The 508,915-nt window shown below is 37.4% G+C and overlaps 2 protein-coding genes across 2 annotated transcripts; both read left to right on the forward strand.

The window, feature by feature from the left end:
• The first annotated feature begins 31,697 nt into the window (after positions 1-31,697).
• LOC150081032 (uncharacterized) lies at positions 31,698-151,844 on the forward strand. The gene is made up of 8 exons (XM_090380893.1): positions 31,698-32,010; positions 51,141-51,687; positions 83,629-83,772; positions 98,839-98,921; positions 112,008-112,102; positions 126,466-126,593; positions 141,392-141,426; positions 151,656-151,844. The coding sequence occupies exons 1-8, from the start codon at positions 31,753-31,755 to the stop codon at positions 151,842-151,844; spliced, it is 1,479 nt and encodes a 492-aa protein (XP_090237019.1). The 5' UTR covers positions 31,698-31,752.
• Positions 151,845-166,859: 15,015 nt separating this feature from the next.
• LOC150081033 (uncharacterized) lies at positions 166,860-445,147 on the forward strand. Its single transcript, XM_090380894.1, has 21 exons — positions 166,860-166,976; positions 180,187-180,283; positions 200,981-201,052; positions 227,866-227,994; positions 231,921-231,995; positions 246,545-246,621; positions 258,920-259,011; positions 282,173-282,306; positions 292,391-292,467; positions 300,082-300,145; positions 315,849-315,932; positions 319,139-319,215; positions 339,181-339,275; positions 344,740-344,867; positions 359,257-359,315; positions 376,377-376,698; positions 403,203-403,267; positions 404,616-404,682; positions 424,575-424,648; positions 444,911-444,994; positions 445,139-445,147. Exons 1-21 carry the CDS (start codon positions 166,860-166,862, stop codon positions 445,145-445,147), a joined length of 1,998 nt encoding a protein of 665 aa, XP_090237020.1.
• Positions 445,148-508,915: the final 63,768 nt, after the last annotated feature.

The raw sequence follows: 508,915 nt of genomic DNA on the forward strand, positions 1-508,915 counted from the left end.
GCCATATAAATTAGTGCAATAGCATCATTTTTAGCATCATAAGTTAGTGCAATAGTATCATTCAACCAAGTTGTGCAGTGGCATCATTACATAACATCTCATATTGCGAATTCCTTCACAATGAGTTGCCAATCTCATTATACCTTGAATAAGTAACACTCTGCCAGCAGAGAAGATTATTGTTACTTATCCTTAGTGGGCACTACCACCCAGTCGGCCATTTTAGAGCTATTTGGCTCATCAGTGAGTGCAGAGAAATGATGCTTTTTAGTCCTAAATTCTATATGTATTTTTAATAACTTAATTTTTTTAAGTCTATGACTGTTGTTTTGTACACAAATTTTTGCACTGTCTTTATCTATCTCATTTATTTACATCACACCGACAATGACCCCACCATAGAGACTGTCAAGCTCCAAATAAAGTTTTTGTCAGTGGGTCAACTGGAGCAATCTCAGGTTGAGTTGCAGGTCAGAGCTAATGTTTAAGGAGTTCTGAGAAAAATGCCATGTCGCTAAAATTGCAAAGTAGTTACTACACCTAAAGTAAAGGATAACTAAATTAGTTGCAATTTAGAGAATAGATGATTTGAACTTACAGCAGCAATTTTAAAAACCTGCGAGTTACATACTGTAATACTATTGCATAAGTACAATAAGTTCATTACGAAGAACAAAAAAGCAATGGTTGTAAAAGCATGCTATTGCAAATGCCTCTGCTGTATAAGCATTCAAAAAACACTTAAATTTTCTACAAGCCAACAGGTGGATTTCCTTTTAAAAAAGCTAGAGAATTTAGTTTCTAAGTACAGTAGTTTGAAGTACAGTTTACTTTGAAAAGTAACTGTTACAAAGTTGCAAAAGCAAAGTTGAAACTTTGCTAATAAGGAGTTCAGTAAACTTCAAAGGATAACATCATTTTTCCTGTATGTTGTTTTGAATATCTTCAAAAATAAAAATGGTACCAGATTTAAGTTTTAGCCTATTGAAAAGAATAAAATCATTGCAGGATGTGTACTTTTAATGATGAATTAAAATAAAGAGATTATGTTTAGCAACTATCACTACTTCATCATGTTAAACTAAACATTTATCAAGTTAAAAGGAAGCACAAAACCAAAAGTAAAACCATTAATTCCCTACCCCCTGCAGTGGCAACCAGGCTGTATGGTGCTTTGCACACTGAAGAAAAGTGTGAAACTTAACTATCACGTGCCAGACCTTCAACTTCCAGCACATTCCAAGCATTGCACACAAGTACAGTAGACTTGCAGAATAACGACACCTTCGGATATTCACGATGCCGTTATTTCAATTTTTCGGTTATCTAGAAAGTTTTATTTTTAATATATTTAATGCAGGAATAATGAGCCGAAATAAGAAATTAAGAGTGCAATTTTATTAACAACATATAAAAAACAAATATGTTGATGATCCAATGTTATATTCTGCCATTAATACACTCTTACTTATGCCCGTTCTATTTTTTATTATTATATCAATTTTGTCACTAAGCTTTATTGTTCTCAATTATTCTTCTTTTCTTCTCCGTATGAGGTCTATTAACTTCAGGAGTCATAGTGAGGAGTTTTTAATTTAAAATAAATGTAAAACAGCAGTATAAACCCCAGGGGCTCACATCTGGTGAGTACCTTGGCACACCCAGGGTTGATTTGATTGATTTGGTAGTTGTTGGCGCATCGGCTTCTGTGGCCATATTGCACCTCCCAAGGTTTTTGCAGTACTTTGATCCAAGCCCGAGGCGGGAATCGAACCCGCGACCTTTGGGTTGCCGGGCAGGTACTTTACCCACTCGGCTAGCCCGGTCGGCCACCCAGGGTCCTCAGCTGGATATCATCATTCTTCTCTTTCTTGGTGATTTCCTTCTACTTCTCTCTCTCTCTCTCTCTCTCTCACACACACACACACACACACACACACACACACACACACACACACACACACACACACACACACACACACAGGGTAACTCAGAAATTTTTTTTGGCTGGTGCAGCATAAGCCTCAGGCTTCCTTGCATATATATGGCTAATAATAATAATAATAATAATAATATCTTAATAATATTGATGACGGTCATCATCAGCCATTTTCAATCCACTGCAGGATGAAGGCCTCTCCAGCAACTTTCTGGTTCCTTCTGTTTTGTGCAATGGCCATCCATTTACTACCCACAAACTCATGAATTTCATGTATCTATCTCCGCCGTTGTCTTCCAGGTTTTCTTCTAGCTCCTCTTCGGTACCATTCTGTTATTTTCTTAGTCCATCTGTCATCATGTCTTTGAGTCTATGTGTCCTGCCCAAGACCATTTTAGTACTTTAGTTTTGATAAGAATGTCATTTACTTGAGTTTGCTGCCTAATCCATGTGTTTCTCTTCTTATCTAACAGTCTGGTTCCCAATATAATTCGTTCCATTCTTCGCTGTGTAGTTCTCAGCTTCTCTTCCATTCTTTTGGTGAATGCCCAAGTTTCACTTCCATAAGTCACGGTGGGGAGTATACACTGGTTCATTATTTTACATTTCAGACAAACTGGTATATTGCTCTTCAGTATGTGACTATATTTCCTGAATGCTATCCATCCAAAATTTATTCTTCTCTTGAGTTCTAGCTATTTATCATTATTACAGCTAATAACTTGTCCCAGATAAGTATATGACTTTCATCAACTGGTGAAATACCACCACTTTGCTTATTGGAGGCTTGAAGTGGTGAAACCCATGTTTAGTCTCTAGAGCAAAGTTTCCAGCACCCCCCCCCTCCCCCCATACTTCTCCTTCAACCCATGCACGGTACTAAGTACTATAGGTTTTGATACCTTTCGTGTTTGGGTTTTCATCACATCTGTTCAATTACTGCTCTTTCAATCATGTTCCTTTCTGTGGCATACTTGTTCATCATTACTTTTGTTTTAGCCATATTCCTCTTTAGTCCAAAATCCTTACTAACTGCATAACAGATTAAGGTTTTCCTCTAATACTTCGGGAATCATCTGCAAATCGTAAATGGTTTAGGTACTCTCCATTCACATTGACTCCTTTCTGCGACCAGTCTAATCTTCTGAAAGCTTCCTCAAGGGCAGCAGTAAACCACTTCGGAGATATTGTGTCTCCTTGACGAACTCCTTTCTCAATTTTATATTTCCTACTGTCTTTGTCTAGTCTAATAAAGGAGGTAGCGCTCTTATATATTTTCTTCAAAATCAGAATATAGGGTATGAATGCCTTGTCTTTCCAGTGCCCGAAACATTGCCTTATGCTATATGGAGTCAAATGCCTTTTCATAATCCACAAATGCCAGGCATAATGGTGTTTTATATTCATTTGCTTTCTCTATTAGCTGTGATATTACGTGAAGGTGATTTATAGTTGAGAATCCTGTCCTAAAGCCAGCTTGCTCTTTCGGTTGATTCTCATCAAGTATTCTTTCTAATCTCTTAGTAATGACCCTTGTGAACAACTTATAGATGTGGGATAACAAGCTAATGGGTCTATAATTTCCAATTTATCTCCTTTCTTATGCAACAAAACTATGATTGCATTATTCCACTCCTTAGGCGTCATACCTTTTCTAATGCATTTTGTGAAGAGTCTTGAAAGTTTTTGTGTCATGTCTCTTCCTGCCAATTTTAACATCTCCACAGAAACTTCATCTTCCCTGGGGCTTTCTGATTCTTCATTTTCTTCAACATGTTCTATCTCATCGGGAAGAATATCGGGTATGTAATAAATGGACACTGCTCATCGTGGACTAATGTTATTAGTGGAGTCCCTCAGGGTTTAGTGTTGGGTCCATTATTGTTTTCTGTATTTATAAATGATATTGATGATGGTATATCAAGCTTAATGTCCAAGTTTGCAGACGATACAAAGGTTGGCAGGGTTGTCAAGGACACTACTGACACTATGCTGCTGCAACAGGATCTGGAAAGGTTGAGCAGATGGGCTGAGAGGTGGCAAATGAAGTTTAACATTGACAAATGTAAAGTACTACATATGGGAAACAGCAATCCCAGAGCAACGTATCAACTCTGTGGTACTACACTGACAGTGGTAAAGAATGAAAAGGACCTGGGGTATTTTGTGCAGGCAGATATGAAGTTCTCTGAGCAGTGCAGACGGGCTGCAAGAGTAGCTCATGATGTCTTGTCAATGATATACAGGAATTTTGCTAGCAGGGATAAGGAGGTGATTATTCCCTTGTATAAGGCAATGGTCAGGCCACACCTTGAATACTGTATACATGTCTGGAGGCCTCATTTCAAGAAGGATGTAGAGCTGCTGGAATGAGTACAGAGAAGGGCAACAAGATTAGTGATAGGACAAAGGGGTACTCTTACGAAGAAAGGCTTAAGTTTTGCAAATTACAGTGTCTGGAGACTAGGCACCAGAGAGGTGATCTGATAGAGGTGTAAAAAGCCTTGAATGGTTTGAGCATGCTCAATGCTGATGGGATTCTTCCTCTTGCTCAGAAAAATCACCTGAGAAGGCATAAATTCAAATTGAGGAAAGACAGATGTAGGATAGATGTGTGGAAATTTGCCTTTAGCTAGCGGGTGGTTGGTTGGTGGAACAAACTTCCATTCCTTGTCGTGGAAGTTGATAGCATAAATAAATTTAAGGCTCAGCTGGACAGGTATTTCGAATGAATGGAGGGGTGAAGTAGAGTGGGTTTTTTTTTTTTTTTTTTTGGCTGATGCTGCATAAGCTTGCTTTCTTGCATCATATGCTTCTACTAATGCTAATGTTGTATGTGTTGCTACTTTGCAATCCATTTTCCCCACTGCTGGCATCATTCCCCTGCTCCTTGTATAATTCTCTATAGTAGTCTTCTGCTATTTGAATTATGCCTTCTCTGCTGTTTATAAGTACACCATCACTATTCTTCAGTTTCAGTATCATTTGTCTTTTTGTATTACTGCTCATGGCTGCTGATTTAAATCCTTTGTTTTCCCTTAATGCTTGTTCTACTTTTCTTGTGTTAAATCTTCTTGTCCTCTCTGAGTCTCTTTCTAATGGCTTTGCATAACTCAGTATTCTCAATTTTCTCCTTGTCAATGTTTATCTTGCTGTTCATTTGTCGCCTTCGGTTCATCATGACAAGTGTTTCTTGACTAATTTTTTCTTCTTTGGATTTCTTATTACCTATAGGTATCTTGGGCTTTATCACTTTCAGAAAGTTCTGATATTCTTTGTCGATATCTTGGTCCTGAGCAGTCTGCAGAAGCTAAAACTTGTTCTTAAGTTCCAGTACATACTGCTTTTTCTTCTCTTCTGTTATCTCAAAGACCTTTGTATTATTTACTCGAATCAGTTTTTTTTTTTCTTTCTTTCCTTACATCAATATCGAGTGTGCATCTTACCATTCTGTGATTACTTTCAACATTTACCTTGTTCAGGATGGTAACATCATTCACAATATATCTTCTGTTAGTGAGGATGAAGTTGATTTCATTAGTCGTTAATTCATTAGGGCTCTTCCATGTCCACCCTTTTCTTGAAAAAAGTGTTCATTACTGACAATCCTCGAGATTCTGCAATTTCACAAGTCTTTTGCTAATTCCAAAATTTCATATAGTTCCCCTTTCTGCACTGTTTTGTCTTTTTCCAACCTTAATGATAGTTTAGTGGGTTTTCTGCTCATCTAGAAGACTCAATTTTGGCATACATTTCTTTAACCTCTTCATCATCATGGCTCGATGTTGGTGCATAAATCATTATAACCTTTAGCTTGTACCTCTTAGAAATCCTGAGTATTAGTCTTGACACCCTTGGTGATGTACGTTTGAATTCCAAAATGTTGTTTTTTATATCTTTATGGACCAGAAAGCTAACTCCACCTTCTTCACTCCTTTCACTGTTTCCATCGGTGTACAGCAGATTTCCACTTGATAAAGTGATTCATTTCTTCTTCTTGTTTCAGGCAAACCGATGATATTCCAATTCACATTTTCTAATTCCTTTTCCAGTTCTAATATCCTGTCTTCACCGATGAATGATCTTACGTTGTAACAGGCCAAGTTCAGTTTCCATGCATCGCAGATTGGTCGTACCCAGAGATTCTTAGCACCCTCTGCTTCCATTCTGATACTCTTGCTGCTGTAAGAGGAGAGTGAGAGCCATTTGTTTCGGCATGCTGTCACGACATGGAGAGTTTGGTCTTTACCTCGTCACAGTGACCAGGCATCCTGAAGAGAACCACTCTACACGTTCATTGCCACCTAAGTGATGTATCAGGGCTTACCATCAAGGTGTGCATGAGTGGATTTTAGGGAGGCAGGCCAACTGGACGTCTCCTAAATCTTCTGTAATAGAAAGATATTGAATCCATCAGTGTTTTAGACTGAGTGTCTGATAACACACAGAATACCTGTTCCCCTCTAATCCCCTTATGGTATGGTATATAACGCTTAATAGCCAAGTTTGCAGATGATACGAAAGTCGGCAGGGTTGTTAATGAAAATAATGACAGCTGCTGCAATAGGATCTAGAAAAGTTGAGCAGATGGGCTGAGAGGTGGAAACTGAAGTTTTAACATTGACAATTGTAAAGTACTGCATATGGGAAGCAGTAACCCCAGAGTAACGTATCAACTGTGGTACTACACTGACAGTGGTAGAGAATGAAAAGGAACTGGGGGTAATTGTGCAGGCAGATATAAAGTTTTCTGAGCAGTGCAGATCGTCTGCAAGGGTAGCTCATGGTGTCTTGTCAATGATATACAAGAATATTTCTAGTAGAGATAAGGAGGTGATTATCCCCTTGTATAAGGCAATGATCAGGCCACACCTTGAGTGATGTATACAGGTCTGGAGGCCTCATTTTAAGAAGGATGTAGAACTGCTGGAACAAATACAGAGAAGGGCAACAAGATTAGTGTTGCCCTTCTCTGTATTTGTTCAGGGTTGCTCTTACAAAGAAATGCTTAAGTTTTGTAAATTAGTGTCTGGAGACTAGGCACCCATGACAAGATCTGATGAGGTGTATAAAGCGTTGAATGGTTTGAGCATGCTCAATGCTGATAGGATTCTTCCTCTTGCTCAGAATAATCACCTAAGAGAGCATAAATTCAAATTGAGGAAAGACGGTTGTAGGATAGATGTGCAGAAGTTTGCCTTTAGCCAGGAGGTGGTTGATTGCTGGAACAAACTTCCATCTGTTGTTGTAGAAGTTGATAGCTTAAATATATTCAAGACAGAACTAGACAAACATTTGGAGCGAGTGGATGGGTGAAATGAGAAGGTTTTTTTGGTTTTTTTTGGGCTGATGCAAAAATAGCTTGCTTTCTTGCATCATGTGCCTTTACTAATGCTAATGTCAATACAGAATTCAAAATGGTGAATTTAAGAAATAAAGTAATCACATGACTTGCTGTTTTCTTTTGTTGAAGCACTGCAAGACATCTGCGCTGTATGTAAACATCCGATCTCAGTGTGGCATTATCTTGACAGTCTACTGTACATATAGATAACTCAGCTAAGTAATTCCCATCAAAACTGATTGAATAGCACCAATTCCAACTGCCAATGGCAAATGTCAGGTAGGAGTGATTAGCTTGATATTGTATTTAGTGTGTCACATTACAGTTACACAAGTGAATTATAGTACCTGGCTTTTATATAATCACATGTGGGTGAATATTAATTTTAACAGCAAAATAAGGAAGGGGTACTTCCCCTTCCCCCTTGCTCTTGTACAAAAGTGAAGAACTGTGATTCACTTACATATCTGATAATGTTATGTAAGTGAATTAGTTCTTGACTTTTGCACAAGGACAAAAATTGTGGTGGTGGGGGTGGGGATAATCAACCTCCAGATAACTTGCTTTTAAAATGAATATTTTATGGGGGGGGGAGTATTTCCCTGATATGCTGTTGTATAAAAATCAGGAACTGTGCTTCACGTATGTAAGGAAAATACTAAATATAATATCAAGTAACTCTTCGATACCCAACATTTGTTCTGCCAATCATTTATTCTTTGCTAAGTAAAGAGTGGGTAATTAGTGGCAGTATATCATCAACCGGTGAAATACCACCACTTTGCTTATTGGAGGCTTGAAGTGGTGAAACCCGTGTTTAGTCTCTAGAGCAAAGTTTCCGGCATCCCCCCCCCCATACTTCTCCTTCAACCCATGCACGCTACTAAGTACTATAGGTTTTGATACCTTTCGTGTTTGGGGGTTTCATAAAAAAATAAAAAAAAATAAAAAAAAAATAAAAAAAACTACTGTGGAAAATGTTGATAGCCTGTTTATACATCAACGATTTAGAGTGTCCTTACTTTTGGAATGTTCACCTTTTATCAGGCTGAGAAATTTCCCTAAAATTTGAACTATCCAAGTAAGTTTTACAATTGACAAAGTTGTGCCAGTTGACACATGCTCTAGGATATAGGTGATCTTGTTGGTCAGTCAAGGATGGTTGTGCATTACATAGAATGTTCTTTTAAAATCACTGTAGAATTGAGCAACTTACTTATCTGGCATGGCAGAATTAAACCCCATAGGCTGCCATACAGATGTGCAAGTAAAGGTAATTATTAAGGAGGAGGAAGTGTGAAGGTTCTTTGCTGTTGATGAAAACAACTAAAGCCAGCCTTACAATAGCATTAGTAGTGACAAATGATTTTTTTTTTTTTTTGCTGATGCTGTATAAGTTTGCTTTCTTGCAAACTTATACAGCATCAGCAAAAAAAAAAAAAAACCACACTTCCCATTTCACCTATTCATTCCTCCCAATAGTATCTAGTTCTTCCTTGAATTTAAGTTATCAACTTTCACAACAGATGGAAGTTTGTTCCAGCAATCAACCACCCACTGGCTAAAGGCAAACTTCTGCACATCTATTCTGCAACTGTCCTTCCTTAATTTGAATTTGTGGTCCCTTGTGTGTATAGTCAGAGCAAGAGGAAGAATTCCATCTGCACTGAACTTGCTTTTTCAATCCATTCAGAGCCTTAAACATCTCAATCAGATCACCTCATGTTGAAAACCTTTAACAAAAGTACCTCCACACAAGCTACAGTTTATTTTCAAAAGCCTGTCCCTGAGCAGTTTGCACAGTATTTCGTACGTTAATGTGGGTGGTTTGACAATGGTGCTGGAACACTGTGAAAAACTTTCCATGTTGAGTGCTGACACAGTCTATTTGTTGGAGGGCATTTGATCTTGAATTCTAGTACAATTAGGTAATTTGTACAGAAAAACACTAGAAAAGCTTTGGATAAATAAAAAAATGCATTCATATAACTTTCACATTGTTTCTTGCTCTTTTTATTTTATTAATAGCAGTGGTAAATGATGCAAGAATGCAAACATCAGCCAAAATAACAACAACAAAAAAATTGCTATCCCACCTCATCTTTCCATCCCCTCTAATAATTTGTCTAATTCCTCCACAGATTTATTCACACTGCCTACCCACCTCCAGAACACCAGATTGAAGTTTGTTCCAACAATCAACTACCTGCTGGCTGAAAGAAAATTTTTACACACCTCATCCTACAACCATCCTTTTTTGGTTTATTATATCCCCTTTTGCCCAAGAAAGTGTAAGAGTAAAGATTCCATTGGCATTTAGGTTACTCAATTTGTTTAAAGCCTTAACTACTTCAATAAAGTCTCCTAACAGGTGCCTAATTTCTAAGCATTCACTTTTCAGAACTGAAGTCTTTTATGGCAAAGGTATCCTTTTTTGTCCTTGACTAATCTTGTTGCTCTTCTCCATACCCATCTCAACATATCCACATCCTTCTTAAAATGAGGCTTCCAACCTGTATGCAGCACTCAAGATGCAACATAACCATTGCTTTATACAATGGGATAATCACCTCCTTGTACCCTATGGCAAAATTCCTGTATTATCATTGACAGAATCCCATGAGCTGTCCTAGCAGACTGTTTGCACTGCTCAGAGAATTTCCTGGGGGGGGGGGTAGTCTATATAATTTCCTCTAGATCTCTTTTGTTCTCTACCACTATGAGTGTACAGCCCAGTTGGTATGTTATTCTGGGATTATTGCTGCCCCTTGTGCAGTACCTTGCATTTATCAATGTTAAACCTCAGTTGACACTTCTTAGCCCATCTGTCTAATTTTTAAACTTCTTTTTTACTGTAGTATGCTATGATTCCTGCCATTTACCACTCTGCCAGCTTTTGTATCATCTGCAAACTTGGATAATAAGCTTGATATGCCTTCATCTGTATTATTAATAAATAAATACTGAAAATAGTAAGATGCCCACACTAAATCCTCAGGGACTCCACTAATAACATTAGTCCAAGATCCATAGCAAGAACTTGCTCCCAATGCCACACTGCCTAAATTTGTAGCAGCCTTTTATGTGGAATAGTGTCAAAAGCTTTACCAAAGTCACTGTTGTCAAAATGGTATTTTGCATTCAGGCCCTTTGCTACTGTGTCACAGTAGTTAGAATTAGATTGGTTAGACAAGATCTCCCCTTGATAAAGCTGTGCTATGAGTTCTGTCAACATGATTCTGCAATACTTCTTTAACCACAGACTTTCCTGGAACAGAAGTCAAGCCTTTACAGGTCTGTAAATACTCACTTTGCCCTCCCTCCCCCTTGTGAATAGGAGAGACATTTGCACATCTCCAATCTATAGGGACTTACCCTAAATCCAAGGTTGCCCTCATAATTATGGCCAAACAGTTGCTTATAACTGGATAGATTCCAGCAGCTTCAGGTGTCTTATTTACTTTTAGTTTCAAAAGTTTTTCTTCCACTGTCTTTTCATTTTCATGTATTTTAATTTTTTTTTTTTTTTTTGATTATGGCTAGGGGTCTTAAAAGGTGTAAATGACCTGGACTTCTCTTGGCTTCTGAGGATGCCTGAGTGCTGCATACAGCATATGACTGACAGTTAGAGCTATCTTCAGGCTTCTATTAACTCCTATAATAAGGATGTATACAAGCATTGATTCATGGTACTCCAAGAAATTTCCAAGCTCCCTCTTTGGTGCAAAAACATTTAAAAAACGTACTATTGTAAAATATAATTCAACCCAGATTGCCATGATTCCAATAATTCTATTGTTTATTTTGTTCCTTTTCATAAATGCGTTATATTAGCATTAAAAACTGATTTAATTAATTATTAATAAATATTTTGTTTCAAGGTAAAGAAACTAGCTTGACAAAATATTTATTTTGTTTCAAAGCAGTGAATAAAACAAAATGTTGGATATTTATACCTAAAAAAAAAAATTAACGATTGTGAAAGGAGTGGCAGATATCTAACCTAGTGCTCTAATATATGCTTAAAGCTCTAATATAGCTCACTTATAGCAGTGGTGTTCCTCTTCTTATGTTGCTGTTATAAGGTGTTTCTCTTCTTATACTCCTTTAGCACAGGTCCCCTAAAGCAGCCTTATTTACTATATTATCTGGAGGATAAGAAGCACTGGACAAATGTTTTAGAAGTCACATTTTTGGGAAAAGCATTAGTAGAGGCACATGATATAGAGCACCAGAAAAAAAAAAAAAAAAAAAAAATAATAATAAAAAACCTTCCCATTTCACCCATCGATCCATTCACTCCAAACGTTTGTCTAGTTTTTCATTGAATTTAAGATGGTGACCTCCACTACTTCAGATGGAAGTTTGTTCCAACAATCAACCACCCGCTGACTAAAGGCAAATTTCCGCACATCTATTCTACAACTGTCTTTCCTCAATTTGAATTTATGACCCCCTAAGATGAGTGACCTGAGCAAGTGGGAAGAATCCCATCAGCATTAAGCTTGCTCAAACCATTCAAAGCCTTTTACACCTTAATCAGGTCATTTCGCAGGTGCCTAGTCTCCAGACACTGCAATTTGCAGAAATTAAGCCTTTCTTGATAAGAGCAATCCTTTGTTCCCTTCACCAATCTTGTTGCCCTTCTCTGTACTCGTTCCAGCAGCTCTACATCCTTTCTGAAATGAGGTCTCCAGAGCAATATGCAGTACTCAAGGTGTGGCCTGACATTGCCTTATACAGAGGAAAAATCACCAAATTCTTATATATCATTAACAATATCCCATGAGCTGCTCTGGCAGCCTGTCTGCACTGCTCAGAAAACTTTATATCAGACTGCACAATTACCCCAAGGTCTTTTTCCTTCTCCACTATCCCGAGTGTTGTACCGCACAGTTGGTATGTCACTCTGGGGTTACTGCTACCCATATTACAATACTTTGCATTTGTCAATATTAAACTTCAGTTGCCACCTCTCAGCCCACCTGTCCAACTTTTCTAGATCCTGTTGCAGTAGTGTACTGTCATTAATATATCATTGATATATTATTGACAATATATGGTCTGTATCACTGATAAATATAGAAAACAACAATGGCCCAACACTGAAACCTGGGGAACTACACTAATAACATTAGTCCAAGAAGAGTGGTGTCCATTGGTTACCACTCTGTAGTAGTAGTAGTAGTAGCAGCAGTGGCATTTGATGCAAGAAAGCAAGTGTATGAGCTTATGCAGCATCAGCCAAAGAAAAAAAAAAAAAATCACACTATTCCCTCCAAATGCCTGTCCAGTTCCTCCTTAAATTTATTCAACCTATCAACTTCCACAACGACAGATGGAAGTTTGTTCCAGCAATTAACCACACGCTTGCTAAAGGCAAATTTCCGCACATCTAATCTACATCTGTCTTTTCTTAATTTGAATTTATGCCCCCTTAGGTTCGTAATCTGCACAAGTGGAAGGATCCCATCAGAATTCAGCATGCTCAACCCATTCAAGGCCTTATATACCTCAATCAGATCACCACACAGGTGCCTAGTCTCCAGCCACTGCAATTTGCAGAACTTAAGCCTCTCTTGGTAAGAGGATCCCTTCATTCCCCTCACCAATCTCGTTGCCCTTCTCTGTACACGCTCAAGTAAATCTACATCCTTCCTAAAATGAGGCCTCCAGACCTGTACGCAGTACTCAAGGCGTGGCCTGACCATTCCCTTATACAGAGGGATAATCACTACTTTTCCCTGCTAGCAAAATTCCTATATATCATTGACAAAACCCCATGACCTGCCCTGGCAGCCAGTCTGCATTGCTCAGAAAACTTCATATCTGACTGCACAATTACTCCCAGGTCTTTTCCATTTTCTACCACCTTAAGTGTAGTACCACACAGTTGGTACATTTCTCTGGGGTTACTTCTACCCATATGCAGTACTTTGCATTTGTCAAGGTTAAACTTCAGTTGCCACTTCTTAGCCCATCTGCCCAAATTATCTAGATCCTGTTGCAGTAGCACAATGCCATTACTGTCATTAACAACCCTGCCAACCTTTGTATCATCTGCAAACTTCGACATTAAGCCTGATATACCTTCATCAAATCACTGATAAATATACAAAACAACAGTGGACCTAACACCGAACCCTGTGGGACTCCACTAATAACATTAGTCCAAGAAGAGCAGCACCTATTGATTACCACCCTCTGTCTTCTCCCACTTAACCATCCTTTTATCCATTGTAGCAACTTACCCTTAATACCATTCTGCTCCAATTTGTACAATAGTCTTCCATGTGCAACAGTGTCAAAAGCTTTCCTGAAATCCAAATATATCATATCAAAATTATTTTTTGCATTCAGTTCCTTTGTAACAACATCATAATATCCTATCAAATTTGTCAGACAAGACTTTCCCTTAACAAACCCATGCTGTGTCTGAATTATTGCTGCAGTCTTGTCTATATGATCCTGTAATGCATCTTTAACCAGTGACTCCATTATTTTACCCGGAACAGAAGTTAAACTAACTGGTCTGTAATTACTCTTGTCACCCTTCAATCCCCTTTGTCAATTGGGGATACATTTGTACATCTCCAGTCTGTGGGAACCTCTCCTGAGTCCAAGGATGCTCTCATAATTATGGCTAAGGGTTTGGTTAGTTGCTTTGCCGCCTCCTTTAATATAACTGGATAGATCCCATCCACCCCAGGTGCTTTTCTTATGTTTAACTTCAACAATTTCTCCTCCACTTTGCTTTCAGTTATTACAAAATCATTAAGTATCCTGCTACAATTTGATAACCTTCTGCCATTTCCAAACCTTAATAACTCCTCGTGTGTGAATGTAGATGCAAAATACTCATTCAGTTTGTTTGCTATCTGAGCAGGATCATCAACAGTCGAACCATCGATGTCAAGTGGACAATCAGATTCATCCCCTTCCTTTTAGAGTTTATATAAGTAAAGAAATCCTTGCTGTTTTTTTTTAGCATCCTTTGCCAAAGATTTCTCGTAATCTGCCTTCGCCTGCCTAACCTCCTTTGTCACCTGATTACAGACTAGCTTATATCTGCCATAGGCTTCTGAGTCGCTTGATAATTTATATGCATTCCATGCATTTTTCTTCTCTATTACGAGTCTCATTAGTTCATTAGATAACCATTTAGGCCTAAACCTTGAACAATATTTCTTAATAGGTATGAAATTTTTAGTAGCTTCCACGATTAATTCCTTGAATGCTTCCCACTTTGAATTTACTGTTGGTAACATCATCAGTTGGTCCCACTGTACAGAATTTAAAACTGTCGGAGACCACTGTACTCACCTTTACGGAAGCAAAAACCCTTTCCTTTACCCCTGATGGTAATTAAATCTTTAAGTAAATCCCACATCAGTACACTGTGATCACTGCCAGCTAGTGGTTCCTTTATCTGCTAATTTTTTAATACACGAATGATCACTGCTGATAACCAGATCAAGAGTATTACTTTCTCTGGTTGCCTCTCGAACATGCTGCTGCAGAAAACAATCATCCAATAAATCCACAAAAGTCTGACTAGTGTGTGAGTGACCAACCCACAAGTTCCAGTCAATATCTGGGAAGTTAAAATCCCCCATTATAAGACATTCCGATTTACTAGCCCACTCTATTTTTCTGTACAATTGTTCATTGTACTCATTCAAGTCATTAGGCCTATAACACACTCCTACTCTTATTTTTGCTTTCGCAGTGCTTATGTCACACCAAACTGATTCAACAGTGCACTGTTCATCTATATCAACTGGATGCACTTCTTTTGATTTTATAGATGAACAGTGCACTGTTGAGTCAGTTTGGTGTGACATAAGCACTGCGAAAGCAAAAATAAGAGTAGGAGTGTGTTATAGGCCTAATGACTCGAATTAATGCCATACTGCTTCAATTTGTACAGTGGTCTTCCATGTGCAACAGTAGCAAAAGCCCTCCTGAAATCCAAATACATGTACGGTAGAACGTCAGTTATCCGGAATAATTGATGTCAGACCTCTTCCAAATAGCCAAATTTTCCGAATAATTTTTCTGGCATATCTTACCGAAAAAAAAAAAAAAAAAAAAAAGAAAAAGGTAAATAAATTTAAGTAAATTTAATCGTAAGGTAAGATTAAATAAATTTAATTTAATCTTACGATTTAATTAAATAAAAAAAAAGTATAAACGAATCTCGGAAAACAGAAACATCCATCCAGTCATTTTTATACAAAACAAGGAAATTAGAAATGCTCTATGGTTTTTCGTCTTGCCGCGAGCACGGGCAATCCGTGCGTCCCAGTGGCATTTGCACACATAGCAATTGTAACTCGCTCTTTTCTCATCTTAAAATTTGGTGCAGGTTTTTCTCGGTAATGCATTCCATAATAAGCCCGTCTCATCAACGTTATAAACGTTTTCTTTCTCATAATTTGCTATAACTGAAGCAAACTTACTTTCTGCAGTTACCGTGTCTCAGTTTTTCAGCCAGCCTGTGCTTGCCTTAAAATCTTCATAGCTATTAATTTTAGATTTAGATTTAAATACAATGCTTTTTCACACAACGGTGGGCCAGACACCGGTTCACCCAAAGTTCGCTCTGAAGAAAACAAAAAAATAAAGTGAGTGCATTTTCAGGTTTCGACATCTTTTTCCTGCTAGATGCTCCTTCACCTCCTCCGACACAAATTTTGTTAGCATTGGAATTTTGCTCGATGTCGTAAATTATTGAAGTCTATAATTTTTCCAATTCTATTAATTAATAATTTCTGTTTTTTGTTGCAATGTTAAAACTACGCGTTTTCTTTTCGTTCACATTTTAATGTAAAAAATTGAGAAAAATAATAAATGGTACAATTTCGGACCGATATTATTTCTACCAAATCTGGAGCTAAACTGATCTGAAATTTACTCACTCATGATTTCCAAAAAAAACCAGTAGGCTCTGTGATATTTTTTTAAAACACATTTCTGAAGGTCACAACCATACAACAATAAAAACAATTTGCAGGTTTCGGTTTATTGGGTTTTTTGTTTGTACAATCTGTTATTATTATTATATTAACCATATGGTGCAAAGATAGGTAGGTGTGGATACAGGATTTGCTGGCACCCACTGGTATAGCACTATCTCCAGTGGGTGTGGGACTTCGCCCTCTTCAGGGCAGATATTATTATTATTATCATTAGCCATATGGTGCAAGGAAGCCTGAGGCTTATACTGCATCAGCCAAAAAAAAATTTTTTTTTTTTAACCCTGAGAGAGAGAGAGAGAGAGAACAAGGGTCAGAAGTAAAAGGGAATCACCAAGAAAAAGAAGAATGATGATATCCAGCTCAGGACCCTGGGTGTGCCATGCCCATACTCACCAGATGTGAGCCCCTGGGGCAGATAAAGATTGTAATGATCTATCTCCACTTGGCAAAAGACGTATCTAGTTGTGGCCCACCTCCTTATGGTGTAGACGGGCCCGGGCACGCTTTCCAGGGTTCGATTCCCGGCATGGGAAAGACTTTACCCCAGGGGCTCACATCTGGTGAGTTATGGGTTTGGCAAACCCAGGGTTCTGAGCTGGATATCATCATTCTTCTTTCTTGGTGATTCCCTTCTACTTCTGACTCTCTCTCAGGGTAACACGGTATTTTTTTTTTTTTTTTTTGGCTGATGCAGCATAAGCCTCAGGCTTCCTTGCACCTTATGGCTAATAATAATACACAAACATAACACTACACGTTTCTGGCCCCTCTACAAAGTTTTGTATCATCACAGAGTAACAGGACGGAGATGAACTTATGTTCCTGGAGATACTATACATGTCTACATACACTGAGCTAACAGATTCCTAAATGCAGTGAAACGTATTAGACTATCTAGTTTTACGTTATATCTTACACTACAGAGTTTGAGACATATGTCACGCTATACCGTAACGATCACAATGTTAAACTAATTAACGTTATTAATTAATTAATGTTGAATTAATTATACAATGTTAATTTGATAATAAAAAATTACTCTAACTCCAACCTATCTGATTCGAACTCTAGAGCTACGCATTTACCACAATTAAAAATTAGAATTCCCCTACCACTCACTCTACAATAACAATGGCTGCAAGTTTCGAACGATATAACGCGCATCGTATGGTAAAATGACACTGACACAGCTAAAAAAAAAAAAAAAATGCAATTTTTCAGAAAAGCGAAAACAAAGAAATCAGATAAGGTTTCATCTAAATTGTGGGCGTAATAACACAGTTTAATAAACCTTTCTAATATGCTAATAGATTTTCTAAATATAATCTTCAAATTTGTGTAACTATGACTACCATAAAGGCCATACCATGACTTTCGAGTTGTGTCGATTTTCTTATTTGTTTGTTTTTTTCAGTTGGGACACTTTTAATATAGGAAAGGTACAGAAAATTAACATTCTGAAATAGGTTAGACAAAAATGGTGTATTTTGTTAATTAATGAAATTATATTTTGAAATGAACAACTAACAAAAACAAACAATAAATGTAATTTTAATTTAAAAAAAATACAATACTTCTCTTATTAATCAAAATAAGGTTTAAATGCAAAAACATAAAACGGTTCAGAGCTTTTAGGGATTTGTTTTAAGCCCAGGTTATCCGATTTTTTTTTTTTTTTAATCTGAAACTTGTATCATCTTGGTGTATGTTGATTTAAATTCGATAGTTTTACCTTGTGACAACTGATGTCTTTGGTTAGTCACAATTTTTTGTTAAAGAGTCACTGAGTAGTAAGATATCTTGCTACTCTGTGGTTTTGGTTTTTATGAAGGTTGCACTTGGACTACACTTTTAAAAGTGTTGTTATACCAGTGCAACAAATACAGTCCTGTCCTGTGATATGTCACTTTTCTACTGTGACCAGTGGCAATACATGCTTAGTAAAAAAGTGACACAACTGCACTCTACTGGCTCAAAATTGGAGTTATAAATATGTCATTTTTTTAGAATGTGAAGTTGATGCTTGTGCATCCTCCTATTATATTAACTCAAATTAGACAATTTTTGAGTTGGGTCACTTTTCCAAGACTATAAAGCTACTTACAGAATATGATAACCAGGTCAATAAAATGGCAAATATTTCTCTTATTTTTTGCATATATTTGTAACACAAATTCACAAATGCTTAATAAGCAAAATATCCATCTAAAACAAATCATTTACTCATGTAATGCAAGTATTGTGTTATTGCTATGTCACACTTGTCGTTATTGATATTACGGTCTGAACTTTCACTTCCTTCAAAGAATACACTGTCTTCAGGGTTATCAAGGGCATTGCTAATTGCAATTTCTTGAAAAATGTGGCAGGTATCTTGTGTTTCAGTGCTCCATTCGTCATTCATTCACACACCGAGAAATGGTTGGTCTTTTCGTGTATCCTGTTAGTGTCAAATTGTGATTTGGTGCCTACATCCATCTGGTGTACTCCTCACACAGGAATACTTTAAATGATTTATTAATTGAAATGTCCAATAGCTGCAGTTGGCTAAGGCCTCCTGAAATTACTTACTCTGTGTTTAAACTGTCCATTTGTTGCCTGTTACATGTGATCTGAAATGGTCAAACAATAAAAATCTATATACCTCATTGTGCCAAATTCATCTGTTGTCTCTACCGTTCTCCCAACTCCACTAATCACTTGGAGCTCTTTGCAACTTGACTTTCTCCAGTCCAACTTTCCTAACAGTGAGGTAATTTTCCTTGGTGATTTTAATGTTCGCAACTCCAGCTGGCTTCTGGCAGAATTTCAGTTATCGGTTGATTCAACTACTCCTCATCTCAGTTGCCCAAACTATTCGCTGTATGATTCCTTTCGCCTCAAAAGTAGTACTTGTGCATATGTTCATTTCAATGTTCCCTGTCAGAGACTTGGTAATTTGGAATCTCCTCTTTTTGATCTTCTTGGCTTAAAATCTCTCTACCTCATTGTGTCAAATTCATCTGTTGTCTCTACTGTTCTCCCAACTCCACTAATCACTTGGAGCTCTTTAACTTCTTCTCTTTGCAACCTGACTTTCTCCAGTCCAGCTTTCCTAACAGTGAGGTAATTTTTCTTGGTGATTTTAATGTTCACAACTCAAGCTGGCTTCCATTTTCTAGTCACACCAACCCAGTTGGTCGAGATACTGAGGCTTTTGCAAATACTGATGACCTTACACAGATTGTTCATTTACCTACAAGAATACCGGACGATCCTAACCATTCAGCAACATGCTTGATCTTTCTCTCACAAACAACCCTTCTAAGTACACAGTCGAAGTGAGAGGTCCTTTAGGCACCTCAGATCACAACTTGGTGATTGTCTCTTCTCCAATGGAGCCTTTATCTCATGGCTATTCCCAACCTCGTATTGTTTGGCATTACAAGAATGCAAAATGAGGATGACCTGCGAGATTTCTTTTCTTTGGTCGGATTACTGTTTCAAAACTTCTGATGTCAACGTCTGCTCAGATCGTGTCAGTGAAATTATTCTTGCAGGAATGGAATCCTTTATCCCACACTCCACTTTAAAATCTTGTCCTTTATCTAAACCTTGATTTTCCGATAAATGTGCTAAGGCTGTTCAAGCAAAGAACGTTGCATATCATAATTGGCTGGTTTCTAATTCTTCTATTTCATTTTCTGCCTACACCAAAGCTTGGAACAATTGTAAAGCAGTTATTAATCAGTCCAAACTAGAGTTTGAATAGGCTAAGAGTAGAACTTGCTTCTTGCCCCAATGGTAGCCGAGCATTCTGGTCTCTTGCCAAACCTATTGGCCGCAACTTTTGCCCATCTCCCACCTCTGTCCAAACCAGATGGTTCAGTTGTCACTTCAGCCAAGGATAAAGCTGACCTGCTAGCATCCCATTTTTCTTCCAACTCCTGTGTTAATGATCTTGGTAAAACACCTCCCACCATTCCTGACATGCTCCATTCAATGTTTCCTGTGGTTTTCTGTCAAAAGGATATTGACGAATCTTGATGCTAAGAAAGCTTCATGACCTGATGGTATTTCTCCACTTGTTCTCAAAACCTGTGTTCCTGAACTTACTCCTGTTCTTTGCCACCTTTTTCAATTTCTTATTCCAAAGGTGTTTTTCCTTCTGCTTGGAAATTTGTTCATATCCAGCCAGTTCTTAAAAAGGGTGACAAATCCCTCCCATTCAATTATTGTCCCATTGCAATTACTTCTACTCTTTCTAAAGTAATGGAGAAATCAATTAACTGCCAACTCTTAAACTACCTAGAAACCTTCCGTCTGATCAATGATTGCCAGTATGGATTCCGTCAGTGTCGATCCACTGGTAATATTCTGGCTTATGTTACTCATTTATGGACTAATTCAATGGAAAAGTTTGGTGAAACACAAGCAGTTGCTCTTGACATCTCAAAGGTTTTCGATCATGTTTGGCATAAAGGTCTTCTAAACAAGCTTCCATCTTATGGTTTGTCAACTGTTTTTTGTAATTGGTTATCCAGTTTTCTCTCTGATTGCTCACTGCGTGTGATGGTAGGTAGCTTTCTGTCTTCTAACTTCTTCACTAATGCTGGTGTCCCCCAAGGTTCAGTACTTTCCCCCACTCTTTTCCTCTTGTATATTAAGTTGATTTCAATTCTTCTAAAACTCAGTCTTGTCTTATATCTCGCAAAAAAGGATTCTTCTGCTCCTATGCTTATCTTTGGTGACAGTTCACTTTCTAGGCAAGATGATACTGTATCTCTTTTGGGAATTACTCTGACTTCTAGTCTCTCTTGGCACAAGCACATTACAAATATTGCTTCCTCTGCATCTAAAAAACTTGGTTTTCTCTTTCGCTCTTGGCATTACTTTTCTTCCAAACAGCTGTTCTCTCTGTACAAATCGCAAATCCGCCCTGTCATGGAATATTGTTCTCACATCTATGGCCGTGGCCCCAAAATCTCTCTTAGGCTTCTAGATTCCATTCAAAAGCGGGCAATTATTTTAATTAATGACTCATCTCTAACAGAGTCTCTCCACTCGTTGTCTTCATGGACGTACTGTTTCTGCTGCATGCCTTTTCTACAGGTATTTCCACGGGCACTGTTCTTCTGAATTGGCTTGTATAATTCCTGCTCTCTCTTTCAAGACAGTCCGAACATGACGTGCCACCATGAACAGACATCCATTTACCGTCCAACTTCAAACTCATAGAACCAACTTTTTATCTTCCTTATTTATTCATTCAACTGCCGTTTTCTGGAACAACCTTCCTTGATACGTATTTCCTGAATATTACAGTCTACAGAAGCTTAAGTCTAATGTCAACAAATATCTTCTTTCGTCTTCTCAACCTCCAACCCAGGCAAGGTACTAAGAACTATAGGTTCTAATACCTTTCGTGTTTGGGATTTTCATGAAAAAAAAAAAAGTACTGGCTGAAAGCAAACTTCTTTTTTGCAGCTATGCTCAATTTAAATTTATGCCGCTGTGTTGTCTAAGCAAGAGGAAGGATACCATCAGAATTTAGCTTACTCAGCCCATTCAAAGCTTTAAACACCTCAATCATGTCTTTATGCAGGTGCCTAGTTTCCAGATGCTACAATTTGCAGAACTGAAGCCTTTCTTCATAAGAGTACTGTTTTGTTACCCTCAGTAATCTTGTTGCCCTTCTTTGCACCTATTTCAACAGATCCACATCTTAAATGAAGCTTTTGGACCTGTATTCAGTACTCAAGTTGCAACCTAATTGCTGCCTTTCACAATGGGATAATCACCTTCTTTTCCCTGCTGACAAAATTCCATTTTCTAGATCCTGTATAACATTAACAAAACTTCATGAAATGTCCTAGCAGCCTATGTACATGTTCGAAGAACTTCATGTCTGAACTGCACAGTTACTCTCGGGTCTTTTTCCTTTTTCACTTCTCTCAGTGTGGTACCACATGATATATTATTCTAGGATTATTTTTCTATTTAATGCAGTACCTTGCATTTGTCAATGCCAAACTTCAGTTGCCACTTCTCAGCTCATCTCCTAATTTTTCTAGATCTTGTAGTAGCATACCCTGAGTACTTCCATTAATAAACTTTGTATGTGAGAAATATGTACTTTAATTAAGTTTGTTCTCTAATATATCAACTGTAAATTTTTTGTAAAATTCTTTTAGCTGTATTATGCCTTATAAATCTGTAGAAAGGCAGAATTCTGAAAATTTTTATGCTTTTATTTTAGATTTTTCAATATTAAATGTTTTCCAGCAATTGTGCTGTAGTAGGAAATTCTAGGAAAGTTTTCTGAATTGATTTCTTTTAATTATTAATACATAGAAGCTACAGGGAGGGTTGACTCAAAGCACATGCTAAGAGTGCAATGAAATGGAAGAGATGTTAGGATGATTATGATTTTCTCAACACGATGATTGTGAAATTAGAATTTAAGTTTTACTTTAATAGTAAAATTCTTTATTATGAAAATATTTGTTATTTTTAATACTTGGTAGTATTAAAAATGAATACACATTTGGTACTTTCTATGAAATTGTATTTGATAATAAAACAAGTCCAATTTTGTTAAGAAAAAAACATGCTATCTATGATTGCCACCTTTTAAAAATCTCTGGGCAAAGATCACTTGGAGAAAGCAATCCTGAAATATTTTCATGTAAAATACACATTTTTTAGACACTCTGTAATTATAAATTAATTTATTAAATGATATTTATTAGTAAAAATTACTACAAGTACTTCTTTTGTGATACTTATTTAAATTTCTAGTTTCAAACTTTATCTGTGCCATAATTCAAAACATTGTAAATACTAGTATTAAATTGTTTTGTAAGATCAGGTAATTTACAGCAAAAGCTTCTAAACTTAACTGACTTACATGCTACAAGAGCTACAGAACAGGGCTAAATTTATTAATATATAGTCCCTAGACAAAACATCTGTATATAGACTCCTACGGCGCCTCCGTAGTCAGGTGGGAAGGAGCAGCAGTGCGTAGCACACGCTTCTTGATTAGACCGGGGTTCGAGCCTGTGAATACGGAGGATGCGGAAAGATCAGGGAATGACCACAGCATATCCCCGGAGCAATATGGCCTTAGTTGCTAATGCTCCTAAAAACCAAACAACAACAACAACAACAACAACAACATAGACTCCTACAGAAGGAATCAGATGAAAAATAAAAAATATTTACTTATTGATGCCCAAAATATTAATTCAAAGTTCTTCATGTAATTCGCAATTTGAGACTACTTTTTATTTTAAAACTCAAGGTAATGGCTATATCAAAAACTGGTTATAAACAAATTGCTTAAGTGCCCTTATTTCAAAAAATATTATTATTAATGCAGCTTAGTATTAGTAGTAGTGACAAATATGCAAGAAAGCAAGTGCATAAAGTATTAGCAAAAAAAAAAACCCACACTTCTCATATCACCTGTCCATCCTTTCTAATCATTGTCTATTTCTGCCTTGAATTTATTTAAACTAATCACTTCCACAACAAAAGACAGAAGTTGTTTCAACAATCAACCACCTGCTGGCTGAATGCAAACTTCCACACATCTATCCTTCCTCAATTTGAATTATGCTCCTTCATGTGTGCAGGCTGAGCAAGAGGAAGAATGCCATCAGCACTGCACTTACTCCATCCATTCAAGACCTTAAACACCTCAATCAAATCTCCTCACAGGGGTCTCCAGAAACTGCAGTCTGCAAAACTGAAGCCTTTCTTGGTAAGAGCACCCTTTTGTTCTCTTGACAATCTTGTTGCCCTTCTCTGGACCCATTCCAGCAGATCTATATCATTCCTAAAATGAGACTTCCAGACCTGTATGAAGTACTCAAGATAGAGCCTAACCATTACATTTTACAATGGAATAATCACCTCATCCCTGGTAGCAAAGTTCAGTTTGTTGCAATAGTATACCTTGATTACTGTCATTAACCATCCTGCTAACCTCTATCATCTGCAAACTAGACATAGGTCTGATGTAATATACCATCATCAATATCAATAATAAATAGAGAAAACAACAATGGGCTCAGCCCCGAACTCTGTGGAACTCCACTAATAACATTAGTCTGCAAAGAGTAATAACTACTCTTTGTCTACTAACCCTTTATCCACAGCAGTAACATCAATGTATATAGCAGTCTTGTATGTGCAACAGAATCAAAAAAACTGTTCTGAAATCCAAGTATATGATATTAAAATTATTTTTTCTATTTAATTCCTTTGTTACTGCAGCATAGTATGCAATCAAATTGGCCAGACAAGTTTATACCCCAACAAATCCATCTGTGATTGTAGTTTGATTGTGTTTTTATCTGGATGATCCTGCATTACTTCATTAACCTGAGTAAATGCTAATCGTGTTAACCTAATGACTCCTTTATTTTCCCCTGGAACAAAAATTTAAGTCAACATGTCAACTTTTGATTCTGCTCTTTGTGAATTGGGGATATATTCATACATCTGCAGTCCATCGGGATCTCCATTGAATCCAAAGATGTTCTTATAAATTGTCTTAGGGTTTGCTACCTCCCTTAAGATAACTGGATAGATCCCATCTAAACTCCTCTGACCGTTTGGTCGTCCCAGAGTATAAACAGAAAATTTATTTATTTATTATTTACTCCAAGTGCCTTTTTTATGTTTAGCTTCAACAATTTCTCTTCCACTTTCCTATCAGTTATTACAGTCATTTAGTTTCCTGTTAAAGTTTGATAAATTTCTGGCATCACCTTTCTTCAAGAATTTCTTATGTGTGAATATGAACTTAACCTGGTCAGAGGTTACCATGGGCACTGCAAAATTTTGAGCTCTAGACAATTGTCTAATTTGTCTAGGCATAATTTGGCCCTACTATAGAACATTATCATGCAGGCTAGGACAACAGTGTGATATAGGGGTGTACATTTTAAATATATAGCAATATAATTCTCCCTTAAGAATAGTTCTTTTTACATAAATTGCATTGCTATAGTACAATTCGAAAGGAATTCCTAGTGAAGTGCATGCACAATAAGAGATTGATGCATTTTGTAACAAACCTAGTTTGTTTCAAAAACATTCCAGACTGAGGCCATTGCCTTTGGTTTTCTATCAAAACATTAAAAAATTAGGTATTGCTCCAATTGGTAAATAGTTTTGTTAGTTACACTAGAAAGAAAAGCATATAATAATTTATCTCAAAATGGGAATGGAGATGAAAGAGAAAAAAATAATAATTTTTTCTCTTCCATCTCCATCGTGCTAACCTAGAGAAAGGACAAGGAAACTCAAACATAGCATGCTTAAACCTTCAGGAGAGATAACAGATCTAATTGTAATTGATAGAAGCAGCAGTAAAGCAAGATGGAAATGGGAGGAGGAGGGCATTCCCCTTCCCCATGCTAAAGAAAAATGTCTGTGCCAAGTAGAAACTCATGATTTGTCACCTGTTGGTGGCCAAAGTGTCACACTTTATATATATAAGGTGTGATCAAAAATGTTATTATTATTATTATTATTAGCCATATGGTGCAAGGAAGCCTGAAGCTTATGCTGCAATGGCCAAAAAAAAAATTTCCCTATTACCCTGAGAGAGAGAGAGAGAGAGAGAGAAGTAGAAAGGAATCACCAAGAAAGGGAAGAATGATGATATCCAGCTGAGGACCCTGGGTGTGCCAAGCCCATTCTCACCAGATGTGAGCCCTGGGGGTAGGGACTGATTTTGTATCTTGAAATTGTAGTGAGCTGTGATGACTTGTCACATGTCTGGTGACTTATCTAGACATTGTAACACAGAAATCACCTATTTATCTGCAGTAATTCTGAATAGATGGCATTTTATATGAGGGCAGTTGGAAAAGTTCGTGGTCTGAGTATTGAAAGGCTTGTGGTACAGTGTTAAAAACTTAATACAAAATTGTAACCCACCAAATTTCATGCAGTTCGAATAATGTCTTTTTTTAAATACTGGTCCCGAAGTCCACAAAGTTGGGTGAATGAGGAAAGATGGACAAAACAGTCACTGTACAGTCATCCAATTTTTGGAAAAAAAAACAAAAAGGGACTAATGCCAAAGGCAATTCACAAGGATATGGTTACAACATTGGGGAGGATGTCCCTTTTTATTTGATGGTTAAGAAGTGGGCAGCAGAATTTAAACAAGGGAGGGAAAGCCTGGAACATGACCCACACTGTGGAAGATCTGCAATGTCCATCACTTCAGAATTTGTTGACAGTGTGTATAATCTGGTAACAAGTGATCAACGAGTGACAGTTCGGTACCATGCCATCTTCTTGAAAAATCCATTCTTGGGCTCTTCTCAAGAATGGATTTTTCAAAGACTTTGCAGAGTTTAAAGAGGGCCTCTTGTTCATTGAGAACGAAGCTTGCTCCTGCTTTTTGACAGAGGACTAGAGGAGGCATTGATTGGAGCGTACTGGAAATGGTAAGAAGTGGTTTACCAAGATCATCAATACAACAGTTACAAGAAAAGTTAGGATGCTAGTAAGCTGGCTTTCTTTAGCTGAGGAGGTAATAGATCCATCAGGTTTTAACAGAGGTGGGAATATAGGTGGACAAAAGTTGTAGCAAACAGCTTTCAAAAGAGATCAGAATGCCTCACTACTATACGAACAAGAAGCAAGTTTTCTACTGTTAGCCTGTTCAAATTTTAATTTGGAGTGATTAATAACTGCTTTACAATTGTTACAAGCTTTAATGTAAGCAGAAAATGAAACTGGAGATTTGGATGGAAACCAGTTGCAACGTGCAACTTTCTTATCTGGAACAGCCTTAGCACATTTATTGGAAAACCAAGGTTTAGATAAAGGAGGAGATTTTAAGGTAGAGTGTGGAATAAAAGACTTCATCCCTGAAAGAATAATTTCCCTGATGCAACCTCAGCAATCACTGACATAAGAAGATTTAAAACAGTAATTCACCCAAGGAAAAGCAAAAAATGAATCTTGCAGACATACAATTTTGCATTCTTGTAATGCAAAACAACATAAGCTAAGAGTGGCCATGAAAGAAAGACTGTTGGAGGAGAGACCAACACCAAGTTGTGATCTGAGCTACCTAACTTCATCCATGCATTTGGAAGGGTTGTTTGTGAGAAAAAGATCAAGAGTGTTAGCTGTGTGGTTAGGATTGGGAGATAGAGTGAATGTTACTCATAATGAGCATGCACCATACTCATAGGCTGGTGACTGCCTATATATGCTCATGCAACAGTTTAAACAAATTTGTGGTGCCAGTCTTTAAGTAATGTATGGTGCAGAGTTGTTTGGAAGCAGTTAGTTGAACTATACATGTCAATAATTGTCTAGGTGAGGAAATATACCTAATTTTTTGGGAAATAAGCTGACTGACCTTTTGGAGGATGGATCTTTATTGATACAACGCACAAGTATTTTCATCATGATGGAACTCTACAGCATTTTTTCCACCAGGTGTCCAATTATTTTCCTAACAATATCCCAACTGTTGGACTGGTTGAAGAGGTCATTATCCTTGGACAGCTAGATCACCTGGCCTTAACATTTTAGGCTATTTGGTTTGGGGTTGCATGAAAGCATTAGTGTACATGCAAAAAGTTAATGACAGGAATGCACAAATTGGAGAAATTTGGAAAAAAGTTAATCACAAGGATGTACTGCATTGGAGAATTTTGGATGTTGCCTGCTGACTACATCTGAAATTATCACTCTGTTTTGTCTACATAGCCTTAAATTACACACTCTGAACAACCATCTTGCACAGTGTTATATATACTGACTCCATTAGTGCTATCCAAGTTATACAACAGAATACAAAGAATGATACAAAGTTAAACCAGAAGAAACAACAAGTTCTCTTTTGTTGTATCCCTGGTCATGCTGGAATTTCTGGAAATGAACAGGCTGACCTAGCTTCCAAAGCTGTTACTATACTACAGACCAATCCTTTATTACACCTGCATCTGACTACAAGTATATTATAAAGAAACAATGTTTTGAACAATGGCAACACATCTTACAGAATCAATCCAATAACAAACTGCTTGGTATAAAAAAAAGATCTCAAACCATTGACATCCAATATATATAAGAACAGACATGAAGAAGTTGTATTTGCCCAATTACGGATAGACCACATGCACCAGACATATCTTTATCTGCTTACAGCCACTGACCCATCACAGTGCACAAACTGCAACGCTCATCTTACAGTCTGGCATATACTCATTGATTGCCTTTTTACAACAGTGAGCAACAAACTCTCTTTGATTCATTTTCAGTAATGAACACTCTTGAGTATTGCTGATCTCCTTGCAGATACGCTATACATGGACAAAATCTTTATTTTCCTCAAACAGATACAACTCTATAATGCACCCTAAACTTTAACTGCAATCCATATTAATAAAAAACAGAGCATTGAACTTTATCATAGTTAGGCTCATTATGGTATTAGTTGCCCTTGCGCCGTAAAGCCCACAACAAACAAACAAACTGAAATGTACCAGTAAAAACAAACCAGTAATAGAGGGAACAATCTACACATTATTACCACTTTCAGGAATGTGTATCCAAGTAGAAGGCAGATATTTTGGACGCCTCCACAGCCAGGTGGGAAGGAGCAGCAGTGCGTAGCACATGCTTCTTGATTAGACCGGGGTTAGAGCCCGTCACCACCAAATATGGAGTATGCGGAAAGGTCAGGAATGACCACTGCATATTCATGGAGCAATATGGCCTTAGTTGCTAATGCTCCTAAAAACCAAATAACAAACAAACAAACAAAACAGCAGATATTTTGAGCAACTATTATAAAAGTTCTTTTGATATTCATTTCTTAAAATAATTGATTTTCCAAATTGTTTTAATTAAATTAAATTTTAAGATTTTTTTTGAAATAAGTTTTAAAACATCTTAGAACTTCTAATTCTAAAATAAATGTTTAACACGGTAATCTAGTTTTTGATTACAACCGCCTTAATACTTGCTCAAAATTGGACCCATGCTGATATGGTCATTTCTACAGATTTCTCAAGGAATCCACCCCGGAAGTTTGGCAGATTCCTCCTCAGACTGTGTGTGTACACAGACATGTACACAATGACATATCAGCATTAGTGTATTAAACAAGTTTGTTAATGCATATGGTACATTACATTTCAGTCTCATCAGCAGATAGTAATAATTCATGATTTATAACAAATTAAGTCAACCCATCAACATAAAAATTTGTTGCAAAGATTCCTAAAATATTCTAAGCAAGCATAGAAATTTTGAAATGTATCAAAGGCCCTGTTCCAAATTTATGGTAATATTCTGCACAGGAAACTGGAGAGGGATTGCTATTAAACTAGAATTGAACTTAGAGCCATTCCAGGAGCCAACAGAATATACGGAGAAATTTGGTAGCAACCCTAATTTTTCTTGTTGATTAATGCAAAAACATGGTTTCACTTGTGCTGATTTTTTTTAGGTGGAGGAACGAGAGCTGTGAAATCATAACTGGAACTAAAATTTTCCCAAGGACCAACAGAACATAGGTTAAAAATGGCTAGAATGAAAAGTCAAATCGGCTTTTCATTCTAGTGTAATACACAAAATATACTTCCATTTATGTAAATAGATTTCTGTAGTTGGAGGGAGTGAGGGAGGGGCAAAGGAGGCTATGATTAATCTTAAAAGATTTCCAGGGACCAAAGAAATATACACTGATGTGATGTTTTCTAATTAAGTAATATCTAAACATCAGATAACATACTTTCATTACAAGTTAGGTAATGTATGCAGTGCAGTGCAATTGAAGGCATATTCTATTTTTTTTATTAAAATTAACTGAATTTTTTTTTATTTTTCTCTGTTTAACTGAAATGAAAAGTAAATAGTTATCTTCTTATCAATTACTTACTAAGCGTATAAATTTACAGAATACTTAATAAAATTATAGTTTTACGATCTTGAAACTTAGCTGTTCAGTTTAATTACAAATGTATAATATTTATTGCTCTTTCCCATACAGGGATAGGTTGTCCCAAGGGTGAACTGCACCTGGGCACCAATGTTCAAGGGGGTGCCTGAAAACCAGAAACTTACATACACATATGAAGAAAATTTTAAAGGGGGAGCACCAAATTTTAATTGGCCCCATGCATCAAATTTTGATTGGCATCTGGGCAACACATACCCTAAGAATGCCCCTGTTCCCATAGATAAGTCTCTTTTATATATATAGTACATCTGTTCACAAGTGACGCCACGTTCACCAGCCTTATATAACAAACAATACACGCAAAGCGTACACAGCTGTATAAAGCTAACAATACTGCATTAAAACTACATTTAATGTACAAATTTATTTTTTCCACACAATTAGTATGGGAAAAAGAAATAATAATTGACGGATTTCTATTTGTCTGATTAAATTTGGACAAATAGAAAACCCGAATGGCTTGACAAATTTTTTATAGGAACCAAATATAAATTTCATGATAATCCGGCCCCTGGAAGCCTCTGTCTTACGTGCAGACAGAGAGGACTTGGTGAAGACAACAGGCGCTTATGCATAAGACTAATGCACCTAAAAATTCAAAAATCAAAAAAATTCTTTCCTTAGTTGACAGGCTATCCAAAAGATATAATTCCTGTTTTCCCATCTGATGCAGTGTTGCAGGGGTAAAATAAAGGTGGCCCACCATCAATATTCTGTTTTCCCAAGTGCAGAAGCTAATGAAATATTATAAGAATACAATGAACAGTTTGAATTCCGTTTTGAATTTTTGAGTGAATTAAATATATTAAGATTTCAAACGTGTTCCTCCAAGAGCCAAGCTAAAAAGCGGTAGGTGTTTACCATTCTCATTCATCTACTGAACTTTCATATGTATTAGAAATATCTATGGCCACCTCTAGATTTTTGACAGTACATCTGCCTAATGTTGAGGCTAGGCCACTGAGTAAGATTTGTTACTACCTTGTGGGCTAGACCATCCATAAGGAAGGCCCAGACATGGTAATGTTTTCTGGAAGAGAAGCAGCAACTCAGAATGCAAAATGGACGTGGCTAAGCTGCATACTGCATTCAAGTGCACTGGATCTGTGTTGGGAATTTCGGTTTGGATGACATGTTTGAATCAGGTTGCTGAAATTTATGATATGAGACAAGTGTAGAAAACAAGCTTTTTTTTTCTTATTGCCCAAGTATTTTTCTCTTTTCTGTAAGAACTAATCACTTACGAAGTCATATTTCCATATATTCTGCTTATTTATAATGAAATGCAAGATAATTACTTTTTTTTTTTTTTTTTTTTTGCCCCTTTCTTTTGTGAAGTGAAATAACTTTGCGGGCGACGATCGGCTTTGCTAAATCGCGCTTACTCCGGCTTCAGTATATGCAAGTGTAGGGCATGCGCAAGAAGTGTGTATACGGCTGTTAGCCGATTTATTCGGTTTGCGGAACGAGGGCATTTTATTTGGTTAGCGTATAAATGGGCAGACGTACTTATACGGTTGAATTTAAGAGGGAAGCAGTGAACTATGCTTTGAAGCATGGAAATGCGACAAGTGCTCGAAAATATGGAGTTAACGAATCGTGTATACGGCGATGGCGTTTAATGACACGTTGCGAAAAAATAACGTCTCTTGAAGAGGAGTTAGCCGAATTACGGGCGTTTAAACAATGGAAACGCTCACTCGAAACAAGAATATCAAAGGCCCCTTTAGAAGAAGGAAAAACAAACCTCACGGTAAGAATCAGCCATTTATTAACACTCCAACCGAAATTACATTAAAGGAGCAAAACATTTTGTACCGGTAACCAGGATGCTGTTTGAAACAAATGTTTATCCCGTAGGCGGAACGGACCATCTACTATGGTCCACTACAATGAAAATTTAGCCACACAGTTTCTCCTATCCTATATGCAGAGCATATATTTTGGAGTTATCCAGCTAGATGTAACAATTACTTTGGTTATGTACCCCCTTTTTTTCTTTCTTTTTTTTTTTTTACCGTTGTGCTAAAGAAAAATGGACTATAACTAATGGTGCCTACATTATGATATTCCCTGCATTTTGCATATGATTGTGTTATTGACGTTTTAATACACATTTACAATATATGCATCTAATACAATACATTTAAACAGAATTGCTTTGCCATTCGAGTGTTTGTGTTTATAAAATACTTCGATTGGTTTTATAAGATCGTTTCATTCACGTGTTTGGACAGCATATAAAGTTATACAAAATTAAATACAGTAACTCTAATATCTGTTTCATGAAAATAATCATTTTTGACTATTTGAATAACAGTACTTCGGAAAAATGATAATTTTGAAATATTTAAAATAATTTATAAAATAGATTACGGAGTACAGTGGAGCTACTCAGTGTCGAGTGGAGGGAAGATTGAAAGATTTGGTGGCCATTACAACTATAGAATCAGTAGTGGCAAGAAAGCAAGCTTATAGAGCCAAAGGGGGAAAAAAAATACCCACCTCACTCGTCCCACCCCCTTCAAGAATTTGTCTAGTTCTTCTTTTAATTTATTCAAACTACCCAACTCCGTATAACAGATGGAAGTTTTCCGGCAGTCAACCATCCATTGGCTGATTGATTAGAACTATAGATAGACTACTTTTACAGATGGGGTTTGGGGGGACTCAGCAATGGAAGGAGAAATTAAATTATATTTAAACTTTAAGTACATAAAATGAAGAGGTTTTTATTTATTAATTATAGAATTTTAATATTTTTTTCCCACACTGAAATTTTTCGAATTGGCCGCGGCCTCTTAGAAATTGCCTTGTGGGCTGAAAACTGAATAGCGCTAGTAGCCAGTGAATCGGAAGTTGTATTCTGAACATTATAATAATGTTCTGCAGGTATAAGAGATAAAACAACTGCGATACATAAAAATGGCAATTAAAAGTGAACAATAAAATGATCAAAACAATATTACTTTCGATTCAATTGCTGCATTCATAATACTTAGTGCTATACTTCATAATTAACCTTAACATATTACACCATAGCACCATGTTAAAAAAAATCAATAACTTAATTGTTACTGACGAAATAGTTACACATTCCATCCTTAGATCGACTGAGGTTGGAAGTGTGCAACTATTTCTGAAATGCTGAAAGGAAAAGCTGTTAGTAATAATTAAATTATTTTATTTATTTATTTTTTTAAAGTAGTGTAATTTGTGTTCTTACTAGTTTGTGCCAATGTAATGTCTTGGAATTATATCAGATCTACTTCATGTGTTTCTGCTGCTATACTGTCACATTGCAGCATTACACATGTTGATGACAATTTATTCCATATTATTTCCATGAGTTGCACATTGTCACAAAAAAGCTTCTTGGACCTGTTGGCAAATTTTTTATTCCTTCCCCCCACCCAGTCAAAGCTCTGCTGAAATTGCCCCATAAAATGATATATCACTGATTTCCATCCACTGTAACAAACTCAGTTTTTTGTGTATGTGTGTCTTGAATTAACCCCAGGGGCTCACATCTGGTGAGTAAGGGCTAGGCACACCAAGGGTCCTTAGATAGATATCATCATTCTTCTCTTTCTTTCTTGGTGATTCCCTTTTGTCTCTCTCTCTCTCTCTTAGGGTAACTCAGGAAATTTTTTTTGGCTGGTGCAGCATGAGCCTCAGGCTTTCTTGCACCATAAGCTAATAATAATAATGCAGTAAGTTACATTTGTTTTTATTTTGATTCTTGGTTGAGTCAATGGTAATCATTATGCATACAAACCAGAATTCATTATTTTATTTATTGTAAATTTTATAAAAATTTTAATCTTGTTTTTATTATGGTCCTATATAAAATTTCATATTATTTATTATTTTATATATCTGATATTTAACACTAGGGGCTCACATCTGATGAGTATGGGCTTGGAACACCTAGGGCCCTGAGCTGGATATCATAATTCTCTTTCTTGGTGATTCCCTTCTACTTTTCTCTCTCTCTCTCAGGGTAACCCGCGGGATTTTTTTTGGCTGGTGCAGCATAAGCCTCAGGCTTCCTTGCATCATGTAGCTAATAATAATAATATTACTAACTGAATATTGATTACTACGGACACTGAGGCAAGGACTTGTTTTATTGTTTTGCTTTGCCTTCAATCTCGATGGAGGACCATTGAGAAAGTCATTAAGATTGATGGTTTGTTTGTTTGTTGTTTGGTTTTTAGGAGCATTAGCAACTAAGGCCATATTGCTCCAGGGATATGCAGTGGTCATTCCCTGACCTTTCCGTATTTGGTGGTCACGGGCTCGAACCCTGGTCTAATCAAGAAGCGTGTGCTACGCACTGCTGCTCCTGCCCACTTGGCTACGGAGGCACCAGGATTGATGGTACACAGCATTACAATTTATATATGTATTTTTTACTATATTTAACCTAATGAATTAGGTTAAGTATAGTAAATCTTTACACAGTTGTATTCTCCTTGGTTTCATTGGTTATAGCATTGTAACAGACATCTATTATAGGTTTGCTACCCCAGTTTCTTGTATACAGCACTATACAACTTTCGCCGTTATTCCTTTTTGAACACCTTACCTTATACATGATGATAATATTAACATTATGGATGTTAAGTACAGGGGCCTTGGCAATGGCCCTAGTCTATGAAATATATGTACATAATTAACATATTGTCAAAATACATCTAATTTATATACTTTAATCTCACACACATGGGAAATGAATGTATGTAATTTAGGATGTGATCTCTTAGGTCATTCCAAATAACTAATGCTATATCAATGTAGGTCTTGTTGTTGTATTTAGCAGTCACAGCCTTGAGTGCATATCACTGCACTCTTTCTCCTGACAACTCTGCTACGTCAGGCCTATTTTCAATTAATAGGCCATCTCGAATTAGTTTTTCCTTAATTTCTGAAACAATTCTCTCTCCCATTTTTTCTGATGTGTTTATGAAATCGATGAACTTTTCTTCAGTTGTGTATTTATCATCTGAAAATTTTAGATACCGAATAATTTCTGTTAATTGGTCTCTCTGTGATACATCTAGAGTGCTGTCAAATATACTATAATATTTAGCTATTTGGATTTATTTTATTATTTCACCTCATACTTTTGATGCTAACAAATTAATAAATTCATACTGAATTTCTTGCAATGAATAGTTAGTGTGGTGTTTAATATGCGATTCCAGAGCATTTTTCACTCCAACATCAAATTGGCTGACAAATTTGATCAAGATTAAAAATATACCACAGTTTTTTTTTTTTCTTTGGTATCGATATTACTAGCTGTCCATGAAATGCCAAATTATTTTCAGCACAAAACAACATACATTTTAATATTATTTTCAATATATGATGCCATTTTGAAATTTCACTTATTGCTGCTTGTGCAATGCCATCAATTAGTCAACCTTTTTAAAGACCCTTTTCTAATAATTTACATTTTGTTAATGTGTTGTAACAAATTTTACAAAATTGAATGTTTGGATTAAATCCATCTGAGCTGCAAATCCATCTGAATCCATCTGAGCTGCAAAATGGAACATTATTTGTTCCAGATACAAATAAGAGGCATGGAAAACAATATATTGCAGCTTTGTTTCTGCAATAAAATAATTATTTCCTCTCTGTATTTTTCAATACCTTCATTTTCGTATTTCCATGAATTGTTGAAACATCGGCTGTTAGTGACAGGTAAAAAGCTAAACTGCAGCCATTATCAATCCACTGAGGATGGAAGCCTCAACAATTCATGTTGAGGGAAATGGACCATAATCTGCCATGCTGATCCAGTGCGTGTTGGCAGGTCGGCTGTATTTGGCAGTCAGGGGCTTGAACCCCGGTCTACTCAGAGCATGTGCTACTGCACTCCCACTCCTGACCATTCGGCTATGGAGGCCATTAGTAACAGGATATGTACTTAACACTGTATGCTCAGGACCGTGTTGTACTAGAAGAGATCTGTTTTTGTGGATGTTAAAATTTCAATGTGGTTGGATAATTAAAATTCAGACTTGCATGTTCCGCGTATTATTATTATTATTATTGCAGCCATCATCTTTTTCTGCACACTGTTGTTTATTATTCTCCACACTTTATAATTCTTTTAAAATGACTTCAACTGTTTGGGCTTTTTCTTGGACTTCCGTTTCACTGGCATCATCATCATTTGTTTCATCCTCACTCAAATTATGTTTGTTTTAAATTAATTGTTCTCTTGTTGTTTTATTTAAATTATAAATCACAATATTCATGATCACCTATTTATATAGCTAGCACAAAAACATTATACTCACATTATTTATAACTTCCAACTTATTTAGTCAGCATCATAGAACATACACAATGCATGAATTGCAAACTGCTATACATTCAAATGTGCCGATGAAGCGGTCGCCTCATTCGTCCCTTCAGTGTTGCATTCTGGATGGCAAATAGATCTAATCTATGCTGCTATGCAGTATGTACTCAGATTTAAGGATGCATGCAGGCTTGAATTGCCATCTGAAAACATGCCATTTAGCGAAAATTAATTTTCACTTAACCTCTGTTCTCATCCTGATGCAACATCATCTACGAGTGCCATTCGTCAGCAAGCCTCAGGTGTCAAAATTATTTGGCATGAAACTGACGTAGCCTATCAGTGGCACCCTTCTGATACCACCACCCTCGGCACCTGCCCCAATGCTAAGGTGTTCCTATGCTACAGTCATGCACACTCCTGTCATGCTGTTTCATCAATACCTGAACTGCCTTTTGCATTTTTTCAGTCTCATATAATGGGCACTCTTCCTCATACAGTTTCCATCCCATCATGGATTTGTTTTGCTTCTTTAGAAGCAAAACAAATTCATGCTGAAGAAGAATTTTTATAATGGATCGGACCTTAATCTTCTCCAGCGTACCATCTCTTGCTGTATTTATGGCTCCAGTTCCTAACCAGTGGACTTAGAAACACAAATAAATATACATTAACTTATGAGACTTAATAGTATACACATTGTTCTACCATTAATATCCGGACACCTTCCACTGACAGTTGGTCACATCCTTCCCAAGCACCATGTGTCAGATGTAACTATAAGCATTCTTGTGGGCCTTCTAGAAGACAGTAGTACAATTGTGAATGCACAATGCTGTATTTGCTGGAGTTAAGACTTCCAGTGTGGAATGATAATAGGATGCCACATCAGCAGTCGGTCTGTATGTGACATTTTAACAGCAACGAAGATCCCGAGGTTGATGATAACTGATGTTATCTGCAAATGGAAGTGGATGGTGCTGAAACAATCACAAAACAACCCAGAAAAACTTCCAAAATGATGGAATATGACAGGAGAGCCCTGCAAAGAATCATCTGCTTGAAATGCAGGTCAACATTGCTTTACTGAAGGTCCTGAGATTCTAGCGAAGACAGGCTAACAGAGTTAAAATAAATTTATTGAAATAAATAAATAATATATACATAAAATACTAAAATAGAGATAAAATAAAAGCATTAAAATACAATAAGATAAAAGTGTTAAAATACAATATGATAAAAGCATTAAAATATACAGTAGCACACAGTAGGCTGACCGGGCTAGCTAGGTGGATAAAATGCCTATCTGGCAACCCAAAGGTCGCGGGTTTGATTCCTGCCTCAGGCTTGGATCAGGGTACTGCAAAAACCTTGGGAGGTGCATTATGGCCACAGAAGCCTATGCGCCAACAACTACAAAAAAAAAAAAAAAAAAAAGCACACAATAGCTTTCGAAATGAAGTGCCTGTTCATCAGCTGATGAAGAGGCACTTTGTCTTGAAAGCTACTGTGTATTTTAATGCTTTTATCTTATTGTATTTTAATGCATGCTTTTATTTTATTTTATTTTATATTTTATCTCTGTTTTAATATTTTATGTACACTGGTGTTCAAAAAAAGTGCATCACCCCTTAAAATTGTAATTGTTGTCTGAATAACTTAAGTACAGTGGGGCTTTGACTTACAGTGACATCAAATCTAATATTCTCAGGAACCGATATACCTTCCATATGATCTCTTATTTTAAGGACCAATGATATTTGCAGGTACTGATGACTTTCCGATATAGCTGGAATGACACATGGGTGGAAATTTTCATAATCACGTTCATCACTTGTACGATTGTTCTCAACAAATTAGCATCTTTGTTATTGTTCAACAACGTTATTGTTCAATGCGTGGCATGTGGAACATCACTCGTACGATTGTTTTAGATCTATGACAATCTGAAACTTAAGGCTCCATCAACCAGTGGCAGTGCTGTATGCTTTGAAGACTTTAAAGCCAGCAGAGGCTGGTTTGAGTGGTTCAGTAAAAGGGCGAATATCAAAAGTGTTGAAAAGAACGGGGACATATCCAATGCTGATAAAAAAAGAAAAAAAGCAGCTGAAATTCAATTCCAAAGGTTTATTGATCAGGAGGGTTATCTTCCCCAGCAGGTTTTTAACACTGGTGAAACTGGCCTCTTCTGGAAGCAAATGCCCAGAACGTACATCACTAAGGATGAGGCTAGTTTACCTGGGCATAAGCTTATGAAACATAGGCTCACTCTCCTGTTGGGTGCCAATGCCTCTTGAGGTTTTAAGCTGAAGCCTTTGCTTGTGTGTATCACTCTAACACCCCCAGAGTATTTAAACAACAAAAAGTCAAAGGCATGCTGGGAGTGTTTTGGCACAGTTAACAAAAAAGCCTAGGTTACAGGATACTGTATGTCTTCAGTGGATGGGAGCGTGGAGTTTTTTTTCAGTGAAGAGAAAAATAAGCTTCCTATGTAGAGGAACTGCTTCTGCTGGATAATGCGAGGGGCCATGATCCCAAACTTGTTCAGTCTCTTGAGTCACAATTTGATTTTGTTCAATTCAAATTTTTGCCACCAACCAAACACCACTTTACTTGACTCTGGACAGTCTTGGCAAAGAAACTGTCCAAAGTCACACAAAAGACTGAAAAGACACCTGATGCTTGATATAGTACCACCACCATTACCTCACCATTGATTTCATCAGCTCCGCACTTCAAGTCTGCACTTGTTAACAGGAGAGACTGCTTCTACAGGGATGGGATACACTTAAATAGAAAGGGTGCAAGAATATTTGCTGATGCTATTGAGGCAGAGTTAGGTGGTTTGGAAAACTGCTAGCTTGGGGGGATACACGGACTAATAGATTAACAGTAGCCGCTGGCAGAGATAAAAGTGATTCTTGCACTACTTCTATTGAAATGCAATTGGACAGCAGCCTGGAAAGCAAGGCAATGGGAATTTCCAGGACTGCTGGAATTCATAGTGGGACAAGTAAATACATGGGCTGTGTTAGGGTAACTAAGAGTAAAAATAGGTGCATGTATACTTGCATTTACACCAATGCTAGGAGTATAGTTAATAAATTCGATGAGCTTGAAGTGCTAGTCAAGACATTAAAGGCAGATATTGTTGGGATATCAGAGACATGGTGTTGCACAAATATAAGAAGTGTAGAACAGGAATTTGGGGAGTACAATGTGTACAGAAAGGATAGATGGGACAGGAGGGGTTATGCTGTTAGTTAAGAAACACATAAAATCTAAGGAGGTGCATCCAATTGATATTGGTGGACAATGCAATGTTGAGTCTGTTTGCTGTGACATAAGCACTGGGAAAGGAAAAATGAGAGTAGGTGTGTGTTATAGGCCTAATGAATCTGATTAGTATAATGAGCAATTGTGCAGAGAAATAGAGTGGGCCAGTAAATTAGAGTGTTTTATAATGGAGGATTTTAATTTCCTGCATATTGACTGGAATTTGTGGGTTGGTCGCTCACACAATAGCAAGGCTTTTGTGGATTTATTGGATGATTGTTTTCTACAGCAGCATGTTCGGGAGGCACCTAGAGGGAGTAATTCTCTTGATCTGATTATCAGTAGTGATTCCTCATGCATCAAGAATCTGCAGATAAAGGAACCACTAGGTGGCAGTGATCAGTGTGCTGAAGTTTGATTTATCAAAGAGGTAACTACCATCAAGGGTAAAGGGAATGGTTTTTGCTTTCGTAAAGGTGACTGCGGTGGTCTGAGACAGTATTTAAATTCTATACGGTGGAACCAACTGATGATGTTACCAACTGCAAATTCAAAATGGGAAGCATTCAAAGAATTAATCTTGAAAGCCATTAGGCTTTTCATACCAACAAAGAAATGTTGTTCAAGATTTAGGTCTATCTAAGTGGATGTCAGATGAACTAATTAGACATGTTACAGAGAAGAAAAATGCATGGAATACATATAAATTAACATGTGAGACAGAAGCCTATGATAGATATAAGCTGGTCTGTAACCAAGTTACAAAGGAGGTTAGGCAGGCGAAGGCAGATTATGAGAAATCTTTGGCAAAGGTTGCAAAGAAAAACAGCAAAGAGTTCTTTACTTATGTAAACTCTAGAAGGAAGGGGATGAATCAGATTGGTCCACTTGGTATCAATGGTTCAACTGTTGATGATCCTGCTCAGGAAGCTAACAAACTAAATGAATATTTTGCATCGACATTCACACATGAGGAGTTATTCAGAGAGGGGAATGCCAGAGGTGTATTAAACTCTGGCAGTAAGCTAGATAATCTTGTAATAACTGAGACTAAAGTGGAGGAGTAATTGTTGAAGGTAAACATAAGAAAGGCACCTGTGGTGGATGGAATCTATCCAGTTATATTAAAGGAGGCAGCAAAGGAAGTAAGCAGACCCTTAGCCATAATTACAAGAGGTTCCTTGGACTCATGGGAGATAGTCATGGACTGGAGATGTGCAAATGTGACCCCAATCCACAAAGAAGAATCAAAGGGAGACACATGTAATTGCAATCCTGTTAGTTTAACTTCTGTTCCAGGGAAATTAATGGAGGCACTGGTTAAAGAAGCATTGCAGGATCATCTAGACACGACTTCAGTTATAGCTCGGAAAGAGCATGGGTTTGTTAAGAGGAAGTCTTGTCTGACTAATTTGATTGGATACTATGATGTAGTCACAAAGGAACTGGATGCAAAGAAAAACTTTGATATCATATATTTGGATGTTAGAAAAGCTTTTGATACTGTTGCACATGGAAGACTGTTGCACAAATTGGATCAGTGTGGCATTGGAGGCAAATTGCTGCTATGGATAAAGGGATGGTTGAGTGGGAGAAGACAGAATGTAATCAATGGACTCTGCTCTTTGTGGACTAATGTTATTAGTGGAGTCCCTTAGGGTTCAGTGTTGGGTCCATTGTTGTTTTCTGTATTTATAAATGATATTGGTGATGGTGCATTAGCATTAGTAGAGGCATATGATGCAAGAAAGCAAGCTTATGCAGCATCAGCCAAAAAAAAAAAAACAAAAAAAAAACCCACTTCCACTTCACCCCTCCATTTGTTCGAAATACCTGTCCAGCTGAGCCTTAAATTTATTTAGGCTATTAACTTCCACAACAAGGGATGAAGTCTGTTCCACCAACCAACTACCCGTTGGCTAAAGGCAAATTTCTGCACGTCTATCCTATATCCGTCTTTCCTCAATTTGAATTTATGCTCTCTTAGGTGATTATTCTGAGCAAGAGGAAGAATCCCATCAGCATTGAGCATGCTCAAACCATTCAAGGCTTTATACACCTCTATCAGATCACCTCGCTGGTGCCTAGTCTCCAGACACTGTAATTTGCAAAACTTAAGCCTTTCTTCGTAAGAGTATCCCTTTGTTCCATTCACTAATCTTGTTGCCCTTCTGTGTACTCGTTCCAGCAGCTCTACATCCTTCTTGAAATGAGGTTTCCAGACCTGTATACAGTACTGACGGTGTGGCCTGACCATTGCCTTATACAAGGGAATAACCACCTCCTTATCCCTGCTAGAAAATTTCTGTATATAATTGACAAGACACCATGAGCTACTCTTGCTGCCCATCTGCACTGCCCAGAGAACTTTATATTTGCCTGCACAATTACCCCCAAGTCCTTTTCATTCTCTCCCACTGTCAGTGTAGTACCACAAATTGATACGTTGCTCTGGGGTTGCTGTTTCCCATATGTAGAACTTTACATTTGCCACCTCTCAGCCCATCTGCTCAACCTTTCCAGATCCTGTTGCAGCAGCATAGTGTCAGTAGTGTCCTTGACAACCCTGGCAACCTGTGTATCATCTGCAAACTTGGACATTAAGCTTGATATACCATCATCAATATCATTTATAAATACAGAAAACAATAATGGACCCAACATATCAGGCTTAATGTCCAAGTTTGGCAGGGTTGTTTATGACACTAATGACAGTACACTACTGCAACAGGATCTAGAAAAGTTGAGTAGATGGCCTGAGAGGTGGTAAATGAAGTTAAACTTGACAAATATAAAGTACTACATATGGGAAGCAGTAATCCCAGAGTAATGTATCAACTCTGTGGTATCACAGTGACAGTGGTAGAGAATGTAAAGGACCTGGGGTAATTGTGTAGGCAGATATGAAGTTTTCTGAGCAGTGCAGACGGTCTGCAAGAGTAGCTCATGGTGTTTTGTCAATGATAAACAGGAATTTTTCTAGCAGGGATAAAGAGGTGATTATCCCCCTGTATAAGGCAATGGTCAGGTCACACCTTGAGTACTGTATACAGGTCTGGAAGCCTCATTTTAAGAAGGATGTAGAGTTGTTGGAACGAGTACAGAGAAGGGCAACAAGATTAGTGAATGGAACAAAAAGAGTTGCTCTTACAAAGAAAGGCCTAAGTTTTGCAAATTAGTGTCTGGAGACTAGGCACCTGCGAGGTGATCTGATTGAGGTATATAAAGCCTTGAATGGTTTGAGCATGCCCAACGCTGATGGGATTCTTTCTCTTGCTCAGAATAATCACCTGAGAGGGTATAAATTCAAATTGAGGAAAGACCGTTGTAGGATAGTTGTGCAGAAGTTTGCTTTTAGCCAGCGGGTGGTTGATTGCTGGAAAGGCGCCTCCGTAGCCAGGTGGGAAGGAGCAGCAGTGCGTAGCACACGCTTCTTGATTAGACCGGGGTTCGAGCCCGTCACCACCAAATACGGAGGATGCGGAAAGGTCAAGGGAATGACCACCGCATATCCTGGAGCAATATGGTCTTAGTTGCTAATGCTCCTAAAAACCAAATAACTAACTAACTAACATTGCTGGAACAAGCTTCCATCTGTCATTGTAGAAGTTGATAGCTTAAATAGATTCAAGGCAGAACTTGACAAACATTTGGAGCAAGTGGATGGGTGAAATAAAGGTGTTTATTTTTTTTTTTTTTGGCTGATGCTATATAAGCTTACTTTCTTGCATCATGTGCCTTTGCTAATACTAAGGTAAATGCTAATTTATTGTTTATTTTTTATTTTAAAATGTTTTAACTATTTATTAAATAATCTTTATAAAATGCTTCATTTTTAATGTGAAAATGAAGTATAAAATGTAACATCTATTTTATGTTTTGTTGAGGAACAAATTACAGGAATTCAGTGTATTATTGGTTTCAACTTACAATATTTTCAACATACAATGGGTTTTGTGGAATGATACCATTTGATGTTGGGGGCCTACTGTATATGGCAATATTTCTTGTAGAGTTCATCAGATAAGATTGACATGTGTAGGTGATGATGTAATATTGCATCAGCTTTTACTTTCAGCTATATAAGCATGCTCTGCAAGAGTTGTAGTCATTCCTTGCTTGTGTCAAGATGGCGAGTTATATGCAGCTGCGCCACGAAGAAAGAATGCTATTGTTACTTTATGCGAGGAAGGATGTTCTTCCCATCATATTGCTTATAGAATGTCTTGTATTCAGTCAACAGTGAGTAGATTTCTTTCCAAACTCATGAATACTGGTTCTGCTGATAGGGAAAAAGGAACTGGACACAAATGAGTCCCTACGCCAAAACAGGACCGTGTTTTGAAGCACTTATGCATTAAAAACCGTAATGTTTCTCGTCTGAGCTGAAAAAAGAATGGGAAGAACATACAGGAGTGGTAGCAAGTGCAGTAACAGTCAGAAGACACCTCTTCACAAATGGACTTGTAATCTGTTATCCTAAGAAGAAGCCCCTCCTCACACAAAAAATGAAAAAGGCCCAATTAATTTGGTGTAAGGAGCATGTCAAATGGATCCCCGATTAGTGAAAGTCAGTTATTTTGTCGGATGAGAAGAAATTCAATCTGCATGTCTCTGGTGGGAGACAAACGTTTCGCTATAGACGTGGTGAAGAATACCATTCAGACTCTATGGTGGCTACAGTGAAATTCCCTACCAGCCATATGATATGGGGTGCATTTCGTATCACGGAGTAGGTTACCTGCAGTTTATATAAAGGTTCCATAAATGCCAATGAATACCTGGCTATATTGGAAGGCAAATTGCTGCCAACCATTAGAGACCATTTCAACCTGCCAAGTAACTGCATCTTTCAGGATGACTTTGCTCCTTGTCATCGGGTGAAAAGTGTAAGTAGGCACTTCTGTAGTTACTTTAGCTTCATTTCTGCATTAGAGGTTTGACCGTATTGTGTTTACATTTATTACAGGTGAAAAAATGGTTGGAGGAACAGTCCATTACAACTGTTAGCTGGCCAGGAAACAGCCCAGACTTGAATACTATAGAGAACTGTTGGCATCTTGTAGAATCTGCAGTTGCCAGAAAGAAACCAAAGACCTTTTGTGAACTTCAGGGAGTCCTAATTCGTGTTTCAACCATGAACTATCAGGTGATTGTCTTCAGAAATTGATCTTGTCAATGCCTCGACGGTGTTCTGCTGTCAGGGCCAGAGGCAGTTCAACTAAATATTAGTTTGCATCTGGTGAATTTTCATTTTGTTTTCCATTTAAAATGATAAACTGAAGCAAATTGAGGGCTTCTGATAACATTTCAGCCATAATTAAAAACTGTTGTATAAAGGTTACAAATGCTCATTTTGGAATATTTGGGAGAGCACTTATCAAATATTACTTAGCTTTGCCTTAACTATTAATGAATATCTTTTGTTATATTTCTATTTGTGATGCTAGTCATTAATGTAACATACCATTGCGAAAAAGGGTTAGAAATGTGAAATTCCTAGGTGATGCACCTTCTTTGAACACCAGCATATATATTGTTTATTTATTCCAATAAATTTATTTTAACTCAGTTAGTCGTTCTTCGCTAGAAAATTGTATGATATGCAACCCGAAGATCAAGGCTCGTTTTCCAAGATCCTGAGGTTGCTGATTGGTGCTGAAATTGTTGTGAAATGATCTGGAAAACTGCCAGGGTGATGGATCATGGCAGGAGAGCCCTGCAAAGAATTTTTCATTTGGAATGCAGTCGACATTCATATGCAGGCTCTCAGTGAGATGATTGAGATGCTTCAACACCAATACACCAGTACAGGATGCTACATGATATGATTTATCCCAGTTATGCAGCTGTCCACAAACCACCAAGCATCCCAGCTAATGCTAGATGTAGTAGTAGTGGCATGTGATGCAAGAACGCAAGTGTATGAGCAGCATCAGCCAAAAAAAAAAAAAAAAAAAAAAATCACACCATTCCCTCCAAATGCCTGTCCAGTTCCTCCTTAAATTTATTCAACCTATCAACTTCCACAATGAAAGATGGAAGTTTGTTCCAGCAATTAACCATCCGCTGGCTAAAGGCAAATTCCTGCACATCTATTCTACATCTGTCTTTTCTTAATTTGAATTTATGCCCCCTTAGGTTCGTAATCTGAACAAGTGGAAGGATCCCATCAGAATTCAGCGTGCTCAACCCATTCAAGGCCTTATACACCTCGATCAGATCACCGTGCAGGTGCCTAGTCTCCAGCCACTGTAATTTACAGAACGTAAGCCTCTCTTGGTAAGAGGATCCCTTCATTCCCCTCACCAATCTTGTAACCCTTCTCTGTACACGCTCAAGCAAATCTACATCCTTCCTAAAATGAGTCCTCCAGACCTGTACGCAATACTCAAGGCACGGCCTGACCATTGCCTTATACAAAAGGACAATCACCTCCTTTTCCCTGCTAGCAAAATTCCTATATATCATTGACAAAACCCCATGACCTGCCCTGGCAGCCTGTCTGCATTGCTCAGAAAACTTCATATCTGACTGCACAATTATTCCCAGGTCTTTTTCATTTTCTACCACCTTAAGTGTAGTACCATAGAGTTGGTACGTTTCTCTGGGGTTACTTCTACCAATATGCAGTACTTTTTATTTGTCAAGATTAAAATTCATTTGCCACTTCTGAGCCCATCTGCCCAAATTATCTAGATCCTGTTGCAGTAGCACACTGCCATTACTACTGTCATTAACAACCCTGCCAACCTTTGTATCATCTGCAAACTTCGACACTAAGCCTGACGTACCTTCATCAGTATCATTGATAAATATACAAAACAACAGAGGACCCAACACCGAACCCTGTGGAACTCCACTAATAACATTAGTCCACGAAGAGCAGCACCCATTGATTACCACCCTCTGTCTTCTCCCACTCAACCATCCTTTTATCCATTGTAGCAACTTACCCTTAATACCATTTTGCTCCAATTTGTACAATAGTCTTCCATGTGCAACAGTGTCAAAAGCTTTCTTGAAATCCAAATATATGATATCAAAATTATTTTTTGCATCCAGTTCCTTTGTAATCACATCATAATATCTTATCAAATTTGTCAGACAAGACTTTCCATTAACAAACCCATGCTGTGTCTGAATTATTGCAGCAGTCTTGTCTAGATGATCCTGCAATGCGTCTTTAACCAGTGACTCCATTATTTTACCCGGAACAGAAGTTAAACTAACTGGTCTGTAATTACTTGTGTCACACTTTGATTCCCCTTTGTGAATCGGGGATACATTTGCACATCTCCAGTCTGCGGGGACCGCCCCTGAGTCCAAGGATGCTCTCATAATTATGGCTAAGGTTGCTTAGTTGTTTTGCCACCTCCTTTAATATAACTGGATAGATTCCATCCACCCCAGGTGCCTTTCTTATGTTTATCTTCAACAATTTCTCCTTCACTTTGCTCTCAGTTATTACAAAATCATTAAGCACCCTGCTGCAATTTGTTAACTTTCTGCCATTTTCAAACCTTTATAACTCTTCATGTGTGAATATAGATGCAGAATACTCATTCAATTTGTTTGCTATCTGAGCAGGATCATCAACAGTCGAACCATCGATATCAAGTGGACCAATCAGATTCATCCCCTTCCTTTTAGAGTTTATAAAGTAAAGAAATTCTTGCTGTTTTTCTTAGCATCTTTTGCCAAAGATTTCTCGTAATCTGCCTTCGCCTGCCTAACCTCCTTTTGGGACCTGATTACAGACTAGCTTATATCTGCCATAGCCGACCCGGACTAGCCAGGTGGGTAAAGTGCCTGCCTGGCAACCCAAAGGTCGCGGGTTCGATTCAGCCTCGGGCTTGGATCAAAGTACTGCAAAAACCTTGGGAGGTGCATTATGGCCACAGAAGCCTATGCGCCAACAACTACCAAAAAAAAATAAAATATCTGCCATAGGCTTCTGAGTCGCTTGATAATTTATATGCATCCCATGCATTTTTCTTCTCTGTCACGAGTCTCATTAGTTCATTTGATAACTATTTAGGCCTAAACCTTAAACAATATTTCTTAATAGGTATGAAACTTTTAGTAGCATCCACGATTAATTCCTTGAATGCTTCCCACTTAGAATTTACTGTTGATAACATCGTCAGTTGATCCCACTGTACAGAATTTTTAAAATCTGTCTGAGACCAGTTTTTAAATTGCCATGAGGCCATCCAGCTTCATATAAGGCCTGTCATTCTTGGATATAGATCCAAGAATGACAGGCCTTACATGAATGACAGGCCTTGGATCACACCAAAAGTACCACTGGTACTTTTGAGTGACAAGTCATGATACATGGTTTATCAGTCTGACAGTTGTGCCATCGCATGGTAGATGCTCAGAGAAAGCTACCTGCTAAACTTTAATACCAGTTAAGTTTGGTGGAGGCAGCACGATTGTCTAGGGCATTTTTTGTGGTTTTGCCTGGGAACATTAGTTGATTTTTACAAAACCATGAATGCTGTTATTTAGCTAGCCATCTTGAACAATAATGCATTAACTATGTTGTGGCACAGCATGTTATTGAATGCCCGTACCTGTATCAACAGGATGATACTGTTATGTCATACTGCTTGCCTTGTGATTGGCTGATTTGATGACACAAGTATTGAAAAGTTGGACTGGCCAGCTTTTAAGCCCTGACCTCAGGCCTACAGAAAACTACTTGGATGAATTGGATTATTGAATACATGTGAGGAGAGATTGTTCAAAAACAGAGCTGAACTGGTTGCTGCTTTGAAGGCTGAATGGCAGAAAGTAATAGTAATTGTGGCATGTGATGCAGAAAGCAAGCATATGAGCTTATGTAGCATCAGCCAAAAAAAAAAAAAAAAAAATTCACACAACCATTTCCTCTAAATGTTTGTACAGTTGCTCCTTAAATTTATTTAACCTATCAACTTCCACAACGGCAGATGGAAGTTTGTTCTAGCGATTAACTGTCCGCTGGCTAAAGGCAAATTTCTGCACATTTATTCTACAGTATTTGTGGAAACTGGTGGAGAGTGTTCCACAGAGACTAGAAGCTGCCTTAAAGACTAAAGTTCCTGCACATGTTATTAGTTTTCCTGTAAGTGAAGGTTATTTGTAGATATGCAGTATTAATGGTAGGGCAGTGTATACATAATATCAAATTCCTAATTCAAATATTTGTAAGTGAACTTATTGACTGCCCCTCATAATTATTATATATTAATATTGTTGTTTATACATCTGTATTTATGCAATTGTTTAAATATATCTATATCCTAGTTATTTCATTAATTTAATTACTGTATTTGATTATAAGTTATTTCAGGTAAGATGAAATGAATGTGTTTCAGATTACTGAAACACATTCATTGTCATGCCTTGAAAGTGTAAAATTGCCCCAACAAATTTTGGTATGTGTTTTGCCCCCTCTTAAATAAATCACAATGATGTACAGTCATGATGAATATTTCAGAAAATAAATTTGCCTGTTACTCTTTGACCTGTCCCATAGGTGACCAGAGTAAGGTGTAGGTATCACATGTTATTTGTATTGCTTGTTCAAGCAGTCACAAATGGATTATGTGACTGTTTGAACAAATGAAAATCTATGCTGTTTGCCATACCCATGTTATATGCAGGGAGCCAAAAGACCATGATGGTGATGATTGTTACTTTTGTAAATGTGAATGTAACTAGCTTCTCAACAAAGAATATGCACAAGATTGTTTATCCGAACCTGGATTTAGTGGAGACCAATACTTCATGATAACAGTAGGCCAAATCAAGTACCTTCCCTTCAGAGTATGAACTAGGTTCTTTAGAAGACAAAACAGAATGCGATGAAACCCCGGGGGCTCACATCTGGTGAGTATGGGCTTGGCAAACCCAGGGTCCTGAGCTGGATATCATCATTCTTCTCTTTCTTGGTGATTCCTTTCTACTTCTCTCTCAGGGTAACTCGGGGAATTTTTATTTTTTTTGGCTTGTGCAGCATAAGCCTCAGGCTTCCTTGTACCATATGGCTAATAATAATAATAAGGTGCAATTATTGGAGACCATAAAACTTCAGCCTAAGTACACATCACAGTTAGAGCTGTTTATCCAAGATGGATTGAGCAAACTCATTAGAAGTCTAGCTTTTCCAACTTCTTTCATTTTAGTAGTCCCTCTCAGAGCCTTACAAATCTCAATCAGGTCACCTTTGAGGTGCCTGGTTGCCCAGCTCTGTAGCCCACATAATCGGAGTCTTTCCTCATATGGTTGTCCTTCTGCTGACTTCACCATTCAAGTTGCCCATCTTTTGACCCTTTCAAGAAGCTCAATGGCTTTGTTTAGATGAGGTCTCCATACTTGAACATAGTATTCCAAATGTGGTATTACAATTGCCTTATACGGTGGGATTACCTCCCTATCTCTACAGGATAAAGTTTGATAAATCATCAATAGGATACCACGGGTTTCCTGGCTGCCTGTATACGCTGTTCAGAAAACTACATATCATTAATTTTTCACAGCACATTCCCTCCCTCCTCCAATCCGGGGTGTGTGCATGTGTGTACACTGTATATATGTGTGTGTGTGTATATATATATATATATATATATATATATATATATATATAGGCAAATTTATTAAATCAGCATATTGGGTAGGGGTGCCGACCTGTCAAGTGTAATTACAATGGAATAAATTGAGAATGCCTGCAAAAGTAAAAGCAGATTATTTGAAATTAAATAAAACTAAATTAACATAAAAATAATAAAAATGATATTTAATGTTGTAGGTCCTAAGATTTTAACTACGTCCTGGATCCATAATCCAGTTTATTAAATTAATATATTTTCATTCTTTTTTAGATGTTCAGTTTTGTCACTACATCCCATTATTTATATTATATATATATATATACTGTATATATAATCCAATTAATCCAAAAATTAAATAGAGAGATAAAAATGAATAAAAATATATATATTAAAAATAAATAAGAAAAAATAGTTACCCCCCCCCTCCCCATATTTTTCTGTTATTGTCATTTTATTTGGTTCAGTTCATTTTCACTCTACTGGTTTGCCATGCTACTGGCAATTATTCTATTTTAATTTAGCTTATATATATATAAATTTGGTTGCATATTTTCCAGTAGATCACATTCCAGATGGTTCTAAATAGGGATATTTTAACTGTAGCCAACTAGTATATGTACTATGTATTTTAACATTTTTTTTATATATGTGTGTATGTGGTTTTTTTTTTTTTTTTTTAAGATGCTAGATGATGCTGCTTCCAATAATCAAATTGTTGCAAGCCAGTTTCCTCTGGAGATGTTGATTGAAGTTGAGCATGCTAAAGAAATCACTAACAATATAGAAGATAATTCTACTGGCATTTTACCTGAGGCCCGTAATCCATTAGAAATGTATGGTGAGAATATTGGATTGTCTATTGTACCATATACAGATCCAGGTGTAAATTTGCCGACAGGAACAGTTCAAGGAGAATATAATTTGGAAATAGAAGATACAGAAAATGAGGAATATTCAGATGTTAGTCGTGATATTTTTGCAACTGAAATAAAAGTTGAACCAGAAAGTGATCAGTCTTCTAGTAGTGAACTGTTCACAGGTACACATGAAGTGCATACCAATATAACAGAACTGAGCCCCTTAATACATGCTTCTGAACCACCAACTGCAGCGAAAAAGAGTTTTATAACAAGTTCAGATGTTAGTAACTCATCGACTCCTAATATTAAGGAGGACAGAAGAAAGAGAACAAAACGATCTTATTTTGAATATCTTACTACAACTGCATGTAAGTTATTGTGCTGCTTCTTGATCCTTTTTTTTTTTTTTTTAATTTTTAATGTTAGACAATTTAAGTGGTATGAATTTTTTTATAGTTTTAAATATTTGTTTTGTTATTTGAGGATAAATGTGTATTAGAATTTTGTTATGATATACAGGCATACCTCGAATAACGAATAGGATGCGTTCCACGAAATTACTTCGTTAAGCGAAACTTCGTTTTCAGAGGTAAAAATACTATGGCCAGAATAGGGATACGTTCGTACGTAAAGAAAATGAAAAGCTTTTTTTTCGAACAAAGAAAAGTTTTATTAAATAAACATTCAACTTACATACAAAGTGAAATCACATTTTAAAATATGAGTCTAAAGTTGATTGCTTATGCTTTTTTTTCTCTTTCATTTAACAATTGCCTATACGGAGTTATTGCATTTAACACTGATCGCTTAACAATAAAACTTCTTCCTAAATCAGGATCATTTTCACTAAAAAAATTTAAACGTTTTCAATGTCATTTAAGCAGCTTTTTAAATCTTTGTTTGTTAACACTTTTTCGGCAGGAACTTCTTTAACTTCGTCTTCATTATCTTTGTCTTCGTTGCTAACAAGGTTTTCTAAATCTTCCACTGAAAAACCATCATCTTCTGCATTCAATAAATTTCTAACATCCTCTTCATCGACATTTTCGAAACCTATTGATTGAGCCATCTGGATAACTTCATTTCTAATTTCTTGGATGCTATTTTCTTCTTCTAGTACAACTTCTGACCATATTTTGCGCCAAACTCCATTTAAGCATTTCTTAGTGACTTCTTTCCAAGAACTATCAATGTTTCAATTGCCTTTTTAATGGTGTAGTTTTTCCAAAACGTTTTAACTCTCATTTCCTCTTTATCCTCTAGTTCAGTTAAATTGCTCAATGTTCGACGCAGATAATAAGCTTTAAATGATGCTATCACTCCCTGATCCAATGGTTGAATCAGAGAAGTTGTGTTTGCTGGAAGAAACACAACTTTGACAGGAATGCATGTGTCCAACGTGTTAAGATCAGTAGGATGTCCCGGAGCATTGGCTAACAACAAAAGAGCTTTTTCTTCAAAGTTGTTTTTTTGACAATACCGTTTTACTTCAGGACAAAAGTGGTTAACAAACCAATCAGTAAATAACTCCTTGGTAACCCACGCTTTTCTATTTGCTTTCCATTACAGGTAAATTCATTTTTATGTTACCTTTTAACGCCCTCGGATTTTCTGAATGGTAAACTAATAACAATTTTAATTCATAATCGCCAGAGGCATTTGATCGAAAGAGTAACATTAAACGGTCTTTAGCTGCTTTGAACCCAGCAGCTGGTTTTTCTTCAATAGAAATGAAACTTTTTGTTGGTAGCCGTTTCCAGAACAAACCGCTTTCGTCAACACTGAACACCAAATTTGGTGGAAAATTTTCACGTTCAATTATTTCCTTTAGTGTTTCTGAAAACTTATTTGCGGCTTCTCCTGTTAATTTTACACCATGAACCCTGGCCCGTTTTTTAAATTTCTCGAACCAACCACGAGAAGCCCAAAAGGTTTCCGTAATTTCGTCAGTTTGTTTAGATTTCAGGTGATTAAACTGGAATATTTTTTTTTATGTTAAATGAGGCTTGAAATTGCGGACTTCGTTATATCGAAGCTTCGTTATCAGAGGTAACGTTAACCGAGGTATGCCTGTATATTAAAATAGTGAAAATATTTAAACGTATTTGATAATGTATTTCAGAATATAAAAGTTTTTAAAATCTATATAGGCTGCAGTAAATACTTTGCAGTTCTATATACAATACTCTTTGCAGTTCTCTATACAGTACCCTGTGCAGTTCTGTATACAATACTCTTCTGTTTTACGAATTAACCAATTTATAAACTTTTGATGTTAAGAACAGGAATTCTGTATGAGGAATATTCAAATGTTAGTTGTGATATTTTTGTAACTGAAATAAAAGTTGAACCAGAAAGTGATCAGTCTTCTAGTAGTGAACTGTTCACAGGTACACATGAAGTGCGTACCAATATAACAGAACTGAGCCAATTTTGACACCTTAAATTGGATTTTCAAACACGGAGTGCAATCTTACGAACTCTTATTGGATTCATTTAACTCCACAAGATGTGATCTTTTCTTTCAGTAATTTTGTATTTAATGTATTTCGTACCTACTTATTCAAAGTGGTCATAAAATTCCAATATTTATTAAGTGAATAAATAAATAAATATAAGTGAAAAACACTTATTTCAATTTTTTACCTGTAACAAAAATAATTTAAGTTCATTCTTGAATTTTAAAATGAATATTGTATTTTAGTATTGAAATAAGACTTTTTACAGAAATAGGTCAGGACTTTGAGTGCCATGTTAGATATAATACAGTACAGGCAACCCCGTATAACACGGTACTTCTACAACATGGTTTTTCTCTAACATAATCGATAAATTGTGGCAATCCTCACACAACACGGTACTTATATAACAAGATTTGCTCTAACACGGTTAGAGAATTGCGGCAAACCTGGCATAACACAGTATTTTTGAGCTTTTGTGCAGGGAAAACCCTATTATGTTGGATGTAATTTTTCAACACTTCCATTTTTTTTTTTTTTTTTTTAAGTGAATACATCTTTAAATTCAGTCCTGTATAAGGGGTCTCTACGAAAACTCTAGCGACCAAAAAAATGGCAAGATTTGTCGTGCTTATATGTCGTAAACTATAAATGATAATCTAATGATTTAAATTTTTTTGGATAGAGGGTTTATGTCCGTATCTAAAATGGTGGGTAGTTGGGGGTGTGAAGCGGTGAGGGGGAGGGGTAGCGCTTGCGCGTGAACACTGAAAATGGCGACGCCGCGCGGCGTTTGGGCAGTGTAACTTTGGATTGTGAAGAGATAGGATGTTGAAATTGGTGTCGATTTGTAGAGAATAACAGGATCTACAATATTATTTAGCAATAATAACCGATAAAATAAAATTTGTAAAGTTATAAGCCAATAAGTGTGCTGAATTGAAGAAAATTTTCATAATGTCGAAAAAATTGCAAAGGAAATATGAACAGAAACGTGTTCAAAAGTTCAACGTTGAGTTCAACTTGAAGTACATTTCTACATCGTCCACTAATCTGGGCAACACTTGTATAGCTTTAAACCTTTGTAAGAAACATCAAGGCAGTGTCGAGTCAGTTTGGTGTGACATAAGCATAGGGAAATCAAAATTGAGAGTAGGAGTGTGCTATAGGCCTAATGACTCTGATGAGTATAATAAGATATTGTACAGGGAAATAGAGTGGGCCAGTAAATCAGAGAGTCTTATAATGGGGGATTTTAATTTCCCAGATATTGACTGGAATTTGTGGGTTGGTCACTCGCACACTAGCAAGGCTTTTGTGGATATATTGGATGATTGTTTTCTACATCAGCATGTTCGTGAGGCAAAAAGAGGGAGCAATACTCTTTATCTGATTATCAGTAGTGATTCTTCATGCATTAAGAATCTGCAGATAAATGAACCACTAGGTGGCAGTGATCACAGTGTGTTGAAGTGGGATTTACTCAAGGAGGTAACTACCATCAGAGGTAAAGGGAAGGGTTTTTGTTTTCGTAAAGGCGACTATGATGGTCTGAGACAGTATTTAAATTCTATACAGTGGGACCAACTGATGTTGTTACCAACAGCAAACTCAAAATGGGAAGCATTCAAGGAACTAATCTTGGAGGCTACCAGGCTTTACATACCAACTAAGAAATATTGTTCAAGGTTTAGGCCTAAATGGTTGTCAGATGAATTAATGAGACATGTGGCAGAGAAGAAAAATGCATGGGATACATACAAATTAATGGGTGACATGGAAGCCTATGATAGATATAAGTTGGTCTGTAACCAAGTCACAAAGGAGATTAGGCAGGCAAAGGCAGACTACGAAAAATCCTTGGCAAAGGATGCAAAGAAAAACAGAAAAGAGTTCTTTACATATTTGAACTCGAGAAGGAAAGGGATGAATCAGATTGGTCCACTGGATATTGATGGTTCAACAGTTGAGGATCCTGCTCAGGTGGCTAACAATCTAAACGAGTATTTAGCATCTACATTCACGCATGAGGAGTTATTCAGGAAGGAGAATGATGTAGGTAAAGTAAACATTGGCAGTGAGCTGGATGATTTTGTAATAACTGAGAAGAAAATGGAGGAGAGATTGTTGAGGATAAACATAAAAAAGGCACCTGGGGTGGATGGGATCTATCCAGTTATATTAAAGGAGGCAGCAAAGGAAGTATGCAAACCCTAGCCATAATTATGAGAGCTTCTTTGGACTCAGGGGAGGTACCCATAGACTGGAGATGTGCAAATGTAACCCCAATTCACAAAGGAGGATTAAAGGCTGACACAAGTAATTATAGACCTGTTAGTTTAACTTCTGTTCCAGGTAAATTAATGGAGGCACTGGTTAAAGAAGCACTGCAGGATCATCTAGACAAGAATTCAGTTATAGCTCAGACGCAGCATGGTTTTGTTAAGGCAGGTCTTGTCTGACCAATTTGATTGGATACTATGATGTAGTCACAAAAGAACTGGATGCAGGGAATAACTTTGATATTATATATTTGGATCTTAGAAAGGCTTTTGATACTGTTGCACATGGAAGACTGCTGCACAAATTGGAGCAGTGTGGCATTGGAGGCAAATTGCTGCTATGGATAAGGGGTTGGTTGAGTGGCAGAAGACAGAGAGTGGTAATCAATGGACACTGCTCAACGTGGACTAATGTTATTAGTGGAGTTCCTCAAGGTTCAGTGTTGGGTCCGTTGTTGTTTTCGGTGTTTATGAATGATATTGATGATGGGATATCAAGTTTAATGTCCAAGTTTGCAGATGATACAAAGGTTGGCAGGGTCGTTAAGGACACTACTGACGCTATGCTGCTGCAACAGGATCTGGAAAGGTTGAACAGATGGGCTGAGAGGTGGGAAATGAAGTTTAACATTGACAAATGTAAAGTACTACATATCGGAAACAGTAATCCCAGAGCAACGTATCAACTCTGCGGTACTACACTGACAGTGGTGGAGAATGAAAAGGACCTGGGGGTAATTGTGCAGGCAGATATGAAGTTCTCTGAGCAGTGCAGACGAGCTGCAAGAGTAGCTCATGGTGTCTTGTCAATGATATACAGGAATTTTTCTAGCAGGGATAAGGAGGTGATTATTCCCTTGTATAAGGCAATGGTTAGGCCACATCTTGAGTACTGTATACAGGTCTGGAGGCCTCATTTCAAGAAGGATGTAGAACTGCTGGAACAGGTACAGAGAAGGGCAACAAGATTAGTGAATGGAACAAAGGGTTGCTCTTACGAAGAAAGGCTTAAGTTTTGCAAATTACAGAGTCTGGAGACTAGGCACCGGCGAGGTGATCTGATAGAGGTGTATAAGGCTTTGAATGGTTTGAGCATGCTCAATGCCAATGGGATTCTTCATCTTGCTCAGAATAATCAGCTCAGAGGGCATAAATTCAAATTGAGGAAGGACGGATGTCGGATAGATGTGCGGAAATTTGCCTTTGGCCAGCGGGTGGTTGGTTGGTGGAACCGACTTCCATCACTTGTTGTTGAAGTTGATAGCCTAAACAAATTTAAAGCTCAACTGGACAGGTATTTCGAACGAACAGAGGGGTGAAATGGGAGTGGGGTTTTTTTTTTTGGCTGATGCTGAATAAGCTTGCTTTCTTGCATCATATGCCTCTACTAATGCTAATGCTAAATACTATGACATATGTATCTTACTTCTCCTATCATCGGCCTTTGATAAATAAAATTATACTTCACTTATAATCACCAAGACTCTATTCATTTACATTTTACCCTTCCTCTAATAACACAAAGATGAATTCACACCTTAAACAATTACCGTTGTGTCCCTATACACAACCCACCCCAATTTTTTTTGTGAATCCCCGCTGTTGACTCACTAGTCGTTATGCAAAAAAAATTATTGGGAAATCCTCAAATTTTATTTTGTTAGGAATTCCCCATGATAGGTTCTGTGCTATTTAAAAATTGTGAGTTCGAAGTGTGCAGTTTGTCATTTAAGGTTTTTGTAAGGTTATTTTGGTTTTTATTTGATTATTTATATATTTTTACAGGTATGTATCAATAAACTTTGTTTTAAAAACCGTATTGGAATAATTTCATTGTAAATGAAATTCCAGCCCTAAATTATGCCTAAGGAAATTAAAAAATACCCCTCAAAAGAAACTTTATTTCTCTGGAATCAAAGATGCAAATTTTGAATCATCTTAAAAAAGGGGAAAGGTATCATATGTTGCAAAAAGCTTAAATTTAAATGAAGCGATAATATGGAAGCCATAAAGAAAAATGAACAGAAAATTAGAGCAGCTGTTGCTGCAGGTTCTTTAATTTCTGAAAATATGACAGCTCGTCCCCCAAGCACCAGTAATTGAGAAAATGGAAAAAGGTACTCAGTATTTGGATTGATGATAGCAGTAAAAGACAGATTCCATTAGATGTCAATGTAATTGACGTCTAATGGGATCTGTTTTTTAGAACTAGATAGCGTAAGGTTTAACGGAAAACTAGATAGCCGAGTATAGTAGTGTCAATTAATCAGTAAAATTTACTAATCTTATTAAATTTCGTTATCAATTAAATTGTACTTTTTTAACTAAATACATATAACGACCTAGTTTTTACAAACGTAACATTATAAATGAATACATATAAGTTGACAGGAGATAAGAAAGTCATATCACGTAACTCGGAGATAATATTCAGTACTAAAAATACATATATATAGTGTTATAACTGCATTGGGATATAAGTTTAGGTTATATTTTGTACTGGAATTGAATAGAAATCGTGACTCAGACCAGATTGGTTTGGTTTGGTTTTTTTTTTTTTTTAGGAGCATTAGCAACTAAGGCCATATTGCTCCGGGGATATGCAGTGGTCATTCCCTGACCTTTCTGCATCCTCTGTATTTGGTGGTGAGGGGCTCGAACCCCGGTCTAATCAGGAAGCGTATGCTACGCACTGCTGCTCCTTCCCACCTGGCTACGGAGGCGCCATTTGCTCAGACCAGTGCAGCAAAGCAAAAGGCTCAAACTAATGGGAGTGCTGTGGCTCAGGGGAGAACTGAGGGGATCAATTGTCCTCTGAATCAGCCTTTTGAAATGCACTGCTTGTGTGATGCGGAAAGGTCGGGGAATGACCACCGCATATCCCGGAGCAATATGGCCTTAGTTGCTAATGCTCCAAAAAACCAAATAATAAACAACAAACAAACAGCTTGTTTGATGTTTGTGGAACAATCAGGAACGGGACGTGATATTGCCAAGGGGAATGTCTTTGCGTGCGTGCGATGTAAGATGTGTGAGGAAATCAGGTGCCAACTCAGCGTTGTTATGGGCCTATATGAGAGCTTGAAAGACAGGGTGGATGCCCTCGAAGGATTTAAATTAAGGGCCCATCAAGCTGTCAGCTGCTCACATCAATGCCAGAGCTTACACTTGAACATCATGCAACACAGCAGCAACCCCCAAGGCAGAATATGTTGGTCCAAAAGGAACTAGTTGTTGTTGGTGGCTGTATTGTCAGAGAAACGGAAACATATTGTGCAAAAGGATAGGGGGAACAGGACCAGGGTATGTCTGTCAGGGGCAAAGGTTGATGACATTGTAGAGCAGATATCATCTTTTAAGGGCACAAAGGGTGATATTGTTGTAAATGTTGCCACTAATGATATTAAGAGTAGGAGACCGGCAGAATTACTTAACAGGTACAGGTCAATGTTTAAAGAAAAGCCACGAGTTAGGGTTGAATTTAAGTGTCTGCAATTCTGCCCAGATACGATAAGAGGGAGTACAGTCAGTCCTTGTATAGCACAATAGTTGTGTTCCTAGAAACCCTCGTGCAATATAAACAACAGGCCCAATGGGAAAAATAGGGTTAGGTGTTGATCACCCAAGATTGAACACACATTTGTAACCAAAACATTACCAAACACAATAAATAATCGTAATAAAATACTTATGTATTTTATTAATACTTAGTCGTAATAAAATACATAAGTATTTGATTACGACTATTACGTAATAAAATATTTCTAATGCTTTTGCTTCTATAGTAAGCAAACTTGTTTTTTGTTTGATTTTCTATCCAAACAGATGACAGCCGTTCCATCTCTTCCAATTCTTTCTGTCTTAATCTAATGGATTTTAAATACACTTTGAGCTGTTCCTGCTATGAAAGTTGTTTTTATTTTCTCTGCATTCTTTGTAATTCTCGGCGTTGCTTCATTTAGGTCTGTAGCATGTGCAATAATACATGAACTTTCGTTTTGCTCAAAGCGTTTCACAATTTCTTATTTTTTCTCTATCAACAGAGGCAGACTGGCCATAAGCCTTACCAGGGAAACCCCGGTGCGCCGGAGGCCGGTGTGATTTTGGGCATAAACCATAGTATGAGGCCACTATAAATTTTCCCGGGTTAGAATTTTTGATCCAGTCCTCCTCTGTTTATCGATATTGCTTTTCTTTTTCTCTCTGAATCTGCAGTGTCTTCACCAGGACTTCCTTTTAAATATTTAAACAATTTTTAGGGAATAAAGCACAATTACAAAATGGGGAGGCACGCTTGATACACATAAACAAAGCTGCGCACGTGTAGCAACTGAATAAACAACACCGTAAAGGTAGAGATATTAACACCTCACATTTTACTAAAGCACATTTCTAGGGGTTACTACCATAAAACAATAAAAACAATTTCCAGTTGTGTTTCTGCTAGTGGAATCTGTTATAAACTGGTAGTAAACTCGATCTAATTGCATTTGCAATTATACTGATAGCTGGAATTGTGTTGGTTTTTACGTTATTATGGTGAAATGTGTTTCCCCTTCACTGATATAAAAAACATAAATACATTTTCAGAATATTCTCTTCATTCCTATCGTGTTGCATTCGGTTAGGGTGATTCTGCGTTTGACTGCCATTTGTTGTAAACACAAAGGCAAACGTGCATAAGCGAATTCGGTTCGTGTTATAAAAGATATCGTTCCCCTATTTATAAATCGTGTATGATCGAATTCGTGTAGTGTAAACACGTGTTATACGAGAACTGACTGTATATAATGAGAGCCTTGACGATCAATTCGGCCCTGGAGAGATTGTGCAAGGCTCAAGGGGTAGAATTTTTCTCAGCCTGGTCTGTGCTTGTTAACAGGAGAGACTACTTCTACAGGAATAGTATACACTTAAATAGAAAAAGTGCAAGAATATTTGCTGAAGCTATCGAGGCAAAGTTAGGTGGGTCGGTAAATTGCTAGCTTGGGGGATGGATACACAGACTAATATATTAACAGTAGCCGCTGGCAGAGGTAAAAGTGATCCTTGCACTGCATCTATTGAAATGCAGTTGAGCAGGCCTGGAAAGCAAGGCAATGGGGATTTCCAGGACTACTGGCAGTCGTAGCGGAACAAGTAAATACATGGGCTGTGTTAGAGTAACTAAGAGTAGAGACAGGTGCATGTATGCTTGCATGTACACCAATACTAGGAGTATAGTTAATAAAATTGATGAGCTTGAAGTGCTAGTCAAGACATCAAAGGCAGATATTGTTGGGATATCAAGTAATTCCGCCGGTCTCCTACTCTTAGGAGACCGGCGGAATTACTTGACAAGTACAGGTCACTGATGAAAAAAAGCCGTGAATTAGGGTTGAAATTGAAAGTGTCTGCAATTCTGCCCAGACACGATAGGAGGGAGTATATGATGAGAGCCCTGTCAATCAATTCGGCCCTGGAAAGATTGTGCAGGGCTCAAGGGGTAGAATTTTTTTTCAGCCTGGTCTGTACTTGTTAACAGGAGAGACTGCTTCTACAGGGATGGGATACACTTAAATAGAAAGGGTGCAAGAATGTTTGCTGATGCTATCGAGGCAATGTTAGGTGGGTCGGAAAACTGCTAGATTGGGGGGATACAAGGACTAATAGATTAACAGTAGCCACTGGCAGAGGTGAAAGTGATTCTTGCACTGCTTCTATTGGAATGAGCCGCAGCCTGGAAAATAAGATGCAGGATATTTCAGAGACTGCTGGGAATCATTGGGGTACAAGTAAACACATGGGTTGTGTTAGGGTAGCTAAGAAAAAGAACAGGTGCATGTATACTTGCGTGTACACCAATGCTAGGAGTTTAGTAAATAAATTTGATGAATTTGAGGTATTGCTCAAAACATCAAAGGCAGATATTGTGGGGATTTCAGAGACGTGGTGTCACACAGATATAAGAAATGCAGAACTGGAATTTGGGGAGTACAATGTCTACAGAAAGGATAGACAGGATAGGAAGGGAGGAGGGGTTATGCTATTAGTTAAAAAACACATAAAATCCAAGGAAGTGAAGCCAGTCGACATCGCTGGACAGTGCAGTGTCGAATCAGTTTGGTGTGACATAAGCATTGGGAGATCAAAATTGAGAGTAGGAGTGTGCTATAGGCCTAATGACTCTGATGAGTATAATAAGAAACTGTTCGGAGAAATAGTGGGCCAGTAAATCAGAGAGTCTTATAATGGGGGATTTTAATTTCCCAGATATTGACTGGAATTTGGGGCTGGTCACTCACACAGTAGCAAGGCTTTTGTGGATTTATTGGATGATTGTTTTCTACATCAGCATGTTCGGGAGGCAACTAGAGGGAGTAATACTCTTGATTTGATTATCAGTAGTGATTCTTCATGCATTAAGAATCTGCAGATAAATGAACCACTTGGTGGCAGTGATCACAGTGTGCTGAAGTGGGAGTTACTCAAAGAGGTAACTACCATTAGGGGTAAAGGGAAGGGGTATTGCTTTCGTAAAGGCGACTACAATGGACTGAGACAGTATTTAAATTCTATACAGTGGGATCAACTGATGATATTGCCAACAGCAAATTCAAAATGGGAAGCATTCAAAGAACTTATCGTGGAAGCTACTAGGCTTTACATACCAACTAAGAAATATTGTTCAAGATTTAGGCCTAAATGGTTGTCAGATGAACTAATGAGGCATATGGCAGAGAAGAAAAATGCATGGGATACATACAAATTAACACGTGACACGGACGCCTATGATAGATACAAGTTGATCTGTAACCAAGTTACAAAGGAGGTTAGGCAGGCGAAGGCAGATTACGAGAGATCCTTGGCAAGGGATGCGAAGAAAAACAGCAAAGAGTTCTTTACTTATGTAAACTCTGGAAGGAAGGGGATGAATCAGATTGGTCCACTTGAGATCGATGGGTCAACTGTTGATGACCCTGCTCGGGTAGCTAACAAACTAAATGAATATTTTGCATCGACATTCACACATGAGGAGTTATTCAGCGAGGGGAATGCCAGAGGTGTATTCAACTCTAGCAGTAAGCTAGAGAATCTTGTAATAACTGAGAGCAAAGTGGAGGAGAAATTGTTGAAGATAAACACAAGAAAGGCACCTGGGGTGGATGGGATCTATCCAGTTATATTAAAGGAGGCAGCAAAGGAGGTAAGCAAACCCTTAGCCATAATTATGAGAGCTTCCTTGGACTCAGGGGAGGTACCCATTGACTGGAGATGTGCAAATGTGACCCCAATTCACAAAGGGGGATCAAAGGCTGACACAAGTAATTATAGACCTGTGAGTTTAACTTCTGTTCCCGGAAAATTAATGGAGGCACTGGTGAAAGAAGCACTGCAGGATCATCTAGACAAGACTTCAGTTATAGCTAGGACACAGCATGGTTTTGTTAAGGGGAAGTCTTGCCTGACCAATTTGATTGGATACTATGATGCAGTCACAAAAGAACTGGATGCAGGGAATAACTTTGATATTATATACTTGGATCTTAGAAAGGCTTTTGATACTGTTGCACATGGAAGACTGCTGCACAAATTGGAGCAGTGTGGCATTGGAGGCAAGTTGCTGCTATGGATAAAGGGGTGGTTGAGGGGGAGAAGACAGAGAGTGGTAATCAATGGACACTGCTCATCGTGGACTAATGTTATTAGTGGAGTCCCTCAGGGTTCAGTATTGGGGCCTTTATTGTTTTCTGTATTTATAAATGATATTGATGATGGTATATCAGGCTTAATGTCCAAGTTTGCAGACGATACGAAGGTTGGCAGGGTTGTCAAGGACACTACTGACACTATGCTGCTGCAACAGGATTTGGAAAGGTTGAGCAGATGGGCTTCGAGGTGGCAAATGAAGTTTAACATTGACAAATGTAAAGTACTACATATGGGAAACAGCAACCCCAGAGCAACGTATCAACTCTGTGGTACTACACTGACAGTGGTAGAGAATGAAAGGGACCTGGGGGTGGTGGTGCAGGCAGATATGAAGTTCTCTGAGCAGTGCAGACGAGCTGCAAGAGTAGCTCATGGTGTATTGTCAATGATATATAGGAATTTTTCTAGCAGGGATAAGGAGGTGATTATTCCCTTGTATAAGGCAATGGTCAGGCCACACCTAGAGTACTGTATACAGGCCTGGAGGCCTCATTTCAGGAAGGATGTAGAGCTGCTGGAACGAGTACAGAGAAGGGCAACTAGATTGGTGAATGGACAAAGGGGTTCTCTTACGAAGAAAGGCTTAAGTTTTGCAAATTACAGTGTCTGGAAACTAGGCACCAGCGGGGTGATCTGATAGAGGTGTACAAAGCCTTGAATGGTTTGAGCATGCTCAATGCTGATGGGATTCTTCCTCTAGCTCAGAAAAATCACCTGAGAGGGCATAAATTCAAATTGAGGAAAGACAGATGTAGGATAGATGTGCGGAAGTTTGCCTTTAGCCAGCGGGTGGTTGGTGGGTGGAACAGACTTCCATCCCTTGTCGTGGAAGTTGATAGCCTAAATAAGTTTAAGGCTCAGCTGGACAGGTATTTCGAACGAACAGAGGGGTGAAGTGGAAGTGGTTATTTTTATTTATTTATGTTACTTTTTTTTTTTTTTTTTTTTTTTTTTTTTTTTTTGGCTGATGCTGCATAAGCTTGCTCTCTTGCATCAAATGCCTCTACTAATGCTAATGCTAATATCAGAGACATGGTGTTGCACAAATATAAGAAGTGTAGAACAGGAATTTGGGGAGTACAATGTGTACAGAAGGGATAGACGGGACAGGAAGGGGGAAGGGGTTATGCTGTTAGTTAAGAAACACGTAAAATCTAAGGAAGTGCATCCAGTTGATGTTGGTGGGCAATGCAATGTTGAGTCTGTTTGGTGTGACATAAGCACTGAAAAAGAAAAAATGAGATTAGGTGTGTGTTATAGGCCTAATGAATCTGATGAGTATAATGAGCAGTTATGCAGAGAAATAGGGGGCCAGTAAATCAGAGTGTCTTTGTAATGGGGGATTTTAATTTCCCAGAGATTGACTGGATTTTATGGTTGGTCACTCATACACTAGCAAGGCTTTTGTGGATTTATTGTATGAATGTTTTCTGCAGCAGCAGGTTCAGGAGGCAACTAGAGGGAGTAATACTCTTGATCTGGTTATCAGGAGTGATTATTTATGCATTAAGAATTTACAGATAAAGGAACCACTAGGTGGCAGTGATCACAATGTGCTGATGTGGGATTTACTCAAAGAGGTAACTACTATCAGGGGTAAAGGGAACGGTTTTTGCTATCGTAAAGGTGACTACGGTGGTCTGAGACAGTATTTAAATTCTATATGGTGATACCAATGATGATGATGTTACCAACAGCAAATTCAAAATGGAAAGCATTCAAAGAATTAATCTTGGAAACTACTAGGCTTTTCATACCAACTAAAAAATATTGTTCGAGATTTAGGCCTAAATGGATGTCAGATATACTAATTAGACATGTAGCAGAGAATAAAAATGCATGTGATACATATAAATTAACAGGTGACACAGAAGCCTATGATAGATATAAACTGGTCTGTAACCAAGTCACAAAGGAGGTTAGGCAGGCAAAGGATGTACAGAAAAACAGCAAAGAGTTCTTTACTTATGTAAACTCCAGAAGGAAGGGGATGAATCAGATTGGTCCACTTGATATCGATGATTCAGCTGTTGATGATCCTGCTCAGGTAGCTACTAAACTAAATGAATATTTTGCATCTACATTCATGCATGAGGAGTTATTCAGAGAGGGGAATGCCAGAGGTGTATTAAACTCTGGCAGTAAGCTAGATAATTTTGTAATAACTGAGACTAAAGCAGAGGAGTAATTGTTGAAGGTAAACATAAGAAAGGCACCTGTGGTGGATGGAATCTATCCAGTTATATTAAAGGAGGCAGCAAAGGAAGTAAGCAGACCCTTAGCCATAATTATGAGAGGTTTCCTGGACTCATGGGAGGTACCCATGGACTGGAGATGTGCAAATGTGACCCCAATTCACAAAGGAGGATCAAAGGCTGACTCAAGTAATTATAGACCTGTGAGTTTAACTTTTGTTCCAGGAAAATTAATGGAGGCACTGGTTAAAGAAGCACTGCATGATCATCTAGACAAGACTTCAGTTATAGCTCAGACACAGCATGGTATTGTTAAGGGGAAGTCTTGTCTGACCAATTTGATTGGATACTATGATGTAGTCACAAAGGAACTGGATGCAAAGAATAATTTTGATGTCATATATTTGGATATTAGAAAGGCTTTTGATACTGTTGCACATGGAAAACTACTGGCGCCTCCGTAGCCAGGTGGGAAGGAGCAGCAGTGCGTAGCACACGCTTCTTGATTAGACCGGGGTTCGAGCCCATCACCACCAAATACGGAGGATGCGGAAAGGTCACGCAATGACCACCGCATATCCCGGAGCAATATGGCCTTAGTTGCTAATGCTCCTAAAAATCAAATAACAAACAAAACAACAAACATGGAAAACTGCTGCACAAATTGGAGCAGTTTGGCATTGGAGGCAAATTGCTGGTATGGATAAAGGGATGGTTGAGTGGGAGAAGACAGAGAGTGGTAATCAATGGACACTGCTCTTTGTGGACTAATGTTATTAATGGAGTTCAGTGTTCAGTGTTGGGTTCAGTGTTGGGTCCATTGTTGTTTTCTGTATTCATCAATGGTATTGATGATGGTATATCAGGCTTAATGTCCAAGTTTGCAGATGATACGAAGGTCAGCAGGGTTGTTAATGACAGTATGCTGCTGCAACAGGATCTAGAAAAGTTGAGTAGATGGGCTGAGAGGTGGCAACTGAAGTTTAACATTTGACAAATGTAAAGTACTGTATATGGGAAGCAGTAACCCCAGAGTAACATATCAAATATGTGGTACTACACTGACAGTGGTAGAGAATGAAAGGGACCTGGGGGGTAATTGCACAGGCAAATATGAAGTTCTCTGAGCAGTGCAGATGGCCTGCAAGAGTAGCCCATGGTGTCTTGTCAATGATATACAAGAATATTTCTAGCAGTGATAAGGAGGTGAATATCCCCTTGTATAAGGCAATGGTCAGGCTACAACTTGAGTACTGTATACAGGTCTGGAGGCCTCATTTTAGAAAGGATGTAGAGCTGCTGGAGCGAGTGCAGAGAAGGGCAACAAGATTAGTGAATGGAACAAAGGGTTGCTCTTACGAAGAAAGGCTTAAGTTTTGCAAATTACAGTGTCTGGATACTAGTTACCTGCAAGGTGATCTGATTGAGGTGTAGAAGACTCGAATGGTTTGAGCCTACTCAATGCTAATGCGATTTTTCCTCTTGCTCAGAATAATCATCTGAGAGGGCATAAATTCAAGTTGAAGAAAGACAGTTGTAGAATAGATGTGCAGAAGTTTGCCTTTAGCCAGCGGGTGTTTGATTGCTGGAACAAACTTCCATCAGTCGTTGTAGAAGTTGATAGCTGAAACAGATTCAAGGCAGATCTTGAGAAACATTTGGAGTGAGTGGATGGGTGAAATGAGAAAGGTGTGTGCATGTTTTTTTTTTTTTTTTTGGCTAATGCTATATAAGCCTGCTTTCTTTCATCATGTGCTCACGCTAATGTTACAGTAATTAAACTAAAGAGATTAAAAATTTATAACCATTTAAAAGAAAATGGAGAAATTTTGGTTAAGGTGGAGTTTTTTGCCAGTAAAGGTTTGAGCGATTTAAAAATCACTTCTCATTACATAACATAAGAATTCAAGGTAAAAGTGCATCCACTGATAATGAAGTTGCCAAGAGGTTGCAGAGGAATTTCAAAAAGTTATTGAGGAGCACGGATATACACCACATCAAGTTTTTAGTGCCGATGAGACAGGTCTTTGGTGGAAAAGAAAATGCCCAAATCTTTATACCAAAAAAAGAGAAACTGCACCAGGTTTTAAGGCATCAAAACCAGGGGCTCATATCAAAACCAGATATGAGCCCCTGGTTTTGATGCCTTAAAACCTAGTGCAGTTTCTCTTTTTTTGATAAAAAGGAATTTTTTTGAAATTCCTTTGAAGAGAAGAATGATGATATCCTGCTCAGGGCCATGGGTCCTGAGCTGGATATCATCATTCTTCTCTTCTTGGTGACTCCCTTCTATTTTTAACTCTCTCTCTCTCTCTCTCTCTCTCTCTCTCTCTCTCTCTCTCTCTCTCTCTCTCTCTCAGGGTAACACGGGTATTTTTTTTTTTTGCTGGTGTAGCCTAAGTCTCAGGCTTCCTTACACCATATAGCTAATAGTAATAATAAAAGATTGTGTAATGTTACTTATGTGCAGTTATGCATCAGGAGATATCTGTTAATTTCATCATAATCAGCCATTTTCAATCCCCTGCAGGATGAAGGCCTCTCCTACAACTTTCCAGTTCCTTCTGATTTGTGCAGTGGCCATCTCACTGCCCATGAACTCTTGAATTTCATCTATCCATCTCTGTTGTTGTCTTCCAGATTTTCTTTTAGTTCCTCTTGAGTACCCTTCTGTTATTTTCGTAGTCCATCTGTGATTATGTCTTTGAGCTATATGTCCTGCCCAAGTCTATTTCAGTTCTTTAGTTTTGATAAAAATTGAACTATTTGTTATTTAATGATATCAAATTCTTATTTTTTTAGGTGCATTAACAAATTAGGAAATATTTCACCATTGTGTTTATGTCTCTATAAGGCGTGCATTCACAAGGTCACCTGCATGTTGTGTTGGCTTAAATACCTGGAATTGCTGTGGGGGGATGAATCTTACTCAGTCCACCTGAAATTGTATAACTACTGTCTCTATTGAAACACTTTATAAATTGTTCCAATCTTAAAGGCTAAAATCTAGACCTCTCCAAATGCATGACAAGAGGCAAAACCACTATTCATGGAGAACAAGAATTTTTTTTTTTTTTTTTTGCTGTTTTTTTAAATCGCAAATTTTTTTTATTATTTTTTTTTATCACTTTGATTTCCAAAAGATATTCATGGATCATCAGCCCAGTAAATTAGATCCATTTCATAAAATTTAATTAAGTGAATACTTACATGATAATCAGAAAAATTATCAGTGAATTTACATATGTACACCTGTTTCATCCAAAGAGTAGATTCTTGACATTCTACTGTATTTTATTTTAGTTTTGATAAGACTGTCCTTTACTTGAGTTTGCTGCCTAATCCATGTGTTTCTCTTGTTGTCCAACAGTTTGATTCCTAATATAATTGTTCCATTCTTCGCTGTGTAGTTTCAGCTTTCATTCTTTTAGTGAGTGCCCAAGTTTCACTTCCATAAGTCATAGTGGGGAGTATACATTGATTCATTATTTTACATTTCAGAATCCTCGTTCAGTGAAAGGTGTAAATAAAAATGCATTACTGGTAAATCGGAAAGCAAATAAAAAAGCTTGAGTACTTGCCGATTTATTTAAAGAATGATTTCTAAATTGTTTTGTGCCAGCTGTGGAAAACTATTTAAAGCGGAAAAATCTAGATTTCAAAGTTTTATTACTATTGGATAATGTACCAGGCCATCCAAAAAAATTTAAGTCATCCAAATGTTGAAGTAATGTTCCTACCACCTAATACAACATCTTAATTTCACCATTAGATCAAGGCATTATATCTACCTCTTAAAACCTATTACATCAGAAAATCGTTATAATGGATTTTGGAAAAAGTTGATTCTGAATCTATCGAAGTAATGGAAGCATGGAAACATTTTTTACAATTGTAGATTGTATTGGAATCATAGCTTTATCGCTCAAAGAAGTAAAACCATCATGCATGTTGGAAAAATGTATGGCCATTCTTGGTTCATTCAGGAAATTCGTTAAGCGCCAGTTATAGTAATCGTTAGTTATTAGAATCAGCCACTTTATAGAATCAAATTTCGAAGAACCAATTAAAATTGATAAAATAACCTCTATCTTTTTAGCATTAGCATTAGTAGAGGCATTTGATGCAAGAAAGCAAGCTTATGCAGCATCAGCCAAAAAAAAAAAAAAAAACCCACTTCCACTTCACCCCTCTGTTCGTTCAAAATACCTGTCCAGCTGAGCCTTAAACTTATTTAGGCTATCAACCTCCACCACAAGGAATGGAAGTCTGTTCCACCAACCAACCACCCGCTGGCTAAAGGCAAATTTCTGCACGTCTATCCTACATCTGTCTTTCCTCAATTTGAATTTATGCCCTCTCAGGTGATTTTTCTGAGCTAGAGGAAGAATCCCATCAGCATTGAGCATGCTTAAACCATTCAAGGCACCTCTATCAGATCACCTCGCTGGTGCCTAGTCTCCAGACACTGTAATTTGCAAAACTTAAACCTTTCTTCGTAAGAGCACCCCTTTGTTCCATTCACTAATCTTGTTGCCCTTCTCTGTACTCGTTCCAGCAGCTCTACATCCTTCTTGAAATGAGGCCTCCAGACCTGTATACAGTACTCTAGGTGTGGCCTGACCATTGCCTTATACAATGGAATAATCACCTCCTTATCCCTGCTGGAAAAATTCCTGTATATCATTGACAATACTCCATGAGCTACTCTTGCAGCCCGTCTGCACTGCTCAGAGAACTTCATATCTGCCTGCACTTATTGCATTTGCAATAATACCGATAGCTGGAATTCTGCGTTTTCGCATTATTGAGGTGAAATGTATTTCCTTTTCTCTTCACTGAAATCTGCTCTTCATTTCTATATCTAAACTTTGTCTCACTTGCGTGTGTTGTGTTAGTTCCAATTTGTGTGTGCCGTGTGCTTTATTATTGATTGATGCTTATCTTTTTTACTGTGTTTTAAATTTTACTACCCAAAAAAAAAATAGTCGGTGAACAGAGAGTGAATTTGACTGTAAAAGATAAGTTATGAATTATAGACACGTATACTATAAATTGAACTTAGGCAATATGTCTCAAAGGGAAGCAGCAGTAAAATTAGGAGTTCCTCAGTCATCTTTATCAAAATTATTAAAATCATGTCACACATCAAACACTAATGTGATTAATGAAACCAGAAAAAGGAAACGTGGAGGGAAATGCCAAACAATTAGTATTAGTAGAGGCATATGATGCAAGAAAGCAAGCTTATGCAGCATCAGCCAAAAAAAACACTTCCACTTCATCTCTCCGTTCATTCGAAATACCTGTCCAGCTGAGCCTTAAATTTTTTTAGGCTATCAACTTCTACAACAAGGGATGGAAGTCTGTTCCACCAACCAACTACCCGCTGGCTAAAGGCAAATTTCTGCACATCTATCCTACATCTGTCTTTCCTCAATTTGAATTTATGCCCTCTCAGGTGATTATTCTGAGCAAGAGGAAGAATCCCATCAGCATTAAGCATGTACAAACCATTCAAGGCTTTATACACCTCAATCAGATCACCACACCAGTGCCTAGTCTCCAGACACTGTAATTTGCAAAACTTTAGCCTTTCTTCATAAGAGCAACCCTTTGTTCCATTCACTAATCTTGTTTCCCTTCTCTGTACTCGTTCCAGCAGCTCTACATCCTTCTTGAAATGAGGCCTCCAGACCTGTATATAGTACTCAAGGTGTGGCCTGACCATTGCCTTATACAAGGGAATAATCACCTCCTTATCCCTGCTAGAAAAATTCCTGTATATCATTGACAAGACACCATGAGCTACTCTTGCAGCCCATCTGCACTGCTCAGAGAACTTCATATCTGCCTGTACAATAACCCCCAGGTCCTTTTCATTCTCTACCACTGTCAGTGTAGTACCACAGAGTTGATACGTTGCTCTGGGGTTGCTATTTCCCATATGTAGTACTTTACATTTGTCAATGTTAAACTTCATTTGCCATCTCTCAGCCCATCTGCTCAACCTTTCCAGATACTGTTGCACCAGCATAGCGGCAGTAGTGTCCTTAACAATCCTGCCAACATTTGTATTGTCTGCAAACTTGGACATTAAGCTTGATATACCATTATCAATATCATTTATAAATACAGAAAACAATAATGGACCCAACACTGAACCCTGAGGGACTGCACTAATAACATTAGTCAACGATGAGCAGTGTCCATTGATTACAACTCTGTCTTCTCCCCCTCAACCACCCCTTTATCCAAAGCAGCAATTTGCCTCCAATGTCACACTGCTCCAATCAGTGCAGCAGTCTTCCATGTGCAACAGTATCAAAAGCCTTTCTAAGATCCAAATATATGATATCAAAGTTATTCTATGCATCCAGTTCCTTTGTGACTACATCATAGTATCCAATCAAATTAGTCAAACAAGATTTCCCCTTAATAAACTCATTCTGTGTCCGAGCAATAACTGAAGTCTGGTCAAGATGATCCTGCAATTTAATCAGTGCCTCCATTAATTTCCCTGGAACAGAAGTTAAACTAAGAGGTCTGTAATTACATGTGTCTCCCTTTGATCCTCCTTTGTGGATTGGGGTCACATTTGCACATCTCCAGTCCATGGGTACACCCCCTGAGTCCAGGGAAGCTCTCATAATTATGGCTAAGGGTTTGCTTACTTCCTTTGCTGCCTCCTTTAATATAACTGGATAGATCCCATCCACCCCAGGTGCCTTTCTTGTGTTTATCTTCAACAATTTCTCCACCACTTTACTCTCAGTTATTACAAAATCATCTAGCTCACTGCCACAGTTGAATACACCTCTGGCATTCCCCTCGCTGAATAACTCCTCGTGTGAATGTCGATGCAAAATATTCATTTAGTTTGTTAGCTACCTGAGCAGGATCATCAACAGTTGAACCATCGATATCAAGTGGGCCAATCTGGTTCATCCCCTTCCTTCTACAGTTTACATAAGTAAAGAACTCTTTGCTGTTTTTCTGTACATCCTTTGCCAAAGATTTCTTGTAATCTGACTTTGCCTGCCTAACCTCCTTTGTGACTCGGTTACAGACCAGTTTATATCTATCATAGGCTTCTGTGTCACCTGTTAATTTATATGTATCCCATGCATTTTTATTCTCTGCTACATGTCTAATTAGTATATCTGACATCCATTTAGGCCTAAATCTCGAACAATATTTCTTAGTTGGTATGGCCTGACCTAGTAGCTTCCAAGATAAGTTCTTTGAATGCTTCCCATTTTGAATTTGCTGTTGGTAACAACATTAGTTGGTCCCACTGTATAGAATTTAAATACTGTCTCAGACCATCGTAGTCGGTCTATAGACGAAGCTCTGTTCATTTGGTTCAAACAGGTCAGCTCATATAATACACCAATCAATTGTATCATTCTTTTTCAAAAAGCTAATGATTTTTCTGAAAAACTACACGAAGAGTTTAAGACGTCAGATGAACGGCTGACAAAATGGAAGGAGAGGCATGATATTGTTTACAAAAAACATCATGGAGAAAAACAGGATTCTGATGGTTCTGCAGCTGATACTTGGTTGAAAACCTCATGGCAAACTGTGTTAGGCACTTATAACCCTGAAGACGTTTTTAATACAGATGAAACAGTGTTGTACTATACGGCTACCCCAGACCATTGCATTATTTTTAAAAATTTCTCTTTATCTACAGGAATGAAGATCAAGGACAGGATTACAGTTCTTTTAAATGCAACATGGCAGGAACAATCAAGATGAAGCTGTTAGTTATAGGCAAGAGTAAATTGCCTAGATGTTTGAAAAGAGTAAAACAGCTGCCTGTTGAATATGTTAATAATGCCAATGCTTGGATGACAGCTTATTTATTTAAAGATTATCTTCGTAAATGGGATTTGCAAATGGATAAGAAAAACAAAAAATTAGCATTTGTTTTGGACAACTGCCCAGCTCATCTAAAGTTGACTTTCAGAAACATTGAATTAGTTCTACCTTCGAATACCACATCGCTGATTCAACCTCTAGATCAGAGAATAATAAAACCATTAATACCTTTCTATAAGTCATGTATGAGGCAAAGAATCATCCAGTCTATATATTAACGTTTGGGAACATCATCCGATATTGCAAAGAAGATAACTGTTCTAGATGCACTTCATATGAAAATAAGTTCCTGGAATGAAGTTTCCAAAACCTGCATTAGCAACTGTTTCAAAAAATGTGGGTTAATTATTCATGAAGAGCAACTAAGTCACAATACTGATCACACTGAAAAGCCTGAAGACATGGGTGAACAAGAGATTAATGATTGGGTGGACATAGATGGTGATTTACAAGTTATTACAACTTTAACAGTTGAAGAAATTGCCCAATCTGTTACTGATAATTTTGCTGAGGAGGAAAATGAAGATGAACCTGAATGAATTCTGTTTGATTGTGCTTAGCACTGGTGAAGAGGAAGAAAATTAAACGAATGTACATTATATGATATATATGTATCACAGTTGGTAAACATTTGTTCAGTTATTACTATTTTTAATAAAAAAAAAATTGTGTATTTTTGTTAGCTTTTGAAATGTAATCCCCCTTTTTCTATTAGTATTAGTAAAGGCACATGATGCAAGAAAGCAAGCTTATATACCATCAGCCAAAAAAAAAAATCGAATTTCACCCATCCATTCGCTCCAAATGTTTGATTAGTTCTGCCTTGAATCTATTTAAGCTATCAACTTCTATGACAGATGGAAGTTTGTTCCAGCAATCAACCACATTCTGGCTGGCTAAAGGCAAACTTCTCCACATCTATCCTACAACTGTCTTTCCTCAATTTGATTTTTTATGCCCTCTCAGGTGATTATTCTGAGCAAGAGGAAGAATCCCATCAGCATTGAGCATGTACAAACCATTCAAGGCTTTATACACCTCAATCAGATCACCTCGCAGGTGCCTAGTCTCCAGATACTGTAATTTGCAAAACTTAAGCCTTTCTTCATAAGAGCAACCCTTTGTTCCATTCACTAATCTTGTTGCCATTCTCTGCATTCGCTCCAGCAGCTCTACATACTTCCTAAAATGAGGCCTCCAGACCAGTATACAATACTCAAGGTGTGGCCTAACCATTGCCTTATACAAGGGGATAATCACCTCCTTATCACTGCTAGAAAAATTCCTGTATATCATTGACTGGACACCATGAGCTACTCTTGCAGACTGTCTGCAGTGCTCAGAAAACTTCATATCTGCCTGCACAATTACTCTCAAGTTATTTTTTCATTCTCTACCACTGTTAGTGCAGTGCCACACAGTTGATATGTTGGTCTGGGGTTACTGCTTCCCATATGCAGTACTTTACATTTGTCAATGTTAAACTTCAGTTGCCACTACTCAGCCTATCTGGTCAACTTTTCTAGATCCTGTTACAGCAGCATACTGTCATTCACAACCCTGCCAAACTTCGTATTGTCTGCAAACTTGCACATTAAGCCTGATATACCATAATCAATATCATTAATGAATACAGAAAACAATAATGGACCCAACACTGAACCCTGAGGGGCTCCACTAATAACATTAGTCCACAAAGAGCAATCTCCATTGATTACCACTCTCTGCCTTTTCCCACTCAACCATCCCTTTATCCATAGCAGCAGTTTGCCTCCAATGCCACACTGCTCCAATTTGCGCAGCAGTCTTCCATGTGCAACAGTATCAAAAGCCTTTCTAAGATCCAAATATATGATATCAAAGATATGAAACTTTGCAAGAATATTTACTGATGTTATCGAGGCAATGTTAGGTGGGTCGTAAAATTGCTAGCTTGGGGAGATACAAGGACTAATAGATTAACAGTAGCCACTGGCAGAGGTGAAAGTGATTCTTGTACTGCTTCTATTGGAATGAGCAGCAGCCCGGAAAACAAGATGAAGGGTGTTTCAGAGAGTGCTGGAAGTCATTGCGGTACAAGTAAACACGTGGGTTGTGTTAGGGTAGCTAAGAATAGGAAAAGGTGCATGTATACTTGCATGTACACCAATGCTAGAAGTTTGGTAAATAAATTTGATGAATTTGAGGTATTGCTCAGAACATCAATGACAGATATTGTTGAGATATCAGAGACGTGGTGTCACACAGATATAATGAATGAAGAACTGGAATTTAGGGGAATACAATGTGTACAGGAAGGATAGACAGGATAGAAAGGGAGGAGGGGTTACGCTATTAGTTAAGAAACACATAAAATCCAAGGAAGTGAAGCCAGTCGACATCACTGGACAGTGCAGTGTCGAGTCAGTTTGGTGTGACATAAGCATTGGGAGATGAAAATTGAGAGTAGGAGTGTGTTATAGGCTTAATGACTCTGATGAGTATAAAAAGAAACTGCACAGGGAAATAGAGCAGGCCAGTAAATCAAAGATTCTTATAATGGGGGATTTTAATTTCCCAGATATTGACTAGAATTTGTGGGTTGGTCACGCACACACTAGCAAACCTTTTGTGGATTTATTGGATGATTGTTTTTTACATCAGCATGTTCGGGAGGTAACTAGAGGGAGTAATACTCTTGATCTGATTATCAGTAGTGATTCTTCATGCATTAAGAATCTGCAGATAAAGGAACCACTAGGTGGCAGTGATCACAGTGTGCTGAAGTGGGATTTACTCAAAGAGTTAACTACCATCAGGGGTAAAGGGAAGGGTTTTTGCTTTCGTAAAGGCAATACGGTGGTCCAAGACAGTATTTAAATTCTATATGGTGGAACCAACTGATGATGTTACCAACAGCAAATTCAAAATGGGAAGCATTCAAAGAATTTATCTTGGAAGCTATAGGCTTTTCATACCAACTAAGAAATATTGTTCAAGATTTAGGCCTAAATGGATATCAAATGAACTAATGAGACATGTAGCAGAAAAGAAAAATGCATGGAATACATATAAATTAAGGGGTGACACGGAAACCTAGCCTGTCCATAACCAAGTCACAAAGGAGGTTAGACAGGCAAAGGCAGATTACGAGAAATCTTTGGCAAAGGATGTAAAGAAAAATAGCAAAGAGTTCCTTACCTATGTAAACTCTAGAAGTAAGGGGATGAATCAGATTGGTCCACTTAATCAGAGGTTCAACTGTTGATGATCCTGTTCAGGTAGCTAACAAAATAAATGAGTATTTTGAAAGTACATTCACCCATGAGGAGTTATTCAGGGAGGGGAATGTCAGAGGTGAGTTAAACTCTGGCAGTGAGCTAGAGGATTTTGTAATAACTGAGAGGAAAGTGGAGGAGAAATTGTTGAAGATAAACATATAAAAGGCACGTGGGGTGGATAGGATCTATCCAGTTATATTAAAGAAGGCAGCAAAGGAAGTTAGCAAACCCTTAGCCATAATTATGAGAGCTTCTTTGGACTCAGGGGAGGTACCCATGAACTGGAGATGTGCAAATGTGACCCTAGTTCACTATGGAGAATCAAAGGGCGACACAAGTAATTATAGACCAGTTAGTTTAACTTCTGTTCCAGGAAAATTAATGGAGGCACTGATCAAAGAAGCACTGCAGGATCATCTAGACAAGACTTCAGTTATAGCTCGGACACAGCATGGTTTTTTTAAGGGAAAGTCTTGCCTGACCAATTTGATTGGATACTATGTGGTCACAAAGGAACTGGATGCAGGGAATAACTTTGATATCATATATTTGGATCTTAGGAAGGCTTTAGATACTGTTGCACATGGAAGACTGCTGCACAAGTTGGAGCAGTGTGGCATTGGAGGAAAATTGCTGCTATGGATAAAGGGATGGTTGAGTGGAAGAAGACAGAGTGGTAATCAATGGAAACTGCTCGTTGGGGACTAATGTTATTAGTGGAGTCCATCAAGGTTCAGTGTTGGGTCCATTGCTGTTTTCTGTGTTTATAAATGATATTGATGATGGTATATCAAGCTTAATGTCCAAGTTTGCAGACATTATGAAGGTTGGCAGGGTTTTTAAGGACACTTTAGACAGTATGCTGCTGCTGCTGCTGCAACAGGATCTAGAAAAGTTGAGCAGATGGGCTGAGAGGTGGCAAATGAAGTTTAACATTGACAAATGTAAAGTACTACATATGGTAAGCAGTGTCCCTAGAGTGACGTATCAACTCTGTGGTACTATACTGACAGTGGTAGAAAAAAAAAGGACCTGGGGGTAATTGTACAAGCAGGTATGAAGTTTTGTGAGCAGTGCAGACGGTCTGCAAGAGAAGCTCATAGTGTTTTGTCAATGATATACAGAAATTTTCTAGCAGGGATAAGGAGGTGATTAACCCCTTGTATAAAGCAATGGTCAGGCCACACCTTGAGTACTGTATACAGGTCTGGAGGCCTCATTTTAAGAAGGATGTTAGAGCTGATGGAATGAGTACAGAAAAGGGCAACAACATTAGTGAATGAAACAAAGGGTCGCTCTTACGAAGAAAGACTTAAATTTTGCAAATTACAGTGTCTGGAGACTAGGCATATGCGAGGTGATCTGATTAAGGTGTATAAAGTCTTGAATGGTTTGAGCATGCTCAATGCTGATGGGATCCTTCCTCTTGCTCAGAATAATCACTTTGAGAAGGCATATGTTCAAATTGAGGAAAGACAGTTGTAGAATAGATGTGTGGAAGTTTGCCTTTAGCCAGCAAGCAGTTGGTTGGTGGAACAGACTACCATCCTTTATTGTGGAAGTTGATAGGCTAAATAAATTTAAGGCTGAGCTGGACAGGTATTTGAGACGAACGGAGCGGTGAAATGGGAGCAGTTTTTCTTTTTTTTTTTTTTTTTTGGCTGATTCTGCATAAGCTTGCTTTCTTGCATCATATGCCTCTACTAATGCTAATGCTCTGCATCCAGGTCCTTTGTAACCACATCATAGTATCCAATCAAATTGGTCAGACAAGACTTCCGTTTAAGAAAACCATGCTGTGTCTAGTTTTTACTGAAGTCTTCTCCAGATGACCTTGCAGTGCTTCTTCAACCAGTGCCTCCATTAATTTCCCTAGAACAGAAGTTAAACTAATAGGTCTGTAATTACCTGTGTCTCCCTTTGATCCTCCTTTGTGAATTGGGTTCACATTTGCACATCTCCAGTCAATGGGTACATCCACTGAGTCCAAGGAAGCTCTCATAATTATGGCTAAGGATTTGCTTACTTTCTTTTCTGACTCCTTTAATATAACTGAATAGATCCCATCCGCCCCAGCTGTTTATCTTATGTTTATCTTCAATAATTTCTCTTCTACTTTGCTCTCAGTTATTACAAAATCATCTAGCTCAATCAGTTATTACAAAATGATTGACCTCACTGCCAAATTTTAATTCACCTCTGGCATTCCCCTCCTTCAATAACTCCTCATGTGTGAATGTACAATCAAAATACTCATTTAGTTTGTTAGCTACCTGAACAGGATCATCAACAGTTGAACCTTCGATATCCAGTGGACCCATCTGATTCATCCCCTTACTTCTAGAGTTTACATAGGTAAAGAACTCTTTGCTTTTTTTTTCTATATGTCCTTTGCCAAAGATTTCTTGTAATCTGCCTTTGCCTGCCTAACCTCCTTTGTGACTTGGTTACGGACCAGTTTATATCTATCGTAGGTTTCCGTGTCACCCCTTAATTTATATGTATCCCATGTATTTTCTTCTCTGCCACATATCTCATTAGTTCATCTGATATCCATTTAGGCCTAAATCTTGAACAATATTTCTTAGTTGGTATGAAAAGCCTATAGCTTCCAAGATAAATTCTTTGAATGTTTCCCATTTTGGATTTGCTGTTGGTAACATCAGCAGTTGATCCCACCGTATAGAATTTAAATACTGTGTCAGACCTCCGTAGTTGCCTTTATGAAAGCAAAATCCTTTCCCTTTACCCCTGATGGTAGTTACCTGTTTGTGTAAATCCCACTTCAGCACACTGTGATCACTGCCACCTAGTGGTTTCTTTATCTGCAGATTCTTAATGCATGAATCTCTTAATATGTCTACCTCTACTCTGCCAGATAGTGACTAGAGAGAGTCTGAGTAGTGTGTATGCGGGAGCGTTGTCGAGGCCATGTTATGTCAAGGATCTGGGTATATTCTTACTATGTGTATGCCACATCCCAAAATTTCATTACTTCATACAGCATGTCCCCCCCCCTCCCCACCTTTTCTTATTATTGAATACACCATGAATTGTTAAACTAATAGAGTAAGTTTTCCTGCAAAAAGGTCTAAACCTCCCAAACACTTCCTAGTTCATTTCACAAATATATGTGGTCTCAGTTCTAATCTGAACAATGTCCATTTCTACTTGCAGTCTGCCAAACCCCATGTACTTTTTCTTACAGAATCTCAGTTAGCGGTTGATTCAACTACTGCTGATCTTAGTTGCTCAAACTATTCGCTGTATCGCCTCGAAGGTGGTACTTGTGCATATTTCCCTTCCGATGTTCCCTGTCAGAGATTTGGTAATTTGGAATCTCCTCTTTTTGATCTTCTCTGGCTTAAAATCTCTCTACCTCATTGTGTCAAATGGGTTGTGTTAGTGTAGCTAAGAATAGAAACAGGTGCATGTATACTTGCGTGTACACCAATGCTAGGAGTTTGGTAAATAAATTTGGTGAATTTGAGGTATTGCTCAAAGCATCAAAGGTGGATATTGTTGGGATATCAGAGATGTGGTGTCACACAGATATAAGGAATGCAGAACTGGAATTTGGGGAGTAAAACGTCTACAGAAAGGATAGACAGGATAGGAAGGGGGGAGGGGTTATGCTATTCGTTAAGAAACACATAAAATCCAAGGAAGTGAAGCCAGTCGACATCGCTAGACAGTGCAGTGTCGAGTCAGTTTGGTGTGACATAAGCATTGGGAGATCAAAATTGAGAGTCGGAGTGTGCTATAGGCCTAATGACTCTGATGAGTATAATAAGAAACTGTACAGTGAAATAGATTGGGCCAGTACATCAGAGAGTCTTATAATGGGGGATTTTAATTTCCCAGATATTGACTGGAATTTGTGGGTTGGTCACTCCACGCTAGCAAGGCTTTTGCGGATTTATTGGATGATTGTTTTCTACATCAGCATGTTCGGGAGGCAACTAGATGGAGTAATACTCTCGATTTGATTATCAGTAGTGATTCTTCATGCATTTACAACCTGCAGATAAAGGAATCACTAGGTGGAAGTGATCACAGTGTGCTGAAGTGGGATTTACTCAAAGAGTTAACTATCATCAGGGGTAAAGGGAAGGATTATTGCTTTTATAAAGGTGACTACGTTGGTCTGACGGGCTAGCCGTGTGGGTAAAAGTACCTGGCCGGCAATCCAAGGGTCGCGGGTTCGATTACCGCCTCGGGCTTGGATCAAAGTACTGCAAAAACCTTGGGAGGTGCAATATGGCCACAGAAGCCGATGCAAGGGATGCAAAGAAAAACAGCAAAGAGTTCTTTACTTATGTAAACTCTAGAAGGAAGGAGATAAATCAGATTGGTCCACTTGATATCGATGAGTCAACTGTTGATTATCCTACTCAGGTAGCTACCAAACTAAATGAGTATTTTGCATCAACATTCACACATGAGGAGTTATTCAGCGAGGGGAATGCTAGAGGTGTATTCAACTCTGGCAGTAAGCTAGAGAATCTTTTAATAACTGAGAGTAAAGTGGAGGAGAAATTGTTGAAGATAAACACAAGAAAGGCACCTGGCGTGGATGGGTTCTATCTAGTTATCCTCTCAGCCCATCTGATCAAAGGTTGAGCAGATGGGCTGAGAGGTGGCAACTGAAGTTTAACATTGACAAATGTAAAGTACAGCATATGGGTAGCAGTAACCCCAGAGCAACGTATTAACTGAGTAGTACTACAATCAGGGTAGTGTAGAATGAAAAGCACCTGGGGTAATTGTGCAGTCAGATATGGAGTTTTCTGAGCAGTGCAAAAAGGTTGCAAAGGTAGCTCATGGCCTTGTCAATGATTTACTGGAATTTTGATAGCTGGGATAAGGAGGTGATTGTCCCATTGTATAAGGCAATGGTTAGGCCACACCTTGAGTAATGTATACAGGTCTGGAGAAAGGCACCTCTGTAGCCAGATGGGCAGGAGCGGCAGTGCGTAGCACACATTTCTTGATAAGACCGGAGTTCGAGCCCGTGACCATCAAATAAGGAAGATGCGGAAAGGTCAGGGAATGACCACCGCATATCCCCAGAGTAATATGACGTTAGTTGTAATGCTCCTAAAAAAAAAAACCAAATAACAAATAATAACAGGTCTGGAGGCCTGATTTTAGGGAAGATGTAGAGCTTCTGGAACGAGTACAGAGAAGGGCAACGAGATTGGTATGTGGAAGAAATGGTTGGTGTCGCCAAGAAAGGCTTAAATTCTCCAAATTACAGCTTCTCCAGGCTAAAGCACCTGTGAGGGGAATCTAATTGTGGTGTATAAGGCTTGAATGGATTGGGTAAGCTCAATGCTGATGGGATCTTCCCCTTGCTTAGATTACTCATCTAAGGGGGCATAAATTGAAATTGAGGAACGACAATTATAGAAAAGATATGCGTAAATTTGCCTTTAGCCAGCATGATGTTTATTGCTGGAATAAACTTGCATCTGTTGTTGTAGAAGTTGACAGCTTAAATAAATTCAAGACAGAACTAGACAAACGTTTGGAGCGAATGGATGGGTGAAATGGGAAGGGTTGTTGTTTTTTTTTTTTTTTTGGCTGATGCTGTATAAGTTTGCTTTCTTGCATCATATGCCTCTACTAATGCTAATGCTAAGTTTTTGGCTTTTTTATTTTATTTTCATATTAATCAGTTATTAATTGAGGGAGTCTAATTACACTAGCCAACTTGATTTTTACCTCCAAGAACTGAAATGCTGTTTTTAACTAATTTTTATGCATAGATTTCAAAAATCACTATTATGGTTTCACGTCACTTCATAGTTATTAAAAATAGAGGGAATTACGTTTTACCAAAATATGCAAATTTTGCATAATATATGACATACTGATTTATTTTAACAGATATAAGCTAATTCTCTTAATTTTAGAAATCGATTCTGGCCTTAGTTTTCTTGTGATTAATATAATCAGCCTTCTACCTATGGTTTTTAGGTTCAAATTCCGATGCAACAATTTACAATTTGAAGAGAGCATACTTAGCATTTTTGGTGAGGATTTTTGTAGGCTGTGCCAAGGTTTTCCAAGTATTAACTGATCGGGACATGTTCTTAGAGTTGAAAATCTATCCTTCAAACATATAATGGAACATATAATATTTTTTTACACTTTACAAACTTGAATTATACTTATTTAACCCTTTATTTTAACGTTAAACATTGGTGCATCTTTCAATGTAGACATGATAGAGACTTTTTATGATGATTTTTGAATCAGCACATTTATTTCCTGCAGAGTCACATATTTTTATTGCGGAGGTATGACAAAAAATATTGTATGTTGGCAAGCATCATATTCTGTCAGTATTGCTTTCATATTCTCCAACCTAATTAATTAGGTTTATAGCCATTTATGGAAAAGTTATAATTAAATTTATTATACCCTTAGAAATTTAATTGTCTAACATTTTTTTTTAAATGGATGAGAAAACAAAGATTGAATAATTTTACTTAGAATAGTTATTGCAATTATAACTGTATTAATTAGGTGGACTGTTGGATCGTCCTCCAGAAATACTTAATGGCCCAAGAGTGAGAAAAAAGATTCAAAGGTTGGAATTTGAGACTGAAAGTGACTTTTCATTGACACCATTGCCAGGAACTGGAATCAGTCTTGGACAAATAAATCATAGTAAGAAATATTTTAAAATAAAAAATTTCCATTAACTATATTAAAAGAAATTTTAAGCAAAATATATAACCATAATTAATTTTTCATTCACATTTACTTAGCCATTGAAAAACTACCAAAATTTAATATTAAATACTCTGTTTTGAAACTAAGCAGGTAATGTTCAAAGCAAATTAATCATCTATAGATAACAAGATTTGTTTAATATTTTGAAGGATTGTATGATTACCCTTTTTGTATCTTCTGAATATAATTAAAAAGCTATTGTGCACCTCTTGCTATTTGCAATAAAATTTTTGAAGCTACCATGACAAAGCAGCTTTTGGTGGCAGTGTTTAGTTCAACTTTGTTATTGAAGCTCTGATCTCTTAATCATTGTTTTATTTTTGGAGACAAAAAGTCCCAGGGTGAAAGGTCAAGTGAGTATGGTGTATGCTGCAAAAGGATTGAACTGTGGTTGGTCATTTTTTGCTGAATGACTGAGATTGTTTTGTTGCCATATTGTTTTGTAACAATATTCAGTCTTGTGCAGCTCAATGCTCTACATATTTATTGTGAATCGCCACTCATAATTTGCACAAATATTTATATACCATTCCTTATTGGCAGTGACCCCATACAGAATGAAATCCTAGTAATGCGACTTCCCCCTTAGACCTATCGTGACAAAACTTATGAGAATTTGGTTGTTTCCATGTGAAACTGCCATTTTTTTGGAGGGTCATAGAAAAACCGCCAGGTTTCATCCTCTGCAACAGTATGAGCAATGACCAGTCATCTTCTGCCATGATGATGAGTTTGCCTGAAATTGTCATGTAGTTAGCTTTCTGGTCTGCAGTATGCATTTTCAATACCATGTGTTGCATGGCTTTGTGTGTCAAGCAGTTATCATGCATGATGCCATGACAGCTTTCATATAAAATGTTTAGACTGTCTGTGACATATCCATCATTTGACATAGATCAAATGAATTAGTCATCCAGCTGCTGTGTCCCCCCCTTCTAGCTTCTAGTGTGAACATACTTCAGAAAGTAAAAGCATATTTGTCAGTTTGGTTTTATGTAATGTAATTGATTTCATATTCTGTCAGTATCCTTCCACCTAATATTGCTTTCATAAACAGCCAGTGTACTTATACGTAATATATTAGATAGTATGAATCCGAGCTGTAATGCTCGATACGTTCTACGTTGATATTAATATTTGTAAAATAATAGGGGGAGTTTACCTCAATGTAGTACGTAGAACACTTCCGTATGATACTCTCCAGAAATTAAAACGAAAAAATCGAAAAACTTACATTAGAGTAGTGTTTTTAATTTGTTTTTTACTCTAATGTAAGTTTTTCGATTTTTTTCGTTTTAATTTCTGGAGAGTATCATACGGAAGTGTTCTATGTACTATATTGAGGTAAACTCCTCTTATTATTTTACAAAAAAAAAAAAAAAAAAAAAAAAATACGTAATGTATATATTTCTCTATTTTACTGCCTTTTATTTTATTTTATTTTCTTTATTTAATAAACTTAAATAAGTCCCTCGATTTTATGTTATTTTTATATATACTTGGAACTTAAATGAAGTCCAAAACATTGTAACTATACACTAAATAACCACATATATATCATTGTTTTTATTGATTTGGACTGCCTTTTTTATGTGTCTGTTTTACGGTAAGTGTGGTTGATGGGATTTGTATCCCTTTTTTATAGCCCAGGTATAAGAAAGGTATAGTCTTGTGAAGTGGCATTGAACATTAAGATTGTAAAGCTAATATGATGAGTTGCTTTGTGTTGCACTATCAGTAAGTAACTCTTCCCTAAAAAGGAAGTATAAAGAATGTGGAAAACCCCCTACCTCTTTAGCTGAGGTAGGGGGTTTTTCCTCCTATCCAGCTGTGCAGCACCTGGCTAGGTGTTACTGGTAACACTTAGCCAGGTGTTACGTTGGATCCCATCAGGGGGCCCAATGGCCAATAAGCCAGATAAACAATGGGCACAACAGACTACACTATACACGATCCACACACTTTAAATCTCTGGCTTGACAGGGTATTGTCACTTGATACAGAGAACACCGCAGAGATGGGAGAAATCCCAGGAGCCACAAGACCCTCAACATACCAAATATCCAGCTGTGTTAAAATCGGTAAACGAGTTCCCGGTTTAAAAACATCAAGTGGGGGAAAACACCCTAGGACACTGAGAGGGGAAAGCAGTGAATGACACTTGTCAATCACCGATCTGGAGTTTTACTTAATTAATCTAATTATAATAATAGCAAGAAAATGGAACATTTTTTTCCAGTATTCGTTCGGACCACGATGGGAAGCTGTAGCTTGCGGACGGCAGTTGAGGATTGGAGGGATTATCCCGCTTTGTGCAAACACTTTGAATCAGAAAGTTAAATATTCTGGATTATTAAACTGACTTTTCAATCTGGAATTTCTTAACGATTTAGCACTAATGATCGATATCCTGCAGGAGCTTTCTTACTTTTCAGAAACTTTACAAAGTCGCAGAATCACTATAGTAAAAGCAGATAAATTAATTATTTTAACTATCAATGCTATTGTTAATTTAAAAAATTCTGAAGGAAATTATAAAGAAGCTAAAATTGAGAGCATGTTGAAGTTGAAAGAATTTGAAGGAATCGAAACTAAGAACACATTTTAAAAAATTACCTCGTGACAGGTTATTAAGAATAAGTTATTAATGCAACAGAGTAATTTTAAATTAAATAAAGAAAATAATGATGATGAGGAATTGAAAGAAATTTTAAACATATGCTACCTGGAATACGAAAGAACTTTCGTCTCCGTGGCTAGACGGTGAAAAACGAATAAGAAATTTAAGTTTTCTGATAAAATATGAAATAAAAATTTTATGATTTTAGAGATTTTGTAGAAGACAGTTTATTTTTAAAATCGAGTGAAATTCCCTCTTCAATTAAGAAAGCCAAAAATATCTTTGAAACCATTGTGATTAGTAGTGCTGACTGAAGCTGAGTGAGATTTCAGCATAAATGAATAATATTGTGACAATTGAATATGTTGCAGATTATGATGACCATATATCTAAATGGAAAACCATCGCTTCAATTTGATCCGGATCGTTATGTCAAATCATCGCTCAGCTATTGAGCAAAGCAGAAGATGGACAAACAGATATAAAGAAGTAAATTGCATAAGGCAATTTTCAGAATAAATTTTTCTTGAATATTTGTATAATAATTTTTTTCATGTAATCTGTGATTTTTGTGTACCTTTTCTAGAAGAGTGTTTTTTATGTTAATATTTGTTTTTATATTGTAGAATGTTTTGTGATAGTTTTTGTTATTTGTGATATGGGAAATATTTTGTGTTATTTTTTATACACAGTATTAAAATTTTATCATGAAAAAAAATGTATCTATTATATTTCCCCAGTTCTTAAAAAAAAGAGAGAGATCAATAAAAAAGTGGTAGATGGTTTTATGTGAATCCTTCGCGTTTCTTATAGGTATTTTGATTTGTATATTGATTACGAAATAAAAGAACTTTTGTATTGTAAATACTGTATTTTATTGATCATTTGCAAATTTTCATAATTTCTGGGAGACAAGATACAATGGATTTATGATAACTAAAGTAAGAGATGTATACTTGCGATTGCAGCGTATCTAAATGTCTAGAAAACAGCGTTGATTGAAATACCGATCTTATAGTTGAAGCGACATACGCAGCTGTTCAGGGAAACTAACAGTGGAATGTTACGAAAATGCGAGACGAAAAAATAAATTGTTGACAAATATTTGTATTGATTGTTGCAGTCATATGACAAATACTTGTATTGTTGCAATCATACTTACTTCAGAAAGTATGATTGTGACGTCATATTACTCAAATTCTAAAAACTTAGAACTCAAGAGACTATCACATCCATGTATTATCGTAAAGGGGGGCATGATGACCAGGCTGACTGGAGATATCATACTGGTCACGAAAAATGCATCACACGCTCTAATCACACTACTAGTGAGTGCTCTGTGCAGACTAGTAGTGTGAACATCGGAAGTGCCTCTGGCGGAAGCCTACAGCGGATGACATCACGGAAGTGACGTCATCCACTGTAGTCATCAAAAACTAGGCAAAAATGCGAGCCCATTGTTAAAATATTCACAGCTCACCACTGTGTGTGTGTGTATTATGAATTTTATTTATATATTTTATTAGTATATCTTCTTTTAAATATCACTATTTACCATTTACTACTGCAGCAACTAAACATACCCTTAGTAACCTTAGTAATCATAATAACCAATCAAATTTGTCAGACAAGACTTTCCCTTAACAAACCCATGCTGTGTCTGAATTATTGCAGCAGTCTTGTTTAGATGATCCTGCAATGCATCTTTAAGCAGTGACTCCATTATTTTACCCGGAACAGAAGTTAAACTAATTGGTCTGTAATTACTCGTATCCCCAATTCACAAAGGGGGATCGAAGGGTGACACGAGTCATTACAGACCAATTAGTTTAACTTCTGTTCCGGGTAAAATAATGGATTCACTGGTTAAAGATGCATTGCAGCAATAATTCAGACACAGCATGGGTGTGTTAAGGGAAAGTCTTGTCTGACAAATTTGATTGGTTATTATGATGTGGTTACAAAGGAACTGGATGCAAAAAATAATTTTGATATCATATATTTGGATTTCAGGCAAGCTTTTGACACTGTTGCGCATGGAAGACTATTGTACAAATTGGAGCAGAATGGTATTAAGGGTAAGTTGCTACAATGGATAAAAGGATGGTTAAGTGGGAGAAGACAGAGGGTGGTAATCAATGGATGCTGCTCTTCGTGGACTAATGTTATTAGTGGAGTTCCACAGGGTTCGGTGTTGGGTCCACTGTTGTTTTGTATATTTATCAATGATATTGATGAAGGTATATCAGGCTTAGTGTCGAAGTTTGCAAAGGTTGGCAGGGTTGTTAATGACAGTGGCAATGTGCTATTGCAACAGGATCTAGATAATTTGGGCAGATGGGCTAAGAAGTGGCAACTGAAGTTTAACCTTGACAAATGCAAAGTACTGCATATGGGTAGAATTAACCCGAGATAAAAGTACCAACTGTGTGGTACTACACTTAAGGTGGTAGAAAATGAAAAAGACCTTGGAGTAATTGTGCAGTCAGATATGAAGTTTTCTGAGCAATGCAGACAGGCTGCCAGGTCAGGTCATGGGGTTTTGTCAATGATATATAGGAATTTTGCTAGCAGGGAAAAGGAGGTGATTGATAAGGCAATGGTCAGGTCACGCCTCGAGTACTGCATACAGGTCTGGAGGTCTCATTTTAGGAAGGATGTCGATTTGCTTGAGCGTGTACAGAGAAGGGCAACAAGATTGGTGAGGGGAATGAAGGGATCCTCTTACCAAGAGAGGCTTAAGTTCTGCAAATTGCAGTGGCTGGAGACTAGACACCTGAATGGTGATCTGATTGAGGTGTATAAGGCCTTGAATGGGTTGAGCACACTGAATTCTGATGAAATCCTTCCACTTGTTCAGATTACTAACCTAAGGGGACATAAATTCAAATTAAGAAAAGACAGATGTAGAATAGATGTGCGGAAATTTGCCTTTAGCCAGCGGGTGGTTAATTGCTGGAACAAACTTCCATCTGTCGTTGTGGAAGTTGATAGTTGAATAAATTTAAGGAGGAACTGGACAGGCATTTGGAGGGAATGGTGTGTTTTTTTTTTTTTTTTTTTGGTTGATGCTGCATAAGCTCATACACTTGCTTTCTTGCATCACATGCCACTACTACTACCATTGTTTTCATGTAGATTTAACCGGTGAACCTGTAAGAAGTTTACAACATTTGTGGGTTGCACAATAAATATTTAAAGGTGACCTGCAAGCACTAGTTTGACATGCCTGCCGCAGAAGTTTGAAACAAAAATTTATTTTGAAAAATGGAAACTACTTTGCAGAATTTTATTAAAAACCCAAAATCGTGGCTGTCTGAATGAAAAACATGCATATATCATCAATTTTAGCTTTCATTTTTCTCAGTTAACTAAACAGTACTCTAGAAGAAATTCCACCTATGAATGAAATAATTACAATATAATAGTCTGTGAATATGTATTTATAAATCTGAAGCATAAGAAGTTTTTACCTGGTTGTAATTAAGAGTAATTAAGTATCATCTTCATTTCTTTCATTTGTTAATCTACTGTTTCAGTAGATTGTTTATGAAACAGAGTCTGACATTTTGTGAAAACTTGTATGCTTACAGTCTTATACATCAGATCTTCTTCAGTCTCCCATACAACTTTACTGCTTTTCAAATTGAAAGTGTGTGTACCACATTATGTATGATGGGAGAAAAAACAGTACTACAAATTATTCCGATTTCAAGATAGAAGAAATATAAACACAAATTAACTATTCCTTTAGAATCTAATTGCAGTGTAACGTTGAACTAGTTTGGCACATAAAATACTGGGAAAACAAAAATGAGATTAGGAGTGTGTTATAGGCCTAACGACTGTGATGTATGTAATGAACAGTTATATAGACAGGGTGGTCCAGTAAATAAGAAAGTCTTATAATGAGGATTTTTAATTTTCCAGATATCGACTGGAATTTGTGGTTGGTCACTCGCAATACTTTTGTAGATTTATTGGATGACTATTTTCTACAGCAGCATGTTAGAGGTAACGCGAGGAAAACAATACCCTTGATGTGGTTATTAGCAGCAATTCTTCATGCATTAAGAATCTGCAGGTAAAAGAACTGCTGGGTGGCAAGTGATCACAGTGTACTGATGTGAGGTTTACTTAGAGACATAACTACTTTCAAGGATAAAGGGAAGGGCTTTTGTTTTCATAAAGGTGATTGCAATGATCTCGCAGTTTTTAAATTATATTCAATAGGACCAACTGATGATGTTACCTACAGCAAATTCTGACTGGATAGCATTCAGAGAAATAATCATAAAAGCTACTAGACTTTTTATACCAACCAAGAGATACTGTTCTAGGCTTAGACTGTATGTCATATGAACTAATTGAGACTCATAGTAGAGAAGAAAAATACATGGGATATGTACATATTATCAAATGATGCAGAAACCTGCAGTAGATATACCCTAGTCTGAGACCAAATCACAAATGAGGTTAGGCAATGTAAGGCAGATTGAGAAATTTTTGGCAAAGAATGAAAAGAAAAGGATTGGTATCCAATCAGACTTCTTTACTTAAGTAAACACTGGAAGGGATGAAATGAATCACATTGGTCAGATAGAAACTGTATTCACACAAAAGGAATTTTTAGGGATGGGGATGCTAGAAATTTATCAAATTCTAATAAAGAGCTATTTTTTTATATATTTTTTTTGTGATCACCAAAAGGAAAGTAGAAGAGAAATTGTTGAAGCTACATACACAAGTTATTTAATTTATGCAGTGCATTACATTTCAGATGCATTCAGTTTTTTTTCTCTTAACTGAGAGGAAAATGGAAGAGAAATTGTTGAAGCTAAAATAAAGTGACTTTAGCAGATGCACCTTGATCTATCGAATTATATTAAGCGAGGTAGCAAAAGAAGTAAATAAACCTTTAGGCATAATTATGAGAGAATCCTTAGATTCAGGGTGGTCCTCTCTGTATTGGAGATCTAGGAATATATTTGTCCAAGTCGCAAAGGGGAAGTGAGTTGAGTAACAGACCTTTTTAGCTCCTGTTCTAGGGAAAATAATCACTGCTTAAAGAAGTAATCCAGTATCACTTGGACAACAATCAGTTATAGGCATTCACAGCATGGTGATCTTGTCTGACCAGTCCGATTGGATACCAATGATGCAGTAACAAAGGTGGTGGATGCAAAAAATAATTATGACAGATTTACCAGAAAAGCTTTTGATACTATTACACATAAAAGACTTGTACAAATTGGAGCAATGTGGCATTAGAGCAAGTTACTGCTATGGTTAAGTAGAAAGGGGGAAGAAAGAAAGAAAGAAAGTAAGAGAGAGAGAGAGTTAGAGAGTTGGTTGTTGGGTTTTATTGGCACATTAGCAACGAGAGAGAGAGAGAGAGAGAGAGAGAGAGAGAGAGAGAGAGAGAGAGAGAGAGAGAGAGAGTGAGAGTTGGTTGTTGGGTTTTATTGGCGCATTAGCAACTAGAGAGAGATCAAGTATTCTTGATCTCTCTCTCTCTCTTGGCAAGGTGACCACCTTGGTATGATAGAAACCTAGGCATACTACTGCTATGAGATCTAGAAACATTAGTCAGATGTGCTGAGAAGTGGAAATTGAAGTTTAATATTGAGAAATGCAAGGTACTGTATACGGCTGGTAGTAATCCCAGAATAATATACAAACTATGTGGTACCACACTAAGTGTAGTGGAAAACGAAAAAGATATAGGGATAATTGTGCAGTCAGATATGAACTTCTTTGATCTGTATATAGAGGCTGCTAAGACTAGGACAGTTCATGGGGTTTTGTCAATCATATACAGGAATTGGAATGATGCTAGTAGGGACAAGGAAGTGATTTATCTTGATATAAAAGGCAATGGTTAGGCCACACTTTGAATACTGCTTACAGGTCTGGAAGCCTGATTTTGTGAAGGATCTCTTGTAATGAGGCAGAGAAGAGCATCTAAACTAGTCAAGAATACAAAATAGTTCTCTTACCAAGAAAGGCTTCAGTTCTGCCAATTTCAGCATTTGGAGACTAGGCACCTGTGAGGAGCTCTGATTGAGATGTTTAAGGCTTTGAATAGATTGAGTAAGCAAAATGCAGACTGCTCTGGACTAAGATATCGATGAAGAATATTGCAACTTTCTGAAAGTGATAAAGCCCAAGAAACCTATAGGGAAAAAGAAATCCAAAGAAGAAAAAAATTAGTCAAGAAATACTTGTCATGATGAACCGAAGACGACAAATGAAAAGCAAGAAAAACACTGACAGGGAGAAAATTGAGTATATTGAGTTATGCAAAGCCATTAGAAAGAGACTCAGAGAGGACATAAGAAGATTTAACACAAGAAAAGTAGAACAAGCATTAAGGGAAAATGAAGGATTTAAATCAGCAGCATGAGCAGTAATACAGAAAGACAAATGATACTGAAACTGAAGAATAGCGATGGTGTACTTATACATAATTCAAATAGCAAAAGACTACTATAGAGAATTATACCAGGAGCAGGGGAATGATGCCAACAGTGGGGAAGATGGATTGCAAAGTAGCATCACATACGACATACCCGATATTCTTCCTGATGAGGTACAACATGCATTGAAGAAAATGAAGAATCAGAAAGCCCTGGGGGAAGATGAAGTTACTGTAGAGTTGTTAAAATTGGAAGGAAGAGACATAACACAAAAACTGGCAAGGCTCTTCACAAAGTGCATTAGAAAAGGTGTGACACCTAAGCAGTGGAATAATGCAATCATAGTTTTGCTGCATAAGAAAGGAGATAAATCAGAAATTGGAAATTATAGACCAATTAGCTTGTTATCCCACATCTACAAGTTATTCAAAAGGGCCATTACTAACAGATTAGAAAGAATACTTGATGAGAATCAACCGAAAGAGCAAGCTGGCTTTAGGACAGGATTCTCAACTATGAGAATCCTGTCCTAAAGCTGTGATCACCTTCACGTAATATCACAGCTAATGGAGAAAGCAAATGAATAGAAAACACCATTATGCCTGGCATTTGTGGATTATGAAAAGGCATTTGACTTCATACAGCATAAGGCAATGTTTCGGGTACTGCAAAGACAAGGCATAGATACCCCACATATTATGATTTTGAAGAAAATATATGAGAGTGCTACCTCCTTTATTAGACTAGACAAAGACAGTAAGAAATTTAAAATCGAGAAAGGAGTTCGACAAGGAGACACAATATTTCCGAAGCGGTTTACTGCTGCCCTTGAGGAAACTTTCAGAAGATTAGACTGGTCACAGAAAGGAGTCAATGTGAACGGAGAGTACCTAAACCATTTACGATTTGCAGATGGCCTTGTGGTCATAAACCACGATCCCAAAGAATTAGAGGAAAATCTTAATCAGTTGTGCACGGTAAGTAAAGATTTTGGACTAAAGATGAATATGGCTAAAACAAAAGTAATGATGAACAAGTATGCCACAGAAAGGGAAATAATGATTGAAGGAGCAGTAATTGAAAAGGTGGAGTCATATACTTATCTGGGACAAGTTATTAGCTGTAATAATAATAATAATAAATGGCTGGAAGTCAAGAGAAGAATAAATTTTGGATGGATAGCATTCAGGAAATATAGTCACATACTGAAGAGCAATATCCCAGTTTGTCTGAAACGTAAAATAATGAACCAATGTATACTCCCCACCATGACTTATGGAAGTGAAACTTGGGCACTCACCAAAAGAATGGAAGAGAAGCTGAGAACTACACAGCGAAGAATGGAACGAATTATATTGGGAATCAGACTGTTAGATAAGAAGAGAAACACATGGATTAGGCAGCAAACTCAAGTAAAGGACATTCTTATCAAAACTAAAGAACTAAAATGGTCTTGGGCAGGACACATAGCTCGAAGACATGATGACAGATGGACTAAGAAAATGACAGAATGGTATCCAAGAGTAGCTAGAAGAAAACCTGGAAGACAAAGGCAGAGATGGATAGATGAAATTCATGAGTTTGTGGGTAGTAAATAGATGGCCAGTGCTCAAAACAGAAGGAACTGGAAAGTTGCTGGAGAGGCCTTCATCCTGCAGTGGATTGAAAATGGCTGATGATGATGATGAAGCAAAATGCTGATGGCATCCTTCCTTTTGTTCAGATAACACACACAAGGGGGAATAAATTTAAATTGAAGAATGGTTGCGTGATATATTTATGGAAATTTGCTTTTAGCCAACGAGTAGTTGGTTGTTGGAACAGACTTCCCATCTGGTGCTGTGGAAGTGGGTAATTTGAATAAATTTCAAGGAAGAACTAGACAAATTATTAGAAGGTATTAACATGTGATTATAAGCTTGCTGCCTCCATTGCTGATACTAATATTGGTTTTGGGCTAAACAGGCTTGGTAGCATTGTCATAACCCATCTAAAAACTAACAGCTACAGATCTGTGGCCTTAATACTAAATTAATTATACTTTTCAAAGGTCAACAGGATAGTTACCTGAGTGAGGAGAGAAGCACATAATTTGTATTTTCTTATACACTTGGGTTTTTTATTTATTTTTTTTTTTTGCCAGTGCAGCAAAAACCTGTGGCTTTTGCACTATATGGAAAATACTATTACTTAATAAAGATTCAGGACAAAAGCCTCAGACTGCAGGAAAATTTACAGACATTTAAGTTAATGCAAAAGCATAATGTCTGTATGCAGTAAATTAATCAAAGTTGTACTCAGTTCACACTACTCTGAATGCCCATGCCAGTTAAAAATATACTGATGAATCGAAAAATTGATGGTATGGTAGATGCTGTAGTTTGTCCATCATTTACAGTTAGAGCCTCATTACTGGTAGCATTCAGTGTCTTTGCTGTTGAACTACAAGCCATCAATTTAACACTTGATAAGGTTATTGATTTTATCATCAATTACTAGCAAAAGCTTATTAGTCTTTAGGAAAGGTTATTGATCTTTCCATCTTGCCATAATTTACAATGATTTTCTCTGCATAATCTGCCATAAGGAAGAATTTCTCATCTTATCCTACCTTAAAATTCCTTCAGTCCCAGCCATTCTGGTGTTCCATGAAATGAAAGTGCTGACCTTGCCACTAAACACACTCATCTCAATTGCTCACAACATCCTCAGGTTCCTTTATGTTGACTATAAGCCTATCATTCAACAAGTATATTATCTGAACAAGTGGAAGCATCCCATCAGAATTCAGCATGCTCAAGGCCTTGAATGGGTTGAGCACGCTGAATTCTGATGGGATCCTTCCACTTGTTCAGATTACGAACCTAAGGGGCCATAAATTCAAATTAAGAAAAGACAGATGTAGAATAGATGTGCGGAAATTTGCCTTTAGCCAGCGGGTGGTTAATTGCTGGAACAAACTTCCATCTGTCGTTGTGGAAGTTGATAGGTTAAATAAATTTAAGGAGGAGGACAGGCGGAGGGAATGGTGTGATTTCCCCCCCCCCTTTTGGCTGATGCTGCATAAGCTCATACACTTGCTTTCTTGCATCACATGCCACTACTACTACTCACAAAGCCTGTTGCAAAAATTTGTCACATATCTGGAAAAGTAATACCAACTATAAATTTCACCAGATAAAGCTATGTCCCTCTAGCTTTGGCTGATGCTGCATAAGCTTGCTTTCTTGCATCAAATGCCTCTACTAATGCTAATGCTAAAACAGACAAGAGGAAGTGGTATTGGCAAGAGAAAATTGAGCACACCCATCTTACACATCTCTTCCTTTTATTGGGAAAAAACTCTTCCAGTGCTCATACTGTAATACTCTACTTACGGTCTGTTATTTACTTGTTGACTGTCCCTTATATTTAACCATCCACTCAAACATTTTTCAGTCATTCTCCAGGTTGAACGTTGCAGAGGATTTATCACATTTTCTAGGAAATGATGCAAATATAGAAAAACCTTTACTCTCTTGGAATCATATTGGCCTGTATAGAAGCATACAATTCAACACCTATAATGATATGCTACTTGCAAATAAACAGAGACAGTTTGGCCTCAGTAGCAAAACTGTCATTAAACTCAATACCGTCAACCCTGAGCTGGTTGGCAATATTTAATAACTGAGGGGATTTATGTACCATCCTTCAGAGCACTCTCTGGTCTCTTTCTCTTCATTTCTGCAATGAAAGTAGTCACTGAAAAATATTATCTTTACCAAATACTTACATTATGTTTTCATAACGTAAGTGTGTTCATGAGGTAATCTAGATGCTTTCATGAGGTGGGTACTGTTTAACACAGAACCAAATCAACGAATAGTGCTCAGTGTTCTAAGGTTTGAGTCTGGCTCAAAAGTCGCCAAGATAGAAAAGCCTCCAGTCAGGCATAAAATATCAGATTACCAATAAACTGTAGGAGAGTTTATTGGTAACCTGAGATTGATTTCTGTGAATATGGAAGTGTGGATCTTCTTAATCTTTTAGAAATTGAAACAAATTATGAAATATTAAAGAAATAATTAATAGAACTGTCACAAATGGTTTTTGAAATGAAACTGATAATCAAATTTTATTAAGTATTTAGTATCTTTTTTATTTTCTGTATTTATTAATGATGTCGATGAGAGTATATCAGGCTTTAATGTCTAAAAAGTACGTCATTTTTACATACTTTCCTTGTTTGCATCCGTTAAATTATAACTTGACCTATTTTCTGTTATGTTTCTACAACAGCTGAATCATATGCACCCTCTGCTAACCTCAGGTCTAGGCATCAGAGCTGCTATTCCAAGACTTCCAAAAAAAAAAAATTTCCCTAATAACTATTATTTCTTGCAAAAAAAAAAAAAAATCTACCACTCTTGTGCTCCTCCCCGGTGATCAGCCTGACTTCTAATCTTGCTTGGCATAAGCACATCACAAAAGTTATTTCCTTTGCATCAAATAAATTGGATTTTCTTTTTCACTTTTGCCATTACTTTTCTTCTAAACAACTACCGACCCTGTGCATATCTGAAATCCACTCTACCATGGAATACAATTTCCACATCTGGAGTGAATACCCAAATCTCTTAAGCTCTCTAACTATTCAAAAGAGGACAGTCAAGTTAATTAATGATTTGTCTCTTACGAAGTTTCTCTGTTCTCTGTTGTGTAGATCTTCGATTTCTGCTACATGCCATTACCATAGATAGTTCCATGGTACTTTCCAAATTAGCAACTTAACTCCACTGCTCTCTTCCAAACGAGTCTGAACACATGCCCCAAATAGTCAACATACATTCAGTGCCCAACTCACAGATATAACTTTTTTCCTCATTTATCTCTTGTACTTCTGTTCTCTGGAACAACCTTCTTTCAATTTTCTTCTATTATATTTTCCAAAATATAATATATTATATTGATATAATAAACAGAAATGTCTAATGTCAATTAACAGAAATGTCTGATGTTCAAGTCTAATGTCAATATCTTCTGTCTTCTTAGCCTTCAATGCATGCACAGTCGGTGCCTCCGTAGCCAGGTGGGAAGGAGCAGCAGTGCGTAGTACACGCTTCTTGATTAGACCGGGGTTCGAGCCCATCACCACCAAATACGGAGGATGTGGAAAGGTCAGGGAATGATCACCGCATATTCACGGAGCAATATGGCCTTAGTTGCTAATGCTCCTAAAAACCAAATAACAAAAACAAAACAAAACTTGCACAGTTTTAAGTACTATAGGTTCTAATACCTTTCATTCTTGGGGTTACATAAAAAAAATATAATAATAATAATAATTAAAAAAATTGATTCATTTTTTAAAATCTGTTGATGTTGTTTTCAATTAAAAAGTTGCTTCTAGTTTCCCCAATTATCAACTCATATAAAGCATTAGAATACCCTTACTTTTGGCAACCTTTTATATTTGGGATCAGCATTAAAAATAGTAACTTAATTGATTCCTAAAGGTAGCATATAGCATAATATGCTATTATGAACACATATTATGTGTTCTTAACACCATCTGAGCAGTCTTTTCTTGATTATATATATATATATAAAAAAAAGATTCCTTGGATGGTGTTGAAAACACATATGCTACTTGTGCTTCCTCTTTAAGAATACATTGAAATTTTTATATTAATTTCTTCCCATGTTACTTTGTAGATACTATAGAAAAAGCAGTAATTACAAGTTGCACTGTAACATGTCATACACTGTCTCCAAAACTCTAGCTGTCTAGCCAGAGTTTTGGCACTAGTTACTATCTCTAATATAAAATAATTAAATGCTAAGTATCAAACACATACATTAAGCAGTAATCTCAAAAAAACCAGTACCAATTTTTGCATTTGAATATATCAGCATGTAATTAATAATATTTGTAAGTGTTCCCAGATGTTATTTTGAAATTGCTCTTCTTTCTAATAGTTGCCAAAAACATTACAAGGATGTCTTCAAAAGATCTTGGTCCACTCTTTAGGTTAATTTCACGCTATCAGGGTAAATGCATGGTAAGTGAATGGTTTTCTGTTTTGCAATTTGTGCATACAGTTAAAAATAAAAAGTTTTCATGTGTGTGTAAATTTTTAAAAAGCTCAGAAAACAAGGCTATGTAACTAAATAACATTTAATATAAATGGTTCTTAATGGCTGGGCAAGTGTTTAGGGTTAGAGTTAACCTAAATTGCTTAAATAGTCATAGTGATTGTGTGTAGTGATGGGCATAATTGATTGTTTTAATAATTTAAACAATTGATTATCTACAAGTTAGTCAATTATGAAATCTATAATAACAGTCCACAATAATTGACTATATGCAAATTACTTGATTATGAAATTTATAATAAATATAGCAGTTTATTTTTAGTTTTGATAACATTGGATTGCCTCTCTGTACTATTTTTTTTTCCCCCCCATCTTCAGTTTCCTTGTTTTCAGTGTACCTAATTTTGCATATAATTGATTATAAAAATAACCAGCTATTTTGGTTATGATGCGCAGTTATGTCACTAGTTATGTACTATTACTGAAGTTCTATATACAGGATTGTTAAAATTAAAGTATCCCAATGTAGAGGGCTCTGGAGCAAGTTTTAAGGCTCGTACTGAAGAGAAATTTGGACAACAGGTACAATAAAGAATGCGCTTACCATTTATTGAAAAAAAAAAAAAAAAGTTACAAATTTGTCACTGTATGGCACGTAACTATCTTAGTTATGATTATGCAAATAATGTAAGTTATTTGCATAATCAATAAAGAATGTGCTTGCCATTTATTGAAAAAAAAAAAGTTACAAAATTTGTCACTGTATGGCATATAACTATCTTAGTTACGATTATGCAAATAACTTACGTCATTTGCATAATCGTAAGTTATTTCCACAGCGCCACTACCCAGCTCTACTGTACTGTATAAAAGCAAAGCAGTCTCTTCAAAATCATACAGTAGATGTTTGCCTGCATTACAGCAGCAATGCCAACAATGTTGCAGGAAAAGGTGCTATTAGTGAAGCTGTACCATCAGAACAGCAACAGTGCAGCTGCAGCCATCAGAGAATTCCGGCATCAGAAGTGCATAAGGTGTGGACCTATGACTGTTTGTGCTGTCCGCAAAATGATTGCAAAATTTGAAGCAACAGGACATCTTGGTGTTCAACCAGGTAGAGGTCAAAAACGAGTAGACTCCTCTTCTGTTGAAGATGTGCCTATGGCTGTTGTGGATTTATCGAGTCAATCTCCATGTGGTAGCGCAAGTGTGCCAGCTGTTTCTCGTGAAGTGGACATACCATAGATATTGGTGAGTGGAACAAGAAAGTCTTCAGTTCCACTGTAAGGCTAGTAATGCATCTGGTGTTGCGGTACTATCCTTACAAGATACGCATGCTATAGCAGCTAAAGCATGGTGATGCAGATACAATATTCGTTTCACATACCACTTCAGTTTCTGGCGCAAATGAAAGTGGATATCACTTGGACATGGAACATTCTTTGCAGTGATGAAGCCTGCTTCTGCTTAAAGGGACAAGTGAATATGCACAGCTGTTGCATTTGGGCAACAGAAAACCCTCGAGTTATCCAAGAGGTCTCGTTGCATTCTCCAAAAGTGACAGTATGGTGTGGATTTATGGCCACATTCATGATTGGGCCATATTTTTTTGAACAGGTAATATCGACTGCACCCCGTACCTGTTCCATCACTGGACAGCGATATTATGAAATGTTGGCAAATTTCACAATACCAGAGCTGCAACAATGTGGGTGCCTTCAGGATACCATATTCATGCAAGATAGTGTGCCACCCCACATCCACCGTTGTGTCCAAAGATTGCTAAGTCAACAACACTTTACAGATGAACAGGTCATCAGCCGTTGTTTCCAGACATCTTGGCCACCCCAATCACAGAAGCTCACCCGATGCGACTTTTGGTTGTGGGTTTTTTGAAGAACCAGTTGTATCGGGAAGGATGTCAAACTCTGGCAGATCTGAAGCACAGCATTATATGTCATGTGCTGGCTATTCCAGATGACATGTTATGTTCTGCTGTAGAAAATGCTGTTCTTTGAATGAACTGTTGTTGACCAAAAGGGGGACACATCAAACAATTGTAGCTCTGTTCAAGTAATTTGTATTGCCATAGTGCCATATAGTGAAAAATTTTGTAACTAATTTTTTTTTTCCAATAAATGATGAGGGCATTCTTAATTGTACCTGTTATCCAAATTTCTCTTCAATACCAGCCTTAGAACTTGCTCCAGAGCCCTCTACATAGGGATACTTTAGTTTTAACAACCCTGTACATATGCTATCAGAAATATTTTGGCCAAAAAAAAAACTGTGCACTAAGGCTCTGGATTTCAGTAAAGGTATATCATTCTTACCAGAGTATAATGGTCTGTAAGGGTGCAGTAAAATGTTTATTTTTCTTCAAGAGCCAGCCTTATTTTGTTTATGCATTCCCCACCCTTCATGTCTAAACATATCTTTATATATATAGTTATTATATTCAGTATATATTGATATTATTTTTTATTTTTTGAAATATCAGCCAGCATTTAAAATTTATGAGAGTGTTGCATTTGTGAGAGAAATTGCAATTAAAGTTCAACATTGTCATATGCAGGGTACTGCGTATGGGTAACAGTAATCCCAGAGTGATGTAGCAGCTGTGCAGTACTACACTGTGGGTAGTGGTCAGTGAAAAGGATCTGGGTGTAATTTTGCAGTCTGATATGAAGTTCTCTGAATAGTGTAGACAAGCTGCCAAGACAGTTCATTAAGTTTATCAATGATATACAGAAATTTTGTTAGCAGGTTTAAGTTCTTCATCCCATTATATAGGCGCCTCCATAGCCGGGTGGGCAGGAGCAGCAGTGCGTAGCACACGCTTCTTGATTAGACTGCGGTTCGAGCCCGTGACCACCAAATATGGAGGATGCGGAAAGACCAGGGAATGACCACCGCATATCTCAGGAGCAATATGGCCTTAGTTGCTAATGCCCCCAAAAAAAAAAAAAAAAAACCCCATTGTATGAGGTAGTGACCAGGGCACATTTTGAGTACTGCATACAGGTCTGGAGGCCTCATTTTAGGTTGTAGAGCTGCTAGAATGGGCACAAAGAAGGGCAATGATATTGGTGAGTGGAACAAGAAAGTCTTCAGTTATGCAAATTGCAGTATCTGGTGATTAGACATCTGTGAGTTGATCTGATTGAAGTGTTTAAGGATTTGAAACACTTGAGCAAACTCAGTGCTGATAGGATTCTTCCTCTTGTTCAGACTAGGCACATGAGGGGGCATAAATTCAATTAGCCGACCGGGCTAGCCGGGTGGGTAGGATGCCTGCCTGGCAACCCAAAGGTCGCGGGTTCGAATCCTGCCTTGGGCTTGGATCAAAGTACTGCAAAAACCTTGGGAGGTGCATTATGGCCACAAAAGCCGATGTGCCGACAACTACCCAAAAAAAAAAAAATAATAAAATAAAAAAAAAAAATAAATTCAATTTTGTCAAATTTTGATTGAGAAAGTGGTGAATGGTATTTATGGAAAAGGAGTATTATTGTTATTGGAGGAAACAAACTGTTCTAAAGAAGAAGATTCCTATTATATTCTAAGTAATCATTGAAATTTTGAAATGGATAAGACCCCTTGTTCGAAATAGTTTATTATTTAGTTATTTATTTATTTATTTATTTTTTGTTTTTATCATTGTTTTGTTCGGATTTTTTTTTTTTTTTTTTTTTTTTGGCTGGTGCAGCATAAGCCATAGGCTTTCTTGCACCATGCGGCCGTTACTAATACTAATACTAATAGTAATATTTGTGTAGGGGAAATTGAGGAGGGAATGCTATGAAATCAGAATTGAATTTAGAACCATTTCAGGAGCCAATAGAATATATGTTGAAAATTTCAGAGTCAATTAATGTGAAATCATACCCTTCATTTTAGAATAATATGTGAAATATACTTTCATTTATGTCAATAGATTTCTGTTGTGGCAGAGGGGAGGCACCCACTATGATGGATCTTAAAAGTGTTCTAGGGACTAGCGAAACATATGCTGAAAATGTGATATTAATTGAACTTTTTCTTATTAAGTAAAGTCTAAACGTTGAATAATATACTTTTAAGTTGGGTAATGTATGCAGTGTGTTACATTTTGGGTGCATTCTGTTTTTTTTTATTATTATTTTTTTATTTATTATTATTATTATTATTATTTTTTATTTAAATGAAAATTGAGATTTTTTATCTTGGTGATTGATGTGAAAAGTAAATATAATTATCTTCTTATCAATTAATTACTAAGATTGTAACTTTATAGAACACTTAATAAAACAATATTTTATATATATATATACAGTTAAACTTCCCTATAACGAATTCGATAAATCCAGCGAAAAAATTCGTTATAGAGAAATTTCGTTATACAGAGAATATATTTTTTATTAGAAATTGTTATCTAATTAGAAATGAAAATGAATCTACATTTATTTTGAATGTATTTTATTTCAAAACATACTTATTTAAATCACGTTTACACAATTTTCACCTGTAAGTATCACAAATTAAAAAAAAATCTAATTTTCGTTTGCGCAGTACAATTAAAAAATTGTCTGATTCTCAAAGAAAACCTCACATTTGTTCAGAGCATTAAAAACATTATCAGCAACATTTTCACAAAACTGTAGACCCATATGAAGAACCGTTTTAAAAGTGTTAATCATTTCTTCGCGAGTTGGCTTTTCTACGGGTTGTTCTGATGCGTCTTTGGTGTCATCGTTAATTTCTTCATGATCATGGTCATGTCTAACACTGTTCAGCAGTATTCCATCTTCATTTGTATGTTCTGCTGTGATTTACATAAACATAACTATCCAGTGTTATTTAATTTTCGATGTTTCCGGACGATTCTAATAATGTCCAAAAGTTTTTCAGTTGTGAAAGGGGCAGTTCATCTTGTTCGTCCAGTCATTGTCTGTATTCAATACAAATCCTGCTTTCGAAAAATAATTTTGAATAGTGTATTCGGTGACATCGTTTGTCCAAACTTTTGCCAGTTCAGAGATACAATCTCTAAGGTAACTTCCAAGTTTCTATTTTCTGATAACGCATTGACAATCTTCATTATTATTCTCTTTCGATAACAAAATTTAAAATTGTTAATAATGCCTTGGTCCATTGTTTGGTGGTAAAAACAACAACTTCGCAGTTTTAAGTTTGGAAGAAATACTGGCAGGATGTGCCGGACAGTTGTCAGTTACCAAAACAATTTTCCTTTTTAATTTTTTTGTTATATGCTTGTCTAGTTTTAATATCCATTCTTCAAAAATATCACTTGTCATCCATGCTTTTTTATTAGGTGTAGTCACCTTCCAAAGATTTTGTGCCTCTAAAACATCTTGGGTTTTTTGATATTCCGATGACTAGAAGTCTTAATTTTTCATTTTCTGTCATATTTGCTCCAACTAGCTCAGTGATTCTTTCTTTGCTTTGTTTTTCGCCAAAACATTTATCATCCTTAAAAGCAAGTGTTCTATTCGGTAAACATTTAAAGAATAAACCCATTTCGTCAGCATTATAAACATCCTTACACTTATATTCTTCCAAAATCTTCTTTAAGGTATTGTTCCTCCAACTGTTGCAATCTTCTTCGCTTACATTAACACTTTCTCCATAATTCTGTGGTGCTTCTTAAATTTATCTAGCTACCCAGTGCTTGCATTAAATTCTGTATTTGCACAGTCCCTTGGAATGAAATTCTAAGGGACTGTGCAAATTTCAGAGCTTGTTGCTTAATTATTAGGCCCGATATTGGTATATTCTTTTCACGTATCATTTGCGCCCATTTTAGAACAGCTTTATCAACATCTTCGTATATACACAACTTAAATCGTTTCTTGTCTGCTCCTCCTTCAATTGCATTTAAAATTGATTCTCGATTTTTTAAAATCGTAGATAAACTGCTTGCAGGTATGCCACATTTCTCCGCAACATCTTTTTTCTTAAAACCCTGGTCAATATCATAACAATCTTTGCTTTATCATTAATACTTTAAACACTTTCTCTTTGACATTGTTTCCGCAATTGTAAAGATTACTCAAATGCAGCTCTTGATGATACACACACCGCCAACTTCGCTGCGCTGGCCATATAGTGAATTGTTAGTACAGCCTACTCAATGACGTTCGCTTGCCAGTTCAACAGTATCATGTGACCTTTCCTATCAATCATTTTGAAGAAATATGCGACTGTGAATTCCTTTTATTCTGCTTTCATTCATATATACACACGAAAGAAAATTTATGGTTAACGTATGCTGTATGTTACTTTTCAGAAAAAAATAAAAAATACAAGAGCATATAGCCTATGTGATTGATGACGAACGAAATAAATAAAAAAAAAAAAAAATTCATGAGAACCATCTATTGGTAGTCCAGTTAGATGAGAACGGACATATTATTATTATTAGCTACATGGTGCAAGGAAGCCTGAGGTTTATGCTGCACCAGCAAAAAAAAAAAAAAAAATTCCCCGAGTTACCCTAAGAAAGAGAGAGAGAACAAGAGACAGAAATAGAAGGGAATCACCAAGAAAGAGAAGAATGATGATGATATCCAGCTCAGGATCCTGGGTGTGCCAAGCCCATACTCACCAGATGTGAGCCCCTGGGGATAAATATCATATAATGATTGACAGGAAGGTCACGTGGTACAGTTGAGGTGAGAAGTGAATGTCACTCAGTAGGCGTTACTAAAAACCGACTATGGTAGCATTCTATGTATTGCCGCCGTAGCATGCTAAAGTTTACCGCAGCGAATTTTGTTTTCCCCTGAGCCAACATCAACTTACAAATTTACCCTATTTATTGTAAAGTTTACGACCACTTTTAAGAAAACACATTTGTTTTAATTAATGTAACAAAAATGAAATAAAGACCCTCCTACAGGCGTCAATGGCCACAAGTGTTCACCAAAAGGATGATTATTTAATTCCAGATGCTAATGTGCAATTTCGGAAGGAAGGAGGCAGTATATTTGAGCGGCTCTTTAGCAGTAAATGCTTGAAAATCTTCAAAAATGCTTTTACTAATTTTTTTTAAAAATTCATTATAGGGAGAACACTGATTGATTGATAACCATTTAGGTTATTTGATTGATTGATAACCATGATAATCATCAACACTGATTGATAGACTAAAATTGATTGTTTTCTGCAGCAGCATGTTCGAGAGGCAACCAGAGAGGGTAATACTCTTGATCTGGTTATCAGCAGTGATCATTCGTGTATTAAGAATTTGCAGATAAAGAAACCACTAGGTGGCAGTGATCACAGTGTACTGATGTGGGATTTACTTAAAGATATAATTACCATCAGGGGTAAAGGAAAGGGTTTTTGCTTCCGTAATGGTGAGTACAGTGGTCTCAGACAGTTTTTTTAAATTCTGTACAGTGGGATCAACTGACATTGTTACCAACAGTAAATTCTAAGTGGGAAGCATTCAAGGTAGGCCCTCCGTAGCCAGGTGGGAAGGAGCAGCAGTGCGTAGCACACGCTCCTTGATTAGACCGGGGTTAGAGCCCATCACCACCAAATACAGAGGATGCGGAAAGGTTATGGAATGACCACCGCATATTCCCGGAGCAATACGGCATTAGTTGCTAATGCTCCTAAAAACCAAAAAAAAAAAACAACAAACAGCATTCAAGGAATTAATCGTGGATGCTACTAAAAGTTTCATAACTATCAAGAAATATTGTTTAAGGTTTAGGCCTAAATGGTTATCAAATGAACTAACGAGACTCATGACAGAGAAGAAAAATACATGGGATGCATATAAATTATCAAGCGACTCAGAAACCTATGGCAGATATAAGCTAGTCTCTAATCAGGTCACAAAGGAGGTTAGGCAGGCGAAGGCAGATTACGAGAAATCTTTGGCAAAAGATGCTAAGAAAAACAGCAAGGATTTCTTTACTTATATAAACTCTAAAAGGACGGGGATGAATCTGATCGGTCCACTTGATATCGATGGTTCACCTGTTGATGATCCTGCTCAGATAGCAAACAAACTGAATGAGTATTTTGCATCTACATTCACACATGAGGAGTTATTAAGGTTTGAAAATGGCAGAAGGTTATCAAATTGTAGCAGGGTGCTTAATGATTTTGTAATAACTGAGATCAAAGCGGAGGAGAAATTGTTGAAGTTAAACATAAGAAAGGCAACTTGGGTGCATGGGATCTATCCAGTTATATTAAAGGAGCCGGCAAAGCAACTAAGCAAACCCTTAACCATAATTATGAGAGCATCCTTGGACTCAGGGGAGGTCCCCATGGACTGGAGATGTGCAAACGTATCCCCAATTCACAAAGGGGGGATCGAAGGGTGATACGAGTAATTACAGACCAGTTAGTTTAACCTCTGTTCCCGGTAAAATAATGGAGTCACTGGTTAAAGATGCATTGCAGGATCATCCAGACAAGACTGCATCAGACACAGGATGGGTTTGTTAAGGGAAAGTCTTGTCTGACAAATTTGATAGAATATTATGAATGTGGTTACAAAGGAACTGGAAGAAAAATATAATTTTGATATCATATATTTGGATTTCAGGAAAGCTTTTGACACTGTTGCGCATGGACGAATATTGTACAAATTGGAGCAGACTGGTATTAAAGGTAAGTAGCTACAATGGATAAAAGGATGGTTGAGTGGGAGAAGACAGAGACTGGTAATTAATGGGTGCTGCTCTTTGTGGACTATTGTTAATTAGTGGAGTCCCACAGGCTTTGGTGTTGGGTCCCCTTGTTTTGTATATTTATCAATGATATTGATGAAGGTATATCAGGCTTAGTGTCGAAGTTTGCAGATGATGCAAAGGTTGGCAGGGTTGTTAATGACAGTAATGGCAGTGTGCTACTGCAACAGGATCTAGATAATTTGGGCCAATGTGCTAAGAAGTGGCAACTGAAGTTTAAGCTTGACAAATGCAAAGTACTGCATGTGTGTAGAAGTAATCCCAGAGAAACATACCAACTGTGTGGCACTACACTTAAGGTGGTAGAAAATGAAAAAGACCTGGGAGTAATTGTGCAGTCAGATATGACGTTTTCTGAGCAATGCAGACAGGCTGCCAGGGCAGGTCATGGGGTGTTGTCAATGCTAGACAGGAATTTTGCTAGCAGGGAAAAGGCGGTGATTGTCCCTCTGTATAAGGCAATGGCCAGGCCACACCTTGAGTTCTGCATACAGGTTTGGAGGCCTCATTTTAGAAAGGATGTAGATTTGAATGACCTTGTACAGAGAAGGGCAACAAGATTGGTGAGGGGAATGAAGGGATCCTCTTACCAAGAGAGGCTTAAGTTCTGCAAATTGCAGTGGCTGGAGACTAGGCACCTGCGCAGTGATCTGACTGAGGTGTATAAGGCCTTGAATGGATTGAGCATGCTGAATTCTGATGGGATCCTTCCACTTGTTCAGATTACGAACCTAAGGGGGCATAAATTCAAATTAAGAAAAGACAGATGTAGAACAGATGTGCAGAAATTTTCCTTTAGCCAGCGGGTGGTTATTTGCTGGAACAATCTTCCATCTGTCTTTGTGGAAGTTTATAGGTTAAATAAATTAAGGAGGAACTGGACAGGCATTTGGAGGGAATGGTGTGTTTTTTTTTTTTTTTTTTTCCTGATGCTGCATAAGTTCATACACTTGCTTTCTTGCATCACATGCCACTACTACTACTTTTAGTAGTAGTAGTGGCATGTGATGAGTACTACTGCATGCTCCCACTCAACTATCCCTTTATCCATAGCAGCAATTACCCTACTGTTAGCTACTATACTATGAATCAGTATATTCAGTATCTTGCAAAACGAATATATATACATTGTAAATACATAATAATAATAATAAAATAACATTCGGTATAGGAAATATGCAAAACAAAAAGAAATTGGTGTTTGAAAATTATTTAATGAAACATAATTCATAAATCTGGAACATATGGTACTTTTCGCATTTATTAATTTATTTTTATTTCTCAAGTCCAGTTATTCTATTCCCGTCTCACCAGTGTAATTGATATTCCTTGCAGAATTATTCAGAAAGTGAGAGGTTTTTAATAATTTAAAATTTTTGACTGTTGGATTTTTCAGGTTCATCTATATTAGCATTAGCGTTAGTAGAGGCATTTGATGCAAGAAAGCAAGCTTATGCAGCATCAGCCAAAAAAAAAAAAATTAAAAAAAAAAAAAATAATAAATAAAAAATAACCACTTCCACTTCACCCCTCTGTTCGTTCGAAATACCTGTCCAGCTGAGCCTTAAACTTATTTAGGCTATCAACTTCCACGACAAGGGATGGAAGTCTGTTCCATCAACCAACCACCCGCTGGCTAAAGGCAAATATTGACTATTGATGATTATGCTCAAGTAGTTGACAAACTGAATGAGTATTTTACATCTACATTCACACATGAGGAGTTATTCAATGAGGGGAATGCTAGAGTTTATCAAACAGGGAGCTAAATGATTTTGTAATAACTGAGAGCAAAGTGGAGGACAAATTGTTGAAGTTAACCATAAGGAAGGCACCTGGGATGGACGGATTCTATCCTATTATATTAAAGGAGGCAGCAAAGGAAATAAGCAAACCCTTAGCCATAAATATGAGAGCTTCCTTGGACTCATGGGAGGTCCCCATGGACTGGAGGTTTGCAAATGTGTCACCAATTCACAAAGGGGGTTCAATAGGTGACACATGTAACTATTGACCTGTTAGTTTAACTTGTGTTCCAGGGAAAATAATGGAATCATTAATAGTTAAAACACAGTATGGGTTTGTTAAAGGGAGGTCGTGTCTGACCAATTTCATTGGATACTATGATGTGGTCACAAAGGAACTGAATGTCAAAAATAATTTTGATATTGTATACTTCGATTACAGGAAAGCTTTTGATACTGTTGCACATGGAAGACTGCTGTACAAATTGGAGAGGTATGGCATTAAGGGTAAGTTGCTACGATGGATAAAGGAATGGATAAAGGGATGGTTGAGTGGGAGACGACAGAGAGTGGTAATCAATGGACACTGCTCTTTGTGGACGAATGTTATTAGTGGAGTTCCCCAGGGTTCAGTGCTGGGCCCATTATTGTTTTGTGTATTCATCAATAATATTGGTGAAGGTATATCTGGATTAATGTCCAAGTTTGCAGATAATATAAAGGTTGGCAGGGTTGTTAACGACAGTAAAGACAGTATGATACTCCAACTGGATCTAGATAAGTTGAGCAAATGGGCTGAGAAGTAGCAACTGAAGTTAACATTGACAAATGTAAAGTACTACATATGGGTAGCAATAAACCAAGAGCAACAACGTACCAATTGTGTGGTACTACACTCAGGGAATTGGAAAGTGATAAAGATCTTGGTGTGATTGTGCAGTCAAATATAAAGTTTGCTGACAGTGCAGACTGGCTGCCATGGCAGGTTATGGAGTCTTGTCAATGATATATAGGAATTTTGCTAGAGGGGACAGGGAGGTGATTATCCTGTTGTACAAGGCAATGGTCATTGTTGTTGTTATTTGGTTTTTAGGAGCATTAGCAACTAAGGCCATATTGCTCCGGGATATGCGGTGGTCATTCCCTGACCTTTCCGCATCTTCCGTATTTGGTGGTGACTGGCTCGAACCCCGGTCTAATCAAGGTGTGTGTGCTATGCACTGCTACTCCTTCCCACCTGGCTACGGAGGCACCAAGGCAATGGTCAGGCCACACCCAGAGTACTGTGTACAGGTCTGGAAGCTTCATTTTAGGAAGGATGTAAAGTTGCTAGAACAAGTACAAAGAAGGGCAACAAGATTGGTGAGGGGAACGAAGGGGTGCTCGTACCAAGAAAGGCTTAAGTTCTGAAAATTGCAGTGCCTGGAGAAAATAAGCACCTGCGATGTGATCTGATTGAAGTGTATAAAGCTTTGAATGGGTTGAGTAAGCTGAATGCTGATGGGATTCTTCCTCTTGCTCAGATTAAGAACCCGAGGGGGCATAGATTGAAATTGAGGAAAGACAGTTGTAGAATGGATTTGTGGAAGTTTGCCTTTAGCCAGCAGGTAGTTGATTGGTGGAACAGACTTCCATCTTTTATTGTGGATAGCCTAAATAAATCTGAGGGGACATAGATTCAAATTGAGGAAAGGCAGTTGTAGAATGGATGTTTGGAAGCTTGCCTTTAGCCAGTGGGTGGTTGATTGGTGGAACAGACTTACATCTTTTGATCCGGAAGTTGATAGCTTAAATAAATTTAAGGTTGAGCTGGATAGGCATTTGGAATGAATGGAGGAGTGAAATGGGAGAAGGTTTTTTTTTTTTTTTTTTTGGCTGATGCTTTCTTGCATTGTATGCCTCTGCTAATGCTAATTAAATTTCTGACTTTGATCTCTCAAGAATAAACAAAGCTTTATTTATACAGTTGTTTTAACTTAATATTTGATGAGACTCACTTGTACATAATGATAATAACACTATGCATAGATTATGACAGTTTTATTACAAGGCAATCGTCAGGCCACACCTAGAGTACTGTGTACAAGTCTGTATTAAGTTGCTGCAATTTTTTTTATGGTTTGTAACAGCTTTTTTTACAAACCATGCTTGTTAAACTTTAATCAGCATGTTTTGGTGTATCATAAAGGTTTGCATTGTGTTAGAATTTTATTTTTTGTAGGTTGGCAGTTGTTAAGATAAGATCATGGGCTTAAGATTACCCCACCTTTTTTTTTTATTCTTGATATGTGATAATAGTTTGGAGTTCATTTGCAGTGGACTGCATGACTATATTTTTTTAGAACTCAGATGTCAATCTGAGTTCTAACAAAATATCGTGATAGTACAATTGCTGCAACTGTCATCAGTAAAGTGTTTCTTGTTTTTATAGAAGTTTTTTCAGTGATTCTTTAACAAATTTTATATAAATATAATTGTATTTAGAAAGATAAGCTGTAAACGGGGGGAAAAAAAAAAACATAAACTTCACAAATATTATGTACTTCTATTTGTAATGCTGAATATTTTAAATAATTAGCTTAAAACTTTGTAGGAAAAAGATGTAAAATGTTTTCTGAGAGAATTTAGTGGGTTTTCTTTCAACAAGGATTCTGAGGAGTATAGGAAAAGAAAGGTATATCTTAGCAGGTAAGTATTTAATAGCAAACTTAAAGTATTGCAGCTTTTGTGTATTCAGAAATACAATAAATTCCTTCTGAAGTTGTCACTTTTAATTTTACTTAATTTATTATTATTTATTTTTTTTTTTAAAGCAGTGGCTCTCACAAGAAACATTTTAAACTTCTTTCATTATGTGAGTGCCGTTCAATAGTGATCATATTTTTTTTTCCCAACATACCTTTATTAATCATCCATATTTTGTTAGTCCATTTCAAAGTAGTCCCCATTTGATGAATTGCACTTACTCCAATGTTTCTGCCATTTTTCAAAATCACAGTGGAAGTTTTTTTTTTTTTTTTTTTTTTTTTTTTGACATGCATTTACCCCTGGCTTGTAGCCATGAAGGGTATTGTGTACGGCTGTGTGCCTTTTGTATGCAATAAAGAGTTCTTCATTTGAAATTCATTTCCGATGTTGTGACAGCTTCTTTTGAAGACTGGAAACGTTTTCCTCGCAGATCCTTTAACTTTCAAAATAAAATTTAAAAAAAATCACAGTGTGCAAGGGCAGTACTGTAGGGCAGATGAGGAACACATTTGACACTAATGCTAGCTAAAAAATCAATGATAATATCAGCAATGTGAGGTCCCACAACATTGTGATTCAGCATCCACCTATTTGCATGCAGTTGTGGTCATTTGCAATGAATATGAACCCACAAGTTTGCACTACAGTTCTGTAGTATGGTCCCATAACAGTCATATGATTTGGCAAAACATACTGGTAAACCATTCCTTGAATGTCAAAAAAAAAATGACCATAATCTTTCCAGCAGAAGCCACAACTTTTGTTTATTTCAGTGTTGGTGGTGATGTTGACTACCAAACAAAGCTTTGTTGCTTACTTTCTGGTCCGAAATGATAAAGCCTCATCTGCTGTTATCACCTTGTGCAGAACCTCACCATCTTTGGTAATCATCTGTTGTAGTGCCTGACAAACATCCATGTGAACTTGCTGTTGCTGGGGTGTGAGTAGTCTTGGAACCCAGTGTGCACAAACACATGTATGCAAATGGTCATTGAGAATATTGTGCATGCTTCCTATTGATATTCTCAACATCTCTGCCAGTTGCTTTACAGACTATCTTCTCTCATGGTTACAGAAGCAGTGCTTATGGTTTCTGTGGTGACAGCAGTGTTTGGAGCTCCAGGACCATCAATTTTTTTGATTGAATCACATCTCCATCTTTAAACATTCTAAACCACCTGCGAGCTGTTCTGTATGGAAGCATAGATTTACTGTGATGTTTACTTCAGTTGAAAACAAAATCAGAGAGCAGTACACTGTTTTTCATATCACATCCATTGTTACTTAGGCAAAACTGAACAGGCATAAATTTTACCAACTGCCAAGATCTCATGTGTGCATGAGTCATCTGCCCAGTTGCTATGTGATGCAGCTTGGTTTGGTCTTAAATTCCTCAGCTCAGCTAGAAATTGCAAGAAGTATGGTTGTTCTTGAAAAATAATGATCATTTGTTATTGAAGAGTCCTTGTATGTCACTAATTGTGATTTAAGTTACTATTAGAAATAATATATATAAACATTGAAAGAACCCTTTGGGGTCAGGGATAGGATACATATTGAATTCTACAAAACACCAACACTACTGAATATAAAATATACATTTCATTTAATATAGTATATAAGCAGCACACTATAAAATCAATGTGCTGTGGAATCCTAGTTATCAGAAATATTTGGGACAGAGGGTATTTCCGAAATTTTTATTTATTTATTTATTCTTGGATAATTGATTTTTGGTGCACTCAATCTACATACAAAAGGGAAGCTGGAAAACAAATTAATGAGAGAAAAAAATTATGTACTGTATTGGCTTTATACCATATAAAAATTATTGCTTGAGATGTCAATTTTTTTTTTTTTTTTTTTTTAAATTCAATTGTCAATTATGATTAAACCTATTAGCAATCTGAAGTGTCAAATGTTTCACTGGCTATTGGCTTTTGTTGTGTATATTTATTATAATACACCCCTCTTTGTTTTCAGTATCTCTCTCTGGTAGGGATTAGTGTTGAAACAGTTACCTCACCTGTCAAAAAATTCTCAACTTGGATCATTACAGAAACAGTCTACAGTTACCATACTTTGTTTTCAAACAATACAGAGAAAATACCTGTTTATGGAAAGTTACATAAAAAAAAAAAGAGCAACACTTATTGAAAAAACTAACAAGTTTTTTTTTTTTTTTATGTAAACCCCAAACACAAGAGGTATTAGAACCTATAGTACTTAGTACTGTGCTTGGGTTGGAGATTGAGAAGACGAAAGAAGATATTTGTTGACATTGGACTTGAATTTCTGTAGACATAATTTTCTGGAAATATGTATGAAGGAAGGTTATTCCAGAAAATGGCAATTAAATGAATAAACGAGGAAGATGAAAAGTTGGTTCTGCGAGTTTGAAGTTGGACCATAAATGGATGTTGGCTGGTGGCGGCACGTGTTCGGACTGTTTTGAAAGAGCGAGCGGGAATTATAGAGGCCAATTCAGAAGAACAGTGCCCATGGAAGTATCTGTAGAAGAGACATGCAGCAGAAACAGTATATCTATGAGACAGCGAGCGGAGAGACTCTGTTAGAGATGAATCATTAATTAACCTAACTGCCCTCTTCTGAATGGAATCAAGAAGCCTGAGAGAGGTTTGGGGGGCACCACACCAGATGTGGGAACAATATTCCATAGCAGGGCGGATTTGCGATTTATACAGAGTGAGCAGCTGTTTGGAAGAAAAGTAACACCGAGAGCGAAAGACAAAACCAAGTTTTTTATGTAAATCCCAAATGCAGAGGAAGCAATATTTGTAATGTGCTTGTGCCAAGAGAGATTAGAAGTCAGGGTAATCCCCAAAAGAGAGATATCATTTTGCCTAGAAATCGGAGTGTCACTAAAGATAAGCATAGGAGCAGAAGAATCCTTTTTGCGAGATATAAGACAAGACTGAGTTTTAGAAGGGTGGAAATCAACTAAGTTGTCTTTGCTCCACTGGAGAATTACCTGATGATCGGCATTTAAGGAATTGGTAGCAGATTTTCGAGAAGTTGAAGCTGATTGAGCAGGGCAAGGTTTCTGAAAATGGAAAGTAGAATGCAATGTGCTATCAACGGCAAAACTATGTATAGGATTTCCAGTCAATGGAAGAAGGTCATTAATATACAAGAGGAAAAGAGTGGGGGAAAGAACTGAACCCTGTTGGGGAAACCAGATCACAGATTAGTGTAGAAGTTAGAAGACAGAGAGCCATCTACCATTACCCTCAGTGAGCGATCAGAGAGAAAATTGGATAACCAATTACCATAAGATGGAAGCTTGTTTAGAAGACCTTTATGCCAAACACGATCAAAAGCCTTTGAGATGTCAAGAGCAACTACTTGTGTTTCACCGAACCTTTCCATTGAATTAGTCCATAAATGGGTAACATAAGCCAGAATATCACCAGTGGATCGACACTGACGGAATCCATACTGGCGATTGTTGATCAGACGGAAGGTTTCTAGGTAGTTTAAGAGTTGGAGGTTAATTGATTTCTCCATTACTTTAGAAAGAGTAGAAGTAATTGCAATCGGACGATAATCGGATGGGAGGGATTTGTCACCCTTTTTAAGAACTGACTGGATATGAGCAGTTTCCAAGCAGAAGGAAAAACACCTTTGGAATAAGAAAGTGAAAAAAGGCGACAAAGAATAGGAGTAAGTTCAGGAGCACAGGTTTTGAGAACAAGTGGAGAAATACCATCGGTACCTGGAGCTTTCTTAGCATCAAGATTCGTCAAAATTCTTCTGAACATCCTTTTGACGGAAGACTACAGGAGGCATTGAATGGGGCATGTTGGGAATGGTGGGAGGTGTTTTACCAAGATCATTAATACATGAGTTGGAAGAAAAATGGGATGCTAGCAGATCAGCTTTATCCTTGGCTGAAGTGATAACAGAACCATCTGGATTGGACAGAGGTGGGAGCAGAGATGGGCAAAAGTTGCATCCAGTAGCTTTGGCAAGCGACCAGAATGCTCGGCTACAATTAGGGCAAGAAGCAAGTTTTCTACTCTTAGCCTGTTCAAACGCTAGTTTGCACTGATTAATAACTGCTTTCCAATTGTTGTGAGCTTTGGTGTAGGCAGAAAATGAAACTGAAGAATTAGAAACAAGCCAATTACGATATGCAACATTCTTTCTTGAACAGCCGTAGCACATTTATTAGAAAACCAAGGTTTAGATAAAGGATGAGATTTTAAAGTGGAGTGTGGGATAAAGAATTTCATTCCTTCAAGAATAATTTCACTGACATGATCTGAACAGACATTGACGGAAGTTTTGAAACAGTAATCCGAACAAGGAAGAGAAGAAAAGAAATCTCGCAGGTCATCCCATTTTGCATTCTTGTAATGCCAAACAACACGAGGTTGGGAATAGCCATGAGATAAAGGCTCCATTGGAGAAGAGATAATTACCAAGTTGTGATCTGAAGTGCCAAGTTTGATGTGTTTGTTGAAAAAATAAATCCTAGCACAAGTAGATTATCCAATGCACTACTGTATAGTATCAGCCACCTTGATGTAATGTATAAAAACTTTGCATTAAACAAGAAAAGCTACAATGGTTATTACATATTATATAGCTTTTTTGAATTTAATAAGTTTTTTTTTTTGTTTTTTTAAAGTGAAATTTTAATGCATCCTAAGACTGGTTTATATTGTACATTATCATTATTATTATGTCACATAGTGAAAGGAAGCCTGAGGCTTATGCTGCACCAGCCAAAAAAAAAAATTTCTGAACTACCCAGAGAGAGAGAGAGAGAGAGAGAGAGAGAGAGAGAGAGAGAGAGAGAGAGAGAGAGAGAGAAATAAAAGGAAATCACCAAAGAAGAGAAGAATGATGATACAGCTCAGGACCCTAACGGAATGATATTTATTCTTCTTTGTTTCCCTCATATTGTGTTATATAAGTGAACTCATAATTTTTATTATGTTCATGTTTTAGTTTCATTTTTTACAGTTTAATATTAAATGTTGAATTCTGGGGAAACAGTGAAAGTGACAAAAACTTTGGGGAAAAAAAAAAAAAAAAAGGAAAAGTTTTGATAACTGTAATTCTAATATATATACAGATAACATATTTTATCATTATTATACATATACACAATTTAAATTATTAAAAACAAATTTTTTTTATTTTTTTATGAAAACCCCAAACACAAGAGGTATTAAAACCTATAATACTTTGTGCCGTGCTTAGGTTGGAGGTTGAGAAGACGAAAGAAGATATTTGTTGACATTAGACTTCTGTAGATTGTAATTTTGAGGAAATATGTATGAAGGAAGGTTGTTCCAGAAAACAACCTTCGAATGAATAACCGAGAAAGATGAAAAGTTGGTTCTGTGAGTTTGAAGTTGGACAGCAAATGGATGATGCCTGGTGGCTGAACGTGTTCGGACTGTTTTGAAAGAGAGAGAGTGGGAATTATAGAAGCCAATTCAGAAGAAGAATGCCCATGAAAGTATCTATAGAAAAGGCATGCAACAAAAACAGTAAGTCTATGAGACAGAGAATGGAGAGACTCTGTTAGAGATGATTCATTAATTAACCTAACTGCCCTCTTCTGAATGGAATCTAGAAGCCAGAGAGAGGTTTTGGAAGAACCACCCCAGATGTGGGGACAATATTCCATGATAGGGCAGATTTGCAATTTGTACAGAGTGAACAGCTGTTTGGAAGAAAAGTAACAATGATAGTGAAAGAGAAAATAAAGTTTTTTAGATGCAGAGGAAGCAACATTTTGTAATGTGCTTGTGCCAAGAGAGATTAGAAGTTAGGGTAATCCCCAAAAGAGATATATCATCTTGCCTAGAAATTGAAGTGTCACCAAAGATAAGTATAGGAGCAGAAGAATCCTTTTTGCAAGATAGAACAGGACCGAGTTTTACAAGGATTGAAATCAACTAAGTTGTCTTTGACCCCTGGAGAATTACCTGGAATCGGTTCATCCAGTCACAATACTATTAATAGGGACAGGGGGATCCGTTTACACCCCCTGTTTGTGGCAGTTATCCTCAGAAGGGATGACCGTTTCTGTTTGACACGCTCCCGAGCCGCTTCCGTTTCCGATACGCACATGGAGAATGTAGATCATGTGTCTGATGACCACGTGCATGAGTGCCATGGACCTGCTACTTAAGGATGTGTCTTAGCACTAGCAGTATGCTGTTGAAGAAGGAGACGGCAGTCTCCGAAAGTTCCCAGTTTCATTGTTTTATCGCTTTTAACCCAGTTTATTTTAGATAATTTTATTGCTTTTAACTATATTTTAACCATATTGTAACTATAATTTAATCATTGTATTTTATTTTCATCACATTTCACTGTATGTTATTTTATTTATTTTATAGCAAATTTTCAGTTTAATTTCTTGGCTGGTGTTTATTATTAATTATTATAGAATTACCTGGAGATCGGCATTTAAGGAATTGGTAGCGGATATTTGAGGGATTGAAGCTGATTGAGTAGGGCAAGGTTTCTCAAACTGGAAAGTGGAATGCAATGTGCCATCATCAACAAAACTGTGGATAGGATTTCTGGTCAATGGAAGGTCATTAATATACAAGAGGAAAAGAGTGGGGGAAGAACTGAACCTTGGGGAACACCAGCATTAGTGGAGAAGTTAGAAGACAGAGAGCCATCTACCATCACACTCAGTGAGCCGTTAGAGGGAAAACTGGATAGCCAATTGCAAAAAACAGTTGACAAACCGTAAGGTGGAAGCTTATGGTTTGTCAACTGTTTATTGTATCTTCTTCTTTATGCCAAACACGATCAAAAGCATTTGAGATGTCAAGAGCAACTACTTGTGTTTCACCGAACCTTTCCATTGAATTAGTCCCAAAATGGGTTACATAAGCCAGAATATCACCAGTGGATCGACACTGACGGAATCCATACTGGCGATCGTTGATCAGACGGAAGGTTTCAAGTAGTTTAAGAGTTGGCGGTTAATTGATTTCTCCATTACTTTAGAAATAGTAGAAATAATTGCAATGGGATGATCATTGGATGGGAGGGATTTGTCATCCTTTTTAGGAACCGGCTGGATATGAGCAAATTTCCAAGCAGAAGGAAAAACACCTTTGGAAGAACAAAGTGAAAAAAAGGCGGCAAAGAACAGGAGTATGTTCAGGAACAGAGGTTTTGAGAACAAGTGGAGAAATAACATCAGGACTTGGAGCTTTCTTAGCATCAAGATTCATCAAAATCCTTCGGAAAAACTTTTGACGGAAGACCACAGGAGGCATTGAATGGAGCGCGCTGGAAATGGTGGGAGGTATTTTACCACAATGATTAATACATTTGTTAGAAGAAAAATGGGATGCTAGCAGGGCAACTTTATCCTTGGCTGAAGTGACAATAGAACCATCTGGTTTTGACAGAGGTGAGAGCAGAGATGGGCAAAAGTTGTGGCCAATAGCTTTGGTAAGAGTCGAGAATGCTTGGCTACCATCAGGGCAAGAAGCAAGTTTTTTATACTTAGCCTTTTCAAAATATAGTTTGGAGTGATTAATAAATATTTTACAATTGTTGCGAGCTTTGGTGTAGGCAGAAAATGAAACTGAAGAATTGAAAACAAGCCAATTATGATATGCAACATTCTTCTCTTGAACAGCCTTAACACATTTATTGGAAAACCAAGGTTTAGATAAAGGACGAGATTTTAAAGTGGAGTGTGGAATAAAGGATTCCATTCCTACAAGAATAATTTCACTGACACGAACTGAGCATATGCCGACATCAGAAATTTTGAAACAGTAAGCCGACCAAGGAAAAGAAGAAAAGAAATCTCGCAGGTTATCCCATTTTGTATTCTTGTAAAGCCAAACATCAGGAGGTTGAGAATAACCATGAGATAAAGGCTCCGTTGGAGAAGAGACAATCACCAAGTTGTGATCTGAGATTTCTAAAGGACCACTCACTCCAACCATGTAATTAGAAGGGTTGTTTGTGAGAAAAGATCAATAGTATTGGCTGTATGATTAGGATTGTCTGGTATTCTTGTAGGTAAATGAACAATCTGTGCAAGATAATAAAAGAGGCCTACGTGCTCCGGATTCATAATGCGAAAAAATTTATTTGTTGCACAGAGCATAAACTACAATACATAAAATTAGCTTTCGGGTGGGTGGCAGCCTTCATCGGATTAAAATACTTGAATGGCAGTTAATCCGATGAAGGCTGCCACCCAGCCGAAAGCTAATTTTATGTATTGTTGTTTATGCTCTGTGCAACAAATAAATTTTTTCGCAATCTGTGCAAGGTCATTAGTAATTGCAAAAGCCTCAGCATCTCGACCAGCTGGGTCGGTGTGACTAGAGATCTGAAGCTAGCCTGAGTTGTGAAAATTAAAATCACTAAGGAAAATTACCTCACTGTTAGGAAAGTTGAGAGGAAGTCAAAGAGCTCCAAGTGATTAGTGGAGTTGGGAGAATGGTAGCGATAACAGATGAATTTGACAGAATGAGGTAGAGAGATTTTAAGCCACAGAAGATTGAAAACAGGAGATGCCAAATTACCAAGTCTCTGACAGGGAATAGTGGAACGGACCTATGCACAAGTACCATCTTTGAGATGAAAGGAAGCATACAGCGAATAATTTAGGCAACTGAGATGGGCAGTGGTTGAATCAACTGATAACTGAAATTCTGTCAGAAAAAGTATATGGTGTTTGGCAGACTGTAAGTGGAAATGAACATCATTGAGATTAGAACTGAGACCACATATATTTGTGAAATGAACTAGGAAGTGTTTGGGAGGTTTAGATCTGTTTGCAAATAAGCTTGCTCTATTACCATATTTCTTCGATTCTAAGACTCCATCGATTGTAAGATGCACCTTAATTTCAGTACCACCAACAGAAAAAAAAAAGCTTTGATTCTAAGAAAAAAAATGAATCTAACAGATATTTTTATTATATTGTAATTCAATTTATTAACAACAATAGTATTATCTTTATGTATGTTATTTATCACTTCCTTTTGAATCTTCTGAGCCGTCAATATCTGGATCAATATCGGAGTCTGATTCTTCTGAGCCATAGTTATCTTCATTATCCCATAATATATAGTCTTCTGAGCCATTGAGAGCGTTGGTGATGCAACATTTTTTAAATGAGTGCTGCGCTATTCTTTCTGAGATTAGCAGCTTTGAAGCTGTTGATACCCATTCTGCCAATTTTGATGCCGGTGCTTTCTTAATTTTTATGGATGGTGTCAGTGGAAGGTTGTCAGTCAATAGCCAGGATTCATATTCCTTTCTCAAGTAATCCTTAAATGGTTTGTTGACGGAAACGTCAAGTGGCTGCAGTTGGCTAGTCATGCCACCAGGAATCACATCCAACTCACCACGTTTTGCACGATTTTATTTTTGATCTGTTCGGACAAATGTCCACGAAATGTGCATTAAGTACTAGCATGCTAGGTGGGTAACGAAGACTTCCAGGATGTCTATTCCACACAACATTTAACCAGTCTTCCATAAGCTCTGCCGACATCCATTCATTTTTCTGTGCACACAATAACATCTTTAGGGAAAATTTCATTCTTCAGTACGGTTTTTCGATTTAAAGTTAAATCTGGTGGCAAATTTTGACCACCAGTGGTGATGCATAGCATCACAGTGATACGTTGCTTTTCGTAGTCTGTGCTTATAATCTTCATTTCATTTGCACCTTTAGCGTTGACGGTGTAATTTCGAGGCATATCAAAGAAGAAGACCGGGATTTCATCAGCATTTCCAATTTGACTAAACTCATTGTTTCTTATTTTCTTAATTTCATCACCTGTCGTTGAAAGTTAATCAGCTTGTGTTGAAAGTCTGCAGGAATTTTTTGACAGATAGATGTTTGGTGCCTTTATGATAATCTGCTATGACACATGAGTCTGTCGCACCAGCTGCAACTGCCTTTAAAAATTATTTTCTTTATTCCGAGGAACTTGGCAATTTCTTCGGCTTTCAGTTGCATAGCTTGTCGAGTGATGGGTAATCCTTTTTCACGTGTCTCCATTACAAAACGTATCACAGCTTCATCGACTTGTGGAAATCTTCCTTTCTTAGCCCCTGTAAAGTGCTTGGTTGTTGCTTTTCACGAAAATGTGGAATTGCGATCATTTCTCCAACAACAAGCATTTACTTCACTAATGTCAAAATGTCGACCCGCAGCTCTATTTCCATGTTCTTTTGCATACACAGTAACTTTTTTTAATGCGGAGTTGTAATGCAATCTTTTTGAAAACATTTTAATGTGCAATAAGGGATCAAAATGAACGAAATACAGTAACTCCACTTCTTATATACTTTGAAGATACAAACAAAAGTTCCTAGTTTTCGCTCAGTGAGCTCCACTATAATGAAATAATGGTGGCTTCACATTTTGAAAGTGCCTGAAATCACCCATGCAAATTTATTCTCCAATGGAATTGGAGAATGTGATAATGGTGGCAGACCCTGCCTCCAAACTTGGAGGCAGGGTTTCCGTGTAAAAACAAAACGTGTGGTGCCGTGTGCAAAACGCGGGAAAATTAAACAAAAACTGCAATTATAAGACATAGGGAAAAAAAGTGCATGTTAGAATCATAGAAATATGGTAGTTTTACAATTCAAGGTGTATTCAATAGAAAGTAAAAGTGTGGGGAAGGACATGCTGTACGAAGTAATGATATTTTTGGACAAGGCATACACATGGTAAGAATATACCCAGATCCTTGACATAACATGGCCTCAACAATGTCTCCCCCCCCCGCATATACTACTCGGAGAGGCGCCTCCGTAGCCAAGTGGGAAGGAACATCAGTGCGCAGCACACGCTTCTTGATTAGACCAGGGTTCGAGCCCGTTACCACCAAATACGGAGGATGCGGAAAGGTCAGGGAATGACCACCTCATATCCCGGAGCAATATGGCCTTAGTTGCTAATGCTCCTAAAAACCAAATAACAAAGAAACAAACAAACTACTCGGACTCCCTTCAGTCACTATCTGGCCGAGTAAGTGTAGCAAGATTATACACTAGCTGATCCGGAAGCCACCTAGAGAGTTATCGATAGGTTCAGTCCAGTGTACTAACTAGCGGCCGGCCTGTGAACTATTAGAGCTCTACCCTTGAAATGGAAGGAAGTTTGGTTCTTGCCGTGGTATTCATCATTACCTCAAAAGACATCAGTCATACTGCATGATGGAAGAGATGGGGAAGGGTTGACCGGTACATATCCATGTACCTTTTGCTTCTTTTCATGTATTATTAAAACGATTTCTCACTTACGGTCTCTTTTCTTTAAGGTGCTTCTGTGTACAACACCGCTTCAGGAAAGCATTTCCGACCCCACATTGCTATATGATTTCGAGTTGTCAGGATGTACCCTACCCCTCTTAGAAGTTCTGAAACGTTTAACTGAAACACCCTGTATACTGCTTCTCTCTCTCTCTCTCTCTCTCTCTCTCTCTCTCTCTCTCTCTCTCTCTCTCTCTCTCTCTCTCTCTCTCTCTCTATATATATATATATAAAACCGATAATTCAAACTAAAATAAAACACAAGCCAGTAGTATGGTGAAAAATAACGTAAAAATAACATAAAATAAATCAACAGGGAGGGGGAAGTAAAGGTAGCAAGACATAAACAATAGCCGAAAATCCCCAAATAATTTAGCGCTTTAAATCAAATTAATAATAATAATAAAACCAATTTAAAATAATGATAATTTAGCAGTCCCCCCCCCCCCCCGTAAGGTAGCAGTTCCGAAAGACATGAAATATCACCAAAAAGGGGCTAAAGAGAACTACTAAAAGAAAACAAAATAAGAAAATAATAGACTGACCATTATGCCCCATATCGACAGAGGACCACGAGGCCAATAGTTTTGTTTTTCTTTTTGTATTATTTTGTTTTCTTTTAGTAGTTCTCTTTAGCCCCTTTTTGGTGATATTTCACGTCTTTCGGAACTGGTACCTTACAAGGCGGGGGGTACTGCTAAATTATCGTATAATTGGCATTATTTTAAATTTAAATTGGTTTTATTATTATTAATTGGATTTAAAGCGCTAAATTATTTGGGGACTTTCGACTACTGTTTATGTCTTGCTACCTTTACTTCCCCCTCCCTGTTTTATTTTATGTTATTTTTACGTTATTTTTCGCACTACAGTTTTTTGCCATACTACTGGCTTATGTTTTGTTTTATTTTATTTTAAATTATCGGTTATATTTGGACATCATGTGGAGGATGTGCATTTTGCTGCCTGTAATGATAGCTTAATATTTATTTATTTTCTTATTTTATGTTATTACATCTTTACTTTATGCCATTATTTAAATATATATATATATATATATAGTCAGACCTCTATATAATGAAATCGATCGTTCACTTGAAAAACTTTGTTATACAGAAATTTCATTGTAAAGAATATGACCTTTTCAACAATGAAAAATACTTTTAATTCAACTCAGAAATATGGGAAATAAATCAAAAATAAGTGGGAATGAATAAATTTTCTAACATTTTAAAACAATTAATTTGTTAATACACACATTAAGAAATGACTACTTACATGATGCACACAATATATTAGTACACTTTTAAGCATTATGTCATAAAATATTTGGTTATTTTTAGTTGTATACTGGATTTTACTGTACATTGTTCATAAAAATGTTTGCATTTGTTTAAGTACTCAAATATATTTTTTGGCACATTTTCTTCATATTGAAGGCCTTGACGCAACGGTTCAAATGCTGCCATCATTTCATGTTTGGAAGGTTTAATATTGCACTCATTGCCTTCGTTGCCCTAATTTTCATGAAACTCATTGTCAATATTGTCACTAGGTCTTTTTAAGTTTTAGTTGTAGTCCAACTCTGATGACTTTACTCCTTTGGAACATCGGGGTTGTTTACTTTTTCCTATTACCAAAAGCTTCAGTTTTCCATTACCAGCCATATTTGCACCAATCAAGACTGTAATTCTTTCCTTACTATTTTTACCACCTACACATTTGTCCTGTTCGGCAAACATTTAAGAAATAGACCTGTTTCATCAACGTTGAATGTCTTTGGGCTTGTAGTCCTCTATAATTTTTTTTCAAAACTGTTTCTTTCCAATGGGTACAGTCTTCTTCAATTACAACCCCACTTTCACCAGAAATAACTTTTTCGAGTAAGCCATGGTGCTTTTTAAATTTGTACAGCCAATCAGAACTGGCTTGGAAAGTTTTATGTCCCAGAAAAGATGTGTACTCTGTAGCCTTTTCTTTTATTAATGGCCCTGATGTTGGCATGTTTTGGTCTCAAATCAACTTTACCCACTTAAAAACTGCTTCATCCACATCTTCATACAGGCATAACTTTGAACGCTTCCGACTGGGTCCCCTTTCCTCAGTTTTTCAGAATGGTTGACATACTACTGGCAGGGATACTGAATTTTAAAGCGATTTCTTTTTTTTTTTTAATGCCCCGATCTACACTATTAAGCACTTCCACTTTTTCCACTACACTCAAGAATTTCCTCCTAGACATTGTAAGGTTACTTGTACAGCAGCAAACAAAACTGATTTACGGACCCCTTGTACCTACCATACAGAGACAGGTGAAATTTAGTGAAAGTATGGATGGCTCATTTCTGCGAAACAACAGATGAATTTCTGGGATAAAGGAAAATCATTCTCCCCTAATTCTCTAATAGGGTGTTGCAATAGAAAACAGGTTGACTAGAGCCAATGTCCATGTCAGGAATATGCCTTAATCCTTGCCAATGGCTGTGGACACACAGATAGCAGTTTCCCAGTGCGACTTCTCGGTACAGTAAATGTTTTACAGGCAACAGTAAATTTTAGAATGACCTTAAGAATTAAACCCTTTAGCTATTAAAAGCTCAAGTGATTAATTCTTAATCCTTTTAGCTCTTAATTCGTGCTTTCTACAGCATCAGCTTTATTGCCTGAAGGCCAGAGGTGCGAACAATGTGTACCCAGGTCTCTCGAAATTAGTTTGTTATATGGAAATTTTCTTCGATATAAAAAAGTTCGCTGTATAGGAAAATTCACTATATGGAAGTTCGTTAAAGAGAAGTCCAACTGTGTGTGTATATATATATATATATGTATATATAACTTTTTATTTTTTTGTATACTCACACTTTATATATGTATTTTTTATATAATGTTATATAATTTAACTAATATAACATTATATTTTTTATATAATTTTATATATAATGTTATATAATTATATAATATATATTTTATTTCATTATATTAAAAATATTTTTCAGACTACAACATGACATTATTGCTAAAGTGTGTTTGGTGCTTGGTTTAAAAGTATCATCTGTAAAAGCGGAAGGAGTTGAGAAAATTTTAGAATTTTTGTTACATCCTCAACATTTTGAGCCTAATAATGGTAAGCAGTTTGAAATTATAATGAATTAGAAAGGCATTCGATGTTATTTGCAAAACAAAAGTTTCGAATCACATACTGCATGTATGTTTTATTGTTTAATTTGAAACAAAAATTCATATTAGTTTAGAGACATTACCTTAAAAAAATTTAATTCAGTGAAGGTGACTGGTTATTGTAATAGCCCTCCCCACCCAATAAGTTAATCCTTGAAAATTGTATGTTATGCAGTAGTGATCCACACTCCCTGGACAGTTGTATTAGTAGTTTCAAAATGATGCAAGGAAGCAAGCTTGTACAGCATTGAAAGTAAAATTAATAACTGTTTGTCCAATCCTTTTAAAAAAATTAAACGTACAAGGTGAAAGTTTATTTTATAGTCAGTTACTTCTGGTTGAAGGCCAGAGAGTGATTGATTGTTAAATTGTATTGATACCTTGGGAAACTTTATCCCATGGCTATCAAAGCTATGGAAAATTAGAAATATTTGCTGTTTTCATTCACTGTCATACAAATGAATGGTTCGTTAATAACAACCGTGAATTGCCAAATCATATGATTATGAATTTCATCAGACATTTCACTGAGTCTGATCATAAACTCAGAATGTCTTGTGAAGAATAAATCAGATTTTTTTTCATTGGTTGATCAGAATCACGATTGGCAGCTCCTGGAAATCAAAATTCACATGAGATAACCTTTTTGCAAAATGTAAGTGATTCACTGCTTTCTGAAATAGTTATGGTTACCTTAGAATGTAGAAATAGTTATCTTAAAATGATATACTACTTATCGTTTTCGACTTCCTCGTGCCTGTTTCTTAATCATGAGCTTTTTCATGTGGCTGATTCCTGAGAGATAACTGAAGGACATATTCTTTCACACCCTGCACATAAGAATGAAAGTTAATCATATAAAGAAATACAAAAGTTTTTTTTATTTTTGTTCCTAAATATGATATTCTTTTGGGCTATGGCCAGAATTTCTCATGATTTGCTTGCATGTCTTGTTTGTGGAGTTCTTTTTTTCAATGTTGCAACCTGTGATTGAAAGGGATACACTACATAAAGGAATAAAAGCTAAAGCATTATATGTAGTTGTTACCCTGCTTGTTAATATTCAGCAAAAAGTAGTATGTGTTGATTTTACACTCTCAAGTGAGCATAATGTGCCACTTTTCTGTGAAATACTTTCCAGTTGACAATGTAACGATGCTTGTGGTCTTAACTAGAAGCTCACAATTGAGAAATTAAAACAGCATATGGCAGATTTTTAAGAACATGTTTTGGTCCTTGAGGTTGTCGCAGACATTCAATCAGATATGCCAGACAAGCTGTGCTTGCTACCTGGAAGTCTAAAATGCTGATGGAACTGATATTCAGGTGACACTCAAATAAAGTGGACCCAGTTTTACCGAAGTCCAGATGGTCTGTGACAGTCAGATTCTCTGCTTGCACTTTCACGATGGGGACTGTTAGTAATGCTGGGTATAACCCCTTGCGCAAACCCAGGTGTGAACCAACATAAGCAAGGGGTGAGGTGTGGCACCCATACCACACGGAGGAATGCCACCCCTTTGTGTTACCAGGAAGTACTGGGTGGTAGATGACTCTCATCAACTGGTGCAATACCACCACTATGCTTATTGGAGGCTTGAAGTGATGGAACCCATGTTTAGTCTCCAGAGCTAAGTTCCGGTCAACCCTTCCCATCTCTTCCATCATGCAATATGACTGATGTCTTTTGAGGTAATGATGAACAACATGGTGAGATCCAAACTTCCTTACATTTCGAGGATACAGCTCTAAAATGGTGTTTGCAGGCTGGCTGCTGGTTAGTACACCGGACCGAATCTATTGGTAATTCTCTAGGAGGCTTCCGGATCAGCTAGTATATAATCTTGCCACCTCTTCTCTGCCAGATAGTGACTGGAAGGAGTCCGAGTATTGTGTATGCAGGGGGAATTGTCAAGGCCATGTTATGTCAAGGATCTGGGTATATCCTTACCATGTGTACGCCATATCCAAAAATTTCATTACATCATGATGAAATTTAGGCACCCCACCCCACTTTTTCTTACTATTAAATACACCATGAATTGTCAAACTAATAGAGCAAGCTTATCTGCAAAAAGATCTAAACCTCCCAAACACTTCCTAGTTCATTTCACAAATATATGTGGCCTCAGTTCTAATCTCAATGATATCCATTTCTACTTACAGTCTGCCAAATCCCATGTACTTTTTCTGACAGAATCTCAGTTATCAGTTGATTCTAGCACTGCCCATCTCAGTTGCCCAAATTATTCGCTGTATGATTCCTTTTGCCTCAAAGGTGGTACTTGTGCATATGTCCATTTCAATATTCCCTGTCAGAGACTTGGTAATTTGGAATCTCCTCTTTTCGATCTTCTCTGGCTTAAAATCTCTCTACCTCGTTGTGTCAAATTCATCTGTTATTGCTACCATTCTCCCAACTCCACTAATCACTTGGAGCTCTTTGACTTCCTCTCTTTGCAACTTGACTTTTTCCAGTCCAACTTTCCTAACAGTGATTTTAGTGTTCACAAATCCAGCTGGCTTCCGTTTTCTAGTCACATGGAGCAAGCTAGCCAAGATGCTGTACCTTTTGCAATTACTAATGCCCTCCCATAGATTGTTCATTTACCTACCAGAATACTGGACAGTCCTAACCATACAGCATGCTTGATCTTTTTCTCACAAACAGCCCTTCTAAGTACACAGTCGAAGTTGAGTGGTAATTTAGGCACCTCAGATCACAATTTAGTGATTGCCTCTTCTCCAGTGGAGTCTTTACTCATGGCTATTCCCAACTTTGTTTGTTTGGCATTACAAGAATGCAAAATTGGATGACTTGCAAGATTTCTTTTCTTATTTTACTTGGTCAGATTACTGTTCCAAACCTTCCGATCTTAACGTTTGCTCAGATTGTGTCAGTGAAATTATTCTTGTTGGAATGGAATCCTTTATTCCACACTCCACTTTAAAAAATTGTCCTTTATCTAAACTTTGGTTTTCCCATAAATGTGCTAAGGCTGTTCAAGAGAAGAATGTTGCATATCGTAATTGGCTTGTTTTCAATTGTTCAGTTTCATTTTCTGGCTACATCAAAGCTTGCAGCAATTGTAATGCAGTTATTAAAAATTAGAAAACTTTCTTTTTGCCATAATGGTAGCAGAGCATTCTGGTCTCTTGCCAAAGCTAATGGCCGCAACTTTTGCCTATCTCTGCTCCCACCTCTGTCAAAACTAGATGGTACTATTGTCACTTCAGCCAAGGATAAAGCTGACCTGCTAGCATCCCATTTTTCTTCCAACTCATGAATTAATGATTTCAATAAAACACCTCCGACCATTTCCAGCACACTCCATTCAATGCCTCCTGTGATCTTCCGTCGAAAGGATGTCCGAATGATTTTGACGAATCTTGATACTTAGAAAACTACAGGTTGTGATGGTATTTCTCCATTTGTTCTCAAAACCTGTGCTCCTGTACTTAACTCCTATTCTGTATTACCATTTTTCACTTTCTTATTCCAAAGGTGTTTTTCCTTCTGCTTGGAAATTTGCTGAAAATATCCAGGTAGTTACTAAAAAGGGTGACAAATCCCTCCCATCCAATTTCATCTGCTCTTTTTAAAGTAATGGAGAAATCAATTGACTGCCAACTCTTAAACTACCTAGAAACCTGTGTGATCTACGATGGATTCCATCGTAGTATGGATTCCATCAGTTTCGATCCATTGGTGATATTCTGGCTTATGTTACCCATTTATGAACAAACTCAATGGAAAACTTCAGTGAAACACAAGCAGTTGCTCTTGAGATGTCAAAGGCTTTCAATTGAATTTGGCATAAAGGTCTTCTAAACAAACTTCCATCTTCATCATTATCAGCCATTTTCAATCCACTGCAGGATGAAGGCCTCTCCAGCAACTTTCCAGTTCCTTCTGTTTTGAGCACTGGCCATCCATTTACTACCAACAAACTCATGAATTTCATCTATCCATCTCTGCCTTTGTCTTCCAGGTTTTCTTCTAGCTCCTCGTGGGTACCATTCTGTTATTTTCTTAGTCCAGCTGTCATCATGTCTTCCAAGCTATATGTCCTGCCCAAGACCATTTTAGTTCTTTAGTTTTGATAAGAATGTCCTTTACTTGAGTTTGCTGCCTAATCCATGTGTTTCTCTTCTTATCTAACAGTCTGATTTCCAATATAATTCGTTCCATTCTTCGCTGTGTAGTTCCAGCTTCTCTTCCATTCTTTTGGTGAGTTCCCAAGTTTCACTGCCATAAGTCATGGTGGGGAGTATACATTGGTTCATTATTTTACATTTCAGACAAACTGGGATATTGCTCTTCAGTATGTGACTATATTTCCTGAATGCTATCCATCCAAATTTATTCTTCTCTTGACTTCCAGCCATTTATCATTATTAGAGCTAATAATGTGTCCCAGATAAGTATATGACTCCACCTTTTCAATCACTGCTCCTTCAATCATGTTCCTTTCTGTGGCATACTTGTTCATCATTACTTTTGTTTTAGCCATATTCATCTTTAGTCCAAAATCTTTACTTACTGTGTACAACTGATTAAGATTTTCCTCTAATTCTTTGGGATCGTGGCTTATGACCACAATGCCATCTGCAAATCGTAAATGGTTTAGGTACTCTCTGTTCACATTGACTCCTTTCTGTGACCAGTCTAATCTTCTGAAAGTTTCCTCAAGGGCAGCAGTAAACAGCTTCGGAAATATTGTGTCTCCTTGTCGAACTCTTTTCTCGATTTTAAATTTCTTACTGTCTTTGTCTAGTCTAATAAAGGAGGTAGCACTCTCATATTTTCTTCAAAATCATAATATGTGGGGTATCTATGCCTTGTCTTTGCAGTGCCCGAAACATTGCCTTATGCTGTATGGAGTCAAATGCCTTTTCATAATCCACAAATGCCAACCATAATGGTGTTTTATATTCATTTGCTTTCTCCATTAGCTGTGATATTACGTGAAGGTGATCCATAGTTGAGAATCCTAAAGCCAGCTTGCTCTTTCGGTTGATTCTCATCAAGTATTCTTTCTAATCTGTTAGTAATGACCCTTGTGAACAACTTGTAGATGTGGGATAACAAGCTAATTGGTCTATAATTTCCAATTTCTAATTTATCTCCTTTCTTATGCAGCAAAACTATGATTGCATTATTCCACTGCTTAGGCGTCACACCTTTTCTAATGCACTTTGTGAAGAGCCTTACCAGTTTTTGTGTTATGTCTCTTCCTCCCAATTTTAACAACTCTACAGTAACTTCATCTTCCCCCGGGGCTTTCTGATTCTTCATATTCTTCAATGCATGTTGTACCTTATCAGGAAGAATATCGGGTATGTTGTATGTGTTGCTACTTTGCAATCCATCTTCCCTCTGCTGGCATCATTCCCCTGCTCCTGGTATAATTCTCTATAGTAGTCTTCTGCTATTTGAATTATGCCTTCTTCTGCTGTTTATAAGTACACCATCACTATTCTTCAGTTTCAGTATCATTTGTCTTTTTGTATTACTGCTCATGGCTGCTGATTTAATTTCCTTTGTTTTCCCTTAATGCTTGTTCTACTTTTCTTGTGTTAAATCTTCTTATGTCCTCTCTGAGTCTCTTTCTAATGGCTTTGCATAACTCAGTATACTCAATTTTCTCCCTGTCAGTGTTTTTCTTGCTTTTCATTTGTCGATTCATCATGACAAGTGTTTCTTGACTAATTTTTTCTTCTTTGGATTTCTTTTTCCCTATAGGTTTTTTGGGCTTTATCACTTCCAGAAAGTTGTAGTATTCCTCGTCTGTATCTTGGTCCTAAGCAGTCTGCAGAAGCTCAAACTTGTTCTTAAGTTCCAGTACATACTGCTTTTTCTCCTCTTCTGTTATATCAGTGACCTTTGTATTATTTACTCGAGTCAGTTTTTTTCCTTTACTTTCCTACATCTATATCAAGTGTACATCTTACCATTCTGTGATCACTTCCAACATTTACCTTATTCAGGACGGTAACAGCATTCACAATATATCTTCTGTTGGTGAGGATGAAGTCTATTTCATTAGTTGTTAATCCATTTGGACTCTCCATGTCCATTTTTTGTTCACCCTTTTTTTGAAAAAAGTGTTCATTACTGACAGTCCTTGAGATTCTGCAAATTCCACAAGTCTTTCACCTCTTTCATTTCTTTTACCAATTCCAAAATTTCCTATTGTTCCCCTTTCTGTGCTGTTTTGTCTTTTTCCAACCTTAGCATTGAAATCCCCCATAATAATAGCTGTTGTTGTTATTTGGTTTTTAGTAGCATTAGCAACTAAGGCCATATTGCTCCAGGATATGCGGTGGTCATTCCCTGAATGACGTTTCCACATCCTCCGTATTTGGTGGTGACGGGCTCGAACCCCGGTCTAATCAAGAAGCGTGTGCTACGCACTGCTGCTCCTTCCCACCTGGCTACGGAGGCGCCTTATAATAATAGCGTAGTGGGTTTTCTGCTCATTTAGAAGACTCTCAATTTCGGTGTACATTTCTTCAACCTCTTCATCATCATGGCTCGATGTTGGTGCATAAATCATTATAACCTTTAGCTTGTATCACTTAGAAATAATGAGTATTAGTGTTGACACCCTTGGTGATGTACTTTTGAATTCCAAAATGCTGTTTTTAAAATCTTTATGGACCAGAAACCCAACTCCACCTTCACTCCTTTCACTGTTTCCATTGGTGTACAGCAGATTTCCACTTGATTAACTTATAAGCGATTCATTTTTTCTTCTTGTTTCCGCCAAACCGATGATATTCCAATTCACATTTTCTAATTCCTTTTCCAGCTCTGATATCCTGTCTTCACCGGTGAGTGATCTTACGTTATAACAGGCCAAGTTCAGTTTCCATGCATGTCAGCTTGGTCGTACCCAGAGATTCTTAGCATCCTCTGCTTCCACTCTGATCCTCTCGCTTCCGTAAGGGGGGGGGGAGTGAAAGCTGCTGCTGCTGCTGGGGACTGAGGGCCATTTGTTTTGCCATGCTGTCATATGCTGGAGGGTTTGGTCTTTTCCTCTTCACACTGACCAGGCATCTTGAAGAGAACCACTCTACACGTTTGTTGCCACCTAATTGACGTAACAGGGCTTACCATCGAGAATGTGTGCATGAGTGGATTTTAGGGAGGCATTCCAACCGGACGTCTCCTAAATCTTCTGTATTAGGCATATTGGATCCATCAGTGTTTTAGGCTGAGTGTCTGATAACACACAGGATACCTGTTCCCCTCTAAGCCCCAACTTCCATAAGATGGAAGTTCCAATCGGAACTTCCATCTTGTGGTTTGCCAACTGTTTTTTGTAATTGGTTATCCAGTTTTCTCTCTGACCGCTCACTGAGGGTGATGGTAGATAGCTCACTGTCTTCTAACTTCTCCACTAATGCTGGTTTCCTCCAAGGTTCAGTTCTTTTCCCCACTATTTTCCTCTTGTATATTAATGACTTTCTTCTATTGACTGGAAATCTAATCCATAGATTTGCTGATGATAGCACATTGCATTCCATTTTCCTGTTTGAGAAACCTTGCCCTGTTCAATCAGCTTCAATTTCTCAAATATCCACTACCAATTCCTAAATGCCGATCTCCAGGTAATTCTCCAGGTAATCCTCCAGTGGGGCAAAGATAACTTAGTTGATTTCAATCCTTCTAATGCCCAGTACTGTGTTGTATCTCGCAAAGAGGATTGTTCTGCTTGTATACTTATCTTTGGTGACTCCGATTTCTAGGCAAGGTGATATATTTCTTTTGGGGATTATCCTGATTTCTAATCTTTCTTGGCACAAGCACATTACAAATATTGCTTCCTCTGCATCTAAAAAAACTTGATTCTCTCTTTCGCTCTCGGCACTACTTTTCTTCGAAACAGCTGTTCACTCTGTAGAAATCGCAAATCCACCGTACCATGGAATATTGTTCCCAAATCTGGGGTGGTGCCCCTAGAACCTCTCTCAGGCTTTTAGATTCCATTCAGAAGAGGGCAGTTAGGTTAATTTATGACTCATTTCTAACAGAGTCTCTCCATTCTCTGTCTCATAGACATAGTGTTTCTTATGCATGCCTTTTCTACAGATACTTCCATGGGCACTGTTCTTCTGAATTGGCTTCTATAATTCCCACTGTATCTTTAAAAGCAGTCTTAAACAATGCAGCCACATCCATTTACTGTTCAACTTCAAACTCATAGAACCAACTTATCATCTTCCTCGTTTATTCATTCAACTGCCGTTTTTTGGGATACCCTTCCTTCATATGTATTTCCTGAAAATTACAGTCTACAGAAGTCTGATGTCAACAAATATGTTGGAAGCTTGGAATTTTCACCAGATTCAGCTGCCACAACAGAAAAATGTGTGAAAAGATATTTTCCTTATGATGACATCATTTCAGAAACAGAGACCTAAGTTACAGCATAAGGTTCAGAATCTTTTATTATTATTTATTATTATTTTTTTTTTCTTGTCTAAAAAAATCTTAAGAACGATAACATGCATCACTTCAGAGAAGTTATTTGTGAATAAATGTATAGTTTTAGTTGCTTAACTTGTTTCATTTTAGGGTATGTTTAAATCTTCTCAGTATTTGTATATTATTTCAAGCAGTGAAAAATGTAGTCATACTGCCAATGGAAAATGTTTAAAAAAGAAACAGTAAATGTTTAATTGATTTATAATTTGTTTAAATTCAGATGGATATTTAAACATCTGATTACTTCAGATGGGAATTTGTTTAAATTCCTAGAAATTACTTCAGTAAGGTAGTAAAATAAAGAACTACAACAAAAACACTATGTAAGCAATAAGATAATATGGGGGGGGGGAGAGTTTCTGAATGCTTTGAGCTTAATTATAAAAGAAGCTGGTAAGAAAGATATATGCCTATATTTTTTACGTAATTTCTCATCTTATGCACTTCTTCTGCTTTCATATCTGCAAAGCCTTAACACTTTCATTGCTGAGTGTATTTATCAATGATATTGATGAAGATATATCAGGCTTAATATCTAAGTTTACAGATGATAAAAAGGTTGGCATGGTGGTTAATAACAGTCATTAGGGTGAGCTACTGTAACAAGATCTATTAACAAGAAAATTGGGTTGATGTTCTGAGAAATGGCAGTTGAAGTTTAAACATTGACAAATGCATGGTACTGCCTATGGGTAACAGTAACATGAGAGTAACTTACCAACTGTGTGGTACTACACTGAGGGCGGTGGAGAACGAAAAGGAACTGAGGATAATTGTACAGTCAGACATGAAATTCTCTGAGCAGTGCTAGGATAGCTCATGGGTTTTGCCAATAATATATACAGAAACTTTGCTAGCAGGGATAAAGAGGTGATTATCTTTTTGTGTAAGGCATGGTTAAACTGCATCTTGAATACTGTATACAGGTCTGGAGGTCTCACTTTAGGCTGTAGATCTGATGCAATGGTTGCAGAAAAGGACAACCCAGACTGGTGAAAGGAACAGAAGGGTGCTCTTACCTAGGGACTTCAGTTCTGCAAATTGCAGCATCTCAAGACAAGGCACCTGTTAGGTAGATCTGATTGAATAGCATCAACATTAGTAGAAGCATTTGATGCAAGAAAGCAAGCTTATATAGCATCAGCCAAAAAAAAAAAAAAAAACACCCTTCCTGTTTCATTCATTCACTCCTTAAGTTTGTCTAGTTCAGCTTCGAATTTATTTAAGCTGTCAACTTCCACAATGACAGATGGAAGTTAGTTCCAGCAATCAACCACCTGCTGACTAAAGGCAAATTTCTGCACATCTATTCTACAATTGTCTTTCCTCAATTTGAATTTATGCCCCCTCTGGTACAGAATCTGAGCAAGAGGAAGAATCCAATCAGCATCGAGCTGGCTCAACCCATTCAAGGCCTTACACACGTCAATCAGATCACCTTTCAGGTGCCTAGTCTTCAGACATGCAATTTGTAGAACTTAAACTTTTCTTGGTAACAGCAACCCTTTGTTCCACTCACTAATCTCTTTGTACTTTCTCTGTACTCATTCTAGCAGCTCTACATCTTTCCTAAAATAAGGCCTCCAGATCTGTATGCAATACTCAAGGTGTGGCCTGACTATTGCATTATACAAGGGGATAATCACCTCCTTATCCCTGCTAGCAAAATTCCTGTATATCACTGACAAGACCCCATTACTCTTGCAGCCTATCTGCGCTGCTCAGAAAACTTCATATGTGACTGCACAATTTCCCCCAGGTGTTTTTCATTTTCCACTACCCTAGTGTAACACCACACAGTTGGCATGTTACTCTGGGGTTACTGCTACCCATATGAATACCCGTATGACAAATGCAGTACTCTGCATTTGTCAATGTTAAACTTCAGTTGCCACTTCTCAGCCCATCTGCTCAACTCTTCTATATTCTGTTGCAGTAGCATACCATCCTTACTGTCATTAACAACCTTACCAACCTTCGTATCATCTGCAAACTTGCACATTATGTTTGCAGACATTGCTGAATACAAAAAGAAAAATGGTCTCTATCACGGACACCCTGGGGAACTCCACTAATAACTTTAGTCCATGAAGAGCAGTGTCCATTAATTACCACTTTCTGTCTTCTCCCACTTAACCATCCTGTTATTCATTGTAGTAACTTTCCCTTAATTGCCATACTGTTCCATGTGCAGCATTATCAAAAGATTTCCTAAAATCCAAGTATATGATATAAAAAAATTTTTTCAGACCAGTTCCTTTGTGATCACATCATAGTATCTGATCAAATTGGTCAGACAACACTTTCCCTTAACAAACCCATGCTGTTGCTGAACTATACCTGCAGTCTTATCTAGATGATCCTGCACAGCTTCTTTAACCAGCCAGTGACTCCATTATTTTCCCCAGAACAGAAGTTAAACTAACAGGTCTGTAATTACTTATGTCACCTTTTGATCCCCCTTTGTGAATTGGAGATACACTTGCACTTATCCAGTCTGTGGGGATCTCCCCCCGAGTCCAAGTATGCCTCCATAATCATGTCTAAGGGCATGCTTACTTCCTCTGCTGCCTCCTTTAATATAACTGGATAGTCCCATCAAACCCAGGTGCCTTTCTTATGTTTAACTTCAACAATTTCTGCTCCACTTTGCTCCCAGTTGTTACAAAATCAGTTAACTCTCTGTTAGAGTTTGATATGCTTCTGGCCTCCACTTCTCTACAGAATTCCTCATGTGCGAATGTAGATGCAAAATACTCATTCAGTTTGTCAGCTACCGGAGCAGAATCATCAACAACCGAACCATCAATTTCAAGTGGACCAATCCGATTGGTCCACTTGACCTTCTATATTGGACCTTCTATAGTTTACATAAGTAAAGAAGTTTTTACTGTTTTTCTTTGCATCCTTTGCTAAAGATTTCTCTTATTCTGTCTTTGCTTGCCTAACCTGCTCTGTGACTTGATTACCGACTATATTATATCTACTATAAGCATTTGTGTCTCTCGATAATTTATATGCCCATGGATTTTTCTGCTCTGCCACAAGTCTCATTAGTTCTGAAATCCATTTAGGCTTAAACCTTGAATGGTGTTTCATGCTTTGAGAAATAGACCAATCTATTTCTCTGCACATTTGTTCACTGTACAATAGATTGAGTAAGCTGAACGTTAATGACATTCTTCCACTTGCTGAGACTACATACATGAGTGGTCATAATTTAAGTTGAGGAAGGATGATTTCAGGATAGGTGTGCAGAAGTTCACCTTCAGCCAGCAGGTGGTTGATTGTTGAAACAAGCTTCCCTCTGTTGTTGTGGAAGTGGATGGGTTGAATTAATTCAAGGAAGAATTAGGCAAATTCTTGGAGGGTACAGCTTGGTGACCTGCGTAAGTGTTTTTTTTTTTTTTTTTTTTTGGCTGATGCTATTTAAGCTTGCATTCTTGCATCACTTGCCATTACTACTACTATTATGTAGCGTACCTATGGAAAACATACTGGCATTGTATGGCCAATTGTGATGCACAATTGCACACTTGAGGCCACCATTTCTTAATGTGAGCTGATTCAAAGCAAGAAATTGAGAGCTTCCATTTGACTGTGCCATCAGATTATTTTCAGAATCAGGTTTTAAAAAAAAGGTATACAGAAAATAAAAGTATTTTTCCTTAGATTTGTTAGCCAGCATATACAGTGGTCTTAATGAACTTGCACAAGACTTTCTTCGGTATCTTCTTGGTCCATTCAAACCCTGATCTTACAATTATTATAAGAAAATTTTGGCCAACATTTGTCAGATTAGTGATATGGTTGGAATGGAAAAAAAAAGTCTCCAGATGAAATAAAAGCATCATTATTTTCTAACATCCCCTTCATGGAAATCAAAATAATACCTGTGTAAAACTAGTTTAAAAAGTATTTACTGTGGTATACAAATTTACGAGTATTCTGAGGGTTCTTTCTGTCTAAATGAAACATTACTATGTTATTAGAACTTTATGATAATTCTTTGTAGCCCAACTTTTTGCATCATGGACTAGATTGCCAATATGCCATAAATTGTCAAATCATCATCATCATCTTGCCACTGAAGAATTGAGGAAATTCTTCTATTACATATTTAATCAATATGTTTATGGAAAATCTTTAGTGCACATGGCTTCAAACTGTAGATAAATTCAAGTACCTATAAGTTAGCACCATGTCCACAGCAGTTACATCAAACAGGGATCTCATTGAAATTGTTTGTTTCAAATAAATATAATTATATTATGTCATATGTGTTTATAAATAAATATAATATTACAAATGCAAACTTCGTATTTCATTATCCACCAATGATTCTCTGTAGCTATGTTATTAACATATTGAACTATATATAAGTTGGTGCTAAAGCATCATGTCTATAGGTTGGACCAATTGAAGTTGTATTATTAAAAGCATCATTATGTTATATCTCATTTTGAAATCCTCAATAGACACTATTCTTGTTACCTATGCTCATGAGTACTGCCACCTGGCTAATTCAAGGCTAGTTGGCTATTCCTCAGTAAGTGAGTAGATGTCTGGTGGTATAAAAGCTGACAACCTAGTTGTGAAATTATTTCACAATGAGGGATGCCAAAAGGTATGTAGTCAAAACATAAAAAAAAAATCTTTAGAGCACAAGGTTTTATAGCCAAGTTTTTTTATGTTTTAACTACATACTTTTGGCATCTTTCATATTGTAAAATGAATTCACAACTGGGTTGTTAGCTTTTATACCACAAGGTACCTACCCATTCACTTAGGAAGGGCCAGCTCACCCTGAAACATGGCCTGCTCACTGAGAATAAGTGGCCGACCGGGCTAGCCGGGTGGGTAAAGTGCCTGCCTGGCAACCCAAAGGTCGCGGGTTCGATTCCCGCCTCGGGCTTGGATCAAAGTACTGCAAAAAAAAACCTTGAGAGGTGCATTATGGCCACAGAAGCCTATGCGCCAACAACTACAAAAAAAAAAAAAAAAAAAAAAAAAGAAACTGAGAATAAGTAACAGTAGTATTCTCGATTGGGGAGGCATTACTTATTTCAGGTATGAAAGATAGGCAACTGGTTGTGAAGAATTTCACAATATGGGATATAACGTCATGATGCCTTTGATAATACAATTTCAGTTGGTTCAACTACTCTGTAGTTTACATTTGTAATGTTATATTTATTTTAAACAGATAACTTAAATGAGTCCCTGTTTAATATGGCTCAGCTTGTTTGCAAATGTTAGGTGCCAAGTACTGCCCTCATTATCAGTGTGTCCAAACAACTCAGCAAAATTGTAAAACTTCTCTCAGGACCCCCCCCCCCCCCCCCAATGCAAACCACTGATTTAGATCATGCAAGTTTTTTTTTTTTTTTTTTAAATAATTTCTACAATTATATGTATGATATTTTAGTTTTACATTGCTGGAACCAGCAGTGTAAATACTGTATGCAGAGTATTGTTTGCTAAGGGAAAAAAAATATTCTTAATACCTGCCCTGTAGACCTTTCAATAATTATCATTGTGTTCTCCACTCAATCAGTAACATGAACTTTGTGTGTCTTATTACCCACAAACTGTTAGTGGATAACAAACAAACTACAAATGCCCTTCTATTTTTGTTATCTTTTCATTTTGATATGAAATAATTTTTCATTTAAATTATGTTAGTATGAATCAGAGCTGTAATACTCAATATGTTCTACGTTGATAATAATATTAGTAAAATAATAAGAGGAGTTTACCTCAATATAGTACGTAGAACACTTCCGTATGATACCCTCCAGAAATGAAAACGAAAAAAAAAAAAAAAAAAAATCGACACCTTACCGGTACATTAGAGTAAATATAAATAATTAAATAATCAATTTAACACAATTCAAATCAATTTAAAACAATTAAAAATCAAATTAACGCAATTAAAAGAATCTAACGAAAAAATCGTTTTGAATATTTTCTTTAGATTCTTTTAATTGCGTTAACTTGATTTTTAATTGTTTTAAATTGATTTCAATTGTGTTAAATTGATCATTTAATTATTTATATTTACTCTAATGTACCGTTAAGTTGTCGGTTTTTTTTTTTTTTTTTTTTCGTTTTTATTTCTGGAGGGTATCATACGGAAGTGTTCTACGTACTATATCGAGGTAAACTCCTCTTATTATTTTACTAATTTAAATTATGTGGAACATTGATTAAGACTGTTCATTATATAAAATGATTTCTTTTATTTTTAGATGATAAAGTTTTGCCTGAAGAGGATAGTAATCAGGTGAGATAAAATAAAGAAAAGGGTATTTTAGTCATAAATAATATAGTAATAGTATATGATGTTCATTCAAATTGTAAAGTACAATTTTCATTACAAGACTTTTTAAAATAATACGTGTGGGATCACTATATATTGTTGATGTCATTTCTTTAACATGCTTTTTATAACATGGACATAGCAGAACCAGTGTTGCCATTTTAGCGGTTTTCCCGCTAGATTTAGCGGAATTGCTTCAGGTTTAGCGGATAAAAATATGAAATAGCGGATAGCGGATTTTTTAGCGGGAAGAGTATAAATGTTCAGCATTTTATGTATTTTGGCAATGTAACATTTATATTAAGAAATATTCATTTAAGAAATATTTAATTAATTGTTCAATTAATTATTTAATTAACAATAAAAATAATTCATAATTGAAATAGTAGGGATATCATATTTCATAGTTTTTTTTTTTATAAAGCGAAGAATCGGTTTTATATTATTCTGGATTTTCCTGAGGAGAACCCCAACAATTTTACGTAGTTACGCTCGCGGTCAAACGACCTGATCATTGGGTCATAGCTTTAAATTGTTGAATCAAATCTAAAAATGTGGAAAAAATTCTAATGACGCCTTTTTTTGAAACAGCGAAGGAATGGCATTGGATAATTTTTCTTCGTCCTATTTGTTTGGCTTCCAAGAAATGCGATCCGAATTACCGACATCTCTTTCAACGTTTCTAATAACCACAGAGCAATAAGTAATAATTATTTCTAATAACCACAGTGTAATAATATCTTAGTATAGTCAGTCCTCGTATAGCACGATAGTTGTATTCCTAGCAACCCTCGTGCAATGCAAAATCGTGCGTTTAGTAAATCCACCAGCCAACAAAATCAATTTAAATATTTATACAGTGCCATAAACGATGGTGCAGATCCGAAAAAGATAGTTCATTCGTGTCAAACAAGGTGGTTATCCATTGAAGTTGCTATAACAAGAATTTTAGAACAGTATATTGAATTAAAAGCCTATTTTGAAATAACTCGTTTGACTGACAAATGTTATACTGCAGAACTTCTTTATTCAATGTTCAAAGATGAAAGTAATTTAGCATATCTTTTATTTTAAAATCTATCTTATCTGAAGTACAAAGAGTAAACAAATCTTTTGAATCAAATACTGCCGATCCTACATCATTACTACATGATTTAAACATGCTATTGTCGATGATTGCCAATAAAATGTTTTTACCAAATACACATATTGAAAGGATAGAAGAAGACATTAATAATTATTTAGACCCTAAGCCATATTTAGGTTACCAATTTGAAAGAAAAATAAATGAGTTAATAATGAATAAACTTATCAGATGAAACGGCAATAAGAGAGAGAGGTCGTAATTTCTTGATTGATTTGTATCTACAATTAAACCAACGCCTTCTGGACAACATAAAAGAATTAGAAAAAATATCATTAATCTCAGTTAACAATATATTAAAGCAACAAAAAGAACCACTGATAAATTTATTACAAAACTTAAAATTGTCTGAAGTAGAAATTGAAAAAATTGAGTAAAAGTATATAAACATTACTCTCGTTAAATGGGAAAACATCAACAATACAATGAAGTTTTGGTCAGAAGTTTCAAATTTTTCGAGATGCAAGCGGTAAAAATCCATTTAAAGAAATTAGCGATTTGCATTGGGTATTTTAATTTTGCCATTATCCAATGCAGATGTGGAAAGAATATTCAGCAACTTAAATCTAGTAAAAAACAAAACACGCAACAGAATGAGTGTTGGCACGGTTAATGCAATCTTATCAGTACGATACGGGCTCGAAAGAGTTGAAAAGTGTTGTAAAAATTATGTTTTACAAGAAGTGCTTCGCAAAATAGGTACACAAGAAGCATATGATGAGGAGGTATTGAATTTCGAAATTAATTTAGATTTTTAGATATTGATTTTATATTAAAAACAGAAAAATAAATAACTATTTATATATACTATTTGTTTGTTTGTTTTTATTCACTACAAAGTACGAACAAATGAAAATTCAAAAAATTTGGCGGGTCAAGTGCTAAAAATAGCGGATTTTGAGTATGCGGCTAGCGGGAAATATTATTAAGAGTTGGCAACACTGAGCAGAACAGTGGCAGCACTTCAAGTAGAACATATTTCACGTAATGAAAATACCATTTTCCTCTTTGTAGAAACCGCAAGTTTTCTTCAAACTTTCACATTTATGTAGAACAGTCTCATCATTATTCATCAGAATATGTAAAAAGTAAAAATACCTTGAAAGCCAGATAGGTGGGTATGAAAGTGTAAGTTAGATGAGATTCATGTAAGAATGAGAACCCTTCCCCCAAGACCATGGCAGATGTTTTGAGATGACTGTTGACTATGTTGAGATAAGGGTGATGGAGGATAGTTGAAGAAGTGAACAAATTTAAAATATCAGTCATCATATCTGTGCATACAAATTTTTCGTGATTCAATATGAAGCAAGTTTCAAGCAGAGTGGTACTCAAGAATACAAAGATTTGTATTTAAGTAGGATGCTGCAGTAAATGGTGTTTTTATTGCCATAGTTGCAGCTGTGAGTGAGATAGGTTCCATTATTTATCCTACATAGATTTTACAAGTGGAATGATGCTGATTCAGTGCCACTGAATTCCACATTGTTATATCTACAGAGAAAAATGATGGTCTCAGAATGAATTACTACCAGCATTGCAGCAGGATTACCCAGATCTCATGAATTAACATATTCACTTTCATTATGACAAGGCCCCTTCCCATTATGTTGCTGAGAAACTAGAATTTTTCTTTGAAAATAGCATTGAGTTTATTCAGCATTCTTTACAAAAACTGGAACCGGAATTTGGGGAGTACAATGTGTACAGAAAGGACAGACAGGATAGGAAGGGAGGAGGTGTTATGCTGTTAATTAAGAAAAACATAAAATCAAAAGAAGTGCATCCAGTTGTTATAGATGAACAGTGCACTGTTGAGTCAGTTTAGTATGACATAAGCATTGCAAAAACAAAAATAAGAGTATATGATGAGTACATGTGTGTTATAGGCCTAATGACTCAAATGAGTACAATGAACAATTGTACAGAGAAATAGAGTGGGCTGGTAAATTATAATGGGGGATTTTAACTTCCCAGATATAGACCGGAACTTATGGGTTGGTCACTCGCACACTAGTAAGACTTTTGTGGATTTATTGAATGATTGTTTTCTGCAGCAGCATGTTCAAGAGGCAACTAGAGAGGATAATACTCTTGATCTGAGGTACCTCCGTAGCCAGGTGGGAAGGAGCAGCAGTGCGTAGCACACGCTACTTGATTAGACCGGGGTTCAAGCCTGTCACCACCAAATACGGAGGATGCGGAAAGGTCAGGGAATGACCACCGCATTTACACGGAGCAATATGGCCTTAGTTGCTAATGCTCCTAAAAAAACCAGATAACAAACAACAGACAAACAACTCTTGATCTGGTTATCAGCAATGATCATTCGTGTATTAAGAATTTGCAGATAAAGGAACCATTAGGTGGCAGTGATCACAATGTACTGATCTGCGATTTACTTAAAGATATAATTACCATCAGGGGTAAAGGAAGGGGTTTTTGCTTCCGTAAAGGTGACTACAGTGGTCTCGGACAGTTTTTAAATTCTATACAGTGGGACCAACTGATGATGTTACCAACAGCAAATTCTAAGTGGGAAGCATTCAAAGAATTAATAGTGGAAGCTACTAAACGTTTCATACCTATTAAGAAATAGTGTTCAAGGATTAGGCCTAAATGGTTGTCAAATGAACTAAAGAGACTTGTGGCAGAGAAGAAAAGTGCATGAGATGCATATAAATTATCAGGTGACACAGAAGCTTATGATATATATATAAGCTAATCTGTAATCAAGTCACAAAGGAGGTTAGGCAGACAAAGATTATGAGAAATCTTTGGCAAAGGATGCTAAGAAAACCAGCAAGGATTTCTTTACTTATATAAACTCTAAAAGAAATGGGATGAATCTGATTGGTCCACTTCATATCGATGGTTCGACTGTTGATGATCCTACTCAGATAGCAAACAAACTGAATGAGTACTTTTGCATCTACATTCACACATGAGGAGTTATTAAGGTTTGAAAATGCCACAAGGTTATGAAATTGTAGCAGGGTGCTTAATGATTTGTAATAACTGAAAACAAAGTGGATGAGAAATTGTTGAAGTTAAACATAAGAAACATAAATATAAGAAAACATAAACATAAGAAACACCTGGGGTGGATGGAATCTATCCAATTATATTAAAGGAGGCAGCAAAGGAAGTAAGCAAACCCTTAGCCATAATTATGAGAGCATCCTTGGACTCAGGGGACGTCCTCATGGACTGGAGATATGCAAATGTGTCCCCAATTCACAAAGGGGAATTAAAAGGTGACACAAGTATTTACAGACCAGTTAGTTTAACTTTTGTTCCGGGTAAAATAATGGAGTCACTGATTAAAGATGCATTGCAGGATCATCTAGTCAAGACTGCAGCAATAATTCAGACACAGCATGGGTTTGTTAAGGGAAAGTCTTGTCTGACAAATTTGATTGGTTAATATGATGTGGTTACAAAGGAACTGGATGCAAAAAATAATTTTGATATCATATACTTGGATTTCAGGAAAGCTTTTGACACTGTTGCTCATGGAAGACTACTGTACTAATTGGAGCAGAATGGCATTAAGGGTAAGTTGCTACAATGGATAAAAGGATGGTTGAGTGGGAGAGAAGACAGAGAGTGGTAATCAATGGGTGCTGCTCTTCGTGGACCAATGTTATTAGTGGAGTCCCACAGGGTTCGGTGTTGGGTCCACCATTGTTTTGTATATTTATCAGTGATATTGATGAAGGTATATCAGGCTTAGTATTGAAGTTTGCAGATGACACAAAGATTGGCAGGGTTGTTAATGACAGTGTGTTTCTGCAACAGGATCTAGAAAATTTGGGCAGATGGGCTGAGAAGTGGCAACTGAACTTTGCATTTTAAGATAAAAATGCAAAGTACTGCATATGGGTAGAAGTAACCCCAGAGAAACGTACCAACTGTGTGGTACTACACTTAAGGTGGTAGAAAATGAAAAAGAACTGGGAGTAATTGTTCAGTCAGATGTGAAGTTTTTTGAGCAATGCAGACAGGCTGCCAGGGTAGGTCATGGGATGTTGTCAATGATAGACAGGAATTTTGCTAGCAGGGAAAAGGAGGTGATTGTCCCTCTGTATAAGGCAATGGTCAGGCCATACCTTCAGTACTGCGTGTAGGTCTGGAGGCCTCATTTTTGGAAGGATGTAGATTTGCTTGAGCGTATACAAAGAATGGCAACAAGATTCTTGAGGGGAATGAAATGATCCTCTTACCAAGAGAGGCTTAAGTTCTGCAAATTGCAGCAGCTGGGGTCTAGGCACTTGCGAGGTGATCTGATTGAGGTGTATAATGCCTTGAATGGGTTGAGCATGCTGAATTCTGATGGGATTCTTCCCCTTGTTCAGATTATGAACCTATGGGGACATAAATTGAAATTGAGGAAAGACAGATGTAGAATGGATGTGCGGAAATTTGCCTTTAGCCAATGGGTGGTTAATTGCTGGAACAAACTTCCATCTGTTGTGGAAGTTGATAGGTTAAATAAATTTAAGGAGGAACTGGACAAATATTTAGAGGGGATTGTTTTGTAATTTTTTATTTTTATTATTATTATTTTTGGTTGATGCTGCATAAGCTCATACACTTGCTTTCTTGCATCACATGCCACTACTACTACACAAAGTAACTTTGGATTGTTTCTGACAGTGAAAAACCATTTTTGTAGTAGGGTATTTTTGATTTCAGTAGGATGCATTGTCAGTTATCAGTGAACTAAACACACCCCAGAGGAATGCTCTGCTGTAACCTTCACAGCACAGCAAGTGGGAGGAGTGGTTCTCTGTGGGGACTATTTTGAAAAATAGTGTTTCATTCTGATGGCTTATGTCATTTCAGTTCAGTAAAATAGGAGAAACTTATAGCTTGAATATACCTCATGCTTGTAACATAAAAAGAATTTGTAAATATATATTACACAAATAATTCCAACAAATGAGGTGTTTCATTTTGTGAGAATTAATTGCAGCTGAGGTGAGACATAACGATCCTATAATTCTAATGTATTATTATTATATTACATTCTTTTATAAAATTAAAAATTATGATTTTTGTTAAGATTATATAATATTTTTATATTAGCTAGAATTTGAATTATCTGTAAAGCAAAATGGAATTCATACATCATGCAAAATTTATATATATTATTATTCCAGTACTATATAAGACTGGTTGAACTTATGTGATAGACAAATGCTCACCATTTTTTTTTTCTTTTGGAACTTGTGGAGTCATTGTGAAGTTCTGAACTGATTAACAGTTACTTTTTTGCGGTAACTGTCACCTTAGTTTTTAAGGTGACACAGGAGACATACTGCATGCTGAGTTTTCTGTTGTGTCAAGTAATTGTCTCAGTTTACTTGTAAATAGTTAACTCTCTTAGTTACAGTTAGTTGGCTTTGCATTAACAACAGCTACCTGATACTTTGTGGTGCTACCATTTGCCTGTAATTCAGCTCAAACATGCTTTGGCATGGACCTCACAAGGTGGTGCAGAGTGTCCTGTGATAGTGCTACTTATATGTTGCACAATGTGTCCAGTAATGCCCAAACATTGTCAGGTGGATAGTAGGCATTCCCATTGAATAATGGTGAACAGAGGATCCAGGATGTGCCATGAAATGTCCCTAAACCATAGCAACATTGCTTACAGCTGCCTGCTAAACACCAACAGTATATTCGGGTTCCATGGCCTCACGTTGTTTTCTCCAAATGCAGATATGCCCATTGGCATGGTAGAGTTGGAAACAGAATTCATCAGACCAGGCAAATGATTTCTGCATTTCGGTGGCTCAGTGTTGGTGCTGACATGCCACTATGTAAGGCACACTTGTTATGTCTCACATGATGGCTGTTGACTGCTATAGCCTATATGAGGTAATGTCCAATGCATAATCCATGTAGGTATTGGTCTTAGTATTCCTACATTGTACCAGGTGATTAGCTGGGCCACTTCTACGTTATATGTGATGTGATGCACAATGCTCATCACAGACATCACCCATGCATGGCTGTCACACGCGTGACTTTGATTGGTTGTTGGACTGCTGTTGAGACAGTCACAGTAGACTCATGCCACAACAGAATGGCAACCCTTAACCATGTTGGCTGTTGTTGAGATACTGGCATCTTGCATGCCTTTCTCCCAGAGTTATTCCATGTTCAGAGACAGAAAGATCTCAACAGTGATCCATTTTTGCTTACAGCACTCAAAAACTGGTCACTGTGTATGTTAACTGCAATATTGTATTAGCCATTCCTGACTGAGCCTTCACCAGCTCACAGACCAGTCCATTCCTACAGGGTTATTACTAATGCTAAGAAAACTCTGTGTATTTGCTTTTAAAATTGTTTTGGAAACGTTACCCTAGGATAGATTTTTTTTTTTTTTTTTTTTTTTGTTTAAATATTGTTTTCTCCAAATGTAATGTGTCTTACACTACCATGTGAGAAAATACTGTTCCATTTTTATAATTTTGAGAAAGTGTAGTTGCATTTTCATATAACATGCACTTCAATTAATGTTACAAAATAGTACCATTCAATAATAAATCATTTGTTATTGGAAAGGATTTTTTTTTTTTTGTCTGAAATGAAGGTTTTTGTGATACATTAAAACTTTAATACCAATTAAGAAATATCCAAGATTCAGAACTGTCTGGAGTAGTGATTTTCAAAGTGTGTTAGGTGGAACTGTGGGCTCTGAAAATGATTTTTTTTGTTTTTTGTTTAACTTGTATACATGCATTACTGTTTTTAATTTATTATTAAATGTTAAAGCTCCACTGAAGATGGAATGATGAATTCGTTCCGGAAAAACAGAGCGCTAAGTGAATCCTTGCTAAACGAGTGGCGCATTCCCATAAGGTAACATGTATTTGTGAGTTGTGGTCGATGCCATAGGATATTTCCTAATCAATAATAAACAGTAGTGAAAAGATGCATAGATGTCGGTCAAATATTTAATTTTCAAATATTTGTACATATAAAATATTCTGCATTACATACATATATAATTATGTGGTAACTACTTATGTATCAAAATTAAACTTAAAATTCATTCCAATTAAAATCATGATTTTAATTGATTTTATTTAACTGATGAATTGAATCATGAAAAATGTGTTCATTTGGGGTTGTATTTTGACCCTCTTCCTGGTAAATTAAAAGGGGTTTTAATTTAAAATCCCCGCAGCCTTACCACCCAACAATAAAGTCAGCTGATCCTTCGCCGCTTTGAAACCTGGCATGTTTTTTCTTCTTCTTTCAATATGAAACTTCTTTTAGTCATTTGTTTCCAAAAAAAGTCTGCTTCATCTATGTTAAAAACTTGTTAAGAAGTATAACACATAATACTCCTCTTGAATAATTTTAACAGTTTTGACTCCTTGATCTGCACTTGCGGCTTCTTCCTTGGTTTTAAATCTATTCAACCAGCCCTTACTAGTTTTAAATGGTTCCGTATTTTTTTTTAGGTGAGTTTTCTTTAGATCATCTTATAGGCAAATCTCTCTCTCTCTCTCTTTTTTATAATATTTAATTTAACTGAATTTTGCATTGGATATTATATTCAATAAAATTAGTATTAGTAATGGCCGCATGGTGCAAGAAAGCCTATGGCTTATGCTGCACCAGCCAAAGAGGGGGAAAAAAAAAAAACCGAATAAAACAATGATAAAAAAAAATATATAATAATATAAATAATAATAATTAATAAAAGAAAAGGAAATTAAACCTATCATCCTATGTGCTTCCCTGACCCGAAGGTGTACTATCCAGATGACCTTTGAAGTTCCCCCAACTGTCAGCCACTACCACCCATGTAGGCAACTTATTCCAATAATTTATAACTCGCTGGCTAAGATAAAGCTTCCTGCAGTCCAATCTAAACATTCCCCCCCCCCATAACTTGAATTTGTCCCCTAGTTCTAGCATCATTTATAATCTTTACAATTTCGTCCTCATTCATTTTACTGATGCCTCTCAGAGCCTTAAACACCTCAATCAAATCTCCTCTAAGGTGTCGAGTTTCCAAACTCTGCAACCCACACATTCGAAGTCTTTCTTCATAAGGATGCCCTTTTGCTGATCTCACCAGGCGAGTTACCTGTCTTTGTACCCTTTCAAGAAGCTCGATGTCTTTCTTTAGGTGCAGTTTCCATACTTGAACACAGAATCCCAAGTGAGGTCTAACAAAAGCCTTATATAATGGGATTATCATGTCCCTATCTCTACTTGCAAAAGTTCAATAGATCATCAATAGGACACCATGGGCCTTCCTTGCAACCTGTTTAAAATGCTCAGAGAATTTCATGTCTGAACGTATCATAACACCCAAGTCCCTTTCCTCCAGTACTGGGTTTAGTTGAACTCCACCAAGTGAATACGTTATTTTGGGATTACTGTTTCCCAGGTGTAATACCTTACACTTTGTTGGATTAAAGCATAGCTGCCATTTTTCTGACCATTCCTGAAGTCTATCTAAGTCTCTCTCTGAAGAAGCTCAGCTTGACAGTGATCATTAACTACTCTACCAATTTTAACATCATCTGCAAATTTAGACATCACACCCTCTATCCCTTCATCGATTATGAAAATTAAAAACAACAGTGGTCCTAATACCGATCCTTGGAGAACCCACTTCTTACATCAACCCAATCTGAGGAATAGCCATTTATCACAACCCTCTGCCTCCTGCCCTGAAGCCATCCTTCTATCCATCTAAGGAAGCTAATGCGCCAAAAAAAACCAAAACCAAACCAAACCAAACTATCCATCTAAGGATTTTCCCGGTGATTCCAATCTGTTCCAGCTTATAAAGCAACTGCTCATGTGGAACTGAGTCAAAAGCTTTGCTGAAATCTAAATAAACAATGTCAAAATTATTCCCTAAAATTAGTTAATTAATTATTCAGATATGCGTGCGTGTGATTGTTCGGGTCGGGTTATTTACATGCTCCGCTTACTTCAACTGTTTTAGTTTCTTAAACTAGTGTAACCATCTTAATTTTCATCTAATGTCTTAGATCTATATTCATAGCTCGTGAAGAGTGAAAATCAAAGTGCTTTTGCTACTATTTCGTCCAGTAATTTCGGATTTCCTGGCAGAATTGCTAAAGTTGAATTGGACCTTATTGTTCGCCATTGTGAGTACAGTGTGTATTCATTTACCTGTTCGAGCCCACATACTGCGAAAAGTAAGCGGTCAGCTCCTCACCACCCTACTTAATCCTAGCCTGAAGGAACATTCCCAGGTCAGTAAGTACTCTGCTTTTACTTTGTCAGCAACCTTGCCATATCTCTCCCTGTAGTGTTTAGCGTTTTGGGTACAATGCCGTCGAAAAATATGCAACCCTGCTCGAGCTGCGAAAAACTTTCCGACTGCCTAATAAAATGTTCTTCATTATCATGCCAGCTTCTTTTTTGCAATTTTTGTAGTGGCATTAAAGATCTAAAATGGACAGCACAACTTAGGAAATCAAAATGGAGATGTGTACTCTGCTGCAAGCAAACTAGGGATTCGTCAGATACAGCTGAGGCTGCTCCCTTAGTGCATCTGCCTCCCTCCCCCACAGTCTCTCCCTCTAGAATGCTGAATGTTGTTAATGACGTTACCACACATATCAATTCCACTCTCAGTGAACCGGCTACGAATAGCAAGTTTTTGCCTGGGGTTACTGATAATTATTCTCAAATGGAATCACAAGCTCAAGTCAGCTGCGCTTTTTGCGGGTGTAACACCGAGAAACTTGAAACTATTGAAGGCATTCTAAGAAAACTGTATTCAGAAAATAGCTTGCTAAGGGAACGTCTGAGCCAGCTTGAAGATTATCAACGAAAGTCCTTGAGCGTACTACAAGGTCTCTTGCCCGTGAACACTAGACTCCCTTGTCCTGGCCCACTGGAACGCCCATCTCCCACACCTGAGTCATCGCTACTACCCGAAACGGATACAGTTACACTCTCTAAAGACAGCGCCTATAGCGCCATGCTAATATCAACGAAACGGAACTCTGACATTGCAGGCATGAATGGAGCACAGCAAATCCAAATGCCCGGACCTCAACCGACGCAAGCATCCCCACGCCAACGGTATTCCAGAAACAGCAAAACCACCTTGATTAGCACAAGAGTAGTTAACACTAGAATCAGAATACGAGATCGCCAAGCCTCCAGCAATACTCATGCAAATATCTTCATTAGCAGGTATTGACAAAAGTTGAAGAAATTCAGGCACTATTGATGGAACTAGGCATACCCGGTAAGCCTTTCAAAATCAATACCAAGCATCCGTCTTATGCTTCCTTTAGGATTCAGATTGATGGGCCTAATTACCAACAATACCTCAATGCAGAATACTGGCCCAGAGGTCTGTTGGTAATGCCATACTATGGGACACCAAAGAACAACAACTTATCAAGCCCGAACCCCATTCCACAACAATGTATAACTACACCAGCATAGCTACCTGTCCTCTCTAGCGGTGTCTCCCAAATTATATCCGAGAGCGGGTGCAACTTATGGATGTCTAATGTGGAGATGACGAGCGAACATCGGACCGATCGCATTCCAGTTAGAATATCCAGAATGAGAGCACATCGAACGCGACATCGATCCCGGGACGAGATTTCAGATCATTATGTGAAAAGTAAATACTGTTCCAAGAGTAATCTCATCATAGTACAACCTTCTGTCGAAGTAAAAATTCGATTTCGATTTCCTACAAAACATCAGGAGTGTCAAAAACAAGCTAGATGGTCTACTTGATTTGCTTTCCTGCTCAGAGTACGACTTCATCATTCTGATTGAAACCTGGCTCAGAGATGAAATGGAAATTGCTGCCTTCAGCTCAAATCTTGGCTATCACACGCTGGCTGCTAATAGAATTGGGAGACGAGGTGGCGGTGTAGCAGTCTGTCAAAGGAGTTCACTACCCCTGATTAAGGCATCCACTTATCCAGGAGGTGACATAGAAGCTGTTCTTGGAATCTACTGAATTGCTGGTTTGTCGATCTCTGTGTGTGCCATTTATTTACCTCCACTAGTTTTTGAGGTTTCTGTCCTTAATCTGTCAGCATGCCTGTCATCCACAATCAATCATCGGCAAAAGCTCATCATCCTCGGAGACTTTAACCTTCCACTGCCAGCCACAAAGAAGCTCCTAGATACTCTGTCATTGAACATGTCGGAAATGGGCATTGGTCTTATTCATGTTCTTCCCTCACACGGTGATGCCACCCTGCAGCGCATATTCTCAAACTGTTTAGTAGAGGAAACTCTGATTATAACTGAGAACTTCCTCCCATTCGATCATGTTCCGATTGCTGCGATGATATCTCTGCAGGCACCCAAGGATGAACGTAGACAAGTACAAACTACGAACACTGTCAGGAGAGTATACAATCCAAAATACATCAACATTGGAAAAGTTACTACCCTTTTCCAACTTTACCCATGGAACATACTGGCTGAGCTTAACATAAATGAGGCTGCCTACTGCCTTTCGAGATGGATGGAATTCATTGCAAGGTCTGCAATGTCCAAAACTTGCATCCTTAGTCCCTACTCAAAGCCATAGTGGAATGACCTCCTGACCAAGGCCTTTAGGGAAAAACAGGCAGCCCATGCCTCTTACAAGAAGTCACCTTCACAAGAGTCATACGCCAGATTTTTCAAAGCAAGGATGGATTTCCAGAAGAGGAAACAATTTTCTATTGACAATTTCATGAACCGCTGTCTATCCAGGGGAAACGTGTGTGGTCCACAAGTCACACTTGCACCCCTCTGTCTTTAGATGTCCAGGAATGGTGTGAGCATGTGCTGCGTTTTAAGCGAGATCACCGTGTGTCCGAAACATATCCTTGGAACGAAGCGTTTAACATTTCTTCACCTACTAGTAATACAGAAATTTCTGAAGAACAACTAATAAAAATAATACATTCACTACCTGACAAGCCCACCATAGGAATTAACGCAATACCTCTGTTTAGTCTAAAAATTGCCTCTCATTTCATCAGCAAAGAGCTCACTCAACTCTACAACAAAGTACTCAAATTTGCACAGGTGCCTTCAAACTGGTTATCATACAGAGTCGTGGCAGTTCCGAAAAAGCCTCATGTGAAAAGACCGGCTGACTTCAGACCACTATCAATTGCCTCTCCCTTCCTGAAATGTCTCGAGAAGTGCATCTATAATGATGTAGCATTCGCAATCTTTGTGCATAGGCCAGAACACACCCATTATGCCATGCCTAATAGATCTATGGTAACCTGCCTACAGTCATTAACACAGAAAATACTTCAGGCCTGGAATGACAACGAAGATCTTCACACCATTTTTCTCGACATGAAATCTGCTTTCGACTCAGTTCAAATAACACCCCTTCTTGCTTTACTTGAGAGATTCTACGGGATATCCGGAAATATGCTCGAGATCCTCAATAATTTGCTATCTAGAATGCTTCACTTCAAAGGCGATGGCGTTAAAGTCACTAAAAGCGTCGAAGTAGGGATCCCACAAGGTGGTTCTCTCTCAGCCTTGTTATTTGCAGCAATATTCGTTCCACTAATGGATCAAATTCCAGTGTTCCTATCGTATGCTGATGATACTGTTTACTACTTGCCATGCAAACGCCATGTTGGTCCTTCACAAGAAAGACAAACCGCCTCTAAATCTGTAAACAGCTACCTAAATACATTCTATAAGTATGCTAAATTTTTTGGCCTGTCGGTCAATCCAGAGAAGTCATACTATCTCATCTTTACGCCAAGTCGGATGACTTCTACTGATACTGCATCTTCTCTACTTCCGGTATTGGAGGAAATGTCCTGACTCCCACAGATAGTGTCAATTTCCTAGGAGTAATCCTTGATGCCAACCTCACTTATAAAAAAACAAATCCAAGCTCAGTATTCCAAAGCCCTGAGAGTGTTCTGGGGAATGAAAATTGATCTGTGCAAAACGCACAATAAGAAAATAAGAAGTATCTCGCAACTGACTTCTGTAGTGTACTCTCCTATGCCGTGGAAGTTTGGTCGGCGGCACCACCCACTAGCCTCAGGAAACTATGGGGCCTCAAATTCTGGGTGCTGAAGTGGGCCAACTTGTGGTCGCACCAGATCTACACAACATCTAAATCTACTCTCTGCTGCAACCTGCAATATACGCCCATAATCCACAGAGTCCATGTGCTAAAAATAAAGTCATTCCCTTCATCTGTGCTCAGCTAAGCAGGATCACATCAACATCTGGAACATGGTTGGTTGGCGTTTGCCAGGAAGACATCTCCGTAGTACTCCCTCCTTATGCTCAAGGCTCCAGCGGTTACAGAATTCAAAAGACACTTCCCTAATGTGACTCTGGACACTCAACTCGCTCAACATCGACCTGTGGGCGATAGACAAGGCATATCTAGATGGCATCTTGTCCCATCTTGCTGTTTGTAAAGGACATTTATGTAAGTGCTGTTCTTAGTTAGCTGATGTAATTTCATGTTCTGCTCAACTTGTAGTCCTTTTTCGCTGTAATTACTACTTCATTCATTTTTACATTTTGACTATTATCTTTGCTTTGATTTATTAATTATTATTTAGTTATTATTATTATTTTATTTATTTATTTATTTTATTTTTTTTTTTATAAATCAAAATCACTTGTATAAACAACTAATTGTAAGAGTCCTCTGGCTTTCTGTGTAAGGAATCACTAGTGTATAAAATTTATGTTAATAAAGAATCTTATTATTATTCCCTAAAATTAGTTAAAGTCTCTCCGTTTCCATCCTAATAGCTGGTCTAGCCCTAGTTGCTTGCAGTGGAACAGTTATCTTTCCCGCTGCTAAAATTAATTCTTTATTTTTTATAATTGTTCTTACAGTTAAACTTGTTAGTCCTAAATTATGGTACACATCCACTTGTCGACCCGAATTGATTCACTTCAAAACAACTGATATTTACTTTTAAAATTCAGTCTTTTCTTTTTCTTACATTTGTAGCCTTCGTACTGTGTCCAGTTGGTGTGTGTGTGTGTGTTTTTTTTTTTTCATTCTTATCTGCCATTATTAACTCTTCGAAAATGTAACAGTGTTGGTTGCATTAATTATGATTCAGTGTTCGTGTAAACTGTCCGTTAGGCACGATGTCTAAATACTGTACTGAGTGACAACTAGACTTCGGATAAATGCATATAACCCAAATATTACAAGCAATATACTTGATGATTTTTTAAGATGTTGATCTCGGAACTACGTAACAAGACACTGTACTGCAATTAAATTAGCGTGGGAGAAAATTTCACTGAGCGTGGGAAAATTTCTCAAGTCAGCGTGGGAAAAGCTATCGACTCCATCAAATGAAATGGTTTCGTTAAATATGCCAAAAATGTAATCTGTAAAAGAGCGTTATAGTGATTTTTTAGTTGTTGTTGTTGTTTGGTTTTTAGGAGGCATTAGCAACTAAGGCCATATTGCTCCGGGATATGTGGTGGTCATTCCCTGACCTTTCCGCATCCTCCGTATTTGATGATGACGGGCTCGAACCCTGGTCTAATCAAGAAGCGTGTGCTACGCACTGCCGCTCCTTCCCACCTGGCTATGGAGGCGCCATAGTGATTTGTGACAGCGTTATAATCAGATATGGGTTATAATATAAGAACAGCATTATAGCGAATCAATGTAAAGCGAACCGCATTATAACGAGGGCCTGCTGTATTTGTGTCGCCTGGTTCTTGTTTTGCCTATTGGTAAAAAGATATTCTTCCCTTGTTTATTTTATGGATTCCTCTGTGAAGAAGAAATGATTGAAAAGCACTGCTTTAAGACATTTGTATTACGATTACAATGACCAAAGCATTGAGGGAAATTAAATTATTCTGCATAAGCTGATAAAAATAAAAGAATTCTCCATTTGCTTATATTATTTTTTGAATGCCAGGAAATGATTATACAGTTCTGGCTTGAATATTTTGAAACCGTGCACTTTGACTACTTTGGAAGTTAATTTATTCAAGTTATCTCCAACTTTGCTGCCCAGCAGTAAATTTATGAGTTGTAGTCTTCTGTTACTCCTTATGTGTTGCCTGGTTCTATTTGTGTTGCCTGGTTCTTGTTCTGCTTATTAGTGAAAATATATGCCTCTTTTGTATTAATATTACTAAATCCCTTCATAGCTGCCCTGTATGCTTTGTTCAGATATTAAGATGTCTGTTTTCAAGCATTACAGATCACATCTTCTAAGCTTTTCTTTGTAAGGATGTTTAGTGCTTCTTACTAATATGGTTGTCTTTTCTTTCTTTGAATTCTGTATAAATTTAATGTATTTTTTTTAGATGAACCTCCACACCTGAATGTAATATTCCAAGTATATAGTCAATCTCTCTCTCTCTCTCTCTCTCTCTCTCTCTCTCTCTCTCTCTCTCTCTCTCTCTCTCTCTCTCAGCCCGACTGGACAGATACTACATCCCAAAACACACAATTCCCCTGGTCAGTAACATCACACACATCCCATCTTATCTCTCCACTCCTTTGTCGGGCCCCGAGTGCCAAGCGATAGTGACAAGCGATTTTTCCCTGCGACTTATAAAGTGATCTTTGAAAGTGATATAGTTCTATTTTTGTTGTGCGATTTTCTTCTGTTTTGTTCACTTAAAGTGGTTCTTTGCTTAAAAAATCTTACGTAAGAACCCAGAAAGGGAATCTACCTTTCTTCTTTAGTATTTATATTAAATACCAACTCACTCTACTAATCTTAATAACCGCTTGGTCACTGGTGGCACTGCTCCTGCCTCCACGTGGCGGGGCTGGTAGTCTGGGAAAGGAAAGTCCTTCGCCCAGGGCTAAAAGGAATAAACATAGATACTAATGATTTCCCACTATTAGAGCCAAAGAGCTCGCAACATGACAACCACGAAACTGACAACCAGCCTACTCCAGATGCTACAAATGTCAGAAATTTGGCCACTCCCAGACAGCATGCCGTGGAGATGCAACATGTCCAAACTGCGGTTGCAAAACTCACACTCAATCTGAATGCAAGGCACAAACTCCGCAGTGTCCTAATTGCAAGGGCAATCATCCAGCCTACTCCAAAGATTGTGATCTTTGGAAGTTAGGAAAAAAAAATACAGAAATACAAGACTGAAAATAAAGTATCTTTTCAAGAAGCTAGAAGACAAGTAAAATCAAGTATTCCAAAAACTACTTATGCTTCGGCTGCCCATAGTTACAAATCAGTAGCATGTCAGACAGAAGTGTCAGTCTCTCCAGACAAATCGATCGCCGACTGGGCTCGATCAGTACTATCAACTCAGCCTACATCTGAATCACAGTTAGTGGACCAAAGTAATAATGCGCCACTCACAATTCCAACTCAGAACATATCCCACAATACAGTGGCAGAAAAATTGCATAAATCAGATAGTGTGGAGGTGAAACAATCAACAAGCATGGATACTGATGATATGCCCAACCAAGAAGATTTTCTTGAATTATATGCAGATGGAGATATGGAGGATAAAAATGATTCAGGACGCCCTAATTTTCCTAGAAAAGAAAAATCTAAATCTGACCGTCACAAACAACCTACGCATAAAAAGCAGACAGATTCATCTTCCTCTTACAAAACCAAATAATGCAACATATTATCCAATGGAACTGTAGAGGTCTTCGCAGTAACGTAGACGATATATATGAAATAATTCATCACTATAAACCTCTTGCAATGTGCTTGCAAGAAACTAATTTGACATCACTGGTCTCAGTTGCAATAAAAAATTACACTGTATTCAGGCAAGACAGGGCTGTCTCCAATAACGCTCATGGCGGAGTAGCGATACTCGTGGATTCAAGAATCCCCGCCAGACGTATTCCCTTACCAACATCCTTAGAAGCCGTTGCCACGCGTGTTGTTAGTGGTATTACTTTGACATTGGTTTCCATTTATCTTCCGCCTAAACATCAGTATACTATTCAGGAACTTGAAGATCTTGTTAGGCAGTTACCATCACCGTTTTGTTTACTAGGAGACTTTAATGCACATCACCCATTATGGGGTTCCCCCACCTCAGACAGACGAGGTAAGCTTATCGAAACGTTGATCGATAGGCAGAATTTAACATTACTGAATACTGCGTCTCCTACATATATGCATCTTCCTACTGGCTCAACATCTGCTATAGACCTTTCCATATGTTCCCCAATACTCTTTCCAAGTATAGATTGGATACCTCTGAGTGATCCTTACAGTAGCGACCATTATCCATTAATCTGCAAAATTCAAACATCCTGTTCATACCCAACAGAAAGTCCAATTAAATTGAAATTTTCAAAGGCTGACTGGGCAAAATACAGATCGCACATCTCATTAGACAACAATATCATTCAGACCGATTCCATCAATAGTGTTACTGAGCACATCACGACTCAAATCCTGGCAGCTGCATCAGTCACCATACCTCAATATCAAGCAAGAAATAGATGAAAAATAAATTACTGGTGGAACGAAGATTCCAATAATGCAAAAAAATAGAAAAACAAAGCATGGAATCTTTTCCGCAAAAATCCTACCACCCTCAATTTTATTAACTATAAACGGCTCAGAGCTAAAGCTCGCTACATCAGACGCAAAGCAAAAAAAGAAACTTGGATTAAATTCGCCTCATCAGTTAATAAAAATACCGATATCAGATTAATCTGGAGAAAAATAAAATGTTTAAACAATAAATTTCCACCTCTATCCACCCCGCTACTAAACTGGAACGGACAAGAACTCCCTAATCCCACAGAAATATCAAATGCACTGGGAATTGTATTTTCTCTGTTGTCTTCTTGTAATGCTTATGATCAATCATTCCAAAAACATAAAACAGTTGCAGAGAGATCCAAACTGAATTACACTGACAATTCTGCTTTATCTTATAATCAGCCATTTACCATGTTCGAGCTACAGCAAGTTTTTACCAACTCAAGAAACAGTGCTGCTGGCCCTGATGGGTTATATTATGTAATGCTCCGAAATCTGGACCAAAGATCACTCTTTTCGCTGCTCATATTTTATAATCGAATTTTTTCTGAACATACCTTCCCCAGCTCCTGGAGTCATTCTTATGTAATACCGATTGCAAAACCCGGTAAAGATCATTCGGTTCCTCAAAATTACAGACCGATATCACTCACCAGCTGTCTCAGCAAAACTCTTGAGAAAATGATACATCGCCGTCTCACCTGGTTCCTCGAGTCTCAAAACTTGATAAGTAACAAACAGTTTGGATTCCGGAAAAACCGATCTTCATTGGATCTTATGATCAAAGCCGAGACAAATATCAGAAATGCTTTCATCAAAAAGGAACATCTCGTCATGGTCTGTCTTGACGTTGAGAAAGCCTTTGACACTACGTGGCGTTTTGGAATCTTAAAGGATCTACGTTCTCTTGACCTGAGAGGTAATTTATCGTATTTTATCCAAAATTTTCTTCAACAGAGATCCTTTCAAGTTCGTTATCGGGGAACCCTCTCTAAAATCTTTATCCAAGAAGAAGGAATTCCACAAGGATCTGTTCTCAGCGCTACCTTGTTTGCAATGAGAATAAATCATATAATTTAACTCATTCCGAAAACTGTGGATTCATACCTATTCGCAGATGACCTCTCGATTTCCTGTCATTCCCAAAACATGCATTACATTGAACGTCAACTTCAAATATCAATGAATCGCATCCTGACATGGATGACACAAAATGGTTATAGACTATCCAGCCAGAAATCTACTGCCATACACTTCTGCTCCAGACGAAATATGCATCCTGAACCTGAGCTACACTTGAATAACCATCCTCTTCCCATAGCTAACTGTATTCGTCTACTAGGATTGTTCTTTGACAATAAGTTAAATTTCCAAAAGCACATTGAACATCTCTGCACTACTTGTCAAAAAAAACTGAACATACTAAGAGTCTTATCAGCCACAACATGGGGAGCAGATCGCCAAAGCCTGCTACATTTATATAGATCCATAATCAGATCTCGACTGGACTACGGTGCCCCTGTCTTCGATTCTGCTAGGGAGAGTGCTTTATTTCGCCTCAATCCTATTCAACATTCAGCTCTCAGAACAGCACTAGGTGCGTTCAGAACATCTCCAGTGCAAAGTTTGTATGTTGAAGCTCATGAACCTCCCCTAAATATCAGGAGAAAGATGCTGCTGCTGAATTATGCAACTAAGATCCAAAGCCAGATGACCCATCCTAATTGGCCAATACTCTACAATCCACAGTTTATGACCTTCTATAGAAACAAACCACAGACAGTTCGGCCTGCTAGTATTAGGCTAAAACAGCTGGCAGAAGATTGGGATATATACTTCAATAAAATCTTACAAGATCCTATAGATCCTGATCCTCCATGGTCTGTCATCATGCATGCCATCTTGTGACAATTATTTCTACCAGTGGGGTAAACACTCTCTATCAGATATTAACATCCAACAGCTCCACATAGCGCATACTCAACGTTATCCAGACTTCGCTAAACTTTATACAGATGGATCGAAGTCTGAGAGTGGATCAGGCGCAGCAGTAGTATTCCCTGATACTATCATTTTTCTATCTCTCCCAACAGAGTGCAGTAGTTACACGACTGAATTATATGCCATAAAACTTGCTATAGAAAGTATTTTCCATATGTCAATTCAAAAGAGCTTAATTTACACAGACTCGCAGAGTTCCTTATTAGCCTTGCAAAACAACTCCCCGTCTACTCACCCTCTATTAAAGCTCATTAGAACAGAGTTGATACGTCTGAGAGAGCGCCAACAGAAGGTTATTTTCTGCTGGATACCTGGCCATACTGGAATACCAGGAAATGAAATTGCAGATGATGCTGCCAAACATCTATCGAGAGCAGCCCCAACAAATTCCTTAGTACTGTTCACAGATTATAAAATGAAGATTCGAAGTATATGTAAAGGTCGATGGACTCTACAATGGCAAGCACAAATTCATAATAAACTTTTTCAAATTAAACCTGTATCAAAATTATGGGCTTCTAGCCTCATTGCAGACAAGAAGAAGTAATCCTAACCAGAGCCAGAATCGGTCATACTCATTTAACTCATTTGTTCCTCCTGTCAGGGAATGACCCTCCTCAGTGTAATCATTGTCATACACCACTTACAGTCAAACACATACTTCTAGAATGTACTCTGTATCATAATGCTCGACTAGTGTCATTCAGTTCTCTAGCACGCTTAAAGGTACCTTTGTCACTTAGCCATATCATAGGCGAAAAATCAAACATCGCAGAATTCTTCTCCTTCCTAAAATGAATAGGACTATATAGCCGTTTCTAATTGCTTCTACATGAACCAAACAGGCAGTATGAACCACTTTTCTAAGTGCAATATGGCCTAAGTAGCCATTGCACTTAAAACCCCATAAACAACAACAACAACAACTCCTTTGTCAAATTGCAACTGTCCTTCTCACCTAATTACTTCAAAAGCAGAGGAGCTTATTGTGCCTTCTACAAGACAGGGAATATATCTCTAAGTTACAAAACCTTATATCCAATCTTGCCCAATCCAAAGACGGATTCGAGCCCATGAACACGTGGTGGTCTAGATTTAAAAGTCAACTGAAATCTTTCTCACAAATCTACAGCAATCAGAAAAGTCAAAAAGCATATTAACCTGTATCAACTGGATCAGACTGAAGCATCTCCTACCTGACAGTCAGGCCCATTAGTCGACATTACCACTACAGGACATACAAACCCACTTAGAGCACTCTGCAAAAGGTGCCCTTCTAAGATCAAGACACACCCACATAAACCTATCTTATGCCCCAACAAAATATTTTTTCTCTTTAGAACGCAGACATCACAAAGCAACCACTATCACTGCCATTCAGCTGCAAGACAGAATCATCACTGAAGATCTGGAGGAAATCTACTCTGAAGTAACCAGATTTTATAGAGAAATCTGTAGTTCCCAAGAAACTTCCACAAAGGCAACCGAGGAAATATTTTCAGGACTTAAAAAAATCCCCGTATGGTCCAACACAATATGGAGAAACCAGTCACCCTACAAGAACTAACAGCAACATGCAGAGCCCTTGCCAAAAACAAATCTCTAGGTCTGGACAGACTGACGTCTGAATTCTTCCATCACTTTGGGATCAACTCGGAGTACTACTCCTACAAATGTTTGAAGAAGCAGTCTTCCAGATTCTGTCACCTGACTGATCCCAAAGAAAGGAGACCACAAAAACCTACAAAACTGGCACCCAGTTTCTTTAATGGATACAGATTGCAAGATCATTTTTCAAAGCCATCTCCAGTTGATTAAAATCCACTCTCCCTTATATCGTCAATCACCTTTGACTTGGCGCATTATGGCCATAGTTGCCAAAGCGCCGTTAAACATACTCAGTACCAGGGAGATCGTTACGCAACAATCTTCATCTAATCCTTGACCGCCTTTCCACTGCAAACAGCCAACAGGAATTCCTAGCACTAATTAGCCTTGACCAGGAAAAGGCTTTTGGCAGAGTTGAGCACAGCTATCTCTTTGAAACCATGAAAGCCTTTGAATATGGACCCTACATCATCCGAACCATCCATCTGCTATACAGGGAAGCCAAATTCCACTTAAAACTGAATAACCAGCTCACCCGCAACCTTCCTTACTCCAGAGAGATAGAACAAGGCTGCCCACTCTCTGAGCAACTCTACAGAATCGCCATAGAACCATTTCTTAATAAAATTGCCACCAGACTACAATCCCGACGAACGCTGGTACCAGAGCCCCACCTAAAGATATCTTACCCAGCATATGCAGATAATGTCACAACTGTAATTCACCACAAGAGTGAATTTGAAGACATCCAGAAGGCTTACAATCTCTACACTCAAGCATCAGGTGCAAAACTAAACCACTGTAAGACCAGTGACCTTTGAGCTGGCAACTGGAAAACAAGAACCGACCCCTTCCATCCAATGCACATTGTCCAACGAGGGACAGAAATAGCCAGGGTGTATCTCGGCAATGTCCCTCTTTTCTCCCAAAAGAACTGGCCCGTACTGCAGAGGCGCTTCAACAGAGTACTTGATAAATGGAGAATTGTGTGCGCCACATCTTCTCTGAGAGGGAAAGTGCTGGTTGTCAACCATATGGCGGCAAGTATTCTCTGGCATATCCTCAAGGTTCTAACCATGCCTATCAACTTCCTCCACCAAATCCAAGCATACATCCAAAGCTTCCTTTGGAACAAACCATTCACGGGGGAGAGGTTGCTCTCTCTTGAAGATAAAATTACAGCCTTTTGGATCAATTTTCTCCTGAAGACCCTGCAAATGAAACACCCATTTTCTGTCACTACAGATAAATTACTAGCAACAGCCACTAGAGGGCTATCTCTATCAATAACCTTAAGAATGGATATGGCACCACACTACTCAAACTACCCTCCTTCTATAAAGATGCATTGTACCACTGGAAGAAGCTAAACCTTCACCACACTCTGGAGGGAACATCACTTCTTGCAATACTTCCAAAACCACTCTTCTACAATAAAAGGATAAGAGAACCTGCAACTGATGATCCTATCATTTATCCTATGTGGTACTGGGCAGGAATTAGAACCATAGGCAACCTCCTGACACCAAGCCCTGAATGAAAAAGATCAGAAGACTTGCCCATTAAAACCACAAATGCAAAGCAGCAATCAGCCATCACACAAGCACTTACAGACATCACAACAGCAAAAAGGATTGATCCTCACCTGCACCAACCTTCACGGTGCCTCCGTAGCCAGGTGGGCAGGAGCAGCAGTGCGTAGCACACGCTTCTTGATTAAACCGGGGTTCAAGCCCGTGACCACCAAATGCGGAGGATGTGGAAAGGTCAGGGAATGACCACCGCATATCCTCGGAACAATATGGCCTTAGTTGCTAATGCTCCTAAAATCCAAATAATAACAACAACAACAACCAACATTCATGATCACATCTCCAGAAGACAAGGTACCCCTGTCTCTTGCACCCTCCAAAAGAGTCTATTAGCTAATCATGTCATGTCATGTCATGTCATGCCATACAGCCACGATTTTTCCATCATCTCCATTTGCCAAGCTCTACCTGCATCCTTCTCCACACATCACAAGCCACCATCAAACTTTCAGTGGAACCTTCCATACAGGACTAAATATTCCAAATCGGATGCAGACATCCAGTGGAGGCTGTGGCACAATATCCTTCCTACCCCAGTCAAGCTACAAATCTTTGGGTTACGTGCCTCAAACTACTGCCTCTTCTGTGCCACTCCAGGTACCTGGAACACACGTACCTGGAGTGCCTCGTGAACCAGGAACTGATCAAATACGCATTGGATACAGCAAAGCTTGCCTGCAACCATGCCCACTCTCAGGAGGACTATTGGTACTAGCTCCACTCTGAGCAGACAGCACACACCACTTGCAACTTCTTATTCATTTCTGCCAAGGCCATCTACAACTTTTGGTTGCATTTTTCAAGTTGAAAGTTGTAATTGTATTACATCCATTTACAACTTTCGCTTGAAGAATGCAAGAGCAGGGACGAAGTGGCCCCTGTCGACACATCAGTGCAACATCTCAAGTGGAGCCTAGGAGGAAGTTGCACAGCAGACTTCTGCTCAAATACCACCATAAAAGACCAGAAACTCTTGATTATCTTAACAATGAACGTAACAGTGGCGGTCACCTCTTCACCATCACTAAAGTGTCCATCACCTTCAACGTGTGACATTTAACATGAGACTGATCCAATGACAAGAAACTGGCTACTTAATTCTTGAAGTTAAAATGTGCTTTTTATTTTCTCTCTAAAATTTTCTTTCTTTATTTATTTTTTTAACTTTTGTACATAGAATGTAAATTGATTTTGCTGAAAATGTATCTACTGTTCATGTTTAAATTAAAAAAATTAAATAAAATAATGCTCTGTGTGCCCTCAGTGTCAGACATGTATTTTTAAGCTGCTGTCTTTCACCCCTTTTACGCCGTTTTTCTGCAAGAATCCCAATCAAAACTTATATCTCATATCTTTCGATGCCTCTTTTGGAGAGCTTTCGATTAGTAATAATTTTTGTTGTATAGATTTAGCAGAGTTTTAGTTAGGTTAGATTTTAAATTTCAACTTTTAGCCATGGAAGGCTGGCTGTTCCAGTAACACCTTTATTCCACCTCTCCCTACCCACTACAACAATTACCCCCAGCTATGGCCAGCGAAAGTCAAACAACCACAGCACCAGAACCTACTGCTACTATCAGCACTGACCCTGACACCAGAAGCCACACCCTGCGACAACAGGAGAATACCTCAAGGTCCAAAAAGGTCAGTAACTGTTAATACTTATGCTAATGCTGTGTCTAATGGATTATACTCGCCACCAGTGAAAACCCCGCTCTCACAACCCACAATAGCATGTACATGGTCAAACAGTGCTACAACAAATGAAGCAACTACTATTACTTCCCGGAAAATGGAATAGTAATCTTTGCTAGCAAAGAAATTATCCCTTTAGAGCAGTACCTAACAGCAATCGTTGAGAAAGTACAACCAAAAAATATTACTCATGCCTCTCATGTAGTGGGAACCATGCAGGTATATTTCAGCCACACCTCGTGGGGTAAACTGTCCTGCAAAAGGGAATAGACATTGGTCTTCATCACCTGGAAGCAGCACCAATTGCCTTAGCACCAACGAAAGTTACAGAATCAAATGTCCCACCTGAAATTCCATATCAATCTCTCAGAGAAATTTTATCCAAATACGGATCTGTTACTGGAAAAATACGCACACTCTCTGCAGCAACTACGAAACCAGAATTTTCGCATATAAAAAGCTTTCGCAGTGCAAGCACTTATGCACTTTGCCAACAACAATGCAGCAAACATCCCAAGACTTATCAATGCCAATTTAAATGGAATCACTTACACCCTCTATACCTCCATTTCCTCTCAATGTTTCTTCTGCCACGAAGAGGGCCACATCAGGAAAAACTGCCTGTTTTTTCAGGCAGTTTTTCCTGATGTGGATACAGAAGAAACTGTCAAACAGCCTGAGATGCTTTCCACACCAAGCACGTCGGAAAAAGAAAATTCAGAGGTCACAGAAGACCAGGATGGACCCCTTTCAGAAGACACACCAACCGAAACAAGAGGGTTTTCTCGGAATCAACCACCAAGGCAGTCCACATCCAAAGTTAAAAAACACAAGAAGAAAACATATTGCTGGTAGGAAAAGAGCCAACCACTAACCAAAACAACAGGAAGGATGAAAATAAATACAGAACAATACACAGAAGCCAAACGGTCAGATCCCAAATAAGCCCATCATGCCATCAAATATGGAAATAAATAAGCAAGTAGAAACCACCCACAATTCAAATGAAGATGAACTTGAATTTCTTGGGGCCGAAGAAGAGAACAACGGTGATTCCCGTGATTCAGATGCTTCGAAGGACGAGGAGGGGGGAAAGCGATTTTCCCTACACTAAAGGCTCTCTAACTGTTGAAAAACTATGTTCCCTTCTACGGGAAGTACTCGGCTCCCCAAAGAAGTTGGTGACAGCTCTGAAGTTCACCACTAACATACCACAGCTTATCTCACAACTTAAGGACCTGCATTCTAAACTAAAAAGAAAAAAGGACAGGGCAGACGTGAATAGATCCAAGCATCTGTACTACTTGATTAACAGGCTTAAACAGGAATACCATCCATCAGGATGCTAACCACCCCAAAACTTGCAAATCCCTTACCTTTATTCCTGTAGATGAATGTCATCAGACCTGGTAAAGGGACAGCTTATTGTAAAATGCAGAGGCGCTTCCTCTTGCATTAAATGATAACATGCAAGAGGAAGCGCCTCTGCATTTTACAATAAGCTGTCCCTTTACCAGGTCTGATGACATCATGCTAACCTACTCTTCTTACAAGACACAAGGCCATCTTTGAAATGGGCAGATTGGCCATATGTATTCCATAATTCTCCAACACAACATCATGAAGCAGGACTGAGTATCAGCCTTCATCATGTCTGCCTGCAAGCTCAATGTGATAGCAGAGATCGCTGGCTTCACAATTTACGCCCTCCTGGATACATGCCAGAAGGAAACCCTGCATATTTTTAATATCTACATGCCACAGCAGGATACACTTGCTATTCAAATAACCAACTTCATGCAGAGCCATCTCTTTACAATAGATCAGGAACATATCAATCTTTTTGCTGATTTAAACTACACTCTTTAGCATTAGTAGAGGCATATGATGCAAGAAAGCAAGCTTATGCAGCATCAGCCAAAAAAAAAAAACTCCCCCCGCTCACCTCCATTCGATCCAAATATCTGTCCAGCTCACCCTTAAATTTATTTAGGCTATCAACTTCCACAACAAACGATGGAAGTCTGTTCCACCAACCAACTACCCTCTGGCTAAAGGCAAACTTCCGCACATCTATCCTACATCTGTCGTTCCTCAATTTGAATTTCTGCCCTCTCAGTTGATTATTCTGAGCAAGAGGAAGAATCCCATCAGCATTGAGCATGCGCAAACCATTCAAGGCTTTATCACCTCAATCAGATCACCTCGCAGGCGCCTAGTCTCCAAACACTGTAATTTGCAAAACTTAAACCTTTCTCCGTAAGAGCAACCCTTTGTTCCGTTCACTAATCTTGTTGCCCTTCTCTGTACTCGTTCCAACAGCTCTACATCATTCTTAAAACGAGGCCTCCAGACCTGTATACAGTACTCAAGGTGTGGCCTGACCATTGCCTTATACAAGAGGATAATCACCTCCTTATCCCTGCTAGAAAAATTCCTGTATATCATTGACAAGACACTAGGAGTTACTCTTGCAGACCGGCTGCACTGCTCAGAAAACTTCATATCTGCCTGCACAATTACCCCCACGTCCTTTTCGTTCTCTTCTACTGTCCGTGTAGTACAACACAGTTGATACGCCAATCTGGGATTACTACTTCCCATATGTAGAACATTACATTTGTCAATGTTAAACTTCACTGGCCACCTCTCAGCCCATTTGCTCAACTTTTCTAGATCCTGTTGCAACAACGTACTGTCATTAGTATCCCTAACCACCCTGCCAACCTTCGTATTTTCTGAAAACTGTGACATTAAGCTTGATATACCATCATGAATATCATTTATAAATACAGAAAACAACAAAGGACCCAACACTCTGAACCCTGAGGGACTCAACTAATAACATTCGTCCAAGATGAGCAGTGTCCATTGATTACCGTTCTCTGTTTTCTCCCACGCAACCATCCCTTTATCCATAGCAGCAATTTGCCTCCAATGCCACACTGCTCCAATTTGTTCAGCAGTCTTCAATGTGCAACAGTATCAAAAGCCTTTCTAAGATCCAAATATATGATATCAAAGTTTTTGCTCATTACAGTTCCTTTGTGACCACACATAGTATCCAATCAAATTGGCCAGGCAAGACTTTCCCTTAACAAAACCATGCTGTGTCCGAGCTGTAACTGAAGTCTTGTCTAGATGATCCCTCTGTAACCAGGTGGGCAGGAGCAGCAGTGCGTAGCACACTGTTACTTCTAGATTAGACCGGAGTTCGAGCCTGTGACACCAAATACGGAGGATGCGAAAGGTCAGAGAATGACCTCTCTGCATATCCCCGGAGCAATATGGCGTTAGTTGCTAATGCTCCTAAAAACCAAATAACAAACAAATCCTGCAGTGCTTCTTTAACCAGTGCCTCCATTAATTTTCCCGAAACAGAAGTTAAACTAACAGGTTTTAATTGTTTGTACCTCCCCCGAGTACCTACCCTGAGCCCAAAGAAACTCTCATAATTATGGCTAAGGGTTTGCTAAACATAAAAAGGCATCCACCTGGGTAGCCTTTTTTATGTTTATCTTCAGCAATTTCTCCTCCACTGTCTTCTCAGTTATTACAAAATCATCTAGCTCACTGCCAGAGTTTAAGTCACATCTGGCATTCATCTCCCTGAATAACTCCTCGTGTGAATGTAGATGCAAAATACTCATTTAGTTTGTTAGCCACCTGAGCAGGATCATCAATATCCAGTGGACCAATCTGATTCATCCCTTTCCTTCTAGAGTTTACATAGGTAAAGAACTCTTCACTGTTTTTCTTGATTCCTTTGCCAAAGGATTTCTCGTAATCTCCTCTTGCCTGCCTAATCTCCTTTGTGACTTGGTTACAGACCAGCTTATATCTATCATTGGCTTCCATGTCACCATTAATTTATATGTATCCCATGCATTTTTCTTCTCTGCCATATGTCTCATTAGTTAATCTGACATCCATTTAGGCCTAAACCTAGAACAATATTTCTTAGTTGGTATGTAAAGCCTAGTAGCTTCCAAGATAAATTCTTTGAATGCTTCCTATTTTGAATTTGCTGTTGGTAACACCATCAGTTGGTCCCACTGTATAGAATTTAAATACTGTCTCAGACCACCGTAGTCACCTTTACAAAAGCAAAAACCCTTCCCTTTACTCCTGATGGTAGTTACCACTTTGAATAAATCCCACTTCAGCTCACTGTGATCCCTGTCACCTAGTGATTCCTTTATCTGCTGATTCTTAATGCATGAAGAATCACTACTAATAATCAGATCAAAGGTATTACTCTCTCTAGCCTCACGAACATGCTGATGTAGAAAATCATCCAATAAATCCACAAAAGCCTTGCTATTGTGTGAGTGACCAACCCACAAATTCCAGTCAATATCTGGGAAATTAAAATCCCCCATTATAAGATTCTCTGATTTATTGGCCCACTTTATTTCCCTGTATAGTTTCTTATTATACTTATCAGAGTTATTATACTTATCATTAGGCTTATAACACGCTCCTACTCTCAATTTTGATCTCCCAATGCTTATATCACACCAAACTGATTCGACACTGCACTGTCCAGGAATGTCGACTGGCTTTCACTTCTTTGGATTTTATGTGTTTCTGTGTGACATGTGTGACACCACATGTCTGATATCCTAACAATATCTGCCTTTGATGTTTTGAGCAATAACTCAAATTCATCAAATTTATTTACCAAACTCCTAGCATTGGTGTATACGTAAGTATATATGCACCTGTTCCTATTTAAGCTACTCTAACACAATCCATGTGTTTACTTGTACCGCAGTGACTCCCAGCAGTCTCTGAAATAACCTGCAACTTTTTTTTAGGCTTCTTCTCATTCCAGTAGAAGCAGTGCAAGAATCACTTTCACCACTGCCAGTGGCTACTGTTAATCTATTAGTCCTTGTATCCCCTCCAAAGCTAGCAGTTTCCCAACCCACCTAATACTGCCTCGATAGCATCAGCAAATATTCTTGCACCCTTTCTATTTAAGTGTATCCCATCTGTGTAGAAGGAGTCTCTCCTGTTAACAAGTACAGACTAGCCTGAAAAAAATTCTACCCCTTGAGCCTTGCACAATCTCTCCAGGGCCGAATTGATCAACAAGGCTCTCATCATATACTCCCTCCTATTGTGTCTGGGCAGAATTGCAGACACTTTCAAATTGAACCCTAATTCACAGCGTTTTTTTCAACAGCGACCTGTACTTGTTAAGTAATTCCACCGGTCTCCTACTCTTAATATTATTAGTGCCAATGTGTACAGCAATATCACCTTTTGTGCCCTTAAAAGATTATATCCGCTCTACAATGTCATCACCAGTTCCCTCTGCCAGACATACCCTGGTCCTGTTCCACCTATCCTTTTTACATATCATGTTACCCGTTTTGCCAACAGTAGAGTCACCAACAACTACTAATTCCTTTGGGACCAGCGTATTTTGCCTTGGAGTTTGCCGCTATTTTGCGTGTTGATCAAGTGCAAGCTCTGGCTTTGATGTGGACAGCTGAGAGGTTGATGGGCCCCTCAATTTAGATCTTGGAGGTCATCCACCCTGTCCTTCAAGCTCTCATATAGGCCCATAACAATGCTGAGTTGTTGCCCGATTTCCTTACACTCCTTACATTGTGCACACACAAAGACATCCCCCATGGCAATATCATGTCCCGTACCTGATTGTCCACAAACATCAAGCAAGCAGTGCATTTTAAAAGGCTGTGATTCAGAGGGCAACTGCTCCCCTCAGTTCTCTCTGAGCCACAGCACTCCATTTAGCTTGAGCCTTTTGGTTGGCTGCTATTGAGTCATGATTTCGTTTCAATTTCAGTACAAATTATTATAACCCTAAACTTGTATCCCAACGTAGTTATAACACTATATATCTATATATATATAGTTTTTTTTTCTGTTTCGAGTTCCGTTATATAACTTCCATATCAAGTTATGTATTAATTAATTATGTTACGTTTGTAAAATCTTAGTCGTTATATGTATTTAGTTAAAAAGTACAATTTAATTGACAAAAGTTTAACAAGATTAATAAATTTTGCTGATTAATTGATAATATTATATACTATCCTGTACTAAGCTAACACTATCTAGTTCGGTATATAATGTTGTATCGTATAATAATAGCGGCAAGTTACGAACAGTAAATCTGTGGACACTTTTAAGTATTAATTAACTTCCAAAATCTCACTGTCTCAATTCAGATTAAACCAAGGATCTTGATTACATCCATAAGCTACTTATAGAAAATAATTTAATATAACAATTAGTCAAATATAGCTAAAAAACCTCCTGTTCGCTGGAGCTGCAAAACTTGTAAAACACATGGATTGGATGCCCTTACCGATACTACGTAATAACCTACAAAATCTCTATCTAAGTTAAAATTTAAACTAAGTATCGTAACTAGGAATATAAAGCTACTCTAGAAAATAAGTTAATATGCCAATTTAAGTTAATAAAACAGAAAAAAAACTTCTCTATTTTCTGGAGCCGTAAATACGTCACCTGCACAAGGCCACTCTCGTTCCCAAAACTTCCTTGAATCTGCAATTCTTCATTTCTTGCTACCGTTTGTATGCACTCGACCCAGAAATGGACAGAGTGCGATGCACCGAGCACCGCACAATGTTAATCAACAACCTGCAGGCCAGGTTGTTGGTTAACAACCTGGCCTGCAGGTTGTTGGTAAACAACAGTGTACTGATTGATGCATTTAGACACCGGCACCAGGAAGAAAAGTTCTACACCTGTAGATCAGCAAATACAGCATTTGGAAGATTTCTTTACTAAGCTCGACTTGACAGATGCTACATCCCAAAACACATCATCCCCCTGGATGGTGTGTTTTGGGATGTAGCATCACACATTTCCCATCTTACATCTCAGATCACTCCTTTGTAAATTTGCAACTCTCCTTCTTACCCAATTACTTCAAAAGTGGAGGCACTTATTGGATGTTTAACAATAGTCTTCTTCAAGACAAGGAATATATCTCTAAGCTACAAGACCTGATATCTAATCTTGCCCAAAGACAAAGACAGATTGGAGCCCATAAACACGTGGTGGCCTAGATTTAAAAGCCAACTGAAATCATTCTCACAAATCTACAGCGATCAGAAGAGCCAACAAAAGCGTACTAACCTCTATCAACTTGACCAAAGACAAGCATCTCCCACCGATAGTCAGGCCCATCAGTCAACAATGCGGGCCATTTAAACTCACCTAGAACACTCTGCAAATAGCACCCTACTGAGATCAAGACACCACCCACAGAACTCTTTCTGACGCTCCAACCAAATACTTTTTCTCATTAAAACGCAGACGTCACAAAGCAACCACTATCACTGCCATTCAGCTGCAAGTTGGAAACATTACTGAAGACTCGGAGGAAATCTTCTCTGAAGTAACTAGATTTTATCAAGAAATATACAGTTCCTAAAAAACCTCTACAAAGGCAACTGAGGAAATCCTTTCAGGACTCAAAAAAATCCCCCAATGGTCCAACACAGTATAGAGAAACTAACCACCCTACGAGAACTTACAACAGTGTACAAAGCACTTCCCAAAAACAAATCTCTAGGTCTGGATGGACTGACTTCTGAATTCTTCCAAACCTTCTGGAATCAACTCAGAGTGCTACTCTTACGATTGTGCTTGAAAAAAGCACAATCCCACTGCCTACCAGATTCGGTCAACACCTCTGTCCCTCAACTGATCTCCAAGACAGGAGATTGCACAAACTCCCAAAACTGGCGCCCAATATCCTTAATGAATACAGATTGCAAAATTATTTCCAAAGTCATCGCCAGTAGATTGAAATCCACTCTTTCTGATACCATTGATATCTAATCGCTGTTTTTTTTAAAAATTAATTAATTAATTTTATTATTATTATTTTTTATTATTATTTATTTTTTTATTTTATTTTTTATTTTTTTTTATTTATTTATTTTTTTATTTTATTTTATTATTTTTTTTAATTTATATTTTTATTTTATTTTATTATTTTTTTAAATTTATATTTTTATTTTATTTATTTTTATTTATTTATTTATTATTATTATTTTTTTACTTGGTCTCCGCTCAGGAAGCTGAGGCGACCCTGACGGAGACTAGCCAGAGAACTATGAGCAGCCTGGCTACCTCCTAGTGGTGTGTGCGGGCAACGTTGGGTTCGACCAGGGGCCCTGTGGCCAAATGCCAGGACACACAACAGAACCCAACACAAAACTACACATTCAACACACTACACTTTTTCTGGCATTTACAGTGTTCTGTATTTCTTCACAGTGTACATATGGCGCAGATGTGGGAAACCACAGGTGGCGCCCGACCCTGACACTATGCACACTATGCACACTATGATCAGAGTGTTCCCCGAACCTGTTGCTCAACCTCTGTCTTCACTGTGGCACCTTCCCGACTTCGTGGAAGAAAGCAAACGTCAAACTAATCCTGAAAAATCCGACCAAACCACCACACCTCACAGAATCATACAGACCGATCGTACTTCTCACAGTTGCAAGTAAACTACTTGAACGCCTTCTCTATAGACGAATAGAGCAATATTATGACAGGGCTGGCCTGGCCTCACCCAACCAATTTGGCTTCAGGCGGGGTCGCTCAGCCGTGGATGCCTTAATACACCTCCAAGAACAAGTAACAAGATGCACCAAGAAGTATTTCCTCGTGATTGCCGTGGACTTTGCTGGGGCCTTCGATGCACTTTGGTGGCCAAGCATCTTGGCAAGGCTTCGGTTTGCTGGGATCCCAGGCAACCTCTACAGGGTTATCAAGAGCTACCTCACAAACAGATCCATCAGGATTGTTGCTCCCTATGGGACCCTCTCCAAGAATACATTTCGCGGCTATCCACAGGGTTCGGACTCCTTCCTAGCTATAGACCTTGACGAGGTAAAATCGCAGGCCTTTGCTGATGACCTCTTACTGATAGTGACAGCGGACTCAAGGACGCAACTGGAGACACTGGCAAACCGGGCTCTGTCCACCCTTCAGGAATGGGCAAAGAAAAATCAACTTAGAATATCCCCTGCAAAGACAAACTCCATCCTGCTCAAGGGGTGCCTCAACCTCAGGCGGCCTCCACAAATCAAGATCGACCAGAAAACAATTAAATTCTCAAAGCAGCTAAAGTACTTAGGCATGATTCTAGATCCGAATCTATCATTTCAGGACCACCTGAAATATTTGCGTACAAAAGTCAGACGATACACTGCATTGGTTGCCAGAGTCACTCGCAGAAACTGTGGCCTAGACAGACGGGTGCTACGTCTTTTCTATAAAACCATCTTCACCCCAATTGTCACGTATGCATTTGGCGCATGGTATCAAAAAGCCACAACTGTTGTCAATAAACGAATCATTGACTCGATTCACCAATCAATCCTTCTGACCATTACTCGAGCTTGCAGCACAGTGAGCACGCATGCCCTGCAAGTCCTTGCTGGTGTCCTTCCACTGGACTTAGAGATCATTCGATGGGGCCTCATGCACCACCTGGACAAGGGTATCCCACAGACATGTTTAGGATTCACCACCGACATCATCAATAGCAAGACTATGGAAAAGAAAAAGCTGCATGGCTCACCTGCTGCAGGTGTGGCAGGATAGATGGGCCACCTCGCAAAAAGGTGAAATCACCAGAAAGTTTCTGCCCAACATTGGCCGGGGTTTTCCGAACTTCCCACCCTGGTTTTCCCTGGGCCTACAAGTCACATACCTACTGACAGGACATGGAGCTCTGAATGCAAAGCTATCCCTACTCGGAATACAAGAAGATCCCACCTGCACCTGCGGGGGGCTGGAGAGCTGGCAGCACCTCATGCATGATTGCCAGCTGTATGACGACCTCCGCAGTGCATTCATCACCAAAATACAGTATCTACCATACGGCCAGGAGCACCACATCTTGGATACCAGGGAAGAATATCAGGCTTTCTCCAGCTATGCACTGGCCCTGTTCACAAGACGGAGAGCTCTTATTGCAGCGAACCGCAATCAACCACTGACACAATAAGGAAATGAACAAACCTCGAAGGAAATCATCCCGCGGAAGATGCCTGAACCCAATGGCCTCCGATTATCAAGGCACTAAACCCTGAAGTGGACCTAAAGTTGAATAAATGAGAAATGACTCTATAAACAACATTGACGCAAACACCACATGGTTGAGAAATGTCACAAGAAAGACTCCACAAACGCCGACAAGCAAACCCGGACCTTTTGACAGTAAAGACTGCAGAACGGATGGGAACCACCCCAAGAACGATCATGCTTCGGTCCGATCGCTCCTGGAAATGGACTAGAACCACTAGCAGCTCCGCTGCCAAATACTATATGGCGAGCTGAATGGGGTACCCTTACCCTATTCATCTTAAATTCCCTATCCCCGGCAGGAGGGAGAGGAGACATGCTCTGTTTCCTCCCTCCCCTACCAACCCATCTCTTCACCTGGTGAGGCATGCGCCTGCCTCACTGACCACTTGAGGTCGCTTTCTCTATCGTCCCCATGCTTCTGCCTTTCCCCCCAGTCTTCAGTCTCTTCCCCCACTCTTACTGTATACCTTATCCATGGCAGGGGGAGATAACTCTTCTTCGTCTCCCCCACCCGCCATCCAAACTCCCCTCTGGTGTGGCATGGGCATGCCATACTGTCTAGCAGGGGTCATCTCCTCTATCGACTCCTTACTTCTACTTCTACCCCCCCAGTCTTCAGCCTCCCCTCCTTCCCACTTTTATCTTTCATCTAACGTATAGCCCACACGTCTAAATTTAATAACAACAAAATTCTACCCGACCTATTAGGCCTTTTAACACATCTTTCTAGCGTTCAACCCCAACCAGCTATTTCCTAACAGCAATCTCCTTAAGAATTAACGTCGAACGCGTGTGTATATATATATATATATATATATATATTTTTTTTTTTACTACTATTTTATTTTATTTTTTACTTTTATTATTATTTTTTTATTTATTTATTTTTTTTTTTTTTTTTTTAGGTCCTAGCCACTGAAATCCCAGGGAACTAGGTGGCAGGACCTGCCGGAGCAACTCGTCATGATTCTGGACACCCGGTTAGCCTCCACGTGGCAAGGTATGGGCAACGTCGGGCCCCACCAGGGGCCTGGCGGCCAATAAGCCGGACAAACAATGGGCACAACAGATCACACTGCACAGACATGGCCCACACACTTTCAAGTCTCTGGCTTGACAGTGTACTGTCCTCGATACAGCGAACATACGCGGAGATGGGAGAAATCCCAGGCGCCGTCTGACACGAATATACCTTATACCTTATATGATCACCAACAAATTCTACATCTTTTCTATAAAGCCATCTTCACCCCAGTAGTCATGTATGCATCTGGCACATGGTATCACAAAGCCACAACTGTTGAAAATAAACAAATCATTGACTTGATTCACCATGCAATCCTTCTGACCATTACTTGAGCTTGCAGCACAGTGAGCACGCATACCTTGCAAGTCCTTGCTGGGGCATGCGTGCTGGAGAGCTGGCAGCAGCTTATGCATGATTGCCAGCTCTATGACGACCTCCGCAGTGCTTTCATCACCAAAATATGGTATCTATCATACGGCCAGCACCACATCTTGGACACCAGGGAGGAATATCAGGCTTTCTCCAACTATGCCCTGGCCCTGTTCACAAGATGGAGGGCTCTTATCGCAGCGAACTGCAACCAACCAACCACTGACACAATAAGGAAATTAACAAAACTCGGACATTGTCCCATAGAAGACGCCTGAACCCATTGGCTTCTGATGATCAAGGCACAAAACCCTGAAGTGGATCTAAAGTCAAATCAATGAGAAATGACCCTATAAACAATATTGATGCAAATACTACATGGACGGGAAATGACCCAAGAAAGACCCCACAAATGCCAACAAGAATTATCCCATGAACAGGAATTATCCCACGAACGATCCTGCATTTGATGTTCCACTTGTTGCGGAACCACTGCTATGTACAAAATTGGGATTATTGAAACAGTTTAAGGCAATAAATAAGGAGGAAGGCTGTTTCAGTCATTTCAAAACTTCCCAAGATAAATGATGGTACTCTATGCTACTGTTTTTAATGGATCTCAAATCACAGCTGCTGTGAGATTTCACACTTTGTTTTTCTTAAAAAGAGGTGGAGGCTTGGTTAGCATTCCAGAATGTAAATACTCTTTAGGCAATTATAAATCAGAGAACTTTGAGAAGATGCTGATGGCATCCTGCCTCCTCTGCAGGCTATACATGAGGGGACCTAAATTGAAATTGAGGAAGAATGGTTGCAGATGTGTGGATATGTGCCTTCAACCAGTGGGTGGTTAGAACAAACTTCCATCTGGTAGGCAAACTGTTAGATAGGCAAACTGTTAGAAGAGATGATGGGTGATATATATTTTTTTGTTTGATGCTGTATAAGCTTGTTTTCTTGCATCATTTGCCATGTCAATAGTACACATGTTTACTGGTTTTAAAAAACTAGGTTGCAAAATGATTGTGAAAGTTCATTTTCTGTATGGCAACCTTGAACACTTCCACAGAACCCTTTTGTGCAGTGAGTGAAGATAATGTGTATAGTGTTGATTGTCAAGTGGCAGCAGGGGCCCCCTAACTTTGTAAACAGCAAAGAGCAGGGCAAAAGGTTAAGGTTTCACCAAGATATTAAATCGAATGGAAAGAGGCAATGTTGACAGACTACTTTTGTTGCTTGAAAAGGGATTCATTTATGTGAAGGAAAAAAAAAAATAAAGAAAGAAAAGCTGTTGTCTTGTACAGGTTAAAGGCATGAGTTCATGTTGTGAGGCAGTTACATCAGATAAATGCACTTTTCCTTAAGAGAAGTACAATGATTTGCACTCCTCTTAGGAGAACTGCAGTTTATGTTGCAAATAAAAAAAAAAGTTTATATTGCAAACCGAGGGAATTCTTTGCAATTGCCTTGCAACATGAGCAATTAATTTCATTGAAAGGATTTTATTCTTTCTTTCATAAATTTCAGTTTTTTTCCCCTATATGATATAGATGTAAGTCGCTTAGTGGAATTTGATTAATTTAATACAGAATAAAATATCATTATTCAAACTGTAAAATCTTTGGTGTTTCAAAATTTCAGACATCGAACAAGTCATGTGAAGACATACTTTCAGTACACCATACCCAGGAGGTATCTAATCACAATATTTCCTCAGAAATGCAGTACTCCATACCACGTAAGTAATGTAATGATTTTTTAAATATAATTTTTCAGTTTTTCTCATGATAAGACTATTACTAAGTAAATTCCTGTTATGATAAACTTCTGAGATGCATGCAAAATTCCATTGTACAGCAGGCCCCCGTTATAACGTGGTACGCTTTACGCTGATTCGCCATAACGCTGTTCTTATATTATAACCTGTATCTGACTATAACACTGTTACAGATCACTATAACGCTCTTTTACAGATTGCATTATTGCATATTTAATGAAATCGTTTCATTTGATGGAGTCGATAGCTTGAAAATGAAAAGCAAAACAGCATTAAAGCGTTTCCCATGCCGACTTGAGAAATTTTCCCACGCTCAGTGAAATTTTCTCGCACGCTAATTTAATTGCAGTACAGTGACTTGTTACGCAGTTCCGAAATCAACATTTTAAAAAATGATCAAGTATATTGCTTGTAATATTTGCGTTATGTGCATTTATCCGAAGTCTAGTCATCACTCAGTACAGTATTAGACATCGTGCGTAACAGACAGTTTACTCAAACATTGTATCATAATTAATGCAACCAACGCAGTTACATTTTCGAAGAGTTAATAATAGCCGATAAGAATGAAAAAGCAATAACGTCTGAGCCCAGTACGAAGACTATTAATCTAAGAAAAAGACTGAATTTGAAAATTAAATTAGACATTTTGAAGTGAATTGATTCCGGTCAAAGACAAGCGGATGTGTGCCATAATTTAAAACTTGCAAGTTTAACTGTAAGAACAATTATAAAAAAATAAAGAATTAATTTTAGCAGCGGGAAAGATAGCTGTTCCACTGCAAGCAACTAGGGCTAGGCCGACTATTAGAATTGAAATGGAAAGACTTTAACTAATTTTATTGTAGGTAATATCCAGTGCAGAATTCAGAATTGATAATATACAATGCAGAATTGTTAAATATTATTAAAAAAAAAGCGAGAAAGAGATTAGCCAATATGATGATCTGAAGAAAACTCACCTAAAAAAAAAAAGTGGAACCATTTAAAACTAGTAAGGGCTGGTTGAATAGATTTAAAATCCAGGGAGAAGCCGCAAGTGCAGATTAAGGAGCCGAAACTTTCCAAAAAGAACTTGTTAAAATTATTGAAGAGTGGTTATTGTGTGTTATACTTCTCAACAAGTTTATAGCATAGATAAAGCAGGACTTTTGTGGAAACAAATGCCTTAAAGAAGTTTTATATTGAAAGAAGAAAAAAACATGCCAGCTTTCAAAGTGGCGAAGGATCGGTTGACTTTATTGTTGAGTGGTAACGGTGCGGGGGATTTAAAATTAATACCCCTTTTAGTTTATTTGGAAGAGGGCCAAAGTTCAACCCAAAATCAACACATTTTTCATGATTAAATTCAATTAAATTAAATCAATTTAGATCAATTAAATTCATGATTTTAATTGGAATTTTAAGTTTAATTTTGATACGTAAGTAGTTACCACATAATTATATACATATGTAATGCAGAATATTTTATATGTACAAATATTTGAATATTAAATATTTTGACCGACATTTGTACATCTTTTCACTACCGTTTATTATTGATTAGGAAATATCCTATTGCACTGACTGCAACTCACAAATACATATGTTACCTTATGGGAATGCGGAGCTCGCTTAGCACGGATTCACTTAACGCTCTGTTTTTATGGAACGAATTATCAGCGTTAAGCGGGGGTCACCTGTATTGAAATTTTGTTCTAATGAATATCTCTGAATCAGATAAATCCTGTTGCACTCTTATAACATACAAAAGTAGTAATTTCCACTTTATTTAATTTAAATTTGAAGTGAAATAAATAAAATGAGAAAATATGTATTACAAAAGTTAAAAAAAAATTCTCTAGAGAGTATTGTTTTGAACGTATCATAAAATTTTAATAATCCACACATTCAAAAATATGATATTGTTAATGTAACTTGTTGATTAATACGTCAGTTTTTGTTTTTAGTGTTTTCCTTTTTTTTATTTTTATTTCACATTATTTTAATATTCAGCTTTACTGCAATTGAAAATGTGAGTTCAGATTGCACTAAGTTGAATTTACTAATTCTAACACTATTTTGTTTCAAACAAGCAGACTGCTGATAGGAATGTTTCATTGAAGATGTGATTATAAAAACAAGGCCTCTTTTTTTATGATCCCATGCCTCCTTTCAAGTGTTTTCTTAAATTTGGCATCTTTTTATTTTTTTTTTTAATTTTTCCTAGAGAAAAAAAAGTAATTGTTGTTGAAAATTCATCACATGTCACCCTTTTTTTTTATTTATTATTTTTTATATGTTTGTGAAACAATGACAGTACTTGTACTGTTGCATATTGTAGTGTGAATTTGAGGATGGTCATTCAAAAATGTAAAAAATATACTTGAGGTTTGTGATGACTTCCATGTTTTTCTTCAAGCAAACCATCTCATAGTTGTGGTTAAAGTACAAGATACCCAGTTCCATTCATACTACATCACTGTATTTAAGTTTTTCTTGAAATAAGTTTTACTTTATTTCTTAAAAAAATAAAGTTTTTCTCCTGTTGTAAACTAATTGACATCATGTATTATTGGACTTTGAAATAATTCATTGCACTGAACTTTTCACCAAAACCATTTCATTCAATTGAATCTTACAAAGCACTAATTGTATGGAAAGTCAGCTGGGACCTAGAAATATTTTCATTATACTGAAATATTCATTAAAACAGCATTCTTTATAATAGATATTTAATGTCTTCACAAAGAATTATGAGGATGCTTTTTTTTATAATCACTCACCTTTAGAAATAATAATTCAGCATAACTCTAATCATGAGTTAAAATGCATTGTTACTTTTTCTGGTTAATTCCATTAAAATATAACTACATTTAAAAAAACTTACTCCACAATATTTAGTTGTAAAAGAGCATCACATTTTGGGACTACACCCAATCCATTGATCACATGTGTGTAAAAAAAGAGTTCTTACGTTATTAATTTATATTCTGTCATTTAAAATTTGCATCCATAATGCATCTGTATGTCTCCCAGTATTTCAGTTTATTGTCTTGTCTTTAATTTTCTTATGTGTAGCTTTTCAATTTTTCTTTTAGTTTATACATTTTTTTTAGTAAAATTTCTTCTCCCCATTTCAAAATTACTTACATTAAAAGCATAGGAACAACTATAAGTGTGTTGTGTGATCTGATTACATAGTATTTCCCTCTATTACATGTTTACAATCTCTCACAGTGCACATGCTTTTGTAATTGATATGTCTTCATCTTGTCAGGAAAATTGCATCCCTCACAAAGTTATCTTTGTTTATTGGTTTGAAAACTGCATCCAGTCCATATAATTTTGCATATTCTCATGGTTTTCTCTCCAATCCCTTTTATTTATGAAATTGTGACAGTTTTTTAAATTTGTCCCTATTCTGTATTCTATTACTATAAAGTAGATTACCATTCCAAGGGCGCCTCTATAGCCAGGTGGGCAGGAGCAGCAGTGCGTAGCACATGCTTCTTGATTAGACCGGGGTTTGAGCCCGTGAGCCACCAAATACGGAGGATGCGGAAAGGTCAGGGAATGATCACCGCATATCCCTGGAGCAATATGGCCTTAGTTGCTAATGCTCCTAAAAACCAAACAACAACCATTCCAAATAAAATGAAATAAGATAACCATAATAAAATAAAGATAACCATTCCCAATTAAAGTAACTATTCCATTCTCTTCCATAATATAACATATCTCTGTGTATCCAATTTTTAGGAGCTTATAACATAGCCACATATATAAAAGTTTCTCATTAACCTCTCTCAGGCAGCAATGTAGAAATTAACAGCACTGTTTGCACTATAGAAATAAAATATAATTTTTATTTTATAGTGGGAATAGTTTTTATTTCTTATCCGAACGGTTGCTTCAAATGATTACAGAACTTAATTTTTAAAAATAAAAAATGTAATGCAGGGGATTAGTTTTTATTAAAAATTTCTTCACCGGTCAAGCCCTCTTTATATACTGCAAAAATATCTTATAAAAATACAATATATAACAATAAGCAGTGATAACAAAAAGATTTTTTTTTTTTTCTAATTAAATATTTCTCATAATTACTGCATTTATTTTTTAGAAAATTAATGTCATAGTGAATAGAGTTTTTCTCGCAATTTTTTTTTTAGTTAAGCCATCTCTAAATAAAAGTTCTTATTATATAAACTATTAGTTATTTTTATTTAATTTTTCAATCTAATTTGTTCTTCTTCTTCTTCTTGAACTTAGTGGATTTTAGTCTTATGAAGTCTGTACCATATTCTTGAGTTTTTTGAGTAACAAAAGACTTACTATAATGGTTACCAGCTCATCGATAGCTAGTCTGGTGGTACCCAAGTTTCCAGACAGAAATTATGCAGTTGGCATTTCCTCCACTTTTGGAATAGTTATACCGCTGTGACTCAGTTCCCTTCTCCTTTCTCAACTGAGCTTGAGACCAGCTATAGTGGAGTTTCTAATTGGTTCTAAATTATCTTCTGTATCTTCCTCGCTGTTCCAAACCTAGGGGTTGGGTCAGGTATATTAAAGCCCTCCATCATTTTCTATTTTATCTTCTGTCATTCCCTCCCACTCAATTCATTTCCACATCTTCTCTAATCTGATCTCTATCTTTTCTGGGGTCTTCCTCTCGGTCTCTTCTTGTCCATTTTCATCTTAAACATTCTTCTTGGTATTCTGTTCAAGTTCATTCTCTTCATGTGTCCAAACCATCTCAAACATGATGCAGTTATCTTCTCCCTCAAACTTTTTATTTCCAAGTTCATTCTAATGTCAATATTTCTAATTTTATCTCTTCTAGTTTTAACTAGCATAGTCCTTAATACTTTCATTTCCTTTGCTTGGATTTTTCTGGTATCCTTTTTATTCATCCTCCCCGTTTCAGCAGCATAGGTCAAAATATGCCTTATTTATCAGCTTTTTACACATCATTCATTGGAACTTCCTTAGCCCATAATGTGCTGTTAACATTACAGAAGAAACTCAGTTGTTATTCTCCTTGTTATTTCCATATCTAGGCTGCCATCCTTTGTTAATACACTCCCCCAGGTTCTTAAAATTGTTCACCATTTCCAACATTTCATTTCCTAATTTTATCCCTTTTACACTCATTTCTTCCACTCTGTCTACATCCCTTCGCTTTTTTTGGCTACTTATTTTTAGACCGTACCCACTGACTACACTTTCTCAATGCGTTAGTTTTTCTTGAAGTTCTTCCTCCTTGTTTTACCAGAGGACAACGTCATCTGAAAACATAGCTGTTCCACCTTTTTTATCATCCACTGCTACAAGGATATTGTCTACGATAATAATAAAAAGCAATGGTGACAATACACTACCCTGTTGAAGTCCATTGGACAATGAAAACCAATCTGAGTCCCCAAATTTTGTCCTCACACAACTTTCACACTTTGAATACATATTTTTAATCATCACAACCTCCTCCCTGACTATTACCATTTTCTCCAGACTTTACCACACTTTTTCTCTTTGCACACTATCGTATACTTTTTCAAGGTCTAAAAATACCAGAAAGAGGTTCTCTACAAACATCCAATGTCTTTCTAGCAATTCTCTTGCAGCAAATATTAGGTCAGTCATTGACTTTCCTCTTCTAAAACTATGCTGTTCTTCCGTCATTCTCTCTTCTATTTTATTCCTTAAACTTGTTTTGAGTATCCACAAAAATTTTGGCACAGTGGCATAATAAAGTGATTCCCCTATAGATGTTACATTCTCTTCTGGACCCTTTCTTAGGTTTGAAAAGAGATATATATTCTTTTCTCTTTCCAAATTAGACCGATAATATCATACAGCCATTTTAATCCAATACTGCCGACAGCCCTAATAACTTCAACTGGTAACTCATCAACACTAGGTGATTTTCTATTCTTCATCTTTTTCGTTGCTTCTTTTACTTCACTGAGACCAACTTTTGGACTCTCTTTTCGTACTGCAAATTCTTCTCTTTTTACACCATCTTCCTTTCTATTGACATTAGCATTAAACAGGGCTGTAAAATAGTCCTGCCACTTTTTCTTGATTTCCTTCTCATCCATGACTAATTTTCCACCCATATCAACTAGGAATCCTGGTTCTTTATTGTTCCTTTTCTTATTCCTCAACATCCCATATATTATTTTTCTATTTCCATCAGTTTGGTGTGACATAAGCACTGGGAAGCAAAAATTAGAGGAGTGTGTTTTAGGCCTAATGACTCTAATGAGTACAATGAACAATTATACAAAGAAATATAATGGGCCAGTAAATCCAATTGTATTGTAATGGGGGATTTTAACTTCCCAGATATTGACTGGAACTTGTGGGTTGCTCACTCACACACTAGCCAGACTTTTGTGGATTTATTGGATGATTGTTTTTTGTAAAAGCATGTTTGAGAGGCAACCAGAGTAGGTAATAGTCTTGATCTGATTATCAGCAGTGATTATCCGTGCATTAAGAATTTGCAGATGAAAGAACCACTAGATGGCAGTGATCACAGTGTGCTGATGTGGGATTTACTTAAAGATATAATTACCATCAGGGGTAAAGGGAAGGGTTTTTGCTTCCATAAAGGTGACTACAGTGGTCTCAGATAGTTTTTAAATTCTGTACAGTGGGACCAACTGATGATGTTACCAACAGCAAATTCCAAGTGGGAAGCATTCAAGGAATTAATCGTGGAAGCTACAAGGCATTTCATACTTATTAAGAAATATTGCTCAAGGTTTATGCCTAAATGGATATCAGATGAATTAATGCGGCTCGTGACAGAGAAGAAAAATGCATGGGATACATACAAATTATCAGGTGACACAGAAGCATATGGCAGATATAAGCTAGTCTACAATCAAGTCACAAAGGAGATTAGGCAAGCGAAGGTAGATTACGAGAAATCTTTGGCAAAGAACACAGAAAAACAACAAGGACTTCTTTACTTATATAAATTCTAAAAGAATTAATTAATTAAAATTAATTCTAAAAGAAAGGGGATGAATCAGATTGGTCCACTTGATATTGATGGTTTGGCTGTTGATGATCCTGCTCAGATAGCTGATAATCTGAATGAGTATTTTGCACCTACATTCACACATGAAGAGTTATTAAGGGAGGAAAATGCCAGTAGTTTATCAAACTGTAACGGTGCATAATGATTTTGTAACAAAGTGGAGGAGAAATTGCTGAAGTTAAACATAAGAAAGGCACTAGGAGTTGATGGGATCTATCCACTTATATTAGAGGAGGCAAAGGAACTAAGCAAACCGTTAGCCATAATTATAAGATCATCCTTGAACTCAGGGAGGTACCCATGAATTGGAGATGTGCAAATGTATTCCCAATTCACAAAGGGGAATCTAAGGGTGACACGAGTAATTACAGACCAATTATTTTAACTTTTGCTCCAGATAAAATAATGAAGTCACTGTTTAAAGATGCATTGCAGGATCATCTAGACAAGACTGCAGCAATAATTCAGGCACAGCATGGATTTGTTAAGGGAAAGTCTTGTCTGATAAATTTGATTGGATACTATGATGTGGTTACAAAGGAACTAGATGCAAAAAATAATTTTGATATCATATACTTTAATTTCAGGAAAGCTTTTGACACTGTTGTGCATGGAAGGTTACTGTACAAATTGGAGCAGTATGGTTTTAAGTGTAAGTTGCTACAATGGATAAAAGAGTGGGAGAAGACAGAGTGGTATTCAATGGACACTGCTCTTCGTGAACTAATGTTATTAGTGGAGTCCTACAGGGTTCAGTGTTGGGCTCACTGTTTTGTATATTTATCAATGATACTGATTAAGGCTTAATGTTGAGGTTTGCAGATGATACAAAGGTTGGCAGGATTGTTAATGACAGTAATGGCAGTGTGCTACTGCAACAGGCTCTAGAAAATTTGGGCAGATGGGCTGAGAAATGCCAACTGAAGTTTTAATATTGTCAAATGGAAAGTACTGCATATGGGTAGACGTAACCCCAGACGAACGTACCAACTGTGTGGTACTACACTTAGGGTGGTAGAAGATGAAAAAGACCTGGGAGTGATTGTGCAGTCAGATATGAAGTTTCTTGAGCAATGCAGACAGGCTAGCAGGTCATGGGGTATTGTCAATGATATACAGGAATTTTGCTAGCAGGGAAAAGGAGGATCCCTTTGTTATATGGCAGTGGTCAGGCTACAACTTGAGTACTGCATCAGGTCGCCTCTGTAGCCAGGTGGGAAGGAGCAGCAGTGCATAGCACACGCTTCTTGATTAGACTGGGGTTCGAGCCCGTCACCACCAAATACAGAGGATGCGGAAAGGTCAGGGAATGACCACTGCATATTCCCGGAGCAATATGGCCTTAGTTGCTAATGCTCCTAAAAACCAAATAACAAACAAACATACAAACAAACAGTACTGCATACAGGCCTGGAGGCTTCATTTTAGGAAGGATGTAGAGTTGCTTGAGCATGGACAGAGAAGGGCAACAAGATTGGTGAGGGGAACGAAGGGATCCTCTTGCCAAGAAAGGCTTAAATTCTGAAAATTGCATCTTGTGGAGACTAGGCACCTGCGAGCAGATGTGATTGAGGCCTTGAATGGGTTGAGCATGATGAATTCTGTTGGGATTCTTCCGCTTGCTCAGATTATGAACCCAAGAGGGCATAAATTCAAATTGAGGATAGACAGTTGTAGAGATGTGTGGAAATTTGCCTTTAGATAGCGGGTGATTAATTGCTGGAACAAATTTCCATCTGTTGTTGTGGAAGTAGATAACTTAAATAAATTCGGGGAGGAACTGGACAAACCTTTAGAGGGAATGGGTGTGTGAAATTGCTTGTTTTTTTGGTTGATGCTACATAAGCTTGTTTCTTGCATCACATGCCTCAAGTATTATTACTACTACTGGAACTATTAATATCATCCTCTAATTTTTGTGTAAACTCCATTCAACTTTTGTCCTTTTCCTCTTTTACCATTCTCTTTGCTTCTTTTTTCTTCTCATTATATGCCTTTCTGTCCTCTTCCAGTTTTGTTTTCATAAATTTTCTGAAAGCATTCTTCAATTTCACTGCCCTTCTAACCCTTTCATTCCACCAGTGCATCTCTTTCTTTTCTGATTCTTCCAGTTCTTCCACACACACCTGTACAGCAGTTTGTACATCACCATATTAAATTTTCCCCATTCCTCATTGACATCTTCTGTTATTGTATTTGGTATTCTCTCTTTGATCTTCTCTTCAAACTCCTCTCTTATCTCTTGATTCTGAAATTTCCAGATCTTTATCTTTTGTCCAGTTCTACTATTTTTATTTTTATTTTCAACTCTTATCTTAAATTTGGTCACCAACAGTCTGTGGTCACTGTCCATATTTACTAAGGGAATAAAATAAAATAATCTATTACTGTTTTATATCTTCTGTCCCAGCTGTATCTCGTTATCTTATGGCTTAGCTTCTTCTCAAACCAACTATTACTTATTTTTAATCCATTCCACGTGCACAGATCCACCAGCCTTTGGCCTTCTTCATTTCTTTGTCCATATCCGTAAGTTACAATAGCACTCTCCAACCACATTCTTTCTCTCCCTACCTGCGAATTTAAATCTCCCATAATTACCATGCTCTTTCCTAGGATGACACTTTCCAACTGCTCTACAAATCTGATCTCGCTGTCTTCTGCTCCTTGTCAGAGATAGAATTTTTTTCTGCCTGGTCTGTACTTGTTAACAGGACAGACTGCTTCTACAGGGATGGCATACAGTTAAATAGAAAGGGTGCAAGAATATTTGCTGATGCTATCGAAGCAGTGTTAGGTGGGATGGAAAACTGCTAGCTTGGGGGGATACAAGGACTAACAGATTAACAGTAGACACTGGCAGAGGAGAAAGTGATTCTTGCACTGCTTCTATTGGAATGAGCAGAAGCCTGGAAAACAAGATGCAGGAAGTTTCAGAGACTGTTGGGAGTCATTGCGGTACAAGTAAACACATGGGTTGTGTTAGGGTAGCTAAGAATAGGAACAGGTGCATGTATACTTGCGTGTACACCAATGCTATGAGTTTGGTAAATAAATTTGATGAATTTGAGGTATTGCTCAAAGCATCAAAGGCAGATATTGTTGGGATATCAGAGACGTAGTGTCACACAGATATAAGGAATGCAGAACTGGAATTTGGGGAGTACAACGTCTACAGAAAGGATAGACAGGATAGGAAGGGAGGAGGGGTTATGCTATTAGTTAAGAAACACATAAAATCCAAGGAAGTGAAGCCAGTCGACATCGCTGGACAGTGCAGTGTCGAGTCAGTTTGGTATGATATAAACATTGGGAGACCAAAATTGAGAGTAGGAGTGTGCTATAGGCCTAATGACTCTGATGAGTATAATAAGAAAATGTACAGGGAAATAGAGTGGGCCAGTAAATCAGAGAGTCTTATAATGGGGGATTTTAATTTCCCAGATATTGACTGGAATTTATGGGTTGGTCACTCACACACTAGCAAGGCTTTTGTGAATTTATTGGATGGTTGTTTTCTACATCAGCATATTCAGGAGGCAACTAGAGGGAGTAATATACTTGATTTGATTAGTGATTCTTCATTTGATTAGTGACTTGATTTGAAGTAGTGATTCTTCATGCATTACGAATCTGCAGATAAAGGAACCACTAGGTGGCAGTGATCACAGTGTGCTGAAGTGGGATTTACTCAAAGAGGTAACTACCATCAGGGTAAAGGGAAGGGTTATTGCTTTTGTAAACGCGACTACGATGGTCTGAGACAGTATTTAAATTCTATACAGTGGGACCAACTGATGATGTTACCAACAGCAAATTCAAAATGGGAAGCATTCAAAGAACTTATCTTGGAAGCTACTAGGCTTTACATACCAACTAAGAAATATTGTTCAAGGTTTAGGCCTAAATGGATATCAGATGAACTAATGAGACACATGGCAGAGAAAAAAATTGCATGGGATACATATAAATTAACACGTGACACAGAAGCCTATGATAGATATAAGCTTATCTGTAACCAAGTCACAAAGGAGGTTAGGCAGGCAAAATCAGATTATGAGAAATCTTTGGCAAAGGATGCAAAGAAAAACAGCAAAGAGTTCTTTACTTATGTAAACTGCCGACCGGGCTAGCCGAGTGGGTAAAGTACCTGCCCGGCAACCCAAAGGTCGCGGGTTCGATTCCCGCCTCGGGCTTGGATCAAAGTACTGCAAAAACCTTGGGAGGTGCAATATGGCCACAGAAGCTGATGCGCCAACAACTACCAAATCAAAAAAAAAAAAAAAAAACTTATGTAAACTCTAGAAGGAAGGGGATGAATCAGATTGGTCCACTTGATATTGATGGGTCAACTGTTGATGATCCTGCTCAGATAGCTAACAAACTAAATGAATATTTTGCATCGACATTTACACATTATGAGTTATTGAGCGAGGGGAATCCCAGAGGTGTATCAACTCTGGCAGTAAGCTAGAGAATCTTGTAATAACTGAGAGTAAAGTGGAGGAGAAATTGTGGAAGATAAACACAAGAAAGGCACCTGGGGTGGATGGGATCTATCCAGTTATTTTAAAGGAGGCAGCAAAGGAAGTAAGCAAACCCTTACCCATAATTATGAGAGCTTCCTTGGACTCAGGGGAGGTACCCATAGACTGGAGATGTGCAAATGTGACCCCAACTCACAAAGGAGGATCAAAGGCTGACACAAGTAATTATAGACCTGTGAGTTTAACTGCTTATCCAGGAAAATTAATGGAGACACTGGTTAAAGAAGCACTGCAGGATCATCTAGACAAGACTTCAGTTATAGCTTGGACACAGCATGGTTTTGTTAAGGGGGACGTCTTGCCTGACCAATTTGATTGGATACTATGATGCAGTCACAAAAGAGCTGGATGCAGGGAATAACTTTGATATTATATACTTGGATCTTAGAAAAGCTTTTGATATTGTTGCACATGGAAGGCTATTGCACAGATTGGAGCAGTGTGGCATTGGAGGCAAATTGCTGCTATGGATAAAGGGGTGGCTGAGGGGGAGAAGACAGAGAGTGGTAATCAATGGACACTGCTCATCGTGGTCTAATGTTATTAGTGGAGTCCCTCAGGGTTCAGTGTTGGGTCCATTATTGTTTTCTGTATTTATAAATAATATTGATGATGGTATATTAAGCTTAATGTCCAAGTTTGCAGACGATGCAAAGGTTGGCAGGGTAGTTAAGGACACTACAGACGCAATGCTGCTGCAACAGGATCTGGAAAAGTTGAGCAGTTGGGCTGAGAGGTGGCAAATGAAGTTTAACATTGACAAATGTGAAGTACTACATATGGGAAACAGCAACCCCAGAGCAAAATATCAACTCTGTGGTACTACACTGACAGTGGTACAGAATGAAAAGGACCTGGGGGTAATTGCACAGGCAGATATGAAGTTCTCTGACAGTGCAGACGGGCTGCAAGAGTAGCTCATGGTGTCTTGTCAATGGTACACAGGAATTTTTCTAGCAGAGATAAGGTGATGATTATTTTCTTGTATAAGGCAATGGTCAGGCCGTACATTGAGTATTGTATACAGGTCTGGATGCCTCATTTCAAGAAGAATGTAGAGCTGCTGGAACGAGTACAGAGAAGGGCAACAAGATTAGTGAATGGAAGAAAGGGTTGCTCTTATGAATAAATGCTTAAGTTTTGCAAATTACAGTGTCTGGAGACTAGGCACCGGCGAGGTGATCTGATAGAGGTGTATAAAGCCTTGAATGGTTTGAGCATGCTCAATGCTGATGGGATTCTTCCTCTTGCTCAGAATAATCACCTGAGAGGGCATAAATTCAAATTGAGGAAAGACAGATGTAGGATAGATGTATGGAAGTTTGCCTTTATCCAGCTGGTAGTTGGTTGGTGGAACAGACTTCCATCCCTTGTTGTGGAGGTTGATAGCCTAAATAAATTTAAGGCTCCGCTGGACAGGTATTTCGAATGAACGGAGGGGTGAAGTGGAAGGGTTTTTTTTTTTTTTTTTTTTTTTTTGGCTGATGCTTCATAAGCTTGCTTTCTTGCATGATATGCCTCTACTAATGCTAATGCTAAATCCTAAACATCCAATTTCCTTTCCTTCATCATATCAATTAACTCCTCCATTTTGCCTGTTAAAGAAAATATATACTTTACTATAGAAAATGCTAGTTTAGCACTTAACAGTTGTGTAATCAGTTTTTTGCCTTATTTTTGTCATTACACTGCTTATAAAATTGTTGAACACACAGAAAAAAAAAATAATAACAAATCACTTAGGATCTTAATGATACGCAAAAGCTGAATATCAGATGCTTGGAAAATGGAGCTAAGAACAGGGACAAAGGATTATTGTATATGAATACAAGAATTCATATACAAGAGGACACCAAATCAGATAGGCCCCTGTAGGATAGAACTTTGAATATTTGGATTTATATAGAACCCACATAAATGGTAACATGAATGGTAAATGGGAACCCACCACATGAATAGGTAATTTGCAACAGTCTTTACAGTTGAAAGTGTTCGGTTTCTTGAAGAGCTAGTTTCACATAAAGTATGTTCATTTTTTTAGATTTAAAATGTCCAGTAGATATAAAATTCTCATTTTTTTCTGGGATTAAGAAAGGAAATATGTACACTATGACTTTGTGAACAAGTTTCTGTGAAAGCTAACATCATCATGAAATCTTGCTCCCTTTTTTTCCTTTTCCAAGGGAAAAGAAAAAAGGAGTGAGAAACAATTGATAAGTGGTTGATGTGGTATTCTACTACTCACTTCACATATAAATTACATTTCTAGAGATAAATTTTAATAATTTGAATGTTACCACGTGAATAATTAGTTTATTGATAAGAAAAGAATAAATTATTACAGCTTTTCCCTAATTAGTTCCAATATTAAAATTAAAAAGTGGCTGTATTTCTTATTTCCATATTTAATTCTTTCTTTGGGTGGGTTTTATGTTCTAAAGTTAATTTTATGAGACCACTACTGAACTTTATTCTGCAATAAGGGAGAACAAACTAGAACTACTAACTAACTCAGGTAAGCTAATTGAATTTTTATAAATATTAGGGAAATGCTGAAAAGTTTATATAGATTTGGGATTATGCTATAGACCTAATGATTGTGGTGAATATTATGATAGTTTTTTTAAATTTTCAGTTTTCAATATTAGATTTTATGAAATGCAACAATAATATTAACCCTTTGCAGTCTGATATTGCAGTTGCCATAACAGGCGATGTTGCTGATTATAAAATTTGTTTTCTGCTGTGCTGGTATAATTTTTGTGCTGCCATCTGTTTATGCTTTATGTAAACAATTTAAAAAACTAAACTGATGTTTGTATTAAATTTTTAATAGCAGGCAGCAATGGTTTTTCTTTATTTTAAAAGTTACAATGTTTTATACTCTGTATTAGAAGTGAAGTATTAGTGAAGCAAATGATGCAAGAAAGCAAGCTTATGGAGTATCACCAAAAAAAAAAAAAAAAAAAAACCAACTACCCATCTCCAAGAATTTGACTAGCTCTTCCTTGAAGAGCTAGTCAAATTCTTGATTTTATTCAAACTACCCTCTTCTGCAAAAACAAATGAAAGTTTGTTCCAGCGATCAACTATCCACTGGTGGATGGTAAGCTTCTGCACATCTATCCCACAACTTTCTTTCCTCAATTTGAATTTATGCTCCCTCTTGTGTAGTCTCAGCAAGAGGAAGAATTCCATAAACATTGACCTTACCCAATCCATTCAAGTCCTTAAACACCACAATCAGATCTCTTCACAGGTGCCTAGTATCCAGATGCTGTAATTTGCAGAACTGAAGCCTTTCTTGGTATGAGCACCCATTTGTTCCTTTTACCAATCTTGTTGCCCTTATCATATATCTAGACATAACATCAACATCTTGTAAAATCCTCTCTGAAAAAGCTTTTCAGAAGGGATTTTACAAAAAGAAATTGTTAAATCAAAAAAAAAAAAAAAAAAACTAATATAAAGGAATAGTGGTTTGAAGAAGGGACAGACAGAATTCTGTTTCTCCAGATTGCATTTAACAGAAAGAGATTCCTGTCAATATTTTGGACTTGTTGCATCTCTGTTTACCAATAAAATGGATAACAAAAGGAATTCAAAGTAGGTTATCTAGAGTAAAAATAATTCTGGCTATCTGAATGAAAAATTTTATGAATAGAGTAAAAAGTAGGTTATCTAGAGTAAAATTAATTCTGGTTATCTGAATGAAGAATTTTATGAATATTTTGTTCTAGGAAGGAATATTGCATTAGATAAAATTACTATTGGTTTTAAAGGTAGAATTTAACTAACATGTTGTAATCTTCAAAACCTAACGAATTAGGTCTTTGTGTATTTATATCAGCTGCTTGGAAACAGGTTACCTTTCAGTTGTTGTACCATATTTTGAAATGCCTACCACTGGTATCTTGATAAGGCCAGGCTCGATTTTCACTGTAAGGAATATGCTTCATCTCATTAGCATTTGCAAGGGCACATGATGCAAGAAAGCAAGTTCTTCAGCCAAAAAAAAAAAAAAACACTCCCTTCTTATTTCACCCATTCACTCGTTCCAAATGTTTGTCCAGTTCTGCCTTGAATCTGTTTAAGCTATCAACTTCTACAACAACAGATGGAAGTTTGTTCCAGCAATCAACCACCTGCTGGCTAAAGGCAAACTTCCGCACATCTATCCTACAGCTGTCTTTCCTCAATTTGAATTTATGCCCTCTCAGGCAATTATTCTGAGCAAGAGGAAGAATCCCATCAGCATTGAGCATGCTCAAACCATTCAAGGCTTTATACACTTCAATCAAATCGCCCAAATTACGATGTCTCCAGACATCGTAATTTGCAAAACTTAAGCCTTTCTTCATAAGAGCAACCCTTTGTTCCATTCATTAATCTTGTTGCCCTTCTCTGTACTCGTTCCAACAGCTCTACTTCCTTCTTAAAATGAGGCCTGTATACAGTACCCAAGGTGTGGCCTGACGATTGCCGCATCCAAAAACTTTCTTCATGGTAATGAGGGTAATAGATTTTGTTTATTCACTGACTGATTTTATGCTGGTATCCAACTAGCAGACCTTCATGAACTGAATATGCACCTAAAAGGAACTATTATGGAAACCACGAAGGGATTGCTATCAGAGATAAAGACCACAAAGAAAATTGAAAAGTACAGGATTGTTGTTTTTCGAAAATAGAATAAAGCATAGAAAGACAAAAGAACAGTATGTATGCTTTCTGGCTTTTTATAATACCAAACTAAAGCAACAGGAAAAGTAAACAGAGGGGGAAAAGCTACTCACTATTTGAAAATAAACAAGAAATATGGACAGCTATACTATAAACATCTGACCATTACTGTGCTAGTTGTTTGTTCAGTTGAAAATCAATGAAATTGTGGAGGAAGTTGTTTTTCTGGCTTTTAGAAGTCTTAATTATGAAGAGTTTCTTCTTGATGAAGAACCTTTGTCACAAACAGTTTTGAAAGAAAATGCTTGTTCAGCTAGTAGATGTTCAAAATAAGAACATTTTGAACATTTTTTCTAGATCAAGGCTGTCGAGTTTAGATACAGCATATGGATTGAATGTTAGTCTTCATTTTGGTATGAAAGATGAGAATCCAAATAAGAAAAAAGTCTGTCCAATATGTAGTTGTAGAGGAGTGGGAGAAATTAAAGTTTAGTAATTTGAGACAAAGTAATTTGAGGGTCTTAGAGGGGAACAGGTATCCTGTGTGTTATCAGACACTCAGCCTAAAACACTGATGGATCCAATATCTCTCTATTACAGAAGATTTAGGAGAAGTCCGGTTGGCCTGCCTCCCTAAAATCCACTCATGCACACCTTCTCGATGGTAAGCCCTGTTACGTCACTTAGGTGGCAACGAACGTGTAGAGTGGTTCTCTTCAAGACGCCTGGTCAGCGTGAAGAGGAAAAGACCAAACCCTCCAGCAATGAGAACACAACAATACAAATGGCCCTCAGTCCCCAGCAGCTTTCACTCTCCCTCTTACGGCAGCGAGAGGATCAGAGTGGAAGCAGAGGGTGCTAAGAATCTCTGGGTACGAACAGGCTGCCATGCACGGAAATTGAACTTGGCCTGTTATAACGTACGATCACTCATCGGTGAAGACAGGATATTAGAGCTGGAAAAGGAATTAGAAAATGTGAATTGGAATATCATCGGTTTGGCTGAAACAAGAAGAAGAAATTAGTAAATTAATAAGAGGAGTTTACCTCAATATAGTACGTGGAACACTTCCGTATGATACCCTCCAGAAATTAGAACGGAAAAAACGAAAAAATCGACAACTTACCGGTACATTAAAGTAAAATATAAATAATTAAATAATCAATTTAACACAATTCAAAATCAATTCAAAACAATTAAAATTCAAATTAACGCAATTTTACTAATATTATTATCAACGTAGAACATATTGAGTATTACAGCTCTGATTCATACTATCTAAAGAAGAAGAAATGAATCACTTATAAGTTTATCAAGTGGAAATCTGCTGTACACCAATGGAAACAGTGAAAGGAGTGAAGGTGGAGTTGGGTTTCTGGTCCATAAAGATTTTAAAAACAACATTTTGGAATTCAAAAGTACATCACCAAGGGTGTCAAGACTAATACTCAAGATTTCGAAGAGGTACAAGCTAAAGATTATAATGATTTATGCACCAACATCGAGCCATGATGATGAAGAGGTTGAAGAAATGTACACTGAAATTGAGAGTCTTCTAGATGAGCAGAAAACCCACTACACTATTATTATGGGGGACTTCAACGCTAAGGTTGGAAAAAGGCAAAACAGCGCAGAAAGAGGAACTATAGGAAATTTTGGAATTGGTGAAAGAAATAAAAGAGGTGAAAGACTTGTGGAATTTGCAGAATCTCAAGGAATGTCAGTAATGAACACTTTTTTCAAGAAAAGGGTGAACAGAAAGTGGACATGGAAGAGTCCAAATGGATTAACAACTAATGAAATCGACTTCATCCTCACTAACAGAAGATATATTGTGAATGCTGTTACCGTCCTGAATAAGGTAAATGTTGGAAGTGATCACAGAATGGTAAGATGTACACTTGATATAGATGTAGGAAAGGAAAGAAAAAAACTGACTCGAGTAAATAATACAAAGGTCTTTGAAATAACAGAGGAGGAGAAAAAGCAGTATGTACTGGAACTTAAGAACAAGTTTGAGCTTCTGCAGACTTCTCAGGACCAAGATATCGACGAGGAATATTACAACTTTCTGAAAGTGATAAAGCCCAAGAAACCTATAGGGAAACAGAAATCCAAAGAAGAAAAAATTAGTCAAGAAACACTTGTCATGATGAACCAAAGACGACAAATGAAGAGCAAGAAAAACACTGACAGGGAGAAAATTGAGTATACTGAGTTATGCAAAGCCATTAGAAAGAGACTCAGAGAGAACATAAGAAGATTTAACACAAGAAAAGTAGAACAAGCATTAAGGGAAAACAAAGGATTTAAATCAGCAGCCATGAGCAGTAATACAGAAAAACAAATGATACTGAAACTGAGGAATAGTGATGGTGTACTTATAAACAGCAGAGAAGGCATAATTCAAATAGCAGAAGACTACTATAGAGAATTATACAAGGAGCGAGGGAATGATACCAGCAGTGGGGAAGATGAATTGCAAAGTAGCAACACATACTACATACCCAATATTCTTCCTGATGAAGTAGAACATGCATTGAAGAAAATGAAGAATCGGAAAGCCCCTGGGGAAGATGAAGTTACTGTAGTTAAAATGTTGTTAAAATTGGGAGGAAGAGACATAACACAAAAACTGGTAAGGCTCTTCACAAAGTGCATTAGAAAAGGTGTGATGCCTAAGCAGTGGAATAATGCAATCATAGTTTTGCTGCATAAGAAAGGAGATAAATCAGAAATTGGAAATTATAGACCAATTAGCTTGTTATCCCATATCTACAAGTTGTTCACAAGGGTCATTACTAACAGATTAGAAAGAATACTTGATGAGAATCAACCGAAAGAGCAAGCTGGCTTTAGGACAGGATTCTCAACTATGGATCACCTTCACGTAATATCACAGCTAATGGAGAAAGCAAATGAATATAAAACACCATTATGCCTGGCATTTGTGGATTATGAAAAGGCATTTGACTCCATACAGCATAAGGCAATGTTTCGGGCACTGGAAAGACAAGGCATAGATACTCCATATATTATGATTTTGAAGAAAATATATGAGAGTGCTACATCCTTTATTAGACTAGACAAAGACAGTAGCAAATTTAAAATCGAGAAAGGAGTTCGACAAGGAGACACAATATCTCCGAAGCTGTTTACTGCTGCCCTTGAGGAAGCTTTCAGAAGATTAGACTGGTCGCAGAAAGGAGTCAACGTGAACGGAGAGTACCTAAACCATTTACGATTTGCAGATGACATTGTGGTCATAAGCCACGATCCCAAAGAATTAGAGGAAAATCTTAATCAGTTATGCACAGTTAGTAAGGATTTTGGACTAAAGATGAATATGGCTAAAACAAAAGTAATGATGAACAAGTATGCCACGGAAAGGGAAATAATGATTGAAGGAGCAGTAATTGAAAAGGTGGAGTCATATACTTATCTGGGACAAGTTATTAGCTGGAATAATGATAAATGGCTGGAAGTCAAGAGAAGAATAAATTTTGGATGGATAGCATTCAGGAAATATAGTCACATACTGAAGAGCAATATCCCAGTTTGTCTGAAACGTAAAATAATGAATCAATGTATACTCCCCACCATGACTTATGGAAGTGAAACTTGGGCACTCACCAAAAGAATGGAAGAGAAGCTAAGAACTACACAGCGAAGAATGGAACGAATCATATTGGGAATCAGACTGTTAGATAAGAAGAGAAACACATGGATTAGGCAGCAAACTCAAGTAAAGGACATTCTTATCAAAACTAAAGATCTAAAATGGTCTTGGGCAGGACACATAGCTCGAAGACATGATGACAGATGGACTAAGAAAATAACAGAATTGTACCCAAGAGGAGCTAGAAGAAAACCTGGAAGACAAAGGCGGAGATGGATAGATGAAATTCATGAGTTTTTGAGTAGTAAATGGATGGCCAGTGCTCAAAACAGAAGGAACTGGAAAGTTGCTGGAGAGGCCTTCATCCTGCAGTGGATTGAAAATGGCTGATGATGATGAATTTGAGACATGCTCATGAAAACTAGAATTTCAGGATTTTGAAAGTTTTCAAGATATGCTGCACATGAAAATTACACAAATAATTAACATATAAAGAATTTTTAAAATGTTGTACTGCAAAATTTTATATTAACTCTTGCAAATCCAGAAATAATTTTTGAACATCACATTTCAAGTAGTAGTCTTTTTTTTTTCTCTCCCCCCCTCCCCCTCCCCCTCCCCAGAATTTTGAGCTGGTCTGCATGGGGAAGACAGTGAAAATAATTTTGAACAGCAAAGGGTTAATAGCAGGCATACATTATTTATATGTTGTCATATTAGCAACTAAAGCCACAACACAATTACTTTTAGTAAACTGTGACCAACTTTATTTTAGGTCATACTCCAAGTGGACATTTGAAAAGTGTCTTAACACATGGAAAAGGAATGCTTAAGGCTCTTTTAAAAGGCAAGTTTTTACTAAACTGTTCTTTAGTTGTTTTTACATATGTACGGTTGGTTTTTTTATGCAGCCATCCCACTGCAGCGACTCGTTTGTGAGACCCTCTCCACAATGACCAGTTCTGCACACTGTGTGACTTGTTTCAATAAGGCATGTATAAAATGTCTAGTGAGGATGATAATATATTTGCCATGACAATGTTTTGGTATTTGAAATATCCATATTTTTAACCTTAGGATATTGCATTAAAGTATTGTATTAAATTTTTTATTTATTACAATATGAATAGCCATATTACTTAATGTTACATGATGCACATTATAATCCATTTCTCTTTGTATTAATGTGCTGAAATATAAATAATTATTAGTAACAAACATCCTTATTTGTCTATTATGTGTACTCTTAATAAATATATGTATGCAGTCAGACAAGGGTGAATTTGGCCTGTTTGTATATTTGGAAAAATCCAGAAGGCCTTGTGGATTGTGTAGGCTAATGGCCAGTAAGCACTGCTGAAATTTTGTGTAATGAAACTAGTGAATATATAACAGTTGGATGATAGTATTAGTATAAGCCATATTGTGCAAGGAAACCAGAGGCATTTGCTGCAACAGCCAAAAATAAATAAATCTTCTTCCAGTCACTTAGCTCCTTGAGGAGCTGTTGTGGCCACCAACTGTATTGATCTTGTATGCTACGAGTGGCATCACAAACTGTCATGTCCAGAAGGTTACCAATCCCATCCTTCCACTTAGTTGCAGGTCTTCCTCTGCTCCTCTTTTCCTTGATTTTTCTTTCCATTATATTCTTCAACAGAAAGTTATCCCTCCTTGCTATGTGTCCAAAACATTTGAGTTTTCTTCTGTTGATGCTACGAAGAAGAATTTTAGGCCTGCCAATTTTATTAAATACCCATTAATTTGTTCTTCAATCAAGGTAAGAAATTACAGTATTCTCCTGTAATATCACATTTTAAATACCTCTATTTTCTTCTGGTCAACTCTTTTCAGATTCCATCCTTCACATCCATAAGTGGCAACTGGAAAAAATAATGAATCAGTGATTCTCAGTTTCATCTTTAGGGGCAGATCTTGATCTCTCCATAATTTCGTCAGATCGGTGACCAACGTTTTAGCAATTACCTATTTCCTCTGCATCATTTGAGCAGTCACCATTTTTCTTTATTCTTGATCCTAAGCAATCAAATCCATCAACATCTTCGATATCGTACCCATTAATTGTCACTTTGTTGGAACCAAGATTATTACCACTCACCATAATTTTAGTTTTACTTGCATTCAGAAACAGTCCTTTTTTCTTACTTGCTTCACATACTGTCTTCAGAGTTAAATCCTTGGAATTACAAATTAGCATAGTATCATCTGCATAACAAAGGTTGTTTATCTTCAGACCACCAATTTTTATGCCAGTGTGTAAATCTTCTAAAGCTTCATGCATGATATATTTGGCATAAAGATTAAAAAGGTGAGATGACAAAATGCAGCCCTGACTGACACCTTTACCAATTTTGAAAAGGTCTCTGTTTCTCATATTGGTTCTTTCCTTCCTGTTCCTGGTATTATAGCTTAATCAGCTGAATTATGTAGATTGGGAATCCCATATTAGTCATCGTTTCCCATAGTTTCTCATTTTGGACACAATCAAATACTATTGAATAATCTATGGGGAAACGCGGTGGTCATTCCCTGACCTTTCCGCATCCTCCGTATTTGGTGGTCACGGACTTGAATCCTGGTCTAATCAAGAAGCTTGTGTTATGCACTGCTGCTCCTGCCCACCTGGCTATGGAGACGCCACTCGTGAGTTAGTGACAACCTCGTAATTAACCTCAACATTTCAATGTACCCTTGCTGCCTCCCTCAAAATTATTGGTATGTGCTATTAACTCCAGGAGCCTTACTTGCCTTTTTAATTTTTTATAATAAGTAATCTTATGAAATTTCAGTATTTCCAATATCATGCTTCTTTGCTTTGCTCACACTTTTTTTTTTTTTTTGCCGGTGTCAAAATTCTCTTTATTATTTGGAGCAGTTGCTTCGCTTGCACAGTTTACCCTTATTGTAAAGGGCTTTCCTTCTGTAAATATTAATGAAAAGTTCTTCTTCAGTGAGCATTAGTAGAGGCATATGATGCAAGAAATCAAGCTTATGCAGCATCAGCAAAAAAAAAAAAAACCCTCACATCCAAATGCCTGTCCAGCTCAGCCTTAAATTTATTTAGGCTATCAACTTCCACAACAAAAGATAAAAGTCTGTTCCACCATTCAACTACCTGCTGGCTAAAGGCAAATTTCTGCACATCTATTCTACAACTGTCTTTCCTCAATTTGAATCTGTCCCCCCCCCTCAGGTTATTAATCTGAGCAAGAGGAAGAATCCCATCAGCATTCAGCTTGCTCAAGCCATTCAAGTCCTTACACACCTCAATCAGATCACCTCGCAGGTGCCTATTCTACAGGTGCAGCAATCTGCAGAACTTAAGCCTTTCTTGGTAAGAGCACCCCTTTGTTCCCCCTCACCAATCTTGTTGCCTTTCTTTGTACTCGTTCTAGCAACTCTACATCCTTCCTAAAATGAGGCCTACTGACCTGTACACAGTACTCTAGGTGTGGCCTGACCATTGCCTTGTATAACAGGATAATCACCTCCCTGTCCCTGCTAGCAAAATTTTTATATATCATTGACAAGACTCCATGACCTGCCCTGGAACCCGTCTGCACTCCTCGGTGAACTTCATATTCGACTGCACAATTGCACCCAGCTCTTTTTCACATCCCTGAGTGTAGTACCACAGAGTTGGTACATTTCTCTTCTGTTATTGTTATCCAAATGCAGTACTTTGCATTTGTCAATGTTAAATTAACCCCAGGGGCTCACATCTGGTGAGTATGGGCTTGGTACACCCAGGGTCCTGAGCTGGATATCATCATTCTTCTCTTTCTTGGTGATTTCCTTCTACTTTTGACTCTCTCTCTCTCTCTCTCTCTCTCTCTCTCTCTCTCTCTCTCTCTCTCTCTCTCTCTCTCTCAGGGTTACTCGGGAACTTTTTTTTTTTTTTTTTTCCTGGTGCAGCATAAGCCTCAGGCTTCCTTGCATCATATGGATATTAATAATAATAATAATAACTTCAGTTGCCACTTCTCAGCCCATTTGTCCAACTTATCTAGTTCCTGTTGGAGTAGTATACTGTCTTTACTGTCATTAACAACCCTGCCAACCTTTGTATCATCTCAAACTTGGACATTAAACCTGATATACACCTTCATCAGTATCATTGATAAATATACAAAACAACAATGAGTCCAACACCGAACCCTGGGGAACTCCACTAATAACATTTGTCCATGAAGAGCAGTGTCTATTGATTACCACTCTCTGTCTTCTCCCACTCAACTGTCACTTTATCCATTGTACCAACTTACCCGTAATGCTATATCTCTCCAATTTGTACAGCAGTCTTCCATGTGCACATCACACTTAATGTTAAGTTTGCATATGATTCAAAGCCATGGTGGTTAATAATAGTAATAAAGGTGTGCTACTAAAACAAGATCTAGAAAAACTAGGCAGATGTGCCTGAAAAAAATGGCAATTTAAGTTGAAAATGCAAGGTACTACACAAGGGTAGCAGTAATCCCAGATTAATGTACCAACTTTTTTTTATGTTTAACTTCAACAATTTCTCCTCAACTTTGCTCTCAGTTATTACAAAATCACTTAGCTTCCTGTTAGAGTTAGCATTAGCATTAGTAGAGGCATATGATGCAAGAAAGCAAGCTTATTCAGCATCAGTCAAAAAAAAAAAAAAAAAAAAAAAAAACACAACCACTACTCCCATTTCACCCCTCTGTTTGTTCGAAATACCTGTCCAGCTGAGCTTTACATTTGTTTAGGCTATCAAATTCAACAACAAGTGATGGAAGTCTATTCCACAAACCAACTGCCCGCTGGCTAAAGGCAAATTTCCGCACATCTATCCGACATCCGTCCTTCCTCAATTTGAATTTATGCCCTCTCAGGTGATTATTCTGAGCAAGAGGAAGAATCCCATCGACATTGAGCATGCTCAAGCCATTCAAAGCCTTATACACCTCTATCAGATCACCTCGCCGATGCTTAGTCTCCAGACTCTGTAATTTGCAAAACTTAAGCCTTTCTTCGTAAGAGCAACCCTTTGTTCCATTCACTAATCTTGTTGCCCTTCTCTGTACTCGTTCCAGCAGCTCTACATCCTTCTTGATATGAGGCCTCCAGACCTGTATACAGTACTCAAGGTGTGGCCTGACCAATGCCTTATACAAGGGAATATTCACATCCCTATCCCTGCTAGAAAAATTCCTGTATATCATTGACAAGACACCATGAGCTACTCTTGCAGCTTGTCTGCACTGCTCAGAGAAATTCATATCTGCCTGCACAATTACCCCCAGGTCCTTTTCATTCTCTACCACTGTCAGCGTAGTACCACAGAGTTGATACGTTGATCTGGGGTTACTGTTTCCCATATGTAGTACTTTACATTTGTCAATGTTAAACTTCATTTGCCACCTCTCAGCCCATCTGCTCAACCTTTCCAGATGCTGTTGCAGCAGCATAGCATCAGTAGTGTCCTTAACAACCCTGCCAACCTTTGTATCGTCTGCAAACTTGGACATTAAGCCTGATATACCATCATCAATATCATTTATAAATACAGAAAACAACAATGGATCCAACACTGAACCCTGAGGAACTCCACTAATAACATTAGTCCACGTTGAGCAGTGTCCATTGATTACCACTCTGTCTTCTGCCACTCAACCATCCCTTTATCCACAGCAGCAATTTGCCTCCAATGCCACACTGCTCCTATTTGTGCAGCAGTATTCCATGCGCAACAGTATCAAAGGCCTTTCTAAGATCCAAATATATAATATCAAAGTTATTCCCTGCATCCAGTTCTTTTGTGACTACATCATAGTATCCAATCAAATTGGTCAGACAAGACCTGCCCTTAACAAAACCATGCTGTGTCTGAGCTATAACTGAATTCTTTTCCAGATGATCCTGCAGTGCTTCTTTAACCAGTGCCTCCATTAATTTTCCTGGAACCGAAGTTAAACTAACAGGTCTATAATTACTTGTGTCAGCCTTTGATCCTCCTTTGTGAATTGGGGTTACCTTTTGCACATCTCCAGTCTATGGGTACCTCCCCTGAGTCCAAAAAAGCTCTCATAATTATGGCTTGGGGTTTGCTTACTTCCTTTGCTGCCTCCTTTAATATAACTGGATAGATACCATCCACTCCGGGTGCCTTTTTTATGTTTATCCTCAACAATTTCTCCTCCACTTTCCTCTCAGTTATTAGAAAATCATCTAGCTCACTGCCAATGTTTACTTCACCTACGACATTCCCCTTCCTGAATAACTCATCATGTGTGAATGTAGATGCAAAATACTTGTTTAGATTGTTAGCCACCTGAGCAGGAACCTCAACTGTTGAACCATCAACATCCAGTGAACCAATCTGATTCATCCCTTTCCTTCTTGAGTTTAAATAGGTAAAGAACTCTTTTCTGTTTTTCTTTGCATCCTTTGCCAAGGATTTCTCATAATCTGCCTTTGCCTACCTAATCTAATTTGTGACTTGGTTACAGACCAACATATCTATCATAGGCTTCCATGTCACCCATTAATTTGTATGTATCCCATGCATTTTTCTTCTCTGCCATATGTCTCATTAGTTCATCTGACAACCATTTAGGCCTGAACCTTGAACAATATTTCTTGGTTGGTATGTAAAGCCTGGTAGCTTCCAAGATTATTTCCTTGAATGCTTCCCATTTTGAATTTGCTGTTGGTAACATCATCAGTTGGTCCCACTGTATAGAATTTAAATACTGTTTCAGACCATCATAGTCGCCTTTACGAAAGCAAAGACCCTTCCCTTTACCTATGATGGTAGTTAACTCCTTGAGTAAATCCCACTTCAGCACACTGTGATCACTGCCACCTAGTAGTTCCTTTATCTGCAGATTCTTAATGCGTGAAGAATCACTACTGATAATCAGGTCAAGAGTATTACTCCCTCTAGTTGCCTCCTGAACATGCTGGTGTAGAAAACAATCATCCAATAAATCCAAAAAAGCCTTGCTAGTGTGTGAGTGACCAAACCACAAATTCCAGTCAATATATCTGGGAAATTAAAATCCCCCATTATAAGACTCTCTGATTTACTGGCCCACTATTTCTCCGAACAGTTTCTTATTATACTCATCAGAGTCATTAGGCCTATAGCACACTCCTACTCTCAATTTTGATCTCCCAATGCTTATGTCACACCAAACTGACTCGACACTGCCCTGTCCATCGATGTCGACTGGCTTCACTTCCTTGGATTTTATGTTTTTTAACTAATAGCACAACCCCGCCTCCCTTCCTATCCTGTCTAACCTTTCTGTAGACGTTGTACTCCCCAAATTCCAGTTCTGCATTCCTTATATCTGTGTGACACTACGTCTCTGATATTCCACCAATATCTGCCTTTGATGTTTTGAGCAATACCTTAAATTCATCAAATTTATTTACTAAACTCCTAGCATTGGTGTACACGCAAGTATACATGCACCTGTTTCTATTCTTAGCTGCCCTAACACAACCCATGTGTTTACTTGTTCCGCAATGACTTCCAGCAGTCTCTGAAATATCCTGCATCTTGTTTTTCAGGCTTCTGCTCATTCCAATAGAAGCAGTGCAAGAATCTCTTTCACCTCTGCCAGTGGCTACTGTTAATCTATTAGTCTTTGTCTCCCCGCAATCTAGCAGTTTTCTGACCCACCTAACACTGCCTCGATAGCATCAGCAAATATTCTTGCACCCTTTCTATTTAAGTGTATCCCATCCCTGTAGAAGCAATCTCTCTGGTAACAAGTACAGTCCAGGCTGAAAAAAATTCTACCCCTTCAGCTTTGCACAATCTTTCCAGGGCCGAATTGATCGACAAGGCTCTCATCATATACTCCTTCCTATCGTGTCTGGGCAGAATTGCAGACACTTTCAAATTCAACCCTACTTCACGGCTTTTTTTCAGCAGTGACCTGTACTTGTTAAGTAATTCCGCTGGTCAACTACTCTTAATATCATTAGTGCCAACGTGTACAACTGTATCACCTTTTGTGCCCTTAAAAGATGATATCCGCTCTACAACGTAGTAGTAGTAGTGACATGTGATGCAAGAAAGCAAATGTATGAGCTTATGCAGCATCAGCCAACCAAAAAAAAAAAAAAAAAAAAAAATCACACCATTCCCTCCAAATGCCTGTCCAGTTCCTCCTTAAATTTATTCAACCTATCAACTTCCACAATGACAGATGGAAGTTTGTTCCAGCAATTAACCACCCGCTGGCTAAAGGCAAATTTCCGCACATCTATTCTACATCTGTCTTTTCTTAATTTGAATTTATGCCCCCTTAGGTTCGTAATCTGAACAAGTGGAAGGATCCCATCAGAATTCAGCGTGCTCAACCCATTCAAGGCCTTATATACCTCAATCAGATCACCGCGCAGGTGCCTAGTCTCCAGCCACTGCAATTTGCAGAACTTAAGCCTCTCTTGGTAAAAGGATCCCTTCATTTCCCTCACCAATCTTGTTGCCCTTCTCTGTACACGCTCAAGTAAATCTACATCCTTCCTAAAATGAGGCCTCCAGACCTGTACGCAGTACTCAAGGCGTGGCCTGACCATTGCCTTATACAGAGGGATAATCACCTCCTCTTCCCTGCTACCAAAATTCCTATATATCATTGACAAAACCCCATGACCTGCCCTGGCAGCCTGTCTGCATTGCTCAGAAAACTTCATATCTGCCTGCACAATTACTCCCAGGTCTTTTTCATTTTCTACCACCTTAAGTGGAGTACCACACAGTTGGTACGTTTCTCTGGGGTTACTTCTACCCATATGCAGTACTTTGCATTTGTCAAGGTTAAACTTCAGTTGCCACTTCTTAGCCCATCTGTCCAAATTATCTAGATCCTGTTGCAGTAGCACACTGCCATTACTGTCATTAACAACCCTGCCAACCTTTGTATCATCTGCAAACTTCGACATTAAGCCTGATATACCTTCATCAATATCATTGATAAATATACAAAACAACAGTGGACCTAACACCAAACCCTGCGGGACACCACTAATAACATTAGTCCAAGAAGAGCAGCACCCATTGATTACCATCCTCTGTCTTCTCCCACTTAACCATCCTTTTATCCATTGTAGCAACTTACCCTTAATACCATTCTGCTCCAATTTATACAATAGTCTTCCATGCGCAACAGTGTCAAAAGCTTTCCTGAAATCCAAATATATGATATCAAAATTATTTTTTGCATCCAGTTCCTTTGTAACCACATCATAATATCCTATCAAATTTGCCAGACAAGACTTTCCCTTAACAAACCCATGCTGTGTCTGAATTATTGCTGCAGTCTTGTCTAGATGATCCTGCAATGCATCTTTAACCAGCGACTCCATTATTTTAACCAGAACAGAAGTTAAACTAACTGGTCTGTAATTACTCGTGTCACGCTTCGATCCCCCTTTGTGAATTGGGGATACATTTGCACATCTCCAGTCTGTGGGAACCTCCCCTGAGTCTAAGGATGCTCTCATAATTATGGCTAAGGTTTGCTTAGTTGCTTTGCTGCCTCCGCAACATCATCAACCTTTGCCCCTGGCAGACATACCCTGGTCCTGTTCCACCTATCTTTTTACAAAGCATGTTCTCCGTTTCCCTGACAATATGGTCACCAACAACTACTAGTTCCTCTGGGACCAGCTCATTCTGCCTTGCGGGCTGCCTCTGTGTTGCAAGATGACCACGTGCAAGCTCTGGCATTGATGTGGGCAGCTGAGAGCTTGATGGGCCTCTCAATTTATTTCCTTCGAGGGCATCCACCCTGTCCTTCAAGCTCTCATATAGGCCCATAACAACGCTGAGTTGTCGCCTAATTTCCTTGCACTCCTTGCATCGTGCACACACAAAGACGTCCCCCATGGCAGTATCATGTCCCGTACCCGATTGCTCTGCAAACATCAAGCAAACAGTGCATCTTAAAAGGCTGTGATTCAGAGGGCAGCTGCCCCCGTCAGTTCTCCCCTGAGCCACAGCACTCCCATTAGCTTGAGCCTTTTGCTTTGCTGCTCTGGTCTGAATCATGATTTCGATTTAATGTCAATAAAATTAGAATTTCAGAACAAAATTAAAACCTTAAACTTGTATCCTAACACAGTTATAATGCCATATTTATTTTTCGGTATCGAGTGTTATCTACGAGTTCCCTTTATATAACTTCCGTATCAAGTTATGTATTAATTATTTGTTACATTTGTACTCTAAGTCGTTATAAATATATATAGTTAAAAGTACAATTTAATTGACAGTATTATATTATGCACTATACTATACAAAGCTAATGCTATCGAATTCCGGATATGCTGTATCGTGTTACAATGGCGGTAATTACGAACGGTACTTCTACGGACTCTTAAGTATTGATTAACTTCCAAATTTCGCTGTCTTAATTTAGAATAAACTAAGGATCCTGACTAGGTCTATAGCTACTTATAGATAATAATTTGATATAACAATTGGTTAAAAACCTCTCGTTCAACGGAGCTGCAATTTGTAACATGTGGATTTGATACCATTACCGATACTAAGTTATACCCACAAAATCTCTATCAAGTTAAACTTTAAACTAAGTATCGTAACTAGGAATATAAAACTACTCTAGAAAATAAGTAAATATGCCAATTTAAGCTAATAAAACAGAAAATAAATCCGAAAACACTTCTCTTCTCCAGGAGCTGCAAAATAGCTGCGGCCGCACAGGCTACTCTCGAACCAAACCCTCTAACCCAGAATACTCATTTAGTTTATCAGCTATCTGAGCACGATCATCAATATTCAACCTGTCTATGTTAAATTGTCCAATCTGATTCATCCTTTTCCTTCTAGAGTTTGTATAAGTAAAGAACCCTTTGCTGTTTGAGGAGTTTGATAAAGTTCTGGCACTCCTCTCATTGAATAACTCCTCATGTGTGAATGAAGATGCAGAATACTCATTTAATTTATCAGCTACCTGAGCACGATCATCAATAGTCAACCTGTCTATGTTAAGTTGTCCAATCTGATTCATCCCTTTCCTTCTAGAGTTTACATAAGTAACGAACCCTTTGCTGTTTTTCTTTGCATCCTTTGCCAAGGATTTCTCGTAATCTGCCTTCACCTGCCTAACCTCCTTTGTAACTTGATTACAGACTAGTTTATATCTGCCACAGGCTTCTGTTTCACCTGATATTTTATAAGCATCCCATGCATTTTTCTTCTGTGCCGCGAGCCTCATTAGTTCATCTGACATCCATTTAGGCCTAAACCTTGAAAAATGTTTCTTAGTTGGAATGAAAAGCCTAGTAGCCTCTAAAATTAAGTCCCTGAAGGCTTCCCATTTAGAATTCAACGTTGATAACATCATCAGTTGATCCCACTGTACAGAATTTAAAAACTTTCTGAGACCCATGTAGTCACCTTTACGAAACAATAACCTTTCCCTTTACCTTTGATGGTAGTTACATCTCTAAGTAATTCCCACATCAGTACATTGTGATCACTGTCACCCAGTGGTTCCTTTCTCTGCAAGTTCTTAATGCATGAATAATCACTGCTGATAATCAGATCAAGAGTATTACGAACATGTTGCTGTAGAAAACAGCCATGCAATAAATCCACAAAAGCCTTGCTAGTGTGTGAGTGACCAACCCACAAATTCCAGTCAATCTCTGGGAAATTAAAATCCCCCATTATAAGGTATTCTGATTTACTGGCTCACTCTATTTCTCTGCACAATTGCTCATTATACTCATCAGATTCATTAGGCCTATAACAGACACCTCCTCTCATTTTTCCTTTCCCAATGCTTATGTCACACCAAAGAGACTCAACATTGCATTGTCCACCAACATCAATTGGATGCACTTCCTTTTTATGTGTTTCTTAACTAACAGCCTAACCCCTCCTCCCTTCCTGTATTGTCTATCCTTTCTGTACACATTGTACAAAGGGTACTAGGAAAGTTTTGCAATACAGCTTTGTTTATTTAATTTTTTCAAAGTAATTTCCTCTACATTCAATACACCTCTCCATCCTCCGAAACCAATCTTTAAACCAGTTCTGCCAAGTTTCACTAGGGAGTAAAGCACACTTGTTGTCCCAAGCCCGTAGAAGGTCCTCATCACTGGAAAACCGCGTCCCTTTTATCTTCATTTTCACATGCGGGAACAGTGCAAAGTCGCAGGGAGCAAGGTCTGGACTGTAGGGAGGGTGCTCGAGAAGTTTCAGTCCTGTCGTGGTCAAATATTCGGTGCAGGCTTTGGCGCGGTGAGCTGTAGGATTATCGTGATGGAGGTACCAGGTGTCCATTCTTGACTTTGGCCGCAGGTTCTTCATATATCCAATGACTTTAGGCAGGCATTGTTCAGTATACCACTTAGCTGTGACTGTCTTCTGCGTGTCCAAAACGACACGTTCCACAATTCCGCTCGATTTGAAAAATACAGCTATCATTTTCTTCTTTACAGATCGGGATTTTCTGACAATTACGGGTGTGTCGTCATCATCAAAGACCCAAACTTTGTTTTGAGCCTTGGTCGGCAGATCATAATAGTACAGCCAAGTCTCGTCACCTGTCACGATGTTGTTCACATACCGAGATTATCCCTTATCAAACTTTTTTTAACATCTCCCGGCACCAAGTCACACGTCGTGTCATCTGCTCTTCAGTCAGTTGATGCGGCACCCAGAGAGAACAAAGTTTCTTCACGTGCAAATGATCTTGCAGAATCGAACGAATTGCTGGTGCATTTAGGCCCAAAGTATCCTCTATCTGTTGGTAGGTCACTCGCCTGTTTTCGTAAAGCATTTTCCTCACAGCAGTAACGTTTTCCTCCGTAACTGACGTTCGTAGCCTTCCCGGCCTCTCAGAATCCTCCAGAGTGAAATTTCCCCTTTGGAATTCTCTATACCACCTGAATATCGTTGTACGATGTGGACAATCATCATCTAGTGCAAGAGTCATTTCTTCTAAGCACTGGTCTATGGTTAAACCACGCACGAAATTATACTGCAAAACTGTCCTTATCTCATTTCGTGACCACGATGCCATTGCAAGCACTTTACACTCTCACTACTAATGAATAACTGAGCCATCGACTTGGCGCAGCGGTTACTATGCACGTATGAACATGTCTCAACATGCAGCAACAAGCAGCTTCCTGTGATTCATTGCGTCATATTGCAAAACTTTCCTAGTACCCTTTGTACGTCCCAAATTCCAATTCTGCACTGCTTATGTCTGTGTGACACCCCATGTCTGATATCCCAACAATATCTGCCTTTGATGTCCTGACTAGCACTTAAAGCTCATCAAATGTATTAACTACACTCCTAGCATTGGTGTACATGCAAGTATACATGCACCTGTTTCTACTCTTAGTTATCCTAACACAGCTCATGTATTTATTTTTTTCCAATATGACTCCCAGCAGTCCTGGAAATCCCGATTGCCTTGCTTTCCAGGCTGCTACTCAATTGCATTTCAAGAGAAGTAGTGCAAGAATCACTTTTACCTCTGCCAGCGGCTACTGTTAATCTATTAGTCTGTTTATCTCCCCAAGCTAGCAGTTTTCCGAATTACCTAACTCTGTCTCGATAGCATCAACAAATATTCTTGCACCCTTTCTATTTAAGTGTGTCCCATCCCTGTCGAAGAATTCTCTCCTATTAACAAGCACAGACCAGGCTGAGAAAAAATTCTACCCCTATCAACTAGATCAACCTTTTAATATGTTGCACAGATTATGTAAGAAGTGAACTTGTGACTTGTGCAGGAATTGCCCATTTCCACTTTAGTTTTGATATTTTTGGACAAATATTCTATGTGAATCTTGTCACACCTATTGTGAAGGTAAAAATTAAACTAGAAAATGTTAAAGTGTTACAGTAATTAAGCAGATACTAAAAGTCTATTTACTGTAAACTTAAGATGTATTGAAGTGGAATTAGTTTTTGAAAGATGAGAATTAAATTTACAACATATTTTTCAAGATGTAAAAACTACTGAAGTTAAATTTATAAAATTACAGAAAGGAAAGATAATTACAAGATATTTAAATAAACAAATTAAGGAAAAATGAAAAATGTCAATTGACTAATCTCCTGATCCCACCAGCAATATCTTGAATTCACATTTGGTCTCCCCGACTGCCTACTCTTGATTAATAATTTAGTATTGGAACTAAAAGTTGAAATTAAAAGAATAAAAATGCTGTACAAATGAAATTTTTCTTTTGATTTGTCATACTTGTTATGCTCCATATCCTTATTTACTTTTATATTGAGAAATTTCTATGCAAATACTGCTTGTGGTTAAGCATTACTCTGTATGTTTGCTGATTATGTATTAATAACAAATGTAGTTTTTTTATTTATATAAAATAAAGTCATAGAGAAAAGATTCAGTATTAGAAAAACAAGTCAATTTCAGTTAGAATGCTTGACGGTCATTCTGTATAAATTACAAATGGTAGAGAAGGTAGGCATTTCAATTATGTTTATTTTTTATTTATTTTTTGTAATACAGTAGACTTTCGATTTTCTGGGATAGATGGTAAAAAAAAATCCCGGATTTCCTGGTTAATCCAAAAATATTGAAAAATGTTCATCAACCTACATAAAAAATATGGCAATAGATAAAAAACGAAAAAATTTACCATGCATTACTCGCTTGTCCAGTACGATGTTGCCTTTTATTTTTTATGATGTTGATTTTAAATGTTTGTTTGTTTGCTATTTGGTTTTTAGGAGCATTAGCAACTAAGGTCATATTGCTCCAGGGATATGCGGTGGTCATTCCCTGACCTTTCCGCAGATTCCGTATTTGGTGGTCACAGGCTCGATTTTAAATATAATAGCTTCCCTTTATTTTTTGCAACGTCACGTATGGTTTGGCCACCAAAATTATATATTCATTAAAGATTTAACAGATGCACTGTTTTCAAACTTTTGAATAATTTCAAGTTTTTGTTCAATGGAAAGCACAAATCTTTTGCATTTGCCCATCATTTTGTGATTTCTAAACAAAAAAAAAATATATTTTTACTATAAGAAAATTTTGACATCCCTGACATAAATAATAAAACAAAATTTGTCTTTTTATAGTGTGACAGAACACAACAATCCATGAGATGCACTAAAACAAACTAAACATTTGTTCTCTCTCTCTCTCTTTTTTTTTTTTTTTTTAGCAGCAGGGGTTATGTGATAATAGGTACATTAATTTCCCAATCATGACATATAAAGCCATTTCTTGTCACTTATTTATGACTTGCAAAACATTTGTTTATACTATTCTATTTATTATTTGAATTTTGTGATTTCCAGTTGGGTTTTTTTTTTTTTTTTTTTAATGTGGAGTCTTGAAGCGCCCCAGTTAATCCGATCCTGGTAAATAGAGAGTCTGCTGTATATGGTTTTTGTTAATTACTTTTATTTTTTTAGGTATCTGGCATCAGGATGCACTTTCACTTTACTTTCTTTTTATTTTGTTTGAGGATAAACATGGATACTTTTCTATTCTTTCTGCTGATTTAATGTTAACAGTAGAATCTTTCATTTTCTCCCTCATAATTATATTTCACTTAGGAACTGAATGTCATGCCGACTGATAAGATAAATGAGTAATTGATTTCCTTCAGATAGCATTGTGAGAACCTTGAGATTGTACTAGTGGGAGGAATTCCATAATAAATGATGTAACTGAATAATCTGGTAATTCTCAAATGAAATTTCATTGCTGTGGTAGACAATCTACCTTAGAATTAAAATGAAGTGCTGCATATACATGCCATATATATCTGCCAATTTTGTTAGTAATCTCAGAAGATAATTTCTAGAAATCGTCTTTTTTTTTTTATATGAAGTTATTTTATATATTTTCTCAAGTTTACTTCCCAAAATTTATTGATGTGCGTTTCAGAGCTGCAATTAGGTGTCTTTGTTCATTTTTGGAGCAGAGTATAATCATATGTCAAACAAATTTATTTTATTTATTTATTTTTTACTTTGTATTAAACACTAATATTATCTCTGACTTTTTTCACAATTTATTCTGGTTTTCCAAAATTTTGCATTGATTGTGGTTCCAAATAATCAAGCTTGAATTTTTGCTGAACTGAATATATGGTTTCAGACTGTCTGGGGATGGGCATATTGAAGTCAACATTAGGAAAAATTGTTATATTGGATCATGAACAGGGCTGGGAATTTTTGCAAAGAGAAAAGAAAAATTTTGCAAGAATTATATACAGCAGAATTTTTCCATAATTTCCCAAATGAAAAAAATTCTCATATATATTATGCTAATATCAACAAATCTGTGCAACTGACTCAGAAGAAGAAGGTGGTGGGGGGGACATGCAGTTTAATTTGCTTTACAAGTATTTAGGTTAAATTTATATCTTTTTTATTAAATAGCAAAAGACGAATTTTGACACAGTTTACATATAAATTATCCTCTTTTTTACTTTGCCCATCATCTTGTTGAAAGTCTATTTTGAAAAATTCACTCCATGTACAAAGGTTGTCAGGATTGTTAATGACAGTATGCTACTGAAAGAGGATCTAGAAGAGTTGGGCAGATTGTGACAGAAGCTTATGGTGGATATAAGCTAGTTTGTAATAACAAAGGATGTTAGGCAAGCAGAAGCAGACTACTCAAAATATTTGGCATACGATGCAAAGAAAAACAGTAAAGATTTCTTTACTTATGTAAACTCTAGAAGGAAGGGGATGAATATGATTGGTCCATTGATATCCATGGTTCGACTGTTGATGATCCTATATTTACTTATATTCACATGAGGAGTTATTTAGGGAAGGGAATGCCAAAGGTTTATCAAACTCTAACAAGGAGCCAAAGGATTTTGTAATAATTGAGAGCAAAGTGGAGGAGAAATTGTTGTTGAAGTTAAACATAAGAAAGGCACCTGGGGTGGATGGGATCTATCCAATTATATTAAAGAAGGCAGCAAACCCTTAGCCATAATTATGAGAGCATCCTTGGGTTCAGGGGAGGTCCCCATGGACTGAAGATGTGCAAATGTATCCCTTTATTCACCAAGGGGGTTCAAAGGGTGACACGAGTAATTACAGACCAGTTAGTTTAACTTCTGTTCCAGGGAAGATTCTGGAGTCACTGGTTAAAGAAGCATTGCAGGTTCATCTAGAGAAGACAGCAGTTATAGTTCAAACACATTATGGGTTTGTTAAGGGGAAGTCTTGTCTGACCTGTTTGATTGGATACTACAATGTGGTCACAAAGGACTTGGATGCAAAAAATAATTTTGATATCACATAAAAAGATTTCAGGAAAGCTTTTGATACTGTTGCACATGGAAGACTACTGTACAAATTGGAGCTGTATGGCATTAAGGACAAGTTGCTAGAATGGATAAAGGGATGGTTGAGTGGGAGAAGGCAGAGAGTGGTAATCAATGGGCACTGCTCTTCATGGCCTGATGTTATTAGTGAAGTCTCAAGGGTTTAGTGTTGGGCCCACTGTTGTTTTGTATATTTATCAATGATATTGATGATATATATCAGGCTTAATGTTGAAGTTTGCAGATGATACAAAAGATCGCAATGTTGTTAATGACAGTATGCTACTGAAACAGGATGTAGAAAAGTTGGGGAGATGTGCTGAGAGGTGACAACTAAAGTTGAACATTGACAAATAAAAGTACGGCATATAGGAAGCATAATCCTAGATTAACCTACCAACTGTGTGGTTACCACACTCAGGGTTTTGGAGTAATAGTACTTATTTTTTGCATAAAGTTCATATTCTCCACTATACTTAGGGTAGTGGAGAATGAAAAAGTCCTGAGGGTAATTGTGCAGTCAGATATGAAGTTTTCTGAGTTGTGGAGACAGGCTATCAGAGCAGCACATGGTGTCTTGTCAATAATATACAGGGATTTTACTAGCAGGAATAAGGAGGTGATTATTCCCTTGTATAAGGCAATGGTCATTTCACAGTTTGAGTACTGCATACAGATCTGGAGGCCTAATTTTAGGAAGGATGTAGAGCTACTGGAAAGAGTACAGAGAAGGGCAACAAGATTGGTGAGGGGAATGAAGGGTTTCTCTTACCAAGAACGACTTAAGTTCGGCAAATTTCAGCGCAAGAGCATAAGCCTTAGGCTTCTTTGCACTATATGGCTATTAATAATAATAATAATAATAAAAGAGTAGACACCTGCAAGGTGATCTGATTGTGGTGTATAAGGCCTTGAATGGTGTGAGCAAGCTCAATGCTGATGGGATTCTTTCTCTTTTTCGGATTGCTCACTTGAGGAGGCATAAATTCAAGTTGATGAAAGTCAGTTATAGAATATATGTGCGGAAATTTGCCTTTAGCCAGTGGGCGATTGATTGCTGGAACAAACTTCCATCGGTCGTCATTGTGGAAGTTGATAGCTTAAATAAATTCAAGGAAGAATTGAACAAACTTTTGCAGTGAATGGATGGGTGCAATGGGAAAGGGTGTTTTTTTTTTTTTTTTTTTTTTTGGCTGATGCTGTATAAATTTGGTTTCTTGCATCACATGCCTCTACTAATTTATTGTTGAACCACTGCCATTCTGGACAAAACTGAAATAAATAGATGGATCAAGTATCTTCATTCCAGAAATGAGTAGTGAAGCTGTTGCTTCGGTTTTGGGGGGTGACACTGTTGAATAGCATTACTGAAAATGAGAAATACTAGATGTATCTTGGATTATTTTCCTCCTTTCTATATGTTTTCTGTTATACCTGCTCCCCCCACCCCAAATGTCGAGTAGGTTCGCTTGAAAACAGTAGTGAAGTTAGTAGTAGTACTTATTTTGTGCACAAAGTTCATATTCTTCTAAAGTAAGATGCTAATGAATTGATGCATAACCTTCTTGACTTCGATTGTTTTATTGTTACCATTTTGTTATCTGTAATTAAAGTGGTGATACTCGCCAAGTTGCATTAGCATTAGCAAAAGCACATGATGCAAGAAAGCAAGCTTATATAGCATCAGCCAATACTCGCCAAGTTGCATTAACATTAGCAAAAGCACATGATGCAAGAAAGCAAGCTTATATAGCATCAGCCAAAACACACACACACACACACACACACACCCTTCTCATTTCACCCATCCACTCGCTCAAAATGTTTAGTTATGCTTTGAATCTCTTTAAGTTATCAACTTCTACAATGACAGATGGTAGTTTGTTCCAGTATTCAACAACCCGCTGGCTAAAGGCAAACTACTGCACATCTATCCTACTTGTTCCTCGATTTGAATTTATGCCATATGAGGTGATTATTCTGATCAAGAGGAAGAATTCCATCAGCATTGAGCATGCTCAAACCATTCAAGGCTTTATACACCTCATTCAGATCACCTCGCAGGTGCCTAGTCTCCAGACACTGCAATTTGCAAAATTTAAGCCTTTCTTTGTAAGAGCAACTCTTTGTTCCGTTCACTAATCTTGTTGCCCTTCTCTGTACTTGTTCCAACAGCACTAGATCCTTATTAAAATGAGGCCTCCAGACCTGTATACAGTAGTCAAGGTGTGGCCTGACCATTGCCTTATACAAAGGGATAATCACCTCCTTGTCTATGCTAGCAAAATTCCTAAATATCATTGACAAAACTCCATGACCTGCTCTGGCTGCCTGTCTGCACTGCTCAGAGAACTTCATGTCTGCCTGAACAATTACCCCAGGTCCTTTTCACTCTCTACAACTGCCAGTGTAGTACCACACAGTTGATACATTACTCTGAGATTACTGCTTCCCATATGCAGTCCTTTACATTTGTCAATGTAAAACTTCAGTTGCCACCTCTCAGCCCATCTGGTCAACTTTTCTAGATCTTTTTGCAGCAGCATACAGTCATTAGTGTCATTAACAGTCCTGCCGACCTTCATATCGTCTGCAAACTTGGACATTAAGCCTGATATACCATCATCAATATCATTAATGAATACAGAAAACAACAATGGACCCAACACTGAACCCTAAGAGACTCCACTAATAACATTAGTCCACGATGACCAGTGTCCATTGATTACCATTCTCTGTCTTCTCCCACTCAACCATCCCTTTATCCCTAGCAGCAATTTTTTTCCAATGCCACACTACTCCAATTTGTCAGCAGTCTTCCGTGTGTAACAGTATCAGAAGCCTATCTAAGATCCAAATATATGATATCAAAGTTATTCCCTGCATCCAGTTCCTTTGTGACCACATCATAGTATCCAATCAAATTGTTCAGGTAAGACTTTCCCTTAATAAAACCATGCTATGTCCGAGCTATAAATGAAATCTTGTCTAGATGATCCTGCAATTCTTCTTTAACCAGTGCATCTATTAATTTCCCTGGAACAGAAGTTAAAATAACAGGTCTGCAATTGGGATCACATCTGCACATCTCATCCATGAGTACCTCACCTGTGTCCAAGGAAGCTCTCAAATTATGGCTAAGGGTTTTCTTACTTCCCTTGCTGCCTCCTTTAATATAACTGGATAGATTCCTTCCACCCCAGGTGACTTTCTTATGCTTATATTCAACAATTTCTCTTCTACATTACTCTCAGTTATTACATGATTATCTAGCTTACTACCAGAGTTTAATACACCTCCTGCATTCCCCTCCCTAAATAACTCCTCATGTGTGAATGTAGATGCAAAACATTCATTTTGTTTGTTAACTACCTGAGCAGGATCATCAACAGTTGAACCATCAATATCAAGTGGACGAATCTGATTCACCCCTTCCTTCTAGAGTTTGCACAGATTGTTCATTTACCTACAAGAATGCCAGTTAGGATTATCTGGCATTCTTGTAGGTAAATAATCCTAACCATACGGCCAACATGCTTGATCTTGTTCTCACAAACAACCCTTCTAAGTACACAGTCGAAGTGAGTGATACTTTAGGCACCTCATATCACAACTTATCCAATGGAGCCTTTATCTCATGGCTATTCTGTACCTTGTATTGTTTGGCATTACAAGAATACAAAATGGGATGACCTGCGAGATTTCTTTTCTTCTTTTCATTGGTCGGATTACTGTTTCAAAACTTATGATGTCAGCGTTTGGTCAGATCGTATCAGTGAAATTATTCTTGTAGGAATGGAATCCTTTATTCCACACTCCACTTTAAAATTTCATTCTTTATCTAAACTTTGGTTTTCCAATAAATGTGCTAAGGTTGTTCAAGAGAAGAACGTTGTATATCGTAATTGGCTTTTTTTACAATTCTTCAGTTTCATTTTCTTCCTACACCAAATCTCGCAATAATCATAAAGCAGTTATTAATTAGTCCAGACTATATTTTGAACAGGCTAAGAGTAGAAAACTTGCTTCTTGCCCTAATGGTAGCTGAGCATTCTGTTCGCTTTTCAAAGCTATTGCCTGCAACTTTTGCCCATCTCTGCTCCCACCTCTGTCAAAACCAGATGGCTCTGTTGTCACTTCAGCCGAGGATAAAGCTAACCTGATAGCATCCCTTTTTTCTTCCAACTCATGTATTAATGATCTTGGTAAAACCCCTCCCACCATTCCCAACATGCTCCATTCAGTGCCTCCTGTAGTCTTCCGTCAAAAGAATGTCAGAAGGATTTTGACGAATCTTGATTGTAAGAAAGCTCCAGGTCCTGATGGTATTTCTCCATTTCTCAAAACCTGTGTTCCTGAACTTACTCCTGTTCTTTGCCACCTTTTCACTTTCTTATTCCAAAGGTGTTTTTCCTTCTGCTTGGAAATTTGCTCATATCCAGCCATTTCCTAAAAAGGGTGACAAATCCCTCCCATCCAATTATCGTCCCATTGAAATTACTTCTACTCTTTCTAAAGTAATGGAGAAATCAATTAACCGCTAACTCTCAAACTACCTAGAAACCTTCTGTCTGATCAATAATTGCCATATGGATTCCATCAGTTACGATCCACTGGTGATACTTATGTTACCCATTTATGGAAAAATTCAGTGGAATAGTTTGATGAAATACAAGCAGTTTCTCAACATCTCAAACGTTCGATTATGTTTTGGCATAAAGGTTTTTTTAAACACGCTTCCATCTTATGGTTCGCCAAGTGTTTTTTTGTAATTGGTTATCCAGTTTTCTCTCTGATCGTTCACTGAGGACAATGGTAGATGGCTCTCTGTCTTCTAACTTCTCCACTAATGCTGGTGTCCCCAAAGGTTCGGTTCTCTCCTCCACCTTTTGCTCTTATATATTAATGACTCTTCCATTGACTGGAAATCCTATCCATAGTTTTGCTGATGATAGAACATTGCATTCCACTTTCCATTTTGAGAAAACTTGCCCTCCTCAATCAGCTTCGACTTTTTGAATATCTGCTACCAATTCCTTAAATGCCTTCTAAAACTCAGTCCTATCTAATATCTTGCAAAAGGATTCTTCTTCTTCTCCTATGCTTATCTTTGGTGACATTCCGATTTCTAGGCAAAATGATATATCTCTTTTGGGGATTACTATGTCTTCTAATCTCTCTCTCTCTCTCTCTCTCTCTCTCTTGGCACAAGCACATTACAAATGTTGCTTCCTCTGCATCCAAAAAACTTGGTTTTCTCTTTCGTTCTCTGCATTACTTTTCTTCCAAACAGCTGTTAACTCTGTACAAAGTTAACAGCTGTAAAAAAAAAAAAAAAAAAAACCACCCTTATTTGATCCATCCACTCGCTCCAAATATTTTTCAATTTCTGCCTTGAATCTATTTAAGTTATCAACTTCTACAGTGACAGATGGAAGTTTCTTCAACCAGTCAACCACCCGCTGGCTAAAGGCAAACTTCCGCACATATATCCTACAACCGTCTTTCCTCTATTTGAATTTATGCCCCCTCAGGTGATTATTCTGAGCAATAGGAAGAATCCCATCAGCATGGAGCATGCTTAAACCATCAAGGCTTTATACACCTCAAACAGATCACCTCGTAGGTGCCTAGTCTCCAGACACTGTAATTTGCAAATCTTAAGCCTTTCTTCGTAAGAGCAAACCTTTGTTCTGTTCACTAATCTTGTTGCCCTTCTCTGTACTCGTTCCAACAGCTCTATATCCCTCTTAAAATGAGGCTTCCAGACCTGTATATAGCAGTGTTTCTCAAAGGGTGTGCCGCGAAATCTTAAAAAAAAACTAGCGTCGTTTTTATTTTAACATCACTGTCCGAATATTTTATTTTGGTTGTAAGAATTGTTTGCATAACACAAATATAATAAAAGTATAAATAAAAAAATTGTTAATATTATTTTTTGTTCTATTTATTTAATTTAGAAATTTCTTTTTCTATGACTATGTAGGTGTGCCGCGAAATTTTTCTTCTTTGGAAAATGTGCCACGAGAGTAAAAAGATTGAGAAACACTGGTATACAGTACGCAAGGTGTGGCCTGACCATTGCCTTATACAAGAGGATAATCACCTCCTTATCCCTGCTAGAAAAATTCCTGTATATTATTCACAACACACCATGAGCTACCCTTGTAGACCATCTGCACTGCAAAACTTCATATTTCCCTGCACAATTACCCCCAGGTCCTTTTCATTCTCTACCACTTTCATTGAGCTACCACAGAGTTTATATGTTACTCTGAGATTACTGCTTCCAATATGTAGTACTTTACATTTGTCAATGTTAAACTTCGTTTGCCACCTCTCAGCCCATCTGCTCAACTTTTCTAGATCCTGTTGCTGCAGTGTACTGTCATTAGTGTCAGTATCAACCCTGCCAACCTTCGTATCGTCTACAAACTTGGACATTAAGTCTAATATACCATCATCAATATCATTTATAAATACAGACAACAACAATGGACCCAACACTGAACCCTGTGTGACTCCACTAATAACATTAGTCTGTGAAGAGCAGTGTCCATTGATTACCACTCTCTATCTTCTCACACTCGACCATCCCTTTATCCATAGCAGCAATTTGCCTCCAATGCAACACTGCTCCAATTTGTGCAGCAGTCTTCCATGTGCAACAGTATCAAAGGCCTTTCTAAGATTCAAATATATGATATCTAATTTATTCTTTGCATCCAGTTCCTTTGTGACTATATCATAGTATCCAGTCAAATTAGTCAGACAAGACTTCCCCTTAACAAACCCATGCTGTGTCCGAGCTATAACTGAAGTCTTGTCTAGATGATCCTGAAATGGTTCTTTCACCAGTGCCTCCATTAATTTCCCTGGAACAGAAGTTAAACTAGCATGTCTGTAATTACCTGTGTCTCCCTTTGATCATCCTTTGTTACATTCGCACATCTCCAGTCCATGGGTACCTCCCTTGAGTCCAGGGAAGCTCTCATAATTATGGCTAATGGTTTGCTTACTTCCTTTGTGCCTCCTTTAATATAACTAAATAGATTCCATCCATCCCAGGTGTCTTTCTTATGTTTATCTTCAACAATTTCTCCTCTACTTTACTCTCAGTTATTACAAGATTATCTAGCTTACTGTCAGAGTTGAATCCACCTGTGGCATTCCCCTCCCTGAATAACTCCTCATGTGTGAATGTCGATGCAAAATATTCATTTAGTTTGTTAGCTACCTGAGCAGGAATCATCAGCAGTTGAACCATTGATATCAAGTGGACCAACCTGATTCATCTCCTTCCTTCTAGACTTTACATAAGTAAAGAACTCTTTGCTGTTTTTCTTTGCATCCTTTGCCAAAGATTTCTTGTAATCTGCGTTCACCTGCCTAACCTTCTTTGTAACTTGGTTACAGACCAGCTTATATCTATCATAGGCTTCTGTGTCACATGTTAATTTATATGTATCCCATGCATTTTTCTTCTTTGTCACATGTCTAATTAGTTCATCTGACATCCATTTAAGCCTAAATCCTGAACAATATGATGGTTCAGGATTTAGGCTTAAATGGATGGGTATGAAAAGTCAGGATTGGTATGAAAAGCCTAATAGCTTCCAAGATTAATTCTTTGAATGCTTCCTATTTTGAATTTGATGTTGGTAACATCACTTGGTCCCACCGTATAGAATTTAAATACCGTCTCAGACCACTGTAGTCACCTTTATGAAAGCAAAACCCTTCCCTTTACCCTTGATGGTAGTTACCTCTTTGCGTAAACCCCACTTCAGCACACTATGATCACTGCCACCTAATGGTTCCTTTATCTGCATTTTCTTGATGCATGAAGAATCACTACTGATAATCAGATCAAGAGTATTACTCCCTCTAATTGCCTCCCGAACATGTTGCTGTAGAAAACAGTCATCCAATAAATCCACAAAAGCCTTGCTAGTGTGTGAGTGACCAACTCACAAATTCTAGTCAATCTCTGGGAAATTAAAATCCCCCGTTATAAGACACTCTGATTTACTGGGCCATTCTGTTTCTCTGCACAATTGCTCATTATACTCATCAAATTCATTTGGCCTATAACACACACCTGCTCTCATTTTTCCTTTCCCAGTGCTTATGTCACACCAAATAGACTCAACATTGCATTGTCCATCAAGATCAATTGGATGCACTTCCTTTTCATGTGTTTCTTAACTAACAGCCTAACCCCTCCTCCCTTTTTGTCCTGTCTATCCTTTCTGTACACATTGTACTCCCCAACTTCCAGTTCTGCACTGCTTATGTATGTGTGGCACCATGTCTCCGAATCCCAACAACATCTGCCTTTGATGTCTTGACTAGCACTTGAAGCTCATCGAATTTATTAACTGTACTCTTACCCTAACACAGCCCATGTATTTACCTGGTCCACTACGACTCCCAGCAGTCCTTGAAATCCCCTTGGCCTTGCTTTCCAGACTGCCGCTCAATTCCATTTCAATAAAAGTAGTGCAAGAATCACTTTTACCTCTGCCAGTGGCTACTGTTAATCTATTAGCCCATGTATCCCCCCAAGCTAGCAGTTTTCCAACCCATCTAACTCTGCCTCGATAGCATCATCAAATATTCTTGCACCATTTCTATTTAAGTGTATCCCATCCCTGTAGAAGCAGTCTTTCCTGCTTCTACAGGGATGGGATAACAAGCACAGACCAGGCTGAGAAAAATTCTACCTCTTGAGCCCTTGCACAATCTGTCCATGGCCGAATTGATCGACAAGGCTCTCATCATATATTCCCTCCTATTGTGTCTGGAATTGCAGACACTTTCAAATTCAATCCTAACTCACGCCTTTTTTTTCAGCATTGACTTGTACTTGTTAAGTAATTCCACTGGTCTCCTACTCTTAATATTATTAGTGCCAACGTGCACAACAATATCCACCTTTGTGCCCTTAAAAGATGATATCTGCTCTACAAGTCAACTGTTGCCCCTGGTGGACATACCCTGGTTCTGTTCCAATTATTCTTTTTTCACAATATGTTCCCCATTTCTCTGACAATAGAGTCACCTACAACAACTAGTTCCTTTGGGACCAGCACATTCTACCTTGGGGTTTGCCGCTGCATTGCTTGATGTTCAAGTTCAAGCTCTGGCATTGATGTGGGCAGCTGAGAGCTTGATGAGCCTCTCATATAAACCCGTAACAGTGCTGAGTTGGTGCCTGATTTTCTCGCACTCCTTACCTTGTGCACACACAAAGACATTCCCTTTGGCGATATCATGCCTCGTTCCTGATTGCTCCACAAACAATTTAAGTCATATCTCATATTTAAGTTATAACAATTTAAGTTATATCTCTTATTGTGAATACCTTCACAACGAGTTGCCATGTTATTGCGCTACTTTGAATAAGTAATACTTTACCAAAGGAGAAGTCTATTGTTACTTCTTCTCAGAAGATACCACCACCACCCAGATAGCATGATTTCAGTGCTATTTTGTATTTGTTTGATAATAACTCGACTATCCAGTTCTCCCTATTAGACTTAGAAAAGCAAAAAGGTAGAGGGGAAAGTAATAGTAGGAGTGGAAGAGGAAAAGAAACGGTGTAGAAGAATGAAATGGACAGTAACTCCTTCAACTCACACCACTCAAAAACTCAAACTCCTTGATTAGGCAACCTTCCCCAGCGGAGAAGGCTGTTGTTACCTATTCTTGGAAACTCTGGACATCATCAGACTCCCCCTGGTGCCGTTTCAGGGCTATTTGGCCCTTCTTCGGTGGGTGGGTGGGTGGGTGGGTAGGTACCTGTCGGTGGATAGGTACCCTAATGATGTAATGATGGAAAAACAGGTATGAAGTATAACTCCACAATATGAGAGATGCCTGATGGTGTATAAGATGAATTAAGACTAAGATGCATTAAGGGCTTTGCCTCAGACTGCAAGAGAATTAGACTACATGCAAGTTAGTGCAAATGTATCGTATTAGTACACAGCTAAACTCTAAATTGATATTGCACTACTTCAATCACTACTACAACTAAAACTAATTCAATTTATGAATTAAAACTAATTCATAAATTGAATTAGTTTCTATATAATCTATTTTATTTGTGAAATCATAAATACTCAAATAATTGTGGTAGATACTTATACACGGTCTTTTTTTTTTTTTCTTCTTCTTCTTCTACTTTTTGAATTAAACTGCTAGCTGCCAATACCAATTTCAAAATATTATAGATATATAGTTATTAGTTAGTACTAGAATTTTGGTTTTATTATTTTTCACTTGTATTCATATTAAGAAATATAAATTCAATTTTAGGTCAGAGTACAAAAGACAGCAATAGAAATTTAACTATAGAAGAAAGGTTGCAGCCAGAGGAATTTACAAAAGACACCAATAAAAATTTCATTACAGAAGGAAGATTGCAGCCAAAGGATTTTGCAGAAAGTCAGTATTTTTTTAAGTTTTCAGTTAGTTTTATAAATTAATGATGTTGTACGAGGAATTTTTTTTTATTATTCCATATAATGTGCACTTTATTATACAGGTTTTGGTCCTGGTACTCTTTACCAATTTTGAGAATTGGCAAGGGGGGGAGGGGCAAATTCTAAAGCGATACTTAATATTTTCTGATATAAGGATAGCTTCTACTAAAACATTAGAAACTACAGTAGAATAAATATTTTCTCTTAATATTATCTTACTGCTATTTCTACTATTATATTAAGTGATTTTACTAGTTGAGTTAGCTATTCCCCATAGGGAGGACTACTCAGGCACCAGCCCATATTTAGTGAATGGTGACAACTTGTGAAGTCTATCTTTTCTGCTCCCATGCTTCACTGATTTCAACAAATCACCTTGGCAGCAGTTAGCACAGTTGTACAAAAATAGTTTGTCAGTAATCCTGAACCCTATTTACTGGATATTTGATTTCTCCCCATTGGAAATATAATAGTAATAAGATTCTTTATTAACATAAATCATATACACTCTTGATTCCTTACACAGAAAGCTAGAGGAATCTTGCAATACATTGTCAATACAAGTGAACAAACACAGAGCTACAAAGTTAAGGTACATTGAGAAGTTGCATAAAAAAAAGAGTAATAGTAATTAAAAGGAAAAAGGACTAGAAGTTGAGCAGAACATAAAATTACATTGGCTAACTAGGATCAGCACCTACACAACTGTCCTTTACAAGCAGAAAGATAGGCCAAGATGTCATCACAATATGCCTTGTCAGTAGACTGTAGGTCGATGCCAATGTTGAGCGAGTTGAGCATGTCCAGAGTCACATTTGGGAAATGTCTCTTGAAATTCTGTAACCTCTGGAGTTTTGAGCACAAGTACTGTTGAGATTTCTTCCTGGCAAACACCAACCAACCATGTTCCAGACGTTGATGTGATCATGCTTAGATGAGCACAGATGAAGAAATGTAGCTAATGAGCTCTGTGGACTGTGGGCGAGTATTGCAGGTTGGAGCAGAGTGCAGATTTAGATGTCATGTAGATCTGATGAGACCACAAGTTGGCCCACTTCAGCACCCAGAATTCAAGGCCCCCATAGGTTCCTGAGGCTTGTGGGAGATGAGGTAGACCAGACTTCCATGGCATAGGAAAGCACATTACTGAAGTAAGTTGCAAGATATTTCCTGATTATTTGTTTATTGTGAGTTTTGTGCAGATCTATTTTCATTCAAGGCTCTCAAGGCTTTGGAATACTGAGCTTGGATTTGTTGTTTATAGGTGAAGTTCGCATCAATGATTTCTCTTAGGAATTTGACACTGTTTGTGGGAGTCAGAACATTTCCTGCCAATTTCGGAAGTAAAGAAGATGCAGTATAAGCAGAAGCCGACATGGAGTAAAGAAGGGATAACTTGACTTCTCTGGATTAACTGGCAGTCCAAAAAATTTGGAATATTTACAGAATGTATTTAGGTAGCTGTTTACAGTTTCAGAGGAGGTTTGTCATGCTTGTGAATAACCAACATGCCATTTGGATGGCAAGTAGCATTCAATATACAAGGAATCCATTTTGTAGAGACAGTATACATTTAAACAAAGGTGGTGTAAGAGTTTTGCCAGTATTATTGAGGATACTTTAAAAGTTAAGGGGAACTGCTAGTTTGGGGAGTGGGGGAACAAGGGTAATATAGATACGCATTTATCTGATAATATTGGTCAAAGTAATGCTTGCACATTCCTCGAGAGTTCTTGTTTATTACCACAACAGAACATATTAGCAAGGTGTTCTGAGGGCAGAAGTGTTTCAAATGAGCGGGTAGCTAATGCCGGGTAAATGAGCTTAAATAAATTTAAGGGGTGTGTCAGGGTAGTTAACTATACAAGAACATTAAGTCTTAATTGTTTGTACAGTAATGTCAGAAGTGTTGTCAATAAAATGAGTGAATTCGAACTGCTGGTTAGGACAAATAATGCTGACATAATAGGGCTTATGGAAACGTGGCACCACCTGGAGATAGGGGATGATGATGAGTATGTATAGTGTATTTAGGAAGGATAGGGAAGACAGAAAGGGTGGTGGGGTTATGCTTCTTATCAAAAGCAGCCTGAGCGCTATGAAAGCTTTCTGGGATTCAGATGTTTTGCGTGTTAGTATAGAATCTGTATGGTGTGAGATAGTTGGAAGCAAAGGTATAATGAGAGTGGAACTAATCTACAGGCCAGGTGATTGTGAAGATTATGATGAGAGCCTCTACATGCAAATGGAACAGGTAATTAAGCATGAATGTCTTATTATGGGTGATTTTACTTTGCCTCTAATTGATTAGAGCAAATGGGAAGGAAACTCAACATGGGGGACAAAATTTTTAAATCAGCTAGACGATTGTTATTTGTATCAACATGTAAGGGGAAGTGCTAGGGAAAAGAATACTCTAGACCTCATCATCTCCCATGAACCAGATGACATAATAAGGTTGACAGTACAGGAACCAGTAGCAGGAAGTGATCAAAGAGTTCTATGGTGGACAATGAAGAAGAGGTAGCAGTAGTTAAAGGCAAAGGAATGGGTTATAATTTCAGGAAAGGAAATTGCGATGCCTTAAGGTGCTACCTGGCCTCTATTAACTGGTTAGATATTCCACAGAGAGCGAATACAATTGAATTATGGTATACCTTTAAAACATTAATAATAGAAGCCTTGAATGCTTATATACTATTAAAAAATATCCCACAAGGAAGATGCCAAGTTGAATGAAAAATGAAGTTGCCAGATTACTTGAGCAGAAAAAGATGACTTGGAAAAGTTACACAAATAAAAAGTACTTTTATATATTTTGAATGCATTGAGTACAAAGATATGTGTACAAAATTTACAAAAATAAAATTACATTTGTAAGTTGTAATTAATCAATAATTAGTAATATTTGAGGTGAATAAGAAATAAAATAGGACAGCTAAATAATAAGAATTAATGGGTACTTAATACAAAAAAAAAAAAAAAAACAATAGGAATTGAACTAGTCCAGAATTTAAAGTGGATCAGGCCATTCTAGTGCTTCATTGGTACAATTATGCAGATCGGTGATTCCTCTGGGGAGGCCCTGTCGGGAGGTGCAACCAGATAGTATATGTGAAGAGCCTTCTACAGTTCCACAAGCACAGAGGGGAGAATCCCTGAAGCCCCATCTGTGTTCTGATTTGGCCCGTGTACAGATTTTTTTTATTGCACTAGTGCCACAGAAAAGTTTAGGCTGGCAAAGTCAGATTGCCTTTGCCAACTAGACAAATTGTTAGAGAAAATGGACAAATGATAGGGCAAGTGTTGGGTTTTTTTTTTTTTTAACTAATGCTTTAGAAGCGTATCAGTGCAGAAGAGATGTGGAGTAATCTGAAGGAAACAATTACCAGTGGTTTGTATAAATACCTTACATTTATGTCTATTTATATGTTAAATATAATAACAAAGTGAATGAAGAAATAAGAAAGTAGAAAAATGGGGAGTTGCCTAGTGCAGTCCAAGCTAGCAAATGCTAAAACTAAGCAGAGCAGGGACAATAAAGTGATAAGGGAAGAGAGAAAAAAAATAAAAGAACAGTAAAAAAAAAAAAAAAAAAAGAAGAGAGAAATTACAGAATAAAGTTAAAGAAAGCAGGAGTGAGAAAGTTAAAGTTAGTCCCTCTCACTTTCTTTAATTTTATTCTTTATTATTTTATTTCTCTTCATTTTTTTTATTACTATTCTTTTATTCTTTTCCTGTCCCCATCACTTTATTGTCTATACATGTGTATTTCTATACAGTTAGTCCTGCCACTTTTCAGGTATAGAGTGATTATTAATAACATTACAGGGTCCTTAGAAAGTTTTTACTCAGTATGAAATTTTTCTTTCTATTTTGGCCTGTAAGGAGGGAGAGAAGAGGGAACTTTGCCAGGATTCATCATACAAGGAAAAGGAACAAGTCTTAAATATTTTCCAGAAAGTAAGTCATTTACTTTCATTTGATTGCAGCAAACTTTTAAACTGCTTCATAACTATTTTGAAACTAATACAAAAACATTAAATGTTCATTGTTTGTTTTGGAGTAAATTTTTTTTATTATAAGTGGATGATTTTCATTTGAAAATGTGTATCACCAAGGTTGTGCCTAATAGTTGTTCACACTGCTCAAAGAAAACTGGCAGCCAAAATCCTAAGATATGTTCACAAGTTATTTCAGGTTTTTTTTTTTTTTTTTCTACTGGAAGATTAAAACAATGAATATGCATATTTCATTATGGAGGCTGGCTACAGTATAACCATTTTTTAATTCAAAAGAAAATTTAAGGTCTATTGCATTAAATGGACTTCCTTATATTCGCTGCCTCACTCTCTCTCTGTTTTTTTTTTTTTTATGTGAAACATCCTTGTGGGCATCAGCCGAGTAAATCTGATCGGTCATGAAAAATGTGTCAGGGAAGTAATGTCACCTGAAGCTTCCCACGCTCCCACCACTAGTCTGCTGAGCACTCACTAGTAGTGTGGTTAGAGTGCATGATGCATTTTTCATAACCAGTACAATAATCCTTAGGAAGAGGTTAGTGAAATCCAATCCAATAGCCTAATTACTCATTTGATTGTAGTGTTAAATAGTATGATTGCAACAATACAAGTATTTGTCAATGATTTCTTTTTTCGTTTAAAATTTTTGTTACATTCCATTCTTTGGTGCTTCTATAGAAGTTTTTATATTAATAATTTTGAAAAAGGCGTTCAGTGATGCCAAAGTCAAGTGCAGAGCATTCTCGAGAATATCAAACAGGAATGAAAGCGACAAGACCTAAGAAAATAAAGACTAATGTAGCAATGAGTGTGCAAGAACAAAAAAGACTATAGAGATTGCTTAAAAGACAAAGAAAATGAAGCATTGGATTTAGCAGTACCTTCAACACCATTCCAGCGCTATCTAAGTCAACAGCTTTGTCTACCCAGAAATTCCATTGCATTTACCGGAGTTGAATTTAGTGACGGAGAGGCTCATTTCTCCTCTCTTACTGTTCTTGCAGATAAGGCAACTGAGACACACGCACGGACAATACAGCATTCTGGACCAAGTGATCAGTGTGCCTGTTTCAGTCAGTACGGTGGTCCATTGCTTGCCAAGGGAGATTAATGATGATTGTTGTTTAAATGTGCATATAAAATGCAGGAAAATACACAAGTCCAGTTATTTGATCAGGTTAGTGAGAATGTGAGTGGTCGACACACATCTCAATCAATTGAATCAAATAATGATACATCAGTTATTCTTTGATGATGGTCACATTGAAATTAATTTGGCTAAAGATAACATAAATAAAAGTGATTCTAATTGAGGAAGGTCTCATCGCCCAACAGCAAACATTGTTGTGGAGCGACGATAAATATCTTAGAATCACCCCATGGAAACTAATGTACTGCAGAGCTTACTATTTGATGAGCACACAGAGGAACTGTTCTTTCCCAGCATTTATCTTGGCCAATTTAGAATGTTCAGAGAGAATGTATGTGTGACTCAGTTTGCGATGGCAATGAGCGAGCTCAGACGATCTGACCATCACGGTGTTACTCCATATCATCTCCTTTATATAGCAATGAAGATAATGAGAATGAGAGACTCTTTGACAGTGGTTTTCAAATACATAGGTAAAGTGAACTGAACTAAACTATTAAACTAAACTGACCCGCGAGCAAGTCAGTCCAAAGAATATGTTAACAGCAGCATCGAAAACAATTTGGCCTTCCTAAGGACAATTCGAAACTCTACCCTACTGGGCTCAACGTAAGCGCAATCTATTTGCTTTGATTTGACAGCTAAATAAACCTAGTGTTCTTGACTCTGAGTGCCAATGAAATCAGTTGGTCATGTTACTTCAGATATTGTATAAGTCACAGAATAACGAGTGTGATATTAGTGAGTATAACATGAGTGACATGGACTTCATGCAGAAGCCACGCTAGTGAATGAAGATGCTGTAACTTGTGCAATATAGGTCAAGAAGACTGTGGATGTAAATTATGAACATATTGCAATCAAAACATTATAGCCCATTTGGTCAATTTTATGTGGTCAGCTTTCTCAAGGGCTTAGAATTTCAGCATCGCAGAGTTTCACACGTGCACATTTTTCTGTGGTTAAATAATGCTCCAAGGACCCTTTGGGCAAGAATAACTAAGACACCATTGCAATGATCAACAAGTTAATATCTATCTCTGCTAGCTAGGCTTCGGAGAGCATCAAGCTTCAAACTCACAAACATACTTTCACGTGTTACAAGAAAATAATGACAGACATGTCATTTGAGGCACCATTCATGCCTCATTGCTCAACCACTATATTAGTGCAAGTGCTTAAGGCAGATGGATGCAAATAAAATATGCCGCTCACTACAAGAATATGTGGCAAAATCTAGAGGATAACATTTATGCTGAAATTAATGCATTCTTCGTCAGGATGAACAGTGTAAACTCGTATGACTATTACTGTTATGACTATATGATTATAAGTACGATCGTGACTATTATGAGGTATCCATGTATTGGACAAGATATTTCAGCTCCAGCAAATGCTAAGTTTTTGATAAATATATAGCTGTTTTATTGACTTAATTGTCATATTAATTTATTTTCTATAAGTAGCTTTATGTATCAAGTCAAGCTTCTTGGTTTATTTTGAATTTAGATAGCGATTTTGAAAGTTAATACTTAGTGTCTGTAGTCTTCTACCATTCGTAACTTGCTGACATTGTTAGTGAGGATGGTGTAACGTATATCCCTCATTGTTAGTGAGGATAATGTAACGTATATCCGGAATAGTGTAATGTATATCCCGAACTTGATAGCGTAATGTATAATGTAAAACTAAATAGCGTAATACATAGCACTGTATTAGTAATCTATTAGCTTAGTATAGTATTATCAATTATACATTAAAATTTATTAATCTTATTAAATTTCATTGTTAACTAATTGTACTTAAATGGAATCATGCGGAAAGTAGTGGGAGTGCTGTGGCTTGGGGAAGAACCGAAGGGGGTAATTCTCCGATGCATCAGTCTAAAAAAATGTGCGATATGTGAAATATTTGTAGACTATCTGGACAAGGAGGATGTCTTTGTGTGTACTAGGTGCAGAGAGTGTTATGAAATTAGGTGCCAACTCAGCATTCTGTTGGGCATCTATTTGAGTTTGAGGTGTTAGGATAGATGCCCTCGAAGAAATTAATGAGGGCCCATCAAGCTCTCAGCCCAACTCAATGCCACAGCTCACTCCTGTGCATCAGGCAATACAGCGGCAATCTACAAAGCAGAATGTGCTAGTCCCTCAGGAGCTAGTTATTGTCAGTGACTCTATTGTCAGGGAGACAGGGAATATATTATCCAAACAATAAGGGGAAGAGGACCAGGATGTGTCTTCCAAGGGCAAAAGTTGATGACGTTGTAGAGCAGATATCATCTTTTAACACATTCGCTGCCAGTCATGAATCAGCATGCTATTGTCAATAGCGCGGCATAGAAGGAGGAGACTGTCGCCAGAAGCTGACTGTGTTTCCATAACGAAAAAGCTTAAAAATTGGTAATAAGGGATTGTTAGGTATACCACATCAATATTCAAGTGTCATATAAGCAGTTTCCAAGAGATTTTCAAATTCACGCGCCAGCACGTGATAGGAACTGGAGGTCAAATTTGGCTGTAAATTCCGCATCATGTGCTGGTGCATGACACAAAAACATAATAATATAGTATGTAAATAATAAAACAAAAAACATGGTAACATTAAGAAATCGTATTATTTCATACCAAACCAATACAGATTACAAATACTATGTGTAAGAATGTTACTTATGTATAATGTTCGCACAATCTAAGCAATAGCCGGGTGATCCTTCACAAACACTGCAGATATAGATTGTATCTTTACATTGGCAAAAGATGCTAAGAAAAACAACGAGGATTTCTTTACTTATATAAACTCTAAAAGGAAGGGAATGAATCTGATTGGTCCACTTGACATCGATGGTTTGACTGTTGATGATCCTGCTCAGATAGCAAACAAACTGAATGAGTATTTTGCATCTACATTCACACATGAGGAATTATTAAGGTTTGAAAATGGCAGAAGGTTATCAAATTGTAGCAGGATACTTAATGATTTTGTAATAACTGAAAGCAAAGTGGAGGAGAAATTGTCGAAGTTAAACATAAGAAAAGCACCTGGGATGGATGGGATCTATCCAGTTATATTAAAGGAGGTGGCAAAGCAACTAAGCAAACCCTTAGCCATAATTATGAGAGCATCCTTGGACTCAGGGGAGGTTCCCACTGACTGGAGATGTGCAAATATATCCCCAATTCACAAAGGGGGATCGAAGGGTGACACGAGTAATTACAGACCAGTTAGTTTAATTTCTGTTCCGGGTAAAATAATGGAGTCACTGGTTAAAGATGCATTGCAGGATCATCTAGACAAGACTGCATTGCAGGATCATCTAGACAAGACTGCAGCAATAATTCAGACACAGCATGGGTTTGTTAAGGGAAAGTCTTGTCTGACAAATTTGATAGGATATTATGATGTGGTTACAAAGGAACTGGGTGCAAAAAATAATTTTGATATCATATATTTGGATTTCAGGAAAGCTTTTGACACTGTTGCGCATGGAAGACTATTGTACAAATTGGAGCAGAATGGTATTAAGGGTAAGTTGCTACAATGGATAAAAGGATGGTTAAGTGGGAGAAGACAGAGGGTGGTAATCAATGGGTGTTGCTCTTTGTGGACTAATGTTATTAGTGGTGTCCCACAGGGTTCGGTGTTAGGTCCACTGTTGTTTTGTATATTTATCAATGATATTGATGAAGGTATATCAGGCTTAATGTCGAAGTTTGCAGATGATACAAAGGTTGGCAGGGTTGTTAATGACAGTAATGGCAGTGTGCTACTGCAACAGGATCTAGATAATTTGGGCAGATGGGCTAAGAAGTGGCAACTGAAGTTTAACCTTGACAAATGCAAAGTACTGCATATGGGTAGAAGTAACCCCAGAGAAACGTACCAACTGTGTGGTACTACACTTAAGGTGGTAGAAAATGAAAAAGACCTGGGAGTAATTGTGCAGTCAGATATGAAGTTTTCTGAGCAATGCAGACAGGCTGCCAGGGCAGGTCATGTGGTTTTGTCAATGATATATAGGAATTTTGCTAGCAGGGAGAAGGAGGTGATTGTCCCTCTGTATAAGGCAATTAGTCAGGCCACGCCTTGAGTACTGCGTACAGGTCTGGAGGCCTCATTTTAGGAAGGATGTAGATTTACTTGAGCGTGTACAGAGAAGGGCAACAAGATTGGTGAGGGGAATGAAGGGATCCTCTTACCAAGAGAGGCTTAAGTTCTGCAAATTGCAGTGGCTGGAGACTAGGCACCTGCGCAGTGATCTGATTGAAGTGTATAAGGCCTTGAATGGGTTGAGCATGCTGAATTCTAATGGGATCCTTCCACTTGTTCAGCCAGCGGGTGGTTAATTGCTGGAACAAACTTCCATCTGTCGCTGTGGAAGTTGATAGGTTGAATAAATTTAAGGAGGAACTGGACAGGCATTTGGAGGGAATGGTGTGATTTTTTTTTTTTTTTTTTTTTTTGGCTGATGCTGCATAAGCTCATACGCTTGCTTTCTTGCATCACATGCCACTACTACTACTATTTCCCTTCGGAACAGCAACGTTTGCATTGCTTCCTCAATATTTTTCCACCTTTTCTTTCGGGCGCCTCCATAGCCAGGTGGGAAGAAGCAGCAGTGCGTAGCACACGCTTCTTGATTAGACCGGGGTTCGAGCCCGTCACCACCCAATACGGAGGATGCGGAAAGGTCAGGGAATGACCACCTCATATTCCCGGAGCAATATGGCCTTAGTTGCTAATGCTCCTAAAAACCAAATAACAACAAAATAACAATAACAACAACCTTTTCTTTCTTCTCACGTTTGAGCACATGTTCCAGTTCAGGTACATCATGCATAGTATAAGGGAGATCAGATGGCTGTTTCAATAAAGATCTGATCACTGATAAATGGAAGTCATAAAGTTGCATCTTGTTATGTGAATATTTAGTATGGATATGGTGTGCAATTCATCATTATTAGTTGCAAAATATGCATAAATATTTTTGTTGGCCACCTAATGGTTTTCCTTTTGCAAGGATAATAGGCAAGCATTTGATCTTGCTTGTCAATGCCTGACATAAACCTATTATATTCAATTATAGGCAATGGTTTTGATTTATTCTGCATTCTCGTTTATTCTGCATTTCCACCATATCATTTTGGTATTCTGTAGATATGTAACTGACATCTCTTCTGTCCTTCCATTTAGCAATTATTACACCACGGGCACACCTTGATAAAGTTTCCCCTTTCTTCAGCTTTTTTTCTCGAACCTCTTTCGGAAATGTTTTCCTATTACTTCTGATTGTGCCAGTACAGTGGGTTTGTCTGTCAGCGAGACACTTAGCGAGTTCATAGCTATTGTAATAATTGTCCATAAATATGCTATGCTCGACATCTAACATCCCATCAATTAAGTTCGTGACGACTTTTTGTGCAATGTCCTTTTCCACTAGAATCATCCAACATACCGGTATATACTTGAAAATTGATAACATATATAACTTAATGTTGTACTTATGGCATTTGTTTTGAATGTACTGTCGAAAAACAAGCCTTCCACGCCACAATATCATAGACTCATCTAAGCTAATCTCACGTCCTGGATAATATATTTCCAACATTTGTGCATTAAACAGCTTCACCATTTTTCGAATTTTATATAGGCGATCCTGTGGACATACCTCTTTCTTTCTTTTCTGGATTTTTTGCGAAATGCAAGGCCCACAGTAATAATAAGAGACGATTCCTGCTCATGTTATCTGCGAACACATGTAATCCGAACAGTTTATCTGTTTTCCAATAATCTTGTATGCGGTTCAGTTGAATGGTTCCCATATGTAAAATCAATCCAAAAAATACCAGTATTTCATCTCTAGTGGTGTCCTTCCATGCATTTATTTGAGAATATTCTTTATTTTCTTGGGGAAGAAGTATTTCACGAGCATAAACATTTGTTTGTGTAATTATTTCATCCAAGATATTGTCGGTCAATAAATGACGAAAGTAATCTATATGATTATGACCTGACATGGGTTGCATCAAGGACTCGGATTTTGTAAAACGAAACTGTTTCATCGATGTTACGTCATTTTCCCACATGACGTTTTCCAACTCACCGGAATCGTGCTGTGGAAGTGTAGCCTCTTCCACAATATCTTCTGCATCTACACTTTCCGAATCCGAAGCATCCTTTGGAGGGATAAAATCTTCGTCATCGTCTTGTAACTGGCATCACTGGGATATACGTCAGATAACTCTTCCAAAATTTTTGCAATTTCTTCATCTGTAAGGGATTTTTTATATTGCACTTTCTTCTTTTTGGGCGCGATGGGCCTGCTAAACTATCATCTGCACAACTCATATTACAAGGCTTTTCCGCACGTCACGTAACAAAACGTTCAACACCACATACATATAGTTTACACCCTTTACTTGACGCCGAAACAACTATACACAGCAGAAACACAATGCCAACTGAAGTTGAGAACTTCATACTAACGTCTAATGAATCCCGTGCCTGTACGTGATTGGCTACTGGGTAATGATGCCACATCCTGCGTGTGATTGGCTCTTCAATACTGCTGCGACATCACACATTGGTGCGTGATTGGCAGCGAACGTGTTAAGGACACAAAAGGTGATATTGTTGTAAAAGTTGGCACTAATGACCTTAAGAGTAAGAGATCTGCAGATTTACTTAAAAGGTATAGATCAAATTTGAAAAAAATCGCAAATTAGTCTTAAATTTGAAAGTGTTGGCAATTCGGCCCAGACATGATAGGAGGGATTATATATGATGAGAGCTTTGTGAATCAATTTGGCCCTAGAGAGATTGTAAAGGCTCATGGGTAGGATTTTTTTTCAGCATGGTCTGTGCTTGCTAACAGGAGAGAGACTGCTTCTACAGGGATGGGATACACTTAAATAGAAAGGGTGCAAGAATATTTGTTGATGCTATTGAGGCAGTGTTAGGTGGGTCGGAAGACTGCTAGCTTCGGGAGATTCACAGACTAAAAGATTAACAGTAGCTGCAAGCAGAGGCAAAAGTGATTTTTGCAGTCCCTCTATTGGAATTAGCAGCAGCCTAGAGAGCAAGTTGCTTGCTGGGGATTTCAAGAACTGCTGGGAGTCATCATAGAACAAGTAAATACAGTTGAACTTGGTTATAAGAGCATCAAGGGACCGACAAAATTTCCTTCTTATAAACATTACTCGCTATATCAGTGATAGTGGAGATGGGGAAATCCCTGGGGCCGTTAGACAATGATTGGATTCTCAATAACTTGATAAAAAGATAATTCAGAAAACAAAAGAAATATAAGTATATATACCTACATATTATTTGTATTAATATGCTTGTATGAACTACAATACACTTAATATTAAACACAATTTATTTGTCTGTAATTTTAAAACCATACACTTAATACTAATCACAATTTATTTCTCTGTAATTAAAAACAATACTATTTAATAATAAACATGATTTCAATTAGTCTTTATTTATGAATCTTAAAATTGATATTTGTTTTAAAGATTTCACTTTGATATTTCTTAAGTTTCCCCTTAAAACACTCAATGTGTTAAAAGTCTCATTACGTGCCTTAGTTCCTTCAAATAAATTGACTCTGTCCACTGCATCTTGAGCTTATGAGATTATTGGCACTGATTTTGATTCACTTTCACTTGTCATCACATCATCATCGTTATTGTCTTTATTGAGCACAGCATCTACAGTGTCACTCTATGTAGGAAGACCACTAGTTAACAAGTTGTCATTGAATTGTACAAATTCATCGATGTTATCTCTATTAAAACCTACAACGTTGTTACGTAGCAACCGTTCGGAGAATGGTAAGTTGTTTTCTTCATTTCCATCATCTTCATCTATGATAGAAATTTCATTTGAATTTAATTTTGATTTCTTGAAGCAATTCGTTATGGTTGTCAAAGTAACATTATTCCATGCACCATTCGATAAATTTATAGCATCCAATATCGATATAGACTTGGTAAGTTTCTGTTCTCTCAGACCGATCAGATGTAAAACTAGAAATCTTTTATAAAATCCTTTCAAACTCTTGATTACACCTATGTCCAGTGGTTGAAAAATTGATGTTGCATTGGGAGGCATTAGCTTAATGTTGGACAAATTTTGAATCTGGGGATGTGCAAGACAGTTATTAACTAACAAAAAACTTTTTTTTTTTTTTTTTTTTGAATAGTTTCTTATTCCAATCATTTATATATTGCCGAAAAATATCCGAAGTTATCCAAGCTTTCTTGTTTCTTTGTAATCCACAGGAAGTTTCCTTACATTTTTGAAACAACAAGGTGTTAATAATTTTCTGATAGCCAACTTTTTTTTTTTTTTTATCAGTTCCTATCCTATTTGCACAAACAAGCACCATCAAGCGAGCCATTGATTTTTTTCCACCAACACCTTTTCCCCCTTTCAATTTAAATGTATTGTCAGGTGTCAAATTATAAAAAAGTTGTGTTTCGTCAGCATTGTGGATGTCTTCATTGTAGATGACTAACTGAGAGTAGGAGCATATTATAGGCCTAATGACTCTGATGTGTATAATGAACAATTGTGCAGAGAAATAGTGCGCCAGTAAATCAGAATGATTTTTAAAGGGGGATTTTAATTTTCCGGATATTGATTGGAACTTGTTGGTTGGTATCCACAAGACTTTTGTGGATATATTTGAGAACTGTTTTCTAAAGCAACATGTTCGAGTTGCAACCAGAGGGAGTAACAATCTTTACCTGATTACCAACAGTGATTATTAATGCATTAAGAATTTGCAGATAAAGGAACCACTAGGTGGCAGTGAATCACAGTGTACTGATGTGGGATTTACTTAAAGATGCAACTACCATCAAGGGTAAAGGGAAGGTTTTTTGCTTTTGTAAAGATGACTACAGTGGGCTCAGGCAGTTTTTAAATTCTACCAACAGTGATTATTAATCAACTGATATTAAAAACAGCGAATTCTAGATGGGAAGCGTTCCAGGAATTAATCTTGGAAGCCAACTAAGAAATACCATTCAAGTTTAGACCTAAAATTCTATTATTTTTTTTTCTTTTTTTATGAAACCCCAAAACACAAGAGGTATTAAAACCTATAGTACTTAGTGCCGTGCATGGGTTGGAGATTGAGAAGACGAAAGAAGATATTTTTTGACATTAGACTTGAACTGCTGTAGACTGCAATTTTCAGGAAATATGTATGAACAAAGGTTGTTCCAGAAAACAGTAGTTGAATTAATAAACGAGGAAGATGAAAAGTTGGTTTTGAAAGTTTCAAGATGGACAGTAAATGGATGTTCGCAGCACGTATTTGGACTGTATTGAAAGAGAGTGTGGGAATTATAGAAGCCAATTCAGAAGAATAGTGCCCATGGAAGTATCTGTTGAAAAGGCATGCAGTAGAAACAGCACATCTATGAGATAGAGAGTGAGGAGACTCTGTTAGAGGTGGGCCATTAATTAATCTAACTGTCCTCTTCTGAATAGAATCTAGAAGCCTGAGAGAGGTTTTGGGGGCACCGCCCAATATGTTGGAACAATATTACACGGTAGCATGGAGGTACAATGATTTGTACAGAGTAAACAGCTGTTTGGAAGAAAAGTAATGCAGAGAGCGAAAGAGAAAACCAAGTTTTTTAGATTCCAAGGAAGCAATATTTGTAATGTGATTGTGCCAAGAGAGATTAGAAGTCAGAGTAATCCCAAAAGAGATACAATATATGATATTGCCCAGAAATCGGAGTGTCACCAAAGATAAGCATAAGAGCAGAAGAATCCTTTTTGTGAGATATAAGACAAGACTGAATTTTAGATTGAAATCAACTGAGTTGTCTTTGCCCCACTGGAGAATTACCTGGAGATCGGCATTTAAGAAATTGGTACCAGATATTCGAGAAGTTGAAGCTGATTCAGCAGGGTAAGGTTTCACAAAACGGAAAGTGGAATGCAATTTGCTATCATCGGCAAAACTATGGATAGGATTTCCAGTCAATTGAAGAAGGTCATTAATATACAAGAGTGGGGGAAAGAACTGAACCTTGGGGGACTCCAGCATTAGGGGAGAAGTTAGAAGATAGAGAGCCATCTACCATCAGTGAGCAGTTAGAGAGAAAACTGGATAAACAATTGCAAAAAACAGTTGTCGCCTCCGTAGCCAGGTGGGCAGGAGCAGCAGTGCGTTGCACATGCTTCTTGATTAGACCGGGATTCGAGCCCTTGCCCACCAAATACGGAGGATGCAGAAAGGTCAGGGAATGACCACTGCGTATCCCCCGAGCAATATGGCCTTAGTTGCTAATGCTCCTAAAAAACCAAATAACAAACTGCAACAACAAAAAACAGTTGGCAAACAATGTTGGAAGCTTGTTTGGAAGACCTTTATGCCATACATGATCGAAGCCTTTGAGATGTCAAAAGCAACTGCTTGTGTTTCACTGAACTTTTCCATTGAATTTGTCCATAAATGGATAACAGAAGCCAGAATATATGACCAGTGGATCGACACTGATGGAATCCGTACTGGCGATTGTTGATCAGATGGAAGGATTCTAGGTAATTTAAGAGTTGGCGGTTAATTGATTTCTCCGTTATTTTAGAAAGAGTAGAAGTAATTGCAATGGGATAATAATTGGATGGGAGGGATTTGTCGCCCTTTTTAGGAACTGACTGAATATGAGCAAATTTCCAAGCAGAAGGAAAAACACCTTTCGAATAAGAAAGGAAAAAAAGGTGGCAAAGAACAGGAGTAAGTTCAGGAATGCAGATTTTGAGAACAAGTGGAGAAATACCATCAGGACCTGGAGCTTTCTTAGCATCAAGATTCAAAATCCTTCTGACATCCTTTTAATGGAAGACCACAGGAGATATTGAATGGGGGTGTGCTGGGAATGGTGGGAGGTGTTTTTCCAAAATCATTTATATTTGTAAAATATTAATGATCTCGGATAACTGTTGAAGATCCTGCTCAAGTAGCTAATAAACTAAATAAGTATTTTGCATCTAAATTCATACACAAGGAGTTATTGAGGGAAGGGAATGCCAGAACTGAATTAAACTCTGGCAGTGAGTTAGGTGATTTTGTAATAACTGAGAGAAAAGTGGAAGTGAAATTGTTGAAGATAAACATAAGGAAGGCACCTGGAGTGGAATGGATCTATCCAGTTATATTAAAGGAGGCAGCAAAACCCTTAGCCATAATTGTGAGAGCTTCGTTGGATTCAGGGGATGTACCCATTGACTGGAGATGTGAAAATGTGAACCCAATTCACAAAGGAGGACAAAGGCGACACAAATAATTACAACCTGTTAGTTCAACTTCTGTTTCAGGGAAATTAATGGGGGCACTGGTTAAAGAAGCACTGTAGGATCATCTAGACAAGACTTCAGTTATAGCTCGAACACAGCATGGGTTTGTTAAGGGGAAGTTTTGTCTGACCAATTTGATTGGATACTATGATGTGGTCACAAAAGAACAGGATGCAAAGAATAATTTTGATATCATACATTGAGATCTTAGAAAGGCTTTTGATACTGTTGCACATGAAAGACTGCTGCACAAATTGGAGCAGTGTGGCATTGGAGGCAAATTGCTGCTATGGATAAAGGAATGATTGAGTGGGAGAAGACAGAGAGTGGTAATCAATGGACACTGCTCTTCGTGGACTAATGTTATTAGTGGAGTCCCTCAGCATTCACTATTGGGTCCATTCTTGTTTTCTGTATTTATTAATGATATTGATGATGGTATATCAGGCTTAATATCCAAATTTGGACAATACGAAGGTCGGCAGGGTTGTTAATGACACTAATGACAGTACGCTACTGCAACAGGATCTAGAAAGGTTGAGCTGATGGGCTGAGAGGTGGCAACTGAAGTTTAACATTGACAAATGTAAAGTACTGCATATGGGAAGCAGTAACCCCGAGTAACGTATCAACTGTGTGGGGGAATACATTGACAGTGGTAGAGAATGAAAAGGACCTGGAGGTAATTGTGCAAGCAGATATGAATTTTTCTGAGCAGTGCAGATATGAGGTTTTCTGAGCAGTGCAGATATGAGGTTTTCTGAGCAGTGCAGATGGTCTGCAAGAGTAGCTCATGGTGTCTTCTCAATGATATACAGGAATTTTTCTAGTGGGAATAAGAAGGTGATTACCCTCTTGTATAAGGCAATGGTCAGGTCACACTTTGACTACTGTATACTGGCTAGATGTCTCATTTTAAGAAAGATATAGAGCTGTTTGAACGAGTACAGAGAAGGGCAACAAAGTTAGTGAATGGAACAAAGGGTTGCTCTTACAAAGAAAGGCTTAAATTTTGCAAATTACAGTGTCTAGAGGCACACTAGAGTCACTAGGTACATGTGAGGCGATCTGATTGAGGTGTATAAAGCCTTGAATGGTTTGAGCATGCTCAATGCTTATGGAATTCTTCCTCTTGCTCAGAATAATCTCCTGAGAAAGAGGTCATAAATTCAAATTGAGGAAGGATAGAAGTGCGGAAGTTTTCCTTTATCCTATGGGTGGTTGATTGCTGAAACAAATTTTAAATGAGAAGTTTTTTTTTTTGGCTGATGCTATGTAAGCTTGCTTTCATGCATCATGTACTTTGGTAATGCTAATGTGTTATTAAGGATTATATATACAAGGATAGTAGCACATGCTCTTTGAGTAGACTGGGGTTTAAGCCCTTAAATGTGAAATATGGTCGACCTGCCAACCCGCACTGGACCAGTGCGACAGATTATGGTCCATTTCCTCTTAACATCAATGAGTTAGGCAGCTTCCATCCTACAGTGTATTGGTAATGGCTGCAGTTTACTTTACTTTTTATACAAGGATAGATACTAGAAAACAGAACAGTCGATGTAAGCTGTGAGGCTTGCACTTACAGAAATTGACATGGCTGGTATGCAGACAATATCCCATAGAATATGGCATCAGATTATTTTGTGTCGCAGAAATAGTGGTTGTCATACCTTCAGGAGGCTTGAAGATGTGCCCTCCCTTACTGGTATGTAAACAAGCACGTATGTAGATATCATTTCCCTTTGTACTTGATGTATTGCACATTAAATTACAATTTTGTTATGTCCCTTTGAGACTTGGGCCTTCTGAACTACCATCTAGAATAGTTAAAGGTTTCAATAACCATTTATGATTTTGATTGTCAGAAAAGAAAAAGATAAATTGTTATCAGAATTTAATTTTGAAATCGCTGTATGCTGTATACATAAATCAAGTGAAATTAATTATATGTAATATTTTACTTTTGTTTTATAAGCTTTCAGATTTAATTTTGTTTTTTTATCCCCCAGTTGTTTTTAACATACATATCAGCAGTGATGGACTTGTAAAACACATCCATGACTTACTTTATATGGAAACAGACAAGGTATGAATTCAGTTTTGCTTTATTACTATTATTATAAAGCATATGTTGTCCGAATGATTTTCACAAGTCACAAGAATAATTTAATTATTCATTCACTTGATAATTCTTTGCAAAAGTGTCCTCTCTGGTACATATATTGTATATCACCTGTCACTCATTTGGAGAATTCTGAATTAAATTTAAACTAGAACTCTTTAAATGAGGTCAGATGAATTTTTAAAGGCCTGTTCTTCAAGCTGATATCAGATGGAAAAGTGCTACCCTCACCATTGTAATAATTTACATGGAATTATTACACTGATGCACTATGGCTAAGCAAATGCATATGTTTCTCTCAGAAGCAGTCAACCAACTTTCCAAGGTTTCATAAGCCTCTGACTGCTTGCTGTTTTCATGATAACTTTCCAGTTACCAGACAAATTACCAGATATTTTTGATGTTTTTATATGTATTCATAAAGTAATAAATATTGTTAGGAAGAGAATTTCTTTAATACAATAGTATTAAAGTAATTCTCTTTCAATTCTCTTTCTGTTATCTACCTCCCTGACACATACCTGTGCAGCCATATTAAAGGGACATTTTTTGCCATATAGCATAAAATTTGTTTTTATATGAATGTAGCAGTCAGTATGTGAAACCAAAATTTCTAGTTCAAAGAGAAAATGGAAGAGAGAGAGGAGGTAGGTGAAAATGCCTGGAACTTCATTGAATCTTTCTTGGATTGTAGGAGCAAAGTTTTAAATTTTGGGATTAAAAATAATAGGAAATATTTGCTGCAGAAAAGAGACATGCAGCAATTGGTACCGAGAGTAATAGGCAGTTGCTTATTTTCCTGTAATGATGAGAAAGGTGAAACTTAGAATTAGGATGTGGAAAATGCTGTTTTGTAAATAAAGACAGTAGTAGCAGTAGAGGCATATGATGCAAGAAAGCAGGCTTATGTAGCACAGCCAAAAAAAAAAAAAAAAAAAGTAGTATTTTAGTAGTCCTAATATAAGCCATAGTATTTTGTCATAATTTTAACTAATCAGGAAAGAAAAAGATAAATTGTTATCAGAATTTAATTTGATAAATTTAATCTGGCTTAAATATTTGTTTATAATCCCTGGAATACCACATTGCAAATGCCAATTATTTTTCCTCTAAAATTAAGAGGAGTATGGCACATCTACCACTCTATTTTTTATTTATATCTACTATATATCTGAAACCTGTTCTGTATTTTCTGTATTAGATTAATTAATGCATTAGATTTAAGCAGAGGTTCTTATCCTTTTTATATGGTCTCCTCCCTTCCGTTTTTTGCTTGCTTCCTCATCCCACATCATTCTATGCCTGATTAGTTGATTAGTTAAAATGGAAACATATTGCATCTTATTTTTTTCTTTATCTTAATTTTCTAATCTCACTCACTCTCTCACACACACACACACACACACACACACACACACACACACACACACACACACACACACACACACACACACACACACACACACACACACACGTGACATAATGCATGTTATGCTGAGTCTCATTATGCATATTATGCTGACTATAATCTTATGGAAGATTATTTATTGAATTCTGTTGGCAGCACTGAGTGATCATATGGCATCATTTGATAGTTATTATGCACCCTGATAGAGATGCTGTGTATAATCCGGTCAACCCTTCCCCATCTCTTCCATCATGCAGTATGATTGATGACTTTTGAGGTTATGACAAACGTCGTGGCGAGATCCAATATTTCTTACATTTCAAGGGTACAGCTCTAAAACGGTGTTCGCAGGCCGGCCGCTAGTTAGTACACCTGACCGAACCTATTGGTAACTCTCTAGGAGGCTTCCGGATCAGCTAGTGTATAATCTTGCTACCTCTACTTTGCCAGATAGTGACTGGAGGGAATCCGAGTAGTGTGTATGTGGGGAGCATTGTCGAGGCCACGTTATGTCAAGTATCTGGGTATATTCTTACCGTGTGTACGCCATATCCAATAATTTCATTATTTCATACAGCAGGTCCCACCCACTTTTTCTTACTATTGAATACACCATGAATTGTCAAACTAATAGAGCAAGCTTATCTGCGAAAAGATCTAGACCTCACAAGCACTTCCTAATTCATTTCACAAATATACGTGGTCTCAATTCTAATCTCAACAACGTCCATTTCCACTTGCAGTCTGCCAAACCCCATGTACTTATTCTGAGAGAATCTCAGTTATCGGTTGATTCAACTACTGCTCATCTCAGATGCCCAAATTATTCGCTGTATGATTCCTTTTGCCTCAAAGGCGGTACTTGTGCATATGTCCATTCTGATATTCCCTGTCAGAGACTTGGCAATTTGGAATCTCCTCTCTTTGATCTTCTCTGGCTTAAAATCTCTCTACCTCATTGTGTCAAATTCATCTGTTGTCTCTACCGTTCTCCCAACTCTACTAATCACTTGGAGCTCTTTGACTTCCTCTCTTTGCAACTTGACTTTCTCCAGTCCAACTTTCCTAACAGCGAGGTAATTTTCCTTGGTGATTTTAATGTTCACAACTCCAGCTGGCTTCCATTTTCTAGTCACACCGACCCAGCTGGTCTAGATGCTGAGGCTTTTGCAATTACTAATGACCTTGCACAGATTGTTCTTTTTCTCGCAAACAACCCTTCTAAGTACACAGTCGAAGTGAGAGGTCCTTTAGGCACTTCAGATCACAACTTGGTGATTGTCTCTTCTCCAATGGAACCGTTTCCTCATGGCTATTCCCAACCTCGTGTTGTTTGGCATTACAAGAATGCAAAATGGGATGACCTGCGAGATTTCTTTTCTTCTTTTCCTTGGTCGGATTACTGTTTAAAAACTTCTGATATCAATGATTGCTCAGATCATGTCAGTGAAATTATTCTTGCAGCAATGGAATCCTTTATCCCACACTCCACTTTAAAATCTTGTCTTTTATCTAAACCTTGGATTTCCAATAAATGTGCTAAGGCTGTTCAAGAGAAGAATGTTGCATATCATAATTGGCTTGTTTCTAATTCTTCAGTTTCGTTTTCTGCCTACACCAAAGCTAGCAACAATTGTAAAGCAGTTATTAATCAGTTCAATCTAGAGTTTGAATAGGCTAAAAGTAGAAAACTTGCTTCTTGCCCTAATGGTAGCCAAGCATTCTGGTCTCTTACCAAAGATATTGCCCGCAACTTTTGCCCATCTCTGCTCCCACTTCTGTCCAAACCAGATGGTTCTGTTGTCACTTCAGCCAAGAATAAAGCCGCCCTGCTAGCATCCAATTTTTCTTCCAACTCATGTATTAATGATCTTGGTAAAACTCCTCCCACCATTCCCAATGCTCCATTCAATGCCTCCTGTGGTGTTCCATCAAAAGGATGCCAGAAGGATTTTGATGAATCTTGATGCTAAGAAAGCTCCAGGTCCCGATGGTATTTCTCCACTTGTTCTCAAAACCTGTGCTCCTGAACTAACTCCTGTTCTGTATTGCCATTTTTCACTTTCTTATTCCAAAGGTGTTTTTCCTTCTACTTGGAAATTTGCTCATATCCAGCCAGTTCCTAAAAAGGGTGACAAATCCCTCCCATCCAACTATCATCCCATTGCAATTACTTCTACTCTTTCTAAAGTAATGGAGAAATCAATTAACCGCCAACTCTTAAACTACCTAGAAACCTTCCGTCTGATCAACGATCGCCAGTATGGATTCCGTCAGTGTCGATCCACTGGTGATATTCTGGCTTATGTTACCCATTTATGGACTAATTCAATGGAAAGGTTCGGTGAAACGCAAGTAGTTGCTCTTGACATCTCAAAGGCTTTCGATCGTGTTTGGCATGAAGGTCTTAGCATTAGCATTAGCATTAGCATTAGTAGAGGCATTTGATGCAAGAAAGCAAGCTTATGCAGCATCAGCCAAAAAAAAAAAATAAATAAAACCACTTCCACTTCACCCCTCTGTTCGTTCAAAATACCTGTCCAGCTGAGCCTTAAACTTATTTAGACTATCAACCTCCACCACAAGGGTCTTCTAAACAAGCTTCCATCTTATGGTTTGCCAACTGTTTTTAGTAATTGGTTATCCAGTTTTCTCACTGAGGGTGATGGTAGATAGCTCTCTGTCTTCTAACTTCTCCACTAATGCCGGTGTCCCGCAAGGTTCAGTTCTTTTCCTCTTGTATATTAATGACCTTCTTCCATTGACTGGAAATCCTATCCATAGTTTTGCTGACAATAGCACATTGCATTCCGCTTTCCATTTTGAGAAACCTTGCTCTGCTCAATCAGCTTCAACTTCTCGAAAATCTGCTAACAATGCCGATGTTCAGGTAATTCTCCAGTGGGGCAAAGACAACTTAGTTGATTTCAACCCTTCTAAAACTCAGTCTTGTCTTATATCTCGCAAAAAGGATTTTTCTGTTCCTATGCTTATTTTTAGTGACACTCCGATTTCTAGGCAAAATGATATATCTCTTTTGGGGATTACCCTGACTTCTAATCTCTCTTGGTACAAGCACATTACAAATATTGCTTCCTCTGCATCTAAAAAACTTGGTTTTCTCTTTTGCTCTTGGCATTACTTTTCTTCCAAACAGCTGCTCACTCTGTATAAAACAGCTGCTCACTCTGTATAAATCGCAAATCCGCCCTGACGTGGAATATTGTTCCCACATGTGGGATGGTGACCCCCAAAACATCCCTCGGGCTTCTTGATTCCATTCACAAGAGGTCAGTTAGGTTAATTAATGATTCATCTCTAACAGAGTCTCTCCACTCGCTGTCTCATAGACGTAATGTTTCTGATGCATGCCTCTTCTACAGATAATTCCATGGGCACTGTTCTTCTGAATTGGCTTCTATAATTCCCGCTCTCTCTTTCAAAACAGTCCGAACACGTTCTGCCACTAGCCAACTTCCATTTACTGTCCAACTTCAACCCCTCGACGTGGGCACCTGTACGTGGTGAGGGGACCTCCCAGTGACGCTGCTGGACTTCCAGACTAGCATCACTGGGATCCAACGCCCACAGCCCAGGTTCCAGGCTTACATCAATGGAATCCGGCGTGTTTGCCGTGCGCTGCGACCCGTGGAAATTCGGAAAGGGGGATCCTGGTGGTTGAGGGGCCCAGCTTCAATACACCACTTTGGCCCCTGCTTCGACAAGACGGGTGGTCCTGGAAGGCCCGGCTAGGATCAATCGGCTAGTAGGCTCGCCTGCGAGGGTCAACCGTGTCAATGCCACGCCCCTACCCTCATGGTCCAAGGGACAGGATTCAGGCTGGCGGCGGTGCGGGTATAGTGTCTGGGTAGCCCTGGCGTCCCACTCCCGAGCGCATTTATTGCATGCCGGGTAGTGGGCGTCCCTTTGGGCTCCGTGGTGGGTGGGGAGCCCGGGCACTGAACAATTAAAAAAAACTCCATGAATCCTGATAAACGTATTCCTTCAGGGGCCCCAACCCGGTCCCTATCTGAAAATAACGACGGAGAGGCAGATAGCATTATTGCTACAAAGAGGCAGCAAACCGAACTACCATCAGGGCCTGTCCCAAGGTTCTTAATAATGCATTCCACCAATGAAACACCGATTGGTAAAATGTCGCCCTTTTTTATACAAAAAGGGTTGGATGGGTTAGCAGGTACACCCAAGTCAGTTAAGAGGCTCCGTTCTGGGGACCTCTTGATTGAAACAAAAAATGACGGGCAGTCTGAACATCTACTCCGAGTAACATCAATCGGAGGTATACCCGTAACAGTGACACCACACAGAACACTAAATTCATCGAGAGGTGTCATTTCGGAGTGGGACCTTCTCGACGTCACCGAGGAGGAAATCTGCTCCGAACTACAACCACAGGGAGTTACTGCCGTCAAGAGAATCACTGCGCGAAGGGATGGGAAAATTGTTAAAACCAGGAGTGTTATCCTGACTTAACTCTCCCAAACCTCCTGATGAGATTAAAGCTGGATACATCAACTGTCCAGTACGTCCATACATTCCGAACCCTTTACGGTGTTTTAAATGTCAGAAGTATGGACATTCTCAAATGGCCTGCCGTGGAGTCCTTGCATGCGCCCGGTGCGGTGCAAAGGACCACGAAACAACAGCATGTTCAGCCACTAAACCCACCTGCATTAACTGTGAGGGAGAACATCCGGCCTATTCAAGGGCATGCCAGAGGTGGAAAGAAGAAAAAGAAATTCAACGGCTGAAGGCAGAGCTAAACATATCGTACCAGGAGGCAAGAAAAGCAGTGAAACCTCTTAACATCAAAAAACCTACCTACGCCCAGAAGGTAGCAGGGAGATGTTCGATTGGGACTCAGACGGACATGTCTGTCCCTCCAAAAGAATCATTTACTCCCATTGCACGTTATCTTTTAAGCTCCCAAAAACCTGCACAAAGGGACCAATCAGCTGCCACTCCTATATCAATACCTCCTAATGCTCCACAAGTAACAAAAGCAAAAGAAAAGAATAAGAAAGGGGAAGTAACACCTAGTACCCAGGAAAACATGGATGTCGAGCAGAAGGAGGTACATGATGAGTCAGTTTTGGAACTCTTCGCTGAGGAAGAAATGGACACAGGACAGCGTCCATACTTCCCCAAGAAAGATAAATCCAAGACTGACAAAATTAAGCCCTCAGCACCTCGGAAGCCGCCTGACGGACCCACCAAGCCCAAATAATGGGTAAATTCCTACAGTGGAATTGTCGTGGATTCCGGCAAAATACTGACGACATCAAGGCACTCCTGCAAAAGCACAAACCAGTTTGCTTTTGCATACAGGAGACTTATTTAAAGGCAAATGATGACCCCACCATGCATAACATTACCATCATTCGTAAGGATAGAATTGTGGATGGTTCTGCCCACGGAGGAGTCGCAATCCTCGTCGGCAACCAGATCCCATTTCAGGCTTTGCAGCTTACAACTAGCATTGAAGCTGTAGCAATTCGCCTTACAGTGGGGTTCTTATTAACTGTCTGCTCTGTTTATTTGCCACCTGGGATTGACATCCCCCAGAAAGACCTTGATGATCTTATCATGCAATTGCCTTCCCCTTGTTTAATTCTTGGGGATTTCAATGGACATAACACTCTGTGGGGTAGTGCTGACATCAATGGAAGGGGACGAGTCATAGAGCATATGCTCACTGACAATGATCTCTCCCTCCTAAATGTGGGAACAAACACCTTCTTCCACATGCCTACCCGTACATTCTCTGCCATTGATCTTTCTATCTGCTCCCCTTCTCTCCTTCCTTCACTTACTTGGGAGGTAGAAGAAAATCCATATGGAAGCGATCACTTCCCCGTGATAACAACCCTAACTAATGGTAGACCCTGTCTGCCAATTAGTTTACCGCGGTGGAAGATCGATCAGGCTGACTGGAATGCCTTTCAATATCTGGCAAACTTTGACATCACTACAGTCAGTCAGGAGCCAATCAATGATGCAGTCATGTACGTCACAGAAAGAATTGCCCAAGCAGCTGCAATTGCAATCCCAAAATCATCCAGCCGGTTCCCACTATTTCCCAAACCTTGGTGGAATTCCGAATGCACAGCAGCAAAAAAAGCACAAAACAAAGCGTGGGGGATATTCCGCCGATATCCCACCACTGAAAATTTAATATCTTTCAAACGTGCACGTGCGAAAGCGCGTTATGTACGACGTCAGAGCCAAAGGAAATCTTGGATTCGTTTTACATCTTCCATAACTCAGGCTGCTAGCTCAAAAGTAGTCTGGGATAAGATCCGGAAAATGAAGGGAAAATATCCACCATGCCCTTCTGTGATCCTCGAGCATAACGGATGTCCAATTGCAGATCGAACTGCAGTAGCAAATACTCTAGGGGAAACATTTGCAAAAATATCTGCAATAACATCTTTTCCCGCAGAGTTTTTGGCCCTGAAAGAGAAAAATGAGAAAAACCCCCTGAACTTCTATTCAGAAGGGCTTGAATCATATAACAAGCCCTTTTCACGGGAGGAATTAAAGGCTGCACTCTTTCTCACACACGCAAGTGCTGTAGGGCCCGATGACATCCACTACGAAATGGTAAAACACCTCACACCACAATGTAAGGATCACCTTTTAATTCTGTTTAACAGAATTTTTCTTAATAAACAATTTCCGGATTCCTGGCGGAAGGCAATCGTTCTTCCCTTCCCTAAACCAGGAAAGGATCCTAGAAATCCAAGTAACTACCGTCCTATTGCTCTGACAAGCTGTTTGTGCAAGGTACTGGAAAGAATGGTAAATTCTCGCCTGGTATGGTATTTAGAAACAAATGGTCTACTTTCCAGGACACAGTGCGGCTTCCGAAGAAATAGATCCACTCTGGATCATTTAATCCGACTGGAAACGTCCATTCGTGATGCTTTTATTAAATCCGAGCATTTGGTAGCAGTTTTCTTTGATATTGAAAAAGCGTATGACACAGCCTGGGGATTTTAAAAGACCTCTATAACTTTGGTCTTAGAGGTAACCTTCCTGTTTTTATTAAAAACTTTCTTTCGAATCGCCAGTTTCAAATCCGTTTAGGATCCACCCTCTCTCGAGTTTTCTCTCAGGAAGAGGGAGTCCCACAAGGATCCGTTCTAAGTGTCACGCTTTTCGCAATCAAAATAAACTCTATCGCAGAACAACTTCCACCCACTGTAAACAATGCCCTCTACGTTGATGACTTTGCAATATTTTGTCAATCATGCAATATGAGGGTCATTGAAAGGCAACTGCAGAAAACCATTGACCATCTTACAGCTTGGTCTTTGGCTAATGGGTTCAGATTTTCATCACAGAAGACTGTTTGTGTACACTTTTGTCACAAACGTAATCTTCATCCTGACCCAGAATTAAGGCTAGGGCAAAATAACATCCCAGTTGTAGCAGAATTCAAATTCCTTGGACTTATTTTCGACAAAAAGCTGACATTCTTACAACATATTCGTCAGCTGAGGACAAAATGTGTCAAAGGGCTTAACATCCTTCGTGCCCTTTCGTCAACCTCATGGGGCGCAGATCGTGCTACCCTTCTTCATCTCTACCGGGCACTTGTCCGTTCCAAACTCGATTATGGGTCTCAGGTCTATGGTTCTGCTAGAGATAGTGCCCTTCGGTGGTTAGATCCGATCCACCATCAAGCCATCCGGACAGCCACTGGAGCATTTCGCACATCTCCTGTCCAAAGCCTTTACGTCGAAGCAAATGAACCATCTCTGTCTCTTCGACGTAAGCAGTTGTCCTTACAGTATGCATTCAAATTAAAATCCCTGCCCGATCATCCCACGTGGCCATCCGTTTTTGAGCCGCGTTGGGAAAATCTCTACAACACCCGTCGGACTGCCAACAAACCTTTTGGTATTCGCATTCAAGGGCTGCTGAATGAGCTGAACTTGACGGTAGACAATGTTGCCCAGTCACCAAGGCAATTCTTTCCACCCTGGCATGCTCATTTTCCAACTTGCGACTTCTCCCTTAAGATCTGGGAGAAGGCTACTACACCGCCATCTGTCTACCAGCAACTCTTTGCAGTACATCGACAGCAGTATTCTGACTTTCTGCCAATCTATACAGATGGCTCAAAGTTAGAATGTCATGTGGGATCTGCTGTTGTGTTCCCTCACAAAACAATATCCTATAAGATCCCACAAGAAACTAGCATTTATACTGCAGAGTTGCATGCAATACAAACAGCCCTAGATCACATTAAAAATTGCGACTACCAGAGGTATATGATTTACTGCGATTCATCGAGCGTGTTACAGGCTCTGGTATCGGTGGGTTTTAACCCTCATCCGATCCTGTCCAGGATCCAGCAGATTCTTTTTTCTCTCAAGAAATTAGAATTTGATATTCGCTTTTGCTGGATCCCAAGCCACATTGGGATCCGGGGAAATGAATCGGCTGATGCTGCTGCCAAATCAGCCATTCCCCTGGATAATCATTGCCTGTCAGTCCCCTATACAGACTACAGGCAAATAATACGTTCTAAACTGCTTTCCCAATGGCAAGATTCTTGGCACGGACAGACCACAAATAAATTACATCAAATCAAGCCTGTAATTTCGCAATGGCAGTCCAGTTTACGCAGGGTCCGAAGAGAGGAAGTTGTTCTTGCTCGGCTCCGCATAGGTCATAGTCATCTAACTCATTCCTACTTGCTGAGGGCGGATGACCCACCTATGTGCGAGATGTGTAGTGTTATTTTAACCGTTCGTCATATTTTAATAGAATGTCCTGTTTTTATAGAAGCCCGACGCTTGTATTTTACCGCTTTTAATAATTTGACTGAGCCATTTACACTCAGCCAGATTATAGGTGACAGAAACAATATGTCTGACATCTTTAATTTTTTACAATTTATAAATTTTTATACAAAGCTTTAAGTTTTATGCTTTTACTATTATACCTTTTTAACACAAATGTTTGACGTGGTAGCCTTGGCTACCAAAATATTTTATAGCATTTTAAAATTTGACTTGGCGCATTATGGCCTTAGCTGCCAATGCGCCATTAAAAACCAAATCAAATCAAATCAAATCAAAGTCCAACTTCAAACTCACAGAACCAACTTTTCATGTTCCTTATTTATTCATTCAACTGCCGTTTTCTGGAACAACCTTCCTTCATACGTACTCCGGGGGCTCACATTTGGTGAGTATGGGCTTGGCACACCCAGGGTCCTGAGCTGGATATCATCATTCTTCTCTTTCTTGGTGATTCCCTTCTACTTTTGACACTCTCTCTCTCTCTCTCTCTCTCTCTCTCTCTCTCTCTCTCTCTCTCTCTCTCTCTCTCTCTCTCTCTCAGGGTTACTCGGGAACTTTTTTTTTTTTTTTTTCCTGGTGCAGCATAAGCCTCAGGCTTCCTTGCATCATATGGATAATAATAATAATAATAATAATAATAGTATTTCCTGAAAATTACAATCTACAGAAGTTCAAGTCCAATATCAACAAATATCTTCTTTTGTCTTCTCAACCTCCAACCCAAGCACGGTACTAAGTACTATAGGTTCTAATACCTCTTGTGTTTGAGGTTTTCATTAAAAAAAAAAAAAAAAAATCCATTTCATGTTTAGTGCCAATTTCTCCTCTAGTGGCAGAAATTTACTAATTTTTTTTCTTCTACAGATCGCTTCCCCATACCCAAAATGACATACCCACTGATTTTCCCAGCACTATCTCTGTTTTGACACTAGAATCTCCTGAATAGGGAAACTTATTTTATAACCACCCAGTATGTACATACCTACTGGGGCGCCTCCGTAGCCAGGTGGGAAGGAGCAGCAGTGCATAGCACACGCTTCTTGATTAGACCGGGGTTCGAGCCCGTCACCACCAAATACTGAGGATGCGAAAAGGTCAGGGAATGACCACTGCATATTTCCGGAGCAATATGGCCTTAGTTGCTAATGCTCCTAAAAACCAAATAACCAACCAACCAACATACATACTGCACATACTGTACAGAGCCCACTTATAGAAAACAGTATACACAGGGGACACTGCTTATTATGATTACTTCAAAACCCAACTAAATTGATAACAATAGCTGGTGAAAAGAATGCAGCTACTCAGTATTGTTTATTGATGCAGAAATGTGTACATAAAAAAGTGTATGTGTACAGAAAAAACCCCATTAAAATCAAGCAATGAATAAAATATTTTAATTTGATTATCCACTGTTTCTTCAAGAAAGTCATCAATAAAAATGAAACTGAAATTTGAAATCCATACAAACAATTAAAAACAAAAGAAAATATTAAATCAAGAATTATAGAAAGATTTATGCTCTACTGTAAAACAGTCAGACTGGTAGGATGCAGGATGCAAGAAACAGTACTGTATTTAACAGTCACTTGATCTTAAACCACGATCGATCACTCAAAGTGCTTGTAGTTATGCACCTTCATGTCTGAGTGCTTGGCTGCAGTGGCCTTATCATAGGTCAAGGGCAAATCTGGATGCTACCTAATCACTTCCATTGCACACAAAAAAATGAAAACGTAAACCAAAGCCTTGACTACAGTGAGTTGTGTGTTTTCTACATATTAGTATATGTTGTATCAGAACTTCATAAAAGTGATAAAATTAAATGAATGATAACATTATCCATGATAACAATATGCAGTGTGTGTGTGTGTGTGTGTGTGTGTGTGCATGCATGCGCGTGTGTGCGCGCGTACATACACACTAGAAAGGGCTAAAAATGTATATAATGAAAAAAATAATAAATCCTCTTGCAGTATGGAATAAATTTTTATGGGAAATATTCATATTTCAGGTTCCTAACTTACGATGTAACATATTAGAGTTTAGTGGATTTTCATCTGATGAATTAAAAGATATAATACAACGTGCACTGCTTCTAACATCGTAAGCTCTTTCAAATCTTTAATTTTTATTATTTATATTTATACATTTATTTATTTATATATTAATTAAGTAAATATTATAATAACACTAATAAATGTAACAAAGGTGAAATGTAAGATGGAGGTACTGAGACTTTGAAATATAAATGATTTGTGAATCAAAAGAAGGGCAAAGCCCTAAAATAATATATGTTGAAGATAATGAAGAGACTAGCTTAAAACCAAAAAATGTGAATTATCACATATTTACTTCAATAGGAAATTATATGCTGATTTGCACACAAATCGAAAGTAGTGGAAACAAATGTCAAATTAAGTGAAAATCATATTTGTGATACAGACAGAAAATAATAATTGTCTGTTGAGGATAAAAATTCAAAATACGAAATTAGCTGGTTACAGAGATGTCAGGACCAGAACCGTCTGAGTAAGCCATGGTCTAAATAGCGAACTATCAAATTTGCAATAACTAGGAAGGAGGGATGGAGGAATCTAATAACAAAATTAAAAAGTGTCAGCCATGTATCCAAACTGTTCAGAAAGCTGCTGGATACAGAACTGACGAACAGCATTTTGTAAACCAGACATCCAAGCAGCAGAGTAACTTGTTTGAATGGCTTCAGCTTTTATGTTCTAGAAGGAGAAAAAGGCTGTAATGTGAAACATAACATAAGTAAACATAAAACAAATTGAGTGAATATAGTAATAAAAACCTGCTTATGAATACTAAGTTCTAAGATTAAAGTGAACTAGAGACAAATATATAATTCTTAAAAGTCAATGTTATGGCAGTAATGACAATACAAAGCAGCGTGTTGTTGGTTTTGAACACATGAACAAAGTATTAAACATGTATTAAGCATGAACAAAGCAGCATTTGTTCATGTTTAATAATATTAAACATGTTTAATAATAATAATATTATTATTAAAGATTAAAGTGGTCATGTTATATTCCTTCTGGTCATGTTTAATAATATTAAACATGACCAAAAGTAATAATGAGGTATGGAAACTGTAGGGAAAATGTGGCAACCATAATGAAATAGCACTTGCAAAGCAGCAGAAACTAATTTCACTGGAATATATTAAACTAAGCAAATATCATAGCAATACCAATAACTGCAAAGGTAGTAATGTAAGACAGAAGTATAGTGGTTGTGAACTATAAATAATTTAGAAATTAGAAGGGCAAAGGCCAAAAATAATTTAAAAACCAAAGAGTAATAATTTTGAAGCGACAAAAGAGAACTACAGTCGAACTTGGTTATAATGAGCATGGAAATAATGAGATCATGGCTGTAATAAACAAAAAGCCATAATGATTTTAATTTACGCATATTCCTATACAGTTGCTCACTGTCATAACCAGCGTACTACCTGGATAAACTGAACAAATTTTGGTAACTATGCAAACAATTCTTAATTGCTTGGGCAGTCGATAAAATTCAATTTTGAGAATAGATGAAAATGAAAAGGACGACTTAGCTTTATGACCACCTGCATCAGATTAGCGGCCAGTTTATGACCTTGTTCTTCCAGGGACGGGAGCTATACAATAGTGCATTGGCATTCCACTTGTCACATTACCCTTTTTACAGATTGTCTTGTATTCACTGAACCATAAATTTATTTTGGGACTTCTAAGAACTTTGTATGCATTTTGGACTTCTAAGAACTTTGTATACAGATCACTTTATCATTTTAAAATAAAATCAGTTAGAGACGAATCCTTCCTTCAGAAACATGTCTACTAACAAAAGAAAGTGTCTCTCTATTCCCGAAAAAGTCAAAATTATTTGCGAGTTAGAACGTGGTGCAAAAATGCTAAAGTATATAAAAGGTTTTCTTTGTCCTCTTTAAATGTATTGACATTGTGGAAGAAAAAGATGTTTAAATATTAGCACTGGAAAATAACTTAAATGGGGGAAAAAAAAATTTAGAAAGTGCGAGGTTGCAAACATTGATAAAGCATTGCTTCAATGGTTCACCACACAAAGAAGTACTGGAATTTAAACAGATGGTCTGATCTTTGAAGGCTCAAGTGGAAAAATTTGCTAAACAATTTGGGCGCAACGATTTTCCGTGCAACATTGGTTGGCTGGATTGATTTAAAAACCAACATAACATTGTTTATGCAAAAATTAGTGGAGAATCTCAATCTGCAGATCCCATAATGGCAAATGAATGGATTGACCGTATTTGGGAAGAAATCAGGAAAGATTTCAATGACAAAGACATCTACAACAGTCGTGCTACTGCAACAGGGCCTAGAAAATTTGGACAGATGGGCTGAGAAGTGGCAATTGAAATTTAACATTGACAAATGCAGAGTACTGCATATTGGTAGAAGTAACCCCAGAGGAATGTACCAACTGTGTGGTACTACTTAGGGTGGTAGAAAATGAAAAAGACCTGGAAGTGATTGTACAGTCAGATATGAAGTTTTCTGAACAATGCAGACAGGCTGCCAGAGCAGGTCATGAGGTATTGTCAATGATATACAGGAAATTTTCTAGCAGGGATAAGGCGGTGATTATCCCTTTGTATAATGCAATGGTCAGGCCTTGAATACTGTGTACAGGTCTGGAGGTCTCATTTTAGGAAGCATGTAGAGTTGCTTGAGCATGTACAGAGAAAGGCAACAAGATTGGTGAGGGGAATGAAGGGGGTTCTCTTACCAAGAAAAGCTTATGTCCTGCAAATTGTAGGGTTTGGAGACTGAGCACCTGAAAGGTGATCTGATTGAGGTGTATAAGGCTTTGAATAGGTTGGGCATGCTGAATTCTGATGGGATTCTTCTGCTTGCTCAGATTACGAACCTGAGAGGACATAAATTTAAATTGAGGAAAGACAGTTATAGAATAGATGTGCCTTTAGCCAACAGGCGATTAATTGCTGGAACAAACTTCCATCTGTTGTTGTGGAAGTTGATAGCTTAAATAAATTCAAGGAGTAACTGGAAAAACTTTTTAGAGGGAATGGTTATGTGAAATTGTTTTTTTTTTTTTTATTTTTGGCTGATGCTACATAAGCTGATATGCTTTCTTGTATCACATGCCTCTATTATTATTACTACTACTGCTACAAGGCCAAACGAAACAGGACGTTTTTCATAATTTTGCACATGACAATACATTTAAATTCAAAGGGGAAAAATTTGTTGGAGGAAATAAATCAAAGGCTCACTTGACGGTGCTAATATGACAGGAACGGATAAAAATAAAACTGTTTGTTATTGGAAAATCGTTAAAACCTCAGTGTTTCAAATACGTAAGGAAACTTCTTGTGGATTACATCGAAACAAGAAAGCTTAAATGACTTCGGATATTTTTTTGGCAATACATAAATGATTGGAATAAGAAACTATTCAAAAAGAAAAAAATAATTTTTTTGTTAGTTGATAACTGTCCTGCACATCCCCAGATTCAAAATTTGTCCCACATTATGCTAGTGTTTCTGCATCCCAATGTGACATAAATTTTACAACCAATGAACATAGATGTAATCAAGGGTTTTGAAGGATTTTTTAAAAGATTTCTAGTTCTACTTCTGATCAATCAAAGAGAACAGAAACTTACCAAGTCTGTATCCATATTGGATGCTATAAATTTATTGAATGATGTGTGGAACAATATTACTTTGACAACCATATCAAATTGCTTCAAGAAATTGAAATTAAATTCAAATGAAATTTTAATTGTAGTTAAAGGAGATGGAAATGAAGAAAACTTACCATTATCCGAATGGTTGCGACATAACAATGTTGTTGGTTTTAATACAGATAACACTGATGAATTTGTATGAATCAATGACAACTTATCTTCCTTCAGAGAGTGACATTGTAGATTCTGTGCTCAATAAAGACTGATAACGACAATGGCAAAGATGATGATTGTGATTATGATATGATGATAATTGAAAGTGAATCAAAATGAGTGCTGACAATCTCACAAGCTCAAGATGCAATGGACAGAGTAAATTTTTTTGGAGGAACTGAGGCAAGTAATTAGACTTTTAAAGAATTGAGTGTTTTAAGGGGAAACTTAAGAAATATCAAAGTGAAATCTTTAAAACAAACATCAATTTTAAGATTCATAAATAAAACCTAATTGAAATTGTGTTATTATTAAAGATTTTTTTTTTATTACATAGAAATAAATTGTGTTTAGTATTAAGTGTATTGTAGTTTATACAAGCATATTAATCAAATAATATGTAGGTATATATAATAATATGTAATAATAATACTTATATATATTTTTTTCTCTCTAATATTTCTTTTGTTTTTTGATGTTATTGTTGTTATTTGGTTTTTAGGAGCATTAGCAACTAAGGCCATATTGCTCTGGGATATGCGGTGGTCATTCCCTGACCTTTCTGCATCCTCCGTATTTGGTGGTGACAGGCTCGAACCCCAGTCTAATCAAGAAGCGTGTGCTATGCACTGCTGCTCCTTCCCACCTGGCTATGGAGGCGCCTTTTTTTTTTTTTTTTTAATCTGTCTTTTTATCAAGTTATTGAGAATTAAAAAAAAAAAAAATAGGATTTAACTCATGACTGATATAAAGTGTTCATTGTTTAACACCCCAGGGGTTTCACCATCTCTGCTATCACTGTTATAGCGAGTAACAGTTATAACGAGGAAATTTGTCAGCCCCCTTGATGCTCGTTATAACCAAGTTCGACTATATTTCCAAAAATACAAAATATGACGTATTTCAACAGAAAACTATATACCAATTTTTGCAGGAATCCAAAGTACCCGAAATGAAAAAATTATGAAATTCAGTGTGATGTAGAAGGAAAATAATGTTCATCATGGTTAAAATAAAAATATTTTTGTGTTTTAACCTCTTATTTTTTATTTTATGTTTATTTTTTGTTTTCCATCTTGTTTTATTCTTAATTTTCTATATTTTGCTTTTTTTTTAAAACCTCTCAGCTACTTGTACATTTCTTGTCTGGTCGGTGTCTATAAGAATATTTATGGAATCTTTCTTGCCTACCCCTTCTCAGTGACACTGCTTCTACTTCATTGTGAAGTTGCAGACATGGAGGGGGAAAAGGTAATTGTATCAGAAAGGGTACACACAAAAGGAAATAGGCTTTTGAAGTGACTATTTGTTGGATAAATATAAACCGTGATAAAAAAAATTCCATGAGTTAGGAATCAAAAGCAGTGACTCCATGCTTGAAAGCCTTGTGGATTAACTCAAGACTTGAATCTGCAGAGGTTTTTTTTTGGGAGAAAATTTTTATTGTTAAGGCCCATCCTAGTAGGCAGAAGGAACCTGTGTAGTGGAAGTGCACATTTGAATGGAGCAGAGGTATGCCAGGGTCTTTGCCAGAGTTATCAAGAGGCCTTAAGTGTTTGTGGAAGTTGTTAGTTGGGAGGGACAGTAGTTATATAGATAAACATTTATTTTATGATATAGAGCCAAGTAACACTTGCACACATCTGAAGGGTTCCTATGTGTAGGCTGCAAAAACTGATATCAACAAGATGTGCTGAGAGCAGCTGTTTTAATCGAATGGGATGCTACTGCCTAGGGAGGCAAGCCTAAATAATTTCAAGGGGTGTGTTGGGAGTAGTAAATAATACAGGAACTTTTAGTGTTGAGTGTGTCCATAATAACATCAGGAATTTTGTTAAAATTAGTGAAGTCCTGGTTAGAACAATAACACTGCCATAATAGAGTTAACAAACTTTGTGCCACCCAAAAATAGGAAATGACGAGTTTTGGTATGGCATGAAGTTTAATATTTATGAAGGAAAAGTAAATTGGATTTATCTTTTCAAAAACATATTCAGATTTGGAAATCATTCCTGTTAGCATAAAATCCTGTTTTTGAGATAGTTGAAAAATGAAAGTTGAACTATGCTGCTAATGAGAAGATTGTGAAGAGTACGGGAGGTCCCTCTACATTGTAGATGGAATGGGCAAGCAAGTACAAATTGACTGTTATTGGCGATTTCAATTTTACCCTTATTTGCTGGAGCAAGTGCCATATAGGAACAATTTATATTTTTATGATGGCATTATGACCACTTCCAAACAACTAATTTCTTTGTAAAAATTATTCTTTGTATAATGAAGTCAAGTGAGAATATCAAAAAATTCGCTGTATGTTTTTTTCCATTATGTGTAAACTGTAAAGTGATTCTTTTTACTGTTTAATTTAAAGAAATTTTTATGTTAAACTTCCATGAAAGTGTGCTTTGTTATAAAATTTATAAATGTATCTTTAAATAAGTTTGATTAAAATAGATATATTTTAGACGTAACGTGTTTAAAAAATGAATATTTTTCTCTTTAAATATGTGTATGCCATCATAAGCTGCATAACTGTGTAAGCACAAGAGTTTTCATGGCTTTCCACCATAGTTGTTTGCCACTGGAGTTGTTGGATCCAAGAAAAGATAAGAGAATGGTGAAAGTTCAAGACAGTGCAAGACAAATTTTAAAGGACAGTTTTTGAAATTTATACATTTCAATAATGGTAACTAGTTTGCAATTTTTGAAAGGGACATGTTTCAAACATCTTCTATCATTCACGCTTCAAACATCTTTTATTCGAATGAAAGGTTATGAGTTTCAACTACAATGATAAATTTTTTTTTTTTTCATGAAAACCCCAAACACAAGAGGTATTAAAACCTATAGTACTTAGTACCGTGCATGGGTTGGCAAGTAAGAAGAAGAAGAAGAAGAAAGAAGATTCTTCTTGACATTAGACTTGAATTTCTGTAGACTGTAATTTTCAGGAAATATGTATGAATGAAGGTTGTTCCAAGAAAATGGAAGTTGAAGGAATAAATGAAGAAAAAGAAAAGTTGGTTCTGTGAGATTGAAGTTAGACAATAAAAGAATGTTGACTGGCTGCGGCAGGTGTTTGGACGAGAGAGCGGGAATTATAGGAGCCAATTCAGAAGAACAGTACCCACGGAAGTATCTATAGAAAAGTCATGCAGCAGAAACAGAACATCAATGAGACAGAGTGGAGAGACTCCATTAGAAATGAGTCATTAATTAATCTAACCGCCCTCTTTTGAATGGAATCTAGAAGCCCGAGAGAGGTTTTGGGGGCACCTCCACAGATGTGGGAACAATATTCCATGGTAGGGCAGATTTGAGATTTGTACAGAGTGAATAGCTATTTGGAAGAGAAGTAATGCCGAGAGTGAAAGAGAAAACACAGTTTTTTTAGATGCAGAGGAAACAATATTTGTAATGTGCTTATAACAAGAGAGATTAGAAGTCAGGGTAATCCAACAGAGGCCGACTGGGCTAGCCGGGTGGGTAAAGTGCCTGCCTGGTAATCCAAAGGTTGCGGTTTCGAGTCCCGCCTGTGGCTTGGATCAGAGTAGAAAATGCAAAAATTTTGGGAGGTGCAATATGGCCACAGAAGTTGTGTTAACAACTAAAAAAAAAAAAAAAAAAAAATCCAACAGAGATATATGATATTGATATTGCTTAGAAATCGGAGGGCCATAAAAGATAACCATAGGATAGAAGAATCCTTTTTGTGAGATATAACACAAAACTGAGTTTTAGAAGGAAGTATCATTGCCCCACTGGAAAATTACTTAGAGATCAACATTTACGGAATTGGTAGTGGATATTCAAGAAGTTGATAAGCTGTTTGAGTGTTTGAGCAGGGCAAAGTTTCTCAGAAACTGGAAGGTAGAATGCAATGTACTGTCATCAGCAAAACTATGGATAGGATTTCCAGTCAATAGAAGAAGGTCATTAATATACAAGAGTAAAAGAGTGGGAGGAAAGAACTGAGCCTTGTGGGTACACCAGGATTAGTGGAGAAGTTAGAAGACAGAGAGTCATCTACCATTACCCACAATGAGCAGTCAGAGAGAAAACTGGATACCCAATTACAAAAAACAGTTTGCAAACCATAAGATGGAAGCTTATTTAGAAGACTTTTATGCCAAACACAATCAAAAGCCATTGAAACGTCAAGAGCAATGTCTTGAATTTCGCCCAACTTTTCCATTGAATTTGTCCAAAGATGGGTAACATAAGCCAGAATATCACCTGTGCATCGACACTGATGGTATCCGTACTAGCAATTGTTGATCAGATGGAAGGTTTCCAGATAGTTTAAGAGTTGGTGGTTAATTGCTTTCTCCATTACTTTTGAAAGAGTAGAGGTGATTGCAGTGGGATGTAATTGGATGGCAGGGATCTGCCGCCTGTTTTTTAGGAACTGGCTGGATATGAGAAAATTTCCAAGCAGAAGAGAAAACACCTTTAGAATAAGAAAGTGTAAAAAGGGCAACATAGAGCAGGAGTAAGTTCAGGAGCACAGCATTTCAGAACAAGAGGAGAAATACAATGAGTATCTGGAGCTTTCTTAGCATCAAGATTGTTCAAAATTCTTCTCATGTTCTTTTGATGAAATATCACATGAGGCATTGAATGGAATGTACAGGGAATGGTGGGAGGTGGTTTATCAAGATCATTAATACACGAGTTAGGAGGAAAATTGAATACTAGCATGTCAGCTTTAGCCTTGGCTGAAGTGGCGATAGAACTATCTGGTTTAGACAGATGTGAGAAGAGAGATGGGCAAAAGCTGCGGCCAATAGTTTAACAAGAGACCAGAATGCTCGGCTACTATATGGACAAGAAGCAAGTTTTCTACTTTTAACCTGTTCGAAATCAATTGGGACCAATTAATAACTGCTTTACAATTGTTACAAGCTTTGGTAGCCGACCGGGCTAGCCGGGTGGGTAAAGTGCTTACCTGGCAACCCAAAGGTCGCGGGTTCGATTCCCACCTCGGGCTTGGATCAAAGTACTGCAAAAACGTTGGGAGGTGCATTATGGCCACAGAAGCCTATGCGCCAACAACTACCAAAAAAAAAAAAAAAAACAAGCTTTGGTGTAGGTAGAAAATGAACCTGGAGATTTGGGTATGAGCCAACTACGATTTGCAACATTCTTTCTCTTGAACAGCCTTAGCACATTTATTGGAAACCAAGGTTTAGATAAAGGATCAGACTTTAAGGTGAAGTGTGGAATAAAGGATTCCATCCCTACATGAATAATTTCACTGACACAATGTGAGCAAATGTTGACATCAGAAGTTTTGAAACAGTAATTCGACCAAGGAAAAGAAGAAAAGAAATCTCGCAGGTCATCCCATTTTGTATTCTTGCAGCATAACACTATTGGTCTGAGGTGAATACCCAGTTTGTGGATCTTTGGCAATCCATAGAATTGCGGTAGTTGGAAGCCAGTAGCACGTAGAAGGCGCCGAGTTGTAGTCGAGATCTTCTTATCTTTAAACCATGTGTGGACAAGTTTATTGACATGTGTCTCTAGATGTTTCAAGACCTTAATGGGTGGATCAGATAGAGGTTCATATACGTTTGGGTCTAGTAGTAGGGCTCTAGTGACTCAACTCTATGGCTAGAGTCACTTAACATATTAAACAATCCAAAGGCAATAAACCGTCACAAAAGCATACATCTACACCCCATCCTAGACACAACCGTTTTAATGCTAGAAAAACAGCGCACGTCCGTGCAACAACAATAGTACATGAATAACGTGCCTCACTCAGCTCATTGCACTTATCCGTTGTATTTGTATTTGAATTTCAGTTGATAAAGAGACTCGTTAGTCTTGAAAGCTACTGCCTGTTACTTATTAGTATATTTTACATTAAACTGGGTTATAATTATACGTATCTATATTTGTTCTCTCATCTTGGAAGCTACTAGGCCTTTCATACCAACAAAGAAATATTGTTCAAGATATGGATGTCAGGTGAACTAATTAGACATGTGACAGAGAAGAAAAATGCATGGGATACATATAAATTAACATGTGACACGGAAGCCTATGATAGATATAAGCTGGTCTGTAACCAAGTTACAAAGGAAGTTAGGCAGGCGAAGGCAGATTACGAGAAATCTTTGGCAAGGGATGCAAAGAAAAACAGCAAGGAGTTCTTTACTTATGTAAACTCTAGAAGGAAGGGGATGAATCAGATTGGTACACTTGATATCAATGGTTCAACTGTTGATGATCCTGCTCAGGTAGCTAACAAACTAAATGAATATTTTGCATCTACATTCACACATGAGGAGTTATTCAGGGAGGGGAATGCCAGAGGTGTATTCAACTCTGGCAGTGAACTAGATGATTTTGTAATAGCTGAGAGTCAAGTCGTGGAGAAATTGTTGAAGACAAACACAAGAAAGGCACCTGGGGTGGATAGAATCTATCCAGTTATATTAATGGAGGCAGCAAAGGAAGTAAGCAAACCCTTAGCCATAATTATAAGAGCTTCCCTGGACTCAGGGGGTGTAACCATGAATTGGAGATGTGCAAATGTGAACCTAATCCACAAAGGAGGATCAAAGGGCGACACAGGTAAATACAGACCTGTTAGTTTAACTTCTGTTCCAGGGAAATTAATGGAGGCACTGATTAAAGAAGCATTGCAGGATCATCTTAACCAGACTTCAGTTATAGCTCAGACATAGCATGGGTTTGTTAAGGGGAAGTCTTGTCTGACTAATTTGATTGGATACTGTGATGTAGCACAAAGGAACTGGATGCAAAGAATAACTTTGATATCATATATTTGGATCTTAGAAAGGCCTTTGATACTGTTGCACATGGAAGATTGCTGCACAAATTGGAGCAGTGTGGCATTGGAGGTAGATTGCTGCTATGGATAAAGGGATGGTTGAGTGGGAGAAGACAGAGAGTGGTAATCAATGGACACTGCTCTTTGGACTAATGTTATTAGTGGAGTCCCTCAGGGTTCAGTGTTGGGTCCATTGTTGTTTTCTGTATTTATAAATGATATTGATGATGGCATATCAGGCTTAATGTCCAAGTTTGCAGACGATACGAAGGTTGGCAGGGTTGTTAATGACACTAATGACAGTACACTGCTGCAACAGGATCTAGAAAAGTTGAGCAGATGGGCTGAGAGGTGGCAAATGAAGTTTAACCTTGACAATTGTAAAGTACTACATATAGGAAGCAGTAATCCAAGAGTAATGTATCAACTCAGTGTTACCACACTGACAGTGGTAGAGAATGAAAAGGACCTGGGGGTAATTGTACAGGCAGATATAAAGTTTTCTGAGCAGTACAGACGGTTTGCGAGAGTTGCTCATGGTGTCTTGTCAATGATATACAGAAATTTTTCTAGCAGGGATAAGGTGATTATCCTCTTGTATAAGGCAATGGTCAGGCCACACCTTGAGTACTGTACAGGTCTGGAGGCTTCATTTTAAGGATGTAGAGCTGTTGGAATAAGTACAGAGAAGGGCAACAAGATTAGTGACCAGAACAAAGGGTTGCTCTTAAGAAGAAAGGCTTAAGTTTTGCAAATTACAGTGTCTGGAGACTAGGCACCTGCGAAGTGATCTGATTGAGGTGTATAAAGTCTTGAATAATTTGAGCATGCTCAATGCTGATGGGATTCTTTCTCTTGCTCAGAATAATCACCTGAGAGGGAATACATTCAAATTGAGGAAAGATGGTTGTAGGATAGAATTGTGGTTGTTTGCGTTTAGCCAGCGGGTGATTGATTGCTGGAACAAACTTCCATCTGTCGGTGTAAAAGTTGATAGCTTAAATAGATTCAAGGCAGAATTTGACAAACATTTGGTAAATAACTTGGACGGGAGGAGTAATATTAAAACTTAGGAAAGCAATTTTTTCTAACTGCTCAGACATTTAATTATTAGATAAATGAAGTGCTGGAGTTTGATTGCTCCTGCATCTGCTAAGGAAGTATGTTTCTGTATTGTTATGTTATTTTCTTAAGTTTTTTTTTTGGCTGATGCTATATAAGCTTGCTTTCTTGCATCATGTGCCTTTGCTAATGCTAAAAGAAGTACTGTAAGAGAGGTCTTCTTTTCATTCAGATGTGTAGAAGAGGGTTTCCCTTATGCTAAATGTTCAAAATACTGTCCAACAGTGGATGAATGCAATGTAAAGCTAATGCTAAAAGCACTGGCAGAAGCTTAAAATAGTGAATTAGCCCAAACCAATGGAGAGGCTGGATTGATGGTAATTAATATTCATAGTTAAAAGAAGGTAATGCTAGAAGCATTGGCCGAAAGGTAAATGGAGATTTAGTGCTTAGCCATTGGCGAGCATGGTAGGTTGTAAACTTACAACAATTAAGTGCTGGAGTTTGATTGCTCCTGCATCTTCTAATAAAGTATGTTTCTGTATCGTTATGCTATTTTCTTAAGTCTTTATGCAGACAGTAGTTGGCTTTACTCTTTTGCAAAGTGGATTGCAAAGTACTGTCTTCAGTGATGGAATTCTGTTGTGCGGTGGTCCTATTCTAATTCTGCTTCCTGAATTTTCTACAGTTCTTTTCTAGAAAATGTCAAAATACTGCACATCTAAATTAATTCCTTGTTTTTCTGCTGGTAGTGAGGTTGCCAAAGAATTCAGTGAAGAATACCCTCCTCTTGTGATTCTGATTAGTTTCAAGTATCGGTGTCTCTTTTAAGTCCCATAGATTGGAATATGTGGCAGGTCATGTCATATTTGTATGACTTAGTTAGCATCTTAAGGAAGTTCAGTCTTGGAAGAGTCAGCATATCTGACATAACCATTAGGGACACCAATGTGAGGATCTATTTAACTATAGAAAAACATCTATATCTGTAACTGACCTGGATTACAAGAGGACAGTGTTCAAGAAAGTACTGTTACTCTTCATCAAATTCTTTGTCATGCTTCACTATCAATAAGAAAACATGAAATGAATTTTCACATTCAGTATCTTAACGTATTCAAGAAAAGAACAGAAGATACCAGGAATTGAAACCAGAGGGACCATCATCCACCAGAATATCATCACTCAGGGTACTACCCCACAGGTCCACACTAATCTTCTGGAATCAAACTCCCAAGAAGTAGAGGAAACTACTGTCAACAGTACTTAGAAACCATAGGAACCAGTCAAACCCAAGCATTTAATTTATGCAGTCGTTGGTCAGGTCAAATTAGCATTAGTAGAGACATATGATGCAAGAAAACAAACTTATATAGCATCAGCCCAAAAAAAAAAAAAAAAACCTTCCCATTTCACCCTTCCATTCACTCTAAATGTTTGTCTAATTCTACTTTGAACTTGTTTAAGTTGCTGACCTCCACTACAACAGATGGAAGTTTGTTCTAACTATCAACCACCCACTGGCTAAAGGCGAATTTCCACACATCTATCCTACATCTGTCTTTCCTCAATTTGAATTTATGTCCCCTCAGGTGAGTAATCTGAACAAGAAGAAGAATCCATTAGCATTGAGCTTGCTCAATCCATTCAAGACTTTATACACCTCAATTAGAACACCTCACAGACCTAATCTTCAGAAGCTGTAATTTGCAGAACTTAAGCCTTTCTTGGTAACACCAACCCTTTGTTCCACTCACCAATCTTGTTGCTGTTCTCTGTACTTATTCCAGCAGCTCTACATCTTTCCTAAAATGAGGCCTTCAGACCTTTATACGGTACTCAAGGTGTGGCCTAACCATTGCCTTATACAAGGCAATGGTTAGGCCACTTATACAAGAGGACAATCACCCTCTGATACCTGCTAGCAAAATTCCTGTATGTCATTGACAAGACACCATGAGCTACTCTTGCAGCCTTTTTGCACTGCTCAGAAAACTTCATATCTGACTTCACAATTTCCCCAGGTCCTTTTCATTCTCCACTACCCTGAGTTTAGTACCACCCAGTTGGTACATTACTCTGGGGTTACTGCTACCCATATGCAGCACTTTATATTTGTCAATGTTAAACTTCAGTTCCCACCTCTCAGCCCATAGTACGATGCTGCAACAGGATCTGGAAACTTTCCCAGATCTTGTTGCAGCAGCGTACTATCATTACTGTCATTAAAAACCCTGCCAACCTTTTGTATTGTCTGCAAACTTAGACATTAACCCTGATATACCTTCATCAATATCATTGATAAATACCGAAAACAACAATGGGCCCAACACAGAACCCTGGGGGACTCCACTAATAACATTAGTCCATGAAGAGCAGTATCCATTGATAACCACACTCTGTCTTCTCCCACTCAACCATACTTTTATCCATTGTAGCAACTTGTCCTTAATACCATACTGCTCCAATTTGTACAGTAATCTTCTGTTAGCCACAGTATCAAAAGCTTTCCTGAAATCCAAGTATATGATATCAAAATTATTCTTTTCATCCAGTTCCTTTGTGACCACATCATAGTATCCAATCAAATTTGTCAGACAAGATAGATTTGATTTGTCTTGTCTTTAACAAACCCATGCTATGTCTGGACTATAAGTGCAGTCTTGTCTAGATGATCCTACATCGCTTCCTTAACCAGATGACTTCATTAATTTCCCTGGTACAGAAGTTAGACTAAAAGGTCTTTAATAACTGAGAGGAAAGTGGAGGAGAGATTGTTGAGGATAAACATAAAAATGGCAGCTGGGGTGGATGGGATCTATCCAGTTATATTAAAGGAGGCAGCAAAGGAACTAAGCAAACCCCTAGCCATAATTATCAGAGCTTCTTTGGACTCAGGGGAGGTACCCATAGACTGGAGATGTGCAAATGTAACCCCAATTCACAAAGGAGGATCAAAGGCTGACACAAGTAATTATAGACCTGTTAGTTTAACTTCTGTTCCAGGTAAATTAATGGAGGCACTGGTTAAAGAAGCACTGCAGGATCATTTAGACAAGAATTCAGTTATAGCTCAGACGCAGCATGGTTTTGTTAAGGGCAGGTCTTGCCTGACCATTGATTGGATACTATGATGTAGTCACAAAAGAACTGGATGCAGGGAATAACTTTGATATTATATATTTGGATCTTAGAAAGGCTTTTGATACTGTTGCACATGGAAGACTGCTGCACAAATTGGAGCAGTGTGGCATTGGAGGCAAATTGCTGCTATGGATAAGGGGATGGTTGAGTGGCAGAAGACAGAGAGTGGTAATCAGTGGACACTGCTCAACGTGGACTAATGTTATTAGTGGAGTTCCTCAGGGTTCAGTGTTGGGTCCATTGTTGTTTTCGGTGTTTATGAATGATATTGATGATGAGATATCAAGTTTAATGTCCAAGTTTGCAGATGATACAAAGGTTGGCAGGGTTGTTAAGGACACCACTGACGCTATGCTGCTGCAACAGGATCTGGAAAGGTTGAACAGATGGGCTGAGAGGTGGCAAATGAAGTTTAACATTGACAAATGTAAAGTACTACATATGGGAAACAGTAACCCCAGAGCAACGTATCAACTCTGCGGTACTACACTGACAGTGGTGGAGAATGAAAAGGACCTGGGGGTAATTGTGCAGGCAGATATGAAGTTCTCTGAGCAGTGCAGACGAGCTACTAGAGTAGCTCATGGTGTCTTGTCAATGATATACAGGAATTTTTCTAGCAGCGATAAGGAGGTGATTATTCCCTTGTATAAGGCAATGGTTAGGCCACATCTTGAGTACTGTATACAGGTCTGGAGGCCTCATTTCAAGAAGGATGTAGAGCTGCTCGAACGGGTACTGAGAAGGGCAACAAGATTAGTGAATGGAACAAAGGGTTGCTCTTACAAAGAAAGGCTTAAGTTTTGCAAATTACAGAGTCTGGAGACTAGGCACCGGCGAGGTGATCTGATAGAGGTGTATAAAGCTTTGAATGGTTTGAGCATGCTCAATGCCAATGGGATTCTTCATCTTGCTCAGAATAATCAGCTCAGAGGGCATAAATTCAAATTGAGGAAGGACGGATGTCGGATAGATGTGCGGAAATTTGCCTTTGGCCAGCGGGTGGTTGGTTGGTGGAACCAACTTCCATCACTTGTTGTTGAAGTTGATAGCCTAAACAAATTTAAGGCTCAACTGGACAGGTATTTCGAGCGAACGGAGGGGTGAAATGGGAGTGGTGTGTTTTTTTTTTTTTTTTTTTTGGCTGATGCTGAATAAGCTTGCTTTCTTGCATCATATGCCTCTGCTAATGCTAATTATCTGTGTCACCCTCTGACCCCCCCCCTTGTGAATTGGGGACATATTTCTACATATCCACTCCATGGGGCCTCCCCTGAGTCCAAGGAAGCCTTCATAATAATGGCTAAGGGTTTGCTTACATCCTTTGCTGCCTCCTTTAATATAACTGGATAGATCCCATCCATCCCAGGTGCCTTCCTTCTGTTTAATTTCAACAATTTCTCCTCCGCTTTGCTCTTAGTTATTAGAAAATCACTTAGCTCCCTGTTAGAGTTTGATAAACGTCTGGCATTCCCCTCCATGAATAACTTCTCATGTGTGAATGTAGATGCAAAATATTCATTCGGTTTATCAGCTACCTGAGCATGATCATCAATAATCAAACCCTCTGTATTAAGTGGACCAATCTGATTCATCCCTTTTCTTCTAGAATTTGCATAAGTAAAGAAATCTTTGCTGTTTTGATTGACAAAGCTCTCATCATATACTCCTTCCTGTTGTGTCTGGACAGAATTGCAGACAATTTCAAATTTAACCCTAACTTGTGACTTTTTTTAGTATTGACCTTTACTTGTTAAGTAAGTCCGCAGATCTCCTACACTAATGTCATTAGTGCCAACGTGTACAACAATATTACCCTTTGTGCCCTTAAAAGATGATAGCTGCTCTACAACATCATTAACTTTTGCCCTGGCAGACAAACCCGGTCCTATTCCAACTATCCTTTTTTTATTTCCCATCTCCCTGACAATAGAGTTACCCCCAATAACTAGCTCCTGTAGGACCAGCGCATTCTGCCCTGAAGGTTGCCACTGTGTTGCATGATGATCAATTTCAAGCTCTGACATTGATGTTGGCAGCTGAGAGCTTGATGGGTCCCCCAATTTAAGTCCTTCAAGGGCATCTACCCTGTCCTTCAGGCTCTCATAAAGGCCCATAGCAATGCTGAGTTGGCGCATAAGTTCTTCACACTGCTTGAATTGAGCAAACACAAAGACATCCCCTTTGGCAACATCATGTCCCATCCCAGAAAGGTCTGCAAACATTCCACAAGTTGCACATTTTCTTTAGGCTGTGATGCATTGGAGACTCGCACTCTTCGGTTCTCTCCTGAGCTACAGCACTCCCACTACTTTGTGCACGTTGCTTTGCAGCTCTAGTCTGGGGCATGATTTTCGTTTAAATAGTTTAATTAATTAACAATGAAAATTAATAAGGTTAATAAATTTAATTGATTAATTTACTATATTATACTTGACTATACAATACTATACTAAGCTAATGCAGTAATATGTATTCCGCTGTATAGTTTTACGTTGTACCTTAGCTGTCAAATTCAAGACATAACTTGATAACGTACAGTTATCAAGTTATGTCTTGAACAGTATAGCATAACTTGATAACTGTACGTTATCAAGTTATGCTATACTGTAATGATCACAGTTCTAAATTAGTTATATCCTTAGCTACATACAAAAGATATATGCCCAAAAAGTGATTAAAAACCTTCAAATACTTTTTTATTATAATTAAATCCCTCCTATTCTTCTATGCTACTGATTATTCTATGATATACCAGCCAAATACCAATACAATAGCAGTAAGAGTAGTGAGTTGTGACTTACAAAGTCACTAGTTAAACTTAAAAAAATACACTAGCGAACGCTGCCAAGCCTATTTAAATCTATTTGTAAAACATAAATTAATATGCTAACTAATCAAAATTACAATAAAATTTCAATGAAAACTTATTGGCTTATAGCAGCTACAGAAGTCTACATCTTCACCTGGCGGCCAACTCCAATAAGGTCAAAAATCTGAACAAATCGGAAGTCCAAACTCCCCCCCCCCCCCATTCTAATTAGTTCAGATGATTATCAATGCTCTACTATATATATATATATTTAAAAAAAAAAATTTTTTTTTGTTATTCTTAAACCGTGTTAAACTGAAATAATAAAAATCACAAAACAAAAATTTGTAGCATTTTTCCAACTGTGCAAAACCAAAATCATGCAATTCAAGTACTGTGCAAATCGAGGGTTAAGTGTAATTTATTGTAATTGTAATTTATCCTTTAATAAATTGTTTCCGTTTCTTAATTTACAGCTCTACTTTATGTCCATAAGATTGGGAAAGAATCCTGAAACATCACTTATTAACATAATTATTAATAAAAACCTGTTTATATTTATCTTAATAGGTATTATCCACGTATCATTTCCTAATCATATAATATTAGGATATTGAAATTACAGAAGATTGCCTGTTATAATTTCTTTTGCACCTAAAGGCAATTAAGGCTGTAGGGTTAATGGTATATACTCATAATTTTTGGGTAGATGGTATGTTCAGCCATTAAGATTAATTATAAGGGCATCATTGCACTCATGGTAGATTTATTTGGATTGTTGCTGTGCTAATATATTGATAATATGGGAAGTCAGTTCTGAAGGTGAAGTGGGCAATTACTGATCAGTGTGACTTCAGTGGCAGGACATATAATGTAGGTTTATGCAAGTAGCCTTTCTGAGAAAACATAGCATGGCTATGTAAAGGAAAAATCGTTTGACTAACTTGGTTAACTGTTTCAACAGATCACTCATAAGTTGGACAGGAAATAATTTTGACATTATTTGGATTTGAGCACTACATTTGACTTAGATCCACAGAAGACAGTGTTTAAGCTGAAAAACATTGGGATCATAGATAAGATTAGATAAATTGCAGATTGTTTGCAGGATAGATAACAGTGTGGTTGTGTTTAATGGTTAACCCCTCCCCTCAGCATTAGACTTTGCAATACATCTCAATTCTTGGGATCTTCCAAGAATTGGTGCTGGGATCATTCTTGCTTCTGAATTTCTTAAATAACATTTACAAAAGGGATGGAGGGTGTAATGTCAAGATTGAGCGAGTAGTTAATGGGTTGTGCCAATCCGTGTTCTTTCAGAATGACTTGTATACACTTTGCGGATGACCAGAAACTTGGTTTAATTCTGCAAAATGATTCTGCAATGTGTTATATCTAGGAAATGAATGAAAACTTGAAAATAATTTATACATTAAGTGGAATTGAATTAAAAATAGCAGAGGAAGAGAGGGATTTGATGTCAGGCAGGTGGCAAGCAGATCCCATGGTATCCTGTCAATGATATATTGAATATTTGCTTCCAGAGATAAGGAGGTTGTAACGCACTGCTTGTGACACTAATGAGACTGTATTGGGATATTGTATGGAGACTGCATTTAAAAGAGACACCAGGGAAGCATCCAAAGGTGGAAATGTGCCTGGTGAGATTGGCAAATGGATGTTCATAAGGAAAAGCTGGAATATGTGAGCTTGGTAACTAACTACTTTTAGATGGGTTCTGTTTAGGGTATATAAGACCCTGAGAGGAGATAGTACAATGAATGAAAGCAAAATTTTCACTTTCATGATACTATTTTTTTTTTTATAAAAACCCCAAACACGAGAGGTATTAGAACCTATAGTACTTAGTACTGTGCTTGGGTTGAAGGTTGAGAAAATGAAAGAGGATATTTGTTAACATTAGACTTGAACTTCTGTAGATTGTAATTTTCAGGAAATATGTATGAAGGAAGGTTGTTCCAGAAAACGGCAGTTGAATGAATAAACGAGGAAGATGAAAATTTGGTTCTGTGAGTTTGAAGTTGGATAGTAAATGGATGTTGGCTGGTGCCAGCACATGTTTGGCAGCACAATTCAGAATGTTCTATTCATTCTGGAAGTATCTGTAGAAAAGACATTCAGCAGTATCAGTACATCTATGAGACAGTGAGTTGAGAGACTCTGTTAGAGATGAGTCTCTTCTGAATGGAAGCTAGAAGCCTGCAAGAGGTTTTGGGGCACCGCCCCAGATGTGGGAATAATATTCCATGGTAGGGCGGATTTGAGATTTGTAGAGTGAACAGCTGTTTGGAAGAAAATTAATGCCGAGAACAAAAGAGAAAACCAAGTTTTTTAGATGCAGAGGAAGCAATATTTGTAATGTGCTTGTGCCATGAGAGAGATTAGAAGTCAGGGTAATTCCCAAAAGAGATATATCATCTTGCCTAGAAATCAGAGTATCACCAAAGATAAGCAAATAACTGAAGAATCCTTTTTGTGAGATATAAGACACGACTGAGTTTTAAAAGGATTGAAATCAATTAAGTTGTCTTTTCCCACTGGAGAATTACCTGGAGATTGGCATTTAAGGAATTGGTAGTGGATATTCGAGAAGTTGAAGCTGATTGAGCAGGCCAAGGTTTCTCAAAATGGAAAGTGGAATGCAATGTGCTATCATCAGCAAAACTCTGGATAGGATTTCCTGTCAATGGAAGAAGGTCATTAATATATAAGAGGAACAGAGTGGGGGAAAGAACTGAACCTTGGGGGACACCAGCATTAGTGGAGAAGTTAGAAGACAGAGTGCCATCTACCATCATCCTCAGTGAGCAGTTAGAGAGAAAACTGGATAACCAATTACAAAAAAAACAATTGGCAAACCATAAGATGGAAGCTTATTTAGAAGACCTTTATGCCATACACGATCAAAGCCTTTGAGATGTCAAGAGCAACTGCTTGTGTTTCACTGAACTTTTCCATTGAATTTGTCCATAAATGGATAACAGAAGCCAGAATATCACCAGTGGATCGACACTGATGGAATCCATACTGGCGTTTGTTGATCAGATGGAAGGATTCTAGGTAATTTAAGAGTTGGCGGTTAATTGATTTTTCCGTTATTTTAGAAAGAGTAGAAGTAATTGCAATGGGACAATAATTGGATGGGAGGGATTTGTCGCCCTTTTTAGGAACTGACTGAATATGAGCAAATTTCCAAGCAGAAGGAAAAACACCTTTGGAATAAGAAAGGAAAAAAAGTGGCAAAGAACAGCAATAAATTCAGGAGCACAGGTTTTGAGAACGTTTAGAAATATCATCACGACGTGGAACTTTCTTATTATCAAGATCCATGAGACATCCTTTTGATGGGAGACCACAGGAGGCATTAGGCGCCTCCATAGCCAGGTGGGAAGGAGCAGCAGCAGCAGCAGTGCGTAACACACTCTTCTTGATTAGACCGGGGTTTGAGCCCGTCACCACCAAATACGGAGGATGCGGAAAGGTCAGGGAATGACCAACGCATATCCCTCAAGCAATATGGCCTTAGTTGCTAATGTTCCTAAAAACCAAATAACAAACAACAAACAACAACCACAGGAGGCATTGAATAGAGCGTGTTGGGAATGGTGGGAGGTGTTTTACGAAGATCATTAATACATGAGTTGGAAGGAAAATGGGATGGTAGCAGGTCAGCTTTATCCTTGGCTGAAGTAACAATGGAACCATCTGGCTTTGACAGAGGTGGGAGCAGAGATGGGCAAAAGTTGCAGCCAATAGCTTTGGCTAGAGACCAAAATGCTCAGCTACCATTAGGGCAAAAAGCAAGTTTTCTAATCTTAGCCTGTTCAAAATCTAGTGTGAACTGACTAATAACTGCTTTACAATTGTAAGCTTTGGTGTAGGCAGAAAATGAAACTGAAGAATTGGAAACAAGCCAATTACGATATGTAACATTCTTCTCTTGAACAGCCTTATCACATTTATTGGAAAACCAAGGTTTAGATAAAGGACGAGATTTTAAATTTGAGTAGGGAATAAAGGATTCCATTCCTACAAGAATAATTTCACTGATACTATCTGAGCAAACGTTGACATCAGAAGTTTTGAAACAGTTATCTCACTAAGGAAAAGAAGAAAAGAAATCTCGCAGGTCATTCCATTTTGCATTCTTGTAATACCAAACAACACGAGGTTGGGAATAGTCATGAGATAAAGGCTCCATTGGAGAAGAGACAATCTCCAAGTTGTGATCTGAGGTGTCTAAAGGACCACTCACTCCAACCATGTACTTAGAAGAGTTGTTTGTGAGAAAAAGATCAAGCGTGCTGTATGGTTAGGATTGCCTGGTATTATGGTAGGTAAATGAATGATCTGTGTGAGGTCATTAGTAATTGCAAAAGCTCCAGCATCTCGACCAGCTGGGTCGGTGTGACTAGAGAATGGAAGCCAGCTGGAGTGTGAACATTAAAATCACCAAGGAAAATTACCTCGCTGTTAGGAAAGTTGGACTAGAGAAAGTCAAGTTGCAAAGAGAGGAAGTCAAAGAGCTCCACGTGATTAGTGGAGTTGGGAGAACGGTAGAAACAACAGATGAATTTGACAGAATGAGGTAGAGAGATTTTAAAACAGAGAAGGTTGAAAAGAGGAGATTCTAAATTACCAAGTCTCTGACAGAGAATATCGCAATGGACATATGCACAAGTACCACTAGAACTAATATCATTAAATAATAGTAGAACAAGTATCCCTTCTTACTGTGAAGTTTTCTTTTAGCCAGTGGATTAATTACTAGAGTAAGTTACTTCAGTGTATAGTTGAGATTGACAGATTTGGGAAATTCAGGTCAGCTGGATCAGTATTTAACGAGGAGGAGAAAATGCGTAGTTTTATTTCATTTATTATTTTTTTGGCCAACTCAATAAAAGTCTAGGACTTCACTGCACTACACGAATGACATTAGTACTATGATTAGTTAGGGATATTCATACTAAGAAAGAATTGAATTCTGTAAATTTTGTCGTCTGTGTGGAGACCTAGTTGAAAGTTTCAGGCTTTAAAATTGAATGAACCAAATATAGATGGCTTCTTTACTCTCTCAGGTGATACACACAAGGAGACAAACATTTAAATTGAAAAAGGATAGTTGAATAACAGATGTGTGGAAATTGTGTTCATTCAGAGAGTCAGTGTTTGCTGGAATAATGTTGCATCTAATATTGCAGAGATAGGAAGTTTAAATGCATTCAGAGAGGGGGTTGGGTTGACAGTTTATTAAAATTAACAATTAGTTTTATTTACCAAAAACTTTCTCTTTATTTGCCTTATCTGTCTGTTTTTCTCTGTCAGACTTTTATGTTGGAATTACTTAACTCCAACATGGAAACCTGAATGGCTTAGGGGAGAAGATCTTTATTGACTTTCTCCACTAAGCCATTTTGGCTCATTCTCTTATATAACATATTTAGTTTATTTAAAAATTAATTAATTTTAATTCAAACTCTCAATTCTCTCTCTTCATGTAGTTTGAGTAAGGATGAAATCTCAAAAATTTGCCATGTGTTTGGCTTATCAACTTGCAACAGAAGCATAAAATCCATGATCAATGAAATTATGAATTTCTTGAAGAAACCAGAGAAAAAACTCGATAAATGTTCAGGTAAGTTTTTGTTTGTATTTATAAAAGAGATGTATGCTAGAGATGTATGTTTCAGGGTTTTTTTCCTCTTTTTCTAGGAGAGGGATTGACTACTTTGTTTATAGTGCACAATTCATGTGGTGTGGAGATTCTCGCTTCTGAAATAAGTGAGCTTCTAATTGCAATTCCATAGGCTCATTGAATTAAGGACAAAAGCTGTGGGAGCTACTGGCACAATAAAATATTATTTATATCATATCAGTGTGTAGATACACCATAGACAACTCTTAAGAAACTACAAAGTAGTTGTTGTAGGCATCATTTGCTATTTCTCATATTGTGCTCTGCCTTCACGACGAGTTGCCATGATATTGCACTACCTCGAATAAGTAATGCTTCACTAATAGAGAAGACTATTGTTACTTATTCTCAATGAGTACCACCACCCAGACATGTTTCGAGGCTGTTGTGAATTTAATGTGAAAAAAAACCCATTGGACCAGATCAAACAAATGAATTATAAAATTCAAACCATTTGTCCCTATTAGACTTAGAAAAGCAAAAAGGTAGAGGGAAAGTAATAGTAGTAGTGGAAGAGGAAAAGAAACATGTAGAAGAATGAAAGGGACAGTAACTCTTCAACTCACACCACTCAAAAACTCAAATTCCTCCAATAGGTAACGCTTCCCCAGTAGAGAAGACTGTTGTTACCCATTCTCGGAAACTCCGTGAATATCAGGCTCCCCAGACATGTTTCGAGGCTATTGGCCTATCATCAGTGGGTGGGCAGGTACCCTGGTATTGCAGGCATGACAACCCAGTTGTGAAGATAATCACACAATATGAGAGATGCCAAAAGGTGTATATGACAATATTTAAAATAAATATTGTCATGTACACTATCTACACACCAATATTATATAGATATTAAACTCTTAATGTATTATGCCTTGTGCATTTAGTTATTTTAAATATTGTCATATACACCTTTTGGCATCTCTCATATTGTGTGATTATCTTCACAACTGGGTCGTCATGTCTGCAATACCAGGGTACCTGCCCACCCACTGATGATAGGCCAATAGCCTTGAAACATCACTTGGGTACCTACCTGCTCACTGAAGAAGGGCCAAGTAGCCCTGAAACGGCACCAGGGGGAGCCTGATGATGTCCAGAGTTTCCAAGAATAGGTAACAACAGCCTCCTCCACTGGGGAAGCATTGCCTATTCAAGGAATTTGAGTTTTTGAGTGGTGTGAGTTGAAGGAGTTACTGTCCCTTTCATTCTTTTACACCGTTTCTTTTCCTCTTCCACTCCTACTATTACTTTTCCTTTACCTTTTTTGCTTTTCTAAGTCTAATAGGGACAAGTGGATAGTCGAGTTATTTTCCCACACATATACAAAAGTTGAGTTATTATCCCACACATATACAAAATAGCCTTGAAACATGTCTGGGTGGTGGTACTCACTGAGAATAAGTAACAATAGTCTTCTCTATCAGTGAAGCGTTACTTATTCGAGGTAATGCAATATCATGGCAACTCGTCGTGAAGGCAGAGCACAATATGAGAAATAACAAATGATGCCTACAACAACTACTTTGTAGTTTCTTAAGCGTTGTCTATGGTGTATCTACACACTGATATTATATAGATATTAAACTCTTAATGTATTGTGCCTTGTGCATTTAGTTATTTTAAATATTGTCATATACACCTTTTGGCATCACTCATATTGTGTGATTATCTTCACAACTGGGTCGTCATGTCTGCAATACCAGGGTACCTGCCCACCCACCAATGATAGGCCAATACTGATGATAAGCCAATAGCCTTGAAACATGTCTGGGGAGCCTGATATTCACGGAGTTTCCGAGAATGGATAACAACAGTCTTCTCTACTGGGGAAGCATTACCTATTGGAGGAATTCGAGTTTTTGAGTGGTGTGAGTTGAAGAGTTACTGTCCCTTTCATTCTTCTACATGTTTCTTTTCCTATTCTACTACTACTATTACTTTCCCTCTACCTTTTTGCTTTTCTAAGTCTAATAGGGACAAATGGTTTGAATTTTATAATTCATTTCTTTGATTTAATAGATCTGGTCCAATGGGTTTTTTTTCACATTAAATTCACAATATCCTTGAAACATGTCTGGGTGGTGGTACTCATTGAGAATAAGTAACAATAGTCTTCTCTATTAGTGAAGCGTTACTTATTCGAGGTAGTGCAATATCATGGCAACTCGTCGTGAAGGCAGAGCACAATATGAGAAATAGCAAATGATGCCTACAACTACTTTGTAGTTTCTTAAGAGTTGTCTATGGTGTATCTACACACCGATATTATATAGACATTAAACTCTTAATGTATTATGCCTTGTGCATTTAGTTATTTTAAATAAAATATTATTGTACAAGTATGGCATAGCCTTATTGCTACATGGCTGTTTCAAACTAAGTTTGCTATTACATGCATTGATTTCATATTGTAGAGGCATTTCACCATGAATTGTTCAATGTTGCACTATTACAGGGGTGGCAAACCTTTTCCTGCAGTGCCATAATATGTTGGAAATGCATCGTATCCTACCTGGGGTGAATCCAGAATCTACAAGTATCAATATCTCTCCCGCTCCCAAATATTTCTCCATTCCAATCCAATCCCCACTTGCCACTACCAAATGTTTTTGCTACTTACTTATAGGAATTTCATGCCAAAGGCCACATAATAAAAAAAATTAAAACAGTTTTACTTTTATAAAATAAATTTCAACTTGCAACAAGTTGTTTATTATCTTTTTGTATTAGGGCTTTTAAATTTTATACTCACCCTTCTTTAATTTGCTTCTTTAATTAAATTTTGTCGTCAGTTGCAATTTTGTGCAGGAAATCATTCCTGATTTTTATTCTTTCATATACAGGTGTCCTTGTCATCTGAGGATAATTGGTTCCAGAAAATTTCACTTAATACGGAGACCAAATTTTCATAATGTGTATTATTTACTTGTCTACATCACTCCTTTTTCTTGTTAATTTAACCTCAGAATATCAAATCATGTTCTTCGCTCTGCTTTCAATATACAAAATAATTTACATTATTTTGGATCTCAAGGGAATTCACAATGTTGATTACTTGTTCTCTACTTCTTTTAAAATGTATAACTTCAATTTAGCATCTAGACTAACATCTTTTTTTCGTGATGTTTTATCATCAGCACTTTGCTTTGAAAGCGTGGCTAATAAATATAAGAAAACTAAAAATTCCTTTAACGTAAAAATTATCGAAAATATCAGATGCATGTAGTACAAGCAATGGCAAACAAGAATCTGACCGTAAGTAGAGTCGAGTCAATGGGACGCTTGCAGGAAGAATGGGACAGAAATAGTCAAAAGTGTAGTGGAGTGCTTCAGTGCAAATTGAAACAACGTACATAGATAATATATATATATATATATATATATATATATATATATATTTTTTTTTTTTTTTTTAATTTTTTTTTATTATTTATTTTTTTTATGTTTTTGTATTTTTTAAGTATTATTTGCAGACTCGTAACTGCGAGGACTTGGATACTGGAGACCCCCTTTATTTAACCACTTTTGTTCCTACTTTTGTGAGGAACAGGAATCAGCATGCAGGTGCATGCATACTTTGTAGTGCATTTGGTCTCAAATGATGGAATGCTCGTTTCCTAATAGTGACTCTAATAGACACATGCCTGTTGATGTATTCCTCTTTGTTGGTAATTGTGGCAGCCATGCACGATATGCAAGGCTGCAGCATATCCTTAATTGACTGCAAACTCTTATGGAACTGTGTGCATTAATCTACTACTCTTTTGAAAGCACATCTTTCAAATTATAAACTGCCTGCATCTTGCATTGAAAACTCAGAATTACATCATGATGTTATACTCATATCTTGTTTGGACAGTAATGAAATCTTTATGCTATAATTTATGATCTCTCACAGGTTGTATAGCTAATTACTTCGGCTCAAACACAGTAGACTCAGAATAGCCTGCTTTGCTGATCAATATATTGTAACAATGACAATTTTTTGCAAATGCTGCACTCTAAACAGGTTTCAGAATTTAACAAGTTAAAATGAAGTATTCATGTCACTGGGGAGAGAAATTAACTTTAAAATCAAAGATCTGGGCTTAATTATTTCAGCAATATTTCTTTATTAAGGCAAGCTTGAACATTATGCATTTTGCATTAATCCAACTAAGACTTCAGTTTACATTACCAAATGGGATTTATAATGATGTGATTGATGTGATGTATACTTGCAAAGTAGTATGTATACTTGCAAAGTAGTTTACCCACACTATTTCCTAAAATTTACTTAAATAATTTTTGTTGAAGAGTGTAAATGATTCTAACCATTACTTTAAATGACTTGTTACCTTCACTTGTTAATTCCATTAACACATAACTACAATTAAAAAGTGCCGTTATTCTGTGATATTTACCTGTATGAAGAACATCACATTCGGGTACCTGTGCCGATCCCTGGATCACAGACAAATTAATCTCAGTGGTCAAGTTGTCTAAGTAAGTAAGAAAAGGAAGATATCATTAGAGAGTAATTTGACCCCTGATTGCTCAATGAGAGAGGCCACGAAAACCTATCCTTTATATCTTTTAAAGATTAGTTCCTTATGTAGTTGGATTTTATGGTCTGAGTTAAAAAAAAAAAATTTTTTTGTTTACATTATAAATTTATATTCTTTCACTGAAAAGTTGCATCCGTTATGCATTTGTATTCCTCCCAGTATTTCTATTATTGTTTTGTTTTTAAATTTGTTTTCTTATATACAATAATCTTTAATTTTTCTTTAAGTAAAATTACCCCTTCCCTATAATTTCAAAATTGTTTTCATTAAAAGCATAAGAACAACTTTAGGCGTGTTCCACGATCTCTGATTTCCTGATATTTCCCTTTCTATATGTTTACAACACTCCCTCACCTTCATGTTAAATAACCTTTCTGATTCCCCGATATGAACTTTTCCACATCTGCGTCTTATCAGGAAATTGAGTCCCTCAGATAAGTACCAATTTTGTTTATCGGTTTGAAAACTGCATCCAGTCCCTTTTTTTTTTTGCACATTCTCATGTTTTTCTCTCCTATTCCGTTTATGTAAGGGATTGGCTTTTTTAAATTTGTCCCTGTTTTTTTTTTTTTTTACTAAGTTTGCATTCCTGAAATTTCTTTTATAGTAAGCTTATACAATTTCATATATGTATATATGAAATATATTTCCTCTATTGTGTATATTTATTCAATTAATTTCATCATCATAAAGGGAAAAAAAATTATCAACAGCACTATCATGGCAAGTTTGAATGTAGAGGATGTGTTCATGACCATTTCAGTAAGAGAAGCAATAGAAAAAACGAAAATGAAGGAATAGGAAGTTAGAATTCTGCAAATGTATGAGATGCTGTCTAATCCAATCAAAATTAAATTATTTACAACTGGCTTTGGAACCTGGGTATACTTCAAATTTGAAGGGAAAAGTTAAATACAGGTTAAGTATGGGGAATCCCCTCTTACCTCTTATAGCAGACAGCTTTATGGGAGCTTTGTGAGAGAGAGAGAGAGAGAGAGAGAGAGAGAGAGAGAGAGAGAGAGAGAGAGAGAGAGAGAGAGAGAGAGAGAGAGAGAGAGAGAGATCTATTGCTCTAGTCACTTTAAGATCCTCAATATGGATGATATTTTTTTGACATGGGAACATGGAGAAACACAGTTCAAATAATTTCATTGCTACATGAACAATAGATAATGGAACTATTAAATTCAAAATGGATGAGAAATTGCTATTTTTGGATATCTTGGTGCAGAGTGAACAAAACTTGATTATCATTCGGGTGCATAGAAAAGATGGACTCCTTATGTTATGTTAATTTCATGTCAAATCATTTGATGAATATCAAACATAATACAGTCGAACTTGGTTATAACAAGCATTAAGGGACCGACAATTTCCTTGTTATAACTGTTACTCGCTATATCAGTGATAGCGGAGGTGGGGAAACCCCTGGGGCCATTAGACAATAAGCACTTTATATCAGTGAGTTAAATCTACCTCCTATTTTTTAAATTCTCAATAACTTGATAAAAAGATAGATTCAAAAAATAAAAGAAATATTAGAGAGAAAAAATTAATATAAGTATATACCTACATATTATTTGTATTAATATGCTTGTATAAACTACAATTCACTTAATACTAAACACAATTTATTTCTCTGTAATTAAAAACAATACTACTGTATTGAATAATAAACACAATTTCAATTGGTCTTTATTTATGAATCTTGAAATTGATGTTTGTTTTAAAGATTTCATTTTGATATTTCTTAAGAAAACACTCAACTCATTAAAAATCTCATTACTTGCCTCAGTTCCTTCAAAAAAATTGACTAATGTGTCCATTGCACCTTGAGCTTGAGTTTGTTGGCACTGATTTTGATTCACTTTCATTTGTCATCATATCATCGTCGTTATCAGTCTTTGTTGAGCACAGCATCTGCAGTGTCACTCTCTGTAGGAAGACCACTAGTTAACAAGTTGTCATCGACTCATACAAATTCATTGATGTTATCTGTATTAAAACGTACAACATTGTTATGTAGCAACCATTGGGATAATGGTAAGTTATTTTCCTTGTTTCCATCATTTTCATCTACAATTGAAATTTCATTTGAATTTAATTTCGATTTCTTGAAGCAATTCGATATGGTTGTCAAGTAACATTGTTCCATGCATCATTCAATAAATTTATAGCATCCAATATCAATATAGACTCGTTAAGTTTCTGTTCTCTTTGACTGATCAAATATAGAACTAGAAATCAATTATAAAATCCTTTCAAACTCTTGAGTACACCAACGTCCATTGGTTGTAAAATTTATGTCACATTGGGAGGCAGAAACACCAGCTTAATGTTGGACAAATTTTGAATCTGTTGAATTGCAGTGTAATCCAAAGGAAGTTTCCTCATGTTTTTGAATTGCAGTGTAATCCACAGGAAGTTTCCTTATGTTTCTGAAACACCGAGGTTTTAACGATTTTCCAATAACAAACAGTTTTTTTTTTCCCCCCATCAGTTCCTGTCATATTTGCACATACGAGCACTGTCAAGCAAGCTTTTGATTTTTTTCCACCAAAATATTTTTCCCCTTTGATTTTAAATATATTTGCAGGTGTCAAATTATAAAAAAGTCCTGTTTCATCACCGTTGTAGATGTCTTCATCATGGAAATCTTTCTGATTTCTGCCCAAACATGGTCAAACCATACATTTGCCATTATTGGATCTGCAGATCATGATTTTCCACCAATTTTTGCATAAACGATGTTATGTTGGTTTTTAAATCTGTCCAGCCAACTGTTACATACAAAATCGTCGCATCCAAATTGTTTAGCAAATGTTTCCGATTGAGCCTTCAAGATCGGACCGTCTATTGAAAATCCAGCTCTTCTTTGTGTGGTGAACCATTGAAGCAATGCTTCATCAATGTTTGTAACCTCACACTTTCTAAAAAAATTTTTTTTCCAGTTATGTTCTTTTCCAGTGGCCATATGCAAACATCTTTATTCTTCCACAGTGGGATTCCACTAATGTTATTAGTTGAATCCCACAGGGTTCGGTGTTGAGCCCACTGTTGTTTTTGTATATGGAGAGTGTCCCTCTATTGATTCTCCTCTATTCTATCCATTTACCTCCCCAGATCCCAAACTCTGTATTCCTCTTTTTCCACTTCAATCTCTTTTTCGGGCACTCTCAGGTGTTATGCCCTGGGCTTGCCCAGCAGGAGATAATTGATCCTGGCCGCTTCCACGTGGTGGGGATGAGATGTAGTGACCAGGTGTTACTGCTTCTTACCTGCTAAGAGCCAGGCACCGGCCGATAACATAACAAAAGAACACATCATAACACTTACACATCCAACACACTACATACAATTGGCCGGTTTTGGCATAAGCTTCAACACAAGAAGTACAATAGCGGCTTATGGGGGAAACCCTGGGATCCGCCACAACAACACATGAATATCCCTGAATATCCCCCTGTTGTTTTGTATAGCGGAGATGGGGGAAACCCCTGGTGCTGTTAGACACGAACACTGTTGTTTTGTATATTTATCCATGATATTGATGAAGGTATATCAGGCTTAGTGTCGAAGTTTGCAGATGATACAAAGATTGGCAGGGTTGTTAATGATAGTAATGGCAGTGTGCTACTGCAACAGGATCTAGAAAATTTTGGTAGATGGGCTGAAAAGTGGCAACTGAAATTTAACATTGACAAATGCAAAGTACTGCATATGGGTAAAAGTAACCCCACAGGAATGTATCAACTGTGTGGTACTACACTTAGGGTGATAGAAAATGAAAAAGACCTGGAAGGGATTGTGCAGTCAGATATGAAGTTTTCTGAGCACTGCAGACAGTCTGCCAGAGCCAGGTCATGTGGTATTGTCAATGATATACAGGGATAAGGAGGTGATTATCCCTTTGTATAAGGCAGTAGTCAGGCTTTGACTACTGCATACAGGTCTGGAGGTCTCATTTTAGGAAGGATGTAGAGTTGTTTGAGTATGTACAGAGAAGGGCAACAAGATTGGTGAGGGGAATGAAGGGATCCTCTTACCAAGAAAGGCTTAAATTCTGCAAATTACAGCAGCTGGAGACTAGGTACCTGCAAGGTGCCTAGTCTCTAGACAAATGGAGGAACAAACTTCCATCTGTCATTGTGGAAGTTGATAGCTTAAATAAATTCAAGGAGAAACTGGATAAACTTTTAGAGAGAATGGTTGTGTGCATTTTTTTATTTATTTATTATTATTATTATTTATTTATTTTTTTTTTTTTTTGGCTGATGCTACATAATCTCATACGCTTGCTTTCTTGTATCACATGCCTCTATTACTAATGTCGATACACTTGAAGAGGACAAAGAAAACTTTTTACACACTTCAACGTTTTTTGCACCACATTCTAACTCACAAATAATTTCAACTTTTTCGTAAATCGAGAAACACTTTCTTTTGTTAGTAGACATGTTTCCGAAAGAAGGGTTCGTTTCTAACTGATTTTACTTTAAAATAATAAAGTGATCTGCATACAAATTTCTTAGAAGCCCGAAATGCATAAAACCTTCTTAGAAGTCCTGAAATGCATAAAAATTCTTAGAAGTCCCGAAATAAATTTGTTGTTCACTGAATACAAGATAATTTTAGGGTAATACGACAAGCGGAATACCAATTCACTGTTGTATAGCCCCATCCCTGGAAGGACAAGGTCATAAACCAGCTGCTAATCTAATGCAGGTGGTCATAAAGCTAAGTCGCCCTTTTGATTTTCATCTATTCCAAGAATTGGGTTTTTTTCGACTACTCGAATGTATGCATAGTTATCAAAATTTATTTGGTATATTTGTGTAGTACACTCGTTATAACAGTGAATGATTATATGGGAATATTCATAAATTAAAATCATTATGGCTTTTTGCTTGTTACAGCCATGATTTTGTTATTTCCGTGCTCATTATAACCAAGTTCAATTGTATTATGTTTGATATTCATCAAGCATAATATTAGAGCGTTAAGAACTTGTGATATCAGAAAAAGTTAGATGAGATACTTAAAAATATCTCTTTAGCCCTTTCTAACAATGGGTTTCCACTGGGCATGATGGGGAAAAAACCATACTCAAATATAAAAGAAATTTTGGAATGGAAACTTAGTTAATAATAATAATAATGCTAAAAAAAGTTTTTTCTTTCTTTCTTGTTGTTTTTATTTTATTCTCTTATGACCCCTTCTCCCTTTTCTTACTTGCCTGGTCATCCTGACTACCAAGAGGAGTTTGAATATGATCAAGGAATCAGTATAGGTCCTAGAATGTGATGCTGTTCATATCACAGTGTTTTTTAATTGTAGTTATATCATAATAATATAATTTTCATAATTTCAAAAGAAGTTATGGAGCATCAGCAGACATCTTTATTTCTCTTTAATTCTGTCATTTTGTTAGTTTTGTTATTGACATTTTATCATATCATCTAATATCATTTACCTTACAGGTTCTGAACTAATTCATGAGCAGGAAAATAATTCAAAGATTAGTGGCATGTATAAAGAAATGTTAGAAATGAACCAGGTAAAAATAGCATAATAAATTTGTTTTTCTTCAGGTAGAGCTTATGTGCTGGAAGTAACTTGAAACTGATTATAACAAATAATTTATATGTAATTAGAATGAGTAATAAACATGTATAGAGTTTGATTTATGTGAGTGGACTAAATTCTTAACTAATGTTTTTAGTTTTACATGAAAAGCTAAATTCAGTATTTTAAAAAAGATTTATTTTTCTGCCTCTTGACATTTCATGGATAAAATAATAAAATCTTGAGTCTTTAATGCTTAAATTGGTATGTGGCTCTGCCAAGAGCCCCAACAAGCAGTCATTTTTCACACAGAAATAATAGTTTTAGCCTGCTGAGTATCTCCAGGTAAAACTAGATATTTGTTTTTGTAAAAATAAATAGCTAATTTGACCTTGAGACCTCAGAATAACATCAAGTAAAACACAAATATTGTAGTTTTTCTTGAACTTAATTTGGCAACATTGAAGTGTTGTTAGCTTCGGTCACTGTGGAGAAAATTTGGACAAAAATTAAAATAGCATTATTTTTGGTTTTTTGATAGCAGTTTTAAGTGATGCCATAGTTCAGTGATAATGCAGTTATTGAGAGGCCAGTCATGATAAAAAAAATAATAGAAATCAGCAAAATTACTTGTTTATTTCAAGTGATTGGATGCAGTCTTCTACTGTGTTTACAGTATGATATGGTGCTCACATGCCAGTGATTACAGAAACTTAAGATCTTCCATCCTCATGTTTCCATAGAGCATGAATAACAAATGGTTTAACTAAAAGTAAACATTTAGAGAAACCATTTTTACAGTTTGCTTGTTTATTTATAGTACCACTTTAGTAAAGGTGTTTTTAAAAGGAATTGAAATTGTTTTGAAAATTAATATTAGAAGGGATGAATTTTATAAAAATGGATTTAGGTGATGTAAAAAAAATTATTTTTACAGTGATTATGATACTGTTGACTAGTACAGAAAAATTAAAAATATAGTCACATTATAAACATCTTTAGTTATGTTTTATATTTTAAAAACTAGCCATTATAGTTGTGAATGCAACAATTCATTTTCATAAGGCGTGTAGTATGCTATTGCTAATCAATAAGAAAAGTATTGAGAAATGTCTAGTTCTGGCCATGCTGTTGTGCTTCTAAAGTACTGGCTTCTCTTGGGTTTGTAAATTATTTGTTTTAAAGATAACCACTAACAATCAGAAAATTAAACTTTATTTTTTTTTTTTTTGAAGACAGAGTATCACCATTAGTAGTGGCAAATGATGCAAGAAAGTAAGCTTTATAGAGCGTCAACCAAAATAAAAAAAAATAAAAAAACCCCAATACCCATCTATCCCCTCCTTTTCTAAGTCAAAATTCTATGTTTAAATCTGGAAGTTGACAAAATTGAACAGAATAGTGATAAATAGATGGAGCGAATGTTACTGCATAAAAGAAAATAATGAAGACTATTTTATGATTTTAGATTTTTGACAATTTGTGTAATGTCAGGCTGGAAAGTCAAAATAAGAATAAATTAATATTTAAAAGTATTTATATACAAAATTTTAATTTTCACAAATTTTTAAAATCTCTGGAGAAATAGAAACTAACTCCACAAACACCACCAATATTGTAAAATTCAAGACATTAAGCCCATACATATGTTAAAAACTCACTCTTCAAAGGGTTAATGCTCAAATGGAAAAGATTTCTGTAATCCAGTGGATAGGCTATTAAGCTGCCATGGAGAATTCAAATGATTATTTTCTGATTACCTGCACCGCATCATATTATTCCTTGTGTTTGATTAATACCTAATATTATAAAATATCAGTGTAAATACACCATAGTGAACTCTTAATGAAAAAACTACATAAGTAGTGTAAAGGCATCGATTCAGTTGTATCTCATATTGTAACTACCTTCACAACAAGTTACCATGTATTGCACTACCTCGAATGCACCTCTGTAGCCAGGCTCGAATCCCGGTCTAATCAAGAAGTGTGTGTGTGTACCACACACTTCTTGATTAGACCGGGATTGAAGCCCATAACCACCAAATACGGAGGATGTGAAAAGGTCAGGGAATGACCCCCGCATATTCCCGGAGCAATATAGCCTTAGTTGCTAATGCTCCTAAAAACCAGATAACAAAAAATAACTACCTCGAATAAGTAACGCTTCACTAATAGAGAAGATTATTGTTATTTATTCTCAGTGGGCACCACTACCCAGATGGCACCGTTTCAAGGCTTGTTGGCCTATTGTCAGCAGGTAGGCAGGTACCCTTGTGTCGCAATCATGCCAACCCAGTTGTGAAGTTATTTCAACAATATGAGACATGCCAAAAGGTGTGCAAGATAATACTTAAATACTTTTTTTTTCAACTGGTGGGTCAGAAAACTGCTAGCTTGGTGGGATACACAGACTAAAAGGTTAACAGTGGCTGCAAGCAGAGGCAAAGGTGATTCTTGCACTGCATCTATTAGAATGAGCAGCAGCCTGGAAAGCAAGGTAATGGAGATTTCCAGGACTGCTAGGAGTCATAGTAGAATAAGCAAATACATGGACTGTGTTAGGGTAACTAAGAGTAGAAACAGGTGCATGTATACTTGCATGTACACTAATGCTAGGAGTATAGTTAATAAATTTGATGAGCTTGAAGTGCTAGTCAAGATATCAAAGGCAGATATTGTTGGGATACCAGAGACGTGGTGTCGCACAGATATAAGCAGTGCAGAATTGGAATTTGGGGAGTACAATGTGTACAGGAAGGATAGACAGGACTGGAAGGGAGGAGGGGTTATGCTGTTAGTTAAGAAACATAATATCTAAAGAAGTGCATTCAGTTCATGTTGGTGGACAATGCAGTGTTGAGGCTGTTTGGTGTGAAATAAGCACTGGGAAAGGAAAAATGAGAGTAGGTGTATGTTATAGGCCTAATGAATCTGATTAGTATAATGAGCAATTGTGCAGAGAAATAGAGTGGGCCAGTAAATCAGAATGTCTTATAATGGGGGATTTTAACTTTCCAGATATTGACTGGAACTTGTGGGTTGGTCACTCGCACACTAGCAAGACTTTTGTGGATTTATTGGATGACTGTTTTCTACAGAAACATATTCAAGAGGGAACCAGAGGGAGTAATACTCTTGATCTGATTATTAGCAGTGATTATTCATGCATTAAGAATTTGCAGATAAAGGAACCACTTGGTGACAGTGATCACAATGTACCGATGTGGGAATTACTTAAAGGTGTAACTACCATCAAGGCTAAAGGGAAAGGCCTTTTCTTTCGTAAAGATGACTACAGAGGTCTCGGACAGTTTTTAAATTCTGTACAGTGGGATCAACTGATGATGTTACCAAAGTTGAATTCTAAATGGGAAGCCTTCGGGGACTTGATTTTGGAGGCTACTAGGCTTTTAATTCCAACTAAGAAATACTGTTCAAGGTTTAGGCCTAAATAGATATCAGATGAATTAATGAGCCTCTTGGCAGAGAAGAAGAATGTATGGGATGCATATAAAGTATCAGATGACACAACAAAGAAAAACAGCAAAGAGTTCTTTACTTATGTAAACTCTAGAAGGAAAGGGATGAATCAGATTGGACCCTTAACATAGATGGGTTGACTATTGATGATCATGCTCAGATAGCTGATAAACTGAATGAGTATTTTGCATCTACATTCACACATGAGGAGTCATTCAATGAGGGGAGTGTCAAAGGTGTATCAAAAGCTAAAAGGGAGCTAAGTATTTGTAATAACTGAGAGCAAAGTGGAGAAGAAATTGTTGAAGTTAAACATAAGGAAGGCACCTGGAGTGGATGGGATCTATCCAGTTATATTAAAGGATCCAGCAAAGGAAGTAAGCAAACCCTTAACCATAATTATGAGAGCTTCTTTGGACTCAGGGGAGGTCCCCATTGGCTGGAGGTGTGCAAATGTATCACCAATTCACAAGGGGGGGGGGTTCAAAAGGTGACACAAGTAACTACACACTTGTAAGTTTAACTTGTTTTCCAGGGAAAATGATGGAATCACTGGTTAAAGAAGCATTGCAGGATCATCTAGACAAGACTGCAGTAATAGTTGCATTATAGCCTTAGTTGCTAATGCGCCAATAAAACCCAACACAGTAATAGTTAAAACACAGCATGGGTTTGTTAAAGGGAGGTCTTGTCTGACCAATTTGATTGGATACTATGATATGGTCACAAAGGAACTGAATGCCAAAAATAATTTTGATATCATATACTTGGATTTCAGAAAAGCTTTTGATACTGTTGCACGTGGAAGACCTCTGTACAAATTGGAGAGATATGGCATTATAGGTAAGTTGCTACAATGGATAAAGGGATGGTTGAGTGGGAGATGGCAAAGAATGGTTATCAATGGACACTGCTCTTTGTGGACAAATGTTATTAGTGGAGTTCCCCAGGGTTCAGTGTTGGGCCCATTGTTGTTTTGTGTATTTATCAATGATCTAAATGAAGGTATATCAGGTTTAATGTCCAAGTTTGCAGATGATACAAAGGTTGGCAGGGTTGTTAATGACAGTAAAGACAGTATGCTACTCCAACTGGATCTAGATAAGTTGAGAAAATGGGCTGATAAGTGGCAACTAAAGTTTAACATTGACAGATGCAAAGTACTGCATATAGGTAGCAATAACCGAAGAGAAATGTACCAACTGTGTAGTACTACATTCAGGGAAGTGGAAAGTGAAAAAGGCTTGGAGGTAATTGTGCAGTCAAATATGAAGTTTGCTGAGCAGTGCAGATGGGCTTCCAGGACAGGTCATGGAGGCTTGTCAATGATATATAGGAATTTTTCTAGCAGGGACAGGTGAATGATTATTCCGTTATACAAGGCAATGGGCAGGCCGCACCTAGTGTACTGTGTACAGGTCTGGAGGCCTCATTTTAGGAAGGATGTAGAGTTGCTAGAACAAGTACAAAGAAAGGCAACAAGATTGGTGAGGGGGAACAAAGGGGTGCTCTTACCAAGAAAGGCTTAAGTCCTGCAAATTTCAGTGACTGGAGAGTAGGCACCTGCGAGGTGATCTGATTGAGGTGTGTAAGGCCTTGAATGGCTTGATCAAGCTGAATGCTGATGGGATTCTTCCTCTTGCTCAGATTAAGAACCCAAGGGGGCATAGATTCAAATTGAGGAAAGACAGTTGTAGAATAGAGGTGCGGAAATTTGTTTTTCGTCAGCGGGTAGGTGATTGGTGGAACAGACTTCCATCTTTTGTTGTGGAAGCTAATAGCCTAAATAAATTTAAGGCTGAGCTGGACAGGCATTTGGAACGAATGGAGGGGTGAAATGGGAGAGTTTTCTTTTTTGGCTGATGCTGCATAAGCCTGCTTTCCTGCATCATATACCTCTACTAATGCTAATGCTAAATTCGAGATAGTGGAATACGTGGTAACTTGTTTTGAAGTCACAATATTAGATACAATTGAATCGATGCCTTTACACTGCTTATGAATTTTTTCGTTATGAGTTTCATTATTTATACCGATATTTTATAGTGTATTTCAAACTCATAATATATAATGCCTTGAGCATTTATCTTTTATTTAAAGATTAATACCTAATGAAAATTTCTTTTAAATTTTAGTTGTTGACACCCTTGAATCATGCATGATAACAAGTGAAGCCTATTGGAAAGCTGCAGATAATCAAACTTTACTACTTAGGTGAATGGAATCAGTATATGTGTTATTTTATCAAGAGTTAGTTAAGCAGCTTCCTGGTTTAAGATATCTGTGAAATTTTAGAAATTCAAGTAGCAATATTCTTTGTAAAAATTTCTATTGTTAAAGATTTTCATTTGTGAAATATTCAGTTGTTGATACTCTGAGTCATATAGTGCAACAGAAATCTCCAATTACAACTACTTAGTATTGGCAATACATTGCAAGGAAACAATGGATCATTTTTCCTCCACTACTGCTGAAATCCACTGATTTTAACAGTAGTGCAAATACTTTCACTGTAGTGTTTTTATTTTTTTTTGTATTAGTTACGATGGCAATCATCACAAGAAGGTTGGAGTACTGCATTATGCAATATAAATTCAAATTAAGTTTATCTTTTGATCATTATACAAGAAGACAAAATAATCCTTACAACTTAATGCAGTTTGTTAATATTAGTTAATCCAAAATATAATTAAATTTAATTATCTAAGAATGCAGAGTTGCGTTCACTTACAATGTATATTTAAACCTGCTCATACAGTGGTAATCATTTCCAGTAAGCATGGTGCAATAATGTAATTGGTGTTCAAGATTGTGTTGCTTGTTTTAGTGATTTTAATAATCTGTCATATATATATATATATATATATATCTGAAGCTACCTTTAATAAAATAGTTTTGTTTGTGCATATGAACAGCAGTGAATGTAACCCTCCTCTTGTTCATTTTATTGCAGAATTCAGTAAAATTAATGCATACACAAATTTATATCCTCTCGGAGCACAAACTGTTATTTTGTTTTCAATTCAATTTAAAATTTTTGAAATTTATAAATGCCTTAAAATATTATTATAATCTTTTATTTAGCAAATTTGTATGTTACCACGTTTCAGTTTAACATCTTTCTTATATGCATATAAGAAAGTAATATCTAACTGTTCCACAAACAGTTTTACTGAGATGCTTGCATATATACCGAGATGCTTGCATTTGAATGTTATGATCTCCATTCAGATGTTTACAGTACATTAACCACTTACCTTCAGGAACAGCCAGTTGTTGGAACAGAACAGTCAGGAGTTGGCAATTCATTCATCTGGTGATTGTGTCATGCATACTGACATTCAAAATGTGAAATATACTAAAGAGTTACACTAATCTGCAAACAGACAGTTATTTATTTTCTAAGGATCAATCCCAACAGAATTTTGTGAAGAGCTTATATCCATGTATCGGACAATGTGTGTTATGGTCTAGTGTTTTCAGTGGATATTGTTCCATTACAGTGTGCAGCCTCATACAGCACACCAAATCCAAAATCTCTGAAAACATGGGAGGTTCTTAGCCACCTGCTGTATCACTTCAGAATTTACCACTTCCAATTTCTTTCCACCTGTGTAGCTGCTTCAGGCATCATCTTTATGGCCAGGTTTAAATCCAATAGATTGTAGTCAACAGATAGTTAAAATATGCATTAGGCAGAAGAATATAACTTTTTGCAGCAGTGATATGGAAAAATAGCTTTGTCATTATGACAAATGACTAAATAAATTGGCATGAAAAAGTAGGTAGTGTGACCAACTGTTTTTCACATAATTGACCAGCAATCTGTATGTAGTAACCTTTATGTAGAACTTTTCTGGTTAAATATAGTAAAGCTGTCTGTTAGTTGAGAGTAGAGAACTACTTCTTTTTTTCTGTTTTTTTTTATGCACTGTCATATGCACAGCAGTATATGTTCAAATAACATATGCTGTACTTTCAATTCAGTTCAAAATATAGCATATATTATTAGTTGAGATGTGTAGTTTTATTATTATATCATTTATGGTGGTGTCAAAAAAAAAATTATATATATATATGTAGAATTTTAATATTAATGTGGTATAAATATTTTCTTTAAATAGGATTCCTTTAAAAAACTCTTGGAGGAATTGGTTTTAGTTCCTAAATTACGTGAAAAGCAAACAGGTAAGATTGAAGATGTGAATTATGCCGAATATTATTAATATTTATTATATTTTTTCCCCTTACATAAACATACAACCTTATAAATATGCTTGCTTATAGTAATAGACTACATCAAGTTTGTTGTTTTTTGATAACAAGATGTGATTGAGAAGTTTACAGACTGGCTACAAGATAACATTACATTAGATAGTATAAAATTCATTTGCTTAAGTAGTAGCAGAATGCTGTCTGCTGAATTATTTGCCCTGTGTCATTCAGAAGCATTGCATTATTGAGTAAAGTAGCATGTAGTCCTAACTGGAAGTCATGTGATTTCAGGAAATCAGACTTTAGAGATTATTCCAAGCACATTAAGTTCTGTTTCTGATTACACAAAACTGCAATAGAAATCTGTCATGTCAAGACTTTTAGAGAAAAAACAGTAAGCAAAAGTTGAACATTTGAATGGTTTTCAAAGATCCAAAGTGGAATTACTTCTGTTGGTAGCACTAAATATTCACAAATCACTATCTATGATTTTGCTAATGAATTGGGAATTCAGTTTGGATTTTGCAATAGCATTTTGATGCAAGTTGAATATGTGATGGATTGCCATCAATCTGTGCCTCCTCTACTGACTAATGAGCAAATACAGGTGTGTGTGTGTGTGTGTGTGTGTGTGTGTGTGTGTGTGTGTGTGTGTGTGTGTGTGTGTGTGTGTGTGTGTGTGTGTGTGTGTGTGTGTGTGTGTGTGTGTGTGATGACTTCAAATGAACTGGACCTGTAGTTCATTTGGAAGTCATAACTGACATGAAATATAGGTTTGTCAGCAACCGTAAAGCAGAATAACAGTCTTCACAATGAAAGAGTCCAAAATCATTATGCCTAATGAGGCCAGACTAGTTTGTCCCAAGAAGAAAAGTAAGCTGCTTTGTGTTTATTTGACATTGGTAGAACTCTGCACCAGAAATTAATCTCAAATAACAAACTGTAAATCACAGTTTTTGATGTTGAATAGATGTGTAAAATACAGGATTTTTTGGGAAGATATAATGATGTATAGCACACTGCTTTCTAGCACTTCCATGGAGTTAATTCTACAAGTAGCATGATTGAGGCATGACAAACTATGATTGACAGCACTTAATTTCATGAGCACATTGCTTTCTTTTAATTTAAAATTAGAAATATAAATTTATTTTATTAACTTTATTCCCATTTACTTTAACTAACTGGTTGTAGCTGTTTTATGAAGAGAAGTAGATTAGCAAAAGTAAGAAATAAAAAAAAAAAAAAAAAAAAAAAACACAGAACTCATTGATGACATGGGTAGCCAATTTTAATGCATTAGGATCCAATTCCTTTGGTAAATTAGACATTCTGGGCCCTTACTTTGATAGAGAGTTTGGCTTTCATTATTGCTATTTTTGTTTGATATTAAAATATCAGAAAAAATTTAACATGTTACTATTGCTCCAATTTCAACTTGGTAGCTACACATCTTGGAGATCTGGAGGACCTAGTTGATCTAGATGGTAACTTACAAGAGAAGGTAGTGTATTGGCTAGGTGCAGCAAAAGAAAATCCTCGAGTTTCATTGCACCATATGACTAATACTAATATTAACTACCAGTCCTTGAATGGCAGTGTAAGCCTTTTAATAATTTTAGTAAGCCTTTTAATGGTTCAGGGTTTAGTACATTGTTGTTTTCTATATTTATTAATGATACTGAACTCTTTCCATGAATTGGGGGTGGAGGATAGGGGAAAGAGTTCACCCAGTGATTTTAAACCCTTACCAAAATGAGACACTTTATTGATTATTTTTACTTAATATTAAAATGTCTCATTTTGGTAAGAGTTTAAATCACTGGGTGAACTCTCTCCCCCTATCCTCCACCCACAGTTCATGGCAAGAGTTCAGTATCATTAATAAATATAGACAACAACAATGTGCCCAACACTGAACCCTGGGGGAATCCACTAATAACATTAGTTCATGAAGAGTAGTGTCAATTGATTACCACTTTTTTCTCCCACTCAACCATCCTTTCATTCGTAGCAGTAACTTGCTGTTAATGCCACACTGCTCCAATTTGTACAGCAATCTTTTATGTGCAACAGAATCAAAAGCTTTCCTGAAATCCAGATATATTACATCAAAATTATTTTTTGCATCCAGTTCCTTTGTGACTGCATTATAGTATCCAATCAAATTGATCTGACAAGATCACCCCTTAACAAACCCATGCTGTGGCGGAAGTATATTGTCTAGATGGTCCTGCATTACTTCTTTAACAGGTGACTCCATTATTTTCCCAGGAACAGAAGTTAGCTAACAGATCTGTAATTACTCATGTCACCCTTTGAGCTCGCTCCCCTTCTGTGAATTGGGGATATATTCGGGGAAACTCCCCTGAATCCTACAATGCTCTCATAATTATGACTTAGGGTTTGCTTTCTTCCTTTTCTACTTCCCTTAATATAATTGGATAAATCCCATCCACCCCCCCATCCCCAGGTGCCCTTTTTATGTTTAACTTAAACAATTTCTCTTTCACTCTTCTCTCAATCCATTCAAAGCATCCTGTTAGAGTTTGACAAACTTCTGGCATCCACTTCACTAAAGAATTCCAGATGTCTGAATGTAGTTGCAAAATACTCATTCAGTCTGTCAGAAACCTGAGCAGGATCATCACACTCAAACCGTCTATATCAAGTGGACCAGTGCGATTTATCTCCTTCCTTCTAGTATTTATAAAAGTAAAGAAGTCTTTGCTGTTTTGCTTTATATACTTTGCCAAAGATTTCTCATAATCTTTTTTTAGTTTGCCCAGCCCCCTTTGTGACTTGATTACAGAGCAGTTTATATTTGAATAGGCTTCCATGTTGCTTATAATTTATATGCACCCCATACATTTTTCTTCTCTGCCATGATTGTCGTTAGTTCATTTTATATCCATTTAGGCCTAAACCTTGAACAGTATTTTTTAATTGGTGTGAAAAGCCTAGTAGCTTCTATGATTAATTCCTTGAATGCTTCTCCCATTTAGAATTTGCTGATGGTTGGTCCCACATTTTAGAATCTAAACTGTGACCACTATAATTGTCTTTACAAATTTTGTGAAGGCAATTATAGTGGTTTTAGAGAGCAAAACCCTTCCCTTTAACCTGGATAGTAGATACATCTTTAAGTAAATCCTACACAATACCTGGTGATCACTGTCACCTAGTGGTTCTTTTATCTGCAGATTCTTAATGTATCAATAATCACTACTGATTTATTCCAATTTCCTGTTGTAAAAGGTCTGTGGCAAAATTTTTAGCAAAAAGGGGCAGATTTCAGTACCTCGTGTACTGAAAGCTGAGAAAGTAAGAAATAATGTTCTTATCATTATTTCTTACTTTCTATAATGTAACTTATGAATGCATAAAGAACTCATAAAAAGTCATTTTATTAAAGCTTGCTAAATGATTTGTTAATAAACTAGTAAAACAAAAATGCTAATTTTCTCAATGGTAAGATGTGACACCAAAATTTTAAGGTCATATTCAATACTACAAAATATATATGGATAACATATTTAGGAAACAACAAAAATGTATATATTTGTTGGCCAGTGTAATTGTATGGATAATGTGAGGAAGCAATTTGACAATAGAGTTTTCAGGAATTATGAGGCTTTTCAACCATTAATCATAATGAACATAAAGAACTAGACAAATTCTTGAAAGGTATGGACTGTGTAGCGGTGGTTTTTTTTTTTTTTTTTGTGGCTGATGCTTATAAGCTTGCTTTCTTACATAATTTTCCAATACTACTACCCAAGAAAACACAATCCCCCAGACCAAAAAAAAAAACCAAGAGTGTCAAACCAAGACCCAAAATTTTATTGTAAACACAAGGCACATGCCTTGTGTATACAATAAAGAGTTAGATCTTCTTCTTAAAGAGATTCTGGGAATAAATCCATTGACATATTTAATTGCTGTATTTAAATTAGTGATGTAGTTAGTGTATGTGCAATCACAAGTAGGGAGATTGTGAATTCAAGACCATGATGCAAAAAATAAATAAATAAAGCACAGTCTGTGAATGCATTAATTACAAATTTTAAACTCTTTTGGCTTAAGCCAGTAGAAAAAAATTTTTTTTATTTTTTATTTTCTTTAAATACTGGCATTGGAGATGATATATTTCTTTTCATATTATGCTTACAAGAGTTCCACCAGAAGGAGGATAATATGAAAACAAATATATCATCTCCAACACCTGTATTTAAAGAAAAAAAAAATTTTTTTTTTTTTTTTTTTTTTTCTAATGGCTTAAGCCAAAAGAGTTTAAAATTTGCAATTAATACATTCACAGACTGTGCTTTATTTATTTTTTATTTTTTGCATCGTGGGCTTGAATTCACAATCTTCCTACTTGTGTATGTGGTTGCATATACACTAACCACATGACTAATTTAAATTCAACAATTAAATATGTCAATCGATTTTTCCCCAGAATCTCTTTAAGAAGAAGAATTAACTCTTTATTGTTTACACAAGGCATGTGCCTTGTGTTTACAATAAAATTTTGGTTCTTGGTTCGACATCCTTGGTATTTTTGGGTTTTGGGATTGTTTTCTTGGGTAGTAAAGATCTTTCCTAGATCAATGATATACAGGAATTTTTCTAGCAGGGAAAAGGAGGTGATCATCCCTCCGTATAAGGCAATGGTCAGGCCCCGCCTTGAGTACTACGTGCAGGTCTGGAGGCCTCATTTTAGGAAGGATGTAGATTTGCTTGAGCATGTACAGAGAAGGTTGGTTTTTTTTTTTTTTAGGAGCATTAGCAACTAAGGCCATATTGCTCCGGTGATATGCGGTGGTCATTCCCTGACCTTTCCGCATCCTCCGTATTTGGTGGTCACGGGTGGTCAAATGGTTCAGTGCTGAGCCCACTGTATTAATAATGACCTCGGACCACTGGGCCATAACCTTCCAAATGTCTAGAATCTAACAGCAACCATTGAATCCCAAACTCACACTGAACGGATTTAAAATAGAAAATGCTAACTGGGACAACTTCATAGCAGCTCTGGACATCTCTGTTATGCAACTCCAGGTAGGGAACTGTAACTTGCTGGATCCAGAAGTACACCACAGAACTGTTACCAGGGTCATTACAAATGCCTGTACCACAACCTTTAAACAAAAAAATCTGCTCCCCAGCACTGTTCCCTGGTGGTCCCCCAGAGCTGCAGCGTCTCTGCATAGAGAGGCAATTAGTAAAAGGAAAGCTTTCCAAAGATCAAGGAGATCATGGCCACAGCCAGAGGTGGAGGTCTTGAGACAACAATGTAGAATAGCCAGGAACACCTATACTGCTCGACTCTAATCTGCCAAAGGAAAAGGACATCTTGGAAGCATCTGGTGGCATTGACTGTGAATGCCAACCCTTGGGGGTTTTATATAAAATTACCACCAATAAACTCCCTAGGGGAGAGGTTCCGACAACCACTCTCACACCACAAGGCACAATAACCACTACCTGGGAGCAGTCAATTAATAATATACCGAATACCATTTTCCAGCCACCAATCTCTGACCTCACACCAATACAAGCCCAACTGTGTGCCTTCAATGAGTGCTACACCATGCAGGAAACCGAAGAGCCCTTCTTCCTGGAGGAACTTCATTGAGCAGTATTGAAACCCAAGAACAGGAAATGCCTAGGTTCTGACCTTGTGGAGCCAGAGATTGTCAGAAGAGTAGCAGACTACAAGCCGTACTTACTGCTGAACCTTTTCAACCGCTGTCTGGCAAAAGGATCCTTTCCACTTGATTGGAAGACAGCTAATCTTCGACTTCTCCTCAAGAATCGGAATAAACCGCCACAACAGCCAACATCATACAGACCAATCGCCCTCCTAACTATTCTCAGCAAACTCTTTGAGAGACTGATCTTCTTCAGAATTCACAAGTATTATACAAACGCAAACCTACATGCCGACAACCAGTATGGATTCATTCCATCAGGGATGCTTGACAGTAGGTGCACTAAATAACCTGATAACATCTGCTCAATTCACACTTGAAAAATATTTCCTTGTAATTGCAGTTGACTTTTCCACGGTGTTTGACTCACTTTGGTGGCCGAGCGTCCTTAGAAGGCTCAGATTCCTCAAAATCTCTACTCCTGCATTAAAAGCTATGTGACAGGTCTATCAGTGAAAAAATTCCGTACTCCATGGGGATCAGAAAAATCCACAGGGGATGCTCACAGGGCTTGGTCCTAGGACCAACTTTCTAGAACATGGTCCTCGATGAGTTGCTAAATCAAGGCCTTGGGCATGTTAAGTCCCAAGCCTATGCAGATGATTTGATCCTTTCCGTGCCTGCCAGCCAGCTCAAGGGCCCAGCTTGAAATTTCTGCTAACCGAGCATTCTGGCTCCTCCAGGAGTGGGCTACCCAGCACAACTTGAAAATCTCAGCTGAGAAAACCTCCAACATCCTCCTGAAAGGGAACCTAAACTCAACCAGACCACCACAGATTAAGATCAATGCTACAACCATCAAGCACCGCACCCAGCTTAAGCACCTTGGTGTAATCCTGGACTCAAAACTGTCCTTCCTCCCACACCTCCAAAAGAAGATAAGAAATTACACAGCATTGGTGGCAAGGGTCACCCTCAGGGATTGGGGTTTAAACCGACATACTCTAGCCCTGTTTTACAAAGCAGTCTTTATTCCAGCTATCTCATATGCTGCAGGGGTCTGGTATCACTGGGCAACTATTGTTACAAATCAGAAGAAATTAGCTACCATTCAAAGAGCAATACTGCTTACCATCACCAGAGCCTGCTGCACGGTGAGCACTCCTGCTCTCCAAGTCCTCACTGGAGTCCTCCCTCTAGACCTTGAAATGATTAGATGCGGCATGTTGGGTCATCTGTCCAAAGTAATCTCCACTACCATCATTGGATTCACCACCAACCCAGCAATCAGTTGCAAGACAGAGAAATGGCACCTTCTCGCTCACCTGCAGCAGGTCTGGCAGGACAGATGAAGATTCACTAAGGGAGCAGTTACAAAGAAATTCGCCCCTGAAGTAATGTTCGCATTCCTAAAAGCCCCAAGCTGGTTTTCCCCTGGCCTGTATATATATATATATATATACTGCATCACAGTCCATGGGTCAATACAAGAAAAATTAACTTCTCTGAGCATTCCAGATAATCCACGCTGCCACTGTGGCACTAACGAATCTTTGCACCATATAATGTATGACTGTCCTGACTATGAAGACTTGATCTATTCTGATCACAAAGATAATTAATTTGCCAAAAGACCAAGAACATATACTAATTCATACCCATGACAGTTATAAATACTTCACCACTTTTGAACAGGATGTCTTCAACAGATGAAGAATATCAAGGAGCCTTTTAAACCACCAAGACCAATAACTTGAGACAGATTCTGTGCACTCCTCTCCAGTAGCATCACCTGCCAACCTCATCGAAGCTCAGTTGAACTGAAATTCACTTCCTTCATCCAAGTTCCATCGTTCTGATATCTGCAACTGAATCTGCAGGTAAGATCAACCGGGAACTGATCCCAATCAAGACTCCAAACCCAGACACTGGAGACACCAGCAGCTTCTCTGCCACAAGCCACATTGGCAATCAAACCGAGCACTCTAGCCTGGTTTTCTTTTACTCTCCTCCCTGCTGGGGGAGGAGACAGTTCCTGTCTCATCCCCCTGTCACCCCCCTTCCATCTGGTGAGGCATAGGCCTGCCTAACTGAATTTCTGTGGTCACCTTCTCTATCGATGTCTCTATCTTTCCCCCCCAGCCTTCTTCAGTTTTTCCTCCTACTTTGTCTAACTTGCAGTGTACACTCCACACAACTTATCAATTAATAATCTCCAAATTTAAACTGCACTTACATAAACCTCTCTCAGCCTTTTATATTCTAGCATTAATGCCCCCCCCTTTTTTTTTCACATGGGCCTTTTGCCACTGAAATCTTCGGAAACTAGGTGGCAGGGCCTGCTACAGTACAAAAAATCAACTAGGTACCTGACCTGCCTCCCTGGGGGCCAAGTGCGGTGACGGTGGGTCCCAACAGCTAAATGGCCAGAAGAACAACAGTACACAACACTACACATCCGTCCACTCCCCACACACTTTTTAAATCTCTGGTCTTCACAGAGTTCTGTGCTACACAGAGTACACAATGCAGAGATGGGGGAAACCCCTGGTGCCGTCAGACAACTAACACACTTTGTACTTGTATTATTAATGATACTGATGAAGGCATATCAGGCTGAATGTATAACTTTGCAGATGACATAAAGGTTGTTAGGGTAGTTAATGACAGTTATCAGCAAGATCTATAAAACTTCAACAAGATCTATAAAAAAAAATTAGGCAGTTGGGTTGAACAGTGGCCATTGAAGTTTAAATTTGACAAATTTACAGCACCACATACAAGTAGCAGTAATCACAGAATAACATATCAAGTCTCCACTATCCTAAGTCATACCAGACTCAGGATAGTGGAGAATTAAAAAATTTGTGGGAGTAATTGTGCAGCCAGACATGAAGTTTTCATAGTGCAGACAGGATGCTAGAATAATTCATAAGGTTTTGTCAATGATATTCAGAAATTGTCAGCAGAAATAAGGAGGTGGTTATCCCATTGTATAAGGCAGTGGTTAGGCCACATCTTATACACAGGTCTGGAAGACTCATTTTAGGAAAGATGTGTATCTGGTGGATTTGGTGCAGAGAAGATCAAAAAGATTAGTGAAGGGAACAAAAGAGTGTTCTTACCAAGAGAGGCTTCAGTCCTGCAAATTGTTGCATCTGGAGACTATCCACCTGCAAGGAGACCTGATTGAGGTGTGTAAAGCTTTGAATGGATTGAGTAAACTAAATGGTGATGGCATCCTTCCGTTTTCTGAAACTACACACATGAAGAGGCATAAATTCAAATTAAGGAAGGATGGTTGAAGGATAGAAATTTGCATCCTTCAGCCAGCTGGTAGTTGATTGTTGGAACAAAATCTGCCTTTTTTTTTACTGATACTATATATAACCCCGCTTTCTTGCATCATTTGCCACTACTAATCTCTAGCAAATTTGTTTAACATCAGAATGTGTTTATAAATTTAGTATTAGTGTTAATAGTGTGAGTGTTAATTTAATAATAATAATTATTAAAAATAAATTTAATAATAATAATTTAATAATAATTTTATAAATTTAGTACTAGTGTTAATAGTGGAAAATAATGCAAGAAAGCAAGCTTATACAGCATCAGCCAAAAAAATTCCCAATTCACCTAGTCTGTCTAGTTCTTCCTTGAATTTATTCAAACTATCCACTTCCACAATAATGGATGGAAGCTTGTTCCTGCAATCAACCACTGTTCGCTGAAAGAAAATGTCTGCATACCTGTAATAATTATTATTTGTTTATCTGCTAAAGATGTTTGAAACCAGTTCCTTAGGAGTTTATTTTAGTTACAAGCTAAGGGTTGAATTCAATTAAACTCAGAGTTCTGTGTTGTTGGTTTAATTTTAGAGAGTCTCAAAAGATTTTTAGAATTTCAGAGTCTCAAAAGATTTGATCTCAATCCCAACCTAGGGATTGAGATCGAATTTATTTGAATATGTAAAGCACAGAACAGTAACAGATTAAAAGACCAGCTTAAGCATTTACTCATTCAGATTAATTGAGAATTGAATTTATTTAAATATGTAAATCCATTCAGATTATTCTTATTCTGACAACATTTCCAGAGAAATTTGTCCATGTTATGGACTTCCCGATGTGGGAAACAAACTTGGGTTGTGTCTAATTTTGTCATCCTTATCGGTAGTATTCCCTGGCGTCAAATATATGACTTTTCTCTCTGGTAAACAATTAATAAAATACCAGACATGCATTTTCTCAAATTTTTTACATGTTTTATTATCATTATATAAGGTTGTTGGCTTAATCTTATTACATTAAATTTTAATTATTGTTGTTTTCTTGAGAGTTGTTCATTGTTGCCATTTTTATAGAACTGCATTCTTTAGTCTTTTGTATTCTTGGAAAAGTAGTATGTATGGGAGCATTCTATCAAAGGAGAACTAGGTATCAGAAACTGCAACATGTTTGGGTACATTTTTGGCGCAGCTTTAAGAGAGCCCATTAGTACTTTTTTGGGAGGTGGGTGGGTTTTTTTGTATAGAATTAGTGAGTGCTCTTATACATAGAGGAATGAAAATTATTTCTAAACAAACAAACTACAACCAGTCATTTGGCTAATTTCTTTGTATCCCTGTATGAAAGAATAGTCCCTTTTTATTACTTTTCTGATTTTTAAACAAGGAGCATGCAGAGAACAATCTGAAAAGAGAAGTAACAGTATTTTTAGATATTTTCCATATTAGCAGTTTATTCACTTTTCTGATTGTTAAAGAAGAGAATATGATAGGACATATCCCCTACCTCAAAAGGTTTAGTAACTTTTTTTAAGCTTAAGAATTAATGATATTTTATTTTCAATTTCAGATTGAACGTCAAGGACCACCTCAGTGGTCCTTGAGGTTGTCACAGACATTCTCTCAGATATGCCAGACAAGCTGTACTTGCTACCTGGGAGTCTAAAACGCTGTTGGAACTGATATTCGGGTGACACTCAAGTCAAGTGGACCCAATTTCGGCAAAGTCCGGACAGTCTGTGACAGCCAAATCCTCTGTTTGCACCTTCACAGTGGTGGGACTGTTAGTAATCCTGGATATAACCTTGATGCACAAGTACATGGTGGGTGACCAACGTAAGCAGGGGTCGAGGTGTGGCGCCCACACCACATGGAGGAATGCCATCCCTCTATGTTACCAGGCAATAATAGGTGGTAGATGACTCTCATCAACTGGTGTAATACCACCACTTTGCTTATTGGAGGCTTGAAGTGGTGGAACCCATGTTTAGTCTCTAGAGCTAAGTTCCAGTCAACCCTTCCCTATCTCTTCCATCATGCAGTATGATTGATGACTTTGAGGTTTTGATGAACATTGTGGCAAGATCCACTATTCCTTACATTTCGAGGGTACAGCTTTAAAACGGTGTTCGCAGGCCGGCTGCTAGTTAGTACACTGGACCGAACCTATTGGTAACTCTCTAGGAGGCTTCCGGATCAGCTAGTGTATAATCTTGCTATCTCTACTCTGCCAGATAGTGACTGGAGGGAGTCCGAGTAGTGTGTATGCAGGGAGCATTGTCGAGGCTACGTTATGTCAAGGATTTGGGTATATTCTTACCATGTGTATGCCATATCCAAAAATTTCATTACTTCATACAGCATGTCCCATCTACTTTTTCTTACTATTGAATACACCATCCATGAATTGTCAAACTAATAGAGCAAGCTTATCTGCAAAAAGATCTAAACCTCCCAAGCACTTCCTAATTCATTTCACAAATATATATAGTCTCAATTCTAATCTCAATGATGTCCATTTCCACTTGCAGTCTGCCAAACCTCGTACTTTTTTCTGACAGAATCTCAATTATCGGTTGATTCAACCACTACCCATCTCAGTTGCCTAAATTATTCGCTGTATGATTCCTTTCGCGCCGGCCGGGCTAGCCGAGTGGGTAAAGTACCTGCCCGGCAACCCAAAGGTCGCGGGTTCGATTCCCGCCTCGGGCTTGGATCAAAGTACTGCAAAAACCTTGGGAGGTGCAATATGGCCACAGAAGCCGATGCGCCAACAACTACCAAATCAAAAAAAAAAAAAAAAAAAGATTCCTTTCGCCTCAAAGGTGGTACTTGTGCATATGTCCGTTCTGATATTCCCTGTCAGAGACTTTGCAATTTGGAATCTCCTCTCTTTGATCTTCTCTGGCTTAAAATCTCTCTACCTCATTGTGTCAAATTCATCTGTTGTCTCTACCGTTCTCCCAACTCCACTAATAACTTGGAGCTCTTTGACTTCCTCTCTTTGCAACTCAACTTTCTCCAGTCCAACTTTCCTAACAGTGAGGTAATTTTCCTTGGTGATTTTAATGTTCACAACTCCATATGGCTTCCATTTTCTAGTCACACCGACCCAGCTAGTCGAGATGCTGAGGCTTTTGCAATTACTAATGATCTTGCACAGATTTTTCATTTACCTACAAGAATACAGGACAATCCTAATCATACAGCCAATACACTTGATCTTTTTCTCACAAACAACCCTTCTAAGTACACGGTCGAAGTGAGAGGTCCTTTAGGCACTTCAGATCACAACTTGGTGATTATCTCTTCTCCAATGGAGCCTTTATCTCATGGCTGTTCCCAACCTTGTGTTGTTTGGCATTACAAGAATGTAAAATGGAATTACCTGCGAGATTTCTTTTCTTCTTTTCCATGGTCGGATTACTGTTTCAAAACTTCTGCTGTCAAAGTTTGCTCAGATCGTGTCAGTGAAATTATTCTTGCAGGAATGCAGTCCTTTATCCCACACTCCACTTTAAAATCTCGTCCTTTATCTAAACCTTGGTTTTCCAATAAATGTGCTAAGGCTGTTCAAGAGAAGAATGTTGCATATCGTAATTGCCTTATTTCTAATTCTTCAGTTTCATTTTCTGATTACACCAAAATTTGCAACAATTGTAAAACAGTTATTAATCAGTCCAAACTAGAGTTTGAATAGGCTAAGTGTAGAAAACTTGCTTCTTGCCCTAATGGTAGCTGAGCATTCTGGTCTCTTGCCAAAGCTATTGGCCGCAACTTTTGCCCATCTCTGCTCTCACCTCTGTCCAAACCAGATGGTTCTGTTGTCACTTCAGCCAAGGATAAAGCTGACCTGCTAGTATCCCATTTTTCTTCCAACTCATGTATTAATGATCTTGGTAAAATACCTCCGACCATTCCAAACACACTCCATTCAATGCCTCTTGTGGTTTTCCGTCAAAAGGATGTCAGAAGGATTTTGATGAATCTTGATGCTAAGAAAGCTCCAGGTCCCAATGGTATTTCTCCACTTGTTCTCAAAACCTGTGCTCCTGAACTTACTCCTGTTCTGTATTGCCATTTTTCACTTTCTTATTCCAAAGGTGTTTTTCCTTCTGCTAGGAAATTTGCTCATATCCAGCCAGTTCCTAAAAAGGGTGACAAATCCCTCCCATCCAATTATCGTCCCAGTGCAATTATTTCTACTCTTTCTAAAGTAATGGAGAAATCAATTAACTGCCAACTCTTAAACTACCCAGAAACCTTCTGTCTGATCAACGATCGCCAGTGTGGATTCCATCAGTGTCGATCCACTGGTGATATTCTGGCTTATGTTACCCATTTATGGACTAATTCAATGGAAAGGTTCTGTGAAACACAAGTAGTTGCTCTTGACATCTCAAAGGCTTTCGATCATGTTTGGCATAAAGGCCTTCTAAACAAACTTCCATCTTATGGTTTGCCAACTGCTTTTAGTAATTGGTTATCCAGTTTTCTCTCTGATCGCTCACTGAGGGTGATGGTAGATGGCTCTCTGTCTTCTAACTTCTCCACTAATGCTGGTGTCCCACAAGGTTCAGTTCTTTCCCCCACTCTAGCACATTGCATTCTACTTTCCATTTTGAACAGGTCAATCAGCTTCAACTTCTCGAAAATTTGCTACCAATTCCTTAAATGCCGATCTTCAGGTAATTCTCCCGTGGGGCAAAGACAACTTAGTTGATTTCAACCCTTCTAAAACTCAGTGTTGTCTTATATCTCACAAAAAGGATGTTTCTATTCCTATGCTTATCTTTAGTGACACTCCGATTTCTAGGCAAAATGATATATCTCTTTTGGGGATTACCCTGACTTCTAATCTCTCTTGGCACAAGCACATTACAAATATTGCTTTCTCTGCATCTAAAAAACTTGGTTTTCTCTTTCTCTTGGCGTTACTTTTCTTCCAAACAGCTGCTCACTCTGTATAAATCGCAAATCTGCCCTTCCGTGGAATATTGTTCCATAGCAGGTGGTGCCCCCAAAACCTCTCTCAGGCTTCTTGATTCCATTCAGAAGAGGGCAGTTAAGTTAATTAATGATTCATCTCTAACAGAGTCTCTTCACTTGCTGTCTCATAGACATACTGTTTCTGCTGCATGCCTCTTCTACAGATACTTCCATGGGCTCTCTCCTGCTCTCCCTCTTTCAAAACAATCCGAACACGTGCCACCACCAGCCAACATCCATTTACTATTCAACTTCAAACTCACAGAACCAACTTTTCATCTTCCTCATTTTTTCATTCAATTGCCGTTTTCTGGAACAACCTTCCTTCATACGTATTTCCTGAAAATTGCAGTCTATAGAAGTTCAAGTCCAATGTCAACAAATATCTTCTTTTGTCTTCTCAACCTCCAACCCAAGCATGGTACTAAGTACTATAGGTTCTAATACCTCTCGTGTTTGGGGTTTACATAAAAAAAAAATATATATATATTTTTTATACACAAATGTATATGCAGTTCTATAGGTAAACATATTTCCCTTTTCTTAAATTTTTTGCATTCATTCTTCTTAAGCCAACACTGTTTGTGCTATGGATCATTTTTTGTTTGAATTATAAAGTTTGAATTAATTGTTCAATAAATTTGTAGTTTTGAATCTGAAAGAGTATCTCTTAAAAGTTAAATAAAATAAATAAAGAAATACTGCACAATCATATTCAAATTACTAGTGATGGTTTGGAATAAACTTTCAATTTTGGTTTCATTATGTTTTAGATTAATATTTTGTGTTGTATCTTGTCTTTTTCCAGAGAGCTATTTATTTTTTATGCCAGACTTTTTTTGTGTCTCTATTATTTTTATGGAAACCATCCATGCATGCTGAATATCAATGGGAGTGAAATTGAAAATCTGAGGAATGATTATAGTATTTTATGGCATACACTGTTTCTTTTACTGGTCTTTCTTAGTACTACTTGCAAAAAATATCACAATGAGTAACAGACAAACTGTTACTCATTGTCCACCATGCATGCAGATTGAAGTCAGATCTGCACAGTTTGGAAGATTCATCTTGTTAGGAAAAAGTGCTCTTTAGTTGGTCAGGACTAGTCAGTGTCAGCAGTATCCATCAATGAGCTGCAGAAAAATCCAAAATTCATTGTCTCCTGCAAGGTAACATTTTATTACCATAATGTAAAAAGGAGCCATGATTGATAAAATCATGACTCTTTCGTGTTATGGTAATCATCAGAATCTCCTTGTTATTGTTGAATAATGGTTGATATCTCATTAAGATTGATGTGACATATGTGACAATATAGAGGTTTCGTCATTTTTCAATCATTTGCCAAGGTTTGGGTTTGAGTCCCATTGATGGCTGGTGGAATTTCATTTGTTATTTGAGTCTCACAGTTTTGTACTACCTTATCCTCTAGGCTTTGCTTTTTTGAAAGATTCTTTTGTTCTCAACTCATTTAATGATAAGTTGTTGTTGAGCTTAATTCATACTAAGATATTTTAACATGCAATGTCAAATATAATGGTCCCAGCTACCACTTTTACCTATTGCCAGCTTGAATTCATTTCATTGCAATAAAAATCAGTTCTCATTCTGAAGAGAGAATATAATTAAAATATTTCATGCTAATGTAGTTATTTAATGGACATTTACAAATAAATCATTTATTGTAAATTAATAAAAACATATTTCAGGCTTGTAATGAATATTTATTTTTCACTTTCAGGTATGCCCTTACAAACACAGTCATTCATACGGCAAACCCATATTCAGGTTGGCAAGGGAGAAAAATTGAAAACAATCCCTAAAAGTAAGTATATTAGTCTACCATCAAAGAAATCCTTTCTTTTTATTTATCATGTAGCTATCACTTATCATAGATTGCATCACAGCTGAACTGATAACAATGAATTTGAAAATTGTCTTTGTTTCAGAACAAGAGAGAGAGAGAGAGAGAGAGAGAGAGAGAGAGAGAGAGAGAGAGAGAGAGAGAGCGCATTATCATTCGCTATTGTATCACTAAACTCAAACCCGAGTTTACTGATACAATAGGCTTAGCTGCATCATAATGAAGTTCAGCCTATGAACTGTCACTTTTAAGACAGACAGAATAGCTTTAGGGATATTATCAGAATAAACTGTATTGTAATACTTCAGAACAGGAACGTATATTTCTTGAGATGTCAACCTTCTTTTTAGGTATATTCATAACTAGATAAAACAAATAGTTAATTGCTTTTATGCATGAATCAAGAACATCTCATTTCTGTGCATCCACCATATTGCACATTCATTCCTCCAGTTAGCCCACAGCAACAGACATAATGTTCAGTGCTTCAGCTACAATATACAGTATATGGGTAGTCATATGTGATACATATGAGAAAATAAATAAATAATTACTAGATTTGTATTAGTCTGATTTCAGTGAACCTTGGGCAAGCTTAACAAATTGTTCTAAAAGAAGCAAACATAAAATTTCACAAATTTTCCCACTGGGATTCAAGTTATTACATGTAGACAGACACAGATGGATGAGCAAACAAGCAGACATGGTGCAAACAAGCAGACATGGTGCAAAAAAGCAGACATGGTGCAAACAATAGGTGCTCTGTGCAAATTGAAATTGCTGAGCAATTGTAGACAAAATTGCATTGATAATTTTTCATTTAAAAAAAAAAAAAATCATCAAGTGCTGCTGATTATAATCTGTAGTATGGCAAATATATTCTGTCCAAATTGCTTGGTTGTGTGTCTCCTGGCCATATTTTTTCAAACAAAGTATCCTACTTATTGAAAAACAAAAATTATTGATGTATAGAACTTAGCAAAAGTAGGTGAACAACTGCCAACAGAGCAGGCTAGCACCATGCTCTTCTGCTCAAATTTTATAATTAAGTTTATATAACTTATCACACCATTAAATACAGTATGAAAATATCCACTAATGAAATTATTATTAATATTAGTAGTGGAAAATGATACAAAGAAAGAACTTATAGAGCATCATAAAAAAAAAAAAAAAAAAACCCATGTCCATTCCTTCTAATAATTTGTCTAATTCTTCCTTAAATTTATTCCAGAATTTGCCTAGTTTCCAGAATTTGCAATTTTCAGGACAAAAATCTTTTTTGGTATACCCTTTTGTTCCTTTCACTAATTATTATTATTATTTGCCATATGGTGCAAGGAAGCCTGAGGCTTATGCTGCACCAGCCAAAAAAAAATTTAGTTACCCTGAGAGAGAGAAAGAAGTAGAAGGAAATCACCAAGAAAAAGAAAAATGATGTTGTTAACTTCCTAAAATGAAGCTTCCAGACCTGTATGCAGTACTCAAGATATGACCTAACCATTGCCTTATAGAACTGGATAATCATCACCTTATCCCTCTGCCAAAATTCCTGTATATTATTGACGAAATCCCATGAGCTATCCTAGCAGCCCATCTGCACTGCTCAGAGAACTTCATGTCTGACTGCACAGTTATCCCTAGATCTGGTTTGTTCTCAACCACCTTGAATTTAATACTATTTAATTACTACCTAATTAATTAAATGCTAATCTGGAATTACTGATATGCTGTCTGTAGACAATATCTTGCATTTGTCAATGTTAAACTTCAACTGTCATCTCTCAGCCCATCTGGCAAATTTTTCTAGATCTTGTTGCAGTAGCATATCCTGATTACTGTCATTAACCACTCTCTAACCTTTCTGTCATCTGCAAACTTAGACATTAAACCTGATATGCCTTCATCAATATCATTAATAAATATAGAAAACAACAATGTGCCCACTACTGAATTCTGGAGGACTCTAGTAATAACACTAGTCCAAGAAGAGCAGTGCCCATTAATAACTATTGTCTGTCTTCTCATACTTCCATTCCTTTATCCATAACAGTAATTTGCCCTTTGCTTACAAATTGCTCCTTTTCCAAATCATACAGCAGTGTTTCATGTCTCCTGGTTTCAGTATCAAAAACTTTTCTGAAATATAAGTATATGATGTCAGAAATATTTTTTGTACCCAGGTCCTTTGTTACTGCATTGTTGGATACTAATTCAGTCAATTATGTCAGACCAGATCACCCCTTAAAAAATCCATGCCATGATTGCTGCATAGCTGTATTTCTATCAAGATGATCCTGCATTTACTTCTTTAAGCAGTAACTATTTTCTCTGGAACAGAAGTCAGGCTTACAGTGATTACTCACTGTTATTCTGTTATTACTCACTTCACTCTTCAGTTCCTTTCCTTTGTGAATGAGGGGGACATTAGGACATATCCCATCCACAGGGACCTTCCTTGAATCGTATGATTATATCTAAAGATTTGCTTACTGATTTTTCTACCCCTCTTAATATAATTAGATAGATTCTGTCTACTCTAGATGCTTCATTTGCTTTTAGCTTCAACAACTCAAAAAATCATGTGTCTGTTAGAATTTGATATACTTCTGGCATCTCCAATCCTAAAAAATTCTTCATATGTGAATGTAGATGCAAGATATCTATTCAGTTTTTCAGCAGCCTGAACAGGACCATTAACAGACATGACTAGACTTCTTATCTAGTCAACCAATGTGATTCGTTCTTTTTCTTCTGGTGTTAACATAAGTAAAGAAGTCTTCATCTCTAAAGAAGCCAAAGACTTCTCATAATCTGCCTTGGCTTGCCTAACCCCCCTTTGTGATTTGATTGCAGACTAGTTTATATTTACTATAGGTTTCTGTATTCCTTGATAATTTATGTGTCCCATTTATTCTCTACTACAAGTCTCATTAGTTCGTCTGACAATTATGAGATAGTAAAGCAATACCTACTGACTGAAGGGAAATCACCGTTTTTATAATCACAAATAGGCACACATTTACTTACATTGTATATTAATGCTAGTAACAGAGAACATAAATTTTTTGAGTGTGAAGTATTGGCTAAATCACGACACAAAAGTGGTTTCTGTCTGTTTTATACAGAAATATAATTTATTAAATATTCTTTTTTCTTTCTGACAGTTTTATTCAAGATCATCTCAACACCTGTTACAGAACTGACAGATCTTCATATTTTGTTATATTCCCATTTCTGTGGGGTAAGTTTGTGATGCTATAATTTTTGAATGTTAAACTGTATGTGTTAAATATAGTATATGCATGTTTCTTCACAGATTTTGCTTACCTTATATTTTGAAACACATCAGTTATACATATTAATGAATTAATATGATAAAAATGTAATAAAGTAAAATTAAAAGCAAGGGCAAATATGGCCATGGTACAGCCAATCTTGGGGGTGAGGAGGGGGCTTACAGCAGAAATAAAACAACTATTCAGTCCACGTATGCACGTTTGAAAATGTATACAGTTAAAATTCACTCCCAGTTTTTTTTTAATATTTCTTCTAAGTAATCCTTCAAAATAAACTATAAATCCAAGTTAATAGCAAAAAGATTAAAATTGAGTACAGCACAGGTCATAAATGTAAAGTCAGGCTTCCTTACTATGATTTAAATCTGGAAATTTGTAGTGGGGCAAGGTCCTCCTGGGAACTACACTGATCGAAAAAATTAACAGAACCATAGAAAACGTGGTGCAGCTTGCAATGAAGCAGGGCAAAATTTGGTATGGTGGTGTACCATAGAATAACAATGAAATGAGGAGACAGTGAGAAACTTTGGACAGGTATAAGGGACATTTATAGAGATGGATAAGAATTGCCAAATGGTCCCATTACAGAAGTCAATACAAATGTTCAAAAACATGGTCGCATGATCTCCTTCAATGGCTAAACATGCCTGATAGCAGTGAACCATGATCAATATAAGGGTGTCTATAGGATTCTATGATAACAAATCCCATTCTTCCACCAGCACAGTTCGTAGCTTACCAAGTGACCGAGGAGTTGGCTATTGGCATGCAATGTGGCACCCAAGGGCATCCCACATGTGTTTGATCAGATTTAAGTCTGGTAATCATGCTGGCCATGGCAGTTGTTGGATATCTTCAGTTACAAGATATTCCTTCACCACTTGAGCTCTGTGTGCAGTGGTGTTACTGTGCATGAAAAGAAAATCTGGGCCAACTGCATTCCTAAAGAGTCGCACATATGGTTTGAGGATCTGTTCTCAGTACCTCTCTGCAGTTACAATATCCCTATCAAAAACATGAAGAGGGTTATGGCCATTGATCATTATTCTGCCCCTCACAAGAACACTGCCTCCACTGTTTTCTGATGTTGGAGGGATGGTACTGCATTCCTCATCGTCTCCAGATGAAATAACATCTAGAATCTGATTTTAGGCTAAAATTGGACTCCTATTTTATTGTGAACAATGTCTTGGGTGACCCTGTTTACATTAATTTCCAAGTTCAGGTGTAACTGGTGACAAGAACCATAAATAGGCTCTTTAGTGAGGTTGGGAATAAGATTAATGCTGTTACTTAGAAAATGAAACTTGTAAATGTCAACTGAGATGATATGCCTCCATCTGTGTGTTGATGAGAAGTTGCTGGAAGGAAAGTGAAGCTTACAATTTATCCACCTAAGAAGAAAGTATTCAGCTGGTAAATCACATTCTTCGATGCAATAGACTAGATAGCAGCGGCATACAGAAACAGCGGAATAACTTAAATTAGCATATATTGGAGAATGGCCTTTTTCCTTGCTTTAGCAAAAAGGTCACATTTTAGATTCAGAACTGCAGAGATCAGCATTATACTTAGTCTAACATGGCTTTCTGAAGTTCATAGGTTAATACAAATTTGATTCAACACATAAATTCTAACAAATTTCAGAAAAGGTATAATGGAATAATTTAAAATTTTCTGAAGATTATGAGAAATTATTTATTTTTATCCCCTTACTTTTTACCAAATAATTTTTCTAACCAAATTTCTAAGAGTGGTCTAATATGAGTATTTGTATAGTGATGGGTTCTAATGTTAGTATTTTAGCTGTTTTCTTTCCCTTCCCCAAAACACTGGTGACTGGTACAAACTGGTGTTCTGAATGAGCATTAGCATTATTAGAGGCATATGATGCAAGAAATCAAACTTATATAGCATCAGCCAAAAAAAAAAAAAAAAAAACAAAAAAACTTTCCATTTCACCCATCCATTCACTCCAAATGTTTGTCTAGTTCTGCCTTGAACTTATTTAAGTTGCTGACCTCCACTACAACAGATGGAAGTTTGTTCCAACTATCAACCACCCGCTAGCTAAAGGCAAATTTCCGCACATCTATTCTACAATTGTCTTTCCTCAATTTGAATTTATGCCCCCTCAGGTGAGTAATCTGAGCAAGAGGAAGAATCCCATTAGCATTGAGTTTGCTCAATCCATTCAAGGCCTTGTGCACCTCAATTAGATCATCTCACAGGTGCATAGTCTCCAGAAGCTGCAATTTGCAAAACTTAAGCCTTTCTTGGTAACACTTATTTTTTACTGATACCTCAAATAAAACTTATAATAATCTTTTAAATTTAATAATTTATTCCTATAATCCTTCTAAACATTATCTGCAACTTTGGTCAAAATCAGATTACTCTATTATGGTGTTCCAGTTTCATTTCCTTTAGAGTATACAGAAAATTACATTTCTGTATTTTATTCATCTGTGTATACTAAAGTAAATGGAAACAAGAACACCACAAAGTGAGTTGGTTGGCAATGGAGTCACAGAGAGTGAACATGTCTCTCTCTTTGCTTTATAGATGGGTGGATTATAAAGGATTAGCAGTGTGGATAAAGAATTCAGTAGACTGCCAATTTTGCATTTCTTTCATATATATTGTAAATTTAATTTTGATAATTTCTGAAGGTACTTTCTGTGTTGTTTTGTAAATTTTCTGTGTAAATTTTGTAAAGCTAATTCAGGTTCTGTTATTTTTCATGTAAAATATAAATTCCTAAATTCATTAATTATTGTAATTTTTTAATTTAATTGCTGTAGTATTTTGTAAAGTAATTCTGTGATATTTAATTAATTTAATTCTTAACATAAGAGTTGTTACAATATCCACACGTTGAATAATTCATCTGAGGATATCATGACTCGCACACAATCATAAGCAATTTCTGTGCCATGATTCAAAGGTCAATCAAGTTGATAATTGTAGCTCAACTGAAAAATTCTTCTCTTTGTTCCCAGTGTAAGGAGTACACCAATCTTAAATTAAAATTTGGTGCATTGCTGGAAGAATTTTGAGTCACTGTATAAATGGGTGAAGAATTAACTCAAAGGGTTGTGGCATGTTGAATCAGTTTTGGTTTGGTGCCCATGCTACCATCCCATTCATAAGCTGAAAAAAGTTTTGCAGTTCAAATATGAAAATGTTTTTGGACTAAGGCGCATTTAGGGCTAGAGCCTCAAGCTGCGAACAAATTTAGACTATGTATATAAAGTGCTTAGCATCATAATACACAGCCATTTCTGAATAAACAGAAAATTTTTAAGGTGGCATCGTTTTAGGTTATATCTCATATTGTGAATACCTTCACAATGAGTTGCTATGATATTGCACTACTTCGAATAAGTAACGCTTCACCTAAGGAGAAGACTAGTGTTACTTATTCTCAGATAGGTACCACCACCCAGACAGCACTGTTTCAGGGCTATTTGGCCCTTCGTCAGTGAGTGGGTAGGTACCCAAGTGATGCAATGATGGCAAAAACAGTTATGAAGTATAACTCCACAATATGAGAGATGCCTGATGGTGTATGATGTATTTAGACTAAGGCGCATTTAGGGCTAGAGGCTCTAGCCCTAAATGCGCTAGAGGGCTAGAGGCTCTAGCCCTAAATGCGCCTTAGTCTAAATACATCATACACCATCAGGCATCTCTCATATTGTGGAGTTATACTTCATAACTGTTTTTGCCATCATTGCATCACTTGGGTACCTACCCACTCACTGACGAAGGGCCAAATAGCCCTGAAACAGTGCTGTCTGGGTGGTGGTACCTATCTGAGAATAAGTAACACTAGTCTTCTCCTTAGGTGAAGCGTTACTTATTCGAAGTAGTGCAATATCATGGCAACTCGTTGTGAAGGTATTCACAATATGAGATATAACCTAAAACGATGCCACCTTAAAAATTTTCTGTTTATTCAGAAATGGCTGTGTATTATGATGCTAAGAAAATGTTTTTGATAATTTTATTGTTTATTTCATTCAGTTCATATTATTCATATTCATTAAATTTTCTGTTTTAAATATTAACTTTTTGTGCTGTGACAGTTGAAAATTTTGGATCATTTTATCGAGGTCTGAATCCTTGGCAAAAGCATATTCCATTAATAAAGTTTCCAAACTATCAAACTGATTTTGTTATCATTGTGGAACGGAGGTAGGTTTTGATTAACTTCATATTTGAAAAAGCTTCAGCACTGACCACTGATACTGGTAATGTTACAAAAATTCTCAGCACTATGAAAACATTTGCTAGTGATACCATCAAATTGTTTAAACATGTGAATATCAAGATTTTCGTGAGAATAACTGCCTTCAAAGTGGTTTTTCTAATGTTTTAATTATTAATATAAATTGATGATGGAGATGACTTTCCCTGTCTATGCAAATTTTCTAAATCCATATTGGAAATGATCATTATACCTTATGGTCAACTTAAATCTGCCTTTCATTGGATTGCACTGTCTAAAAATGTGGGTCCTAAAATTTTCCTTCTCTATCATTCCAGCTTAGTCTTAGTTCATTATCAAACATTCTCTTTTAAGGAAAATTCTTGTTTGCTCAATTCACATTCAATTACCAATTCATTGCCAACATTTTTGCGTCGTCTAGAATTGTTTCCCAATCCTTTTCAAGATGCGGACCACTTTTATATTTGAGATAGAACCAATGTACTACTTTTATATTTGGAGTAGAGGCTACATGCTACAAAAAAATTAAACTGACATGTATATATTAATAGCTATTTTTTAAATACAGTGATATGTAATCAATACTTAACACATGTAGGATACATTAGCTTGTTATTGGCATATCTGTATCTTCCATCAGTATTAACAAGATTGTTGCCTAGGTCAGTTTTATTATCAAGTCCACAGATCACTTTCATTACTTAAGCAGAATGCAAGTTGTCTGCATACTCCATGTTGTGAAACACTGGTCTAGAAAGCATTTAAATTTATCATCTGTTCTGCAATTAGTATAAGTATTAATACTTGCAAATGATGTAAGAAAGCAAGTTTATACAGCATCAGCCAAAAAAAGCCAAGACTTCTCATATCATCTGTTCATATCTTCTAACAGTGTGTCTAATTCTTCCTTGAACTTATTCAAATTACCACTTACACCAGCACTAGTTGGAAATTTGTTCCAGTAACCAACTACCCACTGACTGAAGGCAAATTTCTGTACATCTGTCCTGTACCCACCGTTCCTCAATTTGAATTCATTCTCCATCATATATGTAGTCTGTGGGAGAGAGAGAAAAGGTGCCATCAGCATAAAGTTTTCTCAATCCATTCAAAGCTTTAAATGCCTCAGTCAGATCTTTCTGCCTTTAATAAAGAAATAAAGCCTTTCCTAGTAACAGCACCACTTTGTTCCCATCACTAATCTCATTGCTCTTCTCTGCAACCATTTCAATAGTTCAACATCCTTCCTGAAATTGGGCCTCCAGACCTATATGCAGTACTCAAGATGTAGCCTAATCATTGTCTTGTACAATGAGATTATCACCACCTTAGCCCGGCTGCAAAAAAACTGCTGTAGGAATGACCAATACACAAGTTCTGGTCAATATCGGGAAAGTTAACGTATCCATTATAAAACATTCCAATTTACTGCTTTATTATATTATTCTGTATCGTTGTTCATTATATTTGTCACAGCCATTTGGCATGCCGCACACTCCTACTCACATTTTTGTTTTCTCAGTGCTTATGTTACAACAAATTGACTCAACGTTGCACTGGCCACTCATGTAAACTGGGTGCACTGTCTTATATTTTTATGTGCATCTTAATAAAAGAATACTCCTTCCTTTTATTCTGTCTGTACTTTCTGTACCCCATAACAACCAAATTACTAATTTGGCAACGAAAACAACCACTGGAGATAGAGGGGACCTTCCTCTCTACCAAAAAATGAAAAGAATTTTATTAATTTGTTTTAAAGTTATGAACAGTGAAAATTACCCTTTTTCCTATTTGCTTTATATTGTTAAACTTAAATTACCTAAATCATTTTGTGGAAATTATATCCGCCTCCTTACACTAGTTCACTGCAATAAGTGTGTATCAGCAACAAGTTTAATAAGTGCCCCAAGAACATCTAAAGAGCATCATGTCTAAAGGGGGAAACACCTCAGCCAAGGATAAATAATCTTCCCAAATGGCAAGACAAGATAGTGCTGACTGTCCACTGCTGGAAGTGACATCATTCTCGCCACCCACACATACACAGGCACTGGAAGTGTCCATGCCTCGTGACCTGAAAATTGCCCGAATTCACAGCAGACTTAGCTAACCTTCAGGAGCCATTCATTAAGTTAGTTGATTTTCTCGGCAAGGAATTCTCCCCAACAGGAAGCAGAGAAAAATACCCGAAACCTGTAAAAAGCAGATGAAATGATAGACTATGTATTTGTCCTAAAAGCCAACCTATTCGATAGCTTGAAGCAAAGGGCTAAAGTGACACCACATATGATTCTTGAAATCATGGAAACGTGGAACCAGATGGAGTGGCTGCTCGTGGAAACCACATTGGAAAAGGAGAAATTAAAATCCAAACCGGAAGAGAGATCCAGATTCACCATAACGTTCCGAACACCTGTTTGTCATGATCTGGGTATAGCTTGTCAAATTAAAATATATATATATATATATGACAAGTAATGCCCAGATCACGGCAAACAGCAACCAAAAGCCTACCAAGTCAGTAACTGTCTTCTCTGACTGAAACATGTCCTAATCTTACGAGCAACAGAAGATTCCAACCAAAGAAGTAAAACAGCATGTATCACAGATCTGAAATCCAACTTAAATGGTATTAAAATCAAGGTGATGAGGAAGAATAGGAACAAAGGCATCTTTATTTGAGAAGGTAACCAACAGGGACATAAAAAAATCAAAGAACAATAATAGGCTACAGGAACTAAAACTGGTATTCGAAAGACCAAAGAAACTGAACCCAATGCTAATTGTATACAACATAAATGAGGACACCACAGAGGAGGAGTTCCTCGATGACCTCTTTGAGAAATACTGAAAAGCAGATATACAAGAGGAAGAATTTAAGAGCTCTGAAAAAATACAGCCAAAGATAAAATCTAAGTCCAAGTACGCCATTATAGAGGTCCCCCCCCCCCCAAGTACCATCCAAAGTGCCATAAGGAAGTCCAGTAACAAAGTCTCCATTGGCTGGTCAGTGCACAGTGCCAGTGACTTCGTAGCATCTAGATGCTACAAATGCCTAAACTATGAGCATTCCACAAAAAAACTGTATCCAGAGGGAAACAACATGTGGACAGTTGGCTCCCAAGGCCATCAATATAAAGAATGTTCGAAGAGAGATGAACCACCGAGCTGTCCAAACTACAGAAGTAAGAAAAGAAACCACAACCATTCTCACAGAGATCCAACCTGCCCCGAATATGTCAGGGCACAAGAACTAATAAAAGCAAGAGCTGATTATGGATAATACAGCTATATAAGACAACAATGACAGAGGAAAAATAAAATTTATGCAACTTACCTGTCAAATTTCAATCTCTGTTATGAACGATGTTTCCGAAATTATAACAGAGACTGGAATTCGGGTCCTGGGGCTGCAGGATCCCTATTCATACAAAGGGCTTGTTAAGGGCCTGCCCTTTGCAATGAAAATAGTGAAATCCAACACCGAAGCCACTGGTACTGGTGGCAATGCAGTGGTCAGAGTATGGGCCGCCTTACTCATCACAAACCCCAACATAACGGTCACGAAAATAAACAGCTTATTCATGACGCATGCTGCCTGTGCAGCCCAGGAAGGTCCCTTCAACCAACTCTATGCCATATCCATTTATATGCAATGGAGCCAACAAAGACAATCCATCGAACCATACCTGGGCTACCTGGAGGAGGCCCTGTACAGACTGGCAGGGAGGAAGGTAATTATCACAACAAATGCCATTTCTCCCCCTGCCCTGGAAATAGCCTCGAAACACCCTTGAAAGGGGAACTTCTAGAAGAACTTATACAGGCAAACAAATTAACGATATTAATACACCTGGATACCCTCCCACCATTGTCTCAGCAACAGGGCAATCATTCATAGACCTGACCTTAATAAACCAGCAAGCAAGACGGCATCAAATACTGGCAGACAGAACTACATGGACTGAGAGTGATCACAACCTGATCACTTTTGAATACCAGCAAACAACAGCCCCCCCCCCCCTCTGGCAGATTATCGCATGACTTCTCCAGGTTTAAGTTGTGTAATGCCAGCTGGGAAAGATTTGATGTGAACCTCGAAGAAAAAGTCACACCAGAAAACATGGATAGGATGCCTCACTTCCTGCAAATATCCAAACCAAAGAGGTCCAGAAGCTTATCACTTCCATATGTGAAGATGCATTCAAAAAAAAAGACAAGAAGAAAGAATCACGTGCCTTGGTGGGCTGAGCAACTAACTCATCCGAGAAATACCACCTTTTGGTAACCCAAAGGGTCTACCAAAAAGCGAAAAGAAGAAACAGACTGCCAGAGGAGACAATCCGGCTGCAAGACATTTATAAAAACTACAGAAGAGAGTACCACAACACAATATACAAAGAGAAGAAAACAGCCTGGGATAAGTTTGTTAAGAACTCACAAGATTCTGACCCTTGGAGCATTGCTTATCAAATCATTACTGGAAAAATACACCCTGGAGAGATACACTCCTCACACACTTCTAGAGTTGAAGAGACCCTCTCCTGGGTGGAATCAATGCCATCCTAGACGAAATCATACGTAATTCAATCAGAGACCCTCAACAAACTGAGATCAGAAGAAACAACCTGATGTATATGGGCCATGCAGAGGAGGAATCAATCAGTCCTCAAGAAGCTGAAGAAGTGATGAAATCAACAAAGAATGGAAAATGTCGTGGCCATAACCTGGTGGAGACAATCACCTGCCTCATACAGATCCATAACCCTGCTGTTCACAGCAGGGAAAGTACTCGAGAAAATAATTGCTACTGGATCCCAAACAGTATCATAGGTAAGGGACTAGGATATATCAATCAGTTTTGCTTTACAGAGGGAAGATCCACCATAGATGCCATCAGGATGGTTGTGGACACGTCCTCAGCCTCTTCACGGACTTCAAATGGGCCCTTGACACCCATTGGTGGCAAAGCATCCTGGAGAGGTTTGGGGAGACCAGGGTATCCACCCAGATTTATGGATTAATTACTAGCTACTACAAGGAAAGGTCCTTGCTGTAACCTCGGGAACCTGCACAGTCACCAGAGGCTGCCCTTAGGGATCCATTCTAGGCCCTCTCTATTGGAATGTGTTCTTTGACGGGTGGAGCAGGAAAATGTCATCAAAGTGGCCATACAATCTGGCCACCCTGCTTCTTGGCAGCTCAAGAAGGGAATTGGGGTATTTTGCAAAAGATATCTTAGACCACCTTTCTGGTTGGTGCTCTGTTCACAAGCTTAACATTTCTATTCCCAAAATGAAGCAAGTGCTACTTAGAGAAACTTCAAAGAGACCACCAACAATCAAAGTCAATGATCAGGCCATCTAGATGGAGACCACATATAAAATATCTCGGCATTTTGCAGGACAGCAAGTTGAGCTTCATCCCACATGCCAAGTATTTAGTAAAAAACTATTAAAAGGTTACAGGAAAACTAATCTGGATCACTCGGGCAGTCTGGGGCATCAGGCCTTCAACCCTCAGACTATATTATGAATACATCTTCATCCCCATTGCTTGTTATGCTGCAGGTGCCTGGGACCACAAAATCACCAACAGCCTAGTGAGGAAACGCCTACTGCAGGCCCAGAGATTTTTCCTGCTTGCAATCTCAAGAGCCTGCAGAACAGTATCCACAGTTGCACTCCAGGTTATTTGTGGCAAGCTACCGATCCAACATGAAGTAGCCTTCCACCATCTTCCATACTACAGAAGGAAGAGCTACTCCTGCAAGAAATGGAGATACACAATAAACCTCAACATCTTAACTAAAGAAGACAATAAGAGAATAATCCAAGAAATGATGGATAAGTGGAAAAGGGAGTGGACTGGCTCAGTGCTAGGAAGAACCACATATGAATTCCTACCAGAAGCTAAAGTATTGGCAAACAATACACTACATGGTTCATGCCTGGACCTCACCTATCCTTTCTGCTGACAGGACATGGCAGTATAAACTCATATTCTACCTCATCAAGAAGGATATTGGGTATGTCGTATGTGTTACTAATTTGCAATCCATCTTCCCCACTGCTGGCAACATTCCCTTGCTCCTTGTATAATTCTCTATAGTAGTCTTCTGCTATTTGAATTATGCCTTCTCTGCTATTTATAAGTACACCAATTGCTATTTTTCAGTTTCAGTATCATTTGTCTTTCTGTATTACTGCTCATGGTTGCTAATTTAAGTCCTTTGTTTTTCCCTTAATGCTTGTTCTACTTTTCTTGTTAAATCTTCTTGTCCTCTCTGAGTCTTTAATGGCTTTGCATAACTCAATATATTCAATTTTCTTCTTGTCAGTGTTTATCTTGCTCTTCATTTGTCGTCTTTGGTTCGTCACGACAAGTGTTTCTTGATTTTTTTTTTTTTTCTTTGGATTTTTCTTCTTTGGATTTCTTTTTTTTTCTATTTTTTCTTCTTTGGATTTCTTTTTACCTATAGGTTTCTTCGGCTTTATCACTTTCAGAAAGTTGTAATATTCCTTGTTGATATCTTGGTCCTGAGCAATCTGCAGAAGCTCAAACTTGTTCTTAAGTTCCAGTACATACTGCTTTTTCTCCTCTTCTGTTATCTCAAGACTTTCATGTTATTTGCTCGAGTCAGTTTTTTCCTTTCTTTTCTTACATCTATATCAAGTGTGCATCTTACCATTCTGTGATCACTTCCAAAGTTTACCTTGTTCAGGGCAGTAACATCATTCACGATATATCTTCTGTTAGTGAGGATGAAGCCTATTTCATTAGTTGTTAATCGATTTGGGCTCTTCCATGTCCACTTTCTGTTCAACCTTTTCTTGAAAAAAGTGTTCAATACTGACATTCCTCGAGATTCTGCAAATTCCACAAGTCTTTCACCTCTTTCACCAATTCCAAAATTTCCTATATTTTCTCTTTCTGCGCTGTTTTGTCTCTTTCCAACCTTAGCATTGAAGTCCCCCATAATGATGGTGTAGTGGGTTTTCTGCTCACCTAGAAGACTCAATTTCGGTGTTCATTTCTTTTTTTTTTTTTTTTATTATTTCTTCAACCTCTTCATCATCATGGCTCAATGTTGATGTATAAATCATAACCTTTAGCTTGTACCTCTTAGAAATCCCGAGTAGTTGTTGTTATTGTTTGGTTTTTAGGCTATGTATATATTAAATGCAATAGCATCATTAATACACAGCAATTTCTGAATAAACAGAATATTTATAAGGCGGCATCGTTTTAAGTTATATCTCATATTGTGAATACCTTCACAACGAGTTGCCATGATATTGCACTTCTTCGAATAAGTAATGCTTCACCTAAGGAGAAGACTAATGTTAAGATAGGTACCATCACCCAGACGGCACCGTTTCAGGGCTATTTGGCCCTTCTTCGGTGGGTGGGTAGGTGCCCAAGTGATGCAATGATGGCAAAACAGTTTTGCCTATCTGAGAATAAGTAACATTAGTCTTCTCCTTAGGTGAAGCGTTACTTATTCGAAGTAGTGCAATATCATGGCAACTCGTTGTGAAGGTATTCACAATATGAGGTATAACTTAAAACGATGCCACCTTATAAATATAAATGTGTATTAATGATGCTATTGCACTTAATATATACATAGTCTAAATTTGCTTGCAGCTTGAGGCTTTATCCCTAAACGCATTTTGGTTGTTAGGAGCATTAGCAACTAAGGCCATATTGCTCCGGGGATATGCGGTGGTCATTCCCTGACCTTTCTGCATCCTCCGTATTTGGTGGTCAAGGGCTCGAACCCCGGTCTAATCAAGAAGTGGGTGCTACGCACTGCTGCTCCTGCCCACCTGGCTATGGAGGTGCCAATGAATGAGTAGTAGTCTTGACACCCTTGGTGATGTACTTTTGAATTCCAAAATGTTGTTTTTTACATCTTTATGGAACCAGAAAGCCAACTCCACCTTCATTCCTTTCACTGTTTCCATTGGTGTACAGCAGATTTCCACTTGATAAACTTATAAGTGATTCATTTCTTCTTCTTGTTTCAACCAAACTGATAATATTCCAATTCACATTTTCTAATTCCTTTTCCAGCTCTAATATCCTAATTTCACCAATGAGCAATCTTGCATTGTAACAGGCCAAGTTCCATGCATGGCAGCCTGGTCGTACCCAGAGATTCTTAGCACCCTCTGCTTACACTCTGACCCTCTCACTGCTGTAAGAGGGGAAGTGAAAGCCGCTAGCTACTGAGGGCCATTTGTTTCGTCATGCTGTCATATGCTGGAGGGTTTGGTCTTTTCCTCTTCACACTGACCAGGCGTCTTGAAGAGAACCACTCTACACATTCATTGCCACCTAAGTGATGTAACAGAGGTGTGCATGAGTGGATTTTAGGGAGGCAGGCCAACTGGACTTCTCCTAAATCTTCTGAAATAGAAAGATATTGGATCCATCAGTGTTTTAGACTGAGTGTCTGATAACATACAGAATGCCTGTTCCCCTCTAAGCCCCTATGATCAAGGAAACTTCAAAAATCTCATCTTGACTCAAAGATTAACCTCATTCGCTGACTTTGTGGGTGGCCTCTTCAAACACAGGTGAAGAATCCTTACTACTGTAAAGAGAACCCAGATACAGACGGACACCAATTTGGACACTCACCTACAATGACAAAGACCAAAGCACAATGCCAAGCTGAAGAATGCTGATTGGAACCAAAGGATTCCACTGTCCTAACTCTACTTTTCCCAAGGGATGCCTCTCTTCCATCCCCTACTGTCTAAAAATTTACACCTCACCTCACTTCTCCTACTGACATACAATCTTCCTTTCACACTCACTTGGCGCCTCCGTAGCCAGGTGGGAAGGAGCAGCAGTGCATAGCACACGCTTCTTGATTAGACCGGGGTTCAAGCCCGTCACCACCAAATACGGAGGATGCGGAAAGGTCAGGGAATGACCACCGCATATCCCAGAGCAATATGGCCTTAGTTGCTAATGCTCCTAAAAACCAAATAACAATAACATCACACTCACTTTTTGGGGGAAGGGACTGTGGGAGGCTCCTCTCCAGAGGAACTTCTTCCTGAGCATACCATCGATGCAACTTGGACCCTGTCATGCCTCCATGTGGCTAGGGATGTGAGGCAGTGAACAAACTTGTTCTGTGCCCTATGCCTGTGAAGACACCAGGAGCAGGCAAACACCACCCTATGCACCCACACTTACCACACTGCTGGCATTGGCACATGCCTCATACAGATGCTACAGTGGCTAATGGAGGAAACCCCAACGACTGTCATAAAACATAAACACATTTTGTACTTTCTGTACACATTTTACTTCCCATATTCAAATTCTTCATCCCTCATGCCCGAACAACACCACATCTATGATATCCCCACAGTGTTTGGAAATAGTCACTTTATCTGTACTTTGCATTCATCAGATTTATTCTCTATACCCTAGCATTAGTGTATGCCCAAGTATACATGCACCTTTTTTTACTCTTAGTAACCCTAAAACAACCCATGTATTTTTTCCATGAGGATTCTCAGCAGGCTTTGAAATGCCCAACACCTTCCCCTATTGTTAATCTGTTAATTTGTGTATTCCCCCGAGCTAGCAATTTCTCAACTCACTTAAAGCTGCTTTGATAGAATCATCAAATAATCTTGCACCCTTTCTGTTTAAGCATATTCCATTCCTGTAAAAACAGTCTCTCCTGTTCACAAGCACTGACCATGCTGAGAAAATTTCTACCCCATGAGTCCTGCACAGTCTCTCCAGAGCCAAATTTGATTGGCAAGGCTCTCATCATGTTCTCCCTCCTATCGTGTCAAGGCAGAATTGAAGATACTTTTTAACTCCTAACTTGTGAATTTTGCTCAACATTGCCCTGTACTTTTAAGGAAATCCTCAGATCTCCTATTTTTAATATCATGTGTACTAATGTATACAACAATATCATGGTTTGTACCATTAAAAGCTGATAGCTGCTCTATGTCATCAACTTTTTGCCAGAGGCTGACATATTCTGGTCCTATTCCACCTGTCCTTTTTACAAAGCATATTTCCTACTTCCCTGACAAATAGAGTTACAAACAACAGGATATCTTCTGTGAGTCCTGTGCACTCTTCCATGGAGGATCTCATTGTGACTTGCATTGCTCGAGTGTTGTCTTTAGCACTATGCGGGATAGCTGTGTGCTTGAATGGGTCCCTTTTAAATTTCTTCAAGGGCATCAACCATGTTCCTCAAGCCCTCATAATCCTGTTAGAGCACTCACTTGGCATCTAACGTCCTCATATTCTCTGCAGTGAAAGCAGGCAAAGAAATCCCCTTTGCTGTATCATGTTCCACAACAGATAACTCAGTTAAAAGGCCACATTTAGCACAACAAATGTGAGTATGATTTGCAAGAGAACCACCATCGACAGCTCTCTCTCCTGAGCCAAAGCATACCCATTGCTTTGAGCTTTTTGTTTTGCTGCCCTTGTGTCTGCTCATTTCAAATTTAAAATGATGCATGCTGTTACAAGATTTTGTCATGTAGTACATGCTGTGCTATTATGTTTTAAATAACACTGCTGCCTTTCTAATTTCTTAGCAGGAAAAAAAAAGAAGGAAAAAAGAAAATTGCCAGCCTACATGACTAGAACCTTCGAGCTACTTATTTATAACAATAAAAACACTACAGTTATTGCTATGATGCACTATTATGATACAATATTCATGCCAAAATCATGGATAAGAAAAGCTCCTCTATGAATGTTAAGTTGAAACTCACCAAATCCTGGCTATATTTTAAAATAAATTAATGAATATGATTAGAAAAACTATTAAAAAAACTATTTATTGAACACAAGTTGGTATGATAATTAAATAAAAAATGACTAAAATTTTTAAAAATAAACTTATCCATTTTCAATGGCTCAAAATTCTTCAACTGTCCTGTTTGTAGCCTTAAAACAGAATTTTTAAGGTATTCTATTAATTTTGAAATCAGGAAGACAACTTATTTTATTTTTAGATTTGACCCCTGAGGGCCTTGCCCATAATGTTTATTTGGCTCAATATGCCATCCCAAACAATTTGTTTGCTGTATAAGCAGATAAAACAAATTTATCTGCTTATACAGCAGATAAATTTGCTTTAATAGCTTTTTTTTTTTTTTTTTTTTTTATATGGTAAAAAATTGTGACCTTAATTTCCTATATAGAATTCAAAAGAAGGGAACATTTTTTTAAAATGTTCACTTCTTGCTTGTTGATTTCAGAGGGATATATTTTCAGTTATACTTTCAAACTTCAGCTCTTCTAAACTTTGGTGCTCTGAGCCAATGTTACACTGGCTTGCCCCTTAAACTAGCGCTGAATGTGTGTGCTTGCTCTAGAGCAGCAGTTCCCAACCTTTTTCGACTCATGAACCCCTTTCAACATAATATTTTTATTGCGAACCACTAATCCTATATTCTCTGAAATCATATACGGCAGACTCGTGATTAACCAGGATCGGATTAACCGGGACACTTCAAGACTCCAAATTTAAAAAAAAGCAAAGAAAAATCAAAAAATTCAAGTAATAACTAGAATAGGTATAAATGGATATTTTGCAAGTCGTAAATAAACGACAAGCGGAATTATAAGTCATCATTGGGAGATTAGTGTACCTATTATCTTGCAATCCCCACTGTCTTCACACCCTCTGCTCAAAAAAAAAAAAAAAAAAAAAAAGAGCGAGAGAGAGACCAAATGTTTAGTTTGTTTTAGTGCATCGTGTTGATTATTGTGTTCTATCGCGGCGCAAAAGGACAAATTTTGTTTTGTTATTTATGTCAGGGATATCAAAATTTTTTTTACAGTAAAAAAAAATTTTTTTTAGAAATCGCAAAAATGATGGGTAAACACAAAACAGTTGTGTTTTCAGTTAAACAAAAACTTGAAATTATTCAAAAGTTTGAAAATGGTGCATCTGTTAAATCTCTAAGGAATCAATATAATAAGGATATATCAAAATGGCCAAACATTATCAAGTATTGCGTGGAATTCAAATTTTTCAATAATAATATAGTAGCAATATGTTATTAGTCATTCGCAAGTTACGTAAAACTCGACGAAGTAAGGAGTCCTGGAACGTATGTCAGGGACTTTGATATTTTTGGATTAACCAGGAAATCGATTATCTAGGATTTGTTTTTTATAAGTGATATTGTGTAATAATAAAAATTATTAAGTACCTATACATAATAATGGGTCTTTGAGAATGAAAAAAAATTTAGTATGGAAAACTTTAATTCACACGATATACTGAGATACAATATAAGATAGTAAACTAATTATAAGGAATTGTGGGAGATGTGGTTTCTTTTGTTGGCAATTTTTTACCTTATATTTAATTTTATTTTACTCTATTGTTTATTATCAGTTATGAGTTAAATTTACCTATGTAAATCTAAGCAGATGCCATTTCAAAATTTAACCCCCCCCCCCCGGAACACTTTTGCAAAATCCCAGGGATTTACTAGCCACCAGTTGGGAACCGCTGCTCTAGAGAAATAAAACTGGGAACTTATCAGGCACTCAAGTATTTAGTAATCTGCCAGGTGATGCCACCTGATTTTGGGCCCCAGAATAGAGTAGTCAAGTGTGCACACTGCTCTGGTTCAAAAAGATTTAATAGGAGACTCCTTTTGAGGAAAATGAATAAGATTTTCTGACTTTAAGATTGTCAGACTTTAAGGGAGCTGAAGAGAGCATTATGTCATGTGGAGACTCATAATATTAAATATACATGAACTAATGATTTGTTGCATAAATATAGGACCATTCTAAAAAAAATGTCACAAATTAGGCCAGAATGTTTGTGTCTACAGTTCTGTCCAGGCAGCCAAGTTTTGTTCAGTGCTCTGCCCAAATCTGCAGAAGCTGTCATCTTTCAAGCAGCACTTTCTCAATGATATCATTGATGCATTGAATAAATCTGATATTGACTTGTGGTACTGGGACTCTCTACCTACAGAGTCAGCAAGCACAAATCCCTTTTCAAGATGCTTGCAGTTATCAAGACAATTAATCCAGATTTCTTAGAGATCTGAATTGAATACGTTGTGTGTTAACTACTATTCTCAGTTGTAATTGAACATATGTTCTACACTGGTAGAACAATGGTAAGCTTTGATAAGTCTGTTTAAAGAAGAAGTATTAGAAGTGGTGAGAAAAGCAATGTGAGAAGTTTTCAGAATTGCCAAATTAAAGTAGAAGTGATCACTAGTGAATGGTGCTGACTTATATTCACATCTAGTTCATTATCCAAAAGTTTTGAAAGCAGACAAAAAGATCAACTGAAGAAAAAGAATTTCTGAATTTAAAACTTCTAGTAAAAGCAATCCTAAACAGGCCAAGCAAGCTGATAATTCTAGACATGTTATCCTAACTCATGCAGAAAGTCTGTTCATGTTTGTCTCTTCTGGCTTCAATAAAGGGGTTTGCTCATTTCTTTTAAATGTCATACCAATATTTGAAAATCTAAACATAGCTCTTCAATCTAACCTGTCTTATGTCCATGTACAGATATCATTACTCATGTATGTCAACAAATGTTATTTTCAAATTTATTTTACCAATGGTTTTCAGACCTTCCATTTGCATTTTGGAAATTGATTACCATAGCAGATTAAACTAGAGGGAGAATTCTAATTTAATAATATGTTTATACTACAAAGATTATGGAGAATCTAAAATAATAGAAGATTCTGTTCTTTTACTCAGTGCTTTATTTTTTTTGCTTTATTGCTGCATGACACTACATAGTGCATAAGTTCCCATTTTAAAATGATGTTCTTATAAATGCCAAGGTAGCATAGATTTCATCAGTTGGGAGTGCATCATTTTCAAATTAAATTTATTTTTTTTTTGACAAGCTATTTCATGGTGTCATTAAAAGATAAAGAAATAGATGAAGCAACAGATGTTTTTCAGCATCAGTTCTATTAGCATCTGGTAGGTTCTCAGTTTTCTGATAACCCACCATATTCTGTTATGAAAGTAGAATCTTTCCTTAGAATGGCCTTTGGTTGGGGCACTGGTAAGTGCATAAGGAAGCTCACAATAAAACAGATAATTCCCAGTCATGCTTAGCATTTTAAAAATTTCTCATAGCAGTGCTGAGTATGAGAGAATGTTCAGCCAGGTTAGAAAACCAGAAATTGAGTTCAGATGTTATCTTTCTGGTGAAACTTTGGAAATGTGCCTGGCAGCCAAGTCTGCATATCCTTCTTGAAATAATCAAAATCAGTTCATGTCTAATAGAATATCCAAAAATCCAAAGGCAGAAAAATGCTAGGTAAGCTTCTAGTGAATGGTTTCAATAAAATTTTATATTTGGGTCTCTTGACAAATCTTTCTAAAAGATTTGTCAAGCCATTCTAACTTTTATTAAAGTTGGGCCAATAGAAATTCAGGCCTTTAAAATTTTGAGTTATCTCTGTACTTAAGTAGAAGTATGTTGGGCTTCAAGGAAATCAAAGATTGACACACATTTTAGTGTGCTTCATTTCTTTGAAATGTAAGGAATATGTATAAAATAACATAAAATATAAAATAAGTATGTTGCAGGTATTACTTGAAAAAAAAAAAGTCAGATAGACACTAAATTTTACATATTGCATGTATTGTTGGGCCCCATCATGGTTTAAGATCAATTCCTATTTTATATCACTCCTGTTCCCTTCCCCACCCCACAGAAGCATTTTGATAAATCTTGGCAGCTCTTATCCTTTTTAAAATTTCTGTACTTGAGAATATTCTTCTGGAACTTTATACCAAATGACATGTCAGTAGTGTTTAATCTGTGTCCTTTGTGCACATCCCCCCCCCTACAAAAAAAAATTCTATACAAATACCATCTCGCAGTTGTTGGGTTTAGGTACATCATTAGCTTAAACTATATTGGGTAATTGTGTTTATTTGTCTGTACACAACATGGAAATCAGCCTTTGTTCATAGACTGATTTGCATGTTATGTGGGATGAAAAGCCTGGAATAATTCATTGGGGCACAATCTTACTCCTGTTTGAGATTGGTAAACTACCAAGTTGAAGTGCTGTCCAAAGGACTTAACACCCAGATCTCTTCAAATGAATGACAATCCCTGTTCATCACATGAACTTTGGTGAGTTTTTGGTAAACTCACCAAATGATGTTGAAAAGGTTGCTTGCTGCCTTTGTGGTTGATCATGTAGAAGTTTTAGTGATTTGTAAAATTTTAGACACTTCAAGTGTGTTGCATATTTGGCATCTAAATTACTAAAACATTTTAATTTTTATTAATATTGGTTTTATATTTGGCCATACCATTTGTTTCAAGTTGGTTCCAGATGCTGCTCGAGTGCATCTTGTGACATGGGTTTGACTTTTAAAGGAACTTTAATTTTTATTATTTGGTATATAATATTTATATACATATTTTTGATTTAGAATTTGAAATATCACACTTTTAATCATATTTCATTTTCCATTGTCTTAGTATAAATGTTCTGTAATAATAGAAAAGAGACATTATTATTTTTTCATGTTATTGTCATGTATGTAGCAAATACAGGGTTTCCTCAATTGCATAAAATATATGTATATACCATGTTATTAATATATTTCCAATAATGTTTTTTGTTTGAATTATTTCTAGATTACGGCAATTAGAGCAAATATTATTGAATTCAATGGATTTCCTTTTGATGAGGATTCAGTTGAATTTAAGGCCAGGAAAGAATTCCTAAAAACGTAAGATAAAGTTCAGCAATGATATTCTGATTAAATTATTATTTTTTTTGTTATTTATTTAATATTTTTTTTGTATCCATATTAAGAAAAGTTGCTTAGAGTTTTTTGTATCTTTAAAACAATGTTTAATTTCGAGAATTTAAAAATTACCTCGTCTACAGATAACAGTCAAAAGTTTAGTGTGTTATTTGGTTCTTCATTAAAAATGTCTAACTGCATATTGAAAGGCCAAGCTTCACATATTTACTGATAAATGGCTTAAAAATTTATGGAATTGTAAGAATTCTGAATTGTAATTGGTCTCCCATCTCTTGAGCATGTAGCATATCAAAAATGCTCATCCAGTTCATTCAAAGTGTGGCATGTTTGTTCTCCTTGTCTACACTGCAGACACTCTAATGCATTAATCATCTTTAATTGAAAACAATGCTTTGATAGTATTGGTTTATATACTAATAGTAAAAGATGTTTAATAGTCAATTGTTATTTGGTTTTTAGGAGCATTAGCAACTAAGGCCATATTGCTCCGGGGATATGTGGTGGTCATTCCCTGACCTTTCCGCATCCTCTGTATTTGGTGGTCACAGGCTCAAACCCCGGTCTAATCAAGAAGCGTGTGCTGCACACTGCTGCTCCTGCCCACCCGGCTACAGAGACACCAATAGTCAATTTGTATATCTTCTGTCTTCTAACACAAGATTTCCATAAATCACATGTTTTGATAGTTTCATAGAAAGTTTTTAATTTTTCTTCCAGATTTCAGTAAGGTGTTTATTAAGTTTTTTTTTTTTAATGTGCATATGCCTTATGCATATATACAGGGGGTCCCAAAACCTTCTTTACAAAATTAAAACATTGTGTGAAGATAGAGGATAGAGAGTGATAGACATTGGGTGATAGAGAATATCTTTAGCATTAGCATTAGTAGAGGCATTTGATGCAAGAAAGCAAGCTTATGCAGCATCAGGCAAAAAAAAAAAAAAAAAAAATCCCACTTCCACTTCACCCCTCTGTTCGTTCAAAATACCTGTCCAGCTGAGCCTTAAACTTATTTAGGCTATCAACCTCCACCACAAGGGATGGAAGTCTGTTCCACCAACCAACCACCCGCTGGCTAAAGGCAAATTTCCGCACGTCTATCCTACATCTGTCTTTCCTCAATTTGAATTTATGCCCTCTCAGGTGATTTTTCTGAGCTAGAGGAAGAATCCCATCAGCATTGAGCATGCTTAAACCATTCAAGGCTTTATACACCTCTATCAGATCACCTCGCTGGTGCCTAGTCTCCAGACACTGTAATTTGCAAAACTTAACCCTTTCTTTGTAAGAGCACCCCTTTGTTCCATTCACTAATCTTGTTGCCCTTCTCTGTACTCGTTCCAGCAGCTCTACATCCTTCTTGAAATGAGGCCTCCAGACCTGTATACAGTACTCTGGGTGTGGCCTGACCATTGCCTTATACAATGGAATAATCAAGTTTTAATTACAAGTGTTCAGTGTGGGCACCTTTATTTGCTCTATTGACCTGCTACCCATAATCCAATTCCTCCCCGTTCAGCATAATATATCTCTGCAGTTGATTTATTCACAAAGTTCCATAATGGTCTCTGGAACGGACCATGTACCTAATTTTTTTCCGAATTCCCAGAGAGTAAAATCTAAGAGAGCAAAGGAGTCAGGTCAAAGGATTGTAGGAGCTACAAAATCTATAAAACTTATTAGCCCTTCTCTTCTAGTCCACTTCCCAGGAAATACTGTTTTCAGGTTAACAAATTTATTTGTGGTAATGTGGCTGAGCTCTGCGATTAGAAATCAATGTTTTCCCTTATCCCAACTGCAGGATGACAATGCCATCATTGTTATCCTGCAGTTGGGATAAGGAAATTCTTAATACGTACATAATGAACATCAAAAAAATAAAATAAACACCTGATTGAAATCGAGAAGAAAAACTTAACTTTTCATGAATTTCTGTAAATGAAATGGAAATGACATCATTTCCATTTCATAACAAAGAATAATGAAGTCGGGAGAGGAGATCGGATAAAGGATCATGGGAGGTGATCTTGGATGTGCTCAGAGCTGACATAAACCAGCTGGTTGTGGGAAAACCCTTCATGATTTGGGGCATACTACTTTGTGTGGCTTTTTGCTAACCATTGTCACCCAGGGCAGAAACCTTTTGTTAACCAGAGAAATGGATATCTTGAGGGCACTGTAGTTCCATCTATTGTAATGGCAGCCTTACCAGTTGAAGCGCATGTAATGTAGGCATTACAGTACCCATCTGTATTACTGAAGCGGTTGTATATTTCCATCAAGAGGCGAATCATAAATGTTTTCTGCAGTCAGCTGGACCAGTGAAGAATATTTGAATCTGTTCACGATTGGGAGATAAGACTCCAAATTACATGTATGAGTAGAATCTTTTGCTTGTCACTGGCCATTCTCATTAAGTTGCAGAAGTCCTCATTGGTCATCAAGTTTTCATGTTTCTTTGCAATTGCGCTGAGTCGGTTGAGCGTGGCGAGCTTTAGATCCTCATTCATCTCGCTGTTTGGATGATTGTAAAAGTTTTGAAAGAGGTCTTCTCGCAGTCACATTACAAGGCTATGCAGGTCGTTACCACATGCTTTGTCAAGGTCACCGTTGTCGTTGTCTTGACACATCGTCTTACATATTTCAATCATTTTACAAATGTCCAAGTCCGATTCATACAATTTATGCTGTTCTAGTATGAGCTATTCATTGTTGTCGTAGAGCTTGACATACTTCATCTCTGACAGCATCTCTGTTTCCTCATAGCAAAATGGAATGTGCAGCATTACAGTCTTGTGCTTATACTCATTGAGATCCTGAGCAAAATCATAGTTTCAATGGCGTATTATGCATGGATACTGTTGTTTCTTGCAGATCTCGTTAGTGTTGCATGTTTAATTTGTGACAAAGCATGATAGAGTAACATGATCCAGTATGATTGTAACAATACAAATACTTATATTGTTGCATGGCAACAATATAGGTATATGGCAACGATCAAATGGGTAATTAGGCTATTGACATAACCTCTTACAAATGTTGATTTGGTAAAGCAGCAGGTGTATGTATCCTATTATCACTAACATTGATTTGGTAGAGTAAGTAGCAGATGTGAGCATAAATTTCATCGTTCATGATTTTGGTTCTAGCTGTTTGAAATTTAGTAGGTGTCATCAAAGATGGTTATCCATAAAACATCTTTTGTGCATACAGGGTACACGCGCAATTTTTTTTTTTTTTTTTTTTTTTTGTAAAGGAGGGTTTGTAGTCTGTGTGTATGTGTAGAGAAAACGTTTTTGGTGAAAGAAACAAGTTAAATAAGAGTTGCTTTATGACTGCTCTTAGCTGTTGTATTATTTCTCACTACATAAGCCCCAGTATTACACAGATCTGTTCCGTTGGGTTGATTAGTATGTCTGTTGGGTTGACAATGCACTGATTTGTTCAAAATGTTAAAAATGCAGAAATTTCAAGACCATTCATTCACCTTGTTTTCCTTGGCTAATGTGCAAATAAATGTTAAATCAGATTTGAATCAATTAATTAATGCTAATCAAATGCAGAATAAACTACAACATACTTAAGAAAAATAGGACAGAACATGGAAATCAAAGCAGAGGGTGCAATGAAAATGAAGTGGCCTATGATATGTCCATAACAAAAGTAACTTTAGACAAATGTGGTTATCTATTCAACACTATTATGAAAAAGAAATACTGTTTACCATGAAACAAGTTTATGCTATAATTAGGGTTATTCTAAGCAAAGTACTAATAGCATTTTTTGTATTGTTATATAAAGAAAAATTTTATAAATTTGGAAAATGGAAAAGAAGCCCACACTTTATTCACCATTTATGAATTATTTATCCATTATTTATGAATGTTTACTCACTCTTTTGATTAACTGTTTCTAGAACATTTTAGATTTCTTTTGTGAATCTGCATTTTTATTGGACTCCTGTTGCTGACAGCTACCTTTGAAATATGAGGAGAGTCACTAAAAATGCTTTCAGTGGATCTGTCATTGAGCATGGTTCAGTACGATCCATTATTGATACGATCCAATACGTACAATCAGTACGATCCAATATTTGGTGACATATAAAGATACTTGAAAGATAAACGACAGCATTAACATAATCCTTGCACATTATGCAGAGAGAAGATACTGTTGTTGAAGGTACTGTTGTCATTAAGATACCAGTGAAGTTTGTCTGTTTAGCATCAACATTTCCTACCCAGTATCCTATATACTGAAGCTGTAGACGCCACTGGTGATTTCAAAAGTGTCAAAATAAACAAAGAAATGTTGCTACTACATACAGTTCTATGTTTGAAAATAGACAGTTTGAAAATGGTATAAATGTCATAAGATACCAGTGAAGTTTGTGTTTGTTTCTGTAATATTATCATCTCCACCCCAATATCCTATATTCTGAAGCAGTAGCATGCTGCTTCAGATTTTAGCTAGTAGATTTTAACTAGTAATTTTAGCTAGGAGAGCCAAAATAAACTTTTTTTTTTTTTTTGTTAAAATATTGCTTTTCCACAATGTTTAAATCAGCTATAGTCTTGTCTAGTCATTTAATTTCAAATTCACTGTTGCATGACTTCAACAAAGATTTTTTTTTTAATAAATTATTTTCTATTCATTGTGAATAAACACTACTAAAAGCACATGAGACTAGAAACTGGAGCCAATCTTGCTTTTTCAGAATCTAATCATCCTCCAGCAGTTAGGAGAAGGCTTTCACTGTGTTTCTGTATGTGTGGATCACTGTTTATATGTAAACAATGAGAACCAGCTTCAGAGCGGTACATTTCTTTGTTCTGATGATTTGCATATACAGCCGTGTTATATAACATCTCATTTATAACAGCAGTTGTAAATATAGAATAAATATAATATAAATCAGTATTAAGCAAATTAAATCAATAATATGCAAAATGAATCAGTATAAAAAAAAAAGGAAACCCCCCTTTTTTTTTTCATTAGTGTGGCAGTGGTATGGCTTGGAAACACTTTACAGCCAGTCCCCCACTGTTCTAAAGAAAAATTACATTAATTTTCTGTCTATCAAAATGGCATCATGATGTAAACATTTAGAATCGGGATGTTGCTTTTAAACTAGGAATTATATTCCATTACAACACAAAGATGGGCAACATCGATAAAATATGGAGATGTGACTAGCAAATGGCCATTTATACAGGTTTAGTGTTGGTTTTTTTTTTTTTTTTATTTGTCACTTTGGAATTTTTTGCTTCTGAATCTCATTTTATATATTTTCTTTTTATTTCTAAGTGCTTGATTTTCTTGTGACAAAACACAATATTATATCAATGAGTTAATAATTGCATTAAATTAAATTTTTCTAAAATTTATAACTTTTAACGTATATTTTTATTTATTTATCCTCCAGCTTAAGTCACAAAATGGTGCAAAAGATCGCAATTATTTTAAGCTTACGGATAGACATAAATCACACTAAGAAGAAACTTATTAGGAAAATTCTTCTATTTCTTTTGTGCCCAAGAATCACTGAAAATAGTAAGTTAATTGCCATAGTTTCAGAATCTTGCTAAAGTATATTACTAGTTCATAAGGTTTTTTCTTTTAATCAGTATTTTTCATCATGGCTTAACTATCAAAATAGTAAAAAAGATCTCTCTCTCTCTTTCACACACACACACACACACACACACACACACACACACACACACACACACACACACACACACACACACAGAGTAAAACTGTGCACAAAAGATTATTGTACATGCACACACAAAATAAAATTGAACACTAAATTTCGCAAGGGAAAAATTGAGATGATTTGCATGTAAAATTATGTATTCTCTCTCTCTTTTTTTTTTTTTTTTTCACTGTTTTAACACCTATATAACTAATAAATAAAACTTTTGTATTATAGATATAAATTAATTTAAACTTTTTTTTTCTTGTATTTTAAGTATATGTTTTTCATAGTGCTGAACACAAATATGATCATGTTCAGCACTGCTTTCAGACGAAAGACCAATGGTCTTGGTTAAACCAAAGTGACAGTCCATTGTGCCCTTATTATCATTGCCTCTACAAACTTTCTACATTTAATTTTTTTTCATTCTTCCCACATCACCTGTCCAAATGGCGCCTCCATAGCCAAGTGGGCAGGAGCAGCAGTGCGTAGCACACGCTTCTTGATTAGACCTGGGTTCGAGCCCGTGTCCACCAAATATGGAGGATGCGGAAAGGTCAGGGCATGACCACCACATATCCCCCCCCAGAGCAATATGGCCTTAGCTGCTAATGCTCCTAAAAACCAAATAATAAATAAATAAATAAATAATAACCTTTCCAAACCTTCTAATAATTTGTCTGGATCCTCCTTAAATTTATTCTAACTACCCACTTCCTCAATTTGAATTTATATACCTTTGTGTATAATCAGAACAAAAGGAGAGATGCCATCACCATTGAGCTTACTTAATCCATTAAGAGCTTTAAAAACCTCAATCAGATCTCCTCACAGGTGTCCAGTCTCCAGATGCTGCAGTTTGCAGAACTGAAGCCTTTCTTGGTTTGAGCATCCTGTGTTCCCCTCACCCAAGGCTGCCACTTCTCTAACCTTAAAAATGAGGGCATTTGGGCAGAAAAATCCGGACTTTTGAGGATGCCTTTCCCTAGTTTACCAAACTATAGCTGACATTCTCTTAGTCTTTTCAAAAATGCCTAAGCCTTTAATAACAGTTTATTATGATAATGGGGTTTATTATGGGGTAATAACACAGTCACTGGCAAAGTAATAACATGTTTAATATTTTATTGAATAGCTCAAATCCCTTAAATTAACATAATTCATGCGTACCATTCTTGTGCAGATTGCTTAATTTGTAAAAAATGATACACAAAAAATTGAATTATGGTATGAATGAAAAAAAAATGTTTTTTTTTTTTTTTTTTCTCAGCTTAATTTATTTGCTGTTCTCTACATTTCTTTTATATTTTTCCACTGGTGCAATTTTTCTCTGTAAATCTATGTTTTTGTTATATATATATATATATATATATATATATATATATATATATATATATATATATATATTTATTATAATATTTATATTTATTATAACATTTTCTATTTGCTTTTTCATACTTGGATATATATATATATGAATGAATAGAAATCTTTACACAGCATGTAACTGAAATTGAATTTTGTAAGTATTAGTCTCTTAATTGAATCCACAGTAAATGAATTTCTATCCTTAGACCACTGCATCTCCATCATTGAAAACTTTCAATAAATGCATTATGTGGTGGTATGGAAAAGAAAAATTGAGCAATTATTAACAGCTCTGTGAAAAACTCTTCATTCTTACAGTGGCTAAAATAATAGCCCACCTTACATTACAAGGAACAGAAATATCAGTATCCTTAATTTCTGCTACAATTTTTTTTTTAAATTACAAAACTGATCAAAGCAGTTCACATCATCCACACACACTCCTTTTGTATGAAGGTACCTAATTGTTGAAACCATACTATCCCATTCAAGTGGCTCTCTTAAAGACATCCGCCTGAATGAAGAAACTTCTTCCAGTGATTTCAACCACATGTCCAAGTATTCAGTTCATGATGAATATAAGTTCTGGATATTTCTTCTGAAAATTCCATGTTTCTCTTTATATCTTTCTTCTTGTAATTCTTCTTGCCTCTTCTCCACTGACATTTACTTCTTTCTGACAGAATATCCTTACGGAAGCAAGAGCTTCAATAACTTCTATCAAAGAATTGTCATTCCTTTCAATGCTCATTATTTATGAATTGAAGAGTGACAATACAGTTTGGCAATGAACAAGATAAGTTTCACTAAACTCATTTTCAAAGAAAAGTTTTAAAATCTTGGGGGATTTCTTGAGACAAAAAGAAAGACTTTAGGGCTGAATAAATACTTATAATCTTTTCAAGTACAAGTAATAGAGAAAGCCAGTGTGTTCTGCTGTGATACAGAAGTTTTTTATAAGTAACCTCTGTAAATTCACATAATTTTTTTAGGTTTTCAACATACAGTGTAGACACTGAAATAATTAAAAAACGCATCTGCTCCATGCTGGATTCAGTTATGCAGAATGTGGGCAGGGCAGCCCACTCCTATTAGCGATTAACCAAATAATCTTTGTAAATTTGAAAATACATTATTCCCATTGTATCTCCACACTCCTCAAAACACGGTGTTACAATTATCTCCACCAAATGCAATATTTTTCTTATCCAGGCCACTTTTACACTAGGTCTCATAAACATAGCCAGAAACAGTAGCTGCAGTCTCATCTGGCTTACTATTTAATTCTATTAGCTTACTCTTTGAGCCACCATTTATCAAGTCAAATGATGCGCAAGAATAGGAAAAATTTTCAGAAATCCATGATTAATGGTGTCAGTGGAAACTATAAAAAACTGTACATTCTGCAGGGACTTAACAACTTCTTCAACTGAATGGACTGCTAAGACAGAATTAATTATGGCTTCAGTCTTTGTTTTTGCGCAAGATAACCTCCTAGCAATATCTGAATCAGAACATATCGACTTTAATAATTCTGTTGTACAAGACATTGATTTATAGCTGTGGTGATGTGCCACTGTATGAAAGGCAAGGGTACCTTCAGCAACAGAAACTCTTGCATCAAGCCTTTTAGGGGTGTTTACTAAAAATTCTGTTACCTTGCTGCAACATATTAGCATTAGTAGAGGCATTTGATGCAAGAAAGCAAGCTTATGCAGCATCAGCCAAAAAAATAAATAAAAAATAACCACTTCCACTTCACCCCTCTGTTCGTTCGAAATACCTGTCCAGCTGAGCCTTAAATTTATTTAGGCTATCAACTTCCACAACAAGGAATGGAAGTCTGTTCCACCAACCAACTTCCCGCTGGCTAAAGGAAAATTTCCGCACATCTATCCTACATCTGTCTTTCCTCAATTTGAATTTATGCCTTCTCAGGTGATTATTCTGAGCAAGAGGAAGAATCCCATCAGCATTGAGCATGCTCAAACCATTCAAGGCTTTATACACCTCTATCAGATCACCTCACCAGTGCCTAGTCTCCAGACACTGTAATTTGCAAAATTTAAGCCTTTCTTCGTAAGAGCACCCCTTTGTTCCATTCACTAATCTTGTTGCCCTTCTCCGTACTCGTTCCAGCAGCTCTATATTCTTCTTGAAATGAGGCCTAAAGGCCTGTATGCAGTACTCTAGGTGTGGCCTGACCATTGCTTTATACAAGAGAATAATCACCTCCTTATTCCTGCTAGAAAAATTCCTATATATCATTGACAATACAACATGAGCTACTCTTGCAGCCCGTCTGCACGGCTCAGAGAACGTCATATCTGCCTGCACAACTACCCCCAGGTCCCTTTCATTCTCTGCCACTGTCAGTGTAGTACGACAGAGTTGATACGTTGCTCTGGGGTTGCTGTTTCCCATATGTAGTACTTTACATTTGTCAATGTTAAACTTTATTTGCCACCTCTCAGTCCATCTGCTCAACCTTTCCACATCCTGTTGCAGCAGCATAGTGTCAGTAGTGTCCTTGACAACCCTGCCAACCTTTGTATCATCTGCAAACTTGGACATTAAGCTTGATATACCATCATTAATAGCATTTATAAATACAGAAAACAATAATGGACCCAATACTGAACCCTGAGGGACTCCACTAATAACATTAGTCCACGATGAGCAGTGTCCATTGATTACCACTCTCTGTCTTCTCCCCCTCAACCACCCCTTTATCCATAGCAGCAATTTGCCTCCAATGCCACACTGCTCCAATTTGTGCAGCAGTCTTCCATGTGCAACAGTATCAAAAGCCTTTTTAAGATCCAAGTATATAATATCAAAGTTATTCCCTGCATCCAGTTCTTTTGTAACTGCATCATAGTATCAAATCAAATTGGTCAGGCAAGACTTTCCCTTAACAAAACCATGCTGTGTTTGAGCTATAACCGAAATCTTGTCTAGATGATCCTGCAGTGCTTCTTTAACCAGTGCCTCCATTAATTTTCCGGGAACAGAAGTTAAACTCACAGGCCTATAATTACTTGTGTCAGCCTTTGATCCTCCTTTGTGAATTGGGGTCACATTTGCACATGTCCAGTCCATGGGTACCTCCCCTGAGTCCAAGTAAGCTCTCAGAATTATGGCTAAGGGTTTGCTTACTTCCTTTGCTGCCTCCTTTAATATAACTGGATAGATCCCATCCACCCCAGGTGCCTTTCTTGTGTTTATCTTCAACAATTTCTCCTCCACTTTACTCTCAGTTATTACAAGATTCTCTAGCTTACTGCCAGAGTTGAATACACCTCTGGCATTCCCCTCGCTGAATAACTCCTCATGTGTGAATGTCGATGCACAATATTCATTTAGTTTGTTAGCTACCTGAGCAGACACTCAGCAGTCTGAGTTGAACTAATGATTTTGAGCATGCTCAATGCTCATTAGTTCATCTGACATCCATTTAGGCCTAAACCTTGAACAATATTTCTTAGTTGGTATGTAAAGCCTAGTAGCTTCCAAGATAAGTTCTTTGAATGCTTCCCATTTTGAATTTGCTGTTGGTAACATCATCAGTAGGTCCCACTGTATAGAATTTAAATACTGTCTCAGTCCATTGTAGTCGCCTTTACAAAAGCAATAACCCTTCCCTTTACCCCTAATGGTAGTTACCTCTTTGAATAAATCCCACTTCAGCACACTGTGATCACTGCCACCTAGTGGTTCATTTATCTGCAGATTCTTAATGCATGAAGAATCACTACTGATAATCAAATCAAGTGTATTACTCCCTCTAGTTGCCTCCCAAACATGCTGATGCAGAAATTTTTTGAATCTAATGTTCTTCTTAAGTTTCTCTGAATTCATGTGGATGTTCAAATCACCTGAACTCTTGTTAGCAACAGAAATGTAGCTTTCTGGACCGCAAACAATGCATTCCGCCTCCTCATCTACTCTTCCCCTTCGAAAACCTGGTCATTCGTAAACTTGCACTTCCTTTTTGACATAATGGGTATTCCTGATTTTATGTAACTTAAGGAATTATTTTAGTTTAAATAGTAGAAATAAAAAATTATTTGAAGAAGTGACTGATTACTTCATCAACTGATAATTAAGAAATATCACATACAAAAACTATGCTTACTCATAAATAAATACAACGAATTGAAGCTGGATGAATCAAATTGTTTATACGAACTGCTGAGAGAAAAATAGAAAATGTGAGATCTCTTAATTAAAAAAATGTGGAATCGTAATTTTAATTTAGAATAAATTCACTTAATTAGAATGAATTTCAGATAAAATAAATAACGAGAGGAAATTTATTTTGAATTGTCTAATCACCAAGAATGTAAATTAGAATATAAAAAAAAAAAAATAGAGTGAGAAAGTAAAACTGCACGAACAAAATGTCATTAACTCTGAATGCATCATAAACTCCTCAATTTGCATTGTTTACAGCCGGAAGTGGAGTTCTTGGGATTACTTATGCAAAGCTGATTGGTGTATGCCTTACAAATTTTACCAATGATAAGGATCAAGAGAATTTCAAATTTAACAGCTAAAATTCCGGATATTTTCCAAATTTTAGAAATTCCTCCCAGACAGTCCATAATACGTAAAAAAAAAAAAAAAAAAAAAAAAAAAAGAGGATGGATGGCAACCCTACTCTCACCAATCTCGTTTCCCTTATCTGCACTCATTCCTACAGATTTATGACCTTCCTAAAATTAGGCTTCCAGACCTGTATACAGTACTCAAGAAGTGGCCCAAACATTGCCTTACACAATGGGATAATCACCTCCTTATCCCTGCTGGTAAAATTATAACAGTATTCATCATGTAGTGCAAGGAAGCCACAGGCTTTTTCTGCACTGGCAAAAAAAAAGTGTAGATAAGAAAATACAAATTATATGCATCCCTCCTCACATAGGTAACCATCCAGTTGACCTTTGAATTTATTCAAACTTTCAGCCTGAACTACCTGTGAGGACAATTTGTTTCAGCAATCAACGACTCTCTGGCTAAAAGAGAACTTCCTACAATCTAATCTAAACCTAAATCTCCAAAATTTGAATTTATGGCCTCATTGTCCTGGAATTCTTTATAACAGTGAAATTCCACCTTTATTCATGTTACTAACCCCATTCAGAGCCGTATAAACCCCAATGAGTTCACCACTGTGGTGCCTGGTTGCCAAGTGTTGTAGCCCACATAATCAGAGTCTTTCCTTGTGCAGTTGTCCTTTTGTCAACCTCACCATGTGCGTTGCCCATCTTTGGACTCTTTCAAGAAACTCAATGTCTTTTATCAGATGTCTCTATTCTTGAGCATAGTATTCCAATGTTGTCGGTAGAATTTCCTTATACAGTGACATAACAATAATGTTTGATAAATCATTGATAGGATGCCGTGGGCTTTCTTGGCTGCCTGTTTTCATTGCTCAGAAAAATTCATATCTGTTCTAGTACTGTAATTCCCAGATCCCTTTCTTTTCTGCTGTTTTTAATTCATTCCCACCAAGTATATAATTTATTTGGATTGCTATTCCTCAACTTGCATTTTACTGCATTAAAACATAGTTGCCACATCTCTGACCATTTTTGAAGTCTGCTCAAGTCATTCTGAAGGAGCACTGCTTGGCACTGATCATCAACGACTCTACCAATCTTTACACTGTTTGCAAATTTGACATCACACCTTCTATCCCTTTGGCAATGCCATTTTTAAAATGAGAAACAAAGGGGGTCCATGAACCAATCCTCAAGGACCCCCACTCCCAACATTATACCAATCTGAATAATATTCATTAATCACAACCCTCTGCCTTCTACCCTGCAGACACTCAGCAGTCTATCGTAGAATCTTTCCAGTAATACCAGCCTGTTCCAGCTTGTACAGTAACCTCTCATGAGGGACTGAGTCAAATGCCTTGCTAAAATTCAAATAAACTATGTCGAAATTGTTTTCTACGTCCATCTCATTAATAACTGTGTCAAAATTGCCTACTAAGTTAGTTAAACACGATTTTCCCTTAACAAAACCATGTTGTATGTCATTCAGAATGTTATATCTATCTAAATGTTCCTGGATTGCACTCTTAATTATTGCTTCTAAGATTTTCCCCACCACTGAATTCAGACTAACTGGTCTATAGTTACCAACTTCACTTTTAGAATTGCCTTTATGTATTGGAATCTTCAAGTTCAAAGATGCCCTCATAATTAACTTCAGTGGTTCAATACACTCCCTGGCATTCACCCTCAAAATTACCAGGTATATGCATCAACTCTGGGAGCCTTACTTGCCTTTATGCTAAAAAGTTTTTCTAATAAACAGTCATCTGTAATTACAACATTCACTAATTTCATATGGCTCAGCCTCACTCATACAGCGTCTTCTCAGCATGAAGGGTCTTTCATCAGTAAAGACAGATGCAATATACCTGTTCAATTCATATGCAACATAAGCTGGGTTATCTAAGACTTTCCCATACCCAGTGCTCAGGGGTCCATTCTGATTGTTTTTTTTTTTTTCTTCCTTGTATTCACATATGATAATTAGGTTAGGATAATTATCCTAACCAGGAGTTCAAATTCAGCCATTTTATTTACAGTGCTCTTGACATTACTCTAGTTAAACACAGTTAAGACTAAGTAATCTTCTACAGTTTACTACTCTGACACAACTCTTGAAGTTATTTAGGATTGTTTCCCTAGCCTTATCTTCCCCTTCATTTGAAACATTGCCACTCTCAGAACAACTTACCAACATTGGCTGTTGTGGCAACAAACAAGAATTCATGAGGTTAGTGCAAGCATTACTTTGACCCATATCATCAGATATACCTACGTGTCATTGACAGAACCCCCATGATTTATCCTGGAAACCTGTCTGCACTGCTAAAATTTCATATCTGACCACACAGATCTTTTTCATTTGATATGAAAAAGACCTCAGTATTTTTTCATTTTCCACTACCCTAAATGTGCTACCACACAATTGGTACATCAATCTGGGATTGTTGCTACCCTTATGTAGTACCTTGCATTTTAAACTTAAATTGCCATTTTTTCAGCCCATCTGCCTAGTTTTTCTAGATCTTGTTTCAGTAATACACCTTTATTACTGTTATTAACCACCATGCCTTTGTATCATCTGCAAACTTCCATGTGCATATCACACTTTAGTGTGATATGCACATGGAAGACTGCTGTACAAATTGAAGCAGTGTGGCATTGGAGGCAAATTGCTGCTATGGATAAAGGGATGGTTGAGTGGGAGAAGACAGAGTGGTAATCAATAGACACTGCTCATCGTAGACTAATGTTATTAGTGGAGTCCCTCAGGGTTCAATGTTGGGTCCATTGTTGTTTTCTGTATTTATAAATGATATTGATGATGGTATATCAGGTTTAATGTCCAAGTTTGCGGATGATACGAAGTATTGTTGGCAGTATTGTTAATGACACTAATGACAGTGTGCTGCTGCAACAGGATCTAGAAAAGTTGAGCAGATGGGCCGAGAAGTGGCAAATGAAGTTTAACATTGACAAATGTAAAGTACTACATTTGGGAAGCAGTAACCCCAGAGTAATGTATGAACTCTGTGGTACTACACTGACAGTGGTAGAGAATGAAAAGGACCTGGGAGTAATTGTGCAGGCAGATATGAAGTTTTCTGAGCAGTGAAGATGGTCTGCAAGAGTAGCTCATGGTGTCTTGTCAATGATATACATGAATTTTTCTAGAAGGGATAAGGAGGTGATTATCCCCTTGTATAAGGCAATGGTCAGGCCATACCTTGAGTACTGTATACAGGTCTGGAGGCCTCATTTTAAGAAGGATGTAGAGCTGTTGGAAAGAGTACAGAGAAGGGCACAAGATTAATGAATGGAACAAAGGGTTGCTCTTACGAAGAAAGGCTTAAGTTTTGTAGATTACAGTGTTTGGAAACTAGACACCTGCGAGGTGATCTGATTGAGATGTATAAAGTCTTGAATGGTTTGAGCATGCACAATGCTAATGGGATTCTTCCTCTTGCTCAGAATAATCACCTGAGAGGGCATAAATTCAAATTGAGGAAAGACAGTTGTAGGATAGATGTGCGGAAGTTTGCCTTTAGCCAGCGGATAGTCGGTTAGTGGAACAGACTTCCATCCTGTGTTGTGGAAGTTGATAGCCTAAATAAATTTAAGGCTGAGCTGGACAGGTATTTGGAACGAACGGAGGGGGTGAAATCAGAGGTTGTTTTTTTTTTTTTTTTTTTTTTTTTTTTTTTTTTTGGCTGATGCTGCATAAGCTTGCTTTCTTTCTTGCATTATGCCTATGCTAATGCCTTCATCATTGAAAACAAAAAAAAATGGGTTCAGTGCTGGGAATTTGTTCAAAAAGAACAGTGCCCATTGATAATCACTCTATGTCTTTTCCCACTCAACCATTCCTTTATCCATAGTGATAAATTGCCCCTAATGCTGCACTGCTCCAATTTGTACAATAATCTTTTATGCGGAACAGTATCAAAAGCTATTCTGAAATCTAAGAATTATGATGTCAATATTATTTTTTTATATCATCATCATCAGTTGATTCCACTGAATACATTTTAAAAACTGTCTGAGACCACTGTATTCACCTTTATAAGAGCAAACTAGATATTATATATATAAATAAATCTCACATCAGTACTTTGCGATCACTGCCACCTAGTAATTTCTTTTTCTTCAGATTCTTAATGCATGAAGAGTCACTGTTGATAATTAGATCAACCATATTGCTTTCTCTCATTGCCTATATGACATGTTGGTGTAGAAAACGGTCGTCCAATAAATCTACAAAAGTCTTGCTACTGTGTGAGTGACCAACCACAAGTTCCAGTCATTATCTGGAAAGTTAAAATACTCCATTATAAGACATTCTGATTATTGGCCCACTCTGTATTTGTCTGTATAGTTGATCATTATATTCATTGCTGTCATTTGGTCTCTAACACAATCCTAGTCTTGTTTTTGTTTTCCCAGTGCTTATGTCCCACCAAACTCAACTTCCCATTGCACTGGCCACTTCGATTGACTGTGTGCACTACCTTACAATTCTATGTGCTTTTTAACTTGGAGGAAATTCTCCCCCTCCTGTCATGTTTATCTTTTCTATACACATTCTGTATATATTCTGCATCCGTTATGTCTAAAATGTGCACATTTCTGATATCCCTTCCAATGTCCATGTTTGATGTCTTGTTAATCATATTTGATGTCAAATTCATCAAACTTGTTTACTAAACTCCTTTCAATAGTGTACATGCGGGCGCCTCTGTAGCCAGGTGGGAAAGAGCAGCAGTGCGTAGCACACGCTTCTTGATTAGACCGGAGTTCGAGCCCGTCACCACCAAATACGGAGGATGCGGAAAGGTCAGGGAATGACCACCGCATATCCCGGAGCAATATGGCCTTAGTTGCTAATGCTCCTAAAAACCAAATAACAAACAAAACAACAGTGTACATGCAAGTATACACACTCTTGTTTTTACTTTTAGTAATCCTGACACAGGACCATGTGTTTGCTTGCTCCATGAGGACCTCCTGCTTACCTTCTAATCCTTGACACCTTGCTAACCAGGCTGCTGCTGCTGCATGTTCCAGTAGAAGCAATGCAAGAATCACTTATAGTAACCTCTGGTGTGGCTATTAATGCTGTTAGTCTGTGTATCCTGCCATGCTAGCAGTTTCCTATTCACCTAACACCACCTGAATAGCATCAGCTTCTAATGATTTAAGGCAAACAACTGTTGCCATTCTCCAGGAAAGTGAAATTTTGAGATGCAATTATAATTTATTTCCTGTTTTCACATAACTACAACTTTTCATATAAAATAATGAAGTTTTTAAGAATATGATGTATCGAATGAACTATCCTCATATTAAAAAGTCTTACTTTACCAGGGGGAAAAAGTACTGTTTAATGGTGCAAGGATTGTCCTCCTTTGGAATAATGTTCAGAATTGTTCTTCTGTTGTTAAGAGCTTGTGATGTCAGAATTTGATATTACATGATATTTTGCTATCTTCATTATTGTTTAGACTAATCAGGGCAAGCAGTAGGAGGATTTAGAATGAAGTGCTGAGTCTTAACTGTGGCTGACAGTAGTTTCATTGTAAACTAGCAATGGAGCTTGGAAAGTCATCTGTTTTTAAAGAAGATTAGGATCTGAAAGTGCAAAATGTATTATCTGTAACATTTTTCTATCTGTGTGTCCCTCTCTCTCTCCCACCTCCTCTTCCCTTTTCTTGCATCTTCCCTGTTGAAAAATTCTTGTCAGCCTAAAATTTTCCCTTTGTTTCTCATATGAAATATCCAGATTCTGTGCTTCAGATATTTTGTTGATAAAGAAACTACCGGGTAAGTGCAAAAATAATTTTAACATCATGTAGTAGGAATTTATTAAATCTTTTGATACTGTTTCACATGAAACAATATCAAAACACATGAAAGACTGTTGTACAAATTGGAGCAGTGTGGCATAAGGGGTTATGGATAAAGTGATAGTTATGTTTCAGAACACTATTAATGTAATGCGGAAGGTTATTAATGGACACTACCTTTTTTAGACTAATGTTATATTAGCAGAATCCCTCAGTGTTCAATGCTGGGCCACTTATTATTTTCATCATTTATTAAAAATACTGTTAAAGCTTATCAAGTTTAATGTCTAAGTTTATTGATAATACAAAGGTTGACAGAGTGGTTAATTGGAGGATCTTATTGTCCTGCAGAAGTGTGTTCAGTTTATCTTTGTACATATCTTATGTGGTTTACAGAAAAGTGGCCCCCCCCCACATTCCGCTCCCGCATTTCGCCTCGCACATTTTTCCCCCAGTAGATAATGAGTAGACCCCTAAATTTAACTCTAAAGTCCAGCAACAGGACCAAAAGAAATAATCGGTCCATATTTATTAAACAGTTTAGACCTTCAAAAATCTCATTTTATACCAATCCACATAATGGTTTCCTTGCTGCCAGAGGTATGGCGTTTAAAGACAGAAGTCTCGAGTGCTCATTGTTGAGACCGCGCGGTCTGAACACTACGGTTCTGACAGTGGGGAAGACGTCCCACCTGTTTTGCAAAATTGATATCGCCATCCTCAATAATTATTAGCGAGTTGGACTAGGAGAGTTGGAAAAGAAGCTTCCTATATTTAAAGTAAAGGTAATCCCTGTTGATTTATAATATAATAGAATATAGGAATTATCAAGCGCTTAATAGCTCTCAATTATCAAATCTATTAAACAGTTTTTAATGTATGATTCTGAGGACGAACTGCTCCCGGGTTGCATGCTTATTTTTTCCACTAGTAACAATCTTCAGTTATTGGTGCGTAGCCAGGAGTGGTTTTCTGATGGAACAAGAAGTATGCTGCAATTTCTGCTAGAATCAAAAGAATAGTCCAAGATTTTCAAAATCGTAATGTGATTGATTACCTTAGAGGCATTGCATACAACTTCAAGTTTTAAACAATAATAATGTGCATTTATTCTATGATTGATTACCTTTGATTTGATTACCTTTACCTTTGATTGATTCATTCATTCTATTAAAACAAAATAAATTAGAATTAATAAAAAATTAGGTGTATTATTTACATTTCTATAGCCTATTCATTATCTACTGGGGGCGAAATGTGTCGGGGGCGAAATGTGCCAAGGGTGAAATGCGGGGGGACAACTTTTCCGGATCCCTCTTATGTAGGTGGTTGCATCTTTTTATGGCAATATAATATATGCACCATCCATTCAAAGCATTCTGACCACCCTATCCATGTTTTATAAATCATCCTTTGCTCCCCACCTGATGGCACACAGGTGCAGAGAGAACCACTAACTGTGATACTGCAGGTTTGTGGTACACAGTCCGTATGATGTATTTGATTGACATAGGCAATGGACGTGATCTGATGGACTTTGAAAAAGGAATGATTATCAGCTACTGGCTGAAGAGTGGCAATATTCTGAAAACTGCAAACCTTGCAAGCTCTTCATGGAGTGCTATAGTTAAGATGTTCCAAGAGTGTATGGATAGTAAAGTGTAAAGTGAGTTTAGTGTCAAGCGGCACCAGAGGTTTCCTCCATCTCCGTGTTGCTTACATTGTGGGTGTGCCAATTCGCTGGAAATGCCAGAGATTTAAAAGTGTATGGACATTGTGCTAGTGTAGTGTTGTGTACTGTTGTTCATCTGGTTGTTTAGCTGTGCTGAGGCCCAACGTTGCCCCACTTTTGCCCCATGGAGGCAGACCAGGAAACCCAGTAGGTTTAGTTGTACTCTGGCAGGTCCTGTCACTTAGTTTCCTGAGATTTCAGTGGCTAGGGCCTAAAAAAAAAAGAAAAAAAAGGGAGATCGCTGGAATTTGGTTAGGCCAAGAGGTAAGCAGTTTGAATTTCAGCATTTAAATTTTTGATGTATGGGGCATCCGCTGATGGTTTAGACAGAGTAGGGGGAAGAAGACTGGAGGGGAAAGACAGAAATATGGGGGCAACAGAGAAGGCACCCACCAAGAAAGTCAGTGGGGCAGGCAGATACTCCACCAGAAGGGAAAAGGGGATGTGAGGAGAGGAGACAAAAAAAAACCATCCCCTCCCCCCACCCCACCGGGGAGAGGGAATGAAAGTTGCCTGGTCGACGATCCCATAAAACCTTGTTGCCAACACTGCACCTGGCGAGATATTTAGAAAGCTTATGAAAATAATATATTACTGCCATTTAAATCTTTTTTTTTGTCTGTGAAGCAATTGTTAAAAATTATAATATATTGAATATGATTATATTTGTATTAAAATTTAATGATATTAAACATAACCTTTTTTTTTCTTTTAAATAATTATCAAGGTTCACTTTCTATAAACCCATTTACAAAAAGAAAGGGATTTAAGGATTCTTCAAATGTAGTAAGTACCAACCATTTAATATAAAACATATCATAATGATTGTAATAATTGTAGTAGTGATTTCCTGTACATTGTAGATTCAGTACATTGTAAAAATATTTAATGTGTTCTGTAAACCTTGTAAAAAAAATGCAATAGGTTTGTTTCTGAAAGTTTCAAATGTTTGTAATGCATGTGCTGAGTAGTTCTTAATGTATAAGTTAGCATATCTATGGTGCTAGAATCTTTAGAAAAATCGAGAGAGAGAGAGAGAGAGTGACAATGACTAATGAGTAGAATATAATGCAACAGGAGGTTATGCAGGCTTAAAAGGTAGCTTAAGTTTAAATCTCTGCACCTTTTTTTGCTAGCTGTAAACAATTGAAAATAATTGAATTTTATTTCTCACAGACATTAAATATTGTGTGCATGCGTGCGTGCACGTGTGTGTCAGTTAAGCCTCTTGGTTCTTTGCCAAATAAAGCATTCTCATAAATTTTCAGTTGTTCAAAGTTCGTTATCATTAGAACTCTTTATGAAGAAATTTACTGATTCTCTGTGTGAGTAATACTTATCTGGAACTGTAAGCCATATTGTACAATTCCAGAAAACCAAGTCTTGTATGGTGTGGTCAACAATTTAGATTATAGTTTTGTCAAGGAAGGATGGAGGAAAACTTATTTCAGCAAAGTTTCAGATATAGAGTATTTTCTTTGAATAGCTTATTCTAACTGAAAGAGGAAACTATATCCAGGGAAGCATCAGGAAAATGCAATCACTATCTATTCAACATGTGTTTGAAACAGTGACTAATTCAGAATTCAAGCAGAGGCAGGTCAGTGAATTTATTCTTCAGCAGATGATCATATTGCAGCATGAGTACTTGCATTTATATTAGCATTAGTAGACACATATGATGCAAGAAAGCAAGCTTATGCAGCATCAGTACCTGTTCAGCTCAGCCTTAAATTTATTTAAGCTATCAACTTCCACAACAAAGGATGGAAGTCTGTTCCACCAACCAACCACCCGCTGTCTAAAGGCAAACTTCCGCACATCTATTCTACATCTCTTTCCTCAATTTGAATTTATGCCCTCTCAAATGATTATTCTGAGCAAGAGGAAGAATTCCATCAGCATTGAGCATGCTCAAACCATTCAAGGCTTTATATACCTCAATCAGATCATCTCTCAGGTGCCTAGTCTCTCTGGCGCCTCCGTAGCCAGGTGGGAAGGAGCAGCAGTGCGTAGCACATGTTTCTTGATTAGACCGGGGTTCGAGCCCGTCACCACCAAATACGGAGGATGCGGAAAGGTCAGGAAATGACCACCGCATATCCCGGAGCAATATGGCCTTAGTTGCTAATGCTCCTAAAAAAAAAAACCAAAAAACCAAGCCTAGTCTCTAGACACCGTAATTTGCAAAATTTAAGCCTTTCTTTGTAAGAGCAATCCTTTGTTCTATCTTGTTGCTAATTTTGTTGCCCTTTTCTTTACTCGATCCAACAGCACTACATCCTTCTTAAAATGAGGCCTCAGACCTGTATAGAGTACTCAAGGTGTGGCCTGACCATTGCCTTATATAAGGGGATAATCACCTCCTTATTCCTTCTAGAAAAAATTCCTGTATATCATTGACAAGACACTTTGAGCTACTCTTGCAGATATCTGCCTGCACAATTACCCCCAGGTCCTTTTTGTTCTCTACCACTGTCAGTGTAGTACCACAGAGTTGATACGTCACACTGGGGTTGCTGCTTCCCATATGTAGTACTTTACATTTGTCAAAGTTAAACTTCATTTGCCACCTCTCAGCCCATCTGCTCAACTTTTCTAGATTTTGTTGCAGCAGTGTACTGTCATTAGTGTCCTTAACAACCCTGCCATCCTTCATATCGTCTGCAAACTTGGACATTAAGCTTGATATACCATCATCAGTATCATTTATAAATACAGAAAACAACAATGGACCCCATACAGAACCCTGAGGGATTCCACTAATAACATTAGTCCACGATGAGCAGTGTCCATTGATTACCACTCTCTGTCTACTCCCATTCAACCATCCCTTTTATCCCTAGCAGCAATTTGCCTCCAATGCCACACTGCTCCAATTTGTGCAGCAGTCTTCCATGTGCAACAGTATCAAAAGCCTTCCTAAGATCCAAATATATGATATCAAAGTTATTCCCCGCATCCAGTTCCTTTGTGACCACATAGTAGTATCCAATCAAATTGGTCAGGCAAGACTTTCCCTTAACAAAACCATTCTGTGTCCGAGCTATAACTGAAGTCTTGTCTAGATGATCCTGCAGTGCTTCTTTAAACAGTGCCTCCATTAATTTTCCTGGAACAGAAGTTAAACTAACAGGTCTATAATTACTTGTTGATCCCTTTGATCCTCCTTTGTGAATTGGGGTCACATTTGCACATCTCTAGTCCATGGGACCTCCCCTGAGTCCAAAGAAGCTCTCATAATTATGGCTATGGGTTTGCTTGCTTACTTCCTTTGCTGCCTCCTTTAATACAACTGGATAGATCCCGTCCACCCCGGGTGCCTTTTTTATGTTTATCTTCAACAATTTCTCCTCCACTTTCCTCTCAGTTATTACAAAATAATCCGGCTCACTGCCAGAGTTTAACTCACCTCTGGAATCCCCTACCTGAATAACTCCTCATGGGTGAATGTAGATGCAAAATACTCATTTAGTTTGTTAGCCACCTGAGCAGGATCATTAACAGTTGAACCATCAATATCCAGTGGACCAATCTGATTCATCCCTTTCCTTTTAGAGTTTACATAGGTATAGAACTCTTCGTTGTTTTTCTTTGCATCCTTTGCCAAGGATTTCTCATAATCTGCCTTTGCCTGCCTAATCTCCTTTTTGACTTGGTTACAGACCAGCTTATATCTATCATAGGCTTCCATGTCACCCCCATTAATTTATATGTATCCCATGCATTTTTCTTCTCTGCCACATGTCTCATTAGTTCATCTGACATCCATTTAGGCCTAAACCTTGAACAATATTTCTTAGTTGGTATGTAAATCCTAGTAGCTTCCAAGATAAATCGTTTGAATGCTTCCCATTTTGAATTTGCTGTTTGTAACATCATCAGTTCATCCTACCGTATAGAATTTAAATACTGTCTCAGACTACCGTAGTCACCTTTACGAAAGCAAAAACCGTTTCCTTTTCCCCTGATGGTAGTTACCTCTTTGAGTAAATCCCAATTAAGCACACTGTGATCACTGCCACCTGATGGTTCCTTTATCTGCAGATTCTTAATGCAAGAATAATCACTGCTGATAATCAGATCAAGAGTATTACTCCATCTAGTTGCCTCCCAAACATGCTGCTGTAGAAAACAATCATCCAATAAATTCACAAAAGCCTTGCTAGTGTGTGAGTGACCAACCCACAAATTCCGGTCAATATCTGGGAAATTAAAATCCCCCATTATAAGACTTTCTGATTTACTGGCCCACTCTATTTCCCTGTACAGTTTCTTATTATACTAATCAGAGTCTTGAGACCTATAACACACTCCTACTCTCAATTTTGATCTCCCAATGCTTATGTCACACCAAACTGACTCGACACTGCACAGTCCAGCAATGTCGACTGGCTTCACTTTCTTGGATTTTATGTGTTTCTTAACTAATAATATAACACCTCCTCCCGTCCTATCTTGTCTATCCTTCCTGTACATATTGTACTCCTCAAATTCCAGTTCTGCATTCCTTATATCTGTGTGACACCATGTCTCATTTGCTTTGCTTACATCCACATCGAGCATAAAGTTGAATATCTGAATTTTTTCAAGTTCAGAAAAACATAAAATCATTTTTATTTAACATGAATATCATGGATAATTCTGGGAAATTTCTTGATATTGAAATTTTCCTTTGAGTGCTCCTGCATTTCTCCCACATGCAGAAAATGCCTTTCCTTAGCTGGTGCTCCTAAAGCAGTAATTTCATATTTAAAACCTCTACAGCTGAAGGAAAGTGCATGATAAAGCAATTGTAGCCTTTAAAGAACTTGCTTAATTCATTCAGATGACCTGTTATGTCAGCTAGAAATGGCAAATTAACCAACCACACTAGATCAAACAAATCAATCTAAAGACTTTCCTTCTGTGCTAAAAATGTTTTTCATTTTGTTCTGCCAGTTGAAAAACTTGTGTGAATAACATAGATTTTTATCGAGTTGAAACCTCAATTTTATTTACTAACAAAAAAAGTAGAATTTTAAACAGTATGTGATCAGTCTCAGTTCTGATTTTTAAATCAATTTTTTTATGTTATTTTTTTCATGCTTGGAGGCATACCACCTGCAGGAGCTACACATGCCACGGGTTGGCCAATCCTGATTGAAAGTGATGCTTTGGATGGTTCTCTGCTTCTGGCCCACACATGAGCAAATATAGTTCAAAGCACGAGAATCATGAAATTCATAGCTATCCATTTCCTAATTTTTGCAAGCAAGAGGGTTTTTTCCTTTTTTTTAATTACACAGTGCAGAGTGTTAAGAGTTTCTTTTTAAGAAGTGAAGCCATTGCTAAAAAATATTGCATGTCTAGAGCTTTGCTGCTATTTCTGAACAGGACACACCAGTGTACATAACACAAGATACTGCATTCTTGGACTGGAAGTGTTTCTTCAAGAATCAGCTGAGACATAAAAGATGCACTGTCATGTCTGTACATTCCCAAATTGCCCATATGTGATTTATGGACATTTGGTAAAAAATACAGAAACAGGTTTCATACGAAGAGGCAAGAAACTAAGCTAAATCAACTATGCCAAAATGCATGAGTTCTAGCTAAAAATGCTTTAAATTGCCTAGCTGTAGAAACTCAAGTAGATGTCGATTCCTTCATGCACATTAGGGCTTGCAAACTGGTTTTATAAAACCGGTTAAATCGGTTTTCATATTGAGTTATTAAAACTGAAACCGAGCTTCTAAAACCGGATTTGAATATTTTCTTAGTTAGCCCTCGAATATAGTTTTTTGTTATGCACATTTTCTTTTGTTTGTTCGTTTGTCTGGATCGTTCAACTGCTATATGTTTTAAACATGTTTTTTATTTAATTTAATTTTATTTTATGTTTTGGTACGAATCTCATGGGCAAGTGGCCCAAATCTAGGAGGGGTACCTTTTTATCTTCCCACCTGTATCATGGCACGATGCAGGTGTACTCATTTACGACTGAGTGAGTCGGAGCGATAGTGTAAAAAGAAATGCTCAACATTTCTCCGTTCCATCTATCTTGCTCGCCAAGCAAGCTATGGAATGCGCCTTATTGATGGTTACCCACTAGAAACAGATTCGCTGAATATTGCATCAAATTTCAATCGTAGAAAGTTTTTTGCTTCTTTATTCCTATTAAATTTGCGATCAAATGTTCTCCAAAAAGCAGCTTCACCATAATTTAGCTTTTATGTAATTTTGAAAATACAATAGATTTAATTGGGAAAAAAAATTGCAAGTAAATAAATAAAAAATTTCTTTCGTGAAAATTTTGAAACTTGCCTCGTTTAGACTCTTCATTCAGTGCTTGCAGGAGTGATGCATAGTATTGTGCCTTTGTTATCTTCAATATTTTTATTTAAAATTGTCGGTGATATAAATTCCTACTAATTAATGTCTATTACTCTTAATATGTTTAAGATGAAATCAAATGTATGGAATTATTTTGCTCGAAAAGCAAATATGAAGCACAATGTTCGAAATATCAGAAGATAATGAAGTCGTCTGGAGGATCTACATCATCTTTGATGTTGCATTTAAAGAAAATGCATCAGATTGACATTAAACAAGATAACGTGTACCTTCCGTAAAAATGGTAAGAACATTAGAAAACTTTATTGTTAAAAAATCTATGGAAGAAGAGATTTCAAAATTAGCTGCTTTAGATGGATTTTCTTTTAATTCAATTGCCAAGAGTGAGTTTATACAATCAAGCCTTCACCTTCAGAGAAATAAATACGATAAATTACCACCAGCCTCAGTGAATGGAATTAAAAATATGGTTCTGAATTATTATAAAACTAAGAAAGAAGAACTCATTCAGCATTTCAAAAATTCATTGGTTTTGGGTGCACGGTATTCATTGACTCTAAATGAATATACGGCTATACAAAATAAAAGGTATGTGAATATAAATGTGCATTCAAAAGACAGTCATTGGTCGTTTGGTCTTATTGAGATTAATGGTTCACTTGATAGCAAAAGAATTGAGCAAATTGTGAATGGACACTTGAAGGAATTTGGTTTGAACTTGGATGAGGATATTGTTCCCTGCACTATCGATGAAGAGCAGCAATGATGATTAAGTTTGGCAAGCAAATTACGCCTAATCATCAACAATGCATAGCCCATTGTATACATCTGTCAGTTATAGATGTACTTTATGAAAAAGCAATCAATTATGGTGCCACAGTCTCTGAGTCTCCCAAAGACAATGAAGAAAATGAAAATAATGAAGAAAGTAGTAATGATGAAGAAGTTGAAGAAAGACAGCAAGGCATGCTTTATCAAACCGACTTTACTGATGAGCTCATTTATTTCTTCAATCCAATGGCCAATATTGCACAAACTATTAACAAAGTCAGAAAAATTTGCAAGCTTTTTCGAAAATCGCCTACCAAAAATGACATTTTACAAAATTTTGTTAAATCAAAATTTAATGGGAAAGAATATAAACTTATATTAGATTGCAAGAATAGATGGGATAGCACATTCTATATGATTGAGAGATTTTTGAAATTGAAAATTTGCATTCCAAATGCTTTTTGTGTTGCTTGAATTGCAATGTGAAACTTTGCGACCAGTTGAAATGATTCTGAAGGCTATAACCTCAGAAGATAACTTACTTAAAGCAGAGTCTTCAATAGAATTTCTGCTTGCTAAGCTTGATACAGCAGAAAACCCATTTTCTTTAAAGTTTCACCAAAGCCTTTTGCAGCGTTACAATGCAAGACGAAATTGCCAAACTGTGGCAAGTTAGCATGTTTTGAAAAAGCATGCTGAAGAGATTTATCAGAGATTGTTTGCAAAACATTCCGAAGGAGTCTTAGCGTTGAATGAAGAAACTGAAAATAAACGAACTGTTCTTTTAGAAGAAAACAAAGACTCGTCTAGTTCCGATGTTGAGATACACTCATGCGAGAGTATGATAGTGTAATAAAGAGATTAACTGAAGAGCCTTCAAAATATCCGAGTGAATTGGAAATCAGCAAAGAATTTAAAATTTTGGAGGCAACTAGCAGTAGAAGTGAAAAGCTGGAGAAAGTTTATAGAGCACTGCTGACCATTAAACCAACAAGTGTCCAATCTGAGAGAGTGTTTTCGATCACTGGTCTCTTTAACACAAAAATAAGGTCAAGTCTATCAGGAAAAATGCTTAATATACTGTGTTTTTTAAAGGATCATTTTCAGAAAAAGCTGAGCAATAAATAGTAGAGTAATTTCCTCAAGCTGTTTTTTTTTCACATTATTTTTATTTATTTATTATTATTATTATTATTATTATTAATTTAAAATTAAAATTAAAATTCCTAATAAGAAAATTCTTGATACTCAATGACACAGTAGATTAGAATTGATATGCAGATAAACTACTACCTCTGTTTACAGTGTGGAATATACTATGTGTAGTGACTTCATAGTCTTTTCTGTAAGATAACAAATTTGTACAAAACTGTTGTAAAGGAAGAATTACAACTTGTGTTGTCAAGAAATTTACTTTTCTTAACAAGTTCATTTATTGTAAACGAATTCTCTTGATAAATAAAATTGTATTCTTTATTGTATTATTATTATTATTATTATAGGGCTTATTATTTTTTTGTTTACTATACGAGAAGATAGTTTTTATTCAAAGGATTTGAATACAATTTGTAATTTTGTATAATCTCAAGCTGGTTACTTTTTTGGAGCATTTTAAATTTTTTACTCTAAGAGGTAATAGATTTTGTTTAAAAGATTTGATTACGATTTGTACGATCTACCCAAGATAAAATAAATACCTGTGTTATAAGCTTTTAATTGTTTTCCCTAAGTTTGAGAAAATTGGTTTTAAAACCGGTTTTAAGAGTAAACTTCGGTTAAACTCGGTTTTGAAATTTCTTGGTTTTATGCAAGCCCTAATGCACATCAACTGCAAAATGGGCTCATTTAGTACTCTTGAACCAGCACCCATCTAAGCTACATGTAGTAGACCATCCATCAACACTCCAGTCTCAGTTCTGTCTGACATCGGGCATGTTACATAGAATTAAGATTTGAGTGCTGTGGTTTCTCTTATCTGGTAGACCTGATTATCACCCATGAACCAGATAACATAAGAAGACTTACAGTACAGAAACTATCAGCAAGGAACGATTGTGGAGATCATTGGATGATGAGGGGAGGGGGGAAAAAGAGAGAGAGAGAATTATTAAAGGCAAAGGAATGGGTTTTCATTTAAGGAAAGGAGATTATTACGGCCACTATCAACTAAGGAGATAGCTTAGAATACAAATACATTACAATTATATGGCATACCTTTAAAGCTATAGTCACAGAAGCCTTGAATGTACATATACCATTAAGAAAATGCAAAAGGAGGATGTCAAGGTGGATGAATAATGAACTAGTGTATTTAATATAGCAGATGAATATGGTATGAGAAAGTTACAGAACAATGAAAAGTATTAAAGCCTATATCAGCAACAAATTGATCTGTAATAGTACCAGAAAAGATTGCACTGGCAAAGACAGATTAAGATACCCCAGGAACAAGGAGATTTTGTCATATGTAAATACAAAGAAGAGAAGAATGAATTAGATCAGACCCTTTCTGTAAAAAATGGGGTAAGATTTAGATATCCCAGCTGATATTGCAGATGAATTTAAGAGATACTTTGCATTGATAATTACAGAAGAAAGACCCTTCATAGTGAGGAGAAACTGTATGCATGAAGCTGGGAAGCACAAAATTAGTAATATTGAAATTTCTGAGCATAATTTTTTAGAAATGCTTTCAAGCTTAAGGATGAATAAGTCTCTTGTGGTTGTTAGTATATATATCCAGTAAGTTGGAGGGAGCTCTCAAGAGAATGTATGGAACCATTAAGGTTAATTATGAGGATATCAATGAACTCAGAAATTCTTTTGTATTGGATAAGTACCAGTATATTGCCAATAAGTAAAGGTGGTTCTAAGAGCGAAGTGGATAACTACTGATTGATTGGTCAGACTGACTTCAGTGGTAGGGGAAAGTCATGGAGGCAGTGATTAAGAGTGAAATACAGGATCATTTATTTTGACAAAGTCGCTCATGAGCTGGATGTAGGAAATAATGTTGTAATGCGGAACATATTGGAATCACAGGAAAAATGCTTAGATGGATCATAGTGTGGCTAAAGGGTAGGAGGCAGAGGGTTGTTATTAATAATTACCATTCAGGCTGCACTGTGTAAAAAGTGGAGTTCCCCAAGGGTGGGTACTGGAACCACTGTTTTTGGTTTTCTTGATTGTCATCAGTTTAAGGATACAGAGTGTAAATAGCAAATTTGCAGATGATGTCAAGGTCAGTAGAATAGTTGATCAACACCTGATTGAAAGTGACCAAGTAGCACTTTTTCGGGAGAGCTCAACTAGACTTCAGGGATGGTCAGCAAAGTAGCAGCTGAGTTTTTTTGTAACAAAATGCAAAGTCTTCCTACACTTGGGTGATAGCAACTACAAAGTAATTCAAACAGTTAGTGGGGTTAAATTAAAAAAAGTAGAATAAGGAAGGGATTTATAGTTACAATGCAGTCAGATGCAAAATTCTCTGAGCAGTGTAGACAGATGGAAGGAAAACCCTTGGTGTGTCTATTTATGTATTGAAAATTGCTTGTAGGGAAGTTACAATTCCACTGTATCAGACAGTTATAGGATCACACTTGGAATACTGTTTTCAAGTATAGAAACTGCACCTAAAAAAAATATATTGAACTTCTTGAAAGGATCCAAAGACAGGCAGCATGCTTGATGAGATTGGCAGGAGAATGTCCATATGGTGAAAGACTTCATATATGTTGGCTACAGAGCTAGGCACCTTGTGAGATTTCTAATTGAAGTGTATAAGGCTGTAAAAGGAGAAAGTAAAATGCATGCAGTTGAAATTTACACTTTTATAAATGAATCCAGAAGAAAGGCCATAAATTCAAATTTAGACTGGATTGCAGGATGTTTTCTTCAGTAAGTCATTGATTTCTGGAGTTGTCCCTGGGTGGTTGAGGCTGACAGCTTGGGCAGATTCAAAGGTGAGCTGGATAGTTTCATAAGTGAGGAGGGAAGTCAAATAGTTAGTGTATTTTATTTTATGTTATTTATGCACTTATTTATTATTTTTTTGGTTGGTGCAGTAAATGGCTTGGGCTTCCTTCCTCCAGCATTGTACCATATGGCATAATATTAACATGCAGAGCTCCAGCATTGTACTCCACGTGATCTGAAACTCAAATAAAATGGAAATTTTTCAAAATATATTGGATAAAATACTGTGTACAAAGTCCCTTTTGATTATCAGATTATTCAGTCTTGTTCTATCACCACAGTCACTGATCACATCATAACTCAAATTCTAACAGCTGTAAGTGCAACCATTCTGCAAGTTGAGCTGAAAAATCTTAAGTGTGCTGGAAATATTCCATTTGAGTAATAGGAGTCGCATTGTAGTGCTCACATCTAGATTCAACTACATTGATAGGTACAATATGGCCTAAATAGCCCTTGCACCAGAAATTTCTACAGTAGCAGCAATATCATAGTGTGAAGTTTAAACTTGTGTTCCCAAGCATTACTATGTGCACATTAGTATAAGTATCTCGGAATTGGTACCTTAAAAGGGGGTGCCACTAAATTATTACATAATTGGCTTTATATTTTAAATTTAAATGGATTTATTATTAATTGCATTTAATTGAACTTAAATTATTTGGAGACTTTCGGCTACAGATTCAATCTTGTACCTTTACTTTCCCTTCCCTGTTGATTTATTTTTATGTTAATTTTTCGCACTACTGTTTTGCCATGCTACTTGTGTATGTATTAATTTTATTTTTATATTAATTTTATTTTTATATTAATGGTCCTTGAGGTTGTCACAGACATTCTCTCAGATATGCCAGACAAGCTGTACTTGCTACCTGGGAGTCTAAAACGCTGATGGAACCGATATTCGGGTGACACTCAAGTCAAGTGGACCCAATTTCGGCGAAGTCCGGACGGTCTGTGACAACCAAATCCTCTGCTTGCACCTTCACGATGGTGGGACTGTTAGTAATCCTGGGTATAACCTCCATGCACAAGCACATGGTGGGTGACCACCCAGGTGTGAACCAACGTAAGCAGGGGTCGAGGTGTGGCGCCCACACCACATGGAGGAATGCCGCCCCTCTATGTTACCAGGCAGTACTAGGTGGTAGATGACTCATCAACCGGTGAAATACCACCACTTTGCTTATTGGAGGCTTGAAGTGGTGGAACCCATGTTTAGTCTCTAGAGCTAAGTTCCGGTCAACCCTTCCCTATCTCTTCCATCATGCAGTATGATTGATGACTTTTGAGGTTATGATGAACGTTGTGGCGAGATCCAATATTCCTTACATTTCGAGGGTACAGCTCTAAAACGGTTTTCGCAGGCCGGCCGCTAGTTAGTACACCGGACCGAACCTATTGGTAACTCTCTAGGAGGCTTCCGGATCAGCTAGTGTATAATCTTGCTACCTCTACTCTGCCAGATAGTGACTGGAGGGAGTCTGAGTAGTGTGTATGCGGGGAGCATTGTCGAGGCCACGTTATGTCAAGGATCTGGGTATATTCTTCCCACATGTACGCCATATCCAAAAATTTCATTACTTCATACAGCATGTCCCACCCACTTTTTCTTACTATTGAATACACCATGAATTGTCAAACTAATAGAACAAGCTTATCTGCGAAAAGATCTAAACCTCCCAAGGATTTCCTAATTCATTTCACAAATATACGTGGTCTCAATTCTAATCTCAACGATGTCCATTTCCACTTGCAGTCTGCCAAACCCCATGTACTTTTTCTGACAGAATCTCAGTTAGCGGTTGATTCAACTACTGTTCATCTCAGATGCCCAAATTATTCGCTGTATGATTCCTTTCGCCTCAAAGGTGGTACTTGTGCATATGTCCGTTCTGATATTCCCTGTCAGAGACTTGGCAATTTGGAATCTCCTCTCTTTGATCTTCTCTGGCTTAAAATCTCTCTACCTCATTGTGTCAAATTCATCTGTTGTCTCTACCGTTCTCCCAACTCCACTAATCACTTGGAGCTCTTTGACTTCCTCTCGTTGCAACTTGACTTTCTCCAGTCCAACTTTCCTAACAGTGAGGTAATTTTCCTTGGTGATTTTAATGTTCACAACTCCAGCTGGCTTCCGTTTTCTAGTCACACCGACCCAGCAGGTCGAGATGCTGAAGCTTTTGCAATTACTAATGACCTAGCACAGATTGTTCATTTACCTACAAGAATACCGGACAATCCTAATCATACAGCCAATACGCTTGATCTTTTTCTCACAAACAACCCTTCTAAGTACACGGTCGAAGTGAGAGGTCCTTTAGGCACTTCAGATCACAACTTGGTGATTGTCTCTTCTCCAATGGAACCTTTATCTCATGGCTATTCCCAACCTCGTGTTGTTTGGCATTACAAGAATGCAAAATGGGATGACCTGCTAGACTTCTTTTCTTCTTTTCCTTGGTCGGATTACTGTTTCAAAACTCCTGATGTCAACGTTTGCTCAGATCGTGTCAGTGAAATTATTCTTGCAGGAATGGAATCCTTTATCCCACACTCCACTTTAAAATCTCGTCCTTTATCTAAACCTTGGTTTTCCAATAAATGTGCTAAGGCTGTTCAAGAGAAGAATGTTGCATATCGTAATTGGCTTGTTTCTAATTCTTCAGTTTCATTTTCTGCCTACACCAAAGCTCGCAACAATTGTAAAGCAGTTATTAATCAGTCCAAACTAGAGTTTGAACAGGCTAAGAGTAGAAAACTTGCTTCTTGCCCTAATGGTAGCCGAGCATTCTGGTCTCTTGCCAAAGCTATTGGCCGCAACTTTTGCCCATCTCTGCTTCCACCTCTGTCCAAACCAGATGGTTCTGTTGTCACTTCAGCCAAGGATAAAGCTGACCTGCTAGCATCCCATTTTTCTTCCAGCTCATGTATTAATGAACTTGTTAAAACACCTCCCACCATTCCAACAACACGGTCCATTCAATGCCTCCTGTGGTCTTCCGTCAAAAGGATATCAGAAGGATTTTGATGAATCTTGATGCTAAGAAAGCTCCAGGTCCTGATGGTATTTCTCCACTTGTTCTCAAAACCTGTGCTCCTGAACTTACTCCTATTCTTTGCCGCCTTTTTTCATTTTCTTATTCCAAAGGTGTTTTTCCTTCTGCTTGGAAATTTGCTCATATCCAGCCAGTTCCTAAAAAGGGTGACAAATCCCTCCCATCCAATTATCGTCCCATTGCAATTACTTCTACTCTTTCTAAAGTAATGGAGAAATCAATTAACCGCCAACTCTTAAACTACCTAGAAACCTTCCGTCTGATCAACGATCGCCAGTATGGATTCCGTCGGTGTCGATCCACTGGTGATATTCTGGCTTATGTTACCCATTTATGGACTACTTCAATGGATAGGTTTGGTGAAACACAAGCAGTTGCTCTTGTCATCTCAAAGGCTTATGATCGTGTTTGGCATAAAGGTCTTCTAAACAAGCTTCCATCTTATGGTTTGCCAACTGTTTTTAGTAATTGGTTATCCAGTTTTCTCTCTGATCGCTCACTGAGGGTGATGGTAGATGGCTCTCTGTCTTCTAACTTCTCCACTAATGCCGGTGTCCCCCAAGGTTCAGTTCTTTCCCCCACTCTTTTCCTCTTGTATATCAATGACCTTCTTCCATTGACTGGAAATCCTATCCATAGTTTTGCCGATGATAGCACATTGCATTCAACTTTCCATTTTGAGAAACCTTGCCCTGCTCAATCAGCTTCAACTTCTCGAAAATCTGCTACCAATTCCTTAAATGCCGATCTTCAGGTAATTCTCCAGTGGGGCAAAGACAACTTAGTTGATTTCAACCCTTCTAAAACTCAGTCTTGTCTTATATCTCGCAAAAAGGATTCTTCTGCTCCTATGCTTATCTTTAGTGACACTCCAATTTCTAGGCAAAAGGATATATCTCTTTTGGGGATTACCCTGACTTCTAATCTCTCTTGGCACAAGCACATTACAAATATTGCTTCCTCTGCATCTAAAAAACTTGGTTTTCTCTTTCGCTCTCGGCGTTACTTTTCTTCCAAACAGCTGCTCACTCTGTATAAATCGCAAATCCGCCCTGCCATGGAATATTGTTCCCACATTTGGGGTGGTGCCCCCAAAACCTCTCTCAGGCTTCTTGATTCCATTCAGAAGAGGGCAGTTAGGTTAATTAATGATTCATCTCTAACAGAGTCTCTCCACTCGCTTTCTCATAGACGTACTGTTTCTGCTGCATGCCTCTTCTACAGATATTTCCATGGGCACTGTTCTTCTGAATTGGCTTCTATAATTCCCGCTCTCTCTTTCAAAACAGTCCGAACACGTGTCGCCACCAGCCAACATCCATTTACTGTCCAACTTCAAACCCACAGAACCAACTTTTCATCTTCCTCATTTATTCATTCAACTGCCGTTTTCTGGAACAACCTTCCTTCATACGTATTTCCTGAAAATTACAATCTACAGAAGTTCAAGTCCAATGTCAACAAATATCTTCTTTCGTCTTCTCAACCTCCAACCCAAGCACGGTACTAAGTACTATAGGTTCTAATACCTCTCGTGTTTGGGGTTCACATAAAAAAAAAAAAAAAAAAATTATCGATTTTATATATATATATATTAAATTTCAATAAAAAAAAAAAATAAATATTAAGCTGTCATTAGAGGCAGCAAAATGCACATCCTCCACATGATGCCCGGTACATAACAGATAATTTATATAAAAATAAAAATAATACATAAGCCAGTAGCATGGCAAAACTGTAGAGTGAAAGTTAACATAAAAATTAACATAAATTAAATCAACAGGGAGGGAGAAAGTAAAGACAGAAACTGTAGCTGCAAGTCCCCAAATAATTTAGAGTTTAATTAAATCCAATTAATAATAATAAATCCAATTTAAATTTAAAATAATGCCAATTATATAATAATTTAGCGGTACCCCCCCTAGTAAGGTACCAGTTCCGAGAGACGTGAAATATCACCAAAACGAACTACTAAAAGAAAACAAAATAACAAAATAATAGACTGATCATTATGCCCCATATTGACGGAGGACCACAAGGCCAATAATAGTCATGGAATCGCTGCATTTCAATTGCTAGACAAATCATCGCAAAGGCGAACAGACTGAAGGGCCAATCCACCCCTTCCTCCTCCAATCAATCCACAAATGCAGAGGATTTGCATAGAAGTGGTCCTTATGCAGCGAGAAATAAACTATAGAACAGACAGCACTCTAGAGCAGAGCCACACCACCGACATAATGTAAGCTTTGCCAGCTTATATGGACAGAAAAAGAAGAAATATAGATGACAGCACAGACACTGCTTTTTGCATATTAACCCACTACTACCACCTGAGTTATATTTAATTAATAGCTTAAAAAGTTAGAATGCAATAACATAAAATAAGAAAATAAATAAATATTAAGCTAACATTAGAGGCAGCAAAATGCACATCCTCCGCATGATGCCCAGTTCATAACAGATAATCCATATAAAAATAATACATAAGTCAGTAGCGCGGCAAAACTATAGATCGAAAGTTAACATAAAAATTAACATAAATTAAATCAACAGGGAGGGGAAAAGTAAAGGTAACAAGACAGAATCCGTAGCCGCAAGTCCCCAAATAATTTCAAGTTCAATTAAATCCAATTTAAATTTAAAATAATGCCAATTATATAATAATTTAGTAATAATTATATAATCCGTCAATATGGGCCATAATGGTCAGTCTATTATGTTGTTACTTTGTTTCCTTTTAGTAGTTCATTTTAGTGATATTTCACGTCTCTCAGAACTGGTACCTAACTAGGGGGGATACCGCTAAATTATTATATAATTGGCATTATTTTAAATTTAAATTGGATTTATTATTATTAATTGGATTTAATCGAACTCTAAATTATTTGGGGACTTGTGGCTATGGTTTCTGTCTTGTTACTTTTACTTTTCCTCTCCCTGTTGATTTAATTTGTTTTACCATGTTACTGGCTTATGTATTATTTTTATTTTTATATGAATTATCTGTTACACACACACACACACACACACACACACACACACACACACACACACACACACACACACACACACACACACACACACACACACACACACACACACACGTGTGTGTATATATATATATTATTTTATCTTATCTTCCTTCATGGATCAGGCGATCCGCCTATTCTGATCTCAAAGAGATTTGCCCATCTTTTCTTTGATCTTTCTCTTTCTCTTTTTCCTTTTGCTCTATATGTATAAGCTAATTTAGGGAATCTATTATCTTCCATTCTTTCTACATGTTCTTTCCATCTTTGTGTATATTCTATAATTTTTCCATTAATTGAGTAAATTTTTAATTCCTTTCTAATATTTACGTTTGGTATTTTATCTAATTTTGTACATCCTTTAACATATCTTAAAAATTTCATTTTTTGCAGCTTGTATTCTATTAATGTCTCTTTGTTTCAGTATCCATGTTTCAGAAGCATAAAGTGTTGGTATTTCCATTTTTTTTGTAAAATTTCAATTATATATTTATATATATGTATATATATGTAAAAAAAAAAAAAACTATATTTAAACAATGAAATCAAGAAAAGAAGTAAATTGTGATATATTAAAGCTGCTTCTATTTACAGAGTAAATAAAGTTGTTTTGCTACAATTAATATTATAATAATCACAATTTAACATATTTCTTTGTTTTGTGCATAATATAGATGACAGAGAGCACTGCTGCAAAATCAGATAAAGCACAAGAAATAAAGGAAGACCAAAAAGAATCTGTCATCTCATCTGAAGGGGCAGAACCAGAACACAAAGAAGATTATTTCAATCTTTGCAGTTTAATGCCTGAACTTGGCCACTTATATTCTAAAATTGAATTAGAAAAAACAAAAGAAGAAACATTTAAGAAAAAGAAAAGAATGGATGATAATAATTCAGCTTCCAAAATTGATGTAAATCAGTTGCATTCTAAGTGGCCACGGAACAGCAAAGAAACATCAGAAGTTAGCCACTCGCCACTTTTGAACCAGAAAGGTGAATAAAGTTTAAAATCTGTGTAATAAAAATAATAAATTTCTATGTATTTTAGAGATAGCTTAGATCAGGAAAGCTTACATACTCATTTTGACTGTCTGCCTACTGAAATTAGAGCAAAAAAATGTTCAATGCCATAATTCACAGTGGACTGTGCTTTTTTTTTTTTTTTTTAATGATATCATACAGCTATTTTATTTATAGGTGCCTCCGTAGCCAGGTGGGAAGGAGCAGCAGTGCGTAGCATACGCTTCTTGATTAGACCGGGGTTCGAGCCAGTCACCACCAAATACGGAGGATGCGGAAAGGTCAGGGAATGACCACCGCATATTCCTGGAGCAATATGGCCTTAGTTGCTAATACTCCTAAAAACCAAATAACAACAGCTATTTTATGACATACAGGAATACATCATACATACCTGCAATTTGTAGACATACACATAAGTGTGGATGTCTACAAGTTGCAACTATGTATGATGTATGTATTAATAAGAAAAGATATTAGATGAGTAGTAATATTTTTTTCTTGATTTACAGAATACTATATGATGAAAAAATAATAAGAAATATAAGAAAATGAATGAGAAAGTTTAAAGAAAGTAAAATTCTTAGCATATTATAGTAACTTAAAAAGAAAATGCATTAATAATTCCTGCAAATATATTAAAAACAAAATTAAATTGAAAAATTGTAGTTACAAGATAAATTGAATTTAAATTAGAAATAAATTTCAAATAATGGTAATTATAAATTGATAATTAATGAACCATCTGGGGAGATTTTATTTTATAATTTAATGTTAGAATATAAACAACTGAGTTGTAATGAGGAAAATTAACAGTCAGGTAACTACTATAGTCTGGACCAATAAATGAGGTTGGGGTATGGCATCCACACCATACAGGTAAATGTCTGACTCTCTGTGTTACTAGGCAGTAATATGTGGTAGATAACGCATTCACCACCTATGCAAGACCACACAGGGGCACTGACTCTCTTTAAAAATTACAGCTGTGAATTACAGGCTCTGAAAAAGCGATAAGTGTTTGCCTTTTTATTTACCTAATTGTTATTTTATATTGTACTTTATACGTAGTCTTATAGTTATTGTTACGCTGGTTATTTTTAATTTAGATAAAGAGATTTTGTAGATTTCTACTTAATATACGAAAAACCGTTATTTTGTTCGAATCTTGCAGCCATTGTTTTTGTATAGAGTAGCAGGGAATTCAAATTTTTAATTGTGGTAACTAAGCAGTTCTAACATAATTATATAGCGTAATATGCATCACTGCATTTAGGATTCTATTAGATAGCGTAGTATTGACAATTATTATTAATTAAATTTATTGATCTTATTAATTTAAAATATCATGCCCCAGACTAGAGCAGCAAAGCAACGAGCACAAAGAGGCAGGAGTGCTGTGACTCGGAATAGAACTGAGAGGAGCAATTCTCCAACGCATCACAGCATAAAAAAATGTGCAACTTGTGAAATGTTTGCCGAACTCTCTGGAACAGAACATGATCTAGCCAAGGAGAATGTCTTTGTATGTGCAAGATGCAGAGCGTGTCTAGAAATGAGGCATCAGCTAAACGTTCTACTGGACATCTATGAGAGCTTGAGGTGTAGGGTAGATGCCCTCGAAGAAATTAATATGAGGGGCCCGTCAAGCTCTCAGCTGCCCAACTCAACGCCACAGCTCACTCCTGGGCATCAAGCAACACAGCGGCAATCTCCAAGGCAGAATGTGTTGGTCCCAAAGAAACTAGTTATTATTGGTGACTCTATTGTCAGGGAGACGGCGAATGCATTGTGTAAAAAGGATAGATGGAACAGGACCAGGGTATATCTGCCAGGGGCAAAAATGGTTGATGACAATGTAAAGCATGTGTCATCTTTTAACGGCACAAAAGGTGATATTGTTGTACATGTTGGCACCAATGACATTAAGAATAGGAGATCTACAGATTTACTTAACAAGTACAGGTCAGTGTTGCAAAAAAGTCATGAGTCAGGGTTAAATTTGAAAGTGTCTGCAAATCTGCCCAGACACGATAGGAGGGAATACATGATGAGAGTCTTGTCAATCAATTCAGCCCTGGAGGGAATGTGCAAGGCTAAAGGGGTAGAATTTTTTTTCAGAGTGGTCTGTGCTTGTTAACAGGAGAGACTGCTTCTACGGGGATGGGATACACTTAAATATAAAGGGTGCAAGAATATTTACTGATGCTATCGAGGCAGTGTTAGGTGGGTCAGAAAACTGCTAGCTTGGGGGGATTCACAGACTAAAAGGTTAAAAGTAGCCGCAGGCAGAGGTGAAGGTAATTCTTGCAAAACTTCTATTAGAATAAGTAGCGACCTGGAGCGAGGGATGCTGGGGGTTTCAGGGACTGACAGCAGTCATTGTGAAACAGGTGGGTATATGGGATGTATTAGGGTAACTAATAATAAGGATAGGTAAATGTATACCAATGCTAGAAGTATAGTAAATAAATTTGATGAATTTGAAGTGTTGGTCAAGACATCAAAGGCGGATATTGTTGGCATAGCAGAGACGTGGTGTCACACAGATATAAGGAATGCAGAACTGGAATTTGGGGAGTGCAATGTGTACGAAAGGATAGACAAGATAGGAAGGGAGGTGGTGTTATGCTGTTAATTAAGAAGTGCATCCAGTTGATATAGATGAACAGTGCACTGTTGAGTCAGTTTGGTGTGACATAACCACTGCGAAAGCAAAAATAAGAGTGGGAGTGTGTTATAGGCAATGAACAATTGTACAGAGAAATAGAGTGGGCTAGTAAATCAGAATGTCTTAAAATGGGGGATTTTAACTTCCCAGATATTGACTGGAACTTGGTTAGTCACTCACACGCTAGTAAGACTTTTGTGGATTTATTGGTTGATTGTTTTCTGCAGCAACATGTTCAAGAGGCAACCAGAGAGGGTAATATATCTTGATCTGGTTATCAGCATTGATCATTCCCGTATTAAGAATTTTCATATAAAGGAACCACTAGGTGGCAGTGATCACAGTGTACTGATGTGGGATTTACTTAAAGATATAATTACCATCAGGGGTAAAGGAAAGGGTTTTTGCTTCCGTAAAGGTGAGTACAGTGGTCTCAGAAAGTTTTTAAATTCTGTACAGTGGGATCAACTGACGATGTTACCAACAGTAAATTCTAAGTGGGAAGCATTCAAGGAATTAATCGTGGATGCTACTAAAAGTTTCATACCTATTAAAATATATTGTTCAAGGTTTAGGCCTAAATAGTTAACAAATGAACTAATGAGACTCATGACAGAGAAGAAAAATGCATGGGAGGCATATAAATTATCAAGCGACTCAGAAGCCTATGGCAGATATAAGCTAGTCTGTAATCAGGTCACAAAGGAGGTTAGGCAGGCGAAGGCAGATTACGAGAAATCTTTGGCAAAAGATGCTAAGAAAATCAGGAAGGATTTCTTTACTTATATAAACTCCAAAATGAAGGGAAAGAATCTGATTGGTCCACTTGATATCGATGGTTCGACTGTTGATGATCCTGCTCAGAGAGCAAACAAACTGAATGAGTATTTTGCATCTACATTCACACATGAGGAGTTATTAAGGTTTGAAAATGGCAGAAGGTTATCAAATTATAGCAGGGTGCTTAATGATTTTGTAATAACCGAGAGCAAAGTGGAGGAGAAATTGTTGAAGTTAAATATAAGAAAGGCACCTGGTGTGGATGGGATCTATCCAGTTATATTAAAGGAAGTGGCAAAGCAACTAAGCAAACCCTTAGCCATAATTATGAGCGCATCCTTGGACTCAGGGGAGGTCCCCACTGACTGGAGATGTGCAAATGTATCCACAATTCACAAAGGGGGATCGAAGGGCGACACGAGCAATTACCGACCAGTTAGTTTAACTTCTGTTCCGTGTAAAATAATGGAGTCAAAAGATGCATTGCAGGATCATCTAGACAAGACTGCAGCAATAATTCAGACACAGCACACAGAATGGGATTGTTAATGGAAAGTCTTGTCTGACAAATTTGATAGGATATTATGATGTGGTTACAAAGGAACTGGATGCAAAAAATAATTTTATATCATATATTTGGATTTCAGGAAAGCTTTTAACACTGTTGCGCATGGAAGACTATTGTACAAATTGGGTAGAATGGTATTAAGGGTAAGTTGCTACAATGCATAAAAGGATGGTTAGGTGGGAGAAGACAGAGGGTGGTAATCAATGGGTGCTGCTCTTCATGGACTAATGTTATTAGTGGAGTCCCACAGGGTTCGGTATTGGGTCCTCTGTTGTGTTGTATATTTATCAATGATATTGATGAAGGTATATCAGGCTTAATGTCGAAGTTTACAGATTATACAAAGGTTGGCAGGGTTGTTAATGACAGTAATGGCAGTGTGCTACTGCAACAGGATCTAGATAATTTGGGCAGATGGGCTAAGAAGTGGCAACTGAAGTTTAACCTTGACAAATGCAAAGTACTGCATATGGGTAGAAGTAACCCCAGAGAAACGTACCAACTGTGTGGTACTACACTTAAGGTGGTAGAAAATGAAAAAGACCTGGGAGTAATTGTGCAGTCAGATATGAAGTTTTCTGAGCAATGCAGACAGGCTGCCAAGCAGGTCATGGGGTTTTGTCAATGATATATAGGATTTTGATAGCAGGGAAAAGGAGGTGATTGTCCCTCTGTATAAGGCAATGGTCAGGCCATGCCTTGAGTACTGCGTACAGGTCTGGAGGCCTCATTTTAGGAAGAATGTAGATTTGCTTGAGCGTGTACAGAGAAGGGCAGCAAGATTGCTGAGGGTGATGAAGGGATCCTCTTACCGAGAGAGGCTTAAGTTCTGCAAATTGCAGTGGCTGGAGACTAGGCACCTGCGCGGTGATCTGATTGAGGTCTATAAGGCCTTGAATGGGTTGAGCACGCTGAATTCTGATGGGATCCTTCCACTTGTTCAGATTACCAACCTACGGGGACATAAGTTCAAATTAAGAAAAGATTAGATGTAGAATAGATGTGCGGAAATTGCCTTTAGCCAGCGGGTAGTTAATTGCTGGAACAAATTTTCATCTGTCGATGTGGAAGTTGATAAGTTAAAAAAATTTAAGGAGGAACTGGACAGGCATTTGGAGGGAATGGTGTGTTTTTTTTTTTGGCTGATGCTGCACAAGCTCTCATACACTTGCTTTCTTGCATCACATGCGCTACTACCATCACTTTTGCTTGGCTTTAAGTGGTAAAATCCATGTTTAGTCTGGAGATCAAAGTTCTGGCATCCCCCACTCATTTTGCCTGCGGTATGAGTGACATGTATTTATTTAGCCGGGCATCATGGTGAGATGCAGTATTCCTTATGCTTTGAAGGTATACCTTTAAAACAGTTTTGCAGTCCAGCTGCTAGGTAGTACAGTACTGTAGTGGATACCACTGGGGCAGAAGGAAGTGTGTGCTAAAAGAAAGTGTCCACTTTTCTGAGGTCAGTTTCAATAATTCAGAAAAATGAAATTCACTGTAACCGGTTGCTTAACAAACTTTTTTTACTACTTATCGTTATACTTTTGCATTTCAGTTAACTTTTAATAAATAATGCATAATTAATTTTTAATAAATAACAAATTTATTTGTGTTATTTATTTTAAAACATCATTGTCTTTTAGTAAAAAATGAATATAGATCGCTTTGTTTAGAGCAGTGGTTCTCAAATTTTCTGAGCCCACACCTTCCTTGAAGTAAAACATCTATAATTGTGCAATTTCTTATTTTTGATATGTTAATACAATAATTATTAATACATGAAATAACAATTGGGATATTTTTTATTCTTAAAAAACATTAATGTGATGTTTGTGCTTGCTTTTTATTGCTTAATTCATCAAACCTAGGCAACACATATTTCTTTTTCAACATTTAATTTTGATCTGAATTTTTTTGATTTAATGACTGCCAGTGCCAAAAATCCAACTTTTACAAAGTGTTAGAATTGCAAATGGCACTAGTATTCACAAAGCTTTATTGCTACATTCTGGGTATTTGTGTTTTGCTAAACACCAAAAATCATATAAAGATAATGATGAAAACTTTGCTTTCAGTGTAAGGTCTGATGTGAGATCGATAAATTGTTCTTCTTCAACAGTAGGTAAATTTGATGGGGACTTTGTATCAAAGGGATCTCTAATCCTTATGTACTCTTCAAATTTTTTTTAAAAATATTTCTCGATGCATGCATGGAGTTGTGATAAATGCTCAACAGTTACTGATTTTAATTCTTCATTAAAATGAACTTCATTTTATTGTAAAAATTGATGTAAAAGTGGGAAGCAATCAATTTTACCTTCTTTTATTTTTTTTCTTTCAAAGTTTTAGTTTCCTTTTAATGGCTAAAACTTTGGTGTAATTTCCCTGAAGAGATAAATTAAGTGAATTTAATTTATCAAAAATATCGCGACGCCCCTGGTAAATTGTGGTGCCTCTCCAAGGCATTATGATACACAGTTTGAAAACTGGTGGATTAGAGTATTTCATTTTCATTGTGGGTAATTAGATCACTCAATATTTTTACTCTGTATTCATTGTTTTTGCTCACAGAATTCTTTTGATGTGTTATTTATTTATTTATTCAATTGATTGCTATTTACAATTGCTCCTTGTGCAGCATGCAAGCTAGAGGGGATAAAAAAATTACAACTCGGAGAATAAATTTACAAAAAATGACAGTTTAAAAATAAAAAAGGCCCTTCATGCTGGTTGTCTCAAGAGGAGTATGCACAACATGTAAAGCTTGACAAACTATGAACATGAACTACTTGATGGCGGCATAATGTCGAGAAGCAAAAGGATTGTGTTGCTAGGCGGTTAACCTCCAAAATCGACATCTGAAACCACAGCAGATATTTCAAGAGAACTGTGTATTAGGACTGCCTTTGATGGTGGACAGGCTTCCCAACTCAATTTTTACTTGCTCTGCATTCAAGAGACTATGGGTTCTAGTTAATCTAATGCATCGGCATATTTTTTTAAATTGGGGTCATGCTGTTATTCATCCTTTTCAGGTTCTTCCTCTTCCTCCATAAGCTCCTTATTGTTCATAAATTTACTTACAATGTCTTTTACTTCAGTGTTTATGCTTTCCCTCACTACATCTACAGAAAAATATTCATCTACGGAATCTACAGAAAAAGAAAAGAGTCTACAGAAAAATATTCATCTCCTGTCAGTGAAGAATTTCCTAGTAGCCACAGCAAGCCATTAATACAGATGCATCAGCTGCATCTGCAAAGTCACCATCACACTGACTAACACTCACATCAAATCCTGCTTTGTAGAAGCAGTTTTTAATTGCAGAGGGCTCACTGCATTCCATGCTACACTAATCTAGATTTATAGCCTGTAGTATGTGTATACTTTTGTAAAGTTTGAACAACTTTTCTTCATCAATTTTGAAATTAGTTGTTAAGAACTATTTGTCAATATTTCAACTTAAAGTTGGCAATTATTTCTTGATCTAGTGGTTGAGAAGCGAATGTGATGGGAGGGAAAAAAAAGCACTTTAACATTATTTAGTTTAATGTGTGGGTGAGATTTGGCATTGTCAAGAAATAAAATAACTTTTCTATTCTGGCAAATCATTCTTTTATTGAAATGGATCAGCCATTCTTTCATTATCTCCCTAGTCATCTAAGCTTTATTGTTTGATTTCCAATGTAAATTGAGTTTTCTTAAATCCAAACCTTTAAAACACCTTACCTTGGATTCATAGGTTTTTGCTTATAATAAGAGGTGTTTCATGAGTGCCTGTTATGCTTGTACACAAAAGTACAGTTAGATGTTTCATCGCCACTTTACCTCCAGCACGTTCCCCCTCTAAGGCACATTATTTTATCTTTTAACTGCACGGGGGATTGTTATTTGTTATTGTTATTTGGTTTTTTTTAGGAGCATTAGCAACTAAGGCCATATTGCTCCGGTAATATGCGGTGGTCATTCCCTGATCTTTCCACATCCTCCGTATTTGGTGGTAATGGGCTCGAACCCTGGTCTAATCAACAAGCGTGTGCTATGCACTGCTGCTCCTTCCCACCTGGCTACGGAGGTGCCTGCACAGGGGAGGAGGAGAACGTGTTTCATCACCATTCAACATGTTTTCTGATGATTATGCAACAAGTATTGATGGCAGCCTTTTTTTTTAAAAAAAAAAAAACATCAATAGGCTCCCTCCCCACAAATTGCACTGAATGAAATATTGTGATGTCTATGGAATTTACCAAACCAGCCATTAGATGCTTTAAAGTCAGCAGTATCAGTTTTTTTAGCAATTTCTAAAGATTTGGTTTGAATCATAGGCCTAGAGAGATGGGAATGTTTTGATTGCATACCCGACTAAACCACTCAAATGTCAATTTATCCACCAAAGCATCTTTGCCATGAAAAAATGTATGGAGCTGCTTTCCATTTTCCTACTACTGTTTTAACAAAATTTCTTGATTTTTAATGATTGCTGCTGCTTAAAAGTCTTTCCAATTTTGAAATGATCAGCTAACTTATGAAGTCCATACTTTTCTTTTCTAGAATATTCTATAATTTCTGATTTTTATTTCAGAGTTAACTGCTTTTGAGACATACTGTACTAACTGTACTACAGTATGAGTATTTAACCGTAAATGTTTACCTGGGCTGGAACTCTGCACGAAATTTCACAATTGTCCAGAATCTCTCCACTTGAAATTTACTATAGTACTATAACAACCACACACTCTGAGGAAACAAAACTGAGTCTTACAGAATAGATAGATGGTAGTGCCAAATATGAGAGTTGGTTTTTCCCCTCTTTGGAGATCTAAACACACCATATATTTAGTGGTGATAAACTAGGGAGCTGTTTCAGTCAAATTTTCTGGTTTAGTTTTACGGATGGTTTTACTAATGTAGCATGCATTTGTAGAGGACTCTAATGCAAATGTATTATAGTCCATTTGTAGAGAGTTAATTTTTTTAAAGAAATTTATTGTACAGTACTATATTACAACGGTATTCTCACATTCAAACTAAAACTTACCCCTTTTTCTCTCAGCAACAGTTTCTCTCATGTTTACAATTTTATTACCTTGCTAAGTGATGTGCACACCAGTGAACTGCTTCAGACAGTCAAAATGAAGTTTGTAAATTCTATATCAGCAGTGGTGAGGGTGTTAACACATTCAGTCCCCAGATGCCAAGTGTTCTATGACCAAGCAATTTCTCTGCGTTCCAAAAAGCCGCTTGGTTACGACAAGGTAACCAAGTGGCTGAGTTATTTAGTTAGTACTGTTGGAAATAGCACTGCTCCTACTTCCCTGTGGCGGGGTCAGAAATCTGGGTGGTAAAGCAAACCTCCAGGGACAAAAGGAGCAAAACATTGAGAGGGTAACTGGTTCCCCGAAAATGGTTCAACAACTGAAATCTGGTGACCTGCCTGTAGAGACCACCAGATCTAAACACTCTGAGTCTCTACTCAGACTCACCTCATTTGGTGGAGTTCCATGTAAGGTGTCTCCAAAGGCACCTTTGGAGACACCTTACATGGAATGAATATTTCAGAGAAAGAAATTGTTCAGGAACTGCAGGATCAGAAAGTTACATGGGCCAAAAGAATTATGATGAAAAAAGATGGCGAGCTCATTCCGACTCACAACATCATACTAACATTCAGCTCACCTAACCTACCTTCATCAGTGAAAGCAGGGTAATTGCATTGTCGCATTTGCGCATATATCCCAAATGCAATAAGTTGTTATGTGTCAGAAATTTGGACACTCACAAACAGTGTCGAGGTGACTCGTTATGTCCAAACCATGAATCAAAAGAACATTCCCAAGCTGACTGTAATGCCCAGTGTTCGCTTTGTCCCAGTTGTAAAGGCAGCCATCTAGCCTTCTCTAAAAATTGTGAACAGTGGAAATACTAGAAAAAAATCCAGAAATATAAAATAGAAAAGAAAATCTCATTCCCAGAAGCATGAAAGCAAATACAATTACAGATGCCTAGATGTACATGTGCTGAAGCCTCTAAAAAATTTCTTTCAGGATCAGTCCAAACTGAACTTCAATTCCACCAAACATCTCCATTTCTGAATGGGCTCGATCCTTGATCTTTTCTGTACCACAATCCTCAAGCAGGGCTAGCAACACAGCAGTTACTATACCACCAGCTGCCCATGTAGCTCCTGTAAGACCGCTCAAGCAGAGAAGCCAAATCTCTTTAGCAAACAGCCAGATGGCTCCTCCTTCCTTATGGATACCAATGAAATTCCCACTCAAGATGAAACCGAAACCATTCCAGAGATCTGTCCAGAGGATGAAATAGACACAAGACCTATTTTCCCAAAAAGTGAGAAGATTGAAATTGACTGCGTCAAACAGACTTTTAAAAAACACAGACTCAACTCCTTCATCTAAATCTAAACAATGAACAATGTAGTCCAATGGAAATGTAGTGGCTTTCATAGCAATATTGATGACATCCAGGAAATAATTGAGTGTCATAATCCAGTTGGCATCTGTTTACAGAAGACATATTTAACTCCTCGGGGATTTCTCTCACTCTCAATAAAAAATTATACTCTTTTCCGACAAGATAGACTAGTTACAAATAATGCTCATAGTGGGGTAGCCGTTCTCATAGATTCACAAGTCCCTTGCAGATGTATTCCTTTGCAAACCTCTATTGAACCTGTTGCTATGCAAATAGCAATTGGTGTCACTATAACACTTGTTTCAATCTATCTATCACCCAGTCAACCTTGTACCATTCATGAACATGAAGATTTAATTCTGCAGTTGCCAACTCCTTTCTGTTTATTCAGCGACTTCAATTAACACCATCCATTGCAGTGGTCTTCCAATGCAGATGGACAAGGACAGCTCATTGACAGGCATAATTTAACCATCCTAAATACTGTTCACCAACTTACATCCATTTCCCAACAGGAACAGTCTCTTCAATAGATCTATCTATTTCCTCTCCATTCCTCTTTCCTTGTATTGAGTGGACAGCTCTTGACAATCCACTAAACAATGACCACTATCCACTAATCTGTATAATTCAAAATTCACTCTGTAACTTCAGAAAACCACATAAAATTTAAATTTTCCAACTCAGATTGAACAAAGTACATTATCATGTATCTTTCAATAATCAGATCATCAAATCTCATCCAATTTACATAGTCAGCAACCATGTTACCAAACAAATCCCAGCAGTTGCATCTATTTCCGTCCCACAGTCAGGCTTATGTAGATCCATAAATTATTGGTGGAATGAGAATTCTAAGAGTGCCAAAAAAGGAAAAAACTGAGCATGGAATATATTCCATAAACATCCTAATACCAATAATCTTATAATTATAAGAAACTCATAGCCAAGGCTTGCCACATCAAGAAGAAAGCAAAAAGAGACTCTTGGATCCGATTTGCAATTTCACTTAAAAAAAATACATTCTAGAATAATATGGAGAAAAATAAAACAACTAAATGGCAAATTTCCTCCTTTATCCTCTCAAATTTTCAACTGGAATGGACAGGCGCTGTGCAGAAATTGAAAATGCCCTAGAGTCTATATTCTCACAGTTGTCTGCCTCGACCAAATACGACCCATCATTTCAGAAGATTAAAGCTCCAGCTGAAAAATCTCAATTGAACTTCAAAACCACATCTTCTTTATCATATAATTGGCCACTTACTATGCTTGAACTTCAAGAAGCCATATATACCTCTAAGAACAACGCTGCTGGTCCTGACGGAGTATGTTATATAATGCTTAAACACTTAGATAACAGATCGTTATCCTTACTGCTGACTTTCTACAGTTGTATTTTCATTAAACATTCATTCCCCACCTGTTGGCATCAGTCCTATGTACCGGCAATTCCCAAACCAGGGAAAGATCACTCTATACCTCACAACTACAAACCTATTTCTCTTACCAGCTGTTTGGGTAAAACTCTGGAAAAAATGTTACACTGCTGACTAACCTGGTATCTTGATTCCAAATATCTAATCTCTGATAACTAATTTTGTTTCAGAAAAAATCAATCATCCTTGGATCTCATGGTCAAAGCCAAAAGAAATGTTAGGAATGCATTTATCTGAAATGAGTATCTTGTTATGGTATATTATGCCTTGACCTGAGAGGCCACTTACCATATTTCATACAAAACTTCCTTCGGCATAGAATTTTTCGAGTCCGCTATCTGCAAGTCCTGTCCTCTCACAAATCTATGTACAAGAGGAAGGAGTTCCACAAGCCTCAGTTCTGTCTTATTTGCAATAAGAATAAATAATATAACCAAATGTATACCCAACCCTGTAAACTCATACCTCTATGTTGATGATCGGACTGTTTCCTACAGTTCACAGAATATGAACTTCATTGAAAGGCAGCTACAAATCTCACTTAACAATATTGATCTATGGATGACGTAGAATGGGTACCAACTATCACATTAGAAATTCATTTTTGTAACAAACGAAAGATGCATTCTGACCCAGAGCTACACTTAACAAATCATCCTATATCAGTTATAAAAAGTATTCGTCTCCTTGGCCTGATTTTTGACCACATGCTTAATTTCTTAGAACATCAAATATCTGAGGACTACTTGCCAGAAAAAAATTAGCATACTCAAGAGTTCTTTCTTCTACAACATAGGGTGCAGACCGCTATACCTTGCTTCACTTGTATAGAACTCTAATTAGGTCTCGTCTTGATTATGATGCCCGATGTATGACTCTGCTAGGGAGAGCGTGCTAACATGCCTTGCTCCTATTCAACGTTCTGTCCTCAGGATTGCTACAGGTGCATATAGAACATCGCCAGTACAAAGTCTTTATATTGAAACCCATGAAGTTCCACTCTATCTCAGAAGAAAAGTGTTACTTCTGAATTATGCAGATAAAATTCGAACCATGCCTACCCATCCCATTTGGGCAATAATTATTGATCCACAGTTTAAAATGTTCTATAGAAATAGACTGAGTGCAGTTTAGCCTACTTCTTTCAGATTACAGACACTATCAGAAACTTGAAATGTACACCTCAAAAATATTCTCCAAGATCCAAACTGTTCAGTTCCCCCATGGTCCTATTTTAAACCATCCTGCGACAATTACTTCCTAAAGTGGGGAAAACATTCTCTTGCAAATATCAACATACAATTCCATACTGCTCACACAGAGAATTATCCTCCTTTTACGAAAATATATACTGATGGATCAAATTCTGATAGTGGAGTAGGTGATGCAACAGTTTTCCCTTTTAACACCATCTTGGATCTTAGAAAGGCTTTTGATACTGTTGCACATGGAAGACTGCTACACAAATTGGAGCAGTGTGACATTGGAGGCAAATTGCTGCTATGGATAAAGAGGTGGTTGAGGGGGAGAAGACAGAGAGTGGTAATCAATGGACACTGCTCATCGTGGACTAATGTTATTAGTGGAGTCCCTCAGGGCTCAGTGTTGGGTCCATTGTTGTTTTCTGTATTTATAAATGATATTGATGATGGTATATCAAGCTTAATGTCCAAGTTTGCAGATGATACAAAGGTTGGCAGGGTTGTCAAGGACACTGCTGACACTATGCTGCTGTAACAGGATCTGGAAAGGTTGAGCAGATGGGCTGAGAGGTGGCAAATGAAGTTTAACATTGACAAATGTAAAGTACTACACATGGGAAACAACAACCCCAGAGCAACGTATCAACTCTGTGGTACTACACTGACAGTGGTAGAGAATGAAAGGGACTTGGGGGTGGTTGTGCAGGCAGATATGAAGTTCTCTGAGCAGTGCAGACGGGCTGCAAGAGTAGCTCATGGAGTATTGTCAATGATATACAGGAATTTTTCCAGCAGGGATAAGGAGGTGATTATTCCATTGTATAAGGCGATGGTCAGGCCACACCTAGAGTACTGTATACAGGTCTGGAGGCCTCATTTCAAGAAGGATGTAGAGCTGCTGGAACGAGTACAGAGAAGGGCAACAAGATTAGTGAATGGAACAAAGGGGTGCTCTTACGAAGAAAGGCTTAAGTTTTGCAAATTACAGTGTCTGGAGACTAGGCACCAGCGAGGTGATCTGATAGAGGTGTATAAAGCCTTGAATGGTTTAAGCATGCTCAATGCTGATGGGATTCTTCCTCTAGCTCAGAAAAATCACCTGAGAGGGCATAAATTCAAATTGAGGCAAGACAGATGTAGGATAGACGTGCGGAAATTTGCCTTTAGCCAGCGGGTGGTTGGTTGGTGGAACAGACTGCCATCCCTTGTGGTGGAGGTTGATAGCCTAAATAAGTTTAAGGCTCAGCTGGACAGGTATTTTGAATGAACAGAGGGGTGAAGTGGTTTTTTTTTTTTTTTTTTTTTGGCTGATGCTGCATAAGCTTGCTTTCTTGCATCAAATGCCTCTACTAATGCTAATGCTAAAGGGAAGGGTTATTGCTTTCGTAAAGGCGACTACGATGGTCTGAGACAGTATTTAAATTCTATACAGTGGGACGAACTGATGATGTTACCAACAGCAAATTCAAAATGGGAAGCATTCAAAGAACTTATCTTGGAAGCTACTAGGCTTTACATACCAACTAAGAAATATTGTTCAAGGTTTAGGCCTAAATGGATGTCAGATGAACTAATGAGACATATGGCAGAGAAGAAAAATGCATGCGATACATATAAATTAACACGTGACACAGAAGCCTGCGATAGATATAAGTGATCTGTAACCAAGTTACAAAGGAGGTTAGGCAAGCGAAAGCAGATTACGAGAAATCTTTGGCAAGGGATGCAAAAAGTTCTTTACTTACGTAAACCAGTGAATGTAAACTGTAGAAGGAAGCGGATGAATCAGATTGGTCCACTTGATATTGATGGTTCAACATGTTGATGATCCTGCTCAGGTAGCTAACAAACTAAATGAATATTTTGCATTGACATTCACACATGAGGAGTTATTCAGCGAGGGGAATGCCAGAGCAGTAAGCTAGATAATCTTGTAATAACTGAGAGTAAAGTGGAGGAGAAATTGTTAAAGATAAACACAAGAAAGGCATCTGGGGTGGATGGGATCTGTCCAGTTATATTAAAGGAGGCAGCAAAGAAAGTAAACAAACCCTTAGCCATAATTATGAGAGCTTCTTTGGATTCAGGGGAGGTACTCATAGACTGGAGACATGCAAATGTGACCCCAATTCACAAAGGAGGATCAGAGGCAGACACAAGTAATTATACACCTGTGAGTTTAACTTCTGTTCCAGGAAAATTAATGGAGGCACTGGTTAAAGACGCACTGCAGGATCATCTAGACAAGACTTCAGTTATAGCTCGGACACAGCACAGTTTTGTTAAGGGAAAGTCTTGCCTGACCAATTTGATTGGATACTATGATGCAGTAACAAAAGAACTGGATGCAGGGAATAACTTTGATATTATATACTTGGATCTTAGAAAGGCTTTTGATACTGTTGCACATGGAAGACTGCTGCAAAAATTGAAACAGTGTGGCATTGGAGGCAAATTGCTGCTATGGATAAAGGGGTGGTTGAGTGGAGAAGACAGAGAGTGGTAATCAATGGACACTGCTCATCGTGGACTAATGTTATTAGTGGACTCCCTCAGGGTTTAGTGTTGGGTCCATTATTGTTTTATGCATTTATAAATAATATTGATGATGGTATATCAAGCTTAATTTCCAAATTTGCAGATGATACAAAGGTTGGCAGGGTTGTTAAGGGCACTAGTGACTCTATGCTGCTGCTGCAACAGGATCTGGAAAAGTTGAGCAGATGGGCTGAGAGGTGGCAAATGAAGTTTAACATTTACAAATGTAAAGTACTATATATATAGGAAACAGCAGCCCCAGAGCAACGTATCAACTCTGTGGTACTACACTAACAGTGGTAGAGAATAAAAAGGACCTGGGGGTAATTGTGCAGGCAGATATGAAGTTCTCTGACAGTGCGGACGGGCTGCAAGGGTAGCTCATGGTGTCTTATCAATGATATACAGGAATTTTTCTAGCAGGGATAGGGAGGTGATTATTCCCTTGTATAAGGCAATGGTCAGGCCGCACCTTGAGTATTGTATACAGGTTTGGAGGCCTCATTTCAAGAAGGATGTAGAGCTGCTGGAACGAGCACAGAGAAGGGCAGCAAGGTTAGTGAACGGAACGAAGGGTTGCTCTTACGAAGAAAGGCTTAAGTTTTGCAAATTACAGTGTCTGGGGACTAGGCACCGGCGAGGTGATCTGATAGAGGTGTACAAAGCCTTGAATGGTTTGAGCATGCTCTGTGCTGATGGGATTCTTCCTCTTGTTCAGAATAATCACCTGAGAGGGCATAAATTCAAATAGAGGAAAAACAGATGTAGGATAAATGTGCAGAAATTTGCCTTTAGCCAGCGGGTAGTTGGCTGGTGGAACAGACTTCCATCCCTTGTTGTGGAAGTTGATAGCCTAAATAAATTTAAGGCTCAGCTGGACAGGTATTTCGAACGAACAGAGGGGTGAAGTGGAAGGTTTTTTTTTTTGGCTGATGCTGCATAAGCTTGCTTTCTTGCATGATATGCCTCTCGTAATGCTAATACGGAAATCAGTGTTGATTGAGTCATTAAACCGGTTCCACATGATGCATTGCGAAGAAAATCTTCTAAAGTCCTGTAGTCGAGGATTATATGATTGTGCAGAGCAAGTCACGGAGAAGGTGATCGCACGATGGTTACATGAGCAAATGTCAGTATTTACTGTCCAGTCATTAATGTTTGAAGAAACAGTGTAAGAAGTAGCAGTGATGTCTATATTTGTTTCGCCATTTAGAGAGCTGAAGGTATAAGGTGAGCCGGGTTTATTTAGAACCGTCAGCTCATGTGAAAGGAGAAAGTCTTCTATGAGTGAACCCTTGTTATCAGTATGGTCGGAGTGCCGTAGACCGGATTTGGCATTAACATCTGACATTATAATTTTGGCAATACCTACCAAATAAATAACTTGATCAAGGTCGGCAAGGTGAAGTGTAATGTGGGAAGTTGGTGGGCAGTATAGTGAAACTAGAAAGTAAGAGCCATACACACACTTATGCAGACAGCATGTTGATTGGTAAGACTAATTATCTTGACTACGTCCAATTTAGAATTAACTATGATGAAGGCCTTACGTGGTTCAGCATGTTCCGGCTGAATAACCCTAAAAGTGATAGGGTATCCGGTTATTTTACCGCGGAAATGGTATGGTTCTTGTAAGGCTATAATATCGTATTTAATTTTGTCGGTTACCTTTCGGACTTCATTGACCACCAGTCGTGACCGCTGAGCATTCAGTTGAAGCAGGCTAAGTTCAGAGACTGCTTCATCTGCAGATGAAGATCTGGTAAAAGACAATGTATCTATAGTTGGTCCGCTGTCTTACAAGATATATGATACGCAATAGTTCCGGGCATTTGTAGTTACGAATTGCCTCATTCGTCAGTGGTCCTTAATCGTGCAATCTCTAGAGCTCTTTTATATTCATGACAGTTAGGATCGCAGATGAAGTGCCAAAAGTCTCTTTTACGCCTCTTGCAATTTATGGCGCAGGCAGGCTCATCCTTATGAGGGCATTCTGCATGCACATGACCACTACAGGTGCAATGTCCACAAGATGGGGAGTTATGGGTACAGTATTGTGTTGTGTGCCCATATCCCAAGCACAAAAAGCACTTAGTAACTATTGTAAATGGCCTATGCGAGCTACAAGCAAGAAATATTCTGTCTATTGACGAAATACACCTGTAAATTTTTGGGGAGAAACTGATTACCCAGTGTACCTTAACTTAGTTGTGAACAAGGTTTCTTTCGTAATCTCCTCCATTGTAAAGTCATAGTCAGCTAGATTTTTATTGTATAGTTCTTCTATTATGTCCTCCTTACTTAGATCCTTAGGCACATCTTACATAATTATGGAAGGGTTACTTTTTTTAGGAACTCCCATAGAGATTCCTGTAGAGGACAATGAATCAGATGTTGAGATACTATTTAAGTCCGACTTAGAGGCCGTTTCCAAAATTATGCTTTTGTTTCGTGCTAATTTAATTGATTTTATTTTAACTGTTTTAAATTCTGTCTTCAAAGTATTGGTTACCAAGGTTTTTACATCAGCGCTGGTTTTAAAATTGCTGTTCTCTAACGCCCTAAGTACCATTACATTCTCACTAGGTTCAGCTATTTTTTCCTTCAGTGTGGGTCTATTTCGGGCTACATCAGCATAAGATCTAACAGAAGGGGATCCCTGTAGCAAGAAGTCCTCATTTTGCACTTTCCTATCAGCAGGGGCCTGAGCTTCTGGCTCTTGTACATAATCTGTTTTATTTGGGGTCATTGTGGAAAAGGTTTGTTTTATTTTGTCTAGAGGATTAGCTCGCATATTTATTTCATGATTAGTGGCCTTCAGTACTTCATTTTCTATCAGGAGGGCTGTTGTTACTTTCTCAAGTTTGGACCATTTGTCCATAATAGCATCTCATGGCCTTTTTAGTTACTTCATTGGTCTCTCCCAAAACAAAGCTCCTCATATCTTTACGCATTTTTGAAATAACCTCATAGACCGAAGATGAATCCTGAGTAATATTTAATTCTTTAGTCGTTTTGTTATCTTCAGAATTTGCACTTGTCCCAGTTTTTCATCAGTAGATAAACCACCAGCAATATCTTTCTCAGGAGACGATTGTGGAATTTTGGGAAGCAATAAGGGGGTGCTGTCCTTTCCTCCCTCAGACATATCTGTAAGTTTTCTGACACCAGTATTATTTCCATCTATACTGATTCCCTATTCCATGTTATCCAACACAAATTCAATATTAAACTCTGATATGCTGTCCTGAGAAAAGAAACTATGTAACGGTACAGTAAAGGTGGCAGTTTGGTGTAGTGATCACACAGTACTGGATTAGACAAGGAAAAATAGGACGCTTTAGCAGACTATGGATGTCCAGTCAAGGTCACACATCTTGTTCTGCTACATGCGTGGGGGAACTGTCGCAACAAATGGACAATGGCCGAACATGCTGGTAAAGTAGTTACAGTGACGGGCATGCAGAAATTTAAACAGTACTTATCTCTTGTCCATTCTTAAAACGAAATGGTTGCATCTGGCATTTGCACGAGTCCTTGAAGTAGTAGCACTGAAAGGTAACTAAATACTGCTTCCTTAATAAACAAAAATACTGTAGTCACCTTTACGAAAGCAAAAACCCTTCCTTTACTACTGATGGTAGTTAAATCTTTAAGTAATTACCACATCAGAAAGACAGATGTAGTATAGATGTGCGGAAGTTTGCCTTTAATCAGCGGGTAGTTGGTTGGTGGAACAGACTTCATTCCTTTGTTGTGGAAGTTGATAGCCTAAATAAATTTAAAGCTGGCTGGACAGGTATTTGGGATGAACAGAGGGGTGAAATGGGGAGAGGGTTTTTTTTTTTTTTTTTTTTTTCTCTTTTGGCTGATGCTGCAGAAGCTTGCTTTCTTGCATCATGCGCCTCTACTAATGCTAGTTTTGTCTCTCTCACCTTATAAGTTTGTTCCTTCTTGACACCTGGTGGGGGGGAAAATAAGAATGTAAGCAATACTTCCCATGGTTACATGAGCAACATCGAGACGATATTCGAATTCCTCCCATAATTGCTCCAGTATGTCTTTTGTCACTGATTCCACAGCAGTAACAATGCAATTTTTGAGCTTATCCAGGGTTGTGGGCAATGCTGGTATGTACACAGCATTAATGTACCCCCAAAAGAAGAAGGCGCACGACATAAGATCTGGTGACCTTGGGGGCCAGCTGTAGAGCACCATGCCATGGGATCCACTGCGACCAATCCAACGGTGTGGGAGCACTTAGTTGAGGAAACTGCGAACATCCAAATGCCAATGAGGCTGCGCCCAATCTTGCTGGAAAATGTAGTCACCAGAACCTTTGTTCAGTTGGGGGAAATAGTCAGTTTTGCAGTATATCCAGATAGGAGTGATCACTCACTGTGTTTTCCATGAAACAGAAAGGGCCATAAACCTTTGCCTTTTAAATGGCACAGAAGATGTTAATTTTAGGTGAGTTGCGCTCGTGCTCATTTGTTGCATGTGGGTTTTCCATGCCCCATATGTGAAATTTGTGACGGTTCGTCTTGCCACTTAAATGAAAAATTGCTTCGTCACTGAACACCAAACTGGAGCAAAATCGTTGTCTTCCATAGCCTCATGCATGAGATGGCAGAAGGTCAGTTGGTTTAACTTGTCCCCTGATCTAGAACTTGCAACAGATGCAAATGGCTTCATAATCAAGTGCAGTCTCAAAACACACCAAACAGTCATCTGAGGAATTCCCAGTTCTCAACTGGCTCAGTTTGTTGACTTCCTCTGGTTATGTACAAACTTGCTCTCTCAGCACACAAAAAAGCCTTCTGCTGTGCGGTCACAGTTTTCTCAGACTGTCTGTCGAGGAGCCACAGGGATAGAGGAGCCATCTCATGGTGACGTTCTAAAACTCGTAGATTTCCTTTTCCATTTGGTGTATGGCAAGTTAATACACGGTTGATAGGTACGGAATTATGCTCATTTGAAATTGAATGAATCATTTTAAATAACCCTGGATATTAGCATAAGCATTACAAGTGTGGAAGCTATCAACTTCCACAACAACAGATGGAAGTTGATAGCTTAAATAAATTCAAGGCAGAACTAGACAAACATTTGGAATGAATGGATCAGTGAAATGGGAAAGGAAATCTACGAGTTTTAGAAGGTCACCATGAGATGCTGTATAACCTTGCTTTCTTGCATCATGTGCCTTTACTAATGCTTATGCTAAGTGGCAAATGATGCAAGTTTCACCCATTTATTCCCTCCATTAGTTTGTCTAGTGATTCCTTGAATTTATTTAAGCTATCCATGACATACCAACTTTATGACAACTGTTAGAATTTTTTTCCAGCAATCAACCACTACCCAGGTAGTAGAATTGCAAAAATAGGGTACCTGCCCACCTACCGATGAGTAAGCCAACAAGCTTTGAAACGTTGCCATCTGGGTGGTGGTATCGGCTGAGAATAAGTATCATTAATCTTCTCCACTAGTTTGGTTTTTTTTGGTTTTTTTTTTTAGGAACATTAGCAACTAAGGCCATATTGCTCCAGCATATACAGTGGTCATTCCTTGACCTTTCTGCATTCTCCGTATTTGGTGGTGACGGGCTCGAACCCCGGTCTAATCAAGAAGCGTGTGCTATGCACTGCTGTCTCCACTAGTGAAGAGTTACTTATTCAAAGCAGTGCAATACCTTGGCAACTCGTTGTGAAGGTGATCACAATATGAGATACAAATAAACAATGCATTCATACTACCTGGGTAGTAGAAATGATGGAAGTGCAGTACCCATGCATAAATCATCTCTTTCATACTCTTAGACATTCAGTCAAGAAATATTTTTAGATATATAAAGATTATTTTTTGCATCCAGTTCCTTTGTGGACCACATTGTAGTATCCAATAAAATTGGTCAAACAAGATTTCCCCATAACAAACACATGCCATCTGAAGTATAATTGTGACCTTATCTAGATGATCCTGCATTACTTCTTTTTCCGGTGACTCCATTATTTTCCTGGAACAAAAATTAAATTAACAGGTCTGTAATATTAAATACAATTTCCATATATAATGCTGTTATGGACATAGCTTACAGCTAAAACTCTGTCTATAACTTATATCTTCATATGCTTTGTCTGTTTCGTTCTTCATATGATATGATGTACACACACACACACTTAGATTAAAGCAGTGTTGAATTGACAGCTGTTATTTTTGTTAAAAGTTTATCCAACGCTTGTAGATATGCACCAATTCTCATAGATAAAAAAGTTTTGAATTAGAAAATATTCATCGATAATCACTTCTTATTTAAACTAGTTGGACAAGGTTGATTAATTGAATCTGTGTTAGATATTCAAAATCTTATCCTGTTAAATACTGGAATTCACACACATATGCTTCTTTCTTTCCACTGGATCAACCTCAGTCATTGATCTTTCCATCTATTTCCCAACCTTCTATCCTATCATTAAATGGACAGTACTTGTTATTCTACTTAACAGTGATCACTTCTTGATAATGTGCAATTTACAAACAACAAACTGTATGCAAACATGGACTTTCAGGAAATGAAAATTTTCAAAAGCAAATTGGGGTGAAGTGTCAATTTTTACTCTCATTAGATGAACAAGTTATTCAAGAAGAATCCATTGAATAACTGACAGTATTGCTAAATGTATCACTTATGAGGATAGTAGCTGTAGTGAATACTGCTGTACTGCTCTTGCTGACTCAGATACATTGCCATAATAATGTCATATGGAATGAGAAATGGAATCTGTTTCGAAGTTTTCTTATCACCACTAACTTAATTATTTACAAGAAGCTTAGAGCATCACGTGGAAAGGCAAACTAAATAAGATGCCTAGATTCAGTATGTCTCTACTATTACTAAAAAAAACTCTGACCAAAAACTAATATGAACTACCAGATATGTAGCAACCTCTAATCTCCTCTGCAGTTCACAATTGAAATGGGTAGGAGTTATCCTCCCCAAGAGATTATGAATGCTTTTGGTGAAGCATTCTCCAAGTTAATTGTATCATCATCATCATTATAGCTTAACATTCCAAAAAAATTAAATCTGCTACTGAAAAACAGTTAATTTTCTCACAAGCTGTTCTCAACTTTATAACCAGCCCTTTGTGATAATGAACTGTAGGAATCCATTATTAAATCATGCATTATGCTGCTGGCCCTGATGCAATATTCTTATCCTGCAACATTTAGATGACAAGGCACATCTTGTAGTATGATTTCTTTAATCTTATTTTCTTCGAAGATTCCTATCCTAGTATCTGCCAACATTAAATTGTTCTAGCTTTTCTGAAACATGAGAAAATTCACTCGTCCTGCACAATTACCAGCCAACATCCCTTGGTTATTAGTTGAATTGGTAAAACTGAAAAAAAAAAAAAAAGACATGCATACAACTCATGTGGTACCTTGAAACTCAGAATATAATGAATCCAAATTATCATGGGTCCAGCAACAGTGCTAATTTGTATTCATTATAATTCCTACCACTCTTTATTAGTACTTCCTGCAGTGCTGAACATTTCAGGTTCTCTATCAAAACTCCTAAATCATAATGGGAACAGAATGTCAGAACTAAAACTAGTGCCATACAGTTCTGTAAGAAGTGCAGAATGCTGTTGTTGTTGTTTGGTTTTTAGGAGCATTAGCAACTAAGGCCATATTGCTCCGGGGTGATATGCAGTGGTCATTCCCTGACCTTTCCGCATCCTCCCTATTTGGTGGGCACGGGCTTGAACCCCGGTCTAATCAAGAAGCATACAGAATGCATCATGAAGCCATGAAGCACACAGTACCTCTCACCAATGATATTATAGGATTAATACTTGGCAGTAGGCTAAACTTTCTGGAGCATTTAATGTATATATGAACAAAGGACACAACTATAAAATCTCAGGGAAAGAACAACAGACCAGCTTATGTAGTGTGTTGTGGAACTATGAATAAGTTACCTTCAAGGATGGCCAATATTGAGAGTTTGGAAAAAATAGGATAGGTACTTTCTTGACAATGGGAATAATGAGTTGTGTTTTGTATGCATGTGTTTTTCAGCAGATGTAGAAAAAGTTCACTTCCTTTCACCATTATGTCATTTTACTATTAATACTAAAACATGCTATAACAGTATTTTTGACCAAGGAGTACCATGGGGATTCATGCTCAATGCCACTCTGCAATTAGAATAAGCAGCATAGTAAATAATATCTTAAATGCTGTTGATGCGTATATGCAGACTGTCTTACACTATCGGTCATTCTTAAAATATGTGCCCTGTAGAATGATAGCTATAAATTTAATTGAATAATCTACTTCTATATATAAGTCAGAATTGGAGAGAATGTCAAAACAAAAAAAAACCATTGCTGTATATTTTTGTACAATATGCAGAATGCATTCTGACCCTGAACTGCTATTAGTCAGTCACAAAGTACCTCTCATCACATGCAGTTTATAGGATTAATATTTTACAGCAGACATAAATTTTTTTGAAACACTTAAAATACATCTGAACTACATGCATAAAGAAAATGAATATACTACAAATGATCTCTGCTTTGACTTGGGATGCAGTTTGACTTTATTTGCAAATCATGTCATCCCAGTACATCTCAATTGAGCACTAATTAGGTTTCATCTTGATTATGGTACTCCCGTATATGATTCTGCCAGGGAAGGTGTGCTGAGGTGAATTGATCTTATTCAACATAATGCACTCATTATTTCTCTGGATAGAACATCTTGAAGACTTTAGTATATATGTAGAAGCCTATGAACCACCATTATCCTTTCAGCAAAATATGCTATTACTGAACTATGCCACCAAAATTCAGCGTTGCCTCTCCTATTTAGTGAAATTTCTTAATCCAAAATGAGTAATCCACTATAGAAATATTCTCAAACCAAACAAACCTGCTGATTTCAGACTGCTCGAATTAGCATAAAATTTGGATGATACACTCCTTGATATAAAGAAGAAACAAAAAACAAATAATGTGGACCTTCCTACTGTAATGGCAGATAGGTGGTCCATTATGTGACAAATATTTTGCAACTGGGTAAAGAGTCCCTAGCAGACTTATATGTAAGGTAACTACATGCAATCCACATGCAAAATTATACAAATTTCTCCCAACTGTATACTGGTCATTCAAAAACTGACATAGTCCTGGGTGTGCTGGTGGTCCCTATCAGTTCCATCTCTGTATTTCTTCTGGTTGAGTGCAGTAATTTTACCTTCAAACTCTTTGCAGTTAAATTAGCACTAGAGAATGAAGGTCATACATCCATCCCAACCACATAATTGATACAAACTCAACATAATTAACACTTTATAAAATGAATCTACTTTTTTCATTATCTTGAGAAAAATACAATCCCAGCTAATATGACTTCATGGAAAACATCTTTTTGCTAGATTCCAGCTCCTGCTTGAATATCAAGGAATAAACATGTAGAGAAAGTGGTGAATCCAACAACTAAAGGTCTAAGTGCCATTTCTTGATAGAGCTGTCATGAGAAAAGCAAGTTCAGACCATTGGATGTTGATAGCAATTGATAGTTTGTGATAGCAAACTCAGTCAATTAAGAAACTTGAGCAACTAAAACGAAAACCATAATTTTAGAATTCCAGTTCCTTAATAAATAAGCAAGAAACTATCCTTTCTGGGATGTGCATTGGGAACACTTTTAAAAATCAAATTCTTGGAGTGACAAATTTGTTTTAGTTCATCAGTGAATCTGATCCAGTGATGTGATAGCATTCTTCATTGACAGTATCAGTATGCCTGCTTTATCATCAAATAGAGTTGGGACCAGCAATCGTATGACAGACTGTATTATCAAATGTTCACTGTGCATGGGCCTCTTGGCTACTGAATTCCTAGAAAATGTGCTATTTATTTATTAATGTATCCTGACAGCTACATGTGGAATTCATCATAAAATAATGTTCTGATTTTTATTTTCATACAACAGTGATAGCAACTGTAAGCAGTATATAATTCATTTTACATTTAACACTTTTTGGGCTACTCTACCTTATTCTGAGCCATTTTATAAAAACCAGTTCTCTACATAATTATTTTGAGTCTCCAATCACATGGAATAAACAAATTACCACTTTTTTGATCATGGTTTTAGACTGTTTACATGATGGGCTGCTGAATAATCATGACATGATTGAAATATTACATCACTGAAAAATATTAGATCTGGCTAGTAATAGGCTATGACCATGTTTTTCAGTACTTTTATGATAACAATGATAAAAATCTGTTTATTGTTATCAAAACATATAGTATATTATCATTTAAAATGAAAGTACCCAGCATCAAAATGCCTCATTTTTATGTAAGAAATATGTAATTATGATGTTGGACTTCATTCTGTAAATCTTTGTATATTCCAAAGGGATAAATTTCTTAACTGGGCTGAAGGTGATATAATTATACCATTTGTTGCCATAAAATTTTGAAGTTAACCAGATATGAGAATCAGTATATCTTACTATGTAGCATTATGTCATATTTTTATTTTGTGTTTGGTATTTTATCTTTTGTTTGTGCTCCTGGTTTTGAGCTTTGAAAATGTGAAAAAGAATGTTATTCCATACTACTGTTACTAATTTACAGAAGTTAAATTCTCTGTTAAATTTAATATTTTGAATATAGTATTAAATACTGGTATTTATTTCACTATCAGTTTTACACAAGCTTTTTTTTGCAGAGTACTATGTAAAAAAAAAAAAAAAAAAAGCAGCAAAAAGAAAATCTTCAGTGAGCTTATTTTGTATGATTTATTTCTAGAAATGGATAAAGTTGAGCATTTATTAAAAACTGTGCAGATGCCATATGTTGTCTTACAGAAACTGGTAAGTATATATTTTATTTTAACTTTTACATAGCTGCATTGATATTTTTAATTCATTTATTAAATGTACCTCAATTTAATAGGCTTTGGATTTAATGAACAAAGAGTATTTTTAGTGTGCCCATGAGGTGGGAGAAAACTTGGGGCTCATAAGCCATGCAGTCAACAGCAGGAAACCAGTCTGTTTATGGATATGCTTGCTATTATATCGTTTTGCTGATCTGTGCCCCATTTCTTTATTATAACTTCACTTATAGTACATCTCTCATAGGTAGCTCAGTGGATATAGTCAACCCCCCCCTCCCCACACCATGTGGTATGTGGAAAAGGCCAGAGTTCAAATCCTGTCAATAATGCGGGGAATTTTTATGTGCATTTTCTTCGTGTGGCTGAGTTATTCAGTCTCAAGTGAGGGTCGTATGGTTTTTCCTCCTGAAAACTCTGGTTTTATTTATCCAGCCAACATGCAAATCAACCACAAAATACATGCAATTTACAGACAGTATACTGACACACCTCATAGTTGATTTGGCACTTAACATGTCCAGTATATTATCATGTCCTCTAAGAAAACTGGTGAAAAGAGAAAGTATATGCACATGCATATTATGCAGAAATTGCTGTTAGAGAAGTTAGACTCTGGTAGGTCCATGTCTCACTTCTGTGAGGAATATAGCATGGAAAAAACAATGTCAGATATTGTAAAAAGCTAGGTTAAGCTTAAGGAGTTTTTAAGTAGTCTGAAGATTCACCATTATCTTCACTCTGGCATCTTAGGTCTGACTCTGAATAAAGTTTTTTCAGGCACGCCTGTACAGTCAAGGTACGTTATCTTCTACTGATTATGTAGTCTGTATCAACTGATGAAGTCAAGGTAAATAAGCCCATTTTTTTATATTTTAAACTTTATTTCAGTATTTCTAATACATACGTATACAGAATAATAGTGTTTAAAATTTTAGATATGTGGGGGGAAAAAAAGTTTCAGTTTTACAGATATTCTCAAATAGACAACCTCTTCCCCCTATTAGTCTGTAAAATTGAGGGTTTACCGTATTATTTTCTGCTGCCTTTTCTGCTTCTGGATATCAATTAATAAACTTTAATTTGCAAATATATACAAAGTGAGTGTTTTTCTACCTATTGAAATTTAATTACTAAGTTTTCTTATTAAACAAACAATTCAAAAAATATGCATTTTGTTTATATTAGTAACCATATGACTATACAGTGATGTAAGAGAAATTCAGTTTATAAAAGATTTTGCTTTTATCCATTTCTTTGAACTATCTCTACATTTCATTTTAGTAATTATCTGTGATGTATAATGATGGCATTGTATTTTCCAGCCTTCAAGATTGTCAGAACAAGTAATGAAAGATACAAAATTTGAATCATCAGCTGTTCATCAGCCTGGTAAATTAAGTATGAATTAATTCATAATTTTGCCACTTGAACTTTCAGAACATTGATTTTTGCAAAAATATATGTCATTAAATAAGTCTTTAAATAGTTAAATAAGTTTTTTGTTGTTACTTTGTTATTAAGTGAAATTTTTGCTGATTAATAATTTTTGGTTTTGAAAGTCCATTGCAATTTAGATTTCCAGTGCAGATTAGTACAAAACACTATAATTGTCAGTAATATCCATTTTCATGTTAAAAATAACGTGAAAATAGATACCTCCTTGTTGACGATTCTGGTAATACAGGGTCATCGAAAAAGGTGTCCGTGATTTCCCTTTTAATTATCTTCGGAAATATTTCATCATAGCAGCAAAGAGTGTGGTAACTCACTGAGTTTTATTTGAAACCTCAACAATGACCTTGGCTGCACCGTGAGTGTGTGCAGAATGACTTGTATGTGCACCGCCTCAGTCATGGCGCCTCCGTAGCCAGGTGGGAAGGAGCAGCAGTAAGTAGCACACGCTTCTTGATTAGACCGGGGTTCGAGCCCGTTACCACCAAATATGGAGGATGCAGAAAAGTCAGGGAATGACCACCGCATATCCCCGGAGCAATATGGCCTTAGTTGCTAATGCTACTTAATAACAAAATAACCAAATAACCGCCTCAGTCAGTGTCAGTAAGATGCCCACCGTGCAACAAAAAGCGCAGTGTGTTTTGTGGTACACTGAATTTAAATCTATCATAACAGTGCATGTCAATACTGATATCAGTATTGACATTAGTACAATCACAGCAATCAATCAAATATTTCTGAAGATAATTAAAAGGGAAAATACAGACACACCTTTTTTGGTGACCCTGTATTTTACTGGAATCTTCAACAAGGAGTTATACAAACTGGGGGAAAGTCTGTTTACACTCCCAGCACAACCAAATAAGTGAGAAGAGTTTACAACTAATCCTTTTGATAATACAATCCATACTATAGTTATCAGTTCTGTGGGATTCAGCCACATTCGAATAACAATGAAAAGGAAATACCATTTTTCATGGTATTTCAAAAATATACAAAAATAAATTTTCAATTAAAATACAGTATGACAGTTAATAGACTATAGCAAAGATTTCAAGAGATCATCATTAGTAAAAGAATTGGCTATAGTTTGTATGGACTAGTACAAGACTTATTTCCTGTTTTAACTATATGTTTAATTATAAAATTTGACATATTCAGATAGGTCAAAATTAAAAAAGAGTGAAATTAAAGAAATCATGTAATCCACTAAAAGTGCAATTTTTCCTTCAGAAAGTTATTAATCAAAAGTGACAAACCCTCAGAGGTTTGTTATTTTTAAATTCTTTCAATGATACTTGTTTGTTTGTGGCTGTGATTTCTTATTTCATGTTTTTAACTTTTATTATTGCAGTTCATAGTTTGCTTTTATTCCATACTATACTGTTTTTTTAATATGTATTTTACTCAATGTCAGAGCTCCCTCTTGTGAATCAGACAACATGGAAGCTATCTTTAAGGCAGAATGCATTGGTCCCACATGAGCTAGTTATTGTTGCTGATGCTGTTCTCGGGGAAACAGGATATATGTTGTGCAAGAAGGATAGGTGGAATAGGACCAGAGTATGTCTGCCAGAGCTAAAAGTAGATGCCGTTGTAGAGCAGATATCATCTTTTAAGGGCAGGAAAGGTGATATTGTATGGCACTGTGGCACTAATGATATTAAGAGTAAGAGATCCGAGGACTTGCTTAACAAGTTCAGGGTAATGTTGGCAAAAAATTTGCAAGTTAGGATTAAATTTGAAAGTGCCTGCAATTCTGCCCAGACATGATAGGAGGAAGTATATGTGAGAGGTTTGTCAATCAGTTCAGCAGTGGAGAGAATGTGCAAGGCTTACAGGGTAGAATTGTTCTGAGTGGTGTGTGCATATTAACAGGAGAGACAGTTTTTATAGGGATAAGATACATTTGAATAGAAGGGGTGTAAGAATTTTTTTTTTTTTTTTTTATGAAAACCCCAAACACTATAGGTAATAGAACCTATAATACTTAGTACCATGCGCCTCGGGCTTGGATCAAAGTACTGCAAAAACCTTGGGAGGTGCAATATGGCCACAGAAGCCGATGCGCCAACAACTACCAAATCAAATCAATCACTTAGTACCATGCACGGATTGAAGGTTGAGAAGATAAAAGAAAATATTTGTTGACATTATACTTGAACTTGTGTAGATTGTAATTTTCAGGAAATATGTATGAAGGAAGAACAGAAGTTAAGTGAATAAATGAGGAAGAAGAAAAGTTGGTTTCATGAGTTTGAAGCTGGACAGTAAAAGTAATGTTGGCTGTTTGTGGATCATGTTCAGAGTGCTTTGGAAGAGAGAGTGGGAATTATATAAGCCAATTCAAAAGAGCAGTACCCATGGAAATATCTACAGAAAAGGCATGAAAGGCATGCAGCAGAAATAGAATCTATGAGACAGAGAGTGGAGAGACTGTTAGAGATAAATCATTAATTAACAGAACTGCCATTGTTTTGAATGGAATCTAGAAGCCCAAGAGAGGTTTTGCTGATGACAGCGTGGGAACAATATTCCATGGTAAGGCAGATTTTTAGACAGTGAACAGCTGTTTGGAAGAAAGTAATGCTGAAAGAGAAAACCCAATTTTTTAGATGCAGAAGAAGCAATATTTGTAATGTGCTTGTGCCAAGAGAGATTAGAAGTAAGGTTTTAATCCCCAATAGAAATATACAATCTTGCCTAGAAATCTGAGTGTCATTGAAGATAAGCATAAGACCAAAAGAATCATTTTTGTGAGATATAAGACAGGACTGAGTTTTAGGAGGATTTAAATCAGGAAAGTTATCTTTGCCCCACTGGAAAATTACCTGGAGATAGATCAGAATTTAAGGAATTGGTAGTGGATATTCGAGAAGTTGAAGGTGTTTCAACCTCTCGAATGCAATGCGCTGTCATCAGCAAACCTATGGATAGGATTTCCAGTCAATGGAAGAAGTTCATTAATATACAAGAGGGGAAGAAAGAAGTGAACCTTGGAGAACACCAGCATTAGTGGAGAAGTTAGAAGACAAAGAGCCATCTACCATCACTCGTAGTGTGTGATCAGAGAGAAAACTGGATATCCATTTACAAGAAACAATTAGCAAACCGTAAATAAGATGGAAGCTTATTTAGAAGACCTTTATGCCAACCAGGATAAAAATCTTTTGAAATGTCAAGAGCAGCTGCTTGAGTCTCACCAATCTTTTCCATTGAATTTGTCCATGTGGAAAACAAGCCAGAAAATCACCGGTTGATCGACACTGACGGAATCCATACTGGCAATCATTAATCAGATGGAAGGTTTCTAGATAGTTTAAAAGTTGGCAGTTAATTGATTTCTCCATTACTTTAGAAAGAGTAAAAGTAAGTGTAATGGGATGATAATTTGATGGAAGAGATTTGCCACCTGTTTTAGGAGATGGCTGAATATGAGAAAATTTCCAAACAGAAGGAAAAACACCTTTGAAATAAGAAAGTGAAAAACGGCAATACAAAACAAGAGTAATTTCAGGAGCACAGGTTTTCAGAACAAGTGGAGAAATAACATCAGGACATGGAGCTTTCTTAGCATAAGGATTGATCAGAATCCTTCTGATATCCTTTGATAGATGACCACAGGAGACATTGAATGGAGTGTACTGGGAATGGTGGGAGATAGTTTACCAAGATCATCAATACATGAGTTGGAAGAAAAATAGGAAGCAAGCAGGTCAGCTCTACGTTTTGCTGAACTTCGACTCTGTACTTGTCAGTAGGATCATCTGGTGTTGTTAGAGGTGGGAACAGAGATGGGCAAAAGACCAGAATGCCTGGCTACCATTTGGACAAGAAGCAAGTATTCTACTCTTAGCCTGTATGAAATATAGTTTGCACTGATTAATAACTACTTTTCAATTGTTGCAAGCTTTGGTGTAGGCAGAAAATAAACCTGGAGAGTTTTAAACAAGCCAATTACGATATGCGATATTCTTCTCTTAAACAGCCTTAGCACATTTATTGGAAAATCAAGGTTGATGAGATTTTAAGGTGGAGTGTGGAATAAAGGATTCCACTTCTGCAAGAATAATTTCACTGACACTATCTGAGAAAACCTTGACATCAGAAGATTTAAAACAGTAATCTGACCAAGTAAAAGAAGAAAAGAAATCTTGTAGATCGTGCTATTTTGCATTCTTGTAATACCAAACAGCATGAGATTGAGAATGGCCAAAAGCAAAAGGCTCCATTGAAGAATCACTAAGTTGTGATCTAAGGTATCTAGAATTCCACTCACTTTGACTCTGTACTTAAAAGGCTTGTTTGTGCGAAAAAGATCAAGTTGTGGTTAGGATTGTCTGGTATTCTGGTAGGTAAACAAACAATCTGTATGCAGTCATTGGTAATTGCAAAAGTCTCAGCATCTTAATCATCTCAGCTGGAGTTGAGAACATTAAAATCACCAAGGAAAATTATCTCACTCTTAGGAAAGTTGGACCTGAGTAAGTCAAGTTTCAAAGAGAGGAAGTGAAAGAGTGCAAGTGATTAGTGGAGTTTGGAGAATGATAGAGGCAGCAGATAAATTTGACAGAATGTGGTTTAAAAGGGATTTTAATCCAGAGAAGATCAAAAAAAGGAGATTCCAAATTACTAAGCCTCTGACAGGGAATATATGCACAGTACCATCTTTGAAGTGTAAGGAATCATACAGCAAATAATTTGGATGACTGATATGAGCAGTGGTTGAATCAGCCAATAACTGAGATTCTGTCAGAAAAATTACATGGGATTTGGCAGACTGTAAGTATAAATGGTTGTCATTGAGATTGGAACTGAGGCCATGTATATTTGTGGAATGAAAGTGAAATGTTTGAGATATTTAGATCTTCCACAAATAAATTTGTTCTATTGGTTTGACAATTCATGGTGTATTCAGTAATAAGATGGAGGTGGACGTGGTGTGTGAAGTAATGAAATTTTTTAATATGGAACACATGGCAAGGATATACCCATCTCCTTGACATAACTTGGCCTCAACAATGCCACCACCCCTCCTGCATACACACTGTTAGAAACTCCCTCCAGTCACTATCAGGCAGAGTGCAGGCAGCAAGATTATAGACTTGCTGATCAGGAAGCCTCCTAGAGAGTTGTTAATAGGTTCAGTCCGGTGAACTGAACCTATTAACTTACCTACCTAGTGGTTGGTAAGTGATCAACATTTTAGTGCTGTACCCTTCAAATATAAAGAATATTGGATCTTGCCATGATATCCATCATAACCTCAAAAGACATCAATTATAAGAATATTTGCTGATACTATCAAGGCAGTGATTGTTGGGTCAGAAAACTGCTAGCTTAGTGGGGGGTTTGTGAGTAATAGTTTAACTAATAGTTTAACTAGAGCCATAAGCAGAGGTGAAAATGATTCTTGCATTGATACTATTGGTATAGGCAGCAGCCTGGAAAGCAAGCTGTCTGGGATTTCAGGCCCTGTTTTGAGGGTCATCGTAAAAAAAAATGAATGTTAATTCTTTGGGCTGTGTTAAGGTAACTAAGAGTAAGGACATTTGCATATATACTTATAGTACACTAATGCTAGGAGCATTGTAAATAAATTTGATGAATATGAATTACGGATTAAGTCATTGAATGTAGACATTGTAGGAATGGTGAAGATGTGGTGTCACTCAGACATAATGGATGAATATGGGGAGTACAATGTATACAGGAAGGACAGAAGAGGTAGAGGTGTTATGTTCTTAGTTAAGAAGAATGTTAAATCTAAAGCAGTGCCTCCAGTTGATTTGGGCGATGAGTGAAATGTTGAGTCAATTTTGTGTCATATATGACACAAAACAGCACTTGGAAAACAAAAATGAGATTAGGGGTGTGTTAGCAATGGTAAAGGCACATGATGCAAGAAAGCAAGCTTATATAGCATTAGCCAAAAAAAAAAAAAAAATCTAATTTCATCCATCCACTAGCTCCAAATTTTTGTCTACTTCTGCCATGAATCCATTTAAGCTATCAACTTCTACAATGACAGATGGAAGTTTGTTATGGCAATCAACCACATGCTGGCTAAGGGCAAATTTCTGCACATCTATCCTACAACTGTCTCTCCTCAATTTGAATTTATGCCCTCTCAGGCAATTATTCTGAGCAAGAGGAAGAATCCCATTAGCATTGAGCATGCTCAAATTATTCAAGGCTTTATACACATCAATCAGATCATATCGCAGGTGCCTAGTCTCCAGACATGGTAATTTGCAAAATTTAAGCCTTTCTTCATAAGAGCAACCCTTTGTTCCATTCACTAATCTTGTTGCCCTTCTCTGCATTCGCTCCAGCAGCTCTACATCCTTCCTAAAATGAGGCCTCCAGACCTGTATACAGTACACAAAGAGTTACGTGACCATTGCCTTATACAAGGGAATAATCACTTCCTTATCCCTGATAGAAATATACCTGTATATCATTGACAATATACCATGAGCTACTCTTACAGCCCGTCTGCACTGCTCAGAAAACTTCATATCTGCCTGCACAATTACCCCCAGGTCCTTTTCATTCTCTACCACTGTCAGTGTAGTACCACACAGATGATACATTACTCTTGGGTTACTGCTTTCCATATGCACCTCTCTTCAGTTGCCACCTCTCAGCCCATCTGCTCAACTTTTCTAGATCCTGTTGCAGCAGCGTACTGCCATTAGTGTCATTAACAACCCTACCAACCTTTGTATCATCTGCAAACTTGCACATTAACCCTGATATACCATCATCAATATCATTAATGAATACAGAAAACAACAATGGACCCAACACTTAACCCTGAGGGATTCCCTAATAAAATTAGTCCACAAAGAGCAGTGTCCATTAATTATCGCTCTCTGTCTGCTTCCACTCAACCATCCCTTTATCCATGGCAGCAATTTGCCTCCAATGCCATACTGCTCCAATTTGTGCAGCAGTCTTCCATGTGCAACAGTATCAAAAGCCTTTCTAAAATCCAAATATATGATCTCAGAGTTATTCCCTGCATCCAGTTCCTTTGTGACCACATCATAGTTATCCAATCAAATTGGTCAGACAAGACTTCCACTTAACAAAACCATGATGTGTACGAGCTATTTTTATTTTATTTTTTTTTTATTTGGTTTTTAGGAGCATTAGCAATTAAGGCCATGTTGCTCCGGAGATATGCGGTGGTCATTCCCTGACCTTTCCGCATTCTCTATATTTGGTGATTAGACCGGGCTCCTTGATTAGACCGGGCTCGAACCCCGGTCTAATCAAGGAGCATGTGCTACGCACTGCTGCTCTTGCCCACCTGGCTACGGAGGCGCCATCTGAGCTATAACTGAAGTTTTGTCTAGATGATCCTGCAGTGTTTCTTTAACCAGTGTCTCCATTAATTTTCCTGGAACAGAAGTTAAACTAACAGGTCTGTAATTATCTTGGTCTTGTCGCCCTTTGATCCTCCTTTGTGAATTGGAGTCACATTTGCACAACTCCAGTCCATGGATACCTCCCCTGAGTCCAAAGAAGCTCTCATAATTATGGCTAAGGGTTTGCTTACTTCCTTTGCTGCCTCCTTTAATATAACTGGATACATCCATCTACCCCAGGTGCCTTTCTTATGTTTATCTTCAACAATTTCTCCTCCACTTTACTGTCAGTTATTACAAAATCATCTAGCTTTGCCAGAGTTTAATTCACCTCTGGCATTCCTCCTCCCTGAATAACACCTCATGTGTGAATGTAGATGCAAAATACTCATTTACTTCGTTAGCTACCTAAGCAGGATCATTAACAGTTGAACCATCGATATCCATGGACCAATCTGATTCATTCCCTTTCTTCTAGAGTTTACGTAAGTAAAGAACTCTTTGCTGTTTTTCTTTGCATCCTTTGCCAAAGATTTCTCATAATCTGCCTTTGCCTGCCTGACCTCCTGTGTGACTTGGTTACAGACCAGCTTATATCTATCATAGGCTTCTCTGTCACCCATTAATTTATATGTATCCCATGTATTTTTCTTCTCTGCCACATGTCTCATTAGTTCATCTGACATCCATTTAGACCTAAACCTTGAACAATATTTCTTAGTTGATATGAAAATCCTAGTTGCCTTCAAGGTTAATTCTTTGACTGCTTCCTATTTTGAATTTGCTGTTGGCAACATCATCAGTTGGTCCCACTGTATAGAATTTAAATACTATCTCAGACCTCCGTAGTCACCTTTACGAAAGCAAAAACCATTCCCTTTACCCTTGATGGTAGTTACCTCTTTGAGTAAATCCCACTTAAACACACTGTGATCACTGCCACCTGATGGTTCCTTTATCTGCAGATTCTTAATGCCTGAATAATCACTGCTGATAATCAGATGAAGAGTATTACTCCCTCTAGTTGCCTCCCAAACATGCTGCTGTAAAAAACAGGCATCCAATAAATCCACAAAAGCCTTGCTATTGTGCGAGTGACCAAGTCACAAATTCCGGTCAATATCTGAGAAATTAAAATCCCCCATTATAAGACTCTCTGATTTACTGGCCCACTCTATATTTCCCTGTACAGTTCCTTGTTATACTCATCAGAGTCTTTAGGCCTATAACACACTCCTACTCCCAATTTTTATTTTCCACTGTTATATATGTTACACCAAACTGACTCGACACTGCACTGTCCACCCATGTCGACTGGCTGTACTTCTTAGGATTTTATGTGTTTCTTAACTATTAGCCTAACCCCACCTCCCTTCCTATCCTGTCTATCCTTCCTGTTCACGTTGTACTCCCCAAATTCCATTTCTGCATTCATTATACCTGTGTAGCACCACATCTCTGATATCCCAGCAATATCTGCCTTTGATGTTTTTACCAACACCAAAGCCTAATGACTGTTATTCTAGGAAGAATTATTTGATTAAATGAAACTGTTGTTGGTTTTAAGAGTAGATTTTTATTAGCATTAGCATTAGTAGAGGCATATGATGCAAGAAAGCAAGCTTATGCAGCATCAGCCAAAAAAAAAACCCTTCCACTTCACCCCTCCGTTCGTTCGAAATACCTGTCCAGCTGAGCCTTAAATTTATTTAGGCTATCAACTTCCACAACAAGGAATGGAAGTCTGTTCCACCAACCAACTTCCCGCTGGCTAAAGGAAAATTTCCGCACATCTATCCTACATCTGTCTTTCCTCAATTTGAATTTATTCCCTCTCAGGTGATTATTCTGAGCAACAGGCAGTATCCCATCAGCATTGAGCATGCTCAAACCATTCAAGGCTTTGTACACCTCTATCAGATCACCTCGCCAGTGCCTAGTCTCCAGACACTGTAATTTGCAAAACTTAAGCCTTTCTTCGTAAGAGCAACCCTTCGTTCTGTTCACCAACCTTGTTGCCCTTCTCTGTGCTCATTCCAGCAGCTCTACATCCTTCTTGAAATGAGGCCTCCAGACCTGTATACAGTACTCAAGTTGCGGCCTGACCATTGCCTTATACAAGGGAATAATCACCTCCTTATCCCTGCTAGAAAAATTCCTGTATATCATTGATAAGACACCATGAGCTACTCTTGCAGCCCATCTGCACTGTCAGAGAACTTCATATCTGCCTGCCCAATTACCCCCAGGTCCTTTTCATTCTCTACCACTGTCAGTGTAGTACCACAGAGTTGATATGTTGCTCTGGGGTTGCTGTTTCCCATATGTAGTACTTTACATTTGTCAATGTTAAACTTCATTTGCCACCTCTCAGCCCATCTGCTCAACCTTTCCAGATCCTGTTGCAGCAGCAGCAGCATAGCGTCAGTAGCGTCCTTAAAAACCCTGCCAACCTTTGTATCATCTGCAAACTTGGACATTAAGCTTGATATACCATCATCAATATTATTTATAAATACAGAAAACAACAATGGACCCAACACTGAACCCTGAGGGACTCCACTAATAACATTAGTCCACGATGAGCAGTATCCATTGATTACCACTCTCAGTCTTCTGCCACTCAACCATCCCTTTATCCATAGCAACAATTTGCCACCAGTGCCACCCTGCTCCAATTTGTGCAGTAGTCTTCCATGTGCAACAGTATCAAAAGCCTTTCTAAGATCAAAATATATAATATCAAAGTTATTCCCTGCATCCAATTCTTTTGTGACTACATCATAGTATCCAATCAAATTGGTCAGGCAAGACCTTCCCTTAACAGAATCATGCTGTGTCTGAGCTATAACTGAATTCTTGTCAAGGTGATCCTGCAATGCTTCTTTAATTACTATTTAATTACTTTTTCAATTACTATAACTCTCAAAAGCTAACAAGGTGGAACCTATTGTTGTTGACTAGAAAAAGATTGTTTTCAGCTATTATGCCATATTTTGGGATAACTACTACTCACTTGATGAGACCAGGCTTAAATTTAACCTCAAGGATCATGTTTCATCTAACTGTGTTAGAAGTACTGTGAAGCAATTTTTGGTTGAGATGGTGGAGGAAGTTGTTTTTCTGGCTTTTAGAAGCATCAGTTGCAGACAGTTTTGTCAGTTTGATGAAAGTAGCAGATCCATCTCAAAAGGAACTTTATCGCAAGCAGTTTTAGAAGTGTTGCTTATTTAAGCTAGTAGGAGATGTCAAAAATATGAACTTTATTATCTAGGGAAAAAAACTGTTAAGTTTGAACGCAGAAGACAGATGCAAAATGAGGATGGACATTCAATATGTCCATTCTTATGATGATAGAACAGAATCCAAATAAGTAAAAGGCTGTGGAGTATATAGTGATGGAAGTGTTAAAAATGGGGAAAAAAGAAATAGCCAGGTATTGTGAGAAATGCTTCCAAAGAACACAATCTCAGGATTTCCAAAGTTTCAAGAAATACCACACATTTACAATAATATAAGTAATTAACATTTAAAATGTCTAAAGCTATTATGAAATGTTTTACCATACAGTGTTATTTAATAGCTCATGCAAACCCAAAACTAAAGACAAATATTTGAACATCACATTACAAGTTTTTTTTTTTTTTTTTTTTTTTTTTAACTGGATTGCATGGGGAAGATAGTGAAAATAATTCTTGACTGCAAATAATAGTTCTTCGATCCAGCAACCATCGCATCCCTGTACCAAAGTCATTATTCCTAGGTATGTTAAAGAATGTTATGTGCAAATTTATTATACCAACAGTTTTTAAATCTTCTTCTGTTTTGGAAGTTGATTATCATAGCAGACTAACTAGAACAATGATATTAGAAGACTAAATTGCAAATTATGATATGGTCACAGGCTTTTCTTCTGCTAAGGCCATGGAGAATCTAAACAAGAGGAGCTTCTATTCTTTCGTTCAGTGAGGAAGTACTTTACTAATGGTGTACAACTTGGAGAGGGTGCTGACTCTCTTTAAAAATTACAGTTGTGAATTACAGGCTCCAAAAAAGCGATAAGTGTTTGCCTTTTTATTTACATAATTGTTATTTTATATCGTACTTTATACGTAGTCTTATAGTTACGCTGGTTATTTTATTTTAATTTAGATAAAGAGTTTTTGTGGATTACTATTTAATATACGGAAAACCATTATTTCGTTCGAATCTTGCAGCCATTGTTTTTGTATATAGTGGTAGGGAATTCAAATTTTTAATTGAGGTAACTAGGTAGCTCTAACGTATAATTACATAGCGTAATACACTTCACTGTTTATATTAGTTAGCGTAGTATTGACATTTAATTAATTTAATTTATTGATCCTATTAATTTAAAATATCATGCCCCAAACTAGAGCAGCAAAGCAACGGGCACAAAGTGGCAGGAGTGCTGTGACTCGGGGGAAAAATTCAGGGGGCCGATTCTCCAACACATCACAGCCTAAAAAAATGTGCAACTTGTGAAATGTTTGCCGAACTCTCTGGAACAAGACATGATATTGCCATGGGGGATGTCTTTGTGTGTGCGCGATGTAAGGAGTGTAAGGAAATCAGGCAACAACTCAGCTTTGTCATGGGCCTATATGAGAGCTTGAAGGATCTAAATTGAGGGGCCCATCAAGCTCTCTCAGCTGCCCACATCAATGCCAGAGCTTACACTTGGTCATCACGCAACACAGTGGCAACCCCCAAGGCAGAATGCGCTGGTCGCACAGGGACTAGTAGTTGTTGGTGCCTCTATTGTCGGGGAAACGGGAAACATCCTTTGTAAAAATGATAAGTGGAACAGGACCAGGGTATGTCTACCAGGGGCAAAGGTTGATGACGTTGTAGAGCGGATATCATCTTTTAATGGCACAAAAGGTGATATAGTTGTACACGTTGCCACTAATGATATTAAGAGTAGAAGACTGGCAGAATTACTTAACAATTACAGGTCACTGTTGAAAAAAAAGCCGGGAATTAGGGTTGAATTTGAAAGTGTCTGCAATGCTACCCAGACACAATAGCAGGGAGTATATGGTGAGAGCCTTGTCGATCAATTCCACCCTGGAAAGATTGTGCAAGGCTCAAGGGATAGAATTTTTTTCAGCCTGGTCTGTACTTATTAACAGGAGTGACTGCTTCTACAGGGATGGGATACACTTAAATAGAAAGGGTCAAGAATATTTGCCGATGTTATCGAGGCAGTGTTAGGTGGGTCGGAAAACTGCTAGCTTGGGGGGGATACAAGGACTAATAGTTTAACAGTAGCCACAGGCAGAGGTGAAGGTGATTCATGTGCAACTTCTATTACAATAAGTAGGGACCTGGAGCGAGGCGTGTTGGGGGGTTTCAGGGACGGATGGCACTCATCGTGAAATAGGTGGGTATATGGGACGTGTTAGGGTAACTAGGAATAGGAGCATGTATGCTTGCATGTATACCAATGCTAGAAGTATAGAAAATAAATTTGATGAATTTGAAGTGTTGGTCAAGACATCAAAGGTGGATATAGTTGGGAGAGCAGAGACATGGTGTCACACAGATATAAGGAATACAGAACTGGAATTTGGGGAGTACAATGTGTACAGAAAGGATAGACAGGATAGAAAGGGAGGAGATGTTATGGTGTTAATTAAGAAAACATAAAATCAAAAGAAGTGCACGCAGTTAATATAAATGAACAGTGCACTGTTGAGTCAGTTTGTTTTAACATAAGTCTGCGAAAGCAAAAATAAGAGTAGGAGTGTGTTATAAGCCTAATGACTCGAATGAGTAAAATGAACAATTGTACAGAGAAATAGAGTGGACAAGTAAATCGGAATGTCTTATAATGGGGGATTTTAACTTCTCAGATATTGACTGGAACTTGTAGGTTGGTCACTGACACACTAGTCAGACTTTTGTGGATTTATTGGATGATTGTTTTCTGCAGCAGCATGTTCGAGAGGGAACCAGAGAGAGTAATATTCTTGATCTGGTTATCAGCAGTGATCATTCGTGTATTAAGAATTTGCAGATAAAGGAACCACTAGGTGGTAGTGATCACAGTGTACTGATGTGGGATTTTTAACTTTAAGATTTAGTTACCATCAGGGGTAAAGGAAAGGGTTTTTGCTTCTGTAAAGGGGAGTACAGTGGTCTCAGAAAGTTTTTCAATTCTATACAGTGGGATCAACTGACGATGTTACCAACAGTAAATTCTAAGTGGGAAGCATTCAAGGAATTAATCGTGGATGCTACTAAAAGTTTCATACCTATTAAGAAATATTGTTCAAGGTTTAGGCCTAAATGGTTATCAAATGAACTAATGAGACTCGTGACAGAGAAGAAAAGTGCAGGGGATGCATATAAATTGACTAAATAAGGTGACTCAGGAGCCTATGGCAGATATAAGCTAGTCTGTAATCAGGTCACAAAGGAGGTTAGACAGGCGAAGGCAGATTACGAGAAATCCTTGGCAAAAGATGCTAAGAAAAACAGCAACGATTTCTTTACTTATATAAACTCTAAAAGGAAGGGGATGAATCTGATTGGTCCACTTGACATCGATGGTTTGACTGTTGATGATCCTGCTCAGATAGCAAACAAACTGAATGAGTATTTTGCATCTACATTCACACATGAGGAATTATTAAGGTTTGAAAATGGCAGAAGGTTATCAAATTGTTGCAGGATACTTAATGATTTTGTAATAACTGAGAGCAAAGTGGAGGAGAAATTGTTGAAGTTAAACATAAGAAAAGCACCTGAGGTGGATGGGATCTATCCAGTTATATTAAAGGATGCAGCAAAGCAACTAAGCAAACCATTAGCCATAATTATGAGAGCATCCTTGGACTCTTGGGCGGTTCCCACGGAACTGTAGATGTGCAAATGTATCCCCAATTCAGAAAGGGGAATCGAAGGGTGACACAAGTAATTACAGACCAGTTAGTTTAACTTCCGTTCTGTGTAAAATAATGGAGTCACTGGTTAAAGATGCATTGCAGGATCATCTAGACAAGACTGCAGCAATAATTCAGACACAGCATGGGTTTGTTAATGGAAAGTCTTGTCTGACAAATTTGATAGGATATTATGATGTGGTTACAAAGGAACTGGATGCAAAAAATAATTTGATATCATATATTTGGATTTCAGGAAAGCTTTTGACACTGTTGCATATGGAAGACTATTGTACAAATTGGAGCAGAATGGTATTAAGGGTAATTTGCTACAATGGATAAAAGGATGGTTAAGTGGAAGAAGACAACTCTTCGTGGACTAATGTTATTAGTGGAGTCCCACAGGGTTCGGTGTTGGGTCCACTGTTGTGTTGAATATTTATCAATGATTTTGATGAAGGTATATCAGGCTTAATGTCAAAGTTTGCAGATGATACAAAGGTTGGCAGGGTTGTTAATGACAGCAATGGCAGTGTGCTACTTCAACAGGATCTAGATAATTTGGGCAGATCGGCTAAGAAGTGGCAACTGAAGTTTAACCTTGACAAATGCAAAGTACTGCATATGGGTAGAAGTAACACCAGAGAAACGTATCAACTGTGTGGTACTACACTTAAGGTGGTAGAAAATGAAAAAGACCTGGGAGTAATTGTGCAGTCAGATATGAAGTTTTCTGAGCAATGCAGACAGGCTGCCAGGGAAGGTCATGGGGTTTTGTCAATGATATATAGGAATTTTACTAGCAGGGAAAAGGAGGTGATTGTCCTCTGTATAAGGCAATGGTCAGGCCATACCTTGAGTACTGTGTACCGTTCTGAAGGCCTCATTTTAGGAAGGATGTAGATTTGCTTGAGCGTGTACAGAGAAGGGCAACAAGATTGGTGAGGGGAATGAAGGGATCCTCTTACCAAGAAAGGCTTAAGTTCTGCAAAATGCAGTGGCTGGAGACTAGGCACCTGCGCGGTGATCTGATTGAGGTGTATAAGGCCTTGAATGGGTTGAGCACACTGAATTCTGATGGGATCTTCCGCTTGTTCAGATTACGAACCTAAGGGGGCACTTCCATCTGTCGTTGTGGAAGTTGATAGGTTGAATAAATTTAAGGAGGAACTGGACAGGCATTTGAAGGGAATGGTGTGTTTTTTTTTTTTTTTTGGCTGATGCTGCATAAGCTCATACACTTGCTTTCTTACATCTCTTGCCACTACTGCTACTTCAAATTAAAAGATGTTTTTATGAATGCTGAGGTAGCACAAATTTTCAGTTGGCAGCACATCATTCTTTCAGTTTATTCAGTTTGTAGTACTTCTTGACTTCATTAAAGGTAAAGAAATAGATGAAGCATTAGATGTTTTGTTGCATCAGTTCTGTCAGTTTCAGTGTGAGAACCTACTAGATCTTATTATGAAAGAAGAAATGATCTGCAGTGATTTTAGTTGGGGAACTGACAAGTGCACAAGGAAGTTTAAAATATAACAAATTATCACAAATGATACTTGGCATTTTAACAATTCCTCATAGTAATGCTGAGTGCATTTTTCTGCCAGGTGGGAAAAAGAAAAGCAGTCTTGACATCAGTGCCACTGTTATGAACAAAACTTTGACTCAACATTTCTAAAGAGGCTAAAATCTACTACAGTATCTTTCTTGAAGCAGTCAAAATAAATTTATGCAGAACAGAAAATCCAAATAGTAATCTACAGACATAAAAATCCTAACTGAGCTAATATTTGAAAGCAAACTGTACTACTGAACTATATTTTAATATGTATGTTTTTAATTTAATATAAAATATGCATATTGTGCCAGTGAAGTTTTAATTTCTAGTTCTGTGTGGACTTTATAAAAACCTTGTACTTTTACTACTCGGACTCTCTCCAGTCACTATCTGGCAGATTAAAGGCAGCAAGATTATACACTAGCTGATCTGGAAGCCTCCTAGACAGTTATTAATAGGTCAGTCCGGTGGACTATCTATTTAGCTGCTGGTTGCGAATACAATTTTAGAGCTGTACCTTCGAAATGTAAAGAAGGTTAGATCTCACCATGATGTCCATCCTAACCTCAAAAGACATCGGTCATACTGCATGATGGAACAGAGGGGGGGGTTGCCATGCCTGAGATTTTCTCTGGAGACATGGGTTCTACCACTTAAAGCTTCTAATAAGAAGAGGGGTGGTATTGCACTGGTTAATAAGTATCATCTACTACCTAGTATTGCCTGGTAACACAGAGGGGCAGATTCCTTTGTGTGGTATGGGTGCCGCACCTCGACCTGCTTACGTTGTTTCACAAGTGGGTGGTCACTTGTGAAACAACCTCTCTTCACTTTTTTCACATCTCAACAACAATAACTGTTGTTGAGATGTTGTTGTGAAGTTGGACTGTCCATAGGCTCAGTCTCAAAATCCTGAACGAGATTTAGGGATTTTTCGTGTGTGTGCAAATTTTGTTTTCTATTATATGATCAAATGTTCTGCTGGAAAGCCATCGCAAGTTATTTGTTCAAAAAATTTATGCAGGATCTGAACTTCCTAAGAAAAATGGGCATTGGGGATGAGAGTTGCAATGTTCGCCTACGACCCTGAGACCAAGGTGGAATCATCAGAATGGCATGCAAAAAGTCCCCGCATCCCAAGAAGTCTTGTGCAACAAAATCCGTCAAGTCACGCAGATTTTTTTTGTTTTTTTTTTTCAAGGGCATAGTGCATCATGAATTTGTAACTTGAGGAAAAGCTGCATTATTGCTGCTTACTATGTTGGGGATCTGACACATTTGCATGAGAATGTGAGGTGAAGATGACCTCAAAAATGGATGGATGGTTGGATCCTGTACCATGGCAATGCACCTAGTCATACAATGATGGCAGCATCCTCCCTACTCCCCCAACCTTGTACCATGTGACTTCTGGCTATTCCCTAAACTGGAAATGGGGCTTTGGGTCATTGTTTTACTACAATGGATGAAGGTGATTAGGTTATTAAGTCTAACTTTTCACTTAATAAGCTTTTATAGTAAAATATTGGAAACTTTTTGAATGTAACTCATTAACTCTGCATAGGTAATACTTTTAAGTTCGCAAGTTTGTTATTTTCACATTTTTATATAATTTGAAATTATTAATTGCGATAGTTATCCTTCTTTTAACAGACAAGATTTTCAGATAAACTAAAATTCCCCCCCACACTTTATTACTACATCTTTTATTTAAGAAATCACATCATAGTTAAGCAGAAGATAGATAATACTAAACGTGATAAAATATAAAAGTTCTTTGAAACATGCCTACTTTAACTCGGTATAATGCTGTTGTTTTGATACCATGGTGGGAAAGATCTAATAGTCAAATACACTACATGACCAGAAATATTCTCAATACACACACAGGCAGTTGTAAAAAGAACTTTTTATTTTGAGCAGATATGTTTGCGTAAGAGTTCTGCACAGTAAACTAAAGGACCAAATACTTTTGGTCCGTTAGTTTATTTTGTAGTATGTTGCTACTGCTACTTCACCATTACGTAGATCAAAATGGCCAAAGGTTTAACCTATGTGGTCTAATAGAAACATGAAATGCCCGATTTCTATCTGTATATCATTTCTAATTGTAAATAAACAGGATGTTTAGATATCTGACATAGGTTAAAAGTTCATTCCCCTCTTTTAATATATTTATATACAGTGGCAGACCAAAAAATTGCATCACCTTAAAAAAAATATCATTTGTAGTGAAATGTATACGATATTGTTTGGTTGCAGTCATTTTTTGTTTGTCGCAAAGCAAAGATGTTGCATCAGACAGTAATTGCAAGGTATTGCATCAGCCATTTATATAAATATGGCATTGGAAGGGTATGCACACTCATTAGTATTCTGTTTTGCAGAGTTGTAAACATGGCTCCATACGTTCAGTTGACACCAAGAAAAAAAAAAAAAAGAGTAATCCCTGATAAAATAGGCTGCCACCAGTCAACAATATCCCGGGTGCTGAAATTAAAGCATCAAACTGGTAATGTGAAGAGAAGACCTGGATCAGATCATAAGAGAGTGACTACGCCTTCCCAAGATCGATATTTGAAACGGCTATGCCTTCACAATCAGCATGCTAGTGCTCCTGATCTAAAACTGGACTTTGAGATGGCCTCTGGTGTTGAAACAAGTGCACAAGCTATCCAAGGATGGCTTTCGGAATGTGTTCTGGATATCGGCCCAAGAAGAAGCCTTTGTTGACCCAACAAATGAAGAAGAAGCAACTTGCTTGGGCTAAAATGCATGTTTCATTGACAGAAGAGCAACGGAACACCATCTTTTCTGATGAATTGAAATTCACCCTACATGGCTCAGATGGGAAGCGATATGTCAGAAGACGAAAATCAGAGGCATACCATACTGACTGCATAACACCAACTGTAAAGTTCCCTGCCAGCCAGATGGTCTGAGGATGCATAACAAGCAAAAGGGTGGGGCAAATTAAGTTTATTAACGGAATGGTGAATGCAGAAACCTACACTGCTATCTTGGAGGAGTTATTAGGGATCACCATACAGACTTCCAAAACTGCATTTTTCAACAGGACTCAGTACCTTGCCACACAGCAAAATTGGTAAGTTTTATGCTGTTCAGATTTAATGATGAGTTTGTCTTCTTGTCTCACAAGGCTTAAAACATACTTACACCAATGTTTTCCCTCATTTTTCAACAGGACTCAGTACCTTGCCACACAGCAAAATTGGTAAGTTTTATGCTGTTCAGATTTAATGATGAGTTTGTCTTCTTGTCTCACAAGGCTTAAAACATACTTACACCAATGTTTTCCCTCATTTTTCTCCCTTAAGGTGCAGTCATACCTCAGAAATGCTGGCATTACAGTGTTGTACTGGCCTGGCAACAGTGAATTTGAACCCTGTTGAAAATTGCTGGTACATAATGTCGTCTAAAATTGCTCAGAAGAAGCCAACAAGTAAGATTCAGCTGCAGGAGAGCATTGTAAGGGTGTGGTACCATATATCCAGAAGTTGATTCACTCTGTGCCAGATTGTTTCTAGGCTGCAACGATAATTGCAGCTCAAGGAGGAACAACAAAATATTGAGAACTTATTTTGCTGATTTACAGTACATAATACTATTACATTAACTTGTCATTTCAGTTTGTACACGTAAATGCAATTGGTTGTCATGATTGCCATTTGCATTAATTACACATTTTACCCTTTGGGAAGATATTTGTGGCAATTAGGTACATCAGGTGGAGTATTTTTATTGGATTTCATTCACAGAGATATATATCCCATATAACAAATGCATTTCGAACATTTCTGTTACCCACAATGCAGTGAAGCACTATTTGCAAAATTCACAAGTGATGCAGTTTTTTTTTTTTGTCTGCCACTGTACCTATGCACCATGCTACTCAAGCAACATCTGTTCTACTTTTCTTTAGCTATAAAAGTACTATAAATTCTGCTCTTTTGTTGGCAGCATCCCCTTTGGTGGTATACATTGACAGTTCAGATGATGATGAACCACTTTCAAAGAAGATTGGTCATCCTAGTGTAAGCAGAGTATATAATATTTTCAGAAATTCTTAATCGTTTTTAGCCTAAAATGTGTATTTATTTTAAATATATCAATGAAGTTTGAGTTTTTTCTGTTTGTTGGTTTGTTATTTGATTTTTAGGAGCATTAGCAACTAAGGCCATATTGCTCCAGTGGTCATTCCATGACCTTTCCGCATCCTCTGTATTTGGTGGTGACGGGCTCAAACCCCGGTCTAATCAAGAAGCATATGCTAAGCACTGCTGTTCCTTCCCACCTGGCTATGGAGGCGCCATAGTTTTTTCTGTAAATTTTGTTAGTTTCATTTTTATCTTTTCTTTTTTAATGAATTTCATGTGTAATATGCCGTTTTTCCCTACACATGTAATGTTGTTTTTGCTAACTTAATATTATTTTTCCCTTATGTAATTCAAATTTAGCCTCAAACTTGAAAGGTTTCCAAATTTATGAACAAAAATCTATTATTATTTGTCCTTACTTCCTAAGTCTTTGTGTCCATTTCCTTTGTTTGGAGGCGCCTCCATAGGCAGGTGGGAAGGAGCAGCAGTGCATAGCACACGCTTCTTGATTAGACCGGGGTTCGAGCCCGTCACCACCAAATACGGAGGATGCGGAAAGGTCAAGGGAATGACCACCGCATATTCCCGGAGCAATATGGCCTTAGTTGCTAATGCTCCTAAATACCAAATAACAAATATCAAATCCTTCGTTTGGTCAAAATTAAATCTGAAACTAAATATTTTGATGTAATAATAGTGTCAAATATTGGGACATCTCATATTGTGATTTGAATTGTCTGTCCACTAATGAGAGAGACATTAACCTCCAAAACAACCACCTGGGCAGTGTGGTGCATTATGAATAAACATCTTTTAGCTTGCATTGTGAATAACCATTATTTCTCTTTTTGGGAACATGGTATTTTGTATTAATAACCTCATTATACGAGATATGACAAAGTTCACAGACTGGTGCATGTTTGATGAGTTTGAAAATAAACAGAAGTAGTATGCTGTAGTTCAAACTTCCTCCAGCAGAGATGGCATAGAGATTGTCCAGTAGGCTTACAGGTTGCAAGTAATGACCAAAGCCTGATGTAGCCGAGTGGTCAGGGGCATAATGCAGTAGCACATGCCCTTTGAGTGGACCAGGGTTCAAGCCCGTGACTGCTAAATACAATTAGCATTTGTATCGATAATTTATTGTAAACTCCATTGACCTGGTGGTTGTGCCAGAGTATAAACAGGAACAATTTCATTAGTAGCATTAATATTCCTTGTCATGATTTTGCAATGGAATAACAAACAAATATCAAATTTTTCTTTAAACTGGGAAAATCTGCAACAGAAACAACAATATGAAATGTTAATAATTGTTTGTGGTGATGAAACATTGAAATTGTACCAGTGTCTTTGAATGGTATAAGCAATTCAAAGATGATGTGAGGATGTTTGTGATGACCCAAGAAATGGGCCATCTGCTAAACTCTCAAAATGAGGACAGAGTTGCAGAAGTTTGAAAATTGTGGCAAGAGGTCATCACTTGACGCTCAAAATGATGGCTGATGAGTTGGATATAAATAATAAGGAGACAATCTGTAAAATTCTGCATGAAGATTTAGGGGAAAGGAAGGGCTGTTCAAAATTGGTTCTACACAGCCTCATGGGCAAGCAGAAACAACAGTGTCATCATGCAGAGGCTTCATCCAGACTTACTTTTCAAGGCAATCCTAATATCCTCAACTGTATTGTCACTGAAGATTAGTGTTGGGTGTTTCAGTATGACCCAGAGATAAAGTCTCAGAACATGCAGTGGACTTCAAAATATCATCAAGGCCCAAAACATTTCATTTACAGAAGGCATGATCAAGATGATGCTGATCATGTTTTTAGACAAATGGTTGATTCACAAGGAATTTGGCATGGCATTGTACAGATCAACCATCTCCCCCTACTCTCCTGATCTAGTACCAGTGAACTTCTTATATTCCAAGGTGAAAACTGCCCTCAGAGAAAAGAAATTTCAGGATGTGGAGGACATAAAAAAAAAACATTACCACCAAACTGAACGTTGTTCCTTTGGATGCCTTTGCCAACTCTTTTCAGAAACTTTTATTTTGTACAACAGCATGTGTAGTTTTATTTCCTCATTATTACAAAATTAAAAACAAAAGTCAAAATTATGCAATGATTTTCACAGATAGAAAGGGATTAGGTATATGTGATATGAAATCTATATTTGTGATCATGAGAGGAAAAATCATGAAACTAATGGGAGAGTCTGTACAAAGTGATTTCAGAAATATGTAGAAGAAAATTCTGGGCTCCAAAATATGAGAAAGAAAGTCATAAACATATCAAAACTGCTTTATTTCTAAGTTATTGGCAGAAGCATATGATGCAAGAAAGCAAGTTTATACAGTATCAGCCCCCCCCCCAAAAAAAACCTTCCCATTTCACCCATCTATTCACTCCAAAAGTTTGTCAGTTCCTCTCTGAATTTATTTAAGCTATCAACTTCCACATTGACAGATGGAGTTTATTCCAGCAATCAACTATCCGCTGGCTAAAGGCAAATTTCTGCACATCCATTCTACAACTATCTTTCCTCAATTTGAGTTTATGTCCCCTCAGGTTAGTGATCTGAGCAAGAGCTCAGATTACGATTATTACACATGAAAGCAATTTACAACAGTCATTTCAAGACATTCTTAATGTGTGATGAAGGAAATGGGAATGTGCCAAAACATTAGCATTTAATGCTTTAGATTGCACAGATATTATTGCTTTGTTTAACATGTTTGCTGCCTTTTATATTTGCGAGGGTTATTCCTTGAGGCACTTTGCTGGGATGCTGGAACAAGTAGTCAGTGCATTTTTAGTAAATGGAATTCATCTGTGAAGATTCGGAATCCGCATCACTTGAATAGAATTCTATTGTATTAAATGATATATTACAAAGAGCTGATTCGGTTTCATTATCTTGAACATACTATCCCAGTTCCATTTTGGTCCTCATTTCTGAGGCTGAGCATCCATTATAACTCTTTAGGGTAAAATTTTATAGGAACACACTTTTTACACAAAATTTTATCAGTAGACACATACTGAGTGATCATGTTTTGTTTATCACAAACTGAAGAATTAAAATTCTGCAGGCATAATCTTCAAAAAGTTTTACCTTTTCTTCTTGTGGAATATACTAAAGCAGATAAAATAACTTCTGCATAAGCAAAGAAGGTATGAAACTGTGAACCAACTATACAGCTTTTACTGTTGCTGTTCCTTTAACAGTGTTCACTTATTGACCATAGTTGAATGGATGCATGTCAGCATTGAGACACAAAATTACAGTTTCTTTGGATATAAGTTTGCATTCAGGCAGTGAATGCAATCTGAAAGTGAAGGGGAAAGCATCTTTTTGCATTCTCTCTTCCTCCTTTCTCTAAAAGTAAAAACATTCCATAATATATACTCTGTATAATATTAGTCAATCCTTGGGGGCTTGTTCAATGACTGTTTAGTGTCACAGCAGTAACTTTATTGCTTATTCAGATATGCACCTATGCAAGGTTGTATTAGAAAAAATTCATTTGAAGCAGTGATTATACCACAAAAAGTTTCCTAACAGAAGTTTGGCAAAATGTTGGACATTTCTGTCCTTAGATAGCCATTTGAGGGGATGTTTAAAGAGCCTAATGTATGAAACAGAGGATCTGGATACTGAAGAACTGCAACAATGAATGGAATCTGACCAGGAGACAGTCTTTACCTCTGGAGTAATGTTTCCACATCTGGCAATTACTAATTTGATGAGCTGAGTTTGCATTGAAGTTCAAAGATGCCACTTCAAACGAACATTGTAAAATCAGCTAATGACCTTAAAAAATAAGAGTTATGTTGGTATACTTTTTTGAAAGTTTTTCAGGAGTTATTAAAATAATGCCTGAAAACCTCCTTACCGCCTTTTGAAACATGTTTTTATGATTTTTTTTCCTTCTTATTTTAGACCATCAATATATCCCTCACTCGAATGGCTTAAATGGGGATAAGGCCTAGCCACTAAATCCAGTTGTTTAAATTTGAAAGAAATATGTATGGTTGCTGATATAAAAAATATATATATAATGTTGTAATGCTGTATTTTTTGCAGATACTAATTGTGTGATTAAAGGAGGTTGAGGTTAAAATGAAAATATTTTAACTGATGTTAAATGCCATCAGTTTGAGGCATTTATATCAGTGGATCTGTCTGTGAAAAATATTGGTTCAGTGGATGCTGTATTAGTTACAGAGGCCATTAAATGGAATTCCATTAAGGCATTGGTTTACTATACTTTAAAAACACTATATAAATAGTGTTAAAAAATAAACTCTAAATTTTGCATGGTTTTTATATTGACTTCATACTTCAAAATTATTAGTCGTTTTATTTTAAATGCAGCTTAATTTTTGGTATTTTCAGAGTTCCTAAGTGTATAATAGTCTCTAGAAAATTGCAATTATCTCATTCATGAGGTATTTATTGTTTTTGTTACTCAAGGTGATTGTTTAATTCTATTTAATGAAATAAAACATAGAGAACGGATGAGGTTTGCTGTTTATAAAGAATATATGCAAATAGACTAAAGTATAATTATCAGTAATCATCAAAAGAAATTAAGTCTGACTCAACTAAAAATACACTATATTACCAAAGTATATAGGCTCCCTAGTATTTGGGAAATGAATCATTCTTGCCATCCACCTGTCAGGACTATATATATAAAAGCAATGTTTATGCTAGAAGTAAGCAAAATACCGAATACAGTTAATCTGTATTATTCCAGCAAACTGCAACATCCTAGTTCTATGGTAGATAGTATTAGTAGAGGCATATGGTGCAAAGAAGCAAGTGTATATAGCATCAACAAAAAAAAAAAAAAAACCTTCACCCATCTATTCACTCCAAACGTTTGTCTAGTTCAGCCTTGAATTTATTTAAGCTGTCAACTTCCACAATGACAGATGGCAGTTTGTTTGAGCAATCAACCACCTGCTGGCTAAACCCAAATTTCCTCACATCTATTCTACAACCGTCTTTCTTCAATTTGAATTTATGTCCCCTCAGGTTTTTGGAATCTGAGAAAGAGGAAGAATCCCATCAGGATTGAGCTTGCTCAAACCATTCAAGTCCATATACACCTCAATCAGATCACCTCAGAGGTGGCGCCTCTGTAGCCAGGTGGGAAGGAGCAGTGCGTAGCACACGCGTCTTGATTAGACCGGAGTTTTAGCCCGTCACCTTCATCCTCTAAATACGGAGGATGCGGAAAGGTCAGGGAATGACCACCGCATATCCCGGAGCAATATGGCCTTAGTTGCTAATGCTTCTAAAAAAAAAAAAATAAAATAAAAAATAACAACAAATAACCTCAGAGGTGCCTAGTCTCCAGACGCTGCAATTTTCCGAACTTAAGCCTATCTTGGCAACAACAACCTTTTGTTCCACTCGGTAATCTCCTTGCCCTTCTCTGTACTTGTTCTAGTAGTTCACCTTCTTTCCTAAAATACTGAGGCCTCCAGAATTGTATGCAGTACTCAAGGTGTGGCCTGACCATTGCCTTATACAATGGGATAATCACCTCCTTATCCTTGCTAGCAAAATTCCTATATAACTTTGACAAGACCCCATGAGTTACTCTTGCAGCCTCTCTGCACTGCTCAGAAAACTTCAAATATGATTGCACAATTACCCCCAGGTCCTTTTCATTCTCCACTACCTTGAGTTCAGAATCGTCTGTAAACTTGGACATTAAGTCTGTTATACCTTCATCAATATCATTGATAAATACAGAAAACCTCAATGGGCCCAACACGGATCCCTGGGGAACTACATTAATAACATTAGTCCACGAAGAATACTGTCCTTTGTTTACAACTTTCTGCCTCTCCCACTCCACCATCCTTTTATCAGTTGTAGCAACTTGATGTTGACTCCATACTGGTCCAACATTTCCATGTGCAACTGTATCAAAAGCTTTCCTAAAATCCAAGTATATGATATCAAAATTATTTTTTTGCATCCAGTTCCTTTTCGACCATATCATAGTATCCAATGAAATTGGTAACACAAGACTTCCCCTTAACAAACCCATGCTGTGCTTGAACTATAACTGCAGTCTTGTCTAGATGATCCTGCAGTTCCTCTTTGACGAGTGACTCCATTATTTTCCCCCGAGAGAAAAGTTAAACTAACAGATCTGTAATTCCTCGTGTCACCTTTTGGTCCCCCTTTGTGAATTGGGGATACATTTGCACATCTCCAGTCCTTGGGAACCTCCCCTGAGTCCAAAGATGCTCTCATAATTGTGGCTAAGGGCCTGCTTACTTCCTTTGCTGCATCCTTTAATATAACTGGATAGATCCCATCCACACCAGGTGCCTGCCTTCCTTATGTTTAACTTCACCAATTTCTGAGGGCTGATGACCTTCCTATGTGTGTGTCCTGTGGCACAATTTTAACGATCAGACACCTTTTAATTGACTGTCCAGATTTTAGCAGCACTCGTTCTACCGCTTTTAACCATCTGACTGAGCCGTATACACTCAGTCAGATTTTATCCGACAATGACAACGTGTCTGCTGTTTTTAGCTATTTTAAATCAATAAAAGTTTTTAATTGTATTTAAAATTTATGTTATTGTTACGTCTTTATTGGTTTATTTTTTATATCTTTGTTATTATACATCTGGACATGGTGGCCTAACTACTTAGGTCACTGAATGTTTTAATTTTTTTACATATGACCGGTATTTGGCACATTATAGCCTCAGCTGCTGATGCGCCAATAAAACTCAAACCAAACCAAACCAAACTTCACCAATTTCTCCTCCACTTTGCCACTTTGCTCTCAGTTATTACCAAATCATTTAACTTCCTGTAGGTTTGATAAGCTTTTGAGCTCCACTTCCTTAATGAATTCGTCATGTGTGAATGTTCATTCAAAACACTCGTTCAGTTTGTTAGTTACCTGAGCAGAACCATCAACAATAGAACCATCAATATCAAGTGGACCAATCTGATTCATCCCCTTTCTTCGTGAGTTTACATAAGTAAAGAGAAGTCTTTACTCTTCTTCCTTGCTTCCTTTGCCAAAGATTTCACATAATCTGCCTTTGCTTGCCTAATTTCCTTTGTGACTTGATTACAGACTATCTTATATTCACCAATATAAAATAGTCAATATTGTTCAAGGTTTAGGCCTAAATGGTTGTCAAATGAACTAATGAGACTCGTGGCAGAGAAGAAAAATGCATGGGATGCATATAAATTATCAGGCGACACAGAAGCCTATAATATATATAAGCTAGTCTGTAATCAAGGGAAATAGAGTGGGCCAGTAAATCAGAGAGTCTTATAATGGGGGATTTTAATTTCCCAGATATTGACTGGAATTTATGGGTTGGTCACTCACACACTAGCAAGGCTTTTGTGAATTTATTGGATGGTTGTTTTCTACATCAGCATGTTCGGGAGGCAACTAGAGGGAGTAATATACTTGATTTGATTAGTGATTCATCATTTTATTAGTGACTTGATTTGAAGTAGTGATTCTTCATGCATTACGAATCTGCAGATAAAGGAACCACTAGGTGGCAGTGATCACAGTGCGCTGAAGTGGGATTTACTCAAAGAGGAAACTACCATCAGGGGTAAAGGGAAGAGTTTTTGCTTTCGTAAAGGTGACTACGGTGGTCTTAGACAGTATTTAAATTTTATATGGTGGGACCAACTGATGATGTTATCAACAGCAAATTCAAAATGGGAAGCATTCAAAGAACTTATCTTGGAATCTACTAGACTTTACATACCAACTAAGAAATATTGTTCAAGATTTAGGCCTAAATGGATGTCAGATGAACTAATGAGACATACGGCAGAGAAGAAAAATGCATGGATACATGTAAATTAACATGTGACACAGAAGCCTATGATAGGTATAAGCTGGTCTGTAACCAAGTTACAAAGGAGGTCAGGCAGGCAAAGGCAGATTACGAGAAATTGGCAAAGGATGCAAAGAAAAACAGCAAAGAGTTATTTTCTTATGTAAACTCTAGAAGGAAGGGGATGAATCAGATTGGTCCACTTGATATCGATGGTTCAACTGTTGATGATCCTGCTCAGGTAGCTAACAAACTAAATGAATATTTTGCATCGACATTCACACGAGGAGTTACTCAGCGAGGGGAATGCCAGAGGTGTATTCAACTCTGGCAGTAAGCTAGAGAATCTTGTAATAACTGAGAGTAAAGCAGAGGAGAAATTGTTGAAGATAAACACAAGAAAGGCTCCTGGGGTGGATGGGATCTGTCCAGTTATATTAAAGCAGGCAGCAAAAGAAGTAAGCAAACCCTTAGCCATAATTAAGAGAGCTTCCTTGGACTCAGGGGGGGATACCCATCGACTGGAGATGTGCAAATTTGACCCCGATTCACAAAGATAATCAAAGGCTGACACAAGTAATTATAGACTGTGAGTTTAACTTCTGTTCCAGGAAAATTAATGGAGGCACTGGTTAAAGAAGCACTGCAGGATCATCTAGATAAGACTTCGGTTATTGCTCGGACACAGCATGGTTTTGTTAAGGGAAAGCGTTGCCGGACCAATTTGATTGGATACTATGATGCAATCACAAAAGAACTGGATGCAGGGAATAACTTTGATATTATATATTTGGATCTTAGAAAGGCTTTTGATACTGTTGCACATGGAAGACTGCTGCACAAATTGGAGCAGTGTGGCATTGGAGGCAAATTGCTGCTATGGATAAAGGGTTGGTTGAGGGGGAGAAGGCAGAGAGTGGTAATCAATGGACACTGCTCATCGTGGACTAATGTTATTAGTGGAGTCCCTCAGGGTTCAGGGTTGTGTCCATTATTGTTTTCTGTATTTATAAATAATATTGATGATGATATATCAAGCTTATTGTCCAAGTTTGCAGATGATACAAAGGTTGGCAGGGTTGTTAAGGACACTACTTACTATGCTTCTGCAAAAGGATGTGGAAAGGTTGAGCAGATGGGTTGAGAAGTGGCAAATGAAGTTTAACATTGACAAATGTATAGTACTACATATGGGAAACAGCAACCCCAGAGCAATGTATCAACTCTGTGGTACTACACTGACAGTGGTAGAGAATGAAAAGGACTTGGGGTAATTGTGCAGGCAGATATGAAGTTCTCTGAGCAGTGCAGATGGGCTGGAAAAGTAGCTCATGGTGTCTTGTCAATGATATACAGGTATTTTTCTAGCAGGGATAAGGAGGTGATTATTCCCTTGTATAAGGCAATGGTCAGGCCGCACCTTGAGTACTGTATACAGGCCTGGAGTCCTCATTTCAAGAAGGATGTAGAGCTGCTGGAACAAGTACAGAGAAGGGCAACAAGATTAGTGAATGGAACAAAGGGTTACTCTTACGAAGAAAGGCTTAAGTTTTGAAAATTACAGTGTCTGGAGACTAGGCACCAGTGAGGTGATCTGATAGAGGTGTATAAAGCCTTGAATGGTTTGAGCATGCTCAATGCCGATGGGATTCTTCCTCTTGGTCAGAATAATCACCTGAGAGGGCATAAATTCAGATTGAAGAAAGACAGATGTAGAATAGATGTGCAGAAATTTGCCTTTAGCCAGCGGGTGGTTGGTTGGTGGAACAGACTTCCATCCCTTGTTGTGCAAGTTGATAGCCTAAATAAATTTAAGGCTCAGCTGGACAGGTATTTTGAACGAACAGAGGGGTGAAGTGGAAGTGGTTTTTTTTTTTTTTTTTTTGGCTGATGCTGCATAAGCTTGCTTTCTTGCATCAAATGCCTCTAGTAATGCTAATTAGTAATGTCAGGAGCATTGTAAACAAAGCAGTAATCAAATATATAATTTAATCTAGGTAAATATTATTGTTTCATTACTATTTACCTCTCAGATATTCAGATATGTTCCTTGTAGATACTTAACCTTCTAGTAGGCAGAGAAAAAAAAAAAAGTCACAAGTGCAAGCATGCTATTGAATTGAAGGCAATACTCAGAATTTTTGGAGGAAAAGCAAAGAATAGTTTGAAATGTTTCACCTTAATTCTGGTCTTTATTCTGACACTGCATTAGATAATAAAAACAAAAAAAAACAAAAAATAACTTTAATAACAGCAAAAGCAATCTTGTTAATAAAATAAAATAAAAAATAAAAAAAACTGCTATTTGCTGTCATGGAGTTTGGGAAATCAAGGCCAGAACCTTGATACACATCATAATCACTGATACTGATTAAACTTTAATACCACTCTGAATGTACATTAAAATTCACTTATGATTCTAATAGATATTTAAGTGGAATTTAAATAGTTATAACAGCGCACCACTTGCTGAATCAAACAAGTTTTTCCTTTTGGCTGCTGGTGAATATGAACACCTATTTCATTCCCTCTTTCTGTGTGTATAGTGATCCAAGGTTGCTCCTTGAGGAAGCTTGACCATGAATTCATTTAGTGCTTGTTCCCCACCACTTTATATTTTTGCAATTTCTCTTTTGTAGTTTACTAAATTGATAGATTAAATATTGGCTAGTAAACAAAATTAAATCATTTCAGTATGGTTGATTTTGTTCACATTTGGACAGCCTTGCAAATATGTAATTTTAAAGAATGCATTTTTTTGCATACACGTCAATTTGTGAATTTTGCAAATGAATACTTATAATATTGAATATTTAAGTAAAAATTACTGATCAAAGCTATAATAGAATTTCTGGTGAAGGTAAAGAAAGCCTGCACATGATGCACGCAAAAGTTCAATGAAATTTACCGGTAAAAGTACTTTGCCGCAACGGCATTTGTATTGTTGCTCGCTCAGTGAACAGACGGTGGGTGTTATCGGTCAGGAGTAGAAATTGAATCCCATGGGAGATTGAAACCCTCCCGAAGTGGAGGGGGAACCTGACATTTTTTCTTTAGAATCACTGGTGGACTAGTGAATAAATTGTTTATTAAGAAAAGAAAAAAAAAGCAAAGGAAGCCCACATAAGAATCGCGGCAATTTTCGAAAGGTGAAACTACATTATGAACACTTTTTACAACACCAGAACTTCCAATGTGACTGTTCATGATTCAATTAGTGATTCTACCCCCCACTTCAGGAGGGGTTTCAAGCTCCCGTGGGATTCAACTTGTACTCCAGACTGATATTACCCCCAGTGGGCTCACATCTGGTGGGTATGGGCTTGGCACACCCAGGATCCTGAGCTGGATATGATCATTCTTCTCTTTCTTGGTGATTCCATTCTACTTCTCTCTCTCAGGTTAATTCAGAATTTTTTTTTTTTTTCCTGGTGCATAAGGTCCGATGGCACCTGGGATTTTTCCCATCTCCGCATGTGTTTCGCTGTATCGAGGACAGTACACTGTCAAGGCCAGAGACCTGAAAGTTTGTGGGCCGTGTCTGTGCAGTGTGATATGTTGTGCCCATTGTTTGTCAGGCTTATTGGCTGCCAGGCCCCTAGTGGGGCCTGATGCTGCGCATACCTTGCCACGTGGAGGCTAGCCGGATGTATCCAGTATCACAACAAATTGTTCTGGCAGGTCCTGCCACCTAGTTTCCTGGGATTTCAGTGGCTAGGACCTAAAAAAAAAAAAAAAAAAAAAATTATGAGTTTGACATTAATGCTTAATGGGATTGCTGTTAGGAAATCACTGGTTGGGGTTTAACGCTAAAGAGATGTGTTAAAGGCCTAATAGGTCGGGCTTTTGATGTTATTAAATTTAGACATGTGAGACTATATGCTAGATAAAAGCTAATAGTGTTAGTTGTCTTAGAGATTTACACGAAACCGGTAGAATTTAGACGTTGATTAGAATTTGACGGCATTGTTAAGTGTGTACTCGGTCGATTTAGTGAGAGAGGAGGAGAGACTGAAGACTGGGGAGAAAACAGATAGAAGAATAGGGACGATAGAGTAGGCATCCCCAAAGAGGTCAGTGGAGACAAGCTCCACCAGGCAAAGTATGGGGGTAGGCAGGGAGGAGAGGAGACAGAGATCTGTCTCCTCCCTCCCCTGCCTGGGGATGGGGTTTTAAAGGGAACCAGGTTAGAGTACCTAGTTCAGATTGCCAATGGCGTGTTGGCAGCAAAGCCACAGAATGTCTTCGTCAGTGTCATGTCCAAGCAGTGTCAAATCCAGTATAAAGGCCAAGCTGCCCATCCCGCTCTGGGGGTAGGATATGTTAGCTGGCAGAGGGGAACCCACCAGGCGAGGGGGTGGGAGAGAGACACATTTACTTCATTCATAATCTGCATTCTCACCCTACTTGCATTCTTTTTTTTAATTTCATTTATTTATTTTTAATACTTTTTTCTTATTTTATAATTTTTTTCCAAGGTTTTTTTTTATATATATATATATATATTTTTTTTTTCAATCAACTCATTCATCTTTTTCTCACACACCAGGAGGGGATGCAATGATGTGTAGTATAAATTTAAATACTAATTAAAACCAGGGTTAGTGTTGTTGTTATTTGGTGTTTAGGAGCATTAGCAACTAAGGCCATATTGCTCCGGGATATGCGGTGGTCATTCCCTGACCTTTCCGCATCCTCCGTATTTGGTGGTGACGGGCTCAAACCCCTGTCTAATCAAAATGCGTGTGCTACGCACTGCTGCGCCTTCCCACCTGGCTACAGAGGCGCCTCAGGGTTAGTGTGTACTTAACTGTAGCATTTATGGTTTGTGTTATTTTTCTCACACTCTTACACTATTATTCATTCTTCTAGCTCTCATCTCATTTATTTGACTCTTACTTTCTGCAGTGCACTCTCTTGCCTGGTGAAGCCTAAGCCTCAGGCTTCCTTGCACCATATGGCTAATAATAATAATAAATAATAATAATAACACCCAACATCTGTTTACCGAGCTAGCAACAATACAAAAAATACGGCAAAGTACTTTTACCGGTAAATTTCATCAAACTTTTACATGCTTCTCGTGCAGGCTTTCTTTACCTTAGCCGAATTTCTTTTAAATTTAAGATAACTATCAATTGTAGAAGGGGGGGAAAATATTGTTCTAGTTACTGATGTAGTAAATGAGAAAATTTGCAAGGTGTGATTTTCCTATCTGAGTATCAGGATACCTTAAAAATTAACTTGATAGTATGAACCAGAGCTGTAATGTTAAAAACATTCTACGTTGATATCAATATTTGTAAAATAATAAGAGAAGTTTACCTCAATATAATACGTAGAACACTTCCGTATGATACTCTCCAGCAATTAAAACGAAAAAATCGAAAATCATTTCGTTTTAATTGCTGGAGAGTATCATACATTTTTTAACTTTATCATACGGAAGTGTACTATGTATTATATTGAGGTAAACTTCTCTTATTATTTTACAAATCTTAATAATTAACATGAAATCAAGGAATTGGGAAGTTGTGGAAGTTGACAGCTTAAATAAATTCAAGGCAGAACTAGACAAACATTTGGTGTGAATGAATGGGTGAAATAGGAAGTGTTTTTTTTTTTTTTTTTTTTTTTTGATGAGTTTATATAAGCTTGCTTTCTTGCATCATCATCATCAGCCATTTTCAATCCACTGCAGGATGAAGGCCTCTCCGGCAGCTTTTCAGTTCCTTCTGATTTGTTCAATGGCCATCCATTTCCTACCCACAAACTCATGAATTTCATTTCTCCATCTCTGTCGTCTTCCAGGTTTTCTTCTAGCTCCTCTTGGGTACCATTCTGTTATTCTCTTAGTCCATCTGTCATCATGTCTTTGAGCTATGTGTCCTGCCCAAGACCATTTTAGTTTTGATAAGAATGTCCTTTACTTGAGTTTGCTGCCTAATCGCAGAACAGTACGGACGGTGGATTTTTGGCTGCTGTAAAGGGATAAGTATTTTTTTAATTTTTAACGTATTCTTCGTTATTTAACATAGTATGTTGTGTTTTACAGAGATATTAAATAGATTTAGTGGCGTTCGTTATCTTCTTATTTTGAATTTAACCAGCGATTTTTGGAAGTTACAACTCCCGGTGTTGGCGCCAATATTGTTGAACTAGCCGCCATATTGTAGTCGATAAGAAATAGCTTAACATATATATATCTCAAACTGATAGCGTAAGGTATAAAGTTAAACTAGATAGCGTAATACGAAGCACTGTATTAGGAATCTGTTAGCTTATTATAGTATTATCAATTAATCAAAAATATAATTAATGTTATTAAATTTCATTGTTAATTAAATTGTATTTAAATGGAAATCATGACCAGGACTAGAGTTGCAAAGCAAAGATCACAGACTAGCAAGAGTGCTATGGCTCAGGGGAGAAACGAAGGGGGTGATTCTACAATGCATCACAGTCTCAAAAAATATGCGAAATGTGAAATGTTTGCCAACCTTTCTAAAACAGGACATGATCTTGCCAAGGAGGATGCCTTTGTGTGTGTGTGTGTGTGCAAGGTGTCTGCTAGGTGCCAACTCACCATTCTGATGGGTATCTATGAGAGCTTGAGGTGTAGGGTAAATGCCCTCAAAGAAATTAATATGAGGGGCCCATCAGGCTCTCAGCTGCCCAATTCAATGACAGAGCTCACTCCTGTGCATCAGGCAACACAGAGGCAATCTCCAAGGCAGAATGCGTTGGTCCCAAAGGAACTAGTTATTGTTGGTAACTCTATTGTCAGGGAGACTTTTAGGGAATATACTATGTAAGAAGGATAGGTGGAACAGGACCAGGGTATGTCTGCCAGGGGCAAAAGTTGATGACGTTGTAGAACAGATATCATCTTTTCAGGGCACAAAAGGTGATATTGTTGTACTGTTGGAACTAATGACATTAAGAGTAAGAGAACTGTAGATTTACTCAACAAGTACAGGTCAATGTTGAAAAAAAGTTGCGAGTTAGAGTTGAATGTGAAAGTGTCTACAATTCTGCCCAGACACAATAGGAGAGAGTATATGATGAGAGCCTTGTCAATCAATTCGGTCCTGGAGAGATTGTGCAAGGCTCAAAGGATAGAATTTTTTTCAGCCCGGTCTGTGCTTGTTGACAGGAGAGACTGCTTCTATAGGGATAGGATACACTTAAATAGAAAGGGTGCAAGAATATTTGCCGATGCTATCGAGGCAGTGTTAAGTGGGTCGGAAAAATGCTAGCATGGGGGGGATACACAGACTAAAAGGTTAACAGTGGCTGCAGGCAGAGGCAAAAGTGATTCTTGCACTGCTTCTATTAGAATGGGCAGCAGACTGGAAAGCAAGGTAATGGAGATTTCCAGGACAGCTGGGAGTCATAGTAGAACAAGTAAATACATGGGCTGTGTTAGGGTGGCCAGGAGCAGGAACAGGTGCATGTATACTTGCATGTACATTTGTATGTACATGTAAATTTGATGAGCTTGAAGTGCTAGTCAAGACATCAAAGACAGATATTGTTGGGATATCAGAGAAGTAGTGTCAGACAGATATAGTCAGTGCAGAGTTGGAATTTCAGGAGTTGTATAGAAAGGATAGACAGGAAGGGAGGAGAGGTTAAGAAACACTTTAAAATCTAAGGAAGTGCATTCAATTGATGTTGGTGGACAATGCAGTGTTGAGTCTGTTTGGTGTGAAATAAGCACTCGGAAAGGAAAAATGAGAGTAGGTGTGTGCTATAGGCCTAATGAATCTTGTGAGTATAATGAGCCATTTTGCAGAGAAATAAAGTGGGCCAGTAAATCAGAATGTCTTATAATGGGAGATTTTAACTTTCCAGATATTGACTGGAACTTGTGGGTTGGTCAACTCACACACTAGCAAGACTTTTTGGTGGATTTATTGGATGAATGTTTTCTATAGCAACATGTTCGAGAGACAACCAGAGGGAGTAATACTCTTGATCTGATTATCAGTAGTGATTCTTCATGCATTAAGAATCTGCAGATAGGCGACAGTGATCACAATGTATTGATGTGTGAATTAATTAAAGATGTAACTACCATCAAGGCTAAAGGGAAGTGCTTTTGCTTTCGTAAAGGTGACTACAATGGGATCAACTGATGATGTTACCAACAGTGAATTCTAAATGGGAAACCTTCAGGGACTTAATTTTGGAGGCTACTAGGCTTTTCATTCCAACTAAGAAATACTGTTGAAGGTTTAGGCTGGGGTTCAAGCCCGTGCCCACCAAATATGGAGGATGTGGAAAGGTCAGGGAATGACCACCTCATATCCCCGGAGCAATATGGCTTTAGTTGCTAATGCTCCTAAAAACTAAATAACAAACAAACATCAAGGTTTAAGCCTAAATGGATGTCAGATGTATTAATGAGGCTAGTGATAGAGAAGAAGAATGTATGGGATGCATATAAAGTATCAGGTGATACAGAAGCCTATGGCAGGTATGAACTAGTCTGTAATCAAGTCACAAAGGAGGTTAGGCATGCGACGGCAGATTATGAGAAATCTTTGGCAGAGGATGCAAAGAAAAACAGCAAGGAGTTCTTTACTTATGTAAACTCTAGAAGGAAAGGGATGAATCAGATTGGACCACTTAACATAGATGGGTTGACTATTGATGACCATGCTGAGGTAGCTGATAAACTGAATGCGTATTTTTCCACTACATTCACACATGAGGAGTTATTCAATGAGGGGAGTGCCAGACATTTATCAAACGCTAACAGGGAGCTAAGTGATTTTGTAATAACTGAGAACAAAGTGGAGGAGAAATTCGCAATAAGGCCTCTAAGGTTGGGATTATTCATACCACAAATTTAAATATATACACCAACCATTTATAACTGATTTAATAATAAAATAAAATAAAATGATACAAAAGACTGTAAAATAATATTTACAAAAAATATGATTATTTACAAAAAACTAATTTACAACAAAAATAAAATAAGTAAATAAGTTAAAGTGCATTAAAATGTAAATTTAAAATCGATAAAAACACTATTAAAGCTTTCAGAGGTGTCTACTTCCTTCCTCAGCAATAATGAATATTTAAGCGACACATCCTTAAGTACCAGGTTCAGGAAGGAGGAAGGAGGTAGACACCTCCGAAAGCTTTAAGTGTTTTTATCGATTTTAAATTTATATTTTAATGCATTTTAACTTATTTACTTATTTTATTTTATTTTATTTTTGTTGTAAATTAGTTTTTTGTAAATATTATTTTACAGTCTTTTGTATCGTTTTGTTTTATTTTATTTTATTATTAAATCAGTTATAAACGGTTGGTGTATATGTTTAAATTTGTGGAGGAGAAATTGTTGAAGTTAAACATAAGGAAGGCACCTGGGGTGGAAGGGATCTATCCAGTTATATTAAAGGAGGCAGCAAAGTAAGTAAGGCAAACCTTTATCCATAATTATGAGAGCTTTCTTGGCCTCGGGGGAGATCCCCATGGACTGGAGGTGTGCAAATGTATCACCAATTCACAAAGGAGGTTCAAAAGGTGACACAAGTAACTACAGGTCTGTTAGTTTAACTTGTGTTCCAGGGAAAATGATGGAATCACTGGTTAAAGAAGCATTGCAGGATCATCTAGACAAGACTGCAGTAATAGTTAAGACACAGCATGGGTTTGTCAAAGGGAGGTCTTGTCTGACCAATTTGATCGCTTACTGTGATGTGGTCACAAAGAAACTGAATGCCAAAAATAATTTTGATATCGTATACTTGGATTTCAGGAAAGCTTTTGATACTGTTGTACAAATTGGAGAGGTATGGCATCAAGGGTAAGCTGCTACAATGGATAAAGGGATGGTTGAGTGGGAGACAACAGAGAGTGGTAATCAATGGACACTGCTCTTTGTGGACAAATGTTATTAGTGGAGTTCCCCAGGGTTCGGTGTTGGGCCCATTGTCGTTTTGTGTATTTATCAATGATATCAATGAAGGTATATCAGGTTTAATGTCCAAGTTTGCAGATGATACAAAGGTTGGTAGGGTTGTTAACAACAGTAATGACAGTATGCTACTCCAGCTGGATCTAGATAAGTTGGGAAAATGGGCTGAGAAGTGGCAACTGGAGTTTAAAATTGACAAATGCAAAGTACTGCATATGGGTATAGTGGACATAGTGTTACTGTTATGCGGTTCCCGTAGTTTCCCACAAATCCGCATTAAGTGGGAAACTACGGGAACCGCATAACAGAGCCTCCCAGCATCCGTCCACTGGCACGAGGAGCCGGACCACGGAGTAAAAGACATCTGGCGGGTCATCCACACTCCTGCAGGAGCGAGAGAGTGGGGAAGGCCGAGAAAAGACAGGTCAGATAGTGGGGGATGACAGAGCATAGGCATCCCCCCAGGCAAAAAGGAGCATGAAGAGTGCTAGGTGCAGTTGTGGGAGTCCTGGAGAAGGACTGTGGGTAGGAAGAAGAGAACAAGTAAAGTTCAAATTAAAGAGTCCAGGATCGTCACAAAGGAGAATTACGGAGCGACATCGGCAGGGCTAGCCTCAATTTTCAATTTCATGACTGGAAGTTTCTGGTGTTGGGTATCAGTTTCTGTGTGGAGGAGGTTATCCAGGAGTAGTGTTCGGGAGTTGCAGGTGATGCCAGGGACAACGAAAGACCTTGTTGGCATAAGCGGTTAGTGCACGGAAAGCATCATTAGATTCCAGTAACTTGGTTTCTGGCCAAAGTGATGTAGCGTGGAGGTCTAGGAGTAGTTGGATTCTTAGGTCTAAGTATATGTTGCATGAGTGCATCACGTGATCCCAGTCTTCAGGTTCTCAGCAGGTACAGAGGGCATTCTCGACTAGGCCGAACTCTAGAAGGCATCTCTTGAAAGACCCGTGGCCAGTTAATAGGAAGGAAGCATAGACTTTTGGGAAGAACCAAGCGGAACGTTGTTTGTTGATGTAGGTTACCTCGGGGAGGAAAAGTTTAGTAGTTGCACCAGTTGTGGAGTTATTCCATTGGCACACCCAGGGTCCTTAGCTGGATATCATCATTCTTCTCTTTCTTGGTAATTCCCTTCTACTTCTAGTAGTAGTAGTAGTAGTAGTAGTGGCACATGATGCAAGAAAGCAAGTGTAGGAGCTTATGCAGCATCAGCCAAAAAAAAAAAAAAAAAAAAATCACACCATTCCCTCCAAATGCCTGTCCAGTTCCTCCTTAAATTTATTTAACCTATCAACTTCCACAACGACAGATGGAAGTTTGTTCCAGCAATTAACCACCCACTGGCTAAAGGCAAATTTCCGCACATCTATTCTACATCTGTCCTTTCTTAATTTGAACTTATGTCCCCGTAGGTTGGTAATCTGAACAAGTGGAAGGATCCCATCAGAATTCAGCGTGCTCAACCCATTCAAGGCCTTATAGACCTCAATCAGATCACCGCGCAGGTGCCTAGTCTCCAGCCACTGCAATTTGCAGAACTTAAGCCTCTCTTGGTAAGAGAATCCCTTCATTCCCCTCACCAATCGTGTTGCTCTTCTCTGTACACGCTCAAGCAAATCTACATCCTTCCTAAAATGAGGCCTCCAGACCTGTACGCAGTACTCAAGGCGTGGCCTGACCATTGCCTTATACAGAGGGACAATCACCTCCTTTTCCCTGCTAGCAAAATTCCTATATATCATTGACAAAACCCCATGACCCGCCCTAGCAGCCTATCTGCACTGCTCAGAAAACTTCATATCTGACTGCACAATTACTCCCAGGTCTTTTTCATTTTCTACCACCTTAAGTGTAGTACCACACAGTTGGTACGTTTCTCTGGGGTTACTTCTACAGTAATATGCAGTACTTTGCATTTGTCAAGGTAACTTCAGTTGCCACTTCTTAGCCCATCTGCCCAAATTATCTAGATCCTGTTGCAGTAGCACACTGCCATTACTGTCATTAACAACCCTGCCAACCTTTGTGTCATCTGCAAACTTCGACATTAAGCCTGATATACCTTCATCAATATCATTGATAAATACACAAAACAACAGTGGACCCAACACCGAACCCTGTGGGACTCCACTAATAACATTAGTCCATGAAGAGCAGCACCCATTGATTACCACCCTCTGTCTTCTCCCACTTAACCATCCTTTTATTCCAAGCACAACCTTACTTTCTGCATTAGTAAGCTCTATTAGTTTGGTGGTATAATAGTGTTCTTATTACAAAGACAGAATGTGATTATGTCTTACAGAAATAACCATATTTTGTATTTGTAATAAACATCTGTGTGATATATTTTACACGTATAAGCTAATTTTAAACACATTTTTAATTCAGGATGAACAATTAAGAAAAGATGTTAAAAGTATAATTGATGCAGCCGACCTGAACGAAATTTCTATGAAGTACGTCATACAAAGGGTAAGTGCTGAATTTAAATATTTTCAATGTATTCATGAGGTTTTTTTTCTTGATTTTGTGATACAAATACTCTTTATTTATAACTTAGAATGTGCATGGTTTGTTTAATGAGTGCAGTTTATTCTCTTGTATAATTTGATGCAGTGGTGCTGACATGATTAGCTTCCCAATTCTATTTTTCGTTTGGTGGTGGTGGAGGGGGGCTGCTAAAAACTCTACCTAGGGTGCTCTTTTAAAAATATTTTAACTGCTTATTTTTTGCCTCTGGAGGTAAAGTCCTGTTGTCCACTCTTGGTTTTGCTTCTGTGGTGTCATTTATGCTACGTAAATGTGTGGCACTTCTGTCAGAGTTTATTTGCATATTATTTTTCTGCATATGCTCATCTTACATTTCTCTACCTTTATAAGTTTGATCGTTCTCTAGGCAGCATAGTTCCACAGAATATTGTTCCCACCTCTAGGGTAGTGTCCCCAAAATATCTCTCAAACTTCTAGACTATTCAGAGATGTGCAGTCAGGTTAATTAATGAGCTGCTTCATACAAAATTTCTCCACTCTGTCTTCTAGCCAATCTGTTTCTGCTGCTTGCCTTTTGTATAGATACTTCCAATGGCACTGTTCTTCTGAAGTGGCATCTTAATTCCATCACTCTCTTCCCAACAAGTCCAAACACGTCATAACCAGTCAGCCTCAAAGAATTTTATGTCCGCCTGTCCAATTACCTCTAGTTCTTTTTCATACTCCACTATCTTGAGTTTGGCACCACTAAAAATTTATTAATCTTATTAAACTTCATTGTCAATTAAATTGTACTTTTTAACTAAATACATATAACGACTTAGATTTTACAAACGTAATTTGATAGTATATACGGAAGTCATATAATGTAACTCGGAGATAATACTCGATACTGAAATATATATATATATATATATATATATATATATATATATATATATATATATATATATATATAATGTTATAACTGCCTTGAGATATACACTGAGTGATTACTGAATTATAACCACCCCGCATGAAAACTGAATGCGACCCGTTGATATGTGAGGTACGAGAGAGCGGAGTTAGTCGACCTACGTTTGCCAGCGTTTCCACTCTGCCAAAATGTTAGGACATTTTGACTAACAGAAAACTTTAGTCTGGCAAAGGCAGATTATTCTCATAATCTGCCTTTGCCAGCCTAACCTTTTCTGTGGTATTATTACAGATCAATTTGTGGCTGTTATAGATTTCAGTACTTTTTATTGCCTTGTAACTTTTCCATTCCGTCATTTTCTGCTCAAGTAATCTGGCAACTTTCTTATTCGTTTCTTATTCCACGAGGAAGATTCCAAGGTGGATACCTTGGAATCTTCCTCGTGGAATATTTTTTTAATAGTATATTGGCATTCAAGACTACTGTGATTAATGTTTTAAAGGTATACCATAATTCAATTGTATTCGCTCTGTAGCGCCTTAAGCCGTCGTAATTTCCTTTTCTGAAATTATAACCAATTCCTTTGCCTTTAACTACTGCTACCTGTCTTCATTGTCCACCGTAGATCTCCGTGATCAGTTTCTGCTACTGTTTCCCGTATGTCAGAAAACAGTAACAGCGCTATTGTGTGTCATTTGTTCATGAGGTCTAGAATATTATTTTCCCTAGTACTTTCCCGACATATTTTTCAGTGGTAGAAGACAGAGAATGGTAATCATTAATAATTAATGGCCACTGCTCTTCGAGGAATAATGTTATTAGTGGAGTTCCCAAGAGTTGAGTGCTGGATCCATTTTTGTTTTTCACATTTATTAATGATATTGATGGGCTGAGAGGTGGCAAATGAAATTTAACATTGACAAATGTAAAGTACTACATATGGGAAACATCAACCCCAGAGCAACGTATCAACTCTGTGGTACTACACTGACAGTGGTAGAGAATGAAAGGGACCTGGGGGTGGTTGTGCAGGCAGATATGAAGTTTTCTGAGCAGTGCAGACGGGCTGCAAGAGTAGTTCATGGTGTATTGTCGATGATATATAGGAATTTTTCTAGCAGGTATAAGGAGGTGATTATTCCCTTGTATAAGGAAATGGTCAGATCACACCTAGAGTACTGTAACAGGTCTGGAGGCCTCATTTCAAGAAGGATGTAGAGATGCTGGAACGAGTACAGAGAAGGGCAACAAGATTAGTGAATGGAACAAAGGGGTGCTCTTATAAAGAAAGCCTTAAAGTTTGAAAATTAGTATGTCTGGAGACTAGGCACCGGCGAGGTGATCTGATAGAGGTGTATAAAGCCTTAAATGGTTTGAGCATGCTCAATGCTGATGGGATTCTTCCTCTTGCTGAGAATAATCACCTGAGAGGGCATAAATTGAAATTGAGAAAAGACAGATGTAGGATAGACGTGAGAAAATTTGCCTTTAAGCCAGCGGGTGGTTGGTTGGTGGAATAGACTTCCATCCCTTGTCGTGGAAGTTGATAGCCTAAATAAGTTTAAGGCTCAGCTGGACAGGTATTTCGAACGAACAGAGGGGTGAAGTGGAAGTGGTTATTTTTTATTTATTTATTTATTTTTTTTTTTTTTTTGGCTGATGCTGCATAAGCTTGCTTTCTTGCATCAAATGCCTCTACTAATGCTAATGCTAATTATTCTGGGATTACTGCTACCCAAATGCAGTGGCCCAGATGTCATCAAATTTGATTCAGTGTTGGTTTTTTGCAAGTATTTGGTCTGCAACTCAAATTTTCATCTTGCTCCCTTTTTCTCATGGGGTCAGACCCCATGAAGAAGCTCTTCCTCCCCATGGCCTGGGCCAGGCAGCTGGCGGTTTTCCCCAGCTGCCCAGCCCAGAAGTGTTTTATGCCTTGGACAAAGAAACCTGAATAAGCACTAGCAGGCAGGTATTCTCGAAGATCCATAATTTAAGAGCAAAAAAGGTAGTCAAGGCAGCTGTAGCAGTTGAAGATAAAGCCAAAGATGACAAGGAATCCAGGAAGAAGAGACCGTGTAAGGTAGCTGGAAAGCCTTCTGAAGTAGGGTTGCCAGTGAAGACTTGACAGGGCCTTCTTCCATTTGGAAAACTTTCACAATAAGTAATGTGCATAAGGATGTGCCTTCTCAGGAGACAGAGTTGTCTTCTGAGGGGTTGGAGGATGAAAGTCCTCCAGAAGAATATGAGACTGTGACTGTTCCGATCTCTATAAAATCTACTGATATGGAACAAAGAACTGGAGCTTTGACTAAGTTGATTAATACTTGGTTATAACAGAGTTATAGCAGATGTTTTGTCAAAATGAGACGAAATGGAGACTGTAGTGATGCAACTGGAACTTGAGAACCAGAAGTTAACTGCAAAGTCAGAATCCCAAAAACTATCTGAAGGTTTGGAAAACATTTGCTGATGTGGTTCATAAGGTGCCTCAATAGCCATTTGAGAAGTTCAAGACCCTGATCGTCAAGACTGTCAGATAGATATAATTCTACTCAAAAGATGGAGGCAGAGTTGCTGAAATCTATTTGTCCTGTTCTAGAGAATGTGAAAGTCCTCTCAGTTATAACTATTAGAGATTAAAGTATACTGGTGGAAACACCAACAGAAGAGGATCTCAATAAAATATCTCTTTGTGCAAAATTTGCTGAACTAGACATGGGGGTTAATCGGCCTCCAAAGTTCAAGCCCAAAGTTGTGGTCTCTGAGATCAATTGCTGAGATTTGATGGACCAGTTGTGGACCTGTAACCTGAAGGACTCTGGACTTACACAAGATCAGTTCCATTCCACGGTTCAGATAGTAACAAGGAACAAGGTGAGGAATAGCTGGTGATACAACTTCTTGATGCAATGTCCTGGTGAGATCACAAAGATTTTTATGTCCCATATGAAGATATATAAACTGGTGTTCTCGCAGGATTTAGGATCTCTTGGTCCCCATTGTGTTATCGATGCATGGCTTATGGTCGTGTTGCACGACACTGTAAGAGAGAGATGCCTTCTCTGCACATTGCGGGGGCCAAGGTTTCTCTTTTAAAGAGTGCACAAAGTCTAATGATCCTCCTGGGAGTGCGAACTGCTGGGGGTGAAAGCTCCCCTTAGACCATCCTACAGTAGGCAAAACGTATCTGGACTTCAAGAGAGAGCTCTAGATGTAATTCGAAGGAAGACAGATTATGAATGGATATCATGAAGAGGGTGAGGTGACTCAGTGGCTTACCATGGCAGAGGCCTGGGTGACTAGTTATGTCCTTTGGATTAGATGTTGTACTGATGTAATGACTGGGGGTTGTCACTTTGGTTGATCAATTATTTGATCAGGTTTGTCTTGATTGTGAGGCAGGGGCTCCCGGTCCCTGCCTCCTGCCTGTGTTGGTGATCCATCTATTGAGACTTAATGGGTTGTGACATGTGATAGACCATGTTGACAACTTATTAAATGAGATCTTAGATGGTAATAACCTACCTGTGGATGGTAACTTGTGTTTCGGGGGGGGTGCCCATCTCCACGGCAGGGCAAGGCGAAAGGTTGCTCTCATTGTTAATCTCTTCTGTTTTCTGTGTTTAAGTTGTGGGTCTCTGTTTTAGTTTTTTATAAAACTACAAATTGAAAGGTTTTGTAATTGACAAGCATATGAGTCCTAGTCACATATGTGCATCAGCACGGGCGGCTTAAGTGAAAATACTGAAATGCAGTACTTTGAATTTATCGTGTCAAACCTCATTTGCCATTTTCCATCTTAATTTGTCTAGATCCTCTTTAAGTACTATTTACTGATTATCATTAATCACTCTACCCACCTTTGTATCATTGGCAAACTTTGGCATCAAATTTGAAATGCCTACATCAGTGGCGTCTCTGTAGCCAGGTGGGCAGGAGCAGCAGTGCGTAGCACATGCTTCTTGATTAGACTGGGGTTCAAGCCTGCGCCCACCAAATACGGAGGATGCGGAAAGGTCAGGGAATGACCACCGCATATCCCTGGAGCAATATGGCCTTAGTTGCTAATGCTCCTAAAAAACAAATAACAAATAACCTACATCACTATATCATTAATAAATATTAAAAGGAGTAAGGGGTCCCAACACTGACTCCTGTGGAAACCCACTTATCACATTAGTCTATGAAGAGCAGCAGTGGCCATTTATAACCATTCTTTGTGCCTACCATTTAACCATCCCTTTATTCATAGTAGAAGCTTTCCCCTAATGCCATATTGCTCCGATTATATAATAATTGTAAATGCAGTACAGTATCAAAGGCTTTATTGAAATCTGGGTATATGTTGTTCAGAATTATTCTTTGTATCCAATTACTTTGTAACAACCTCATAGTAGCTGAGCAAATTGCAGAGGTATGATCTAACTTTGACAAATACATGCTGTGATTGCTTTCTGGCCCACTGCTATCAAGGTGATCTTGCATTACACCTTTAACACATTCACTGTTCCATAACACAAATATGCAGCATCAGGTGTGCAGCATTTGGTCTTTGAGGCTGTTGCAGACATTCTCTCAGATATGCCAAGCTATGCTTGCTACCTGGGAGTCTAAAACACTGATGGAACTGATATTTGGGTGACATTCAAGTCAAGTGGACTCAATTTCAGCAAATCTCTGGTGACAGCCAAATCTTCTGCTTGCACCTTCATGATGATAGGACTGTTAGTAACCCTGAAATAGGGCACTTAGCATGCTGTAAGTGACTGCCCAGGTGCAAACCAATATAAGTAGGGATTGAGGTGTGGTGCCCATCTTGATCCCTGTAATGCTGCCCCTCTATGTTACTGGACAATACTAGATGATAGACGACTCTCATCAACCAGTGCAATACCACCACTTTGCTTATTGGAGGCTTGAAATGGTGGAACCTATGTTTAGTCTCCAGAGCAAAGTTCTGGTAAACCCTTCCCGATCTCTTCCATCATGCTTTATAATTGATGTCTTTTGAGATTATGATGGACATTGTGGTGAGATCAAATCTTGCATTTTGAGGATATAGCTCTAAAACAGTGTTTGCAGGCTGGCCATTAGTTAATACACCAGACCGAAGTTATTGGTATCTGATCCGGAAGCCTCCTAGAGAGGTTTGCGGTCAGATAGTGACTGCAGGGAGTCCGAGTAGTGTGTATGCGAGGGACATTGTCAAGGCCACATTATGTCAAGGAGCTGGGTATATTCTTACTATGTGTGCACCGCATACAAAAATTTCATTACTTCATACAGCATTTTCTCCCACACCTTTTCTTATTACTGAATGCACCATGAATTGTCAAACAAATAGAGAAAATTTATCTGCGAAAAGATCTAAACTTCCCAAACACTTCTTTGTTCATTTCACAAATATACGTGGTCTCAGTCAATCTCAATGACGTCCATTTACACTTACAGTCTGCCAAATTCCATGTAGTTTTTCTGACAGAATCCCAGTTATTGGTTGATTCAACCACTGCTCATCTCAGTTGTCCGAATTATTTGCTGTATGATTACTTTCACTTCAGAGGTGTACTTGTGCATATATCAAATTATTAAGAGACTTAATAATTTGAAATCTTTTCTTTTTGATCTTCTCTGGCTTAAAATCCCTCTACCACATTCTGTCAAATTCATCCATTGCCTTTACATTTTCCCAACTCCTCTAATTGCTTGCACTCTTTCACTTCCTCTCTTTGAAATTTGACTTTCTCTGGTGCAAATTTCCTAAGAGTGAGGTAATTTTCCTTGTTAATTTTAGCAAGAGATCCTGTTGAGATTCTGAGGCTTTTTCAATTATGAATAACCTCACACAGATTATTCATTTACCTACCAGAATACGAGACAATCCTAACCACGCAGCCAATATACTTGATATTTTTCTCACAAACAACCCTTCTATGTACACGGCCAAGGTGAGTGTTGTTCTGGACACCTCAAATCACAACTTGGTGATGGTCTCTTCTCCAATGTAGCCTTTCTTTCATGGCCATTCTCACTGTGTGTTCTTTGGCATTACAAGAATGAAAAAGGGGGGTGATCCGCGATATTTCTCTTCCTTGGTCGGATTCCTGTTTCAACTCTTCTGCTGATCAATTTTTGCTCTGATTGTATCAGTGAAATTATTCTTTTAAGGATGGAATCTTTTATTCCACACTCCACCTTAAAATTTCATCCTTCATCTAAACATTGGTTTTCCAATAAATGTTCTAAGTCTGTTCAAGAGAATGTTGTATATCGTAATTGGCTTGTATCCAAATCTCCAGGTTCATTTTCTGCCTACACTAAAGCTCAAAGCAATTGTAAAGCAGTTATTAATCAACCAAAACTAGTTTTGTACAGGCTAAGAGTTGAGTAGAATACTTGCTTGTTCAAATGGTAGCTGGGCATTCTGGTCTCTTGCCAAAGCTATTGGCTGTAACTTTTGCCCACCTCTGCCCTGCTAGCATCCTATTTTTCTTCCAATTTGTGTATTGATTATCTTGATAAATCATCTTCCACCATTCCCGGTACACTCCATTCAGTGCTACCAGTGGTCTTCTGTCAAAAGGATGTTAGAACGATTTTGATCACTGTTGATGCTAAGAAAGCGCCAAGTCCGAATGGTATTTCTCCACTTGTTCTGAAAACCTGTGCTCCTGAACTTGCTCCTGTTCTGTGTCTTCGTTTTTCTTGTTCCAAATGTGTTTTTCCTTCTGTTTGGAAATTTGCTCATATTCAGCCAGTTCCTAAAATAGGTGAAAAATCCCACCCATAAAATCAGTGGCGTAGCCAGGGTAGGATCAGCATGTAAAATGTATCCCCTGACATCAAAATCTGGTATTGTGGTGCTTTTTAGCATTAGGCAATTGGCACCTTTTTTTGTGAATGTACCTGCCGACAAAAAATCTTGGCTTACACTACTGCATGAAATTATTTTCCCATTGCACTTACTTCTACTCTTTCTAAAGTAATGGAGAGATCAATTAACTGCCAAATCTTAAACTATCTAGAAACCTTCCATCTGATCAATGATCATCAGTATGGATTTCGCCAGTGTTGATCCTCTGGTGATGTTCTGGATTATGTTACCCATCTATGAACAAATTCAATGGAAAAGTTTGGTGAAACTTAAGCAGTTGCTCTCAACATTTCAAAGGCTTTTGATCAGGTTTAGTATAAAGGTTTCTGAATAAGCTTCAATCTTATGATTGCCAACTGCTTTTTAATTTGGAATCCAATTTTCTCTCTGACCGCCCACTGTACAATAGTACATAGCTCTCTCTCTCTCTCTCTCTCTCTCTCTCTCTCTCTCTCTCTCTCTCTCTCTCTCTCTCTCTCTCTCTCACAGGGTAATTCAGAAATTTTTTTTGGCTGGTGCAGCATAAGCCTCAAGCTTTCTTGCACCATATAGCTAATAATAATAATAAAGAATTGATCTGCTGTTTTCTGTACCTTTGCATCATGTATTCTCTTATACCCAGTCCTTCCTTAAATCCAAATTGTGCTTCGTCCATCAACTCCTCACAATTCCTGAATATCCAATTCTGAATTAATTATTTTTAGGAACATTCGTAGCTCATTAGTCTGAAGTCTCCACAAGTCCTGGTGTTTAGATTTTTGGGAAGAGTGATCAAGATCAGTGTCAGCCAGTCCCGAAGGATGTTGCCAATCTCGTTAATTCTCTTAAATAATTCAACAAGAATATCAGCATTTTTCTAGTCGAGCAACTTGACTGCTTTCACTGGGATTTCATCAAGTTTTTGGCTTTTCCCTTCTCGCTGATTTAATCACCCTCTCCACCTTGGATCTTGGATGGATGGTCCCGTCACTCCATTGTTGTTGTCATCTAACCTAGGTTCACCATTGTCAAAGCGGTCTTTTATTTATTTAGTCTGCATGTTCAGTTTTTTCAATTCTTCCATAATAATCTCACCTTCGTCGTTTCGGATTGAAGTTGGGTGTTTCCTTTTATTAATTCCTGAAATATCCTTAATATTTTTGTGAAGATTGAAATCATCATTCTTTTATTTTTCTGTATTTTTCGGTGATCATCCAGATCCAAACAAACCCCAAAATATACCCATTTAACTTTGATAGTGGTGGCACAGAATCTGACAGGTGTCTTGAAATTATTTCTAACATCTAAACGTAGTCAACGTTTACCGCAATAGATCCTGAATTTTCTTTTTCTTACAGTTTTTATGGAGTAATTAAATGCAAGTACATGTTAGGCACCATGCCACTATTTATATAACCCTGTTTTTTTTTTTTTTTTTCATTTGCATGAATAAGTATCTGACTTTGCTATGAAGTTTTGAATTCCATGTTTGTTTAACATTCAAGATTAATTGCCTTTCCACTTCTACAAGTTAAGTAAACATCTTTGGTCACACAAGAGTATTTTTGAAATTCTCTTCAGGAAGCAAGATACATAATATCACATTTCACACACTGTGAAACATGCCAAATTTGAAAAAATTTTAAGATTTAAATAATATCCAGTATTTGTACATATAATAAGAAGAAATGTTCACATATTTAGAATTTTTCTCACTTAATTCTTTTAAACTTAAAAATGTATCAGAAAAATAATAAATTCAAGTCTATAATTTTTTACTGATAATTTTATTTTAATTTTCAGAATAAATAATATTTTTTGCTGATTGTTTGAAATTGATAAGTGATAAAAATAATAAAAAAACACTACATGTTATAAAAATTAATTTTAAAGTATTGTAATCTTTTAAGAAAAGCCAAAATATTGGTATAGTCTATGGACAATTCAAAAACACTCAAAATTTTTTTCCAGAAATCAAAAAATAAAATCTGCACCACCACCACTGTTAGGTTAATTGCTAAATATGGAGATGTCACTATTTGGTCATTAGTTCGCACCATAGCTGATGTTTGCACAGCTGGCTTTTGCAGAATGAGAATTAGCTCCATCAGCAAACTGAACCATTTTGATTTGTTTTGTTAACCACATGGCAAATTTATGTTCGCAAGTTATATATCAAACACTGGCAAGTGACTAAATTTTGCAGACAAAACAGTTCCCATGGAAATTAAAAACTACTCACAATATACATCTTTCAAGGTTTTTTTTTTTTTTTTTAAACAACCCTACATAAAGGAACAAAAATCAAAAGCTAGATATTCTCTTTTGCCATTGGTAAGCATAAATTGTCATGGTGTCAACCTCATTATATAGCTTGGCAATCATGACCAACTTTTGCACAGAAAAAAAAGTTCTGACAAATTATAAATTCTCATTTAACTTGGAAATTTTCTAAATAGCCTAAGAATACACACATAAAGGAAAAAGTAAAAACTTGGTATCCTATTGCAGTTGTTAAAATTTTGAAAGCATACACTTTTTTGATTTGTTATATTGTACTGTACTGTTATTGTATTGTATTGCATTGTACTGTACGGAAACACAGCCATAACATATGCAGAAGGAAAATGTGCTCCAGCAGATAACATTCACTTTGTTTTGATAATTTACACATTAATGGAATGTGTAAATATATACAGGGTGTCTCAAAAATATTGGTACAAACATTTAGGGGAGGTAGGTAACATCTAAAAGAATGTGAATCGCATAGGAACCCATAACCAGAAACGTCACAGGAAAGTAGTAGCAGAGGCACAAGAAGCAGAAATGACACAAGACAGTAATTAGTGGCAAACATTTATTTGACATAATATTAACAGTGGAGTAAGAGAAATGCATTTCATGATGTTACAACAGATGCTCGAAGCTTCCACCATGAGACGCAATGCATGCGTGACACCAACACAGCATGGATTGGCGGACACGGTCGAACACACCTGGAGTTTCTTTGACAGTAGCAGCAGTGCAGACAAGTCTTGCCACGAGATCCATTTCCGTCTCTACAGGCAATTCATACACGATAGATTTGAGGGGCCCCCCCCACAAAAAGAAATCAAGGCTCGTAAATCAGGTGAGCGTGGGGGCCAGGCAATGGGTCCACCAAGACCAATCCATCGATGCCCAAAACGCCTGTTCAAATGGTCACGAACACACCTTCCATAATGGGCAGGCGCCCCATCATGTTGAAACCAAATGTTGTGTCTCACATTTGCTGGAACTTCGTCAAGTAACCCTGGTAGAACTTGTTCAAGAAAGATCCAATATTTAGCGGAGTTCATGCTGGATGGTAACAGGTATGGACTGACTAAGCAGTCACCTACCATACCTGCCCATACATTTGTTGCGAAGCGATGTTGTGCCGCATGGGGGTGCACACCGTGTGGGCCCTCTGCTAATCCATACACTAGGTGCATGTCTGCCAGTTCACAATTCGTATATCGATGCATGCTCTTTGTACAGCGACTACTTCTTGAATGAGTAAACCAGAAATTTTCCCTCTTGGGAACTGATGAACAGCGCCATGTACCGACTTACGGTGATGTTTCCGATTATGGGTTCCTATGCGATTCACATTTCTTTAGATGTTACCTACCTCCCCTAAATGTTTGTACCAATATTTTTGAGACACCCTGTATAAGAAATAAAAGCGTCAAAAATTGAATAAGTATAGCAGTCAGTAAAGTTACATGAAAAAATTATTTTTGGTCAACTATGATATGATGAAAATATTGGTGTAGCAGTAAAAGTGTCTCTGTCTGGGAGAGCACATAATTGTAAATGAGGTTTGTGAAGCATCTTGCTGTATCACATTTTCCAATTTTTTTTCTTTAAGTGCATATAAATTAATGAAATTACTTCCTTTCCTCCCTAGATTTTTCACACATATTGCTCATTTGATTTGAACTATAGAAAAGAATTTATTAAATCTACAGTGAGACTGGTAAGTGTTGATTCTATATAGATCTAATTAATTTTTCATAATATATATGAAAACAACTTATAAAGCATAATTTTCTGATATAACATCTTCATCTAAGGATGAAGGAGATACTGAATTGAATAGATTTCCGAACTTTATCAAATAAATTGATAATTAGTTTTCATAATATCGTTATTGTTAAATATTTACATAAAATATATCAGGAGACATTGATAAATATACAAAACAACAATGGGCCCAACACCGAACCCTGAGGGACACCACTAAATAATATTAGTCCGTGTAGAGCAGTATCCATTGATTACCACTCTGTCTTTTCCAACTCAACCATCTTTTTATCCATTGTAGCAACTTGCCCTTAATGCCATACTGCTCCAATTTACACAGTAGTCTTCCATATGCAACAGTATCAAAAGCATTAGCATTAGTAGCTTTCTTGCATCATCTGCCTCTACTAATGATAAGTAGCATTAGCATTAGTAGAAGCACATGATGCAAGAAAGCAAGCTTATATAGCATCAACCAAAAAAAAAAAAAAAAAAAAAAATCTTCCTATTTCACTGATCCCTTCTTTCCAAATGTTTGGCTAGTTCTGCCATGAATTTATATAAGCTATCAACTACCACAACAACAGATGTAAGTTTGATCCAGCAATCAACTACCAACTGGCTAAAGGCAAACTTTCGCACATCTGTTGTTTGTTATTTGGTTTTTAGGAGCATTAGCAACTAAGGCCATATTGCTCCGGGATATGCGGTGGTTATTCCCTGACCTTTCCGCATCCTCCGTATTTGGTGGTGACAGGCTCGAACCCAGGTCTAATCAAGAAGCGTGTGCTACGCACTGCTGCTCCTTCCCACCTGGCTACGGAGGCGCCTCCAATCCGCACATCTATTCTACAACTGTCTTACCTCAGTTTGAATCTATGCCCCCTCAGGTTTGTAATCTGAGCAAGAGGAAAAATCCCATCAGCATTGAGCCTGCTCAAATCCGTTCAAGACCTTATACACCTCAATCAGATCATCCCCCACAGGTACCTAGTCTCCATAAGCTGCAATTTGCAGAACTTAAGCTTTTCTTCATAAGAGCACTCCTTTGTTTCCTTCACCAGTCTTTCTTTGCCCTTCTCTGTACCCATTCTAGCAACTCTACATCCTTCTTAAAACAAGGCTTCCAGACCTGTACACAGTACTCAAGGTGTAACCTGACCATTACAAAGCGATAATCACCTCCTTATCCGTGCTCACCAAATTCCTGTATATCATTGGCAAGACCCCATGACTTACTCTGGCAGCCTGTCTGCACTGCTCAGAAAACTTCATATCTGACTGCACAATAACCCCCAGGTCTCATTCATTCTCCACTGCCCTGAGTGTAACACTACCCAGTTGTTACATTTCTCTGGGGTTACTGCTACCCATATACAGTACGTTGCATTTGTCAATGTTAAACTTCAGTTGCCACTTCTCAGCCCATCTTCCCAAATTTTCCAGATACTGTTGCAGCAGCATACTGTCATTACTGTTATTAACAACACTGCCATCCTTTGTATCATCTGCAAACTTTGACATTAAGCTTGATATTCCTTCATCAATATCATTGATAAATATACAAAACAACAATCAACAATGGGCCCTACACCGAACCCTGAGGGACATCACTGATAACATTAGTCCATGTAGAGCAGTATCCATTGATTACCACTCTCTGTCTTATCCCTCTCAACTATCTTTTTATCCATTGTAGCAACTTACGCTTAATGCCGTACTGCTCCAATTTGTACAGTAGTCTTCCATGTGCAACGGTATCAAAAGCTTTCCTAAAATCCAAGTATATGATACCAAAATTATTTTTTGCATCCAGTTCCTTTGTGACTACATCACATTATCCAATCAAATTGGTTGGGCAAGACGTCCCCTTGACAAACCCATGCTGTGTCTGAATTATTACTGCTGTCTTGTCTAGATGATCTTGCAATGATTCTTTAACCACTGACTCCATTATTTTCCTTCGAACAGAAGTCAAGCTAACAGGTCTGTAATTACTCATGTCACCTTTGTGAATTGGAGATACAATTGCACATCTCCAGTCCGTGAGGACTCCCCCCCCCCCGAGTCCAAGTATGCTCTCATAATTATGGCTAAGGATTTCTTTACTTCCTTTGCCATCTCCTTTAATATAACTGGATAGATCCCATCTACCCCTGGTGCCTTTCTTATGTTTAACTTCAACAATTTCTTCTCCACTTTGCTCTCAGTTATTACAAAATCATTTAACTCCCCTTTAGTTTGATAAACATCTGGCCCTCTCCTCCTTGAATAACTCCTGTGTGAATGTAGGTGGAAAATACTCATTTAGTTCAGCAGCTATCTGAAAATGATCATGTACAGTCAAACCATTGATATCAAGTGGACCAATCTGATTCATCCCCTTCCTTTTAGAATTTATATCAGTAAAAAAGTCTTTGTTGTTTTTCTTTGCACCCTTTGAGATTTTTCATAATCTACCTTCTTGTCTAACCTCCTTTGTGACTTGATTACAGACTAGCTTATATCAACCATAGGCTTCTGTGTCGCCTGACAATTTATGTGCATCCCATGCATTTTTATTCTCTGCCATAAGTCTCATTAGTTCATCTGACATCCATTTGGGCCTAAACCTAGAGCAATATTTCTTAGTTAGAACAAAAAGCCTAGTAGCTTCCAAAATTACTTTTTTGAATGCTTCCCATTTAGAATTTGCTGTTGGTAACTTCATCAGTTGGTTCCACTGCATAGAACCTAAAAAATCTTAGAGACTCTGTAGTCACTTTTACGAAAGCAAAAACCCTTCCCTTTACCCCTGATGGTAGTTACAACTTTAAGTAAATCCTACATCAGTACACTGTGATCAGTGCCTCCTAGTTGTTCCTTTATCTTTAAATTCTTAATGCATGAATAATCACTGCTGATAATCAGATCAAGGGTGTTGCTCCCTCTTGTCTTTCTAACATGCTGCTGTAGAAAATAATCATCCAATAAAACCACAAAACCTTGCTAGTGTGTGAGCGACCAATCCACAAGTTCCAGCCTATATTTGGGAAGTTAAAATCCCCCATTATAAAGCATTCTGATTTACTGGCCCACTTTATTTCTCTGTATAATTGTTCATTGTACTCATCAGAATCATTAGGCCTATAACAAACTCCTACCCTCATTATTGCTTTCCCAGTGCTTATGCACCAAACTGACTCAACATTGCACTGTCCATCTATGTCAACTGAATGCACTTCCTTTGATTTTGTGTTTCTTAACTAACAGCATAACCCCACTTCCTTTCCTATCTTGTCAATCCTTTCTGTACACATTATACTCTCTAAATTCCAATTCTGCATCCCTTATATCCTTGTGACACCACATCTCTGTTATCCCAACAGTATCTGCCTTGGATGTCTTACCTTCAAATTCATCAAATTTATTTACTATACTCCTAGAATTGGTGTTCATGCAAATATACATGCACCTGTTCTTACTCTTAGTTACTCTTAACACAGCCCGTGTATTTACTTGTTTCGTGACTCCCAGCAATTCCTGAAATCCCCAGCAACTTGCTTTCTGGGCTTCTGCTCATTCCATTAGAAGCAGTGCAAGAATCATTGCCACCTCTGCCTGCAGCTACTATTAATCTATTAGTCTGTGAATTCTCCCAAGCTAGCAGTGTTCCGACTCACCTAACATTGCTTCGACAGCATCAGCAAATATTCTTGCATCCTTTCTATTTAAGCGTATCCCATCCCTATATAAGCAGCCACTCCTGTTAACAAGCACAGACCACACTGAGAAAAATTCTACCCCATGATCCCTGCACAATCTCTCCAAGGCATAATTGATTGACAAGGCTCTCATCATATACTGCCTCCTATCATGTCTGGGCAGGATTGCAGACACTTTCAAATTTAACCCTAACTCACAACCTTTTTTCAGCATTGACCTGTACTTGCTAAGTAAATTCACAGATCTCCTACACTTAATGTCATTAGTGCCAATGTGTACATTTCATACCCAAAAGAGCAGTAGAGCATGGTATGGAAAATATGCAAAGCAGTCCTCCTTGTGAGGGGGGCATAAATTCAGTTGAAGAAAGACAGTTTCAGAATAGATATGTGGAAATTTTCTTTATCCAGCAAAGTGGTTGATTGCTAGAACAAACTTCCATCTGTCATTGTGGAAGTTGATAGCTTAAACAAATTGAAGGAAGAACTGGACAAACTTTTGAAGTGAATGGATGGGTGAAAAGAGAAGAATTTATTATTTTTTTTAGCTGATGCTGTATTATAAGCTTGCTTTCTTGCATCATATGCCACTATTAATGCTATGCTGTAAAGAGGTGTGGGCAACCTCCGGCCCATGGGCTAACTGTGGTCCACATGCATAAACCAGCCCATGGTCATTTTTAATATATATATATATATTTTTTTTTTTTATTTATTTATTTATTTTATTTATTTTTTTTTTTGAATTAATGGAATTTCTAATGTAATAGTAAATACTCTGTGCATTTCTATGACAAATATCAATCCAGATATTGATTCACTGATAAAAATAAACAATATGAAATCTCCCATTAAATATTATAAAAATTAAAAATTGTGACTTTTGTTACTGGAATTGTATTTTGTTACTATAATTGTATTTTTGTAATTTTATCTTCATTTGTATTTTTTATTAGTAAAATTAATAGCATAAAAATATTTGACAATTTTTTCATTATACACAATTTTAATAATCCTAAAAAATTGTGAAAGCTAAAAAAAAAAAAAATTTGCCACACACGTACCTCACAGACATTTTATTTGGCCTGCCATTTATAAAGGTTGTCCACCCCTATTGTAATATATAAATTGTTAAATAATAAAATTTAGAAGTAAAAGGGAAATTCCAAAATACTTTAAGAACCTAAAATGATATTTAGAAGCTACGGAAGAGATGCTGAAAATCTAAGTGACAGTGAAAAAAATCGCAGATTATGAACAGTATAAAAAAAAGTTTATATGTGACGTGACCACTATCAGTGGAATTTACATTAATTTTTTTAATACTGAATATAATCGTTAACCATATTTAGCAATTGCATGATCTTGTATCATGGTCCATTCAAAACATATGTGCCTCTGCACTCTTGTGCCTGACATCTCATCTAAAAAGCATGGGAACCCAAGGCAGTGTGAAATAAAGTCAAAGGTATATAGACATCACCTTGAAAGGAATAATACAAAATAAAAAAATAATAAAAATGCCTAAAAATAATACTAACCCAATGCTGTGAAAAATTAAGAAAGTAGTATGAGCCATTCCCAACTGACATGCTTCCTAATTAGATATTTATATACAGCTAAATAAAAATTAATTAATTAATGTTTGAGGGCATAATGTTCAATATGTATTTGCCTGCCAGACCTAGAAGTAATATTAAGAAAAGAAGTTTAAAAAAAAGTTAATGATGATAAAGATCTAAACATATTAAAATAATCTCTAAAAATCTGCAGATAATGTTAGTTAAAAGTGATTGAAAGTGAATTAGATATAGTGGTATTAATGTAACTGGGGGATGATTTGTTAGTTAGAAATAGAAGGCCGAATAGATAGGGAGAAGAGTTTTGCAGCTATTAATATTAATACCTAATAATTAATTGGGTGGCTTATTGTGGATAACTTCATTGGAGAACTTGGTCATAATTATGCTGGCCAAAAAAAATAAAATAAAATAATAATAATAATTTTTTTGTACTTCTGAAGCAAAAGTTGTTGATTCCGAAGGAAATTTATCCACTGATTCCAAAAATACCAAACTTATGTCTCTGTGAAGTCTCTATTGAAAGATATATTGAAATTTTTGTAACTTAATTATTCATTTTAAAATACTTCAGTCAAACTTATAATGTACTTCATATATTCTGTTTCCTGTTTCCTTAGAAATGTTTGACACTTGGATACTTTTTCTCAGTCCTTTTTTTTTTTTTTTTTTTCCCCTTTTAAGAGACCAGCAGTAATCTCCCATCATAGATATGTTTCCCTTGTTCATCACTTATCTCTCAAATTTTGAGGGGTAAAAAATGAGTTGGGAATTAAGAAATGAATTTACAAAGATATTTTGCAGCCGCTATCTTTTTACACTGCAATAAAGTTGATACCAGAGATTTATAATTATCTTCTTTCCTCCTCACAAGAAATCCATTTGCAACTGCTTTAAATGATTGCCAAGCTGCTAGTTCAGAATCCTGCAACTTTGTTTAAAATACCTCATCCTTGAGGAGTTTTTTTTATTTGAGGCCCAGTGAAAATTCCTTCTTTCAATTTTGCATCTGTCAAATTGGAAACATTTTTTAAACTTAATTTTGAAGCATGATAAATATATGCCATTCATTAAGATTGCATCCAGTGCCCAGTTAATTCAGAAGACCACTAATATCTTTACAGAAACACATACAATCATCCATAGTGAAATATTTTAAGAACACTTTGTGACGTTTTTGATATACTCTAATTTTAGTTCCTGCTTCAAGTAACTTCCACTGTTGTAACCTAGATTCAAGGAGTTCTATTTGCCCTTTAGAGGGCAAATAGAACTTCTTGATTAATTATGGGCGAAGTCATTAATCTCTTCTTGCTAAATTGAGTACAACATGTTATTTTCTGGTTGGTAGTCCAAATATTTAGAAGTGGATGGCCCAGCAATATGTGTGACACACACACACACACACACACACGGATCCTCTCTGTATTCATCACTGCCTCCTTTATTCCATGCTTTAGGGGGGGGGTGACTAATCAGTAGGTCTTCATTGTATGGAATAGGCCTTATTGACATATTAGGATATTTGATGTTGTTCTTACTTTTTCTTACATTTCCCTGATATTTTTGCCATACAGAAATAGCAACTGTCAGTGTGGTTGCCTAGTTCTTGCCACACCATAGGAACAGCAAAGGGTATACTTATTTTCCCAGGTAGTCACATCCACAGATATATGATGGGAGCAATACAGTACGTATGTGTTGTGCCCAAGTTTTGTTCTGCTCACTAATTGGGCAACCAAAGAACATGTACCTTTATTAATGCTGTACCTTTTTTCTCTGAGTTTTTGTTGTAAACTATCCATACACAGCTCAGCTGCCCAACTCAATGCCAGAGCTCACTCTTGTGCATCAGACAACACAGCGGCAATCATCAAGGCAGAATGCACTGATTGCACAGGAGCTAGTTATTGTCGGTGACTCAATTGTCAGGGAAATAGGAAATGTATTGTACAAAAAGGATAGCTGGAATAGGACCAGATTATGTTTTCCACAGGCAAAATTTGATGATGTTGTAGAGTATATATCATCTTTTAAGGGTGATAATCGGTGATATTGGTATTATTGTTGTAACAAAAGGTGATATTGTTGTACACGGTGGCACTAATGACATTAAGAGTAGGAAATCTGCTGACTTACTTAACAAGTACAGGTCGATGTTAAAAAAAGTCGCAAGTTAGGATTAAATTTGAAAGTGTCTGCAATTCTGCTCAGATATGATAGGAGGGAGTATATGGTGAGGGTCTTGTCAATCAATTCAACCCTGGAGAGATTGTGCAAGGCTCATGGGTAGCATTTTTCTCAGCGTGGTATGTGCTTGTTAACAGGAGAGACTTCTTCTACATGGATGGTATACACTTAAATTTTTTTTTTTTTTTTTTTGTAGTTGTTGGCGCATCGGCTTCTGTGTCCATAGTGCACCTCCCAAGGTTTTTTCAGTACTTTGATTTAAGCCGGGATTCAAACCCGCGATCTTTGGGTTGCCAGGCAGGCATTTTACCAACCCGGCTAGCCCAGTCGGCAATAAACTTAAATGGAAAGGGTACAAGAATATTTGCTGATGCTATTGAAGCAGTGTTAGATGGGTTGGAACACTGCTAGCTTGGCAGGATTCACGTGCTAATAGATTGAGTAGACGCAGGCAGAGGTGGAATTGATTCTTGCACTGCTTCTGTTGGAATGAGCAGCAGCAGCAGCCTGGAAAGCAAGTTGCTGGGGATTTTAAGAAGTGCTAGGAGTCATCATGGAACAAGTATATACATGTGCTGTGTTAGGTAACTAACAGTAAGAACAGGTGCAGGTATACTTGCATGTACACCAATGCTAGGAGTATAGTAAATAAATTTGAAGTGCTAGTCAAGAAATCAAAGGCTGATATTCTTGGAATATCAGAGATATGGTGTCACACAGATATAAGGAATGCAGAATTGGAATTTGGGGATTACAATGTGTGTGACGAAAGGATAGACAGGATAGGAAGGGAAGAGAGGTTATGCTGTTAATTAAGAAACACAAAAAATCTAAGGCAGTGCATCCAGTTTACATGAGTGGACAGTGCAATATTGAATCAGTTTGGTGTGACATAAACACTGGGAAAGCGAAAATGAAGGTCGGAGTGTGTTATAGGCAGATGAGTACAATGAACAACTGTACAGAGAAATAAAGTGAGCCAGTAAATCAGCATTTCTTATAATGGTGGATTTTAACTTCCCAGATATTGACTGGAACTTGTGGGTTGATCATTTGCACGCTGCAAGACTTTTGTGGATTCTCAAACATGCTGTTCTAGAAAACAGCATGTTCGAAAGGCAACCAGAGGGAGTAACACTATTGACTAATTATCAGCAGTGATTATTCATGCATTAAGAATCTGCAGATAAAGGAACCACTTGATGGCAGTGATCACAGTGTACTGATGTGGAATTTACTTAAAGATGTAACTACCATTGGAGGTAAAGGGAAGTGTTTTTGCTTTCATAAAGATGACTATGGTGATCTCAGACAGTTTTTAAATTCTCTGCAGTGGGACCAAATGATGATGTTACCAACAGCAATTCTAAATGGGAAGCATTCAAGGAATTAACCTTGAAAGCTTCTAGGCTTTTTATACTAACTAAGAAATACTGTTTAGGGTTTAGACAAATGGATGTCAGATGAATTAATGAGACTCTTGAAAGAGAAGAATATCAGGCGACTCAGAAGACTATGGTAGATATAAGCTAGTCTGTAGTCAAGTCACAAAGGACATTAGGCAAGCAAAAGCAGATTGCGAGAAATCTTTGGCAAAGGATACAAAGAAAAACATCAGAGACTTCTTTACTTATATAAACTATAGAAGGAAGGGGATGAATCAGGTTGGGCCACTTGATATTGATGATTCAACTGTTGATGATCCTGTTCAGGTATCTGACAAACTGAATGAGTATTTTGCATCTCCATTCACACATGAGGAATTCTGTGGGTCAATGGTGGCGAGAAGTTTATCAAACTCTAACACGGAACTAAATGATTTTGTAATAACTGAGAGCAAAGTGGAGTAGAAATTGTTGAAGTTAAACATAAGAAAGGCACCTGGGCTGGATGTGATCTATCTAGTTATATCCAAGGAGGCAGCAAAGGAAATAATTAACCCTTAGCCATAATTATAAGATAATCCTTAGGTTCAGACCAGGTCTCCACGGACTGGAGATGTGCAAATGTATCCCCAATTACGGTTACACGAGTAATTACAGACCTGTAGTTTAACTTCTGTTTGGGGAAAATAATGGAGTCACTGGTTAAAGAAGCATTGAGGATCATCTAGACAAGAGTGCAGTTATAATTCAAACACAGTGGGTTTTGTTATGTGGTAGTCTTGTCTGACCAATTTGATTGGATACTGTGATGTGGTAACAAAGGAACTGGATTCAAAAAATAATTTTGATATCTTATACTTGGATTTCCGCAAAGATTTTGATACTATTGCACATGGAAAACTACTGTACAAATTGGAGCAGTATGGCATTAAGGGCAATTTGCCGCTATGGATAAAGAGATGGTTGAATGGGAGAAGACAGAGTGGTAATCAATGAACACTGCTTTTTTTTTTTTTTTTGTAGTTGTTGGCGCATCGGCTTCTGTGGCTATAATGCACCTCCCAAGGTTTTTGCAGTACTTTGATCCAAGCCCGAGGCGGGATTCGAACCCGCGACCTTTGGGTTGCCAGCCAGGCACTTTACCCACCTGACTAGCCCGGTCGGCATGAACACTGCTCTTCATGGACTAATATCCACGTGGAGTTCCCCAGTGTTCAGTATTGGGCCCATTGTTGTTTTCTCTATTTATCAATGATATTGATGAAGGTATATATCAGTGATATTGATGAAGGTATATCAGGCTTAATGTCCAAGTTTGCAGATGATATGAAGGTTAGCATGGTTGTTACTGATAGTAATGACATTATGTTTCTGCAACAGGAACTAGAAAAATTGGCAGATGGGCTGAGAAGTGGCAGCTGAAGTTTAATATTGACAAATGCAAAGAACTGCATGTGGGTAGCAGTACCATAGTAACCCCAAAGTAACATACCAACTGTGCTCAATTATTGATGTACTACTGAAAACCATCCAGCTAGTAGATAATTCTGATGCCCGTTATGTACTGCCACTTTTTATAGATTTTAAGGGAGCTTTTGACACCATCTGGTGGCCAGTGATCCTGCAGCGAGCCAGAGTATCTAGCTGCATCTTCAAATGTCTTGCAGACTACTTTGCTAACAGAAAAGTTACCATCAAAACAAAATTTCATAATGTCATCCACCAAATTACCACCCCAGGGCTCTGTTCTGAGGCCAGCTGTTTGGAATACAATTCTGGATGAATGGCTCTTGCAGAACTTTCCCCATACAACACAGCTCTCATATGCAGGTGACCTGGTTATCATTGTGAAGGACCCTACTCATGCAGCTATTGAGACCAGAACCAACACCGTCTTGAATGCCCTGTCGGTTTGGGTTGGAAGTCTCTACAGATAAAAGTAGAACCCTGCTTCTCAAAGGACATATTGACATCAACAGACCACCCACTATTCGTTATAAAAGACATGTACTCAAGAATCAGTGTTCATTCAAATATTTAGTATTACCCTAGATGACTGCAGGACTTACATGCCACATCTAAAGTCCATGAAAGAGAAGGCCAAAGATTACATCATCATTTCTTGTTTTCTCGTTTCACCCGCAAAGACTGGGTCTTAAGGGACATGCACTCCACCTTCTTTACTCAGCTGTCTTTGTACTGATCATAACACATGGCACTGTATGGTTCCATCGTTTGTCCATCATCAGCACTAGGAACCTAATCCTGCAGTTACAACAGTTAATGTTATTAAAAATGATTCAGGCATGTAGAACGACATCAACAGCAGCAACAACACTACAAGTATTGACAGGCTGTATCCCCCCCCCCTTGGCCTCCACACACCCTTCAGAGGACTTTCCCATGCTATTAGAAAGAACAAAGAAGCTGAATTCCTCAGGATGAAAACTCTCTTCGATGTAGATCCAAACAAGAATTTCGCCATACTTGACAGGAACTAGTCTCCCTCTGGGAAATTTGTTGAGATAATTCCACCAAAGGCAGTACTACCAAGCTATTTCTACCTAGTGTCTCCTCTATAAACAAGGATTTGACTGGTTCTTCCCATATATACATGCTGCCTTTCTTCTGACGTGACATCCGTCATTCAAAAAGTGATTTCAGGACTTTGGACTTGTAAATGATGCCATTGTGAATGTGGAGGACTGGCACCACATAATGCACTTGTGTAACATTTACCTGGACCTACATAATCAACTGTTACTGAATCTAAATTTAACCACACTCGGTCCAGAGAGCAAACTGTTAAAATCAAAAGAAGCATTTTTAGCTTTTAGCAGGTATGCCTCTGCAGTCTTCAAGAGGCACTGGTATCAACTCTCCACGTCTGATTCTACAAATGAGATATTCACTATGTCCACCAACTATGCAATATTATACTCAGGGTAGTAGAGAATGAAAAAGACCTGAGGGTAACTGTGCAGTCAGATATGAAGTTTTCTGAGCAGTGCAGACAGATTGCCAGAGCAGGTCATGAGGTCTTGTCAATGATATACAGTAATTTTGCTAGGAATAAAGAGGCGATTATTCCCATGTATAATGGTCAGGCCACACCTTGAGTACTACATAAGGGTCTAGAGCATTCGTTTTAGGAAGGATGTAGCGCTGCTGGAATGAGTACAAAAGGAGCAGTGAGATTGGTGAGGGAGAACAAAGGGTTGCTCTTACAAAAAAAAGGCTTAAGTCCTGCAAATTGCAGCATCTAGAGACTAGGCACCTGCGAGGTGGTCTGATTGAAGTATATAAAATTTTAGGAAGATTTTTATTAGGAAGTTCTATGCTGATGGGGTTCTTCCTCTTGCTCAAATTACACACATAATGGGGCATAAATTCAAATTGAGGAAAGACAGTTGTAGAACAGATGTACAGAAATTTGCCTTTAGTCAGTGGGTGGGTTGAATGCCGGAAAAAACTTCCATCTGTTGTTGTGAAAGTTGAAAACTTAAATAAATTCAAGGGAGAACGGGACATACTTTTGGAACGAACAAATCAGTGAAATGGGAAGGCTTTTTTTTTTTTTTTTTTTTTTTTTTTCACTGATGCTGCAGTTTCACTGAAGCTTGCATTTTGAGAGGCTTCCATTGCTTCTGCTTAAACATTTTAAGAATACAATGCTAAGCAAAACACAAAAAAAAAAAAAAAAAAACAATATGCAGTGGATACAGAGGTAAACTGTATGGTTACTCACTCTGCAATAGTATTTCCATTACTGAAAAAGAAAGGAAGGTAGACAGACAGTGTTGAACATGTTAACCCTCTCCTACATTACTGTCATCTATTGGCACATGATGCAAACATCATCATTATTTGCAGGAAATGTAGTAGTAGTAGTAGTGGCATCTGATGCAAGAAAGCAAGTGTATGAGCTTATGCAGCATCAGCCAAAAAAAAAAATCGCACCATTCCCTCCAAATGCCCGACCAGTTCCTCCTTAAATTTATTCAACCTATCAACTTCCACAATGACAGGTGGAAGTTTGTTCCAGCAATTAACCACCCGCTGGCTAAAGGCAAATTTCCGCACATCTATTCTACATCTGTCTTTTCTTAATTTGAATTTATGCCCCCTTAGGTTCGTAATCTGAACAAGTGAAAGGATCCCATCAGAATTCAGCATGCTCAACCCGTTCAAGTCCTTATACACCTCAATCAGATCACCACGCAGGTGCCTAGTCTCCAGCCACTGCAATTTGCAGAACTTAAGCCTCTCTTGGTAAGAGGATCATTTCATTCCCCTCACCAATCTTGTTATACACGCTCAAGCAAATCTACATCCTTCCTAAAATGAGGCCTCCAGATCTGTACGCAGTACTCAAGGTATGGCCTGACCATTGCCTTATACAAAGGGACAATCACCTCCTTTTCCCTGCTAGCAAAATTCCTATATATCATTGACAAAACCCCATGACCTGCCCTAGCAGCCTGTCTACATTGCTCAGAAAACTGCATATCTGACTGCACAATTACTCCCAGGTCTTTTTCATTTTCTACCACCTCAAGTGTAGTACCACACAGTTGGTACATTTCTCTGGGGTTACTTCTACCCATATGCAGTACTTTGCATTTGTCAAGGTTAAACTTCAGTTGCCACTTCTTAGCCCATCTGCCCAAATTATCTAGATACTGTTGCAGTAGCACACTGCCATTACTGTCATTAACAACCCTGGAAACCTTTGTATCATCTGCAAACTTCGACACTAAACCTGATATACCTTCATCAATATCATTGATAAATATACAACACAACAGTGGACCCAACACCGAAACCTGTGGGACTCCACTAATAACATTAGTTCAAGAAGAGCAGCACCCATTGATTACCCCCTCCGTCTTCTCCCACACAACCATCCTTTTATCCATTGTAGCAATTTACCCTTAATACCATTCTGCTCCAATTTATACAATAGCTGCCTCCTTAGCCACCTCCTGTCATATAACTGGATAGATCTCATCCACTCTTGATTTGGTTATCAGCAGTGATCATTTGTATATTAAGAATTTGCAGATAAAGTTACCACTAGGTGGCAGTGATCGCAGTGTACTGATGTGGGAATTACTTAAAGATTTAATTACCATCAGGGGTAAAGGAAAGGGTTTTTGCTTCCGTAAAGGTGAGTACAGTAGGTTCAACTGATGATGTTACCAAAAGTAAATTCTAAGTGGGAAGCATTCAAGGAATTAATCGTGGATGCTACTAAAAGTTTCATACCTATTAAGAAATATTGTTCAAGGTTCAAGGGCCTAAATGGTTATCAACTGAACTAATGAGACTTGCAGAGAAGAAAAATGCATGGGATGCATATAAATTATCAAGCGACTCAGAAGCCTATGGCAGATATAAGCTAGTCTGTAATCAGGTCACAAAGGAGGTTAGGTAGGCGAAGGCAGATTACGAAAAATCCTTTGCAAAAGATGCTAAGAGAAACAGCAAGGATTTCTTTACCTATATAAATTCTAAAAGGAAGGTGATGAATCTCATTGGTCCACTTGACATCGATGGTTCGACTATTGATGATCCTGCTCAGATAGCAAACAAACTGAATGAGTATTTTTCATCTACATTCACACATGAGGAATTATTAAAGTTTGAAAATGGCAGAAGGTTATCAAATTGTAGCAGGGTACTTAATGATTTTGTAATAACTGAGAGCAAAGTGGAGGAGAAATTGTTACACATAAGAAAAGCACCTGGGGTGGATGGGATCTATCCAGTTATATTAAAGGAGGCGGCAAAGACAAGACCGCAGTAACAATTCAGACACAGCATGGGTTTGTTAAGGGAAAGTCTTGTCTGACAAATTTGATTGGTTATTATGATGTGGTTACAAAGGAACTGGATACAAAAAATAATTTTGATACCATATATTTGGATTTCAGGAAAGCTTTTGACACTGTTGCTCATGGAAGACTATTGTACAAATTGGAGCAGAATGGTATTAAGGGTAAGTTGCTACAATGGATAAAAGGATGGTTGAGTTGGAGAAGACAGAGGGTGGTAATCAGTGGGTGCTGCGCTTCATGGACTAATGTTATTAGTGGAGTCCCACGGGGTTCAGTGTTGGGACCACTGTTGTTTTGTATATTTATCAATGATATTGATGAAGGTATATCAGGCTTAGTGTCAAAGTTTGCAGATGATACAAAGGTTTCCAGGGTTGTTAATGACAGTAATGGCAGTGTGCTACTGCAACAGTATCTAGATAATTTGGGCAGATGGGCTAAGAAGTGGCGACTGAAGTGGCAACTTGACAAATGCAAAGTACTGCATATGGGTAGAAGTAACCCGAGAGAAAAGTACCAACTGTGTGGTACTACACTTAAGGTGGTAGAAAATGAAAAAGACCCGGGAGTAATTGTGCAGTCAGATATGAAGTTTTCTGAGTAATGCAGATAGGACCGGCGCCTCCGTAGCCAGGTGGGAAGGAGCAGCAGTGCATAGCACACGCTTCTTGATTAGACCGGGGTTCGAGCCCGTCACCACCAAATACGGAGGATGCGGAAAGGTCAGGAAATGACCACCGCATATCCCGGAGCAATATGGCCTTAGTTGCTAATGCTCCTAAAAACCAAATAACAAACAATGCAGATAGGCTTCCAGGGCAGGTCATGGGGTTTTGTCAATGATATATAGGAATTTTGCTAGCAGGGAAAAGGAGGTGATTGTCACTCTGTATAAGGCAATGGTCAGGCCACGCCTTGAGTACTGCATACAGGTCTGGAGGCCTCATTTTGGAAGGATGTCGATTTGCTTGAGTGTGTACAGAGAAGGGCAACAAGATTGGTGAGGGGAATGAAGGGATCCTCTTACCAAGAGAGGCTTAAGTTCTGCAAATTGCAGTGGCTGGAGACTAGGCACCTGCATGGTGATCTGATTGAGGTGTATAAGGCCTTGAATGGTTTGAGAACGCTGAATTCTGATGGGATCCTTCCACTTGTTCAGATTACGAACCTAAGGGAGCATAAATTCAAATTAAGAAAAGACAGATGCAGAATAGATGTGCGGAAATATGCCTTTAGCCAGCGGGTGGTTAATTGCTGGAACAAACTTCCATCTGTCGTGGAAGTTTATAGGTTGAATAAATTTGAAGAGGAATTGGACAGGCATTTGGAGATAATGGTGTGATTTTTTTTTTTTTTTTTTTTTTGGCTGATACTGCATAAGCTCATACACTTCCTTTCTTGCATCACATGCCACTACTACTACTACCCCAGGTGCCTTTCTTATGTTTAACTCCAACAATTTCTCCTCCACTTTGCTCTAAGTTATTACAAAATCATTAAGCACCCTGTTACAATTTGATAACCTTCTGCCATTTTCAAACCTTAATAATTTCTCATGTGTGAATGTAGATGCAAAATACTCATTCAGTTTGTTTACTCTCTGAGCAGGATCATCAACAGTCGAACCATCAATATCAAGTGGACCAATCAGATTTATCCCCTTCCTTTTAGAGTTTATATAAGTAAAGAAATCCTTGCTGTTTTTCTTAGCATCCTTTACCAAAGATTTCTTGTAATCTGGCGTCGCCTGCCTAACCTCCTTTGTAACTTGATTACAAACTAACTTATATCTGCCATAGGCTTTTGAGTCACTTGATAATTTATATGCATCCCATGCATTTTTCTTCTGTCACGAGTGTCATTAGTTCATTTGATAACCATTTAGGCCTAAGCCTTGAACAGTATTTCTTAATACGTATGAAACTTTTAGTAGCTTCCACAATTAATTCCTTGAATGCTTCCAACTTAGAATTTACTGTTGGTAACATCATCAGTTGACCCAACTGTACAGAATTTAAAAACTGTCTGAGACCACTGTACTCCCTTTACAAAAGCAAAAACCCTTTCCTTTACCCCTGATGGTAATTATATCTTTAAGTAAATCCCACATCAGTGCACTGTGATCACTGCCACATAGTGGTTCCTTTATCTGCAAATTTTTAATACACGAATGATCACTGCTGATAACCAGATCAAGAGTATTACCCCTCTCTGGTTGCCTCTCGAACATGCTGCTGCAGAAAACAATCATCCAATAAATCCACAAAAGTCTTACTAGTGTGTGAGTGACCAACCCACAAGTTCCAGTCAATATCTGGGAAGTTAAAATCCCCCATTATAAGACATTCTGATTTAGTAGCTCACTCTATTTCTCTGTACAATTGTTCATTGTACTCATTCAAGTCATTAGGCCTATAACACACTCCTGCTCTTATTTTTGCTTTCCCAGTGCTCATGTCACACCAAACTGACTCAACAGTGCACTGTTCATCTATATCAACTGGATGCACTTCTTTTGATTTTATGTTTTTCTTAATTAACAGCATGACAACTCCTCCCTTCCTATCCTGTCTATCCTTTCTGTACACATTGTACTCCCCAAATTTCGATTCTGCATTCCTAATATCAGTGTGACACCACGTCTCTGATATGCCAATAATATCCACCTTTGATGTCTTGATCAACACTTCAAATTCATCAAATTTATTTACTATACTTCTAGCATTGGTATACATGCAAGCATACATGCATCTATTCCTATTCACCCTGACACATCCCATATACCCACAATGACTGCCATTAGTCCCTGAAACCCCCAGCAACGCTCGCTCCATGTCGCTACTTATATCACCTTCACCTCTGCTTGTGACTACTTTTAACCTTTTAGTCTGTGAATCCCCCCAAACTAGCAGTTTTCCGACCCACCTAACTCTGCCTCGATATCATCAGCAAATATTCTTCCACCCTTTCTATTTAAGTGTATCCCATCCCTGTAGAAGCAGTCTCTCCTGTTAACAAGCACAGACCACGCTGAAAAAAAATTCTTCCCCTTGAGCCTTGCACATTCCCTCCAGGACCGAATTGATTGAGAAGGCTCTCATCATGTACTCCCTCCTATCATGTCTGGGCAGAATTGCAGACACTTTCAAATTTAACCCTAATTAGTGTGGCAGATAAGACACTTATCCTTCCTGCTTCCCTAAATAAGATAGTCTGATTATGGGTAAACATGAAATCATGGATATGTAAAAATGTTGTGACATGATGTGACATTTTAAGTATTGTTTCCAAAATTTTCACATAAAAATTGATTGCAAACAGCTGATACTTTAGCAGAAGTAAAAATCACATCAGCCAGTGTTATCCATCCAGGATGACAATGTATTTCGAACTTCCAGTCTATGTTGAAAAAAGGCGAAAAATAAATAAAACAAGGACTAGTAAAAAAAACATGGCTAGTGAAATTAGTAATGATTATTTCGAATCATTTTATTCAGTCAATTTCAAATTGGCTATTAATCAAGTAAAATTTTCAGCTACCATTTCTGTATCAAATGTAGTATTATTAGTGAAATACATAAATAAAATAACACTGGTCAACAACATTAGTGTTTTTATATTGTTTATTTGTTCCGATGATTTTCTTTTAGGCACATTTGCAGATGTATAATGCACTTACTGTCTTCACCATCTGGCTGTCTATACTTCTGCATATAACAATTCTACACTCGATGGGTGGATTTCATTAAAATTAAGGGGTGGTTGAGGGGAAGAAGACAGAGAGTGGTAATCAATGGACACTGCTCATCGTGGACTGATGTTATTAGTGGAGTCCCTCAGGGCTCAGTGTTGGGTCCATTATTGTTTTCTGTATTTATAAATGATATTGATGATGGTATATCGGGCTTAATGTCCAAGTTTGCAGACGATACAAAGGTTGGCAGGGTTGTCAAGGACACTACTGACACTATGCTGCTGCAACAGGATCTGGAAAGGTTGAGCAGATGGGCTGAGAGGTGGCAAATGAAGTTTAACATTGACAAATGTAAAGTACTACACATGGGAAACAGCAACCCCAGAGCAACGTATCAACTCTGTGATACTACACTGACAGTGGTAGAGAATGAAAGGGACTTGGGGGTGGTTGTGCAGGCAGATATGAAGTTCTCTGAGCAGTGCAGACGGGCTGCAAGAGTAGCTCATGGAGTATTGTCAATGATATACAGGAATTTTTCCAGCAGGGATAAGGAGGTGATTATTCCATTGTATAAGGCGATGGTCAGGCCACACCTAGAGTACTGTATACAGGTCTGGAGGCCTCATTTCAAGAAGGATGTAGAGCTGCTGGAACGAGTACATAGAAGGGCAACAAGATTAGTGAATGGAACAAAGGGGTGCTCTTACGAAGAAAGGCTTAAGTTTTGCAAATTACAGTGTCTGGAGACTAGGCACCAGCGAGGTGTGATCTGATAGAGGTGTATAAAGCCTTGAATGGTTTAAGCATGCTCAATGCTGATGGGATTCTTCCTCTAGCTCAGAAAAATCACCTGAGAGGGCATAAATTCAAATTGAGGAAAGACAGATGTAGGATAGACGTGCGGAAATTTGCCTTTAGCCAGCGGGTGGTTGGTTGGTGGAACAGACTTCCATCCCTTGTGGTGGAGGTTGATAGCCTAAATAAGTTTAAGGCTCAGCTGGACAGGTATTTTGAACGAACAGAGGGGTGAAGTGGAAGTGGTTTTTTTTTTTTTTTTTTTTTGGCTGATGCTGCATAAGCTTGCTTTCTTGCATCAAATGCCTTTACTAATGCTAATGCTAAAATCAGACCAATAGAAATTCAGAACTTTTTTCCATAACATTTTAAGTTTTCTCTATAGATAAATGGAAGTATGCTTTAATTGTTTGACCTTGCTTGACAAGAAAATGTTAGATTGATCAACAGAGTTTCAATGTTCTCTTTGTTCTTGGAAAAGTTTTAGGATCAATTTCAGTTGGACCTAGTGTATAGTGTGTTCGTGTCTAACGGCACCAGGGGTTTCCCCCCATCTCCACGTTGCTTTCATTGTAGGTGTACCAGTTCACTGGGAAGGCCAAAGATTTAAAAGTGTATGGATTTTGTAAGTGTAGTGTTGTGTATCGTTGTTCTTCTGATCATTTAGCCACTAGACCCCTGCTGGGACCCAACGTTGTCCACACTATGCCTCATGGAGGCAGACCAGGTACCAAGTAATTTTAAGTTTTCACTCTGTCAGGTCCTGCCACCTAATTTCCTGAGGTTTCAGTGGCAAGGACCTAAAAAAAATAAATAAATAAAATAAAAAAATAAAATAAATAAATAATAATAATTTAATAGTATTGGGAAGTAGTCGCTGAAAGGTTAGGCCGAAAGGGGCTTTCGTATGCAGTTGGAATTTTGACAATTTTTTAAAATTTCGACATTGTATGGGGCATTCGCTGGTGTTTAGGCAGAGTAGGGGGAAGACTGAAGATGGGGGGAAAGTAAGAAATATGGAGCCAATAGGGAAGGCGACTCCAGGTCAAAGATTTAAATTTAAAACAGAATAGGGGAGAGACTGAAGGCTGGGGGGGGGAAACAGGAAGTAAGGGGTCGATATAGGAGGTGACCCCTGTGGTCAGTGGAGCAGGCCCATGTCCTACCAGGAGAAAAAGGAGGGTGAGGAGGGGAAGAGACAGTGAAACCATCTCCTCCCCTCCCCAGGGAAGTGGAAAGAAAGTACCGTGCAAGAGAGCACAGGTATAGGATCTCCTGTGGCATTGGCAGCGGAGCTATAATGAGATCAAGTCCATGGTAGGTCTTCTATTTAAGTTCTAGTTCTTCTAAAGAGATGTCAACTTCTAGGGTTGTGAGTCATTCCTGGGACAAGTCCCATACTTGCAGTTCAGGTTGTTGAGGTTGCACTTGCAGTCTGTCATCAAGTTTTCGATTTTAATCTTCTTCCGTTTAAAGAGGAGAAATGCTGGTTGGTGATAAGTTTTGTCTTTGGGTTGTCATGGTCGGGTGGCATTTCCTCTTTCCTCAAAGTGTATGGCAATTTGCACCCTTCTTCTTACAAAGAGATCCTGGGAGAATCGCGACAATGCTTTATAATCTTCTTCTGTTTCAAGGAGGAGAAATTCTTGTCCTCTTGGAAGGTATCTCACTTTTGTAATCAGAATACATCTTAGGTCTTCGTAGATGGGACAGTCAAACATAAGATGCTTCCAGTCTTCTATTTCTCCACAAGTGCAATGTGAGTTTTCTATGTGAGTCTGAAGCCAGTGAGCTTGCATTGAAGAGGCCATGCCCTATTATTAAGTACGTTGTATGAAATCCTGGGAAGAACCATGATGATGATTTCAGGTATACTCTATTTGTCTGTGGAAAAAACTTGCGGGTGATCTCTCCTTTGGTGGTACCGGCCCATCTGTTTTGCCACTCCTGCAGCAGGTGGTTCTGTAGGCGTACTTTTCTGCCTTCCTATTATTAGTGGGGTCAGTTGTAAAATTCAGGAAGGTAACCAGGACTCCTTTGGAAAGGTAATAGAGCATTCCAGTTCTAATGATTTCTAGGTCTAGTGGGAGCGTTCCTGCTATTACTTGTAAGGCTGGAGTATTCACTGTACTGCAGGCACGGGTTATGGTGCGGAGGATGGATCGCTGGGTAGAATTCAGCGTTCTTCTATTTACTACTAGAGTAGTCTTATCGTACCATATGGCCAAAGCATATGAGATTGCTGGGATGAAAACTGTCTTTCAGTTGGACAGTGGATCCTCTACTGTTTAGTAAGTTAGCATCAGTAGAGAGAGGCATATTATGCAAGAAAGCAAGCTTATACAGCATCAGCCCAAAAAAAACCTGCCCATTTCACCCATTCATTTGCTCCAAATGTTTGTCTAGCTTAGCCGTGAATTTATTTAAGCTGTCAACATCTACAATGACAGATGGAAGTTTGTTCCAGCAATCAACCACATGCTGACTAAAGACAAATTTCTGCACATCTATTCTACAACTGTCTTTCCTCAATTTGAATTTGTCCCCTCATGTGATTAATCTGGGCAAGAGGAAGAATCCCATCAGCATTGAGCTTGCTCAAACCAAAGCCTTCACCTCAATCAGGCATTATACACCTCAAGTTCAAGCATTACTTGAGAAGGAACTGTTGGATCAACACAAAATTTTCATCATGTTTCATTTGTCCATGGAGATTTTGAGACCAAATAATTCTATACCCTCCCCAGTTCTCTCCAAATTAAATGTTTATAAATAAAAGTGTTTTTAGCATTATTCTAGAAAAGTCAGGTAGATACTGAATTTCATCATGTTTTGCAGATCCCTCTGGAGGTTTAATGTTCAATTCCAATTTCATAGCCACCTTTCCAAAGAACTGTGATAAATCTGGATTAGCAGTTCTCATCTTTTTTAAAATTTTAGTATCTAAATCCCCTATGCACTAACTGTTACACAAATCTCACCATTCAACTACTCATCACATGATGAGGTTTTGGTAAACACTTCCTGAGTTCAATATAGGTTTTTAACCACTAAGGTATGATATCTGATAATTAAACAAGTTTGAAATATAATACAGTATGTACATTACCTGTTTTTTTTTTTTTTTGTTTTTTAAGCATAGTAATATATGCATAAAGCACATGTTGTCTTCACCATGTCCATTCACGTGTAGTAACTGAGCTCCCAGCAGACAGATTTTTAGGAAATTTTATATTTGGACGACTTATTAAAAAGAATTATCATGTCATCCCAAACTTAGTGTCGACAGGTTTTCTCATTTCTGCTGCACTACTGTTGTTATTTGGTTTTTAGGAGTATTAGCAACTAAGGCCATATTGCTCCAGGATATGCAGTGGTCATTCCCTGACCTTTCCGCATCCTCCGTATTTGGTGGTGACGGGCTCAAACCCCGGTCTAATCAAGAAGCGTGTGCTATGCACTGCTGCTCCTTCCCACCTGGCTACAGAGGCGCCATGCTGCATTACACTCACCCCATTAACCTGACTGGACCTTTTTACTAACAAGTAAAAAAATTCAGTCAGATTTAACCCTTGCACTCCTCTGCCAAAAAAAAAAAATTCACAAATCTGACATTATGGCTACCCATCTTGTTAACTTCTCATGTCGACATTTATGTGATTTCCTGTGTTCTTGAGTACAATATACACATTTTTAACTCTTTCAACTTCAGTTATTTGATAATTGAATGGACCGGAAACATTAAGCAATGTGCACACTGCTTAACTTGTTTCATACTGATTTTAAAATATTGGAGAAAAATTTCCAGAACCCATAGTTTTTGTAAAATTTCTAGTGTTGTGTTTTCATAAAAATACAGGATTATAGATTAAATTGTACTCTTCAGAAAAGAATGTCATGTAAATGTTTGGAATATGTTAGATTTGTTTTCCTTTATTTATTATTTTCATTGGTTTGAAGAAAACCCATTTGGAAGGAACTAATGTTGCTGGAGCAGCAACATTAGTTTCTTCAACAGTGAGGGTAACTTTTTGTACATTTTTTTTTTTTTTTTTTTTATATTTTGTACTGATTTTAATATGTATTAATTGTCATAAAAGTTTATTTTTTATTGTACATTCAGTTTTATTCACTTAAAACCTATTTAACCCTTTTCAATTATATATATGTATAACTAAACCAACAGAAGTTTCTCTGTCATCTGAATTTGAAATAAACTTAACAATTTTTAACAACAAATATTTTGATTATTGAAATCTCTCAATTACTGATCATTCCATGATGCCCACTGTTAGTCCTGATACTATGTATGAGTGTTTATTTAATGAATAGACAAATTAATATATGGCAAATATTTTAAATGTATGCCAGGTATTTATAAAATTGTATTGGTGTAAAAATGTAATGTTGAAAGATGTAGAGAGGATTATAGAAAGTCAAATTATGATAATAAAAGTTGAAAAATAGAAGTGTTGACAGACATCTGCAAAATAATATGGATAATGGGTAGTCACCTGCTAGCAATGGTTATTACTTGAGCAAGCTGGGAGCATAAAGCCCAACCTGAATTTTGGTAAATAGAATATTTAGAGGTTGGGTTTTATGTCCCCAGCTCACTTGAGCAATAATTTTTAGCAGGTTACTGCCCAACTATATTATCCTTATTTTGCAGGTCTCTGTAGCACTTCTGTTTTTCATATTCTCTACCATAACTTGGACCTCTATAATCCTCCCTACTTCTTTCAACATTACATCTTTCACATCAGAATTTTTATAAATTCTGGTGATGTGAAGATGTATGTTATATCTCAATCAAGATGTGTCTTGTCATATTGTCATATCTTAATTAATGTATTTATTCATTTAATGATCATCCATCTGGACTTTTCTCCATAGTACTGCTGATACAAATTTATAACCCTTGTTTTCATTAGTTGTGTTTTTCTTTATTTGTTTTTTCTATTTTTGACCTTATTCAACATTAGTTAGGAGGTATGAAATCCTGTGTCATCTCAGATAGGTAATTATGACTGACATGCTCTGATGAAATTAGCTGTGATAATCCATCCAATTATTTTATTAATGTTAATGATATTAATGTTTCCAATTACAATTCACTTCTCCCTATCTGATTTTGTCCATCTGTTTCAAAATAATAAATTGACTACCCCTCCCAGCTACATTAATACTGTTACTTCTAATTTACTTTAAATGTATCAATTTTGCTTTTAATTACTATTATCTATAGTTTATTTGTGCATTTAATGTGCTATTATTTGTATATTATTATTGAATATTTTTTACAGGTTATTTTAATAAACTTTGCTTTAAACTTTCTGCACTTCTTTTCCTTATTTTTGTTTATATTCTTCTATACCTTGAATTCTATACATTGAATATTATATCCAAACTACCATCTTCTCTCTCTCTTTTTTTTTTAATTACATAAATCTACATTACAGTATTCTAAGTTGCTTTGCACTTGAAGTTGTAATTACATACCCAGTTTCTTTACTTCCATCCTTACAATTAAATATACTTCTCATAATACACCATTTTCTCATATTAATATGTGTGTATTTTTTATTTTCTTAGGTTCTTTCTCATATGTCTAACAAGAGTAATGTTGCTGACCCAGTTCCATGCTGATCGATGTCATTCATATAAAAGCTATGGAAAATCATCCCTGTTATATACATCACTTAATGTAAATAGTAAGATTAAAGTATTCATCCACATGTATTTTTAATATGTATATAAGTATGAACAGAATAAAGTTCTGTAGTAAGGAGCTACTCTTTTGACCTACTACAGTCATTCACCTTCCTCATTCCATGCTCGCATATCCCATCCTCTACCTGTTTTCCCCCCATTTGTTTAATACCATATTAAAAAAATAACTTATTAACAAACCAACAAAAATTTATTAAATTAATCAATAAAAATCTCCATTTGAAACTGGAAGAGCCCCCCTCAGTCCTTTGGAGGCTGGTGCATTGCTACTACCTATGTCATGCAAAAATACTAAAGAAATCCAACCTCAAAGACAAAAGCAGATGCTCAAATAATAAATTAACTCAATTCAAAAAAATAATAAAAAGAATTGGGATATCACAGGTATGATTTCTCTAGAGGAGTATCCACATCTGTCAACACCCAAAAAACTCAGAGTGCTACCCTAAAGAATTGATACCTGTGATATTTCACTTCTTTCTTATTTTTTGACTTCAGTTAATTTCTTATTTGGGAGTCTGTCTGCTTTTATCTTTGGGGAAGAATTTCTCTAGTCTTTTTGCATAACATAGGCAGGATCTTTGTGCCAACTTTGCAAATGGTTGAGGGGCTCTTCCCCTGGTGAAAGTAGGTTTTCATTGTTTAATTAATTTAGTAATTTGTTAATTAATTTTTTTAATATAGTACTAGGGGGATTCGCTAGCTTCGCTCGCTTATTTTGATAAAATAAAATACTTACAGAAACTTTTGACTCTGTATGTGTTTCTTCCTTAGCTATGAATACATAAATACATAGGTGCCTCCATAGCCAGGTGGGCAGGAGCAGCAGTGTGTAGCACACGCTTCTTGATTAGACCGGGGTTCAAGCCCATGACTACCAAATACGGAGGGTGCAGAAAGGTCAGGGAATGACCACCGCATATCCCCGGAGCAATATGGCCTTAGTTGCTAATGCTCCTAAAAACCAAATAACAAACAAACAAAACAATAACAATAACATAAATACATCACTATATCTATATAATATCAGTGTAGATACACCATAGACAACTCTTTAAAAAAAACTACGATTGTAGTGTGAAAAGCATCATTTCATCTGTATCTCATATTGTGCTCATCCTTCACAATGAGTTACCATGTATTGCACTACTTTGAATAAGTAACGCTTCACTAATAGAGAAGACTATTGTCACTTATTCTCAGTGGGCACCACCACCCAGGCGACACAGTTTCAAAGCTAGTTGGCTTTTCATCAGTGGGTGCCTTTCACACTATGATCATAGTTTTTCTTTAAGAGTTGTCAATGGTGTATCTACACCTATGTTATATAGATATAGAATCTTAAAATATTATGCCGTGTTGCATTTAGTTTATTAAAATAACTATGTCACATATGGAAATCAAGAATGGTACTGTGTGGTCATGTTAGATAAACATAGCACATGACCATGCTTAACAGAAGTTTGTTTTACCACAGTAAAACAAGCTTCTGTTACGTATTTTTGTATTTGTTATGTACTACCACGTAACCCGCATCACTCTTCTCCCATTGGCTGAATAAATATCATTAGGAGGAAAATTATTTTAATGTATAGAAAGAAAGTAGTAGTTACTTAGTATATAATGGACTGTAGTTTCAACATTATTAATATCGCGTGGTTTAAGAGTGATTAATTCAGCTGAACTGTTTTTGTTTTTTGTTTTTTTTTCTTTTGCAAAACAAATTAACTAGCCATATGTTTTTCTCTGCTTTTCTAGTCCTCCTCCTTGTGGCTTAAATAAAAGTAAAAAAAAAGTAAAGTGCAGCCATTATCAACCCACTGCAGGGTGGAAGCCTCCTCAACAATTCATGCTGAGGGAAATGGACCATAATCTGCCACGCTGGTCCAGTGCGGGTTGGCAGATCGACCGTATTCAGCAGTCAGGGGCTTGAACCCCAGTCTACTCAAAGAGCGTGTGCTACTGCACTCCCGCTCCTGCCCACTCGGCTACGGTGGCTTAAATATAAAGCATCAAATTACTTACATTGGTCTGTAAGTAACTTGGTGGCTGGATTTTTTTTTTTTTTTTTTTTTTTTTGTCTCCACCTACCAAGAGTAGCCTCAGAAAAGTACATCCACAGGGGATGAAGCAAGCAACGTAAGACTGGGTTCTATTTTTATTTATATCACAAGAAAGCTCGGAAAAATAGGCCATAATTATGGCCATCTGTTAATTTTGTAATTTTAAATTTATATTTATTTTATGTTGTTAATCCAAATTCTAAATTTTCTCTGAATTTAAGCTCTTCAAAGTAGTTAAACTAGCTGTGATAATAAATTTTATTATTTTTTTCTTGCCTCCCAAACAGTGTTATTTTACTAACAATTTATAACTCCATGTAGAGACATTTACTTCGTTGCATATATATCAGAAGTTTGTTTTATTATGAGTGGCTATAGTGGTGCTGCGTGTAGTGGCTGTGTTAAAATGTGCTCTCAGTTATATTAAAATATGGCGGTTTAAGCATAAAAAACTGAAAATACATCTTACTATACAAAAGAAGAGGTACAGAGGATTCATTAAACACATATGTTATGTCTGTGTGGTAAATATTTAGGCTCTAAGATTAAAATAACAGTTTAATGGTTAGCGCGCTCGAAGAATACAGAAGTTAATTCGAAGAATGCAGTGGTTAATGCTATATGAAAGGAGTGTAAATTTGATGTACAGGAACGAATATTTTAAAATGTAAGAATGTATTCATTGGGGTTAAGACGGTGTGAACCAGCATGAAAATATGTTTATGTTAAGGAAACATTGCATGCTTTTATGGTTTGGAAGAAAATTATTTTAAAATATATTCATCATGATTAATTGTAAATATTGGACGTTAATTAGACACCTAAGAAGAGAGATAATAGCGTCACCTTATATATATTATTTTTTTTTTCAATAACTAAAAATGTATCAGTCTTATTATTTTAAACTGTTTAGTAAAGTTTTTTTTTATATAACATGCTTTTCAATATTAAAACATTATGGTAGATGTTCGTCATTTATCCCCCTTTTAGGCCTACATAACGTATTTTCTAGAATAAGACATAGCAAGTATTTTCAAAATTTGAGAAAAATATTTTTGTTTAATGCCCATTTCTCAACTCCACACATGCAAAACAATACAGAAAAAATATTTTCATCAAAGAAACAAAAAAAAAATTTTTTTTAATGAAAATTTGTTGACCAGTGTAGTTAATAAATAATATGAAGTCATAAATATGAAGGAAAATGGAACAAAATAAACACTAACATACAGTTTGAAATTATAAAAGATATTGACAAATAATTAAAATCTCCAAAAAAACTTAAAATCCTACATCAATATCAGGATTTTCTTCTTGTACACTGGGAATGTTCAAATGCACAATAACTGTGTGACAAACAGTAGTACTTTTAGGTCAGTTGGGGGTCCCTCTACTGTTACAAAATGTGGTGTATTTAAATGAAGTAAAAAATTAAAATATACATAGTACCTGGCCACTTTATTATAACCATGAGCAAATAGTGTGTTTTGCATGTTGTGTGAGCTTAAAAAAAAAAAAAAAAAAAAAACATATTAACTAATGGAGGAATCATGCGCTTGTTGCCTGGATTGGCTAACTACATCCCCAACTGAAAAGACTAAAGAATTCTTTCAGTTTCAGATGGGAATCAAACCAGTGATAGGCAGCAATGTATCCTGTCAAACAGTCTGCCATGGAAGACTTTCATAGTGTAAAACTGTATTAAACTGTGAATATGGATAAAAGATATCCAAGGTAAAATGACAAAGTATATTACTTTAGGTATGCTGATGACATTTCTTAGCTATGATATTTAAAATGATGATTACAGTTTGAACAACTGCCTTAGCTTAACTAAATTTAATCTCTTCACAAGTACAGTAAACCCTCGCTAATGTGGTTACAGTTAATCCGGATCAAAATATGAAACATTCTGTTCACAGTTGAGTACTTTGAAAGATGTGGGATTTAGGAAAGTGGATGAGTCACTCTGACTGCACAGAGAGAGAGATGGAACATGTGTTACATTTTCTTGCGTGTTGTTCAATATCGTTGTTGACTCTGAGTCGGACGGATGCTATTGCTTATATTATTTCATTTGCATACTTCTTTATACTATATACATATGAAATAAGTTAACATTTTATATAATTATGGGTTCTGAAGAATTAAAAAGTGGAATAAAAAGAAAACACATTACTTTAACTATCATTAACAAGCTCAAAGTGATAGATATTAAAGCTGTGTCAGATATTAAAAAACAAAAAGAATCTATAAAAACATTTGCTTTAAAATTCAATATGGGGAGTGATAAAAGCAGCGTATCAAATAGAATTATTTTCATCAGCACTACTTATCATTAAATTTTCCATTTATTTGTTTTTTTGTCTTTTTGGGTTATTGTTTTTTTGCTTCACTGATCCGGATTATCACTTAATCCAGATGACCTCTCCCCCAGTTAATCAGGATTAGCATGGGTTTACTGTACATACATAGGTCTGTGTTATTTCAAGATCATATAAAGTGAAAAAAATGTGTTAATTTATCTATGAATTGTCTTGAAATTTGTCTAGTACATGCTGCCATCTCTTATTTGTATATCCAAGATAGTTGATGTAATTTTATTTAAAACTAATAGCAGCACAAAAGTAGCTTTGAAAATAGGAAAATGACATTGCACTTTGCAGCCATTTTGTATGATTTTAGCTTGCAAAAGCTAAAATTGAAAAAATTCTCTGGAATTCAGATCCAGAAGCTGATGAAATAAAATTAAGTAATATATACACTCCCACCTAAAAGTTTGAAATCAGTGTATGACAACAAGGTTTTTTTTTTTTTTTTAAATTAGCTGTGAGTTTAATATATAAAAAAAAAGGTTATAAGATTTATAAGATTAAGTTATCTTAAGATTTTATATTAAGCATTGAAAAATTTACTGAAAAAAAATATTGAAATGATTAATATTAACAGCTATACTGATTTTTCATAAAAATATCCACCACAAGATTTTATCACTGCTTTCCACAGATATAGCATTCTGGCAATTTTATAATAGTGTCTTGACTAACATTGTTCTAAGCAATATGCAAGGTTCCCCATAAATTTTGTGAAGATGGGCAGACTTCACAGACTTTGGGTGGCTATGCCATAATTTGCAGTACCCCATCCTACAGCTTAGATCTGTGCTTTGGCTCATTGTCTTGTAATATAACAGAGTGATGCGACTGAATTTTTTTCTTCAAAATGTGCAGCGGTCTACCATCTCCAGAATTTAATTCCACCTGGTTAAAAAAGCATGGTTAATCAACACATATTGAAAAATGTTGTTTGTAAATTTGAAAATTAAATAAGATTCATAATTCTTATTTTAAATTCATACGTTTTTAAATTTATGTGAAGTTTGTATCTTAATGTCATCTGCCAAGCTTTCAAAATCAGAGATATACTGTGATAAGGCCAACCGTAAAGAATCTTCTGTATGCAAGTCCATAAGAGTAGAACGATTCTTCATCTCTTTTTGTTTCAAATACGAAAAGGCCAATTCACATAGATATGTAGAACCAAAACAGGAATTTAAAAGTTCACTGCATTTTTTTTACATTTGGGCAAACATATTTCCAAAAGGAATTAGAAAATGTGAATTGGAATATCATCCGTTTGGCTGAAACAAGAAGAAGAAATGAATCACTTATAAGTTTATCAAGTGGAAATCTGCTGTACACCAATGGAAACAGTGAAAGGAGTGAAGGTGGAGTTGGGTTTCTGGTCCATAAAGATTTTAAAAACAACATTTTGGAATTCAAAAGTACATCACCAAGGGTTTCAAGACTAATACTCAAGATTTCTAAGAGGTACAAGCTAAAGATTATAATGATTTATGCACCAACATCGAGCCATGATGATGAAGAGGTTGAAGAAATGTACACTGAAATTGAGAGTCTTCTAGATGAGCAGAAAACCCACTACACTATTATTATGGGGGACTTCAATGCTAAGGTTGGAAAAAGGCAAAACAGCGCAGAAAGAGGAACTATAGGAAATTTTGGAATTGGTGAAAGAAATAAAAGAGGTGAAAGACTTGTGGAATTTGCAGAATCTCAAGGAATGTCAGTAATGAACACTTTTTTCAAGAAAAGGGTGAACAGAAAGTGGACATGGAAGAGTCCAAATGGATTAACAACTAATGAAATCGACTTCATCCTCACGAACAGAAGATATATTGTGAATGATGTTACCGTCCTGAATAAGGTAAATGTTGGAAGTGATCACAGAATGGTAAGATGTACACTTGATATAGATGTAGGAAAGGAAAGGAAAAAAGTGACTCGAGTAAATAATACAAAGGTCTTTGAAATAACAGAGGAGGAGAAAAAGCAGTATGTACTGGAACTTAAGAACAAGTTTGAGCTTCTGCAGACTGCTCAGGACCAAGATATCGACGAGGAATATTACAACTTTCTGAAAGTGATAAAGCCCAAGAAACCTATAGGGAAACAGAAATCCAAAGAAGAAAAAATTAGTCAAGAAACACTTGTCATGATGAACCAAAGATGACAAATGAAGAGCAAGAAAAACACTGACAGGAAGAAAATTGAGTATACTGAGTTATGCAAAGCCATTAGAAAGAGACTCAGAGAGGACATAAGAAGATTTAACACAAGAAAAGTAGAACAAGCATTAAGGGAAAACAAAGGATTTAAATCAGCAGCCATGAGCAGTAATACAAAAAGACAAATGATACTGAAACTGAAGAATAGTGATGGTGTACTTATAAACAGCAGAAGAAGGCATAATTCAAATAGCAGAAGACTACTATAGAGAATTATACCAGGAGCAGGGAAATGATGCCAGCAGAGGGAAGATGGATTGCAAAGTAGCAACACATACGACATACCCGATATTCTTCTTGATGAGGTAGAACATGCATTGAAGAAAATGAAGAATCGGAAAGCCCCGGGGGAAGATGAAGTTTCTGTAGAGTTGTTAAAATTGGGAGGAAGAGACATAACACAAAAACTGGCAAGGCTCTTCACAAAGTGCATTAGAAAAGGTGTGATGCCTAAGCAGTGGAATAATGCAATCATAGTTTTGCTGCATAAGAAAGGAGATAAATCAGAAATTGGAAATTATAGACCAATTAGCTTGTTATCCCATATCTACAAGTTGTTCACAAGGGTCATTACTAACAGATTAGAAAGAATACTTGATGAGAATCAACCAAAAGAGCAAGCTGGCTTTAGGACAGGATTCTCAACTATGGACCACCTTCACGTAATATCACAGCTAATGGAGAAAGCAAATGAATATAAAACACCATTATGCCTGGCATTTGTGGATTATGAAAAGGCATTTGACTCCATACAGCATAAGGCAATGTTTCGGGCACTGGAAAGACAAGGCATAGATACTCCATATATTATGATTTTGAAGAAAATATATGAGAGTGCTACATCCTTTATTAGACTAGACAAAGACAGTAGCAAATTTAAAATCGAGAAAGGAGTTCGACAAGGAGACACAATATCTCCGAAGCTGTTTACTGCTGCCCTTGAGGAAGCTTTCAGAAGATCAGACTGGTCGCAGAAAGGAGTCAATGTGAACGGAGAGTACCTAAACCATTTACGATTTGCAGATGACATTTTGGTCATAAGCCACGATCCCAAAGAATTAGAGGAAAATCTTAATCAGTTATGCACAGTTAGTAAGGATTTTGGACTAAAGATGAATATGGCTAAAACAAAAGTAATGATGAACAAGTATGCCACGGAAAGGGAAATAATGATTGAAGGAGCAGTAATTGAAAAGGTGGAGTCATGAACTTATCTGGTAAAAGTTATCGGCTGTAATAATGATAAATGGCTGTAAGTCAAGAGAAGAATAAATTTTGGATGGATAGCATTCAGGAAATATAGTCACATACTGAAGAGCAATATCCCAGTTTGTCTGAAACGTAAAATAATGAATCAATGTATACTCCCCACCATGACTTATGGAAGTGAAACTTGGGCACTCACCAAAAGAATGGAAGAGAAGCTAAGAACTACACAGCGAAGAATGGAATGAATTATATTGGGAATCAGACTGTTAGATAAGAAGAGAAACACATGGATTAGGCAGCAAACTCAAGTAAAGGACATTCTTATCAAAACTAAAGAACTAAAATGGTCTTGGGCAGGACACATAGCTCGAAGACATGATGACAGATGGACTAAGAAAATAACAGAATGGTACCCAAGAGGAGCTAGAAGAAAACCTGGAAGACAAAGGCGGAGATGGATAGATGAAATTCATGGGTTTTTAGTATTAAATGGATGGCCAGTGCTCAAAACAGAAGGAACTGGAAAGTTGCTGGAGAGGCTTTCATCCTGCAGTGGATTGAAAATGGCTGATGATGATGATGATGATTTCCAAAAGTCTTTTTCTGATGAGCTCGCTTTTAGAAAGATATTGTTTCGCAATATAATAATTTCATTTTCAAGTAATATTTTCTCCATGTGAAAAATCTCAATGATTTTTTTTTCGACTTAGTTATTTCATAACTAAGTCGACATTAAATGGATAAGAAATATATTGAACAATGTCTTCAATTGTTTTAAAATCACTGAATCTGGTTTCAAAATCATCCACAACTTTCTAAATTTCAGAACATATTTCCCACTTTCAAATTCAAAAACAGGATATTTTTGCAAATGATCTTGCATATTTGCAAAATGATCGAATTTTTTTTCTTTGGGATCCTTAGCCATTGCCCAAAAATTAATATATTTGTATGCAGAAATACTACTAATCATGTCATCCACATTTTATTTTTTCCTTGTAATCCCAAAGCCAGATGACGCAACCACTCCATATCCTGTAGCTGCTGATAATCATCTTCCCTTTGATCAACAAATTTTTTAATTCATTCAGCAAATTTCAAAATCTCTGTCGAAACTTACTCCGACTCAGCCACCTCACATCCGTGTGTAATGTCAGATCTGGTTCATTTTCATCGAGTTGCACTTTGAAAAGTCTCCTTTGAAGAGATTGTCCTCTAATGAATTCACAATTTTGAAAGCTATGTCCATAATACTTTTAGTATTTAATCTTTTGCTGGCTAACACTTGTTAGTGGATACAGTGGTAACTCAAAAAATCTGGGAATTCATCATCCTTTTGGCACAATGCGATGAATCCGTTAAGATGCCCTGTCATCTATTATTATTGATACGAGCTTAAATAGTGTTAATTTAATTTTTTCAATAAAATTTTTGAATGCGTTAAATATATCAAGACCTCTAGTTCTTTCTTTTAACAAACCCGTACCCAGCAGTTCTTCTCTAGTGGCAGAATCATCAAAAACTATACGAACAAAAACGAGCAAATTGAGCTGTATCACTGATATCTGTGGATTCATCCAGTTATAAAGAAAAAGGACACACAATTAGCAATATGAAGACACATTGTTCGCTCACATTTTTACTAATTTTTTCGATGCATCGCATCACAGTATTTCGAGATAATTGCAGATCTGGAAGAGCACTTTTAATTTCATTTTTGTTCTTAAAATTTTCAAAAAGTCAATCTGTTATTTCTAAAAAATGTGTCTTTGATGAATTGACCATCAAAAAATGATTTGCATTTTTCTGCAAGAAATGACTCACTTTAAATGATATTACAGTTACTGCTTTAGATTGTAAATTAGGTGTCACAAAGAAATTTTGTTGTGCGAATAATCTGGATTTAAGTTCATTTAATTTATTTTTTCTACGGTCACTGTTAGGTGGAAAATCCGATTGATATTTACCGGGAGTACGTTGAAGTGCCTTTCTAAATTTCCTTTTTTTGGTACAGCCACAAAAGCATTGCAGATCAAACAACAACATTATTATTAGCATTAGCCATATAGTGCAAGGAAGTCTGAGGCTTATGCTGCACCAGCTAAAATAAATTTCCGAGTTACCCTGAGAGAAAGAGAGAGAATCATTACGAAAAAAGTATTCTAGTTCCCACTCTTGATGAAAATGATACGTTTTACTCTTTTTTGTAGTATTCATTTTAAATCAAAGGGTATTAAATTGACGTAAGTCTGTCCACTTATTAATATTAAGTAAGCTAAATAAGAATCCGACGCATACACTATGCTCTCCACAACATAACTGTGTGAATTTTCACTAGACAAGCCTAGCAGCTCCGCGACGACAAGAATAGTCATGTGGTTCAACGGATTTGTAATAAGTGTATGCAGTATAATATTTAGATTTTGACAACTCTATTTTATATATATATTTAAAATTCTTCGTGATTGACCAAAATTAAAGCCACGATTGACTGGTAGATCGTGACTGACTTGTTGACAACTTATGTAATATAAAATTTTTGCCACAAAGTCCAGAGGATATTGTATTATGTACAAGAATGTTTTTATAGCCTTCTTTCTTAAAATTACTTAAATTCTGACAGTGTCGCCCACTCTAGAAAAACAGAAATAATCCCCAGATCATGATGGAACCACCATCGTACTTGACTGTAGGCACTAAACAATATAGCACCATAGTTTCTTCAGATGATCATCTTACATAAACTCTACGCTTGGATCCAAAAATTTCAAATTCGGATTCATCTATATACAGTATGTTTTTCCATTCTTCAGTTGTCTAATATTGATCACTCTTAGCCCAAACCAACCATTTATTTCAATTTTCTGATTTTAATAAGGGTTTTTGAACCACTACATGACCATGAATTCCTGCTTGCTTGTTTAAGGTGAAGTTTTACAGTAAATGTAGAGACAGGAATTTCTCTGTTCCTATTGAACTCAGCTCAGATTTTAGGTGCAGTTTTTTTGTTTGTTTTTTTTTTTTTTTGTTAGTTGTCGGCACATCAGCTTCTGTGGGCATAATGCACCTCCCATGGTTTTTGCAGTACTTTGATCCAAGCCCGAGGTGGGATTCGAACCCGCGACCTTTGGGTTGCCAGGCAGGCACTTTACCCACCTGGCTAGCCCGGTCGGCTTAGGTGCAGTAAGTCATCGACTGCATTTAGAAATCAGTGTTATGGTCTTATCTTGTGCTTTCATTGTTGCATGCTGTGGTCCTGATCATGGTTTGTCCTTTAAACTGCCAATCTCCTTGAATCATTGACTAGTAGTTTGAAATCCTTTAAATGAAACATCGTTTTTTGTCAATACTTTTCATGGAAAAACTTTCGTTGTACATAGTTATAATAGCACTTCTTTTTTTTAACACTCAGTTCCTTATTTCTTGCCATGTTTATGAAGAAACATACAAAACTAATACACCAAACACTTTTACTGAATGATGGAAATTCAATTTTTTTTTATAAGTTACAGCGCTTACACCTCAATTTATATTATTGCAAAATTCTTTAGAATCAGCTACAACAAGAATAGTCATGTGGTTCAACGGATTTGTAATAAGTGTATGCAATATAATATTTAGATTTTGACAACTCTATTTTATATATATATTTAAAATTCTTCGTGATTGACCAAAATTAAAGCCACGATTGACTGGTAGATCGTGACTGACTTGTTGACAACTTATGTAATATAAAATTTTTGCCACAAAGTCCAGAGGATATTGTATTATGTACAAGAATGTTTTTATAGCCTTCTTTCTTAAAATTACTTAAATTCTGACAGTGTCGCCCACTCTAGAAAAACAGAATTAAGTTCATTTACAACTACAACGTTCAAGAATTTTCTACCGTATTCTCCCACATTCAGTAGTCTTCTAAAATTTTTTGAAATATTCATGAATATTCTTAAAAAAATTTTAAATATTATTTAACTTTTTTGATTTTTATATGTAATAGAAAATATTTTAATAAAAATTGGTAAACATTTTGCCCTATTTTAATAAAAACTTTTAATTTTAAGAAAAATGAAACGTGATTCCAAACTTTTAGTTGAGAGTGGATAAATGCTGTGGATATTATTATGCAATCCTATACTTCACTGGTACAAAATCCCAGCATTTTTACCATGTCGGCTTCAGCCCATTGCTGAACCTGTGATTGCTCCATCCAACTATTGTAACAAAAACCTACTATTCGCAGCTTGTGTCACTTACACTTTTTGTCCATCTGAGTGGTGCAACAGCCAGCATGTAATATGAGAGGGTTACAGTATTTTCAGTAATTCAGAACAAATTAAAAAAATAACTTTTTATACTGTAGCTAGTATTTATACAGGCAAACTGTGCAAGCAAGCTTATAATGCATCAGCCAAGATTAAAAAAAAAAAAAAAGTTACCCACTATCCACTCTATGAATTTCTCAAATTATCCCTTAAACTTGTTAAGTTTACATCAACAGTCAATTACCTATTGGTCAAAAGAAAAATGTTTTGCACATCTACCCTACAGCTCATTTTTTGCTTTAAATTATGTGTGTCATCCAAAAAAGAGTAAGGATGCCATCAGCATTTGGCTTACTCAGTACTTCAATGAGTAAATACTTCAGTGATATTGCCTCAAAGCTACCAGGATTCCAAGCACTAAAATTTGCAGAACTTCATGGTATGGGTAGCTTTTTGTGTTGTGACTAACCTGGTTGCTCTTCTCTGCACTCATTTCAAGAAATCCAATCCTCCTTAAAGTGAGGCTTCCAGATCTGTAGCACTACTGAAGATCTGGCCTAACCATTGTCCTATACAATGGGATAATCATCTGTCTTTCCCTGCTTTCAAAATTCCTATTTTCGTTGACAGAACCCCATGAGCTGTCCTTGTAGCTTATATGCACTACGCAGAGAACTTTGTGTGAGACTGTATAATTACCCTTAAATCTCTTTCAGCACATCCGTAGCCAGGTGGGCAGGAGCAGCAGTGCATAGCACACGCTTCTTGATTAGACTGGGGTTCGAGCCTGTAACCACCAAATACAGAGGATGTGGAAAGATCAGGGAATGACCACCGCATATCCCCGGATCAATGTGGCCTTAGTTGCTAATGCTCCTAAAAACCAAATAACAAACAAAAAACAAATCTCTTTCATAGCTCAACATCTTGAGTGTGGTACCACCCAAAATGGTATGTTATTCTAGGGTTATTGCTGCCCATATGCAGACCTTGCACTTATCAACATTGAACCTCAATTTCCACTTCTCAGCTCAATCATCTAATTTATCTAGATCTTGTTGCAGTAGTATACCTTGATTCTGTAATTAACCACCCTGCCCCAACCTTTGTATCTCTAAATCCTAGATAATAAGCTTGATATGCCTTCATCATTATTGTCAATAGATACTGGGAACAGAAGGGTGTGTAGGGCCTAGCACTGAAACCTGAGGGACTTGACTAATTAACAGGCAAGTTCCCCAAGTCCATAACAGTAACTTGACACACTGCTCCAATTTGTACAACAGTCTTTCATGTGGAATGATGTCAAAAATTTTTACTGAAACATAGGTACAGGTGGGCCTCGATTAACGTGATTAATTCATCCCGCGAGCGCATCGCGCAAAACGGAAATGCGTTAATCAAATATCATAACCAATAGGAAAATTATAATTGGTCCTTGACCTTGGCCAAGCGGCCCTGGGGAGTTGGGTTCCAATCGTGGAATCTTATGGGTTATGGCAAATGCTTGAACCCCCGAGTGGGATAATTAGGCAGACCTACTGCCAAGTACCGACACGGGATTCACTGGTGTGAAATTTCTTTGAACAGGGAGACTCACCACATGCCTTTAGGATTGGATTTACTGGCCTGGTAGGGCGCTGACAGAATACACCCCACTACCTTCCACTGAGCTTCTTAGACCCCTCTCCCCTCGTGAATGAAACGTCACCAACCTTGCTCCTTTGACGGAGGAAACCACCTGTCAGTGATATAGCTCATGCGCTACCTCAGAAGGACTCCATGGAAGTCTATCTATTTAAGCTTAGGTACTTTTAATCTCTCCACTTACTATAGGTAATCATCCCACTTACTATAGGTTTTCTTAGCTCAGTGACATCTCTCTTCCTTTCGCCTTTGCCTTTGAGTCCCCCCATTCTCCCACTGCCTCTATTTTTCTCTTCATTTGGGGGGTTTCCCTTGGCTCTGCCAGGAGCCAGCATCATCAGACAACCTTGTCCACTCCTGGCCCGAAACCTTATGCCATGGTTGGATGCTGGGAGGTGTCTTCCTTAGTGATCACACCTCCTAGTAAATAAGTGGCCAGACGAACAACACACAACTTGCGGAAACCAACATGACTCATGCTCATCTGGCTTTGCGGAGTCTTGCATCTTCACAATGCCGACTAAGTGCGGTTTTTTGGGAAATCACTGTCACCACCTAACAAACACACAAAAAAAAAAAAAAAAACGCCAAGTCTGTCATCATGCGGAGGAGTGTCTAAAAAATCAGAGGAGCCATCAGTTGATGTGTTAAGGTTTTTAAGGAGTATGCTGGCCCATCCGAGTATCTTGCAGGGGCAGAATTTGTGGTTTCGCCTCGCAATTTTTCTTGTTTCCTATATTACAAGCAGGACTTTTTTCTGTCAGGAAGACATTCTGGAAGTTAAAAAGAAATAAAAACAAAGTATTTAAAACAAAATATATATATATTAAAATAAAAAATATTTATTATTACTAATGCCTTAGGCGCCTCCGTAGCCAGGTGGGAAGGAGCAGCAGTGCGTAGCACATGCTTCTTGATTAGACCGGGGTTCGAACCCGTCACCACTAAATACGGAGGATGCGAAAAGGTCAGGGAATGACCACCGCATATTCCTGGAGCAATATGGCCTTAGTTGCTAATGCTCCTAAAATCCAAATAACAAACAACAACAACAAACTAATGCCTTTAGCTTATTGTCATCTGCAGAAAGTTAAGCTAGATGCACAGCTTGATATTGTGACTCATATATTGTTCGCCAATCACAAGGCTTAATAATTAAAATGCTTAATAAAACAATTTGCATATTCAGGGCCGTTATTAGGGTGACCAGATTAAAAATTTTATCTCGGAGTACTCATGTTTATGTTTGGGATATTCATTCCTCGTTTTGGGTGCTCGCATTATATCTTAAAAACACGAACAATTTTAATAACAAATATTTTATTTCTCTATTTTTTATTTATTTATTTTTATTATTATTATTTTTTTTTTTTTTTTTTTTGATTTTTAGAAGTTGATAGAATGCGAAATTAATCAAATTTTAATAAAATGAACCGAATTATATAGCCTGTGCTTTAATTCGCTTAATTCGGAAAATTTATTTTATTACAACAGTTATAAAAAACACTAAAGGAAACTTTTATAAATATTAACATCAAATGTTTTACGTAATTGTTTACAATATATATTCAATAAACCTAGTTTATTTTATCAAAAATAAAATATTTACCCAGCATTTGAGCGAATTTTCTTTAACAGTTTTTCATTTTTAGTGCATATGCCTAAAATTCTTTGCATGACTTTGTGATTGGGTTTTATGCCAACAGTCTCCTTCAACATTCTTTAGATCTAATTTATTTCTATCCTTTTTCTATGCATTAAACATTAAGCTAAATACTTGCTCATTCATTGCATTTGAGTGAGGCAAAGCATTTTCTATATTGTGTAATTGTATGCATTTAAAAATTTTATCCAAATATCTGTGGTATTTTTGAGGTCTTTTGTCTTAATATTTTTATGGAATGATTTGAACAGACTGATTCTTTATACAGCAAATCGATATTGATAGAAATTTTAAATAAATCTATAACTCTTAAAAAAGCATCAAAATTGGCCACTTCATGCGAGAGCGCGCCCTTTGCTGGAGAAAAAAAAGAATAACATGCTTCGATACAACATCTCCTTTAGTTTGTTGCCTGAGCCTTAAAACATTACAATGAAATAAAAAAGAAGTCAAGTAGTAGTAGTAGTAGTAGTAGTGGCACGTGATGCAAGAAAGCAAGTGTAGGAGCTTATGCAGCATCAGCCAAAAAAAAAAAAAAAAAAAATCACACCATTCCCTCCAAATGCCTGTCCAGTTCCTCCTTAAATTTATTTAACCTATCAACTTCCACAACGACAGATGGAAGTTTGTTCCAGCAATTAACCACCCACTGGCTAAAGGCAAATTTCCGCACATCTATTCTACATCTGTCCTTTCTTAATTTGAACTTATGTCCCCGTAGGTTCGTAATCTGAACAAGTGGAAGGATCCCATCAGAATTCAGCGTGCTCAACCCATTCAAGGCCTTATAGACCTCAATCAGATCACCGCGCAGGTGCCTAGTCTCCAGCCACTGCAATTTGCAGAACTTAAGCCTCTCTTGGTAAGAGGATCCCTTCATTCCCCTCACCAATCGTGTTGCTCTTCTCTGTACACGCTCAAGCAAATCTACATCCTTCCTAAAATGAGGCCTCCAGACCTGTACACAGTACTCAAGGCGTGGCCTGACCATTGCCTTATACAGAGGGACAATCACCTCCTTTTCCCTGCTAGCAAAATTCCTATATATCATTGACAAAACCCCATGACCTGCCCTAGCAGCCTGTCTGCATTGCTCAGAAAACTTCATATCTGACTGCACAATTACTCCCAGGTCTTTTTCATTTTCTACCACCTTAAGTGTAGTACCACACAGTTGGTACGTTTCTCTGGGGTTACTTCTACCCATATGCAGTACTTTGCATTTGTCAAGGTTAAACTTCAGTTGCCACTTCTTAGCCCATCTGCCCAAATTATCTAGATCCTGTTGCAGTAGCACACTGCCATGACTGTCATTAACAACCCTGCCAACCTTTGTGTCATCTGCAAACTTCGACATTAAGCCTGATATACCTTCATCAATATCATTGATAAATACACAAAACAACAGTGGAGCCAACACCGAACCCTGTGGGACTCCACTAATAACATTAGTCCACGAAGAGCAGCACCCATTGATTACCACCCTCTGTCTTCTCCCACTTAACCATCCTTTTATCCATTGTAGCAACTTACCCTTAATACCATTCTGCTCCAATTTGTACAGTAGTCTTCTATGTGCAACAGTGTCAAAAGCTTTCCTGAAATCCAAGTATATGATATCAAAATTATTTTTTGCATCCAGTTCCTTTGTGACCACATCATAATAACCAATCAAATTTGTCAAACAAGACTTTCCCTTAACAAACCCATGCTGTGTCTGAATTATTGCTGCAGTCTTGTCTAGATGATCCTGCAATGCATCTTTAACCAGTGATTCCATTATTTTAAGTAGAATGTAAAAGGTTACAAAGTCAGCATAATATAAATATTCTATAACCCTCTTTGTAAATAGGATAGAATGTCGTTTTTTGAATCTTTAATTAAGGGTGAATTTCAACAACTTAATCATCAGTGAATTCTTTCTTCCTAAATAATGATCTAAACAGGGCATTTTATGATTTCTGTTTTTTTTTTTTTTTTTTTTTAAATACCCCATTTCAAATTTTAAGAAAGGGGTATCTTGAAAATATAGTTCCAAAAAAGGGGTATTATACCCCGAAATGGGGTACGCGTGGCAACCCTCGCGTAATGCAGCCATACATATTATTATTAGCCATGTGGTGCAAGGAATCCTGAGGCTTATGCTGCACCACCCAAAAAAAAAAAAATTCCCGGATTACCCTGAAAGGGAGAGTCAGAAGAAGAAAGGAATCACCAAGTAGAAAGAGAAAAATGATGATATCCAGCTCAGAACCCTGGGTGTGCCAAGCCCATACTCACCAGATGTAAGCCCCTGGGGAATAAATAGTAAAAAAATAATAATAATAAATAAATAAATCGCAAAAACAAATATGGTAACATGCTCTTACTGCGTAAATCTTTATAAAAAATTTTGAATAATAAATACCCAATAACTTAACTATTTTTTTTTTTTTTACTATACCGATTAAGTATACTTCTGTAATTATTTTATTATTATTATTAGCTGCATGGTGCAAGGAAACCTGAGGCTTATGCTGCACCAGCCAAAAAAAAAAAAAAAAAATTCCCGAGTTACCTGAGAGAGAGAAGTAAAAGGGGATCACCAAGAAAGAGAAGAACGGTGATATCCAGCTCAGGACCCTGGATGTGCCAAGCCCATACTCACCAGATGTGAGCCCCTGGGGTTGTTTGAAATGTCAATTTAGCTCTTATGACGCTATTATTTAAATGCATCAAATTGCTTTTTGAAATGAAAACGTGTACTGTTTATTCTGTAAGTGCGATAGTATTGTAGTATCAAATGAAGGGTGACTTTATTAAACACGAAGTGACCAGTGACTGAAATGATAAAAAAAATTTTTTTTTCTTTTTATCTCAAGGGGGAAAAAATTTTCCCGAAAAGAACAACAGAGACCTTTCCCACTTCCTGTTTCCTAGGGGTGCCTGCTTGGTGTTCCGGAAGTTTATATTTTCCAAATCAAACCCTGATTATACGTATGCTTTATCACCACGACCGCTGTGACTACTATTCAAACATATGCATGTCATTGTGCATTCTTCTGGCTCGTCAAGGAGATTTCTTTTCTTTTTCTTTTTTTTTTTTTTTTTTTTTGTCTATTTTTTCGAAAATTGTTATATTCTCATTTACTCAATACCTTATAAACTCGTTTCCGTTGGCCATTTCAGTGACTAAGGTTTGAATAAAATGGGCGATACACCAATTTATCAATAAATAAATAAATACAAAGGGTTTCTTCTTCTTGCCTGATATAAAAACATGAAAATGGGTACCATAAGAGTCTATTCTAAATGCTTCTTTATTTCCGCGCCTTTAGAATGGTGTAAGGACAAACTCCCTAAACAGTTGAAACCTACCTCTTTGCAGATTTTTATTTTTTAACTTTTTATTTATTTTATTTTTTATTTTTTTACCCTTCTAACGACATGGCTGCCATAAATAGACAACTTCAAAACTCATTAAATCAACTGCTGTCATGAACTGCGCACAATAGCTATCGCCTGTCTCACACCAAACATTAGCTATACAGTTTGCAGAAATCAGTCCTTACCTCCAGTTCTAGCTTTGATTTGTTTAATCACATCTTCTACTTATCAATAGTATTCGCTTCCTAGGACTTATACTTGACAATAAGCTTAACTCTCTGTTCTGCAGCAAATCACATAATTATGTCTGCATTGCTTAAAAGACTGAATATACTTTAAGAGTGCTCTCAGCCAAGATTTGGGTGCAGCTAGAACTGCTCTGTGCCACTGACATAGAGCCCTAATTAGATCTCCTCTGTATTATGAAGTACCTGTCTATGATTCTGTGTGGGCGCCTCCGTAGCCAGGTGGGAAGGAGCAGCAGTGCGTAGCACACGCTTCTTGATTAGACCGGGGTTCGAGCCCGTCACCACCAAATACGGAGGATGCGGCAAGGTCATTCAGGGAATGACCACCGCATATCCCGGAGCAATATGGCCTTAGTTGCTAATGCTCCTAAAAACCAAATAACAAATCTATGATTCTGCCTAGGCGAAAATACCAAAATAGCGTAATCCTATTCAGCGTAAACCTCTCAAAATTTATCTGGGTACCTTTAAAAACATTTCCAGTTCACATTTCTATACATAGAAACTCATGGATCCCCGTAACTGTTGCAACTTAATTATTGTGTCAAAATATGAAGTTTTCAATTCCATCCTATTTAGACATGGCTAAATGATTCCGAGTGTGAGATCTCTTGTAAAAGCCAAGACAAATAGACCAACAAGCCTTAAATTACTTGAAGTGACACCGCGTTGGAACGTTAAGTTTTCCATAATCCAACAGGAAACTTAAGATATTAACCCACTATGGGCATCTATCTGACCACCAAACTATGATTATTACTTCAGTCATTAGGTATAGGAAGGCCTAACATATTTCAGTTTCAACAACTGGTGCAGCGCCTTTTCAGCATAATGTTGATTACCTATAGATTTAAATCAGTGGTTGAAAATCTGAAAGGAATGTTGGTAATGGGACTATTTTCCATCACATCATTCCATCAACCCTATCTTTCAAATGAATGCAGTAACTTTACCACAGAATTATATACCCTCATTGGATCTTAAAAACTTATACATTGCATTAGGTTAAAATTAGGTAATTTTGAAGAATTCGTTAAGTGCAATATGCATTACCATTAGTATCAGTAGTGAAAAATGATGCAAGAAATCAAGTTTATAAAGCACCAGCCATAAAAAAAAAAAAAAAAAAACTTCCCACATCACTTCCCTTTAATACCTTTTTTTAGTTCTGCCTTGAATTTATTCACGGAAGTTTGTTCTACAATCAACCACTCCTGGCTGAAGGCAATCTTCTACACAAATGTCCTTCCTTAGTGTGAATTAATTCCCCTCATGTGTGTAGTCTGAGCAGGAGAAAGAATGCCATCGGCAACCTCGCAGTTGCCTCATCTCCAGACGTTGAAATTTGCTGAACTGAAGACTATCCTTTCTTTTTTTCCCCATTTACTAATGTAGTTGCCCTTTTCGGCACTTTTCTGCCCTTTTCCAGCAGTTCTACATTCTTCCTAAAATGAAGACTCCAGTCTTGTACGCAGTACTCAAGATGCGGCCTTGCCATTACCTTGTACTATGGGATAATTATCTCCTTATCCCTGCTAGGAAAGTTCCTGTCTATCGTTGACAAAATTCCATGGGCTGTCTTCATTGTCACCTGTCTGCACTGCTCACAGAACTTCCTATCTGACTGCACAATTAACCCCACCCCCTAGGTTTTTTCATTATCCACTACTTTGAGTAAAGTAACGCATATTGGTATGTTAATCTGGGATTACTTTACATGAGGAATTTTTATGGTTATTTTTCACAGTGGCTGAGCTAATCAATCTCGGGCGAGGAGTGCATGGTTTTACTCATGGCGACTCGGGTTTTTCGTCCAGAAAATTGTAAATCCAACACTGACCATAACCAATTTGTGGACAATATATATCTGCACAATGTGGTCATAGGCCCTAATTCGCCTAAAAACCCTACAGAATCAGATTACTGCTACCGATAAGTACTACCTTACATTTGTCAATTTTAAACTTCGAATGCCATTTCTTAGCCCATTTTCCCAGTTTTTATACACCTTGTTGCAGTAGCTCACATTTATTACTGTCGGGCCACTGATTACAATGGGCCCAGCAATGAACCATGGGGGTTCCACTAATAACATTATTGCATGGAGAGCAGTCTCCATTAATAACCACTCTCTGCCTTCTGTACCTCAACCATCCCTTTGTCCATACCAGCAACTTGCTATTCAAATTTGTACAACAGTCTTTTATGTGCAACAGTATCAAAAAGTCTTCCCGAAATTCAAGTATATGATATTATTATTTTTTTATGTGGATTTTCCTTTATAAATACAGCATAGTATTCAATCAGGTTGGTCAGACAAATCGCCCTTAAAATCCATACTATGACTGCACTATAATTTTGTTCCTGTCTAGATGATCCTGCATTACTTCTATAGCCGCTCTCTCTCTCATGTAGCACAGCTGGTATACTTGCCGTCCTCCCCAAACCGGATGGAAAAGAGCTGAGTTTGAGCCCCGTCGATGACGTGAGGAATTTTATGAGCCTTTTTCACAACTTGTCGAAGTTAGTCGGTCTCAGTGACGGTACCATGGTTTATTCTTCCGGAATCTCGGATTTTTCGTCCAGCACACAGAAAATCGACAATAGACACGCAATTTATAGACAATACACGCGGAGCAATATACAGTATATCCCTGGTCGCCGATGATCCTAAAACTCTACTACAATACCAGTACTTCTTTAACCAGTGACTCCTGTTTTGTTTTGTTTTTTTTTATCGGGACCAGACGTTAATCTAACAAGTCTGTAATTACTCATGTCACCTTTTCATTTCCCTTTGTGAATTGGAGATACATTCGGACATCTTCAGTTCACAGGAACTTTCCTTGAATCTAAGGATGCTCTTATTTTTTTATTATTTATTTCTTTATTTATTTTATTTTATTTTTTTTTTATTTTTTTTTTTTTTTTTGGCTCATGCTGCATAAGCTTGCTTCCTTGCATCATATGCCTCTACTAATGCTAATTTCAGGAAAGCTTTTGACACTGTTGCGCATGGAAGACTATTATATAAATTGGAGCAGAATGGCATTAAGGGTAAGTTGCTAAAATGGATAAAAGGACAGTTGAGTGGGAGAAGACAAACAGTGGTAATCAATGGGTGCTGCTCTTTGTGGACTAATGTTATTAGTGGAGTCCCAGAGGGTTCGGTGCTGGGTCCGCTGTTGTTTTGTATATTTATCAATGATATTGACGAAGGTATAGCAGGCTTAGTATCGAAGTTCGCAGATGATACAAATGGTGGCAAGGTTGTTAATGACAGTAATGGCAGTGTGTTATTGCAACAGGATCTAGAAAATGTGGGCAGATGGGCTGAGAAGTGGCAACTGAAGTTTAACATTGAAAAATGCAAAGCACTGCATGGGTAGAAGTAATCCCAGAGAAACGTACCAACTGTGCGGTACTACACTTAATGTGGTAGAAAATGAGAAATTCCTGGGAGTAATTGTGCAGTCAGATATGAAGTTTTGTGAGCAATGCAGACAGACTGCCATGGCAGATCATGGGGTTAGGTCAATGATATACTGGAATTTTGCTAGCAGAGAAAAGGAGGTGATTATCCCTTTATATAACGCAATGGTTAGGCCATGCCTTGAGTACTTCGTACAGGTCTGGAAACCTCATTTTAGGAAGGATGTAGATTTGCTTGAGCAATATTGGCAGAGGCGGATTTAAGGGTGGGCGCACCGGACGCGCGCCCTAGGCCCCGACTTCCGAAGGGCCCACGCAAAACCCCAACAAATTAGTTGAACATATTAGTTCAACTAATAGTTAAACTAATATGTTCAACTATTAGTTCAAAACTTTGTGATTATTATTATGCTATTATTAATTTAGGAGAGGATTCTCAACTATGGATCACCTTCACTTAATATCACAGCTAATGGAGAAAGCAAATGAATATAAAACACCATTATGCCTGGCATTTGTGGATTATGAAAAGGCATTTGACTCCATACAGCATAAGGCAATGTTTCGGGCACTGGAAAGACAAGGCATAGATACCCCATATATTATGATTTTGAAGAAAATATATGAGAGTGCTACCTCCTTTATTAGACTAGACAAAGACAGTAGCAAATTTAAAATCGAGAAAGGAGTTCGACAAGGAGACAAAATATCTCCGAAGCTGTTTACTGCTGCCCTTGAGGAAGCTTTCAGAAGATTAGACTGGTCGCAGAAAGGAGTCAATGTGAACGGAGAGTACCTAAACCATTTACGATTTGCAGATGGCATTGTGGTTATAAGCCAAAATCCCAAAGAATTAGAGGAAAATCTTAAATCAGTTATGCACAGTTAGTAAGGATTTTGGACTAAAGATGAATATGGCTAAAACAAAAGTAATGATGAACAAGTATGCCACAGAAAGGGAAATAATAGTTGAAGGAGCAGTAATTGAAAAGGTGGAGTCATATACTTATCTGGGACAAGTTATTAGCTGTAATAATGATAAATGGCTGTAAGTCAAGAGAAGAATAAATTTTGGATGGATAGCATTCAGGAAATATAGTCACATACTGAACAGCAATATCCCAGTTTTTCAGAAACGTAAAATAATGAACCAATGTATATTCCCCATCATGACTTATGGAAGTGAAACTTGGGCACTCACCAAAAGAATGGAAGAGAAGCTGAGAACTACACAGCGAAGAATGGAACGAATTATATTGGGAATCAGACTGTTAGATAAGAAGAGAAACACATGGATTAGGCAGCAAACTCAAGTAAAGGACATTCTTATCAAAACTAAAGAACTAAAATGGTCTTGGGCAGGACACATAGCTCGAAGACATGATGACAGATGGACTAAGAAAATAACAGAATAGTACCCAAGAGGAGTTAGAAGAAAACCTGGAAGACAAAGGCGGAGATGGATAGATGAAATTCATGAGTTTTTGGGTAGTAAATGGATGGCCAATGCTCAAAACAGAAGGAACTGGAAAGTTGCTGGAGAGGCCTTCATCCTGCAGTGGATTGAAAATGGCTGATGATGATGATTATTAATTATATTATACATATATTATATTCAAATTTTATTGGAAATAAAACATTAATAGTACATAATATTTTTTACTTATTTAAAAAAATGGTTAACATGTATTTTTATTTTTCCTGTTGCTGTCTTTTTTTTTTTTAAGATGCCCAATATTTTCTTCTGCTCCCGGGGCCTCAACGGACCTTAATCCGCTCCTGAATATTGGTGAGGGGAACGACGGGGTTCTCTTTCCAAGAGAGGCTTAAGTTCTGCAAATTGCAGCAGCTGGAGACTAGGCACTTGCGAGGGGATCTGATTGAGCTGTATAAGGCCTTGAAAGGGTTGAGCACGCTGACCTCTGATGAGATTCCTCTGCTTGCTCAGATTACGAACCTGAGGGGGCATAAATTCAAATTGAGGAACGGCAGCTGTTGAATAGATGTGCAGAAATTTGCCTTTAGCCAGCGGGTAGTTAATTGCTGGAACAAACTTCATCCGTCGTTGTGGAAGTTGATAGTTTAAATAAATTCAAGGAGGTACTGGACAAATTTTTAGAGGGAATGGTTGAGTGATTTTTTTTTTTTTTTTTTTTTGGCTGATGCTACATAAGCCCATACGCTTTCTTTCTTACATCACATGCCTCTATTATTATAACTATTATAATTATGGGTAAGGGTTTTCGTACCTCATTTGCTGTCTCCCTTAGGATAATTCGATAGATCCCATCTACTCCAGATCTTTCTTTATTTTAAGTTAGACTTCAACTTGTTCCCTTACCTTTTTCTCTCCGTTGTCACAAAATAGTAGTCAAGTGGTCAAGAGCGGGAGTACAGTAGCACACGCTCTTCGAGTAGACCGGGGTTCAAGCCCCTGACTACTACATACGGTCGATCTGCCAACCCGCACTGGACCAGCGTGGCAGATTATGGTCCATTTTCCTCAGCATGAGTTGTTGAGGAGGATTCCATCCTGCAGTGGGTTGATAATGGCTGCAGTTTACTTCTTTTTTTTTTTTCTTTTTTTTTTTGTCACAAAATCATTTAGCTCTGTGTTAGAGTTTGTTGAACTTCTGGTCTCCTCATCCCTCAAGAACTCGTCATGTGTGAATGTAATTCCAAAAATCTTATTCAGCTTATCAGCAATATTTGTAGAATCATCAACCCTTGACATCAAGGGAGACAATATGATTCACCCATTTCTTCTGTTATTATTATTAGCCGTATGGTGCAAGTAAGTCAGAGGCTTATGCTGCACCGACCAAGTTACCCTGAGAGAGAGAGAGAGAGAGAGAGAGAGAGAGAGAGAGAGAGAGAGATAAAGGAATCACCAAGAAAGATAAGAATGATGATATTAATATAAGTAGAGACGTCTTTGCATTCTTTGCGAGAAACGTCTCGTAATCTGCCTTAGCTTGCTAAACCTCCTTTATGATATTATTGCAGACTAGAATATATATACGATTGGCTTCTTGTATCACCCGATAATTTATATCCATCCCATGATTTTTTCTCTGCCACACACAAGTGTCATTAAATCCTTTGGGATCCATTTAGCTTTAAGCCTGCAACAATTGTTCTTAGTTGGTACGAAAAGCCAAGTCCTTCAAAGCTTCTCTATTAGTTCCTTGAAGGCGTCATATTTAGAATTTGTTATTGGTAACTTCATTAGAGAGCCCGACTGCATTGAAATTATCATTAGCATTAGTAGAAGCATATGATGCAAAAAAAAGCAAGCTTATGCAGCATCAGCCAAAAAAAAAAAAAAAAAAAAAAAAAACATACACTTCACTCCTCCGTTCGTTCGAAATACCTGTCCAGCTGAGCCTTAAATTTATTTAGGCTATCAACTTCAACAACAAGGGATGGAAGTCTGTTCCACCAACCAACTACCCGCTGGTTAAAGACAAATTTCCGCACATCTACCCTACATCTGTCTTTCCTCAATTTGAATTTATGTGCTCTCTTATGCGCTCTCTGGTGATTATTCTGAGCAAGAGGCAGAATCCCATCAGCATTGAGTATGCTCAAACCATTCAAGGATTTATACACCTCTATCAGATCACCTCTCTGGAGTCTGGAGTGTCTGGAGACTCTGGAGTGTCTGGAGACTAGGCACCTCGCCGGTGCCTAGTCTCCAGACACTGTAATTTACAAAACTTAAGCCTTTCTTCGTAAGAGCAACCCTTTGTTCCATTCACTAATCATGTTGCCCTTCTCCGTACTCGTTCCAGCATCTTTATATCCTTCTTGAAATGAGGCCTCCAGACTTGTATACAGTATTCAAGGTGTGGCCTAACCATTGCCTTATACAAGGGAATAATCACCTCCTTATCCCTGCTAGAAAAATTCCTGTATATCTTTGACAAAACATCATGGGCTACTGTTGCAGCCCGTCTGCACTGTCAGAGAACTTCATATCTGCCTGTACAATTGCCCACAGGTCCTTTTCATTCTCTACCACTGTCAGTGTAGTACCACAGGGTTGGTACGCTGCTCCCGGGTTGCTGTTTCCCATATGTAGCACTTTACATTTGTCAATGTAAAGTACATTGACAAATGTAAAGTTAAACTTCATTTGCCACCTCTCAGGCCATCTGCTCAACCTTTCCAGATCCTGGTGCAGCAGCATAGCGTCAGTAGTGTCCTTAACAACCCTGCAAACCTTTGCATCGTCTGCAGACTTGGACATTAAGCTTGATATAGCATCATCAATATTATTTATAAATACAGAAAACAATAATGGACCCAACACTGAACTCTCAGAGACTCCACTAATAACATTAGTCCACGATGAGCAGTGTCCATTGATTACCAATCTCTCTGTCTTCTCCCCCACAACCACCCCTTTATCCATAGCAGCAATTTGCCTCCAATGCCACACTGCTCCAATTTGTGCAGCAGTCTTCCATGTGCAACAGTATCAAAAGCCTTTCTAAGATCGAAGTATATAATATCAAAATTATTCCCTGCATCCAGTTCTTTTGTGACTGCATCATAGTATCCAATCTATTTGGTCAGCAAGACTTCCCCTTAACAAAACCATGCTGTGTCCGAGCTAACTGAAGTCTTGTCTAGCTGATTATGCAGTGCTTCTTTAACTAGTGCCTCCATTAATTTTCCTG

This window comes from Mastigoproctus giganteus, chromosome 9 (assembly GCF_048544385.1).
Source record: "Mastigoproctus giganteus isolate SK-2022 chromosome 9, ASM4854438v1, whole genome shotgun sequence".
Taxonomy (NCBI): domain Eukaryota; kingdom Metazoa; phylum Arthropoda; class Arachnida; order Uropygi; family Thelyphonidae; genus Mastigoproctus; species Mastigoproctus giganteus.

Coding starts and splice junctions, on each gene's coding strand:
- LOC150081032 (XM_090380893.1), top strand. CDS start 31,753: ATGGGCAGACGTACTTATACGGTTGAATTTAAGAGGGAAGCAGTGAAC. Junction 51,688..83,628: donor ATATCTTACTACAACTGCAT/GTAAGTTATTGT, acceptor TGTATTAATTAG/GTGGACTGTTGGATCGTCCT. Junction 141,427..151,655: donor CTGAAGAGGATAGTAATCAG/GTGAGATAAAAT, acceptor CTATATTCATAG/CTCGTGAAGAGTGAAAATCA.
- LOC150081033 (XM_090380894.1), top strand. CDS start 166,860: ATGGCCAGCGAAAGTCAAACAACCACAGCACCAGAACCTACTGCTACT. Junction 339,276..344,739: donor AGGAAAGAATTCCTAAAAAC/GTAAGATAAAGT, acceptor TTTATCCTCCAG/CTTAAGTCACAAAATGGTGC. Junction 376,699..403,202: donor GCCACTTTTGAACCAGAAAG/GTGAATAAAGTT, acceptor ATTTATTTCTAG/AAATGGATAAAGTTGAGCAT.